The sequence below is a fragment of the Tetrao urogallus genome (assembly GCF_951394365.1).
Source record: "Tetrao urogallus genome assembly, chromosome: 21".
NCBI classification, from domain to species: Eukaryota; Metazoa; Chordata; class Aves; order Galliformes; family Phasianidae; genus Tetrao; species Tetrao urogallus.
The window spans coordinates 6,126,048-6,677,308 of record NC_136834.1 but is presented as its reverse complement, the minus strand read 5'-3'; the positions used below and the strand labels follow the sequence as shown (position 1 = coordinate 6,677,308).

At 50.5% G+C, this 551,261-nt stretch overlaps 24 protein-coding genes across 29 annotated transcripts; 14 read left to right on the top strand and 10 right to left on the bottom strand.

Annotated features, from left to right (window-relative positions):
- Positions 1 to 20,043: 20,043 nt before the first annotated feature.
- Positions 20,044 to 25,307, top strand: ERRFI1 (ERBB receptor feedback inhibitor 1; the record flags this gene model as incomplete). Its single annotated transcript, XM_079545454.1, has 4 exons — positions 20,044 to 20,119; positions 23,175 to 23,370; positions 23,488 to 23,564; positions 24,109 to 25,307. 4 exons carry the CDS (start codon positions 20,044 to 20,046, stop codon positions 25,305 to 25,307), a joined length of 1,548 nt encoding a protein of 515 aa, XP_079401580.1.
- Positions 25,308 to 32,132: 6,825 nt separating this feature from the next.
- Positions 32,133 to 36,976, bottom strand: PARK7 (Parkinsonism associated deglycase; the record flags this gene model as incomplete). Its single annotated transcript, XM_079545489.1, has 6 exons — positions 32,133 to 32,552; positions 33,352 to 33,438; positions 34,965 to 35,034; positions 35,517 to 35,576; positions 36,136 to 36,237; positions 36,887 to 36,976. The coding sequence occupies 6 exons, from the start codon at positions 36,974 to 36,976 to the stop codon at positions 32,392 to 32,394; spliced, it is 570 nt and encodes a 189-aa protein (XP_079401615.1). The 3' UTR covers positions 32,133 to 32,391.
- Positions 36,977 to 39,492: 2,516 nt separating this feature from the next.
- TNFRSF9 (TNF receptor superfamily member 9) lies at positions 39,493 to 43,807 on the top strand (the record flags this gene model as incomplete). The annotated part of the gene is made up of 7 exons (XM_079545619.1): positions 39,493 to 39,589; positions 39,661 to 39,777; positions 40,524 to 40,661; positions 41,305 to 41,371; positions 41,453 to 41,589; positions 41,808 to 41,942; positions 43,683 to 43,807. 7 exons carry the CDS (start codon positions 39,493 to 39,495, stop codon positions 43,805 to 43,807), a joined length of 816 nt encoding a protein of 271 aa, XP_079401745.1.
- Positions 43,808 to 53,462: 9,655 nt separating this feature from the next.
- Positions 53,463 to 56,591, top strand: UTS2 (urotensin 2; the record flags this gene model as incomplete). The annotated part of the gene is made up of 4 exons (XM_079545475.1): positions 53,463 to 53,565; positions 55,666 to 55,776; positions 55,899 to 55,942; positions 56,475 to 56,591. 4 exons carry the CDS (start codon positions 53,463 to 53,465, stop codon positions 56,589 to 56,591), a joined length of 375 nt encoding a protein of 124 aa, XP_079401601.1.
- A 5,141-nt stretch (positions 56,592 to 61,732) lies between these two features.
- PER3 (period circadian regulator 3) lies at positions 61,733 to 78,086 on the bottom strand (the record flags this gene model as incomplete). The annotated part of the gene is made up of 21 exons (XM_079545448.1): positions 61,733 to 61,834; positions 62,163 to 62,313; positions 62,840 to 63,020; positions 63,600 to 63,780; positions 64,833 to 65,569; positions 66,129 to 66,380; positions 66,911 to 67,114; positions 67,549 to 67,697; positions 68,183 to 68,327; positions 68,585 to 68,711; positions 69,494 to 69,619; positions 70,028 to 70,133; positions 71,087 to 71,243; positions 71,449 to 71,555; positions 72,277 to 72,355; positions 72,728 to 72,870; positions 74,264 to 74,312; positions 75,403 to 75,604; positions 76,459 to 76,574; positions 77,127 to 77,278; positions 77,986 to 78,086. 21 exons carry the CDS (start codon positions 78,084 to 78,086, stop codon positions 61,733 to 61,735), a joined length of 3,567 nt encoding a protein of 1,188 aa, XP_079401574.1.
- A 535-nt stretch (positions 78,087 to 78,621) lies between these two features.
- Positions 78,622 to 80,738, bottom strand: VAMP3 (vesicle associated membrane protein 3; the record flags this gene model as incomplete). The annotated part of the gene is made up of 4 exons (XM_079545570.1): positions 78,622 to 78,747; positions 79,121 to 79,172; positions 79,825 to 79,983; positions 80,598 to 80,738. The coding sequence occupies 4 exons, from the start codon at positions 80,736 to 80,738 to the stop codon at positions 78,728 to 78,730; spliced, it is 372 nt and encodes a 123-aa protein (XP_079401696.1). The 3' UTR covers positions 78,622 to 78,727.
- Positions 80,739 to 86,795: 6,057 nt separating this feature from the next.
- On the bottom strand, positions 86,796 to 295,787 carry CAMTA1 (calmodulin binding transcription activator 1; the record flags this gene model as incomplete). 2 transcript variants are annotated; one of them, XM_079545499.1, is made up of 23 exons in its annotated part: positions 86,796 to 86,828; positions 94,035 to 94,065; positions 96,447 to 96,521; positions 96,716 to 96,909; positions 99,148 to 99,168; positions 100,057 to 100,128; positions 100,602 to 100,848; positions 101,245 to 101,438; positions 101,780 to 102,303; positions 102,678 to 102,993; positions 103,964 to 104,042; positions 104,412 to 104,608; positions 104,858 to 104,997; positions 114,782 to 114,916; positions 115,260 to 115,386; positions 116,520 to 118,375; positions 120,166 to 120,306; positions 126,081 to 126,234; positions 169,193 to 169,264; positions 222,195 to 222,330; positions 246,670 to 246,737; positions 288,109 to 288,227; positions 295,763 to 295,787. In XM_079545499.1, the coding sequence occupies 23 exons, from the start codon at positions 295,785 to 295,787 to the stop codon at positions 86,796 to 86,798; spliced, it is 4,956 nt and encodes a 1,651-aa protein (XP_079401625.1). The 2 variants fall into 2 exon arrangements, with proteins under 2 accessions (XP_079401625.1, XP_079401626.1); XM_079545500.1 differs by lacking the exon at positions 99,148 to 99,168.
- A 14,293-nt stretch (positions 295,788 to 310,080) lies between these two features.
- DNAJC11 (DnaJ heat shock protein family (Hsp40) member C11) lies at positions 310,081 to 325,111 on the top strand (the record flags this gene model as incomplete). The annotated part of the gene is made up of 16 exons (XM_079545436.1): positions 310,081 to 310,152; positions 313,154 to 313,283; positions 313,652 to 313,725; positions 314,579 to 314,680; positions 319,015 to 319,143; positions 319,847 to 319,969; positions 320,593 to 320,666; positions 320,911 to 321,100; positions 321,183 to 321,268; positions 321,688 to 321,804; positions 322,489 to 322,644; positions 322,924 to 322,993; positions 323,107 to 323,164; positions 323,821 to 323,963; positions 324,374 to 324,503; positions 325,086 to 325,111. The coding sequence occupies 16 exons, from the start codon at positions 310,081 to 310,083 to the stop codon at positions 325,109 to 325,111; spliced, it is 1,680 nt and encodes a 559-aa protein (XP_079401562.1).
- Positions 325,112 to 330,679: 5,568 nt separating this feature from the next.
- On the bottom strand, positions 330,680 to 333,277 carry PHF13 (PHD finger protein 13; the record flags this gene model as incomplete). The annotated part of the gene is made up of 4 exons (XM_079545372.1): positions 330,680 to 330,906; positions 331,628 to 332,180; positions 332,437 to 332,538; positions 333,239 to 333,277. The coding sequence occupies 4 exons, from the start codon at positions 333,275 to 333,277 to the stop codon at positions 330,680 to 330,682; spliced, it is 921 nt and encodes a 306-aa protein (XP_079401498.1).
- Positions 333,278 to 334,690: 1,413 nt separating this feature from the next.
- On the top strand, positions 334,691 to 340,315 carry KLHL21 (kelch like family member 21; the record flags this gene model as incomplete). The annotated part of the gene is made up of 4 exons (XM_079545406.1): positions 334,691 to 335,720; positions 337,488 to 337,893; positions 339,631 to 339,703; positions 340,022 to 340,315. The coding sequence occupies exons 1-4, from the start codon at positions 334,694 to 334,696 to the stop codon at positions 340,313 to 340,315; spliced, it is 1,800 nt and encodes a 599-aa protein (XP_079401532.1). The 5' UTR covers positions 334,691 to 334,693.
- Positions 340,316 to 343,579: 3,264 nt separating this feature from the next.
- ZBTB48 (zinc finger and BTB domain containing 48) lies at positions 343,580 to 349,283 on the bottom strand (the record flags this gene model as incomplete). Its single annotated transcript, XM_079545569.1, has 9 exons — positions 343,580 to 343,876; positions 344,195 to 344,283; positions 344,439 to 344,603; positions 345,052 to 345,188; positions 345,725 to 345,879; positions 346,333 to 346,419; positions 346,894 to 346,986; positions 347,415 to 347,526; positions 348,577 to 349,283. 9 exons carry the CDS (start codon positions 349,281 to 349,283, stop codon positions 343,580 to 343,582), a joined length of 1,842 nt encoding a protein of 613 aa, XP_079401695.1.
- Positions 349,284 to 349,797: 514 nt separating this feature from the next.
- TAS1R1 (taste 1 receptor member 1) lies at positions 349,798 to 354,639 on the bottom strand (the record flags this gene model as incomplete). Its single annotated transcript, XM_079545568.1, has 6 exons — positions 349,798 to 350,729; positions 351,799 to 351,919; positions 352,358 to 352,570; positions 353,059 to 353,847; positions 354,029 to 354,335; positions 354,407 to 354,639. 6 exons carry the CDS (start codon positions 354,637 to 354,639, stop codon positions 349,798 to 349,800), a joined length of 2,595 nt encoding a protein of 864 aa, XP_079401694.1.
- On the top strand, positions 354,638 to 359,036 carry NOL9 (nucleolar protein 9; the record flags this gene model as incomplete). The annotated part of the gene is made up of 11 exons (XM_079545634.1): positions 354,638 to 354,829; positions 354,914 to 355,139; positions 355,232 to 355,546; positions 355,629 to 355,725; positions 356,230 to 356,327; positions 356,606 to 356,767; positions 356,959 to 357,247; positions 357,615 to 357,726; positions 358,080 to 358,257; positions 358,447 to 358,580; positions 358,898 to 359,036. 11 exons carry the CDS (start codon positions 354,638 to 354,640, stop codon positions 359,024 to 359,026), a joined length of 1,932 nt encoding a protein of 643 aa, XP_079401760.1. The 3' UTR covers positions 359,027 to 359,036.
- Positions 359,037 to 361,670: 2,634 nt separating this feature from the next.
- PLEKHG5 (pleckstrin homology and RhoGEF domain containing G5) lies at positions 361,671 to 371,793 on the top strand (the record flags this gene model as incomplete). Its single annotated transcript, XM_079545567.1, has 21 exons — positions 361,671 to 361,803; positions 363,276 to 363,352; positions 365,643 to 365,772; positions 365,863 to 365,965; positions 366,073 to 366,133; positions 366,233 to 366,324; positions 366,400 to 366,536; positions 366,613 to 366,761; positions 368,231 to 368,416; positions 368,575 to 368,745; positions 368,817 to 368,912; positions 369,000 to 369,050; positions 369,183 to 369,332; positions 369,409 to 369,519; positions 369,584 to 369,733; positions 369,804 to 369,941; positions 370,015 to 370,134; positions 370,210 to 370,342; positions 370,420 to 370,765; positions 370,838 to 371,630; positions 371,707 to 371,793. 21 exons carry the CDS (start codon positions 361,671 to 361,673, stop codon positions 371,791 to 371,793), a joined length of 3,414 nt encoding a protein of 1,137 aa, XP_079401693.1.
- A 1,150-nt stretch (positions 371,794 to 372,943) lies between these two features.
- On the top strand, positions 372,944 to 376,407 carry TNFRSF25 (TNF receptor superfamily member 25; the record flags this gene model as incomplete). Its single annotated transcript, XM_079545423.1, has 8 exons — positions 372,944 to 372,973; positions 374,623 to 374,818; positions 374,942 to 375,073; positions 375,169 to 375,327; positions 375,402 to 375,483; positions 375,549 to 375,607; positions 375,684 to 375,892; positions 375,973 to 376,407. 8 exons carry the CDS (start codon positions 372,944 to 372,946, stop codon positions 376,405 to 376,407), a joined length of 1,302 nt encoding a protein of 433 aa, XP_079401549.1.
- A 979-nt stretch (positions 376,408 to 377,386) lies between these two features.
- On the bottom strand, positions 377,387 to 388,768 carry ESPN (espin; the record flags this gene model as incomplete). Its single annotated transcript, XM_079545566.1, has 13 exons — positions 377,387 to 377,534; positions 377,629 to 377,640; positions 377,726 to 377,805; positions 380,177 to 380,458; positions 380,558 to 380,703; positions 381,933 to 382,338; positions 383,643 to 383,890; positions 383,986 to 384,205; positions 384,302 to 384,433; positions 384,508 to 384,690; positions 384,768 to 384,954; positions 387,163 to 387,356; positions 388,475 to 388,768. The coding sequence occupies 13 exons, from the start codon at positions 388,766 to 388,768 to the stop codon at positions 377,387 to 377,389; spliced, it is 2,532 nt and encodes an 843-aa protein (XP_079401692.1).
- Positions 388,769 to 392,422: 3,654 nt separating this feature from the next.
- ACOT7 (acyl-CoA thioesterase 7) lies at positions 392,423 to 398,370 on the top strand (the record flags this gene model as incomplete). Its single annotated transcript, XM_079545405.1, is given in 10 exon segments — positions 392,423 to 392,482; positions 392,486 to 392,571; positions 392,573 to 392,753; positions 393,198 to 393,354; positions 393,968 to 394,059; positions 394,163 to 394,277; positions 394,840 to 394,926; positions 396,327 to 396,443; positions 396,655 to 396,839; positions 398,243 to 398,370. Coding segments are annotated over 10 exon segments (1,185 nt in total). The 3' UTR covers positions 398,348 to 398,370.
- Positions 398,371 to 400,550: 2,180 nt separating this feature from the next.
- On the top strand, positions 400,551 to 402,716 carry GPR153 (G protein-coupled receptor 153; the record flags this gene model as incomplete). The annotated part of the gene is made up of 5 exons (XM_079545657.1): positions 400,551 to 400,927; positions 401,068 to 401,497; positions 401,560 to 401,749; positions 401,824 to 402,014; positions 402,084 to 402,716. 5 exons carry the CDS (start codon positions 400,551 to 400,553, stop codon positions 402,714 to 402,716), a joined length of 1,821 nt encoding a protein of 606 aa, XP_079401783.1.
- A 311-nt stretch (positions 402,717 to 403,027) lies between these two features.
- Positions 403,028 to 404,903, top strand: ICMT (isoprenylcysteine carboxyl methyltransferase; the record flags this gene model as incomplete). Its single annotated transcript, XM_079545648.1, has 5 exons — positions 403,028 to 403,261; positions 403,342 to 403,430; positions 403,603 to 403,772; positions 404,336 to 404,553; positions 404,721 to 404,903. 5 exons carry the CDS (start codon positions 403,028 to 403,030, stop codon positions 404,901 to 404,903), a joined length of 894 nt encoding a protein of 297 aa, XP_079401774.1.
- A 1,716-nt stretch (positions 404,904 to 406,619) lies between these two features.
- Positions 406,620 to 411,305, bottom strand: RNF207 (ring finger protein 207; the record flags this gene model as incomplete). Its single annotated transcript, XM_079545486.1, has 17 exons — positions 406,620 to 407,115; positions 407,376 to 407,456; positions 407,542 to 407,659; positions 407,733 to 407,784; positions 407,859 to 408,044; positions 408,123 to 408,312; positions 409,324 to 409,445; positions 409,534 to 409,602; positions 409,689 to 409,757; positions 409,865 to 409,937; positions 410,024 to 410,070; positions 410,182 to 410,307; positions 410,372 to 410,447; positions 410,525 to 410,606; positions 410,675 to 410,819; positions 410,896 to 411,028; positions 411,115 to 411,305. The coding sequence occupies 17 exons, from the start codon at positions 411,303 to 411,305 to the stop codon at positions 406,941 to 406,943; spliced, it is 1,935 nt and encodes a 644-aa protein (XP_079401612.1). The 3' UTR covers positions 406,620 to 406,940.
- A 114-nt stretch (positions 411,306 to 411,419) lies between these two features.
- On the top strand, positions 411,420 to 414,597 carry RPL22 (ribosomal protein L22; the record flags this gene model as incomplete). Its single annotated transcript, XM_079545565.1, has 5 exons — positions 411,420 to 411,456; positions 412,093 to 412,109; positions 412,435 to 412,539; positions 413,202 to 413,326; positions 414,453 to 414,597. The coding sequence occupies 5 exons, from the start codon at positions 411,420 to 411,422 to the stop codon at positions 414,595 to 414,597; spliced, it is 429 nt and encodes a 142-aa protein (XP_079401691.1).
- A 174-nt stretch (positions 414,598 to 414,771) lies between these two features.
- CHD5 (chromodomain helicase DNA binding protein 5) lies at positions 414,772 to 441,545 on the top strand (the record flags this gene model as incomplete). Its single annotated transcript, XM_079545564.1, has 41 exons — positions 414,772 to 414,835; positions 415,322 to 415,452; positions 418,719 to 418,895; positions 419,631 to 419,749; positions 420,277 to 420,515; positions 420,741 to 420,865; positions 422,636 to 422,759; positions 424,079 to 424,245; positions 424,545 to 424,763; positions 425,624 to 425,830; positions 425,906 to 426,117; positions 427,023 to 427,154; positions 427,745 to 427,853; positions 428,355 to 428,546; positions 428,625 to 428,825; positions 429,216 to 429,353; positions 429,838 to 429,959; positions 430,353 to 430,526; positions 430,961 to 431,102; positions 431,290 to 431,421; positions 431,882 to 431,999; positions 432,477 to 432,601; positions 433,408 to 433,639; positions 433,729 to 433,854; positions 433,961 to 434,133; positions 435,058 to 435,232; positions 435,550 to 435,642; positions 436,063 to 436,151; positions 436,303 to 436,436; positions 436,589 to 436,733; positions 437,929 to 438,088; positions 438,242 to 438,321; positions 438,474 to 438,603; positions 439,137 to 439,226; positions 439,606 to 439,740; positions 439,910 to 440,018; positions 440,184 to 440,316; positions 440,693 to 440,888; positions 441,054 to 441,217; positions 441,320 to 441,434; positions 441,538 to 441,545. The coding sequence occupies 41 exons, from the start codon at positions 414,772 to 414,774 to the stop codon at positions 441,543 to 441,545; spliced, it is 5,856 nt and encodes a 1,951-aa protein (XP_079401690.1).
- Positions 441,546 to 443,623: 2,078 nt separating this feature from the next.
- On the bottom strand, positions 443,624 to 456,387 carry KCNAB2 (potassium voltage-gated channel subfamily A regulatory beta subunit 2; the record flags this gene model as incomplete). Of its 5 annotated transcripts, none has more annotated exons than XM_079545390.1 (15): positions 443,624 to 443,713; positions 443,852 to 443,940; positions 444,010 to 444,130; positions 444,210 to 444,304; positions 444,540 to 444,660; positions 444,753 to 444,838; positions 446,642 to 446,728; positions 446,796 to 446,839; positions 446,913 to 446,957; positions 447,353 to 447,397; positions 448,397 to 448,476; positions 448,584 to 448,621; positions 448,773 to 448,816; positions 456,058 to 456,099; positions 456,311 to 456,387. In XM_079545390.1, 15 exons carry the CDS (start codon positions 456,385 to 456,387, stop codon positions 443,624 to 443,626), a joined length of 1,104 nt encoding a protein of 367 aa, XP_079401516.1. The 5 variants fall into 5 exon arrangements, with proteins under 5 accessions (XP_079401516.1, XP_079401514.1, XP_079401517.1 ...); XM_079545388.1 differs by lacking the exons at positions 456,058 to 456,099; positions 456,311 to 456,387 and adding exons at positions 446,253 to 446,297; positions 453,292 to 453,509; XM_079545391.1 differs by lacking the exon at positions 456,058 to 456,099.
- A 6,444-nt stretch (positions 456,388 to 462,831) lies between these two features.
- Positions 462,832 to 482,623, top strand: NPHP4 (nephrocystin 4; the record flags this gene model as incomplete). The annotated part of the gene is given in 30 exon segments (XM_079545645.1): positions 462,832 to 462,966; positions 463,489 to 463,543; positions 463,546 to 463,610; positions 463,612 to 463,626; positions 464,994 to 465,166; positions 465,239 to 465,303; positions 465,943 to 466,098; positions 466,973 to 467,109; positions 467,483 to 467,631; positions 467,704 to 467,818; positions 469,264 to 469,446; positions 469,546 to 469,672; positions 471,675 to 471,721; positions 472,494 to 472,750; positions 472,842 to 473,027; positions 473,604 to 473,791; positions 474,629 to 474,789; positions 475,354 to 475,522; positions 476,731 to 476,841; positions 476,944 to 477,143; positions 477,213 to 477,430; positions 477,592 to 477,781; positions 477,896 to 477,976; positions 478,116 to 478,272; positions 478,563 to 478,648; positions 479,450 to 479,535; positions 479,862 to 480,033; positions 480,983 to 481,162; positions 482,256 to 482,399; positions 482,483 to 482,623. Coding segments are annotated over 30 exon segments (4,149 nt in total).
- Positions 482,624 to 551,261: the final 68,638 nt, after the last annotated feature.

Below are 551,261 nucleotides of genomic sequence, written 5' to 3'. Positions count from 1 at the left end.
TTTTGCACAGCATGCACCTATGGAGCAACACACCGATTACATAATAGTAAGTCATAAACTACAATGAGTCAGACTGCTAAGTCCATGCGCTGTGTAGATGAGATTTTGACTCCCATCACCTGATAACATAATTGCTTAATTAGCTCCTCCTGAATGCTATGGCTATGGTAGAGGAACGTTCCCATGTAGGACACGGTAAATCTGAATACAAGAAGCAAGTGAGCAGTGCAAAGGTAAATGATTCCTCCACAGCAAAACAGGCATATCTTCCAGCTGTATTTCCTATGCTGATCTGCTCCTTGCTCTCATGTTTTAGGGACAGAATAGAAACAAGACCATAAGAGTCTGGTCACAAAAACACTATCCGAGGAAGTCTCTCCAATAATGTTTATTCCCGGGCATTTGTTTTTCTGAAATTCTACTACATGCTTATGGAGGTAAAGGGGTAATTCCTATGCTGGCAGGGTTTTTGAAATACCTGCTGCATCACTGAGCATTATGCTACTGCTTTCCTTCAGGCAAGTGGAAAAGACTCCATTAAAGTGGTGCTTATCACACCGAGCACAGGAAGACTCCACACCCCTCTGGGCAGCCTCTGCCACTACTCCATCACCTGCACAGTAAAGAAGTGGTTCTTGATGTTTAGACTGAACCTTCTGTGTTCCAGTTTATGCCCAATGCCTCTTGTTCTGGCAGTGGGCACCACAGAAAATAGTAAGGCTCTTCTGCACTCTTCCTCTGATATTGATAACATCTCCCTTCTCCCGAGCCTCACCCAGGCTGAACAGTCCCAGCTCTCAGCCCCATCTCAGAGGAGAGGTGCTCCAGTTCCTTGATTGTCCTGGTAGTCTTTTTGGATGTTCCAGTATGTCTAGGTCTCCCTTGCACTCGGGGGTCCAGATCTGGACACAGAACTCCAGGTGTGGCTGCACCACTGCTGAGCAGAGCAGGTTGGTAGAAAGCCTTGCAGATCTGGCTGTTTGAGATCTACTAGTACTCTTTCACACTGCAAACTCATTAGATTTTAAGAACATTTCCAAGCTTATAAAGAAGCTGAGCTGACCTAACACAGATGAATGCACAGGAAGCCACAGGAAACTGAAGCACAACCAATTACCTGCAAATGAATACCATTTTTCACAAAGGCAATACAAAATGCTGACGAAATGCAGATATTCACTTTTGGGACTATTTGCTGGCTGGTGAGTTATAAGCTTTCACTTCAGGCTGCAACCATCTGCCAGCTGACCGGCTGCTAGCTAAGAGTGATTCAAGCAATAACCGTGCTGACACCGCTGCTTTCCCAGTTCTACCACCTGTGATTCATGCTTGCACTCCCCCTCTCCTAGGTGAGCACCCAGGGGCCTCTCGTTGGAGCTCTGGTACATGCTGCTCCACAGCAGGTCTCCTTTCATCTCAAGCATCACCACGCTCAGAGGCCCTTGGGATGTCTCCATTTCAGCAATAACAAAGAAGAGTTAATAAAGAGTGAGGAAGTGTCAGAAAAAAAAAAAAAAAAAAAAAAAATACATTTTGCTTTGACTCCAGGGAAGAGGGAGCTGGCATCTTTTTGAGAGGCAATTTCCTGAGTGATGCTGTGGGCAATACAGGAAAAGCTGTCATGTTAAGTCAGGGATCCAACACCCACTGCTTCCACAGCACCAAATGCTCCTTTCCCTCCTGGCTAAAATGCACATTAAATATGATGAGCCTGCAACACTGAGGGGAGTTGAAGCACAATCAGATCACTTTGCTTGGCTAACAGTGTTAAATACAGACACAAAAAACCTGAAAGCATTTGTGAAGCCCTGGAAAGGAAAACCCAGGTTGCATGTGTCTATTTGTAATAAAGTAACCTTCTATGAAAAAAAGAAATCCACACAGGTCATGCTTCCTTCCCCAGATCCCCACACACTGCCCAGACAGCACAGAAGTTTCTGTAAAACACCAGAATTCACCCACATTTGCTGTCACTTCAGCCTCTTACTAACAGGGAAGAGCAGAAGCCCCCACACATGGGCACGCAAACTGACAGGATGGGACGCAGTGGTTCTGAGACTTTTCTGCTGAATTTCCTTAAGAAACATTTATACACTAATAATTTGTGGATATCTTGAGACTTCCTGGGGTCAGAGGCATGCAAATTCCCAGGAGCAGAATATCCCAGTGCCACAAGCAGCCACAAAAAAGGTCCAGGTTTTACAGTTCCCAGCAAATTTGCTTGCCAACTGCTAGACAAGTGCTTCACGAGTCTCCGAGCATCACCTACCCTTCACCCCATACCTTAAACTACATGCATCCTCACCTCATGTCTCATAGTTTGCCCATAAAGATCGTGGCCTAGATTTGCTGCTGATCAGAATCTGGAGGGATCAAAAAAAATGGAAGGAGCCACAAGATAGGACAGACAGAAGGTCACTGAAAGGAATGAAAGACATCGACAGCACAAGGAGCCTGGAAAGAACAGTGATCTTGATTGCTGAACACATGCTGAACTATGAGTCGAGGAAAAACCTCTGTTAGGAATTACCAAAAAGTTCTCAGCACACCGAGCAGAGTCCCACGGCAGTACATCTGCACCACTGTCAGCACCTGTGTGAACAGTTTTCTTAGACTGCCATACAAGACAGCTTCAAGGAATCTTTTCTGAATATTCGTTATGCAGGAACAGACCAGACCTTGGTGTCTCTGTTAACTTCCTGAGTCATCTCCATGGGTTACCAGCCAGAAAACCCAACGTGAAATGTGGTCTGGTGATCTGTTAATAATATACTCTGTGTTTGTTCATGATCTTTAATCACATGGCTTTGTGCTCTGTGGAACATCCTGTCTCTCTTGCCTAAACCAGTTCAGAGGTAAAGATGCTTTGGACTCAATCCAGACTACATATGTATGTTTCTGTCTTGCTCTGGAAGCTGTTTGTCAGTTTCAAACATGTTGGCACAGTTTATATTATCGTGTTTTCCTGGAGGAAAAAAACAAATCTGCCTATGAGACGAACAAACAGATAACCCTGCACACACACCCTGCTCGCCCCTAAGAACCCCCTTATCTCTACAAGGACAGAGGAAAACTGGAGGGTAAAGGTTAGCACACAATACATTTGTTAGGAAATTGCTTTATAAGAAACCATTTGTCTATTTCTACTTCTATGTGCATGGGATTCCCTTCCAAGCTGGAAAACAACCTGTAGACTCTTCTGAAGTTGTGAATGTTTATCCAACTCCCAGCCTCATAAAAGCAGCTAATAATAAAAAATGAAAAACAAAAACAGAACCCAACTACCACTGACCCAAGACCACATCAGGGTTTGGCATCTGGCTGAAGAAACATGGACTTCTTGAGGTTTTAATTTCAGCGAATTACTCCACTGTACAAAATGGGAAAGTGAGATGCAAAAAGGCTGTTATTGTACTGCATTTGTAATTTCACATTATGTAAAAAGATACTGACCCTATATCCAGGAATAATGCATGGACTTAGAATTAACATCGTGTGCAAAGCATCACTTAAGATCATATAACAACATTAAGATCTCTCTTTCTAACTGACTCAAAAGAGACCAGGCACAAATACACACACAGTCTGCTTCCCAGATTTCTTGGCATACTGGACAACCGCTCTTAGACGTGACTGACACAATGTTCAGCCAGCGCAGTTGGTTTCTTTTAGAACTTACCACACTGTTCTGTTCTAAAAATCAGAAGGCCAGGCCCACTGCTATAGATACTTGTGTGCTTGTGTTTTATTTGGCAGACTGTACACACAGCTTTTCAGAGCTGAATCGTTACAACCCGATCACACCAAACACATGGTAATGACTTGCATTCACAGACAAGTGTGCAAATATGATTGAGGTTCAGGACATAAGTGGGCTGTATTCCAGTAGGACACTGCTCCCCATGTTTGGAACCTTCCCAAAAGGGAAATTTGAGAATATTCAGCAGCAGGAGCAGAACAGAAGCAGGATCAAATGTATTTTTCAGACAACTGATGAAGCCCCCCTTCTGCACAGTACAGTTTCGTGGTGCAGAGTGCTTTAGATCAAAGAGCACAGGGAGGACACTTCTACCCCTCTGTAACATTCCACGTAGCTGTGATCCAAAGGCCAATTATTAGTCCTACCCAGGATTGCATGCAGATTGCAATAAATAACAGCTTTGTACTCTTAAATCACATCTATATGCTCCTCAAAAAACCTTACATCTCGTAAAAGGTAATGCGAATATCTAACACACAACTAGCCTCTCGTTTTATCAAGATAAATTTTATCAGGGCTTTAACAGTTTTTAATCCATTTCAACTTCATCCAAGCAGAACTTGTTAAGTTTAAGACAAAAGGAGATGACAATACATGTAATCTACCAGCAGAGGCCATACCTCCATGGAACAATTAAGAGTCAATTCTGACAAATCCCACAGAACCTTTGGAGTTTGACATACGGGATACAGAACTACAACTTCTCAGCCAATTTCCTTCAGTTTGCTCTGATTTCCCTATTTCCTCACTTACTGCTGAGCTTCAGAGTTCATCCACAACTATCACAGCTCTCTTAGTTTAATTCCTCTTCAGGCTGCTATAGATTTTACTGATAACAGGGCCTCGTATTCAAACCATGACCTACTGAAATCTTCCCTTCATGCTTTATGCTATTTCTACTCTATGCTCTTACTCACGTTCCAGCCCTCCTACAGATGTTCATGCAAGTGCCCTTTTCCTTTGATTACAATGCACTAATATCCTAACACAGGGAAAGGTGTTCACATCTGGTTACACTTCTTGGCACAAAGAACCACGAATGCCTGTTTTCAAAACTCCACAATTACAACTATGTACCTATTAAAGATTAGCAATGCCTCTGAGATGCAACTTCACCCCTTCATTGGCATGGTCTGTAGCTGACGGCAAACAACTGAAAACAAGCAGCATGACTTAGAGTACAAGTTGTGACATACAAAACACAACCATCTCATCAGTCAATTCCCCGGCCATAAAACAGACGCTAGGAAAGCAGTCTCGATTTGCAGCGTGTGTGCAGCCTGTAGCCCAGAGCACTGGGTACAAATACACGAGCAGGAAAGACTGCTTCAGACAGTTCTGACACTCTGACACCACTGCACGGTGCTAGAGACCAAGGCTGGCAATGCACTCACTGCACTGGAAAGTTCGAAGTAACTTCTTGCTAGCGTCGCCTTGGGTTTTTAAGCGTTATTCACCACTGCATTTTAAGTTGAATATAAGAAATGAAAAGGGGAAATTCCAGACTGAAGTTTGTCTACCCCTCAGGCACTTCCTGCACCAGAGACAAAAGAGAACACAAATTGTCAAAAAAAAGCTTCAACTTCTGCTAGTGACCTTTTCTTGATTTTAAGCAAGAAATATTTGCCTTCCAAAACTGACCTGGAAGCAACGGCTGCCCACCTTTGTGTTCCTAGACTCAGAGTTGCTGCTGGCATACCTCCAGTGGACCACGCTCAGAAATAGGCTCTGCTTTGCTTCATCCTCAGTTTCTCTCTCAACTTTTCCTGCTGCTCTTCAAGCAGAGCGGGCACTTAATTGCCACTTGGTCTTCTGGGCCATCCTTTGCCAAAAGGAAATTACAAGCCTTCTCTCTGCTTGCCTGGTAATCACTCAGCTAATGGAAGAACAGAGTCCAGCAATCCCCTTACAGAGAAGGCAGATAATTCAAGCATTATCAAGCTAAAAGTGCATACTGCAGATAATTGAATAAGCCACAAAGTGTTTCCTGCACAACTATACCATACCCTCTGATCATATGAGGGTTAACAGTGAATTCTCTTCTCCCATACAGACACGTAGGCATAACTAAAGCAGGGACAGAGAAAACAAAACTTTCAGATTATTTTTTCTACAACTATTAATCCCTCTTTTCTTTAATTAATTTCCTTCCTGTCCTGACTACATTAGCCTGAAGGGCCTTGCTTTAAACAGGTGGATGCAGCATCTGATGTCCTTTGAGCATCGCACCTATGTATCTACGTAGATCAAATACAAGGTGCTGAACATGGAGGACGTTACTGTTTGTTTGGTAGAGACTTTAGTGAAGACTTCAAGATGATGGTTTTTTTCCTGCAATGCAAGGAAACGCTGCTACATTCAAGCCCTTCAGCAATAAGCTATTAATTCCTTTGGGTCACAACAGAAAGCAGACTTATTTTTTAAGAACATTTTCTAGAAGGTCTCAGTAGGTTGAGACAGAGCACAGCAGGGGAATTTCCTTTGTGCCGTATGATTCCAGGTGCAAAAGATGGATAATGCAAATGAATTAGCAGTGCCTCTGGCTCTAGTTCTGAAATAATTTCTCTCCGCATCAGGAGAAACACCGTGAGCCTAAGAACAGGCAGAGAACATCACTTTCTAAATCACCTTCCAAAGGTGAACAAGTTGCAAGTTAACTTGTTCACTGCACAAACACCACGGGTCTCTGGGGGAAAAAAAGGATGGGCCTTCTAACGTGTCCCAGGTATTGCATTTCCTTCACAGCACCTCGGTAGCATCAATTAAAACCAACTTCTAATTTGCACTAAAATAATCTGATTTTAAATTCCTTCTGAATGCAGTTGATCTTGCCTGATCTTCCTCTAGTACAGGTGACGCACAGACGTACCCCAGATGATGGGTCCTGTCTCCACTATCTATTTTCAAAAAGGCCTCGTTTCACCACACTGCTGGACCAGACGATGGATTCACTGTTACTATGCTGTTTCCTTACAAATGCAAGGAAAATCACTGGGTCATCTCAGCAGCACCACGTTGTCACCATCAGCAAAGTCCATCGCTTTTGACCAAAAAGACCAAGGCAGTTCATTTTGTTCCAGCAGATAAACCCTTTTAGAAAGAACATTATGTTCTCCCATTACAGAAGGTTCTGAAACACACACTTCTTGTGGGAAAAGATGACTTAATTCTAACCTAGAGAAACACACCAAGTAATTTAAGTAAGAATGCAGTGAAAATGCCTATCTGGAGTAGTTCCATATGCTCAGAACAAACTAAATTGTGTCCTGGTAGGACTAAATGTAAGGCAGTTTGCTTTTGCTACAGAATAGGGAACTTCCCTCCTGTTTCCTGGTTATTTGAAGGTCTTACTGAAAATACGTAAACATTCAGTGTAATCACACTGTGAGCTCCTAACTGGAATAAGCAGAAAGTGTTTTGTTTTTCAATATATAAAGGCAGAGATCAGTAGGAGGAACACCGAAACAGTATTCTCTTTTTGTCAGGCATGCCTTCCCATATGAGAACCCTAGTGCTTAGCAGATGTATAACCAGGTAATCATTCTCCCTGTAATGCAAATATTCCTTACAACTACAGGCAATGTTCTGTTCTTGATGCTTGTAACTGACAGGCTCGTGAAAGATTTAAATAGCTAGGAGAAAATAAGCCATTAGGACTGCCTTTAATTATTCAGTTTTGTCAGATGCCTGTAGTGCATTCAGAACCTGAGACCTTCAGGGATAAACGTGCCTCAGCTTTTAGCATTACACCTAAAGACCGATTCTTCCACGTTGGCCTTTTCACTCTCCATTCAGCCAACAGCACATTGCTTTACAAATAAAAGAAACTGCTTCCTGTACACAAAATCACATACAATGAGATTTTGGAGAAAAAACTGCTTGTTTGTTTTTTTCCAAACCTGCAATATAAATCCCTCCCCCCGCAGCCTTTATTTCTGTTTAAGACTCACAGCCCGCCTGCAGGAACTGCTGCCCTCTCTCTGCCACTAGGAAAGAATGAAGAGGTAATTAAAACACGGAGCAAACTGTACTGTTAGTTGAACAGTGCAGGTATACCCCGATACCTCACGTACCATTGGCTAACTTGCTGAGCAAACTGACCCGGTGAGTCAGCTATGACAAGAAAATGATGTCACATATAAAAATTCTGAACTAGTAACCTCCAATATTCTTTGAACACTTGGGAATAATTCCTGCATTAGTCAGGGAGCAGTCAGTGTAGGCTGCCATTGCCTCAATGAGTCATGAACAAAAGACTTGGCACCTCTTAGAGCTTAGTGCAACTGCTTGTATTCTTCCACTACAGGCCAACGTTTCCCAAACTGAGCACACAGTGCGAGCACGGCTATGACCCTACTACGTCTCCACTAGGCAATGACTCATCCAAGTACGCTCCAGTCAGTTTGAGTTCCACGATCTGTGCTTTTCCATGTTTAGACATACATATTCATTAAATCAGAAGCATTTCTACATTAGATCTTTATGCAGAAAGCTTCCACCTCAAGATAAACAGTGTCTTACAGGAAGCATAAGACCAGGCTTAAGTGTTCTGCATCAAAACAATTCATTTCCAATCCCTCATTAAATCTACTAAATTACAAACACTCATACCAGTTATGCTGCCTTTATTGGCTTTGTCACTCATTCTGTCAAAAATGAAACTTCAAGGACTATAAGCTTGCTATCTTGATAGGTGTTCCTGAAAGCCTCTCCATCAAGCAGGAGATGCAGCACTGTAGATTAACACCAAGCCTGCTCAAAGCACCTGGGTGTTTGTCAAGGGAACAAGTCTCTCTCAAATCTGAGGCAGAAACAAAAAGCTTTAATGTGCAGTTAAGAGAAGCATCCACTGTTATCTACATGGTTTGGAATCTGCCTGTATTTGGACAGCAGATCTGAGCTGATGCTCTACGGTACAGCTCTTAAGATTAAATGAACGAATAATGAGTATTAATGGATATAAGTCTTAGATCTCCAGCAAGCAGTTTGCTATGCTACTGAATAAAGTAGTATTGCTTCATAGCCCTTTGCAGTGGCATCTGGCTGGTGTATAGGTGGTTCCCAACAACCTCTGAGTCACACAGATGAAGCTGTAGTTTCTGTACAGCACTTATGTCTGGTGTTTGGTAGAGGGCAATGGAAGAACAGCAAAGGAGAACAGCAAGTAGCTGAGCAATGAATTCTTCTCTGATCAGTGTACATCAAGTGCACCACCTCCCACAATTAAGAGATAGAGAACCTCGAGTTCTCAGAGGCTCCATCTCCTGAGCCTGATTATCTCCAATTACTACTTTGCTTTTGCGCACATGTATTTCTCTTCCTCACCAGAAGCTCTTATTTTACTTTTATCCTTAGGGATGCTGTTACTTGAGCTCACAGTGTTTCCCCTTGATGCAAATCCACTCGGATCCTCTGCGCTGCTTATTCTTGATGGCCACAAATGCTTCAGAATTACACCTTTCCTTTCCAAGGTCTGACAAAGCAGTAGATGATACCTTAGCTTCACCTACTCTTCCTTACAGAATTTCTCCCTTACTTAAGTCTCTCTGGTCACTCAGATACAGAAATGGTTTGTTCACAGAACCAGTGGTAGGAAAGTAGAAATTCCAGTTTCCTCTCTCAGCATTCCATGCAGAGGAATCAGTGGCAATGTGCTTTTCATTCTCCTCTGATTAACAAAGGAAGTTTACACATACTTTTTTGGTTCAGACTTTTAAGAAACAACCGGGTTAGTCAAGTGGAGGCTGGAGCTGTGGAAAGTGCTTTATTACTTCACAGAATCACAAAACACCCCAAGCTGAATGGACCCATAAGGATCATCGTGTCCAACTCGGGGTCCATGCGGGACCACCCAAAATTCAAAGCATGTTTCAGAAAGTATTGTCCAAAAGCTCCCTGAGGTCTAGCAGCTCGGGGCTGTGCCCACTGCCCTGGGCAGCCTGCTTTGGTGCAGAACCTTTTCTTAACCCCTCACCTGACCCTCCTCCATGTTCAAAATGTCAGACATCAAATAAGCACTGAAGGAGGTAACCTTTCCATCACTGGTGGCAATAAGTGGATACTCTGGACCAGAAGAAAAGGATCCACCTAATTCCGTCTTCTCTAAGTGAGTTGTCAGTACCAGCTTCCCTAAAGCAATAATGTAAGTTAAATATTAATCCTACATGCAAATAGGAACTTTTCTTACAGAGCAAGAGCTGATCTGGTTATCAAGTTTCCCATGTGCAATTCCCTGTTACTTTGAGGCCAATGACACCCACTGCACTTTAAGCAATCACCCATAGAGCCCACCTCTGCCAAGGCCACAGCAGCCTAGAAGAACGAATGCCTTCATTTCCTCACTCAGTTATACACAGATGAAGCACAATTGCATCTTCCCCATTTCTAAAGAAAAGCATCACTAAAGGTGACACAGCCTCAGCTCTTCTCTCATTGGTTTTCCAGTTCAGTTTCTTCTGAGCAGCCAGATCTCACACATGGAAGAGGAAGGCTAGCCTCTCCTAAATCCTATCCAACCTGAAATACTGGCTTTGCTGGCCAGAGGCCCAAGGAAGGCTGTAACTGTGACACTGTGTGCAGCACCTACGCTTAACCTTTTCCCTTCCAGGTTACCGGAACCAGCATCTTAGCAACAAAGAACGCTTCACATACAGCTTTTCATGTCTCTTGCCAGTTGAGCACTCCTAATGCAATGCTAAGCAGCAGCTGCCATCAGTGCAACGCCTGCCAAACTGTGAGTCAGCCGCTGGGCCGCGTCAGGCAGGCACTCAGCCTCCCCACCACCCCCAGGGCCAGAGCCTTCTGTGCCAGGTGCCTCCAGCACTTCTCAGCTAGGGCTTCAGCAACACCCTCACCTTTGGCCAACTGGCTGTCCTGTCCCACCCCTCCTGCCTCAACTCAAGCAGCGGTCAAGTCAGCAGTGCCTTTTTTTTTTTCTTTCCTCCTCTGTTTTGCCTAAATAAAAATCCTTAGGATTCCCTGCTGCATATAATCCCAGTTCCTTGCACAGGCATACTTTCAGGCAATCCTGCAACTGCATCATAATTTGATATGTTTACAAATCCTTTCTGTAGCCATAGCTAGCTCTGTATACAAAAAGTGCACTATTTTTTCCAACAAATTAATAGGACGTTAACAACAGCTGGGACTGGCAGTTAGAAAATTCCTTGTCTTTAGCAGCAACCACCCCAGAGGTTCTTATTGAGAAATGACTTCTTCTGAAATTTTAAGATGGCTTTATGCACCATTTAAAACAAAAAATCCAGACACTAATACATTTAGTTCATCAGTTTATCATTCATTTATGGAAGGGAAGTTTTCAAAAGTGAACTGCTATGTTCATTTTAAGAATTGTTGAAGTAAGCAATGCACAGGGTCATGCAGATAAATTAAATTCAAGCAAGCTGGGCAAAGACACACTTAAAGCTTTCTGTTTTCCTGCTATTAATATGAATTGGATCATATGACAAATTAGAGTGGTGGGGGCCCTCAGGAGGTCCCTCGTCCGACCTCTTTCTCCAGGGCCTCGACCTAAGAATGCCTGTGCATTCCTGCAAAGATCCCATGCCACCTCTTCTGCTTGAATTTCTTCAAGGCCCAAGACTTTCACATTCTGCATCCAAAAGCACACTGGAATCTCATCCTCCCCCTCTTCTGCAGCATTCTACAGAATGTCGCAGAAAGATGTCCTGAACTGGCAAATAGTTTGCTTCAAGATCCTGCCCTGGAGACTACTTGACAGAGTAAGGCACAGCTTCCGCTATGAGGCAACACTATCACAACTCCTGTGGCACGTGCCAATTTCCAAAGAACTTCAGGCAAATGAGAGATGCAGTCCCGCTGTGCAAGTCTTCCCTGAAGGAATTCCAAGTGAATTTATAGTAACTGATGGCAAACGCTGACAGATCGCTTCCACACCCCCACCCAAGGGGAGAAAAGAATTCATCCTTATAAGCAAAGATATTACAGACTGGGATATCCCAGCTACCTTAAGCCCAACTCCAGCGCTTGGATCATACATCAAATGACTTTGAGTCACTCAGCTATCAGGACAAATCATCAAGCCAATCCTTTCACTTTGACACCAAAAAGTAATGACTCTCACGACACGTCTCCCCATCCACTTGTTTGTCAAGTAACACTGCTGACACCTTCTTTACAAAACAAACATCAGCTACTACAACCCGGTGTAAAAGCAAGCTGCTCTAGCTTCTCTCAAGTATGCATAGCGGTGGGACACTATAGATAATTTACCAGAAACCATAAATTAAAGTTTCAAGATTAAATATATTTAGCGTACCTTCTATGGCACTTAATAGTCTCAGGCACCTCAATTTCTGAAAAAGCAAGGTGTGTTCTGAAGATTCCATACAGCAGAAAGCCTCTGGAGAATCACAGGCACTTGGGAGTTGTCATGTAGGGTACAAAGGCCAGCTACCAGGCACTGATGAACTGCAGATCAATCGCTCAGATGGATACAGGTGGCAACTTTGGCGAGTCACACCTGCTGGAGGAAAACCTAAAGCTTAGAGCAATTTCTCTAGGCTGGGTTTAGTTTATCTTACTGCCCACAGCAATTTCAAAGCATGTGTTGAAGGGCACTAAGAACAGTTCCTCAATAAACAAACTGGTAGGGAAGAACTACACTGAGGCATCTGCCAATATCCTTGTACCTGACTGTCTTGTGGTGGGGCTGTTTACACAAGGAGCATCTTATCCTCACCTGGCAATGTGTTCTGATGTATTACTGTACATTCTGTTTTACATCAAACACAATTTGTTTTACATAGTATGTTTTACTCAACTTCTGCCTCTAATACCAACCACTAGCAAATACAAAGAAAGCACTCAGCAGAAACGGAGCAAGCAAACCTTTGCCTCCTGTCCATTGCCTCCTATGGATTTAGCAGTCAGCTCTACTGACATGTCACAAATGATGACTTATGGCCACTACCTGCTTCAGGTCCTCCTCCTCCAACATTCGGTGCTGTGGCACAGGAGGTTCCAACCTTTCAGAGTAGTGAGCTCACCCTGCCCTGAAGCAGCACTTTTAATGGTTAATTTACTAGGACACGGACTATTTAAAGCCACCCCTCCTTAAGCCTTATCTGTTTGTTTTAAGATACATGAATTTGTACTTTCACTACGCGTACTTCTGGATTAGGTTTTCCATTGAAATACAGGCTGTCACTTGGGAGAGAGCCAGCTGGCATCAGGAGACAGCACAGCTCAACTGCTGTCAATTGCTGAACTGGAATACAGTACCATTGTGATGGACAAGGAAAAATGTGTTTACCAGAGGTTATCACTGGTGTTTGGTGACAAGCATATGAGCAGACAAACAATCTCATAGGCAGTGAGCAGCATGGGGGAACGCGCAACAGCGTGCTGGCAGGGTACTGAGCACACAGATCTGTGTGTGTGTTTTTGTGTATGTAAAGCTTATTTTCAAAAGCTATAAGAGGACGGTTTAAGAGAAATCATTAACCTAACACTAGTAAAATTTGTCCTCTGCAAAATCCCACCATTCCCCATCAATATACAGACAGCATCTTTCCCTGCTAGAGTGAGAGGATAAGGAAAGCAGGAGGCAAAAATCTGCAATACTAGAAATCATACCACAGACCCTTCACAAAAGCCTGATTTTTACACTTTCAGGAAGCTTATTTTTAATCTTCCAGAAAACTGACAAATCACACCAGCATTGGAGAGAGCCTGTGTGTCAAATCTGAGTCACATGCCTTTGCTTCATCAGAAAAGTATTTTGATGGCAGATTTTGTTCAGCTTATTTACAGGTTGGCAGGTCATTTTTTAACTTGTCAAAACATGTGCCAGGCATGTGTGCAGCAGCCAGATAAGCTATCGTGTAGGTAGTTTCTGAAAACAGCATACAGAAACACACATTTAATACAGATGATTATCATTTATACTTTGATTCTGGCTTCATTCTACTATCTTTACATCACTGTAATTACACTCCACATTTCCTTCATGATTCATCATTGCATAACAAACTAGATAGGTGCTTCATGGGTGTGTTGCAGGTTTGCACAATTAACTCAGTCTATTGGACTGGAAATGACGATTTGTATTAACTGAAAAGATCATGTGGCTGTGTAGTTTGTGGGTGTTGGTTGATTAGAATGGAAAGTGCCAATTAGAGAAGGAGAAAACGACAAACTCATTATGTTTAAGGAGAAGTACTTATGTCTTCCTGGAAATTTTGAAGTTTACCTGGAGTGGGATTCACAGTCGCTAAGCTTCAAAGAAAATGATTCTTCCTGTGTCTGTGAGCACACTGGGATAGCAAACAAGGAGATGGAGGGATAACACACACACACACGATCCAGGAACAGGTTGAGAGAACAGACCAAGAGCCTCCTAGAGTCGCTTTCTCACTCCTGAATGCAGATGGCTATTCTTACAATGCCAGCACCAATAAACTCTGATCTTTTTTTATTTTTTTGGGCCAGACTTCATAGGAGGTTCAATACACTGAAAATATAGGTTATGTATCATGCATAAGTGATCTCCTAAAAACATAATAAAACAGTAGGAATTCTGGCAACGAGACACTTTAGTTTATTTCAATGGAATTAAGCACATTCTGCCAGTCAGCGTATCCCCAGCCTTGCTTTTTCTGCTAACTTGTATTGATGACAGCTGCAACTTCCAGCAATTACTACAAGGTTCAAAAGTACGAACTGTGCATCAGAGTTTACTCTGCAATATTTCTCAACAGCCCAAAATACGGTCTGTGTGGGCATTGGATGCAAGAGGAAGCTCAGCTTCTGTCCAAATGAATCCAACCAATGAAGTTTGAAAAGAAAAAAGCAAACAAACAGAAACCCACACAACCTTCACCACCACAAGCTGGGAGATGGAAGAGCTGGCAAAGTGTCGCACAAAAAGATTTTTCTGAGATTTACTGTGATTACAGCAGCTTTTCTGCCCTTCTCACCTGCTTGCAGCCAGCGCTGCTGTGCACAGTTAGAGCTGAGACCTGTCCTATACAGGCACATGTGTGCACATGCCTATGACAAGTATCTATGAGTGACATCTATGCTTCAGATGTTCATTTTGAAATGTTTCAAGGTACCCTGATCTTCACGTGCTCAGCTCTTCAGAAAATCACACAAACTCATACCTCATCCAAGTAAACTTTAGGCCCTGAAATTGTAACTGTCATTCATGAAGAGACATTAAAATCATGTCCAATTTCTGACATGACAACAAAACACAGCCAAATGCAGCAGCAGCACAGTCTTATGGGGATGTCCGTAACAAAGAACCAGTAGTGCAAATACAAACACCAGCCTCAGAGTAAAAGCAGTCTGTTGTGTCCCCTTCCTCGTGAGCTGCTGAGGCAGAAGATGAAACACAAATAAAAGGAGCTTTATAGTGTCTAGAAGCCAAATTACTGAACGATACATTTCTACAACAATACACTCAGTACTGCTTCTAACCATCGCTTCTTGCTCTGCAGCTTTTCATCTGAAATCACTGCTGCAGTGCGCAGAGCACCCACAGCTGGCACCTCCCACTGCTGCCAGCCTGAAACACCACACGTCCCTTACATCCTTGGATACCCAAAAGACATGTAGGTGAGCTCACCATGATAAAAAAAAAAAGCATGTTGGAAAAGAAACAGAGTAGTAAACTAAGGTAACAGACTAGGGTAAATTCTTGGGAAGGATGAAAACAAACTTCAGCTGTGCTGCAGACCCCCTAACATTGCAAGTGAGTACATTCCAGGAACTCCCCAAAGTAAAACACAGCACTCCCATAGAAACACTGCACCTAAGGGCCATACAAACACGCTGAGCCCATCAGCTGGCACAGAGCCCTGTGGCTCCGGGAAGAGAAATATTGACCGGGATTTGAGTCAACCCCTCCGTTTGAAATGGTCCTCCCATGAACTGCAGTTGGAAGTTTCTCAACACTGCCCTGAAAGAATCCAATTAATACCAAAGCAGCACAAGCTGTGGGTATTCCAGCACAGCAGAGCGAGGCTTTCTGGAGATCCGTTTGTGCGCCTGAAAGCAACAAGGAACTCGATTTGGAAGAGCTGTATAACAACACGGCTGCGTCAGCAGTATTTATGTAACATTTCTTTGAGGCATTCCAATGTTACTGGATGGAGAGTGAAAAACAGATGGGACTGTGGCCATTTCTGGGAAACACAAGTGCGAACAACCACCTATTTTTAATTTATCAAGTTCCATTCCAGTCTAAGCTGCTACAGAATCTGCGTCAATCTTTGTGTCCTTTTTTGATCTCTTCCCTCACTTAGCTTATGCTTATGTACCGAAAAAGCCTGAGCACATGATTACCCCATCCAGGCAACATGCCTTTGAAATGGCTTTTTAATCTACACTCTCCACTCCCTGACAGACTGACTTTTGCAGTATGTCTGTATTTGCTGTCTAGACACTTGCATATGCTAACCTCTAATTTAGCCCTCCCTTACTGACCCATGAGTTTCCTCCCTTCTGTGGGTCTTCTGGCTAAACTGGAAATGCAGCTCACTCATTCTACCCTATACCTGCCTGCTGTAATTGCACTCGTACAAATCTGACCAGTGAAAAAAGCATACGTTCATCATTTACAACAATGAATCCTGACACTGAAACAAGTTTCGCAGTGCTCTCCTAATCCTGTGCCCTTCTTTACTGGCTCCAAACTTAAACAATGAGTGGTCCTTTCCAACAGGATTCAGAGTATCTGTGTAGACAGGAATCTGAGCTGAACCTTGTATTGCGTGCCCAGTTACACAGGCAGAAAATGATGGGAGTATCTGGTCTAAACAAGGAAAGGAAAATACATACATGCCCTAAAAATAGCCCAATCTGATGCCAATCTAAGGCAATATTGCCCCTAGCATGGAGAAAAAAAAAGAAAACGTCCTCTCCCAGCAATCTGACACAAGGCACTTCCTCTGCAACCTTAATGAGTGTTTTCCTTCAGTCTCTGTGTGCCCAGTTTTTCAGCCCATGTTAATGCTTCCGGTGTTTGCAGTGCTCAGAGATGTAATGAGGGTGTGCAGATGAGAGCTCACCAAAGCCATTCTGTACTTCCACTTTAAATACTATCTTTGCACCACAAACCACTTCCATGTGCCTGAAGCATAAAAGATTTGCTATCTATGTCAGCTTGTACAGATGACTTAAGAGGCAATTTAGCATTATCCAATTGCTTTAAAGTTGAGTTCATCCAGGGCCCATTATTTAGGCTATGTACAAGGCTGGATTTCAGCATCAGGACTATACAGTCCCATATTGGTGCCACTGTAATCTGAGAGCCTGCACTACTAATCTAGAACCACCTTACTCAAACTCACTGTCCCTGGCCCTTCCTTGCACACCCACACATCTTTCTCTACCCCAAACTGCGTACCACACAACGCTGCATAACATCCCTTTGCACAGTGAGAAGTAACATCAAATTTATCCACTTCCAATTTGGGTGAGATAATTTATTGACTCGTGTAGCAGCATGAATTTACTACTGCTGTGCGACAGACTTTGATTTGCTATCAGTTCAGTGAAACTACAACAGTGCATTACTTGCACTTCACCCAAATGCTAAACCACCTGATAAAATAACACTGATAGGAGCACAGAAGCTATGAGGTATCATCATTTCCAGGCAAAGCTTGAATGTCCTCTCCACGAGCCAAAGTTTCCCAGTACAAACAAGTTAAAAACCTGAGCACCTGTAACTCCTCAGTTTGCACCAGAAGAGGACACTGCAGCAGTTCATCCTACTGAAGCCACCTCAATGCTTTACAGCCCATCTTACAAAAGGCTCGTGTCCTGCATTCAGTCACAACAGCAGCAAGGGTTATTTGCACCACCAGTAAATAATGCATCAGCACACTAGAACCAGAACCAAAACCAGGCCACCTTACTGCTCAGCACATTTATGCTAACAGGACAACTTAAACGTAACAGAACAACTTAAACAACGTAACAGAACTTTAAGTTACACGTGCAGGAGACACAAACCTCAGCTGTGACCTGACGTCACACAATCTGCAACAACAGGGTACACATTTCCTTAGCAGTTGGGGATTTCAGAGCCCTTTGCTCACCAAAGCAATGAGGGCACAAAGCAGATTTAACGAAAAGCTTTCAAACTAGTAAACAGCGGTACATGAGAATTAACACAAAGCCCCGGAAAGAGGAGGCTCGCAGGAGCAATTCCTACAACAGCGCCAGTCTTTTGATTTCCTTTAGGGCAGAGCGTCTTTTTGTTATTGCTGCCTTTTAGCGCTAACGAAGCATTCGAGCCTCAAACGCCTCAAGGCGAGCACTCGCCGTCCCTCACACACAGCCATCATTTTCACACAGAACGCCTCAGACACCGACTGGGAGCCGAGCGCAGACACGAAAGCCGCAGCGCTTCTCACCGGCCGGCGCGGAGGCGGGAGCTCGCAGCCGCTCGTTCCGGGGCGGGACAAAGCGCTTCCCGCGCTGCCACCGCCTACGGGGGGCGTGGAGCTTTCCCTCTCCAACTGCAGCAGACCGGAAACACATACCGGAAGTGCCGGCGAAAGTCCAAGGTGGCCCAGCCCACTTCCACCTCCCCCCAACTGAAGCCCGCCTACTGAGCGCCACTTCCGCTCCGCCGGAGCCGGCGGGCCCTTTGGCGTAAAGGTGGGGGCCGGCACACCAGGGCCAGTTCTCGCGCTGCTGGCACTTCCCGGCCGTACCGCACAGCGCCACTCAGGAGCCGCAACCGCTTCAGGCACGCATGCGGCCGTCGCCGCTTTAAAGGCTTTTTCTGACGCACGCGCAGCGCGGGGAGAGAGGGGGCGCGGCGCGCGGGGCGGTGCTCCGTACGGCCCCTCCTCCCGCTATAAGGGCAGCGGGCGGCGCGCGGCGCGGCACTGCCGGGTGCTGCTGCGGTTCAGCGCATGCGCGTCGCGTTGGCGGCCGCGCAAGGACATGCGGAGCTGCGCGGCATTAGGGTAAGCAGCGGCACCACCGGGACTCGGCCTGGAGCCGCTCCGCCGATAGGGAGAGCGGAATAGGAGCTGGGGCGGGCGGGTGCTCCTCGGGAGACGGCGAGGATCGGTTGGGCTGTAGCGGCAGAGCGCCGGTTCGGAGCCGCCGTCCCGCCGGTGCGGCCCACCCTGGGGGTGCGGGGCGAGGTGGCGGCGCAGGAGGGGCGGGCGGGCGGGCGGAGCGGCGCGTTCTGCTTCCTCCGTTCCGGCAGCGCTCGTCTGGGATGTTCGGGAGCTGTCGCTGCGCCCTTTTACAGCCATCCTCTAAGTATGCTCCGGCTCGGACTGCTGCGCTCTTCCACGTTGCTTTGTGCCCAGGTTTGTTTTCTCCCCGCGGATATTGAGCCGCACGGGAGGTTCATTCAGTCACTGCACGAAGGCCTGCTTTTCCAGGGGGCTTCTTGACAGCCCCGTCGCTCAGCTGTGCACGGAGAGCAGCTCCCCTTCTCAGCACGTTAAAACGTATCGCATTGCGGCTGATGCTGTGCTGATGGTCGGGAATTGTTTCCTGAACGTAAGCCGGCCGTTTTCACGTTAGCATTTTCAGGAGGGCGAAGAACTGTACCTTAAACACGCATCTCAAACTTGACAAGCAGAGGCAAGGCTATTGTCTTGCTGTTTAATTATTAGCTTTCTACTGGTGCCTTGCAAGATCCTCCCAGTTTGCTGTATAGGACCGTGAAATGGCAGCCAAGGCTTTACTTGAACCCAACTCCATGATGAGCTGCTTCAGTGTAACCCTGCAGAGATGACTGTTAGAATCCTGATCCATTCTGGTCGGGTGGTTTCCTTCCTGTCCATCACCTTCTGTGTCAGAGTTGTGGAATACGTTGTGTTTGCGGCTTGGCGTGATGTGAGTGGCGGTTTTCTGTCTGAACTAAGTGGGCATCATCTGTGATGTTGTACAGCAGAATGGTCCATTTCTGGTTGGCGATAAATTTAAAGCAACCTTCTCTTGAGACTGTTGTTGCTCAGTGGCAGTTATCTGGTTGCAGGAAAGACAAAAGCACTTAAGAGATTATGTGACCATGATAGAACAAAGATTACTGAGGGGATTTTGGGTTTTTGTTTTGTGTTGGTTTTTGTTTTGGGTCTGTTTAAGTATTGCAGTAAATGTAATAACGTAATTTAGGTTAAGTCCTAGTGGAAGTCCAAAACACTTGAATATCAGAAGGAGTGGTTCTATCTCAGGTGTTTGTGCTAAATAGAAAGTCAGAGGATGGGGGAAAGGAAATTACATCACATTGTCAAATAAGGAACAGCTAGCTAGAGTGGATGACTTGCAGTGCAAAAATGTGCCCCTCCTCCTGTGAATTGCTTTTGAGATTCATTACAGATACGTGGTGGCAAGGTGAGCAAAAATAAGTTGTCAATTTAAGGTAGCCACATATTTTTTCCACTCCCAGAAGTGTTATGGAGATCTCACTCCCAGGCTTTCTTGTGTCTTACAAGCCATGTGTGAGCTATTTGCCAATGTTGCATTTATAAAGTTTGTCCAAGATTGGTGTAGGAATTTGGGAAAATCTTCAAATATCCACCATTCACAGCCATATCCACCATGTGAAATGTTTGTAGATGTTGTACAAACCAGAATCCAGTTTCCCTTATTATGAAACTAGTTTGCCTCAAATAGGTTGTAGCAATGGGACTGGGGTGTCAACGGGGAATGGAGTAACAAGATTTTGTTAGCAGTGATTGTCCTGAGCTAAGGTATGTGAAAATCTTCCTTCCTAAGCGGAAGAATGCTCATAGTGTGGCTACAGTAATTAGTGATCCATACAGCGTGAAAACTATATATTGGGTGGTGATGGTTTTTTCCCAGTGCAAACTCTGGAATTGCCATGGCTTGTATCTGCACTGTAGCATTAGTAGCCATAGTTTTATTTTGGACTAACCACGTTCCTTTTGAATAGCACTGAAACTGTAGCAGTTTCAGAAGCGCTCAGAGCTGCGATCGAAGTGCCAGAATCCATGTGGAAGTAGGGCAGATGAGCAGAGCAACCGGAAACCCATTCTGAGTAACACACGTTGTGCAAATGAGGAGCAAACAGGCACGAGGGTACAGAATGCTGCGTAACTGCGTGGCGTCCGCTTTCTTTAGCTAATGCCTGATATTATTTATGGTAAATATAGATCCTTCAATCTTTGAAGACGTGGTATCAGGCCAGCAGTTAGAATGGAAACTCCTCCATTAGATATCCTTCTGGCCTTTCAGATAGGTTGCTCAAATAAATCTACATGTGTTTAAAATTGTACTTCAACTCTCTGAGCTCAGGACTGAGGAAAGCAGTGTGCAGTTACGTGGTCCCTTACCTCTCGTGATACTCCTGGCTGGAGGCATGGAGGGCAGTTTCACAACTCCATCCATTCTCAGCTCCTCATTGAAGTGTTGTGAGGAGTCACCTGTGCAATCACAGAGAGGGGTTGTTAGTAAAATGTCTGTTTTATTTTAAAAAATAATAGCATCTATTGAAAAAAAGAAAAAAAGAAAACTACCTTTTCCTAGAGTATGTAAATATTTAAATTCATCTCTGAAATTGCACTTGACATTCCAGAGGGATTTCAGAGAAGCAATTGTGCAACTATCGGTCTTGAGAGCTGAGATTTAGACAGCGTTCACAAAGCTGACACAGTAATTATTAGCAGTAGTTTTGGCGTGGGATCTGATGGAGGTTGGGCCTCTTAACAGGCCCTGCAAGGGCTGTGTGTTATCATAGCAAACACATTACATGTGCTCTCAAATGACAGCAGTGCCGCCCCCCCTTCCTGTGTCTTTTTTTTTTTTTAATATCCTAATCAATGTCTCATGCTCTTGTCAGATCTTGTGTGCTCACTGAGGTAGAACACTATAATTTGCTGACTATTCAGTGTTCTTTATCAGTGATTTCCATGTGTGACTTATATTGGACTTAAAAAAAGTACTGGAATAGAAGGGCAAAATCCTTCATAGTCATTCACCTACATTATTATCAGTCTGGGATCTGCAAGATGTGAAAAAATCTGAGTAGTGTAAGCTGCTGGGATTGGTGTTTTGTTTGCGAGTCGTGTTAATGATAGACAAATGTAATTTTAGAATTGGTACAGTTTGTACTGTGCTTCAAGAGTCTACAACATGGACAGATTTCTCCAGTTTCCCCCTTCCCTGAAAATGGTTTTGCTTGCACTTGCAGAACAATAAGGAAGAAGCTGCTGTTACAGAACTACTGGGGATTCTTGAACTAATTTTGCTAAGCATAGCTACATCATTACTTTCTGAAACAGCGTGTTTATTTTTACTTAGAAAATGTGCAAATCCATTACTGGGAAGGGTCTGACTTCACTGCATTGCACAAAGGTTACCTGGCTTAAGTTAGGTTTTAAGGAGGTTGCTTGGAAGGGAAAAACAGGCTCTTCGCTAAAATCAGTGCAACCAAGACCTTACCACGATGCTGGCTGAGGCCTTGTTCACTTCCATTAAAGCCAATCTCCTATCATGGATTCTGATGTCGCTGGTTAAAACTCTCCGCTGTCAGCTAGGACATAAAAACCGCTGCTGTTGACAGAAGCGCGATCACTGGCAGTCATGATTAAGAAAGCCTTCATGCTCTTAAGGAGAATGTCATTAAGTATTCCAAATCATAAGCATATATGCAGTGAGAAACTATACTTTGGATATTATTTGCTTGGAAGATCAATACTGGGCTCAATTCAATGTTTGGAAAAGGATGACAAACTTCTTTGTCAAACAGTTGTTTCTGAAAGGCCAATGTTGGCATTGGATTACAAATTAATCCTGCTTAAAGGTTGGCCAGCCATCACAGGTAGGTGTAATGAATCTTTCCCCTTAAAGGAAAAAGATGACACGTCTGCATAGAAGAGCTGGTTTATTTTTGAACAGATGTACCATCATTATAAGCTTCTACCTATTTCTGCACTGTTTTCTTGCACTGCCATACTATGAAGGGGTTTTCATGGTGTGTGTAGTGCATTGATGTAGTTGGCCCTCACTTGTTTGAAATAAACTGCCCCTTGTCTGAAATAAACTGCCCTGTTGTATTTCAGTTTAAATGGAGATCATTTCAAGACACTGAGTTTCTGGTTGTAAATAAATAGCTCGAGAATTGTGTCTGTCTTAAAGCACAGTGATGCTTAAGTTTGTTTATTATCATCACTGCTTTCTATAAAAGAAGTTCTGGAATTCTGACTGACATAGTAAATTGAGTTTACTGATGAGTGGTTTGCGTATATCAATAGGTTGGTAGCTGAAAATCTTGACAAAGTAACGCATTTTGTAAAGTTTTCCTACTGGCAGGCGCAGAGACAGCCTTTTTACGGAGAGATTTAGTTCCTTGAGGCCCTAAAAGTTCAGATCAGAGTCAACTCATACTTGCATTTCTGATATTTATATCCCTTTCTTTATTTGGCAGGGAATGCAAACTGCAAGAAGCCTGTCACCCCCTGTGAGTTTCTAGAATTGGGAGACATCACAGAGCTGTACACAATGTCAACTGCAGGAGTTGCTGCTCAGGAAATGAGAGTCCCACTGAAAACTGGATTTCTTCATGCTAGTCAAGGCATGGGGGGTCTGAAAACCTGCTGGGGTAGCCACAATGGATTTGAGAAGTGAGTGTAATACTTGATCTATTGAACTGTCATGTATACGAAAGAAGTATTAAGAATATTTCTACTGATACCAGCCTATGGCTTATTTACATTGAAGACTTGTGATTCCTTTTTCAGTACTTTCTTTAACGTGGATCCCATAGCAGTGGCATATAACTTGAATCCACCAGCAGAGCATCGTTTACCACCCATTGGTAAGTATAAGGACTGACACATATCTTTAGGTGGTGTCATGGATGTGCCTTGGGTAAGATGCTGAATGCTTTCTTAATTTGGATGTGAGGCTGCCCTCTGGTGACAGAATGCAGACATTTCAAGAAAATACTACTATTAAAAGACATTCCTAAGAGTGTGATTAAGAACACCACACTTTCCCTTATTTTTACAAGCCTCTGAGATTCCATTACAATCCTGATTTAATAGTTAAAAAAAAAAATTAGTAAAATCCCATTTGTTCTGTTTTGGGGATCTTTTCAGCTGCAGCTCAATTTTAATGTTTGTGCACGAGGTCTCTTAATTACCTCATTTAACTGGAGAGTGGCCTCAGACATGGTAATCAGCTGATCTCCTAAGCACGTAACTATCAGACCAAAAGAGACCTGTACTGTAACTAATGCTTGTTTCTGGCACTGTTAACCAGGAATTACTTACTTGTTGCATGAGAAGGATTTAAACAGTTAAATATGCAGTGGCAAAATGTCGCTTAGAAAAGTTTCTAAGACTTTCTCACCTTTCTAGGGCACTCCTCCAACTGCGTTTCCACAAATGACCACGGCACTGCTGAAAGCTGCATCCAAGTCCCATCTCAGAAATCTAGTCCAGCTCCTGTAAGTCCCAAAAATGAACAGCCAATTTCAAGATATGAAGACCAGCTCATTCCTGGCTTTAGTAAACTGTCATTAACCACGGGCTGTGTTTCTGAAGAAACACCTCCTCATATGCCAATTAAGAATGGGCCAATTCAGTTTCTGTCTGCATCCTCCCATGATCGTAGCTCCAGGCCACTGCCCCCTCTGCCTGTCCCTGAGGATATTACTCCAGACGAGGTTGACAGAGAAGTGGAATTCCTGACTAGCTCAGATACAGACTTCTTGTTAGAAGATTATGGACTTCCTCCTTTTAAATCCAGTGGTTCGAGTCGGCGGAGCTTTAGAGGTTGTGGACAAATCAACTATGCATATTTTGATGCTCCAACAGGACCAAAACCAGAAGATGCCAACCCTGCACAGAGCCTAAATGAATGCATATCCAGTATCTGCCCTCCTCCGCAGCAGCTGCATCGACGTTTGCGAAGGTCCCATTCAGGACCAGCTGGCTCTCTTAACAAACCGGTAGCGAGACTATCTGGACACTTAAACAGGTCTTCTCCAAACTCTGATGAAGATAAACCAGAGATCCCCCCAAGGGTTCCCATCCCTCCAAGGGCTCTCAAACCAGATTACAGAAGGTGGTCAGCAGAAGTTGCTTCCAGCGCATACAGTGATGAAGACAGGCCTCCCAAAGTTCCCCCTAGAGAACCTTTGTCTCGTAGCAATTCCCGTACTCCAAGTCCTAAAAGCCTGCCATCGTACCTCAATGGGGTTATGCCCCCCACCCAAAGTTTTGCACCTGATCCTAAATATGTCAGCAACAAAGCTCTACAAAGACAAAATAGTGAAGGGTCTTCCAACAGGGTCCCTTGCATTCTTCCAATTATTGAAAATGGAAAGAAGGCCAGTTCGACACACTACTATCTGCTGCCTGAAAGGCCTCCCTATCTGGACAAGTATGAGAAATTCTTCAGAGAGGCAGAAGAAACTAGTTCTAATACAGAGGCTCAGTCCTGGTCTGGTGACTGCATGGCCACTTCAGTCCCAACAAGACTGGACTCAAAACCTAGAATGGACATAGCTGGTCATCTGAAACGAAAGCATCTGTCTTACGTGGTTTCTCCGTAGTCTCTTGGAGCACAGCTCACCTGGGTTGTTGAGGATGGATGGAGCCAAATTTTACCATGTTAAAAACATCTTAAGGTTCTCAAATAAAGTAGGACTGGTTTGTCCTTTGAGAACTAGGTAGTGGATGGTAAAGTACTCTTAGACTGCATCTCTCTGGTATGTTTCTTAGACTGTTTTGTCTTGGTACATATACCTGAAAACTGACAAAGATTGCACAGAAACATACAGAGATGGTAGTTGCAGTTGGCCAGTTATATGCTACCTTAGATAAGTGTATCATGTTATCAAAATAAGCCTAAAAAAAAAAATCTAACTTTGCTTATGAGTTCCTTACAAACCTGACAACAGAGCAGATAATGCAGTACAGTTTTTGTATCAGGCATTTCTAAAGTTTCTTTTGCACAGTAACTCTGCCAAGAAGAGATTCTATTCTCTTTCACTATGATATGCCAACCTGGTAAGAGGGTGACTGCAACATCACATAGATAACTGATAACTTTCAGGCCTGTTGAGCATACTGAAAATATCTTTAGAATATTGAATCCATCTTACAACTTAATTGGTAACCAGTAGACTTACTTTCAAAGTGAAGCAGCATGGAACTGAGATAGGCTTTGTGGATTCTTTTAGTTCCTGGACATTTGGCTCAATTTTGCAGTTCTTCCTATGAGAGACAGATATGGACCAGATACTGCTAAGCTTCTGCTGCTGCTGCTGTTTTTCTGCTGGATCCGGGAAAGGTATAAAAGTGTCATAAAAGTGGCAGAGGATATGAGCAAGTATATGATTGCTATAAGTAGGCCACAACAACTACGTGCTCATCTTGCATCTGAAATCGGGTGTATTAAACATAACACAAGCTGGTCTTGTGTTCTGGTTTCTACTCAGTATTTTAGGAGAGGAGGAGAATATGGGGAAAAAAATATGATTCCACTTACAAACAGTGTCACTCCTGTCTGTCTCTGCTTCTGACACTGTTTCTTGCTGTTTAATTTTTCCTTGTTCTGCTTCTGTGTTCTGGTAAAGTTCACTGAGTTGCCACGTTTGTGCATTCGCAGTTTCTCATGATTACATTCATCCTCTTGCAGATAAGCACAGAAGAAAGGGTGCTCTTTAACGGAGGTACAAAAGATGAATGTGTTCCTCCTAACAGAAACAGATGAGCTGTTTACAATTTGAACTGCTGAATGAAATGTTTGAGCTATTTTAAAGCTTACTTTTTGTTTTAGTACAAACTAAATGAAGGTGAAATACATGCTATAGAAATGCACTGATATTTCTGCGTCATGTACAGTATTGAATAAAGAAGAATTCACTTTGTATTTTGAATATTGTCATGTCTTGAGTTTAATAAAGTTATAATATACTTATTTATGATACATTTTGTTTTTTGCTTCATTGAATACTCTATGCAATTTTGCATTTCAACTTTGCAGTTACTGGGAAAATCAAAAAGGAAAATGCTTAACATGCAACAAATGCTGAGTTCAGCTTCCACTTAGCACTACTGTCAAAGCATTCAGTAACTCACATTACACAAATTAATTCTGACTCCTCCTCACTAATAGCTTAGTGTGTATGATCTTTGCCTGGCAGTAAAGCATTATATAGCTTATCACAGTTAAAAACCTTCGCCATTTCCAAAGTCATCCATACCACACTAGGTACTGTCTTACAGAAAAAAAGGGAAGTAGATTTCCTGACTTAAATTTCTCACCTGTTAAAAAAGAACTAAGTTGTACATTTAAGGGTGACTAAATAGGAGTTAATCATTTTAAGGATGAAAAGAACTTCATTAATCATAATTTTTTCATTTATTGCTTAAAAGGAAAAAGCAGTTGCTAACATTCATCACAAAATACACGTTTAACCATAGTAACCTTATGCACAGCTCAGATACTGAAGCATCACACGTTTCTGGTCTCTCAGATGTGCATGGGGTAAATACTTGCCTTGAACGGGCACACCAGAGTCTGAACTTTCTGTGAATGAGGCTATTTCAGAAAACAAGCAGGTTATTACCATCCTTGGAATTATACTTGGTGAAAAGTAGGCTAGGAAATGATTGTTCACCAGAGGGTGGTGGGCATGAAATGGGCTCCCCAGGCAGTGGTCATAGCACCACATTCAAATATGGGGTTTGAATTTTGGGTGGTTGTGTGCAGAGCCAAGAGCTGGACATGATGAGCTGTGAGCTTATTCCTCCTTACCTTGAGACACTTGAAAGGCCTCGATCACAGTTTTGCCCTGCATAGCATTTACTCTCAAGTTAGCAGCTAAGCCACCCCTGCACAGGAAAAAGCATCCTCATCCAGATACCACACAGTAAAAAGGAGGAAAAAAAAAGACTTGTGTACTCCTTTCCTGCAAGTGTTGGTATTTCCTACTAAGCTGTACTAAAAAAACTCCTCTGTAGTGGTGCCATCTTTCCAGATGAGTATCAGCAGCGTGTCTTAAGTTTTATTTAAGTAGTTAAATTTTGAAGTTACGTTTACTAGAACTGGGGTAAACCAGAATGAACTTGAGCTGAAAACAGTGAGTAGAACTGCTCTGCAGTAAACAAGTCCTTCAGATCATAGAGCTCCAGTGTCCCTTCAGTGTCAGAACATAGATTTACAGACAACAGTCTCACACCATTTAAGTACCTTGGCTGTATTATCCTTAAAAGTCCGAAGTAATGAGGTTTGTTCCACTGTTCAGTGGTTTCCTCTGAGTGTCACCTTGCTTGTGTATTCCCAGACAATGCAGATTCCTGTGCTTTGGGGAACAACATTTGCACCATCCAAGAAGTATATTCTGTTTTCCGAGTGAGTCATTGGGCCCCAGAGCTGTGGGGGCAACTTTGCAAGTTCTGGCCAGAAGGCATTTCTCTGCTCATCCCCTGACACAAGATAAGGCCTGTCAGGACACAACGTGGTTTTGCAACGTTCTGATCGCATTTGAATATTTAGAGCTTGGGCTCACCTGGGCAGGACCTGTCAGATGCCTCTGATGAGGAAGCTCCTTGCCAGAGAGATTTGACTGAAACGATCACATTTCAAAGCAGCGATGACTTGATACATGAGTCTGAAGAGCAAAGGTGTTTGTGTAAAAACAAGAAAGAAAGATGCGCATTTACGAAAACGCAATGCTTCCTCAACTTCCTGAGCTGAAAGTGGGCTGCACGCCACCTGGAGGTCTCTTTCTTGCCTCAGCAGCACTGCTGTGACCACAGAGGCACATCATCAAGGCCCCATGGTAAATCCATGATCATCAAACAGACTTTAATGAGAAGAGACTGGCAGCAAGGTCAGTGAGAAGGGACATACAGGGACACACCTCTCTCCTCAGGCTCAGAGCTGTCAATAGGAGAAAGAGGTCCCTCAGTAACCAGTGGAAGCAAGTATCCACCCTATCTATACTGCAAAAGGGTTAACTGGGCTAGAAAATCAGCCAGGAGTTACATCCAGCTGGTAACTAAAGGGCAAGTTGTTTCCCTCAGTACACCTTTTCCTGAATGGAAGAGGTTGTGCTAGTACCCAGTGACTTCAAAGAATGCCATTAACTGAGTTTTCCACCAGGGTAACTCACTCTTAAGCAGCTAATGTCAGGGAGGTTAGCACGGCTTTTATGGGAGGTCATTTAAAAAGGTGTCCAGACTGAGTCCTATCTGAAATTCAGGATTAAGACGATGACTGGGCATGGTGCAATTCCCACCCAACAAAATCATGACTACAAACCGAGAGCCCTACAAACATTTCTAAAAGACACACTCTCAAGTTTCTTTCCTGAAAGTGATCAGTAACAAAATGCAGCAGTCTGTCCACAGGCTCCTTGCAGTCAGGCATTCCACTGATTTTCTGTATGTTGGGCATTCTTGCAAAAACAAAACAAAACAAAAAAAAAAGCCCCCACTTACACCCCCTCACCTTCAGTCTAGCTCAATACTTCATTTGCTCCATAGCTTGTTTTCCCAAATAGCTTATATTCATTTAAAACGTACGGTAAATTTTCTGTTTCTCATAGTTCTTTGGCACTAAATCTAGCACACAAATTTTAATTATACTTATTAATATTTACTAAATACCATTGCAGAGATTTCTGGCTGCTGAGCTTGTGATTAGCATTTGTATAAACTGAGCGAGGTGTTACCACCACCCATCCTGCATTGTAATTCAGGCTTTGCATAATAACTGCCTAAATGCCTATTTTCATCCACACAGCTCATTACTTCTTCTGAATCATATACGGAAGCCACACCTGTGATTGCTCATAGACTGTTGCTCTATTATTTATATATTGGCATGCACCTTGATCCTAGTTGTGGTTAATTTTGAGAAAGGTGTTAGGTATTCCATATTTTAAGTGGTGTGCCACTGAAACATGGTAATCGTTACTGCTATTCATTTTCTTACAAAGTGATTCAGAAGAAGAGATGCTTCCCTGTTTAAAACCTGCAGCTTCTTTCTGAAGATCACTCAGCATTATGGCCGTCACCCAGAGTGTCAGCATCTTAAAGCCACAAAGGAAAAAGAGTGCAAATATACTGCTGTGAAACATGAGAGAAAAGAGAAAGATGCCAAATGATCCCACTGTTGTCACCCTGAATCTATTCACAGGTATACAAAGAGCCACCAGAATAAAACACTGAAGCCATCAATGCACAAAACCTCCACATGAAGCTTACAATCATCAGGTCTGACCCTTCCCCCTTCCACCCTCCCCCCCCCCCCAAAAAAAAGAAAAATTACCATGTTAATGAGTTTCTTATTCTCACAGCAACCTGAAGGGAAGGACCAGAACTACTGAGTATCCTTCAGAAAAGGAAAAGAACATACACCCAAACCTACACGCTGAACAGTCCTTATGCTTCAAGACCAGGGAAATCCCCAGTTCCAGAGAAGGGCACCCCAGTTTGTGCCACATTGAATCCAACTGCTGCTTAGTAATGTGTGAGTGAGACACTAGCGATAAGCAGGTTACTTGTTGCAGCCCCTGCATGTCATTTACTGGATGTTGAGCAAGGGCCAGAAGAAACCAAGTACTCCAACCATATTAGTTTGCACATGGTGACTTCATTTGTTATCTGTCACATTGACAAGCTATTCAAGAAAAGTTTCCCTGCATCCTGCTTGAGCACTTGTCTTTAGAGCTTAAGCAATTTGAATGGGCATTGTGCTGTTATGATGCAGAATCTGTATCACTTCAGTGCACCAACAGGCACCTGGCACCAAAGCCTCTAGCAACTCTGAGTGGAGGTCAGTGTACACCCTGACAGATACTGTTGCTCACTAGGTTAAAATTGCTGGGATTGGGGTAGGGTCTCATCATGTTTAAAAAGAAAACAAGTAAACAAAACAAATAACACCCACTGACTGGCAGTGCTCATTTCATTAAAAGCCACAGGGACAGACACGCTTGTCCAAGAGCTACTCTTAAAAATGGATGGCAATGAAGCGAGTAAGCGAATCCTGGCTTTACATAGAAGCTGATGGGGACCAGCACGAGGCTGCAAAGCTGAAGGGAAAGCCTGAAAGAAGAATGAGCTGTCTAGCTCTTAGCTTCAATTTAAATGACTTAATGCTACAGTTTTGTTAAAGAACAGCTTAAACACACGTTTTCAGGGGTGAGGAGGAGACGATTTTCTGCTACAGGTTTCATTCATCACCTGACACTCTATGCTGGAGTGCAATCCACAGAAGTATTGTCCAAGCATGGTAACATCCTTAGGAACAACCGTGAACTCCAGTCAACCTTTTGACTGGAAGACCATACTGACGTCTGCAGCCAAGTCCTAGCATTAGATAAGGACACAGAGAAGTCAGCTCAAGATTGCTCAGCCTCAGGCCTCTGATGGACCAGCCTGCTCCAGACACAGTGTATCTCTCAGGCCATACCAGCCGTCTACACTTAATCAGACCAACTCAACCAAAAGCAATCCCTGCGCAAGGCAGGCTGCTGCTGCACGCTCCAGAGCAGCACGGTGAGGAAAGAAAGCTGCTATTTCTTAAAAAGCCCACTGCCAGGGACACAGCAGAGGAAGCCAGGGATGTGCAGGTCCCACATGAGGGTGAGCTCATGCTGCCCTGGGCTTCCTCCATCACAGCGCTGACACCAAGCTGCTTGGCAGTACCCTCTGCTGCACCCACCTTTCTGTAGATGACTTCCTACCCCCTCCTCTCCACAATCAAAACAAAAGCACAGCAGAAGAGCAAGTGAGTAACATGCTAGAAGAGACAAGAGAAGCTAGCACAAGTAACATCCTCTGTTGCCAATTTTCTTACAGGCAGCAGTTCCCCACCTAACAAATTTCCTGTTAAAAATGCAAACGATGGTGCTGTGCTTACCAGAGTCCAGATTCATTACTGTTTGAGGCAATTTGCTTCCTGCCTGCTGCTCGCTATCTCACCTAGCTGACGACTTCACTGCAAGAGGACTTTCTCCAACTAACACTTTAAAAACAAAAACAAACAAAAAAACCACACAGGAGAAAGTGGGAGTTCGAACTGCATGTATGTGGAAGTGAGCAGTGACTTCTTAGCAGAGCTCACAACAACTCAGTTATAATGGTTTTGGAACAATCCTCCCCAAAATAACTCACTGAAATACAATACAGGGAAACCAACTAGCCTAAGAACCTCAAAAAAATACGCCTCTTCTGGGCACAGTCATTCAGAGACTCCCAAATTCTAGAACCTGTGAGCAGTCTCTTCAAAAATTAAGGCACTTCCAACCAGGCTACATAGCAGCAAACATCCTTATGACCAAACACGGAGCCAGCAAATATTTCATAGGTCTGGGATGGGAGAAAATGCACAAAGAAACAACACACAATCAAGGTTGGTTTGTTTTTATTTAATCAGCAACATTTATCCATGCGATTTTGAAATGCCAAGAGCTAAGATTATTTATCTAATCATGCTAATGATGATAAAGTCTTTTGCTAACAGAATTTTCTTCCAGGAATAAAAACTGGTAAGATATTCTAAGTCGGGTGAGTACAGCTGCTAATTTCATCCACAACTACATTGTGCATCTTTCAGTTATCCTAAAGGACAAGACTCTCCACCTGAAATTGTTCTACTCCACGTCCCACAACAGCATTTCAGTCTTTCAATATTAGGGGTGCCTTCACTTGTTCAGCCACTTCCTTCCCCATCAGTGCTTCAACAATGGCCAACCCAAACTCAAAGCTGGTACCAGGGCCACGGCTGGTGAGGATGTTCCCATCTTTCTCCACACGGCTCTCGGAGTAGCAGTAGTGAGCTTAGGGGCGACACAACAACAAGAGGGTCAGTCTCCAGTACAGCGCCACAGAGCACAGACCTGCCTGCTCACAGGCTACGGCAACTGAGGAGCAGCAGGCTCTGACACCAGATCACATTCGAGAGCACACACCTCCATAGCTCACATCATGGGCTCTGATCCCTGTCCCTGCAGAACCAAGCAACTTATCGCTGCCTACAGCCCTCAGAGAGGAAGAAGCCCTACAGGAGCTCTGCCAGCCTGTTCACAGGGCATACAAGTGCACCTATCTACAAGCTTATCAAGAAGCCATGTGTTCACATCTTTCTCTTCTCTAAATGTGTGCAGAGGAAACCAGAGGAATGCTGCCATCTCCTTCCCCCCTCCAGACTTGTTAACGTTCATAGATCTGAACAGTGTTTCACCAGCACCTTACTTTGGTATGAGAAAGACAGCTGGGCCTGCTGGCTGCTCACAGCACCAAAGCACTGGGAAAGCAGAAAAGGTGCTGTTGGGATTTGCTGTTTGGGCCAATGAAACAAAGAACCAAAATGACAGAAGGTAACATGGCAAAAAAGTGCTTGCAACAGCAGCATTGTTTTCCTGAAGATGAGAATGTAAACATAGCCTTGTATTTCCAAGTTAAACTGACTTAAAGATAGTACATTCAGTTGAATTTTGATTATTTATATGAAAGCACTAAGGAAACTCAGAGATACAGAATGAGATGCAAATGCTATTTGCTTTTCTTTAAATTAAGAGTTGGGATAAAAAACTTTGAGAAGAGTTTAGAAATAAATTTATAAAATTAATTACATACCTCCATTCATCATTTTATCTTTGGCCAAAGGATGTGTTGTGACTTTGCTTCCAAATCCTATCCCATGTGCCAGAAGGGCAGTAGGACCTGTAAGGACGCACAGTCACATCTGTGATAAACTTTTCTGCCATTTAAGCATTAACAGATAAAATTTCATTTGAAAAGGTCTTCATGTGTTGGAATCACACCCCAAGCAGCATTTTGTACAGATGATGGGTTAACAGCTAACTTCTCAGTTTTAACATTCTTTCTCTTTCTCTTTTCATCACTTCCTCCTTTGCCTGAATTGAGGAAGAAGCTTGTGTAAATTTGCCTTAGGTCACCCAAGAAAAAATCCTCACGGGAATTCCAGAAGAAACTGAACGCAGGATTTGCCCGATTCAAGTTCATTTTTGCATATCTGATTCATTTCAGAAAATGAAGTAACAAGGGACAAACTTTGTGCTCAGCTGGAGAAGCTAAAATAAACAAAGCGTCCTGAATACAAGCAAAGGACTTCACTGGGCAACTGAGAACAATTACAGTCATTCTGCAACAGCTATGGGTAGAGAAGGAAAAGACTACCAGCACCACATTCAGAACTGCTCACAAATTTGTATGCATAGTGCTCAACTGAAGAATGAAAACAAAATAAAAAGCAGCTATGAACCATGCAAGACATGAACACGTGCTACAAATACACACCGTTAGAGCATCTCTCACACAGTCATCATCACACTCCTCAGTCTCCCTCACATGCACCCAGACCGCTCTCTCTGATCAGCTGGGAGCATTGACAATTTTTCATCTTGTCTTTCTTCCTTATATACAAGTCACATGAAGAAGTGAACTAGATATCTAGCCGTGCAGAATACATGAGCAAACAAGCCTCTCTGCAGAGTAACTCCATATTTTAGTACCGCTCCATCGAAGGTGAGGCTGTAACACTATATTTACAGCCACCCTACTAAAGCCAAAGGGCAGAGGAGTCACGAGATAAATTTGTAGCAACGATATTCTGCCAGCACTGCGTCCTCACACAGAAAATAAGCAGATATTTAAAGAAAAGAAAACAACAACAAAAAAAAAAAAACCCAAACTAAAAAACCTGTAACACAATGGAAAAGTCAGCAATGACAGCAGAGCAACAAAGTCCCAGGCTACAGCAAATGAGGACTTGCTCAAAGGTGGCAGCTGCATGCACAGAAACAACAAAAAGAAGCTACTTACCCTCAGAAGGCCTCAGCTACACAGGGAACTCGAGAGAAATACTCTCACTTTCACAGCCAACCCTTAAATGAGGGCTGGAAGGGGAGGATCCTGGCTCCAGCCCTTCTATCACTCAGGTTCACTGCATGCACCTGAGCTCCCCTGGGCTGGCCCTGCCTTCACACCAGGTGCTCCATCTCTGCTTCAGCTTGTGACAGCATTTCCATTACACCCAGCAAAAAGTTTTCATTTGTTAAGACACTAACCCAACTGGTTGAAAAATTCAAATGCTGATGGGTTTGTTCAGTAGCACAAATTCCTATAACTAAGTTACAGGAATATAAATTTCTAAGCCAGGATGACTGCTTGCCTGTCCTTTCAAAATACCCAAGTATTTATCAAAGGAAGATGTGTTACTAACCCACCTGCACATATAGCAGCAATCATGCCTTTTCTGCTTTCCTGATCTTTCAAGATGTCTTTAACAGCAGCAGACTGAACAAAGATAAAGAAAAGTCATTGCTCTGAGTTGATTATTTGGGTTGATCATACAAAGCACCATTTGAACCATTTTCTACTGCATATTTATGAACAAGATTTACAAAGAAAAACAGCCTGACAACATTCCATCCCATCTCAGGACAGGGAGAGTGATGTGGATTTAACCTGCTCCAATGTACATGAAATTAAATCTTCATTTGCAACCATTTCATCTTCATATGATGATGAAGACTGACCTTCTATTGAGCAGCCTTCCATTTTTACACAGCTTAACCAGGTAGTCAGGTACCTGAATTTACATCCCTCCTCTACATTTCTAAGAAAGCTTAATACTATTAACAATTACTTACCTCTTAATGATTCACTCAGAATAGAATTTTCAGTTGTTTAACTGAACTTGCATTATTACTATGCGAGTGCAGACCATCTACTGCACACAAGAATGCTTCCGAATCTTTACGATACCAGGACTTTACCTCTGACAAGTTCTGAGCTCCAAGGTTACCTCCAGGCAGGACAATGACATCGTAAGGTCCCTAAACAAACAGATAAGCTTTGTTGAACAGAGGATAGTTATCTGTCACGTTGTTCTAGGGAAAGTACAGCTAAGTGAATTGAGAAGCAAAGGGATCCTTCACTGAGAAGCCTTTTCTTCCACTGAATGACACTTGAAAAGCAAATAATTGGAAATAATTATGTAAAAAATATTTCCAGGAACAGCCTATGAAGCCTATGAACACACTTCTAAGTCCAGTGACTTTAAGAGCTTCCACAAGCAAATGGTAGCTCTTCCATTGTGAAGACAAATGTTTCTGCTGTACAGCTTTCCATCAGAAGCTTTTTTTGCTGTGTCCGATCAGAGTACTTTGGTGGGCTGACCAACATGTGAAATAAAGCTGCATGTCTGACATTGTGCAAAACCAAATCTGATCTTGGCCTGCTGTGAAGTAGAAGACAGAAGGGACTGATGTGCCATAGCAACTTGCAGAACTGCACATAACAGAGTGAACATAACATGCAACACATTTCTAAAGGCTTTAAGAATTCACAGGAAGGCCATACTGATCATTGTATCAATTCAAGATCATGACAAACCTCTTTTCTGGCATCTTCTAGACTGGCATCAGGACAAATGAGGACATCTCGACTACACTGCACCGGTTCTTTCCCAGTCAGGCCTGCAACAGTCACCTTGATCTAACAGAAGAATACATCTGTCATTACAGTTCAAGAGTTAAAGACATTTGACAAGCTTGTACTTCCTATAGAACCCAAAAAAGGAGAACATTAACAAAATCATAAGAGCATTGGGGAAAGGTAGTTTTTATTTTAGTCCTTTCTGTCAGTGTTCAGTTATTGTATTTATTTAAAATTTTATTTTCATACTTAATCAGAATACAATACTGTGTACAACTCCTAACGCAGAAGTAACAAAGAACACGAGGAATCCCACCAGGCACAGGTCAAGTTACTAACAGAATTTTAAAAGCTCAAGTAGAGCTGTGTAACATCGTAAGCTTGAAGAGAACAAAGCAGTTCAGAACCCTACACAACAAATGAAAGCCCCTACTGCTCAGCAGGGCAGCAGACACGTTTGGTAGGGTAAGACTTACTTGAAACATCTGCTGTAGTTTACTTTAGGCTCACATTTTAAATACTTCCTAAGGACAAATGTCATTCCTCCCTATTTGCTGTGTAACACAAGTACCAGCTAACTAGTAAGGCGGCTCAGGCGAACACTGACATCATGTATCAGAGTACACTCTGAACTTGAATTTGAGGCCCAGATTTTGATGATACCAAGCAATCATGAAAAAAACAGATTCTTCATTGTCTACATACTCACCCCAGCTCTTCTCATAACATCGGTGGGGATGACAGTTTCCATTTCCTCTGCCCCTTTTGCCAGAATCACCAATGCTCTTTTCGAAGCCATGTCTGAAGGGACTGCAACTGCAAGAGAAGTTTGTGAGCAGGGTGACATTAGAAGGCAGATCCCCTTGTGTAAAGTCTTCCTAACCGTAAAGTTTAAAAGTAATTTGCACTTCTGCATTATCTTTCAATCACGCCATCTCAAAAACAGTTCACCAGCTTAAGTGACATTCACAGCAATCCTAAGAGCTTTTTTACAAAGCACACGCTGTGACACAACCAACACATCCGTGCAGTGGGAAGCACAGCACGTCAGCAGCAGAACATGAAACACTTCGGCCCCATCATGACCTGACGTAACTTCAGTCTGCCACAGAAGGGCTCAGGGTGGGTGGCTGGGCTGTCTGCAGTTTGCCCTCACTCATACCCAGACTACCAACTCCTATCCAGGTCAGCACTTATAAAAAGAGCTTCTGTGAGCTTTGACCTCACAGCTGGTATTTAGTTTCCACACTTCGTTAAGTTTCCTGTGACTTAATAATGACTCGACCGGTGCCCCTGCAAACCCTCAGCCATAGATTTTCTGAGTATTTCATAACTGAGTGGCGGAGAAACATGTGCACACATGTGACGGGGGAGCAGACCACAGAATTTAGAAAATGGAACAAACGGAGCAAACTCAGCTTAAGAATTATTCTTTTAGCTACAAAGTTCACGCTGAGGTGAACGACCAAATTTCCATTTGAAGGTTAAGTAACAACATCACGTAAAAATCCACATTAACTTATGCTGGTCCGACAGAAGTCTTTGAATGCCTCCACAATGTGAGAGGAGGCATTTCGCAGGTCTGTCACTCTGAGGTAGATCTCTTCCTCCCATGCACAGATGCAGAGCACCCAGGAGCTCCTCATAAAATGAGATCCATGCCCAGTCGTCTCCACCAAATAAAACCATCCCTCCCTCTGCCTCAGCTGCCGTATTTCTAGTTGCCATCTGTTAGAAAGCCGTTATTTCCAGGCTGCGTCCAGCAGGACGCCCTGCGGCATGCAGACCTGACCGACTCGGGGCGCAGCGGGCGCTCCCGTCACGATGTGAGCCGCGCGTGCGGCACGGCCTGCCGGCGTCCCAGAACAGCTTCTCCGGAAGGCGCACGTTTATTCTGCCCGCATTTTCTTATGGATCAGAACAGTCACAGCGCAGCTTCCCCACTCGTTCCGCGGCACGCAGCGCTCTCACAGGGCTGGCACGGCGCAGGGCCGGCGGCTCAGCCCGCCTTCGATGAAAGGTCACGTCTTTACGCGCTCATTTTAGGACGCGGCACTATTTCGGTTGGAAGCGGGCGACCTTTAAGGCCCCTTCCGACCGCGGCCGTTCTACGGACGGACGCAGCGAATCAGCGGACAAACCAACGGGCCACAGCGCGGACGGAGCGCAGCAGCACGGCGGCAAACCGAGAGCGGGCAGCGACGGGCCGGGCCTTCCCGCCGGGCCAGCGGCCGAACGGGGCCGGGCCAGCGGCCGAAGGGGGCCGGGCCAGCGGCCGAACGGGGCCGGGCCAGCGGCCGAACGGGGCCGGGCCAGCGGCCTCAGTGCCCCCCCACCACTACCGGGCCCGAGACTCCCTCAGCGGCGTCTCGCGGCCCGGCACGGCCCCGCACGCACCGCACAGCCCCACGCGCGACTCCCACCTCACCTCACACCGCCGCGGCTCCGCCCGGCCCCGCCCCGCCTCCGGCTGGGCGGGGCCGCCGGGAGGCCGCTGACGGCCGTGCCGCAGGGCGGGCTGCGTGCTGCTGGCGTTTACCCGCCGGGCCGATACCCGACCATTCGTTACTTAAATCTTTCCCGCGTGTTCTGGGGAAATGCTCCCATTCGCCTCTGTGGCACCGCGGCCAAACGGCGCTGCGCTTCGTGACGGGTGGCCTCGGCGCCATCGCTGCCGCCCCGTCCCCGCTGCTGAGGCGCAAGCCACCCGCCCCGCGCCCGCGCCCACCCCTCAGCCCGCGGCCGCACGCACCGTTCGCGCCCTCGCTGACGGACGGCACGTGACGCTGACGCAACCGGGGATTGGCTGTGGGAAGCCGCAGGGGGCGGGGCTTCGCATCCGTGTAGCGTCCGACGGCTCCGACAAGTCACGTGTCTGTAGCGACGCCTCGCGCCCATTGCAGCGCTGCGCTTCGTCCCGCGCTGCCGCCCACAGCGCGGTTTGTTTCCACGCTCCGCGGGGGGGCGGCTCGCGATGTCTCCCCTCCACCCTCGGCGGCCGCTCGCAGCCGGTCACCCCGCACCACGCGGGACGGCACCGGGCCGGACTCCCGCACCCACCGCGGGGATTCCTCGACGCTCAGCGGGAAGCCCCGGCGGGGAGCGCTGGTCTCTGCCCGGCAGCGCCGAGGTGGCGGTCCGCGCGGGCGCTGCCCGGCAGGACGAGGGTCTCGCCGCAGCCCGGAAAGCCCCGCCGGGCCGGGGTTTCCCCGCCGCCCCCGGGTGACGCAGCCGTCCCGCTGGGGGCGGCTCTAAGGGCCGCTGCCCGCCGCCACACGCGCACTCGGGAGCGCCGCTCCGCCACACACCGACCCCATGGGAGCGGTCGCCCCGCTGCTGCGCGCCGCGCTGCTGTTGGCGCTGAGCCCGGCGCACGCGGCCGCCGCTCCGTGCGCCGCCATCTGCCCCGCGGGTGAGCGCCGGGCCGGGCCGCGCTGCGAGCCCCGGCGGCGCTTCTCTACAGCCTCCGTGTCTCTCCTGCAGGTACCTTCGTGGCCGGCGCGGGCTGCGGGCCGGGAGCGAACTGCCAGCAGTGCCCGTCCGACACCTTCTCCAGCGCGGTGGGAGCCAGCAGCTGCAAACTGTGCCGCAAGTGCGAAGGTATCGGGGGTTAAGAGCTGCCGTTCGGCTCGTTGTTACCGCTCGTGGGGCGCTGCTGGACGGCGGGTGGGCTCAGCCGGAGGTGCCGTGCATTGCACCCACGGCAACGCGGCCAGCAGCGCGGAGGAGGGATCCGCACCTCTGCTCTACGCTACGGAGCCCCGCCTGCAGCGCTGTGCCAGATGAGCGGCTCGCAGTACGGGGCGGACGCAGACCTGCAGGAGAGCATCCGCGGCGGGGCCAGAAAAGCTCCGAGGGATGGAGCAGCGCCTTGCGCGGACAGACTGAGAACTGGGCTGTGCAGCCAGAGAAGAGAAGGCTGCGGGGAGAGCTGAGAGCGGCCCATCTGCGTCTAAAGGGGCTGTAGGAAAGAAGGGGACAGTGCTTTTACCAGGGTCTGCTGTGACAGGATGAAGGGAACTAAAAGAGATTGGATGTAAAGAAGAAGTTTTTTAAAGTAAGGGTGGTGAAGCACAGGTTGGGCACAGGTGGTGATGCTCCATCCCTGGAAACAGCCAAGGCCAGGCTGGAGGAGCTCTCAGTCCCTGGTGGAGCTGTGGGTGTCTCTTGCATTGCAGTGTGTTGGACCAAGTGACCTTTAAGGGTCCCTTCTAATTCAAACTTCTTGGACCTCTCTCTGAGCTGGGCAGCTTAATTTCTGTAAGAGCAAACGACCTGGACCTTTGCTGCACCAGGTTGTGTGTGCTTGAGGCACGTGTAATATCATGCTCGTTTCCTCCTTCCAGGAAGATTCAAGTACTTAAAGGTGTGTTCACCAATAAGTGACGCTGAGTGCACGTGCAAGGAGGGATATCGCTGCAGTGACGATGGCTGCTCCCGCTGTGACAGAAGCTGTGGGCTGGGCAAGGAGAGAACTGGGAGCGGTACGATCTCCCTTCACCACCTCTTGTGTAGCGCAGAAAAAATTGCATGAAGGACCTCCTGAAACTGTGCCTCAATTGGTTCCCTTTGCATGACAGCTCTTTTATCAATACCGTGTAGGAAACTGTACCCAAGTATCGTGATGGTACAAAGCTCACATAGCTCACAGGGATGGGCACAGGGAAACGCATGCCTTGTACTCCAGTATTTGATGGAACTTAAGAGCAGGAGGGAGACCTACTTTTTGTGTGGTCCAATAACGAGAGGACTGGGGGGAACAATTCTAAACTAAAAGAGAGGAGATTTAGATTAGATATTAGGAGGAAATTCTGTACTCAGAGGTTGGTGAGACCCTGGCACTGCTACCCAGAGAAGTGTGGGTGCCCCATCCCTGGAGGTGCCCAGTGAGAGGTGGATGGGGCCCTGGGCAGCCTGAGCTGGTGAGGGGCAGCCAGCCTACAGCTGGGATGGAGGGGCTGTAAGGAACCTTTCAACTCAACCATACTGTGATTCCATGATTGTGTACTCACAGCAACTTATAACAATTCTATGAATGTAGATAACACCGTACAGTCATGAGTAACATTTCATGTGTTCTTTTAAATACTCACCTTGTACTAACATACCTCTCCTTGTCCGTTGCAGGTTGCCAGACTTGCCCCTATGGAACTTTTAATGATCAGCCTGATGGCTCCTGTAAAAACTGGACAATGTAAGCAACAAAACTAAATGCTTTAACTTGACTGGATTTTTTTCCATTGCTTTTCTTCTTCTTTCTTTAAATGTTTTTCAGATGTTCTGAAAACCAGGTTCTGCAGCCTGGAACTGCAACAAAAGATGTGGTTTGCAAACACAGTCCAGATAATCCCACTTTAGCCACCACTTTACCCACCACTTCTCCTGCAGTTCCATTTCCTATCGCTGTGCCAGGTGAGTCATTGTACAACGTTGCTTTTAGAGCTGAAGAATCAGGACTAACTGTGAAACGTGCTATTGCTCATTCACTTACCACTGGAAGTAGGATCTCTTTCTCATACCCATTTCCAGTACTGCAGACTAATCTAGAAGCAGACCTATTGAGATGGGGACAAGAAAGCTGGCTAATTTACATGCAGTAGAATTTTGTTCTGTTGTTTGCTTCTTCCTAGGGAGGGACCTCCAGATGGACTTTATCAGAATTTCTCTGGCTGTAGCAGGGCTGTTGTGCATAGCATTCCTCCTGCCTTTGTGTGTATGCCTCAGCGTCTGGCAGAAAAAGAAGCTACGCGCTGTCTTCAAGAAAAGTAAGTTAGATACACTCCGATTCCATTTTTGTTTTTCAATCTAGGCAGAAATCAGAAATTCATTTTTAAGTATCTTTTTAAAGCATGTTTAAAAAAACAGTTACAGATGATGATGTTTTTTTTTTTTTAATTTCCTCTGGAAGTCAGAAATAGTCATCTGGTTCAACCAACCCTGCTCACACAGGGGAACACCCAGAGCAAGCAGGGAGATTCTGCAACCTCTCTGGGCAACCTGTGGCAGTGCTCCATCATCCTCACAGTGAAGAAATACTTCCTGATGTACAGACAGAGCCTTCTGTATTCCAGTTAATGCTCATTGCCTCTTCTTCTGGCACTGGGCACCACTGAAAAGAACACGCCTCTGTCTTCTTTGCACCCAAAGCTAGAGTCATGACTGCACTGTAGCAACAATCAGGACTTGCTGCTGCAGAGTTGCAGAGCCAGCTTGAAACCAGTACTGCCCTCCCAGGAGACACAAAAATTCTGCACAAAGCTGTGGTGAATTGCATCTAACTTATTTTATCAGCTCTGGTATGGCTCTACCTGCAGATACTTTTGTGTTTACAGTGAACTGCAGTACCCACATTACCTAAATTTTCCTATTATTTGAAGAACACTAATCTGTATTACCCCGGACATTGACTGTAATCATAGGTTAAGCTACAAGAAGAAAACATACTGCGTTTCCTTAGTTCCAAAGTAAGACTTTCTTCTCAGTCCTTTGCAGCCAGTGTTGGTTGGTAAAGACAAAAGATTTAATAAACACATCTTAAATGAATAGAGGAAATTATAAAGGCGGCTCTGCTGCCTCCAGGAAATAGGACTCTGAAAGCTGCTGTTGAAGCTGACCACGTGTATAAATTTCTGACTGTTGTAATGTTACAGTTGAATGTTTTTTGTGTGCTCTGTATAGCTCCAATGTGTGAATGCTGAGCCTTCATTGCCTCCTCTCAGCTCACTCACAGTATTTCTGTCACCACTTCTGACAAGTAACACGATTTCTGTACTTGGCACTCAAACGTACTTGGGTGTAGGTTCCTTATAAAATCTCGATCAGATAAGTATGTTTTTCATCTTGAACTCAAAGAAACGCACCAGAAGTTTAGACATAATGTGCTTTGCTATCTAAGCCAAGGGTTTAAGTAAGTATTAATTGGCTCTGGGTAATTTTTCATTTACTTTTAATAAGTATTCCTCGTCTTGGATAATGTTTTAATACAAACACAGGATTCTAAAAGGACGTAAAGGAGCTCTAAAAGGTTGCAAGAGCTCCTTAGATCTTTTCCCAAAGGGAGAGCATACAATGCTCACAATTGCCAAAAGTCTACCTTTGAAGTTTGGCGCAGTTCAGTGCTTTTTAGCCTCATAAGACAACATTCTGTTTAGATGGCATTTAGACCTTCCCTGCAGACTAGAACTGAGCAATTAGAGCAATGAAAATATGAAAGCTCAGCAAACAGCACCTCTTCTCCATTTCACTGCTTCCTAGCTTTCTGCTGTATCCCTCGTTACATTGGTTGGAATATACTGTGGCAAACACAGCACTGCAGATTAGGGGAAACAAACTGTGAGAAATTTTCTCTTGGCAAACCACGATGCAGAGGAATAATTCCAAAGTAGATTATTGGATCAACTGGAAGATTTTTTCTTGCTCCCTTCCTCCAGTTGTGACTGAGGAAGGGTGAAACAGGGTGGCTGAATAAAAGCAATAGGAAGTGAACATCTGCTCTCTTTCTTCAGTGCAGACTACGCCTGAGCAGTCAGTCCAGGAAGAGACCTGCAGCTGCCGCTTCCCTGAGGAGGAACAAGGAGAAGATCAAGATTGTGGCAAATCCACAGAATTCAGAGACCTCTTGGAGAACTAAGAATTGGACTGTCCAGGTCACCCCTATTTGTTTCCTCTTAGAACACAACCTTTCAATTTGTGAATTTCAGAGTGCTAAGTAGTCCATTTAAGGAGAAAGCACATATTTTCTAGCTTGTTGATTGTTATCTGGGACTGGGAATCATATTTCTAAGCAGTAGTAGTACTGCTGTGCTTAAAATCAAGGCCAGTATGGCATTCTGGCTCCTCTTATAAATGCTGCCTGAGCCATAACTTACACGAAGCCTGAAAGCATTTATCCCTAAAATGGAGATCTGTAGCGTGTAGGAGAGCTGTGTGTGCCACTCATGGTCTCTGCATTACTGTTGCCAGCTCTCCTCCTGAGTCTGGAGCTGCAGCTCCTCTCAAAGCATAGCTCAAACCCAGCAGTGTTGGGTTTCTTCTGCAAACACAGATCTCATCTCAGACTTTCAGTTGCCAGCAGCCATGGAAACAGATCTGGCCTGACCACCACACAGCCTCTTATGTCAGAGACAGGAAAATGTAAAAAAAATAAATAAATCTAGAGCTGCAAAGTTTTTTTATAACAGCTTGTACCTGCTGTCGTAGTGCAGAGATTGCCTTAATAGAGGCAGTGGAAACACTGAGAAAAGCTGTGGTTGACTTGCTCTTAGGAAGGGATGTTTCTGCGCACTTAGACTGCAACACCTCAGTCCTACATCATTCAGCTTTCATCTTCTGGGTGATGTAAATGTGTTGCAGATGAGGTATATGTAGAACGTGATACATTTCTGGTACTATTTCTGTTCCTCTAAGGGTGGAAAGATTTTAACCTCAGACAGTATATCTGTCTTTCTGATCAAGTGCTGTTACTTTGGTCTAAAAGAGAAAAGAAAATGCTGGCAGTGACAGCATTTTTAACCTTTTTCAGAGCCAAATATTTTATTTCTTCAGTAAACGTTATTCAAAAATAGAATTTAAACCTATCAACGTGTAGGTAAAGGGTGATTTTCTTCTTTATGTAATTTCAGTTTTGAAAAAAAGAATACAGTTGTCTGAAGAATGACTGCTTATGTGTCTATTAGCACAAAATTAAGATTTTTTTACATAGTAATTTTAATAAACCTACTGCTTTGTAACTTTTTTGTAACTTCTTCTGTATATTAGACAGTAAGTACAGAAACCTGAATTCCAAAGTTAAGTATATGTAAATAAATAATTTGTTTCGAAGCCCTGGAGTCCAAGTCTCCTTTCCTTGAGTGTTTTTTTCTTATAAATAAAGTCAAATTCACAAACTGAAGGAGAGGGGAAGGAATAGGAAACCTCACCAATAGTTATAGACATCTTAGAATAGGATAAAATAGTTCTGCCCGTGATTAGTTTACAATTCACACATTAAGGATGAGAATTAATGTACACACGTTGTAACAAATCAACGTACCTTATGTTTCCTCCTAGGAAAGAAAGGCAGCAGTTAGACTTTCGTATTTTGCCACTGCATTTTGCACATCAATTTGGAAATTTCATTGCATCCTCTAAAAGCAGTTTTCTTCACTTAAAGGTCTCAGCAAAGATAATAATTTATTCAGCAATTAAGAATGACTAGTGTGAAGTGCCTTGGGCTGAACATGACAGTTGATTCTGATTAGAGCAGTCCACCTTTCTGGACCCTTCAGGTCCATATCTGAAGTAGTATCGCGAGACGTTTCTGCCTCTGGAACCATTGCAGGAATAAGTTCAAAAAACTCACATTTTCTTCTCCTATACAGAAGAATTCCAGAGCCAAACAGCAACATAAACAAGACAGTTATTGCTTACCCAACAGCCTTAATCTGAAACTTAATTCCCATTTAGTCACATCCTATAACTTATAAGTCTCCTGACTGGCAAAAACATTACCACTCAAAACTTGGCTCTTTAGAATCATCTCTGCAGTCACAGTACTTCTTACTGCTCTAAACAACTCCAGTTTGTTCCTCTCTTTTTGATGCTCACGTGCACCTTGGCTGCACATGTAGCTTTTTCTTCAAAATATCTGAATAAACTTATCAGCTGAAAGAAGTGCAGACAGTCCTAACACTGAGCTGTAACTCAGAGAGTTTCTGTTTCGTTGTCTGTGACTGTTTCTTTTCTCAAGTCTTTTTAATTTATTGTGTAGTGAACAAAAAGGAATTGGGAATTCCATGATGATTCTTGAGCAGCCCCATTTGGCTGAAAATGAGGTAAGGTGCCATGCCAGATGTAAGCATTTCACATTTCCATTTGTTTTTCTTGGAAGTCAGGAAGGGCTCTTCTAGCCAGACTGTGTGTGGAGGCCCTGGTGATGTCAGACCAGAAGTTTAAAGGCATGGAAAAAGGAGACAGGTGCTCTTGAAAGATAAGTTTAAGCAGGGAATCGTGCTGCTTTTTTATTGCTTGCAGAACCAGTACCATTTCCTGGCACAGTTCCTGGCATCACTACTGAACACTCTGGTTGTCAGATATCTTGACCTCATAGTCCCCTGCAAGAGTTGTGTGGCTAAGGGAAGCAAAAGGATTGCTGTCCCTCACGCCCTCCATTCCACAGACAGGTCAACAACACCAGGACACACCAGTGTGTTTCCATGCCTGAGACATCTGGGGAGAGACTCTGAATTGTAACAGGTGCTCTTAACCACACAAACATATATCACTTCAAAATGCATGTTATGAGTTCCTAATTTCAGCCCTTTATCAGGTCTTTTATGCCTCGCCCTAGCAACAGGCATCTCTTGCTCACCATAAGGACCACCTCCTTCCACTTCAATTTACCATCCTTCAATTGCACGTCTACTTCCAATGGGAAAAACAAGACCTACTGTTCAGTGAGTACAGACACTGTATAAAATCTCCCAGAAAATCCCTTCATGTCTGACATGGTGTCACGCTCAGGATTCCAAACGGAATCAATGCTATTTGAATCATACAAGACACAGGATGCTCTCCTGTATAGTGCATTCCCCAAATAAAGTTCTTCACTACTCTGCTAAAAATGAAGTCATCTTTGACTAATTGCATAGCATTCTCCATAAGAAATGATCCACTCTGAGATCTAACTCAGAGAAATTATTATTAAACAATTAACTTGTAGCCCACCCCTTGCAGTTAAAGCAAGTCACAAGAAGCGGAGATAATTTTCACTTCAATACACGAAGTCTTATTCTGTCAATAAGCATTACCTCCTATTTTCTCTCTCAGAAGCATCCCCGATACAGATGCCTTCTGCAGAACCTGTCACAGAAGCGCTCTGTCCCTCAGGATATTTGTGCAGATGCTTTTGTTTTGTTAGCTGTGTATCACAGACAGATGCTGAAGCATCCTTCTGCCCCTGGAACTGGCATGGACAAGGCTGCTGGATGCCCTCACTGTAAATAAGAGCTTCTAACAGTTGACAGATGAAATGGAAATTCCTTCTAACCTCAACGTGGCAAGAGTTAGTTATGATATCACCTACTATGTTTCCATTCACCTTCTATCTCCGGGATGCCTGCCAGTTAAAGCAACAGATCTACCTGCAATACTACAGAAAACCATTTTATTGTAGTGGAAAGGAAAACCGGCTCAAAATCCATTGAAACCAATGCAAGTATCTCCTGTTTGCATTAAGAAAATAAATCAGTTATTATTCGATGAACCAAGTGCAAAACCCCACACAAACACACCTACATCAATTTAAGGATTATTTAGTGTGACTTCAGCCTGTTAAAGCTTCTCTTGGTTTACATAATCTGAACTGAAACAATCCCTTTCAAAACTGTAACGAAATCTCAAGCCACCCATTTAAGTCAGTCTGAAACCAAACCTTAGGTTATGCTGCCAGCTCTGCTCCTGCACGCGCTTCAGCAGGCTTAGAACAAAGCTACTGCAGAAGGTGAACAGAGGTGAAAGAGACTGCATTTATCTACAGCATGTATCTTAAATTCCTTCTCATATTTACAACACCGAAGTTTTGGTTGATCTATTTAGAACTGTAAACCATTCAATCTGAAAGAGAATGCTACACTGGCCTGTAAACAGACAAAAGAAGCACTGCACTACTGTTACTCAGTATGGAGAATTTGTAGACATCTTAAAACAACTTTGAAAGAGTAGAACAGAATCCTATAAGGATTATACATCAGTGTCTAAACCAGAGCTTAATTAAACATCTGAAGTACAATATTTCTCCTCAAACTAGAATGGAAAATAGAGTGAAAAGGTACATGAAAGTAATGATGGGGAAAAACTATTTTACTCCAAAAGAGCTGCAGCATTGCAGTTCAGCACCACAGATGTCTCATCAAGCTGGAATTGCATCAGAAAGTCAAAGATTGATTTATTTATTATGATTCACACTGGTACTGTTATAGCCAGTCATAACAATGGATCTTTGCCACCATACACTTCAATAAATACATTACCTTGTACCAGCACAGGTGTAAGCGACCACAGAAAGTGCTTGAAGGTTCACTCAAAACACAGATTTCAGTTTTAGCAAGTAGAAAAGAAGCCAATCTCTTCCTCAGGCAGGGAATTTAAGGATTTAGAAATCCAAGCAGGCACTGCACCCAAGAAGCCCTCAGACACAGAAATAACCTCCTGTCATTACAGCTCAGGAACTTCCTGCACTCACCAGCAGCACAGCCTACGACCACTGCTCGTGTGGATGAGGCTGGAACATACAGCACATTAATTATGCCTCAGAATCCAGGGGCAGGTAAGGGATCGCTGTGCTGCGGCAGCACAAATCATACTACCCTACATCATTCCTGCTACAAGTGTTATCTGTTATTTGAAAAACTGGAATCCATCTCTCAGACAGCAAAGAGAAGCTCCTGCGTGGCTGACTGCCAAGGAATGGGCATTCATTTGCACAGTAACCTTGAAAGAACCGCTTTAAACCTCAAGTTGCTCGGTAAGACCTATGCCAACTTTCCCCTTGTTAAATACACACATTTGTCCTGAGATGTGAATCACTGAGTCTGCAAAGATTCCATTTAATTAACAAAAAAAAATTAAGGATTAAAGGGATTATGCAATTGGAAAGAAAACAACAACAAAAAAAAATGGTATGAGACATTCATTTACTGCCTACGCTAAGTAGGACAGAAAAATGCCAATAATTAGGAGACCTCCTTCATCAGTCAGTAGCTCTTGGCCAAGCACTGATCTGCTGCCTGAAATTTGTCCTCTAATCTCAGTTGCAGGAGAAATAAAAGCTATAGTATTCTGCAAAAAAAGTTTGACCAGAGAGTTTGATTCTGCGCCTCTAAAAACAACATTGCTGTGTACAGCAAATAACCTGAAAAGAAAAATAAAGCAGGACGGCTCTGATGGAATTGCTGTTGCTCTGTCCCCTCAGGAGGTTCCAGCCCCCACCTGCCTGCTGCTTAGATAACGGATCAACGCCATCTCCAAAGACTCCCAAACGTTAGTTCCACACCCCGCTGCTGTCCGACAGACTCAACCTCGGGGGCTCCACGCCTCTTCAGAAGGTTTCTCAGCGCCATCTCCTGGGGCAGCAATTTCATTATCACTGCTTTTTTATCCAGTAAGGGACAAAGCCCAAAGTTTATTTAGCTCAGTTTAGAAAACCAAACAGATGAATGTGCTCGCCTATCCCAGTTCAGTCCCAACAGTTCTCTCCCCTCTCAGTTCTCACACCAGGAAATTACTGGTGCACTGTTTCTAGGATCAGAACCAACCCGAATTGCACTGCGATACTGGAAAGACTCCAAAAAGTCAGTTATTACAACACGTCCCAGAACACTTCAAGGAAGCCCAACCTGGACACACTAATGGGTTGCAGCAACACTGCAGAAGTAAACACACATCTCAAAAGAGCACAAGCCCAAAGCCCAGCCCTCCACCTGGTCTGAAAAAGGAGGACAGTTGCAGGCAGTCATTGACTTGCAGCCTTTCAGTAGACTGCCTTGTCCTACATTCTGTGCAGTGCTGACCAGGTAGGGGGAAAGGCTGGGAGAGTTCCATTGTGCAGAAAGGTTCCTTACAGCGCCTGTTCTCATCGCTTCAGGTTTAAAAATGATCTGTAATTGCATCGTCAGTTCCATTACATCTTTTGTGGAACAAACCCTATTTCAGGCTCTGGTCACTGTTCCTCTGTTTGGGACTGCGTTATCCAGAGTTCAATTCCCACGAGATACTGATGTGCTGCATTTCCAAGCCCCGGTCACGCCAGACTTATTTTCCTTCATGCCAAACTTTAGTGTGCTAATTCTGCAGTACTGAGAGGATAAGGGAGTTAAGGACCAGTTTGTCAAGCCTGACTTGGAGAATATACCCAGACTACAGTGTGCCAGCCCAGCAGGGGAGGAAAAAAAAAAAAAAAAAGAAAAAAGTTTTTTTTCTTCCCAAAGTGGTGGAAACTATACTAACCAAGAAGCGATGTTTTAGCAGCTGTGATCTTGTAGCAGACTCAGTTTCTGGACCACTTGCCAATTCCACAGAGAAACAGACTATCTTCAGAAAGGCCTGCAGGCCTCCCACCTTCATTTACCGCAAAGGCACACAGTTACGCACACATACTCACTTCTGCAAACACTTTGGCCCATCACAGAACAAGAAAACACCCAGGTCAGAAACTCTGAGATCTTAAGAAACAAACAAACAAAAAACTTGGAGGGAATTTCAGAAGATAGAAGCACTGCTGTGCACACCAAGCACTCCACGTTGCAGTTCCTACTGCATGTGCCACATCACAGTTTGCACAGTGGGCAAAAGGAGCATCTTCAAAAAAGGATGCTGGCCACATATGGCTAAGGTACGGTTATTTTGTTGCCATGCAATAATCACGTAACAAAGCTGAGTAATAACCACAACAGGAAATATGAATTTTAAGTGGTTATGAGGACAAAAATTCACTAAAACCCTGGTCAGGCTGATCTGATGGGGGACAACCAGCCCACGGCAGTGTTTGGAACCAGCTGTGCTTTAAGATCCCTTCCAACTCAACCATTCTATGATTTTATGATAAGCTCATCTGCTATTACAATTCCAATATAAAAATGTTGTACTGCACGCCTATCTTCCTACACACTAAATGCAAGCCAGAAAAATCACAGAGTTCCACATCCCAGCAGCAGCTCCTCACACAAGCACTGCAGCTCAGTCACAAGTTGCCTCATCTGAAGTTCCTCCTCTCACCACCTGCCACACTACTTGACATATCTTGTGCTGACTTAGCACAAAGCAGCTTAAAACAGGTGAAAGATCTTTTGCATTACTGATCAGATTTCAATCTCAGTGCTTAACTCAGAAGGTGGACAGCTGGCAGTTTTTCCCATTTTCTCCTCCCTTGACTGGCAGTTTATTTTTCATGAGTCATCACTTTAAATCAAGAATAGTTGTTTCTTCTGATAATTCAGGACAACTTGTTTAATGCTAGGTTAATCTGCATTTACTATTCTTTGTTTGTTCAGTAATGTATTCCCATTCCTGCTGCTCCGTTACATTAAACCAAAGCAAGTGAAAGTCAATTAACAGAAACAAGAACTAACAAAAAGGTTGTTTTGTTGTGTTTTGTTTTGTTGTTTTTTTTTTTAAAAAAAAAAAAATGGCACCTTTGATAAAATTTAAAAAAGTTCTCTACAGATCAGTCCTTAATTTTTTTTTTTTATTAAATACAATTCCCGTTTCCTTCCTTCACCCATGGATTCAGGGTTTTGTACCTTTATTTGGGATGAGCTGTTTCTTCACTTTGCATCATGACGTGTGCTCCGTCCCCTCAGGAAAATGCCTTTGACATTTTGGTAGGGGAAAGAATGTTTAAGTGACAGCTTCAAAGCTGAGTAAAGGCAATAAGCCGTGGGCAAGCTGCCCAACTTCTACATGACGCACTTCATGATCGCCCTAAGAGGCTGAGTCTTCCTTGTGAGAAGACAAAGGACAGAAGCTGCTTGTGAAGAATGCTTCATTAGCTTTCCTTGGAGGATGCTCAGAGTGAATATTGATAATGCCATTGTCATTGATAGTTCACTGAAGGAGAAGCATTTGTACAGAGCATCCAGCACCAACTGTGAGATCACGCATCAGATCAAACCTAATTACTGTCTGCAGTTTTGGAACAAAGAGTTACATGACTCAGATGAGGAGAGAGAATTCCTCTCTACTTCTCTCGTAGGAGAGCAAAGGGAGAGAAGCACATAAAACACATTAGGATAATTCTGTAGGGGAATTCTTTTGCCACATTCACTGACTTCAGCAAAGTCCACCACAGCAGGTTTTATAGCTACAGAACGCACGCTACAGGTGTGCGAAGTCAACATCGAACCTGTCTACACAAAGGACAGTAGTGAAGTTTAACGAGAAAGGACCACTGAAGTCCTCCTCCACCCCACTGCCTTTGTACTCAAAGCATTGGAACTTATGGGGTGACGCTGATTTTAAAAGTTATGTGGCTCCTAGAATTTACAATAAAAAAATGAATCTTCCAAAGGAAATGTTAAGAAAAAAGGAAGTAGATAAATTCATTTCTTGTGTAACTTAGAAAGAACAACAGTAGCAGTAGTTAGATTTCACAGTATTTGGAAGAGTATTTGAAAGCACAAGTGCTTTATATGAAAGGCAAGGAGGGAAATTAATGAACTGCTATTATAAGTCTGAACAGATTTTTTTTTCCCCCCATTTTAGGAAAATCATCATAAAGTTCCTTTTTAGTTTGAAGTTTCTAGACAGATAGGATGCTTCATGAGGAATAAGGATGAGGGACCAGTCCAGTGAGTTCTTCCTCTGATATTAAAAAAAAAAGAAATTCTAAGTAGAGAAGGCAGAATATGCTAGATGGAAGGAAAGAGACTAGCCTTATGAGGTTATGTATTACATGTGGCAGCTACTGCATTTACTTTACAGGCAAAATGCAAACTGGAAAAGCAGCTATCTGGTATGCACAGAATAAATAAGTTACTTCCAAGTGAAGGAAGCAGAAGATGAAGCAGAATGGAGAAAGGACTCCCAGTCTAGGGAGGGACCCGAGTTTAATATCAACCAAGGTAGTTTATACATATCAAGTAAGTTTCCACATAGAAGCTCTACTTTCTCTGCCAAGACGATTCTCCAGGGCTACACTGGATAAAGTCATCTCAAACAAAACGAAAAGCTACAAGAAAGAAACCAGCCCCTTCCACTTTCATTCTCTTTGTGAATGAACTAGATGCTTTAACTCCGCTTCTTTCGCATCATCTGGCGCAAGAACCCCAAAAACGATACATCCATCTATTTCACAAGAGAGGAAAAAAAAGAGTATTTCATATCAGATGCTTTGCGTCAAGCCTGCTATGGCTCATAAATCTTACTGCCCTGGTCATTTCAGCCAACGTCTGACCCTTTTGTTAACTCATGATTTATAACTGGAAGTTATTTTCTTTATGCCAGATTTATAAACTTTACTGTGCTTGGTTTGATATAATATCCATTTCGTACATCAAGCTATAAGACAGTAAATTTATTGTCCATGAGGTGTTACCTTGAAAAATTACATCAATGCAAAGTGGTTTCCATTTACAATCAATAGACAATAAATTCATTGGATTTCTTTTTTGGGGGGGAGGGAGAGAAGGGGTATGACCATATTTATGAGGTCATGAGTGGCTATATAATGAGTGAAACAGGGAGCAGAGGCAGCAGTCTGGAGCTCCGAATTACAGGCGTTGACAAGACGAAATATATTCAACGGAGCAACAATGCATAAGCTGGTATTCTGCTGTCTCATTATCATCAGCTTCTCCTGTCCTCTCTTCTCTCTCCCTGTCATCAACGCCAGCGAGATGTCTTATCAACTCCCAGGTAAGCCCTTCGGATTTAGCGCTCATAAGAGAGCAAACGGAACACGAGAACCAGAGCAGCAGCAGGTATGCTTTCAGAGGGGGTCTTTATCTGTGCCGGTCAGCTGGATAAAAAGCAGGAATGACTTCAGAACACTGGCCACAAGTAATATCACTGGAGGGCAGCAGTTCTGTAAAACGGGCATTTTGTTGGGTGCTTTTACATATTTCTTCCTGCTGCTTTTAAATCTAAGGGGCAATATAATTAAGACTTGCAGTGAATGAGCGTGAGCTGGCAGATGCTGCATCTCTGAAGCAACATTAGTAGACATTAGGTAATTTACAGAAACTTGGCTGAATGGCACTTGCTGCACTTTAAAGTGAACTATGCTTAACTGAAGTTGCATTTTTAAGGGGGTAAACCCACTACAAGGATTAATGCATTCCTACTCACATCAAGTGCAGGCAAACCTGACTTAAAGTACAAACACAGCACTGTATTGAGCATGATTTTGTACTAAGCATCATGCCTTCTGCCTGCACTAATGCAGACTCCACTCCACGCTGTGAAAGAATAAATCTTTGCTTGAAAAAGCTGTTCTCAAAGTTTGAAGTCATACTGTAAGCCAGAGTAAGATGTATCATTAAGCCGCATGCAGTGCCTACAGGGTTATCCTTATCAGACCTGACCTGTGCTGGACGCATTGCTGAAATGAGCTCTGAAAGAACAGGCAGTTCTAAAACGGAACTCTTTCACAAGGCTAGATACAAAAAGGCTCCTGTAATATAATGGCTCTGCAGGTGAAAGGTGCAGGTGTTGTTGGTTTATAGGTATCCATCCATCACCCCTAGTTTGCTGTGTATAATTTGGACTCACTAAGCCAGCATCTTCTCAAACATTCCACAAAATAATTTGCCATTTACCAGCAGCCATGACTTAGTATGGACAGCATCTATCTTATCATAAAATGAACCAGCTAACTAACCATTTATTTTCAAACAAATGTGCTGGATATACCCGTTAGGCTAATTAAATCTTCCTTGTAAATACAAGGAGTAATACAAGAGGGTAAGATAGGAGTGGAGGTCTCTAAAGACTGTTTGTTTTGTTTGTTTTAAATCTCAAAGCAACACCACCTGTTGACACTGTTCTGAATTGAAAAACAGTATGGGGATATGCATACAAACTTCTCTCTGCACGGAAAAGGGAACTTACATTATTCAGTCAGTCCTACACTGCAACCCCCACCATGCTCTGTAAGTGCCCTGACCAACTAAGCCTGCACATCAAAGGTTTGCAAATATCTTCATAACAGACCAACATTGAAATGTTGGGGAATTATTTGCAGTGTTTTTTCTTGTATATAGATCACACAAAGGAGCTACAGTTTCAAATCTGCACAGGTAAAAGCAACAGAATAATCCAGAAATGCAACTAAAAAAACAACACAATTAAGAGTTTTGCAATAGCTCTCTCTCAGCATCCATTATTTTGAATAGCTGCTGTTAATTAGCAGAGAAGTTTACTGTTAACTGAAGTGTAGAATCATTAAGGGCTCCTGTTTGCAACCTACCTTGGGGTAACAGGTTAGTTTACAGAACTACAAATTCTCTATTCACATCCAAACAATTCCATCAGGTATCACCAACCCTACTTTCAGAAAGAGTAATATCAGTACTGGTACACACTTTGACTGAGAGACAAGAGAAACAAACCAGGAAGTACACCTGCCAAAATCTCCTTTAAGATTCCCAACATTTATTCCTGTCCTTTTCCCCATTTTATTGCACTTAAAAGGTGGCAAATAGAGTAAGTTAATAAGCCTCCAACAGTAAAATTAGTCTTCAGTCACAGAAATGCTTCAGTGGAGGAACTCATTTGTAAAGGAATTCAGATATAAACCAACAACAAAAAAAAAAAAAAAAAAAAAACAAAAACCCACACAAATCTAGCTACTCCCTCTAACATCCATTAAATGACGATGGGTGATTTATGATTTTAAGATCCTTTTCAATAGATGGAGCTAACTTACCTGCTTGGAAATCATCTGAAACGGAATGAAACTGGAATTAAAGGTATAAGGCCTCCATCAAACAACCACCTCCCATCTTCCTCTTGCAGATGATGAAGATTCGAGGCTAAATTTGGAGCAGCTGGGCAGCTCAGAAAGTACCTCCCTGCCTCAGTTTCTGCAGGAGCTCTTGGGCACACTGGTTGAAGACAATAAGGCAGGTGAGGCTTTGCCAAAGCACCTTGCATCAGAGTGCCAACAGTTTACACATCCACCAGTCACAGCAGACACACGTAGGTCCACTATTTATAAACAACAAAACATTTTGCCTCCTCTCTCCCAGGTCTTACCTCCAGCAGCTACAATCCAAGGAAAGATATCAAAGAGGTAAGTAAATAACCGTTTGCTAAATTAAGACCTCATGTTTTAAACTACGTGGGCTTGTTACAAAGACACTGCTTAAGATCCACAGATTTAACACAGTAGGCTAACATGTGCCACGATATTCTTGAAGCTGGAATCACTGGGCAGTTAGGCTTGCAGGGGAAAAAGAGAACAATAAAAACAAATTTAGGAAAAAAAAAAATAATCTGAGCATTTCATGCAAATAAATCCAGTGTGTCTCCCCCAGTAAATCAACTTTGTAAATAAAGGTCAGTACCCAACTTCAGCAGGCCTGCCCTGCACGTCAACCAGCATAAGCCATGCATCCTTTTCCCCCCCAATGCAGCACAAGCCATGCAATATTATCAGAGCTGCTATCAGCCAGTAGGTAAATTGAGAACATTCTTTCTGCTTGACTGAAGATGTAGACTGTTTTAAGTACATCATCTAAACCTGAGGGGTAGTGAAGAGTATGCTTTCTCAATGGGAACATTAAGCAGCCACCAGTAACCTGTCTGTCTCTGTTTGACTTCAGACTTTCTATGGAAATCACCCACGAATTGCTCTGCTGGGCCGCTTGCTGATGAAGGACAGGAAGCAGTACAAGAAACGTGGCAACCTTTCTGAATGCTTCTGGAAATACTGTGTGTAAACAGAACAAACCTCCCCTGACTTCAGCTGCGTAATTTATATATATGTCTAAAACCATGTACATAAACTTGCTTGATTTGAAATCAGAAGGAAGAAATTTGAAGATAGCTCCTAACTTCAGACACTACTTGGAAATTAATAAATGGTTGATGTTTTGCAAATATTCTGTGAGCAGAGTAATATTTTCTTAGAGTTCAGCACAACAGGATGAAAGTAACAGTACAAAATGAAGGGTATGTAACATGATGAGAACTCAGGCAGAAGCATGATTCTCATGGGGTCCCATGAAACATCCCTTTTTTTTTTTTTTTTTTCCTCAAAAGCGGCCTTAACTGCGTGTAAGAGGAGCTTCTCCTTCATTATTTGATCCCTTGATGCAATTGGAAGTGCTGGGAAGGGCGGGCTCTGATAATGCTAGTGAAGGACGGCAGCACAGGTGGTGCCCAGTCCCCTCCTGTCATTCCTGAGGCACCCTTACAAAATAAGCACATGTCAGGATTAAGCGTCTATTCCTACAGCCTCTGGAAATATCACTCACAAATACAGTTTGACCAAGTCTGTTTCTCTGCAGCGCCTTGACCAGCCCCAGATGCTTAAGACAACAGAATTGCCAGTGCATAACAAAAGCTTTGCTAATTGTAGCTGAAAATGATCAAATACAGCAGAATGTAAACAGTAATGCTGTCAATGACAGGACTTTGAACTCAGTGCAAACTGTCAGTGGAGAATGAGAATGAGATGACTTGACAGCAGAATTCCAATACCCAAAGATAGTGAAGAAAAACTACTGAAAAGCTTAAACAAGCCCATTACAGACGTTCATAGAGAATGATAAACTAGGTCTCTTCTGATCAGAGTGGTGGGCACGAAAAGGGCACCCCAGGGTAGGTGCCACAGCACCAAGACTCCTGGATTCAAGAAGCATTACGGACAGTGCTCTCAGACACAGGGTATGAGTTCCGAGTGGCCCTGCGAGGAGCCAGAGGTTGTATCTGATCCCCGAGGGTCCCTTCCAACACGAGACATTCTAAGATTCCTTTGTTTCCTGAGCCCTAGCACACTTTATCTCAGTCCCAGGTACACCCTGATAGTGTCTGCAATGAATAAAGCTAGAGACTCAAGAACTGTCTCTAGGCAATATCAGTCTTCATGATACACACCAATAGTTTGAGCTGCAAAGTCCTACTTCGTTCACTTTGTACTTCGCATAAACCTCACACTAATCAAGGTTCAGAAAGCTTGAATTAAACTTTGCCTAAGATACATATAACTGAGATCAATGTAGCACATACCTCATAAATCTCCACCTGTTCTGCCTAAACAAGGCCTACAGGCTCGATATAACTCGTTCACAACAGATAAGTCATAAGATAGATGAAGCCAGCTGTAACAAAGAAAAATGTCCTCACGAATGCAGAGTAGCTGGATGCACTGCATAGTACATAGGTACATCAAGCCTTCTGAACATTTGTCTTCCTCTTACACAGTGCAGCAAGTCAGTGTCTGACTGGAAATTACTCCTTCCCTGCCACCTCATCAGTCAATAAAAACCTGTAGGAAAAGGCTTCAAATTTATCTAAATGAATAACTATTGAAGATTTATCTCAGAGGCAGGAAAAGGTGTCCAGCTTATGAAGACTTGAAGAAAAACAACTGTTAAAGCCTCTTCCAAAATGGCAAACAAACTAAATAAAATAATGAAGTGAAAAAACAAGCACTGCAAGTTATCTCTAGTGTCTGAGACCAGGGAGCCTGCCCAGCTCTTAACAGAGAAGCAGCAAACTCAGCTTCTCCCCAGTGCTGCTGTAACTACAGCTCTCGACAGCTTCCACCTCAGGCTTTCCTCCCTACAGGAGTGCAGGAAGAGCACTCAAACCAAACTGATCGCTTTTGATCAGCAAATTGTTTCTCTGCAATTAAGAGCTTTCTTGCTCGAGGAGACACATCTGTGATAACCCACGAATTGCTTCTGTTTTCTCTACAACACAATTTTTAGCATGGTGAGGCTCAAGTGCTCTCACAGTGTTTATTTACTCTTCTCTAACAAAATCAGGGAGAGACAGAAGCTTTCAACTGTGCACACCAAAGCTGAGCACTTCATACATCCAGCAATAATCCTTCACATTCAGTGTTTGTGCCGTTCTATATTGGACACATACAGAAACAAAACAGCATATCCTGGAAAACACCACAAAAAGTACAACAAAAAACCAACAGCATAAATAGCAATGGGGATCATTTTCACTGCACCTACAAAATACTGAATGTTCCAGAAATTACCCAATAACAAAAGCAAACACGCTTCAAAAAGTTATTGGATGTTTTTTTGTTTTGTTTATAAAAACAGATGTCCTTCCAGGTTGTACAGTGAAAAATCACAACTGCAAATTAAACCACAGCTGAATAATACTTCAGTGAAATATTCTTATCGACTAATGCAAGTATTCATTCAATTGTGATTTAAAATTGATTCAGCTAGAGGATAAACTCACCAACACATTCATCACATGCTGCAAAAAGCACTGGGGTCCCCCTTCTGTTCATACCAATGCCATGACACATCTGCACAGCAATTAGCTTATTTTAAACATAAAACTAATTTTGAACAGGAAAAAAGCAGCCTGCTTAATCCAAACTGCTGAAACCCCCACAGGGGGCAGAACTGTGACATTGCTGTACTTGAGTTTATCCCCTTTGGTGACTGAAAACTAGAACTTTGAGAAGCTTTAAACTGTCTCTAGTATTTTAACTGTATCAGCCAAAACAAAGTCACACAAAACAGCGCACATCTGGCTGCAGTATTTACTCCCTCGCTCTTCCAGATCACAACTGTGTTTCACTGTGACTACTTCAGCAGGCTACGAAGAGTAAAAAACTGACATCAGCTGAAGTAAAAACCATCAGTTCCTAAAAGCTTACAGAAACAAGGTCCTTCCCAAGAGGCCTGATAAGGCATTTTGTTGCTAGATGTTGCTGTTTTAATGGGGTAAAGAACAGCTTGGAAAACTGTTTTTTTTGCCTTAAATTCAGTTTTGCAGATAAGACTGTGTTCCTGAGCAAACAATTCAGTGTCATTATCACACAAGGCACCCATTCACCACTTGGTTTCTCTTAAAGAATCTTGCACCTAAGCTTGAGCCAGGATTATGTGCTTCGTATTTAAACTCCAAGGCTCGTGCTCCTGCACTGCACGTGATGACAGTGGGCTACAGTGGTCACACCACTGTAAAAACTGTCCATGATTTCAGCTTCTATATGGATCTACTGAGCACAGGTTCGTGCAATAGTCAGCACAGGGAGGGTTAACATTCTCCAAGAAGAAACACTATAATAACAGTTTGTGTGTCCAGGTGAGAATCTTGACCATTTACAGCAAAGACAGCACTGGACAGAGTGAACCACGATCCCTGACCACACTCCTGGGTTTGTATGAAGTGGGGCTGTGCACCTGTGCACGTCCTTCGTGCCTCTGCCTCTCTTCATACAAGAGGGATAAGGACACATCCCCAGACCTATGAATTAAAGGGATTATTCAAGTTATTAGGACTAAGTTATCATTATCCAAGTCTTGTTCTTTCATAAAACAGATGTCTTAGCATTATAACTAATCTCACTTTTCTTCTGGCTTACACATTTAAACTCTCCTGAAGGACATAAATGGCCTTATTTGGAATATTCATTTCACTGTGTGAAACAGATTATTTCACTAAGCCTCAAACCATATTAAAGCAGTGAATTTAAGTACAGCTAACCAGAACTGATTCAATTAAGTTAATAAGTTAGTTAAGAACTTTCCCTGCTAGGGAAATAACCCATACAAAAAGCATCTTACTACAGGTTTTAGAGCACATGTTTCAGGCAGTGAGGTTATAAAACCCACATTCCATGTTTGGAAAGTGCTGAAAGTAAAAATATGGGTAAGGTACCACACTCACTATGCAAGTTGGGGACTTTCCTACAAGTGTATAACTTTCTATATGTGAGCATCTATTAAGGATTCTTATTTTAAAAAGCATTTAAACTTCAAGCACATGAGATACTGAGAATGCATGAATCTTTGCTGATTTACAACAGTTAAGAAAGAAAAGCTCAAGATGAAAACCAAAGAAGTGCAGCTTAAGAATAAAGAGAAAGCAGTATATATAAACAAAATGAGCAGAAATACTGTAAAAAACAACACTGCCCAAGTCGAAATAGTCTTGAACACTTAAAATACAATAAAAATAACACTCCATGAAATAAGCTTCAGTGACAAAGATTTCCACTGAACTGATTAGAAAAATAGGAAAAGCCTACAGATAAATTTAAATTTCTTCCACTTATCTGAAGTCAAAGTATTATTTAACTTACTCAACAAGTAGCTCATTAGTAAATAAAACTGAAAACCTTTCATGTAACAGATGAGTTACATCACACAAAAAGCTGAAAAACAACATTCAAAAAATACTTGTGAGAAGCATAAGAAATAGCTTTGCTCTTTCTCACTTCAGTTTATTGGACTTCTTTGATGGTCACAAGCTGAAGAAAGGTATTTTGATGCCCAGTAACTTACCCAGTTTTCAGTCACTCATCAAAAGGCTATGGTATTCTGCAGAACTTAAAGCCTCAAAGCATCTTCTGAACCCCTAGTTTAGATCTTTGCAGACTGAATAAACAAAATTGAAGGATGTTCTGATGTATTTGTACCAGTGAATCTGAGCTACATCTACCCCGATGGACAACAAACAGGGCTGTGCCAATGTAAGCTCACAACCACTGCATCTTTTCAAACTCTTACCTGTTCAGTTAAAAAAAAAAACAAAAAAACAACAAAAAACAAACAGTACAGCACCACCACAACACAAAAAAATCTTTATATTTTGCTCAGCACTGAGCAATCAGAAGTTAGAAACAATCCATCCACAATCATTCGTTCTTGTCAAGTTGTCCTTCCTGACATCACAAACAACCTCCCAGTGAAAGATTGCCTTCAAAATCCTGCCAGGAGCAAAGGGAGTAATGGAGAAAGGTTTAGTTTCGTGTATGATTGGTCATGGTGGGAGAAGACAGCTGGAGAGATTTGCTGCTAGCATCTTGCAAAGCCAAAGGAAAAGGGAATGGGAATTATTCCAACCAGTTTTACTGTCACAGGCAGGGATGTCTTCAGTGTTCCAAGACTGGAAGCGATTTTCCCTTGTTTTCCATATTGTCATCAGCCATTGCAGCCTCACAAGTTGCTTCCCTGATGTCACACGTAACACATCCCTTTAGAAAGGAACAAGGACATATCATTTAAATTCCCTGGATATTGCAAAGAATCCATCCTGGTAGCACGATATGCTGCAATCTCTTGAAATTTCTCATGAATTGAATGAAATCTCTTTAAAAAAGCAGAGACCATACAGAGAACTTCAATTTTCAGAGGCATGTACTTGCACTTCCAACACTTAGCTAGTATTCTCAAGCCTTCCAGCATTCACAAGTAACAGCTATCAGTGACCCTCATGCTGTAAAAATCACATTAGCTGGAAGCAGCACTACCTCTAGCTAGCCAAGACGTGAATAAGCAGCTGATTCCTTCCACAATCCTTACTTGAGTGTTGATTTGTAGTGGGACAGTCTGTGTCCGGAGCCACGTATGCACTTCTGCAAGCTCCCTCTTTTGCCTATCTGAAAACCAAGGCTGTTGCTGTCGCATGACTACCAGCTTCTCCATATCCTCTTTTAAAACTTCCTCTTTAATTCTGTAAAACAAAACGAACCACAGACACCTGTTAACGCAGCTGCACTGAATACAACAAGGCAAGCATTGCTGATATTGACTGTGGGATACAGCTGTGTGTAAGGCTGAAGTCAGCCAATGAAAAGTAACTGTTTTGTTATACCTTCTTTTAGTTGGGAAGCTTTTTCAACACCAGTCTAACTTTCAGGTTGGCTTATTTAGTTTTTTAAAATGAGGAATCTCATCACAAATTACATAGAAGCATTGCAAACACCACAAATATTCCTACCCTTCAATGCAAAGTGCAGGGCAAAACCCAATCTGCTTAGCACTTCAACAAAGAGGTTTCATGTTATCATATCTTAAGTGTTAAAGAAATACAGGCAAAAAGTAGATTAAAAGAAATGCCCAGAGCCTACAACAGTAAATGAACACAACTCCTGAGTTTTATTGGTCCATATACTATTTCCAGGGTCTTGTTTTTAACTCTACATTTCTCCCTTGCACAATTCCAAACTATATGTCAGAAAACGTTGATGTTTTCTAACCTGTGAGGCATTTGGTACGTCATTAGAACTTGCTCAGGTGTGCGATCCATCGTCACCCAGGCTGACTCATGTTTAGATATATGAGATGTCTGTTTTTCTTTTGCTTCTTGATTAGTCTCTGTTTTGGAAGTTTCAGAAGAATCATTACTGGCAAAATACTTGCTGCTTTTCCTACTGCCTGCTGAGAATCACCATGAAAAAAAATGAACTCTGACAAGGCCTTCATGATCCAGCACAAATAGTAAAATTCACCAGAGCATTTGTGCAAGCTATTTCTAATAGGGTGAACACAGGCCCTCTCAGATGACTCCTCTGGTAAGAGATTACCACTTACTGAAAATTCAAAGATAAAATCCATTCTATTAAACTGCTTGAGACCTCTAAAGTTTTACTTACTCTTCTCAAGATTTGTCTCAACTTCCCTGCTTTTGTTCCAAGAAGCCCTGTTCTATGCAGACTTATCCCTACTCAAGTAAGATGCAAACCACCCTCTAATACAAAGAAAAAAAACTTAATGAGCATAAGTTAGAAGCCTAACTTAGTTTTAAGGAACAACTTCTGGACTCTCATTTCTGACTGTTGTGACTGAACAAAATTTGGCCTCAAACACTGAAAGCTAGTGAAAAATAATGACAACACAGCCTCTTATTGGGACTTCCCACTCCCATCACAGTAATTTTTTTTTTTTTAATGACTTACCAACACGTTAGCAACCCACCTAACACTGGAGTAGCAAATGTCCAGATCTTAACTTCCTTACCTGTGCCACCACCAGAAGTTTCACAGGAGCGAGAGCCTAAAGAACTAGATAAAGCCCATCCACTGCCTGATGCTGCTGAACCCGCGCCTGACTGGGCGTCCTCACGCAGCAAGCGGTCAGTAAATTCACATGAAGCACAATGGCTACTAGCACTGTTACCACTATCTTCCCGACTATCGTCCTGGAAACAAAAATCAAAACAAACATCCATGGAAGTCACCCTCGAACTTGAAAAAGGAAGTTCACGCATTTACTGAATTTGTGACATGTTGACAAATTCTTGCATCAGTTCAATAGCTTTGGAATTTCTAGCTCTGAAAATGAATGGCTAGCTAGAACTCATGATAAAACTCTTCACACGTGAAACCAACAAGCGTCCAGACTTTCTGATTCATGCTGCAGATCTTTCCCCACAGGGTTTCCTTCAAGATATTGTACTTTTACATTAAGTCGAGTTTTTTGCTCAAAAGAGAGTCAGTTTTCTCCATGCTCTGTTAGGTGGCACAGAGCAGCCACATACATTAAGCGATGCTGGCCTACAGGGAAAATGAAAGCATTCCCCTGAATCACTGCATTAAGCTCATAGCTTCAGCAACTACAGATACATCAACTTCCCCTCAGGACCCTACCCTGCAGTTTCAGCTGATCCAGCCTTTTCAGCACAAACTGGATTCCCGAGACTTTTTTTTTCCTTGCCTGCAGAGCTCAGATTCCTGCCTCTGAGTTTACCGCGGAAGCTGGAGAGGCCTTTTCTATGCCCATGTATGGAAACCGACCCACACGGATCCCTGTTCTTCGGTCATTAGCTGCATCCCTGGGAGACAGAGGGAGTAATTAGAAAAGTATCTTCCCTTTGTTTTAACTCTCCACAGAGACTGTGGGACTCAGTGAAAAAGACGAGAACCATGTAGTCCTAACCAAGTTCCACATGCATAAAAGCCCACCCAAAACCGCTGACAATTTAATGGGAAAAAAATAAAGTGTTGCCAAAGCACTGAGCAAGAACAGCTTGCAGCAGCCTAGACCAGATCTCACATCTGTGGCATTTACTGAGCACCAACTCCGCACTGCTACAAGTCCCCATGGGCTCAAGCGTAGTTTCTCTGCCTCCTTTGCTATTTGTGCCCTGCAGTCTACAGAGCATAGATATCGGTAAGAGAAGCTAACAGAATCTGGTGACTGAACATTGTGGAAGTCAGTTTCTCCTTGACACTAAAGATCTTTGTTACTTACACATTTAGCTTCTGTACTTGCTTTAAAATCAGTGTTAACTGAAGGCTCCACAGATTCTGGCAGCTCTTCTTGAAGTAAATTCAGCTGAAGCGGGGAGCTGCTCCGTGAGCTACTCAGCTGTAGGGCCCAGCCATGTTGTCCCTCCGACTGCTCCTCAGTGAATGTGGCAGAAGAGGCCGGATAGGACTGATCCGCAGAGATTGGGGCTATTGGTGATGGAACTGAAGGAGGAGGGGCAGGAGGTAGAGTAGAGCACGGATATGAAGAAGGGAGATAAACGTTCTGAGGGCTAGGAAGAAAGGCATATTGAGGCACCTGAGTATATACAGGGAAATTGTGAAAAAACACAGCCATAAACATCCCTATGTTTGGGGGAGAAAGTGCTGGAAATGATGGAGCTCCACAGCACAGCTCTGACAGTGACGTGGGCTCAGGTTTTGTTGAGTAAATAGCAAGTTCCTCTCCTATAGAAGAGGCCGGAAAACTAGACAGTGCATCTGAATAGACAGGAAATCCCACAGGAGGAAAGCAATTCATACTCGAGGACCTTAAACAGGACATTTCTGAGGGAGAAAGTGACTGCTTCTGAATTCTTCTCTTCTCACATTGAAGACCATTTCTGTTTTTACTACAAGATCGTCTATCTGAGGACTGTCTCTGAGGCTTCCGTTGTCTGAATTTTCCTTTTTTGCCATTTTTACAGTTAGTTGGAGTCATCTCCTTAGAAGGAGAATTTCCTGAGGAAAAAAAAAAGAGACGTTCATTGAAATGACAGACAGAAAAAAATATAAAACAAACAAACAAACAAAAAAAAAAGGAGATAAAGAAGAAAAAAATAAAAAATAAAAAGAAACATCCAGATCATTGAGTGTAGCTCGTTCACAGAGCTGTCTTTGTTCTGGATAGTTCTGCATAATTCTTCCACACACTACAGTGATAGAGTTGCAGACATACCCACAATGTTTTCCCTTCCTACCATCAATTTTTTTTGGGGGGGGGGAGATTATCCCAGTCAGATCTTTCATATTCTTTCAAAAGGAGGCAATAAGCTATTTCAGACAGATCAGGTTTGCTGCAGTATTTGGGAGCTTTACAAAAAGTCTGAAACAGCAACAACCAAAATGCAGCAGATCTTCAGCATGGGCAATGACATTGTCAGGTCTTGACAATTCAGAACTACTCTGTTCTCAGCCACAGTAAGATTTTTCAACAAATCACACAAAGAAGAACAGGTTTTCATTGCTAAGCTTTTAAAATAAGCCCAGTAAATCTGTATTTCTCAAAAGCACTGCCTACCTTGGTCATAGGAATGCCCATTGTTACTTCTGCTATCCCACTGAAGGCAAGTCCTAAACGGAGAGAGCAAGATCCTCCTGCGGAACCTGTCCACGTAGTTTTGCTCTTCCTTTTGCGTGTGGACTGACAAAGCCTCTTTTGTTAATCCAACTGGCTTTAACTCCTCAGCCACTGTAACAGGATTCTGAGCATTCAGAGGAGGCAGCTCGATGTGTTCATTTCCAACATGAGTATTCTCCATTGTAGTCACTTCTTTGGAGAGGAAAGAAAATAAATCAGACTTTGATTTGGCCTTCTGGTGTCAACACCCACAGTATGCAGAGGGCTGGACAAAGTAAACACCTGAGCTACTGAGCAGACAGACACTGCAGGGTACCACTTACACTCAATTACATTAACACAAATTCAGCAAATTAGTTCTTTCCTCATTCCTCTTACAATTGCAGCAAAATACTCGTTTTTGTGTTTCTGCATTAAGTAATATCAGCCCACTAATCATGTTTATTTTCAACAGCTCACTGTTGCATTTGAGAAGTATGTAACGAAGTGACAGCACAAAGGAAAACAGGCACTTGAAGCTTCATAAAAACACTGTAAACATTTTCAGGCTCAAGTTTTCTTCACAGCGTCTGCAGAAGTGCCTCAATTGTGTTCAATTGAGATACGTTCTGATGAATATGAGCTCTGAAATACAAGTTTCCTACTGCATATTTCAGTCAGAAAATATTGTTCAATCTAAAAATCAGTGAGTCTAGTCAATATTTTCCAAGAATGAATAGTACCTGATTCAGGGTGTGGGACGTGCACAATAGTGCTGCTGTAACTGCACTGGCTGGTGGCAGATACCACACTCAGAGACTTGTTGGACAGGCTCAGGCCTGGCAGAGGAGCTCCCACAATGCCTTCATTGGTCTGCTTCTTCACCATTTCTTCCTGATCAGCAAATACTGGAGTTTGGGAATTAACTGATAAAAGAACAGCAGTATCTATTGGTAAATTAAAAGATTTTTACTTTGAATTTCTTTCCAAGCACTTCAATTGCTCCTAAGCCATCAAATCTAATTGGTTCAGAAGCAACCACTCAACCATGCAATCTGTTAAATAAAATAGATATACACACAAATAAATGTAACATTCATATACCACTACAATGTCGAAGTACACTAAATGTGGCATAAAACCAGTGAGCTACAGAAGGCTTATTTAGCAACAGCAAGTACTTGCTGATGGATTCTAAATTCGAAGACTTACTACTGTAACTTCTGCTTAACCGCATGATCTGGGCAAGGGAAGTAGATATTTACTGTCTGTAACCAAAACATCTGCGCCGTTTGCATGGTAGTGATTTAAAAAATGAAAAGAAACCTTGAAACATACAACAGTAGCATATCAGAAAAAAATACATCAGTGTTTCCATTACAATAGTCAGCATCCTTTACATTACCTCCCAATGCCCTGACCTCCTGCAGTCTTTGCTGGTTTTTCTTGTCACCATCTGAAGATGATGATGTATTTGTAGAAGATTTAGATTTCCTTTTCAATACTGGAACACTGCAGCTCTCTAGATATCTGAAACATAAGTATATCACAGGAAGCTCTTCCCATTTTAAAAAAAAAAAAAAAAAAAAAAAAAAAGAGACCTTATCCACTAAAGTAGAAGCTTTTCAAGGTGTTACAGCCATTGATACAATACTCAAGAGCAAATTATAGCTTTGCTGTAGTGCCTTCCTACAAAAGGAAAGCGCAAAACTGAGATATCATACAAATGTTCTAATTGTTGCTAATATGGTGGTATATTGGTTGGCAATACAGTTTGTGTATAAGTATATACAGGAGCTGAATAAGGAAAGAATTTTTAATTACCACAATAGTTTTTCACGTTCTGGCTTTCTTGAGAAACGTGATAAAGATATGATTCACATATTTAATGCAGATATTCCAAATCAGAATTTTATCCCAACCCAAAATCCAGTCAATGCAAATTGCATACATAATTACCTTACGCTAACTGGATCTTCAGTATTATTCACTGTAACTGCTTTGCTGTTTCCTACCTGATGATACTGTCAACACAATTAATCTGCTGATAGGAAGGAACATGTGGAGTCTTCTTTGAATCATCATAAAGTGCATTGCCCAGTTCTTCTGTGCTATCACTTCTCAAGGTCGGGAGAAAACAGGAAGCGCTGTGCCTCTTCCCTAGAAAAGGAGAAATTCTCAAAGACATGGAAGCAACCCCCACTGAGATACCTTCAGAGGAACATATGGCCTATCACAGCACAGCTCTCGTTACCAAGTTGTTCTGCATTTTCATCTCAAAAAAGTCCCACCAAAATACTTCCCGCATTCAAGCCACGTTAACATGCCAACTTCAGTACTTCAGCTGTCAGCCAAGTTCACGGCTCCAGACCTACAAGAGTTTCCGTCAACTTAAGGATCACAATTACATACATTACCTTCTAGCACTTCTGAACCCATAGGCTGTTCGTTTCCATCCTGTGGCTTGCTCCTTGATGCAATATACAGCTGCTGTCCCAGATTCTTTATCCGGTTGACATCTGCACACACCTGCTGCAAAGTCACCTTGAGATACATGAAAGCGTGAGGTCAGATTAAAAGGAATAGAAGTGGACACAGGAGACTATTGAGATGGGGTTGGGTTCTTGTATACTCCTAACTGAAAGACTGTCAACCTAAGTCTAGTATCTACTGGCATTTGTAAACATACTTATCATGGCGAATTTAACCGTGATAAAGCCCAAACAGCTTCATCATTTAAGTTTCATCATTTTTATATTGATGCAAATTCAGAGCATTTGCTGATTATTTACCCAGCAGTCTCAAAAATTGAAGTCTCAAAGCAGTCTCAAAAATTAAGTAACAATGCTTCTCTTTTAGGACAGGATCGTCTCCACTCCTACAGAAGTTAATAACACCACTCTAATGTTCTCTTGAGGAAAAAAAAAACCATGGGAAAATCGAAACCGAATAGAGCCCCCCACTTATCTTGTGCACCAACACTGTTCCTAGTTGTGTGGCTTTCTCGCTTCTTCTTCCCCTTGAGTCCCCCAGTTCTTTGAGAAGGCTAAACTTTAAGCAAGTCTTCAATTTCAGTCTTCAAGCAAGTCTTCAATCTCTACAACTTCAGTGTACTGCAGCTATCTGCTCTTTTCTGAGCAAAATTAAGATCTAACCCCAAAACCAGCATTCTATAATTGACCCGCTTAAGGACGCTTAGCTTGAACACAACCACATGCCTTTACACTGAAGTAAAATTCTTATGTATGTACATATACATCATAACTCTTCATTTCTTAAAATGTGATTTTATTACTGCACAGGCATTGATATATCTAAAAACTCACTGGTTCTGGTGTTTCCTCTGCACAATTTCCATTGGAGTCGCTTGAAGATGCTACACTGATGTAGTGCTCATAAGAACCACTGCTACCAAGGCTACCGTAACCACTAGAAACGTTGCTATGAACTGGCTGTATTGGGGAAAGAGGTGGAAGGAAAAAAATAAGCAAAGAGAAAGGAAAAACAGTTTGCAACACAGAACTCCTAGTGAGCAACAACAACGAAAAAAATTAAATGAAGAGTCAGCACTGTTTTGAGTTCTACCATTTTCTTGTAGAAAAAAAGTTCTACCATCCTCACAGCCGTCCCAGGATGAAGATTTACCTTTCAACACAAATATCTGCAGAACATGTCTAAACAGCTTTCTAATCAGATGGGCTACATAGAGCCTTAGTTTTAAAACTGGCACACAAGCCTGTCTCGAATTAAAATGTTCTTCCAAAGGAGCACAGGCAAAGAAGTTTGCTAAACAGACCCCAGTTCCTTCAGTCTCTCATTCAAAAGGCAAAACGGTGTTTTGAGATTTTAATCTTCTTTACCTGCAAAAGCAACTTGTAGATCTGGCCTTGCAATTCTTTTATCTCTTTCTCAACACTGCTAGTTTCTTGACTTCTTGTAGCAAAAACATCTTCATTCAGAGGGCTTCTAGAGAGTCAACAGAATTCCATAATTAATTCTAAACTGATAAAGAAAATATAACTGTAAGCAGAGTTAGGAGAGTTTACTATTATTAACCTGTATTTTACGTTGACTTTCCCTGAATCAACAGAAAGGGATATCATCTGTTCCACCATCAGCTAAAGCTAGAGTAGTGAGGCTGTGATAAGAAAGCAGTGCTTAATGCAAGGCTTCAGGATTTCAGAAAGCCAATACATCAGGCACAATGACACGAGCAAAGGCTGACGAGCATCCACCCTTTTGCCTCCTTCACACTCCAAAAAGTCTTAAAAAACAAAACAAAACAAAAAAAAAAACAAACAAACAAACAAAAAAAAAACACAACTAAATTTGAGAACTCAGAGGTCATTGCCAGAAAAGCCATTTCCTATGAAAGGAACCAGGTAAGAGGAAGCATCAGACAGTCATATCTCCAAATACCTCAGAAATCAGGGGGAGGCATCTGAAAAACATTAACTGAAACATTCAATGCTAATTCAATTCTTACATGACATCAGTCAGGTGCAGAATCTAAAGATTTACCAAGGAAACAATTCCAAAGAAAAACAAGCCAGATTTTGGTCATACATCTATCAATTACAGAATTGTAGGAATCACAGAATTGTAGGGGTTTGAAGGAACCTCCAGAGATCATCAAGTCCAACCCCCATTTAATTAGTGATTTCTTTCTCTGTTAAGCAAATCAAAACCAAACATCAATTCCTTGCTAAAGTGGTCTACCTTTTAGATAAAAGTAAAAGCTAAAAAGGAACTTCAAATTGGTGTTCTGATTAAGGCATTCTCATTGTCACAGTGTTTGGACATCCAGTACATACACACACGGCTTAGAAAAGTAGGTTTTTCCTTATATTTCAAAGTATTGAGAATGAAAAGAATTAAGAAAACCTAGCTTCAACAACTCACTTCTACAACTGACTTACGTTCGGACTTTGTGTCGGCCAATGATGAATGCTACTTTCCTGCTCCATGGATTCACAAAACTGGACCAGCTGGTATCCAGGATGACGTAATCCCCATTTTGAGTGCAAAACCTAATGGGTAGGTATTCAAAAGGAGGCTGCCCAGCAAATTTCAGGACTGAACAAAAACAACCAAGAAACAAGGGTTAGTTTACATTATGGCACAGCAGCAATAGCACAAACACAAGTGACTGGGGTACGGTCTTGACACCTAACTGCTCAGTGTATTTGTGTCCAGACTGGAAAATAGTCACATAGCAAGCAAGAGAGTAATGAACAATGTTAGGAGGAGTTTAAATTCTTTTTATGACCATCGTACTCACTTTTACGGTGAATAGTGATCATTAAAGGACGATCTTCTGGATGCAAATACATCAGTATGGATGTTCCAATCAAATCCTGAGGTAAGTAACCCAACAAAGGCACTGCTCTGAAACACAAACACACTATCATTGCATGTTATTCAGTCTTGAGTATTTACATTCTTTAACCTTCGCTGGCCAGCAAAGTCCCCACAGATGATCTACAATGACCTGAAGTACAGCCACAGAACATTCTCCAACCCAGTTATTAATCCCCAAATATGACATAAATATGCAAATATTTCTGTTCCCAGAGAGGTAAACTGGAAGTTCTGTTGTGCTTCCACACATGGTGGGGTCAAGGGGGAAAGAAAAACAGAAAACAAAAACCACAGAGGTTCCAGACAAAACTATCAGTAAGAAATCCGACAGAGATGCTGCGAAGTGTGTTGTAAAAACATCCCTGGGGCTCCGCAGGAGACAACTTCAGCCTGCTCAAGTTTATAATAGGCAGCTGATTAAAGCTGCAACCTGCACTGTGATTCCTCAAACACTGAAAAACCACACTGCACATCTGTATCACCAAAGGTCCCCACTGCCCCAAGGGCAACTGACTACAGTTATGCTTAGTTTCACTTTTTTAGTCAAAGCTGATTACGTTCTTGAAAAACCTCTGGAACTTCAATGACTAACAAATAATTACTGAAAATTAACACAAAACAATTTTGCTTCATTAACTATTGCCAACTGCACAGTTAAATAGTTTACTACTGTTTACAGCTGCATTACCAGTGGATTTTTTGCCACCTCTCCACACACACCTCACAATCCTTAAGATCCAAATCTCACCTGTCATCTATCTCAAGAAAAACACATCCCGGAGTGTGAGTAGTGGTGAAGATTCTTTTATCCATAGGAATTCGAGGAGCTAATTGAAAAAGAAGTATTTACTGAAACACAAAACATGCATTGAAACAGAAAATCTAACTTAGCTCTCCCACGTTCGTGTGTTACAGACTTCTGAACTTTTTAACCGTTCACTTACTTCTGATCAGTAACTCAAAGAGCCATTACAAAATTAGAGGTGATACAAATCTCTCCCAACTGTAAATGTAGTGAGGTCAAAGGTCTCAGGACCTAGCAAAGAAGAAACGTGCTTTCTGGATAGGCATATGTGCACTCACACTCACTGGAAGTTACACCTGTGAGAGTTTCCAAGTGCAAACGCCAATCAAAGTAAGCTGACATTCATACATTGTTTCCCTATTGTCTTGTTTTTCACTGGATCATCCTGACTTGCCTTCATATCCAGAGTGAATTTTCTCAGCCAAAGCCAAGCAGCAGGACTCTGCATCCACATGGACAGCGGTGCAGACATGGACCAAGTATGGGGTGATTCGGAATGGGTACCAGTGCATTTCTTGTTCTTGATCTTTACCACCTCTGAGGAAAAGTAAAAGGAATTAACGTGTTGGTGTCAAGACCCAAATACTTCACACCAGTACTGAGAGCCTTACACAAGTAAATCGTGCAGAGCACACAGAACCACGTGAGGACGAATCCCTCAAGGCTCTATGCACAACGCCCTGCAATCACAGGCCAACACGTTCAGCAATACTGATCTTGCTTCCCCTAAAACCCGTACATACTTGGCCTCTAGCACATGCACTGAAAGGCAGTTCCCAAAAGCCCTTACTCTGATAGTTAGCAACCACCTTCTAATTCTCATCCAAACATATTCATGAGAACCAACAACTTGTTCTTGTGCTAAGTTAAATACATGTATTTCTTCTTTTATTTGTTCTTTACTCTGTACTACTTTCAGGCAAAAACCTCTGTGTCTCAGACTTCATTCCATCAACCTAATTAAGCAGGGTTTCTCCAGTGTCAGCTGAGAAATTGTTGCTCTCTGATTAAAGCAAACAGAATCTGGATATAACAAAAAGAGTTTACCTAACACAAATAATTTTCATATTTAGCCCTTGTGTATGCTAGTGAACAGATACTTTTACTTATGAAGCTCACAAAATTGAATGTTTGTGTTGAAGGACGGAAAGATGTACGAAAACATGAAAAAAAGAGTTAAGCATTTCACAGTATTTATGTACCTCACATAATTCTCCAAATTGAAACTGAAATTTGCCCCGCTAAACTTATTCCAAGCGTTAAACTGAAGAGACTTGGAGGTTTATTTTAGACCCAAGTTTTTGAAAAGCGTGACTATGTTGGTGATCTGCTGACAGATGGAATTAGTATTTTATCTGCTCAGAAACAAACAGCTCTTAATTAAATCAAGAGACACCTCATTTTGGAGAAGAACTGCATCAGATATTACAGGCCAGCCTCTATTATACTTTGGTTTCTTCAGTACTAAGATTAGTCTGGCACAAAGCAACAGATCCCACCCCACAGTGACAGAAAGTAGCATCTCCTGACTCGCGTCTCGTGTTGGAACTCAGATGACCGAGTTTCCATTACTACCTCTGTCACAAACTCCCAAGCAATCTTAAACAAAACATCCCGGCCTCCACTCTCAAACTGCAGAAGTGGGACTCTTTCCCACGAAATCATTCTTCTACTGCACAGCAGTAGAAAAGGAAGCTGATAGGCCTAGAAGAAACACGCACAAGCAGTTTCTTCCTCTACCCCATGCAAGCTTAATGATCACTATGGAGAAGATACTCAAAACACCCTGCTGAATGCTGATATTGAACACAGTAAGCCATTCCCCTAACAGAGTTCACACTGGTCATTGTGACAACAAACCACCACCTGTGCCCCATAGCATTCCCTGTGCCCAGCCTTCATGAACACAGAACTATAATAATATACTTGCCTGATCCTGCAGAAAAAGGATTTCACCTGGGCATAGTCATACAGAGAGGCTAATAAGAAGAACACACATCGAAGGTATCAGTTTATATCCTAAAACAGGTCACACCTATCAGAACTTTCAAACGCTTTATTCCCCAGGCTTTCTGAGCAAGAGCAAACTCCCACAGCCTTCCTTATAACAGCTATTAATCAGTTGGCCAACAGCTTGCTCCTATCTCAAATATTTCTTCCACTGCCCAGTCTGAGGAATGGCTGACCTGGAGTTAAATTCAGAGAAAACTTCAGATTTCCAAGAACTGATGCCAGAACAGTTCACCAGCTAAGCAGACAAAAGACAGAGCCTTGGCTACTCAAATCATTCACTGCTAAAGTGAGGCTCAAAAACTATCATTCAGTCACATTTAGTACCAAACAAACAAAACCCAGTAAAACCTGGGTTCAATAAGCTACTCTTACAGCAGGTTGCAAGTGAATCTGTAACACTATAACATGATGGAAAATAAAGCAATAATAACAGAGTAGCAAAGTCTCTGGCTGCAGCAAATGGGGACAAGCCCAAATGCAACAGCCATAGACACAGAAATGAAGGGAAAAAGCTACTTACCTTCCAAAAGCCTTGAGTACACAGAGATCTCCAGAGAGATCCCCTCACCTCCACAGCCAACCCTTACATGAGGGCTGGGAAGGGGGGGAACCTGGCTCCAGCCCTTCCATCACTCAGAACATTGCATGCACCTGAGCTCCCCTGGGCTGGCCCTGCCTTCCCACCAGGTGCTCCATCACTGCTTCAGGCTGTGACTTAGCATTTCTGCTACAGGACCATGATAACAGAGCACCTAATCAATTCTAAGCTGTAGATTAAGCCATTCTAAATGGACAATTAGACCTTCTGTTTCTTTTCTGGAAAGCATTTGGAAAGAGTAAAATAGCAGCTGCCTTTTACTTGTAGGCCATTTATCTGCTTATGAGTAAAAGGCATCTGCATTTTACTTACTCCAGGTAGGCTAGGAGTAGCTGCAAAGCTACTCAGCCCTTCCAAGTGGAAGAAGGGTAGCCTGAGTATATTGCTAGTGTAAGTATTTAGAGCAAACAAGCATTCTATCCTCATTCTGTGAAGACAGAATCATTATTATGTCCTACCTGTTTGACTTTCCGTGCACCAAAGTGGCAAGTGAGACTGATCAGTGTGTGCATAGAACACACTTGCATCCTGAGGGGCAAGAAGCTCTACAAACCGGGAGGATTCCAAGACTTTCTTCTTATGGTTTAGAATGGATGCTGCCTGCTCAGAAATATGCAATATGCGCCCAGAAAGCAGGGAAAACACAGCCACAAAGGTGTCCTGGAAAACAAACCTTATTAAAAGCAGTTCTCCCTCAACACATGGTAGCAATATTGAATGGATGAAAAAAAAAACAAAAAACAAGTCAAACTTCCCCCAATCTCCTCCCACAAGAACTACAGGACAAACAACCACACACCATAACGACAGAGGTACAGAAGAGACTTCTAAAGCCAGCATCCAAACAAAATCGCATGTGAGCTACTACAGCCTGCCATAGCGTCACAGCTTACTCATTACTTACTCATGCTAATGAGACTGCAATATCAATACTGAAACAGATTCCACAGATGCTTGCCATTTTCCAGAATGACTGCTTATCTGGCCACAGATTTCCCCCCAGATTTCACAGGTCATGGTTCCATGTACAGAAATCTGAGAACTTTCTGATAGAGTATGTGATAGTACTGAAACTCGGCACTCTTTGCAATAGAGCCAGAAACCACAGCATGTACTGCAAATTGATTAATCAATCGAGAAATAATCCAAGAACACAAACAGAAACCAGAGACCTTCACAACTACGGATTTGATCAGGTATGAAAACATTCTGCTATGCCATCCGAGGAGATTATTATGCTGCAAGTGAATTCAAAAATTCTCACAGATCATGGTTGTGTCTGGGAAAAAAAACGAAAACAGGAAACAGAAGTATTTCTTCACTTACAGCTGTTGGGTCTGCCAATTCAGCACAGATAAGCAGTAACACTGATCTACCATTACTAACAAAAACCTGTTTGCCTTTTAAAGGCTTTTTGATTTTACACTTCTGTTTCCCTAAAAGATATTAAGGTGATAAAATAGAGACTGAAACAGAAAGTGATGAACTCCTCTCAGCGTGTCTGAATTCCTTACACTGTTTTTTGGAGTGTGTTCTGATGCAACTGTCACCAACTCTTCTATGCTGTATGTCATCACACCCGTCTGGAACACTCTTCGATCACCAAGAGCCTGGAAAAACTCATTGTTTGCTAATTGAAGAAACAAGAAATGCAAAACAAACAGAAGGAAGTCAGTAAGAAGACAATTTTAAAAGTATTTCTTACAGCCCTCCTAACTGTCATTGTTTTGATGAAGCCCAAGTTGAGATGAAGAATGTTTATGGAGTAACAAAGGAAAAAAAAAAGAGTACTGATTATACCACTGGAGTGACCTATGCTGCAGAAGAGAAGCACAAGGAAATAGAGAGGACAGCAAGTGACAGCAAAAGAGTGAAACGAGCTACTTAGCTCTGCTGCAGAACACAGGAGAACTATCCAGTTTTTTTCCAAGCTACAGAAATGCTGTTTTCTCAACATGCATGACAAGTTATTAGCAGTCACTTATCTGTGCCTGGATGCGGAATGGGATCGAAGCAGTAAGCGGGCATTCTGACTTTGAAGCCAAAAAAACTAGAGCTGCTCAATTGTTGACAGGATAGATGAAGTGTTTTCATTTGTTTGAATGCTATCTGTTGTCAGACGCATCCATTCAAATCAAGCTGCTGCACAGCTCATGTGCTTCCAGGCGTTTTCCATGCTTACCTCGGACCTGCTGTACACACCGTAAAGCGTAATTGAGAGCACTGACAGTGCTGGGCTTGCTGGAACTCCTTTTCTCTTCAGGCAAACAGTTTTTGATTTCTTGGATCATCACCATCAGATCTTTGTGAGACTGACACCAATCCAGCTGATCACTGATCAAAACAGAGGTTGAACTCCGATGGCGACTTCTGCTATAGGAGATTCCACCCCCAAAAAACTATTTCCACCGTACGGCTCGACCCACAGGACAGGAGGAAAAGCCCTAAAGCTCATCTGCTCTATTTCATGCCGCATCTTTTGATTTCTCTGCATTTTAACCTTTCTGTCCCCTCCTTCCGTGCTGAACCCAGCTCGTTTTGGCTGGCAGAGGCACCGTAATCCAGCCGAGAGCAGATCCTAACCAACGAAAAGCTCCAGATGTACTAAATATCACCGGCATCGATACCAGCAATGGACGCTCGCTCCCCCACGTGCTCAGAGCCCAGCAGCTCCCCGGATCCCGACACACCCAACGCCCGCACAGCTCGGCGCTCTGCGCCTCACCCCCGGCTGCCCGGGACGGGGCCGCACCGCAGCCGGCGCGAAACCGACGCCGCCGCTCACAGCCGCCTCTCGTTTCCCCGCTCGCTGCTCATCGCGGCACGCCGCAGCCCCGTCGACTCACCCGAGGCGTCACGGCTGCGCGTTGCACCGCACCGCAAACGCAGCGCCGCGTGAACTCAGCCCGGAACGGCCGACCGCTGCGGGTCCCCGCGTCTCGCCCCGTTCCGCGCACCGCCGCCCCGCCCGGCCGCCCCCGCCGACCGTGATTCGGGCGATGCCCCCAGAGCCCCGCGCGCCCTCCGCATCAGCGCGTTACCCGAAGCCTCCGCCCGGCGCGCGGCCGCCGCACTCCGTCCCGTCGCGCCGATCCCCGCCGGCGCCGCTTCCCGCGCTCAGCCCCGCGCCGCAGCCGTCCATCTCGGCTCGGGGACGCGGACGGCGCCCCCCGCCCGTTACGTAACGGCCCTGCACGCGGCCGCGCCGCTCCCACACACGGCGGCAACGTGCGGCACCGCCCCCCCCGCCCCGCCTCCCCACACACAGCCGAGAGGCGGGAACGGGTGCGGAGCCACTTTATTGGAGAGCGCGCGCGCGGCGGAGGCGGCGCCCCGCCCCTCACGCGCCGCCGCACGCGGCCCCCGTGCGCGCGCCAACCACAGCGCCACGTGCGGCGCCGCGCGGCCCGCCCCGAGACGGGCAGAGCCGGGAACGAAGCCGGGAACGGCCGCTGAGGGCGGCGAGGGCCGGGGCGGCTCGGCTGAGGCACTTCAACGGGGCGGGGGTGCGGCCGACCCCCGCGATGGCACCGCGGCGCGAAGGGCGGGTGAGGAGGACTGAGGACGAACGCGGCGCCCAGGATCCGATCCTCCTCACCGAGGCGCCGTACGGGCGGCTGTTAGTAACTGACAGGAGTGTCTTAAGGCAACCAGGTAAAGTTAACGTTTCAATCATCAGAAGAGTTTCGCTTTAAACAGCAGTAGGTGGGCTGAGAGTACAGCGGGCTTGGAGCGGGAAGGCTGAGGAAAGGCACCTTCGGTGTGAGGGTTTCCTCCCGTAACTCATTTGGGCACACTCAGGACTATAAAAAAAAAAAAAAAAAAACAACAGTCTCAGTCCTTTCCTTTCAGCCCTCTGCCGTAGCAACCCCCCACCTTATGGGTTCTGAATGCTGCAGTTGCTCTGTGCTCTCTCAGAGTGCACAGCTGTATGAGAAACGCAGTCTGCAGCCCAGCGTGCTCACCTTCACAGCTGATTGAGACCCAGTTAATCAGCTTTGCAGCGGGGGTTTATCACTCACTGCAGTCAACAGCAGTGAAAGCAGACACTACTGCCTGAACACAGTGTTGTCTGTAACTCCTATAGAGTGTCCCAGCTGCCTCTGAACTTCACCGGCTGGTGAATTAACCACATCTACTCTAACTCTTAGCAATCCCCATCCTGCTGAAACTTACCAATTATGATGATGATGATAATGACAACAACAGCTATCAATATTGCCCACATCTGTGAAGAAAAAGCCACTTGTCACTTGATATAAACTGCACAGGAGTACAGGACAGCAGCCCTTGCAAAGCACTTTCACTTGGTGTGGCAGACCTACCATGGCAATTAAAACCTTTTCCGTATGCAGTCTTGTCTCACTATTGCACCTAGAGATGTTAGGCTTTGTAACACAGCAAATCAGAGTAGACCAAGTTCTTTTCTACAGTGACTCCATGCAGGCAACCACACAGCAGGAATAAAGAACTTAAAGATTACACCTCCTCTTACTCTACACCACATTTTCTGTTGTCTCTGTTGCTCACCAATGAGGATTCCAACCTCCGCCAGCAGCTACAACTATAAGGAGACAGTGAGCTAATTCTGCTTGCTTGCACATTAGTATGCATTTTTGGCCTTTTCCTCCTGTATCCCAAAGCCTCAGATTATTGCAGCATTTCTCTGGTTATTACCCACTCACACAAGGCCTTGTATCAAGCAGCATGGCTGGTATCCCACCTTTCAGTTACTTCACCTGACCACTGCCGTGCTTTAAAACTAGATGCTATAAAAGCAAACACTGCCTGAAGTCCCTTTTACCTGTGCCTTTTGAGATGCTGACTGTAATACTGTTAGTTGTGATACTGAATACTGTAAGTGTACATGCCATGATTACCTTACAGTTCTTCCACCAATACTTTCTTTTCAGCTTGGCTGCACTGGTCTCAAACTGGGAAGCTCCCGCTTGCAGCGCATCAGCACGGTCATCCAACTCTGACAGCTTCTGATCTCTTTCCAGCACCTTGTCCACATTCACTCTCATGATGTCAACAACCTATATCAGTAAGTTATCAGTTTTATTAATCATTATAAAATTCATTTGCAGGGAACAGATGTTCTCATCTAAGAAAAAAGGAACTCGCCATTTAGGGTATCTAAACATAAGCCTGAAATTTGCCTGCAGCTGGAATCCCTACTTCTCAGTGTCAGTATTGCCAGTTGTGATGATATTCCCTCTAACCTGGGATGTAAATCCTGACTAGCACCAGAATGACTTGAGGCATTCAAGCACAATAGTCAACCATATGTCACAAAACAACGTTAGCAGCCAGACTGGCTCTTGGCCTCCCCAGGAATCAGGACTTGTTGTATTTAGAGGTAAACCTTCTTTCCTAATGAAGAGAAGCAAGCTTTTTATCTGTAAATCAAAGCTTGTTGTGTTCCCAGCTAGCATTTGGGCACTGGAAGCTTTTCTCCATTTAGTGCAGCTGGAATGGGTTATTATTTTTCCAAACCTTTCCAAGACTTAAGGTGACATACAACAAAGAAAGATGAATTATAAAAGGTTTCACCTTCATATCACAGAATACCTACTTTGGCCTGTATATCTATTCAACATACCAGATTTTATTAAGGAAAAGGATTACACTTATCTAGCTAGATTTTTACCTCATCTACTTGATGCTGAGTTTGCTGAAGTCGACGGTTACTGCCAGCAGGCACATTTGTGTTTCCAGGGACACTGGCTGACCTGCAGTAAAGAAAGCCATTGATATTCTGCTTAGTTGCTCTTAGAGATTTTGCTTTCATGTTGACATGCTTACAACGCATAAGTGATCTGACCTTCCTGAAAGCAGGAAACTTTGATTCCTGAAATAATCTTAGAGAAGTTTCATTTCCTTTTGGAAAAGTGATGTTTTAGCAGCTGTCTATAGGTCTAAGTCAAACTGCATCCTAAATCTTTTGCCAATGGATTGACTAAAAGAGAGTAGTGATTAGCTAGCACAACAGTCTATATTAAAGCATATGGCAACTCCTGTAGTGCTCAGAAGGGGCTCAGGTTCTCAAGCACAGGCTCAGCAGCATTCAGTTTTTCAGTAACAAACTATAAGCTTCAAAACCAATTACCAAAGTACAGGAACTTCCACGGTTGTTCTGTGTTCTTGCACAGAGCGGTCTCTCTATTCTTTTGAAACAGTCGATATTGAGCAAGAGAAAGCACAAGGAAAAGGCACTTGGCATACAGAACAGTTAACCTCTACACAGCCACATTCTCGTTACCCAGTACAACACTGTGATGGATGCAGGAGTTCCTGTATGCATTTCCCAAACCCTGTTCACAGCTTTAATGACTTTCTGTTGTGTAGCTCCAAAAGTCCATTTGCTTTTCTGTGTTTTTCTCTGTCTCTGCATCAAAAGCGTGTATTGTTCAGTGCAAACTGATATCCAGAGAGTCGAATCTGAGTGGTTTATTTTTACATCTTTGGGCACTAAATTCAAATCTACATTTAAAGGAAGTGGACACACACAAGGACCCACGCCCAAGTACTCTACAATAACAGGACAAGGCTCAAGAGCAGTCCACGTTTGACATAGTTGCCACTCCGGTGTTTTGATGCTCAGGTCACGCTTCCGTGCTGTTTCACTGCTATAAAGATTTAGAGGCTGCTTTCTGAGGCTCAAACGGAACAAACACAAGAAAAAGCCGCCTCTCATTGCTCTGCCTACACCGGCAGCGCCTTCAGGAAAGGCTCCATAAGTTGCCAAGGCCGCCTGCATTGTCACGGGAAGCCGGACGTGCCGGGATGCCCCCCGCCTCCAGCAGCAGCCAAAGGCTCTGATAGCGGCGGTTCGAGGCGCGCAGCCCCAGCGGAGGCCGCGCTCGGCCTCTCACGTCTTGGAGCGCAGCCGCCCCGGGGAGCCTCCACCCACGGGCGGCGCCCGGCCGTCATCAGCAGCTCGAGCCGGGCCGAGCCGCCCGCCGCTCCTGCTTCACCCGCCCGGCTGCGGCCGGTCTCCCCGCCGCCCCTCCGGGCCGTTCCCCACCCGCCGGGGCTCCTGAGGCGCAGCTCCGTACTCACATCCTGCCGCGGGAACGGAGCCGCTGCGCACCCAAAGCGTTCGGAAGGGACCTGACAGGAAGTGCGAGCTGCCCCGGATGTGACGTCAGAGGGCGAGGCCGGGTGAGCCACGCCCACAGGGGCGGGGCGGGGCGGGAGGATTGGCTGCGCTGCCACGGAGCAGCGGATCGTTTATCGCTGCTTTACGCGCCAGGAGAGCCTCGCCGTCGCGTACCGCGGTTGCATTACTGCAGATCGGTTCGTGCAACTTACGTATCTGCCCAGTGCAATAAGTAGCCATTAATGCTCAGTTACTAAAATTATTGTGATACTAAATCCTGCTAGTTTTCTGCATTAGCAAACCTCGAGGTTCACCAGGATTTGCCCCCATTCTCTGTGCGGTGCTGGAGGCAGCGCCCTGCTGCCAGCTGTGCCAACTCCAGCACTGCGTCCCAAAAAGGGCATCGTTCTGCTCTGTAGGAACGAAACCGACGCAGAAGAGCTCCTCACCCCGCTCAGTGCTCACCTGTTGGGCAGCACTGCTTTAAGCTGTGACAGAAGACCTAAGCAGAACTACTGCCAAGGGCTGGTCGGGTATTTACAGACATGCAGTGTCATCACCCGATGGAACTTTCAGACAACTTAAAAAAAACACTGCATGTCACCTTGGCTTGGAAATTAATTTCCACTGAGCAAAGCTGCAGCTAGGCTGAACCTGTTTTTGGGGACTACTGGGTTTTTAACACTTCTGTGTTGTCATTTTGGCAAAACCTGCACTGGAAGCTTTGAGAGGATTGTTACCCAGCACCAGAGATCTAAAACAGTTCTTTTTTTGATGTAAGAGCAGCCAACACACAACAACAAAAGCTTCTGTTGGCGGTGAGGCCGCAGGGCAGCAGGGCAGCTGGCATCGCACACTTTCTCTTCAGCTGCAGGTGTTGAATGGGGCTGCTGCAGCACAGCGCTGTGCAGAGCTGGAGGAGCTGCTCCCTGCTGTGTGTTCTGTGCCCAGGCTGAAGGCTGCACACCAGAATGCAGGAGCAGAAGGGGCCGAAGATCCAGAGGCTGCGTTGCTGCCTGCAGTGAATCCCAAAGGCCGCAGACCCAGAGGCAGGCAGACTTTGGACCGTTCCAGTTAGAAGCAGGAAGAGACTAGGTGGTGTTAACAAGCAGCTTCTGTAGCAGAACACATTATTTTGTGGTTTCATATGGCCACTAAAGGGAAATGTCACCTTTTTAAACTAGAACAGATCGTTTAAAAAAAGGCAGACACTTTGTATGGGGAAATTTTCTTTGTTTTTAATTTACAGCAGAAAGAATATAAAGCATTCAGAAAACATTTTCCATATTTTAAGGGCAATTCAAAACATTTTGCATGGTTCCAGCAGCTGAGTTCTTCAACAGATCCATTGATTCAGTGATGCTTTACATGCACGGTTACAAAAATAAAACTTACAAAAGAGAAGACATCTATACTAGTTTTACATGCAAGTCTTGGGGACCCCCCATTGGGCACCAGCTATTGTGTGGAACTGCCATAAGCGTGCAACCAGAGAGGGGGTTCATGTTATATTTTGTATTTCTTTCACACAGTATTACTGCTGTCAAATGCGTTTCACAAAGGAGCAATTCCATGATCAGAAGACAGAAGGTTTGGCTCCTGGCACTTGGGAATCTGAACTTTCCCGGGAAGCTGCACTGAGTTTATCTTCTGTGAAAACAGGAGTTCCACAATGGAGAGAAGGGTGAGCGAATCACTTCACTTCAGTGGGAGTCTCTGCAACTCCCATGCGATGCACTGAAGGGTTATGACCCACACAACAAAGCACTTAGAAGCTGTACTTGGCTTCAAGCAGGCAAGTATTTCTGCTGACCCTACGGAACTTCTTGCATGTTTAACACCAAGTACACGCTTAAACGTTTTGCTGAAGCAGGATCTAGGTTAGTAGATACACCACCAGGCCCATGGATCTGGAAGAGTAATTTGAAATAGCTCTGTATATTACTGAATCATTTTTCTAAATACAGGGAATTAAAATATTTCCACTGAGGTCACTACTCTTGTTAGGAAAAGATCAATTCGCATCGTCACGCACTGGTGAATGTGTGGAGCAACGTTTCAATTTCAAAATGTCAGAGTTCCTCCAGTATTAATACAGAGCATTTCCTATTCATTCCAAGGGAGATTCTTCTGCATTTCTGTTTTTGTGTGTAAGGAAAATTTAACACATAAAGTCCCGATTCCATAACAATAAATTGAGGCTATGAGCTGCCCAAAGCCACAGCATGAGAACCATTCTTCTTTCCTTTTTTTTTTTTTTTTTTTTTTTAATTGAATCAGGTCATAAAGCAGCAATTCAGAAATGTACAAGATAATTCTGATAATGAGCGATAGCACACATCTACTGTAATTCAATGCTGGCAGTGAAAAGAAGTAATTAAAAACAGGTACAATTATAGAAAAGGCACCAAGAGCACTGACCCCAGGTTTGTTTTTATGTTTTTTTTTGTTTGTTTGTTTGTTTTTGCCACAATCTTTGTTTTTACTCTTCTTTTAAAGACACCAGTTTAAAAGCTTCTTATGTGTGAGTATCTGTAGGCTTCACAGAAAGCCTTCCGTTTAAACATTGCAGTTGGTGGCCGGGATCGAGCCAGAACGATTCCTCCCATAGGAACAATCCCAAAGTGACATCAGTCCGCTCAGAGACCTGCCGCTGCTGCTAGCAAAACAGACAAGAGGAGCAGCTTCTGACCTCACAGACGAACGGAACCCACTTAGCGGCGGCTTCGGAGCTGCTTCCCTTACATTCCTGGGTAGCCGAGATCAGAACCTGCTTCCCATCGTTGAGAATTTGTGACAGTTTTAAATTAGTACTTCAATTTAAAAAAAAAACAACAACACTAATTTCTTTGGCTCCTCACTATGTGGAAATAGCAATATACCATGACACCCCTACGAGATCAGTTTGCATCTTTTTTTTTTTCATTTTACTTAGTTTTTTTTTTTTAATTTTTTGTGCAATTTTTATTACATTTTCTGACTTCCAGCAGGAGATATGAAAATGTGAAAGATATTTTCTACTTTCATACTATTTCTTTTTTTTTTTTTCTTCATTTTATATTCATTCTAAGTGTTCTTTATTGGAGTGAGTGTATGGTGTTAAGCTAGATACATTTCTGTACTTTTATGATTATCTGCTTTGCAAAAGTAACGTAAGTTTCTGAAGCAATATTAGCATTCACATTACTTGGCACCATTGGCAAAAAAAAAATAAAAAATAAAAAGGAAAAAAAAGACGGGGGGGCAAAAAGAAGGAAGGAATAAATAACGGAAATTCAACCAAACCGAACTCCTGGTAGCCAAAATCAAATGTAAACATATCCTTTTTTTTTTTTCTTTCTTTTTTTTTTTTTTTTTAAAGTAATGTTGCTCTGCCTTTTTTTCCTAAGTCTAAATACAGTAGCTCTTTTTTGCCATTTAGTCATGCTTTAGCAAAAATGTTCTTCTAAAGAACATTTAAAATAAAGTTTCTTATAGTGAAATAAAGTTTTTGTTTCATTTTACAGACCATAGCCACTAATGCTTTGCTTTTGTTCATTTCTTTTTCTTGAGTTCATGCACATATCTCTTTGTTTTAATATATACAGTATGTACAAACAATACATCCACACTCTTCTCGTTCATTCAGACAAAACTATACAAATAATAATTTTATCTTGCCAAGTTATTGACCCTTTATGAATAAAATATTTAGTAATTAATCAATATATTCCCTTTCAAATATTTTTTTTCTCATTTTCCATTTCTACCTTCTATATATACAGAAACTGCCCAGATTTGATGAAAGAGCCAAAAAAAGAAATTTACTGGCCAGAATGCAGCACCACTCTGCTCTTTAGGTGGTATAAAATGTCCAGGCAACAAATGTACGTGACTCTGCAAAACGACAAGAGGTTTGACAGTTACGACAAAAAGCTACATGTCTTGCAAATTATTGTAAGAACTTAATTAAAATAACAGTACGTGAAAGTAAGGCTAGAAAATAAAGTGCTGAATATGAGAGAAAATACATGGCAACTGATACGTTTTTGCAGGTTCTAGAGTAAAAATACCAAAAAGAAACTTTTTAAAACTTGCTTAAGTTGCTCTCTCTGCTTCTTGCACGTTACCCGTTTATCTCACATGCCAACCCCTTCTCAAAGTTCCCACGGGATGTATTAAAAACCTGCAGATTTAAAAAGTTGCATTAAGTGTGCTGTAGAGATTTAAATAAAACACAAAGGACAGATGTGCAAAGGAAATGAGGATGCATGGACCCAATAAAGACGTACTGATCTAAGCCCCTCCACTGAGACTCTCAAAGCTTCAGTTTCTTGGAGATGACCGACAAGTGCAGGAACACCATTCTTGTGTTGCTTGTGCATTCCCACCTTTTCTGAACAATATTTTTGGTATAATATTTGTACAGTTCCACATGTTGTTCAATACAGCCCTATATGAAAAGGATAATTAATCGCTTCTTCCTTCTTGGAGAATGAAGCAACTCACAAATTCTTCCTGGTGTCTTTTTTTTATTCCTATGATCCAACAGAAGATTGAGTTCCAAGATGTCTTGCTGAACAAATTAAATGTTGTCCATGAAAGTGCAAATGCAATGACCAAAACATTACTGTTAAAATCCTGCAGATGGTATTTCCAGAACTGCAGTGGGTATTTTTGTTGTTGTTGCATGTCTCTGCTAAAAACAGAAAATGAAAACAGTCTGAGAAGCAATGTCACATTGCTACGGGATGCTGCTGCTTATCTTCAAGTTCCTTGGCCTTTTTCAATTCTTTCACTCTGAAAAAACAAAGAGGAGCTATATAACACTTCTAATCCAAAACGCCTTCAATACAGAAAAATCAAAGCCATTCCTCCCTCTATCTTCCAGTACAAAAGAGACAACTCTAAGAGCAATGGCAGCAGGGCCGTATGCTGCTGACACCATAAACAGTTGGAAGCGCAAGAGTGGGACAGCAGAAATCTGAGACAAAGCACATTTGGACACATAACCTAATTTCCAGCTACTGAGCTAACGTGCTCTCATTCCGGCATTGCTGTGGTATGCATGTCAGCAAAGGAGCCCAACCAAACTGGCAGCCCCTGTACCTGAAGGCGGTGTGGCACAGCTGGGCAGGCTGCTCAGCTTCTGCAGCTCACAGCTCCCTTCCATGGAGCCACCCTGTGCCCTGCCTGCTTCCTCTGCCTTTCCTCCTGCCCTGCAAGGGGACGCCCACCCCTAAGGGAGCAGAAGACAGCTTAAATTAAGGTGATTTAGCTGGGCGTGTATGTGCCCAATTACTCCAGTTACAACTTGAAAGCACAGGTAACAAAGGTACAGTATACAGAATCACATTGGGGCTGCAAATCCACGTAACAGAATCCAATTAAAAGCAAACAAATTTAGTGAAGGCTAAGTAAATATAAATTAGACACTAAGAGGTATCAGGAGAGCTAAGCTGCAGAAATGTCCGTTTGTAGCCTCTTTAAGCAGACTTCCACTCATATGTTATCTTTTGGCTCTTCTACCAGCTTGCTCAGGGTGTGAACTGACCTTCGTGTCACTGTTTTATTTATCTTTCTGTATATACAACGACAGCAGTCAGGAGGAGCTGGCTGCTTTAACTCTGAGCTCACTGACAGCTCCAGCACTCACAGACACTCAGCTTGTGAAACCTGAGGAAACAGGAGCCCGTGAACAAATCACACTGATATAAGCAAGGTCAGACCTTTGCTGGTTATCTTACGCTGCTTGAGAATATCATGCCTGGAAAGACAGAGGGTTCTGTCAGTCCAGATGTGTGTGCCATTCTCAGAGCCTGCAGATCTACCTTCAAGAGGCCCTGCCACTCCTGAAACCCAAGTCTGGCAGAGAGGAAGCCTCAGTACAGCTCTCTGAGATGCCAAGAACTGCTCTGATTTCCCGGCAGAAGAAAGGGCAAGGCAGCAAGCAGCACCATGTGCTCTGACTGCCTACTTGGGCAGTGCTGTGCTGAGCCTCAGTTCCTCCTAGTTTCACAGTGATGTTTTCTACAGGGAAATTGTGGCTCTGCACAAGCTGGCATCTAAAAGATCCTGCAGACATCAGAGCTCTGAGCGAGGGCTTCAGCACTGCACAGAAGACAGCAAGGCCCTGCTTGCTTCCAGGGGGCTGTGATGTGTTATGGTGTTACCTGCTGGTAAGTCCACATCATCCTTTCCTCTACAGTAAACCTATGAGAGTTGGTGCAGTGAACTGTAAACGTTCACAATGACAATTTGACCATCTTCAGTATATTTAGTTTTCTTGTAATAGAAAAGCAGCCTCTCCATTGAAATCTGTAATGTTTCTTTTGCTGCACCACTTAGAAACAGAAATTGCATCAAGGTAATTGCTGTACTAGAAAAACACCTGCCTCTGGGCAGTAGTCCATTGTTAAGGTTTAGATTAACTATACATCTGTTCAAGATACCATCTATTAATGCATGGTTAGCAGTGCAACTTCCAAGTGTTTTCTGTTGCACTTCAGTACTGCAATGTAAAATTAAGCAGTTATTGTAGATCTCTTACTGAGAACATGCACATTATTTAAGCTAGTGGCTCTTTCACTGAAACATGCTACACCTCACTTTAGCACTTCAACATGCAAAGTCTACGCTAACAAAGCATTTTTGCAGGAAGAATGCAAGACATGCTTTGCTGCAAACTTTAACCTACAGCATGCAATATCTGTACTGGTGCAGACCTACTGGATCTATTTAACTGGAACATACATGCCAAGGCGAGTTATTATAGCTATACTATATTACTAGTTACTGTATTACAAGTTACCATTACACTCAACATTTGCAATAGCACAGATCTGTTGAGAAACATACAACGCTTTCCTTGGTTAAATGTGTTTTACGTTGATTTACATATTTTCAGGCTGATAAAAATTCTGCAAGTGCAATAATTATTGCTTAAAAACCCAGTCACATACTAGTATTGAATTTCCCTACCGTGCAGTTACAGCCTTTGAAAATTTGTCACATGTACCACCACTGACAGATGCTGCTCAGTATAAAATGGCTTGAAAGAAACTATGAATTCCACCGCATTTATAAACTTCAGGATGATGACCATCCCAACTTATTAAGCTACTACATCTGTTTTTAATTAAACTAACCTCTGTGTGCAGTAAACAGAATTGGGCTCTAATGGGAGTGCAGATAGGTACCAGGAGTTCTTTATTTGCCCACTGCACCAGCAGCGTGCAGGAAGACCTGCAGCCTGTGGCTGGTGTTCCCTCCTCCTCACTCTGCGGAGTAAGATCCAGGGATGCCCTGAGTTGCTCTCCCCTCTTCTGGCTGCAGGTTTGAGGCAGTGCTGCTCTGCTGAGGAACTGCAGCATAGCACAGCCAGAGTGGAACTTAAAGTAGTTCTTTACTCAGATCTTCGCTTTGATTTTGTTACTGCAGTATGAAGTGTCAACATGAGCCTGGGGTTAGCATCTCCTCTTTGTTAATCCTCTGCATAATAAACCTCCTGCATTTTCAAGTGCAGTTAAAACTTGACAGGGGAAATAACTCTGGACAAGGCAGGACCCTTAAAAATAAAAATACACTGATGAAGTGCTGTTAGGACAGCTTTTAAGTGAGCAGCATAGCACTGCCTGCATGTTGGAAGGCAATCTACCTTGCCTCCTGTATCTGTACTCTCAGAATTCAGATAAAGGAACAAGGCCAAAGTGTAGGACTTGGAGTTACAAGCATTAATAAAGTACTCTAAGGGAAAGCACACTAATGGATTTTACAGAACAGTGCAGACTACTGCAGAAAAGAAGAATGTTCTCAGAGAAGACATTTCAGCCTTGTTGGCAGACTAATTGTGAAACTTTGTGTTTGTTTGTTTTAATAACAGGAAAGTGAGAGAGCTGAGAGCACATCATACCAGCAGGCCACGTGCTGACAGATGGCATACAGATCTCAGCAGACGTTCATAGGCACCAGTTTGGATCTCTTCTAAAGCACCTCCTGTTGCACGAGGACTGGTGGTGAGTTCAAGTGCAAGCCAGAGCACACCAGAAAGGGCACCGGGCTGCGGCTGTCCCCAACAAGAAGTACCACCTCACTTCAATAGCCACTAGAACCATGCACAGAATTACAAGGACTGCACTTTCGTTTTTGCAGTGAGGAAGCAGTCAGCAAAAACCTCCTCAAACAAACTTTCTCTAGATGTAAGCATCTCTGAAGTACAAAGTCATTCCCTCAGCAATCGCTGAAGAGCAGATGGACAGAAAAAAGCACGTGCAATAGAGACGGTGACTGCTAAGGGGTCCGAATCACAGCCATGGCGCTGACACACGAGAGGGGACAAGAAGATGATTTCACCTCTGAGCTCAACACTGGAGAGCTACGTCCCGCTCCACACAGCTCTGTCAGACCAAGCCTCTGCCCTCTGAGCAGTGGGACTTCCTCGGGCACCACAAGGACGTTGCATCATTACGTGCTGAAGCAATGTGGAAAGCAGCCCCAGAAGCGAGCAGCAGCTTCTCTCCCCATGTGCCCTCCCGAGTCTCGTATGGGAGTGCATCAGCAGATGAATTAGGCCTACTTACAAAGAATTACAGCAAACAATGGCTTCATGGGTAAAGCGTAACACAAAGCTGCTTCATCAAACTGACTCCATAATGCCCAGCCAGGGAAATGTTTAATGAATCTGTGAGTTTTACAGCAGTAAGTTCTGGCAATGCTGAAGGTCGGTGTAACGCACAGGGTGCAGGAGCCAGGGAAGTCTTTTCCGGCAAGTTACCTGTTGCTCTGAGAGCTGAAATAGCCTGTGGGACATTTAAGAAAAGGGAGCTCTTGCCTTTTTCCAGATATCTCATTTGGGTTGCAAGACAAAAAAGACAGAAAGGCCCAATAAGAATGACACCCCAGAGTACGCGGTCTGCAATTTAACACACACATTTGAGCTCCAAACACATTCAGCCCCTGCAAGAGGGAAATGAAAGAAGAAATTACTTTGGAAACATCTCTCACAGTGCTGCATATCCCAATATATTTCCTCCTAAACTTGAACAAGTGGGACTTTTCAATCCCTTGTAACGTTCCACCATTCTCAATATGATTAAGAAGAAATCAGGTACTTAAATGCAATTGCATATATTAAAAGAATAAAATAAAATAAACTAGAAATCCTGGTTGTAGTGGAGTAGGAAAAGGTTTGTCACTGAAATGCCAAGAAAGGGAAGGTTATGCAGAGAACAACAAAACACAGCGATCGTTGTTTTCTCAGGTACAAAATAAAGTTATACTTACCAGAGGAACTGAATTCAGGCACTATGTGCACGCTCCCCAAACTGGAGAGCAGCACTTAACTTAAATAATAAGAGACGAGGTAGAAGGAAGGAGAATCTACTTCTAAACAAAAGAGGCCACCAATGAATATTTTCTGCTCATCACAGGTGGCAGCAGCTGTGCTGTTCTGTCCCAGAGGGGACAGAAGTTTTACCGCAGGCACAAAGAGAGCAGCCAGCATGAAGAGACCTCAGGATCTGCTGCTGATCCCAGCCCAGAGGAGAAGGCACAGCTCAGGCAGACACCCATGATCATGTCCTACACCTACCAACAAAGGTCTCCTTCACAGGGAGCTGCAGAGGATGACTTCCCCAGGCCAGCTGACACTGCGTTCCCTGAGATGAAAGCTATGACTTCAAGGCAATAATCACCGGACCCCTTTCGTCTATAAAGCTCCTTAACTTCTACACTAGATTTAGCCTCACTTCAGTTGGACAAAAACAAATCTCTCCCTGTCTCATTTCTCTGATCCTCGTGTAATGTAACCCAAATAAATCCAGGAAAATTAATGAAAAATATTTATCTCAAACTGAAACACAGATGCAAATACTGCAACTGTTTATCTGCATATGCAGACTGCACGAGCAGCCTCAGTGTACAGAATACCTGCACTCTGTATGCAACATTCCTTCAGGAGGGGGGACATGTCAGCCTGTGCACGTCAGAGAGCCCAAAAAGCTTTCCATGTGTGCGTGTGGAGACAGCAGATGGACATACACTGCTATACAAACTCAAGGCAGCAAAGAATTATTTGCCCTAACGGAGTTTTTTTGGCAGAACAGCAGCTGATATACTTCACGAGAGATATTTGATAGGTATTTTATGGTTAACCTTTTCCAGGCAGTGAAAGAAAGCTCACTTAAGCCAAATAAAAAGATCATACGAAGGCAAAGCCAAATGCTCTTTAGTAAGGAAAGCATCACCTATGCACCCAGAACAGTTTTTGCTGAGACATGCTAAGGTTGTCAGAGCCTCCCCCCTCACATAGTGCCCATTCCTCACCATGGAACACACTAATTTTGCATGACTGACATTCTTTTCCTGATCTGTGATTCTTTGGTGATGGGCTTTAGATGCAAATCCAAATGGCTGCACCATTGGCTGTAACAATGTATAGAATGACAAATCAGTGCCTCAAAAATAAAACACTGAGCTACCAGGAGAGGGAGGACGTTACCAACACCATAAATGTACATAAATGTCTCCTTCTGCAATGCGTTCTTGTATGATTTTTAACACCAGCAAAACAATATTCCCGTGAGCCCCTCACCTCACCGTCAGACGGGAATGAGGAGATGGGCCACACTCCAGCATGGGGTATCAATGCTTATTCCTACAGCACTTTATATGAAGAATGCGATTACGGTCCTTCCCTTGGAAAAGCTACCAGCACTAAATCTGTCCCTGCAGGCAGCAGTAATAAAGCTAAGGGCAGACAGCTACACCACACCTAGCAGTTGGGTTTTGCTTAGTATTTTTCTCATCACTAGTTCAAAGCCTTTTTAATTCCATAATTCGTTCAAAGATTTTTACTGCTTTTACTGAAACTTCCAACGCTGCCGTGGCACTCAGTCTCCCTGTGGAGCACCCAGTGCTACACAGCAGCTGTGCTGCTGCTCTCCTTCCCATGCACACACGCTACAAAAGGCTGAAACGCACGAAGTAGCCTTGATTTGTATTGACAGAAAATTCATTATTGTCCAACAACCACTCACGGAACAAGCAAGCTTCCAACATTCGTCCTCCAAGGTTTCACACATACACTCCTCCTCGCTGTCTCCTGTACCACTGCCCCACTGCAACACAGATCAGCTTCAGCACATCTTGCAATTGCAGCAGCATCTGCTCTCTGACTGGGAACCACCTGCTAGCCAAAGCACATCAGGCAGCTGCGGGGCTGGAAAGCTTCAGTGTGTGCTCACCCTTCTGCTGGGCAGCAAAGCAGCCTGCCATGCGTGGTCCAGCACACAGGAGAGCAGACTGTCCACACAGAGAACGACACATCCAACAGAAGCTTACGCAGCACTGATCATAAGAGTTACAGCAATTTTTATTCATCGTTTAACTTTCCCACAGCATGGACTGACAGTAACAGCTTAGAGAAGCAGATGTCAAAGATCTGGCCCTGTCAAAGTAATCAACCAGGCATGTAACTTACCACAAGCAACTTCTGGGAGACAAGTATTGGTGCTTAGCCATCTTAGGATGTAAAGAGCTCTTCTACTTCACTTTGGCTCAGGCAGAATCAAATACCCATCTAGTGTAAGCTGCACCTGCACAGCAGCTTATAACCTGAACACCATCGCATTGCTCATGACAAAGGGCATCGTTACACAGTGAGGGTGTGTAAGTGCAGACCCAGTCAAGTTCCAAGATCTACTAATAGTTACTTTGGATACTGTAAAATATCCCATCAACACCAGCACCTAAGCATGCCCATGATGAATACACATGTCCTTTTTCACACACTCATGCATTGGTAACATCTACTGCGGAGCTCTGTCCTGTTATAAAAGCAGCAGTGTTAGTCATTGCAGTAGGGTTAGTTTATACAGGATTCTGTTTATATAATTAATGGAGGTGAAACTTACTGGCGTATCTTGGCTGCAGCCCCATGCAAGCAAGCAGAAAGCAAAAATATTTAAAATGGAAGAGAGGAACTGGCTAGCAGGCAGCTACACTCACCCTTTTGTACAGCCTATGGTCCACCAGTGGGCTTCAGATTGCAAAACAATACCAAAGAGCTATTAGCACACACATGGCAATAACCATACCTTACCAAGAGTTTCACTTCAGAGAGAAGGAGATAACACTTCTGCTTGCCTGGAGAGAAAGAACCCTTCCCACCTCCTACCTAACGGACTTCTTCTCTTCACCAGGGAAGAGCAGTCCTGTGTTTAGGTGTTCTGGGATAGGATCTAAATAAAATAAACCCAATACTGTCATCCCCATGGTATTTCCAGCTGCATCCTGCCTTCCCTTCTTCCAATCCAAACACTACTCCACAGAAGATACTGCAGATCATAATCACAGTAGTAATGGTGTAGATACTTCCAAGAAGAGGTAAATTTTCATACAATTCAGAGAATGAATATGAAATAGTACATTATCTTCCTGGTGAAAGCTGATTGTATGGACCATACACGGATTCTGTTCAGCTAACCCAAACCTACTCCAGAACTCTCCGTTTTCCTTACAGATCTAAGTTAGTCAGAGGTCACTGAATAGGTGGAGTCTTTCCCAAACAATTAAATACGAAACCTTTGGCTGTCTGACACAGGACAGGAGACAGGTCAACCCACAGCAGCTGTCACAGCAAAGTTTGGAAGTTAAGTCAGCTGAGCAAGGAACGTGGCCTGGGCAAGGAACGCGGATGGGCAAAGATCTGCTGTGAGGTCAGGAAAGTTCTATTTTTCATTCTCTACAAACAACGGTTCAGTGATGAGTCATGCTGGTACCACCTTACGGCTGATGCGTATCCTTCACCAGACTTTTGTCAATATAACAGGAGATGGACAACTATTTTTTTTAATGTTAAATGGAAAAGATGTGTCTGATCATTAGAATGACTGGTGATGATGAATGATCACTTTTGTCCCTATGCCGTGTGCTAACACTCAGCCATTAGAGCTCCAATATCCTCTCTAAAGCCAAAACCCAAAACTTACATCCTTCTTATTTTCAGCAACATCTACTCATCCATTATGAAAAGAGCTCCAGGCACAGAGCACCCATTGTTTGTTTGCAATCATCAGGAATACTGTCTGACTGGGGAACAAGGGTGGGTTCAGACCAAAACGCTTGTGATTGCTTGGAGAAAGTACCTGATCACGAAGGTGACTGTTTTCATTTCAGAAGGAAAAGCAAGGCTTTTGCTGCTCAAAGGAAAGATCAGAGCATAGGCAAAAGGGAAGGATTTGCCTGCAAACTTCAGTGATGCAAATGAGTAAGTCTTGCACTGCAAAGGGAATAAGAAATGCTGAGAACGTGGAACAAGATGAACTGAAGGCAAGAAAAACTGCTGGAACTATGGGCACTCCTGAAGAGTCAAGGTTAGCTGACAGCTAGAGATCTAACAATGTGAGTGCACTGCAGTCTCCACAGATGACAACACAGGTGGCTTCTCCACAGACTGCCTGGACCTCAAGCGGAAGGAAGTTCCAAGTCTTTGTCCACCTCAGTGGGACCAACCTGCCTAATGAACACAACCAAACCTTCCAGTCCCTTCCACACACCCCACTGACAACGAGAAGCCATTTGTGCTTCTTTGCCAACTGTCTGACCTGCTGTTAGAGGATGAAATGCACATGTGGTGAGAATGGAGAGTAGAGTCAGAAAAATCTGAATTCACTTCTGTCCAGGCAATTTACAGTTTGCAGCCTAGGCTATTTGGTGCCTTTTCATCAGGAAATGAGAACAGACACCTGCACACGGCAGGTGCAGTAGTGTGAGGCACAAGGAAGTGTGTGGGCAAGCGCACTGAGGTTCCCACAGTGGCACAGAGGAGTCACTGTCGTATCTACCTGTACTCCAAGCTGCTGAGGGCTGTGTGGAGTGGCTGAACTAACTTGTCTACTGCTGTGTCGGCACATTCCACTTGCCTACTATAAAGAAGCTGTATTTGATGAGAGTGACCTCACTGATGGTTTCTGGTGTATTCCAGACATTGCATTTTGCTCTTTAGCACATACCACAAATGCTCTGTGTAGTGCACAGGTCAGTGCAGCACTCATGCATTGCTGCTATCCTTCAAAGGATATCCTTCTTTTTTTCCCCCCCCTCAAGCTTCCTCAAGTCCAACTTTAAGAATCTTGTGCCTTCCTTTGCTCAAACTTCCACCCAAGTCTGTCCAGCACAACCTTGGGTGCTCTACCATACCAGCAGTGCAGCTCGGTGTGATGACTGCCTTTCTGCAGCATTCCTAAGTTAGAGATTTCCTTTCTGCCAGTTCATCTTGAAAGCAGCTGTGCTGTGTTATTCCATAAAAGATCTGAATAGAATCGATTCTGCTCCCCTTTACACTGCACTCACTGCTGACACACATGAATACATCACATTGCTCTGCTGAAGGGCATTGACCAGAGGGTGATGTCATACCTGTGGCGGCAGCGTCGTAAAAACCGCATAATCTTGCGAGCAGCTTGGTCCTGCTTCTTGGTAAGCAGACTGCTTCTAAACATACACACACACAAAAAAAACCCAACTTTGAAGCACAAACGAAAAAGGGGGGACTAGCACTAAATGCAAGAGTAATTATCCTACAAAACATGGTACTTATCCCACCACCTACGTCCATTACAGCGCAGCTCTGATCTAAGCAATGACACACACGTATCCTGGTGGTTTCTGACAGCCTGGCAGCTCACCTGAGTTTCTGCTGCACAATGGTGGCCGTCCGACGGTTCTGCCTCCTCTTCCCACATTCTTTGTAGCTGCGGTAGTACTGCTGGATCAGCATCGCGGCCCGTCGGCTCTGCTGGAATTTCTTCTGCTCATAATAGCTTCGGAATTTGCTCTGGATAAGAATGGCAGCTTGCGTCATCTTTTTATAAAGTGCATACTAGGAGAGAAACAAAGAGAGGCTGAGGCACTCCAAAAGCCCCAGTGAGAAGCAAATTCCTACAGCAAAAGGCTCTCGTGCCACTGAGACACAGTGGAAAGCAAATGAGCACCTACTGACTGGTTGGGACTCTGAGAAAAAAGGCAACAGCCGATGAGAGCTGTGAAATAGGTGCAGAACCTTCTTAAAGCTCTCACTAAATCATATCTTTCAAGGGAGTTACTTTCAGAACCTTATTTGCTGTTCACAGGTGTATTTCACTGTCCCAGGACAACATTTTGAAGAACCAAATTAAATCAGCTTTGTCCATGCCATCACAGAGTGCTGCAAACGTCTGGGCTGCTCACGTATCCGTTTCAGTCCAAACATCTCAAATAGAGTAACATTCCACTCTCACTTAAACCAAAAACCACAGTAATTTAGCAAGTCTAAGACCGAGCCTATGGCACAGACAAAACTAATTGTGTTTGAAGTCTGTTACCAGCACTGACTGAACCTGGAAACCTCTACAAGCAGTCACCTGCATTGGAAACCCTCTGCAGCACCGCAGTGTTGCTTCTCTCCACACACTTCCCAGTGAAGCAGGAACCCTTTAAAAGCCAATCTGTATGGTACGCCCTTTCCCCTTTAAAACAAGCAAGTAGGAGGCTGCTCAGCAGAGATCAAACACCACCACACCTATTGTTTAACAGCCATCTTTTATAAGAGTAATAGAGATGCAAAATAGTACAAAGAAGTTGCTCTCACACCTCTGAGCTGACACTATGACAGAGGTTACTTGGAAAGCTTTATCACATTCACAACTTGGTGACTTCCTGCTGTTCCGGGAAGTTCATTTTAGCAGCTCTGACATCTGCTCACTTTATTGGGCAGATGGGACACAGACGCAGCCCTGTACGGGGCAACGCCTGAAGATATTGTAGAGGACTTTATGTGTCCGGTGGGAAAGCAAAAATAAAAAAGCAAACGAATAAAAAAATCCCAACATGATCCCACAAGAACCAAGAAATCCCTCCAGTACTGTCACAGACCACCATTTACCAAATTTCACTTTTTGGAATTGAAGCAGTCATTAGGTGCACTTATATTTTGTCATTATTTCTTTTCTTTTTTTCCTTCTCCCGCTTTTATACATTTGTAATTAAATAGAGCAGACTGCAGTTTTAAATTAGCTATTTTAAATAAGTCTGCTTGCAGGTTGGCCGTGTTTTTTCTTCCAATTTTTAGCCCAGAGGGCACTTCTGTGGCTGAGTTACAAACCCCCGAATAGAAGGGTTTAAGTCTGAAATGGTGATGTGAGCTACGACTGTTCCAATGTCCTCATAGGCCTGCGCTGATCTCAGTAATGCAGTGACAAAGCAGCAGAGTATGGCATGTGAAAGAGAAAATCACAGCCTCTGCATGCAGAGCCCAGCAGCGTTCACACTTGGATGGCGTTACCGCTCTGCTCCTGAGTCTCTGGCCTGCCCACAACTGCCTCTCCTCCTCTTTTCCCTCCCTGAGAAGAGGAAAGATGGAGAAATGACCCAATCTCTGCCTCACCCCAACAGAGGCCAGAGGAAGCTGAGAATGGAAAATCAACTGGGGATGCATTCCCCCCGGGAAAAGCACGCCTTGCATCCTGGTGAGCTTTAGAAAAAGCTCAGCTGATTTCAGAATGCTTACAGCAAGACGCTGTGTAGCTGGAAAATCTGTCTTTACAGCAGAAAATTACTGGCAGCGACCAAAGTAAGAGTGGCTGTGCCTCCAGCATGTGCAGCACCACACAGGAGATGGTGGTCCAAGGAATCCATGGCACAGTAATCCTAAATGCCAACAGTCAAAGCCTTCTGGGCAGCAGGCAGAGCACAGAGAGCAGTGGCTGCATGGTTGGGACAGGCGCTCCCCTACACTCCCTGAATGCCAAGGCAAGGATCACAGTGACAGCTAATGAGCAGCAGCAAAGGAAAGCTCCTCTTCTGGAAACAAACTCCAAAACACTGCCTGCACCTCAGCCCATCACTGCGTATATGAGCTTCTGTAGAAGCAGGAGATTTGCTTTTTCCAGTGTCCTTCTACGCTGACATGCTGTGGCACAGCAGCCCCTGCATCCCCTTCTGGAGAGGTTTGGTTTGTCAGTGATTTATCTGCCACAGATACTGTGAAAACATTTCACTGAATGCCAGTTCTCCTGCTTTATACTGAATGTGAAAGCTTTTCACCCAACGGGAACGGTTCCCAAAACAGTGTTTGTATTACCTTCAAGGCTATCCAAGTAAGCTTAGGGAGAAACAGAAAATACACAGTTAATGTTAGTTCTACAAATAAAGAATTGGAAAAAAAATATATATATTAAAAAAAAATTAACCCATCTTCTTTCAAAAAGATGCGATTCCAGGAAATTCCAGGATCCCAGACAGAACAGTTTGCCAAGCAGCTTTTGAAAGGAATTCGGTTTCCTGTTTACAGGAAGCATCACTCCAGGACCGACACAGGACAGTTTGAATGTACAGCACAACGCGGTCATTGGGCACCAGAAATGCTTCTCAAATAAATGTATTTGAAGGTTGGAAAAGAGTTCAGCATCTTGCCTTTCATCTTACACCACATGCCTGTGTGGAGCAGACAGCTCGAGTCGAAGGCACAGCAACTGCACAAGGTGGGCTGCAGCATCCACCAAAAACCCAAGCCAAACCAAAACAAACTTCTTGTTCTGGGGTTGAGAACTCAGCCTAAAAACTTGTCTCCAACCAGAGACTGGAGAACAGTCTCAGTCCTGGAACAAGCAGCAATGAGCTTTAGCACAGGACTTGCTATAGCTTACAAGTTTAGGATGTGCAAAATAAAACAACCTCATTTTTCATCTTCACCCTCATCCAAGGCAAAACCAACTTCAATTTCACAATGAAATTTGGCAAGCAACTAGTTAGAGAACAGTTTCACCAGGCATGCATGTTGGCCAATACAGGATATGTTCCTGCCCTCTGTCTCACAGCAAAGCCAAATCCTTTCAAGGAAGAATCCTCTGAATTAAGATTCAGGATACACATTTCCTTCCCTTTTTAATTCTGCCTGAGCAGGGTAAAATGCATACAGGAGAAATTCCCACTACAGAAGGCTGTGTTTGTGGCACTTGTTTGGTTCAGAAAATCTGACTTCCTTGATTACCTGTTTGTATTTTCGGTAGCAACGCTGAATGACAGCAGCAGCCACCTCTTGCTGTTCCCGGAGTGGACGACCCTGCGTGGAAAAGCAAAGCAGCAATCATCAGACTGCACAAAACAGGACAGTGGTTTTTAACAGCAGCTCACAGCAGTTTGCAGGGCACCAACTTCCAAATCCCTCCTGCTACTGTTACATGGTCTGATCCACATCCACACATTTTCCAGAGACACCTCTACATCCAATTCATGTAAGAGAGAAAACCCTCAAAATTGATCCCTGGGCTGAGCATGCAGCTCACCAGAGCTTGTACTTGGAGGACATTTTCGAGTGTTGTGCCAGCACAGAACACATGCTACAACATGGGATACTCTCCCTGGAACAGCAGATGCTATGCAAACACCAACGAGTGGATGCTAGCAGCACTGAAAACATTACGACAGAAACAAATTTTTGTTTGACCCTGGGGTGGATATTACCCACATTTTATTCTGCAACAAACTGTACTCTCAGATCTGATGAGGAAGACATTTTATGTTCTGGCCACATACCTTATATTTCCTGAAGACTGTCTGGACGAGTTTGGCAGCTTCATAGAGCTCTCTCTGCTCATGATCAGACAGAGTTAACTGTGCAAACTCATTTTCTACCTTCTCGCTGGTGGATGCACTCAGAAATTCAGACCAGTCTGCTGCCGAAGGAAGGCTGGGTTTCTCAAAAGCTATTTCACTGATGGGTGAGCCTGCAGGGCTCAAGCTGGTGTTTGAAGAAGGGGTCAAGGGTTCACTATACAGATTTCTGAAATACCAAATCACAGGAGGAGTTATTGCTTGCAAAGGAGCTGGACTGGCATCACAGACAAGGAATTCAATATTTGTGAGTTTAAGGGAGAAACTCAAGCACCCCTCTGCCTCTGCAACCAACATCCTGCATTTCTAAGCCTGCCTGTATTGCACTGCATGGCTTTGGGAAAAGAAGTCAGGAGTCAGCCCTTGTAGCATTATTGAGATTGTGCTACACTTCTCTCCTGCACGCACTTCCATTCTTCCATGAATGTGCAGCTGTGCTGGCAATGATACATCTGTGCATGAGTGCACGCCTGGCTGGAAGCACCCACATTAAGTGCCACTGAGAAACAGCATCTGCAGCTGCCCAGCACGGAGCCCACCTAAAAAGCCCAGCGCCCCAACTCACACTGACCTTATCTGTGCAGCACTCGGCAGATGATCGACATCAGCAAGGTAACTGGCCAGCCAGCTCATCGTGGTGCTCATGGCAGCACTCTCTGCTCTCTCCACCTGCGGTGACTCCATTGGCACAAAATTCTCCCGCTTGATCCTGTCAGGCGTAGCTTCAATAATGTGCTCTGCAAGTGTCATCATGTTCACCTGGGGGAGAGGAGAGCAAACTTTTGCTGCCTGGTAACAAAAGCCTTGTGTTTGTACGTGACAACCCAGCTTTGTGCCTCAGAGAAAAGACGCGCCGCTCGGCACTGGAGAGAAATCCTTAACCAAAGCTCACTCACTTTCATCCCTTCTGACGAGGCACTGCAGGGTTTCACACTCCCCAGACCATTTTCTCACTGTGTGGGGAACCTGAGAGGTCTGGTGAGAGGTATGCGCCAAGCCGCTACCCATCAACCTTTGTGTGTGGGGTGGAAGGACACCCTCTGACAACAGGAGAAACTACACACTGACCTCACCACCACCGCAGTGCTATGGCTGTTTACCTGCAAGTCATCCATGTGGCGTAAGCAGTCCTCATCCCCTACACTGTCCCTATAGGACAAGAGCTCTGCATCCACCAACTCCCTGTCAGCCAACATCAGCACATTCATCTGCTCTCGCTGGCGTAGCCGATGGCCCACAGCGTCCTTCCCCAGCGCAGCGCTCTTCTGGCTCCCCACCAACTGCACTGCAGACACACCAATATAAATGTCTTTTGGGTTCCATTTGATGCCCGCTTGGCTGCCAGAGCCCCGGTATCCAGCTGCTTCTGGGATGTGCTGGGAGAGCTCCCGGCCATAGTCCCTTATCCCTTCACTGGGGCTGATTGTCTCAGTGGTGGACTGCTTGGAGCTGGAGTTCTGCTTCCTGACACTTGGCTGTTCCAGGCTCAGTGCAGTGGAAAGCAGCTTCTCTTGCCGGGCTTGAAAATATTCAGGACTCAGCTTATGTTTTTTGGGTGCAGGGTAATCTTTCTGAGTCTCACTACTGTAGTAACTGGAAGGTTCTGATCTTGGTCGTCTCAGCTCTGAAAACAAACAGATCAATGGTCAAGTGAAGTATGCAACAGGTGACTGCTACAGAAACAACTTCTGCTGCAGAGCAGCAGACAGAAGTTCATGCTGTGCTCTGCAACACCCAACAGTGTATGCAAAGGAATCAACACCCAAGGAGGATATTATCCCAAATATTCTTCAGATAACACACATCTTCCTAAGGCAGACATTCACTCCTTTTTTCAGTATTTACAAAAGAGCACGGAGCGCATAATAGAGAGCCCACAAAAAATAATTAAGCATGGACAGCAGGGCTACTGGTGGCATCAGCCACCCAGGTGAGCTCCTTGCTCTAGGATTTCACATATCACATAATCAGCAAACAGTGCCGTTGGGTTTTTCTTACCCGTGTTGGTACTGGAAATCACAGTGACTCCCTTCTGAGGCTCTTGAGAGGCAATAAGCTCACTGTGCCACTGGGACACCCAGCTTTCTGTGCTGGAGTCAGTGCTCGAGGGGCACTGAATTCTGGGGTTCTGTCCAAGCTGAGTTTGCTCATCACGCTGCAGCTGCTCCAAGCATTCTGCCAGCTTCACGTGGCCCCGAGAGCGGGCAATTGCCAGCGGCAGCCTCCCAAGGGAGTCAGGAATAGAGATGGCTCGGCGGTCCCACTTATACAGCACAACAGCTGCATCCATGTGGCCCAGGGCACATGCCCACATCTGAAAAAAACAATTGACCCATTGTGAGATTTGTTATTTCCTTCTCTTCTGAATAATGCAGTGGAGTCTTATCCTCAGGTCACAGAAATTTGATTAGCAAATCACAGCATGCATCAACACCAAGGGGTTTTTACAGATGTCTTCTACAAACAAAAAGTCACTATAGAGGATAAGATGCACGCTGTTCTCTCCATTAAGTGAGAAACCTCCATCCACCAAATGAAGCTGACAGTTTCTCACCATCGAGGCCTTGATTTTTAGCTGTGTCAGGCACACTAACATCACTGCAGAGAAAGAACGGCCTCAAACGGAGATCTCTGAAGGTTGGGAACAATACAATCAAACACTCTGCTGTTGTAAACTGGCACTTCTGGTTCTACCTGCTTTGGTGTTTTACTTAAGCTCTTAGTCATGGTTCCACAAACAAGATATCATGATGACTTTACAACCTCTACAGCAGAAGAGAAAAATTTGAAAGAAGGCATGTAAAGGCCTTAACGCCAGCATGACACTGGCGAGTAGAGGTTGGGTAAAAGACAAAAGTAGAACCACCTGTCTGTCCCTTGCCCTCATGTTACTCAATTTCAAGGATTTTAGATTAGATATTAGGAAGAAGTTCTTTACCATGGCACAGGCTGCTCAGACAAGTGTGGGTGCCCCATCCCTGGAGGTGCCTGAGGCCATGGATGGGCCCTGGGCAGCCTGACGAAGGGGTGCAAGCAGCCCATGGCATGAGGTTGGAACTGAGGGGGCTTTAAGGTCCCTTTCAACCCAACCATTCAGGATCTTTCCGTCAGGACTGCCACCAAAGCTCTAGGAAGATGGCAGCACCACGTCTTAACATTCACACAGCAAGGACATGCAGGAAACATCCACTCTTCAGAGTGTAACATACATCAAAAAAATAACATCAGAAAGGACTCCAGAAGGTCCTCAGACACCTTCAGAAGTTTCTGTCTCTGCTGCTTACCAGGGGGGTGCAGGAGAAATGATCCACATTCAAAGGGTCAACTTCCAGCTCCAGATCAATGCTGTCTGCGTGTTTGGTGCTGCAGAAGAAACAATGGAACAAATGATGCTCTGTAGACAAGTTAGGATAATTTCCTATATGTACAGCTTTATCCAGTACATCACACCACAATGAAGTGGCCACTTATGTGCCCACGACACACATTTACTACACATGGTACCCCCAATAGAGACTTCAAGTATGACACGACCAGTAACTGAACTGTCACAAGATACAGGTCCTCCCAGACAAGGGGAGAGGAAGAAGTTTGGGGATTTAGCTGATTTGTTTGTAAGGGACACACGGAGCAGTTTGTAAGGGACAAGCAGAAATCTGGAGCAAGCAGAGCTTACATATGTTTCCATCATGTCTATATTGATACCCAAGAGCCCAGCAGGCCGCGTCTTACCGCCATTTGATGAGGGTCTGGATCAGCGTAGCGTAGCCCTGGGCAGCAGCTAGGTGGAGCAGCGTCATTCCTCGGAAAGTCTTTGAATGGATCAAGTGTTTGGACTTTGCCCAGCAAGCACGACTCATCATCTTCTCACACACCACCACCACGCGGCTCTCAAAGCAGCTGCCCAAGGTTCCAGTCCCAGAAACGCACTGAAACACCACACACAGCCCATGTTAACCATGGAGCAGAGCTGTGCTTGCCCTGAGCAGGCAACTTTCCCTTTCAGAAGTAATGAGACAGTGGCAAGTGCGAGTGCAAGCCAACTGCTCTTAAAGACATCCACAAAGAAGCCTTGTGGCTTAAAAAGAAACAACTACACTTCGTTCCAACCCCCATCACATACAAATGCTGGTAAGAAACCATAAAGCTACTGTGACTGGGCACAGCAGGGTCCATACCTGCACCTGTGTTCCTCCATTCCCACTCCCATTGCTCCCGCCTCCTACTCCTTGCTTGTGCTGCTGGGAGCCCGTCATTTCCGCCATTCTCCTCTCCATCTGCTCAAGGCGCTCCAGTATCGACATCCTGAACTGGTTATCTGGGTTGACGAAAGGCAGAATAAGGGCATTTCCATAGTAAGGAAGTTCAGTTTTTGGCAGCCTACTGTGGAGAGCCACAACCAACCGCCCTGAAAATCACAAAGGAGATCTGCTCCACTTGGAGCACAGGCATGAGTGCCCTGCAGCATTCTGCCTCTTCAGGTTTGAATATGCAAGTAAATCCTGAGCAAATGGAATTGTTCATGCAGCATCTCAACAGAACCACATAGAAATACTCTCAGTTTTAGAGACAACCCCTCTGTTCTCACAGGAGTACTGAATTAAGCTTGGCTTGCCTCCTAAAACCATGCAATCGTAGAATCATAGAATCACAAGGTTGGAAACGACCTACAGGATCATCTAGTCCAACCGTCTCCTCATCACCATGCAATAATGGCACCTGGGAGAAAAAGACAGCTTTGCTTCTTTCTGCACTCAGAATAAGAAGCTGTTAAAAAGGTCCACATTCCTGACCTGACAGATGGACTTCCTTGGACAACTTCAGCCAAGCCACCTGGTACAGGATTACCAGAAATCTCAAGGGATGGGCACTGATAAACCAGGAACACCTCCTGCAAAGCAGAGTCGTGCAGTCTCTGCACAGATCTAAAGGATGTGTTAGTTATTTTCACCTCCCACTGTAAGCCAGCACTGTGATGCGGCTCGTATTGCTTGAACAGTGGAGTGGGGAGAATGAGGTTGCAGCACTGCACGAGGGCACTGCTAAACTGAGGCTGTAGAGATCTCTGTGATCTCAGCAGATATCTCTGTGTCTGTGTCCAGTCAGTGCAGCTCGAATGCTCCACAGCAAAGCCCATTAGCAGCAACAGGAATCTGTGCATGACAATTAAAATGTTTTTACTGGGTTCTAAAAGAGAAAGTCCTGTCTGAGAGACCTGCTTACATACAGAGCCCCTAGCAGCATGCTCTAAGAGTCCCTGCCCCTCAGAAAGTTTCTTCACGGTTCCAGTAGTGTAGTTTAAAGTGTGACAGACTGTCAGCAATACTCTTAGAAAAAATTGCCATGAAGGTTCCCCAAAGTGCTCATCAGCACAACTCCCACTTGCCAGATCCACCCGGATGGCCTCTGTTTAGCCCAAGAGTCAGGCATCAGTTAACTGAGGAACGAAACAAAGCAAAGTCTCCCTTCGTCACCTAACCATTTGTCAGTGAGATGTCAGCTCTGACTTCCCAGCCATTAGAGAACAACAACAACAAAGCGTCCATCCCGGCTATGCCTTGGCAGCAGACACCAGCTCAGCTCCAACACAAATATGTGGTAATTCAGCACTTTTGTGGCTGGGTTTGAGCTGTGGGTTGGACCCGATGACCTCCAGAGGTCTCTGCCAACCTCGATCACTGCCGCTTCCCACTGCAGTCATCTGCCTTGTTAGGTGCCTTGTTATCAGTGCCCGATTAACAGCTCAGTTGCCCTGTGAATTGCAAACCCTTCGGAAACGCCGTCATGCAGATGCACTCTGACAGCCTCACCTCTCAGCTGCAGGCAGCGCGCAGCAGTGAGCGGAGCCGTGTTGCTCAGCCAGCCTTTGTTCAGGCAGTGCTGCAGTGTGCTGCAGTGCAGTCTGCTCCTCTGCCTCCTCCTTCCCATCGCCATGCACAGCACGTACGCTGCAGAGCCCGGCAGCGACCCGGCGCCGCTGAGCCATCACTCAGCTGAGGGCTGTGACACACAGCTCGCGTTGTTGGGACACAGCTGCATCTGCAGGGCAGCAGCTCCGTGCTGCATCCCACACCAGCGGCCCGGGCTGCCAGCACTCGTGCTTTATTACAGCCAGGAGGAGCGACGCAGCCCAGCCATCGCATCCGAGCCACAAACGTCACACAGACAGAAGTTCTGTATGCCCCCAAACAGCAGCAGAAAACGATTCCCATGAGATACAACAGTAGGCAGTGCAGACTGAGATACATATTGATATATATGTAATTTCTCTTTACTAGCTCCAAACATAGTAGAACAGAAATGGGACCCCAGGCCTGCGCGCATCTTCCAGGCTTCCCCCAAAGGACTGCAGTCTCAGTGATGAAGCTCCCCCCTTCCTGCTCACATTAAGTGCTTCCTCACACCTTCTGCCAAGTCACCGAAGGGACGACTGTCACTGTCCCACTGTCCCCAGACAGAAATGAAGAACAAGGGAACATTCTTCAGGAAACTGTTTGAAAACAGCATCTAATGTTCCTATTCAGACACGTGGGCAGCACTCCCAGGAATCATTTAGGACAGCACTGCCAGGTTTTGGGTAGCAGAGAGTCTCTGTCGGACCCAGCAGGAGTCTGAAGAACAGATATCAGGAATTTGAACCTGTAACCCTCGGACTCTTGCTGGGACAATGGTGTTTTCCATGGCTAATTGTCAATCACCGCTCAGTCTAAAGGCAGATCAGAACCATGCTGCTATTAATAAAGAGGGAAGGGAATGAAATCTTCTGAAGCTTCAGCACAGAGCTAAGGGAGCCCTCCTAAAGGCTGGCAGAGGCTGCTGCTATTTCTCCAGCCTGAACTAGAAAGCTCCAGGCAGCAAAGATGGAAACGGGGTGAGAATGCACAGCAAGTCTCTAACGCTGCCCATTTTGCAGGTGACGTAATGTACCACCTCAGCACAGAACAAAGACGCAGCTGATAGCAGTGGCAGAATTCTGTGCATACAGTCAGCTCAGCTCCCGCAGTGCCGAGAAACTGACAGAGCTGCAGAGAGAACCTCTGTTCCCATGGCAGACTCAAAGCAGCCCACCTGCTCACAGCGCTGCTGATCTGCAGCTGGCTCCAGGACCTGCATGCGTGCAGCTACAGCTCCGTGCAACCATCGGACCCCGCACGTTTCCTTCTGCTCAGGATCCTTTTAACCCCTTAGGGAGCACCATTCTCTAAGCCCCAACTCTGTCAGCTTCAATCTAAACGTTATTACCTCTACAGTCTCCATATCGGGATTTGCCGGGCCGTATCTGCACAGACATCAGCAAGTTGAAAACGCAGTGTGCACTGATACCAGGAAACTGCCGTGAAACATCACTGCCCATTTGTGTACCCTGGGTTCAACATGCTGATTGCCAGAAAGGCATTATCAGCCAAGTCTCAGCAATGAACACAGGATGAAAATGCAAATGAAAAGGGGGAGGAGGAAGGAGCAGTAATTTGTTTTTACCTTTACCAACAACTGCTTCGCGTTGCAATAACTAACAGAAGGGCTGTAAGCACCACAGAGGACGTCCAAGACCATTTATCCTTTATTATTTTTTATTTTGCTACGCAAATCCTTGTGTTTGGGCTCACTTCAGGGGCCGTGGGCAGCCAGCACTTAGTACTCAAGGAAAATACATCACCAGTGTTTCTACATTCTTATCTTTCATCTCCAACAGGGGGTCTCATGGCAAGTACCTGCACACTGAAGACAAACGCTCAGCTGCACATAAATCAAGTTACCAAAACAAGCTTTTCTCTGCTTACATTACACAGGAAATCTGAGCTGTGTAAGGTTCCCTGCACTGGAAGCACCAAACTTCTAAACGCAGCAAAAATGGGTGCATGCCTGTGCTGCCCAAGGTCAACCTCATCCCATGTACTCTCACCTCTTTAAAACCTGGGGCAACACAGAACCGAATACCTTTCGCCAATGTAACATAATTTGCAGACTGAGGGGAATTTGTGGGTTCTTCATGGCTGCTTCCAACAAAGTCGATGAAAACGACTGCATTTCTGTATCTGAAACACCTCATAATTTACAGAAAACAACCTGAAATTGCAGTCTTCTCTGGAGATTATTATTCTTCAATTTTAACCATAAAAGCCCAACTCTGAAGGCCCACACGTAACTCCTGGACAACATATTAACTCAGGAAACCTGCTCCATTGTGCCAAAGGCCGTTTGCACTCCTAGTGCTCTCAGTGCTCACGCAGGAGCGAGGCACTGCCCCATGGGTCACAAACTTGGAAGTGCAGCAAAACTCTCCACAGGGGGCAGGAGGAGCTGCTCAGCCAGAACCCGACCCACGCAGAGATCAGTCTGAATCTGCACATACGCACCCTGTGTTAGAAGGCAGCCAACACAGCACTTTCCAACACCTCCCAAGTTTTCTCCCACGTGTGAAGGTTACGGGGTCACTGCTGCGAATGCACGTGATTGCTGATACCAGGTGGGACAATCTCCCCACAGAACCACCAAAACCACACAGCCACAGTGCTGCCCAGCCACGCCATCCCACCAGCAGGCAATAAGATGCTTAAAGGGTGGAGCTCCCACCCTAAATGGCACAGGTAAAACAAGAACCAAACCTTGTGCTGCAGAAGGCATTCACAACTGAAGCGCTCCCAGTGACAGCACACGTGTCCATCCCCATCTTCCAACCCAAGCCCTGTCCTAGAGACAATTATTACCCGAAGTATTTCATGCTGGGATTCTCACTTTTCAGGCTACACAGAGTGGCAACAGTGTCCCCATTTGGTGGGCAATGGCTCACACTGTGTCTCTGAGGGATCTGCACTGAGCTGCTTTTCTCACCTCTACATGCTGCTTTACTGGACGAGTAAAGAACCCAAAAAGCACTTCATTACTGCTCTCTTCCTATTTTACAAATGATTGGTTGTTTGCATGTAACATTTTGCTTGGTTCCTCTGTACAGTAAAAACACCAAGCAAGTCGAAGCATTGGCTTGACCTGCTTTGTTTTTGAGGAGTCATCACTGTCAGTAACATCCTGGCTGGGTCTGTTTAATGGTGGAGCTCACAGGCAGCGATCTCAACCACCAAACAAAAGCACTTAAAATTTCTCCTTAATATTGTACAACATATGGACAACCTGCTTGTCAGGGAGATCGCCGTCAGGCAGAGAGAAACGCCACAAGTACAGGAAAACACAGTTCACACTGAGCCCAAGAGACAGGTGAAGGTCTGTGGATCTCTGGAACGGAACGGAATCTCTGCGTTGTGCCATTCCAACTCAGCAGGAGATGGGGAGGTCAGGCTGACTTTCCCCCCTCAAGTGCCCATTTCTGTCCATAACCTCCGTAAAGCACTTCCCAGCTGCTCAGAAATTCGCTGTGCTTTCCCACAGGTGCCAACACCGTACGGGATGTGCACGGAAGCACACAAGGAGCATCAGCTCCCGGCACGCTGCTCATCGGCACGGCGGCACGCGGTGCTTGCAGCGTCTGCCTCCTCCAAGACGGGCTGCAGCAGCTGTGCGCAGAACTGAAACAAACCGACCCGCTGGAACCGGGCAGAGAAAAGAGGCCGAGATCTCTGACACCGGGAGCTTTTGGAAGCAGACATCTATCCCGTTTGTCCCATTTCTCAACTGAGAGTAGCCCAGATGGTCTGAATTCCCGCTCTTCCTTAAGAGCCGCTTTGCAAAACGATTTTGGGAACAGATGTGCCTACAGCATCCACAGCTCCTCCGGGAAAGTCTGGGCCATCCCGTTCGTCATGCCCACCCAAATGGGAAACCGCGAGCCGGAGGCATTACAGCGCGCTTCTGCACGTGCGATGCTCCTGCGAGCGCCGGGCCGGGAGCCGCGTCTGTCCGTGACGGCGCCCGAGGAGCGGCGAAGAGGGAGGAGGGCACGGCGACGGACCCGACCCCGAGCAAACGCCGCCGCGTCCCGCAGCCTTCCGCGAACGGAGCGGCGATCCCCGCCCTCGTACACTGACCTGGGCGCCTACAAAGGCATCGGCGGCGGCTGCAGCCCGCGCCCGGCGGCGGGGCAGGACGGGCCCGGCTCTGTCTGCCGCGGCTCCCGCCGGGCTCATGGCACGCCGGCAGCCAGCCGGAGCTCCCCGGCGCGCCGCAGCCTCAGCAGAGCGCTCCCCGCGGCGGAGCGCGGACCGGCGGCGCGCAGGGCCATGTTCCGGCGGCGGGAGGAGGAGGAGGCGGCGGCGGGAGCCGGAGCGGAGCGGCGGGCAGAGCTGCGGCGCGGGGCGAGCACCGCCTCCGGGCTGCGCGGGGATGCGGCACTGCGCGCTGGAGCCGCCGCTCCGCGCCCCGACGGCGGCTGTCCGCCGCCCCGCGGCTCTCCGCCCTCAGCCCACGCCGGGGCCCCTCGGCGCCGCCATGGCGGGGTGCGGGATTCGGGCCCCGTCCCGCGGCGGCGCTCAGCGGCGGCCCGGGGCTGCGGCGGGCGGGAGGCTGCGGCCGCCGCCTTCCATTGTGTGCGGCGGCGCGGGCGGCGGCCCGGCCCTGCCCTGCCCCGCTCCGCGCCGCTCCCGGCGCCGCCGGGCCCCGCCCCGCCCGGGTGACATCACCGCCAGCACCGGGCTGGGCGCTGCCGGCGCCGAGCGGTCGAGCTCCGGCACTGCGGCTCTCGTCCCTCCGTAGGCGCCCCGAGGCCGACGTGCGGAGCTAAGAAACGTTAACGGTTTCTTTGCGTCGTTAAAAGCCAGCGTGAAATCCCCGAGGAGCGCCGTGCGGCCCGCGGTCCCGAGCCGTCCGGGCACCGCGGCGCGTCCGCCGGCAAGCGGTCGGAGCCTCGGGACGGGCAGCAGCCGCAGCGCTCCCGTCTCCACGCCTCCACCGCAGCGAAGCAGAAAACAGCGTCTGCGAAACGCAGTCGGAGCAACAGAACGCAGCCTTCAGAAACAGGTGCATGGAAGCTGCCTGGCTGTACGTGAAGGGACCAAAAATGCAAGTCTCAATGAAAATACGGAACAGATAAAGCCTCCGTGCATCTTCAGACCTCACCAGTATGAGCACACGGTGCCTGCAAGGTCGTCTTGTCTCCATCTCACACACTCCCATGCTAGAAACAGGCATCAGGTCCAGGTGAACAAGACGCCACCAGCTCCGCACACACAGCCTGGGGGCTGCCTGGGTGCCATGCATACATCCGTTGTCACACCAACAGCACCATGCCACCACACTTCTGCATCTTCCACCCGGGAAAGGCAGCCAGAGCTCACTGAGCACCAGCGGGCTGGGAGAGCTGCCTGTCATGCTCCCTCCTATCAGTGCCATTTAGTTCCCACCACAGCTCTGCCCATCCTATGCACACCCAAACCCTCAGCTCCCTCAGTTCCCCACCCAGACTTTTACATTCTCCTTGACAATTTAACTTATTCCTTCACAACTTCCTTCCTGCAGGTGCATAATAAGCACAGCCCCAAGGAGCAACTCATAGTGGCCCCCTCTAAATGCCCCATCACACCCCATGCCAAGCAAACACCGTCTCTACAAGTGCCTTTTGAAAGCAGCAAATTCTGCAGTGGGAAGCAAACACACTGAAAGCCTGTACTAAAAAGCCTTTCTCATTTCTGCCCTTCAGGTCAGAAGGGTTTTGTTTGCTTTTCATTTGTCTTGAGAGCGCTTCTCTACCAACAGCAAACAAGAGGAAGCAGCAGCAGCAGATCATACTAAGGTGCTGTGTGGGCACAGGGGGATCTGCTGGCACTGCTTGGGGCAGGAGGAGCACCAATGCACGCCAGTGAGCAGACAGATCCCTTCATGCTCCTTTTTTTCCTGCTGCTGGAAACTTGGAAACTTCTCCAGAGCTGTGATTCCTCCTGAAGAAAAGAAGCTGAAGATAAAGCATTCCGGGTATCTGCAGAGCTGAGAAAAGACAGCTGATTTACTGTCACCTCAGCGCACACCTCCCCTACATAGCATGCCTTTGTCTTCATTTTAAAGGGATTTGGGGATGACACCATTTCTGCAGTACGGTGGAGTTTGTTAACCCTGCAGTGCTCACATAGCTGAAATATTTAAACACAAAGGAACTCAGAGCATTCCTTCGGATTAAGTAGAAAGGATAATAAAATCCTGGTCTGTATTTTGGGACTGCAGAGAGTCCTTAGCATCCTTCCATCGAGACGACAGAACCGGCAGTAGTACAAGGATTTAATGCAGTGCAATTAGGAGCAAACAGAGAAGATGAGGATTTGTGTGTTTATTCTACTGGTAGAATCAATTCACATTAGCTTATAGCTGAACTAACATCTGTACTCTCAGAATAAAAGCAAAGATGTTGCTTGTCCATTAAAAAGAATATCATTTGCTGCTTTCAGAGCACTGTGCACCACGACAGAGCCTTCTGATAGCTCATGGTTCATAGAATTATTCAGTCTTTTTCCCTGAAGGGCCTCTGCATTGCAGCGGTCCTTTTCCTTTTTTTTCCCCCCCGTTAGCAATGCCCTACTTTGTTCACTGCTGCAGTCCCCCTCCCTTCCACCACATCACAGCACTCATGGAAAGCCTGCCCGCTCCCCAGCACACAGACAACACAAGCAGGCAGCACTCAGCCACCTTCTGCAGCTCCTCCAAACCACCAGCACTGAGGAAAGGACCAAAGAAGAGCTTTAAGACGCAGCCCCTTTGCACGCCGCACTGGAGAGACCGCACGATGATCCACACACACCGATGAGCAGGGACTGTGATGGCCCCAGACTCACAGCTGCTGCCGGCACACAGGAAGCATCTAACTGATGTCTTAATGAGAGCAGCTTCTTCTGCCTAGGCTTCCCAGACAGAAGGAAGGAGCCCACCAAAATCCCTTCAAACACCGCCTGACGACATTTGCACACTGCTGGCCTGCATTAAGCTTAAAACTATTCAGTATTTCTCCCCTTGGCGTCAATCAGTTCTACATATCTGCCGAGTCTGTCAAAGTATGTGCAGCAATAATAACACAGTAACACACATTTCAAATCTTTGTGATTACAGCAACGTTTTGAAGTCAAGCTCCTATCAAAGTAATACATCCACAGCAGATTTCCCAGAGCATGCAATTCTGTGACGATTCTGTGACTGAACTGCAGTTACTACATTGGCAGCTCACAGACAAAATTAGATGAGGTTAATTGACTGAGCAACAAACAGAATCAGTGTATTAGCTCATTACTGCTCATCTTCAGTACGGCCCACTGCAAACAACCGCTCCTGTGATTTCTTTCGTATAACACTTTGCAGCACTAATATTAGTTTCTCAGCAATGAAATCTCTGAAGACTTCAGATCTGACCCTACCATATTTGTCTCCTGTACAGAGCAGAGAAAGCAGGCACTTAACAAATGGGTCACCTAACACGAACATGTAAGGACTTTGCTAAGAGTGCATAAAATGCAGCACTGCAGCAGTTGACTCTCTGGTGAAAAAAGACAAAAGCAGTCTTGCTTGTTCTTTTCCATCCTATCGTGTCTGTTAAAACAAACCAGCTCTTTTCCTTAGATCTCCTTGCTCTGAGCTGGAAGCTGCTCCAGCAATCACACTCAGGAAGGGAAATGAAGGCCCTGCCCATCTTGTTCAAATTGTCACCTTGGCGACTTCTCAAAGAAAATCGATGAATTTCATGCAGTAGTACAGAAATAACAGACCAGCCAGCAGATCTGTTGCCTCCTTGCAGGCCGTAGTGACTTCTCATTTTCTCCAATAGCTTTTAGAAGGAGCACCAGTGGACACAGGTAAGTGGGGATATTCAGTTCCTCCAGCCCGCTGTTCCAGGCTCCCATGCTCTTCTACTATCTTTCTTCCCATCTCTCCTCTACAAAACGCATTTCAGGGGTGTGCCCAAATGTAACACTTGCAAGCACAGCTATCACATAAATCTCAAGCCCACATTCCCATCCCTCAGTGCTGACATCAAGCTAACAGAGTTCTGTTCTGATCACTCATGTTTTTTTCTGTCAACAGGAAGAGGGCTTTGATTAATGGAGTGCTCAGTGACAGACCTTCCCCACGACGCAGCCTCAGCCCCCTGCGTTCCTCTCCCATACCAGGAGCTGCTCCTTTCATTCACAGTTCTACCATTTGGTGAGCTTAGTTAAAGAATATCATGCACTTCTTACCATCCAAAGACAGCCAGTCATGCTGGGAGGAAGGCAGGGTTGGCAGAGCTCTGGCTTTGTATTCAAACACCACAGAATTGGAGATGATCTGATTGTTGAAGGCAACTTGCAAAGTCACGAGCCCAGTGTCATGAGCTAAAAGAGAAAAACGAGTGGTGAGACAGTGACCTCCCTGCAGAAATGCCAAAATACAACGCTGTCGGTGAACTCCCCACGGGCAGCCTGGCAGCAGATGAAACGAGAGCAGAGGGTGCACTCAGCAATATTTTTGTGACTACACAACTGAAGAGTCCAAAATGTCAATCTGCATTTTAAAACAGGCAGGCTTTAAAACACATTTAGGAGCCATACAATAGGTTCTTTTAAATTAACCAACTTCACAGCATTTCAAGTAGCAAGCAAGGATCAGTTATTCTGCATGTATTGAAAGTCAAGAACTTCCTCTGAAGCCACCAGCTGTAGGAGAGCCATTCCTTACCTGGGCAGTAGCAGCGCAGTACTCCTGGCTGAATTAAAGATGCAGGCACTGAGATCTGATCAAACAGACAGCTGTAATTATTGCTGGCTTCTTGCCATGGACCAGTGATTAGAACTTTCACTCCTCCCTACAGTGAGCAGAGGGGAAAAAAAGGGAGCATCATGAAAAAAGCCCTATCCAGAGAGGACCATGCACCAAAATGGTTAAACCGCAAACAAAATCATGAGGGCAGGTACAGATCTTTGGCACCAGTAGCCAGCAACATCCCAGCGCTCTGCAGAGCCTGAATACCTCCATCCACCTGCCTTGCCAGGACTGTTCTGCTCACAGCTGCTGCTGCTCCAGCCTTTGGGACACCTCGTGGTGCCGTTCTCTGGCCACCAAACCTTACACTATAGGGGAAATGCAAACGGCATTCCATAACAGAGCATCTCTGTTTCTCTTCACTCCTCCTGTTCCCTCCTCCTGCTGGCAGTGATACACCTTGCACTTTACTGGGTACTGAGAAATTGGTTAAAAAAGGAAGCATGGTCACAAGGGGTGTCCCTGAAGGGGCTGTGCAAAGCAGGGGTACGAGGGGGTCCTTCAACCCCAACTTTCGCAACTGGAGCCTGTCCTAGATCTCTCTCCCTGCCCTGACATGGGTCTCAGTAGTGCTGTGTCAGCCACACAGTGCAAGGCTTTGGCATCCGCCTCTCCTGCTGGTGGGAAAGGCACCAGCTGCATCCAGCACAGATCTGCAGAAGTACGGTTGAGTTCCTCCCACAGTCCTTGTGCCTCCTCCCTGAGGCTCAGCGTGGAGCTGGGCACCACCAGGACATTCACCATGCCATGATGGGAGTGCTCCTCTTCTCACACACGTGAGCAGGAAGGAACAGACTGCAGAGCTGTGCCAGGACATACACCTGACATAGGATAAATACTACTTTGTACCATTAGCAAGATCCATCACACGCAGTTCAGTGCAGTAAGGCTGTACACAGTAGTGCACGAGGCCATCATGTGGGAATACTTGGCCTTTCAATGAAACAAAACATTTCTGTTCAGACGTTTCTAGGTGAAGAAAAGGCCCTGTCAGGGTGACAGAGTGCTTAATTAAAAGTACACTGAGACATGCAAATGGCCTTGGATGCTCTTTCTTCTAAGATAAATGTGTTTAAAACCTTGTCAAAGCTTTAACAAAACAGTTATTGGAGCTGTTATTAACAAAGCAAGTAAGGATAAGGCAGTAAACGTTAAGGACTAAAAGCCCTGACTTACCTCAGGGTAAGACCATTCTGGTGAATAATCTGTCACCATGAACAAGCGCCCACTCTGCTGTAGCAACCCCAAAGTGCCTTGTGCTGCAGCTGCCGAGACCACCTCAGCCACATGCATGTATGCCATCGTGCTGGCTCCATTCTCTGTGCTGCTGAGCTGCATGTTGGCTTGCTGAGGACTGCAGCAAGGAATGCACATTTCAGCCTGGTTGTAGGTTGTTCTGTTACTGTCTTCAGGCTGAGAGAGTCCGGCACTGTCACCTGACACCAACTGGTGTCCATAGAGGGCATTGCTCCCACCTTCCACAGATATGAAATCATTAATTAGATCAGAAAACTGGTTGCTGAAGGAGATGTCAAAGTGGTCCAAGTTAAGCTCCATGTTGGAGGAGTTATTTAAGCTGGGATGGGCCACAGGATAGAGTCCTTGTACCATGTTTCCTTGGAGAATAGGGAGATTGTTCCCATTCCTGATACCTCCATTGGTCTCAGGTTGCAAGTAGTGTTCTGTGCTGCAGGCTTGAAGATCCCCTGATTTAAGTAGATTTTCATTCCCTTCTGCCTGCTGGGAGGTCTCCATGGGAACTTCAGCTTCTGCAGTCATAGCCTGGAAATTTGCTTGGAACTGCATGAGCTGGAGAGAAGAGGTGGACTCTATTCTGGTTTCCACCGTGCCATTGCAGTTGGAAGTGGTTTGGGACGGGGACTCTGTTTTCACACTGGGGATTCCTATTGTATTCACAAATGAGCCACTTGTGTCATTCAGGTTGTTGTGGGTGTTTTGCTCAAGGGGAAGAGGTTTGCTGGCATCCTGCAGAAAGAAGCTGGGGGAAGGGGTCTGATGAACGTGAGGGCTCTGGACTGTCTGATTGAAGCTGGAAGAATAGTCCTTGTTGGAGTCAATGGCACTGAAGTCCATCTGCTCCAAGGTGGTACTTGGGCTCAGACCCCCTCCAGATGGAAGCAAACCTGAACCAGTAGTGAGGGTGAGAGTGTTAGATGCAGAAGTGGAGGAAAATGCTTCTTTGGACATCTGTTGTTCAAAAGACGTGTCCTCTGTTTTAATTTCCTTCGTGAGGGTTGTATTGAAGTTGAAGCTACGTTCTGTGGTGGGTGACTGCCTTATGTTGGTACTGATGCTGTCACCTTTCATACCCCCTCCACCATAAGTCTGCCCTTGCTTGGGGTTATTAAGAAAACAGTCTGGGTCAAAATTCATGGTGGTTTCTGGAATTTTTCTATTTCCATCTAAAGTTGTGGAGAGCACAAGTTCCTCGGAGACGGTGCTGGGTAGCATGGACAAGCTCTCTGAACTGGCTGTTGTTGGAAAAGCAAATTTGTGTCCATCAGAACTCACAGCAAGTACCAGCCCTTGTGCAGCCGCATCTGAGGACAGAAGGTGTTGATTCGGGCCGGAGGTGGGTGACATGGTGTACACAGCCTCACTGGTGACTTCTGACATAAACACTGTGGCACTTTGTGACAGGCTTCCCATAACTGATGCTACAGCCATGCTGGACACACCAGTGACTGCTGGGCTATCCGCCATATCTGGATCGCTATTTAATCCACTGCTGATGGACACAGGAGAATTCTGGGTTGTGTCAGGGACTTCAACCTGGTTGGTGGAAGAAACCTCGGTACTGTTTTGATGGAGCAACACTGGTTTTGCCACTTTGCCATTCCTCTTCTCCCGGCTGGAGGCCTTGCCATGACTGTGCTCGTTCTTGCCTTCAGAGACATCGTTATTTTGTACCTCTGAATGAGTGCTGTACCCACCTGTCCTTGGTTCGACCTTTGGTGATATGATGCGGTGTTTGGCACTGTTACACTTGTGATGCACACTGCTTCCTGCCCCTGTGCCAGAAAACAACATTGGTGGTTCAGTAAGCACAAAATTAAACCCATGCTGGTTGCCTGTCTTACAGCTGTAGTAAAGGAAAGCCATGATTAGGTGCTTGTGTGAGGGATGCAGAGAGCAAGCGCACATACTAGAGAGCAAGCAGCACCGTGGAAGTGATTTCTTGCTCATGCCACGTGTACAGCTCCCCCTCCATCTGACACATAGATCCATTGTGCACAACGACAAACCTCGGAACAGGAACACGTGCACACTTAGCTTCACCACACATAGCGCCTACCCTCACCTTACTTCTTTCTGCCCTGATAACAAATAAAGAGGAAAGGAATCAGCATCTGTGCCAACTTTCAGAGTTATTTAACGTGGGCAAAGTCTGCAAAGCAAGTCTGTCAGCTATGGCAGACTGTTTCTGCCTTGCAGGCCCTGTTCTGCAAATGCGGAAATCGGGCAGTCTGAGATAAACTGTTCTTTCTGGAAAGTGTCCTATCCACAAACTCCAGTGCAAGAATGGCATTTGTTGCTTAAAGAACAGCCCAGCCATTGAGGTGTGCTTCTTTAACGGATTCATTTTCCCTAGAATGAGGTAAGAACAACAACTATTGTACTGTACAATGACTAATGGGGAAAAGAAGCTCCCTGTAGCTAATGGCCACAATTATGAATGCCATCTTCTGGGCAACACAAAGTGTCTGCATAGGCGCTCTAATTTGCCAACCCTTTTGTTCCTTGCCCTTGAAGGGGAACTTCTCTTTTATGCACTCAAGATTTGAATCAGGTCACTCAAAGTAGTTCAGGACAGACTAAATGCAGTATTAAATCTCTCTATTCTCCTAGGTATAGAGACCAACAGGAACATGAGAAGCTTTCACTCTGCAGTCTTTGCCTATGACTGCAAAGAACTGGGGATGTGTGTGTCAATGTGCCAGCCTTTACAAAACAAAGTGATACTGTTATGTTAAAAACCAGGCGGCAGACTTAACACAAGACAAAACATCAAAGGGAAGCATAAAAGGATTCGTGTTCAGATCTGCAAACCTGGATCAAATGCTGAGCCTTCAGGCTTGAATTTTAATCCAAACCCAGGTATTTCAGAGGTCATCATTCTTACTTAAAAACCTCAATTGTATAACACAACTGCCCAGAAAAGCAGAAAAAAATAAACCCTTTGAAGCACAGACAACTTTCCTTTATAAATTTCTCTGAAGACTAATTAGTATATGATATATTTTACTTGACCAAAGTAGTAGGAAGGACTGGCTATAAAGCAGATGAGATGGAAAAAAGAATCATTCTGCTTCCTACTTGCTGTGCAAAGCTCTAACACTTAGGATGCTGTTTCCTGCCATTCTAGTCTCCAAACAAAACCATCTTTTTTAACAGGAGAGAAATCTCTCATGTCTTCATGGTAATTAAATAAAACCTGTCTTATTCGAGTGCAGCCTTGTAAGTAACCACCTGAGCCCTTCTCCAGCAAAGCAGGCTGCAGGGCAACAGTTTCTGAGGGTAATGTTGGCAGAACAATAAATTCTGAAGCATGCAGAAGAGAACGCACCTTTCTAAGCAAATCACATACAGAGGGCACAGCACAAAGTGTTTGCTGTTGGTTTTGTGGTTTCTTTTTTTTTTTTTAAACAGAAATTCCAGGTGCATTTTTTTTTCTTAAATCTTCTATTGCCTCTACACTCATTGGGTCTCAACATTTCACAATACAGCATTTTTGTGCTGCAAAACCCATTCCAAGCCTGGGTTAAGCTGCAAGCACGTCGTGCCCTCCTGTGGCACTCACCCAAGGTACCAGTGCAGAGACAGTTGTGTGTCCGAGGCTGCGGTTTGGTCTGGTGACTATCGAGGATCTGCTGCACCAGCTGCTCCACTGAGAACCCTGAACTGCTGTTTCCATTGCTGCACGTCCACTTAATACCATGAACTGGAAAGGGAACAGAAAAACTCATCAGGAACTTCAAAAACACACCAGGAAACATCAGAAGTCATCCCAAAAGAACAGCAGAAAGCCTCTCCTGCTGATTTTACTCAGAGCTGATGAGACCTATGTAAAGTAACAGCAATGGTTATTGGTTTACCACTTTCTTGGTTTCCTATCCAAGACTTACCACACGCATTAAAAAATCCAGAAGCAACAATAGAGTACTTGTGCTTCACTGAAGTAAAACAATGCATTGTAAGGAACACTTTACACCCTTTTTTTGTCTTTCTCTAAGCAATGTTAGGGGCACACTGCGTGCACACACTGCATGTGCAGCAGGGCTCAGCGAACACCTTGCCACGTGCTGGCTGTTGGCAGCACAGTTCCCATGGCGTTCCTTTCCTGACAGGTTAGGCTTGAAAAGCTTTTTTTTTCCAATGCCTTTGTCATACTCTGGAAAAGCAGATTTCTTCTAAAATACTAAGCCAGAAAGCCCTGCCAAAGTTGAGTCCCACTGACTTCACCTCTCAACTCACAGATCCCTGCACAGTGACATCCACAAATCGATAGCATGGAATGCTGACAGCATGCAGGGCTGAGCCTCACCTCACAGCCAGGAAGACCCGCAGGCTCTCCATCAGCAAATTGCTTCATGCAAGAAAGTCAGAAGCAAACAAGGGCCTGTTCACAACACTTATTGACAACACTGCCAGAGAGTAAAGATGGCATGTGAAATGTCCTATTCTCCTCCTGGGCCCTTCCGTATGTCATGAACAGCCAGTGGGACGGGGTTCCTGGGTCTGCCTTTTTAATCACCTGTTGTTACACTTCCTCATCACCCACTGATGTTACACTGCCTCGCAGCATCTCACCTCACTCCAGTTCTGTATCAGAGTTTGCATTTTTATTGGCTGAGATGAGAAACTTGCAGAAATGCTGTAAATAAGGTTTACAAGTATTTTTCCTCCTATCACTATTTAAAGTGTTGCACTTGGTTTAGTAATGAGTCCCTCTATGCTTGCTTGACAACCACTTTTATCGTTATTGTACCCACCAGATTTTGCTTTATAGCACACTCACATTTTGCCTTTCCTCCTAAGTCTCAGTGTCTGTTATGACGTGGAAGGTTCAGTTCACACATGCTTCCTGCTCCAGTTCCTGCACTCACATCCATTTTATTATTCTCAATACATTATTCTGTCACATGCAATGTTAGGCTTAACAAGAAATGTTCAAACAGCAGCTTTGTAAAAAAAATAATAAAAACACTGAAAATGAGATTAAACTGCACTAAAGTTTTTGGTTATATAAAGTTACTGAACTGTAATTGCTACTGAGAAACTTAGCAGTGTTATCTCTGGTTACTTCAGAGATTATTTGCTGCAGAAGCTCAGACTGCTGCATACAGAAGTTCCGTTTCACAGCAGTGTATCAGAGCCTGCTTCCCACTATGACTAAATCCAGTGATGAGCACTGCGTTAAAGAGAGCAAATCTGACCAGTGATCGTATCTCATGGTTTGTGTATTCATGATGGTTCCTGCTGGACCTGAATCAAGCTGTGAGCTGGAAGCTGAAAAGCAACAGACAGTTTTATGGCTGGATATCTACAGTGCCATGCCTGTTATTTTCAGTTCCTTCCACTGTAACAAAGTTCCATCGTTTGCCTACTGCAAGAATCAAGCAGAAGCCAAAGCTTTTGATCTTCCTAAACCTATCAGTAATATTCACAATGAAGTTCTCCAAACAACGAGTCTTCTTGGGAATATCCTATCCTTTACTCAGTGTTTCTCATGGTCTCCATGCTGTCCACGCTGCTCTCCATTCCCTACAGCTCAGCTGCTGATCCTTCGCCTCTTTTCGATAACAAGGGTCTGCCACTTGTTTTTTGAATAACGATACTGCTGTCTGCGTGGAGCAGGTCAACATTTCATCAGATTTATTTCATTAGATTTACCTCTTCTGGACGCCCACATACAATTCAGTTTTGATTTTCCAGCCCTCCTCTTCCCCCTTCATTGCTTGCACAGCAAGATTTCCTGAGTCTCGCTGCTGGGGATGCAGGTGAGCTCACGTTTCCCATTTCTTAACATTGCTCGCTGAATTTGCCCGTCTCTGCACAGGTTCACTCTTAGCTGTGCCATAGAGTCCTTATAGAATGAAACCCCTCCTCGAACGCCTGCTCACATGCGGATATTTAACAGCTAATGGGAGGCGGCACAGAACCACAGAACCTCAGAGGTCACCAAGTTCCAACCCCTCCGCCGTGGGCCGGGCTGCCACCCGCCAGGTTTCGCCCACGCGGTTCTGTTACCCCCCGAGAGAACCGCCGGGCCGCCGCTCTGCCCGCCCTCACACCGACATTCGCACACGCAAATTTTCACACGCAGCCGCCTCAAGTTCCGGGCTGCTCCCCGCGCGCAGAGCTGCAGCGCTCCCGCCGGCCGCCAGGTGGCAGCACGCGACAAGGAACGGGGCGGCCCGGCCCACGGGAGGCGCCGAGGCGCACATGGGGCTCCTCCGTCCGCGTCACATTTGAGGATTCTTTGGCTTCTCCGGGCGGATCTCCAGCTCTGTTGGTAAAACCCGCTCTGGGAGAAGCAGTGTTTGGTAAAGAGGTCACGGAAGCTCCAGCTTCCATCGGGGGTCACTTCATAGCTCCGACAAATGGATGGGAAATGATGGAAATCATCCTTGATAGAACAATTCATCTTTTAAGCGTAAATGATCCTAAGCTGCTAATGAAATTGAATATAAATTTAAGTCAGCCTAGAAAAAAAACAACCACGCAACAAGAACCCAACAACTCAATTCTTCACATCACCTCTGTGCCCATCATCACTTCTCAAACCCCACACTGGGCTCAGTGCCCTCCCTCCCATTTGCAGCAGGGATGCAGTTTCAGGTCACCTCCATGAGTCTCTGCTGCTTCACTGACGCATGCAGGACAGCCTCTGGGGATGTGAGATGTGAAATGCCCAAAGGCATTAAAGTTCAACCAGTACCACAAGGAACCTCCACTGCCTCAGCTGTGGTTGGGTGCAGGCCAGGAGCAATCCGTTTGCAAGCAGCAGAGAAATGAAAAGAGTATATATATATTTTGGGGGGGGCAGGAGGGGGGGGGGGAGAAGGAAAGACAGGTCTTACAATAGCGGATGTGAAATGAGGATGGCAAGGTAGCATTGGCGGCAAGTCTGTAACACACTTTGCCAGCTGAGGGACGTGAAAGGCAGAAGGGGATGATTTGGAGAAGCCTCAGTATGAGCTGGCCAACAACCTGCTGATCACATGGAGTTTATATACTGAATTCAGCTGTGCTGAACTCTGCATTTGGCTTTTACCACCAGCTGCCTGAAAGGACATCTGCTGATCTGTTCAGAGAAATCTCAAAGCAAGACTACAGCAGGGCACAAGAGAAGAGGAAAACAGGAAAGCAGTCCCACATTGAGGCCCACTCCTCCTATCAGGCACACTGAACGACTCAAAGCTCCCACAGAATGTCAACTATTCATTTTGCACAAACGTCCTGAAGGGTGCCTCCCAAATTAAGAACTGAATGCTGTCCCTGACCTTGGACGAGGAAGAAGCACTGTGCCTCAAGGCAGACCTAGTATCAGCATCTCCTAATTCTGGGACGTTCATTGTCTGAATCAGGATACAAAAATCTCCCTGCAGATACAGCGCTGAGCCTCAGCGCTTTGAGCACAGCCTGGCTCCTCCATCACTACCGTGTACTGAATGTGAAACTCTTAAGAAAACAAATCAACAGGAAATCTCACACAACTTCAAAGTCTGGGGGAATGAAACTGAGACACAACATGGGACGTGTAGGAAAGCTGGTCACAAGGTCACTGACAGATGAGCTTTAAGGCAGAGAAATTTGGAAACATCAGGCAATCAAACTGAACTCTTTGAAAGAATGTGATTGATGTGGAAATGCAATGAAACCAATATGCTTGGCTCCTTAATTTCATGGCACACCCAATAGTGGAAAGAAATCCAATGGCTTCTTGGCAAACGTGTCCCTCCGTGTTCCCTGAACATGGTTATGTGTGTCCTCTCTAAGTCTGATCAGAATATAATGCTTTTATAGTAGCTGCATTTCCAAGGATGTGCTTCCCTGGATACGTATCCATAAGCAGAGACGTGTACTTGCATACATACTCTGAATAATTGTGCAGAATTTCACTCTTCCTTCCTGAGACATAAAAAAAACCAAGTGTTATTAAATTTACAGCTAGTTCACTGTAGTTGTCACATAATTTTCTTGATGCAATACAAGCTTTTTTTTTTTTTTTTTTTTTTTTTTTTTTTTCTTCCTCTCCCCCAAACAGGCTGCTGCCTCCCCTCCTGTTTAATGTTGAGGCTCTTGTTCAGTCTCAGCTATCCTTTCAACATCTTGGATTTCTGTCTAAGCTCTATCGGTCCCAGGGCAATATTCTGTTTAGCAGATGTGTTGGTTTTTTGCTTTTTGCTTTTTTTTTTTTTTTCCTTCCTCCTTTCCTGCTTGCTTTCTCTACTTCAACTTTTCATGGAAAAGAAATACAGGGGAGCAAAAAAAGAAATGGGGTTTTGTTTGCACGAGGAAATTACCTTGCTTCTGTACCTTGGGCATCTATGAGAAAGTGAAATTGGTTGGTGGGGCGAGTGGCATTTACAGCAGTGGACACGAAACCAATATCTGCTGGGGAAGGGGTGCGGGACAGAAGCAGACTTGGTACTGTTGCTTCAGATTAAGCACCTAGATTTGGTACTGCAGCTCCGGCAATTAATGCTCTCTTGATTAGAGACCTCCCTTTATGCCTAGTCTATCTTTCATTGCACAACTCCACATGCATTTTCAGACATATTTTCCAAGGGAAAATATATCCATACAATATCATTGATGTTTTCGAAAATACTGTGCTTCAAGGTGGATGCATGAGGTGCACAGAGTTGCAGTGTGCAGGACACATTTCCTTACACACCTTAGCAGCCTTAATTTACACTGCAGAGTTTAGAACAATGGTGAATGATATCCATCCTGAAATACATCCTATCCACTACTTTTTCAGATTGGATTAGGAGAAATTCCTGAAATCTCTAAGTGGGCTTTCAAGAACAAGCTTGAGCTTCAAACCACATTGAACAGGGGAGCTGGACAGTATAACAAAAACTCATCCTGTGGGTGACTGCAAGGAAGTTCTGCATCACCAAACCATCTGACTCCAGTTTTGTTGTGTAGTGGATAGGAAGTAGATTTACTTCAACAGGAATTTCCCTTTGACAGTTGGCACTTGAAAGGCATCTCACAGCAGGTACACCTTGCTGATAAAGATACTCAGCTCCACAGAGCCCTCCTATAAATGGCAGCAACCAATTCTGATCTGACATAGAAAACACAAACACAGAGGGCCCGTCAGGGACCCCTACTTGCTGATACTGTAGTAAAGGCCCTTTGAGAGTGAGCAGATACCTAGAAATGGCACGTGAAAAACATAAGACTGCAGGTATACTTCTTCCATAGCATGGAGTGTGCTGAGGGGAGCTTAACCATAATCCCTTTTGGGACAGTCTAGGCAGCTCTCATAGTACGTAAATGGGTGCTCAGTAAAAACTTTGATGCGGAAAGAATTGACAGCTGATACATGGATAAAATACATGAGGAAGAAAGTGCATGCAGATGCAAGTCGGATTTGATGGTGACAAATAACTCCTTCAGAGAGGTCAGTGGCAGGGAGAGGCACTGTACTCTAAATTAATCATCCAAGGAGAAGAAAAATATAACCCAGATACTCACACATGGGTTTGAGCTGTCCAATGAGTTCCTCTTTTGTCCATTTTGCCCATTCTTTCTTGTCTGTATTTATTGAGCACAAGATAGGGCCGCAGGGTTTTCCACAGTCCTCAATGGCAGGAACATTCAGGTAGTGCACCAACACGATGTCTGGGTTCTACAGGGAGAGCAGAGAACACAGGTTACGTAGTTGGACCTCTACCTGACTCGGTGCTCTCTGGACTTGCTTTCCTAATGAAAATGAGGACAGAGAGCATCATGGTTAGACTGCATGATGTAGCAGGTTCCCTTGAGATCACAGCTGTTCTTGCAAAAGATACGGAAAAAGTTCCAGTCCACATCAGATTATTTCAGATACGTGGAAGTTCACCTGAAAGCATCAGTAAGAGCCACATTTCTCAGAACAGCTGCAGAAAGAGGGAGGGAAGAGGTTGGCTAAAGGGGCTACAGTATGGCAGAGTGCCCCCAAGGTCCTTCTCAGACCAGCCTGTGATTCCTTGTCTTTTGAAGAATTTGCAGGTTTGCGATGAAAACAGCAATTTGCAGAAGGTTGGGACTGGAGGGGACGGTGTCTTTAGCAGCACTGCTGCAAACCAATTCTGGGGCCAGTGCAGGGTGGTTCCTCCCACAAGTTCTTTAATGCTCCACTCTCCTTCCCAATGCACTTCTTACAGGAGCTGAGGGAAAGAAAGGAAACGCAGTGCTGCTACGATGCTCTGCAGCGCCGTCCCACTGAGAGGGGAGATTCCAGCAGGAGCTCAGCACCGCGTGACCACAGTGCCTGTAAATAAACCATCATCACATCTACAGACACAGCTCAGCCAGCTTCCCAACAGCATCCCTGGGATGCTGTGCAATAGATAATAATGAGATTGAGAAGCTGATTTCTTTCCCTTAAGTCATTTACTCCTAAGTTCACAAACTTAAATGACTGCTTTGGAATTATTTATAAAAATAAATAGGATAATGGTGTAATTAAAACTCTAATGTTTCATTAATTATGTTAGAGCCCCATTCTGAGCAGCACTGGGAACTCGATCCATCATTTGCTTGCAGAGGTGAGCTGATGGGAGCACTCTGTTCTGAAACCCACAGAGATGGAGCTCAACGTGGAGGCACCCGGCCAAGGGGAGCCTGAGCAGCACTGGAGCACAGTAAGAAGCCTCAGCACACAACTGTCCTCATGTGCAATTCAGAAAAGATCCAGATAATAAAAACCATTACCTATACACCCAAATAGTCTCCATCAGCTAATTTAACTTAATTAGTGACTTAGATGATGAAGTAATAAAAGGTAATATGCTTCAGAGATTTCATGGAAAGACATCTCTTTGCACTCAGGGAAGTTGTGAAGAAGAGCAGAAGGACGTGTTGCAGCCAGCCTTATTTCAGGTGAGAGGGAGTTTTCATCACCAGTTCAGGGGCAGAGCTTCCCAACCTGCTGCAGCAGTGGGTTGGCACTAGACTTTATATAACAGGACATTAAAAGCACATAAAATAAACACAGAGCCAACAGGTTTGTTCACAGTGTCTATATCCCAAAACTTGACTGCAAGGTTGGCACAGCAAGGCCGTCTCAAATGCCGTTCTACGCAGTAAACTAAAGTGTTCTGACAGAAATTAAGAGAATACACATTTTTGAAAACTCTCATCAGAAAACTCAACACGTTCCTGTTACCATCCCTGGAGGTGCTCATGGCCAGACTGGATGGGGTCTGGTCTGGTGCCCATGGCAGGGAGTTGGAACTGGATGATCTTTAAAGTTCCTTCCAACATAAACCATCCTATGATGCTATGGATTATGGTTTTCACGATACGCAGTCCCCATATTTGCCTGTGTGCACACGCCTGTAAATCAGAAACTGATGAGACATCTTATTGTCATAACTTTGCTCTGAGTCGAGCCTCTCACTTGTCCCTATTGAACTGGCTTGCTCTGGGTGCACCAAACCTGTTCTGTCCATAGTGAAGGCAACTGCCATACAGGAAACATGCCAGCACGGTGGATGTGCATCTCAGAAACCCTGCAGCTGGGTGGAAGGGCAGCCTTGCAGGGAGCCCTCAGACAGACACTGCAGGCTGGGAATGTGCCCGTCAGAAAGCTGTCAGTGATTTCATTCACACAGCCTCAACAGAGCTACTTGGCTTCCCTCAAGTCAGAAGCAAAGTTGTGGCCATCTGTCCCCAAACTGGGCAAGTCTGCTTGGCACGCTGAGCCCCAAGGCATCCTGTCCTGAGGATGTTCTCCTTAGGGTCATGGAAGGACTTGTCCCAGTACTCCTGGCATTGTAGGACAGGCAGAAGTCAGTGCAAGAAATGGTTAAAAACACAAAAAGCTGCTAGTTTTGAAAAAGAAAAATGCCACTGTAACATCTGTCTGACTCTAGTTTGCAGCTTCATCAGCACTAAGTGGTCAATAAATCAGACTGGCGTGGCGTTACCTTTCTTCTATGGCTTAACCATTAATCTAGTGCCAGTTCTTATGAAAAATGAAGGAGAAAAAATTATGTTATAGAGAAAATGTATACATTATCCAGAAAGTAATAATAGAATGAAATGGTGCTGCAGACCTCCCAGCATGATTGCTGGAGCACAGAGGCAGCCTCCCTGTGCTACCCACTCTGTGCCATTTAAATTAACCAAGTAAATCAGCTATTGTTTGTTCCACCAGCCTTTTTCATGACTGCTTTTGGAATTAGCACAAACACAGAGCTGAAACAAGAAAGGTTTTTCTAGCTCCAATATTGTGGCAGACGAGCAGCACAGAAATGCAAAGAAAAGCATTTCCAGCTCCTAAGGGGGTGGAAAACACCAGGACGAAGAGAGGACAGGAACCAACAGCTCAAGGCTAAATCTCAATGGCAGTGCCTTCCAAACCACCAATGACCACAGCTGAAAATACGTCATTTGGAGAAATACCTCTGAGCTGAGGGGAAGTTTTGCAACTGTACTCCCTGCTAGAAAAATAAAAGGGAAAAAAACTCCCTTCAGGAGTGCTGGTTTCTATGTAATACAACCACCACTTCTTAGAGCAGAAACTAAAAGAGAACAACCTTTGTGGAATTTGTTGCATAATTGCCTGCTTTGAGTGAATTCAAGTATTATAACTTCCCATTGGTTTCATCTCTGACATTATAAAGAGGGTTTTTCTCTTCTGAGTGCTGTTCGTGAAGTTTGCTCTGTGTTCCTCAAAATACACAAAGTATTTTCCCAACTTGCAGGGAAGACAACTCTCATCCATCACTGTGGGACATGTGGATAACAGATTATCACCCAGGAGATTCAATGCAGAAGGTTTCTGCAGTTTGAGAGGCAGCCGTTACATGATGCTTCGCTGACCCCAGAGATACTGAGAAAACCTGCTTATCTTCTCTATAGAATCTAAAAACAAACAAATGAAACAATTTCCAGAAGTACTGAGATACAGATGATAGATTCTTCTACTAAGGGAGTTTCCTCTCAAAGCTTTGCAGGCAGAGCTGGGGACAGCTGGAGCTTAAGGCACACAGGGCACTGAGCACAACAGGCATAGAAGGAATGTGAAGAGGCTGGCGTGCTGGCTTTAGGCTACTGGTTTTAATACACCATTTTCTTCCTCCTGGAACTAATTTCCAGTTGAAGCCTTGCTACAAAAGGCAACCTGGCAGTTGATGCATTAGAATACATTGATCTTTCATTGCAGCAGCAAAACCGAAAGGATTCCAACAGAACTGCCCAGAACTCCCACCCCAGCACTTCTCCAAGTCCCTCACATCAAAACCTTTGGAGATATTTTGTTTAAATCAACTCATGTCTGAGATGAGAAACCGGCAATGGGCTGACACAGCTCCAGGCACCACAGACAAGGAAAAAGACTGTGAAGGGCTTGGGAGATCTGACAAATGATTTTGGACACTCAGGTAATTGTAAGATTGAGTTTCCCTGCAATTGTTTTAAGGGAATCAAGATTTCATAGGCCTGTATGTTTTATAATATGCTCCCTGATTCCTCTTTAATACCTCGGTAAGGGAAGATAAAGTATAATCAGGAAAGTAATTGCACTGTTCTGCAATTTATGTCTCAAAAGAATGAGTAGGGGGCACAGAGCCACTGCAGAGCAGAACTGAATTAGAAAAACACAGCTTTTCCCAAACGCTTACTAACACATCATCAACTGTGATATATTTTAAAGTATTTTATACACAAAGAGCTGCCTTTGAGTTCTCCTGGGGATCACATTTCTTTAATATGCACTTTGAATGTAGGAAAATGGAGTGCTGTAATTCCACGGCCTCCAAAGTTCCCAGCAGAAGTAATTCCTCAGTTGTCTAGACCCTTTCAGAAGAACATCTCCTGTGCTATTATGAAGCACAAAGAAGTGCAAAGTAACAGAAAACAAAAGGCACTTCATTTTATCATGCAGGTATTAGCCATCCAGAGCTGTAACTGCCATGGGCAGCCAATGGGGACAGCAGAACCCTGCCGAGATCTTCAAGGCCCCCTCCAACCTAAGACATTCTATGATCCTATGAGAAATACCTCAATCCCAGGCTGTGGCTGCAGTCAGGGCACTGCAGATCCTCAGAAGCAAAGCCAACTTGCAGGGATTCCCCACACTCGGGGCAGGGCTCCCCTGCTCACCTTCTGCTGCCAGGAACTGGGAGACGCAGCTCAGTTCTGCTCCGCAGCAGCAGCTTCCCAACATCGGCACCAACCAAGGCCTGTCAGCCCAGTGTATAAAAACAGTATTCAGACAGCAAATATTATTTAGCAGTGCCAACTTCTTTTTTAGACTTTTACCCTGCTGAAGATTCACTTCTGTGTTCAGACCGCATTTCTCCTATTAGATGAGGAACGAGACAGAGATCCCTGCGCTGGCATTTCTAAGGTCTTTATTTTCATCATCCAGAAGCACAGAATCTCCTCCTCCTCCCTCTGCTCCTGGAGCAATCTTCGCATGTGAATTCAGTCACCACATTTCAAACAGGTTTAAACAGAACTAAACTCAAAATGTTTCCATCCTCACCTTCCAGAAATTCCAGCACTGTGACGCCTGCCTCCAGTGGCTTCTACCCTTTCCCAGCTAACCCAATCCAAAGATGCAATCATAGCTGTTCTGAAACAAAAAAATCTTCATTTCAAAGCTCTACTGACATTCACCGAGCACTTTTTAAAACAAGTTTTTAACAACAGAATGCACTGCTTCCAATTCTGTTTTGCAGATGGTGCAGTTTTTTCTCTGATGGTCTCATTTGCCTCAATAACTCTATTAACTTTTAAATATTAATGCATTTCTATGAATTAAGAGCAGTTCAATGTGTACCTGAAGATATATATACACATTTTAAATGGTACAGTTGTAGGCAGACCAAGAAATAGGAAGCTGACATTTCAAAATACGAAAAGAGAAAACCTCAGGAGGAGCACCCAGCTCACAATAAAGCTTTCCCTCCAGAGAAATGCTGTCCCCCAGCGCCGTTCCTAAAGCATCACTGAACTAAAAGCTATTTTTGTATGCATGCAAACGTTTCAAAAGCATTTGGAAGCCAATTGCCTCTCCAAAGCTGTATATGTTCTGCAGCAGCAGCACAAGTCTCAGTGCATAGGAGCAGAGGTAGGATGAAGGACTTGCCCAAGGGTTCGTGTGAGGGTTGGATGGCAGAAAGCAAGCAGCTCCACATTTCACAGGGTGCCACGGACTCCCTGTCCACACAACTCTGCTCATGCACCTCTATCAGAGGAGGATGCATTATCTCAATGCCTGCCTGGAGCAATGGCAGATAATGCATTTAATGCTCCATACTGCCTGCATGGTACATAGTAGCCAACGAGTCCTTTTTACTTTTATACTTGGTCAGGCTCTGAGGGCTCTGTCATTCATAGCTTCTTTAAATTTGTTACCTTTGATATCAGTGACTGGTAATACAATTCCCAGGGGAAGAGCATCAGTAATGTTGAGAGTGCTTTCATAATGTTTGCTTTGATTGTCCTGCGATATTTTTGTTCCTGTGGTGCAACCCTTATGGCACTGCTATATAACAGAGTTCATTCACTGAAAGTTCTGTTGTGCCTTTGTAATCTTCCTAGACAGAAGTAACGCCCAGCGTCAAGGAGTCCGAAGTTCTTTTGTGGTACACGTTTTTCATTTTAGAGTCTAACTTTACTTTGCATCGAAGGTTCAGGTAAATAAATAAAGAGTTGAATCAAAGATGCACAGGAAGCCCAGCGATGTGCTACCCAGATTGGAGATGTCACCAGAGAGCAAGACCAGGACGGGTGGCAGCGATGTGCCAAACTGCAATGCCAAAGAGGTGCTGTCACCTTCCTCAAGGTGTAAGTCGTTCCAATTGCTGGCTTTTACTTGCAAGGCATGATGTCCTAAAAGGACTCAGAGCAACCAGCAGGGAACTGATGGAGCATTTAGATTGGAAACATTGAATCCTAGGGCAAAGAAGCATCAGACTTGAATTTCTTCTGAATTGCAAGAGAAAAACTATTAGATACCCTTCCTTCTTCTTCAGTATCACTCAGAAGTCATGCATTTCCCCAGACTGAAGAGATTAACAAACAGAGATTAGCATCTAAGAGCTCCTGCTGTAGGCTGTTAGACTGAATCTAGCACTCTGGGCTTCCTGTACATATTTCTAAGACTCCCAAGTGGATGCCTTGAAATCTTAAAAGGAAACGCGAACCTCATCAAAGCTTTGTTATGCTGCTCTGACCTGTTAAAGTGAGCAGTTATCTCCTCATCGTACCTTTTCAAGGACTTTGAGTCCTTTATAATCGCATTGGCTCTTGGCCTTCGGAGCTTCCTTTAAGAAGATCTCTAGTACTTTCTGATCAGATTTTGTTTCTCTACTCCGTGTAAGAGTGCAAACGAAGAATTATCTAAGTGTAGCATCCTAGGCTACAGGAATGCACTGTGGAATTCCCAGCACAGGCTTCCAGTTCCCACGTGTGCTCCACTGACAGCTGTGCTTGCCAAGCAGGGGACACTCACGATCATGTAATGCTAAAGCACTCAGCAGCAAGATCAGCCATGGGTTCTGTCTGCGGGCCTGAAACATCTGCCAGTTTCATCAAAGGTGGGGAGTAAGCCCCAGAGCACTGGAAAGCATATACTACTGTCATTAAACAAGGAGAGTCCTGCTCCAAGCGATACAAAAAGTCACTGAAGTTAAACTTTCAAGGAAGTCAAGGTTTCAAGGAAGTCACTTTCAAAGGAAAAAGATAAATAATCCAGCAGACAATTTGTTCTAGATTCTTCCCTTACACTTGGTGAGTAGTTGGGAAAACCAAGTTACCCAGCACCACTCTGAAAGCTGCTCCATGCACCAAGTGCTGGAGCTTCTCAGTGTGAGGGGCTCCCTGATGCTCCAGGGAAGCTTTTGGGCTTCAGCTGCTGAACTCACCACCAACAGGCACCTAGCAATGGTTTGGGCCCTCTGCTGATCGCAGCACAGGTGCTGAACTCCCAGGGGTGTGAGCAGGACAAGCTGTGCCTGCAGGAACGCAGCCCTCAGCAAAGGCTTCCGCAGAGAGCTGCGCCTCCTGGGCCACAGGGAGGTTCGAGAACTGCGAGGATAAGGAAGTTTTGGTCCTCAGTGCATTTCTTTCATTAGAAGATCTAGAACACTGCTTTATCACAGAAGCCTTATCACAGAATACAGGTGACACGGAATATTAATACAAAGTGTATCCTAAGGAACATTAACATTTTCATAAAGCTACCGTGTCCCTGTGCTCCCTTCCAGGAGTACAATTCTATGGCTCTGCGACCCACAAGCAGCTCCAGCCCACACCAAACAGCACTGCACTCAGAGATTCACTTCCCCAACTCCTTTTTGCCTGCAATCTGATCTTTCCCAGATGGAGAGGGCTGTCAGACACCGTGAGAAGTGAATGGTACGCTGGATATCCAGCCCTGCCCTGCCTCAAACTCCCAAGGTAGAGCAAGAAACTTGGCTGCCAAAGATACTGTTGTTATTATTTGCAATGAGCAGAAGGGGTGCTACAACCCGACTACAGCAGAGTAAGTCACCTTCGGTGTAATACATCAGTCTCAAATCCACTGCATGGGAGCAACCTGGTGACTTTCTAGCAGATGACAGGACACCGATAACCTCAAAAGCCGCGTTATTTAAACAGAAGAAGGCAAGCTTTGTTTAGCCCTTGGGCTCAGGTTGAATGGATGACAGATGTCGAAGCTGCGACCAATTAGATTTTTAAGCAGTGAGAGCACATTCATCAGATATGGAGCATTGGAGGCTGTGGCACACCAGTGCCACCAGCTTCGTGCTGGCCAGGTGCTGGGGATGGGGAGCAGTGTGCAGGGCTGGGATGTGGGTCTCCGCTTCTCAGCCCCCCATGGCTTTCCTCTAAGCTTTACTAACAGACACAGACCATTCACATGGCAAGGCATGAATATCTCACCTAGCTGCTGCTGGTCTCAGCTACACACACACACAGAGCAGTATCTTCCGAGACATCCCAAAAAAGAAGCAGTAGTCAGAACATCCAGTGCCAGACATGGCAATAATTAAAGTTTAACTAAAGTGCTTTTAAGTTTGTAAATGCTGGGGAAAGTGAGCACGGATCAAAGGGATTTTTTCAACTTAGGCATTCATGCATCCAAAGCAGTACCTAAGAAAGTGGTAACTCTGAGGAATGAAAAGCTTATGGAGAAGATTCTTTGAAATCCCAGGACCAGAAATGCCCTCTGCTACCCGGACTGTGAGCTCCGTGCATTTCCACATTTACTGCTTTTTCTTCCCCCCGACTTGCACACACCATCTGCTGCCAGCCCCTGCAATCCTTACCAGCAGCCCTTCGGCTAGACAAGTGGGGAGGACTTATCTCATCAAGGTGATATCAGCAATGCTCTCTGAAAAGCAAAGCACAGCTTCTCACATGGCAGGGATTCATCGCACCGACCAGGATTATAAGGATTACAGGCGAGCACATCATTGTAATTTTGTGATATTTGGGTGGCAACAAAAGCAGACCCAAGAATTTGAAGGTAAGTTCTCAATCTTTTTTTTTTTTTTTAAAGATAGAGACACAAGGAAAAATGAAATCTAGAAAGCACTGTCAGCTTGAATGATTTTCCAGGTTCTTGACACTGAACAACCATCATCCCTCAGAGCACAAGGCAGGCAATAAAACCAATAAAACTAATAAAGGAAAACGGTGTGGAGCTTGACAGATTTAGCTGTCCCTGGCATGTGACAGCCTCTTTTACCATGCAGGCAAACCAAAGTTGCATCAGACTTGTCCATAGGGTGAGACCTTAACAAAACTGTTAAATTCCACAGGTGACTTTTCTCATTATCTGCATTTCTCTGAATGCTGAAAACCTGATAAGAAGCTTTAATTACCCACTGAAAGTTGGAATCCTTCAGTCTGTGCGGTGAGCCCACTCTAAATGTTTTGCAGTCTGTTACCAAACTCCAGACTCAATCTATCCAAGAGCTTGTTAACATTTCCTCTGTACACTCACTGAATGAATGAGCTTTTGAAGTCACTTATTTACCTATAAATTACAACAGTCTGAAATCATTAACAACAAAGTAAATTGTTTTAATTGATCTGAACTTTTTTTTTTTTTTTTTAAAAACACAAGGCAGGAACTTTGTTTCTCTATGACCACACTTTCTAAAGAGCTCAAATTGTGTATTAATTGCTTGGAGCTAAACGTCCTTAAAACGCTCTGAAAAGCTGCATGGCCGAAATGATTTGCTAAAGCCAAGTAAAGGTTCAGAGACCTCATTCCTAAATACCCACTTCTAGCTCAGTGCCCTCCTGCCATCTTAATAATGGCAGCCTCTGCCAACAACAGCAAAGAGGCAATCTATAACAAACAAGGTGCACTGCCAATTAGTTCCTATTCAATTTTCAGTTCAATTTGGCTGGAGGTGGTGGTTCGGAGGAAATATTCAATTTATGAATAGTTTTAATGGTGTATTTCAAAGTTCTAGGCACAGGTAGGGTCTCCATCCTTGCTGATCCTGGTAGGGCTAATCACAGCCCTAAATGGGTGCTTCAGCTGAACCTGACACTGGAAATCACACATAATTACACTGATTAAATTTGCTGAAAACATGCAGCATTTTGCTACAGAAGTATAAACATAAGCAGGTGAAAGGATGAAAAAGCTGACTGCTGCTCAGAATAAAATGCTCAGGTGCTAAAAACACGTGAGCAACTGCGTGTATTGAAAGAGCAACACTGACTGTCACACCTGCTTACTGATAGCTGTAATGAAGGCAGAGAAAAAATGGCGGAAGGAGGACTCAGGAGTACAGCTGCAACCTGCTGAATGCATCAAATTATTTGTGTATATGTAAGAACAAAACAAGATGGAACACTGTAGAAGGACAGCTGGAAAAAAGCACCAGTGGTGCAGACCATCTGCATGTTAAGAGCTGGGATTGGACAAAGAAACAGGGAGATTCAAGTGGGGCAGTGCATTAAGACCAATGGAGATAAAAGCAGCAACAATGGATATTCTCACTACTTCCCTGGGAGCCAATTACTTAAAGGAAATGTAACCAAAGAGATGGCGAGAGAGAGAAAAGCAAACCAAGATTTTTTTGTCTTCCCTGCATAACATCAACATTTCAGAAGAACTACAGCAGTTCTAGAAAGAGACTCAATCACCAGCACCTACAGACACAGTGCTGCTCATCTGAGGGGAGAAACGAGAACAGAATTACAACAAAACCTGGTAATTTCACCAAAAAGTGCCTCCACGTTACACGCAGCATGTGAAACAGATGCACTTCTTTATAGCTGTCTCTTGCTGCACAACATGCTGAAAAGCCACTGAAATAGAATTGCTTGGTTTTCAATTTTAAAGCTGCACTTAACCAAATACTATCCGTCTTCCGCCCTATTGGCAAGGAAGAGCAGCAAATTACCTGTTTTTCCTGGAGCACCTCAAATCACAGCAGCCATCCGACTGGTCCCTCGTTACCTACAAGTCAACGCTGATAAATCGCTTTGAACATCCTGCCTGCGTGCTGCCTTTCGGGGAGGCATCTGAGGTTCTTTGGATGGTTTGGCTGATTTACTAGCACACAGAATCAGCAAAGCACCCAAAATCCACAGAAAAGAAAGGCGGTTTTGATGGAAAACACCATTTTCTAGGTATCCTTCACCTGGAAAACTCTTTCACAGACATCCAAGCATGGTGTGCCTTGGTCTTACAAAGCAGCGTTGCCTTCATCAGAGGCAGCACTCCACTCTCGGACCCAAAGTTATACCGTTTCCTCTATGGCAAATGAGCTTGTGGTGAAGACGAGACAGAGCTGAACACGTGTTGGAGCACAGAGTGCTTCAGCAGCCTGGGGGGAACCCAGGGCTGCTTCCCTCAGCCCAGGGGTAAATGAGGAGGAGGGACAGCATTTGCCTCCTCCCCATAAACATGAAGCTGCAGCTGAATACGTAACATTAAGCCTGACATGGAGAAGCTGTGATGCATTACTCGCCCTGCTAAGTTTAATGTACAATTTAGAAAGATATCACCAAAATGGAACAGAGAACATCTTAAATAGCTCTGAAGGGTATTCAGCTCAGGCATCGCACAGAGTTAATGTTTAAGAGGAGCTCCTAGCCCAGTGGCAGAGAACCACCCCACCACGCCGAACAATCTGATTTAGATGCATCTCAGCACTGAGGCACTTTAGAAAGAACTCATTTATTTTCATAGGCCAGATTTAGGCTTTGCACTGTTAGCTATTACCTTGCTGTCTGATAACCAAAAGCCATCAGATCTGAAAGCCTTTATCCTCCAACTGCTGCTCAGCAGAACAGGCAGCCTGAACCTGCACCTGAGAGCTGCAAATGGTCCCAATCTGCATTCACACAGCCCTACAAGAGGCATCACCACAAGAACTCCGAGACCACAAACCACCCCAACCATAGCACAGGAGGCAGCAACACTTTGGCTTAAAAGGTAAGAGTACCAGTGTCAGCCAGCTTGCCAAAATATTTCAAAGAAATACTTATCTTGAGAAAAATATGATTTTTGCAGTGCTGGGGGAGTCATCTGCCCTGTCTGCTATGGAGGGATGGTGTGAGGGAGGAGCACTGCAGCTGCTTTTTGGTTCTGTTTCAGGAGAACTGTACACAGGTGTCAGACCTGGCAGAAGGAGATCAGAATCCAACCCCTCTATGGCACAGCAGAAGCCCTGAGGAGCACAGAGCCCAGCCCAGCACTCAAGCACCAGCGCAGGGCGACCATTTCCCACCCAGCTCTGAGGCAGTGGGAACAGCACAACGGCTGCCCCAGAAGCAGCTGACCTCAGCCGCTCTGACTTCAGACAGCATCACTCAGAATTATCTCCTCAAGAAGAGAACCCTTGTCTCAAAACCAGCCTACCTGCAGCACCCCAGACATCAGCCACGTGGAGTGCAAAAGCAGCATTAGCAGGGCTGATGTGTTAATTTTTGCTCAGTATCCATCCACAGGCCTCTCACAATGACTTTCTGCAGGCCAAGTGTGCGCTGCCTCCGTGCTCTGCAGGCACTCAGCTGTGGGCTGGAGGAGCTGTGCTGCCTCACACTGAGGCTACCAAAAGAAATAGGGGTCCATAATTGATGCAGCCCTATCCCACCTGTCACACCTGGCTACATGGAGTCTCCTGACCTGATAGGGGTTTTAAATTAGGAAGAATCCTCAGCTCCCTGGACATCCTGAGGACGCCTGCTATGCTCTGCTGAGAGGACAGCTTGGTTTGGATGCTAGAACCTGCAGAATTCAAACTCCTTTGTAGCCAAAACTGTCCGTTGCTTCTGCCACAAATGTTTCTGGTGTCCCAATGGTCACCTGGCTCAAAGGGCAGCAGTGCTTTGTAGCAGTACTCAGGCCATCCTCTTGGCAGAGGAAAACAGCCTTTTTGTTGCAGTATGTCCTCTGAAGCATGCTGGCCCTGGGAGAAGAGCAGGATGATGTCTGTGCTGGGTGGCTGCTCATTCTGCATGAGCAGAGCTGGGGCTGCAGCACTGCTGGGCTCACACACTAACAAAACAGCCTGGTGTTCTTCATCATGGTTAGCTCTCAGCATCGCACACCCTGAAAGCATTTCAGCAGTACTCAGTGTGCTGAGAAAGGAACTAGGGAGATGGGATTCCTGTGGACAAAAATAGTTTAAAAGTTACAGCAAAAGAAGACTGTTGGAACATGGAGTCCTCTTTAGCAGCATCCAGCCAAGCAGCAAGAACCAAAAGGAAATAACCTATAAATAATACACAGCAAATCTGCTCTGATCCACTAACCCACTGTAGGGCAGGTTTACAGTGAAGAATAAAAAGAATTTAAGCTTGATTGTGATTTAGAAAGAGTACAGCATCAATGTATGTTCCTTGCCCTGGTTTCGCAGCTGGAATCAACGGATAACAGACTCAATGTGATGGAAGACCAGTCCAACTTTCTGCTCATGGTGTGTGGTTGGTTTTTTTTTTTTTTTCCTGAGAAGGGAAGGAGCACACAGCTGCCAGCTGCACACACTGCACAGGAAGGTGTGTGTTCCACTGGGTGGCTCTGAGAAGCACCTCTGGGGCAGACGTGATCCTGGATGCTGTGACCAAAGCACAAAGAGCATCTCCAGCAGCACTGAGACCTCCTCATGGGAAAGGAAAGCAAACAGAAGCATGTCACCATTTATCAACTCATAAGAGCTGCCCTGGGATAGGCAGCACATGTAATACTCATGTACTAACAGGACATAACATCAAACAGAATATGGGTTATTAATTCCCATTATGGAATAACTGATGTTTCTTTAAAGTAATGTGACAGGCAAGAAGCAAGCTCACCTTTCCCACAAGATACAAAGCCATACTCAGACACTACTGAAGCTTTGTTTTGACTATAAGGAGGTTCTTCAGGATTGCCAACAAAACGTGGCAGAAGGGGGGTCCTCCTAAGATTGTAATGTTTTTGCTAAAATGTCCTTTGTGACAACATACTGTCGGTAAAGCTACAAGAGCAGCTCTGTTTTTACTTAAATAAACCCAAGTGATAATTACATATAAGGTTTGATTGAATACAGAAAAACGATGACCAGTTTTTCTGTGCCTTGCAAGTGTTGCCGGATGCCTCAGTTGAGAACTCCACACATGGGATGCCCCAGTCCCACACTGCAACATCACGTCCTCCCACACTCTGGCACGTCCAAATGACGTACCAGACACCAATCAGTCACTGGATAAAATGTTCTCCAGATCACATCACACCTGCTTTGCAGAAGAACTATGTGTTGCTCTTAGATGAGCCAAGAAACGTGGCCCCTTTGCCTTCCTATATCATTTTTACATTGAGGTACAGCGAACAGGAGACAGTTAACTGAGCCTTAAATAATCTCATATTTTACTTCCTCTATTTTAGCAGCTAGCTGCCTTTGATACGAGCAGAGGCAGCCAGCTCTGAGGAGCCATTTGCTGGGTTTTGCTTAAGTGCATGTTAATAATGCATTTTGCGTGTGAGGGATGGCTATTTGAAGCACAGCCTAGAAGCTCGATTGCACAGTTAGTCCAAAAGGAAACCGCAGGATGAGCAGCACTTACATGAATTTTAAAGAAAAAATAATCATGTACACAGTTTTGGCTTAATGAACAAATATTTCTTTTTGTTTATTGACACGATGGAAGTTCTAGACAATCAAATCAATTGCCTCTATTACCTAATTTATTATGCCAGAAACCTCAAACCTGATACATCTTCTTTGCTCCTTCTATTCAGATTTCCTATTTGCATTTCCTTTAAGCCTAAAGGAGAAATTTTGAAGAGCAAAGCTACCTGGAGGGCACAGAAAAGTGCAGTCCAAGATCAGCTAGCTGTAGGACTGCAGCTTGTGCATGGCACAGGACCTCAGAAACACAGCAGTTTTGTTTTGCATCGTGAGCTGGGGGAGCAGAGAGCAGCACTGTGAGGGATTGGCAGAACAGATGCAGAAAAGTTCATTATGTTTCTGAGGGAAAAGGCAAAAAGAAGTCCTGAAGCTATTTTGCTGTAGGTATTTCTGGAGCTAAGATCCAAGTCCAGACGACAACTAAAAATAAGATGGCATTTGAAGCAGCTGTGAGAGAGCCCCAGCCTCATTCCCTGAGAGGAGGATCCCACAGCTGCCACAACCCACAGCCTCAGTTCAAACAAAATCTGTTTGCCTGTAGGTTTGCTACAATCTGATTCCCATCTGCCTATGGAAAACATCAGCCACCAATGGAGAAGTGCCCAGACTCCGGGCAGAAAATGACCCAACAAGTTCATATCACCAGCAGTGGGCTAACAGATCACCTCATTGAGATCATTTGGACATAGGAGGGGGGTGTAGGAGAAGAGGAGCATCCTGGAATTAGGAGATCTCCTGCATTTTGGTATTGGGTATTTCTTAAGCTAAAAAAACCCCAAAATCTCATGTTCAAACCTTACCTACACTCCGTATGAGAACATGTCCAAGCTTGTAACAAAATATTCACTCAAATTAAGCACTATATTGCATTACTATAATTTTTTCTTTTCAACACAGGGAACAGATCAGCTAATTTTAGATGCATTATATTTCCAGTTTAAGAAAGTTTAAATAGACAATATTGTCTGGGTTAGGGGATGCCTATGAACGCTAACAATAGTGACCATGCATCTCAACTCACCAGAGTTTAAACACTCTTCGCACCCAGGGATGCTTGGAAGTTCCCAAGCAAATCACAGTTCAAGTCACAGGGCTTCACTCCTCCAGCAAGCTGCAGGATAACCACAGACTCACTGAAGAAGCAAAAGAGTTGTGCCATGACCACGCTTAAAAGTAACACCTAAAAGTAACCCTGTTTCACTAATCTGGGTTTAGATGTGTCTGGTGAGCACAGCGCTGGGAAGCAACAGCTTCATTCACCAGGGCTGCTGTGACCAAGTATTTATGCAGTTTTGCAAGAGTAAGACCGCTGTGTTCTACCTCTATGAGGCAGAAATTTGAACATGGGTGGCAACTGTGCACAAGATCTGGCTCTTCTTAAGCAGATTTCTGCTGTCCTTTAATACTTGCATTCCCCTGCTCACCCACTGTTTGCTCGCTTTGGGGGATACCACTTCATTTTCTCACTTGCATTTGAGAAACATTTAAGATTTGTCTGTACTGCTGCTGAATTCACCTTTCTGCCTGCTACTATCGGCGAATCTCCCAGTAACTGGCTTTGGTACAGCTACAAGCAGCATACATCACAGACCTATAGATGGCACATGAAGCTCAAATGACATCCTGGATCAGACCTGCAATACCGTCACTTAGCAGCCCAAGGTAGGCAGACTCCATGTTTTCTTCCTGAAACGGCCTACAGCCACGTACAAACACAGCTAGCAAGCATGACATTAAGCCTCTGGATTCCTTCAAAATGAAGAAGAAAGCCATACATGTTTTTTGGTAAGAAGAGTTAATTTCCAGTCTGAGCGTGTGGGAGTATGCCCCAAGGGAAGGGAGTAATGAAGCCCCAGCATTAGTTGCAAAACAAATAGATAAATCAAAGTTTCAATTTGTTCCATGTGAGCAAATGGGCCACAGTTGCTTAGCAATTCAGGGAACATTATTGCAGGCTCCTCACACACAGCTACAAACACTACCCAACTGGCTGCCTTTTTTACCACTTTAGAATTAAAATAAAACTTACCTTCTGGTGACAGCAGCAACTCCACAGCCAAAGGAAGATGTTATTTTCATGCTAAGTTTGAAATCCTTTTCTGCCACATCACCAGCTCACAGCTGAACAAACTGGCAAATACCTTCTTAGAGTATTTTCAAATGCAGTTAGCATGAGAACTAACACTACCGTTAAAGAAACACCACGTTTCTTTAAGAAAAAGCCCTTCATCTCAGCCTCACACAGAGACACAAAGCCCACACTCCAAAGCAATGGACATTCCATCTGCCAAGCCTTCCCCTCAGAGCTGGGTGCTAATCAAGGTCAGGGCTTATAAAAGGAGTCCCACAGCTGGGCTCTGTATTGGAGCAATTAGAGCTCTAAACCCCTTCAGGTGCGGAGATCCCTGCAAAGCTGGAGGTATCTGCCCCCTCCAAGCAGAAAAAAACTGCACTGTTTCATGGAATCGTAGCACCACTGGAGCTGGAAGGGACCCTTAAAGGTCATCTAGACCAACTCCAATGCAACCAACTGCAATGAACCAGGGAGCTCCGTGGCTGAGGAGGGCACTGTGGTCACTGGACTGCTCTGTGCACGTCTCTGCTGCCTCTCCCAGCTCAGTGTTCCCTTCTTGCAGTGGCTTTACAGAGCCCCACAAAACAACACCAAAAATAATCAAAGCAAAAAAGGTTCTAACTCATCCTAAAGCCAAATGTTCATCCAAACTGAGACAGCCAGATTTTTGTTACACACTCCTGTGTTTTTCTGATTACAGGAGCCTGTGCTAAACATTTCTGAAAGCTCTTTTGGCCCCAGGTAATTGATTGCTAATATCCTTTCTGGTAAATCGGTTTTGGGGGTGGGGGACTCCGTGCAGACAATCTCTGCATTTGGCTGGCAGGTCTATAATGAAGAAAGGCTCCATTATTGGAGGGTACTGTAATCTCTCAATCAAATCCGAAATCACAGAAAAGCATTTCCCCTTAATTCAGTTTAAACACTGAACTGTTCCCCAGGTAATTAATAATGTTTGCAAATATGCCTTCTTTGAAGGAATATTATCGTAGTTTCAGTGACAAGCTCAGACTCTTTATTCCTCTTTATAATTCTTAACATCTACTCAGGCAGCATTAATTGGATTCAAAGCAATTACACAGCAGTTGTGTTGGCCACTTTACATCGCGTCGCATTCTGTTCCGTGCTGCTCCACGTCCCAGCGCCGCTTCCCAGCCTCTGCCCCATGGCAGCACCGGACCTCCATCAGCTCTGCACAGTGCTTCTCTGGACACTCCAGGAGCACAGAAGCCCAGATCTGGCAAAGAAGTCTAAAAAAGCGGATGGCTGCCTCTATATGCTGCTGACCCATTTCTCAGGGCTCAAACAAGGACACTGCCCAGTTATTTTGCTGATGTACGGACCTGTGCACAGAGCCAAGCAAAATAAAGCCAACACGAGGGCCCGATGGAAGCGTGCCTGGAAACGTCTGGAGCAGGGACTGCTGAGAAGGATGGAACATTGGAAGAACATCAGCGTGATGCTCCATGCACTTATTTAATAATCATGAAGAACATCCAATATATAATCCAATAGAATCCAGGGATCCTGGCTGCTGCTGGGAACAGGCAGCCAAGCTTTGCCTTACAAACTATGCTCTATCTTTGGCTGGTTGAACATGTGTTTTTTTTCAGCGAAAAATTAGCTTTAAATTGAATCTACGCCTTTGTAATCAAGACCTGCTGCTTTGTTCAGGTGTATCTGCTCTTTTCTCATTAAAGACTCTTGAACAAAAGCAATTTTAATAGCAAATCTTACATCTAGCATCTACCTACTCACAGAGCTGCTGGGCAAGGAGTGCTGCCCGAGCTGGTGAGGCCACCGGAGTCCTGAATGCTTCCCGGGATTGGAATGGACAACCCAACAGGGGCCTCTGGTGGCTGGGATGGGGACACGGGGTGGGAGGAAGTGGGAATGGAAGCCAATGGGAAAGCAGCGGTGATGGGCAAAGGCCACATCAGCCACACAGTGACCGACAGGCGGGGGCCCCAGGGCCGCGTGGGGCTGTTCAGTGCGCCTGGCACTCAGTTTGGAAATCACACCATCATTTCAGGGTGCTTCCAACGGTGACACTGCGCATACAACAAATGTCAGCTGAGCAATAAACAGCAGAAATTTTAAGTAAAAATGAACACAACGAAGTATTCTTTAACTGTGTGTAGTTTTCTGCGCAATACATTTTGTACCTTTAGCACAGGTTGCAACTGCTGTGCTTTGCTGTTCAGCTCAGCAGAAATGAGGTGACTGCAATGAAGGAGTTGAGGCCAGGAGTAGAGATACAAAAAGAACTGGGAAAACATGAAAGACAAGGTAGTGCTGAAAGGAAGGGATTGCGAGTGATTCGGTTACAATTTTACACCGCACCTTTCATGAAGCCCAGCTCTGTGCCACACTGACTGCTTGCAGAAACCACAAGGCACCATACCTGCTATCAGCTCTCCGACTGCCCCCAAGAACACGCAGATCTCCTTTGGCTGCAGTTTCCAGTGTCAGTTGTGCACCCGGTTCAGAGCCAGGATCTGCAGAAGCCGCTCCGTTAGAGTTAATGGGCTGCTCTGCCAGAGCCTACTTAAAATTCCAGGCAGCGCTAATTTAGTTTTAATGGGCACAAATTCAATTCCAATGGCTAAAGTATGCAAATAACAAATAAAAGGGAACCCCTGCTCCAGCAGATGCCGGAGGGAACACGAACAGCTCTGAGCTCCCCACCTTGGCCTGAGCCCCTCCCCACGTTTGGGATCCCGCAGAGCTGGGCTCGGTGTTGTGGGGAAGGGGCTCAGCCCCGCACCGCCAGCTGAGTTATTTATTTGCTGATGAATGCAGGGCTGACACCAAAGGGCCCTCGTAATATCGAGCCTCATTAAATTTTAATCAGGGCATCTCAACGCTCACTCTTCAAGACTGTGTGAGCAGGGAGATCCTGCGGGGGAAGCTCGGGCAGGGCAGGGGAAGGGCCTTACAAAAATCCTTCCCAAAGGCAGCAGCTTTGCCTGCCAGGGTCACCGCATCCCTCTGCAGTGCCTGGTGCATTTTGTCTCCCAGCTTTCTGTGGGAGGGGGCAGCAATGGTCCTGGGCAAGGGGCGATGCCTCCAAAGTACGCAGAAAAAGTGCTGAATTAAATATCTTCGTACCTTGATGCATTCAATCCAGGGCAAAATACCATAGGATATGCTGAGTAACAGCTGCCTAATGCAGATCTCTCTTTCAAAAACTTGCCAAGGCAGCACAAACTAAGAGCATGAGCACCAAGACTTTGCTTCCTCCACACCTCTGGGAAGCTGCTAACAAAGCCAGTAATGAAGTTGGGGGCGCAGCAGTGCTCAGGACAGCAGGCAGACAGCAGAGGCACTCCAGCCACTCCAGCAAAGGCTGCTCTGTGGTACCAATGGGCTCCATGCTCCCTACCGGACAGCAGCGGTCCCTGCTAATCCCTTCCAAAGCATTGGGTCACGTAATCCTTTCTTTCTTTGAACTCATTTACTCCTTGGCAAAGGCTCCTTGTGCCACCAGAGGTGCATTACAAAAACAGTGATGGACAAAGGACTCCACAGGGATGCTCAATGCTGCCAGGCCGGGAAGGAAACTGCCGGCGATGTGCTGCAGGGCAGGAGGGATGTGAGGGCCTGTGGGACAGGACGAGCTGCACTGTGCACCCACAGCTTCACTAAGGGAATTAAGAGCTCCTGTAGGGATGCATCGTTCAGTACTTCCGTGACCGCTGCTGCCATGAACAGCGTTCACAGACATTTTCAGCATCCTGACAAAAATGAAAATTTACATGGAATCACTGAGCTGAAGTATGGGAAGCAGGGGACCACTTACCCTGACCTGGTTTCTGCTCCTCTCCTTGACACTGACGGATTTCCCAGTGCAGACATTTCTCACTCCATTAAAAGTGAAATCCGAGCGGCGCTGGGCATTATGCTCATGTAACCCCTCCATGACCTCAGCAAAGTCCTTCAGTGCAGTTCAGATTGAAATGCTGACACATTTTCTTTGCCTCTCACCTCTAAGGAAACCCATTCACTGCACCACGATGTTCCAACTGTCCCAGGAGCAGCTAAAGCTGTGCATGCCCATGTAAAGCACACAACGCACCACGTCAGCATCATGCCAACAACAAGGGCGTACCTCTGTCCACAGTTATCACAGGGCAGAATGGAAGCATCTCCTTGCTAACAAGAAATAACAATCTGCAAGGTGCAGAGAGCCTCAGGCACCGGGAAATGGAATGCTATTCACGTTCAACATAGAAAGCATGAACAGAAGAAATGCGCAACCTCCGTGCAAGACTGGGATGGAGAACGGAGCAGGGGGTCCTTAAAAAGAGCTGCAATGCATTAACAAAAAAGAGTCTGGGCCTTCTTACACCTCTGTGTGCACAGTGTCATTCTTCCAGCTGTGGGATGAGCATTATCATTTTCAAAGATTGCCTTTCCCATCCTTCACATCAGCGACTTCAGCTGAAATCTGAACTCACAGTGCTGTTTCTACTTATAGGCTCACGTTCTGTTTGAGAAATAAAGGAGTTAACTTCCAAAGCAATACCCCAGATACTGGAAGGTGGAATTTCCAGAAGAATTCATCTCGAACACAATGGATGCAGTTTGCCTGAAATTTAATTTTACAACTGCTGCAAGATTGCTTTCCAAAGGAGATCCCTTAAAAGGCCTCTTCAAGTCGCAGCAGCAGCTCCGGACTTTTCACTCCCGTACATCTGAGTTCAGAAAGCCGGCAGCAGCCCACGATGACTGACTTATCAGACTGACTTTGGCTACTACCTTTACTCTGTAAACAGCACTGCGTTTTTGGTGGCTTTCCTTGAGAGAACACCTATCCCACTACAGGACAGCAAGTGGCAAGTCCTGATTTGAACAACCTGCGTTAGAGGAGAAAAGAGAACACACAGCTTTCTCCAAAAGGGCTTTGCCTCCTGGGGGAGAGAGCACTGTGGACAAAGGCAGTCCCTGTGCTGTGCTCAACATCAGCAAGGACAGAGTTAACACTGTGTGTGCAGGTGGGTGAGAAGCGACTGTCCCTAAATACATTCTAATGAGGCTCAGTGCAGGGGGGGAAAGCAGCCCAGCATCAAGATTCGGTGAGGGCTGAACTCATCTCTGTGGCTCAGTAGGGAGTTACTGCAATTCATTACTTCTCAGTGCCTGTATTTCCTTGGAAGGAAAAACAACACAAAGCCCAGGGCATGGGACTGGTGGAGGGGGAGTCCCCTGGGACACAGCAGGCTCCTTCCACCGCTGCCTTAAGTTTCTGCGCCAGCCCAGCCGAGAGCACCCAAGATAATCTGCTCCATAACTTTCTCGATGCAGAGAGGGGAGCAGCAGTCACCTTGAGGAGGCTGTGGCAGCGACAGACAGCAAGCAGTGCAGAAGCAGGCAGTGTAAGGGTGTCCCTGGCTCGGGTTTCCCATATGTGCAGGTAAGCAGAGCCTGCAGCGAGTCACCGGAGACTGCGAAAGGCACTCGGAGGTGCCATGCTGTCACTCCAGCAACAAAGAATAAGTAAAAGAAAAATCATCGGTTCCTAATTACATCCTGACGTTCCTACCTTTAAGCTTTTAAATCACAAGTGGCATTTCTGGATCAATCCTGTTCTTTATTGGAGAGTTTAAGAAGAAACATTCGGTCTCCAGGAGTGCTTGGATTTATTCTGATCCGTAATTTGACAAGAATCCATTAAAATATCCTGGAGGTTGCTTTACCCCCCAAGGAGATATTTTAGTCCAAGGGCTTTTTTCACAGCTGCCTTTTGGCAAAAATGTAAATGGAAACTCATTTTAGAAGTGCAACTGCTTGTAATTAGCAAGCTCCAAAATGCTAATAGCAGCAGCCCCTTTTTCCTCAGCTCCTGATTAGAAACCACACCTGAGCGTCTTCAGGGAACCGGCAGTGTTTCCCTGTGCTTCGGGCACATCCCTGAAACCAAACGGGAGGCAGAGCGGTGCTGCTGGGTCACCTCCAGCTCTCCCACAGAACAGCTCCGTTCTGAGCACCCTCCCAGAGCCAGCAGCCTCACCCAGGCACGTTTTCCCATGGCTTTCTTCCATCTTTTTGAGTGACACTGAAGCTCCGATCTGAAGCAGCCATCCTGCACTGAATCTCAGCTGCGCTTTTTATCCCCCAAAATTCCCACCACAGGCAGGAGCCCAAACGCACACCGTTGCACTTCAGCATCCCTACAGAGAACCGTTATCTTCAGCACGAATGACCCAAAGCTGTGAGCGCTCCACGGCAGCGTGCCAAACAAAAAGCAGACCTGCAGCATCGTTTGCACCAAAGCTTCCAAACCCAGACACGCACTATGGGGCAGCTCTGCGTGAAGGTCTGACTGCCACGAGTGTGCGCTGACAAGGTACAACAGACTGCAGTTACTTTATCTATTTTCTATTCTATTTTCAGTTTAGGGAATTTTGCTTTATTAACTAAATTGGGTTTGAGGGCCATTACACCAACCTTCCTCTAACCTCAGCTTTGAAATTCCTGCCCAGCAGCACTTACCAAGAAGATGACAGAGTGGGCCTCCACTTTTTGGAGGGCAGCAAGTTCTCCAAACACATCAGCACAGCAAATGAAGAGGTTCTTTTCTTTTTTAGGAAGGAAGAAGGCTGGAAATAGGAATGCGTGAGTCCTGAGTGAGTAAGCAAGTCTCGCCACCATTGGGTGCTAGAAAAGAAGTGGCAAGGATGGCAGGATGTGCAGGATTTTAATGCATTCTTTCTTCACCTGCTTTGCACAGGATTTGGAAATCTCATTCACCACATGAGTGAGAAAAACAGTTTGCCCAAAAGCATGGTTTGGCACTTTTCAGTGCAGGTCATTTTCTGGAGACTGCTGACCTTCTCAGCTTTTCTGCATGAAACAACTTTCCATCACTAATCAACTAATTCATTAAGCTTCTAAGAGGCAGGTCAAAGCCTCTCTAATTTGGTCAATTAATCAAGTTGCTATAGCTCCATTCAGTGTTTGGGCCCTGACAATACTTTCTGCGACCTCTCTGACCACATCTCCATCCCTCTGCAGCCCTGGACCCGCTGCATTATTCATTACCAACTGGCTGGTTGGTCACCACCTGCGCCAAGGAGAGCACCAGCAATCACATCTTTGAATTCAAGTTGCTGCCAGTGAGGCTTAAAGCTGAGAAACAGGAAAACTCCAGCTGCCGCTTCTCAAATAAGGTGTTCGAGGCAAACTTCAGAAGCTTTTCTCCCTTGTCCCCGGGGAACATAAGGCCAGCTCAGTGCCACTTAACTTGTCTTCCTGGAGACATTTCTGCAGGTCATGCCAGCAGCCCCCTGAACTCTCACACTGCATTTATTTCCGCAGGGACACCTTCCGGCTGACAGGTCCTCACACACAGGAACACAAGGACAACACCGTGCAAGGGAAAAGTCAGGGAACGGAGCCTCATGTGGGCTCCTGTTAACCCAGCACCACCCCTCCCTCACCTCAACACTGCCGCCTTTCTACAATTAATGACGTTCCACGCAGCACATCCTGCATGTAGGCCGTACCACCACTGTGGCCCATTAAGGGATGGTATTTGGGATGTCATCTCTCTGAAACATGAGTTGTGGTGCTGAAATGCAGTCACTAAGAATGTAGAGTCGTTAAGGTACAAATGTTCCCCCAGCACTTCAGACAGGGTGCTAGACTGCTTTGATGGACATGAGGCTGGAGCCCCAGCCCACAGCACCGACGTGACAGCGCTGATGGATGTGCGCTGTGCTCTGCGTTCTGCAGGATGCTTGCAGATACTGCATGCATACATATGCAGTCTGGAGAACTGAGCCAAGATCAGAGATGCCTGGAGAGAAAACAGGATCCTATTAACTTGGGCTGAATTCATTTTACAATATCACAAACATTCATTTTCAATGTAGGTGTTGTTGGTTCTTCTATGCCGTGGATGCAGTTTTAAAGCATATGCAGCAGATTTGCCCTACCCTCTAGCATAAAGCATCCAATCTGTTTTCTGGATAAAGTCCTGAAGTTGGAAATGCCTTCCTTAGAGGTATAAAAGGAGAGTGACCTCCTGCTCTCAGGTGATTCTGTTGTCAGGGAAAGGAAATGCTCAGTTCTTCAACAGGTTAAAGGTACTTCTCCCTGCGTACTGCTGCAGCCTTTGAGCTGGCATTCTGGCATTTAATTCAATGCTGATCTTACTTATAAGTCAGATGCATAAAAGAAGGCTTTTAAACTAAGTTTGTTAGCACCCATTGGAATCCACAGCTGAAAAAGGCAATAAAATTCAGAAAAAGTAACAGCACAGCCCTATTCCAAAGGATCTGATCAGCAATATTCCCTAGGAAAAATAATTGAGAGTCAACACCCCGAGTCTACATGGAGATCCAAGTGCAGATACAGTCACAAACTATTAGTTGAAAATGAGCTTCTTTACAATAACTGCCGGTAGAGCCCCAGTAATTAATTGTTTATTGTGGTGCCCTTCGTTTTGTGTCTAGGCAAGGAACATATAAACAGAATGCAAGGCACAGGATAATTACAGGATGAAACGGGCATCAATCTTTGTGTGCTGGAACCTGGCACCCTTCAGTGGGAACAGCCTGTGTCGAGTCAGCTTCATTAGGTGCTGTCTAGAGCCAAGCCCTCATTTGTTTGCATCAATAATACCTTCAAAAGATTTTTCTAATTTGCAAATGAGAATTCATTTATTGGTCCCACAAGAAGAAAGAACTGTGACCAGAGAAGCATTTTGTGTTACAGGTTGGATGCTAAACTGGGGCTACTTGCTGAAATTTGAACAACTGTACTCCATTATAACTGTAAATATTAGCAAGATTTCTCTGCTTGCAAATACGTGAGTGTTAACAGATTTGATTCTAAGGAATAACCTTAAATACAAAGTTAAATAACAGAGTGAACAGGTATGATTTGTATGGGGTTGCCAGACTGCCTGCGGGCAGCGCCGCCCCAGGGGCTGCTGCTGGTCCTGCCTGGCAGGGCACCCCCCTTTCACAGCCCAGCACTTTAATGCCGAGAGCTGCAGAGCTGCCCTCTCTCCTCGTGCCATTTCGGAGCCCTCTGATTCCCCCCGAGACTCCTGGGGCATCAAACATTAACAGACAAACGTTATTTTGAGCATGCAACACCACTAAAGTTCAAGATATTTTGCAGATGGATTTTAAGATCTTTTTAATCTACTGTAAAGCCCAAATCCTGCCGTAAACATTCTGCGGTGTGCTCCAGTTAACTGCTCATGCAGATATAAAGCAGCCTTTTCAGCTCCCTGCTTGCACACGACCTTGCAGTCCCCCTGCCCCATGTCACACAGACCTCGGGGGGCCGACTGGGAATCAGATAAAAGGATTTCATTTATTTTTGTTGGCATTGTTTTTACGAAGCTTTCTTTTTATCGACAGCTCAACTTCAAAACGCTTTCAGATGCAAAGCAAAGCGATGGAGATCAGCAGATACTCAGAGCACCGCGCTGAAGGTGTTTCTGTTCTGCCCAACTGTTCCTGCAAAGAAACCACCTCTAACCTCAGTGCCTCTGCAGAGGCCCTCAGTGCTGCCCTGCTCAGAGCCCAGCGTATGTGAATGGTCACCAGGAAGGGATGACACAGCCAGGGGAGAGACTGCTGGAAGCCCCGCAGCTCCTCTTTCCTCCTCATTTTTTTTCCTCCTTCTTTTTTTAACAAACACTGTGTCTGAGTAGAGCTGCAGGCGGCGTGCTCTGCTTAGAGCAATCCACAGAGCTTCCATGGACGGCTTATACCCTTCTGCCACCATTACTGCTGCCCTCCTCTTATCAATTTTATAGCAGTATCAGTTGAGTGGGACAGCTTTAATACATGCAAATACAGAAGGCTGTACTTTGTTCTAAAAAAATATCTGAGCCTCCCTAAAAAGGGCATTTATGTCCAGAAGTCTCCAAATGAAAATGACAGACAGCGAGATGCATCGCTCCCTATCTGTTCCTATCTGGTGCTTATCCATTCAAACTGTAAACACAACTCCAAGCTGTAATTCTGCTGACTTCAGCTTACAGGTGCCACTACCTACTTCAGCTTTTGTCTGTGACAACTGCCCAAATGCAGGTGCAATTAACAGGCTGCAACCAAATCTCTGCTCAATCCCCTCTCTGAGACTCTTCAGCTTCTCGCTATAAACTCTTCACTAAAGCCAGGACACTTTTCCACCTTTAACAGTGAAAGGACTGTGATGGATACGTTCTACCAACTCGAACCTCGCAGATTGGGACTGCAATGGACTGGCAGCCATTTTCAGAGACGCTGTGAGCTGCTACTGGACTATCCAATCTGAACTTCTGCAGTATTGCACAAGATTTGCTTGGTAAGTGGCAGGGCAATGGATCAGAGCAGCAACAGTTGCCTTGGAGCCAATAACTTCAAAGGGATGCTGGAGCAGGGCACGGACACGGATCGCTCCATGATCCAAATGTCGCTCCACGTTCCTCAAGCATAATCCCTATCTGGACCGGCACGGGAGTGGTGCATTGGCTGCTTTTTTTTTCTTCCCTAAAAGTACTGCAGCTGGACACAGGCAGAATATTGAAAAATATTTCTACACGCTTCACTAAAATGACACCCAGAACTTCCCCATTTTGCATCACAATTTCCAGCCATCACGGCGCAATGAACTCCCAAGCACACGGGGGTTAGATTAAAAAATGATCATATTGGCTTTCTACGCTTTCCCCATTTTCTGTCTAATGCTATTCCAGTGTACGACAGGAGGGAAAAGCTTTGCAGCTGATGAATGCAGACAGGCTGATATTAAGAACTGTGGAAGTTTTGTCAGCAAGAAACCATCAGGCCATCAATGCAATATGAAAGAGAGAACACCTGGAGCTCTCCCGAGCTTTCTGAGAACACAACCGTGGCAAGTAAATCCCCCTGTCAATATCATGCTGCCAAAGAGAAATATTCATCATTACCACTATTCAACTTGGTAAGATCAAGCACTGTTGAGAGCACAAATCTTGTCTGCCTTGTAAATTTGATATCCGTTTTAGATAAGACCGCTTGAACATTTTCTCATTTTCTCTATTTATGTAAGCTGCTTTCTTCACAATGAAATTATACATATTTTGAGGCATCCTAAAGTGAGGACAAACTGCTTGGGGAAAAGGCTGGCTGTGCCGTATGCACACATCTGTGCACAAACAGGGAGAACGCTGCCTGCACCCCTGCACTGCAGGGGAAGTCCTGCAGGAACAGCCAGCTTTGTTCTGCTCCCTGCTCTTCCCACCCTTCCTTTCAAAGGGTTTTGAGGATTTCCATGAACTGAGGTCCATGACCGCTCTGGCCAACCCGTCCCGCTGTGGGATCGCCCGCCCAGCCAGTTCCTTTCTTACGTTTCAGAGGAATTCTCTCTTTTTCAGCTTGGGCCCATCGCCTCCTTCCACCAACAGTCCATCTCCACCCTCCTGAACTCCTCCCGTAGTCGGGGAGCAGCAGATTGTGATGTGATGAGAAAACAGGAGCAGGTTTCTTTACTCATCCCCATTTCACAGTCACATGAGCTTCGGTACCATTACTGCTCCATAAAAACACGGAGCTTGGGAAGTGTGTACATGGTAATAGGTTCCAAAGGGACCAGACGGTGGGATGACAGCAAAATAATTACTTTTTCTTCTGGTTGCCTTCTGCCTTCCAAGGAGATGACGAAGTGCTTCTACATCAAGAGGCAGCTCTGGATGTTACTGCACTTAGAAAATCCGACGCCGTTCCTGGCATTCTTGCTTATAGAAATCACCCTATGTAAAAGGAAGAGATTTGCCGGTAGCAAACTCGCCTTTTGAGTCCTGATCTAAAAGCCACATGACATATTACGTTCTGCCTCGTTTAGTACTCCTACAAATTCCTCCAGGCCCACCACTGTTACTCTGCATTATTTTTACACTTCTCTTCTGTAGCACAAGTTTAATTAGAAGTGCGACTTCGGCTGATGTATTCCCCAGCGAGAAGGGGCTGATGCATGTATGTGAGGACCTGATTATGCAGGAAGGGAAGGAACTGCTCGGAGAACTTCTGACTGCACAGAAAAATTAATTCTTCCTTTCTGCAGAAGTTTATAATGAGAAAGCTCAGCCACCAAAACAGTGTCACAGAGTGAAATCTCACTTACATAATTTCTTTTCTAATGAATGACCACAGATGTTGGCCATATTCGTGTTACAACTTGAGGAAATGTTTCACAGTTCAGACTTCACCTACGTGGTTCATTTCTGCTGACCTCAGCATCAGAGGTAATCCGCACATATTTGTGACTGCAGTTATTCACAGTGGTGAGACTCAGTGCCAAAACCAGAACAGGCGTTGCTGACCTCGACAGGGAGCATCCAGCAGCGCTGCTTACTGCTGGTGAAGCCACACAAAGTGTTGCTCTTGGCACTGGCAGCCTGCAGTGCAGGTGTGCAGCTGCAGCCTGGCCAGGGCGCAGCAGTGCTGCTGTTACCACATTGCCCACGTCCCCAGTGCCCCCAGAACAGCAGCACAGAGAGGAACCACTTGGCTTTCAGCTGCAGACATGAACTTTATAGTTAAATTACTTGTTTGGCTTGCCCTTAAATGCAACCAAAGAATCCCATTATCCCAGTTAAAATAACTCTTCCTTTCCTATTTATACGCTGAACTGATAAAGCTTAAAACCATTTTACTGAAAACCATAAACTCAGCTTCTCTTCCAGTCAGCTTGTGCAAGCCTGAGGCAACACTGATAATATTATTACTGAGGCTATTTGCATAGGAAGACATTCTCCTTTTGATAAGAAAAAAAAAAGAAGCCTTTCTACAATTCTTGGCTCGCTGTGGTGGAGAGAAAGATGGCAGCTTCATCACTATGCAAATGATCCAGAGATCTGAAACACTGCACCGCAGCAGTTTGCAAGAAGTCCAGTGACTGTATTTGCAAACTGCAGTCTGGTGTCTGTCCCGGTGATGGCATCCCTTCATTCAGCAGCCCAGGCAAAAAGGGCTGCACGCCTCAGGTGCCACGTCCTGCAGGACAGAGGGTATCTGTGTAAGCTGCAAGGAAACCTTCTGCTTCTGGTGGCCTCTGGGGTACTTCTGCTGCTTTGGCTTTAGATTCCATCGCACCTTTGGAAGTGCTCAATCAAACCATTTTGCTGAGCCTCCCTATAATAATCACATCTCCCTCCTGCTACTTAGATGATTAATGGTGGAATTTGATTGAAAACCTGGTGCCATGCCCTGTTTTCCCAAACCTCTCTGTCAAGAAACCTTATTCTACTATTCTGAGAGGAGACCTCACCTTGCTGCCCATGCCATTAATTGAATAACTATCAGTTCCAATTTATTCCACTTGGCTACAAATTAGATTTCAGCTGGCTATTTCCAAGCCCTGCTTCAACACAACCTTATAAAGCTGTGTCCCCTGGCTGATGCCACTTGTCAACCTGCATCTGTTCTTGGTGTATTAAAAGACAGCAAAGCCAGAAACCCGCCAGTCTCTTAATGAACAGAATCCAATACATTTGGATTTGTTCTTTTTAAGTTTATCGTTGCTTTAATGAAGACAACTAGGCCTGGTATGCAGAGCCTCAGCTTACTTGCACCCTGCAACTTGCTATTGAAAGCAGAAGTTAAAACGGATCTCCAGAAAATGAGGAGCTACGTTCTCTTAGAATAAAACGCCTTGCAGAAGCAATTACTTGTTTCACATTATACAGCAGCTGATTCTTTTCCTTCTTTGCTTCTTTTTTCCTTTCCTTTCCACTCACTGAACTATGTCTGTAGCGCCACTTCCTGCTTACCTCCCCGGGTCTCTCCCCACACCAATTAAATATCCACACAAGGAAATTCTGTTGCTTGAGGAATCCTCATAGGAAGGGACGTGTCTACAACCAGTGCTCTTTGGCAGCAGCACTTGCCATGTTTACAAAGAAAGCCACATGCTTTGAAAAGCATATACTCTCACTTGAGAGGACTTATATTCTCAAGTTCTTCTACTCCTAAATTTTTACATAATTCTGCAGCAATTTTATTTTTCTGTTCAGGGCATCTTCAGGAACGTTTCAGCCTCTGTCCCTTCACCGCTCAGTTTTATCATCACAGTGACGTGTAACTCAGTTTGCTGTCTTTACCACCCAATGCTGATGATTCATCAGGACTTGCAATGATTCATCAGGACTTTCAGAACGGTTTTCATACGGCATCTGTGAGAGACAGGGAGGACACGTGGTGCTGAGTAAGAAACAGAGTCCATGTGTGAGGCAGGGAAGATTTTCCTGCCAGCACTCCTTGCTTAACAGCAGCTCTTGGGGTGTGAACATCATGCACTGCTGCTGGCTTTGCACTGACAGGAATACTGTGACAACTCCTTTCAAAAATTCACTCTGTGCTTAGATGCTGTAACAGCACTGCTCTGCATCTTCTGCTTCAGCTCAACACGTTGCCAGCCAGCCAGAGAGGAAACTCCTGCAACAGGAGGAAGTGGGCTAATTATCCATCGCTGACCTCCACGCATTCTTTCCTAAGATTGCTCTGCTGACCAGATGAAAGACGTGTCCAGGTTCCTGATTTGATATGTCCTATGTTATTCTAATGGAAAATGATGGAGATGCAGTATGTACAACCAGCAGCGTGCCTGCCTGGAGCGTCCCAGCACTGATCAGCAGTGCAGTATGGCACAAAGAAATACTTCTTAAGAAATGCTGCATTCCCAGGCTTATTTGTTTTCATATTTGCTAGAGAAATCTGAACTCTTATTGGTGTAGGAGGTCTAAATGCCAAAATATACGGTCCTTCGAGGAATGAATATATTTACAAGGGAGAAGAAGCTGTGAAACTCAATACTGCATTCTCCATATAAATTAATCACAATACAGAATTTACAAGGCATGTTTCCCAGCAAGGACTGAAAAGAAGATGCAATTAAGGAAGCCACAGTCAAGTGAAAGTCTCATCTCATCAGAAGATGCAGACGGTGTTTGTTTAGAATACAGTGCCTAGGGATAAGCTGTGCTATAATACCAAATATTTCCATCCATCGTTTGCAGGAAACTGAAGAATACTCCTCCTTCCATGCCCTAGAAGTAAAGATTGATGGGATGACTCTGAGATTTCACAAAAGCCTGTTCTTTCCACCCCCTTCGGAATGAACACAATTAAAATCCCAGCAGTTTCACTGCAGTTTTGTCTTCTTTTTGTAAGCTTTCACAAATATGTAACAAGCAGACACTGTACTTCAGAACGTGGCATGAAACCTACAGTATTGTTTTAAACATGAAATAGGTTGGAAAAGACCTTCAAGATCATCAAACCCACAATGTCCTAAACAGAATTTTGTAAGCTTATCATTATACAGAAGTTCAAGACAAAGTGGAACACAAAAGGTTCCCAACCCAACTCAACAGAAGCATCTCCAGTGCAGAGTACAAACCAGTGCTGCAATCACAGGCTTATTCCTATTAGAGTGTAAAAATTAATAACATTAAAACACTGTGATAATCTCACGCTAATTGTGCAACTAATAAATAATTAGCTGTGAACACATTTGTCACATTGGGTTGTAAATTTCGGCAAGGCTTTAAGCCTTAAACACTGTTCCACGTGCCCATGGCCACCACTGGACATGCAGTACTGCTGTTATACAATAAACTCGTTACAGAAAAGGGAAGAGGGTCAAACTCTGCATGAGCACACACTCATCTTCCCCCCTTGGCTCAGATGTTACTGCCCTTAGCGTCCTCTGTTCCCTTCAAATCCATCTCCAAGAAAGTCCAGAATGAAGGGAAAGAAGACAGGAGCAAATCTCTCCTGGATGGTAGAAGTGAACTCAGAAGGAATTCAGTACAAAGTTTCAACGCGCTTTCAAAGTTGATGGACAAAACATGTTTAAGGATGAGGGGATATATAAAAAGGTCACAAAAGACCAAAACTACCAGCAGACCAGACACATAACAGAGACAAAGCAACAGATGTTTCTCTCCTAATTTACTCCTTTAGGATCTTCTCCAGATAACATGCAATGCTGCTTGCTAACAAAGCACTTCAATCTTATTGCTGCATGGCCCATAAATAAGCATTCCTAAGGTCAGAGACAGGAGCACGCAGAGGCAGAATGGCTCCTCTTGGGCAGGCTTTGTCTGATTTCATAAACACCACTTTTTGTCAAAGAAAATGAAATCTGTTTCCAAGTTCCGACGTGACAATTAGCTCCTCTTTGCTGGGCCTCTTCCTTGCACAGCACTGCTTCCATCTTGCCTCACACCCCAGTTCCCCGAGTTCATCAAAACTAACCTCCCTGTTACCAACAGCTTTGTATACCCAAAGTATGTTTCTTTTTAAACTACAGAACACCACACAAAACACACCTAAAACAAAACCATATTTCAGCTCTTCTTCCCACACGTGCTATTTTACACTAAACCAAACAAACCTATCCCAAACTCCTCAGTGCTTCAGAGTTGAGCTCCAAATGCCAAATCCCTAAATGCAGTTCTCACCTTCAGAGAGTTTGTCACTGCTGGTTTTCCTGCAGCTCCATCTGCCAGGACTCTGACTCCATCAGCACGGCCCCTGTGCCAGCTGGGAGCAGTTCCCAGAGACAACCATGGCTCAAAGGCCTCTGAACAACCTGTGGATCCAAATGAAAGAAACCCGCCATGCTGTAGCGACCCTGCTTGGCCACGAGCACATCTGAGAGCTGTTATTGGTCCACTGAGACAGAACGTTTGGGAGATGATGCTTTAGAGATGGTTTTCCAGCTCTCCATCCCCTGAAACACAGACGCACTGGCACAGCTGCCCATGGAGAAAGTGGAATCCCCAGACCTGGAGGAGTGCAATGCGGAGATGGGCACGCGGGGATGTGGTCAGTGGGCACGGTGGGTTGGGCTGGGGATCTTGGAGGTCTGTCCCAACCTCAATGATTCTACACAAAGGTGCACAACGTGAGGCCAACACACCGCCTCAGACAGAAAGCTGCCAGAAACACACACCAAATGCACGCTATCAGAAAGTGTTTACACGCAGATTTCCACTTTAATGACACAGTTTAGAGAGAGACACTTTCAAAGTAAGATGCTTTCCTGTTGTGCTATGTCTTAATTATAATATTCTTGCAAAGAATTTCAATTTTTCCTGCTGCGGGAACAAGCTCCGTAATGAAAAGAATTTATTAGAAAGAAATATAAAACATGCTATTAGTTAACGAGGCAGTGCAGGTGTGCTCAGGAAAGAGCTTGAGCTCTGTGGACACTGAAAGGAGCAAGATGAAGGGTTGGTTAGCTGCAGCAGAACAGCCCTGTGTTGCTGCACAGCCAGAAATGTGCTGTCATTGCACACCACACGTGGAACAGCGCGGTGCACTGGGATTTGAATTCAGAGAAGTACTGAGGAGCACCTGGGAAAGAGGTGGCACAAATCAGCTCCTGCGGTAACTCAACGTGACTCCTAAAACCAAAGCAGCTCTCAGTGTATTTCTGCTCCCTGAAAGGAAATCTGATGGTCAGAATTAACGCAGGATGACAGCATTAGGGTTAAAATGTGTTACAGGCAGCAAAACCAAAGTTTAGAAACAGACCTGCTTGATGCTGAAAATCAAACCCACATGGCAGGGGAGAGCCTGGGAGAAGCCCTGTCCTTCTGGCACACCACTGTGCTGCTGGGAGCCAGCACCTCATGCATACTGAAACTCCATAAAAGACACACTGAGCTGCAGCCCAACTTGCAGAATCAGCATTCCTCCTTCACCATTTGACTGTAGGTTCAGCACTGTTGCTGGATTGATGAAAACGTCTGAATTACGGGCATGAAGACATATTCACAGTCTTGTGACAGCTGCATATAGCACAGTGACACAAACAGCCACTTTCTGGGTTTCTTTTAACACAAGCGTTTGCAGCACTGTGCAAAGGTATTCTCAATTCATCTGTTTGCTTATTTGCTGACATGCAGCAAATTCTCTGACAGTGAGCGTGAGGTGCTGAAAGGAAGTTGGTGACATCTCAGGGATATAAGAAATCCTGTGCTGTGTGTTTTCAGTCTGTTTTGCATAGAGTGGAAATCTTTATGGACAATGGTTATGGTGTAGGCCAGGCATCCCCTGCAAGCAAGAATGGCACTCAGAACTCGTACTGCTTCTGCTGTACTGGTGGCTCTGAGTTAGCTGAAGCCATGAGGAGATCCGTCAGATTCTACCCTTACCAAGGTTGCACCCCTCAGCATACAGAAGGGGAAGAATTGAAGTAGCGGAGATGGCCAAGAATGAGGCGTTCTCTGCCTTTCAAGTGATTCACTTTGAAATCAAGAGACAGTGCAGCCAAAGATTGATTCTTAATATCACTGCATGGACCTCCGTGTAGAACGAATGCATGCAAACCGACCCTCTGTGTAGCTGAGATGCAGCTCCTACATTCTGAGTCCCACATACAGCAAATTTTTATGGCTAAGCCATAAACCTCTGAAAAATGAGGTTTATAATAGAAACTCTGACACCCTCTAATATATAGCAGCACTATTGGGTGCTGCTGTAATATGGCCCTAATTTATAAAGCACTGAGGGACCCTGTTCCATTTTGAAACTTACAGACAGTAATCTGCAAAAAGAGTAAACTACAAGGAAAAATGGTCACGGTGCCCATGAGCTATGGCACCTCGTCCATCTAACAATCCAAAAATCAAATAGGATGCCACAATATTTAGGCCGTGCACTGAATCCTGGACTGTCACAAAATAAAAACATGGCACATCACCGGACGCGGACGTATTTCATAAAGCCGTGTGCCATTTCATCTGCCTTGGGGCAGTATTTCTAGAGTGAGAATTTGATATAAGAGCACTAGAAGGAGAGAAAAAAAAGAACAGTGAAACACAACCCCAAACCTCCGGTTTTGCTTTGACATAATAGATGTTTTTGCAAGAGGGCTTCAATGTACTCCCGTTCAAATTGAAAAAAAGTGGCTAAGAAAGCAGATTGTTTACTCACAGGAGACAAAAGTTTATCACTAAACATTACGAAAAAGCTTTCAGTGTTCTGAGCCTCCAGCTCTGTGTAAAAACGCATTGAAAAAACAATAATTCACAGAGGCAGCGCTCCATCTCACTGCTCAGAATCCACTTTCCTGCAGTCTGCTGGGCCAGAAACTTGTTAGGAACCTTTGCTGTGACCCCGAAATGCTGAACGCAGACTGCAGCCCTCAGAGTTACGCTTGGAGGCTGCTCACTTGGTGCTTTTCGGTCACCGCTCCCCCCAGACGCCTTTCCCTGCACTCCCACCTCTCCCAGCACTGCAGCAGTTCTGCCCCAAATCCGGTTACAGAAGGACAGCCGTCCCGCTCCTTCCTTCGGGGCCTGAAGGCCAAATTCCCACTGCGCTACCACAGCCATCTCTTGTTGGTTAATGATGTAGTGCTTGCCTCCTAGTGTGGAAACAAATGGGAACCTTTTGGCTGAGCTGGAAATATCATTTCTTCCCACCACTCCGAGTTGGCTCATCCCAAATGCTGAGGCTCTTCCTCACACTGAAGACATGTTATTCCACAGCAAGAAATAACACTTCAGCAGCTCACAGCTGTCAGGTTCAGACAAACTTCCATTGCGGCCATCCCAGATCCCTTTTGTAGTTCCCATAAGCAGTCTCCTTTTGCATGCTTGGCATCAAAGGAAAATAAATCCCAATTTATTGCACTCTCCTCGCTAAAACTGCATCACTGTATACTTGCATTAAATCAAGCTCCCCATGTTCCTGTCAGCTCCATCACCGCCCACCAGCATGGCAACGTACCGCAGGCCTACCCGCTCCACACCAGTAAGCCCTGTGCTCTCTTCATTAACAACAAGCAGTGATTCGTTTGCTTAAAAAAGCCAACAAGCAAAGCCTCCAGCAGCACTGCACAGCTGTGCTTCCCCCAAACCTCCCTGGCAGGCGCTGAAGAACCGCAGTGCAAACATCAGGGCGAGAGGCGCTGATGACTTTGCTCTTCATAAGCTGTTAGCAGGCTAACGAGGGCATCTGCAGAAGGAATAGGCACTAAAACTGAAACCAGATACAAAATAAATATTCCAGAGTTGAATTCCTTAAAAAAAGATTCTGCTGAGCTATAGTTCCACATCAAATTTTTATTGAATACATTTTCTACTGAGAATTTGTGCACTAAAACCAGTCAAAATCATACGAGAGGGGTATAAATTTCACGTACAGTTTTCACTGCAAATATCCTTCTTGAGAAAGAGCAAAAGCACTTTTTAATCAAACCCATTCCATCGCCTCTCCTCCCTTTCCCTGCAACACGAGCTGGAAACGGAGCCTCGTGCAGCTCTGGTCACGGAAGCAGCAGAGGCAGCACTGAGACAAAGGCACTGCTGAAGGTCACAGCAAGGGACGGGTTGGTTTATTCATCACCGTGCCTAAAGCGCACCTCACACGCAGTGCGGCTGCATGCCGGGAGGAACGGCACCGCTGCCCTCATCCCAACCTCACCGTAATCCACACAGTTCCAGGACGGCGCTGTGAAGCTCACTGCTGCTTCTTTCCTCAAGCTCAGAGCCGCCCTCCCAACACCACGCAGGCCGCACACTGGACTGCAGAGTTCACGCTTTGTCACAGGTTGCAGATGTCCTGAAATCAGGACTCAAATGGGCCTCAGCTGCTGTGCTGCCCCACACGCCCTGGGCTCCCTGGGATGCGCAGCATGTGGGCTCCCAAGAAAATTATGCTGAAGAAAAGGTCAACGAATGGCAGTACTAATGATAACTACAGTTAATCAGAGTGCCTCGCCACACAGGTAGCAGGTTACACGGCATCTCTGCTGTATTCTTCTACAAAGAGGGGAGCACTGCTGTACAATCTGGAGCTCACGCTATGAGATGTATGGCTTCTTACACTGACGCTGCTCTATTACAGAAAGCCCAATGCAGCTACATTACCTCCAAAGAAACAATCCACATAAGTGACCTTGAAAGGCGTTGCATTCATTCTTCTTTCTGCATATTTTTGTGATGGATTTAATGTTCAATAAAATTGAAAGAATAACAGCATTTCAGGCTCAAGCTATTTGTGCAAGTGCCAAGCCCTGCAGAAAGAGTTCAGAGCTGATTTCTGTACCTTACTCAACCCATTCACATCAAAGCTGATGTAGTGGCTCCATTCTCTTTCGTATAGGCTGAGAAAGGGATTTATTTTCCACCTGAATTCCTTTTCCTTCCAGTTTTCATATGACATATGTAAGGCAAATTCCTAGCAGGACAGATGCAACTTTTCAGTTTGCCATCCTCGGGTGGTGGTGGTGGGTTTTTAGTTTTGTGTTTTTCTTTCTCTCTCTACAAAAAGAAAGCCTGAGCTGAGCAAAACCTGACTGATGCATTTCAGGAAGGTAGCAATTCTCCAATGTATTACATATCAAATGTGGATACCATAACGTCTTCACAGTTCATCAGAGACCTCACATGCACCTCTGTACTGGAACATGGAGATTTACACATGTGGTGACATTCAGCACTACAGCCACTGGTGTTGTGTCTTAAATCCCTAAAGATGACACAGATGGAGGCTACAAGGAGAAACAAATGTGAACAGTGTGATTACTGAGCACCTGATGTGTGACAAAGGGCAGGAAGAGATTAGCAATAATGATGGACACAGAGTGCTGCGTGCCCCTAGTGAGTCCCAGGCACTGCACCAGAGCCAGCCCAGCGCCATGCTGGAGCCCGGTGTGAGCAGAAGCCTTCTGAGGGTCAGTGCCCAGAGCAGGTGACTGAAGGAGGTCGCTGATCAGAAGAGGTAGACAGGTACTCCTTCAGAAACAAAAGATGATTTTGAGAATGAAAGCAGCCTGGGTAATGACGGGGGAGTTCACGCAGGCAGAAGAACAGCATCAAGACTGCAGGTTTACCTGGAACGCTTGGAAAAGAGTGCCTGAGCAGACAGAATGCAAAAGGAGGGGACTCGCAGCAGGGCCCAACACCTGTGTAGGAGTGAGAGACCTTCCCTGTACCCACCCAAAAACGTGCTTCAAATCTCTAAACTCAAATCAAAATTTGCTTCACTTTGGAACTTCTAAGCTCACCCTCACACAGCGGGGTGGAGCGGGGAGAGGGTGAAACTTCAGTTGACAGTTTAACACATTCCTGGCACCTGAAGATCTCATAATTGAGCAGGGAATACGAGATGAGATCAGCACATGGCTGCGTCCCTTCTGTGAGGCCGAGCGTCCCACACCAGCAAACAGCTCCGCTAATGCAAGGTGTGTAATTTAATAAGCCATTAACTCAAACCTGAGGTGAAGTAAATTCAGCCCATTATACATTCCAAAATAGTATTAGAATTCAATTTAAGTGTCCAAAAAGTGACCAAAAGCCTAATCCCCAGAATACAGAGAATGTTAATTAGTGACTTGGAGTTGGTGGTTTGATTTAATTTCCTGCTGAGCTGCGCTGTCGCACGGTTGTGATCCCTGCAGTGAGGATCTCTTGGTGGCAACCCATGGGTCTGAGCACACACAGCCCCAGGGGACTCTCCTGGTGAGCAGTGGGACTGCAGACAGAGCTGTGGGTGCCTTCTGCCTGGAGGTGCCTCAGGCCATGGACGGGTGGCCCCGGGCAGCTTGAGCTGCTGGAGGGCACCCAGCCGGCAGCCTTGCATTGGAACTGGGTGGGCTTTGAGGTCCCCTCCAACCTAAGCCATCCTGCGTCTCTGTAACACCGCAGCAGGGATCCCAAGCATCCCTGAAAAGCCAGTTTGTTGTTTTTGTAACCACAGGAGTAAAATACAGCCCTGGTAATGCAGACGCTGCCAGAAGGAGCTGCTGGGAGCAGGCAGAGAGCAGGCGGTTTGCACACAGGCAGTGCCACGCTGGTGCCGTGCTGCCCGAAAGATGCACAAAGCGCTGCCTGGTAACACAGCTGGCACGGCACGCTGCTCTCCCCCTGCATTCCTGCACCGATAGCACATGGCAGGATTACAGCGGCCATAAAGTGACGGATCCACTGCTTTCAATCCCCCCAAGTCAGATGTAAAGTGCAAATGGTGCATCATTTTCACAAAGAGCCAAAAGCGTAAAACCTGCTTTCCATTTCTGCAGCAGTCGGCCATGTTTTGGACTTTGTTATGTCGCCCCTATAATAACTCCTCCTGATTAGCAACCAAAGCACGTCACAGAGCAGTTTGGGAAATGCATCTCTTCTATAAATGACAACAGATTATTTAAGCAACAGCTAAAAAGCACTCCGACTGCTTTTCCCTTTGCCTGCATTACTGTCAGTCTTCTCATATATCTCAAGAACGAGCCCAGGATTTTCTTTAAAATGGTGGAGAGCAATACAAAAATAGCGGAGTACTCATCTAAAATAAAGTTATACGTTTGAAATAGTTGGAAATTGTTTTTTAATCACTGCCATTCTTCTTCTGGAATATAATCTGCTGGCCATACGTTTTGCTTTTCTATCCAATTTCTAAGGAAAATGCAGCAAGTGTGTTAATAAATAATTTATAAAAACATTACAAGAGATAAAGCACTCCTGCTAACCCGTTTCCAGCCTCCTCGATACCAGTTCATTTGTAATCCTCCCCTTCCCCCTTTCCTGGAAGATTAGAAGAAGGTTATTGCTGCATTTCTGCACAGCCCCACTCTACTCAACCCGTAGGTGTCAAAGCACATCTTGGTTCTGAAGGCATCCAGACTGATAAAAGGGCGCAGCCCGATCTGAGTTGCAAGTTCAATTTTATATACTACAGATTTTTGCCACGAAAAACATTTTTCACCCCAAAGGGAGGGCTCACAGGTGCTGCTCCTTCAGTGCTCTGTCCTTCCTCTAATGATGGACAGCTTTGTTCTTAAAGAGGGGAAGGAGCTCACTGAAGACAGCTTGTGATGAGCTCTGCCAGATGGAACTCAATTTTAGCGAAGGCAAGGACCCTAAAAGAAGTAAAACCCGAAGGAAGAAAAGAAAAAATAGCCTTTGACTTCAACAGATCCTGAGAGTACATGCAAGTGGAAGCATCTCTGTTTACATCTGCGCTATTTAAAAGGCTGAAGGTGGGCTTCAGTGGATACAGATGCCCTAAAGTATGCCTGCATCCACCTCTTCAGGAAGATGATGTTGGCACAGAGGTGGCCCTTGGGGTGTCCCCAGCCCCACACCCCCTGTCAAACAGGCACTGAGTGCCCAATGCCCACCGCTCTCCTTCAGCAGCGCAGCACCTCCATGTGCCACACACCGCACGAGCATCAATGCTTCATCACCGTCATTTCCATCTACCCAAATACAAAAGAACCATCACTGAGCAACAAGTCTGAAGATTTTTAAGAGACTGCAATATTTCCAATACACGTTTTGAAAGGCCCGACTCTTAAAGCTGTCCCAGAGCAGTGGGAGCTGAGCAGAGGATGTCCTGATCTGCTGGCAGTGCTCTGCCAGGGACAGGACAGGACGGGTCATAACAAACCATGCCAACTGCTGGCATCACTCCTGCCCCACTGCCCCACAGCCGTACTGCGCAAGAGCAGAGTTGTGAGCGGGCACAGAGCTGCTGCCAGCAGCCATCCACACAGCGGCCCTCCAGGAGCCTGGCATTGGATCCATCTGAGATTCCTGGGGTGCCAATTACCACACACAGAAGGAAACTCTGCATTTGGTATTCAGCTGTGCCAGTGTTTGAAAATAGACTCTCTCTGAGAATCCACATTTTTTCTGTGTTAGTCATTATGGGTACAAACGTTTTTCTTTCCCAGCAACGGAAAATCTGGTGCTGTTTGGAAGGACTGCTCCTAGCTGTGCCCTGCAGCACTGCCCGTGCGCTGAGCCCTTCCAGGAGGTGGAGGGCTGCCACAGACCTGAGCAGAAGCACTGTGCAGACCTTAGAAAAACATCATCTGTTGTTCACTCTTCTCTCTCTGGCTGCATAACCTTGAGAGCATGACTGAAGGATGCCCACTTAGCCTGGAAGACGCACTCATGAATCACAGGCTCACGTTCCTCGCACAGCGGAGACACAACGTGTCCTTGTTGCTAAATAAAAACACACTGCATTCACAACCAAACGTCCTGCACAAACAGGCTCACAAGGAACACACTTCCAAGTCCGCCCATCTCAATCGCGATCAATTACCAGAGCACAGAACATGGCCTCAGTGTTGAATGTGGATGAGCCAGACCTCAGGATACAGGCAAGATCCTCTGATACTGCAGTGCAAGTAATTAGATACAGGGGTGCTAATTGTTTGCTGTTCCACCCACAGCCGTCAGCAGGGACAGCTGGGAGAAGCAGTGTGCCGCACCACGCCGTGCAGCTGGGGATGAATTTAGAATATCCTCTGAATTTTCGTGTCACATCATCCATCACCAGCAGACAGACACTAAATAATAAAACAAACAGCTGTCTGCTGCCCAAGGCAAACTGGACTCTAAGTTTAGAGATTTTGTTCAGTTCAGTGTGCTGAACTGTGAACTATTACTTTTAATGGCTTCTTTAGTCGTGCCTTTGCACAGCTCCCCATCTCAGTGCCTGCTCCATCCAACCACAGGTCAGGTCAGGAACCTGCAGGTCGTGAGGAAAAGCTGCTGCTGCTGCAAGAAAGGGCCTTGAGGTGGGTTCACTGGCTGCGCTCTGCTTTCAGCAATCACACAGCACTGCTTCCTTCCATGGAAGGAAGTGGTAAAACACCACTCTGACTGCAGCAGGGGAAAGGATGCACATAAGAGAGGACAGTGATGCTGTGTGCACAACCCCTTTGGGGACTCCGCTGCACAGCCACCATCACAGAGCTGTGGGAGGTCCTTTTATGCAGGCAGCAACAGTTCTGTTTTAACATAGAAGTATGATTGCAGATCAAGGGGAAAACACAGGGATATTTTCCATTTTGCCTCCGCACCCTCAGCACTTGTAACTGACAGTAAGGATCAGTACAGGGAGCTGAGCACTCCTTCAGCTTCAGCCCACCCCAGGCAGAGCGCAGCCAAGGGATCCCTGAACACACCAGCATACCCCAGGGTCTGCACTGCACACTGCAGAGCTCAGAAGGCTGGAAGAGCTTTGCTGTGCCCACAGCAGCGAGGACAAAAGTCAGTGAGTAACTCAACAGGACTCCTCCACACCAACCATTCTGCCAGCCGCTCCTGATGGAGCCGTGTGCCGTCAGGTTCGCACAGAATTCACACCAGTCCCCAGTGCTGCTTCCTCTCCCCACAGCTCTGCACGCATACACAGCAGCTGGCTTCCCGAGTCCCGCTGCACAGCTGGCTCCAAAATGGAAAAACACAACTAAAAACCTGGAAAAGGTCTCACTTCAGCTGACCCTGTTTAGGATACACATAAGCTGGCAGCAGCTCGGTACTTGCTAGACATTTATCTAGAAAAAGGAGAGACGTACCGCCTTAAGGAAATCCATATCACCTGCAGACAAGAAAATCCCCAAACCATCCAATGCCCAGCCATGCAGCTTCACTTGGAACAATACCAGGAGGAAGGAATCCAGCATCATCCTACCTGAAGAAGCCAGTAGCACCTTCTGTGAAACGTGGGGATGATGGAGGAATGGACGTAACAGCCGTACAAGCACTAAGGACAGAAACAGAGAAAGCAGAGACAGGATTAGGGAAGGAAATCGTTATTTGGGCTCATGATGAGCAGGTTTACGAGGCAGCACCCAGAACAGGAAGGAGAGACGGCATCTGTTGTCACGCCAGTATTTGCTGCAGTCATCCCAGGGCTTCAGCTCTGCTGATATAACAGAATGGCAGCTCGCATCAAGCCAAAATTTTAGAATACATTTTGAACACTGCTACAGGTTAAAGACCCAACAGACAGCCTTTACACGTTTCTCTAGTTTGTATACAGGTATAAACCCCAGCTGCTGACCCCCAAATCATTCTCAGCCTTTGTGCCAGTCCTGAGAGCAGTGGTGGAGCTCGCCCAGCTCTCTGCAGTCCCACATTGGACCACGTCCCCCTCCGGGCAGAGGAACCACCCAGCACCGATCTGGGGCAGGGCAGAATGAACAGGGTCTGCCTGCACTGCATCCAAACAACTCAACACCCTTCTTTTCTTTTAATGCGACAACCCAACGCCTCTTGGCTTATCACCCAGCTATGTGAACTGGAAACAGAGGGCATGTAAACCCTGCCCACTGCTTCATGCAGGAAAATAAGAAAATGCATTTTTTTCTTATTCTTTACGTTAAATGAACTTTGCTTGCCCAAAAGGACCCAAAAGGAGTAAGGGTAAAGAATTCTTTCTGTAGCAAAATCAAATTTCCAGTGTGTTAAAATCCTAAAACAGCACTGTCAGGTGGAAGCTGTGCCCATTACAAACCAACCACACTGAATCATTATTAATTTAAAGGATCCCAGTACAATTCCTGTTCACAAAATAAGTTTATTGCTAAGAAAGCAATATTATTTTCTGACTCCACTGGCTTTTAATATGTGGGGATGGGGACAGGTGTGCGCATGATCACATATTCCCCTTTGCCAAAGGTGATTAGTTTTGCTTGAACGTAGTGCTTTATGCATACCAGGATTCTGCAATTACAGAAGGAAAAAAAGAATCTGAGGGGATTTTGCCCACAGTCCCACACCCTTCAGTAACTGCCCTTCCTTGAGCACCTCCAGGGACGGTGACCCCACCGTGCACCACCACTCTGTCAGACAAGAAATGGCCCCCAGTGCCCAGCCTGAACCTCCCGGCACCAGCAGGTGCCCCAGCAGGACGGCATAATGGGGGGAGTGCTGCCCTCGGGTGCATGGGTAAAGGCATGAACAAGTTCACCACCTGCAGGGTCAGCTTGAATATTAAGGGTGCTAAGGTCCGCCAGCTTCTATCACAGAGCTACTTCCAAAATACGGATGGCAAAGATTAACAGTGTTTTAAAACAAGTCAAAGGTATATTTCACATGCAAGAAAAAAGAAAAACCGAGGAGGAAAAAAGAGGGGAAAAAAGAATTCAAAGAAAAGCTTAACATCTTAATCCTGCCATTCAGCATGGGAAAAAAGCAGACTGTTTGCTTAAGATAATCCCTGACAGCAATCCTTGGCTCCACTGAAGGCCTGCACCGTGCGGCTGTGCTGACTCAGGGCTGTCTCCCATGTTGGAAAGCAGTTTGGGAGCTGTGGGGTCACTGAGTCCCCAACAGCTTCCCAGCGAGAACCTGGCAAGCAGCACAGCTCTGGGCCTTCCCAACACGTGCATGCAGTGCAGTGCTGCTGACTGCCTGCCGTGGAGCCCGAGGCAGACGTTAAAGGACATCAACCTTAGGAAAAGCTAAAGTGAAACAAGTGACAGATCCCAGAAGGGACAACTGCGTGCAGTGCGGTGGACGAGGAGATCTCCTCCTCACAAGGGTAGTGCCCTGCTCTGCGCATTGCCCAGCCCCTTGGACACCTCCTCCGCTCCAGGCTGCTGCGGCATGCTTAATGCTTTGAGTTAAAGGGGTCTTTAAAACGATCTCTTGCTCAAAACAGACAAAAGAGGTTTCATTAGCTGGGTCTTCCTTTTCTCTTTTTTTTTTTTTTTTTTTAAATGGGGGAGGTAAAAAATGCCAAAGCCTGTGTGTCTGTGGCTACGTTAATGCCGGCTGGGCTCTCAGCCAACACATTAAGTGAAATCGAATTCCTGAAACCAGCTTTAATCAGCAGATTTTTAAGGTTAGAATTACTCTCTCCTCTACAAGGCTTGCCAAGGTTAATTCTGTCCCGAGCATGCTGAATTAATGGCCTGGACAGAGGAGAGCCCCCAATTCTCTTTCAAAATTTACAAAATGTCTGGAAGTAAAGAAAGAGCATTTCTGAGCAACTGGAAGGGAGTGGGTGATGGGTTATGGGCTCCGTGTTGAAAACAGAGCCCACAGGTTTGTGTCACTCCACGTGTGAGCGCTGGGCACCACAGGGCAGCTCTGGGGAGCCACAGCCACCTTCCAGGGAAGGGATGTGCTTGGCCTCACAGATTATACGTCAATCAGAGGTTTAAATCACAGCTTCGCATCCCCCCAACCCTCGGGCAGACTATAAGCAGGATGAAGGCTTTAGCCAAAAACACCAGGAGGATGTTTGCTGGGAGGCAACAGCCACGTGAAGGAGCCTACAGAGTAGGGATGAGCTCGACTTCATCTCATACCTTTCTAAAATTGACTGATAATTGAACAAGAAAGGGCTTTTTCTGGACAGAGAGGGATAGCTGGGCAATTAGAACTGCCTGCTCTTCCATTTATATGCAGTTCACGTCTTGCATTATCAAACTCCTGAAAACTGGAGAAAAAAAATCGAAGTATTAGTGGATTTTTCATCCTGAGCTCCTTAAAGTGATTGCAGCTTATTTAAAAATAATACAATAATGCTGAGGTGTTCTTCCTTAACAAGAACACCTTGGGAATGGAAGCAGGAGAGCAAGGAATCAAAAATTCAAGATGGGGTTGGTCAGGCTTTGAAATTCCTCTCCCCAGTGAGTTACACTAGTGGATATTTATATAAAAAAAAAGTAGATTTTGTTCAGATTTTCACACTGAATTCCCAATTCCCTTAATAAGAAGCTAAATCAATCTTTAGAGAACAAACCAAGCAAGACCCGTGGCTCTAAATTATTAAAATATACTCTAGTCATCTTATGGCATAAGGCATCATTCACGTTCCAGCAGCTCACACACACTGCATGTGCCCCATCCACGTTAGAGGGAACAGATCAGGTCCTCTGCCTGCAGAAGGGAGGCAAGGGGCAGCCCTGGCTTCTTGCACAATGCTGCTGCCCTGGTGCCTCTCCTTTTCCACAGGGAATAACACAGAGCTTGCAGTAGAATCTACTGCTGCCATGGATCAGACCTCCCAGGAAAGACAAATGAGGCTTTAGCTTCATTCTTTGCATTGCAAAGATAAGACAGGGGTCTCCTAAATTAACTGTGGTACCTGAGCCCCATCAAGTTCTGCTCTCAACCTCAGCCTCCACGTTATTTCCTCACACACACCACAAAAAAAGCAGAACAGTAATTTAAGCCACGCATGCTGTACGTCTGAGAAATGCAGATGTAGAAGAAACAAGCTTTCTGTTGCCTTCCATTGCTTTAAATACGGGCGTACTCCAAGGGAGCGCGGCCCTGCACAGCAGCAGCACTGAATCTCACGGCCATGCAGAAGTGCTCCGGATCTCAGGCATTTGAGGACAATGCAGTGGAAAGTGTAAAGGACAGCCCAGCACTCCTCCCTGAGAGGTTCATTCTTCCAGCACTGCAACCTGTGTGTCAGAGACAGCACTCAGAACGCAATGGCAAGAACCCTGCCCTGTGATTGACGCTCCCGTTCTCTCTCCATATGGACACTGTTGCTATCCCACTCTTTTCCCTGACTCCTCCACATCCCAGCAGATGCTCTGCCCAATCTTCCTGAAAACAGTATCTGAATTCCACACAAAACGTAAACGCCACGTGCAGAAGTTTGCTGGCTGCTCATGTTAACATATTTGTTTCACACACAGGAGCCATTTTCCATTTGCATCAGTAACACCCACAACATTCTCCACCACTTTTCTCTGAAGGGGCAGAGCGTGGTTAGAAGAGCAGGGCTTTGGGCTTTATTCTGTAAGGTGAGCTGCCTATTTGCCACCGAATGAGTAAACGGCAGGGAAAACCCTCAGCCTCAGTGTGTCATCTCTTCTCTCAAACAAATCCGAAGGAAGTGCCCTCTGAGATCAGGTTATCGTGTAGCAGATGGTCTTTCCTTCAGGACACGGATGCTAAAGCCACAGACACGTTCCAAATCCATTTAAACATCAGATTACACTCGCCCCTGTCAGCTGAAGGAGCTGGGAGACAGCAGCAGCTCCAGCCCGCTCCATTAATCAAAATTCAGCGAGAAAAGCCAACATGCCGCTCTAAAATCTCCTGACTCGATGCCAGCACCCCGCACAGGGATCCTAATGCCATCAATCTTCCTTTTTCTCCCCGAGCAGTAAGATGCAGCTGGGGAGGGGGAGAGCAATTACAGAGGCTTGGCCAAAGGAGCAGAGCCAGGAGAAGATTTTTTTTTTTGACAACTCTCAAAATGATCCTGAGTTGATGGGTGTCAAAGAGGAAACCGACCTAAGCAGCCCTTGGTGCACATCAGCCCCAGCTCAGCCTTCGCAAACACGGACGTGTAACAGCGGCTGAACCCAGCAGCTTTGCACAGCCATGCAGGAGGGCAGATGGGTGACACCCCGAGGGGTTAATTTTGATCTAAAAGGAAAAAACGTGTCATAACATAGGGAGGCATCCAACGTTTCCTGCTGTGCCATCTCCACCGCAGCAAGTCTTCCACTAAACCACTGCTAAACAGGTTTTCTCACTACTGATCTTAGAGAAACAGACAGCAGTTGAGGTTTTTCCCCCACAACATTTCTACTTTGTGCCACTGCGCAGAGTAACAGACACTGCCAGAGCTCACTGTGCCCTCAGGACCTGGAGCCAAGCTGTATCCCACAGCAGCCGTCCCCACTCAGGGAGCTTTTGTTACCAAGGATTTTTCTAGTTACCTCATGAGTTGGTAGGAAGCAATTTTGAAACACTCAATATTGAATGGAGAATTTCAACGCTTCATGGGTGATTTTCCAAACCTTTCTCCCTCTGTGGAATTCTGTGATCACCACAAGGACAGCAGGTTTTCATTTTCTGTTGTCGCTACTCCTGTGATGATGTCCCACCACCATCCCTGCCTGTGCAGCCCAGCAGCCCCCAGCAAGTGATGCTTTCAGCACTTTCTCGGGTTTTCCCAGTGATTACTACTTCCTTTTGATCTGATCTTCTGACAAAGGCTGTGTCTATGTACCACATCACTGCACAGGAAAAATGAGATATGCCAAACTGCACTATGTAACACTGAAGGACATGATAAATTATTGTAATAATAATAATAAAGACTCAGTAGCTGCATATTTTCCAGTATGCCCCAAGCACTCTTTTCTATGCATTTTCTTTATGCTGGTGGCCTGCATGTTTTCTGGTACTATCCATTCACTATTGAATCCTCTGGCACTCACCCATTGATCTCTTACCTGCAGCTCAATAGTAAATTAAAGTCCAAGGTCAGGCCTTTTTGAGCAGGCTGTCTACATTCAGTGCAAGTCCTTGCCTCTCTCTGAGGAAGCCTGGAAGTGGACATCGGCTGCTGATCCATTCACCATTACCAGTTTTGATTGTATCAGCCAGAGGGAAAGGGCTTTGATCCACAGGAACGGGCAGCCAAAGAAATAAGTTTCTATTTGTGCCACCTGCAGAAAGATGAGCAGGGAGGGGGGTTTCTGCAACAAAAGGTGAAAGCCCCTCCTGCAAGGTGAGGGCAAGGCGAGCAATCACTGCAGTGCCGAGACCCAAAGGCACCGGGTCCTGAGCTGCAGACATGGGTAAGGGCTGAGGAGCTGCAGTCCTTCCTTCCAGGAGGAGAGGGGAACCCAGAGGCAGCCTAAAAGCCTGAAGAGGCGACATGCTGAGATCTTAGCAGCGCCAGCCCAACGCACAGATATGGGCAGCAGCGATGGGAGACATCACTGCACCTTCCTCAGACAGCAAGAAGCACGTCAGCTCCCTGACCTTCTACGGCAAGCTGAAACAACACAGCAGCATGCTGTGTGCTACCAAACTCATTTTTTTTATGCCGGTAACTCTTTTAATAAGAATTCTTTAAATATTTATGAGAAGAAAAGCATGAGGCCGGTTCAACAAGAAACGATCGCTTTAATCTCAGCACGCTCTGCAGCATTCTTGCCTGACTCCAGAGACAGCAGAAACAACTTGCAGAGTCACCTAATCCCCTGAAGATGAAATTCCAGTCTTGCTGCAGTTGATGGGAATTTCGCCAACGACTTCAACGTGGTGAGAGTTTCAAAATCCTTCTTTGCAAGTCACCTAAACATCCCGTGCTCTGTCACAATATTCAAAGCACAAGGCTCTGCTGCTCCAAAAAGGGAACATTAGACAGCATTTCTTCAAGAGCAGAATTTGATATGCATTTTATTTGCAGAGCTGTCAATTCCAAGACAGTTTCATAGGAACCGCCTCCGCTAGCCTGCTCATTTACTGTTCAAATTGATATTAGCCACACACTGCAATTGGGTTAGCCCTGAATTTTGACTGAAGCTAATCTCGTAACATCTTTCTTAAATTAAATAGGAAACAAAATGCACAGCCTGTTCCTGATGCAGGATAATTGGTATGCAATCCCACACATCTACCTGTACTAGCTGTCTGTTAATAAACACACATTCCTTTACAAGTATGGGGATGCCTTAATCTCAGCCTAATTTTACCTTTAGGGAAGCCATATCCTGGAGCTGCCAGGAGTTAAACCCTCCAGATGCAATAGTGCCATTTGTATTCCAACCAGCAGGTCTAGCTGTCAACATGTTTGTCTCCTGTATCTGCCAACTCTTACTTACAATCCCATTCAGATTAATGAATGACTGTAGTTCTCATCACAAGAAATTTGATTAATCAATTTAAGTGCTTAATCACCCCAGCCCTGGTGAGAACTGTACAGAAGGGATGTTGCCTCAACATGGACAAAACTGCAAGATGTCGGAGAAAAATGTCACAGCTCCACCTCTGAAACGACTCAGACAGGGCTGTACAGGGACTCCTGGCAGGATTACATGGCTTCCAGGAGCTCGCAGTCTCCTTAGGGCGAGCAGTCATGGTCAATTATACACAAAACAACCTTCTGAAACCACCTCTTAGCCTGACAAAAAGGACTTTGCCTTGCAAAACTAATTTCTTGTCACTCATATGCCACCAAACAGTGAAATCCAAATCCATTGGTCATCAAACCAACGGAGATCCGCAGTGTGCAGCACTGTGCTGCTCCAGCTGCAGCTCAGGTCATTGCCTCCTGTTGTCACATGAACAAAAACATGAAGCAGCACATGAGCAGCGTGAGCACAACACAGCTTCCCCTAAAGCACCTCTGGAAACATGAGAGAAATGCTGGCTGTTCAGTGCTCAACTGCACGCATTCTCCAGCCCAGCCCTAGATGAGCAAGCACCTGGCAGCAGATCCTTCCTAAACCTAATATCTGCAGCATCACCTCTGCCCCCAGGAGTCAGATGGTGGATGGGGACATGGAACAAATAGCATGGTGGTCTGATGGTCCACTTAATGACTCCCTGTTAAATATGAACTGATTTGAGCCATTTGTAAGAACAGGGCTGGATGGAGTAAGCCTGACATGAAACCTTGACATGACACTCTGGCGCCACTGGCATGAGTGAGGGGTTAATAAAAGGGAAAGCAATACGAAAGGCTGCTGTGCCCCCACAAGACAGTGCTCTCACTGCACCCATCCTGACATGGGATACACAAAACCCACAGCCAGAGCTCTGCAGCACAAACAGTGCAGGTCCTGCACACCACACGGGCTCCAGCAGCCTGTGCCCTTTTTCCAGGTATGAGGATTTCTTGACTGCCACCACAAGGCTGGAAGAATTGTGAGCTGGGAAGCAGTGCAGCATATTAAAGTCAGTCTGAAATATGACTACAATACACAAAAGCATTTTGTATTTATTCTCTTTTAGGAATGTTATAAAGGGAATATAATGAGAATGTTGCAAACAAGTCAAGTGTTTTCTTCCTAATCCCGCAATAAAAATATGTCAAAGAAATGCTTAAAATCCTAATAGGAGAACAAAAAAATAATGGCCGAGGCTATGACAGGATTTAGCTGTGATTTTACTTGAAGGCTTTAATCATGTCTACTACAACATAAATGGAAAGTCAGATACAAACCTGTACTATGAACGCCTGCGTCGGCTGCTTCAGCTGCTGGAAGAGCTGAGACCGAATGGATTCAGTGGAGGTTGATGAGAGTGGGGAGAACATTGAACACTTACATCTAAGGAAACGTTGTAATAAAGAACAAAGGGTCCCTTGATTAAATTAACGTCTGAGAAAGTTAGAATGAATAAAAAGGAAATACTTTTTTTTTTCCAATGGACAGAAAAGCTTTAGAAGTCAGCACTGGGGAAAAGGGAGAGTCCAACACTGGAGATGGATTTCAAAGGGACGGCTGAATAATTGAACAACTCAGAGCATAGCAGTGCTATGACGAAGGCTTGGGCAAGAATAGTCAAGGGGGACAGCATCAATAGATCCACCTGACCTTGAACCCTGTGGAAATGCAGACTGAGAAGCTGCACTCTTTTTTGGGTGCTCTCAGGTGCACCGTTCAATAGAAACACCTGCAGAGATGAGGGGGAAACAAATCCCACAGGGAATCCGACAGCGAGCCAGGAGGGTGGGAAAGCTCACACTGGCTTAGAGTGAAAATGTCAAATACCCAATAAATGACATCAAACACCACTTCCTGAAGCCCACCGGTCTTTGGTGCAGCCGTAACACAGTCAGGCTGTACTGAAGTTAGAAGTTGCTATTACCCAGTGGAACGTCTTCCAGGAGGGGAAAATCATTACAGCACAGGGCCAGAAGGGAAACTGCACAAGATCTGGTGAAAGGCTGCCTGAGCCAGGATCTCTTGCACACATGACAGAAAAGCTGCATGGGCTAAAAGGGCAGTGGTGGGAGAGCACAGGGCAGGGCTGCAGCAGGGACGCAGACCAAACCCAATTGATAAATATATAAATATCTGAAATAACTTTTGGGAGCTATGAATTACGCACAGTTTTGTCATAGATTAATTTTGTGCTAGAATGGAACAGAAGTCTTAGCCAAAATCTTTTTTTGGCAGCCACTCCTGTGCAAAATTAGCCCCAGTGTTATTGCTGACTGTACCTCCAAAGCGAGGCATCCAGCTGCTTTGTGAGCTGACTTCTTGGTCCTGTTCTCTACTTAGAGTATTTCTTTAAGGCCAGAAAACACTGGAGTTGGTGAGTCAACACTCAACACACCACAGCTTCCCTTCATCACCTCTCAGTTCTTCATAGACGTGCCACAGTGCGCAATGCAGCTCCCACTGCACACTGTGCAAAGCCCTGCAGTTGTGGCACAGCTGCCTGTATGCCAGCAAGGGAGTGCTGAGGGCCAGCATCCACTCCTCCATCACTGGAAATATTCCTTACGTCAGTTCATTTAATGCATTCAGCAGCTCCTGAATTCCAAACACTCCATACTCTTTTCAAAGAATCCCTTAATTGAAAAGCATTTACACAACCTAAAACAAATTATTGTGTACGTCAATAGTAAATCTTTCCATTCCAATTTAAAATCCTCAGACCTTTGCTATCACTCACACACACTGGCAGGAACCACAGGAAGCAAGCATTTAAGAACGTCTTTCTGGATGAGCTGTCGTGGAAACACCAAGTTTCTATTGCTTGCAATCAACACAAATACTCTTCTCCTGCCCCACAGACACCAACGCAAGATGAGTGCACCTGAAATCTACAACCAGCAAACAGGGCAGAGTGCTTTTGACATTCCTCAAGCAGAAAAATGGCAACGTTTTACTCGTGTTCGTTTGGAATGGCAGAACAGAAAGCCCGTTTGGGTGACAGGAGAGAAATGTTGGTGAAGACCTGATACTGCAAGGTGCCCCAGGTGGGTGCAGGTCCTGAGGCCTCTCCAGTCATCCCAGCCCATTTTATCTGCAGGTTTTGGTGCTGTTGCCGCCTCATGAAGACTTTTTTCAGGACTGCAATGGCAGAATCCCTTGGCCATCCCTTGAGCGTGCTCCTTTCTTACAGAGACACTGCCTGCACAGAGGAACTTCAAAAGCTTCCTGCGATTTTCACTGGCTAAAGATACAGATTAAAAGAAGATCAATACTTCCACATGTAGCTCACAGCTTTTAGACATACACAACATTCAACAGATCGGGTTTAAGTGCTGCTTCATTTTGGTAAACAGAAATTTATCAGTCATTGGGAGAGAAGGCAAGAATACACATTGAAATACCTGCCCGCTGTCAGCATAAAGTATCTCATTTGCTCTGACCACATCCTGAGCTTTCCTTCAGCTGCCCTACAGCCCCAAACTGAAAAGCAGCATTACCTCCGTCAATGAAACCATCTCACATTTAAAATAAAATACCCCAAAAATCAGGAGAAAGTTCTAGGTTGCCGGCTTCCCCAGACCGTATGCTAAAGCTACAGAAAGCATCATTAAAAACCGGTCCCAGGAGCAGGCAGAAATCTGTTTCCTCAGCCGTCCCATTCATCTCTTTTACCCAACACGTTGCCTGTGGGTTTACAAGTCACAAGGAATTTACCAAGCGGGCTTCCATAAGTAAAAATGGACAATAAATCACCACCGTGCCAACAGCAGCCACATAACGCACAGAGTTCCACTTTTGTGCCAAATTTCATTATTGGTAACTGTAAAAAAAAAAAAAAAAAAAGTAATAAAAAGAATTAAAAATAAATCCCAAAAGAACTTCCCAGAACTGCACTCTGCTGAGCCCCCCTTGAACTGCAGGGAGCAGAGGGGGGCCGGGCAGCCACACTCCTGTATGGAGGAGATGAAATACAGCAAAAAGCCATTTCCTTCCCATGACTCCAAGCAATACATACGACCTACTGAAAGCCTTACAGTAACATCTGAGCATATGTGAACTGTCACTAGTTTTCTACTTTTACAGAGTCTGTTTTTATCACACTAATAGCATGAGAAAACCATCTTTACCAAGCAGAACGAAGCGTGTTCCTTTCTGATCAGCTGTTACAAGAAACTCCGACTTCTCCCCTCTCTACCAGGGCCAAGAGTTGCATGGCAGCGTGATTCTCGCCCCGGGCATTTTGTCAGCACCAAACACTGCTCTGCATGGGCTAAAATGGCCTTAAGCACAAAATCCCTGAGGACAAATGCATTTCCAGGGCACATTCCCCCTAGAGACACATGTGTAGCAGCTTCTCGTTGGCACACAGTCACCGTTCCCTTCTGAACTGCTACATCACAACAGAAAGACCAAATACCCTATGGGAGCAATAAGCACTTCCACACTGCACACAGGAAGCCCCGCAGATAAGGGCCATCACTTTCCACTCCCTTTCCTACGAATTGCCCATTTCCCTCTGCCGTACCACCGCACAGCACCGTGACAGCCAGCAGCAAAGCAGCTCTGCAGGAAGGCACCAGGGCAGCAATAGGACATGATGGTGCAGGGGCAGCTCCCCACGTTTGGGATGCAGCCTCCAACTTCATTGGAGCTTTGCTTAACTGCTACAGGTATAACGATGATCCCCGCAGTGTCCTTTTCCCACCTCTGGTTCTGTGGAGCACAGAGCCCAGGCGGCACAGCGCTGAGGACAGAGAGGCATTAAATAATTCATCTGTTCTTTTTGCTCTCGTCCCACACTTAACCCACAGAGGCAGGAACGTGGCCCACACTGGGTCAGGATTGCATTTTGCTTCAGAGAGCTTTTAAGGAGCGATGTTTTCGTTTCCATTAAGCACCAAGCTCTGACAGACACCGGCGTTCCCCTGGGACTCGCGCTGCTGCTCTGCAGTCGTTGCTGCACCTCCTCAAACTTTTGATAGATTCTCATCTAAAATTGCCATTAACACCTTCTGCAGGTCGCCCCACAAGATTAATCTTCTGAACATAAGATTAATGAAAACGCATGCAGAAATATTTAGAAAATATTTTCCCTATTAATCTCAATCAGCAGCAGATTACCAGTAGGGCAGCTAATGAAGATGTGATATCATTGAGGTGAAAGCAGACAGAAGCACACTGCAGCTTTCCTGGGCACCGTGGAACGATGCCTCTGACAGGAGCAGCTTTGGGTTGCTGCCATTTATTGGGGACAGACCACGTCAACAGACAACAGACCTGAGGCAGTTTAAAGGCAGCTCACAAATCTCTCATTCCGCATTTTCCCCATGTCAAGAAAGTGATGTTTAGTATTTATGAAGCTGGAATCAGTAGCTAGAGCTCGATTTTCTTTCTATTTGTATTGCACTCCTGAATCCATCTTTACCCCGTATCAGCCTCTGGTTTTCCAGAATCTAAAACACCACAGGCCATGGTCCATAACAACGCGCTCCATTATGACCAAAGCCATCAGTTCCCCAACAGGGAGTCAACTGAAAACTGAAAGTTTTCAGTTTGCAGACAAATTCAACCACAGTCACTGCTTTGGTCTTGTTTAGAAGTTTAGCTGTAGATGCTCCTTGTCTAGAGAACTTTTAAACAGATGTAAAATGCTAAGAGTTGTTCAAGCCAATTACATAAAGAATTGTTTCTTCATTACCTTCTTCTGCACAGTGTTAAACTTTCAAATTGGAAATTATTTTGCTGTCACCCTTCTGTGTTCACTGGTTGCAATGCTGCATTTTGGTGCGGTGTAACAACATCTATTTTGGCTTTAGCAGATGCAAATGTGTGGCCACGTACCTCTTCTGCCTTCAGGAAGGAACTCTGCTCTTACCTGACTCACTACAAAATCAATCATGATGTGTACTTAATACTCTCCTTGAAGGAAAGCAGCAGGATGAAAAGCTAAAACCACATCCTTTGTCCTTTGCAAGGGACACAAAGCTTCACGGTGACTGCATCCTTCAAAGCTCCTTGTTCTTCCCAGGCTGAGAGCAAACAATTACAGAGAACCTGTGCTGACTTCTCCTTCACAGTTCATCCCTCTTTTCATAGCTACCCTCAATCAATGCATTTTCAGATCAACACCAAAGACTTGTTTTAGGTCAGCACTGAACTGAGCAGAAGGACAGCTGAATGTAATGTTAATAACAGTTATCTTCAAATCTTGGGTTTTTTTAATTTTTTTTTTAACGCACTCAATAAATTAGGCCTTACCTTTGCAGTAGCTCACTATTAAGGATGCCACCGCTTGAAGGACAGCATTTGGTTTATAAAGTGTGAGTATCGCTTATTTCAAGGTTCACTTGCGACTTCAATTTGGGATAAAATAGTAAAACAGTCAAGCAACAGAGAGAGACTGCCTCGTGCTGAGGCTGAAGCTGGCTGTGACTGTCAGCTGAGCATCCCGCAGGGCTCAGGGAGAGCACAGCTTGTGACATTCCCTCCTTGAGCTGCAGGCAGACCCAGCCTTGCCCATCCTTTGGTTTGCAGATGCCCCCTTTGTGACCCACACAACCAGCTGCTCTCACACCGAGGACGGGGGGTCCAATAAGTACCAGGTTTAATGCTACCCTATTTAAATGATATTTTCACTTCAACTGAACTGTAAAATTAACTGAGAACTTACACTAAAAAAAGAGACTTATTTTATGCTGATCATTAACTAAGAAGGTTTCACACTTGAGGTCTGTTATATTCAAGGGAACTGAAATTGCTTATATCAATTACCTTATTCTATGAGATCAGACCTCAAACTGTTTTGCTACTATGCAAAATGAGAGAATGGTGGGAAAGGTTCCCCTCCCAGCCTTGTTGTGCCAGCCCTCAGTCCAGGCATGAGACACAGCCCAACTGCTGGGCAGCACGGCAGGCATGGCAGGAAAGGGCCGTGAGCCAGGACATGTGTGCCTGGGGGCTGCTCTGTTTGTCCATTTGTATGGGCATCGGACACCCCAGATGTCAGTTTGCACAGGACTAGGATCGAGGACATTGGCAGTGCCCCAGCTGACTGATTAACCCACAGAGTAACAGCATCCATTCCCTTTTGATGGGAAATAATTAGATCTTTGCAGAATGGAGCTGACTGGCACAGGCTGCCCAGAGGGATGGTGGTGCCCAACCCCAAGACTGCCAAGGTCAGCCTGGAGGGGCTCTGAGCACTGATGGAGCTGTGGGCATTCAACTGGGAAATTTCAGTATTCCAACTATCAGCACAGAGAAGATACTCAAACAAAAAACAAGTTGAAACAAACTCCAAACAACAGCTAAAAGCCTAAAGCAAATATCTGCGCAGGGTTATTTATTCAAAGAAATATCAGTGGCTGTTGCACAGCTAAGATTAAATGCTCTATTAGTAGAAAACAAACCAAAGGAATACAGACACACTGTGAGAACAGTAACAGCAACCCTGGGAAATTCCTATCAGTTCCAATGCCAAACCCACCACCATCCCCTGGAGAGGATGCTTTACCCTTTGGTGTACTCAGTACTGCCAAGAAAGCTGAACGTGCACCAGAGCAGAGCCAGATGCAGTCTGCAGCACATTTGTTTGAACAAAAAAACAGAACTCAACAGTTGGGATGAGCAAATGCAGCTCAGTGAACTGCTCTGCAGGATTTACAGACACCCAGGGAGGTTTCATGAAGTCAAGCCTTACATTTAGAAGTCGCCATCTCAAATCTGTAAATGAAGCGATTCATTGGGATGGTAACAGCAGCACGAGAAACAGTCATGCGGTGAAGAATAATAGAGGCAGGTATTTGTGAAGCACGGGGCTAATTGCAGCTTTTGGGGCCTCCTAAGTATTGATTACACCATCCCATAAGGGTGCGACTTCCCCAGTGCTTGGTGATGAACCCATCACCACGGGTCATTAACGAGCACACCTCTCACACAGCACAAACTGTGCTGGAGGGGAAAAGCAGAGGGCAAAGAAAAGGACTCTCCTATCTAGAAATGTAGCTTTCACCAGCATCGCCAGTTTCTCAGCAGGAACATCAAGTGTCACCTCCATCTGCCCAGTTCTCTTGAACTTACGCAGCCCTGTTTTCATCTTGACATGGGACGTAACTGAAGGGCTTTTCCAGGGCCTCACCCACAGCTCAGCACACCCCTTCCTAACAAAGCTGCCCACACAACAAGGTGCGGACAGGACCTCAAGGCTTTGATAAGTGGAAATCATCTCCTCATCTTCAGTTTGCATTTACGGGCTGCAGTTCTTGCTCCAGGCAATCCTGGTGCCAATGCTGCCCTTCAGTTTAGTACAGCTTTTAGCTTTTCACCTCCTCACTTTATTTCTTTGACATTTGTGGATGCAATGGCCATACCACCTCTCTGCCTTCGCTTTGCCAGATTAACCAAGCTAAACAAGTCTTTTATTTCTTCCCATAAAACAACCCATTTTCTTGATTAGTTTGAGTTGTCCTTTCCTGTTCTGCTTTCAACTGGGGTTCCCTGAACACCTCGCATATGGCACTGCAAACAATGCTGCCTTGTTCAGTGCCTGCAGCTACTGATTGCCCCATCTTCCAGCATCTCAGGGTTGCATCTGCCTTTCTAACACCAAAGAGTACAAGTCATTAATCACAAAAATATTTCTGAGGGTTCCAACAGAAAAAGATGCAAGTCCATTTTCTCATTTGCTTAATAAAAGTGCTAAATAAAACCAATTCAACTTTCAGCGTTGTACTACTGCTGTAAGAAAGTTGGTATAACAGCAAATTAACATATTATGTCCTCTTCCCTAACTTCCTTGTAAAATATTTTATCTCCAAGAAGTTCTGCAGAAAAGACTGCATTTGCATATAAATAATAGACATGTCAAAACATAAGCTGCTCCAATTTGGTATTCTTACCACAAGTATTAAACATAATATGTATTAATTTCCTTAGATTTCAGTGTAACTCCGCAGAACTCCACTGCTGCCACTGGCACTGTACAACTAATTGCATTACCAGGTATTTACTGAAGTCTCGACTGCAGGTTGTTCCTTTCAGCAACACATACTTTGGGGCCATTCAAGCTGTAATTTAAACACAGCTTAATACTGCACTTTGTGGAGGGAAAGCAGGACCACAGTAGAGCTTTTGGGAGTAAAACTGGGGAAAAAAAAAAAAGAAGGGAAACTTCTCTTTCCAGAGGATGAAGAGGGAGCACCAAATGCACTGGACAGCTGATGGAGCCAACAACTCAACTGCAGGCAGCTAGCAGCACCGCTTGGATCTGCCAGATCCAGCCCAAAGCACTGCGCATTAAACACTCACCAGAGCTCGCAATCCAAGCAAAGAGTGCAGTTATCTGTATGTGATTAACAACACAGCATCCAGACACGCTGTCAGAGCGTTTGCTGCCAGCAGCCAGGAGATGTGGTTTGTGTGCATTTCTGTCTGCCTCACTGCATTTCAGTTACTAGACAGAAGCAAAGTCCCAGAGGAAAGCTAATCTCTGAAGATGATGATCCACCACAATGGGCTGGAAATTGAAGTAAAAACAATCCTGAATGTTAAAGGTGAACTTGAATTAAAGATCCATTGCACACTTTGCTCTGGTCCATGACAAACACGTGAGCTTTAGGGCACAAAGGCAACACTGTATGAGCAGATGCCTGCAGGACTCTACAGAGCTGGCTCACAGCCTCCCACAGCAAACACAGCTGCTTCCACCCAGTGAGAAGTGCTTAAATGCTGAGAAAGGGCAAACATGCACTGACCATGGTCCCTGCTTTAGAAAGTATTTCAAGTAGTTGGGCATCACTCAGATGGCAAGTTTGCTGCATCCCTGCTGGTAAATGCTACACAGCCAACATCCCCATACAGCTGAGCAGAGAAGCCACAGATAAGGATGTCGGCACAAGCAAAATGTTAATGAATTAGGCCCAACGTAGATAAAAATCTGTGACCTGAGACCTTAAAAAAAAATATCAATGTTTATATGAATTAATAGTATTAATTACAGAGCGGGTAGATACTGTAAATCAGAAGCTGTTGGCAATAGGCCACTCCCAGAGCCCCTTCTGCACTCCCCATCCATCTCACTTGTCTCTCTCTCACCTGGAAATAGGGTCTAACAGTATTTAGATCTCCCTGAAATAAAAAAAGGGATGAAAAATCATTGAATCGCCGTGGTTGGAAATGCCCTCCAAGGTCATCCAGTCCAGCTGCCCACTTCCCACCACCGTTTCCCCAGCCAAGCTCCTCAGTACCACATCTAAACGTTTCTCAGACACCCCCAGCGATGGTCACTCCCCCACGCCCTGCAGCCCATTCCAGCTCCCCACCACTTTTCTGAGAAGAAACTTCTCCTACCCTCCAACCTGGATCTCCCCAGCCCAACCTGAAGCTATTCCCTCTTGTCAAATCCAAGGTGATAAATAAGATTCTGGAAAATTTCTTCCTGTGAATTTATCTTCCTTAACAAAGTCCGCACAACTGAACCTGAAAACAGTAAAAGAAGTGTAAAAGAAGGTTGTATCATTTCAGACCCTGACTAAAGTCAGCACCAAGAACTGATGATTTCAAAGCCACACATGCCATGAATAAATACCACCAGAAAGTACTAACTAGAAAAACGGGAAGGAATCACACAGCAAGTCAGCTTATAAGAGTTTATATAACAGTGATTTGTGCGAAGTCTCACTGTTAAGATGTTGAAAAAACACTGATGGAACCCACGAAGGAGCAGAGCAAGGGGATACTAGAATTTCTTTCCCAACACAGGGGCAGAGGCTCACAAGGCTCTTGGGTATCATCCAGCCAGTGATATCATTACTTGAAACATTTTTATAGACTTTGTAGACGCACAAAACCAGCTGGCTGCCTGACTGCGACAGCCCAAGAGAAAACCATTCAGGAGGTCAGCAGACACCCCTGAATTATAGGGAAGCTTTTGTGGTCAGTGTGCCTGGATGAGATTTGCAGCCAGGAAGATCTCTATCAACAGCTTTAGACAAAAGAAAAACAACAGACCTTCACTGAAGGCAGGGACACTGGATGGAAAGTGCAATTCATCAACTGCAGTGCGGTGCCTTTTCTGGTTTTCATCGTGTGACAGCTTGTCTGTGCCGTCACCTGGCAGAGTAACTTTGGTGGTGTGAGACACAGTTGGCTCCAGCCAACAAAAAAAAAGCATTTCACACTCAGGTGAGGTGACTCACACAGAGCTGTTGCAGAAGCACCAGGGCTGCATCAATTATGCAGGCACTGAGCATTAAGCTCACCAGAACTGAGTCAGAGCCGTAGGCTCAAGGAGCAAGGCTTTCCCTGCATGGATGGAACATTTCAGATGACAGAGACAGACTGAGAGAACCCTTACAGCCTGAAGCCACCACAGCCAGACTTCGACATCCTCTGTTACAGGAGAAGATCAGCCAGAAAGCTCCTGCGAGTCCCCAGACACTCACATTCTGCACACTAATTTCTAGTTCATTTCTTGGTGAGCCTGATGCTTGCTGCTGCTTGGACAAGAGGGAACAGCCTCAAGTTGAGCCATGGGATCCACCGCATCAGGTTGGATATTAAGAATTCCTTTGCAGAAAGAGCAGTGCTGCACTGGCACAGCTGCCCAGGGGGGCGGTGGGGTCACCATCCCTGCAAGCATCCAACACAGCTGCAGTGTGGGATGTGGTCAGGGGGCACAGTGGGGATGGGTTGGGGTTCAGCCTGGGGATCCCAGAGGTCTTTTCCTGCCTTAACGATTCTGCAATTCTTAACACTTCATTTCAGGTCAACCCCCACGAAGCCATTTTTGTTTGCCTCCAAGATGATGCTGAGCTGAGAAAGCTGTGGAGGGAGCAGACAACACCAATCTTTGTTATTTGGATCGATCAATTAAAATGCCATTACAACAGGAAATGCCAGGATGATAGGCAGCCAAACAGCCTGCATTTATGCCCGTCTGCCTGGAATTCCCTGCTTAAACTATTTACCATCACACGGAGTCACCTTCCCCTTATCCTGCTCTCAGAGCAAGGCTGGGCTGTTTGTGAAACTCGTGGTGTTGGGAGGAAGGGCAGCTCTGCTGCCTCGGACACGCAGCATCCCGGCCAGACGCACCATCACGTCAAAAGATGCAACGAAAGGCACGAACCGTGTCCACATTTTCAACTTCAGAGAGGTTTCTGAAGGCTGGTCGCGCTGCTACCTCCTCTGTATGAATTATTACAGAACTGCCCTCTCCAGCTCATGGAGAGCTGCGGGTACAGCAGCAGCAGTTTCCATGGCAACAGCGGCAATCTGAAGCAGGATTTCTTTCTCTCGGCTGAGGTGGCTCAAGTATCCATCGCACATTACTGTGGTGTATTGAATAACAAACACAAATGCTGACAAATCAATGAGACACACAGAATTTTAAGCCCTGAAGAACGCTTGCTGGCTTCTGCATTCCCACGAGTCTGAGGCTCCTCAGCCAAGTTAGATTCTCAAATTTGGCAGGAATCTGGGTGACAGATCCTCATGAAGTGCAAATTGCCACAGTTCCACTGAAGTCAGCAGAGATGCGACAATTTACACCCACTTAGGTTCTGCCACAGGGTAATTAGCGCGTTGCAAATAACTGGAAACATACTCCCAAATAAGAACACTCTTCAGCTTGAAGCAAGAATATTTTCCCTAGGATTAAGCAAATTTACAGGCTTCTCTGCTGCTTTACTCTAACGTATTACTGGAGGAAGCCAAAAAATTCATCTGCCTTTTGGCCCTTCTGTATCCCTACCAAAACCAGGATGAAACCATGACGTGTCATCTGCACTGATGCACCTGATACACTTCATCCAACACGTCTCCCACCTCGAACAGCCAACTGCTCCTTCCCTGCTGATCTCTTCAGTTCCCACCACCTCTCTGCTGGCCCTGTGCACTCAGCCATGTCCTGTTTGCACCGCCTCCTCCATTTTACAGCCTTTTATCTCAGACAGTGGCAATGCTGCACCTCATTTTCATGCTGAACACTCACAGGAGTGCTAAGAGCTTATTTTTACATCATGGCTCCTTGCTTTTTATAAGGGAACCAGAAACACTATTTTTGGCTGGTTTTAGTTCTTAGCTATATTCAATAAATGCATGTAATAAACAGAACTGTATATTTGTTTCACTGTTATATAGTTGCATTTGGTCCTCCTAGCACAAGAACTTTCAGTTACACCTAACGCCTACATCCTGCAAAATACATCCAAAAAGGTCAAGCAGAATGAATGGACCTCTCATTCATCTGTACTGGGCCGACTGGACAAACAGTCCCATGCAAAGTAGTGGAAAAGTGAAGGTGGAAGTCAATTAAAATGGAACTAGAGGATGTGACCATAACTAATGCCAACCTGCTTTTGTGGGAAATAGCTCTGAGGATATTCAAAGTTGGGCTGACGAAGGTAATGTATTTATAAGGTACTTAAAATTTTGTACAGCATTTTACTTAGTAGCAAACAGCATTCTAATATAAAAAGAATAGTGCTATCCATTATCTGCAGCACACATTTAATGGATTAAAAGCTGGCTAGCTGACACATCTTAAAAGCAGCAGTCACAGAATCACACAGAATCACAGAATCACCCGGGTTGGAAGGGACCTCAAGGATCATGTAGTTCCAACCCCCCTGCCTAGCAGGGCCACCAAACATACACATTTAGATCAGGTTGCCCAGGACCCCGTCCAACCTGGCCTTGAACACGTCCAAGGACGGGGCATCCACAACCTCCCTGGGCAGCCTGTTCCAGGGCCTAACCACTCTCCTTGATAAAGCAACGGTCAACTGGAAATAACAACTGAATAGAGTTTTGGAAAAGGAGGCGCATCTCCAGCACCCACAAACTTTACACTACAGCAGAACCCAGCAAGACTCAAGGCACCTTCTGCATTACTTACAGGCAAAGCTGACCTTCCTACATACGCACGTGCATTTTGATACCATTCCACAGGGAAAAGGAGCTTTTCTAATACATTTTTTCTACTCTCAATCACTGGTTCTGCTCTTTTTCTGCTTTTGAGAAACACAGAGCCATTCTTCCCCATTGGCTCCCGCAGAGCAAGTGTTCTTTATTAGCTAGAGAAACAGAGGATGTCCAATAGCAAGGGGGGAATAAATCATTGTTCTCAGTTAAATGGAGTACTGCAGATCTGCTAAAAATGCTGCCTTTTATCAACAGCGCAAATAATGAAGATTCCATGCACTAAGGACAATGCAATGAGCCACTGCACTATTGATGAGGTATTTGTACAACTCCATGAGTTATGTTTCAAAGCAAGCTCTGTTAAAGGCAGCATCTTTGTTTAGAAGCTGAGGATTAATACTGCTCCTCAGGTAACGTACAGGCTTCCAAAGCTTAGAACTACAGGGAGCATAAGAGAAAGAAGTGCTTTCCTGCACATCTCTTCTCAGTCCTGGATGCATTTTTGACAGGTCCCCCTGTTACATGAGTGCATTCAAACAGCCACGTGCATAAGGGAGATCATTAAAGTATGTCTGTAAACAAATATGCATGGAAACGTTTAAAATCTGACCTGTATGGGACTATCCATTCGCATACATGAAATAGGAACCACCACACCAGCTCTGTGCCTGCCCAGTCTTGCAGCTCTTGTTGGAAGTGGGAGACCAGCTTTCCTTCCCTTGTTCTCCCTTCTCTCTTCTCACCATTCCTTCCACCAGTGGGATGCTTTACAGCAGAGTGGATGCCATTGTTCGTAGCGTAACGCAGGTTCCACAGAAACTGACATCAGATTAACTTCTCAGATATTCTTGATCTGATAAGACTCCCGCTCGAAAGGCACAAGCCATTTTCAGATTTATATAGAAGGGCTTTAATGCGCTCAGATCTCACCTCCTTTAAGCTGCTGAGAGCCAGAGGTGAGTTGCTACAGCAAAGGAAAAGCTTTTTTGAAAAAAATTAACTAGTCTGCATATGTGTGCTGTAACTTCTCATTACACAGAAGCAGTAGGAGCCTTCAGCGCAGAAAAAACCCATCCAGGCTCTAAAACCTGCCACAGCACCAGTCCTTCTGATCTGCAAGACTAAAGAAAGAAATCACTACTGTGCTGCATATGGATGCTGTGAGGGATGGTCAATGCATCCTTCTGCCACGCTTCCAGATAGCTGGCCCAGTAATTATTCCTCATAATCTCTGACACCATCAGTGCAATATTAATTAAAGAATGTATTTATAGCAGTGCTTTTAAAGGTATGTTCTTGATTTGGTGCCCCGGCTGCCACAAAGGCTGTGGAATTTCTATCTCAGCACTGTGCTCTGAGGTGACTCTCACGAGCCAGAATTCAGAACATCCAGAGAGCAGCAGTGCTCCTTCCACTCAAAGGCTGCACAGACAGATTTTTACCTTCCATGACCAGCGTGCTCAATTTTTAAAACTTACTCAGAGGAGAAAATACATAAATAGCAGCAGCTGATCTGCCAGAGTGCATCCACTCAGAGCTACGCAGCCGCCCCCGAGGCGAGCAGCCACAGGCTGCCTGCCCAGCTGCCCCTGCTAACACCATCCCAGTGCAGTTGATTTCTGTCTCTTCAGCATCAGCTGTTCACACCTCTGATGGGGGGTGACGGCTGCAATACGGACAGCATTTCGGACAGCTGGAGCACAGAGCAGGCCCTGACTGCACAGCAGACCCACGCTGAGATGCCTACAAATTCAGTTTTTAAAAACTCAAGTAACAGAGCTAGTTCACGGCGGCTGCTGTGCAACTGAACATTTTAGCTAACTCACCTGGGAAGGCTGCTCACCAGCTCCTACCTCACTACAAGAAAGAGCAGAATGCACTCAGTCTTTTAGTTCAGCTTTTGGTGTGGTTACTAAAAGCAAGGCACACAGTGACAAGGCAGAGCACCTCAGCTATACTGGCTTTGGGCTCACCAGCTTAATGCTCTGCAGCTGTTTGCAGCAAGTGCAGAAGGTCTTGCTCGTTTGTGGATAACGATGAAAGGATTTAAATCTGTGCAAAAAAAGCACTGTGTCTTTAAAGAAGAAATACAGTGAAAAGTAAACAGTACAAATGAACACCAGACATCAGCTGCAACAGTGCTTGCTCAAGAAAGGAGGAGCAGCAGTTCAAACTCTTCAGGTTCACTTTTTTTACATCAAAAGTTTCCAAAATGTTATTCTTCAAGTAGAGTTACGTGTCAGTAAATATCTGCGAAGCACAAGAAAGCAAGAAGGGTTTTCCACTGAGAGCTTTGCTGCTTAAATCCTTCCTGCTCTGCAGTGGAATTACTCTTTCTACTCCCTTATATGCATGCTTTTAACATATATCTTACAACCCTTGGGTTCAACCATGTGTTATTACGTTTTAAAGCCTTTGGATGGTAGTAGAAAAATGTTCTGCACTATAAAACAGAACACAGCTGAGGTTTGATAGGCTTGCTTCTCTTTTCTACCCCACAAAACACTTTCTAAATGCTATTAAAATTTAGCATGTGCCATAATAACCAAGCTGCATTTTTTTTTTTCCACATTTGAGTCAATTGACTTTCAAGTTTTATCTTTCCATGTACTTTGACTCAAATAAAGTTGTTTCCTCAGCTTAAGAGGACTGTAGAATCCCTCATTCTTATGAGCAGCAGACCCATCAGTAAAACTCTGCAGGCTCAATTAGAAGCATAAGTTAAGAGGCTGCTAAGAGCCACACCGGTGCTTGTTGCTGGGCACAGCATCACTGGGTGCTGTCTGACCCGGCAATGGGCTCCTCCAGAGCTCAGACTCCTACAGGGTTTCACAAGCACACTTCCCCAGAGTGCTTTACCTCACCTGCAGCATTTAACCCCCAGAATAAGGTCAGCAGAATCCCAGCTTCACAAACCTAGAGCTCCCTTCTTGTATCTAATTTCAAGTCAGAGTAGGAGACCCCAGAGCTCCTGGCTGCCTCCCTGCGCTTGCGCTGCAGCACGAAAGAAAGTTGAAGAGCGTCCATGATCTTCAGCTGAGCAGCAGTTTAAAGCAATAAACCCTATGATCTGTATGAAAGGTGCAGACACGGCACCAAAGCTCCGTGCATGGAGCAGGCGGCTGCAGCGCCGGCAGTTGTGTCACCTGCAATTCAGCAGCCCCTGCCTGCCGAGCTGCAGACAGAGCAAGCTGAAGTGTCAACAGCCCAACCCCATCTGACAGGGGGAAAGTAAAAATAAACCTAATAAATCAAGCAGAGCGGCTGCTGCGGTGTGAGGTTCGGTTTAGTACCGCTTTCATGTCAAGGGAGCTTAGGGCAGGCTCCTTTTGCTGTTACCTGGGGCTCTGTTCTTTACAGCAAATTGGACCTTTCTCTCCGAAAGAAATAATTACTCTCTGCGGAGAAGGGAGCTGGTCGTGAATGCTGATATGACACACAATGTCACCTTGCCAGTCAAAGGAGGGCTCTGGCACTCGAGCTTGGGCTCCGTCCAAATGCCGATCTCTCTCTCATAATGGAGGTCACCTCTCCGCAGAATTTGTTGACGATCTCCAAAATGACAAGAAGAAAGCTCCCGTCAGCACTCTTTAGGAGAGAAAAAGACTGTAAAGGGAGGACAGAAACAGGAAAAAGAAACTGCAGACAAAGGTCACTTTTTGCATAAATTGGAGGGCTACTGACGCACAGCCGGTCCCGAATTAACTCCTGGAAATACCGATCCCGACACAGCACTGCTAACCTGCACAGCCTGCACCCAGCTGTCAGGACCATGTGTGTGTTGTGCCATAGCTGTGGGCTGCACTCCAAGCACCCTGCCGTCTAAATTAGCAAACGCCCGCGTTGCATTCCCTAAAGGCAGGTCATATCACAGCAACACCACTGGAGGAGGATTCCCGAACACAAAGATCTGCTTTCCCACTGAAGACTGCAAATGGCATCTCCTTAAGAATCACCAAACACAAACTTCTCACCCATACCCTCCTTGCCTTCAGCATCCTGAGTCATATCTATGCGATCTGCATGCAGTTAGGTCCATCTCTGCAGCATCTCTCATATGGCAAACACAATTAACACAATCATTGTGCGAACACGTAAGAAGGGGAATAATTCACATCTGAACTGCAGCCAAGACAGAGCAGAAAACTGTTCTGAAATAGGACCTCAACTACAAATTAGTTTCCCTCAGTCATAGCAAGCAAGGAGTCATAATGCCAACTGGAGACAGAGACCAAAACGAGCTAATTCTAAACTACCTTCAATTGAGCATTAAGAGAAAAAGGAAGAGAAAGCAGCTAACAATACACAACAAGCTTCACAACAAGTGGCCTCCCTGCCACGCCAAAGCAAGCACAATGCAGTTGGAGCAGTGCTCAAAAATGAGTGTATCAGACACTGAGGTGTGAAACACAACATTTCTGTAGACAGTCGAAAATTTATAGTGGGTAGAAATAAGGAAATTCTTCCTTGGCTCAGGTGGAGCACTGAGGAGATCTTCATGGCACTGTGATTGATGGCATTTTAGAATCACCTCCCGGCCGAGTGTCAGAAGTTTCATCTGCTGAAACATTTTAGATTCCATGCAATATTAGAAAACACACTGCAGGGCACAATCCAATTTTGGCTGAAAAGACAGGATAAATCAAATAATAAATTTTCCCTATATCCAAATTCCACGATTCAAGACGTTCAAATCACAAAGAATTAAGAATAGGAATTCTGTATTATAACACATTTGATTACCATTTTCCTCAACTGATGGCACCACCACCAGGGCGGGGGGAGCAGCTGGAACCATGCTGCCATTCATACAAAACAGCAGTGAACAAACACGCACGCTTTTAAAGAGGACTCATTCGGGGACAACCTGAACAAACACCCACGCTTTTAAAGAGGACTCATTCGGGGACAACCTGAATTAAAGGTGCCTCTCTCTCTCTGCAGCACCCTCCCGAACTGCCCTGCAAGGCTCAGCAGGGCCTGCCCAGCAGTGGGCTGGGAGGTTCACCCCCTGCAGCCCATTTGCTCGTGCACAGGTAACCTCTAACTGCATGCAGGATCAATCTGAGGTCCCAGGAGTGAGCCCCATCTGAAAAATACGTGCTAAGCAAACTCCTTCCCTATATTTTTCCCTCCCTACTTTACCATTACCAGAAAATATAGAAGGTGGAACACACAGCAGCTGTAAATTCAGGTTATAATCTACTGTCCCAAGGAAGCTCTCAGACATTCCCTCTAACTCACAGGAGCCAGGGACTTTTTAAAGGAACTTTCCTCTGCTACATCTGTTTGGTCTGAGGAGGGTAATTTACAGTCACTGGCAGTTCCACAAATATCTGTGATTTAGTTCCCCAAATATTTGTCTCTGTGAAAGCTGAGAACCTCTCAATTTTACAAGAGTTTTTACAAGTCAGACAAAAGCTATTCATAAGACTGAAAACTGCAATATCCCCAAAGGGGGACAGAAAAGAAATCAACACTAGAAGTAAAGATCAAGTGAAGCTCCTGTGACAGATGGTGTTCTACAAAAGGTCAGCCCTTGGCTCATTCAGCTGTTCATTATTTATTAACAATCTTTCTGACACTGGCATTACAGCAAGAGTCCGGCATCACGCCGATAATAAAATGCTGGTTTATAGTTCAAGGTCTCCTGCAGGTACAGCAAAAAGTTTACAAAGCGATTCCAACATGTTGCATGGCACTTCTTGAGGATACACATCCCAGCAGCCTGACATGCCCTGACTCCTTGCACAATAAAATTAAGTCCATTCTTAATGTCCGCTCCTGTGACTTGCACATAACAGACACCTTCAAGGTCACAGCTGGTTTAGCAAGCTGAGAGTTTTAAGTATATGTAGGAAAAGCACCAAAGGCTTCCCACTGACCTGAATGGAACTGAGGGCATTATTGTGTCTTATTTCCCCTTTAATGACAGATTACTAAGATGTATAAATTCTTGTTCATGTTATAGACAGGGTAAGTTCTACACGCAGCCCTGCAGGATCTATAGAAGTCTGAGAAATATTAGGTTACCTTGTTTTCTATCCAAGTGAATTTTCCTCTGTGTGACAGCTCAGAAGATAAAAGAGTCCTCTCCCAGGGTTTCCAAAAGTATCTCTGTTGTTTGCAATGCAGTACCTCACAAAAAGCCTCAACAGCATAAGACTTTAATGCACTAAATGCTTCCCCCAGTCATGTGTTGATCCACCATGTCCTAAGCATATGCCACTTATTTATCAGGATAGACTTCTGTATTAAACGCCCCAGACCTGACACTTTCATGATGGTTTCAATTTTCTGCTCTTTGCTTTTCTGTTTTATAGCCCGTACTGTTCAAAGCCAGAGCACATCACTTTGCTCCCTGCTACAAAGCTCCTTTCACGTGGGCGCTTTTCCCTGTAGTCTACACCTCATCATTTGGCCATAACACCACAGCATTTACACTTCCATAAATGTCGAATCAAAGTAATACAGAACAGTTTACTTTACAATGCAGGGGGTTCCTCATGGCTGTGTGTGGAGTGAAACACCTCCAAGAAGCACAAAATGCTCTCTGTGCTTCCTTCTGAAGGCGCGGGGCCAGCTGGCATACAACATGAAACCAAGATCCTGCTGCCAGGACCTGGGACTCAGCACGGACAGAAATCTTTGTGTCCAGATTTCATCCAGAATTACAAAATGGCAAGGGTAAGGAAAAAAAATAGCAAATAGTTATCCCACTTCCACACATTAACAACTTTAAAATGCTGATTCAACTTTTGCACTGAGCTTTACAATTACTCTTCTTCCCCCAGTCTGAACTCATACCATCATTACTACATGCATCCTCCCCAGATCTCAGGGCACATCAGGACCTTCGCAGTGGTTACAGGTTACTATTCACAGACTGCTGAAGTGAAAGAGGCAGTCTTTGCAGTATCACAAGAGTGAACCAAGGAACAAAAAGAAATGGGAAGTCTCTTGGTTAACTCAGAAAGTGGGCTCTGGTACAATAAGTTGAAGTAGAATTACAGAAGGGCTGGGAAAGACCAAAGATCATCCAGTCCAATCATCAGCCCACAGCCACTGACAGCATCCCTCAGTGCCACATCCACGTGGCTCTTGAAGACCTCCAGGGACGAGCCTGCACCTCACTGGGCAGCCTGACTTCAGTCAGAAGGAATCTTAAACACCATCGAGCCCTGACCCCCCGCCACGGGCAGGGTTGACTTACAGTACTTACAACCTACTGAATAATCGTCGTGGGATATCCTAGTTATCAGATGTTTCTTAGAGTTTCAGTTCTGTTGGCTATGAATGAAAGCATATATAAATGAACACAGAGTACAAGGCAATGATGTTCATATGATTGTCACTGTTCTGTGATGCCATTAACAGGCAAAAGTGCAGAATTCTAATGGCCATGTTCATATCATAGATCAGATTTGTTGTCTAACTCCACCTGGCTGTAAAACATTTTAAGGTACCCGGCTGTTAGTGGCAACATAACCCGCTTTGTGCACGAGCAACAGCATACCCCTCACACACAAGGAAATAACACTTTCTCTATTCATCAACTAACTGTCAGAGCACAGACCATATTTACACAACTCCTCCTACTGCTCAGAAGCCATATTTTCTCCCCCAGCACCATGCATATTCATGCAGCCAGTGCAGACCAGGATCCTCACAGCCAATCTGCTGGGCCAGCACAGCACTTTTGCCCTTGCATTAACCCTAGCAACAAACCCAGGCCATTCTCCAGATTAATGGGAGTGACTGGAAAGCACCTGCACCTCAAGACAGATTGCTTCAGACCAAATAATTGTCTGAACTCTTCTATGGGGAGCATCAGCTTACATCCAAACCCATTACAAAAGGACCAGCAGCAGGACTGGACAGAGTAAGTTGGTACTGAAATGCTTTCTAGGGCAAAAGGAACCATTTTTACATCATGTAAACCCCCATGAAACCGAGTCACCACCATAGCATAAAACCTTACACAGCTTCAAGGCACTGATCCTCATTATTTCATTTCACAACTACATACCTCCGCTTAACTCTGAAAAACGTTACTTACAAAAGATGATTCCTAAAAACAAAGTTTGGAATTTTATTATACCTTTGGGCTAGATTGGCCGATCTCCTAAAAAATAAGGTTGTATTCTTTTCATTTGATGTCCACAGGACAATATTTGAGTGGTGAGCGAGGTTAGAAGAAAAAGTTCCTCAGGGCTCTTGCCATGTGATGCAGGTCTTAAGAAGTAAGGCTGGTATCACCAGGCTCACAGGGCCGCTGCAAACAGCCTTCATAAAACAGCAGAGTGGAATTTCATTGATCATCCCCTACCAAGGGGGGAAAATACCATTCAAAAGGCTGAGAAGCTGGAGCACATGAGAGGCAATCGGAAGTGAAGATAAATGAAAAAGTCAATCATTTTCATGAGTAAAAAGAAATCACGCACATTCCAGCCCACTTGGTTAGAAAAACTCGCTGCTTTGCTCAAGCAGAATTCTCTTCACTCACCCAAGCAGCAGAACGCAGGGGGGTCACTGAGAGAACAACTGTAATAAACTCCATCCCCACAAGAGAATTATTCCAGCCGTAGCCACTGCTGAATCATAATGGGCCACGGGCATCGAGGCTCACTAATGTCTAACAACACTCAGTCTTTCTTAAGGCAATGCAGCTTCAGGTTAGTTCATGGGAAACAAGCAGTGCAGATCCTTTTAACATCGCTGTAAGTCTCAGTCTAACCTCTTACTCAGGGTGCCTGCTTTTCTTTCTTCATACCTGCATGCCCCGCAGAAACCACAGAATGCTCAGCACACCATTCAAAAGTCCAGTGCAGGAGAAATTTGAGTAGAAAACAGAAGTTCTTATGGTACGTTAAGTAAAAACAGAATTAAATTACACATTATTTTCAAAAACTTTTGAATTAAGAGGCAATTAATCACTGGCAATGCTGAGGATCACTGGTTTTAAAATAAAGCTGGGTGACAGCCTCACTGCCACGCTGGGAAACTGCCCCAGCTGACAGCAGGCTCCCTCCCTGCTCATCTTCCCCAGCAGTACGTGAACACAATCAAGACTGACCACGCAGCTCAGAAGTACAACTGACAAGCCATAGATTCACAGCGTGAATTTCGGAGCCTCGCACAGTGCTTTACCACACAGCAGTTAAACACAAAGCACAGCACGTTGGATCTCCTGGCTGTGAGGGGAATTGGGGTCTGAGCACATGGGGGCCGGCCAGGGAGCTGAGCGCCAGCACAGCTCAGCACCAGCCAGGGAACACATAAGTAAGGAGCAAGGCACTGGGCTGCAGACCTGCACACACAACATGTCGTCAGTGTTTAAGTACTGGTGGGTAAGACCAGCATAAGCAGAAGAGCTCACACAGACCGTGAGAGCAGAACCCGAGGAAGGAATCTCATGTTTGCTGTCCATGACACCGAGCGGGTTTGCACCTTATGCCTCTGGGTTACTCTTTGACATCTGGATCTGAGTCAAGAGGAAAAAAAAGCCCTGTGTATTCAGAACCATTTCTGAATTCAGCTGTAAGCAGGTGAATTAGGGCCAGCACTGCTGAAATTCAAGAATTTAGAGCAGTGTTAAGAAGTGAGAACCAATCCCCGTGATGCTGTGTTTGTCAGCAGCTAACATAAAAAGAGACCTCTTAACCTCAAAAAAAAAAAAATCAAACACTTTCTCATTTTATAGAGCTCTCAGTTTATAATAAGCATTTATATTACTATTAACGCATTTAAACTTCATTTTTCCGTGCGAGCCACAACACTTGTCCCTTTCAGAGTCTTATTTACTCCTCAGAGAGGGCAAAAAGCCCAGAACAGGACAGACATGATTTAGCATTCTGCAGGAAAACCACTGGACTCTGACCAAACTGCTGAGCCAAGGCTGTCTGCAGCTAATGCATGCAGATGATGTTTATGAGGAGGGAGAACTACCAAACATTCATTCTGAGCACCTCTCATGCTATGTGCTATGTGAGGCCAGCGAGACTTGGTGAGAATTCTTCCGCACGGAACAGCTGCATTTCTGCTGCACCCTTCCAGAGCGACTCTGAAACAAGTGACCTTGCAGCTCAGGCAAAAAATGCATTCCTTCCACTTACCAGCATCAGCTGTTCCTCAGTGTTAATTATGGTCAGCATTAGTTTTTAGCTTTCATGCAATTTACTGCCAACGGTTGTGAACCTGCGTGCTCCAAAAGGACACCTGATAGGAGAGCACACGGCCTCCTCCAAGCAGCTGGGACAGCAGCAATGCCAGAAGCCACCCCGAGGTTTTGTGGCCATGCACACAGCTCCGTACACTTTCTAAGAATGAACTCACAGGAAGGATTGTTGCAGAGATGACAAAACGAGAAGGCTGCATGAGACAGAAAACAGTGCAGACCTGCGAGTACAGCATTCAGCTACTCAGGACCCAATTTATTCTGTGCTGTATTTACTGTACTCTTGCACAATTTTCATCTGAACTGGACTGCTATTAATTTTTCTACATTCTCCTAACCAGGGCTGCTTTGGATGTAGCAATTCCATACAAGATGTATCTGGGAAGAAGGAAGAACTTTGCAGCCAATCTCTAACCACTTTCATTTTCAAAATACAGAAACACACCTTTTCCCAAAATAGGGTACAAACAGCTGCAGCCTCATTCACCTGAACCCACACTCTCACCTCGTGCTCATGCAGGGCTGAAGGAATGCAGAGCACAGGGAGCTCCCGTGCCCACCTGGCACCTTCCTGCAGCTGATAGAGAGTGGTTCCAAGGGAGGAGGCACTGCAGTGAGGAAGCCTTTCTCCGGGCAGAAAGCCAGCTGCAACAAGAAGCCGTGGGCAGCAGCAGCCGTTCGCAAACACTGCCGTGCGTGGGGAGCGGCCAATGCCAGCTTCTACACAGAATCCAGCTTCAAGTCATCCCCTGCCAGCAGCCAGCCAAGAGGGAGCCAGGACTCAGCACTGTCTGCTGCTCTGGGTCAGCTCCTCCACTGCCAGGCTGAGCTGGGGGACCCACACTGCTCTGCTCCCCTGCACAGACACCAACACATCGCTCCCACCATCGGGATTGGGGACGTAGTGGAGGCAGTCAACAAACACCTACATATTATACTAAGGGACAGGGGTTTCTGTGGTTGACATTGGTGGTAGGCGGGCGGTTGACCTGTATGATCTTAGAGATCTCCTCCAACCTCGGGGATTCTATGATTCCACAAGGGAGGAAGAGCACAGGGATAGGGAAGCAAAACCAAGCGAGAGAGAGAGCAGGGTGAACACCAGAAGAGCTTGGAAGCAGGTCAGTCCTGTGAAGGACCTGTTCTGTCAGTGAAGGGTGGGGGAGAAAAGTGAAAGCAAAAAGAAAAAAAGGAAACCTTCCCCCTCTTCAATGGTCTACAGCCTCAAAAATCTCTCAGCACCTGCAGGAAAGGCTCATTTCAAGAACTACAGATCACTTACGAGAGTTCACTTTGAAGGTCAGAATGTACTGCTATCTTAAAATCCCATTAAGTAACATTTTTATTTCCTTATCAGTCTGTAACCCCACAGCTCTCCAATCTAAACATGTTTAAAGAAGAACCAGTGCAAGAGGACATGTGGCTGTGGGTCTGGAAAAAGCCAGAAGGCAGCACCAGGATGCTGACACTGCAGTGGGGATCCAGCTGCATAATACAGCATTATTAACTGAGGATTTGGGACCATATCTCCATCTGACAAAGTGCTCCCACACATGACTATTGAAACCACAGAAAGTAAATGTACCATCAACTTTTCCTGAGGGACACACACAGCTTCCTGCACCCCAGCACAACCACAGCCACAATGCAAAAAGATGTGCTAACATAAGAGGGTCCACAGGTGATCAGAGAGAAGACATCAAACTGATACTTCACAGGGTCAGCATCTAAAAGTTGTCCATCTTTAGCTACAGAAGCAGCTTGAAATAGTTACATATCGAAAAATATTTTCACTCTAATTTAATCCATGCTTTTTCTTTGATAAATGCGCCAATAGATGCTTGTTGCATATAAATTGTTACACTAAGGAAAACACAAAGTCAATTCACTTTAAAGAAAATTGATTAGAGAACAATTATCAACATTCTTCTTCTTCCCCCCAACAGAAAACCAAGCATGAATCACAATTCAATATCCAACCCCAAAATTGTGGTTCAAGCATCCGATTCAGTGAGCACCGTGCGACTCCGCACATCGAACCACGTCACACTTCAGCCAAATGGGTACCAAAATGTTTCATAGCTGGGGTTCTGCAGAACAAAGCTGTATGTCCTGAGCAGACCCGCATTCACTTTAGCAAGCAGATCCATCAGCCCAAATTGCCTGCAGATTGCAAAATCAGAGCTTCCTCCTAAATCATGATATGCCATGTTCTAGTTAGAGAGTCAGCTTTCACAGGCGCTCCAGATGCCAGGTGATAAGAATTACTGATGCATTGCTTTCAGAGCAGTTTGCTTTATGGCCTGGCAGGTCTGGCTTCAAAATTCAGCTGTGTTCCATTAGCATACAGAATGGCAGCCTACAGAAAGGTTATGCTACAGCATCAAACACATCCGGCCTTCTCTATTTTTGCTGTCAGTTATAGGTCATTTTAAACATCTGGCAAGTGTATTTTTAAACTGCATCTGTAGTTTTAATTGGCCATCTTCTGGGAATGCTAGGAGAGGAGGGAGAGACTTCCCTAGGGGAAAAGCTGGCAACTTGGGCTGCGCAGCATGGCAATAGCTGACTCGGCTGATTGTGGATCACACAACCAACAGAGATGTGCAGGACCTCCTGCACCACGGAAAGCTGGTGCTGAACAAACACGAAGGATCTGAAAGCAGAGCCTTCCTGCTTACAGCAACACTACAGGAGCATCACACGGGAAGCAATTACTCCCCATCAAAGGAGGGCCGCCAGTGTTCAACCAGGTTGCGTCTGCTTTCCTGCTCAACTCTTTTCAGTACTCAAATGCTCCTGTAAGACAAACTGCCTTTCAATTGCAGCGCTTTGAATAAGTGGCTTCAAAAGTTTACATATTTGTGCCTGTTCTGTTAGGTCTGGGCAGCTGAAATGCTATAAGGCAATGGAAAGCACAGCAATGATAGCAGAACAGTGAAATCCCAGGCTGCAGCAGCCATGGACACAGAACCAAAGGAAACAATTTGCTTACCCTTGGAAGGCCTCAGGCACACAGAGATCTCCAGAGAGATCCCCTCACCTCCACAGCCAACCCTTAAATGAGGGCTGGGAAGGGGAGGATCCTGGTTCCACCCTTCCATCACTCAGCAGCACTGCATGCACCTGAGCTCCCCTGGGCTGGCCCTGCCTTCCCACCAGGTGCTCCATCACTGCTTCAGGCTGTGATTTAGCATTGCCACTACAGCATCATACAGGTCTCCCTTTTGGCATGGAGCAAAGGGATGTAGCTTTCAGCTTCCCATTCATTTCACGCCATGCGCTCATTGCCAAAAAATTCATTTTTAAATAGTTTTTCCTCTAATGTATATTAAACAATCAAATGCTGACACAACAAGGTTAACTGACAAGTTAAATTTTGGTGGGATTTTCCACTAAATAGTTTCACATACTGAGAACTTAGAAGCTGCAACCTGGCATTTGGTTTTTGCTTATTAATAAATGCAAGCAATAAAAATATGTTCTATTTCACAGCACTACCTCTTAAAATGTAAACACAGCTCAGAGATTTTGAGCAGGCTACAAAAATGCTTTATTCAGCAGTCAAAGAGAAAGGCTGTCTGAGGCTGTTTAAACTCGGCTCTGCATGTAAATACATCAGCCTGCATGTTCCACTAGAGGTCAATATCACGGTTACACACTTATTAAAGGCACTAGAATGAAGGTGACTGCCAGGAGCGCTTGCCCCATGGTTCTGCAGAGTTGGGATCCTGAAACCAACACTACAGGGAATTCAGGATGTGCGACCTGTTACATCCAGGCTGCCACGCAGGGGTTTTAGCTCACAGTTTGTCAGAAGCTTCTCATCACAAGAACACAGGCCTGCACTGCTGGGCGAGGGGCAGGTTTGACAGACACCAGAGAAGCTCCACTGCACCCAACCCCAGATCTGCCTTGCTGCCAGCAGTGTCCACAGTCATGGTTAACTCCTGCCTCTGAGGTCAGAAATACCCTCACAGTCCATGTTAAGCAAGAAGTAGATAAACTAAAATTCAGACCTCCCTCATGAATAACTCACTGATGTGCACAAATAAATCACAGCCATATCAATATATATATACATATGTAGATATGCAAGTTGATACATTAAGGGCTCAAGCTATCCACAAGAAAAAGAACAGCAATATAAGAACATTTGCTTAATATCTGATCAGGGTGTAAAACTAACTAAAGGAACATCCTGTAAAGAGATGAAAATGTGATGCAAAAAGTCCTGCTCCCACATGCACCTGCACTGAATCAGGTGTTACAAGCCTGCCTTGAATTTTCCACTCCCCTTAAGAACACTGAAATGCACCTTGATTTCATCTCCAGTGATGACCTGCTCAGAAGCACGCACTGCTGTGTGGAGTCACCCATCACCTGCATCACCACACAGAGCTGCTCAGCAATCTGCTCCATCGCACGCTGCCGATCCGCACCGTGCAGCTCCATGGCATGAATAACAACTACAGTGTAAGCAAGGGTATTAAAAACCTTGAATTCTTATAAATGTCAAAACAATATAAATGATAGATACAGGTGTAAAGTCCATCGATCTCCCTCTTTGCAAGATAGGTGAGATTGCATTAAAAATAGAATAGACACCTGCAAATAGACTGATATTTATACAGAATATTGTGACAACTGTCATTTTGCATCAGTCAGACGGATCCCACAGGATCTGTGCAAGTCTTAAATGTACCCATTTTTGTTTACTGACAAAATATAACAAAATCCATTCTCCCTGATGGTTTCCTGGTGGGAATTTTTCCTCTCCCTCAAGTCATTCATAAAATAAGTGCATTTCTCTGAGTTTCCTGGTAGAAAGCACTTTATCAGGGCACTAGAGTATGGAGGGGTTTTAATACTCCTCTCACTTGGATTTTTCCATGTTTTTCAGGATGATTTGATTACACTGGGCTTGATTCTCAAGGAAATTTTACTAGCAAAAAACGACAATAAAATACCCAACAAGAACTCACTGCGCGACACCATTCTCCACGCAACGTTAGAGGTGGGCTGACAGACAGGCCTACGCCATTTGTTCATTACAACACCGGATCCAGTCACTGCTTAAAACAAATTATGGCTGTTTCTGTTGGTATAGTAAGCAATTAATAAATTTATACCTATACCACCAAGAATAGAGTCAAACTCTGCTGCAGCATGAGCTACAAAGCAACATTAACATTGATAAGGAACCGTAAAATTATGAGTGCTTGAAAAGCTTCAGACGATCATAAGCACCTGGCCCTCATTCGTGAGAAGGAGAGCTGGAGCACGTTACATGCAGCAGCACAGCCAGAATGCAAGAGAAATAACTGACATACGTAGCATTTTTTTAACCTGAAATTTGCACAACTCTCTCATCCTAACTGTGTATCTCCTAGTGTGCACTAGTGAACAAACCTAAACACAAGACATCACAACTGTTAGAGAGAACTGAAAATACGCAAGGACCAGAATGTATTCTTAGGTTCAACAGCACTGGACAAATGCATTTTTAGTCTCAAAGCGATCAGCTGCATTGCACAGGCCTAACACAGCTCCTCAGCCAACCCAGCTTTATCACAAGGAGAACAGCTCATACCCCAGTAATATCCCTCATTATCTCCCATGAAAATCTAGTTGGGAATTAAAATAATTAGCAATAACCACTCTGGTGGCTTCAGCCTTCCCAATGCAGCTGGTGCTCTGCCCACCTCTGTTACCACCTGGAGGTGCAGCAGCCAGCCTGGTCAGACAGCAGGCAAAGCACTGGGCTCCAGCACTGTTCAAAACCACCAAAATGAAACAAGATGATATGAGACTGCTGCAATTGAACGTATTTCCTGTGGCCCTTGTAACCCTAACAACTAATTATCATGATTAAATAACTAAAAACGTGACTGATTGCTTGATATTTTCCAGCAGCTATTCACTTATTTTAGGTGCGTTTAAGCACATCTTCAAATAGAACTCAAATCTCTCGGGGGTTACGATGCTGAAATCAGCCCAAATATAAAGATAAGCTTCCAGAGCACAATAAATCTAAGACACGAGATGCTGTCCATGGCATACATACACTACATGCCCACAAACGTACAGCATTCACAGAAGAAACAAACCACTCAGCATGTGCAAATGGCAGCAAGACCAGCAGAATGAGAAGGTGATACAAAAAGGGCACTCACCCACCTCTGAAGATTTAGGCTCACAGAAAGAGTCCACAAAGGAGGGACCTCCAGCAAGAGAGCCCTGCTAAGGGGCAGTCAGCCCTTAAATGGGGCCTAGGAAAGGTGCAGCCAGGCTCCACCTCTTCTGATCACACAGCTGAATCGCCTTCACCTGTGCTCCCAGGGCTGACTGCTCCTTTCCCCAGGTGCTCCATCAGTGGTTCAGGCCATGACTCAACAGTTCTGAATGACGAGCAGACATCATCAATGCAGCACAATTCACACAGGCAAAATCTGGATTCTGCCAATAATTTGTGTTGCACCCTGTTCTAGGAGATATGCATATTTTCCCCGCATTCCAATAAAGACCAAGAGCAGCACTTTGTGAGCATTGCTAGGAGGACTTCTCAACTTTTATCTAGACTTTGTTGAGCTTTGCTTTTCCACACCTTTGGACTCTTTGTAGCTTTCATACATTTCCAGTGTTTCCTGGGAATCTCACACAGCTCCAGAAGACAGGGGTTCACACCTTCCTGCCTGAAGCAAGCATTAGTTCTGTCAGTTTTGCCCAATTCCTTAATTTGCTAACCAGGGGAGAGAAACAATAAAAAGGAAACAAACCCTGATTACATTTGCCAGCTTGACCTGTGGGAAAACATCTCAACCAGAGTTGCTGAAGTGACAGAAACGTGTTGTTCCCCATTTAGCCTAACTGACAGACTGTAACAGCTGATTAATTACGGAGGGAAGGCATAGGAAATCAACTCTGCACCTTACCTTTATTTCCCAGATCTTGCAGATATGACTTTCAGCCCAGCTCTGCAGAAATGAGGCGTCCAACACCTTGCCTTGCAGGGAGGAACGGCCCCATGCCAGGCCCCACATCCACCTGGTGCAGCACAGCAGCCCTGTGCCCCCAGCAGCTGCAAGCAGTGAGACTGGCACCACTCCGTCCCCTGCCCCACAGCAGGCATGCCTTCCTGTAGCACAGCCTTCTCTTCCCCATCAAAGGTGAGGACGTTGTGCATTTTGTGCTGTTGTTACGAAAGAGCAAATTGCTATTGAAACTTTCACTGTACCAAAAAAATGGCCCCCTCCTGTCAGAATAGGGCTGGGTACACACAGCCAGCTCTTGTCTCACAGGCTGCAGTGGCACTTGCTGCATCCATCTGCTAGCACAGGTGACCCTGAGTGGGAGCTACCAGACTTTGCTGAATACCTGATCGATTCTGGAATCCAGTTCTCAGATTCAGAGTTTCCAGAGCAGTCTATTACATGGAGAGCCTTCCAACCCCAACCTCTTCCAGCACTTTACAACTAGCAGCTTGGATATGTATTTGCTTCTAGTTCAGCTCCAGAGGAGCTCCCAGTGCTTGTAAATAAATCAGTGTTCTCCTTCCTCTGAAAGTAGGGGAAGAAGCACTACCGCCCTGCACAGCAGATCCGTGGGGAGGAAAACCTGAAATCCAGAGCTGGAGCTGGTTCTGTTTACACAAAATAAAGCCCTGTGCCTGCAAAGACGAAGCCCTTCAAGGTCTTGTTTGTTACCATGAGTCTCTTGCTATGAAAAATAGGACTTTGTGAAGGTCCGAGGCGTTTCTTTTACTTGGTGAAAGACATTTGCATCACTTGAAGTGCAGTGTATTCTCAATGGCAATGTAGTTCCTATCCAAAAACACACCATGCCCTACATTTTGTTGTCAGCGTGGTTAATCATTTATACAGTCTGTAAACGTACACAATATTCACTGAAAAAGAAGGCCCCGACATGCAGTGTAGTACAGAGAAGGCATACAAGGACAAAGGAAGAAAGGATGCTCAGTATAGACAGATAGGGCTGGAAATGGTGGGAAATGAAGGACCAGGAGGAGAAACTGGAAGGGGGTGAAGGGGATTACAGAAATAAGCAAGAAATCAGGACAAGAGCGTGAATGGGGCAAAACACTAAAACATGAAAGGTGAAGAACGGGGCCTTGAAACAAATACAGGGAAAGCCAAGATGCCACTAAAGAGATTCCAAAAAAGGGACAGAATCAGAATGGCAGGCAAGGACAATTCTGAACAGTTTAAATGGTCAAAGGAAAGCTGCTGAAAGAACAAGAGGGCTATCACAGTGTATGGGAAGGCTTTTAGCAGCAACGACTGTAATGAATAGGAAAATGCGAGTATCTTTCTAGAAAGAATGACAAAAATAGTTTAAAAAAGAGGAAAGCCAGGGGTGTGTGGGGAGAGAGCAGCCTCAGCATTTTGTGTGCTGTTGGACTATTCCCTCTGCTGCATTGCCTCCACGAAACATGCTAACCAATAACAGCTTAGAGCTCATGCATTAATATTTCTTCTATATTTAGAGCTTCCACTTCTCCAACCTTTGCATGCCCCTTATCTAAAATTATGATCTCCATAGGAAGAGATAATATTAACCTGAGCATGTGTGCAGGGCTTGTTACTTACGTTCTATCAGATCAGAAATAATACATAAAAGAACTAATGTGCTGCAGCAGAAAGTACAAGAATTGACCCATCTGTTATGCAACACCGCCAGAAACATTTTATAGATACACATTAAAATTCAGGCTCTTGTTTGTGACTGGATCTCTGCTAGGTTTCATGTTGCTTGCCAAAGGGACTGAACGGGGCATGGCCTTGACTCACGCTCCTGTGCTGAAGTCCCAGACTTGCCAGCCTCAGATACACACTCCCAACAAAGACAATCTGTCAGCGGCCTTTTGACATTCAAATTTTCCCTCTTGTATTGTTCCAATTTCCTAGGCATCTGGGCATATTTGTACTAAACCACACTCGTATCAAAGGAAAGCATGTCAAGCAACTTCATATCATTTGGGCTGGGAATTGGCTTGCTGGTTTGACCTTCCTTCCCTTCTGCCTTGTTAGCAGCATTATGAAGGACACCCTACTTGAGCAACTCCTTCTCCCCACTCAGAAGTGGGGTGAGTCATCCCTCACAAACTCTACTGCAGCTCTTGGAGCAATCAGCCTGCACTTGCACTGCTCACACACATCGATTTCCTGAACTTCTTGCCTCTTTCTGTGCTCACAGCCTGACTGTTAGCAGGCGGTTTCTTCAGCTCCGCTGATCCTGGTAAAAGTGCACTCTGTTCTACCCTGCAGTTTTCCATCGTGATATTTTTATAACCTACTGTAATTAAACTCTACTTGATAGACTCTCTCCATACAGTTTTGTATAAGAAAACACAGTTGCGTCATTTCTTCTCACAACACAGACCAACTTGGTGGAATCTTTCTCCCGTGCACATCACTGCCTCACCAGGACCCTGGCTGCGCTGCTGTATCAGCTAAGAAGTGCAAACCTTGACTTTGCCATGTTTAGAATCCGTAGTTGTTCTGTCCTACTGACAGCTATCTCTGGCAACCTGAACAAAAGCAAGTTTTGTTTTTCGAACAAGAACAAAACTTTCCTTTTTTTGAGAAAAAGTTTCCTTTTCAACAATACGCCTCCCGAAGACCAATACAAGGAAGACAGACCTTACGAATAAGTTGGAAAAACTTTTCCTGGAAGCCAGGAACCTGACAGCCACCAGGGCAGTGGCAGGGAAGCAGCGTGGTTTGAGCAGTAGGGGCAGCGTATAGGGCAAGAAGCTCTGAAAAATCATAGGACGTATAAACTCAGAAATGGCAAATAGATGGAAACTGGAGAAAGTGGGAAGGTTTAGCACGAGGTTCACAGAAGTATACGTGCAATCTGCCAAACTTATCTTGCTGTTGGGAATTCAATTTCTTTATGTCCAACCTCTCCAAGTGAAGAGTAAGAGAAATAGGAAGGCTGTGGGCATTTTAGAAGGTTATCTTTAGTCCAGCTGGGTTTAGGATAGCTTACTTGCATGGGTTGCTCTACAATCAAAAGGCAGTTGTTCTTCCCATGGATGATTCCTCTGGTTGCCTGCCTGCACACAGCCCTCACTACAGGGAGCCCATGTGATTAATGTTTCACCTGCCCTGCAGATTCTCCCAGCCATGACAATGGCAGTGCTGACAAGTGGAAAAGATCCAGCTGTAGGCTCTTTAAACTCCTGGAAAACAGGGGACAAAACGTAGTGGCATTTGAACAGTACAAGCCATCAGCCACTTGAATCATTATTCCTAAGAATGCAGCAGATTCTCCATATTTTTAAATGGTGACCAGCATTTTTTTGTAAGATAAAGAGTAGCTCAACAAGAAAGTAAAGGCTTAAATCAGAAATCAATAGGTGGAATTTTCCGATTCATGTTATGCAGGTCAGATGATCACAGTAGTCCTTATTGACCTCGTAATCTATATTTTAATTAACGTACCCTTCTGATTATAAGATATCAAGAAGCATTACAGCTAACAATCCTCTGCTTGGGTTTCTCCTCCCAAAATGGACTTTCAACAATCGTTACACATTTTTCTTTGATTTTCATAATTTGACATTAAAAATATGAGCTATTTCCAAAGCACTTGAGGTTTTGTTTGTTTAATGAAGAGTTGAGCAATTTCAAAGGTGTTCTTACAATTCAAATATTAGTTGGTTGCATGCTGACAAGTTCCTTTGCTACCTGATCGTCCCTCAGCAATGGTCTCTAGGTTTGAATCTTTCTGGTATTGAAAACAACCCAGCTGATTTTATAGACAAGTCTCTTCCCAGCTTTTATGCAAATATGTGAAATGTTTATAACTACTTTTGCCTTCAGCTTTGCGTGTTAATTTCCATAGCAAAATCAGAGCATGGCTGTGTGGAGGTAGAGAGATGAGGTTCTCTGCCCACAGCACTGCAGGGTGAGACGTACCTCTGCTTCTGCACTATTGCTCATGCCTGAGAAATGCTGCTCTGGCCACTTTCACCAGCAGTCTGCACTCCTGGACAGGACATCTATCTTCATTTATGACAAAAATTAGTAAAAATCAATCTTTTCAAATAATTGCTTTGTACAAGTCTAAATGTACTGTCTGAAAAAGAAAGAGAGAAAGAGAGAAAGAGAGAGAAAGAGAGAAAGAGAGAAAGAGAGAGAAAGAGAGAGAAAGAGAGAAAAAAGAGAGAGAGAAAGAAAGAAAGAGAGAAAGAAAGAGAGAAAGAGAGAAAGAGAGGAAAGAGAGAGAAAGAAAGAGAGAAAGAAAGAAAGAAAGAAAGAAGAGAGAGAAAGAGAAAGAAAGAGAGAAGAAAGAGAGAAAGAGAGAAAGAGAGAGAGAAAGAGAGAGAGAAAGAGAGAAAGAGAGAGAGAGAGAAAGAGAGAAGAGAGAAGAAAGGGAGAAAGAGAGAGAAGAAGAGAGAGAGAAGAGAGAAAGAGAGAAAGAGAGAAGAGTAAGAGAGAAAGAGAGAAAGAGAGAAAGAGAGAAAGAGAGAAAGAGAGCAGAGGAGAAGAGAGAAGAGAAGAAAGAAAGAAAGAAAGAAAGAAAGAAAGAAAGAAAGAAAGAAAGAAAGAAAGAAAGAAGAAAGGAAAGAAAGAAAGAAGAAGAAAGAAAAGAAGAAAAGAAAGAAAGAAAGAGAAAGAAAGAAAGAAAGAAAGAAGAAAGAAAGAAGAAAGAAAGAAAGAAAGAAGGAAAGAAAGAAAGAAAGAAAGAAGGAAGAAAGAGAGCATAATTAAAACAGACTTCTTTGCAATACCTCAGAGTCAGGCAATTATAAGGCACTTTTAATGAGTAACTTAGGTAACTACATAAGTCAAAATGCAAGGAATGCTATTGATGAGTTACTGCTTCATGGCTCTGTGCACTTCAGTCTCTGACTCTGGGCTGCTCTGGCTGCAACCTGAGGGCCATCTCCCCCCAACAGGTCCAGCTTTGGCTGGAGAATGGTTAAGGAGGATTTTCTGCATAAGCTCGGGCTGCAACTCATATTCAAGTGTGTTTAATACTGACTTGTCTAAAGTATGTTGGGTAATTGCTGCTGAAATTCAATGTGTGCTGTATCTCATCTAGGATGTGCAATTTACTGGCTATATTCTAGTAAAATAACTTTATGGCTTTCTGTCACAATAAATAACAGTTTATAGCATAAGGGAATTAATATTTACTTTGAAAGCTACATAGGACTATTCAAATAAAGTTGCTATATATAGAACAATCTCAACCACTGCTGGATTTTTAAATGCTTTGAATTGACATGAGAACTCACGTAAGTATTAATTCCAGTGCCCTACAGCTATTAATAAAACTTTAGTTTTCAGATTTGCAATCAAAACTTTTCCATATATCGTATGCCACTACAGTAGATCAAAAAATTCAAAAGCGTGGAAAAGGAGATATTGAAAGGCCTCTGTGTGCCCCAGGGGATGGAAATGGGAAGGGATCACGGGGGACACAAACTTCAGTCAACATCATCAAGAAAGTTCATGATTTAACACAAAAATGGTTGTAATTAGGAATGTGTTCTTTGTTACTCTAACGAGGAGAGATTGGAAAGACACTGAAATCTAAAAGCAGAACAGCAGGCCTGCAGTGCTCCTGTGGCTGTGGGCAGGATGGAGCCCCACACATCCTGAGAAAGTTCAGTTACGGCTGATACCATTCATTTGTTTTCCAAAGGGGTCTGCGACTCCTTGCCTTATAGCCTACAAAAGCTGAACAAAGCAGAACCGTTGTTAAAATTAAGCCTAATGAGCACTGGGCAAAGCCTCCTGTCTGAGAGGACGTGTAGGAAGGGACGTGATGCAGGGCAGGAGAGGAGGACGTATTTCATCTTTTTAAGCTCAGGAGCTTGTTTCTACTTCGAGGAAATAAACTAAAATAAATGGCTGTGGCCGTGACGGGTAGCATTACATACTGCTGGGAAAACTGTCCCCTAGGATCACAATGAGCCTGGCTGTCAAAAGGGCACGGAAAGGGCAAAGCACTTGCTTACATCATGCACACAAAAGAGTCAGAGCAGGAGAATGGCAGCCAAGCGCAGCCAAATCACAAGCATTGTGTAACAACCTTCCCGTGCTTACGTATACATCTGTTCTTTCTTTCTTTCTCATTTCTTCAGAATTTGTTTATGGCAATAGGCACATAAAAAAACAGCAGGCAAAGTGTAACCATAAACAGAAACACCCACGCGGCATTATAAAATATACTTAGGTCAGACAGAAGACATAATCTTCAGAACATTTATAGTACCCTAAAATGTTGCAGTCCTTAGCAGCACGGGCCTTTTATGGAAAACGCACCGTATTTGCTGCAGTGAGGGGCAAGAACAGCTACATGGAGGGGCACCGCTGTCCTCAGCCAGTGAAAGGTTCTGTTCTCACACATCAGCACTGCCCCCCACCCCCAAGTGCTTAACAGAAGCGTTTAGGTAAACAATTGGGTTTTTTGTTCATGAAAGGTCCCACACAACACAGCCAGGAGTTGAAGCCTCTGAACTGGGACAGGAACAGGTCTACCTCGCACGCAAACAATCTCATCTTGATGCAGAAAGGAGAGTAAAAACCTGAAGTATCACCAGAGTGCCCATGTCTGGTACGATATGGTGGGCATGCTGTTCCTTACTGTGCCATAGTGAGCATTAGGTTGGTAGGAACACCAGAAGCCCCAGAGGGGACGCGAAGCCCCATCAACCACCAAAGGCAGCCGGCACCGTGCTGAGACCCAGCCGCTCTCCCGGCAGGCAGCAGTGCCTCCCAGTGCCTGAAGATGCAGCAGAATCCCAACCCCTTCCACGGCTCTGCAGCCCCCGGCGGCCCCGGGGCTCCGCTGTGGCAGGGATGCTGGCCCACAGGCTGCTGTTCATCCTCAGCAGCCACGCGATGGCAGCAGAAATATGAAAACACGGAGATGAATGAATACATTATCATACAATTATAAGGGAAGGATATTCTGCACAAATGAGGCAGTTGCTAAACGCAACCTAATGTCCGTGGCATTTTTAAGACAAGCAGAGAGTAGAATTTTTTTTTTTCCTCAAATGCAGTAATTTGCATTTCCTACATTACCTTAATTGCTGACAGGATCACTTGTGCTTTTTTGTTGTAGAACAGATATTTGGTTCACGGGCAGCTGCCTGTACCATGCTCTCAGATGCTGCATATTTGTGACTGGAAAACATCACCGACCTCAGCCCTGTCTGCCCCTCACACCACCGACCCTTATCTCAGCCATGTTGCAGCAGGGGCTAATATTTCATTAGGGCTGTTTTAGTTTAAGATGCCTGCTTGCTTTTTCTTTTTTTCTTTTTTTAATGCTTTTGCAACCAGGCTATTTTCTGAGAGCTGGTCCAGGCTCTTCCTATTTTGCAAACAGTTGGCCACTGAAGTGAGACCACATACAAAAATCTGACAAAGCATCCAGCTGAACAGATCAGCATCACTCTGACCGTCTGCTGCTCACAGACGCGCTGCATCCAGCAGCACTGAAAGCTTCCCACCTCCACCACAGGGGATTTCAGCTCTGCAGCCTTCATGCACACAGCTTTGCCATTAAGAACAGGTATACACAATTGCAGAGGACTGTGAGCACACATCAGAACACACGGAAGAAGTAACAGCGTGTCCCAAGGAACAACCAGGACCTGGCTTTAAAAATGGGAATGGGCCAATATAACTCCATTTCTCTTCATTCAGTTCCATTTCTTACAAGAGGGTGTTAGTTTGCAGGCAATGCTCTGTGTTTCAAAGAGTTGTGCAAACATTGGCTAATTCACATCTCTTGTCGGCAAAAAATAAATAGTGTCCTACCAAGTGGTGGCCAGTAAGAAGTGCACACGGAGAGACAAAGCCAAATTGAAATGCTGTTCTGTCCACTTCTCCACTGTTAACTGTGTTCAGTGTCCCCTGTTACATGACAGGAATTGTCTTTTGGATAAGGGCTCCTCCCTGCACACACACTGACCAGCACAGAAACCCGATGTGTGGCAGGGAGATGGTAGGGATGAGGCAACACCAGGTGGCATCTGGAACTTCCATCACAGAATCATTGAACTTTACTGTGCTCTGGACTATTTTTGCTTTCTTTCCTTTTTTTTAAGCGAATACTGAGTCATAACCAATCCCACACCAGTTGTACCAACACTACTTACAAACAAGTAACTTGATTTCGACCATATTGGTTTTACACTTTCATTCCCTCTGTTTATGGCTCCTGTATCCTTGGGTTCTTTTCTGCTGTACGAAGACAATACCGGATTTTATTTAGGACCTCCAGAGCCTCCCGACCTCTGAACGTGACTCACATCTTCCTGCTTCCCCTCCCAGTGTACACTTTTGTCTTCTGAACACGAACTCAGGAAATGAAAATGTTTAATGCATCTCTGATGCATACAAAATTAGCAGCAACACAGCAAATGTGATTTGATTTCCTTTCTAACACACCACAAAATAAATAAATAAAAATAAACACATTAAAAGGCCAGAAGTGTAGCAGAACAACACAGGAGTTCCTCCTTTCCAGGGGAAGTTCTTATCTCCGTCACAGCCAACAGTGCAATTACAAGATTACAAGACACACACTGCTTCATCATCTGGATCCTCTGTGCAATCAAACGGATCCCTACAGAAAAAAGTGAACCTCTTCATCTCACGTGGAAGCGCAGCGTTGCCCTTCGCAGCAGCTTTGCTTCAGTGCTACAGAAACTGGTGCTTACTGCAATCTACTGCAAGGTCACTGCAGGCGCAAAAACACCAAACCAGCCCACGCCGAGTCCTTCTGAGTGCCTGTAGGGACACCCATGGAAATTAAGGGTGGTCCAAAAAAGTAAATGCAGAACATTGTCTCTGACCCCCAAATACTCATTTTCATTTTGCTTTAAAGTTCCTCATCTAAACTGCAGCCATCGGGATAAAGTTCAGAGCAATAAACCTCAGCGTTCCTCTCCAGCCCTCAGCATGTTAAATAGAGCATAGATCCAACAATCCAATCTCCATATATTTTATTCTCAAAATATTTCATTTCTGCCCACCAATCTTTAGATCTCCTATTGGATTTTGCTTTCATAAATGGATTTTTCCACAGAGCTGGCAGAAAATATATTTAATTTCAAATTTCTCTAAATGGAAAAAGTCAATATAAATGTCAACGTGCATTTGTGCTGCAGGCTTCGGGTGACACCAACCTCACGTCTCAGGGCAGGGCAGGAGGGGCTGTTTGCTCGTTCCCTATCTGTGCACTTGCTCTAATGTTTTATTTAAGAAGGACCGCTGAAAGAGGGGAGAACTCTTTGATCTACCATCTTTCTTACCATTTACAGCATCGTGATGTAGCTGTAGTATCAATTACTCAAACCATTTCAATCTGTCCCGACGCTAATGTCATTAGTCCACAGAGATTCTTTTGGAACAATTTACATAGAAACTGCCTTTACATGCGAAATGAAAAATGCTCAGACCTCAGTGAATGAATTTGAATTGCAATCCTACGGCACGTGGCTCAGCTTTATTCCCGTTAGTTACTAAACAGGAAAAAAGGGGTGATGCAGTCCATTGCAAAACCACTGCCTGCATTGCTACTGCAGAGCTGCCCTGTGCAGCAGTCACCATTCCTCATGCCCCACGGCCCTCCATTGCTCCTGGCAGCTCAAACTGCAGAATAAGCTACAGCAGCAGAAGGTTGGGTGGTTACGGGGTCGAAGCTGCCCAAAACACAGCGAGTGCTGCAAAATGATGCCAGAACCCACCAACGTTTGCTGTGAATTGATGCTACTGTAAGTGCACGCATTGGGATCCCAGTACAGAACGTGAGTGATTGATACGTGTGACCTCTTTGGAAGAGGTTCCTGGGTGACTCACTGCAGATCCAATGATGACCCAGACGCCCTTCAGACATGAGGAGCCGACCCCTCACTCCAGCACTGCCCGGCTGCTCTGCAGGAGCTCCGCATGGGTCGGAGCCGGGCCTTACGGTCATGAGGGACATCAGAGCTGTGGGACACAAACCGTAAGTGGGGAGACACTCCTATGCTCTGTGCCTCCAATGAATTGCAGGAGATGAAGGGGGATTCTGGTTAGAAATCATATGGCAGAAGTTAAATATTTCCAGCGACCTAAGGAAAAAAAATCCTTAATAGCGATGATAAAGAATAGATTTGTATAGGAACTGTCACTACTCCCGAGCAATTTTTCTCCTTTCAATTCAGGGCTGTGCTTTTTTGTGTTAATGTATGCACATATGTGTGTAATATTTTCAGAAAGCCTTTCACATTAAACTCTAATTTCTTCTCCAAAGCCATTCCGCAGTATTTTTCTGGAATGCATTAAGCAGCCTGACTGAACAATGTAATCCTAATTAGTTTGCAAACTACGCAGCTCACCTCTGAGGGGGAGTAAAGCCCATGTAAATTAAAGCGAATTGGATCAGGCTGTCCTAGGAATAGTTTACAAGATTAGTGCTGCTGAGCGTGTGATCTCAGAAGTTGCTTGTTGCTTTCGCCCTCCAGTAATAACTTACACGTACATTTCACTGATGGGGAATTGAAAGGTAAAAACATCTTTGGTTTAATATTCCGCGATGGGTTCTTTGCATAATGCAGGAAAGCCCACTTGGTCACCTCCTAAAAGGAGAAGTCGCCACTGTGCATTTGCAGCTCAGCGCTGCGCGAATCGCGGCGTTATCGCACCGCGCGCCAGGCCGGGCTCACGGCGAGCTGAAGGAGCCTCTGTCAAGTCCTGACAGTGATATTCCAGAGTTTCTGTAGTAATTGAATAATCTAAAACTTCCATTTGTGTCCTTGTGGACTAATCTGTAACAGTGTTAAGGGACTGTTATGATAATAATTAAATACAAGTCCTGCATACAAAATTGGTATTCTGCATCTCCATCCCCACAAGGGAGTTTCTCTCTTAATAAGACTTAGATCAAGTTTTACCTTTTTTTTTTTTTTTTTAAGAAATTCATAAAGATTGTCATATTGTACTGAGATAACACACATCTATACATTAGAGAACAAGACATTTCAAACCTACAAGCTTAACGCGCTCATCTTGTTCTCTGATCGCTCCAATCTTAAATCAGTGGTGCCAGACTAAATCAAAACTGATGAACCCGCCTCGCTAACGAACTGGGGCTGCAGAGGGGGGTCCTCACTGTCCAGCAGACAGCACTGCTCCTCTTCCACACAAGTATGGAGATGAGAGGCAGCGCACAAAGCGGTGCTGCTGCTGCTACCACCACTGGATTTCGGTAGGGCAGCAGGTTCATGGCAGCAATTTGGCACAACCGCATCCCAGGCAGCGCTGCTTATGCTCAGAGCGGCTCAGAAGGTCGGAGCTCTGCCTGAAATTCAGCAGAGCCATTTGCTCTAACTTCTCTTCAGGCAATGGGATTTGGAAAGAACAAACCTGTTTTCAATATAGGATAAAGAGCAAGAGCATCTGTGCCAGCCTTTCAAAACACGGGGATATTTCCCACAAAAATACAACCACGCGTTAATTGCAGGAGCAACCAATTTGTATGGATGTGAAATTGATGGACACCTGGAAAGATGCATGGAAAAAGGAGCAGCAAATGCACCAAGCGCCCTGCAGCCCAACCACAACCAATAGCAGCACCAGGCTGCAACTATTTGACAGCTATTTCAACTTACTCCTTATTTATTAGTTAAAATTTTTAATTATGTGAATTGATTAGGAACATATCACCAGGGATCCTAATTAATTAGAATTTTAAAAAGGATCACGGACTGGAGATTTTTAATAGATTCCACAAAGAATTGCACAAAGATGTATATTAAGGGAAAGGCCAAATTAACTTCTTTCTGGTTTATCAAGCATTTTCTAAGAGGATTGTGCACCAGATTAACCAAGTAATATCCAAACCCCTTACTCATAGTGATGCTAAGTGAGGCAGCAGCTTAAGCATTTCAGGCAGTTATCACTTAGCATCTGCTTGATTAATTAGTTTATTCCCCTTCCTAGATTTTCTAGTTTTTCTTTATTGTCCACGCTCACCAAATCCCTCTGCATGGTACGGATGAACACGAAGATCCCAAAGTGCAACTGCTTCCATTTTTTTTCCTTACCCAAATCTGGGACAGATGCAGAAGCCATTCCCTGTATCGAACTCAGAAAGCCATTAGTGGTAAAATCCACTCACACAAAGAACGTTTCAGAATTGGCTGGCCAGTGCTCGTATGGGCCAACGTGTTTTTCCTTTTTACCTAGCAACTGCCGTTCCCAAAACTTGATTTGGACACGATCTGTGTTCTTGGCTGTCTTTGTATTTTTCCATCAGTACGGCCATGATACCTATTTATCTTCTGGCTGCAAGAACAGCGAACGCGATCTGGCAGTGCCACAAGGCAGACAGTTATTTCATGCCCTGTTAAACTCTAATGTGGTTAACAACAATATCATTCCAACTTTTAAAAGGGTCTTTTTTTATTATTTTAAATCTGTTGCCTGCATCCAAGTAAAGAACATCACTTCCAGTTAGGATGGGATCAGAAACATAACAACGTACTCTATCCATGAAGCAGCAGTGCAGGGTGCCCTGAGCTAGGTTAAAATACATCATTCTTTCCAAGTAACATTTTGGGGTCAAGAAAATTAACTTTTTCTACATGGTTCAGAACTCAGATCTGTAGCAATTATTAGATGCAACACTGTCAGCAAAATGAGCAAGCAGGTAGCAACAAGACCTAAGAGTGGGCTGGAGAGAAAAGCACTGCGGTGCAGCAGAGTGGAGCGAACCTGAGCTCATCCTGCAGGGAAACCTGTCCTACAGCCTTCAGAAAACACTGGAATGGTGCACCAGACCCAGACTGTTACTTATTAGCACTCATTTTTGCCTGTTTCAGCTGGAATTAAGTCAGCAAAGCTGAAAGACAAGCGACTGGGACGTACTCAAAGAACAGGAGAGATTTCCACAATGGATCCAGCTCTCCTAGCTCCAAATGTATGCTGGAGTTAACTTTCTGATTGGAACCTGAATCTCTCTTTGGTTGTTCAGGTGGGTTTATTTTCTCCTGACATCAATCACTGCTACCTGAATCAATCACCTGAATGATCAATCTGGATTCTGATACTCCCCTTTTGCTACCTAATGCATAGAATTATGTAGAAATTGTGTTCCACCAGTTTGGGGGCCCGATGAAAATCCCATTAATTGTCCACAGCATTGATGCAGGAACCAGATCCGTGCTTGTGCACTGCGTTACCTGCTGGGAGACCCCTGGCACTGCAGCACAGAGTGAGTCCCACATTTATCACAACAAGGAGGCCCAGGTTCTGCCTATTAGGCTTCACGTTAAGAAGCCTGAAAGACAGGTTGGATTAGAGGGCACAGGTATCTCCTTGGAGGCTAAATATAAAGTACTAAGGGGCTCTTAAAGTGGAGAAAGACATAAGAATGAGTGGCTGAACTCAGACACATTCAAATCAGAAGGAAATCACTATGACCCTTATTTTCTTAAGTGGTGAAAGTGATTGACCACTGAAAGAAACTCCAAATTGGTGCATTCTCTGACCCTTTGTACATTCCATTAAAGGTGTGTTACCTTCTAGAAGCAGCAAAATAGGAATTACTGCACTCAGAGTAGAAGTATTTGACTTCAATGCGGTAGGTGCAGACATACAAGAAGTCAGGTACTAATGGCTGATCACCCTATTTAGAAAAAAAAAGCCATCAGGAAGTGTTCACTGAAGAATGCATATGTGTGGTTGTCAAAGGTTGCTGTCCTACAGCTGAAGTTTGCGGCGCAGGTTTTGGTATTCTGCATTGTTAAAGTTCATGGAACTTAATTAAATCCCGTTCTGCAAACACTAAACAAAAACAAACTACAATTTCTATTATGCTGACTTTTTTTTTGGCTTGTCATAATAAAACATTGTTATTGGATGTAAAAATTATGGAACAAAGTTATGTCTCCCTGGTGTAATATAATGCAATCCATTTAATACTATTTTAAAACCAAAAACCTCATTAAAACAGACAGAATGTAAGAATGACAAATTGCCTAGAAGGGAGCGTGAGCACGGAACGCATTCCATGCACCCAACTGCTGGGAGCAGCGCATGCTGAACGCAGCTCCGCGGATGTGACGCGAGCACAAGGCCGCCGTGCAGCTGCTGCTCCCACCCAGGGTGGGCAGAACCTCGCTGGCCCTTCGGCAGCACCAATTCCTCGCAACGCCACAAACTGTTCTGTGCTGTGCCTGCACAAACGGGTGCAGCCTCAGATCCATAGTGGTGCTCACAGTCTATTAACTACAGAAATCAATACAGCTTATACAAATATATACCCTTACAGCTTCACTATTCATTTGCTGAAATCAGAGCATTTCTGGGTAACACAGCTACACCGTGCTGCCGAACATTTCCTCATCCTTTTTTTGGCCCAAAGGTCGGCATTAACGCAGGGAACAGTCTTGTTGTCTTAAGAACCAACTTTGCATCAGGACTCCAACCACCAGAACACGCAATTCCCATTTAATACAGTAAAAAAATTAAAAACCCTCATTTTTTTAATCCACATCTGCGCATCAGAAGTGATTGATGCGATCCAATAGCTCATTTCTCACACACAGATTGTAAGAGAATGGTTATGTCAAACGATGACATATTTTAGAACAAACAGGCTCGTTCCAGAAACACCGCGTCAGGTGAAATGATCCGTCTGATTTTTTTTGAGTTGCTAAGGAACATCAGTAGAGCAACAGTCTCTTTCAAAACATTCTCTCAAGCAGAGTCTGATTCTGGTCTAAATTCAATAGAAAATCCATTTCTGCACATTCTAAGAGCAACTCTTAATGAGCATATGCAAAACGATGACAATTACTGTGAAAATTACCTGTTTGGTGAGAATCAATCACAAACACACAGCTTCCACGTGAAAAAAATGGGAGAATACTTGCAAAGTTCTCCTACCTCCACTCCTTGGACTTTCAGCTTCATGTGATCCTCTCGGGTGGTTTTCCCATCTTTCCTTTTTTTCCAGCAATACCCATCTTTCCTGTACTTCACCTTCTTCCTATTATACAGGATCATAGAACCATTCTGCGGTCTGCAAACCAGAAACAAAGAATGAGATAAGGCAAAAAACACTCCAAGAGAACTTATGAAACAGCGCGCTGCAGAGCGAGGAAAGTCTCTGTAGAAAAGCAATATTCCATATTTGGCACCTCTTTCTTTTTCACCTTTCGCCGCTTTGAATCAGGTTAACTATGTTTTACAGCCTGCCAAGTTTTACTTTAGAGTCCGGCGTGTAACAAAGTGCCAACGGCTGGTGTAAAAAAGAAGGAAGAAATAAGAATGACGATGACTTTGCAAGGGCTGCTATTCTCGGGCTCAAATACAAACTGAAAATTAGAAGGAAAGAAAAGCGCAGAGATAAAAAGGCATTATTTCTGGGGGGGGAGAAATCTCTGTTCTCAGTGCCTGTGCAGGGTCAGGTCACACCGGTGCCTCTCACACAGCACCAGGAGCTGAAAAGCGTCAGTTCATACATCACTTTCACTGTTTGCACTCAGATCTATGTCAGATGTGGGATAACTCTCTTTTTTGAGCAACGTGACTTTAGAGATGTATGAAAACATTTTCCTCTTAAGAAGCACACTGACACTTTAGGGTATCAGTAAAGAAACACGGACATCTGTCCAGCAGACAGGACTTAACGCCTTCTTGCTGCACTGCATTTCACAGAAGTGCTTTGCCATTTGCTAAGCCAACACACAAAAGGGGCATCTCTGCTGAAATACTAAAAAAATACACTAAAAAGACACCATGCATCACACGCAGACAGCAGCACTGTAGATGCTGCAGAAATTTACAGTGGTACATTAGTCACAGTAATTTTGTTTTAGAACACCAAGAACAGAAAGAAAAACAACATTAGCAGCAGCTGCAATAAACAACTTCCATAGGCAGTCCTTGGCTGGAGACACGCGATAAAGCACAGCTCCTGAACCCACAGACACACAGTGAGCAAACAGGGTCCTTCCTGGGAGAGGGAACCCTCTGTTACACTGCTTTCCCTCAGAGAAACAGCACAACAGTGTGTGACAGTGCGTCACAACAGGCCTTCTGTGTCCACGTACTGCACATTCTTATACATTTATGCATTTATTTCCTCTTCTGGAATTGGGAGGAGAGGCACTTCTATTAAAAAGGTACACTGCCCATACCAGCAAGAGGCTTTGGTGAGGGATGGTGGGACGCCCTTCCCGAGGAACACTTCTGCCTCGTGACCACAGCAGAACAGCAGGAAGTTTAGAAGGCAGTAATGATGGATGCTTTGTTTTGCTGCATCCTTGCCGCTGTGTCACAGAGCGGCTACAGGACGTGTTTGGTTTCTCACTTGCATTCCTATCAGTTCACATGTGGAAGAAGCACCGAGTTTGGATGGGATGCATTCAGAGGCCAACAAACACTACGGGAACTCAGCTCACAAGAAAAGGTGTTTGTGATCACAGGGAAATCTTCATTCGTGGAACCCAAACAAAAACACAGTATTCCCCTCCCCAGACAATCTGCGTAGGATCACAGAATCATTTGAATTGGAAGGGACCCTAAAAGGTCACGTTGTCCCACTCCTGCTACACACAGGACATCCACAGCTCCACCAGTGCTCAGAGCCCTGCAGCCTGACCTTGGCTACGCCCAGGGATGGGGCAGCACCACCTCTCTGGGCCCCCTGTGCTGGTGCCTCAGCACCTCATTGTAAAGAACTTCTTCCTTAAATCCAACCTAAATCTCCCCTCTTTTAGTTGGAAACCATTCCCACTTGCACTATCACAGCAGGGCCTGCTGAAGAGTCTGTCCCCTTCCTTCTTACTGTGTAACAACAGTTTGTGTATCCACAGCCACGTTTAGCAGTGGGAAGCAGAGGGTTTTGTGCCAGCTGATCCTCACAATGAAACGGTCAACCCAACGAATCCAGCCCAGTTATCCGTCTCAGGGAAGCAGCCCGTGAAAGGGGTGGAAATAAATAAATACACGAAATTTAAAAAAGTCCTTTAGATCACAGCCTGTATGGCATGGGTACCTCCATAAGGCTGAAATACAAGCCATCATCAGTACAGAAATAACAGATTTTTTCTTGCATATGCAAACATTTATAACCCTAACCCTACTATAACCTGCAACAGAACCTCAGGCGCTCCCCAGCAACTCATCCTCTCCTCCTCCCTGTAAAGAAGACAGCAAGTCCACCGACTGACTGAGACAAGTCCTACAGCCTGCTTGGAGGTCTTGAACATGTTGACATGGAAGTAAAATACTCCTCATTTTGGATGAGGAGTGGAGAGACCACAAGGTTGAGCTGCGCAACCTTGCTCCTTGCTGGGATTTTGCAAGGCTGAAATCAGTTTTTTGTTCTTTTATTTCTGTGATAAAAAAGAACACAGTCAGAGGTCACTGGAAAACAGTTAACAAAATTTACACAAAATAAAATAAAACACGATAGAACAAAATCTCTTGGAAATCTCTGGAGCTGTCGATTCTGATAGCAGTGTATCAAGGCAGTTTAATGCTCGTGGAAAACAGCTGGTTTCTAAAGATATCTTCATAAAACGAGAGGCAATTCTAACCTGATATACATTGCTGCTATATTTCTCTTCCTGTAGGAAAAAATAGAGAGGGAAGATCTCCTGTGCTTATCTCTCTTGCTCAAGTACAGCCAAGAGCAATAAATTGATGGCTGCTGCGGGACGCGGCAGATCGAGGGCTGATAGCAGCGCTGGGCACACAGCGGGTGCGGAGCTCAGGTCTCCTCTGGAGGTGTTACTGCTAAAGCCAAATACAAAGGCTTCACCTGCACCTCTGCAGAAGGGAGGAAGGAGCTGTAAGCTTGAGCACCAACTGCTCTGCGGCTGTAATTTCCCACCAGTCCGCTCCAGAGGAGTTTGTGAGAAGTCTGCATCTGAAGTAAGGCGGGATCCTGTGCGTGGCATCAGTCACAAAAAGCAACTGCTCTCCTGCGTGCTAAAACTCCACCTGGAACCACAGCAGCAAGAAGCAGAACTGGAATGATAACAGCAATTTGATTAGGAGCTAATCTGCAGCTCCACAGTGCTCTGTTCATGAACGCAGGACAAAACTGAAAATAATCAAAGAGCATTTTAATGGGGCTGTGCAGCTGCCCATCCCCAGCACCCGCGGCCCTCAGGCTGCCCCAGAGCTGAGTGGCAGAGCAGCAGGGAAGGGCTGGAGCTCACAGCAGGGCACTGCGCTGCCACAGCCGGTGCAATTATTGCTGGTCCCACTGTGTGGAGCTTGCAGGATAGCCTACTTGCTGATGGCCCAAAATAGCACCAAGCACGCAACGAGAGAAGGCTCTGTTACAACTTTGAATTTCCTTCTTTTATGAGTCTGTGGCATTTAAAAGCTGCCTGATCTCTATTTAGGTTGCTTGTTTGTGGCCTGGGGGAAGGAGGGAAAAGGACAGGAAGAATAATTGCAGAGCAGAGAGCCTTTTGTCTTAAGTATTGATGAGATTTGAGATGCTTCCCTCTCTCCTCCTGTTATTTACCACCACGGCTCTCAGATAAATGGGCACAGCAGTAGAAGAGCTATTTTTGCCCAAGTTGTTCCTGCTACAGCCCGGAAAGAGACACCAGATTCCACGCCAGGCTTATTTTCAAGTGTGTCCCCCTGGGCTCTGCAGGGATCCCCAGCACGGGGCCGAACGAAGCTGCGTGCGCCTTCTTCCGCCCCCCAGCCCCATTTGGAGGGGTTTTTGTTTGGTTCTTTTAATCAAGTTATTTGCTGGGATAATGAAAATCTAAAGCGGCTCATCTTGTTGTGAGCGTGGAACAGACACAAGGAGAGAGCAAAGAGAAAACAAATTAAGGTTAAGATATTTCGGTCAGCTGATGCTTCATATCCGCCTCTCCGCTGTGCTCGTAAATTAAAGCCCCCGCGGCCCAAATGACCGCGATGTTCCCCTAATCATGTTACTGCAATATTAATAAGGCTGCTCAATGCAACTAGTTCCCTCTAAATTGTCCATAAAGATTTGGTAAATGTCAGACATATCATTTAATGAAAACTATGTTTTACTGCCGAGGGAGCTCCGGTTGCCAAAAGGGAATTGCAGATATTGCAGCAACAAAAGAGAGCTTTTTTTCCTCCGGATGACAGGAAAAAACCCTTCCCCTAGAAGGCCCACTGCTCTAAAACTGATTTTTATTGTGTCATCCCATCTTTATTTCAACTGCCTGGAGGTGTTCAAGGCCAGGTCAGATGAGGCCCTGGGCAGCCTGGGATAGCGTTAAATGTGGAGGTTGGCAGCCCCACCTGCAGGAGAGGGGGGTTGAAGCTCGATGGTCCTTGAGGTCCCTTCCAACTCAAGCCATTCTATGATCCTCTGATATGATTCTATGATATCTAAAGCCGCTCTGTTCTTTACAACAAAACCCACAAAAGAAAGTCTGAAGCCCATCAGGGCCAAAAGCAGTGGGCGCCCACAGCTGCGCAGCTCTGCAGAGCAGAAATGGCCTCAGATGAGCAGTGCTGCATGAGGTCCAGGCGGGTCCCACCAGCACTGAGAGGCAAAGAGGTCATAAGGAACACTCTGTTACACTGAAAAAAAATCCTCTCAAAATATTCTCCTCAAGTTAATTAAACCAAAGAGGGAGGGCTGAGCTACGATACTCCTGGGAAATCACACACCTGTCTGAATACACTAAGAAAAATAGCGTGCGGCCAGTGCGGGGCGTTTTAAAATAACATAGAATGTATGTAATAACATCTGAAAAGAATGATGCAGTCCGCTAATTCCCTCATCCGGTACTCTGTCAATTTGCTTAAAAGCATCATCTATTTCAGTTCATGTCGCCGGGTCGCTTTGCTTTGCTGGGAATCACATCCAGTCTGTTCCAAACCCTTGGGTTCCAAACCCCATGGCCTCCTGAAGCTCGTCCACCAGCAGCATCAACACTCACTGCCTGTTGGGAGGTGGGCAGGGGAAGGAACAGCCAGTGTGAGCACAGAGAACCTACATGGAAGGATGGCTGAGATCGTGGGTGGAGAGAAGTGCCAACAGCGAGCGCTCCCAGCGCCTCCCATTCCAGTTACAGCCACGGCACACAGAAACCCGGGCAGGCACATTTTTATCTTGGAGAGCTCTGCTCCATCTGGGTGCCATCAAACCTTCCAGATGATGGGTTTCAAATAAACTTTCTATTAATTTCTTTTCTCTGCTATGTGCAGCATTTAAAGCCCTTATATCACAGCTCCTACTTGCAGGGTAGGAGAGACACATGGTGACTGTCAGCTGCGATTCCTTCTGACTGACATCAAGTTTTAGAAAGGCCTCATCTCCCGTTTCTTGTTTTAACAGGGAAAAAATCTGATGACAGAAGTTATTTCTCCCCTGAGAAATGCTGCTCTGCAAGTCTTCATTTGCCTTGACATTTCTCCTCCACCGTACCAATGGCTCACCGGGAGTCTGAAGTCCAAACTGAAAGCTGAAAGAGGAATCTCCATCTGAGCACATCCCCAAGCTGAGATGGTTAGCGTGGCTTTGGGGGAATTCCAAATCATGTCTGAAATTTGCCTGACCTTTGAACTCTTCACTTACGAAATAAAAACTTTGGAAGAGATGTTCTTACCCACATGGGAACAGATGCAAATCCAACAAAAATGCAAACACACCGGATTTTTTCTCCTGAGCATTAAATATAATCTGTACTTAAGATAAAAGTGAATTTATCTGATATCTGCAAAATGTAAGAGGTTAAAGTCTAAAATAACAGGTTTAGCAATTTTATCCAGAGTTGCAGTTAATGCAATGACTAATCCCATCAAGGGGACATTAATTGGTGTCTAGATGCTCCTTTTCATAGCAGCAGTAGGCCATAAAACTTAATCCTTACCTCCTCTTTCCAGCATGTAGCCTCAGCGTTCATCAATAAAACTAATGCTGTTCATTAAGTATGAGAGTAATTACCTACGGCTCTAACCAAACGCGAGTGAACGGGCACACACCAGTATGAAGGCATCACCAGACTGTTTATGGGCGGCCAAGTAAAGCACCTCCATCAGAACAGGATACATGCTGGGAACTGAAACAAACTGCAGCCACAGAAGCCCTGGCCCAACAAACTGCAGAAGCACTGGGCCGCACAGCCCAGCCGTGTGCCAGCTCCAGGCAGGCTCAAGGTCCTGCCATGCTCTCACTCAATCATAGGATGGCTCGGGTTGGAGGGGACCTTAAAGACCATCCCGTTTGAAACCCCTGCCGTGGGCTGGGGTCCCACCAGGCGAGGCTGCCCAGGGCCCCAGCCAACCTGGCTTTGAGCACCTCCAGGGATGGGGCACCCATCCTCCCCCCACACCTCCATCTGGATGCCATCCTTCCTCAGTCCACACCGTAGGGCACTTTGCATTAGGAAACAGTGCTCTGGGAAAATGCTGACAGCCAAACTCTTACTCAGAGCAATTTTTTTTTTTTTTTCAGGAAACAATTTCTATGTGCCATTATGATCTTAAATGGCCCAAAATATCGAACATTAAGAACCTCTCAAAGGCTAGAAATGCAGAAACAGGCAGCTGCACTGCCAGAACCTGCACTGGCAATACTGCAAAATATCCCACATCACCACAACTTGTTCTTCTGCCTCCATTTATCAGACATGCTTCGTGACTCAAATATCTGCATCTCAGGACCATAAACATATCAACAAAAAGAAAATAAACATCTACTGAAGAAATGCTTCATTAAAGAGCTTGAAAGAATTTCCAGGGAGGCTATAGGTTAAGCGTTATTTTAAATCACCTCGGTACACAGGGTGGTTTGATGTACTTTGCTCGTATAAATATATGCCATATTGATTGGGAGCACTGGTCTATGCTTTCCAAATTAGCTCTGCAGAAGAGCAGCCTCATTCAAAACCCTTTATGCCAGAGGAAGAACTTCCATTAGCTTCATGGATTTTGGAGTCCAAACAGAGCCTTTGGCTCACAGCACTCCCCATGTAAATACAGACTCTATTAGACCTTGCCTAGGGTGCAGCTTCAGAATATCTAAGTGGCACAGTTGCACCAGTTCCACTTGGCTTGTTAGACAGAGTTAAATATGATTCTCCAAACTTTTCCTGTTGGGATAGCAGAGCAGAGCAGAGTTATCTGACACACACAGACAAAGCTACAACCAACCCACTGAAGTTTCTCACTCTCCTCTATCTCCAAATAAAAGACAGAACTGAGGCTCTGAGGTTCATTAGCTGGAAATTCACGCTTAGAAATTAATGTACTGCAAACGAATCTATACAAAAAAGAATTAATAAGGAAGAGTTCCATTACTGGGCGGCTTTTTATTGTCTGCTGGTCAGGAGTTTCAACTTTTCAGAATCATGGAACCACAGAATATCCCAAGCTGGAAGGGACCCACAAGGATCACTGCATCCAACTCCTGGCAACTGGGCTACGTGTTCTCAGAAGGGGCCATGATCCCCCAAAACGGGGCCAGAAGCCCTCACAGTGCCTCGATGTTCCACACCATGCTGCAGTACACCCCGCCATGCCCTCCTTACTGCTGAAATCACGTCTGGTATTTCTTCTGGTCAATAATGGCAATACCCCTCATGCACACGGTTTGTATAATATGACATGACAGAGGAGCTCTTTTCTTTTTACCACAGCAGCAAGCCAGAATTTGTTTTTAGTACCTTTTCATTCGGCTCACTAAACAGGAATATGCTTCTGGAAACTGCTGTCCCAGAGCTCTATCTGTAGTTCAAGCTGCAGGCTAACAACCGTATTTGGAATCTTTTTTTCTTTCAATAAAGTGATAATTCATATGCTGATGGTTTGAAACTCTATCCCAGATTTGGAAAAAAAAATCAGAAACAATTTTTATGAACTTCTCAGTATGCCAAGCAATTGAAACCTCCTTGTAACAGTATAGGAAAAAAGCTAGAATATTAAAATTGTCATTAAGTGAAATGCATATGAAATGCTAAAAAGTCTTTTGGAAAATTATTTCTTGATATAATGATGTGCTATAGACCTAAATCTTAGTACAAGGCATGAAGAAGGATGGCTGAATCAACTTTGTCCATTTAAATATAATTTTAAAAGAATTGGTGTTTATCTCTTTCTTGCTCAAGAACCTTTATCAATCTTGTTAGCCCTCATTTAGTTCTTATTCCTTGCTCCTATGGGGATGCTGCTTGATTTACTGAGAATTACTTCTTACAACTCATGAATGCTTTAAGCTGTTTCCATATTAATCATCCCAATTCTGTTGTTGTGCTGAGGGGAGCCCATCTCATCTATATTTCCAAATGCACCTATGGGGTTTCCAGAACTCCTTGGTGTTAACAGTTATTCTGTGTTATTGATTGCTCTCTTGTTGGACACAAATCACAACGCCAAAGACCTACAGCTCTGATTTGGTCAGAAATATTGTATGACAGTCAAACTCGCAGCGATGCTGCCAACGACCACCTCCTAACATTGTGAAAAGCACGACTGCTCTGCAGGAAGGTCAGCAGGAGTTGAGCCTTGCAATATTTGCTAAGTTATTTCTGTCTACGTGAGCATCCATGTGTTTGCACATTTTAAAGACAACATGCATTTGCATGCCCTTAAAATTAGCACCCAGGAAGATGTGCTCAGGCACATCTGTCTGCCTTCGCTCCCTTCACTCTTTAGCATGAAAAAGGATCTCTTCTCCCCCACAACCGCAGCTCCCGTACTGGCACCGAATCGCTGCTCCTCTACAGACAGGACCGTCACCCCACCACAGGTTCCTCATGCTCACACCTCTCACGACTGCAGCTGCTCTTGAACACCTCGCTGGGGTGGCCCACCTTCCGAGCTCCATTCCTGCAGCTCTGACTGCGCGTGGCTGAACGCCCCTGGGAGCCCCTCCTGTCTTTCAGATTAACCTCGAGAAGGTAATCTATTTATTCATATCAATTTAGTTCCATCAATTAATGATGACAAAGCAATTAACTAGAATGCCAGACAGTAAAAAATAACCACATAATGCCTTCTTCGGAGGAAACCTATTATGTAATCCCAGTCGGTCTTCATTAACACGGAGTATTCCAGTAAAAGGTAGTAATCTGGTTATGGCCTGTGAAATATGGAGATCCATACAGTAATTTTTCAGAATTAAGAGTAAGGTATTTTTAGCAAATGGAAAGGAAACATTTCTGCGCTGCTCCCGCAAACCTTTTCCAGATGAAGGAGCGGCGCAGCACTGCTCAGGGAAGCAGCGGGGTCACCGTCCCTGGAGGTGTTTAAGGCAGATGCAGTAGTAAGGGACATGGGTCAGTGGGCAGTATTGGTGGTAAGTGGACGATTGAACTGGATGACCTTAGAGGTCTCTTCCAGCCTTAACGAGTTGATGGATCCATAATGTAACACAGTGGTGCCGCGCAGGCTGTGTGCCATCACCAGCGATGCGTTAAGTTGGTCACAGGGCTCAGAGGATCCCCTGACAGCTCACCTCCCCACTGCCTGCTCCCTCGGCCACGCGGAGAGCCGGGCTGTGCCCAGGTCCTCCCTCCGTCCAGCACTCAGCACCTGCCAACACGAAGGAACCCTCAGATCTCACCACCACGGCCCTCAGAGACACCAGCGCTCCTTTTTATGCTGATACACAAATACGAATGCAGTCAACCATTTCCCAAACACACCAAGCTGTTAAGCATCCTTGACTTAAAGTTTATAATAAACTAACTTTCTAAAAAAAACCTTGAATTCCTCCGGGACTTTGTTTACAATGCAACTCAATTATTGTTTTATTCGGATGGTTATCGTTTCTTATACCTTCTCAGCTCATCCCATTTCTGAATTTAATTACTTTGCGGTATTTTTAGTTGAGATAAAATTACATGTTTTCAGATTAATTTAGCTGGAGCTGACTTTTAATAATAGCAAATCCTTTTTCCATCGCACCCTAATTTGAGATCATCTAAATGAGTGCGAATCTCTTTTTAAAACCCCACGTCACACCCACATGGCAAGCTGCAATCACAATTTCAAAGCCTCGTGCAGCATGCCAGACATCTAAGGGTAAATGTTGGCTGACTCTTTAATTAAAGACCCACTGTTTGGCTCTTTCCTCTGTTATTTTCTCAGCTCACGCTGACAGCGAGCAGTCAGGTGATTGCTGTTCCCTACACGCTGGCACCAGAAGCGCTGCTAAAAAAGGCACAAGGCAGGTTTGAAAACACCGACCAAAACAGTTTGTGCTCCCCTGCCAAAAGCAGCATCTCTCTGGTGTCCGGTCACTGCACCGTCCTCCCAGGAGCGCCCTTGCTGGGATCGTGCAGCACGCGTGTGAGCCAGCACTGCCATCTCGTCCTTTTTGTTTCAGTAAGAAAGGTCTGATTAAAAAGCAACGAGAGAAAAAAAGAAAAAGAAAATGCAGCCCCGTGTACGCATACGTTGTGAAATTTATGGAAATAATTAAGAAATAATTAAGAAATTTAATTATGATTTTCATTCAGGGGAAAAAGTCTCTCGTGAATACTTTCTTTAACCATAGTTACGTATTCCAGAGCATTTTCATTTAAAGCTCTGCAGAATTAAACTACCCTGAGGACAGCATGGACCCTACACCGCATGGGACCTTGAGGAGTTTCTGCGATAACAGAGCAAAACTGCTCCGTAAGGCTCTGGCATTCGGGGATCCACAACAGAAAATCGCGGTGACGCTCTGACAGAATCGTATCACGGAACCAGAGGATGGCTGAGGTTGAAGGGGACCTTAAGGCCCCCCCAGATCATACCCTATGCCATGCCCGAGTGCTCCCAGCAGCTCAGGCTGCTCAGAACACATCCGTGGCCTAGGGCACCTCCAGGGATGAGGCATCTCTGCTGTCTCAGCGGCAGAACTCAGTCAAACTGCAGCTCTCCTGAGGTTCTGTGCAATGTTGAGCAAACTGAAACCTCCCTGAAATACTGTAAACACCATCTTTAATTTCAGCACAGGATTTTGGGGAGGAAGATGGTGGGAATGTTTTACTGCCAGGGATGGAAGGGCACACACAATTTATTCACTCACATTGCAACTGAGCGTTCTGAATAGCAGGGAGTTTGCTTTTTTCATGAATATAAAACACTCCCATTACAACCCATGTTTCCACGCTGCAAACACTGTCAGACTGAGGAGTTCAGGTATTCATTTGCATCTGTCCCATCCAGCACAGAGAGCCGCGCTGCAGTAATGACCGCGATGGAACATCTCTGCACCCACCCAAACCCGTTTCAAGTGCAGATGAGATGACCTTCGTGCTCACCCAATTTCTTTTCAATTGCCTTGAATGCAATATGCAGATCTGAGAACCAAGATATGAGCTCTGCCACTTTTCAAACCGCTCAGAATCACAAATCCACAATGCAGAGCACCAGGAAGCAGCTCTAACCGAACCCAAAAGCCAAAATCCACCTGCCCATTAAGTTTTGCTGCTTTACATGCTCAGGGCCCCGTCTCCATCCCCACCACCTCTTGCACAGCCTCCCTTATCCCGAGGTCACATCTAAGTACCGCTTCTAATTTTTCCCACTTCTGATGGCATCACAACGCCATTGGGATGTAATGCATTTATTATGAGGACTCTTCACCAGTGAGTATTAAAACTTGGGAAAGTGACTTTGCAAATTACCAAACAGTCACCGAGCTAATGAAGCAGGACTTTTAAAGTGACGGAGAAATAAGTCCTACATTATAAGATGGCAATCTATTGTGTGAAGAGAGATTTGGCTCAGAGCGAAAACGCTCCGCAGCGTGAGAAATGCTAATCCATACCGAATCAGGCAACAGAGATGAAATAGGAAACAGATTTACTTCTGATGAAGGATGGCTTAGGGAAGAAATAACTTGATAGATAATAATAATAAAAAAAGTAGCAATGCTTCGTGTGTCATACTTTTACTTTCTTTCGAAACCAAATTGCTTCAAGGAAACTCAGTGATGGTTCACAAAATCCTGGCAGAACTTTGCTCCGATTCAGACGGAACTTTTGAAGTTGCCAAACGAAAACATTGCAACGAGTGGCTCCTCAGCAGCAGCAACAACCAGAGTTAATCACTAAAAACAGATTTAAAAAAATCCAAAATGCACGGCTTGCTTATTGGTTTGGATGTCACAAGGCCGCTCAGCAGAAACATAGCAGGGAAGCGGCACTAAAAGCAACAAAACAAAGGCAATAACTCCTCCTCTAACACAACATCGCTCCCATGGAGCAGAAAAAAAGAGGCAGCCAAACCTTCATCTCTCAGAGCGCTTCTCTGCAACAGAGAAGGTGAGGATTACAGAAACAGAAAAGCATCAGCGGAGGGAAGGGAAGCACCAAACCGCTGCTTCTGCTGCAGAGCACCAGCAATGTGCCGAGCCAACACAGGGCACGAGCCAGCCGGAGCGGCTGCGCGGTGCAGGCAGTGCCCTGCTGGGCCAGCACGGCGTCCCCTCCCTGCGATGCCACACGGATGGTTTTTAGGAGCTTCCCTCTGAATATTGCATAATAGAACTAAGAAAGCGGGACAATGAAAAAACAACCTGCCTCTCGGCCATGTTTCATCTGAGCGTTTCATGACCAGGACAATGTGTTGTTCAGTGAAGCAAATCCTCCCTTACACACAAACTGTTTTCCTGGTAACCGGTCCAACAGTTTCAACCTTTCTCAGCTGCTCACAAATCCTGTTACACAGCAAAGATTTGTACCATAGCTTTAATTTACTTACTGTAAATAAATTCAGCGACTTGGCCAGATCATTTAATGAGTCACCCGGGATACCAGAGGGGCCAGAAAATTGTAATCCTTATTCCAACAGCATGAGGTAAAGCTGTGTGTTATAACCTAAGGTAATGCACCACTAATAACGTCGTACAATTTCAAATAAAACCTTTAAAATCTACTCGGCGTTAATGTCACCTTGGAGTTTAAATCACGGAGAGCAATTAATAGCAGAATGATGTTAGTTTATAAAATTAAGAACTCAAAACATTCCTAAATCAGAGCTCCAGCAGCCACCTGCCAGGAGCCATGCCAGGAGCACGGCTGGCTCTGCGTGGTTCTCCCAGCTCAGTGCGCCCTCGTTCAATGCGAACGCCGCCAAGCAGCGAGCAATGAGGGCTGCCAGCTTTCTGCCAACGTCCCGCACAAAAGAAATCATTTCTGGAAACTGCTCGATGAATTCCTGTGTGCCCTGCGTGCTTCTCTACAAAACGCCCGGCCAACGCCGCAAAGAGAGGCAACCCTCACAGCACCGCAGCTCCATTCATTTCCATGGCAGGCACCTTTAATCATTCTGTAACTGCTCTTTAATGAAGTTGCTTTTTCAACGTTCCAGCTCAGCCAAGCCGCCTCCAAAGGACGACGTGACACGCAGGCTCAGCAGCGGCCATGCGAAGCTGTGCCCAACCTGAGCATCCCATGGATGTGCTCAGGATGGAGGCTGTGCTCAGCACCTCAGTGCCAGGAGCTGCCCAGCCCTGGCTGGGGAACTCTGGTCTCCACACACGCGGGATCCTTGAACTGAACTCAAGTCCTTCCAACACCACTGCCTGAGCCCTTTGTAGGAGAGCACAGACCACCATCCCACCCCGCCTCCTAGCACTGTTTAACACAGCCTGCTTTGTCCAGGCTGCAGCCAGAATTCTGATGACACCTCAGATAAGGGGATGCAATAGATGCTCCCAGACGTGCTTAGAAAGAAGTTTTGTTCCTCTTAATTGAGAGAACCTTTACACATTTTCTTATCACTTAACCTCCTTTATTTGTATCTGTGTAAATCAAGTCGTAATATCCTGTTTGCTCAGCATGGCAGCAAAGAGCAAAAGGAAACACAGGAGGCTTTTCAGCTAGTGAGAAAGTTAAGTAAAATATAGGGAACATGCCGCAAACACAAAACAAAGTCAATTAATTCATTTGTCACAGAGTGAGAGCCCTGCATAATCTGCCCTTTGAGCAGTTTATTTTAGCTAATTGCTTATCCAGCAAGAAGATCTCCACTGCACAACCCCATTTGCTGCACTGGAGGCTCAGCAGATGAGAAGCAAATGGTCACTGTCCAGAGGGCACAGAGACGACAGCAGGTGGATTCTCCTATGCACCACTTTGATCCTCAAACCAACAAATGACACCAGCTAAATGGGAGCACCACAGGAGGTAGCATTCCCCCCCCTCCAGGACAAGCAGAGCAAGGGGTGCTTCCTGCAGGATGCATGTGGAAGACTTCACCTCCGCCCATCTCTGCTGCTGCGTTCGCCCATCAAACAATTTCTCTTATAAATACTGTGTTCTTCTGTCATCTGTCCTACTTCCCCACCAGCGTTAGATGAAGTGCGGGCAAAAGCAAACGACTTCATACAACATTTGCCAACTCCTCCTTTTTCTCAGGGCTGCTGAAGAGCAAGATGAACGTAGAACTGTCAGCCCTGCTAAGAGTCTTCCAGCCAGCAGAAAGATGGAACAAGTACAGATGTTATTAGTCTCATTAAAATTTTGTAAATTAAACAGCGAGCGTAACAGCCTTATTTGTCTTAATTTAGCTCATCATTGACATTATAACATAAATACAGAAACATCACTATGGCCAATTCATTCTTACTGGCAGCAGCAGTCGGGGGCACCCTGACGAAGTGCGATGCAGCACTGCCAGGAGCAGAGCTGGAGGGGGCAGAACGGCCCCATGGCTCCCCGCCAGCACCAGCAACCTTGTACTGCACACAGCAACGTTAAATGAGGCCAGAAAAAAACAACAGAACACACCAACAGTGCACACTGGCACAGTTTGGCTCCCCAGCAGAAAGGCATGACAGCTTTGACAGACTCGATAGATTTTACTATTCATTTTGTAAAAATGCCAAGCGTGTAAGAAGTAAACAAGACACCCTAGGCTGACACGCCAGGGAAGACTGAGAAGTCAGTGCTTTCCAGGTAAGCAGAGTCAACTTCAGGCACGCTGGCCAGGTCTGGGCAGTGAGCAGTCCCCCAGGAGCTGCCTGCAGACCCGCTGCTCGCAGGCTGTTGGGGCTGCTGGTTCAGAAGTCACCCAAAGAGACAACAGTATTTCTTGTAGGAAAGATTCAACTTATCGGTTCCTTGGGGAGGCTTACGATGGGCTTTTACTGCTGTTTTATTTCCCTCAGAATCAATAGAAAACAATAATCCTACAGCTAAACATAAATCACATTGCAAAACTTGGTGAACGGTCACGTGCGGTGCCTTGGGAGCAGGCATTTCATTTAATTCCAGAACCAGCACAGTTCACGATCTGCAGACTCGTGTTCTGCAGCCGACCGGAGCTGTGGGGCTCTGCTGCCCCGCTCGTAGCCCCGAGGTGTTGGGGAAGTTTGTCCTCCGTGAAGCCCATCCACCCCAGCCTGCTCTGGGACACAGCCAACGGCCTCAGCCCGCAGCGCCGTGCTGCACAGCGGCACCCCAGCACGGGGCAGCTGCTCGGCAGGCACCGCCCCACAGGGCAGCAGGAAACGCTTAACTTCACCAACAAACTTCTGCCAGAAGCAGTGCCAAAAGCTCGCAGAAGAGCCACGTAATTTAACATTCTGACAGTAAATTACAGGAAACAAAAAGGCGCGGGGAAAGTTATCTGAGGATGTTAGATTTAAGGTACATTTTTAATTAAAATAAAAAGACCAAAGCTGTGATGCAGTATCATAAAGCAGATAATTTTACAGCTGGATGATCTCCCTCCGATGTAGTGGAAAACCATTTTTAAGTGACATAAAGTTTAACATAGCGGTACATCTGCCTACCCACCAGATTCTACATGGAATTTAAAATTTAATTATTTTCAAGTATTGTTGCAGCGCAAGAACGTCAGCCAAGTGTAACTCCGTGAGAACCTCTGCCAGATTTCTGTAAATCTACGTTTCTCAGGACTGAAAAATAATCATCTTAAGATGATTTGGTAATGAATTATCAGTACCATTAAGCAAATCCTGGGGGTTACAGGACTATTAGTGGCATCCCTTCCTATCAGCCTCCTTGCAAGTAGCCAGACCCTGCGAGCAGCAGCTGTGCTGCATCTTGGTTTGTTACAGACATGGAGTTCCCACAGCAGTTTCCTGTAAATACAAGCAGGGGAATGTACAGACACTGCAGAACCAATCTATACCTGCAGGAAAATATATAAAGCCACAGGGAAACAGAGTATCACACACATCATAGTCAATGGATGCAGCACAGAAAAGCAACAGCAGAGGAAATGGAAAAATGTGCCCTCAAGTACCTGATGGTGATATCACGAAGAGGGCAGTAATGAGTTTTGTTAGAAGGGAGGATTTCTTCTCAGGAAGAGCGGTGGGGCAGCGGCACAGGCTGCCCAGGCGGTGGTGGGCACCCATCCCTGCGGGTGTTCAAGGGCAGGTGTGGTGCTGGGGGACGTGGGTTAGTGGGCAGCAATGGTGGTGGATGGATGGTTGGACTGCATGAACTTAGAGCATTTTTCCAACCCAAACAGTTGATGATTCTATGAATACGATGTTGAACAACCCATGAGAGGACTGTGGGACTTTAGAACAGATTTCTTAAAAAACAACAACAACCTGAGCTAAAATCATCAGCCTCAAGAGAAATTCTAACGGCGTACAGAGTAGCAAGCAAGCGGACGCCAAGATGGATGAGGCAGCACTGAAGACTCTGAGTGCAACATGGGTGCAGCGCAGCGAGCGCGGCTGCACGAGTTCCTCCTGCAGCACAGAGGGCTGCACAGCTGGGGCACCCGCTCATCAGTCATTGTCCATTAGCCGAATAATTAAAGCCTACAGCGCTGCTTACTTTGCTGATTGTATCCACAATTGTCTGGAACAAATAGGCAGTTGGCAATTTGGAAGCAACACGTCTAAAATAAAGAATGCCGTCTTAAAAACAAATTCACACAGAGAATTCCTCCCGGGAGCCGGGGTGAGCGCAGGACGCGGCTCCTGGGGACAAGGCCTTCGTCAGGAATCAACACCACGTTCCAGGCCCAGTGGTTACCTCATGATGTTCAACTTCAGGGTTTTGCCCACCAGTGGCAAATCAAAACCAATGAGAGCCACCGCAGCACAGCCAGCCCAAACACACAGACGCCTCCAGCACGGGACAGACGCCCTACGCACCCCTTCTCACAACTGTCTTTTTCTACAGCCCCACTCACGCCATTATAACACTGGAAAATCTTTCCATTTAAATGCAAAACAGATGCAACACCGTTAACATGCTCAAAGGAAGCGATGCAGAAGCATTGTCTCCACAGGTAAACACAGCAGGTGACAGTCACTTGTTTTAGCTCCCCACATTCCCATTAAATATTTGTAAACCACTGTTATGAGCCTACAGCCCATAGTGGTGGTTCTTTCCTCAGAGCAGCAGCCAACCTCCGAGCTCCAGCAGAGCCCGCGCTGCCAGCAGGGCTGCAGGATCCCTGTTCCTCTGCAAGGAACAAAGCAGGAACCCACCAAGGAAACACAAAGAGCGCTTCCATCTGCACAGGCAGCAGCACGGACCTCACCACCGAATACACAGCTCCTATAAAACATTGATTCCCCCAGCAGGCGGGGTAGAACATGAATCCAAAGTCCTGCAGAGATCCCACACGCAGTGGAGAACGCACAGCAAACAGAAAGGGAAAAGGAGACATCTGCAAGGTGGTCTCAGCTGTGGTTATGTCCACAGGTCTCAGCTCCACCATGGATCACCTCAGTTATGGCATCCTCCTTGGCTTCAACATCAGGAAGAGCAAGGCAAATGCACGCTGGGCTGCAAACGTCACCCTTCCTGCTGCTTCTCTGGCAACACCAGTGAAAAAGCCTATGATTGCACCTGATCATCTCAGCTGTAAAAGCACGTTTTTCCACAAGCTCAAAGAGAAAAGGAAGAAAACAACCAGAAGCTGAAGCTAGTGCCTCACAACTGGGAGAAAAGAAGCCGTCTGCTACTCAGGCACACAAGAATTGAAAATAGAAACTCCTGGCTTGAGGGATGAACCTTCTGGGAGGAAAAAAAGGAACAATTACACCTTTCTGTAAATATCCACTGAGACCACAACCCATTGAGAGGAAGCAGCACAGGAGATCACAAGCACAGCAGCGTGCATGGGAACAGCACATCTGTCAAACACACCAGCTACCTGCTTAGCAAATGATTCCTCGTTCCACACGAAGATAAAGCCGACTCATTACCTACGCGCGCTCTTATTCAGCACAAAAATGAGTCTCTGCAGTGAGCTGCTCATCTTCTGACAAACACGGTTTGTTATACAAATCAATTTGTATTCTTCAAGTCTGAGTAGCAGGTCCTTCATTATGCACAGCTCCCCTCCATCAAGTTCCCTGGCTGTTCCTCAAACACTTCTAGAATTTTAGCATGCACTTACTAATACACCCGAGTGCAGTTGAAATCATGCTACCCTGATGATAAATATCACACTGTAACGCTGCTCCTGTCTGAAAAGGGAAGGATCCACATTCCCGACACACAACATGTCTTTCCCCTTGGAATTTAAATCCCAGTGCCAGGCTTCCTGGAGGAAAAGAGTCTTTGTCAATAAATAATCCCATAAATATTTTGTTTTTAATCAGCCGGTATTCGCGGGCCATTGGGATGCAACAAGCAGCCTCAGATGCTCTCCCTGTGTGTTGTTTTTGATGCAGAGAATGTATTGGAGAAGTGAGAGGATATCATTAAAGGTTAATTATGAGCAACTTAAAGGTTATTTTTGCATGTCTCACCTCCTGGACAAAAGATGCTTCTTTACTACGGTACCAGAATATCAATTAAGTCATCGAGCATTTAAAAGAGGACAAAGGTTTTAACTTTGTTACTTTCCAACACAGTATGAACCAATACTGCTTCCCTGGTCCTTCTGCAGCCCTCACATATTGCACAGGCAAAGCACCTCCAAAACCATCCCTACTTCTCGATGCCCTTCAACCTAGAAGCAAGGTACATAAACGTGTCAGGCAGTCTGGTTCTGGCCACCAGGAGACCAAAACAAAATCTCTTTTTATACATTTTTAATCTTCCTCCTGCTTTGAGCAGGACAATAAGCAGCCGCTGTCTTACTCAGCTCACAGTCCATTAAGCCCAGACCACAGAGTCCAGCATGGGGACTCAGCCTTTGAAACCACAACCAACCTCGTGCTCCCCACTGTATTTTATCAAGAAAGAATCAGAGCCTGGCCAAATTCTGAATGCCAGTTTTGTCTGAAAAGAAGAGCTACGTGTTTTCATGGACCGTATCTATCGATGGGACAGGCTTACCAAAGGCTGGGCTGAAGGCAGACAGCAGTTTGCAAATAACTCAATCACTGTAAGATAATTGCTTTTCCTGATGAGCCCGCGTTTTCCAGTGTTCAGCATCCATGGCAGGAGGAGCAATGCTGCAGGTCTGCAGCGCTGTCCTTCGCAGCGATGCCACTCTCCTGAGTTCCCAGTTAAATATTAAGTGAGACAAGTTCTCCAGTAGCACCAGCATTCACCTGCTATCCTACCTGAATAATTCATGGCAAGCATTTAAATGAAATACTTAGAGGGTGAACAGATCTGGGCCATGCATTCTGAAGGCTACCAGCAATTTTGCTATTAGGTCATTTTAAAACAAAAGGAATGAGCTGTTGAAAGAATTAATTATTGGCTTCTCAACTCTCCTGGACCACAGGGGCTAAAAATCTATACAAATCAATGCCTATTAAAACCATCCCCATACAGTTTATCCTCTTCAGGGAGGGAAAAAAAGAAGTAGGAAATACTGAGCAGTAAGAAGAAAGTGTTTAGAGTCATGAAATCTTTAAAGTGTAAAAAGAGATGTGCCATATTTAGCAGGGATTATGTCAAGCAGCATCCCAAGCTAGAAAAAGCTGACAGCTCACACATTTCCTTTCATGGAGGAAAAATAGGTCATACAGGACCCCAAACATGTAAACAGAACTGTCAGCAACATGAGCAGAAAGCACAGAACTTCAGCGTCAGGCATTGGGAAGGTTGAGAACCGCACATACTATGGAACGTATGAGCTGTGTAAGCGAGGGAGGACCTTCGAAGTGTGTGTGGGATCTCAAAAATGAGTTTGAGTACTGTTATTTCTGTGAATGAGAACAGGAGATCAGACATCCTGGAACCACTCACAAATACTGTGCTGTTGGCTTCATGGGACCTCCAGCCACTGTGTAACGCACGCTGCTGCACCACCTGCAGCCTCAGGAGGCATCTCCATTCCATTCCATTCCATTCCATTCCATTCTGCTTATCCCCTCCAGGACACCACAGCAGCAAAAATAAACACATAAATCAGTAAATAAATGCCATGATGACACTTCTAAAGGACTTCTCAAGACCTGAAGAGCTTTTCACCAATTGCATCGAGCCTCAGAGCCAGGGAATTCCAGGTCTTTGCTCCAACAGTTCACTCATGAGCTGTCAAAAAATAGATGCAAACTACAACAGAGACTGCTGCCTCTTATTGCACAGCTGAAAGATCAGGGCGAACTTCAGCAGCACTTTTGATGTGAACCAGCAGCCAAGTAGGTTGAGTTTAAAAAGGTTCCTGCAAGGAGTTGTGGGTACCTCGTATTTTGATGACATCAAGTTTTGAGAAGCTTATAATAATAAAAAAAACACTCATAAAGGGATGTGGGGGAGAAACACATTTTGAAACTGAATAATTGCACTGAGAAAAGCACAACAAATGCAGTGTGCCACAGCAGCTTCAGCACAGAGCACACTGGAGAGCTGGCTTGCAAAGCATCGACCTAACAGCAAATTAGCAATACAGCACAATTGTTTTCAGTCCTCACTGAAAGCCAACCTGAGTTAATCTCACTTTAATGACACAGGAAATGGAAATTCCCTTAATAAAATAAGTTATGAATATTTATGACTCTATTTTTTTTTACCTGAAAATTGAATAATTCAATTAATTCTACTATTAATTATTGAATACAAAATTAATATACTGCAAAATCTCAACTTATCTTCAGGAGCCCCCGGCAATGTCGGATAAAAATGGCTGTCGGAGATGGGACGTAATTGTGCTGTATGTGTTTGTGCGTGGAGCTGCAGAGCACAGAGCCCAATGGAGGACTTGGTGGCCTCACTTGCAAGAAGGAAAGCACTCATAGGTGAGAGGAGCTCTGCTGCTCCCCGCCAGATGCTGCCAACGGAGCGAAACCTTCCTGTGCTGCTGTGATGAAGCAGGTCCTGACAGCTTCGTGATTTATTAGGTCAGAATTTATCAGCAGGAAACGCTGTGCGGCCCCACTGTCCTTGTCTATTAAATGAAAAGCAAGGCTTGTTTTCCTTAAGCCGGGAGAGGGAAATAAAAATGCTAAAAATAACCCAGTAGGTAGCATAAGTAAGACTAAATTACTGCAAATAGATACTGACAGCGTATGCAAATCGCTATTGATTTGTATGGGTGTGCTGCAACTGAACTTTCTTTTCGTTCCCGAAATATTAATCATTGACAAGTCTCACTGCCTAAAAACAGCACTCAGTTCCTTTCAGGGCTGAAAATCCGCATCTGGGAATTTCCCCAACCTCTTCACATCTCAGTACAAATGAGGGCTCATCGCAGTGTCAGCTTCTGGAAGCTGGCTTCCCAAGCAGCACCCATCTCCCAGGCTTTGCAGCAGCTCGGAGCAACTTCTGTGCTCCTGACATTTGTTTTTTGGAGCTCTGGAGCCCACCCTGTCCGTGTGCATGGCTGAAACATCCCAGCTCCGTCCCCAGCTGAAAACTGACCTCACGGCTTCGGCTCAGCGCCTCACCTGCAAATACAGGCAGAACCACACTGGATATTGCCAACACTTCTGACATACACTCCACGCAAAACAAAGACAGGTAATTAGAGAAGGTGCTGGGAAGCAAATTAGCAAAGTAAATCCATAGAACAGAACTTTCTGGACGAAGAGCGTCAGCTTTGTCATTGAAATTCCAATGTAAATAATGATTAAATTCTACTTGATATATAAATGTCAAGTAATTTTTGTTAAATGATTTGCATTTAAACTTGGAAATGTCAGAGATTGCAGTATTGCTGCATTAGCAAAAAAAGCTTCGCCAATTTGCGCTGATGACTGGAATACCCGCTGTGGATTATCTGGCAAATTATCAACTAACCAAACACCATCACAAGGAAACATCAAGGTCTGTGCATAGGGAGAGACTTGGTAATTTATGTTGATAAACTGGAAAGCTTGAAAGACAGTTTTAATAATATTCCAGCATATTTATTAGCATGTTTCATCAACTCGAGTCGTCTAACGAGAAGTTTCATAAAAAAGCCATTTTGGACACCGTTAAAAGTTTTCTTACAGCTCCCTTAATGTCATCACAGCGGCCACAGCACAGCCGTATCTGACTGCACCGTGCTGTCAGCACTGAAGCTTCTCAGTGAGACAGACCAGGATGTCCAGGCATTGCAGGCGCACACCTACGGCTGCAATAAACTCTCCCCTCTTCTCCCACCGTATGCATTAAGTTCAGCAATCAGACATTGCAGAACTCGCTGCCTGCCAGGCCACGCCGCACTGAGCCACCAGTGACAGATCCTCTGCTAGAGGTTCAACCCGGCTGCAATTAAACCCAATATCCAACATTCACGGATCTTGCTCTTCAATATCCAAATTCCAGGATACACAACCAAGCGTGAGATTGCAATTATCCACATTTACAAGGAGCCCTAAGTACCAGGTTACACTTTTAAAACCAAGGCCGGATGGTGGTTTTGCAGAGGCAGATACCCAATGTTTTTGTGCACGGAAGGGTAAGTAGGCAAACAGTTCCCAGCCCTCCTCCCACCAATCCTGGCCAAGGGGAGCCCACAGCACGTCCCCAAAACGCATCGGCCCGCTGCTCCCTGTGCACGCAGAGCACAGACGCCAACCTGATCCTGAAGCAGCTCCTTGGGTCAGCTGGAGCAAGTCTTCTAGTAGTGGTCCCTCAAATCACACCATGTATCATTTTATTAAGAAGCTCTATAAGTGTCAGTGGTACAATTCATTTTTATTAAATTTCTGAAAGGAAATTAGAAGCACCCACAGCAGCAAACAGAGAATGGGGAACGTTCCAGTTCAGTGCAGGATCGATGTCATTAATTCTTTAATACCAAGAGCTCTGATTGCATGATCTCAGCATTTAACTGCTCCAATTAATTATAATAATAAAAGAAATTAAAAAAAAAAAAATCAAAACTAACTCAACAATTTGAGAAGGTCCATGAACAGCCATCACAACTCTGTGTCTCCTGGGACGTTATTTCTTTCAAGTGTAAACACACAGGTATTGTAATATTAATAGGAAAGTATTTCCATGCATTGCCTTTAGCAAATCTAATTCTTAAAGTCATGAACACTACTACAAACACAATGATAATCTCCTCTCTTGAATGGTGCCATGTGCACCCCAACTTCTTAATGTGTTTTCCAGCCAATTAATGGGCTCATGTGGAAAAAGGTCAGCAAGAAATTATTCGGCCTCATTTCTGAAACTCGGATTACCAGCCAGGTCAGAAAATAACCTTTTCTAATACCATCATATTAGCTGATGTATTGCAGCCAAGAAGTGGAGTGAAACAAAGCATTTATGCACACCAAAGACACAGACACAAAAAACAACAAAGACAAAAAGAAAGAGATGAACCTCATTGCTGTCATCAGCAGAAAAGGTCAATTTACTGCATTTCCTGGCCCTTCAACCAGAACAGAGAACCATTAAGGAAACAATAGGGGTTTCCAATTTGGAAGGTGGATTTGGAATGGGGGGTAGAAAAAAAAAAAAAAAGTGTAATTTTAATGTGTTACTGATAAGTAACAAAACTTCGTGAGTCTTAATGCAGCAAGAAATAGCAGAAAAACATCTGCAGTCTAAACTTAACATACCAGACCCCATGGGATGGGAGAAGTTAAACATTTATGGCAGTGAGAAGAATACATGACATTTACTGAATAATAAACTGCAAACATGTCTGTTAATTTGGCTTTTTGGGATCTCCTCACCATCAAACACTTAACCCCAACAAGAAAAACACCAAAATGCAAACAATCCCAGAGAATGCATTTTAAACAGGCAAAGCACAAGGGAAGGCTTTGTGCTTTTTTATTTATTTAAAGTTTGAGGCTGCAGGGAGAACTGCCGAGATAAATAGCCTGCAACCTCACTGCGAGCCTGCAAAACCCGCTCATCTGAGGGATACAATTAAATGTTCAACAATCAAGTTAAAACTTTAACCTGTCAAGATTGCAGCTGTTCTATTTTTAATCAATCTGATTTCATTCAATAAAACGCTCATTAAGTCAATTAATGAGACTTTGGTGTCACAAGCCATCAAGCATGACTGGGAGTTTTCACTTTGTGGCCAACGGATTGATTAGCAAGTCAAGTAGTCAGTGGAAATCAGTCAATGTACATTTCACAGGCGGAATTATTAGCAATGTTACCTTGTTTTAGGGGAAGTTGTTAGCCATTCTTCATGCTTTTCAAACGTTATTAAATAAGCTGCAATTTCCTGAAAAGAAACGCAGAAAAAGAAAGTTATTGGCGTGGCTGTCCTGGAAAAGTGAGAGCTTTGTAACACAGAACCCTTCTGAACGTCTTCAACAAGCGCAGTCCCAGCTCTGCCTGCGACTCAAAGCAAGCCTTCACACTTGCGGGTGCCTTTTACCATGAAAGTTCCCACAGCTTACAATACAAACAATGCATTTCTGTCTGTGAACTGGGATGTTGGACAACTGCTGCAGAACACACATTACTGCAGTTAAAAGCGCGTCTATTTCCTTTTTCCCCACTCTGCTTCGGCCGCACCGCCCCACGAGCACAGAGCCGGAGCCTCGCGCACATCTGTGCACCACGGCCAGTCTGCAAGAGCAGCAAGGAAGGGCACGGCCGAGAGCTGCAGCAGGCAGGGCGGGCAGCGCCAGAGCTGGGGCCCGGCCTGGAGAAGGGAAGGCAAACACGGACACTTGAAGCTAAATTAAATATTTATAAATAGAACAACATCACTGCAGAGAGAATTGCTGAATTATTAATTGTTGCCATAAAAAGCCGGTGGGTGACATCCGCATCAGTGGCTGCTCCCGCCCGCACGGCCCACGGCTCCAACAGAGCCCAGCTGATGGGGGGCAGCCCTACAGGCCCCAAGCAGCGAGCTGTGGGTGCAGCGGGAGCAGCGTGGTGCAGCTCGGCTGTGCAACGCCAATGCGAGGACTGCACTGCCGGCCACGGAAGGATTTTCTTGTTTAAATGAGAGTTCTGTGTCAGGGTTTTATCTGTGTAGCACCAAATCTAAAAAAACCCGCAGTGCTCTCCAACCAGCTGGCCCAAGCATCTGCTGGAGCCACACAACGCAATTATATTACTCCCAAACGAGACGTAAAAATATCTTGTTTCCAATACTCTTGGTTTTAAGACTCATCCATAATGTCCTCCGGGTGTTTCAGCGGTGCCAGATCTCCGCGCTCTGTGCTTTATTAGAGCTGTGTGAATGTCATATTAATGACTCCTAACCAACATGTTTACACTGCAAATAAATCCTCCCAGAACCCCCCGCACCACAAACCAGCACGCGTCTGCCTTCCCAAACACACCAACCTGCCGCCAACAGCCTCAGAAAGGCGCGGTGAGGTTGGGCTGTTTTGCACCAGCTTTGCATTGCGGGATCCCACGCTGCGGCCTCAAAGACCCCGCGGCAGCACAGCACCCGAAGGCAGAGGCTGCAGAGATGCGGCGGAGTTCGCAGCACCTGATGAGTGAGACGGAGCACCTCGCTGGCGCAGCCCCACGGCCGCCCTTGGCAGATGGTCTGTATAAGCAGGCATTTGAAGAAACAAATTCCCTTGAATGCGGAGATGAGGATGAGGCTGATTCACCCTCAACATCCTGCAAAAATAGGCAGGTTCCGAGCACTTCAAATTAGCAAAGGATTGTGCCTATTCTTACATTCGTTTACCGTGAGGAGAATGAAAGAACTAGCAGCTCCCATGGCAAACCAAACCTGCACCGTGGCACTGTCAGCACCGAAAAGCAAAGCATTTTGGGCTCACAAATCAAGGTCTCAACCAAGGGCTGATCTCCTTCCTCTTCCCAGCTGGCCTGAGCGCCGCATGCTTGAGATCTTCATCCCCAAACTGTCAGGGAAGAAAAGAACTGCAGCAACAAAACGTTGCTATTTAGAGACAGAAAAATTGTTTTCCCTCACCTCCACTCTGCTGACCTGGACTCGCTCAGCACATTTCAGCAGACAAAAGAATAAGTAGATTTAAAGTCTCCGTTATCATCCCACTCGGACAAACGGAAGCGTCAGAAATAAAGAATGGTCACATAACTGTGTGTGCGGGAGGCGCTCAGGCAGCTCCTGCTTTTGTAAGTGGGCTTTTCTTTCTCCAGGTAGCCACAAAGAGCACAAGAAAAGCGTGGTGGTGCATCTGAAGGCAAAAAGCACTTCCTTAAAACACCGGAGGTCACCCAGCTCAGCAGGCAGGGCACCGCAGGCAGCACTGCAGGGCCGTTTCATTAAACGCACCATCGGTGCATTTTCCTTCTCTGAAACTGCAACCTGTGTCTGCCCAACAGCAGCAGAAACAGCAGCCCTGCAGCAGCTCAGCCTCACTGCCCAGAGCTGGCCTGCAACTTCCTACCAGCTGCAATCTGTGTGTGTGCAGTGAATGCAGAGCAATCGGTGCCGCAGGCACACGAGTGACCAACAGAAACACACGTGCATGTACGTGCTGGGTGCTGCTCAGGGAGGCGTCCCGGGAGCTCCTGTCCCTAACTCTGGTAATATGGAAAACAAGGGCTCCAACCAGGCCCAGAGCTAGATGTTCAGACGATTCAAAATGCATAATTCAATTCTTCTAACAGGATAAAAGCGGGATTCACATCAGCCAGGATAGGAGTTCCCAGAGGCTTTCTGCTTAATGATACATTACAGCCTGATTTCCCCTCCTCCAGAGGAAATACCTTGGATAACAAGGAAAACCGAGCTCACAGAGGCAGTATGAATTAACACGTACAGCAAGAAGGCAGAACGCCCTCCATGTGCTCCTCATAGGCAGAACAAGGAGTCACGCAATGGGGCAGCAGGATGGGATGCGCACAGAGCACAGCACAGCCCAGCAGTATGGCCAGCAGCCCTGCACACACCTTGGGGCTCAGCACAGCACCTCCCCCTGCCCCATCTGCTGCAGAATGCGCCTCCAACCCCACTCCCCACTGCCACAGCTGCAAAGGGATCCAGGATACACAAAGTCAAAGCACTTCATTTCAGGAGTGCTCCTGCTAAAATGGCTGCAAGTTATCCCAGTCAAACAACTCCACAAGACGCGGAGCAGAAACAAGCAGAAATTCCTATTTACAGTTTGACACCTATGTGCCAACTTCTGTCACTACATAAGCAACAAGAATCTGGGAAAATAATCTCTTGTCTACCACCTCACATTGTAGCAGAACCGCAAGAAACAGATGACTCAGTGATGCTCAGTGATACTTGGAGCGAACACTTGGGAAAAAATAGGCAGACAAAAAAGAAAAGCTTTCAGCAGAAGGCATGAAGTGAGCAGGGCTGGTTTCCCCCAGCAATGTTGGCAGAAGGCTCAGGGACTGCTGGGTGCCCCACAGCACGGGGAGTGCTGGGATGGAGCAGGGCAGGGGAGCGAGCCTGGAAGAACAGACGGGTGCAGGGAACTGCTGCGCACGTGGAGGGAGACGTGCAGCTGTGCAGGCCATGGGACAGATGCTGAAGGAGTGCCTGGTTCAGAAGAAGCACTGTTCAGAAGAAGCACTGTTCAGCCTCACATCGTGACCCCTCCAATAGTAAAGACTGAAATTTATTTTGCCAAGCCAACAGCAGCACTGGCAGCTTGGGAGCTGCAGAGCAACCCTTGATGCAGTCGCGTTACCAGTGAAATAAATTAATGCTAGAAGAGATAAGCAGACAAAGGGAATATCTGTACCTGCAGCGATGAGGCGCACCAGCTAACCCAGCGCAGCAGAACGAGCGATGCAGAGCCGACCTTTCAGAAAGGAACACGTGCAGCAATGGAAGCCCAACAGAGCAAGCAGGGGATCTGCTTGCAGGACCTCATCCCACAGCAGCAGCAGATGGAGCCAGCCAACCTGCTCCCCCTCTCCCAGTGCCAGACTGTGGCTGCACCTCACCCCAGACCAAACCTAAACCTGCTCTGGGTTTGCTCCTCTAGCATTCATACAGGCACCACAGCCATTCCCATTTCAATGTCCCTCTTACTCGCACATGGACTGAGGGTGCCCTTAATCTCACAGCTGATCAGAACCTGTTTTTGGCAATCACTGCAGCTTTTCATATGAGAAATTTGAAAAAGAAACCAGTTTTCCAATTCCGGATAGAGGGAAGGGTACACCTGCTCAGACTTTCCTCATACACAGATTAGGAAAAACATCTGAAAAGCCAAGCAGGAAGTGGTCAGACGTGGAATTTCACCAGCAGCATGAAGATGGTTGCTGGAAATTGTGGTTGTCAGTGCTTGGCTTTGCAGGGCCAGTAATGAAGATTCAGTATTCATCAGCTCTGTTCACGCACCACTTTATGACACCAACAGCATTTTTCCTTTAGAAAAGGGGGAAGAAATAGATTTATCACTACGAGACACAAAGTCATTAAATAATTAAAAACAAAACTATATGCACAATAAAAGCTCTCTGAGTAAAAAAAAAATCCCTGCATTTTAATGTGTGTTAATTCCCCTAATGATTCACTCTATATGTCTTACAGGGTCAAATCAATGTCTTCACAAAAAATTCAATTAAATCCCATTCATCCTATCTTCCAGGCGAGCCATTGTTTGCACTTGTATCCTATCAAACCACCTCTCAGTCGCTTCTCACCCAAGATTACAAACAAAAGGCAGCGTGTCAGCAGCAAGGTCAGAAGACAAAGACCCAGGCTTTGAAAACCCAACTCTGTCCTCATCTGTGTTGTTTAATTATCAGGAGAGAGAAGCCAAAAGGACGCCATGGACACGGCCATTCCCTTTTCCCCACACCCATCTCTCCCCCAGTCCTGCAATTTACTGTCAGTGCTGTGTGAACGCATCGGGGAGCTGCAAGCTGCCCTCTCTAGCCTCGCCACAGCAGACCTGTGCAGGAGTCCCACTCTTAAGCCCGGTGGAACCTGAGCAATGCAGTTAACTGATCCCGCTGCGGCAGCACCAGAACAGTGCTCTCCAACCACAGTACGTGACTGCAGCTTCTCAGCCGCTTCAATATTTTAACAGCGCAGACAACAGCACAGAGCTGCAGCAGAGCCGACCCTCCTCCTGCACAGCGCTCCTCACCTCACGCTGGGCGCCGTGTGGACAAACGCCGTTCCTTCCCGCAAAGCTCCGCCTGTCTGGCAGTGCCACTGGTTTTATCCTCAGCACCCGCAGCCGCGCTGACAGACCAACAGCTGGACGTCCAGTGTGCTGCAGAGCAGCCACCGCTCCGCTTAACAAGGCTGAGAAAGTTAGAGGAGTGAAAGCATTTTCCGTGCTCCCTGAAGCTGTGCTCCAGTTCTCAGCTTCCTCAGGGCTGGTCATGGCACCAAACAAAGAATAATGACTAGCTCCACAGGAGCTGTTGTCAGCATTTAGCCTCATGCCACAGATTAATTAGAAACCAAGCACGCGTGCCTGCGATCCTGGGTTGCAAAGCACCATCTTACCCTCCAGAACACCTTGCTGGAGAAGGACAGGAGCTGGACGCCCGGCAGGCAGCCCTCACCACAGAGCATCACATGGCAGCCATGCTCCCAGCATGCAGCCCTGCACAGGACATCAGCACTGAGCGAGGAAGGCGCCGGCGGGCAGGGATCCAACACTGACTGCCTCCAGAGGAGCCCAGTACTCATCATGCTTGCAGGAAAACTGCAGACTTTATTCTGCTCTAAGCTGAAAAACTTGCAGCAAAACAAAGACATTGTTTGGAAAAAAAAATAAATTAAAAAAGAGCTAATAAAAGCTCTGAGATCTGCAATGAACATCCCGCCTGGCAGAAGGCAATCTCAGCCTGAAGGAGATGCATGCAGGCAATAATCCCTTACAGCCAAACCCAAAGTACTGCGTGCAGGCACTCCTTGGCTTGAGCTAATTGTACTTGATGCACTCAGTCCAGCCTCCACTTGTCCAAGGCACAGCTCGACATCTCCCCCCACCCCCGTTTTTTTCTTTGCGTCTTCAAATGCATCAGAGATTCCCACCTGACCTCTGCAAAGTGAAAAAAGAAACCTGGAACCAATCTGCAATTCCCAGTGATTGTGCCAGTCACCTTAGGCTACCTATATTGTCTCTAAGTAATAAATGAGTAGTTTAAAAACAATGCCTAAATTTCAAGTTATTAACTGGCATGAATTACGCACATCTGAATTAATAAACTTGAAAAATATGCATGTTTTAAGAGAAAGCATGAGAGCTCGTATGCATCCCTGAATTTATACCACAGAGCTAATAAAATTGAGATCTCTTAAGCAAGCACATTTATCCTCTTAGGAAATCTCCACGTCCTCACTGATACAGAGGCAAATTCCAGCTCACAGATCCTTTATTGTCCTTCCACTCTGAAATAAAAATACAAATTTGTGATGATTATGGAGCATCTTCTCAGCTGGGATCAAGCAGTTCTCATTTCCTAGCAGCCTCCATCCTCCAATCCATTAATATTCTGAATATTACAAATAGAAGCAGATCTGAAAGCCACACGCAGCGAGCTCTCAGTATCTTGTTGAGATCAGTGGGACAGCAAATGCAATGTGACTGCATTCGTCCAGTTGTTCCACCTAAAGGAAGCATTAAGCATAGGGAGGAATGTCACTCAGTAAGCAGGAGAGGAACCAAAGCACAAGAAAAGCAAACCAAACTTTTCACTACAGTCCTGGGAAGCACAAGTGGGGTCGGTGCAGTTTGGCAGGTACCTACCAGCAACACCTTTCTGAACAAAATGCGTGGTTTCTTTCGCAGTTTGCGGGGTGTAAATATGTGGGTATCACTCAGTGACGTGGCACGGGCCGCCCCTACAGGCAAAGGAGAAAGAAACGTGCCGCGGCGCCACCGCCCTGCTGGGCTTCTATCGCTAGCACCTGAAAGCAAGCTCACACATCACCACATCACCTTTTCCACTGTGAATGAATTAAAGACAGAAATAAATTAAATCTTCATTTAAAATGTATTTTACTAGTTGAGTAAGGGCGCACCAACTGATGTTCTACCTGATGAGGTAGAGCTGAGTTTTATCACCACTGAAGCCATGGATCAGCCACAGTCACCGCTGCGAGGTGCGGAGCGAGGTGAGCGCTGCTGCCCTCCCTCTGCTGCAGCCCTGTGCGTCCACTCAGCTGCCTGTGCAGCAGGAAGGCATCCATCAGTGCAGGGCTGACGTCCTGCAGCAGCGCTGGGACAGCGGGGAAGGATGAAGCCATGCAGTGGAAACCGCGCTTGGGTTGGGAGATGCATGGATGCATGCCGTATTTCTTCCAGTTACAGAAGACAACGAGTGGCTGGATTTCAAACAGTAGGATGTTTTCATTAATAACAATGTCTTACTAACCATCTGTTAAAGGTCCATACTATTAATTTAACAAAAAAAAATTGAATAGATTACTCTTACAGTTTTCAATTAAAGTACATGATGTCTTCAAACTGCAACCTTAATTAGACATTATAAGATGACATTTAGAAATCCTGAGCTCTGATTAGCTGATAAAGTCATCTGACTGTGAAGAAGTTCCACAATAATGTCATGGCAGCAAGTACTCAATCTGCTGCCGGGATGAGAGCGCGTCAAGTCAGCAAGAGAGCGGCTGACTTTAACTCTTCAACACGCAGAAGAGTGAAACAGCTGGCAGCCCTGGAACAAAACCAGCCTCAAACACACACACATTTGAGATGGAAGGGCCATCTCCAATCTCCCCCGCAATGAAATGATAGGTTATCCTCAAGGAAAACTTACAGGGAGAAACAGGAACACGCAAAGAATGGTCCTTGTCCAACCCCATCCGAGCTGCAGTGGGTTCACACCAACACTTAAACCCTTCCAAAGGGCTTTCCTGGAAACGAAGAGCTTCACACACTCAGATGTATGTGCCCCATGTGCCCCAATTCCAGCACTTCCTGACCTGAGAAATTGCTGGAGATGTTTATTACCTGAGGAGAGCACTGATGGAGCCGTGCAGACGGCAGGGCTCAGCGCAGAGCTTAGCCAAGAGGACACGTATTTTCTTTGAGGTCAGCACAGTTGTACCTCTCCATGCTTAGCCCTGCCACTCCATCTTAAAGTGGCAAGCGGACAACTTAATGCTTTATTTTCAAGGCCAGACCTGGCACGAAGCAACTGGAATAAGATAAGAAGTAATTTCCACTCCAAACCATTAAGAGGAGGAGGAAGAAAAAATTAATCAGCCAAGTGAGTGATGGTTAAAGAGCCTCTGAGTTGAATGAGATCTGCCCAGCAACTTTACCTGCCAGGTGCACGTGCACACAAATAACAGCAAATGCACACAAACAGATCTTCATGACAGCACAAACAGCTCTGCACGAAGGCTGTGCTGGACTGCCTGCATCGGGCCTCAAGACAGTCAGCGCCCAACGGCGTGAAGATGGATTTTAGCCGCAGGTCCTAAGCTGAGGGACAGTCAGATCACAGAGTGGCATTCAATAGCAGTCTCCAGCAACTGGCAAACACCCCAGCCGTTACACAACGGAATCACCACTCCTGAAGTGACCTTGGCCTACCCTGCGGCGTGACAAGGCACGCGGTTCTCCTACTCCCATCCACAGCCCCCGAGCTCTGCCTGCTTTCCTGCCCCCTCCTCCCAGATTCTTTCCCCACTGAGGGTTTTTAGGCTGCTCTTAAGCACCTCCCAGTCAGTTCCTCGTGTTTTTATTGTCTTCTTCAATCAAGAGAGATAAATAGAGAATATTTAGCTCTTCTGGCTTTTTTTTCAGTACAACAGCAAAGTTAATTTAAGTTGGATGAGTAGTAACTGCAGTAATACTTCAGGCAGGATCCGTGTTATTAATTTAATCTTTTCCCTCCTTTATTCAGGTTTAAGTACCACATCATCAGTAAATGCACTAAGTTTAACGTTTTATATTCTGTCTAAATTGGAAGAATTCAAACTCACTTGATTTCCATTTTTTAATGGCAAGCACGAGCTCATTGCAGGTAAGGAAGTGCTTAAAGCTAAACCCCTATCAATGGAACAATCCAATAGCAGATATTAGAGGAGATCTATAGCGAGGGAAAACTGCAAAGCTATTTACATTAACTTCTGTCAATACAAACGGGCACATTCTCTGCTGAAAGGCAATTTCATCTGCAGAATCAAGGCACTGCTCTCATAATCCTCGAGCTTGCTATAGACTTTTCATTAACAGCAATAAATGTATAAGGCTATGCAGGCTCATGAAACGAAGGTTTATTTATGGGAAGCTGATACGGACCCACTTGTAAGAGCACTGAGGTGCAATTCCTCGATGCCTTCCCAGCTCTGAACCTACATGAGGTGGAATGGCAGCACCCCCAGCTCTGGCAAGGAGCCGTCAGCAAACCCTTCCGCCCCACGATTGGGCAAGGTTCATTAGAAGGGAACTATCAGTGGTAATTGTCCCTTTCTACATATCCTTCACTCCAATATCCTCTACCGTAATAACGTTCCACATTTCTGCAGAACTGTCTTTTCAGCATGTTTTTGCATTACGCCTAATTTTGTAAGAGTTTTTCAGCCCCACATAACGACACAGTTCAATGCAAAACCAGATATAAATCTGGCTTAAGAGACTCTCAACAGGAATTCATTTAAAACTGTAAATGTTAAAAGATTCTATGCGTGATTTATGGAGTTTTCTTATTTCAAACAGGGAATTAAAATCCTCCTTAAAAGATACATATTAAATCATGATAACAACAGTTGGAACGACAGCGTGGGTCAGGCGGCCAGGAGAGCTGGGAGCAGCAGTGCTGGTGCCTTTCCCTTCTGCACTGCGCCCCGATAGAGCAGAGCTGCCCTACACTGAGCTCAGCAGTGCTCCCCACCCTGAACCCAAATCTTAATTACTGCAAAATGTTATCTTGGATGCCGGCACCTATCTAAATAATGCAGTGAGTTTACCTTAAATGATTATTTAATGGTTTTATTCCTCTTGTATTGTTTACATAGAACACGCTTCCAGCTGTCTAAGGGGCTGTGAAAATACAGCATAAATGGCCCCATATCCTTGTGCAAACAGCACTCAAAAATAAATAAAATTTATCAAAGCTAGTCACTATTATTCTTGTAGTAATTTTTAATGTTTTGTGCCTGTGAACAGATAAAATCGTTGTGCTAAAGCCTCGAGTGCTGTGGTATTTACAGCACCAAAACCAAGCAAAGGGAGACCAACGGAGGAAAGCCATGGGGAGCTGTGCCAGAGCCTGGTGCTGCTCTATTTCAAGCAACAAAACCATCTAAATGGAAGGCAGACCTGCATTAAACACAGCAGTAAACAAGAGGAGAAACTTCACCAGATGAATGCTCTTCAAATATTTATGTAAATTAATTACTCATTACTTGCAGGCCACAGACCTCTCTCTTAGCAGAGATCAAGAGCTCCTTGCAATGCAGTGCTCGCAGACGTGAGAAGCCAAAGCAGAGCAGGGAGCAGATGCTCCGCGTCTGACCGCAGCCAACACCGCTGCGCCGGTACTGAAGGCCCTCCAGGTCACCTCCAAACACAGACCCGGAAATCCTTCAGCCACCTGCGGCAATAAGGCTCCCAAGTTCTATTTTCAGCACCCAAGCATCCCTCACAGGCAGCCCAGCAGAGTTTAAGGCCTTCTGCCGTCATTTTTCTTCATCACGCAGCTGCGTGCGTAAAATCAAACAGCAGCACGTATTTGTTCTCCTTCCCAAACATCCACCTAATTAATCCAAATAAATCTCTAAACGAAAACCAGAATGTCAATGGGATAAAAAAGACCTTTTGAAAGTGTTGATATTATCACCTAAAACATTATGAATGACCCTATTACAGAGCTAATTGAGAAGCACGCCTACCTCCCACAGGCAGCACGGAGCTGGGACTGTTTTTCTTTCTTTTATCCCCATCCAAGCGCAGCCCAGCGCCGCAGCCTCACAGCGATGGTCAGAAAAGCATTTCCCTGAAGGCCAGCAGGTGAGAAGTGCTCAGGTGTGGAGCAGGACTAAGGGCCCCAACCAGCAGCACATGTAAATGTGGCTCTCAGGGTAGGTTAGAAAAGTATGTGAAAATAAGACTAAAGCGTAGAGAAAAATTAAATGGAAGTGAAAGTATGAGCAGGCAACTATTGATTTCCAAGCCACTGAAGAGTACTGCTAATATCTCACCTTCTTTTTGCTTTTCCTTTAGAGACTCAATAGTCTGAGAATGTTTTCAGGCTGCTACATTGATTGCTTATACTTAAATAACACGCGTGTATGAACATTGATCCTCACAGCAACATCTGAATTAATACTGGTGATATTACCAGGAATCCCAGGTCGGGTATTTGGCACAACTCCTGCTCAGAGCGGTGCTGTGCTGGCACAGCTGCCCAGGGAGGTGGATCACCACCCTGAGGTGCCCATCACAGAGATGTGGCATTTGGACACGTGGTCGGTGGGCACAGTGAGATGGGTTGGGGATCTTAGGGGGCTTTTCCAACCTCAATGAGTCCGTGATGCTAAGCTGCAGCCTTGGGGAAAGGCTCTGCTGCCTTCCCCTTTCTGCCACCTGCTTGAGCTCATGGCAGTTTTCATGTGCCTGTTCCTCCAAGTGCTCACTTGTGCTCCTGAGCTCCTCTCTGCTGCCTTCTGTATTTCTGATAAACTGGTAAACTGTACTGCAAATCCAAATGTTAGGCTCTCTTTCCTCCTTTTTAGCGCTCTCGGCTCATTAAGATTTTCCTCCTTCTTTTAACTGTTACTTACTTGAGGTTTAAAAATGAAGAGGAAAAAAAAAAAAAAAAAAAAAGAAAGAAAAATGAGTATTAGAACCTGGCTGCAATTTCCAATTCCTAACTAGTGCTGCTGGGCTGTGCCTTTCAAGTCCTGCATGTACATGCCAGATCTAATCTAGTAAATCAGTGGGTTCTTAGCAGTAATGGGAATGATAGGTCAAGTTTCTAGAAACAGCTAACAAACGCTGATTAATGTACAGGATCAGCTCCTGTGCAACTCATTACGCTCACAGCTGCAATGAAACTGTCCTCCCTTCACAGCTTTGTGCAGCGCATAAAAGTGAAAATATTTCTGGACTACATAAGTAGCAGGCCATGAATATTAAACAAGCAGTATTATTAATCCTGTGCCATTAGTCTCGGGCAGTCACAGCAGAGCTGACCCCCAAGGCAGAGCCACTGCTGCCATCTATTTCTCATCAGGAACTCACCCACCACCCGAAGTATCTGCTATTTTAGAATGGACAGTAAACAGTAAAACCCAGAGCAGCACCAGGGAACTGCGGATCCTCTGCACTCCCAGAGTTGTGAGGTTCATTCCTCACTGAGGAGAGAGCAGCCAGGCCGGAGGAACGGGCAGATCAGCAGCGTGGGCAGCGCTGTGCTCTGCTCACACCTCCGTCCTTGCAGCTCCCTGCTCAGCTCCCCCACCTTTAACCTTCAAGCTCGCAGTTTTTGAAAAAGCTTTTTAAAAGCAACCCTGAGACCTGTCTGACTCCAACGTGAAGCCTCAATCCTGGCTCCAGAAATCAAATGATGTGTTTTCAGCAAACCCAGAATTGCCCATTACAGAAACAGAACGTTTTTATGGTACTATTGACTTCAGCACGCTGTCAGGGCAAATCTGCAGCGCGGACGAAAACAACCCTCCCTCTTCTGAGGCGCTCCAAATCCAGCCACACAGAGGATACTCATCCAACCGCATGCTTTGTGCTGACAGTAATGTGTTAATTTCATAAATTATTGAAGTCAGGTACCATTTCTTAAATTCTGTTCAACAAAGAGGAGGAGACGTATCTGGGCTGCTGCACAAGGACAGGGTGGTGGCCAGGGTCCCCAGGCTCCCCCCGTCTGCTCCAGCTGTCAGCGTGTGGCTGTCTGGGTCAGGTGTGACATCCAGCAGACCCGGGAGCTTCCCAGCTCCACCTGTAATTTAGTCCTCCACCGACATCCTGCATTGCTCGGTATCTACCAACAACCTTTAAAGGAAAGCAGCCGTGAGAAGCTGAAATTTAAATGTGACAGAAAGCATTTGCAAGTCAGGATCAGACAGGCTGGAAAACAGCTGAGAGACCTAAACAAACTAGGTGAGTGATCAGCATGATAGCAACAAAGTAGTTGCTGGGAAAAGAAAGCCAAGAAATGTGCATTGGCAGATGCATTATGCATGGAGCCTGCCAGGCTCAGAGCTGGGGGCATCACCTCCAGGTGATGGAGCTCCTCGGTACACACAGCACAACGAGAGTGAGGGAGGATGAGTCAGGGTGGGACAAAGCAGCAGAAGCCTGCAGAGCCAGCGGGCTCCATCCCTGCAGCAGCACCCAGCTGCCCAGCGAGCAGTGATAACTTTCAGAAGGTGATGTGTGCCCAGAGCCAGCTGTCAGCACAGAACGCTTTCATCACCACATAATCATTTTGAAGGCAGATATTTCTTTTACTCCTTGGGACAACTGATTTCACTATATGGTTTCCAGAATGGGACTCACTTACAGAGAAGAGAGAATTTAATGAATAATCATGCACTTAAGGAAAACCAACTGAAAATCCTGCATTAATTGGACATAACCGAGAGTCCAGCCCCACCACTGTTTTGATTATTAACTGCAATTTATGGGCCCACACAAATTAGCAGCTATCTCCTCCTGCAGTGACCTGCTGAGCACTAATTGCTCGGTCACCTACTGCCCGCTAATGTTTTCCCCTGCTTTTATGGGAAAACGTCAAGGTTTACCTCATTTTCCTTTCCTGTGGTGTTAGCTGCCTTACCTGGCCCCAATTTACCTCGTAATCACTCTGAAGAAATGCTGGCTCAGGGCTCCCAGCCCTCCAGGACGCAGTGCGTGCTCAGCATGCACCAGCACAGCGCCGACACGAGCCTGGAGCAGCTGCCGAGGGCTGCACTGCACCGCACTGCACCGCGCTCGGAGGCACTCTGAGAACAGCGCCAGGGTGAGAGGCAAACAAGACGGATTTCCACCGGGTGATGAAAAAAGACGGGCATTCCCTGTGGAACACTGGAGTTATGGGAGAATGAGAACACGGCTTTGTCCTTCACGGCTAAAGGTCAGATGCTCGGTTAATGGAAATCAGCACGAGGCCTGCAATGCAGCAGAGCTGTGTGGGTCAGCAGAAGATGAGGATCTGGGCCCCGTAGGGCCTTAAAGGAAATGGGACTGCAGGTGCAGAGGTGCTGCCCACAGCCTTCGGGGCTGCACAGGCCCCGTGCTCTGTCACTGTCACACGGCGGGCAGAGGCAGGCACTGCTCTGCACTCCTCTCTTCCATCACAATCTAAAACCACAGCACTCCAACAACAAAACTCCCCTCTGCTCTCCTGCACAGGCTTTACCCGAGTCCTGTGTGCGGAAGGACAAGCGTGTTCTCAGCTCAAGACTCCCCAGGCTGGGCTCTGGGCTCCTGGCTCTTCCCGATCTGCGCGTAATCGCAGCCAGAAGCCCTGCAGGTCCCTTTGAAACAGAGCAGCTCTCAAACCGTTCCGTGCTGTCGCGCTGCGCTGCCAGGAGAAGCCTCTGGCACGCAGAGATCTGCTCATGTGCACCTTAACAGCCTTTGGTTAAAAACAGCCCATGCTCAGGGGTGTGGGGAGCTCCACAGAGCAGGGAGGGCGGCTCCCAGAGCCCCGATCCCAACCCTGCACTGGGACGTGGTCTGAGGGCGCCGCCGCCATGCTGTGCCCACACCCAGCGGCAGCCGCCGCGCTCGGGGCCCTCAGCTCTGCCCTCCCACTCCAGAGCTGCATTCCATCACTTACCGTATGCAAATTATGTTAAATATTTCATTCATTAAATGGCTCATTTTATTACTGAATTGTACCTTAAGCCACTCAGAAATTTAATTCTTCTTGCACTTACTCAGTAATGTGAAATAACCAACTTAAATGAATATTTTACAGTTTGTGCTAGACAGAACATTTATTAAAAATTCTTTCCCTTTCAGAGTTATTCTTTTAAGTGGGCTTCAATGCATTATGCAATTTAAGTCATCAGGAGGGAATTTTTTTTTTTTTTTTAAAACTTCTTTTCACCTCCATTCTGGAGGAGCCCAACGACCCACAGAGCACAGAAAGCAGAATTCTGAAGCTGTTTTAGTGTTCCTGTGACTGCAGACAGCTTTGCTGTTCAAAGTGACACAGCTCCTGCTGCAGCCCATAACGTGCCACCAGTCCTCTGGGAATTTAATAAAAGTAACGTGAAGTGACAGAGCGCTCGTGTCTGAGCATTGCCCCCTCCTGCGCACGCTATTATCACCCGTACGTAAGCAAGACATGTTCCTAAAGGGGAAAAAAGGTGTAATTACAGGGGAGGCTCTGGTTATTTCCAGCTTTACCGAAAGATAACACAGCAGCGTCCTCACTGGTTATGACAAGGTCATTACTGCCTCTAACCGAGAGAACGCGCTCCGGCTGACTCATGGGGACAAACCAGCAGCTCCCAGCCCTGAGGGCCGTAATGCAGATCTCTGCCTGGATGGCAGCTCTGGCAGACACCGAAGGCCCTGGCTGGTGACCCTGGGGCAGAGCAGCCCCAGCACAGAGAGCCTGACAGCCTCACGATGAGCAACGGCACAGCCAACACCCCTCATGCATGAGCTCCCATAACTCTTGTCTGGGAAAAACCTTTCAGTTTCCAATGGAAATATGCAAAACAGACTCCACACTGTAAATCTTCCTTTTCGGCTCTAAGGAGATAAGTAGGACCTATTAACCTTCCATGTTATTTTCAACTTCATTATTTGAGCTGACATGACAAGAGAGAGCGGTGATGGCTCTTTTTGGCAGAGTGCATGTAAATCGCTTTCTCAAAGGAAATTACTTCTCCAGGCTGAACGTTATTAATCTAAATTCTCCCTTAGTCAAACCGTTGCCCATAATAAATATGGAGCAGACTGCGATACCCATCTCTGAGGGCATCCCGTCCCAATGGCACAGCTCAGTACCTCCCCTGCACACCACAAAGGGCACCACGTGCCATGGAGCTCCTGGGGGTCCCAGCACCGAGTTCTGCCTTGGGGAGCCGTGCCCCCACAGCCTCCTGGAGCCACCTGATACCAACCGCACACCCAGAGCTTTGCTGAGAACCAGCATATTGCCAATGGATTCCCATTGAAGACACTGAACATCTACGCCTGATCCCTTCTGCCAGAGTATGGCCAAGCTGCAGGTGCTGTGCTGCAGCCTGCACGTGACCTACACACGGCTTCACTGTGCTTCCATGTTACCTGCAGACATTTTGCTATAGGCAGGCCTGCACCATCCTGCTGAAAGCATTCCCATCCAAGTGACACTCATGGCATGCTGTTTTTCCTCCATCCTAACATCAGGCTCCATCAAGCAGAGGCTGAGGAACGCTGCTGTTTCTCTTGGGCTATTCTGGGCTAACTGCACAGCCTCCAGAACCCCCTCTGAGAGCCACAGATCACTACACGAGCTCCCATCCACATCCTTTCTCCAAAGAACCACCACTGCGCCCTGCCAGGCGTGCAACACAGCACAGCAATGGCAGGAGCCAGGAGGAGAGCTCAGGGCCACGTGGTCCCTCTCCAGCCAACGGAGGGCAGCCAACGAAGGAGGCTGTGGGCACCTCTTCCCCTCCTTCACATGGGGCATCACCAGCACAGCCCTTCCCCCCAGCAGAGGGGAACTCGAAGCAGGAGGATTTAATCCTCCGCAGCCGAGGTGAGGGCAGATTAAGCTTTGGCACATGCAGAGGTAGAGAGAGTGTTGGGAGCATTATAAATCCACCGGTACAGAAAGCCCTTTTTCCTCATTTGTTAGTCAGCGAAGTGTGAAAATGTTAATGAAGGAAGCTATAATCTATGAGAATTTCACTATTAAAATTTAGTTCACGTCTGACGGCTCCTGCTTACGCACAGCCCATTGTACATCAATCCTCGCACCGCGCTGCTAATAATAGCCGTAATTGCCTTACTCTGTCTAGCCACCTTCACCCGGCAAGGCTTGGATTTGCTGGAACCCTCATCGTAGAAATTATTTTCATTCTATCAGCTTGAAGCTTTATTGCACATATTCCTAAAAGAAAATAAACACGGGGAGATCTTAAGCGCAGAGCTTCTCCCCTTCTGTGGGTGCTCAATGAGCGGAGCGACGATGGCGAGGGACACGGATGGGCTCACAGTGTGGGGTCATGGTGTGCCCATGGGTGCCCACAGAGGTCCCATGGGGAGCTGCAGCTGAGCACTGAGCTCAGAGGGATGCGCTCATGGAAATACCTTTAGCTCTCACATGATTTCTGCTCACAGATCCCGTATTTCTTTCAGGTCACACACCAGGCTCTGACTGTACGCGCCCCGATATGGGGGTGCATGGACACACAGACCCATAGGAACAGCTTTCCTCTATCACTCAGTGCCACAGACCTTCACAGCTGTGGGCATTCCACAAAGGAGGAGAGCAGCAGTGGACTCATCCAACGTGCCGTGGAAATTAAGCCATACAGGTAATTGAAAGACAAGTAATTTTCCTAAGACTTGAGCATTTCACAAAAGATTCCTTCAGCGCTCTTTCAGCCACCAAACATCCCAAACCAGCTATCAGCTGCCTGGAAGGGACCGGCGTATTTATTAGAGCTAATCACAGTGAAGTTGCAGCTCATCAGGATGCACACGCAGGCACATTCCCCTCTTGGCTCTTTGCAGCACAGAAATTTGTTCTTAGGGACTGATTTTCAGAGCAGAACGCGGATCAACCCCCCTTCTCTGAGCTCCTGGCCTCCCCCTGCAGGTCCGGGAGCCGCTCGGTGCGATGGAGCGCCTGGCGCAGGAGCTGCTGCTCCCGGAGCCGGGACACGGCCCTGCACCCACCTGATACCCGCTGGCTCTGCCTCCAGCTCAGCACTCACCTGCAGATTCACAAAAGCTCCCCAGAGCTTCCCTGGAGCGCTTTGCCATCCTTTTTTTTCCTGTCTGTGCTGCTTTGCATTACACTTTTTCCAAGGAAGACCGATAACTTTGGAGGTGTCACCGATAACAAATGCGTTCTGCTCGGGCCATAAGCGCCGGGCACAAAGAGCGCGCAGGCAGGAGCTGCTGAGCAATGCCTGCTGCGGGACGAGGATGCAATCCTCATGCAATCTGCAGTCAAAGCAGAAATGTATCATTGTAGTAAATGGGAGAGAAACAGCACAGCAATCTGTCAGCAGCAGCCCCAGACGAAGATGCGCATCTCTCTTCTGGCAAAGGAGTGAGAGAAGAGAACGTGCGATAAAACAAAGGCACGCTCTCCAAAGATTACTTCCACTGCCACAGCCCTGTGATTTTTAATTCTCCTCTAATTTCGGGACTGCAGCACTGATATAAAAATCCCTATAAGTGTTTTAGGGAGATGGTAATGGTCCTATACTAAAATAATTCAACCAACACTATAATTTTAGTACCACTATCAAAATGAAATAATGGCTGTTTACTATGTTACACCTTTCAAATGACCTTCATTTGAATACAAATTGTGGCTCGAAATTCTGAAAGCTGCTCCATTTCGGGAGGCAGCAAACCGAGGGGGTTCACCAGCGGTCGCCTCTCCCAGCGGATTCCTCACTGCAGCCACGCAGACCAAACGGTTTTTTCCTCTGAAGATACCCAGAGCCGCTCACAGAACCGGCACAGAGCTCCGAGGCGCCGGGGATCCCGGCTGAAGGGCACTGCGTGGGGCTGCCAGCAGCAAGCCGTGCTTTTCAATTACCCACAGAGCGAAATTACTGAGTCACCGCGCTCACGGGCGCTCCCGATAGCACAGCTCCTCCAGAAACCCCTTGAAAAAGGAAAATTCTTCTGCAGGTTTTGTAACATTCTGTTGTCATTCCTAATTAAAGTCGCATTCAGAGCCGGCAGAGGAGGGCACACACCGCACCGTCATTACCTTTCCTAGCTGGAGTGCTACAGAGGGAAAATTTCCACGCACCAAAAAGACGGAGAGCATCTGTAAATACTCCCACCACGACACCCACAGTAATTACTCACAGGGAGAAACATCACAGCTGTGCCCCCGGGGCACGCCAGCACCTGTGGAAAGGAGGACGCTTCCTCCGGGGAGGAGAGAAGCCAGAAGGCGGTTTTCAGACCTGCTTTTGCCCCTTTTTGTTTCTTTTTTCTTTTTTTTCCCAAATTCCCTCCTTCGTGCATAAAGACCGCCGCAGGGAGAGCCGCCGCGGGACGCCCGCAGGAGGGCAGCAGGCAGGGGATGCCCACCCGGCACCTCCGCTCGGCGACGGCCGCGGGGACCCGGCGGGCTTTGGGGCGGATGCGGGGAATCCCAAGCTCCCCCCGCGCTGCTGCCAAGCTGTGATGCAGCAGAACGCAGCAGCGCGCGGCTGCCTGCAGCGATGGGTCGAGCGCGGCGTCCGCCGGCGCTGCTCGGCTCAGCCTGCCTGGTTCTGCGCCCGCTCAGAACACGGGGCTCCTCAGTAACAGTGCCGTGCTCCCAGACACCGGGAGAACACCACAGCTGTAACACCGACACGTCCAGAGCACATCGCCTTCTGTCCGTCTCAATGACAAAAATCGCTAACCGACCGCATGCTGCACCCGCAACTACAGCGCAGCGCCTTGCTGGGCGTCCCCAGCACAAAGGCAGCGCGACTCCTGCGCACCTCTGCTCGCAGCCAGCGGTGCCAACAAACCCAGCAGCTGCAAACCAGGCTCTGCGGGGGCAGCCGCTCACTCACCCAAACCCAAACACCGGGGGGAGCAGCGCAGCTGGGAGGCGTTAGCAGGAGATCCTGGAATAACGCAGTTCTCCTTCACGCTGACATTGCTGGGAAAGAAATGTGCTTTAAACAATAGGTGTTGTATAAAGCATCTGAAAACAAGACAAATTAGTCATTAAAAATTAATTTTAGAAAATTACACTCTTGTTAATAGACGCTGTTACAGCTTTGCATATTCCTTCTCAGGCAGGAGGGAGGAAGGGGATTTAAAACACACTTTATTGTATTTCATCAAAAATTGAAGAGAGAGAGATAAATGCCTTCGGAAACTTGCATTTCTGCATTGCACAAATTCACAGCCCAAGTATATCTGCATTTGCAATTCACACTTGCAAAGAGGAAGAGCCATTACACAGTGATTTCCCCCTTCTCTCCCCAACGTTCTGCACCACTCCACTGCTGCACGGCAGCGCAGCCAGACCTCATGGTGCACATCAAGCACAGCAGAGCCTCGGCCTGGCCAGCCGCTCTCCATGGCACGCCTGCTTTCCCCATGAGCACTTGCTTTCTGCTGAGGCCAGCACACGTTCATCAGCACTGCCAGCCCCGGCTGATGGGCTGAGCCACACATGGGTACGGAGCACAGGGCAGTGGTATGGACACGGGCACAGAGCTCCCCTCCACTGACAACAGGAGGGGTCAGTGCACAGCACTGCGGGCACCTCCACCCCACAGGAGCCGATTTCTTCACCTCACGCTAAAAGCTCGACGACAAAAGCACTCGTAGAACCCACTGAGTGATCGCTGCCATTATTCTCACATCCTCACCAGCAAGGACTACAGCAAAACACTCAAGGTCAAGAGACCAGCATGGTTCTAGGCAATCTGTACCTCTTAAAACAGTGACAAATATGTTATTTAATTTTAATGAGCTTTTTTGCATCTCAAATCTAATTACAGCATTATCAAGTACTGCTCTGAACTGCAGGTGGCTTCTCATTACTTGTGGTGGGGCTGTCACAAGCATTTTTCATGAATACTAAAAACTGCTTAATTTTACAACGCACTTTGGAACTTGGGCGCTGAGCCCCACTCCCACGTAAGGTTCACACCAGCACGGCACGGCTGAGCACTGAGCACAGCTCCCACCGCCGCCACGGCATCGGCCCCGCTCTGCGTCTTGGTGGCCAGCATTCGAAGCAGGATGCTTCAAGGAAGCGCTCCAATGTCAGAAGCGTTTTGGCAAGATCAAAGTATTTCAGTTCTTCCTCTCCTTCACCAAAGTCTGATTTTTTTTTTTTATGATAGTTTCTGGCCAATCCCTCTGGCCCACGGGGATCCCCACCACCTCCAGACATGGGAATTCCAAGAATGCCAATGAGAGCAGCACAGCTGAGCACCCCGAGATGGTAGCCGGCCCCATCAGCACCGCGCCTCCTGCTTCGCTCCCCACTGCCACCAGCATCAACTCCATCTCCCTGTGATAAATTATACAAAGGCAATAATATAAAGAGTAAATAATTAATATGAATACAAGAAAATTTGTTTCCAAGAACAAATCTTGCCACGATCACCAATGAGTCTGCAAGGGAGCGGGCTGCCTGGGCTGACACCGCAGTGCAGGGCGGCACACAGGGTGAGGCCATGGGCTGGGAAGGGCCGCTCCACACAGGACTTACTGAACAACAGTTCAGCATCCCCAGCCTGCCCACTGCATCCTGCTCACTCCTCCTGACAAAAGCATGAAGCTACCCAGGTTTAATTGCCTTTTCTGGCCGGCAGTGTCCTTGTGGATACAAAGAGGAATTTGTAATTTCCTCTGACAGTACATTCACCTCTCCTTGTCTGTCTTTGTGCAGAAGTTAATTCTGCTTTTCTGGTCACTGTTTGTACGTACGCCTAATTGTTGCACCACACAGCTGCAGCAAAGCCCTCGGCAGGGCGCTCCTGCATTAGCAGCCCATCAAGTATATGACAGCAATATCCCACAGTTAATTACTGCGTGCGGCACCAGAAAAACCTCCTGGTACAGGGACAGCGATCCCCAGACACCTCCTCGCTCCTTGGAGCTGCCACCTGCCTCTGTGCAGCTCTGAAGGCACTCCAAGCCACACACACAGACATGGGAGAGCTCCAGGGACCACGTGCAGCAAACAGACAAGCGCTGACCCATCAGAGCCACCCAGCCGAGCCAGGGGGGCGGGCAGTGACCCCAGCAGCACCCCATGAGCACACACTGCTGTAACAGCGGGATCTGTTTCAGAGGGCTCTGTGGAAGCACTGTGTGTTGCAGACAACAGCAGTGAATTATGCAACAGCCCGCATACATCAGGTGTCCCTACATTCCTGGTAATGAAAAACAACATTTCCTACCTTGGCAATTTCCACAGACATTATGCTGCTGTTATCGGGCAGTTACAGAGCACATTATTAATCCCCATGCGTTACTGCTCCAAGACAACAGCACCAGTGTCCTATGGCAAAGCCCCAAGGCCAACAAAAGGCACCTGGGCACCCCGGCCCTACTTGCTTGCACCAAAGCAGCCCAAGCAGCAGCTTCAACTGGGAGCATTCATCTGCATCCAGAGGCCGGCGGAGGAGAAAATGGCTGCAAGGTGCCGTGTGCCCCCACAGCCCCATGAGCTGCCCATTGCACACAGCTGACAAACCCCAGCCCTGGGACAGCTGCTCCCAGCACAGACCCACAGAGCAGCCCAGAGCCTGGCAGAGGAAAGGGCTTGGGAAGACCTGGGGCAGAGCCCAAGCTTTGGAGCGAAGGCTGCATTAGGAGCAAGCTGAAGGCCCTGACAGCACACAGCAGCGTAAGAGAAAGGCAGCTGGAAGCACGCAGCCCCGCATCCCAACCCCAAAGCTCCTGGTGCCACGCTCCTTGTGCACAAGCAGAGAAGTTGGACTCCCATTGGCACACCCGACACAGGCCATAGAGTAACTGCAAAATATATCGTGCATATAAAACACACTAAAGCTCCCCATACAGCATGCAGCTTTGTATTAAAACATAAAACGCTTAATAAAAATTAATGCAGGAGGAATGTGCAGTTATCCTCATTTGGAAATGAGACCTGTTAGCACCTTCTGCCGCGGTGCTGCTGATGAGCTCCTAATGACACGTTTCATCTCTCCTGACCTTGACGCGAGCCGTAACTCTGATTGAGAAGCATCTCTCCCTTTTAACAACTGTCCCAATTATTGGCACACAATGGTTTAAATAGATTTGCCCACACGCTGCCACTGCCCCAGCACAGGGCAGAGCCCCGCAGCACTCCAGGAATGGGTATGGGGGCAAAGGAAGGTCCTGGGCCTATGGGGCACCGGGTGGGCAGGAAGCGGCAGCGAGGCCAAATGGATCACAGTCAGTGCAGGGGAACACAGCACCAATCTGCATTTGCTCAGCTGCTCCTCAGCAGAGTTCCCCATTCTCCCTCTCCCACCAGTCAATTTGCTCAGGGAGATCGGGCTCTTCTCCAGATAAGCACATTGACTTTAAAATAAAGTGTGTGCCAACAGCTGCAGCACCGAGACTGAAGCAGACAGAGATGTGGCACTGAATGATAATTAAATACATTTTCATCATCTGTCATTTTTTACTGCAGGTGCCGGCGTAATAAATCTGCGCTTGACTCTTTTGTCAGCTGGCAGCAAACACATTTCAACGTGAAATCCCGGGGGATGAATTAAGAGTCACTTGGCCTTGTGCGGGAGGAGGATCCCACCTCCGACACAGCGAGAGGGGAACGCACACCTGACTGCTTCCATAACACCTCCGTTATTTTGGTGACACACATCTGACATCTGACGCAGCGCCTCGGCCCCGCTGGATGGCGGCCACTCAGCCCCGTCCCTGGGGGCACAGGGAGCCCGGGGACCCCCAGAGCAGCATGGCTGACCCCGAGCTGCTCCCTGGGGCTGAAACAGCTGCTGCCAACTCCGCCAGAAGGAGAGCACTAAGAAGGGCTCAGAGCATGGGAAGCTCAGCAGCTACAGCACAGCCAGCTCTGAGCAGAGCCAGAGCGACAGAGCCGAAACATCGCCAAACGTTTCTCTGAGCAGCAGTTCTGCTCGTGTCCTTACCTACCCTGAACACAGAATGCTTCTCATTTGGTTAAGTAACACCTGTCAGAGCAGCACCAGGCCCAGCTCCCAGCCCTCCCATTGCTCTCCTGACTCCCCCTCCCCCCAAACCCGCTGCTGTCACCCTGCCAGACCCCACTCTGAAATTGCTTTTCTTTGAAGTGCAGCTCTAACCCCAATAAAACCTACTCAGCTGCTCTGCGGGGAAAAAAAGCACAGAACTTAACAACTTCCTTGCCCTTTCTCTGCTCCCATAAATCAAAGTCATGTCCATTTCCTGACATGGTATTTTAAGAACAGAGGCTTGCCAAAAATAATGCACGCAGCCCTTTCACAGCACACCCCAACCAGGCACGGTGCAGGAGGTCCATCCAGTCCTTCCCCATCCGCCCCACAGAGCAGAGCAGGAAAATGCCAGCGTGAATCACAGAGTCTAACCGGACAAACTGATGTGGGATTCCCACAGATGTGGGCAGACTGCAGGCAGCAAACCTGCCGGCCACATCCCTCCGATTTTGAGAAATGAAATTTTTGGGCTGTCACAAACCAAAAAAATGAGAGAAATGCAGATGAAAGTCTGCCCCACTTGGCTATTTTAAATAATCATCTTCTTGTACCTGCCTTCATTCAAACACATCAACTAAAAAGCACACAACTTTTTAATCCATATGACAAAGCCTACTGGCCACACTACCACCCTGCAGGCAGTGCTGCAGCCCAATCTCATTTTCTGTATCAGTGGGGTAGAACAATTCTCAAATGGAACCATTCCATTTTGCTCCATGCGCTGCCCCCTACAGCAGCGCGGTGTTTTATTTCAGGTCAGAAGAGGATTTCAGCCTGCGACATCGGCAGTCCCAGCAGGAGGCGGCCTCGGCTGCTGCGCTCCCGGCACGCGAGGACGGAGGAGGACGATGCCGTGGGACGAGGCTGTGAAGCCGGAGCTCCCGCACAGCACGGGCAGCTCGAACAGAGCACAGCACAGAGCAAACGGGAGAGATGGGAAGCGCCGACACGCGATCGCCCTGCAGACTTTTACTACGGAGCGCACGCTAACCCAGCGTGCGGTGACTGAGGCTTGCCAGATGTACCGAGCTATTTATAACAAAGCACTTACATAATTAGAGCCTGACAACTTACCAGCCTGGTATCAGATTCTTTATTTATCCAGACAAACCTATACGAATGCACTATCTTTAAATGGTAGGAATTTGGCAAATCTGCAGCAAGCACTGCATCTACCGGTCACACACCGCCAAGTTGGGATGTCGGGGCCAGTTCTGCGCTGATGACAAAGCCCCCACGTCCACATGCACTTCACGAGGTCAGACTGGAGTGCACTACGGAGGCACAGAGCTCCCATCTGGGGAAGCTGAGGTCAGCTCTCATGCGACCGTGACAGCACAACACTGTGCTCCCTTCCATGTGCCTTACCGAGCACCTGCAAACACCTGAGCTCAGCCCGGCGCAGCACAGCACCCCCCGGCCATCAGCCTGAACGATCCCGGTTTTCATTGATCTGGGTGAGCTGTACGACAGGGCCGCGGAGCTGCTGCTCCTGCCTTTGCCGCCAGAGCTGACACGAGCGCCTGCTTGGCACCTGAGCCTTCTGCCTACCGGGTCTGGTTCCCCTGCAGCTGAAGTGCTGCCCATTACACGAAGAGGGACGAGCTGCCCGCACCGCCCCTCACAACGCACAGCCCCACTGCAGCTCCGCCTGCAGGCAGTGCCTGACTGCACAGCGACGCTCCAGGTGTAAGCCTGGACCAGTGGCTCCTCACAGACACATCTCACATCGACTGCAGCACAGTGCGGCTGAACTTCTGACCTGGCAAACTACGAAGCACATCTCTGTCTCGGAGCAGCAGAGATGGCTGGGCCTTGTTGCCTCTTAGAGCAGAGCCACTGGAGTTCCCTTCTCCCAACACGAGTTGCAGCCGCAGAACACAAAGTGGGTTTTATATCCTGATTGGTAAGCAGCGCTGCATGTGGTTACTCCAGCTTTCCTCAGAGGGAGCCGCCTGTGAGCACAGCGCTGGGAGCACTGCGGGGCTGAGCATCGCGCAGCCAGAGAACGGCGCGCGGCACCGACGGGAAGCTGGGCTCACTGCGCTGCCTGCAGCGACTGCAAAGGATCCTTCTGCAGCGGCGCCCGAAGCAGCGGGCAGGGGAAGCGCCCGCCATCCAGGAAACGCCGCTGCTTAAAACAAAATGCTCCAAACGTCTCTCAGATGGCCGATAACGCTTTGTTTAAACAAAAGAACGCTTTCGCTTTATTATAAATGCTCCCATGGATTAAAGATTTGGATGCCACAGCAAAGCAAGTTAAACATTTACTTTCTATTAAAACATCTAAATGAGAAGATTAAAAACTGTTTTACATTTAGCAGAAAGGCAATGTCAAACCAGCACAGCAGCAGCTTAACTGCATTTAAGGCTGAGCAGTTCTGATGTTAGGAGGTATTCAATTTAAGGAAGGAGGGATTTCTTAAAATTACCCAGAAATAGAGGGGAAAAAAATACACAGATGTTTGAAAGAATCTTTCAATTACGTCTCCCAAAGACCTCCTTCCAAAGCCTTTCTGCTGCCAAGCCTAATAGGCTTTCTTCAGAAGACAGCTCCTGCCCCAGATTTCCTGGTACAATGTTTTCATAGCGTGCTCTGTTCTGCATGCTGCATGCTTGAGCTTTGTTTATTTCCCATTTGTGGCAGCAGGAGGAACAGATCCTGTAGGACACACAAAGGTCTTCCTATGATCACAGCCTTGCCAAAATTCCTCCGTGAAGCAGAAGTCTTATTCTACAAAACCAAAACTCAAGTCTATCTGTAATAACGCGCGGCCAATCCAACATGGGTAAACCAAGGTACCCCATGCCTGTGACACAGCACGGCCCAGACACTGCCAGGCAGCATCGCCCTGCAGTGCTCATTGGGTGATGTTTAATGGGTGCGCCAAAAACCCGCAATGACATAAAGCATCTGAGCTGAGGAATACAATCTTCCATCCCAAAATGCGACATCTCCGCATCTCACACAGAAGCATGCGCAGTAATACAAATAAGGCCGCTAGCAAATCCTCCTCAGTACCACACAGACCACGCATGGATTTCTGGTGTCAAGTGCGTGAGTTATGGATTCTCATTTAATGACCAGCAGACAAAACACCAGAACCGCAAAGGCCGCCTCCAGCCCTCCGTGCAGGGTCTGCTGCCCCCATCCCACAGAGCCCCTGCATGTCAGCCAGGCACATCAGAACGCCTTTCCTGTAAGCCACTGTGATTTAAGGCACCGCTTAACAATCAGACCCCCACTCACATGTAGGAGGAAGGCTTCAGAGAGCTTCTAACATTACTCAAGTTTTAGAAAAATGGCCCTAAGTTCATGCTGTTGTTTAACAGTATTCATGCTGTTATTAAGATACAGCTTCCCACCTCCTGCAAGAGCCTTACAGAACTGAAGTTCCACAAGGCTCGCAGGCCATCCAGCAGGCAGGAATGGCTGAGCCTCACCCCAACACCTGCAGAACACACACAGCCCGCTCACCTGCACTACCTGTGTTTATACCTTTGAAGCATTTGACACCAAATTCATTACTCTCGAAAGATGATGCTTCTACAAAGCAAGCACTCAGCTTCCCAAATAAGCAGAGCATTTAAAAAGCAGCAGACATGAGACAACTGCAGACGAGCACACTGCCACACACAGAGCAGAGCAAGAGCTCCTGGTATTCAGATGCTACAGGCACAGGAAGTGGCAGTGGGAGGGATGGCATCTCCTCACCTCATCTGCTCCACTTTCACCTAACAAATAAGTCCTCCCCATGAACTCATTCCTTCATGATGGCTTCTCACCAACAGGAGCCACATTCCCACACCTTGCTCCTGTTCTCTCCCGACCCGCCTGGCCTTCAGCAGAGGCTGCTGCCCATGATCTAGTTTTACCCCATCAGTCCTCCTTATATCTGAATTGCGACAAAAAGAACTGAGGTAGCAATGAAATAGCATTTGCACAGAGCTGAGAAGAGCTGCTGGGGATGAACACACTCCCCACAGGCTGAAGCAGAGGTAAAGCTCCCCCAGCTCACAGCCCGTGCTGAACGGCAGCTGCAGCTCGCTGCAAACCAAGGGCCAGAGAACAGGGGTGGCCGTGGGCTCGGGGGCACAGAGCACACGGGTCAGCATGGCACTGGTACTGAGAGCACATTGCCTCGTGCCAGTGCACCCATGGAGAGGCAACGACACAGAAACAGAAGGATTTCTTAGGTCTTCCACTTATGATTTAGAAAGTTCTCTAAGCTCAGAACTTGAAAATACTCAAGCCTGAAACCATTCATTTCCTTTAGTCATCCCCAAAGTAACATTACAATAAACTGCGTAAGATGCATTCTGCACTGCCAACAACTGAAATATTCCAGGGATGTGATATGCATAACTTCAACTTACCACATCAATTGGAAATCAGCTGTCAGAGATGAGAGTTTGCTTTGGAAAATCCTAACATGAAACTCTAAAAATCACCTTTCCCCTGCTGGAAAGTCTTTGTAACTTGTCACAACTAAATTCACCCCTTGGAAGATCAAAGCTGTTCTGCAACCACGGAACCATGAGAATTGCCTATTAGACCACCAGCAGCTTGCTACCAAATCTGTGTGCCTGCAGACATCACTGCTTGTATGGCAGAGCAGAAGCCCAATGAGCACAGAAGCAACGTGGTGCACCTGGAGGCTTGGAAGCCACGCTGGGGAGCCCAGCAGTGCAGCAGCACACAGGGACTGCAGTGAAACAAAAGAAACCAAGAACACATTTTCTGTTACTGTGCCACAAAATGTGTTCTGAGGAGAACGCTTGCATTGGGTTGGAGCCTCCAATTAACTGATGGAAGATAGCGCTCATTGCTACTGTTAAAGTGCAGCACAATCCCTGGCAAAAGCAGGGCTGTTCTCTGGATGAAAACACTCCATGTTTACCTTAAAGAACATCACTTTCACTACTCTTCAACCTGGCTTAGCAGACAGCAAAGCCATTCCCATCTACAAAGAAAATCTGCCCTAAATACATGGAGAAAAGGAAGGCAAACAAAATATCACACAATAAAATCTTGCAAGCTGAGGTCTTTTACTGGCAAAAAAAAAAGAAAAAAAAGCAAAAAACAAAAAAACCCAACTTGATAGACACCTTTAAGTGCATCAAGGTCAGAAATCCCAAAGGAACAGAGGCCATACAGTGGCACGCAGACTGGCCCAAACCCAACCACACGATGCCCTGAAGAACACTGCTCCCACTCTGCTTTCATCTACATTTCCAAGAGACAAAGCAAATGCCAAAAGCACAAACCCTCATTACCAAATTACAGGTGGATCCTACTACTGAGTTCATAATTTCTTTACATCTCATCAGCCTACACCCCTGCCAATACACCATGAAAAAGGAGGATAAGACATCAGCAGATGGGCTTGGGTGAAAAACAAGCACCAGCTCTCATGGGGTGCTTACAGCTGAGCACCACAGCACCTTCCCCTTCCAGGCCCCTTGCACAGAGCTAAACCAAGTTGTAGGACTTGTTTCACGTGTTTATATGCAGCAGGACCAGAACAGCAAGGTGTTACAAAAAGTAGGATGCTCACCTGTCTCCGAAGGTCTAAGCTCACAGAAAGACTCCACAAAGGAGGGATCTCCAGCAAGAGAACCCTCCTGTAGGGCAGCCAGCCCTTAAGTGGGGTCTGAGAGGTGCAGCCAGGCTCCACCCCTTCTGGTCACAACTGAACTGCCTTCACCTGTGCTCCCAGGGCTGACCGTCCTTTCCCCAGGTGCTCCATCAGTGCTTCAGGTCAATCAGTGACTCAGCAGTTCCCACACATCATCTCAACAGGAACATCTTCCAGATCTAGACTAGGTCCAAGTAATAATCACTGTAATTAGCACTTCATTCATATAATTACCTGTAGACCCCCGTAATATTTTACAAAGGAGGTAATTACCCATATTTTACAGCTGAGGAAACAGATACAGCACAGGTGAACGAGTTAAAAGAAATCATCAGTGAATCTGTGGCACAGCCAGAGATTGCAATTAGCCTTATTCCCAGCCAAGGCTCTCCTCCCTGTAATCCACGCTGAATTCGCTTCTGTCTCGTGGGAGGGAATCCAGAGAAAACAAAAACAAGATGGAACTTTCAATGTCTGGAAGAGCTGAAAAGCAGATAAGCCAAACATAAAGGAGAAATAAAGCCACATTTTTATCAGTCCACGTTTCTTCACCCAAGGCGAGCAGCTAAGAGCAAAGGAAAGGCGAGGAATCCTGGTGCTAGCACACAAAGGAAGCCAAACACTGCACTTTGATTGGTACAGACGTGCTATTTCTGTCAGCAGGGTAAAAGCAGAAGCACAGAACCGAGTCGTGGAAGGCTGCCCAATAGGCATTGGCTTCCCAATTCTGCGATCAAAGACCTTAATGCATTTTGAGGATTTGAAGATGAAAGCAATAGCAGTAATTAAATTATTTCAGTGCTTTCAAAACAATACATAGGCAGAGCAGCAAGCAGGGCGAGCCGCGCAGCTCAGTGCCACCCGAGCAGCTCACAGCTGTGTCCTCCTCCACAGGTTGTCCCCAAGCTCCCCATGGCCGATGTTCAGTGTGAGAGATCCCGACGTGTTCCCTCAGACACTTTTTTACCCATCCTGTATGCTCCTTCACACTGCATGCTTGGATGGGTTTTATTATTTATAGGAAGAACCAGCAGTGCTTGCTTGTGTTGACTGATACATCTGTTTTTCAAAGTAGCCCAGACTGAAGTGAGCAATTTGTCTGTGGCCTATGTATATTTTATTAAATGAACAGCACGACCCCATGACTGATACACAGACATGTCTATCGGATGGAATAAAGGAGATTAGCTTAATTCTACTCTGGCTGCATTACCTGCAATGCAAGACATGCGGTGTTCTAAATCTAGTAAATGTGCAAGGTATTTCATTCCAGCCATTTAGCCTTATGCTAAAGCCAGCATATAAAAGCATCCAGCAAGAGAAAATATTGCATGAATTTCAATATTAAGAGTTGTTTCAGGAGTGGATATTGTCGATATTTTAGTTTTGAATAGAGGAAAAACCTCGTAAACAGAATCATTTGTTTCAGTGGAGTATTCTCCCAACATTTAAGTACATCTCTCTTGACAATGTTCTCTGGCTTTACCAATGCTCTGTTGCATTTATGCAGTTCTTTGATCAAGTATTTGATTAAAACGTGCTTTATTTCCTACCTGGAGAAAAACCACATTCAGTAACATGAATAAAGTTCTGTAATCTCAGGTTATAAAAGGGTAAATGCTGATAAGATTTACTGTCATCCAATAACAATATAGTGGAAAACTGAGGAAAGAATTCAAGTTAGGGTAAATGGCAATGCTTGTTGTGCTAACCAAGGAGCTTTGCTCACTGGTGTTTACTGCTGTTTACACACAAAACTGAAAACAATTCTTACAGCTGAATTTTAAATACGGTGTCAGCACTGAACCGAATGCTGAAACTTGCTGCAACACATCAACACCACCTCTGCTTCATCACTGCTCTGCTCTGGCTGTCACCACGGCTCAGGAACGCTCATTTAAAAGAGCTACTTTTGGAGAGGAAACACGTGAAGTCTTTGAAACATTGCAACACAAGCTTCCCAGGTTGTATTTGTTGCACTGCACAAACAGGAGCTGACCGAAATTCACCATTAGCACAGCAAGCAGCAGCAACAGAATAACTCCACACCTACCAACGTTTGTAAACATGATGGAAACGCCATCCTGCTGCACGAGGACTGAGATGAACTCAGCCATTTCTCAGGAGTGCTTACCTGATGGAAGTCACGGGGCTGGCAGTGCTGGCTCCTCAATGCACCAAGCCCATTCCCTCCAAGCCACCTTCCAACATCTTTATATCATTGATCCCAATGCCCAGCACTGCATCTTTTTATTTCCTTGTTTGTTTCCCCTTGCTGTTCCCGTTACCGGAGGGCAGCCAAAGCTGCACAGCAAGCAAGACACCTTTCCATTGCCCCATGCTAACTAAAGGTTCTTAAAAATGGCTTCCCAGAAAGTCACAGCATTCAGGTCTAACTGCTGCTGGTGTAAAATACACGTTATGAGAAACAGCCCTTGGAGTTTTCTTGGACAAAATAACTATTTTTTCCACTGAATTTTAAAAACACCACCCTGTGTTCTGAAGACATAAGAAATAGCTCAAGATGACTCTGGAGGATAAACCTGTGAGGCTGGCAGCAGTGTTATGCTCACAGGCCAACGCTCAGCACACAGGGAAGCATTGTGGGAACACGGCCTGTGTGCCCGGATGGCTTCGGGTCTGCAGAACAGTTACAGCCGTGTTTGGAACAGGACAGGAAAGCAGAAACGACTTCAACGCTTCCAGTAGCGACCAGGGTGCCACTTCCTCCTTGACTCTAAGCATTGGGCTAAAAAGAATCACGTACATCAGCACGGGGGAAATACTTAAAAACAGTGTTGAAAAAGTGCTCATAAGTGCCACAGCACTGTAACAGGTGACTGTGCAAAAACAAGATGAAGTTTCATACGACTTTAAAAGCAATGATCCCTGCTGTCAGAACAAAGATCGGGACTGGCAGCATTCCCTCCTCCGGCTCTGCCTGGCCCTGAAGCAGCCCTGCCCGCAGGCTCAGCTCCCAGCTCACACTCATGCAGCGCAGTCCCAGCGATCCCAACTCAGCAGTGCGTCCAGGAAGGGACAGCCAGAGCGGTAACGCCAGGCTGAGGTGACGAGCAGCAAACCTTTGCTGAAAGGAGCGCACTTCATTCGTTCTCACTTCTCGGAGTCAAGAAGCTGCAGTCGCCGTGCTGCTCCTCACAACACCGACGCGATGCTTCCTACAGCCTCTACCATGGGGCAAACGGCAGCAAAAGGGCTCTCCGATGTGCTTCGGGTCTGCCAACAAGGAGCAGATGACAGCAGCAGCCACGTGAGGTCCGCTCAGATCTCCTGCTAACGGTTCCCTACAGGTCAAACTTTAATTTGTGGTTCTAATGAAAGATATAAACTTTTATAAGCAGCAACAAGGCTCAGAGAAGACCTAAATCCATTTCAGCACTCATTTAGCAACTTCAGCTGTGTGCAATTAAAACTTCAGCATTAAATGTTAGAGAATGAAATAACGAGACACTTAAAAAATAATCTGTGCTTCATTGGGGCCACTCAGTGGATTCCTCGCTGTCCTTCATGAGAGACACAGGGGCCGTGTCCCATGTCTCACGTGCAGAACCTTCCACCAGAGCTATGGAAGAAATGGCTGCTACGCTTTGGGGTCCCCACACAGCACCGCCTCCACGAGCACGTGTGACTGATGACCTCACAGCACTGACAACTTTCCTTTTGCCTTCAGCAGTGCAAAAAGAAAAGCAAGTTGGGCTTCGATGGAGATTTTCATTTCCCGCTGATGGTCTCAAATTAGAACAGCTTTTGGTTTTAAGCTGAGCATCATGAACAGTTGTCTTCAGGACATGGAACAAACTGTGACAACGACAAATATTTTTATTCAAAAGAGAATCTTAAATGCTCCTGTGATCACTGTGAGCTACCAGAAGTTGACCAATGAAGGAAAAAACCGCAGCAAACATCATAACGTATTTCTGAACAAAAGAAACGTAGAGAAATGCAAATTCAAACCAAAGATGTACAGAAATGACAAAATAAATTAGTCTTGGGAGAACACAAGTCAAAAGCAACGTACCATACAGGGAAATGCATAGCGTTAAACTTAAAAAGCAAAAAACAATGAGAAGTACGACCTTTATTTCTTTTTACAACAGCTGAAGTCATTTTTATTTAAGAAAAGCCAACAACACACACCTTCACAGAAAAAAGATATACCGGGGAAGTCAAAGAACACTACAGTTTAAAACGATGAAATGTTACAGCTTGCACAGCAAAATTAAAAATGAAACGAAATAAAAAAATGAAATGGTTACCAAAGTAATGCAGGTCAGGGGATCAAAGGTGAAGGGTCACACAATATTAAAAAGAAATCCAAAAGGACGTCTGCATCAAGATCTCTGCAAAACAAAGGAGCTCCAGTAAGTAACACTGACACCTTCCATGGGATCAAATCACATGTTGAAATTCACACAACAGAGCTGCCCCAGCACGGGCGGACATCAGCCCGCCCACAGCTGCGTCCCGCACGCTCCTGGCGCATCGCTTCCACGCAGAAGTGCTCGCAGAGCACAGGACGCAGCCCAGCAGCGCCCACAGCCCAGGGCCGGGCACGCAGCCGTGCTGGAGGTGAGCAGCTGCCGCGGGGCGCAGGGCAGCGCAGGCCGTGCTGCTGGGCATCGCCTGCTCCGCAGAGCGCCTACAGCAAGCGAGGAACTGGAGGTATTGTAATTATTGACACATCCCTACACCGAGTCACTAACATCATAACATGGCAGTTTAACACTACAATAAAGAAGTAATTCAGACGTGGTTGCCGAGACAAAGGCCTCTCCTGCTAGAATTTCAATTACATAGAAGCTATAAAAAAAAATCTTTGGTACCCATTTTCCAGCAAGACACAGTCAATTATCTTCCTAAATTTATGCAGAGAGTGTAATATTTACATCAGATAGCTTTAAAGACAGACACCCACCAAGGGCACAGCAGCCCTTCCCAGCTCAGCTCCCCTGTGGCCGCCCTCCTCCCCCAGCTGCGGGCATTTGGCCTCAGCAATCCCATCTGTACCAACACAGCTGTGTCTGAAGCAGACACAAACCTCTCCATCAGGTAAAGAAGCCACCAACGGTGGAGAAATCGGCGTGCTCAGAGCTGCAGCACACGCAGTGCTCTCCTTTGCCTCAGCACTGCTCCAGAGCACACACTGCATCCTCCTGCACCGCTGCTGCCCCGCACACATCCCCGCACCGCCATGGAGGAAGCGCTGGTTCCGCTCCCACATCCCTTCCCAGCCATCTCCAAACTCTCCACTGAACTTATTGCTACATCAGACTTAAAATGAACCTCCATTATTTCCAGCATTTACCAGCTCCCCGTAAGAGTTAAAATAGCCCACCAGTGCCTGTTTTCTTTCCAGTCAACACTGGATTTTGCTCATGCCACGGTGTCATCCTGCAGTATTTGAGCATGGAAGCAGACAAACGCCAGGGCGGTTGTGAGCAGGACACAAAGGAGTCCCTGCCAGCTGGGGGGGCCGCACGCCCCGTCCCGGCCCAGGCTCAGCCCCACGGCACACACTGGTTTGGAGTGCTTCCCAACAGCCTGTGGCCACATATCACATCAGAAGCAAAAATGTGCATGATAAAATGTTGACAAGGAGTGCTGCTAAAAGCACAAGGAGGAAACAAACAAACAAAACCCAGGAGTTTTTGGGAACCAACCAGCCGGGCTTCCCCTTCCTTGTGTTACACGAAGGCTCTGTGCTTTGCGGCAGCATAAGCCACACAGCTTGAAGACAGCCTCATCTTGGAGGACAAATCAGGAACAAATCAACTCAGAAACAATTTAACAACAAAGACATGGGTTTTCAATGACTCAGCAGGCAGTTAAAGCCAGAAGGCGTTAGCACAAACCTTACCAACAGAAATTCCTCAAAGATAAATAAATTAAAGATAGCCGCCACACCACGGCCACGGGCACAGCAGGCAGAGGGTGAGCGCCTGGGAGTCCCCGAGTGGCTCTGACAGCCACCACATCCTTCATGAAAGGCCGAAAAAAGCCTTCTGAGATCAGAGGCACCAGCCGTCTTCCTGGAGCTTTGTGCTAAGTAGGCTTTTCTCCCCATACTCGCATTATCTTTCTCCAATAACCAATACCAGACACGCGCTCCCTGCTCCTGCCCTCATGACACAGCCGTGTTTGCCCACCAGCAGTGCCAGCATCTCAGCTCAAAGCTTTCCTTTTTTCAGCCTCCCCCTCACTGAAAGAGATTCCTCCCCCCTCCTCCAGAGCTGCTGTGCTGCCCGCAGTGCCCCCACGGTCACTCCTGGTGCCCAAATCAAGTCTCAGTTCCACTCAGGCCTTTCCAAGCACCGTCCCTGTCTGAAATCCACACTTTTCCCTGTGCTGATTTTCCCCTGATGTCTGGTTCTCCTTTTTCTCCTAGATTTTTCTCTTCTAAGCAAAACAGTCACCCTTGGAAGTACCGAACGCGAGATGGAAAAGGCAGGATTTCAATCACTTACAAAATGTAATATCCTCCGTTTCCATTCAGTTGACAAGCGAACCAATTCATTTGTGTTTATACACGCAGTCCTGGCAAAGAGACATTTAAATTGACTTTGTAAATTGACTTTGTTGTAACATTTTCCTCGCAAAGCGCAGCTCTGAGTGCCATGCAGGGATATCACTCAGTGCTGGGCAGGCTGGGGAGCCAACGCACCACGCGGCAGCACCCCACACAAACACCTCCAGAGCTCCCAAAGCAACGCACTTCACATTCCAGGAATGGCTTTATGTAATACACAACTCTGACTTCTCACTCCCCCCGTGCAGGATTCTATGGTTTTTGACAGCACCTTTCAGAGCAATGCTTGCCCCATTAAGGAGTAAGAACCAGAAGATGCAAGTCAGGAGAAGCAGACGACAGAGAATCCGGAACTGATGGGCAAATTTAAACCCACCCATGACGACTAATCAGCTTTGCATTTGTATGAACTTCTAGGTGGGGGCTGAAACAAGTATTTGCTTTCTGAGCTTTCTGTATGGATTCATCCTTTATAGGTTAGTTCCCATCTTCAAAAGAATGATTTTTTTTTCCGTTTTATCTGGCAACAACTACAATGAGCCCAAGCTTTTAAGAATGCCAGGCTGAGTGACAGACCCAAATCCTATAATAAGGAATCTCTTTAGTGCAGAAAATAAACAGCCACGCTTCGCCGGTCAGTTCCCACCTGGACAAAAGGTGCTTTTCTCAGTTGTACATTCTCCTTTTTGCCTTATTTCCCCCCACAAACAAAGCCTATGCCGCTGTTTGGTCGTGCTCCCATCGCTGCCTCCCAGCATCACACCTCCAGACCCAGCTGGCAGCACCGGGCTGCACTCTGTGGCAGGGCACATCTCTGGTAACCCAGCATAGCATCAGCAGGGCACAGAGGGAGCCAAGCCAACGCAAGTGGGGTGAGCTGAGCCCGGAGCAGGAGCGTACCCACACAGCAGGCATCGGTGAGCCACTCCAAAGAGGCAGGGGAGCTGCTTTAAATGCAAAGAAAGCTTCCTGTAATTCCTGCAGCCTTCCTGGGCAAACAGTTGGATCCTCAGAAACATCCTCCTTCCTCCCTGCAGCTTCTAGAAGCTTTATAGCCCTGATATTAAAAGGTTTGCACCTACCCTACCAATAGATATGTATTTTTGAAAGAAGCTTTAACGCGCAGACACGAGCGTCCCCATAGATCTAAAACAGAGTCATCTTAAATGGTTTCAGGCACCTCTGCCAACGTGGGAAACCCTTAAAATAGTCTTTAAAGGGAGAACCCTCATGCCTGGAAGGCAGCTTTCCCTTTTTTCTCTGCAGCAACAGACATCGCAGCAGGACCACGGCTGAGCTGGGGCTGCCGAGCTGCCCTCCACACGTGGCACCTTCTCCTGCAGGGGTGCAGAGTTATGCACTTTCCTTGCAGTGCAAAAAACAGAAATAAATGCTAGAATGGTATTGGCTTGAGCTAGAATAAGCTCAAACTTATTAAGATTTTGTTTTTCATTTAGCTATCAACTAATGCAAAAAAGACAGGCTCACCTGGAATAAAAACAGGAGGGCAACGCATTGCCCAAAACAATACTTCTCCATCCATTTGCTTTGCTTTGCAGGACTCAGTTTGGTAGCAGGACTCCAAGATGTTAATGGCACAGAACTGCAAAATCAGCCATTCCTGAAGACTTAACACACAGTTACAAAGTTGGCTCTAGCATTTAACAAAAGGGAAGGGAAAGTGAGGCAGCTCTTCCTCAGAGGAAGCCAAAGGATCTTTCTCCACCAGCCCACAAGTGTTACAGCAGGTATTAATGGGCTTTTGCTGCAGTTGCCAGGAATGATAACCTTTCAGTTCTGCTCAATCACGGAGCCTGCACACAACATTCACTAATTATGTAAACATGACTGAGAAACTGCAAAAGCAAAGCCAATAGCACATTTTCTGCTTTGTACATTAGGCAAAGCACAGAATTTCATTAATTTCACAAAATAAACCCGTAATGAAGTGCTTCTGTTAAACACATTTCCATCTCTTTCACTGTTCAGCCTCAAACCACCACGATGCGTGCAGCGCAAGCATGCAAACGTAGCAAAGTACTACAGCACATCAGGCTACCCAGCAAAGCCTGAAAGCTACAGGTGTTCTATAGGAAAATGAGAGAAAATGAAGGAGCGTCAATTCTAAAATGCACCTCAAAGCATGAGAAAAGCACCCACAGAAGCGGCGCCCTGCTGCTTGGGCAGCACGCAGCCAGCAGTGCTCAGTGCCCGGTGCCGCCTCCTGGGGCTCCCAGCCCCACCAGCTGGGTCCCTTATGGCCCTCAGACAACTCCCAAAGCCTTCTACATCTCTGAGGAGATGGGAAATACCTCAATGTCAACTGGAAAGAAAGAATATCACCAACCTGCAAGCAAAGCAAAAATGCAAGACACAACCAGAGACATAAATGGGTGTGCAACTGAAGTCCACGAACGCGGCGCTGCGCCTCGACTTCCCACAGCAACAGCAGGCAGACTCAGCGGGGGAAACCCGGAATGCTGCTCTTAAAGGCTGAAACAAATGCATGCAAACATGGGGCTGCAGCAGGCACTGCCACTGCAGGAACACGGATGTCCCACAGCACAAGAGCTATGCTAAGGCACAGCTCTGCTCTTCTTTACATGTTAAAGAATCACTGCTCTAAAGAATGCTCAAATCGAGTTTTGCAACTGCACTTGTTTGCACGTTACCATGCAAAAACTAAGTACAAAACTTATAGAAAACTCAATGAAGAAACTGATCTTAGATATTCTATAGGAAAAATTGCCATTTCTTGCTTGACTCCTCAAGCCAAGCCTACAAACACCTGGCAGCTATAGCAGCACGCTGTGTATAGCGGCAGCTCCAGCTTGTCCCTTCAGAGAACATAAACACAGGATGCGGCCAGAAACAAAAGCGCTAAGTCATATTTTATATTTTGGGTGCTTAACTTTTTCGTCTTTCTTTGACTGTGCCATTAAGTGTTTACGAGGATGATTAATGGCTGCGGCTGCCAACCCCGTTAATGAATGGCATCTCTGCTCACAACTGCAATCCGCGCTTGGCAGGCGCGGCACGAAGGCAAGGTTACACCAACAGCCCCGGCCCCGCACCTATCTGCGCTCCGAGACAGCGCAGCGGCGGGGAAGCTCCCGGTGCCTCGATAATCTGATCATTGTACACGAAGAAGCAAGATGAATTTCCTGCAGACAACATTTCTCGCTGCCTAAAGCGATTACCGGCTAATGAGCCCGCGACCTCTGCCGTCTCCATTAGGGGACAAAGCGCAGACAAGAGCCAGCAGCAGGCGGCCCTGCAGCCGCGTGGGGAAGGCCTGCTCCTCCGCTGGGACCAGAGCTGTGCAGCAGCTCCCGGCCGGCCGTGAGCAGAGCCCAGCGCTGCGCTCACAAGCGCTCGGATCCGCAGAATGTTCTGGCGATTAACTACTGCGTGAGGAACCGCACGAAGATCCCTCTCTATTCTCCTGAGCAAAATAAATAGAAGCTCGCAACTTCCACAGGCATCTCAAAAAATCTCAATCTATAATTAAACGACTTGGCTAGACTGATGATTGTGCATCGCGGGGAAAAAAATTAAATTGGAAGGAACACTTCCTTCTCTGCAAAATATAAAAACACCATGAACTTGATTTAAGAAGAGATGACATTTCGATATGGAAACATATTTCCATCAAACATTTTAGTTAAAACTGCATAATCGGACTCAAAGCAAACATCTCCATAACATGTTCTAAGCGTTAAGTGGTTGTAAATGCTCCATTTCTCTTGCTGCTCACCGCATTATTTGGCTAAGCGTGAAGTCAACCACAACAGTTCCCACTTCTCAGAGGATATTGTTCCTCCGCCCTAATTACCCAACCCAGAGCAACACACGACCATTATCCTCAATCTACAGATGAAAGTGCTCAGAAAAAGTTATTTGCCTGCGTTCCCATGGTGATGCCCTGGAGGAGGAAAGAACAAACCCCAGCTGCTCCCTGACCTCTGCGCAGAGCGTTTGCAGCATCTCATTTGCAGATGTAACAAAAGCCATCAGCAGAGCCCAGGCCGGCGGGTTAACGTGCAACACGTGCCCTCTGAGCAGCATGTTAAGGAACACAGCCCATATACAGGCTGTGCTTGGAGCTCCTTGAAACACTGCCACGGAACGCAGCACAGCAAGCACAGGGAAGGAGCCCTGGCAGCCCCACGGCCTCCAGAGCTCAGAGTGTTCAGACAACGCTCCCAGACAGCTGGTCCTCACGTAGTCCTGTGCACAGCCAGCAGTTGGACTTGATGGTCCCCAGAGGTCCCTTCCAACATGGGACATCCTATGATTCCATGACCCTTGCTATCTGAAAGAGACCTTGCAAGGGGCACTGGTGGTGTTGAAATTAACACAAGGAATCTCTAAGTACCATTTCTACAAAACACGCTTTTTCCTTCAATGTTTCAAAACTTGTGCCCTCCCCAGCACACTGAGAACAACTGAGAACACCTGTGCAGTCAGATGAGAAATGTGTTCCCTCAGGAATCAAGCACGAAACGCAGTCCAGCATTATTATTTGGTTATACCCTACGAAAATTCAACTTCTATAACACTGAGCATTTCAAACTCCCAGCTGGGGGACAACAAAATCTCTAAGCTACGTTACCTTTCCCATATACCTAACACAAACTGTCCAAGGCTTTCTGCAGGCATACAATTTTGCTGTTTTGCTCTGCCCTAATAAGGCCAAAAATCTCTCACCACGATGAAAGCTCTCTGTTTTCAGTAATGCAGTGGGAAAAACACCATCAACGTGCAGCACGTGCTGGAAGGGCCACCAGCAGCACTGACCCAAGCACAGGGCCAGCTCCCAGATTTTAGAAGTAAGAGATATAAATGAGTGACAAACCTGATGCTTAAAAGCACTTTTTTTTTTAATGTGCTAGTTGATTATTTACGATTACTAGCAAACAATCCATCTAGAATTAAGGCATGAGACAAGCCTACACCAACAATATGCTGACAAGCATTTTACACTTTACCTCCTCCTGTGCAGGATGCTGAACTCTCCTGTGACCCATCTGACCCTTCCACCTTCCAACCCAGGGGAATAAAAGCAAGGGATCACAGACGCATTTGGCCTGCCTACCCTTACCTTCGACCACCAGGCACCTGGATCTTAAGCAGTGACTTCATTTCAGTGAGCACAAACGTGCTGGCTAGCAGGAGATATGCAAACTAACGCATTCAAAGTAACTGGATTCCAGTATAAAATGTCTGATTTCTCAAACTGCAGGCAAAGTATTCCTCAGAATCCTGCTTTGCAAGAAAGAATGTGCACTGCCTTGGGTTTTGTTATTCTGTGTGTGTTTTTCTTTTTAAAACAGCCTGCACACATTCCCAATAGCAAGGCAGCACTGTTTAACACCGCACCTAAGCATCAAATTTTAAACAATTTTGAAACACGTCCCTAAGATGATACAAAATTTGACTCAGACAGGTGACACACACACGAGTAACGACTCCTGCCGTACCACTGATCAGCTCCCGTGTTTGCCTTCAAGCCTAGTTTAAAGCCCGTTTTCAACATTTAATATGATTTGATTATTTAAACAACATGGTTCAGAGCAACTGAATTCAGATTCTGTAACTTATGCAGCACGTTGTCAAAAAACAACCCGTGAGGATAAAGAGGGGACTGTTTGAGAACAGCAGAGTTAATTACCTCATTAGTGTTCCAGCGGTGCCTCTCCTTGGGTAAACTTGAGCATTTTGGTAGACATTCGAGCAACTTCTTCGGTAAAAAGATCTTTACATGACTGCCATTGCTGTTCCCATGATCATCTGGAAAGAAGAGAACACACGTGATATGCATGGAAGAGAACCTGTGGTTCCTGTTAGCAGACCCTAATCACAACCCGCCTCGGAAGTCCCCCGCTGCAGTCCTCAAAGAGCAGCAATGTGCAGCTGTAAGCACACAGCTTCCTGTTGGAATTCACCTTTATCTCAGAAATAAAAATACCATTTAATCCTGTATGGCTGCAAAGTTGAGGGCAGCTTTATGGACTTGTGCACGAGCAGACGTGTGCCTACCTGTACCCATCTCAGCTCACCATTTCCCCCTGAGAGAATTCTTTACAAGCAGTAGTAACGAACCATTACAGAAGCTGTGAGCACGGCGATATGACCTGCCAGGAAAGGCATCAATGAAGTCCACACTAGATGAGATTTGCAAGTAAATAACCACAGAGCTCCCCTACCTGCTATAATTTTGACGAGCTGCAGCAGAAATGCAACTCAAGGTCTATTAGTTTCTGTAAAACTCTAAGATGTGCTGCACCCGCTTGAAAACAGGTTACTTTTCTTTCCATGACAGCTCAGAAAGCAAACAGAGTTCCTCAAAACGAGAGGTAGAGGGATGAAAACCTTCCTGCCTCACGATGCCCAGGTGTCTCAATAGCATAAATACTGAAGAATGCAAAATGATCCTTTTTTTGCTGCTGAAGATGCAGACTGAAGGTGCACCGATGTCCCTTAAAAGCAAAGGCACCCAAAACACCAAAGCCCTGACATCAGCCTGGCAGAGGTGAGCACCGACACTGGGACGCCTCTGCCATGCCTCCCACAGCACCTGGGAACGGGAGTCCAGCAGTGAGGTGTGCGCACAGCCGCAGCAGGGCAGCGCAGCCGTGCTGCAACACAAGGGCCAGCAGCTCCTTTAAGCCTCCCCTCCTTCCCTTCCTTTGCCATTCTCACCCTCCTGGCTCACCACTGCCCAGAATCCCTCGGGAGGGATCTTCTGATTTGCATTTCACCCTACAAAATTAACGTAATCTCTCATTTGGAAATATATAGGAAAAAGACAATCAACTTCTTCCTTTTACACATCTCATCATTTTATGTCACTGAACAGATGCCAGCATCATGATAAAACTCCTTCCTAATGATGTACAGCACAGCAACTTGCCGTGACCTGTAGCCAACAAAAGGGAATCCAGGCAGCAATCATTTCAGAACGCAGAGCAAGAGCACAACCCGGAGCTGAGCACACCCGGTATTTTCAGAGCTTGATTATACTCTTAGATGTGTCAAGTTCAACAATATACATGCTGTTAAATCAACTACTCGTGCAAGCACAGCAGATGAGTTTACAAGATAAGCAGTGATGTGTATGATAAACGTGAGCTGTTCTCTAATTTACGAGCGCCGTGTGCCAGGAGCGATGGGAGCGCAGCGCACGGCAGCGGGGCTGAAGGCAGTGCCCACGGATGGGCCCTCCAATGAAGGTCCCACAGCGCTGCTCACCTCCCCGCGGCTCCCAGCTCAGCCAGCAGCTGCTGAACATTCCTGATTTTGCATCCTTCTCATTTCTCATTCAAAATAGCGCTTTGCATGCCGTTCAATTCATTAAGAAGGCAAAGTATTTTACATCACACATTATTGCTTTTATCAGCCAAACCACATCCCCAGTTACATCTCATCAGCTTATTTTCCATAGGCACATTTTAATTGACATTAATTGTATTATTTCCCCTTACCTCCATATCAGTCAAGTCCTATATCATTCATTCCATTATTTTGCAAGGCTGGCAGACCTACAATTATTCAGCTCGCTTTATTAACTTTTTTCCACTGTCATCAGTTATCAGTATTAATAATCCAGAAATTGCCTATGGAGAGATCCCTTAAAATGTTTTGGTAGAAGTTTTCAGAACTTGCTGACTTTAAACCTTCAGCTCCTACTGTCAGTACCTCGCTCCTTCGCATGACAGCAGTGGAAGGTTCATCCTCTAATGCGACTGCCCTCCACGCACCCCCTTCTTTGCGTTTCATAATGGCATTTCTTCACAACATTCCCAGCACTACCTCTGCCACCTCCCTTACCTCTGAGCCTGTCTGATAAAGAATCTTCAAGCTGCATGGTCAGAAAGACACACAGTAATCACATTATGTGAAAGAATGCTAAATCTCATCATCCCTAAAACAGGTCTGACCTTGAAAAATGGCCCCCCAGCTACAAGGACCAAGCAAGAGAGTGGATCACCCCAAGTGATGCATGCATATTTGCTTTGAAAGCTCCCTTTCTATCCGGTGGAATTAATCAGGATAACCCCACACTGAAAATGGTTGTTCTGTGTCTTCCTAGTGTAATTTTGTGATCTGGACTTTGAATATAGAAATGTGTCACTTGGAAGTGCTGCTGATACAGCACAGGAGATGTAACACAACCGCTGCCGGATGTGTTCTGTCAGGAATGCCTCGAACCCTGTTTTGTCACCTCCAAATGGAGGACTGCAGACAAAATGGCAAGGCTTGGCACAGAGGACAAAGGCTGCTCCTCTGCTGTGCCCACCAGTGTTGGCAGACCTTACCCTTACCAGGTCTCCACCCCAATATTCGGCTCCCTTCCTTGCAGAGGGTTTTCATCAGAGGTCACAGAGGCAATCTGTGTCATTGCCACAGATAGCAAGAGTTAAATTCCTCCAGGCATCACTTTGCTACTCGGTTTCCTCACAACCACCACAACGCTTCCCTCCAAAACACAGTAGGGAATATCCCACATTTACTTAGGACTGTATTTCCCTCTGTAGCTAAAAAAAAAACAACAAAGCAGCTGTAATTTCACAACACTTGTTTGACTTCATGGTGGAAATCGGGCCAGATTTGTACCTTGAACTTTCATCCTACTATGATTTTTGCTACAGATGTGACTTACGACATTGTGATCTGCTAAACCATCCAGCACCGATGAAAAGTGCTTCTGCAAGCAAAGCTGCACTCGCACATGGAGGATTTGCCAGTAAAGCTCCATCGATGCAGTATTTATTTATTTTTTAGTGTAAAGTTGGCCACAGCTCAAGAACGCTTCCCAGGGCACGCACAGCCGCCTCGGAAAATTACAATAAGGCAGGCATGTAGGCTGCTTCACTTCAGTGTAATGGATCTCGTTATAATTCCACACGAAACTCCAAACCTTCAGTTCCATTAGCAGCGTTCAAGATTACTCATTAGCGAGCCAAAAACTCATGTGAAATTAAGAAAGTAAAACTATTATAAAGTTCATAGAAAGTTCCATATTAATTATAGCACATAAACCCTTCGTAACTTTATGGGTTTGTTCATGCTCCTTGCGCTTTATCCTCCCAGGGGATGCAACATGGGCCATAAAACTTTAACGCACGCAACAGCAAATCACAGCGAGCCTCTGTTCCACCCCCACTCCCCAAACAACCCCCTCTGCTTCTCTTAACTGGATCTTAAATTTCCTGTGACCCAGGAAGGTGAATTTAGATCTCTGGGCCACTTAACTATCATAGTCTATCCACATAACACATCATTGGAGAATTCAGAAGCGGCTGAACGGGCGTGGATCCAATGCCGATTTGCAGACACTTCGTACCGGATGTAAATATAAAGAATAAGCCCATAAAACCGCAAACAGAAGTTTTATGAAGTCGCTTTTATGAAGTAATAACTCAGGTTGGCCATTGGGTAACCCACCCAGCAGCAGAGGTGTCCCAGCACTGCCAACAGGTGGTTCTCCACAAACAGCTGCAGGGCTGCTATTCGCCACCTAAACGAACGGAGCTCAGGATGAGCAAAGCCGCCCCTCAGCCACCGCCGTCAGGAAGCAGAACCGCGGCTGCGCTGTGCAGTGGGAGCAGCCAGACCCACACGGCAGCACTGAGCACACAGCGACCTGAGCTGCACTGACCCCAGCTGAGCAGCGACTGCACGCAGCCAAGGATGTGCCTCGCTGCCAGCGCCGTGCCTCTCATCCGGTCGGCATTTCCTCTTCCCAACAGCAAAACCAAACCAAATCTTCCTCTTCCAACAACTTCCGAGCCTTCATTTTCCAACAGATTGCATGTGAATAAGATGAAACTAAAAGTGACCTGTATTCAGTCAGAAGAGATTGATGCAATTATTTTACGTTCTGCACGTATGGATGTTGATATTTTCTGGGTCCATCTATCCTGCACAAGTTGTGCTATATTGTTTCCACAAAAACCCACCTGTGACTTCCCCGGGTGGCAGCGAACAGAGCTCTGCTGGGTCTCCACATCAGACACAATGTATTCAGCGATTTTTCACAAGGGACAGATTGAGCTCTCAAGATTTGGAAACATACTTGGCAGGAAAAAAACCCAAAAGCCAAACACCCTCAATGCTACAATGCGACAAGAGCAGAAGGACGCCGGGCTCTCCAGAGCTCTCCATGCCGGCTGTAGCAGCAGCACCACAGCGCCCGCAATCAGCCCCGCTCAGCACAGCCCCACTGCTGGCTGAGGACAGCCGCCCTGCCCCACAGCTGCAGCTTGCAGGGCTGAGCCAGCACTGCCGTCAGCCTGCAGGATTCAGAACAGGGCAGATGCAGCCCAAGGGCACAGGAAGCCACGAGACCCCCGAAGTGAGGGGGAAAGGCCAACAAAACTCAGCGAGGTGAGGAGCAGGAAAGCCGGCAAACACTGACAATGCACGAAGCTGGTGGAAGCATTTTAATTCAGAGGGCGCCGCATTCCACAATGCTCTCTCCCAACCTCGTTCCACTCCATGCAAAGTTTTTTCCCCTGCAGATATGTTTGGTTGATTGAAGCAGAGGGGACACCGACAAGGAAGGTCACATTCCTGCAGGCTGCCTGGGAAGCAGCAGCTCCTTCCCCCTCCCTGTCTCCTCCAGACAAGCCTTGGGATGGCCGCGAGTTTAGAAGGAAACTTCTAAGAATGGCAGCGATGTAAACTTCCCACCTACGCCTGAGACACAACCCAAAAACATTTGATGTAACCTCACTTTCATGTAAGACTTCCATTGTTTCCTGATACAGAAAATGAATTCCAAGTTACAACATCTGTAGGAAACCTTCCACAGTAGTTAGAGAACAGCAAAGCAACCAAAGAACCAAGTAAAAGTCTTTGGGAAGACCATTAAAAACGAGAGGTGCAGAACCGGGCTACAAACCCTGAGCTCTGCACAGACCCACGTCTTACATCAGTCATGTCCTGCACAGAACAGTTGCCCCCATAACAGCACAACTAAAAACCTGCCCACAAACACACGTGTTGTTCCACTGCTGTGGAATTGAGTTTGGCCAACCTCCCAAAGCTGCACTGCGGGCTCACAGAGTCCGTGTGGATCCCAAACTCCGGCAGGCGGCGGTTTGGCTCTGCCTCCAACAACAGAAATGTGGGCAACGCTTCAGCTGCTGAAATTCAGCAAAAAATTTGGGGCAAAGAATGCACAAAGCTGAATGTCCAACTCTGCTCCTTCACTGTGGCTGCCGGGTGGGGCAGCAGTGGGGCAGCGCAGCCCAACCCACGGCAAGCAAGGATTTGTTTAAGTCCAAAAACGTTACACAACACTTCCACCTAGGGAGGTAAATATCTGTAAATATCTGCTGTTTAACAACAAAATCGAGAACGTTTGCGTTTCAAAAGGCATTGCTTGCCAAACTGCTACAGCATGCAAGAACAAAACCTGAGCAGTTGCCCACATCTCCAACAACTCCCCCAGAACCATCATCGGTAACACCTAACTGAGCCCTGCTGAAACCCTTTCCTTGAACCGCAGCTCACCGCTGCCTATTGAGGCTCCTGGCAGGGACTCTGAGGGGTGAATGGTTCCCATCCCAGCCCCTGAGAACAGCGCAGGCCGGGCTGAGCTGTGCTGTGCTCTGTATGGAGCAGGGCCGGCCGCTCAGCCCTGCCACAGCAGGCCCAGAGCCCAGCAGCACCACGGATCCAAACCCTCAGCTACAACCCGACCAGCGTGAGCAGTTATTATGAGGAACACAATGAAAATGGCACCAAATAACAGGAAAGAAAGACCATCCCAGGTGTGCTTTGGTGGCAACCAAAGAACTGAAACTTCACCTTTCAAACTACAAAGCCAAGATAAAAACCGACTCACTTCTGACATACACCAGCATCAACCAGCTGGCATTTTACTACTTCGGGGGAGTTATCATTCACATCGACTCAAATGAAGAAAGAACAAGGCCCAGCATTTTCCAGACCACAGGAAAGATGGAACTAATGAATTTGGGAGCATCAAAGAGATGAATAAAAGATGAAGCCAATGACATGCTCGTAATCACCGCCACTATTTAAAATTCAGATTTCTGTACAGCATTGAGGTTTCACCACGAGGGACGAGGAGGGGGCAAAAAGAAACCAAAGGCAGCACGGCTACGAACGGCCGCAGCTCCATCCAAGGAAGGGAAATAATTCCCCAAAACAGTTCGAACAAAAAATCCTACAGAGGCGGAGTCGCAGCTCATCCCGAAAAGGGCTTTTCTGGCGGGAGCCGCCGATGCGTTTCGAGGCCGAGGATCCGGAGCGCACCCCAGCGGCGGGGCCGCACGGAGCGCCGTGCCCGGCAGCTCGCGGCGTCGGCGGGCATGGCCGGCGGTAGATCGGCTCGGGAGGAACGAAGCACGCGGAGCCGGTTACGCAACGCAGAGAAGCGGGAGGCGAAGCACCCCTCCTCGTAAGATGGAGGCCCCGAGGCCCTGCCGCTCGGCCGTCCGCCGCCCCCGGGATCGCCGCGGTCCCGCCGCCGCGGGGCGCCCCCTCCCGCCCGGCCCGAGCCCCGCCGGGGCGACCGCTGGGAGCGGACCGGGACAAACTCCGCCACCCTGCGCTCCGCCGGAGCCCGGCGCGAACTCGGCCCGGGACAGCCGCCGCCCGCCCGGAGCGCCACGCCGGGCACCGGCGGAGCGTCGCTACCCCCTCGCGGGCGCCCCGCTCGGCCCCGCCGCCAACTTTCGGCCGAGTTGGGCGCTGCGGCGCCGCGGGGTCGGCGCGGACGGCGCCGCGGCTCCGGTACCGCCCGCACTCACCTCCGCGGGCCGGCCGGGGCCTGCGGGCCGTGCGCTCCGGGGGGCCGCGCCGCTCCGCCCCTGCCCGCCCGCCGCCGCGGAGGCCGAACCACCCGGCTCGTCACCGGCGCGCGCCCGCGGGGCACGTGCGGCGGCGGGCACGGCGCGCGGCGGCGTTGCGGGCAGGCCCGGCCCGGCGGGGGGCGCGGGGCCGCGCGTGGCGCCGTGACCCCGGGCGGCGGCGGCGGCGGCGGCGCGGGGCGGGCGGGCGCGGCCTCCATGTTGTCGGCGGGGGCACGTGCCGGCGGGCGGCGGGAGGCGTGCCCAGCCCGGCCCGACCGCGGGGCCCGCCGCACGCGGCCTGCCTGCCCGCCCGCCCGCTCGCCCGCTCGCCGCACATGGCCGCCGCTGCCGCCACCCCGGCCCCGCGGGGGCGCCCTCCGCCGCCACCGAACTTCGCGCTTCGGCCCCGGGTGCCGCCGCCCCGCGGCGGGGGCAGCGCGGGGGGCGGCGCGGAGGCCCGGCGGCGGCGCGGCGCGCGGCGCTTCGGGCGGCGCTCACCTTCCGGCTTGTTTTCGGCAGCCATTTCCCCTCCGCGCGCCACATCCTCCTCCGCCTCCTCGCGACCGGGACCCAGGCGCGCGCCGCCTCCTCCCGCTGCCGCCGCCGCCGCCGCCGCCGCCGGGCCGGGCACCCCGCGCGCACGGCGCACACCCCGCGCCGCCCATTGGGGGAGCCGCCGCACTGACACCCGCGGCGGCCAATCGCGGCGGGCCGGGGGCGGGCGGCCGGAGGGGATGGGCGCGACGGACGGCACCGCCCGCCAATGGGCGCCCGGCGGCGCCACAGCGACACGCGCCGCAGCCACTCGGCGGCCGCGCCGGGAGGACGTGCGGGCGGGACGCGGCGCCGCACTGATGGCCGCGGCGGCCACTCGGGAAGCGGCTCCGCGCGAGCGACGGCCGCCGGAGCCAATCGCGGCGCGCGCGGAGAGGGACTCTGCCGCTGACGCACGGCGCCGCCGCCGGCGGCAGCCAACGAGGAACGGCCGCCGACGGAGCGACGGCGCACGGGCCCAATGGGGCGGCGGGAGGGGCGGATCCCCGCCGCCGCTCCCGCCCCGCCCATTGGCTGCCGGCGGCCCGGCAGGCGCCCGCCCCGCGCCCCTAACCCCAAACAAAGGCGGCGATTGGCGCGCCGTGCCGCCCCGCCGCCAATCCCCGCCCGGCCGGTGGTCGCGGGCCTCCCGCACGGGCACGGCGGGCCGGGCGCCAAGACCCCGACCCGCGGGACCCCGGCCCACGCCGCGCCCCGCCGCTCGCCGTCCGCGTGAGCGGGGATGTCTCGCAGCTCCGCCCACCCGCATTGCCGGCCCGGGCGGTACCGGAGGGCGGCACGCACGGAGCCGCGCTGAGCACCGGAACGTGGCACGGCCCCGCTTCCACCGGCCCCGTTCCGCTCCTTGCCCTTCGCGGGTGGGCCGCTGTGCGTTCAGCAGTTAGCGAACATTAAAAGACCGTCCTGACATTATAGTGAAAGCTGAAAAGTTTACCAAGGAAGCAAATGAAACCCGACACGTGCGAGGCCTTCAGGAGCCAGGGGGCTCCTCACGTGTAAGAGGCTTCGGGAGATGTAAGAAGAGCGGAGCGGGCAGCAATGAGCCGCGCCGGCTGCGGCAAATCCTGCGGGATGCAGCGGAGGGAAGGTGAGGCACACAGCTGCCACCCCCTGCCGTGTGCTCCTCAACTCAGGACAGCGCTGCTCCACCTCCAGATTGCTGCCATCGAATGAAAAGCTAACGGCTCGTTCTGTGGCTGCCCCCGAGCTCTGAACGGCTCCCTGAGGAGTTCTGCTGCCTCCGAGCACTCGGAACAAAGCCGCGGGCCAGCAGCGGTCCCGAGCTCGCTGCAAGTTAAGCCTCACTTCAGGAAATAATGGCCAGGAGATCAATGCTGTCTGCCTTCCTAGAACTGGATGTCAAGGAGCTTTTGCTGTAAAGAGTCTCCCAAGAAACAAAGTAAATTGTTCTGTCCTTTTAAAAATGGAAAAGGCCTTGCAAGAGTGATGTATTATTTGCCTGGCTGAGTTCTGTCTCCATCTCATCAAAGCCTGACGAGCACTGCCACTTCTGCCTGCTGGAGCAGCTCAGTGCAACTGGACCACATCTAATGCCTGCACAATGCAAATGAAGATTGAAACGGTTGTTTCCTTTGATGTGACTGAGCGCTCAAAAAGGATATTTTCCTTTCGACTCTCACGAGAATGGAACTTCTTTAAAAAGACCTGTTGACTTTCTGCTTTTGTTAAGGTCTGAAGCCATCCCCGAGCCAAGGCAAAAGATGAGTGTGGTAGGACGGGGCTCTTGTAAGAGAGAAGAAAAGAAAATTCCTTTTTCCTATTTCCAGCAACTGTTAATCTTGTGGAGCGTGAAAGGCACATTGCTACAGAGGCTTCAGGACAGCAGGGACTGCTGACAGTCACACAGCTGATCTAGAATAGTTTGTTTGTGTACATTTCTCATACATTAATACATCAGTGGGATCCACTATAATTGCTTTCCTTCAGATGTTCAAGATGCCCTGTAGGCTGGTGTTCACAAGGGGCAAGAGCTTCTTCCACTTGAATATTCAGGCAAGATTACCTAACAAGGAAGAGATGAGCTAAAAGTAGAGCTCTCAGCTGAAAAGATCCCCCTTTGCTGCCCACAGCAGTGCTCTTCAGACTCTGCTGAAACCAGTGCTTGTGGCTGAAACACAGGCCAGCATCTGGGGCACCACAGAGCCTGGATGACAACTGTTGCCATGAACAGATTTCCAGTTCCTTTCTGGGAGGCCAGCACGAACAGCTCCTTCAGCCACAGCCCTCACTGCACCGTTCACCTGCAGACTCTTGAGAACAAATAACCATAAGGTACTCCACATGGGGTTAGACCTCGAGATCACCACACACATATTAAATGCAAGATCAGCTACACATGGGCTCAAGAATGTCCAGGTCTTCCTTCTCTTCAAAGCTAAAGCAGTTCCTTATGTGCTTCAGTGGCTCATTACAGTAATGAGGTCCATGTGGCCTGATTGACAAGGTTGTGCAGGACACCAGCTGCCTCCCCTCAGCATTGCAAGCTGGGGAAGAAGGAACTTCCACTTGATTCAGAAACAGCTCAACTTCCAGAAAATACCATGAACTTCCCTGGGGCTCTGTGCAGCATCCCTGGGAAGGCTGTCTGGCTTTCTAGACCCTTCCTGGTCTGCAATGACAATGGGAACTTACATGGATAAAGATGAGTATTTTCAAGTGGCTCCAGAAAAAATGCACTACTGTCATACACGGGCTAAAAAACTTGTTTCTCTTTCTTAATGTAAGCTTTTACACCAGGAGGAATAAAAACTAATAAACTGAAATCTTTTGTATCTGAAACTATGTGATTTTAACAGTAGCACAGAAGGGATTCCAACAAGGTGATCTACGTGACATTAGAGGCACCTTGAACGTGGCTTCTTCACCAAACACACCAGCAGTCCCAAATAATTTCATGCAATTCCTTGCACAACAAAGAAAGCAGCACCTCCATTTAAGTACTGCTGGCACCTTTAAAGATTCCCAGCTCCTTCTTATTTGAAACTATGGTTTAAACACTATTGAAGCACTGAGGTACTGACCCACAGACTCTTGTATGTACGGTACAGGATAATCTGAGGGTCATCTAGGGCACAAATGTGCAGCTACCTCCAGCTGATGAGCAACAGGAACACAGATGTGCCAGCAGTTTTTTGCAGTTTGAATGAAGAATAATTTTTAATGGTATACTCATAAACGCTTCTACTGTTCTGTTTGTTTTTGTTTAAGAGGGAGGTAAAACACCAAGAAGGTCCTGAAAAAAATTATTGTCATTTCATAACAGGTGTGGGTCTGCCTCGGTTAATTGATAATTTGGCAAGCATAGTTATCTGCAGAAGTCAAACTGTAAGGAATACATTCAAATGCCCTGTTATGGATATTCAGCAAATTCTACATTCACAGTTGCTATGGCAAGCATCGAAAATGAAAACAATTCAGACAGTTTTAATAACTATAATGACAGCGTTGGAACCCCATTTCTTTTGAATCGTTTGCACAGTTACTCCATGATTTAGAAGCAAGGAATGCAAAGTGTTCTTGCAAAAAAAAAAAAAAAAAAAAAAAAAAAAAAAAGTCCTGTAAAAATCTGTGTAAATTGAGATGTTTTAAAACCTCCACAATGACAAAATCAATGTTTTTGCCCTTTCCTCTCTCTACCTAAAGAATCAAACGCTGTTTTTTTCTAGGGGGAAAAAAACCCACAAAACTCAACACGTATGCATAAATCCAATGCTACTTCACTGTATTTGTGAGGCATAATTCTCAAGTTCAAGCCAGTTCATCAGATCATCAAAACGAGGTAAATATCCCCAAAACAGCATCTCTCCAGAAAGGCCTTCCACAGACATGTACTCTATTTAAGATTCTGCCTTCCAAATAAGGGGCCTAAAAGCACCGGATCACTCGTGCTGGATGGAACTCATAGCACAGCAGGGAGTCGGGCAATCCCCAAGTTCTGGGGTTTGCACACATTCTCCTCCCATTCCTACTGCAATTCTGAGCCCATTTATTACTCTCAACCACAAACTACACTCAAATAATCCCTGGTGGAGCTCTGCAGACTAGAAGAAATTTATAGAAAACTGAACTGTAGCGCAGCTCAGGAGCCCAAACCTTTGCAACAGACCTTGGACAAAAGACACTTTTGCTGGGCAAAGCCCAGTGAAGGTTTTGTAGATACCTCAGCCAGCAGCCTCAGCTCAAAACACGGCATTCACCCGCCTAACCAAAACCAGCAGCACAAACGCTTTGCTCCTGGCACTCAGTGTGGGGAAAAGCACACGGCCAATGAGGCAGTTTGCTGGCGCCCCATTTATCCTGGTGCCACTTCAAACACCTGCAGAAGTTACAACCGCGGAGTCAACCTGCCAGCTTTGCTGCAGCCACAGCAGCAGGGCGATGCCAGCCGTGCACGCAGTGCTGCCGGCCCAGGGCTCCTCCTAGGGCAGTCCTTCGGGCTTCATTTCTTTGGATTGGGGCAGACTCCTTCACTTTGGTGCACTGTGGATGCTCCAAGCATCCCGTAGCACTAAGAAAATTACTATTTGGTATAACATACACTCATAAGCCAGATAGAGGAGAAAAAACCTAAAATATGAGGTAAATTAAAGCTTCCAACTAAGGGGATTTACCAGAAAGTCACCATAAACTTCAGATAATTTATTTTTTCAATTCTGCTGCAACTTTCTCCAGTTCTTCTGGACAAGCCATTAGACATGACAATTCAAAAAACTGAAGAAAATGCCTATTGACCATTATATCAAATTCTAATTTTAGCCAGAAAAAAATAATTAAGCAGTGATTTACTCTGGTAGTCATCTTATATTAACATTTTTTCCCCCTATTTATGTAATTCTGGCAAAATCTAATAATATATACAAGGCTCATAAATGCTGGCTAGATTTAGTAAAGACAATTTCCTACGCTATATTCAGGACATTTCTCTTTGCATTCTGTTATAAGAAGACAATCAAATTATTTTGTTTAAGGAGGTAATATGACTGCCATCCACAGTGGTTTCATTTATAATTTTAGGGTGGCCTTCAATAAGGTACATCCAGGAATACATTTTATTTATTTTAAAGCTGTCACCATGAAACAAGCTGCATATGCTGGCTGTTACTGCCTGGGAACGTTTTCACTCCTGCATCCAGCACCTGTCATCTGCAGAAACATTTCTGCTGCCTAAGAAGCAAGAACCAAGAGTAAATCCTTCAGCCAGCACAGCAGCACTGGAGGAAAAGGGCACGTTCTGCAATTGTTACTTTCTCCTCACCATCTTCAAGATGCTGTAACCTTCAGGTTAGTTTGGTATCTCCAGCAACAGTCGAAGCAAACAACAGGAAGTATGTTCAAAGCCCAAATCCCTAAAGGTATACGACTAAATTTCTGTTCCTACCTTTATTTAAATGCCTTTTCCAAGACACTTAACTCCTCTGAAATTGGTCTGCTGTCTGTATTAACTGAATAAAAATGGATTTAGGAGCCAAACTTTAGTCACCAAGGTATGACAGTGTCAGCCTCAGGCACTGCAAACAGAAGAATGAGTAATGGAAGGAGACAAAAAGAACTGAAGGAAGAGAAAACTGATGACAGTAGTGGAGAGGCAGAAGATGCTGAAAGCCACGTGGATTCAGGAACTGAAAGCCAGAGAAAGTCAAATTGAACTGAGTCAGCCTGCTCCCGAGGAGCTTCCATGACAGCACTACCCGGCCTCTGCCCTGCAGTTATCAAACCAAGGCTTCAATCACACACTGCTGGTATTTACTCTGCACACACAACAATAATGCCCTATAATATGCTTTGTCTTCCTGTTGGGCCCACGGTGGTAAGCCAGATGGATTTGATGACCACTGTAGAGTTCCTCCAACCGAACTCTTCTAACACAGAAGTGCCATTAATGAACAAGAAAATCCTCAAGGTTTTCAGATAAGAAGCATTATCATTGAAACCATCATCTCATTTCTTTAAGGGACTCAGCCAAGACTGGGATTCTGCCATGCTATAAATTCACAATGAGAAGGAACTTCCCTTACAATAAATGTTTATTTATGAATAGATAAACCAAATGGAAGCACAATTCCAGTATCACAAACCAGAACCGACTGGGGCCTGCTGACAGCGGCGCTATGGCAGCACAGCTACTTGAATCGCCTGGTGCCCGTCTGGAGCCTCAGGGCACAAAACCTCCCAATTATTGATTGAGTCCCATGTTATGTAAAGTATCTCAGCTCAAGACAGCATGGGGATAAATCCAGGAATGCTGTCAGAACTGCTGGGCAAGGACAGGATACCCCTGCATATCCCTCCACAGACAGTGCTTTTTATTGAACTATGAAGTGAAAAAACCTTATGAAGTTTGTGAACCTTATCAGTGCTAAGTGATATGCACTATCTTTTTTTTTTTTGGACAGTGTCAGTCTGTATTTAACATTTACCTAAAGGACTATTTGTAAGGGAAACAGCACACATGCTCCAAACACACACGTCAGCATAACCTCCACCACACGATGGCCACTGCCTTCTCTTTACCCTGCTTACCTCTGTGGAAAAGCCTGCCATGCACATTTCACAGCTTGCTCCAACTGACCACAACTTTCTTATTCCCACTGCAATGGCAACACCAACACCAAGCAATGCTACAGCACCAGCCGTGGATCAGATGCTACCAACCACCTGTAGGTATCACAGAATCAGCTTTAAGGCAACTTCCACCAGCTCCTCAGAAAGGGGACACACCTAAAATTAACAAGTGCTCCTCAAGAACAGGATTATGCATAAAATTTATTCTTTTTTCATCTGGTAATAGAACCATTAGTATTAGAATTAGCTTTTCTTCTTGGGATGACATCTTTCCACTTCCATCTCTGATTAAGCAGCACAACCCATGCCCCAGTATTTCACCATTTGATTTTGACACCTCTCTTGCTTTAAAGAAAAAGCAGGAAAATAAGATACTAAAACTAGAAATTAATCTGTGACATAATAGACTGTGCGAAAATCAACTGAAAAATGCAAAAAGTGAGCAGATTTAATCACATTAATTAGTGCAGTAATGAAAACAGGTGGACACCTGGACCATGAGCCTGAAGGGCACAGCTCAGGTCTGGACCTGCTATGTCTGCTGTGAATTTAAGCATAGCCCAAAGGCTGCATTTACTCATGGTGTATTCAGCACTAAAACCTTGCAGCTCGGGTCAAAATCTGGGCGATGAAATTATACCCTTAACCTCAAGAATCCACCACAATCCAAACAACTGCCTTTTACACAAACAGTACAAAGGCAGAACTGCCAGCACGCAGTGGCTAACTGGAAACAATCTAAGCAAAGCACGTGAGGCAGCAGGAAGCTCCTGGCACAGCACTGTAACCCACTGCAGCCCTCAGGACTGGTGGACACGTGTGAGCATCCTCCTTCCTTCACAGCTGCAGCCAGACAGCACTTGCTGTGCTTGAGCTCTGCCAGTCTTGTGGGCCATGCTTTGCAATGACAAACATCACATCTCTCTGGTCTCATGAACGTACATAATTTTACCCCAAACCTTTGCCTTCAGGCAGCATATTTGACTTTTTACACGGTGTGAGCCCTAAAAGGAGTAAAAGAAAGGTTACACTGCAGTAGAGAACAAAAAGCATTTAATTAATCCCAAAGTGCTCACTTCTGTGAGAAAACAGAGCACACTGGAACTCTGTCCTTACTGAACTAGATTTGTGGAGTTATTTCTTTTAGGGCTAAATCATAGTTTTTTTCCACAGACTTCTATTCAGATTCTCATTCTGTTTCATTCAGGCCATATAGGTAGGTATTCCCACAAGAGGTATGTTTTTTACAGACAATGGTGATTAAGAAATGCTGAGAACACTCTTCATCCTTCACCAGGTGCAATGGCATTTGAAGAAATATGTTCTAGATCATCATTTGTACTTTTTTTTTTTCCCGCTTGTGTATTAACTCTGCAAAAGCTCTTATTTTCTGATTACACACAAGTCATTAGCCACACCAACCCCATAAAGCAGTGCACGAGGGGCACATACACATCATCTATTACAGGAAATCCTGCGTTATCTGTCTTAGAACAAGCAAAGAGAAAAATAATCCACTCCTTTTGTAACTCTATAATGTGATGGAAAACAGCAATGACAGAGGGGTAGCAGAGTCCCAGGCTGCAACAAGTAAGGACAAGCCTAAGTGCAGCAGCCATGGATGCAGAAAGAAAGGGGATAAAGCTGCTTACCTTTGGAAGGCCTCAGGTACACCGGGATCTCCAGGAAGAGATGCTCTCACCTCCACTGCCAACCCTTAAATGAGGGCTGGGAAGGGGAGGATCCTGGCTCCCCGCTTCCAGTTACTCAAATATATTGCATGCACCTCAGCAACCCTGGGCTGGTCCTGCCTTCCCACCAGGTGCTCCATACTGCTTCAGGCCATAACTTAGCATTTCTGCTACACCTTTGCTTTCTGACAGTCAGTTACCTGCTTTTACTCTAAAAAAAAAAAGTATCCTTAGTAAGGATGAAATCAGTTGGAAGTAGACAAGTTGTGTGGCAGATTATTAATACTCAGTAATTTACAGTTTCAAAATTGACAAGCCCATGAAACTGAACTCTCCAAAAATGGAAGGATTCTACCTGCTCCTCCTCCAACCTCCTGTCTTTGACAGTGAGGGTGAGGTCTTCAAATGCAATGACAAAGATTTTGTCTGACAAACCACTTATGGAAGAGTGATGACAGTGAACTTTACGATCCAAGTATGTAAGCGACTCACATTCTTGTCTTGCATGCTCACAAGTGGTGAGGGGAGGCATGCAGCCCTCAACTCCTGCACACAGTTCTTTCTCAGATAAGCACCTTCCTTCATCACCTCTATCAAACCGCGCCACCTGCGTGATCTCCCACTGCTGTCACCAGCCCCAGCAAGCAGGAGAGTAAGCAAAATAGAAGGCATATTTCCCAGTTCTTCCCAACTGCAAACCTGAATACTAACAAGATGGAGGGGAGAAAACAAACTAAAATCTATAGGCTACCCGGCAGGCTGTCTGTCCTCAGGGTCATATAATGCACCACGTGCTGGGAAACAGCAGAAGTGAGGAGCTGGCAACATCCAAAGCACAACGCCTGTAGAAGTGATTATTCTGATGCCAAATCTGGTCCTATCTGAGCTTCCAGCCACTGCTGAGTTGACAGCACATGCAGCAATGCCAGAGCTGGCAGAGACGATGCTGAACACAGCTAGTGGCTACTGGCCACCTTAAAGCAGCAGCACCAAGCATTTCCTTGACCCAATGTCTAATGGCATCAATAGTAAAGTTCCTGTATACGGTGCTCTTTGTCAGAAGCACACAGCAGATACTGAGAGGCAACTCCCCACCCCCTGCTTCACCTTTGCCTCAGACTGCTGTAATGCCGGCTTCACAGGGGCTGGAGCAGAGCAGACAGAAGTCACAGCCCTGGGAAAGCAGCACGGACACAGCACACATCAGCACTGACCACGCTCCAATTAAGGGTTACAGATCAATGGTGAAGAACGTCATACCTCAAAGCACGTAACAGATTCACATCAGAGTTCATACAAACAGCTGAATAACATTCCAACAGCCTTAACATTCACACATGCACAAAAAGAAGGAAAAAACAATCAGATCTACCAAAATATGGAATGACAACAGCGATTTACTTGTTCATATTTTAAGAACGCCCGAATTCTCAACTGTGGTGTTGTTAGATTAAAAACTAGATGTTGTGTATATCAACCATACAATAGCTTATACCACTTATAACCATAAAAAAAGTATTCCCAACAAAATTGTTTATATATATTTCAAGCATAGGTTACATTTCCCAAACAGCACAGGGCAAACTACTACATTGGCACTAAAGGAATTGAAGTAGCTGTTGTTCCTCCATAGCAAGGACTTCAGCACATCCTATAGCATCCAGAGCTACTTACTGACAAAAACGGGAAAGCATTTCCACTAAATTGAGGCAAAAATAAACCATAATATTGAGCCCAATTAATATTTTCATTGGCACAGCAGAAATTAACTTCTCATACAGCTATTCTGCTAGAGATAAGTTGGAGACTCATTTTGGAGATGGAAGAGCTGGTAGGGAATACAAACTCCTACTTCCAGCTACGACCACAGCTCAAAACACAAAGAGCTATTAGTGGAAAATGGTTTCTTTAAGTCATTCCTATACATTTCCTACTACTGAAGATTTTCTTGTTCCCTGCCAGTTCCTTCCACCACTTTTGCTGCCATTGGTGAAATATAACCAAGGCCTTTCTACTCCATGGCTCTGTGCAGGTGTGATTAAATCCACTTCCCAAAGCCTAAGTGGACTATCATGCCTCGGTTATAATTTCTCAGAACCAAAGTGCCAATAAGGGATTCCTTGGGAGCACCTCACCAATATGAACACAAAACACAGCAAAAACAATCAGAGTAGCAGCAAGCAATTCACTCTTTGTGGAGGCAACTTGCTTGCAAGACATTTCAATCATTTTAACCACGTGTATCTGCCCAGGCTTAGGTCAGAAGTCAGAACAGCCAATTACTGCATGGTCACCTGAGGAGAACAGCGCCGGATGCAAATTAACTGGTCAAGTTAATCTCATTTCTTTTTTGTTCTCATCACAAAATACTGCAGCAAACAACCCAGGATGAGCAATTTGACAGTGTCACCTGCAGGGTAGGATGAAACAGTTGCTGGATCTGCAAGAACGTACATGCAAGGGCACACGTGTGAGTGGTGGGAACTTGTAGGTATGGAACAGCAGTAGCTTTGGGGAAAACCTGGCTCAGAAAAATAGGTCAAGAGTGAGGTGTCACTAAAACTTCATGCAAAATTGAGGAGGTGGGAACTCAAAACTCAGCTATGGTTGGAGGGAATGTGTCATGTGCCTCATGAGGGAATGTAACATAAGTCCTACAGGCTCCAAAATGCACTCAATTAGCTGTTTCTTTTACCTTTTTGTTCTACCCAGCATTTCTTCAAGAGCACTGTCATCTCTGGCTTTGGCATCCTACTCATCATCTATGAATTCATGTTGCCGTTTCCTTCCTGAAAGGAAAAAGTCCCATAGTCAGTCACCTGCTACACAGAGGAAAGGACAACTTTGTCAGTATCTTTGCCACTGTTAGAGTCTGAAGACCATTGCTCCTCGAGCAGACAGGACTGCAAGTTGTGTTCTCTTCTAACATCGTTTACCCTAGATTCTCTGAGCAGCCTGTGCTGACTCTAGAAACTTACCCCAGTTTTACCTGTAAGCAGCTGAAAAGCAGCCAGACGCCTGGAAAGAAGGAGCAGGACAATGACTCACCCAGACTAAAGAACTCCCAGCAACAAAAGAGGTTTGTGTCAAGCAAATGGCTTTGTTTTATTTTATAGCATTCTGAAAGTGTTAGTCTATAAGAAGCAGAATTAATACAACACAAAACACACAATGTTAGGAAAGTCTCCTTTCCAAATCACATGAGCCAAATTAAAAATAAAACTAGACAATTGTACAAAGAGGAGACAAAAAAATCAATTTTCTCAAAGAGATAACATGAGGGACTCCCATAGGGGTTGGCAAATTCTGGAAGAGAGAAAGAGATTATATTTTATGGGAAGAGATTCAATAACCATTCTTTTCCCATAAAGCTAGTGATGGAGGATTGTCACTGCTCCATAGACACACTGTGCACATTTCAGGACAACGGTAACAGAAAATCAATAGCATCTTTTATATGTGAGAAGACATTATCTCTATGGACTCCTAATACTAACAAATTGGGCCATGGAAGACCTGTACTAAAATGCAGCAGTCGCCGTTGATCTGGCGGCAGGAGAGGGGCAGCACTCTGTCCTACATCGGCGGACGTTTTGTTTTGTGTTGTTTGCTTTCAAAGCAATAACTCAGTTCAAAGCTTCACCTTTCACTGAAGCCAAAGAGCCCCCAGATGACACTGCATTAAAGTCTAACTAAGTTGGACCCCGGCTCTGTTGCTCAAAAGCCCCATCAGCATACATCTCCTCTCCTCATTGGCTGTAATCATTAGGAGGGAGGAACTTAATCAGGTGGTAACTTGACAGCATTGACAAGCTCAGCTAAATTGATGGCATCTTCTGCTTTTCCCCTCCACTGATCCAAGATAGACCCCAAATTAATATCAGCAAAAACGCTGTGTGGGGGCAGACTTCCAGGGATGACTGCGTGATTCCAGCAAGCTGCCAAACAAGGCCCAGCACTCACTGGCCACTCTCACCAGACTGAGGAAGATGGGCAGCACTGAGCCCACCAACACCTGACCCTACTTTGGGAACTCTCACTTCAAGCTAAGCACAGTGATGCTCAGTGTAACGCTATAATAGGAGGGAAAGCACTGCAATAATAGCAGGGTAGCAAAGTCTCTGGCTACAGCAAATGAGAACAAGCCCAAATGCAGTAATGAAGGAAAAGAGCTGCTTACCTTTGGAAGGCCTCAGCTACGCAAGCATCTCCAGAGAGATCCCCTCACCTCCACAGCCAACCCTTACATGAGGGCTGGGAAGGGGAGGATCCTGGCTCCAGCCCTTCCATCGCTCAGAACATTGCATGCACCTGAGCTCTCCTGAGCTGGCCCTGCCTTCCCTCCAGGTGCTCCATCACTGCTTCAGGCTGTGACTTAGCATTGCCACTACACTTAGTGGCATCCCTTTCTCAGTGCAGGCTCTGAACAGAGCACATGCTTTATAAGCAGAAAAGAAACAAAGACATTACAGCTTAGGGAAAAAATAATAATGAGAGTTTCTTTGATTTGAATGGTCCAGACTAAAAAGAGCAGTTCTGTGTGAGGGGGAAACGTGCCCTTAGGTTGTGACCTAAGAAGAAACCAGTGAGGCTGCTCACAGCTTCCAACAGCAGCGCACCAGGCAGAAGCTGCAGCCACCTGAGAACACAGGAGCTGCTAAACCCCACATCTTACTCTTCGCATCTGCAGCTCTCATCACAAAGGCTGCACCCCACAGAGCACCACGATGCCTTCCTGGGCACCGCCAGCGTCCTGCAGAGCAGTGTGGACAAGAGACTCCACACCCAGAGCCAGAATTCGGCAACTCGGAAAAGCTCAATAAATACCTTTTTTCCCCTTCCAAAGTAACCTTTGTATCCTTTTCCTACAGCAGTTACTTTCCCTCCATTTACCTTAATGTTCTAAAGAGAAGTCTCCAGATGCTTAGAAAGCACAGTTCATATTAAGCTCACTAAAGTCTTATTGCTCTCTTCCCATGCTTCCCTGCCAAGATGTGACATCTGTGGACCGTTCCCAGAAATTGCCCCTGAATCATCCGTGATGCACACAAAGCAACGGCAGAGCTGGCAGCGGGCAGCAGCGTCGTTCAGGAACACGTCAGGTCGGCCCAGCAAGGGCAAGGATTCCCAGTCACGCTGCCGCCGATATCCCTACGAGCCACGCCGTTCCCACGCGGCATTCGAAACAGCGTAGCACGGACCGGACCCGAACCGCCCGGCTACAGACCGGGGCAATTCGCATCCCGGGAACCGGAGCGGTCCCTGCATCTTCAGTCTTTGAAACCACGTGGGAAAAACGCTTCCAACAGGCGGGCAGCCGACCCGCCTCCGTGCCGAGCCTACACGGGAACGGAACGCGATTCGACCCGGGCCAGCCGCAGTTCAGGAAGGAAAAGCAGACCCAGTTTCCCGTCAGAGCACGGCGGGGCTACGAGGGGCGCCCCGGAGCTCCGTCCGAGCACAGAAGCGCTGCGGGACCACGCAGCTCCCGCACGGAGCGGCACCGCCCCCCTCCCCGCGCGGAACGCAGCGCCCGGCCGCGGGTCGCGCCGCCGCCGAACTGCTCCGCCGCTCCCCGTCGGTGCTCGAGCCCGGGCCCGGCCCCGCCGAGAGCGGACGCCGCGCCCCGCCAACCCGCGGCCGCCAACGGACGGCACCTCGCCGGATCCCGGAGCGCCGCTCCCGCCTCGCGGCGCACCCCGGAGCGGAGACCGAACCGCGACGCACGAGGGAACCGCGAGGAGAGAGGCGCCCGGCGGGCACCGGGCCGCGCACCGGGCCGAGCACTCACCGCGGGATCCGCGCCCGCCGCCGCGCGCCGCGCTTCACGGCTCCCGGGGCGGGGCCCGCCCGCGCCTGCGCACTCGGCCCGGCCGGCACGCGGCCCCGCGCGCACGCGCAGTAGTCGGGCTCCTCCGGGCCGCAGGGGGCGCTGTCCGGACGGCGCGGCGCATCGCTCCGCCCGGCGCGGGGTGAGAGGTCGGGAAGATGGCGGCGGCCTTGGGCGAAGAGGCGCCGGACAACGAGGACTACTACGCGCTGCTCAACGTGCGGCGAGAGGTGAGCGCGGAGGCCGGGCCGCGCGGCGTCGCGAGGGAGCCGCGACCCCCCGTGCCCGACCTCGCCTCTGGGGCGGGCCGCGATGCGGCCCGGGCGGCTGAGAGCGACCCCAGCGGGCGGCGGTGATCGGATGGCGGGGCGGGGCGGGGAGCGCGGCCTCGTGCGGGGCTTAGATGGGGGTGGCACCGAGGGGCGTCCGGGGTTCGATGGAGGGGGGATCCTTCGTTTTGGTACAAAAGCAGCCCTCGGAGCCGCTCGCTGTGCTGGCAGCGCCCGGGGCTGAGCGTGAGATGGAGCGGCGAGGTAACGCTGTGCTAAAAGCAGCGCGTTTGAATGGATGGGAGAACCCTGGGGTTCGTGACAGCGTGATTGTAGACCCTCCTCTGTGTGCATGGACCTTCTGTGCCTTTCTTGTTCTTCATTCTGGTTCGAATCAGGGCTGTGTGAACCGTATGTGCTCACATTAAAAAAATAAAAGGCTGTCAGTGCTCTCCGGTTTCCTTTCCGAGGTGCAGCCCCTTGTTAGCCGGCGCGCAGTGCCAGCAATAACTGGTCGAGTTGCAGGAGGTCAGAACGTGTGTGCTGTGCTGAGCTGCAGGCAGGTTCACCACGGCAGTGTGCGCACAATCAGACCACGCTGCTCGGACCCTTCAGCCCTAACAGTTAACATTCAGAGATGAAGAAAGCTTTTATTGAGCTACTGCTGCCTTGAATGGTAGGAGTTTGAGACATAGAAGCAATTTCATTCCTGTGGTTCTGAAAATATTAGTTTGGGAATTGACGTCAGTGCTTCTGGCCATGGGGGTGGCCTTCTGTGTCTTCTTTATGGAAGCCTTTCTTGTTTCTGAAGGAAACAATCTCTGACTGTAACTTTACACAGAGCTTTCCAATATTGTGCAGAAGAGAAAAACGTTCTTTTTTGAAGAGTGTTGTGCAGCTCAGACACGAGCACGGTTAAGAGTCTGTGGGTCATACTGTTACATCAGCCAATAGCCTTGTAAATCACACTCCCAAATGCCATCGAGGTGCAGATGCAAAGGTTAAAAGAGTGAGGTAGGAAGCGTGCAGGCGCTGTGACTGCCTGGGGATGAACAGGGAAGGCTTAAAGGTTAACTTGGCCAGACTTTCAGCACTGCAACGGATAACAAAAATTCAAGTTGAGTACAGCAGGGAACTGAAGCCGAGCTAAAAGGATCTTTGAGAGAGTAATTCCAGATGAGGGTAGTTACGTTGTTAATTATCTCCTTGCTAATTAAGTTCTGTAGTGCTGTCCTGCATGGCAGTGGTATGCAACGAGGCAACACTGCTGAATGCTGAGCCAGTTTTGTGTGCTGGGGCGGCTGGGCTCAGCGTAATGGTTAACAACTGAGCTTTGCAGCCATGGTAAGGAGAACAAGCTACTGAGCAACACATCTCCAGTGTGTCTGTATGCTTAATCTTCTATGGATTTCAATCCAGTAAAAACGTGGCAAGTGTGAAACACTAAATTAAGGCATTTAAGCCCAAACAAGGAAGTGACACACATCTTAATTTTGTCTAGAATTTTGGTAATAAAAATGCAACTTACATATGGTTATTACTGACTTATGTATCTCATTGCAATTTGAAATGATGTCAGTATTTCTTCAGTGGTTCCTAAGAGGTTATCTCTCATGAAATATTGAACCGGTGACCCAATCTATTCAGAGATGATGAAAGGCCCAATCTAACCTTGTATTGAACGTGGCATTTACAAAAAATGAAATTGCTCATTTCTATTATGTAATCAATAGCACATTAAACCATTTATCATTAATTTGATTAAGGAATGTCATTTTAGAGCTCTCTCTTCTCAATTTAGTTTAAATTCAATGTCTGAGGAAGCACACAGTAAAAAGAAGGCAGCTGTTCTGTATCTGCCTTGCTGTCCTGGTGGTAGCAAATTCATCAGGTCTACTTCTGCCGTATCACTTCAGAAATGTAACATTAAGTACAAATGCAGAGACATCATCTACTCTAGACTGTCGAGATGGAACAAACCTCTAGCTTTGAGATGCAAAAGAAACTGCACATTCTGCTCACCCTTTGAGGGATAAATAGTGCTGAAATACAAGGAATGAAGTGAGAAAGGGGAGGCTGCCGAGTCTCCCCTGCTCTGAAGGCGATTCTGCCCTGTGATTGTCTCCTGGGAGCGATAAAGGAAGGCGTCCGCTCTGTTATTCCATTGATTCCGAAAGAGCCATCCAAAATCTCTGTCTTTGGAATGAGGCCAGGTGCCACCTAAAATTCTTCATGCTGAAGGACGCGTTTGTTTTGTTGATGCGTTCAGTGACTTACTGTTCTGTTCATCCATCTGTGGCAGCTGAGTGAATTTTTGAGGGAGGTGAAGTGCCTCCTATTCTCACAGCACAGTGGAGCATCCTTGTTGTACAGGAACAGAAGTGCTAGGGAGCGGTGAAGCGATTGCTGTAACATGAAATGCTGGCTCATGGCCTGAAGCAGAGATGAAGCACCTGGTGGGAAGGCAGGGCCAGCCAGGGGAGCCCAGGTGCATGCAGTGTGCCTGAGCAACAGGAAGGGGTGGAGCCAGGATCCTCCCCTTCCCAGCGCTCATTTAAGGGTTGGCTGTGGAGGTGAGAGCATCTCTTGCTGCAGTTTCTTGTGTATGTGAGGCCTTCTGAAGGTAAGCAGCTCTTTTCTTTTGCTTCTGTATTTGTGCTTATTCTTGTTTGCTGTAGCTGAAGACTTTGCCTCCCCATTATTATCATGGTACTTTTCATCCCATTTTAGCGTTGCCTACCTTATAAATAACTTAGAAAGCACAGATTGCATAGCTGAATGCTTTGTTGACTTATATGGCAGCTGTGTCCTACTGTGAAGCGTAGGTCTGTTCTTAAACTTATGTAAGTAATGGGATGTAGTGGCTGTTAGATTTCTCTTTTAAGGCTGATCTTGAAAATGGTCCTTTTTTCTTTTTGTTATCCTTAGTTGTATTTTAATTCATTTGCATTGCTTTTCATAGGCCTCTCAGGAAGAGTTAAAAGCTGCCTACCGCCGGCTGTGCATGCTGTACCACCCAGACAAGCACAGAGACCCAGAGCTGAAGCTGCAGGCTGAGCGGCTGTTTAACCTGGTTCACCAAGCTTATGAAGGTCAGCAGAAGTCTTTAAGTTTGCCAGAACTTCCTAGGGGCTTTTTAGGCAGGGTTTGTCTTTGTGCTCTTTAAAGTACAAATAAATATTGTCACATTGTATTGCTATAATATTGCTGATACTTAGTAGTGCTTTGTTTCCTTTTTCTGTCCTGTAAATCAGAGGAGTGTTGTATTGTAAGTTTGCAATGAAGAAAATATGGAGTCCTGGTTCTTACCTCCTATGTATTATAAGCGGTCTTGTCAATGTCTCCCTTATTTCTCTGTAGAACGAGTTTCCAGAATCTGCCTGAATTCTAAGTAACGCAGTTTTGTTGGCCTGTGATTTAAGAAGACCAAGTTATCATTCTTCTTTGATTGTAATTGCAGTGCTTAGTGATCCACAGACCAGGGCCATCTATGACATATATGGGAGGAGAGGACTGGAGATGGAAGGATGGGAGGTGAGAGAAATTCCGTACTTTATGGCTGGTGGGATTGGTTGAATCCAAGTTTGTCTGAATTTCTTGCTGTATTGAGCTGCACTGACACCTTGAAGGTATAAAATAAAATAAAAAAACAACTTGTCTGCTTGTAGCAGAAATGCAGGACGCAGTCTGCAGCAGTGATGGAGCATGTGGTAGGAAGGTAGGGCCAATCCTACAGAGCTCAGGTACATGCAGTGCACCTGAGTGAGGGGTGGAGCCAGGATCCATTTCAGGGTTGGCTGTGGAGGTGAGGGGTTCTCTTGCTGGAGATCCCTGTGTACCTGAGGCCTTCCAAAGGTAAGCAGCTCTTTCCCCTCATTTCTGTATCTGTGGCTGCATTTGGGCTTCTTCTCATTTGCTGTAGCCAAAGACTTTGCCACCCCACTATTGTTGCAGTAGTCTCCATCCCATTGTAACATTACACTGATAGGAAGTATTCTTGTTTTGTTTCTTTTATTTTCCTCTCCCTACCTCCAGCTCTGGAGCAACATGGTGGGTTTTCAGAGTACTTGCTTTTTGTTGGTGATGTTTTTTACCAGAGAACAAAAAACATGTCATTTAGAGTTCCCTGCTAGGATATTATCATAGCAGGCAACATGTTTGGCTGGGACAAATGCATCAATATCCCCATTTCATCTCATCTTTTTCATCTGAACTAAATCTAAATCCAGTACTTTTTCTGTCCTTAATTAGAGCCATGCCTCTTTAAAGCTCTAACTCCCTGAAATGTGTAGGGAAACAGAGCAGTGGGCGCAGCCTGTTTGAGTGTCAGCAGACCTCTGTTCCATCAGCAGTGAAACAACCAGTATTTCAATTTCTTTTTGAGCAGGTTGTGGAAAGGAAGAGAACTCCAGCTGAAATCAGGGAGGAGTTTGAGCGTTTGCAGAGAGAGAGGGAAGAGAGAAGACTGCAGCAGAGAACTAATCCAAAGGTGAGCAAAGACTTCATGCCAGTCTCAACACTGAATTCTTAAGTGTTTAGGAATGCAAGGGTGATGAGCCTCAATGAAGGGTTATAGTAAATAACTCCTTAGGTATTCATAGTTAATGAGCTGCTCTTTGTGCAGTTTATCTGGAAAATGTAGGGAAAACAACTAAATCTTTGAGATTATTTTTTCCATTTTTTTTTTTTTCTGTTTAAACATCAGAGAGCAAAAGTATCTTTCAATGCTTTTAGGAGAGCATTCCTAACTCTGAAGTTGTTTTGAATTCTATCCAAATATTCCAAATAAAATGTAACTCCTTGCAGTAACCTGACAATTTTTCCCTTTAATATTGCTCTAGTGTCACAGCAATGTGGAGAGAGATTCAGATGCAGCCTTGAAAAGAAAAAATATGAGGCAGTTACTAAACCAGCTGGATAGATAACTGTTCCCTCTCACTACAGAGTGCTTGCAGTGCAGTGAGCAAAATCAGCATGAACAAGATTGGGGTCTTGCCTGCTTCACAGTTAGTCCTGCTTAAAGAAAGCTACATCATGTTCTTAAAAGGATAATCATTGAGCATTCCATCCTCATCTCTATCTGCTTGAGCAGCAATAAATCGACCCTAAATGACCCACCTCGCTGCTTAATCTTGGCTGTTTAGGAATGATCTGTGTTAAGGATGATGTTCTCATTGTAACATGGGGATGGCAGGGAGATGTGGAAATGATGACTGACATCTGTCACCTGCTGTGACTGGAATACTCCAGTAGGTTGCAATGCTAATGGCCTAGCAGGCTCTTGGCTTGATAAATGTGCAGGCAACCTGAGCCTTTGTCAGGATTGCCCCGACTGAGGTTTTGAAGCTTGTTGAGAACCAAGATTTTTCTGATTCATGCAGTGAGCAATACTATCAAAGAGTTGCATTGGCACTCACCTCGTATACTTGCACTTTAGTCTTCCTCTTGTCTGTATCCTTCTCCTTTCTTCTTAAACTGTCAGAAACCATTTTGTGCCTATTTTTTTTGAAACCTCTGTTGGAAGCCTTTTCCTTCCATGCAGGGTAGAAATGCTCCATGGTGGGGAGCCTTAATCTTCCTCTCTCAGCCCCGAGGTAGCTGTGCAGACATCTACATAGGTAAATAAACTTCCTTTGTCTTCAAACAAAACTGTAGTGAGACGCTGAATTTTGTTTGGCTTGCAAATGCTTGGTGGAAGTACAAAGATCCTGCATCCGAAGCACGGGTGGTGGTACTGTTCTGATGTCCTTGAAGAGGTTCTCTGTCGCTGGCTTCATGCCTGGGCCTTTACAGTATTGCAGCATAGCTCGTGTAACCCAACAAAGAGATTGCTGGTTGAGTAATTGCTACTAGAGCTGGTTTGGAAGGTTGCTCTGGTCTTTATAGTCATTATAGTCACTGTGTTTTCATAGGGGACAGAAGTGTGAGTTTAGAACTGAATCAGAAAAATATCCATCTGAGAAGACCTGTAATGTTTTGAGGTATTCCTTGGTACAGACTTTGAATCTGTGCTGGTATTAGAGCAAATTGAGTAATGCAGATCACCAAGCTGTTGTGAGTCGTACAGATATTAGGAACTTATTTGTTCTGAAAGGGTGACTAAGCATAAGGTGATATGTAAATATCTGCTGTTCACGTACTGTATCCAGGAAAGGATTTCTGGGTGCCACAAAACAGGGTAAGTCCAAATGTCTCTACTGGAGATGAGAGTGGTTGTGGTCAGGAGGACACTGGCACAGAGGGTCATGGTTATCTCTATAGTGCTTCACTGTGACTTCTGTTCAGCGCTTTATCTGGGTATTTCACTGTGTCTGTGAGCAGTAAAAAAAGTATCTGTATTGCAAGCATTGGTCTCTGTGTCCTGTGATAAAATTAGCCATCTGGGTGCTTACAGCAACTGCTGATTGGCAGCCTATAGAAATGTCTCTCCAGGCAATGTTCCTGTGGAATTAGGTAGCACAGCTGTGATCACTTCATACATGAACACAAGTTATCTTAAAATCTCAAACATTTTGTCAGTTCTATAAAATGGTTTCAGCGAAGTAAAGCATTTTAACCAGAAATGTTGAGCAATAACCAGATGTAGGCAATTTGGCAGGTTTCAAATTGAGCCTATTATTTGCTTTTAGAGTTTTGTTTTTGTTTTCGAAGCTGTGCGGAAGGGTTGAAAAGTTCATTACTTGATTTGAGAACTGCTTCCCATTTGGAGCAGTGAGTCCCATTATCTTCCTGCTGCCTAAGAAATGCAGATTCCTCAGGGCCCAGCCAGGTTCCGCGTGTCGCTTCCAGAAGGAAGGTGCTCTTCCAGGAAAAAAGAGGAGGAAGGATATATTCTTCTCTGGCACATCTATTAATTTCATCATGAACAACTGTTTCATGTTTGCAGGGATGTTAAATGTAGGTGACTTCAAAAGGTGCTGTTGGATCAGAGTTCTGATGGTCCTGAAGCGCATCACGACCTCCTGCTGCGTGCTGCACGGCTCGGCGCGTTGCTTGCCGTGTGTGCAGCCGACCTCTGAGCACAGCTTTGCAGCCTCTCCCTGCTGCTCTCACTTGGGGAAGGCTTTTCCTTTTTTTCAATGGCCTGAGCAGGTGGCTGACGGGAGGCTGTGCGGAGCAGTGCTCCTCTCTATGATCCGGTGCCGCAGGGGGTGCTGTCGTTCTCTGGGAATATTTTTAACATTGCCATCTGCTGCTTTTCCGGTGCTCGTGCACGAGCCAATTTCCTTGCCAGGACCTATAGGTCTCTGAAGGTGACTTCACCTGTTTGGCAGGAGGGAAAATACCTCGTGGAGTCTGCTGCTCCCTTCACCAAAAGGCGACTGAACAGAAATCCTGCTGCAGAGGGCAGGGGTAGGGGCAGCTGAGGTGCTGCTTTCATCTGAATTGGTTTTGTAGATTTTCATGCATAGATTCAGGTGTTTTCCTTTTGACTTCTCCATTTTCACTGAGAGGAGTGTTTTGCAGTTCATAGTTGTGAAAAAGGAAGTTGCAAGATTTCATTCAAATTCAACGTGGCTACTATTTAGTTTGAGAACCTTTGTTTAAATTACTCTAAATTAGTAATTCAGAGTTGCAGTCTTGCAGAGGTTCTGTGCTGAATGCAGCACCGAGCAAAAAACCTTGTTGTGCAGCTGCTGTGAAAGATCCTGGGCTTGTATATTTCTGAAGTGAACAGCATCAAGAAAAGAGAGGAGTGGTTCTGTTGTGGTGTGCGTTCGCCTGTGTTTAAATGTTTGGTCAGTCAGTCTGCAGTGCAGTGATTGGACTCTCATGGAGTCAGGCTGGCCCTTCTTGCTTTCTTTGGCTCTTCTCAGTGTGCTTTGTAGGCATCTGGAGCAGCAGTGCAGGGTTTGCAGCTTCTGAGGCACTTGGCAGCCTTGCTTTGCTCCACTGTTAGGTTGGCCTTGTCAAGGAACTGCGCAGCAAGGAGAGGCTGCAGCTGAAGGAGTTTTACCTTTGGAGAGCAGGCTCCTTGGACTCCTTGAAGTGGTGTTGGAGGTCATTCCTGAGAAGTAATCTTCTGCATGAATGGTAGTAATTTGCCATTCCTGTTTCTTTAAACAGGAAATAAGTGTAATTGATTTAAAATTCAGCAGCCTTCCAAAAATGTAAAAAAAAAAATAAAGAAAATAAAAATTAGGATTCAGCCCTTATTCCAGAGTTCTGGAAATAATCCCACCTTTCTGTGTTAAAGTATGCTGGTTTTTTGTTGTGCAAGCAATCAGAAAATAAACAGCAGGAATCTTCACAGCAGATACGTGGTTGGCAGTTCGAATCCTATCAAACTCTGCAATCTAAGGTTCAGAATTCTATTAGAATGGAGTGAGCATGGAAAAATTCCTACTTACAACAAATTCTTATTTCAGTCTGTCTGTATTCCGCTGTCAGGATGTTTTTACACCTACCCTGAGTTGCGTTTGTTCAAACTGCCTGTTGTTAATCCTGTGTGCACAGAGGTTCTGTTACTGCAGATGGTTATTGCCCATTTTGAGGTGGTGCTGTGCAGGAGGTCTGTGGGGAATCAGAGCCCCTCGTAGCTGTGTGACCCAGACAGAAAACTGATGGTGCTCTTTTCAAACATCCCCACTCTTGCTAATGTTCCAAGTTGGTTCCTCCTGGGGAAAAAAGTGTTGTAGTGTTTGTTTAAAAAAAAAAAAAAAACAAGCTGTTTAGAATGGAGAATGTAATTGCAGAAGAAGAAAATTCTGAAAAGCAGTCTTTAAACCAGCAATGTATGCGTGAGGGTGCTTTAGCCATGTAGCCTCGGTAAGCTGGGTGTTTGTTAATACCTTGCAATAGCTTGTTTCACTTCATCCTTAGGGAACCATCAGTGTTGGAATAGATGCTACGGACCTCTTTGATCGTTATGATGAAGAATATGAAGATGTGCAAGGGAGCAGCTTTCCCCAGATTGAAATAAACAAAATGCACATATCCCAGTCCATTGAGGTAAGGAGGGCAGGCGCCGTGGCCGGCTTGGTCAGGGTCTGAGAACATGAGGCACTACAGGGCAAGCAGCAGAACCTGGAAACTGCTCAGGTCTCCTCCTTCTTTACAGGAAGATCCATTAACCAGGGCGAGTGGGAGGAGACTGGGTTCCAGCAGGGCTGTGTTGAATGTGTGGCACGCGTTTGTGTGAGCACAGGGCAGAATCTGATGGCTTGTCTGTATGCTGCAATGCTCCCTGCTAGCAGGGAGGCTGAATTGTGATTCAAAGTGGGTATCTAGTGCTCTGTGATTGCAGGACGCTTTGTATATGAAAACATATCATCCAATTTTGAGGACATAGGCAGGAAACAAAGGGCAGATGTTCCCTTTGTTCCAAACAGTTGGAGAAATTGAGTCTACTAGTGAGAATAGAAGGAACTACAGCTCAATATTGGGACTTAGCAGTTCATTAAAGCTGTCACAAGCAGCTGCTGCTGTAAAACTTATTTCACATTTTGCTGTGTTCTCACTACAAAACTTAATATGGGTGTGCCTGCCTCAAACACCTGGGTTAAGTGGATGATAGGAATGCAGCTGTGCTGATACTTGTCTCACGGTGCTCACAGTCTCTGCTGTCATCTGCAGTTTTGGCTGTGTCCTTTTAGAATAGGCGTTATGTATGTGAATCAGGATCGTTTTAGTAGCAGTGTATTCTTTTTCTCAGGCACCACTGACTTCCACAGACACAGCAATACTGTCTGGTAACCTTTCTACCCAGAATGGGAACGGAGGTGGATCAATTAATCTTGCTTTTAGACGAGTGACATCTGCCAAGGGATGGGGAGAGGTAAGAATGCTGGATGTGATGTATTGTACCCAATTTGTTTCAGGCTGCTTGCGTTAGCTATCTAGACTATTTTCTCTTCAGCTTTTTTTCACCCCTGTGTGCTTCCATTTTAGAAGATAGGGATAGCAGTGCTGACATAATTTCTTGAATGCCCTATGAAGAGAGCTCCTGGAGATTTAGGTGGTAGCAGTATTTGTAGAGTGATACTAAAGCAAACACGCTGTGTTGGATAGTAGAATAATACTTGGTACATCCTGTTTCCCAAGTCCAAAGTTTTCCTTCATTTCTTTTCTTCCCATTTTTGGCCATGCATGATGTGCTTGGCTTGTGCTGATAGAATGTTACCTGTTGTTTCTTGGGTCCTTCCCAAAGGCTGTGTTTTCCTATATGTGCCTATTGCCTGTAGGGCTACAGAAACTGCTTTCCTCTGCTCGTGACAGCCTTGCTCAGAGAAACACTTGTTATTCTCAGTGAGAAATTAGCAGAAAGGAGTGGATATTAAAATAAGTGGCGAACTTGATTCAGATATTTTAAGCACTTCTGAATTAAAACAATGCTTGTAAAGTACTCTGTCTCTTGACAAAGCCTATATTCTAACTGCTTATCTCTGTGCATTTCAACAGTTGGAGTTTGGAGCAGGAGACCTTCAGGGGCCTCTCTTTGGTCTGAAGATATTCCGTAATCTTACGCCAAGATGGTAAATAGTCTAAAATTGATGTTTGGTTCCTCAGTGTGGAATATTAACCTTCTTAAATTCATTTTCCTGTTAATTTTAGATTTGTTTTCTGCTCTGCAAAAGGTTTCTCTTCTCTAGCCTTTACGTAATGCTTCAGTGCTAATTGAAATGCATCTATTCCGTTCGTTAGTGTCTTTTATTTTAATACCCCTAGCTTAAGGGAGTCTGCTCTACATCCTGAGGAGGCTTTGCTTGTTTCTTCTAGCTTCATCACTACCAACTGTGCTCTGCAGTTCTCGTCCCGTGGGGTCCGCCCAGGTCTCACCACAGTTCTGGCCCGCAACCTTGACAGGAACACGATGGGGTACCTGCAGTGGCGGTGGGGCCTCCAGTCAGCCATGAACACCAGCGTTGTCCGGGACACGAAAACCAGCCACTTCACTGTGGCGCTGCAGGTGAGATTCCTGTTGCTGTGTGCAGGGGATGTTGGTGCCGTTCTGGGAGGGAGAAGCCTCAGCTTCTGCTGTTGTATTTCAGCTGGGAATCCCCCATTCCTTCATGATGGTCAGTTATCAGCATAAGTTTCAGGATGAGGATCAGACGCGGATAAAAGGCTCTCTAAAGTAAGTGTCAGGTGGGAATTCACACTGCTCAATCTGTTACCTCCTGCTGTTGTAGATTTCTGGGTTCCACATAAATTGAGCGCTTCTGTATTCTTTAGGAACCTGCTTCTCTTTAATTATATCTGTTAATGACTGAAGTGAGCCTCTTGGAGGCTTAGCTTTGTGTGTCTCTCCAGTTAAGTAGAATGTAAAATACATGCTTGTTGCCTCTGTAATCTGTTAACTGGTTTACTAACTGAAAGGGCTGCTCTCATCTTGGAGATGCACCATGAATCTTCTGACAGCCAGCATCTGCCCCACACAAACGTATTTGTTGTGTGTTTTACTTGTTGGGGAATTACATGAAGAGAATTCAGCGATGGGGGGAAAAAAAAATTGAAGTCTTCTGAGTCTTAGCAGTATCTGTTCTCTCATTCTAGGGCAGGGTTCTTTGGGACCATTGTGGAGTATGGAGCAGAGAGGAAGATTTCCAGACACAGCATCCTAGGAGCCACCGTCAGCGTTGGTGTTCCCCAAGGAGTGTCTTTGAAAATCAAGTCAGTTAAAGATCATAACTGTAGAGTGTAGAGGCCAATCATAACTTACATTATTGTATTTCAAAAATTCAGGTGAGGGGGTTCCTATCTTAGAGCAAAGCAGGTATGTTGATATTCCAGTGTAAGGGTTTGCAGCTGCCCTCATCTGTAAGGCAGGTTGTGCCTATTGAAGCAAAACGTGCCTTCTGCTTGTGTTATTCTGAGCCTGAACCACCTCTTACAGGGCTACTGTGTGTATGCATCAAAATACTCTGAAAGTACAGCTTTAAGTTTGGGCTATTATGAGTAAGAGGGTGAAAGAATTCAAAAAATATTAAAGAAATGTATTTAATTGCATTCCATTTGTGAAACGCTGTGCGTGCTCACGTGCTTCAGTTGGTGAATTGCCATCGTTGAGTCAGTGAGGATGCTTTGTTAATATGGCAGTTCCCAGAGATGCCCAACTTCTGAGGCTTCGTGTTCTGTGCTGCACTTCTGAGTTGGTGCCGGCAGAGGGCGGCTGGGATGCAGAAACTGCCGAGATGTTGCTGTCGAGACTTCTCAAAAATTAACGTTCTTCCAAAGTTCACAGTTCTGCTCCTCGTGTTTTTGGGATGACTTAATCATCTCTACCTTGTGTACTTAATCAAGAACGCTGGACTCTGCATTTCTTCTGACCTGTCCTCATGTTCTCACTCCTTCCAGGTTGAACAGGGCTAGTCAGACCTACTTCTTCCCTGTCCACCTAACAGATCAGCTGCTTCCCAGTGCTGTATTCTATGCCACCGTGGGACCCCTGGTTGTCTACTTTGCCATGCACAGGCTAGTCATCAAACCCTACCTCAGGGCACAGAAGGAGAGGTGAGCTGGCAAGGCTGTGTTTGTAGTACAGAGCTGGGAAGTCCTGATGGAGTGCTTCTGGGAGTCTGGTTCAAAGGCTGGGATATCCATGGCATGGTGTTAATGCTGCTGGAAGGCTACGGAAATCCCCTGGAGGGTGGGGAAGAACCTTGAAGCCCAGCTCATTAGAGTGATAACGTGGGACAGTGATAATTGGGGTGAATTAGTGAACGTTTGCCACTTTGGCTGAATCCCATTCGTTGTGTAGACCTGATGTGATTTTTGACTTCTTTATGCCAGAGAGCTGGAGAAGCAAAGGGAAAGTACTGCCAGTGACATCCTTCAGAAAAAGCAAGAGGCAGAAGCTGCAGTAAGTCTTTCTCATAAGTAATCCCTCTTGAAGCTGGTTTTACTTGGCTTATCTCTTTTGGACTCAGTGTCTGACAGTGCTGAATTTTTACTCTATCCCCTGTGTTATTACAGGTTAGGTTGATGCAAGAGTCTGTCCGGAGGATAATTGAAGCAGAGGAAGCCAGAATGGGTAAAGATGATAATGCCATTTATTTGCTCCATAAATGTGGATGGAGGAAGGAGCAATAAAAAGGCTGGGTAGCTGAGGGGGAGAAATGCAAAATGCAGTTGCTTCATTTCTACTCTTAATGAAGCATGGCATAATTGCTGTTGTGCATATATTGGGAAAATTCCATTGTGATTCATCTGGTGTCTGCACTTAGGGACACCAAATATTGTCTTAGGAAAGGCTGCAAGATGATCAGCAGGACGTAGGCAAGTCTGGCTGCTTCTCTGTACAAAAGAGAAATGTGTGTATAGGCATGTGGAGAAAGACTGTGCTCTGCTGATCTCTGATCTGCACAGTTTGCTCTTAGATTATAATGGAAATCTGAGTGTTAATGCTTATGAGCAACAACCATGAGAATCTTCCAAAGTGAGGTGGCATTTGCTTGGCCTGTCACATCAGCGTGATGTCGAAGGCAAGTCATCCTGTCTTAGTGCTGAAATACTGCTAGCAAACACCCAGGTATAAATATTCCTCTGTCTTGAAAAGAGTGGGTTGAGTCAAGGTGGATTCAAGTATCACTGAAAGCAAAAGAAGGTACTGGGGTGGTCTTTTAATCCATGTCTGCCCAGCTGTCAGTGGGAAACAGCTCACTGCATTTGTCATTTCCTGAAATGCAGGTCTGATTGTAGTGAATGCCTGGTATGGGAAGTTTGTGAATGACAACAGCAGGAAGAATGAGAAGGTGAAAGTAATAGATGTGACTGTGCCCTTGCAGTGCTTAGTGAAGGACTCCAAGCTCATCCTTACAGAGGCATCCAAGGTATGTAGCTGGTGTCAGAGCACTACTGAGACACTCGAGTGTGCGATTCAGCGTTCTGAGTCTGCATGCTCTCCTCGCAGGGTGCCAGGTTAATTCACAGATACCACTTTCCATACAAGTATCACAAACCTCTAGGAACTTCTGTTTCTCTGGGCATTTCCAATGTCAAACAGTGCCTCAGTGTTTATGGCGTAGGACGGTGTTACAGATTTTTGGGGCTGTACATCAGAAACTTCCTGGGTTCGGTGTTTTCTGCGTTCTTGGCACTGGGGAAATAACTTCTTAGCTTCTCATCTCATTGGCAACAAAACTTTTTTTGACACCTTATTCTGGTGCTAATGATATTTTAAGAGTCATTGAAGAGTGAAATTCTGTGCGCTGTTTCCCAGCCTGTCCTTCTCTGTTTGAAGGCTGGGTTGCCGGGTTTCTATGACCCCTGTGTGGGTGAGGAGAAGAGTTTGAAAGTGCTTTATCAGTTCCGGGGAGTTCTGCACCAAGTGATGTCAGCTGACAATGAGGCCCTCAGGATACCAAAGCAATGTAAGTAACAAGGACTACTGTGCTTCCTCCTTCAGGAAGAGCTGGGGTTTCTGAAATGGACTGGGGTGGCTACGGTGTGTCTCCAGTCATTGAGGAGCTCAGTTGCAGCAATTGATGCCACCTGACCTTAAATATCCAACCTGAGTTTAAAAGAAAGCAGCTTCCAGCAGTTGCTGTTATCACTACTGGGCAATTCCCAGCACCAGGTAGCCCACTGTGGGCTGATCTGAAGGCAGCTAGAGGCCTGTACCAGGTTTCTTTCCCATCTGCATTTTATCTGTGTCAAGATGTTCACCCTATCGAGGTGATTTTGTGAATTGTCTCCTGATGGGTTTTGCTGCTACCACGTAGCCCTGGGCAGTTGGCCACAGGGTGCAGTCCTGTTAACTCCAGGCCACTTCCACGGCCCAATTGGAGGAGCGTATCCAGTTCACAGATCTGTCATAAGTACAGTGCAGTTGTAAATGAATCCTGTTTAATTACTGGCCAGAATTGTTTCTGTCTGTTCCTGGTGCAGTAGTTTTAAGTTCAAGCAAGGGTGATGAGAGTGGCGTGTATCCATTTACTCTTCTCATTCAACAGCTCACAGAATCGATGCAGATGGCTAAATCTGATGAGAGCTGCACGTCTGTTACAGTACCTGGGTCAGTGGAGACAGCAGAACCTTCCCCCAGATGCTACAAGCTTGAACAAGAGACATTTTTATTTTTATCTGTATAGCAGGTGGTGGCCTACCAGTCACGTTAGGATCAAAAATGAGAGAACCTGCTTCCTGAGGTGGCTTCAAAGCAATACTTCTCAATTGTGGCTCAGTAATCAATAAAGCAATGTGACTCTGAACGTGCAGTACTTTCTGCTGAGGTTGTGTGAGCAGGCTCTGAGCACCACCCATCATGCAGCCAAATCTTTCCTGCAGCAATTTGGCCCAGTCTGTGCATTCTCACATAGCCTTCTGTACTTAGCAAGAAAGAAGACTTGTTCTTACTACTTCATGTACTTACTGAGGTAGGTAACATGCCTTTTTCCACGCCTGAGTGAAAATTCTTTGTGAAGGCCACCTCCTGGGAGTTTTCTGTGTAAATCCTTTCGTTGGAAAGAGGGCAGAAATTGTTTTCCACCCTAATTCTGTATTTGAAATGCACTTGTTAAGAACAAGTATGTTTGGAACGGAGTTCTTTGCTTTTTGTAATGACACGGACCTCTTCCCTATGAATCCATTCAGCTGCTCACTTCAAACACTGCTCTACCAGACAAGGACACTGGGTGTAATTGTCTTATTAATTCATTTTCCTGTCAAGGTGTTCAGGAGACCAGGAAAGCAGAGCGGGGGGGGGAAGGACAGCAATTCATCTTATTTCTAGGAAAAAAAGAGCGTGGTTCATAGGAGTAAAACCAGACCAAAGTGAGGAGAGGCACAAAATGGGGAAAAGAGCTGAAAACCCTGAATTCAGCTGCCACTTCTGCTGCAGCATCAGATGTGAGGTAAACTTGTTGGATTTGTCCTGCATGGAAACCATGCTGGTAATCTACCAGCAGAAAGGGCGGTGCTGTTCCTGTGACACAGCAGGTGGAAGTGGCAGCCGTGTGCTATTGCTGTGTGTGTCAGTGCTGCCAGTTTTGGTGGGAGTTTTGTGGTGCTTTCCTTACAGAGAAAAGGAATAATCATGCTGTTTCTGAGCCACAGCTCTGCTATCGGTGAATCCTAGGGCAGCTTCCATTGCTTCCATGGGAGAGACAGGAAACAAAGGGTCTTGGCTGTGTGTTGTTGCATTACCATAAATCACTTCCTGATGTGCACCTGACCCCTTTTTCTGGAGTGCCATCCTCTGCTCAAGTCATGGTCTTAAGATGACACGCAGGAGGGCATTTAACAGGACAATTAAGTTTCTAAAACCAGACTCATTTGAGGTAAGCTGCAAGGAACTTCTCCCTCCAACACGAGTTCATACAACTAAGTGTTCACTTTTAAAAGTAAAACAAGGCTCTTCAGTTGCGACCAGTTCCTGGTGTAGGACTCTATTTCACGTATGACCAATGTTCTGTTTTTTTTTCTGATACTAAATGTAAAATGTGCAATAAATTATGTTCAGCTGAGCACTGGCCCATGTCCCATTCTCATCTTCTGGGCAGCATTGAAAATAAACTCCTTCCCTAACGTAAGGGTTGCAAGTTCTATGAATTTAACTGCACCCTTTGTTACATTCTGCTTCCTGCTCTTTTGTGGTCATTTATACCCACTGCTAGTTGAAAGGGACGAGGAATGCCACCACAATTGCCTCTTTCGTGTCTTGTGTCGGCCTGAAGTGGGCAGCAGTGAGAGTTGTTCTGTGTCACTGGGATGTAACAAACTGCTCCATGTGGCGGTGCTGGGAAGTAGGAGTTCTGCAGTGGCAACTGCAACCAAGTGCCAGCACACTTACTGCTAATTAAAAAGAAAAAGCATGCTCCTGTAACTAGCAGGGCAAATACACTGAAAAGTTTGCACAATAAAACAATGCTTCTTTCTGACAAGTTCCTGAGCTCCAGTTCCTGTTGTCATTCAAGTGACTTTTTGTCTATGTTAAAAGCGTAGAGAAACAGCAGTGTGAATGTAAAACCTGTTCAGGCTGTGAAGATGAGCTATGGCATTACAGCACCTGGAAAAGAGGCCATTTCTGAGCTGTGAAGTACATCCTTACTGTAATGGAGTCATGGATGTACTGCAGTAATGTAATTACTGTGTAATTACTTAAATACTTGCAGTAACAGGGTAGTGAGCATCTCTGGGTGCAAACCAGAATGCCCGATACCTGAGTGAGTGCATCCTTTGCTAACTGAGCTAGCGGAGCGAAAGGTTTGAAATAGGGTTTGAAATACCTTCATGAGGATCCGTGACCGCGTGCTGGCCTTCTGATCTTGAGCCTTTAAACTGGGAATTCCTGAGCTGGAGATGCAGGTCAAGGTTTTACTTTTTGTCATCTTCCCTGTCTTCCTTTCCATGCTCCTCTGTGCCAGCCCTCAGCTCCTGCTGTCGCAGTGTGATTCAGCCAATGGCCGCTCCAAGGAGCCGCAGCTCTGGGTGCCACTTGTGCTGTGAAAGCCTTATCAGCCTCCCCTGCTGCGAGTCACCCCGAGCATTCATACCTGAGGACAGCTCAGCCGCCCTGGCAGGGCTTAGATTCAAGCAGATGCTTTCTTTTTCATTACAGCTTAGCAAAGAAAACTCAGTTCCTCTGCCTTCCCACTCTATTCTTTCTTCCCCCACCGTATCAGAACCATCGTTGTCTAATTGTAAAGCAGTTCATGCAAAGGACAGGTGAATCTTAATTTTCATCTCTTGATGTCATAATTCTTGAAGTAAAATTACTGGCACAGATCTCACCCCATTCATTTGCTAAGCGTTTACTAAGGCTTGTTTTCCCTGCCATATCAGCCCACCGAAGATTCAGACTTCTCTTTTTCCCTTCCGTGAAAGCACTACCAGTGGCTTTTCCCATCCGTGAGGCACAGCTCCCGCAGCAGGCTCTTCTCCACAGCAGTCAACGTGCAAACTCCATTTTTGCTCCCCTGCGGTTTGCAAGTCAGGCACTGCTGAGCTGCGTCCACACGGTGGAGCCCCTTGCCCGCCTCTCTCCCTTACACCCCAGCTTCAGGCTTTCTTTCCTGCTGAATACCAAATTCCAGCCTTCCTCCTCTCTTCTTCATTTTCTGCCAATCATTGCAAAGTCTTAAATAGACTGTGAGCATAGCCCTACTTGAGAAACTGCTCCTTTCAACAACTTTGTTCTGTGAGAAACTGCCATCTTACAGCTGCAGCCTCCTCTGGGACTTCTGTTCGTTGCTCTATACCAACAATTAAAACAGAAGCTGTAAGCAACAGAGACTCAGTTTTTAAGGTGATCCAAGTCTTGCTGCCACCCAGCACAACTGTTTTGCACACCAGTAAATCATACTAGCAGACTCTTGAATCCAGAGTAAAGCAAAGTCATTATTCATTTGTTTCACTTAAAAAAAAAACATGGTTCATTAAAACAGTTTTAATGAAAAAATAAAGTTCTGAATTAAACTATAATCATATATGGCTGAAAGTGATGAACTAAATGGAGATGTTACTTTTTTTCTCTCTGCTGATACTGTAATGTGCTGGACTTGTCAGACACCATCTATTGGGATAAATCTGAAAAGGTAACAGAACAAGAGTCAGTCACATTGATTAGTATTTAACCTCTGGGAAAAAGAGGCAGTTCGCTTGGCCGTTTAACACTTAAAACTTCAGAACACATTCCAGGAGGTCCAGTTGAATTGCAGACACGCTGTAAACACAAAGATGCCAGTGCTCAGAGCAGGTCCAGCCCTCACAGCTTGCAACCAGGATCTTCCAAAGCCTTTCTGTTTGCAGAGTGAAATGGCAGCATTAGAGAACTTTGGTTGTATTTCTGGCTGCAAACAGCAGTCAGGCAGCCATAAGGGCAAGTCTTTGGCAAACTCCTCGGCGGCTGCACTTAGCCTCTGGAAGGCAGCATACCACAGTCACGGTCTGAGTTTTAGCAGAAGCTGGAGCTGGTTTTCAGAACCTACAGTCAGTTGTTACGGTGTGGCGGGGTGGGATTTGTATGCAGAACCAAGGCTGAAGAGCAGTTGCACGGCGTGCAGCTCCATCATCCCAACACGGCCGTGCCCGTGTCCCACACCGGAGCCCCGGGGCGCCGCAGTGCTGAGCTGCCTGCACCGAGCTTTGGCAGCCTGGCGTTCGGCGTCAGGGCGGGCAGCCCACTGCTGTGGGAAGACCTGCTGCTCACCAGGGCGCCGCGCTCAGGTAAGGCAGTGGTCTGACGGCCCTGTCTGCAGCGACGCCACGCGTCCGTAGCAGCACAGCTGGTCTCACATAAGCTCCAGTGCCAGCCAATGACTCCTCATCTCACGGGACAGAGAACACATTCATCAGGTGTAACTTCGGAGAAGTGTCTCAAAATCATAAACCTAAGTTGCACAATGCATACAGCTTGCTCTGTTTGGTCACTGAGGGACAACGCCTCCATCTTGGTGGCCTCGCAAACAAGCCTGGACTCCCTGCACTCTCTTGTCCTTCCCAGCACCAGATGCATCTTTGTTACACTTCACCTTGCTAGCTGCATAGCCTGCACTTGTGGGGCTTTTTTTATGTGTAATTAGCAGCCAACAGGTTAAAGAATTTGGTTTTCTGATTACAAGTCTGGTCTCAAAAAATAAACAGCAGATACAAAGTCAACTCAGCTGTAGTACTGATGGAAATGATCAAATCTCGAACCAGACTGGCCAGGTTCTACATTTACTACAGCCTCTTTTACAGTCCACGCTTGAATTCTGGGCTGAGAAAAGAGAGAATCGTCATCTTAAAACAGCACCTTAGAGTTTAACAAAGGGCCAGGACACAGAGCAAATGGTTTTCCCCCCAAACACATTTGAGCCAATCATGCAGAACAAAGTCACAAAAAATCACCGTTAAGAGACTTCTAAGAAATCTGATGTCAACTAATTGCCAGCGCTGCCTGTCCAAAGAAAGGAGCCTTCTTTCCCTAAACGCACCGCTCCCCCAGAGCAGGGTGAAGTCCTGTCATTACACAGCGCCAAATCACTGCACTCACCTCCTGCCCGGCCCGTGGAAGAGGAGGCAGATCACGCAGAGGTTGGTATGCATTCACACTCACTCCTACAGAGCCTTAGAATATCTAAGATCGATATATACGGACAAATGGGCAGGTATAATAATACATTAAAATTAAAACACGGGGCCATTTACTTTTCAGACTCTTCACACAGATTCCCTCCTCCTCCTCCCTCCTCAGAGGATGAGTTTTCTAGCACAGAGAAGGTTTGCAGTTTCCCAAGGGGATGAGAAAAAACACGTGGCAAAGATATTATACATTCCCAAAACATCGTCCAACTCATAGTTGTAACTGGACAAAACCCCACCGAACCCAGAGAGCTTAATTTGTCTCTTGAGCTAATTGGTATCTAGCGGCAGTTTTGACCAGTCTGCTTCTTCCACCCCGGCCATCCACGACTCGGCGGTACCTCATCCCTGTACCGCAGGCAGGCTGGGCAGCCCTTGGCCTGAGAGCAGCAGTTCGGGGGACTCTGCCCGGCCCCCAGCCGGTGTCTGTGCTTCGCACGGCTCACCTGGCGCCCGAGCAGCGCAGCAGCACGCGCCTCCTCGCTTAGTCCAGAAAGCGCCTGCGCGAGCCCGTCCGGGAGCGGTTCGAGCGGCGAATGTCAAACTTGGAGTCCCGGCACTTCTGGCATATGTAGACCTCTGGGACGTTGGACTTGCGGATCTTGGCGCAGGAGAGGTGGATCCAGGTGTGGCACTCGTTGCACTCGATCATCGGCCGCCCGGCAAAAGGCTTCATGCAGAAGCAAGTGACCAGGTCCCAGGAGTCGTCATCTGGAAGGAAAAGCGGCAAGTTGCGTTTTTATCTCCTGACGGCTCTCCAGCGTCTTTTGGCTGCACTGGGAACTCTCTTCCTTCTGATCTAAATTAACTCCCTGCCTCCCAAAGACAGGTGCTTTGCTGATTTTTCCAGGTCCTACAAGGAACCAATATGCAAGCTCTTGTCGGGAAAATACTCTTGTATGGGAACTACTGAGTCACGGCCTGAACCTCTGATTGATCACCTGAGGCGAGCCATGAGCCAGCCAGAGGAGCACAGGTGAAGGCAATTCAGCTGTGCTGCCGGAAGGGGTGGAGCCAGGCTGCACCCCTCCTAGACCTATTGGAGAGCTGGCTGCCAGTGGGGAAGGATCTCTGCTGGAGATCGCCTCTATTGGTGTTTTGTGGTGAGCCCAGCCTAAGGGTAAGCGCCTTCCATTTATTCTCTTTTGTTATCATTGTCCACTTCGCCTAACTCTCTTGATTATATTGTGATTGTAACAGCTTGATATCCATTGATTACACAACTCTCAACGGCACAAAAGAGGCTGTATTCTGGGAGAGAACACCAAGCTGCCTCTTAAGGTCCCAGTAGTTCAGAACCTCAGCCCTCCCCCAAAGAACACCTACTAATTGGTTCTGAATTCTCCCCGCACTACAAGTCCTAGAAATCAATGGCAGCACCGTTGCTTCCACACGGCATCTCTCAAGCCACCCCGGCAGCCAAACCACCTACCTGAATCCACCATGATGTCCTCATCATCGCCGGTGCCGTCCTCGTCCCGGAAGACGACCTGCTTGCCCTGCCGAATGACCGTTCGTTTGCCCACACTCTGGATCTCCACCGCCTGCTCGCCCGTCCCTGTGGGGTAGGTGACGCTGGAGGCCGTGTCAGAGTCCCAGACTGAGCAGTGCTCAGCCACAGACTGAGGGTCACCCTCAGACGAGGGGCTCATCGGTGTCTCTGTGTAAGAGTCCTCCGCCTCCAGCTCCAGCAGCTTCTCCTCATAGTCTTCCTCTGCAGACACCTCCGTTTCCCTTCTCTTCAGCTTTTTCTTCTTTCTGATTTTATCGATCTGCTTTCGCTCCGGCAGGAAGTTGCCGGGCTTTGCCCGCTGGAACAGGGAACTGTAAGGCTTTGCTCGCTTCAGCTGGCTGAAGTTTTTTCTATTCTTGGCAGGAAGGGAAACCGAGGAGGGGATGTCATTGAAGCGGGGGTCCCAGCTATCGCTGTCAATGGTGCCGCCGGTGCTGTTGGGAGGGCTGGGGCTGTTCCTCAGCGGCGTTTCCTAGAAAAACACACAGCAATCAGACAGCGGTTATTTCCAAGCTGACTTACAGGAGGTGCTGCAGTGCTGGTATCGCACCCCTCCCCCTCCGGGGTTGTGCTTCACACCCGGGTTCAGCCCCGATCCCTTCCCGCATCCCGAGCCGCAACTCCAGCCCAGCACAGCCCCAGCGAGCGGCCGGGATCGGGCCCAGAGGAGGGCACGAGGCGGTGCTGGGAGCACAGGGACCGAGGCGCCCACCCGCTGCCGCCCTCACCTCCTGCGGGTAGGGGATGTATCCGGCGTAGGCCAGGACAAAGGTGCAGAACTTGTTGAAGTCTTCCACGGTGCGGTGCCTCCGGGAGGTGGGGGAGAAGTCCTGCGGGGGAGGGAGAAAGGGATGAAGCGGGAGGGAGAGAGGGAGGGGTCAGCGCGGCCGCCTCCGCCGCGGGGCCGGGCCGGGCGCAGAGCCGGGAGGCCCCGCTCCCCGCTGCCGGGAGCCGCCCCGCCCCCCCCCGTCCCTTCTCCCCGGTACCGCTCCCGGTACCCGCCGCCCCCCCCCCTCGCAACCGCTTCTCCCCGGAGCCGCTCCCCGGAACCCGCCGACCTCGCGCTGCCGGGAGCCGCCCCCCCCGCGCCCCTTTTCCTCCCGGTACCGATGCCGCCCCACATGTCCCCCCAACCCCCCCCCATCGCTCCAGCGCGGTTGCCGGAGCCGCTCCCGCCCGGAGCCCCGCCCGCCGCCGCCGCTCCCCGCGCGAAGCCCCACCCCCACCGCCCGCGGCGGCACCGGGCACTGCCGCGCCGCCCCCCCGCGACCCCCGGCCCCGGTCCCGCAGCCTGACCGCCACTCCCAGCCCCACGGCCGCCCTCGCAGCGGGAGGCGGAGAGAAGAAGGGGGGGGGGGAAAGCACCGCCGGCCGCCGCCGCCATTCCCGTCCCCCCTACCGCCCCCACTCCGGCTCCCGGTCCGAGGACGCTCCGCGCTCGAGCGGCACAAGATGGCCCCAGGCCGGCAAAGGGAAGCGGGCAGCGGCGGGCACCGGCGGCGGGAGACGCCCCCCGGGAACGCGGCTCACCTCCGGGGCGAACGGGGAGGCGCAGGAGTCGGAGTCCATAGCCCGGCGCGGCGCGGCGGGAGGGCGAGCGGCGGGCGCGGGCGCGGAGCGGCAGGAGCGGCCGGGCGGCACCGACACCCGCGAACCGCTCGGTACCGGCGGGAGGCGGCGAAGGGGCGGGCGCTCGCGCGAGGACCGCCGGGAACAGTAGTCCGACCGCGCGGGGAGCGCCGGGAGGCGCGGGGAGAGCGTGCGCAGTGCGGGCCGCGGGGAGCGCCGGGAGCGGAGCTGCGGGAATGTGCGAGAGGGGCGGCGCCGCGGGGCGGAGCGGCGCCGAGAAGCGCGGGGGCGCGAGGTGAGCGCGGGTGCTGCGGGGCTCCGGGAGGCGCGGGGGTTTCGGCGGCGCTGGGGCGGCGCTGCCGGCGCTCGGAACGGGCCGCCCGCGCCCTTCGATTCTTTGCGGGGCGGCCGGGCCGGGGCCGCGCGGTTCGGGATCCGCCTCTCTCGGCTCAGCTCCGGGGCCGGGCTCGGCGGGCGGCGCCGCCGTGTGCGGCTCTCCGAGCCCCGAGAAGCGCCGTGCGGAGCTCCGGCCCGGCGGTGCCGATCCGCGCGGTTCCCCGCGCCGCCCGCTCCTCCCGCCTGGTGCCGTTACGCTGCTGCGGGGCGGTTCGGGGCCGCGCGGCTCCCGTTTCGGTGAGGCCGTCCCGAGGGGCTCGGAGCTCCGCCGCCTCCCATCGCTCCGGGTGCCGTCGCCGTGCCCCGGCCGTGCTTTCTCGTGTAGCGCGGTTCTGTTTGGTGGCCGGCAGCGCTTTGCCGAGCGCCGTGCGGGTCGGGGCTTCGGCTCTGCGATGACCGCCCGCAGCAGAAGCTTTGCGGGAACTCGCTCTGCGCGCGGCCCGCGCGTGTGACGGACGGCCGTTATCCGACGGGAGCGCAGCGCCGTTCCCGGTGCTCCGGCGGTCCCCGCGTTGCCCGGTTGTCGTGTCAGCGCTCGGCGCTGCCGGCGGGGCCCCGGAGCGCCCACGTGGGCGATTTGCTGCTGTGGACCCGGCAGCCCCGAGGAGCGGGCGAAGCTCCCCGCTGGGCGCAGACCTGCAGGCGACGGCCGGGCGGCGGAGGTGCGGCGCTCCCGGAGCGATCCGGTGTGCGAAGTTACCAGCTCAGCCTGCATGCAGAGCTCGTGGGATCCCTTAATCCCGTGAAACTTAAACACGGGCTTCTTAAAATATAATTAGCCTAAGCTGGGAAGGCTGCTGGCAGCGCCAACGCGTTATGCAACTGCAGCTCCTCTGTGTCAGGGCAGGAGGATGTTTCCGAGCCCTGTTTAGTTCATCCGTTTCCTGGCCGTAAGACGTTTCTCCTCGTGCTGACCTACCTGCTCGTTTCTTTTCTCCCCCTCCCGCCAGCTGCTCACAGTGCTGAACCCCGGTGTCCCTTCGGGCTGCGACTCGGCGTGCGCCCTCGTGCAGACACGGCATGGCAACCAGCGCGGGCGGCGGCGGGACGGCGGCGGCGGCGGCAGGAGAACCGGCACACGCGGTGTCGCTGCTGCGGGGGCTGAGCGCGCTGCGGGCGGAGCGGAGCCTGCTGGACGTGACGGTGGTGGCGGGCGGGCGGGAATTCGGGGCTCACCGCGCCGTCCTGGCCGCGGCCTCCGGCTATTTCCGCGCCATGTTCGGCGGGGCGCTGCGGGAGGCGCGGGCCGAGCGGGTGCGGCTGCACGGCGTGGAGCCCGAGTGCCTGTCGCGCCTCCTCGACTTCGCCTACACCGGCCGCGTGGGCGGGCTGGGCCCCGACATCGCCGAGCGCCTGCTGCGTGCCGCCGACCTGCTGCAGTTCCCCGCCGTCAAGGAGGCGTGCGGCGCCTGGCTGGCGCGCCAGCTGGAGCCCGCCAACGCGCTGGACATGCAGGACTTCGCTGAGGCCTTCGCCTGCCCCGCGCTGGCGGCCGCCGCGCACCGCTTCATCCTGCGGCACGTGAGCGAGTTGGGCGCCCAGCTGGAGCGCCTGCCGCTGCCGCGCCTCCTCTCCTACCTGCGTGACGACGGGCTCTGCGTCCCCAAAGAAGAGGCCGCTTTCCAGCTGGCGCTGCGCTGGGTGCACGCCGACCCCGCCGCCCGCGCCCCGCTGCTGCCCCAGCTCCTGGCGCACGTCCGCCTGCCCTTCGTGCGTCGCTTCTACCTGTTGGCCCACGTGGAGGGCGAGCCGCTGGTGGCCCGCTGCCCGCCTTGCCTGCGCCTCCTCCAGGAGGCCCGCGACTTCCAGGCTGCCCGCCTCGACCGCCACGACCGCGGGCCCTGCGCCCGCATGCGGCCCCGGCCTTCCACCGGCCTCGCCGAGATCCTCGTCCTCGTCGGTGGCTGCGACCGCGACTGCGATGAGCTCGTCACCGTGGACTGCTACAACCCGCGCACCGGGCACTGGCGCTACCTGGCTGAGTTCCCCGAGCACCTGGGTGGGGGCTACAGCGTCGCTGCCCTGGGCAATGACATCTACGTCACCGGTAAGGCGCACGGCACGCTGGGGGCGGGCGGGGAGCAGCTCTGCTCCTGCAGCAGGCCGGGTGCTGGCAGGCGTTCTGAGTCCCCCATGGGGCATCGTGCGAGCCTTTTCCAGGAAATAAGTAACTCGGCCATGGGAGCCCACTTCCCACACAGCACCCACCTCCTGTGCTGCTTTCATTTCTCTCTTGAGAACGTTTCTTCTCCTGTAGGTGGAGAAGCAGCCGGGCTGCTGGCTGATGCTGCACGCAGGGCAGGAGCAGCACGTGATTGAGAGCAGCCTGTGCATCTCTGTCTTAACGTTTGTTCTGGGTCATAAACAGATGTTCAGGTAGGAGGCTGGTAGGAAAGGCAGCTGCATCTTTGAGTAGGGCTTAACAAGGGCAGGCAAAAGTGTGAATTGGGAGAGCTTGCATGAAAACCTCAGTGTTGAGACTCCCGTTGAAAATACTGGGGTGATTGCTGTGAGAATTGGCTTTCAGTAGAGGAGTGAAGAATCTGAAACTCTGCTCCAGCACAGCACGGCTGGAGCCTGCAGAGGAGCAGAGACTCCTGGAGGTGGTGCTGGGTGAGGATTTAGCAGCTGATCTCAATCTGGGAGGTATTTGGTTGTGACTAATACTTCTGAGTATGCAGACAAGTCACAGAACTCGCGCTGGGGAAACTTTCTAACTGTTTGCTCTGGACGATATGAGTGACTTGAGAGGGGTTTTGGATTTCTGGCTGCAAAACAAGTGTTTGGGTTCAGAGCCTGCGAATTACAAGCCTGGCAGAGACAGAGGCATGTTGGAAGGCTCTGGGAGCAGTGGGCCTCTGTGCAGATGAGGCACTGAGGAGTGGCAGCAGTGTGTGAGTCAGTGTCTCCCTCGGCACACACCCTGCCTCCTGATGGTCTGCTGGGGCCGTCATTACCTCTTCAAAGGTGACACAGATGTGTAACTTGGTGCCTAATCCACATATAGGTACCTTTTTCAGCTAAATCCCTGTGCTCAGAGTGGCAGTCCTGTGTTTGTCGCAGGAGTGTGGGACGTGCTGTTAAAGATTTAAAGTGCAGGTGGAGTGGAGTTGAACAGAGAACGGCTCATTCTCTGCTTTTAGCAGGAAACAAAGCTTAGATTTTCAAGGCAGCAGTGTGAAAAGGAAGATTAGTTTGTATTAATGCCTTTACATCCCTTCCGGAGCAATTGCAGGCAGATCTGGGGGTGCTCTCTGCTGAGAATCCTGCGCTTCAGCCAGGCTGCTGCCGCTGGAGGTGGTTCTGTGTAACATCAGTGTCACTGCTCGGGCGGCAGGGAGGGCTGGGAGGGCTCCATGCTGCTAACAGCAGCAGCGCCTTGGCGCCTGGGTGCTGGTGAATGTTAATCTCTGCTGTGTCACAGCAGCTTCTGGAGAGCAGCAGAGGAACTGCGAAATGGAAAAGACAGTGGTTGTTTGGAACAAAGGAGGATATTGTTTTGAATCATTGCTGAATACGCGCTGGGAATGCCATGGGAGAATTCCTCCTTGGCTTACTGGGAATCTGGGTCAGAAATAGCGCAGAAAGTTTGGTAGCATCTTCTCACTTCTGGTCTCCTAGGATCTATCTGTGTGCACAGTGCGTGGCTCTGCGGGGCAGAAATGTGCATGTGGATATTGAGGAGGCGTAGCTGGAAGACACGATAGAGTCCAGTTCAGAGCCGTGCCCTCTCCTCTGTCACCACAGAGTGCTTTCCTTCCAGGGAATGTTTTTTGTGAATCAGCACTCTTAAATGCTTTGTGTTGTGCTGCAGGGGGATCGGATGGATCGAGGCTGTACGACTGTGTCTGGAGATACAACTCCAGCGTGAACGAGTGGACAGAGGTGTCCCCAATGCTGAGAGCCAGAGAATATCACAGCTCTACGGTGCTGGATGGCCTGCTGTACGTTATCGCCTCCGACAGCACAGAGCGCTACGACCACTCGGTGGACAGCTGGGAGGCCCTGCAGCCCATGCTGTACCCCATGGACAACTGCTCCACCACCTCGTGCCGTGGCAAGCTGTTCGCCATCGGCTCTCTGTCTGGCAAGGAGACCATGGTGATGCAGTGCTACGACCCTGACAGCGACCTCTGGTCCCTGGTGAACTGCGGCCACCTGCCTCCCTGGTCCTTCGCCCCAAAGACCGTGACTCTGAACGGGCTCATGTACTTCATAAGGTGAGCAGTGGCAGCAGTTTCTCCCCGTCTCCCTGCTTCTGCGCGAGCTGAGCCGAGGGTTTTCCCTGGGAAAGCCTTTGGGTCTTAGGAGTGGCCACGTGGGAGCACTGTGTCACGAAGGCAAGGCAGTGCTTCCTCTGCTCTGCAAACTACCACGCTTCTTCCTTTTAGCTCTGTCACAACTAAACCTCAAGGACATATGTTTGAAGTCCTGTAAAAATATCTGAATTTTAAAGCTAGGGCTGGGAAATAGCCAGGGTTACAAATCAGGCTGACGCTGGCAGTTGTGCTTGGAATAGACGTCTCAGTTTTCTTGGCTTCTGGTTCAGTCCCCCTTGTTGCTATAAATAAGTGAGTAAGCTCCAAGAAAACGTTGAACTGTGGCATAGCAGAGGACACCCTCTGTCTCAGCAGAGGTAGGAGGAATGAAGACGAGCTGATTGGTCACTATTTTTAAGCACCTTCCCAATTTGGGATGTAATTACCTTTCTGAAGCCATCCCGGCAGAGGCAGCAGCTCTTTGTTCTGAACCATTTTGAGGAGGAAAGGTTTTTAGAAAAGCATCCTCAGGATTTAAAATACGCCCATGTAAAGGATGTTTGGGTCTTGTTTTCTGCTGTACGTCAGATCTTGGATACTTCCTATAAAGAATTTGCAACTATAGGCCAGTAGGCTCAAGAAGGGAGGCATGAAACTCCTGAAGTCAGTTCTGTTAAATAAAGAATTGGGTGCATGAAATTGAAAGAGCACAATTTCAGAGGCTGAATGCATGTAAAAGGAAATTCAGATTGATCAGCCATTGAAGAATAAAAGGAGATTTTCTTCTTTGCCATAGCCTGTGAAGTCTGTTGTAACTGAACTGTCTTGGGCTGACTGGCAGTGCTTTTCTGTCTGCCCTGACCTTGTCCTTCTTGCATTCTTGTGTCAGCAATGAGCATTTCTGCCTTACAAACATCTCTCACCTGTTGCTGTCGCGTCTCACAGTGGTGAGTGGCTGTAAGAAGCCTTGGGGGATTGTGCTGCCTGTCAGCTCTTCTGTTACAGTTCTCTGGCCTATCTAAATTTGGCGTGGCAAAAAACTCCAGCAGTAGGGATCTCATTGCTTCTAAATGCATAGAGGTTTAAGTCTCTTCAGAACAGTGCTGATTTTTCTTTGAGACTCTTAAGTGTTTGGCACCGAAGCCAATAAAATACAGGCTGACAAATGTTAGTCTGTGAACACGCCTACCATATATGCAAACTGAAAACAGTCTGGGTTTGAGAAAGCCCTCAGGATTGCCTCCATGTTGTCTTTTTGTACCTCCTAGGTGGTATCCTAAAGCTCAGTGTACATCAGGAAGTGCATAAAGCGTTGCTTTGCCCAGGGAGAAGCTGAGAAGGGCCATTCGGGCTCTTTCAATGTAGGTTGCTAGCACTGAGAATTAGGGCAGTGCTACTTGAGTGTTGTCTCTGCTGGCATGTTTTGTGTGTAGAGGTGCAGCACGGAGTTCTAGGGGTTTCCTGGGGTTGAACTTTACTGCTGCTATCTGAGAAGTCCATGCTGGCGACTGGGCTTTGCTTTGAGACCGGAGCCTTCCTACAGCAGCCCTCTGGTCTTCAATTTATGTGGCAGGGCTGGAGGAAAGGTGCTCCAGGAAAGGTGCGTTGCAGGCCATGGCTCAGGCTGTTCAGATGTGGGCTTCACAAGGCAGAAGGTTTTGACAACACAGAAAAGTAATTTTGCGTTATCTCCTGCAGGGATGACTCAGCTGAAGTGGATGTTTACAATCCAGTGAAGAACGAATGGGATAAAATCCCTGCCATGCTTCAGGTAGGATGCTCACCACCCTGCTGGATGCTTATCTGTGCTCATAATGGGGTTAAATTACCTTTGGAAAGCAGCGTTCTGGTTAGATGATAGCCCTTGAGCACAGAGTGCATTCAGATGTATCACGGTTACCTGGACGGAAAAGTTTCTGAGGAGAGGCGCTGGCAGTGCAGCAGGGCACGCGTGGCCGCGGGGGCAGCAGCAGCTTCAGTGCCACGCAGGGGGCAGCAGCTGCCGACGTGTCCAAGTGGGCAGGAGACCTCCCTGGCTGGGCAATACCTGCCCTTCTAACTGTGCTGCTTATTTAATCTTACTTTGTAGGTCCACGTTGGGGGCAGTGTGGCTGTGCTGGGAGGGAAGCTCTACGTCTCCGGCGGCTACGACAACACCTTTGAGCTCTCGGATGTCCTGGAAGCTTACGACCCCGAGACACGAACGTGGAGCGTAGCAGGGCGGCTCCCCGAGCCCATCTTCTGGCACGGCAGCGTCAGCATATTCCGACAGTTCATGCCAGAAACCACACAGGAGGATGACAGCATCACGCTGGACAACACCATCAACCTGAACAGGCAGCGCCCGAACCTTCACCACCAGAACCTGAATGAGCTGCGTTAGCAGGGCAGCGTGCCGTCCCTGCCTCAATGCGAGTTCGTTGCCCACAACCGGTGTTGCTCTGAGAGAAGGCAGAGGCAAACTGGAGCCTGGAAGCAAAAACGTACTGATTAGTACAGGGAGTAAAAATGGAGTGTTTGAAATGCTGTTGTAGAAACCTAGCTGGCAGAACACGAGGCCTTTGGGTGCAGCGTTCCTCAGCCCTTTTCTTTGGAGGCCGAAGGTGCAGTGCTACTCACAGAGAAGGTCTGAGAAGTGAACTCTGCAGAAAATGGCTGTGTGAAGCACCACTTAAGCACCACAGCTTACAGCTTTCGGGCAGACGCCCTTCACCTGGAGCTCCTTCACTTTGCAACGCTTTGTTTGTCACGTAATTCCTTTCTTCAGTCTCTTCCTATGGAGAAAAAGAAAAGGAGCAGAAGGAAAACAGGCAGGACCAAAGCCCTCAGGAGGAGGGTTCTGCTCGGTAGGACTGGGGTCTGGACTCCCCTCCTCTGCTGTATGCTTTAGAGGAAGGCAGGCCTCTTGAATCTCTTCCTCTGTGCAGTTAGAGGGAAGAGATGTCTCTACAAGAAGCTGAATGAGAGGCTGCTGTGAGGCTGCAGCCCTTCGTCCGTCGTGTCACCGCAGTCCCTGGCTTTGTTCAATGCCTTCTGGAAGAACACGTGTCTGCCAGCAGGGATCTCCGAGGGGCTGGGTTGTGAAGCTTGACCTTTCCTGTTGTCTGAACTTCAGTTCTTTGTGTGTTTTGCTGTTTTTTAAGTTGTGGCATTTAAACTTTTGCAGGTATTTGTTTTCCTACCCTTCTTAGAATGGCACTTTTGTTTTTCCTAATAAGAAACACCTTTATTTATTTTTTAATCACATTCTCACAACTAGGTTGCCTTCGTTTCTGATCACCTGCACCGTTCCTTAAAGGGAAAGAGAAAAGTGCCTGCCTTGGCTGGCTTGTGGAGCGCCGGGGCCCTCAGGGAGGAGCCTTTCTGCTTTCCCATTTTGACAGAGCTTGCTGGTATCAGGCTGCTCGGCTTGTAGAACACGCCTGGGCAGCTCGTTCTTCTGACCAGGGCTCTTTGCTGACAATCCTTTTACATCAAGCTCTTGGCACGTGTGCAGGGTCAGGCAGATAGGCCCTGTGCAGCAAGGGCACGCTCTTGTCCGCCGCTGTAAAGGAACTGGGTGGAAGTTGTACTGTTTTAGAAGGCTTATCTGGAAAGGTAAGCACAGCTTCCTTAGATTTGCTGCAGACTTGTGGAAAAAATAAGCTAGTGGTGTTTAGACACCATGATGCAGAAATGCATTAACTGGTGTGAAGGAACCTGCTGAACCTCTGGAGAGTCCTTGTGCCTGTCTCGTCTTCAGTTTGCAGAGGCTCTTGGACTTGGAGTAATTGGAAAATGCTGCTGGCATCATTTGGCTGAGTTGTAGGAGGTAGTGAGAGTGCTGCAGAGTGCGAAGTAGTTATTTAGGGTTTTCTTTTGTTGTTGTTTTGGTCTGTGTAAGATATGCCTTTATACTTGCTCAAGTGACCTAGCTAGCTTGAATTGTATTTCCTCTGTATACCTTCAGCTGAAGAAAAGGTTGACTTGTGGAATGTTTCTTAAACAAGCAAACAGTTACAATGGCTCATCTGAAAATGAGCACTACGCCTTCAGGAAAAGTGAACTGTAACAGTGGCTGAAATGGTGGCTGGATTGGTTTTCTTTTTCATTCTGGTTTTTAACCAAGGGGTAAAAAGTGAATTTGAGCTTGATTCAGAAATGGAAAGCTCCTCTGTGCCCCCTGGCTTGCCACCGCGTTGAGTACATCAGAACTATCTCCATAAAATCGACGCGTTCACAGCTTTAAAATACCCGTTTTGCCTTGGATGCTGTTTTATGCTGGGCTGCTTAGCCGTGAGACTCGAGGAAGCTGTTCATCAGGCTGGGCTGCGCTCGAGGTTGGAAGCTTGGACCGTGCCTTGAAGCCGCCGTGCACAGAGGAAGCGCGGCTGGGACGCAGCGGGGCCTCGTGGTGCAGCGCTCAGCGCCCTGCTGCCGTCGGTGCACGCAGTGCAAGCTGCTGCTGCTGCCGGGAGCAGCCCTGCGCCCCGCTGTGCTGAGCTGAGCACGCCCAGGCCGCCTGTGCCCAGAGCTGCGCGTGCTGCACACGGATGTGGCAGTGCTGAGCTCCAAGCATCCCGCATACACCACACCTCATTCTGTAGTGCTCACTGCTGCATCTGCCACCCGCAAATTCCCCAACCGGTCCGACTGTTAGGGAGCTGTATTTATTTTTTGTAAAATCCATTGTGTCCAAATCTTTGCGTCCTGTTTGAATACCATCCTTTGAAACAAAGGCATTTTACATTTACAGATGATGTATTTTTATTCTCATAGTTTGTTTTTAAGTTTACTTGCAACGGTCAAGTTAAATAAAAGATGTTACATTACGTCTGCGTTCCTTTTGATGCGAAAATCACCACAGTTAAGCTTTCACTGACGTTTCTCATTCCAGGCCTGAGCTGCATTTAACCCAGAGGGCTGCCTTCCAGGTGAGTGCTAGAAGGAAAAGGGTTGTGGGTGTGATGTGTGCACCCAGTCTGATGTGTGATGCTTCCCTGGATCCTGTTATTTCAAATATTTCAACTTCAACTCCCCACATCTGACAACAGGAGCTTAGGGGATGGCTGTGCTCCTGTCTTTCAAGCTGAGTAACAGCTAAATGAGTTCAGGGGGGGAGAAGGTAAGAGGACACACCGTGCCTTTAATGTAGTAAAGAAACAGTAATGGGCAGCAGAAGCTTAACAAAACCACAAGGCATAGATTTAATTGAGGAAAGGGTCGTTTCAGCACGTGTTTAAGGAAAGGGACAGCGTCGCACGCTTCTGGAAGAGCTTGAATCATCAGCATAAAACTAATGGAGCAAGGTAGGAGCTAGCACTGGAGCTACAGGTGAGCTAGCCTTCCCTTCCAGCCACAGCTGAGAGCTTGTTAAAAACAATCCACAGTATTACACGTATGGAGTCATCAATCACATCTCGTCTCATACACTGTATGTACATTTACTTAAGTAGTTGTTCTGAGTGGCTTCATATTTCTTAATTTGATTCCTGATTATCACTTCATTAGAAACGTTCTTTGCAATCCAGGGTTGGGATCATTACCTTGAAGGAGGAGGGAGGAGGGCTGGATATACAACTTAGAGCTCCCGGAGGCTGAAGAGAACAAATGCAGCAGTGACTCAGGCCCGATGCTTTGTTGGGTAGGAAGGTATGACTGTGTGCAGTCACGTGGCCTCACAGTCATCGGGAATTGTTGTGATGATCAGCGACTGCTCCATCACGTCTGCCGTGGGGAAGCTGTCGTTTGAACAGAGTCTCTGCACAGGGATCTCCTCAGGCAGGGGGCCGTGGGACAGGGACTCCACGATGACCTCAGCTGAGCCCACCTCCAGCTCGTGGGGTGGCTGCAGGGCCACCACCACCGCCTTCTCATCCTCAATGATCAGATTTCGAAGCTTCCGCTGCCGGGGGTTGTAGTTCTCCACCCGGTCGTGAATCTCCATGTGGCGCCTCAGGTGTGCCTGCGAGAGGGAGAAAGGAGCAGGAAGGGTTTGCCTGGTGTGCCGTGCTTCTCCGAAAGGGAGGGCCGACAAAAGCACAGCAAGGCTCCCCTGACCCACAGAGCACCAGGTTGTAAGGGCAGGCTGCCCAGCGGTGAGCACAGCCCCCCCGCTGCCTGTACTGCCTACAGCCCTCAGAACCCCCAGTGCAAAGAAACCCGTTCACAGCCTGGGAGTCTGCTGGCGTCACTCACTGCAGCAGAGCAACCCCGGGTTCTCCTGCCCCCAGCAGGCAGGGGGTGCGAGTCACTCACGGCCCAGCACCGAGCTGCGTCCTACCTGCCGTGTGAACTTGTACCCACACTCGGTGCACTCAAACTTCCTCACTCCCTTGTGCCTGCGGACGTGGACACGCAGCTGCTCGACAGCTGAGAAGGAAAGGAAGGAGTTCAGAGCAGCCCTGCAGGCAGAACAGCTGCAGGCCCACGCTGTGTGAAGCACTACAGCAGAAGGGCCATTGAGGCACGGAAAGGAGTGCAGCTTGGAACGGTGGCCCAAAGCCACAGCGGTAGGCAGAAGGTACCTTTGAATGTTTTCCCACAGATCTGGCAGAAGTGGGGCCTCCCCTCCTGGTGCCGACTGGCGATGTGCCTCAGGAGGGGCCCCTTCTCTGTGAATCTCTGGTCGCAGAACTCACAGCTGAAGGGGCGCTCCCCGGTGTGGGTCCGGTTGTGTTTGTCCAGACTCGCTGCCGGGAGCAAAGGGAGAGAGAGCTGCAGGTCAGCAGCCCACTGGGTGCCCCAGTTTGGGCACAGGCACATTGTGCTACGATGGTGAGACCACGTGCTCTGTGCCAGGCAGGTCATGAATGCTTAGAGCGGGGCAAAAGCAGGAGCTTGTTGCGCTGAGCTAACCATAGATGTGAAAAATTCACCACTGTTTTCCTCTTTTTGAGCTATGGAAGTAAAAAAAAAAAAAAAAAAAAAAAAAGGCAATGTTCCCTCCTGAGGTGTTATCCTACATACACCAGAGCATGCCTTGCTCTAGAAGGAAAACAGGTTTCTCAGCACGGCTGTTTCAGAGGTGGCAGATACCCATGGGGGGAGCAGGGCGCTCAGCACTACCAGCTCCCAGGTGGCCACTTGGGATAGGAGAAGGGGGCTGCAGGTACACAGAGCTGTGTGCCCTGGGGGTACCTTGTGTCCTGAAGGTCTTGCCGCAGAGGTGGCACTGGAAGGGCTTCTCACCGGTGTGGGTACGCAGGTGCATGTTGAGGTTTGCTTTCTGTGTGAAGGCGTGATGGCAGAACTCACAGACGTAGGGACGCTCGTTCCTGAGAGCAGGGGAAAGGCAGCTGAGCCTCAGGCAGCCCCAGTTGGAGAACTGCCACCTGCCTCTCTGTCTGTCTGACACTAGCTGTCGCAACTCTCAAAGCACTGCAATTAAATCCTACTTCAACTTATCTCCAACTAAAGTATTTTGCAGGGACACAAATGCTCCTCTGCACCCGTATGCTTCCTGAAGTGCAGAGCTGGTGCTTCCTGCCCCTCAGACCGTACAACCAGCCCAGGAACCAGAGCTCTGAGGGAAGTGTGGAAAGCTAACACAAACTCACCACTTCAAGGACAGGAATTAGCCAGGCAGGACAGCTGATGAGCTTCAGCCATCACCTGCATTATTATCTTTAGAGGAAGTGCAAACAGTACAAATTTCCTTTGGTAGAGAGGCAAGCAGAACTAAGGTTTGGCCACCCACCAACAGCTGTCAATACCAGCAACCTGCAGTTGTCACCACTCAGTCACCCCACACGCTTCAGGAGGCTCCCCAGCACCCACCCCCCAGGAGCCTGGGGAGGAGCTCACGTCACACCTGTGCTTGGCCTTGATGTGCATCTGCAAGCCGTTGCGACTTGAGGCTCTGTGTCCACACTCCTCGCAGACAAACAGTTTCTCTCCCCGGTGCTTGAATGCCTCATGCAGGCGCAGCTCTGTCCGAGACAGAAAGCACTTGGAGCAAGTTGAGCACTGCAAGGCCATAGGAGAGCTCAGGGTTAGGCAGCTCACCCACACACAGCTCGCAGTGTGCACCCAGAACAGACCTGCTCCCTTTGCAGCACAGCTGTGCCATGCAAGATACACCCTGCTGCACCCTGCTGAAGCCTACAGCAATAGCAAGCTTCAAAATGCTGAATGGGATGAGACAGCCAGCCGGAACTGAGAAGCTGGTCAGTAGATATGGATCTATCAGTCAAGAAGAGCCATGAGGGCTGCTCATTTATCCAAAATAAAATCCGTTTCCGGGAGCTTTTCAGCATTCCACAACTCCCTGCCTTGCTTAGCAGAACCAGAAAGGATAATGGGAACTACTTTAGGTCAGAGCAGGATCATTCTCTCTCAGGATCTCTACAGTACCACAGGGAAAGCATTACAAAATGCCACCTCCACTCACCCCACCTTGTGCCATCGTGCTCCTCTTACCGCATGGGGCTTCGGTGCGCCGTGCAACTTTATCATGTGGCTCTGCAGGTCCTTCTTCTGCATGAACTGCTGTGCGCAGGAGGAGCACTGAAATACAGGACAGTCAGCTCCCAGCCACCTCACAGACAGTGACTGCAACACGAGGAGAGGATCGGTGACATGCCTGCACGACTGGCACGGGAGTCGCTCCGACACAAAGACCTCCAGCAAGGCAGTAGGTGCCCATGCTGCAGAGCCACAAAGAACTGTCTGGCTCAGGTGTGTCTCAAGAGCCTGTTCCAGCTCAGAGGTGGGGAACGCCTCTGCTGCCGCTCGAGACACTTGACAGCTCCCAGGGAAGGGAACCAGTGAAGGCAATATTAAGGACAAGGAGAAAGGCAGGTACTGGGGAGAAAAGCCACGCTTGCAGTCAGACATGATGCACTGCAAGCACCAGAGCGTCCCTGCCACCAGGTGGTGACACAGCCCCCCGTGCAGCACCGGCCAGGCTCCCCAGAAGAGAAAGACTCGCCCGCCCTGCTGGGCCCAGCACCAGGCTGCACAGCTACGTGCACTGCTGACCTTATAGGGCATCTCCCCCGTGTGCGACACCACGTGGAGTCGCAGTTCCATCCGCCTCTTGAACACCTCCTGGCAGACAGAGCACGTGAAAACCTGCAAGAGAAGGAAGGCATCAGCTTCTGTGTGAGACAGGAAAGGAAGATGCCAGGAGTTGGAATGAAGCCAGCAGCCATCCCAGCAACTGAGAGCAGCACTTGCCATTTGGGCACCGTGCCTAGATAATGTGTTTCACCTGCACTGCAAAAACTCCTATCTCTTCCAGGACAAAGAGTGCTCTCATGTGCTTGGGGAAAAAAGACAAAGACACCTGTGAGAAACCATGTGCCAGCATGTCATGAACGGAAGAGCTGCTAACCTCTTGGACTTCCGTCACGCTCTGGGGGAGCCAGAAAGCGTGCTCCAATAAGGAGGGTTTTGTCAGCAGCTGGAAAGAGGCTGAATTCTGCTTCTGCAAAACAGCACCTGCATCTGCAGCGTTCTCCCACCCCCTGAGGAGACTGGTGGTGACTTCACACGTGTACCTGCTCAGTTCGGCTCATGCAATTTCTGGCTTCGTGCTCCAGGAGATTCTCCTTTCTAAAATAACATTTACCACACTTAGAGCATTCAAATGGCTTCTCTCCAGTGTGTTTCCTGGGGAGACACAAATTCAGAGCATCCATTACTGACAGAGTAACAGCAGCACTGAGCTCCTGAGCCCACATGAAAGAACAGCCGCTGGTCTGCGTCCTCCAGCACTCGCGCTTTGAAGAGAGGATGCAAGAACCCCACTCGCTGCCTCTGCTGCCCACAGCCTGAGGCCTCACCAGCTGCCTCTGCTCTGGTGTGTGGAACAGCTGCTGATGAAGCTGGAAAGCACCATTTACAGCCTCGTTTTGACACACTTCCGCTGATCCCAGGGTGTCCACAAGCACCTCCATGTTCCCAGAGCACGCTCCATCACCTTGCTCATTGCAAGTATGGGAACTGTGAGCCACAGCCTGAATCTCTGATTGAGCACCTGGGGAAAGGACCAGTCAGACCTGGGAGCACAGGTGAAGGCAATTCAGCTATGTGATCAGAAGAGGTGGAGCCTGGCTGCACCTCTCCTAGACCTCACTAAGGGTTGACTGCTTCTGGGGAAGAATCTCTGGGTGGAGATCCCTCACCTGAGGAGTCCTTTCTGCAAGCTGAGATCCTCAGAGATGGGCGACTACCTTTACTTTTCCTGTGAAATATCATCCTATCTGTGCTGGTCCCTTTGTTGTTACATTCTTGTATCGCCCTTCTACCATGTTAATCTTTCTGACTGTAACAGCTATGCAGCCCCTGCCTGTTCTGGAAACCTAGGAGCTAGCAGCTCCATGCATTGCTCTCACCAAAGCCAAAGGAGTTGGCAGCTCCTTCTGCCTTCCCTGCCATCCACCTGCAGACTTATGTCCCCCCAAAGGGCTCCTGAGCACCTTCACCCTTCTTTGTGAGCTGCGCCGGCTGATGCTCACAGAGCTACAGCTCCCAGCAGCACCTCGGGCAACACCTCCCACGCTGCTTGGGGAGCTGAGGACCCGAGGTGCCGTGGGGACGCCCAGCCACCCCTCAGCAGCACCAAGCAGAGCCCCCTGCACTTGGGGTGAGCCTCTACTCAGCCCCCACCCCGCCGGGATCCCCTGCTCACAAGGAACAGGATGAAGCTCGGAGCGTTACCTGTTGTGCACTTTGAGGTAATATTTGCTGAGGAAGCTTTTATGGCACGTAGGGCACTCCACCGGCACCGCTGCGCCTTTCCTGCTCCCTGCCGCCCCCGCGCCGGGCTTCCCTTTACTGCGCAGCGCCTTCTTCTCGGGGAGGAGCTCCGCATCGCTGTCCCCGGTCCCGCCGCCGCCCGCCGCCGCCACCGGGGGAGAGCTGACGGGCGGAGGAACGGGCAGGGTCACCGCGCTTTCCGGGCCGGGCAGCCCTGCTGGGCGCTCCCCCTCCGGCACCGCCGGGCTGAGCACGTCGGGCGGTTCTGCGGGGCGCAACGCAGGGCCGGGGGCGCGGCGCGGCCGCTGCCGGGCGGCGGCGGGGCGGAAGGCGCGGCAAAGCGCTACGGCGTCCGGCACGCCCAGCAGCTCGGCGGCGGCGAGCAGGCGAGCGCGGTTGTGCGCCGTCAGCGCCAGGCGCCCGGTGTAAAAGAAGTCGAGCAGCAACTGGAAGGTGTCGGCCAGGCCCTCGGGCAGCGCCACCGGCCCGGCGCCGCCGCCGCCGCGAGCGCGGAAGAAGCGGGAGCAGCTGGCGAGCACCGGCCAATGCGCGCGGAACTCGCGCCCGCCCACGCCCAGCGTCGCGTCGCAGAACTGCCCGGCCGCGCGCTGCCGGTTCAGCTCCCGCAGCACGCGCACACTGTGCGCTGCCGCCGCCGCGCCCGCCATGGCCGCAACGCTACCGGGACCAGCGCCGCCACACCGCCATTGCGGCCGCGCGCCGGATGTGACGCAGGCGGAACTGGGGCGCCGGATGTAAAGAACAGGGAAGTACTACGCCGGATGTGACGAAAAAGGAAGTGACGTTACGGATATGACGAACCAGGAACTAAAATGCCGGATGTGACAACAGCGGATGTGACGAACAGGATGTGACGAACGCGGAAATACAATAGCGATGTAAATAAGGAAGTAAAACGCCGGATGTGACGACAGCGGAAGTTACGAACAGGATGTGACTAACACGGAAGTACAATAGCGATGTAAATAAGGAAGTGGAACGCCGGATGTGACGAAAGCGGAAATGGCGCACACAGTGTGACGAACAAGGAAGTAGAAGCCGAATGTAATGAATATGGAGCGGCGCGCCGGATATGACGCTACAAAGAAAAATGCCGCTACCGCTCCCGGAAGAGACGTGCCGTGCTATGGCGCCTTGCCCGCGGCGGCCGTGCTCCGGCCGTCAGTCGTCGCGGCGCCGCGTGTAGCTGCGGATCGCCCGCTGGAAATGCTCGGCCGTATTGAGGTGCGGCCGCAGCAGCACCACGAAGCCCTTCGGCAGGAAGTAACCGCCCAGCAGCGCTGCCAGCGTGCTCAGCGCGCCCAGCGCCGCCGTCACCGCCGCGCTCCGCCCGCGGAAGGCGCTCCGCGTGCAAAGGACGGCGGCGGAGCAGACGAGGTGCAGCAGCAGGCTGCAGGTCAGGCACTTGGCCTCGTTGTAGTCCGCGGGGAGGTCCTTCCCCGCGTAGCTGAGCGCGAAGCAGCCCAGGCTGAGCAGCACGTTGTACAGCATGGCGGCCGTCTCGCTGGGCGCGCTGCCCGCGCCGCACTCCAGCACCACGCGCTCGGCCGCCACGCTGTAACGCCTCCGCGGCACCGCGGGGCCCGAAGCCGCCGCCGCCGCCGCGCACAGCGCCGCCTGCGCCGTTGTGCTGGCCGCGATGAACAGCGCCGGGCCGCCGCGCCGCTGCCAGGCCTCGTGCAGTGCCCGCCACCGCGCGCTCAGTTTGAAGATGCAGACGATCTGGAAGCAGCGCGTTGCCACACACGAGAGGAAGACGGTGAAGCTGATGGTGAAGAGCGGGAAGTGCACCAGGCACGAGAGCCAGGTGGGCTCCCCGAAGTTGAAGAAGATGCTGCTGCAGGCGCAGGCCAGAGCGCCCAGCATGAGGAAGCACATCTTGCCGCCCGCTGACCTGACCACCGGTGTGGAGACGTTCCGGGCAAAGAGGGCAGCCAGCCCTGCCGTGAGCAGCAGCAGGAGCACAGTGGGGATCAGCAGCACCCAGCAGAGAGGATCAGCCCAGGACAGGAACTCCACGGTCCTGTTGAAGCAGGTCTCGCTCCCTGCGGGTGCCCACTCTTCTCTCCCGCAGGCCTGGCAGGCGTATGGGGCTGGAGAGAACAGCACCCAGGTGGGAGCCACAGCCCAGGTAAGTGATTTGTCCTGGTGGGGCACCCTGACCTCACCCTTCTGCATCCTCAAGCACCTCCCTAGAGCTGCCTCTGATTGTTTGCCTTTCCCTCAGTGCTTCTAAGCCTTCAGCAGCAAGGAGTGTTCTTTTTCCAAAACTCCATTGCTTGGGAGAGGCACAGTGACTTGGGAATTATAGGGCGTAGCATCCTGTGGCTGGAGCAGCACATAAAGGAGAGCCGTGGGCTGCATCGTGCCTGCTGGCCCAGAGGGACTCAGGTGAGTGGGGCAGGGCTGCAGGGAATATGGGCTGGGAGACAGAAAGGGGTTTGTGTACACAGCAGTAGTTTGCACTGGCAGTTCTCTTGCAGGTCAGAGGAATGGTGTCTTTTGGGGCTCCTCACTCCCACCATTACCCAGAGCTGGCATTTCTGCCACCTTCAGTGCAGACACACCAAGGCTGTCAGAGACCACGAGCACATGTTGGCAAGGCATTTGTCATGGTGGCTAGTGAGTCTGTGCCAGGGAAACCCTGCCATCAGCCCCAGGAAAGGGACATTTCCATATGCCCCGAGCACTGTGGAGCTGCCGGTGACCACATAGTGCGGAAGCACTGAGTACCATCTACAACACAAAGGCAACACTAGGCTGAATTTCCCTCCCTGAGGATGTGGCTCAGGAAGCAGCTGTCAAACCAGACATCCCGTGTCCCCTGGCCACAAGAGAAGGGGGCTCTGCTGGCACCATCTCTGCTGGTAATTTGACTGCACGGAAACATCTGCTGACAGCATCCCTCAGGGCTGAGTGCAGGGCATGAGCTTTGCATACCCACAAGTAAGCAAACAGGGAAGCCAGACTGACCGCATTTAGGTGAGCTCTGAGATTTTTTACTGCGCACAGGAAGTTAAAAGAAAAAGAAGTGGTAACTGTAAAGGCTAGGTGCAGGGAGAGGGTAAGGCAAAAGCAAGGAACTGGTGTGATGGAAAGGAAGGGTGCAGATAGAGAAACTGAGCAATAAGGGGAGGGAGAGGCTGCCAAGGGTTTACTGACCTGTTCTGTTCAGGAAGGTCCCTGCCGGACAGGCCACGCAGCTGAAGCAGCACCTGTGGCGATTCTGCTGCAGCCTCATCTCCCCAGCTGCACAGGGCCAGGAGCAGAGTGAGACAGGAGCCTGCTGGGAGCACGGCAGCCATCAGGCAGAGGCAGGGCCTGTGGGGCAGCACAGACTGAGAGGACAGACTGCAGCCCAAGGTTAGTGAGCACTGGACAGCTGGCAGCTGGCCATCAGGATGGATCCTGGGCAGCTGGGAGCTCATCATGTTGTCCATTTTCTAGATATATTGGGAAAATCAGGTTGTTTGAAGGTAAAAATAGTTGGTGGGAGCCCTTAGGTTCACGTTTCCTGCTTGTTCTGTTGTTTTTTTTTTTTTTTTTTTTTTTTTTTTTTTTTTGACAAATGAATATTATTACTCAGAATGTAGATAACCATCTGTACCCCCCCCCCTCCCATCTGCCTTCACATTTCTTCTGCTCTGGGGAAATACCCAAGAAGTAATGCTGGGGAGGTAGTTGGCTTGACAATAAATAAGATTTGAATGCAGAACTGTACCTGGTGATCTTTTGTGTGCCACAAGATTTTGCTCTGGTCAATGTGCAGCTGGTCAGGGTTCACAGTGAAAGCTCCAACCACATCGAAAGCCCAACTCTGGCCTCTCCAATTCCAGGCAATGATGTTATAACCTTTACGAATGTTCCCGTTGGCATCAAATGAGATCTGGCTCTTGTGCAGGCTGAAGTTCACCTGCTTGATTTTTTGTAGGAGCTGTAAGAAAGAAAAGTAAGAGTGGAGCCCTTCCTGATGACAGGGGAAGTCTTGTTTTCAGAGAGGAAGGTGCTAGCAGCCCCCTCTCTGCCTTCCTCTGGGATTCTGTTGTAAGTAGTACATGTCCAGCAGCAGCAGATCTCTTCCAGGTTTCTGCAAGGGACTACAGACAGAAGAATGAGAATGAGCTCAGAGTGCGGGTTTGGATCCAGGCTGCTCTACCTGTGACAGCTGGAGCCTACAGGGAAGCTGCTGTGCAGTGACCAGAGGGAAGGCTGAAGGCAGTCTCACAAGGCTGTTGGCACCAGTTAAGGGAGAGCCTTTTTTGTGCCGATCCCACAGCCAGAGGCCGAGAGACTTCGAACTCTGAGCAGTGCAGCCCTGTTCTCTTTGGTGCAGAAAGGACTTTCAGAGATGGAAAACCCCTGAGCACAAGGGAAAAATGTGTTCTGGAGAGGGAAGAGGGGCCTTCCTCACCTTGCTCTTACCTGCCAGGGATAGACTCTGCCTTTGCTGCACACCCCTGAGGTACAACCCAGCAGGTCATGGAGGCCATGGGCCACCGCATACACAGCAGAGTACACGTTGTAAGAGGCCTGAATGTCGTATACGTCTGGGGTATCAGCAAGCAAGTGGCCTCCAGGGCAGTGCTGGGTGCAGTTCAGCTGGACTCCCTCACTGCTGCTCTGTCCATTTTCCCCCACCAGCCCTGTGCTGCCAGCTCTTCCAGACACCCCACGTTCCTTTGCATTCTCCCAAGATTCAAGGCGTTTCAGCATTGTGGGCTCTGCCTGCTCAACCGAAATGCCAATCACAGAGCCGATATTTCGGATGCTGGGCACCTGCCAGATGGTTTGGGCTAAAGACCAGTCTTCAGAGCCCACCCACACCATTCCCGTGATGTTCTTCTGCACCACCGCCTCAAAGAAGGGCTGGGCATTCCTCCTGTTGGAGAAGACAACAGTGACGTTGACCCTGATGTCCACAAGGATTTGGATCAGCTTGTGGAACTCTGGGCTGCTGGCATCCTTGGTCGAAGGGATGATACCTCGGTAGGCAACGCACACATCACTTGCGGCCAGCAGCTCGTAGAGGGCATTTAGCCCATCCCTACCATAGCTGTTGTCGCTGCCCACCAGAGCAACCCAAGTCCAGCCGAAGTGCTGCAGCAGCAGTGCAATGGCCTTCACTTGCTGCCCATCGCTGGGAATGGTGCGCAGGAAGGACGGGTAGAAACGCTTCAGGCTCAGAGTCTCCAGAGAGGCTTCGTAGCTGATCTGCAAAGGAGGCCAGGAGAGGGGGTGGCACATGAAGGGGGGGGGAATCTGCTGCCCGGGCAGGAGGGAGCAGCGGCACAGGGAGCAGAGCTCGAAAGCGGGGCCGGGGAGGCAGGGACGTTTTGGAGCGAGAACCCAAGCAACGCTAGAGCGCGTATTGCCGCCGGGGAGGGGGACCGACCTCCGGCACGAGGAAGACGCCCAGGATAGCGGCCGCGGTGAGCGCCAGCTGGGTGCTGTCGGGCCCGATGACGGCCACGGCCCGCGGCTCGTAGCGCTGCAGGGCGCTCGGCAGCTCGATGCGGTGCCGCCCCTCCCGGCCGAGGGCGCGCAGCGTGGCGTGCAGGTTGGCGGCCTCCGTGCAGGTGTCGTGGATCTCGCAGCGCAGCGTGACGTTGGGGAGCAGCGCGCTGGAGTTGTTGATCTCCTCCACGGCGAAGCGCATGGTCTGCGCGAGGTGGTAGCCGTGGCTCTTGAAGGCGGCGGCCCTGCGAGCACAAACGGCGCGAGCTGCGGCAGGGAACGGCGGCCGCGCTCCCACGGCCCCCCGCTCACTCACACGCAGCAGCCGCGCGCCAGCGGCCGGCCGGGCCGCAGCCCGTGGATCTGGAAGAGCCCGGCCAGGCGGAACTCGCCGCGGCCGCTGAGGGCGGCGGCGCAGAGCCGGGCGCACAGCAGCACCAGCAGCGGCATGGCGCGGACGGGCGTGGCGGCGCGGGCGGCGCCTCTTGAGGGCGCGGGGCGGGGCGGGGCGCGCGGATCTCGCGAGAGCGGCGCGGGCGAGGCCGCCATGCCGGCGCGGCGCGGCCGTCCCCGCCGGGCTGCGAACCGCGGCGCTGCCGGGGAGGGCCGCGCCGAGGCCGCGTGGCGGGAGTTCGCCGCCTCCTTCGCGCAGGCCGGCATGGTGCCGCCGGGCGGGGCGGGGCTCGCGGCCGCGGAGGCGGCGGAGGGCGCGGCCGTGCTGCTCCTGGGCCCGCAGCAGGTGCGCCGACCCGACCCGACCCGACCCCGCGGCCGCCGCCGCGCCGCCTCCGCCTGACCCCGCCGCGTCCCCGCCGTTCCGCAGGCGCTGACGTTCAGCGGGAAGTGCCGCCTCACGTGTCTGTATGGCGCCGTGCGGGTGCTGGGCTTCGCCGTGGCTCCGCACCAGCCGCCGCTGCCGCTGCTGTCGCCGCCCACGCACTGCGCGCTGTCCCTGGAGGCGCTGCCCGCCGCCAGCGCCGCTCACGCCGACCCCCGGCAGCTCCGCACCGCCGCCCGCAGCGCCCTGCGCGCCCACCGCGTCCGCCGCCGTGAGTTGGGGGCGCCGGGGGGGCGCGGGGCCGCCGCCGCCATTTCGCGGGCCGCCGCCGCCATTTCGCGCTCTCCTCCCCCCTTCCCGCAGAGGCGCGGCTGAAGCTGATGGCGCGGTTCTCTCCCGACTGCGCCGTGGTGCTGCTGGAGCACCTGGACACGGCCGTGACGCGCTTCCTGCTCAGCCTGCCGCCGCTCTGCCGCCTCTTCGAGCCCCAGGTGAGCCGCGGCCCGACCCCGCGCCGCCCCGACGGCCGCGCTGCGCAGCGCGAGGACGAGCCCGACGTGACGGCCGAGGCGGCGGTGCTGGCGGCGGTGGGCATCGTGCCCTGCAGCCCCGAGCGGGGGCTGCTGCTGTCCGACAGCACGCTGTGCGCCCTGCAGGAGCTGGTGCGGGTCTGCTGCGGTGAGTGCCGGCCGGCTGCGTGCTGCTGCGAGCCGAGCGCGCCGTGGCGGCCCTGCAGAGCGTTTGTTGTGTTCTGTGCTAGTGGAAGATGAAGGCGTTCCGGTCATCATGGTGTGCGGCCCTAAGAGCATCGGCAAGTCCACGTTTAACAGATACCTGATCAACCTGCTGCTGAACCAGTGAGTGCTCCCGCGCTCTGCAGCTCCTTAAATGCTGCGTGCGAGCTGTGGGAGAGGGAAAGCTTGCTGCCAAAAACGGTTTTGTCGCTGCAGATTCATGGCAGAGCAAGGTGTGCCTTTCGTCTTGGCCGCTGCCTGCTTAGCGTAGAGGTTAGGGTTTATAAACGTGCAGTCAGTGCTCTTAGAGTGCCCAGTTAACATGGAGAGAGGACGAACTGATTGGTACCGCCTCTGATTTATCATTCTGACTGCTTTCCTGAGGACTGGATGGGTGCAGAGCTATTACAGTATAAGCACAAGATCTGCAGTGTGGTGTAGGAGTGCCCTTTGAGTCCTTGTCTCTGCCCTTCCCTTACTTGAGGGAGCGTTGCACAAGCGTGGTTTGACTGAGTCCAGTTCAATTCTGATGACCCGGGACAAAATCATATTTTACTTCTGCTGTGTTCAAAGCAGTGTTCTTTTTCTTCTCAGTGGGTGCTAATGTTTGGGCTTCTTTCGCTGCAGCCTCCCCTCTGTTGAGTACATGGAATGTGACATAGGGCAGACTGAATTCACGCCACCCGGATGCGTGTCTTTAAGTAACGTAACGGAGCCGTTTCTCGGTACGTGCCTCGTGCTTCCTGTAGTTGGCAGAAACATCTGACGTTCCCAGAAGGTGCTTTTTGGGTATGGGCTGTGTGTACTTCGGGGAAGTCGCTACATGTGGCAAAAGTGCATATAGAGAGTAAAAGGCCATAAAAGTTCTCTTGCTGAGGGCATCTGAGCTCCACGTGCAAATCTTGATACGTAATGTGGAGCTGTTCTCCTCCCTTGGTCTTTCCTCTGTGTGTTAGCAGAGAGAAGATAAGTGGGAGTGCCAGAGATGTGCTTTCATTTCCAGGCCCACCATTCACGCACCAACGGACGCCGCGTAAGATGGTGTACTACGGGCAGACCAGCTGTGAGCAGGACACAGAGAGATACATCGATGTGGTGAAGTACGTGTTCAGCTCCTACAGGAAGGAAGTACCTTTAGTCATCAACACTATGGGCTGGGTGAAAGGTAAACAATGAACCCATTCTGGAGGGGTGGTGCAGAGGGAGCCTAACAACCTGGCGGTGTATCGCCTCGCTCTGCGGAGTCGGGAGCGTGGAAATGGAGCTCACTCCACGCAAGCTGTTGTCGGCCTCCTGTAACAGCGTTCAGACTTGTTAGCCTGGTGACAGTAGCTGTGTATTCTCTGCTCCCTGAAGGTGAGGGGTTGCTGCTTCTGACTGATATGATCCGGCTGCTGTCGCCCACTCACGTGGTGCAGATGGATGTGTACGACTGGAAGGCCATGGCTCCGCTCACCCCCGAGAGCGTCCATCTGGCACCCGGGCTGTACACCAAGGGCAAGCAGCGAGCCAAGGGCGAGCGGATGGACCTGAGCGCAGCAGAGAGCTGGAAGTGCTCTGAGGGGGAGGAAGATGCGTCAGCTCCTGAGTATAAGCTGCTCTACGTCCACCCTGAATTCCCTCGAGCTGGGGCTGCAGGTGAAGCGTAAGTGGAAAATGAGCGTTGTGTGGTTCTTCATTGGCTCGGCAAAAGTACGCTTCGTCTTGACAGTAAATGCATACGAGAGAACTGTCATGTTGGCCTTCAGAGCCCATTAATTTGGTCAGAGCCCGTGAGGCTGTTCATTCTCTTGACAGATTTGCTTGGGCTTTGATTGAAGTTTTTGGAGGAGATTGTTGAGAGCTTTTTCACTTTATTTTTGAGTAGGGGAAGGTGTGAGGACCAGGAAGGGGATTATTTGTTCCTTCCTCCCCTACTCCCAGTAATTACTGCTAACTATGCAGACTTTTCACCAAGTGCAGCTTCCAATTAGAACTTGCACTTCTTGATTTGCTGTGTTTATTTTTTCTAGGCGAGTGCACAGCAGCATCTTACGTGACATGTCCATACTGGGTTACTTGGGGCAGCTGCAGCCCCCAGATGTGGCGTCCGTCCTGCCGCTGCACAGCCTCGTGCCATATCAGGTATGAGGGCCTTCTGGAGGGGCGGCAGGTGCTGCAGGGGGTCTGGCTGTTGGGAATTGAAAGTTGTACTGGAACGTGTTTTGGAAGGTGGGGGAAAAAGTGCTTTGTAATCCAAGGTAATCAGCTGATTGGTGTTTTTAATTAAAAGACGGGGTTTTTGTTACAGTGTCGCTGTGGCACATCTGTGCGTTCTGTTGTTAGTGCTGAAACTGTTGTGCTTGCTGTAAGGTCTGTCTGTAGATGCGGTTGGTGGCTTTCTAGTTGGGTTCAAGTTCAGGGTAAGTTAAGCACACAAAGCTGATGCTGAGCTGTTGACACAGCGTGTTTCTTTTCGTTCCTTTCCTCCCCCTCAGGTACCTTTTAATGCTGTTGCACTCAGGGTTATTCACACCGATGTTGCTCCTACCAACATCATGTATGCAGTGAACGCCAGCTGGGTTGGGCTCTGCAGGATACCAGATGAAATCAGATGCCAAACTGCCGGGCCAGTGCTGCTGACACAGACACCCATCTGTGATTGCCTTGGCTTCGGTGAGTGGCGCTGGGAAACCTTAAGCCGCGTTCTCGCGTGTTGCATTTTGAGCCGTGTTGCAGAATGGTGGAATTATCTTTCCAAAAACAACTGGAAAAGTAGGATTAGGTTCAGGTTTCCCAAAGCGGATTCTAAGTGTGTTGCACAAAATGTGTGGGCCAGGTTTGGCTGAACGCTGTGTTTTTCAGGAATTGTCCGAGGGGTTGACATGGAGAAGCATCTCTATCACATCCTGACCCCGGTGCCTCCTGAGAACCTGAGAGTAGTGAACTGCCTTCTGCTGGGAAACATTGCTATTCCCAACTGCATTTTTGTGAGCCAGGTAGGAGCTGCCTGGGAGGAGGGTGGAAGAACTGTTGTAGGGTTAATCTTGCTGGCTAATTCTTGCTTTCTTTGAGGCTTGCACGTGTCCAGAGCTGTCTGGACACTAGCATGGTCGTTACCCCTGGGAAATTGCCCTTAATGCACAGAAGCAACCAAGAGAACATTCATAGTTCTCAGATATCAACATAGGGTTGGTTCAGTGGCAGCTTTCTTGTATTCATCACTAAACACTGCTCTGTTTTTAAAGGGAGGTGCCTTCAATTGAAGGCACAGATCTGTGAAGCTGTTCTACTTTTTGGTTTTGTTTTTTTTCAGGAAGGAATTGAGGGAGAGATCCCTTATGTCACCTCCGAGTATAACTACAGCATTTTGGGGTCTGGGAAGCTGAGAAAGAAGAAGCATTTCAAGAAGAGGGAATGCACGTTCCAGTGTGATTACACTTGAAGCCTTTGGACTGCAGGATTTGTTTTGTACGGTGGGAGGCCTGGGGTCCACAGCTGCAGGAGACCCCAAGCAGCTGATCTGTAGATACAAAAACATCATTTTTAACAGTATTTTATATTTTCAGTATGTATTTTGGTGTTTTGTAATAAATGAGTTGAAAAATGGTTTGAATTCCTTCCAAAGCCTGCAGTGATGTGGATGTGGCTCATACAACACATGGGTGATTGGCAGAAGCTCTTAATTAAAGCAGTTGTGCTCCTCCTGGCTGAAGCTGGAGCTCAGAGGAGTGTGAGCCCCTGCGGCAGCTGGGTGTGAGCCTAACTTCACAGCACCTGAAGTCTGCTTTACTCGTGGTTTTAAGAGCGTGTGCTGATCTTCCTCTTGCCCGTTTTCTCCTGAGTTTTTGGTGAGCTCGATGCCTCTTCGCTCAGACTGCAGGTGGGGTGGTGGTGCAGCAGAAGCAGCGATGCTTTGGAGAGGATGGGGGGGAATGGATTGCTTGGGCTTGAAAGCCTCGAGTGTAAGTGCACGTATCGTTATGTAGAAAGCTCTGTGGGGCGGGTAGAGGCACGGATGTGAAGAGGGATGCGTTACCTGCGTACTGCGTGGGGCAGCAGTCTGAACATCAACGAAAAAATGGAAACCAACGCAACGACGGCACCGGGAGGCCCGAACGGAGCTTCGAGCGGCGAAGAGTTAAAGCTTTAACTTAATCCGGCTCTAATTCCGCCCATATGGCTGGCTCCGGCGGCGCGGGGAAGGCTCGGCCGGCACGGCGGCGAAAATAAATACGGGGCCATCTGTGCGGCGGGGGGGGGGGGAGCACCGGGAAAGGTGAGACGGGGCCGGGCCGGGGCGGAGCCTCCCGCTGCGGGGCTGCTGCGGGCGGGGGGCGGCGGTGCGGAGCGCGGCATCGGCACCGCGCGGAGCGATGAGCGCTGCGCCCGGGCGCGGGTCCGTCCCCGCAGCCGCCTCGTCCTTCGCCTGGGGACGCGTGAGTGCGCGGGGGGTGCGGGGCGACGTCCGGCCGCCGCCGTTCCGGGGGTGCGGAGGGAGGGGCGGCTGCGGGGCGCCCGCCGGAAGGGCCCGACCCCCCCCCCCCCCCCCCGGGTCCCGCCCTGCGGTTCGCCGATCGTCTGCCGGGTTCGGGCACGCGCTGCCTCTCCTCCGCCTCCCAGCACGTGAGCGGGGGTTGGGGCCGGAGGAGCTGCGCCCGCCTGCGGCGCCGTGGCCGCCGTCTGCTTTGCCGGCCGCGAAAGCTCGGGAGCGGCTTTTGCCTTCGTCCGCTGCTGGCGAAGGGTCCCGGAGGCGGCGGAGCTGCGCGCAGCGTGCGGTGCTGGCTGCGGGCGGTGTCGGTGCTGATGAAGCTGGGCAGGAATTGCCTTCGCCTGATTTTTCCGCGCAGGTTGTCCCGTTTTAGGGAGTTTTGCCCTGCGCGGATCTCAGCTGCCTGGTGTTGGAAAGGAGAAAAATGAAACTCTCGGTCTCCACGCACGTGTGCTGCGTCACCGCCAGCGGCGCTAGGGAGAGCTTGCCAGCGAGGAGACGATGAGGCTGGAGCTCATTCCTCGGGACGGGCGGGCAGAGCCGTTTCGGTGCTGATGAGGTCCCCTCCTGTTGGGCTCAGCACCGCAAACACCCGATCCTGGCTGAGCGCATCCCGGGGTGCTGCTGACCCGTCAGCAGTGGCCGCTGCCAGCAAGTGTGGATGGTTTCACTGATGGGGGTTCGGCTCTCTTTGGTGGCCGAGTTGGCGTATGGAAAACGTGGCTTCACGTAGACAAAGCTGTGGTAGTGAGGCCGAGCGGGAGGGAGCGCTGGGAGGGCTGTGCCGCTGATGCAGGGCCGTCCCAAAGGCAGTCAGGTGGGGGGGCTCAGCCTCGGCCCGGCTCCTGCCTGTCACCTTCTGTGCCTCGCCGGGGAGCCGGGGCACGCGGCTGCTGGCTGTCCCAGCTCAGCACTGCCGCCACCGGAGCTCCTGTGCGGGGCGTGGGGCAGAATGGTGTGCAGGTTCCAAACCCGGGACCCTGCTAGGAGCTCGGATGTAGGGAGAAAATTCCATTGTGTGAGCCAGAGAGAACTGCTGTAAAGTTGTGCCACGATCTCAATGCATGAATTGCAGCCGAGTGCTGAGCGCAGGGCGGGGGTCCAGAGCCGGAGCTGTGCTGGTGCCGTGGGGCGATGTGCCCACCCCCAGAGCTGTCCTCACTGCTGTGCCCGTCCTCCCCGCAGCGCTCAGCCCCCAATGCCCGCAGCGTTCCCCCCCCGGCCCTGTGCTGCCGGAGCTGCCGAACAGCCGCGCTCTTCATGCCGATTATTTCAATCACAAGCGTGTCTTGTCTCCCCGGCCGAAATTTCTTTCATAGACGGCGGAAAGTGAAATTTGTGCAATGTCTGTAGGAGGCTGAAGAAAGGCCCTTTGTGCGCCCTGTGCGCGGGGCATTGGGCAGCCTCCAGCAGCACCCTCCGCCACCCCAGCGCTCCCGGCTCACGGGATGAATGCTGCGCTTGTCCGGAGAGCGGGACCTGCTCTTAAAGCCGGAGCCGGGCCCCCTGGCCAGTCCCACCGGTGTGGGCACGGCTCGGCCGAGGCAGCCCCCTGGGTGCCCCATGGTGAGGGCAGGTGCCGCGTTGCGGCCGCACGATGTTCCTGTACTGGAAGAAGCGGGGTGCGTACGAGCTGGGGGCTCTGCCCCCCGCGCTGGCGGGCATGGAGTACGGGGCAGTGGAGCGCTTCTCCTGGAGCTCCAGCCTGGACATCAGCGAGCAGCTGGCGGGTACGTCATGGGGCTGGAGGGCAGTGGCGTGGCGAAAACCCTGCACAGAGACAGAGGGACTGCTGTGCGCAGGGAGGCTGCGGCAGGGCTGAGAGCAGGGATGCCGCGGTGCAGCTGGGGAGCACCCAGAGAGCTGCCTGCCCGTTGCACCGCAGCTGGCACGCAGGTTGTGAGGTCCCGGTGTGTGTGTGTGAGCCCCTGCTGCCGGTGGTGGTGTTTGGGAAGGGCCATGGCAGTTTGCAGCGTGACCTGGTGTGGGGCGGCGGGGCAGGGGGCTGCTGTCACCGTCCTCGTGGTTTTGGTGAGTTGGGAAAACTTCCCTTCGCCAGCCTGAAAGAATTTCTGATTTGTTTCTGTTATTATTCATACTAGGTCAAGTGAAATGATGGTGGTGGAGGGGCCAAGCAGCCTGGCGGGCGCTGTGGGGTGGCGGTGGGGACAGAGTGCCCATTGTGCTGCTGCGGCGTGGGGCCGGCGTGTGGGCAGCGGGGCCCCCCGGCAGCCGCAGTCCTGGCTCTCTCCCAGGGGCACTGCACCCAGGGGTGCCCAAGGGGGTCCTCATGGAGGTGCCCTGGGTCGGTGTGAGCACAGCCCCCACACTGCCCCACAGGAGAGCTCTCACTTCAGCCCTGGTGCCCTCCGGTGTGCCGCGAGCTGCCTGGAGTCTGTTATTTTTAAACTATTAGGCACGACACATAACAAAAGCTTTCAAAATAGGATTTGTCCTCAAGGCCGATTTAACTGTTAGAGCTTAAAGCAGACCGTAAGCCCCTTTGGGGACTGGCGAGGAGCAGATTTAGCACTCCTGGCACTGCCCTCGGCCCGTGCCTCTCCTGGCAGCGGGTGCAGGATGATGCCCCCAGGCCCTGCTCTCTGCTGTGGCCATCCCAGCTCTGCTACCCATCGGGAAATACATTTCCATATTACGACAGGTTTGGGGCTTTGGACCTGTTCCTGTGTTTGCAGCAGTGGGAGTTTGGGGAGCGCGCTGTGCATCATCACTAGCAGCTCTCAGGGCTGCCGTTCCCATCCAGGGGCAGCTCCCAGCCCCTCTCCCAGCCATGGGCAGTCCTGGCCTTGCTCAGCCCTGTGTCTGGGGCAGCTGTGGGAACCCTTCTGTGGGCAGCATGTGCCCAGAGTGGCCCCGGCACTTTGTGGCAGGGAACAGGAGGCAGCTGGTCCCAGTGCTGCGGGTGCATGCTGCTCTTTTCTGCTGGAGAAGCTGGAGCCACAGCGCTGGGTTCTGGGCATGGGGACATGAGGTTTGGTGCATCACCGGGTGCTGCCGCCGCTCACTGGGGCAGGAGGTTGGCAGCTTCTGCTCTCTGCTTTCTGTCCAAAAGCTGGGCGCTCACTGTCAGGGACCTGTCTTCCTGCAGGGGCCATGGGGCAAGAGCAGTGGGGCAGGGTTTTGCGTGGGGTTGCAGGGCCCCATGTGTGCAGCCAGCGCTAACCCCAGCTCTCTCCTGCAGATGAGCAGTGCCCAGCAGAGGAGCAGGGGCTGCGTTGCCAGAATCCCGACTGTACCGACAAGAGGAGGGCAGCTAAGGTAGGTCATGGGGTGCCGGCAGTGCTGGCAGCTTGGGCTGTGCCATCAGGAAGGCAGCAGGCATGCTGTCTTGGTGCAGATCTGGGCAGGTGGAGGCTCCCATGGGCTCGCCCTGGCTCCCAATGCCTCTGGTGCTGGCGGAACCGGTTGGTGCAGCTGGCTGGCAGGCAGCCATGGGGCAGAAAGCCCTGTGCCGGTAGGATGTGGCTAGGTAGCAGGGAAGGGCTGCAGCCACTTCCCACATGGTGGGAGCTGCGTGTGGCACGCATCCCTCGGCAGCATCGTGGTCCCGCTGCCCGCGTGTGCCTGCAGGCTCGTGCGTGGCTGGGATTTAACTGCGTGGCAGCAGCTTCCCTGTTTCCCCACCTGCCGTAATTCAGGCTAATCTCATTGAGCCCGTCTGTCCTGTTCCCGGTGGGAGCATCGCTCGGCAAGCCAGCACAGGCAGCGCGGCTGTGCCCAGGAGGGAGGGAACCTCTGCTGCAGCTCTGCTGCACACCGGGGCTTGGCAGCAGAGCTACACAGGGCCCCTCCAGGAGCAGCTGCGTTCATACCCGCGTCCATTGAGGCATGTGGAGGGACGGGAGCGCCGTGATCAGGCTGGAAAGCGCAGGGCTCTGGAATTAAGCAGAGCCCGCGGCTGGAAGCACCCCATGCCACCTCTCCTAATCTTGTTGATCGCTAATGTAAAGCCGGAGTGGATTTAGGGCCCCTTATCTCTGGCTCCTCGACCTGCTGGCTCGCTCCTGGCTGTCCTCGCTGCCGGTGCCGTGCTGCTGCTCTGCTCCTGGTGAGTGCCGGGTTCCTGCTCAGTGCGCCGAGGCCGTGCTGGTGGGGAGGGCGTGCAGTGCTCAGCCGTGCGGTGCGATGCTCCCGGCCTCGGTGGGAAGGGAAGCGCAGGGCGATTGCTCCAGCAACAAGAGCGATGGTAGTTGGGCCCTGGAGGCCTGACAGCACCACCGCAGGCTTTTATGGTGAGCAGATGAGCTCTGTTTTTTGGAATGAGGCACCCGCTGCCTTTTGAGAGCATCAGGGAGGAAATAACGAAGCGGTGGCCTTTCAAACAGTGCAGGTTTCGGGAACGCTCTGCTCTCCTGCTCCTTCCAGAGCCGGGCTGTTTCCTCAGCCCCCCAGCACCTCAGACCCTGCAGTGCAGGCAGCGATGCGGGCACCTGCCTGGGGAGGGAGCGCGGTGTGGGCAGAGCGGGGATCAGGGGAGGCGAGGCGGGCAGGCAGGTGTGCAGCGCGGGCGCAGGCGTGGCGTGCCGTGTTTGCACGGGTGGAGCTGCTGGGTAAACACAGCGCGGGACACACGTGGCACCAGGCTGCGGCCTCGTGCCAGCACCACCGGGAGCAAGCGGCCGGGAGCTATCGCCAGTGTTGGACAGTTGGATGGGGCCGAGCGGGGACGTGCAGGCGGGCAGGTTGGTGAGCAGTACGGCTGCGGTGCTTCGACCCTGCAGCCCTGGGCTATGCCTATGGGTTTGGGTTTCCCTTGGCATCCCTGCGGTGGGGGCAGCCGAGGCGCGGTGAAAGCAGTGTGGTGCTGGGGGCAAGCGGCCCCATCGGGGAGCGCGGGCGGCGGGCCGCGTCAGCATTGACCTCAGCAGCGCTGGGAGGAAGGAGGGCAGGAAGCGGGGGCGGCTCGGGGTGCACCGGCGCTTCCTCTGCCGCACAGTGGGGCCGCGCTCCCGGGATGCCGCACCGCAGCCTTTCTGCTCGTGGGGTGGCCGTGGGGCACTGCCAGATGGGAACGTACCTCGGGTGTGGGCTGACAGCCCCCAGCAGCACCCCAACCCCTGGCGCAGCCCCCAGCAGGGGGTCACGGGCTGTGCACCGCGCTGGGGCTGGCCAGGGGTTTAAAAATAAATGCCTGTGAATGCCCGGCCGAGGCTGAGGCTGGGCTCACAATCGGAGGAAATGCATCGGTTTGCGAGCATTGTTTTGCTGCAGACACTTGCTTCCTCCGTCCTGCTGTGGGGACACTGATCTTGCAAACACAAAAGGGCTCTGGAGTGGCCCTGCAGACCCCTGAGAGCACAGCAGGTCCTGGTGCACCCTCAGCCCAGCATGGGACATCGTGAATGGGCGCGTGGGGGCCAGGTGCCCCCAGTGCCTCCAGTGCCCTCTCTCCCTCCATGCCCAGCTGTGTGCAGCCCTTCTGCTGCAGTTCCAAGGCTCTGAGGGTCTCTGTGCAGTGCAGTGGTGATGGGGAGGGGGCTCAGCACAGCCCACGGGGGCGAGGGGGTCTCGCTGCTGCTCTGTCCCAGCCCACAGCTGCACCCCACAGGTATGCCATCATGCCGAGTGCCAGCAGCTGAACCGCAGCAGCCCGCTCAGCCTGTGTGAGGCCTGCGACGGGCACCTGCACGACACCATGCACTTCGATGGGCACATCCGCTTCGACCTGTCCCCACCAGGTAAGCCAGGCTGGCTGCACCCTGGGCCCTTGGTGGGACACAGCAGGGCCAGTGGGTTCAGCACAGCCTGGCCCCAATGCTCATTGACAGGCTCCATCCTGGCTCGCAACGTGTCTACACGCTCGTGCCCGCCGCGCACCAGCCCTGCCTCCGACATGGAGGATGACGATGAGGGACCAGCGGACGGGAGGGGGTGAGTGCACGTCCCAGCCCTTTCTGCAGTTGGTGGGACAGAGTGGGTGTCTCCGTGTTGCCAGCAGACCCTGCAGGACACCTGGCTCACTCTGCCCATGCCTGCAGGGACAGGAGAAGCTCGGCACTGAAGCTGCCCAAGAAGAAGGCTCGGCGCAGGCACACGGATGTAAGACACCATCCCCTCTATGGGGCTCTGCTGTGGGGTTATGCTGTGGCCACATCCAAGATGGGTGGGAGCCCTTTGTGAGCTGTGTGTCTCCTGCAGGACCCCAGCAAGGAGTGCTTCACCCTCAAATTCGACCTGAATGTTGATATCGAGGCAGAGATCGTGCCGGCCATGAAGAAGAAGTCCCTGGGGTGAGCTGCCTGTGCCAGGCACAGCCCTGATGGGCACACAGACCCCACAGGACCCATAGGGATGGTATCCCACAGGGACGTGCTGCTGCCGGTCTTTGAGAGGAGGGCGATTGAGCACAGCAAGGTGGACATCTACCTGGACCAGTCCAACACACCACTGTCCCTCCAGTTTGAGGCGTACCGCTTCGGGGGACACTACCTGCGGGTGAAAGGTGTGGAGGGGGGCAAATATAAGGCCAAAACAGGCACCACGGGGCTGGGGGCTCTGACAGCTCTGTGCTCCCGTAGCCAAGCCTGGGGACGAGCTGAAGGTGGAGCAGGCGGCACGGGATGCACGCTCAGCCAGCCTGCCCATCCTGCGCCCCGCCAGCACCGCTGCACTCCTTGGGACAGGGCTGGAGCCAGGACCGGGCCGTAGGGAGGGCGCTGACATCCTGGTGAGTACCCGCAGCACTCTGCGTCTTGTGTATCTGGAAAGGTGGGGGCACACCAGAGCAGTAGGGCATCTCCTGGTTGGCCTCATGCAATGGAGGTGCAAAGCCCCTGGAAGCCTTGAGAACAGGCTCAGCCCCCAGCAGTGCTGTGCTGTGCCAGCAGTGCCACACTGCAGCGTGGGCAGTGCCCTGCACCAGGCGTGGCAGCTCAGCTGGCAGCCCTGCAGCTGTGCCACGTATGGGCTGGTACCTGAGCAAAGCAAAGCTCCACGCCCCAGGGCCCCATGGCGGTGAGGCTGGCACTCCTGGCCAGGATGTGGCCACTGTCCCTCCTCACCTTGGCACCTGTCAGCTGCTGTGTGCAGCCTCAGTCCTGCCCTGTGGACCCAGATAAGCTGTGGGGCCAGATCTGCTGCCACTCCCCGTGGGAGCAGATGCCACGCTCGTGTGGCCACACAGCTCCCGCTCCCCAGAATTTGGCTCTGAGGATCCCAGCGTGGGGACAGCAGCTCTTAGCTCTCTGAGCCAGAAGCCCCCGAGTGCACCAAGCTGGCTGTGTGGTCGGGGCTGGTGGCTGCCCGCATCCGGCAGTACGATGCCTGGCAGTGGGACCGGCACTGCGCTAGTGGGGCAGAAGGGATGGCGGTCACAGGGCCACCTCCACAGCCGGGTCCCCGAGGGCAGGTGGGAGCAGAGCCAAACCAGGGCAGCAGGGCCAGCGTGGGCCAGGGCGCCTGGAGACACCGTGGCATGGTGAGCTGTGGGGCTGTGCTGGGGCAAAGTAGAGATTCTGCAGGGCTCACCGGGCTGTCATGGCTCGGGGACAGTAGGTCTCTGTGCCACGCAACGGCCATGCTGCTCTTTGTACCAGGTGAGGAGAGGGCAGCAGCCATGTCGTGGTGTGGCCTTGGCACGGGGCTGTGGGGATGCATGAGTATGGCGTGAGCCGAGTGCCTGGGCAGGCGGGTGCTGTGTGGCCAGGACCCAGCTCCGCTGCGGGATGGTGGGCTTTGATCTTTGCCAGCGAATTGTTCGGGTCTGTTTAGCTTATCTGGCGAGGAGGGAAATTAGGTTTTCTGCGCTGGCCCCACCTCCTTTTGTTCGGAGGAGCACAGCCAGAGCTGCCTGGCTCTGCGGTTCAAGTTCAGAGCACGGCTGGGCGGTGAGGGGCTCGGGGTGCTGCACCCTGTGGGATGCGCTGAGCCACAGAGCCCCTCTGCCGCGGGGTGTGGGCACAGGACCGGGGCACTTGGCCCCCTGTATGCAGGATGCAGGTACGCAGGTCAGTGCGGGTGCGGGCGCAGCGAGCTCATGTCCCGTGGGGGCCTGGCTCTGCACACCCTAGAAAGGGATCGGCTATGGGGTGTGGGGGACACATCAGCAGGGGCAGAGCGTGGCTTTCGGGGGCTGTCCCTGCGCTGTGAAGTGAGCAGGGCTGGTGCTGACCTGCGGCACTCATTGTACCCATGCAGGCTCCGGGCAGGCGGCGGAAGAACATGACGGAGTTCCTGGGGGACGCCAGCATCCCCAGCCCTGAGCCATCCCTGCATGGCAGTGGCTCTCTGCCCACCAATGGCACCGACACCTGGAAGAACCGTGCTGCCAGCCGCTTCAGTGGCTTCTTCAGCTCCAGCACCAGCACTGGCCCCTTTGGGCGGGTAGGTGGGCAGGGGAGGGGTGTGGGAGTCATGGTGCTATGCTGGGGTGGTGGTGGGATGAGGTCCTGCATGGCTGTGCCCCAGATCCGTGCGCAGGGCCAGCAGAACTGTGGTATTCTGCCACTGTCCCCAGCCCATCTGCTCATGCCTTCCAGCAGGAGGTGGACAAGATGGAGCAGCTGGAAAGCAAGCTGCACACCTACAGCAGCTTTGGGCTGCCCAAACTACCACCGCAGCTCCGCTTCGACCAGGACTCCTGGGAGGAGGATGGGGACGACAGCAGCCTGGTGCTAGAGGACAGCTGGCAGCAAATCATTGAGGGCACGGAGGTAGGGCTGGGGTTGATGGCGGTGCTGGCCGCACTCCTTGGATGGTGAAACACTGACGCTTGGCCCTGCAGGCCCTGACGCGCCGGCAGTGCCACCAGCAGGAAGCCATCTGGGAGCTGCTGCACACTGAGGCCACCTACATCCGAAAGCTAAAGGTCATCACTGATGTGAGTGCCCATGGCCCATGTTCCTCAGCCACAGGTGTCCCCCATACCATGGCTCCTGCCCCATGAGCTCCTGCTCTGTCTCCACAGCTCTTCCTCTGTTGCCTGCTGAACCTTCAGGAGTCAGGGCTGCTGTGTGAGGTGAGTGCGCTGCGTATTTGGGGCTGTGCTGTGGGGTCTGGGGGAACAGCAGTGTGGTGCATAGCAGGGGTCCCCCAGCATGGTGGGTGCATGGGGATGTGACCCACGGCGACTCCCCGCCTCCCCCCGTAGGTGGATGCTGAGCGTCTGTTTGGCAATATTGGGGAGATCATCCAGCTGCACCGCAGCCTGTGGAGCAGCGTCATGGCCCCGGTGCTGGACAAGGCCCGCCGGACCAAGGTGCTGCTTGACCCCATGGACTTCCTCAAGGGCTTCAAGACGGTGAGTGCCAACCCTGTGCTGCACCATGGACTGTGCCAGGCTGTGCCCTGCAGTGACACCTCTGCATTGCCCGCAGTTTGGAACGCTCTTCAAGCCCTATATCCAGTACTGCATGGAGGAGGAGGGCTGCATGGAGTACATGCGCAATCTGCTGCGCGACAGCGAGCTCTTCCGTGCCTATGTGACGGTGAGGGGGGCGCAGCGGGGCTGGGGCCGGGGCTGAGGCTGGAGCTGACATCTGCATGTTGCAGTGGGCCGAGAAGCACAAGCAGTGCAGCCGCCTGAAGCTCAGCGACATGCTGGTGAAGCCGCACCAGCGCCTCACCAAGTACCCACTGCTCCTCAAGTCCGTGCTGAAGAAGACGGACGATGCGCGCACCCGTGATGCCATCCTCACCATGGTAAGGGGCACGGCGTGGGGACGCGGGCAGGTGGGCAGCCCAGCCTCTCACCCCTGTGCCTGTGCTGCAGATCGGCTCTGTGGAGCACTTCATCAACCACGTCAACTCGCGGATGCGGCAGCGGCAGGAGCAGCAGCGCCTGGCCGCCATCCTCAGCCGCATCGATGCCTATGAGGTGGTGGAGGGCAGCACGGACGAGGTGGACAAGGTAGGCTGGGCACAGCACGGCTGCAGTGCTGTGCTGTGTCCTGACCTGTGCTGACCTCCCTGGCTCCCTGCAGCTGCTGAAGGAGTTCCTGCGGCTGGACCTGACGGCCCCCATGCCCGGCACCTCCCCAGATGACACCCGGCAGCTTCTGCTCGAAGGCAGCCTGAAGATGCGGGAAGGTAAAGACAGCAAGGTGAGGATGGGGGGCATGGGGAGCTCATCCCTCGTGTGTGGGCTGGCACCCATGGCCCTGCTCTCACCTCCACAGATGGACGTCTACTGCTTCCTCTTCACCGACCTCTTCCTCATCACCAAGCCCGTCAAGAAGGCTGAGCGCACCAAGGTGATCCGACAGCCCTTGCTGGTGGACAAAGTCATCTGCCGGGAGCTGAAGGACCCGGGTGAGTGGCACCAGGGGGGAGGGGTTGCACCCTAGGAAAACATTGGAAGTCCAAGCCTCACAGCTCCTCATCCACAGGCTCCTTCCTCCTCATCTACCTGAATGAGTTTGGCAGCGCCGTGGCTGCCTACACCTTCCAGGCCAGTGGGCAGTCGCTGTGCCGCAGCTGGGTCGAGGCGCTGCACAATGCACAGGTGAAGACACCGCGTGGGGGGGCCGTGGGGGTCTCGTGCCCACAGATCCCTGACACCTGCCATTCCCAGAACCTGCTGCAGCGGCTGCGGCTGCAGGAGCAGCAGCGTGGGCAGTGCCGGCGCCTGCAGGAGGAGGAGGAAGATGAGGAGGATGGTGAGAGCAGCACCTCGACCGCCAGCTCGCCCACAGTGCTGCGCCGCAGCAGCACCAGCCTGGACTCCCAGCAGTGGTATGAGTGGGACAGGGGCACTGTGACCACGTCTGCGGCGCAGCCTCCTCCTCACCTTCCCCTCTTCCGCAGCCCCTCGGACGGCTCCACCGAGACCATCTCAGTGGTGGTGGTGGACGGCGGCGATGAGCTCTCCTCCCCAGACTCAGACGTGGGGCCGTTTGGTTCACCGTCAGACAGCACCTCTGTCAGCACCAGTACCTCCGTCAGCACCGCCACCGGCACCTCTGGCAGCACCCCAACCCACGAGCTGCCCTCTGGCAGCCTGCCCCTGCCCCCCAGCGCCACCGCGCAGCCTGGCAGCTTCTGCTCGGCGTCCATCGACAGCGCCTACGGCACACTCTCACCTGCCTCACCACGGGACTTTCCCCGGCAGCAGGACGTAGGGGCTGAGGAGGGGCCAGAAGCCCTGGCCCCACAGCCCCCCTCGCCCCGGCTGCGCCGTCGGACGCCCGTGCAGCTCCTGCCCTGCAAGGCCCGAGTGCTCAAGTCCAAGTCAGAGGCCAGCCTGCTTCAACTGCTGGCCGGACCCCCTACCCCGCTCAACCAGAGCCGGAGCCTCTCTGACCTATGCATGGCCCCTCCTGCTCCCCCACTGCTCCAGCGGACTAGCCATTCCCCGGAGCTCCTGGCCCCCGGTGCCAGCAGCAGCAGTAGTGGTGACTCCACTTCAGAGCTCTCAGAGCCGGAGGAGCCCATGGAGCCCCATGTACCCACTGTGGGCCAGCCCAGCCACAGCCCTCAGCCCCCTGCCCACCGCACGCTCTCAGACTCCTCCTCGGCGCAGCACCGCAAGCTGACGCTGGCACAGCTCTACCGAATACGGACCACGCTGCTCCTCAACTCCACGCTGACGGCCTCGTATGTGCAGCCCATCCCCTCTACATGTCATGTGCCAGGCCCCACGCTGACCAAGCCTCTTTCTTTGTTGTGCCCTGCAGGGAGGTCTGAGAGCTGCCGGGGCAGTGAGGATGAGGATGGACGTGCGGCTGCTCCAAGAGCTCTTCCTGCTTCTAACCGTAGCGTAACGTCGGGGCTGGGCAGAGCGGGCACCCACCAGCTTGTGCCAGGATGTCACACGTGGGGGACACAGAGCAGTCCCATCTGGGAGGATGCATTCCTGCAGGGCAGCACCGGGCTGCCCATTGCTACCCAGGGGTGTCTGTGTGGGGCTGGACATGGCGCACTGTGTGGTCATGGGGCTGCGCCTGGGGAGGCCATGGGCTCAGCAGCTCCATGCGAGGAGGAGGGATGGCGACGTCGGCAGCGGGGAGTGGGGAAGGTGTGAGATGGCTGCGGGGTGGGCAGCACAGGGCTGCTGGCATGTGGGGCGGGAGGCGGGGGGTGGCGAGACGAGGGGACAGGGCTGAGCTGGGGCTAGCAGTGGCCACAGGGTCTGGCCAGGGCATGGTTTGGTGGCCAGGGAGTAGGAGCGTGGGAGCTGCGGTGGCCGAGAGCTGGGTGCCGTCCTGTGCTGGGCTGGTGGGGAGCTACTGCCTGTTGACACAGCCCACACCGGAGTGGGATGCCACTGCAGAGTGTGTATTTATTGAGCTTCAGGCTGTCCCTGTAGCAGTGCTGCCTGCTGGCACTGGGAGGGGGCGGTGGCTGCACTGTGGGCATGTACTGGCCGTGGCACCTGTGCTGGCTGCGGTGCGGTCCAGCCAAGCAATAAACCTTGCTGTGTGCATGCTGCGCCTGCCTCGCCTCTCCTTCGGGCAACAGCCAGGCACCGTGGGGTGAAGAGGAGTGGATGTGGAGCAGATGCCATGCAACGCTCATGGAGCCAGCCCCAGCTCTGTACCCCAGCTTGGGGGTTTGGGTCAGGGTGCAGCTCTGCCTAGCAAAGCAGAGGATGCTGTGTCCCCCCTCTGGGCTGTGTCTGTGCTGCTGGGGGGAATGGGAGGGACATGTTGGGCTGGCACAGGTCTCTACTGCGCAGTGTTCCTGTCATGTGCTTTCGAACCCTCTGGTCTCATTTCCAAAAAAGCATTTCCTCCTGCTGTGGTCACATATAAAAGCCTGCTTGGGGAGGGCTGGTGCTCATTCATCACAGGTCGTGCAGCAGCAATGGGGCGTGGGGGAACCCTATACTGAATCTCCCCAGCACCGGGAACCTCATGCTCAGTTGTGCCCACCATTGCCACACGGCATGACCCAGCTGTGCCGGCTGCAAGGATGAAGCACCGCTGCCCAGGGGTGGCCTCGGTGAGTGTGGGAGGGCTGGGGGCCTGCTGGCTAGGCTGGTGTGGCCCTGGGTGCCCAGAGCAGGTGGTGGCTGTGGGTGGTTTCAGTGGAAGGGGTGAGAGATGCACTCGGCAACTTGCTGAGGGGCCCACGTCCCACGAAAGCGCTCACTGTCTGAGCTGTGCTGAACACCTGGAGGCTGCAATCTGCCCTCCCGCAGCCTGAGCCAGGGCACAGCAGTGGGGCTGTGGGTGGGATATGGTCGCAGGGGTGATAGGTATGGTACGGCCGTGGGGACCACAGGCACAGCGCGCTTATGGGAAGCACGGGTATGGCACAGCCCCAGGGCTAGGCATGGCCACGGGTGCTGAGGGCACAGCGCAGTCACCGGCAGCGTGAGCGCAGCCACAGCACCGTGGCCAGGCTGCGCTGAGAGCCTGCGAGCGCGGGTCAGGGATGCCGTTGCAGCCCCAAGCACGGTGGCAGACGGTGGCAGCGGGCTGGCTGAGTAGGTGGTGCTCCAGCCTTGCGGGGCCAGGAGCAGAGGCTGCAGACAGAACCGCGTTACGGGTAGGGGCGGCGCTTGAGCGGCACAGGAAGCGGAGGCCCCGCTGCGTAACCGGTGCCGCGCAGCAGCTGCCCACCGGGCGCGGGGACGGGGCGGCACACGCGTGCAGGTCGGGCCCCGCCGCGGGGTGCTCGTGCCCGGCAGGGCTGTGCGCTGACTCAGACGTGCCGCTGGCTGCTGGGCTCCTTGTTGTGGTGCGGCCGCCCTGATGCGATCGCAGCGTTATGCAAATGGCGCAGCCTGGGCATGGTTTCCAGTCCGGCGGCGGCGGGTTTAATAGAAAATGATTCAGTCCTTGTAATCGGGGTGATCTCGGCTGGGAAATCCAGCCCCCGGCAAGGAATCCCCTGGCTTCCTGCCTGCCGTGGCCGAGCAAACGCTGCTCGCATCACAGCGCCGTGTGCGGCTCCGGGACCCCAGCCGGGCTGCGGGTGGTGGAGTGAGGCAGGCACCCCCTGTGCTCCCCCCAGAGCTCCCCTGCACTCAGCAGCCAGCGCCCTGCGGGGTGGCGGGGGAGCAGTGACCTACTTTGGGACGCACGCATGAAGTGTGATAGCATCGGGGACAGCGTGAGCTGGGCATGGTTTCCTCTCAAGGAGGAAATCGCCTCATCTGCGAGGCAGATAAAAACGGAGGAAAGTGGAGGGAGGCGTTAACCCTCCCGTGCCCTGAACTGCACTGTGTGGGGCTGAGCACTGGGCTGGCTGATGGCATCTGGAGGTCTGAGCTCCTGTGGGCAACGCTGGTCTGCCTGAGCCCAGCAGGACGACCCGTGTGCCCACACAGTGTGTGCCCTATGCTGAGGTCAGGAAAGCAATTACTCAGGGACCAAGGGGAAAGCCCGGCACAGGGGCTGCCATGGGGCATTCCCAGCCGTGGGGCTGTGGGCTCGGGGCTGCCCCTGGCTGTTCTGCCCTGCTGCCAGCCCTGCAGGGCACCGGCATCTGCTTGGCCTAACACCCTGCAGATTGGGCTTGGCTGGGGCTCAGGTGCCTGTTGTCCATGGCTGGAAGCCCAGTGAGTGCGATGGCCCAGCCCTGCTGCCCTGGGATGCCCGCTCTGCACCCAGGCTCTCTGCAGCCTGCCCTCTCCCTGCCCACAGGTGCTCCTGGCAGTGCTGTGGCTGCTGGCCAGCGGGTCACAGCCCCCGGGCTGCCAGGACTGTTCCATGCTACGCAGCCAGCAGGGCCTGGTGCTCCCATCCAACCGCACTCGGAGGTCCACCATAAAGTCCTCCTGCCCCTCCGGGATGAGCTGGATCCGTTCAGTTGGTCGGTGCTGTACCCAGTGTCCCCCAGGTGAGAAGTGCCCGGCTGGCAAGGCACCATGCACCAGGTGTGTCGCTTGCCATGGGCATGGTGGCATGGCACTGCCTGGGCATGCAGCAGTGGCCGTGCTCATTGTCCCTCTGCTGCCCACAGGGACATTCCTGCAAACCCCCTGCACGAGCCACGGAAACGACAACGTCTGTGTAGCCTGTCCCACTGGCACCTTTCTCTCCCACCCCAACACCCGCCCCAAGTGCGATGCTTGCTATACGTGTGACCATCAAAGTGAGTCGGCAGTGTGCTGTGCCACACTGTACTATATTGTGCCACGCTGTGCCACGCTGTGCTTGTGCTGCCCTGCTCACCGCCTGCCTCTGCAGCTTTCCAGACTGTGGTGAGCAACTGCTCAGCCACCAGCAACATCGCCTGTGGCTGTGAGTCTGGCCACTTCCGTGAGTGCCAAAACAAGGATGATTCCTGCAGTGACTTCTCCTGCAAGAAGTGCAAGACCTGCCCTGGGAAGTTGCTTCTGCAGCCCTGTGAGTGTTTCCACCCAGCCCATGGGATGCCACCTGCAGGGCCTCCACTGGCCTGACATGCACCCTCTCCCCAGGCTCAGACAGGCAAGACGCACAGTGTGGGAGCTGCAAGCCCGACTTCTATGCCGAGGGCAGCGAGTGCCGCCCGTGCCGCATGTAAGCAGCTCCCGGGGGGGGTGTGCTGGCAACAGGCACAGTTCCCACCATCCCTCTTCTTGCAGGAGCACCCCAGAGACATGCGGCGAGGAGTGCCAGCGGGTGTGCGGCCACCGTGCCCCAGGTGTGTGAGGTGGTGAGGCTTGGGGTGAGGGCAGTGGGGTGGGGAGCAACCAGGGGACAGCACTACTTCCTTGCAGGCTCGGGGCTGGAGTACATCCTGCTGGGTCTGACCGGGCCCCTCTTCCTGGGTGCCCTTGCCATCTACCACAAGCGGAAGCGGCTCCAGATGGAGACCCCAGCAGCCAGCTCTCTACCTACAGTCTCACCCTGGGACTGCTCTGGCCCCACAGCCTGTATGCACCCCGTCACCCAGAGGGCTGCAGCAACAGAAGTGATGCAGTGCCAGGTGAGTGCCTGCGGTGGGGTGGGTGGCTACCAGCCACGGTCGGGCGGTCTGCACTGGACCTGGCCAAACTCTCCGGACAGGTGTGGGAGCCTGGCTCCAGCATGGTGAGGAGGAGCTCCGAGTCCTCGGCCTTGCTGCACCAACAACCCAGCAGAGCAGCATTGCCCAACGGCACCACAGAGCCCTCGGTGCCCAGCACAGCGCACAGCCCGGCCCCACCACTCAGCAGCCCCCAGCGCTGTGCCCTGCTGCAGGGCAGCCAGCTCTACGCTGTCATCAACGCGGTGCCGGTGCGGCGCTGGAAGGAGTTCATGCGGGTGCTGGAGCTGCGGGACACCGAGATTGAGCTGGTGGAGATGGAGGTGGCCCCGTTCCGCGACCGGCAGTACGAGATGCTGAAGCGCTGGTGCCAGCAGACCAGTGCCACACTTGACCGCATCTTCGCCGCCCTGGAGCACATGGACCTGTCGGGCTGCGCTGAGACACTGCGCCAGAGCCTGGCATTGGGACCCTGATTTCATGTCTGCAGTGTGGTGACACAGCCCCAGCGGCTGCCCCACAGCCCTCCTGGCTGCACTGTGCCCCCTCAGCAAAGCGAGCGGATCCGGCACACAGAGTGCCCTACCCCTAAGTATTGTTACTTATGCTGTGTAGACATTTTATGTCAGTTATCTGGACTGCTGGCTCAGGCTGCAGGAGCAGAGCAGAACTCCCCTTCTGGGCCACTCACCCCCCCTATTTATGTCCTCCTGCTCTCGGGATCCCGTGCTGCTCGCAGGACGAGCAGGCACCGAGCCCGCTGCAAACCCATGGGATAGTTCTCGAGGCCGCCCAGCTGGTGCACATGGGTGGGCCTGCCCCTGCCCCAATAAAGCACTGTGTTCTCCACCCCTTCGCACCTGGCCCTTCTTCTGGGGCTGCTGCTGGCCCCACAGCACAGAAGTGGGGCCAACTGGGCTCCTGGATGGGAGCACCACGGATGGAAGCACCATCGGGGATGGCACTCGGGTGGCAGAGCACAGCACAGCACAGGCACCACAGGAGGGCAGGAGGGGCATTGCGGGCAGCCCCAGGAAGGCGAGGGGCACCGCAGGAGGGGATTTATTGTTTTAATTGCCGAAAAACGCGGAGGGTCTGGGTCAGACGCGGGCCGGAAGCCTCCCTCTAGCGGCTCCGGAGGCGGAGGGAAGGAGCGCGGGGAGCACGCAGCGCGCGCCGATTGCACGGCAGCCCCCGTGCAGCGCGGCTCCAGGGCCCCGTTCTGTGAACGGCAGCGTCGGGGGCAGCAGGCGGGGGCAGCGGGATGGGGCTACGAGAACCTGGGCGGTGGCAGCGGGCGCTCCTGCGGGGCGGGTGAGGTGGGAGCGCCGGGGGCCGTTGGCGGCGGGAGGAGGGCGCGTGCGTCCCGGCGGGCACCGGGCGCGGAGCGGAGCCTCGTCCCACCGCTAAGAGCCGGGGGCAGCGCGGGGCGTGACGCTGCTGCAGGGAGCGGGGCTAGTGCTTCGCTATGTCCCCTTTCTTGAGGATGATCTGCCGCTGCCAGGGCGCCAGCTTTGTCTCATCGTACCCAAGAGTCCTTAGCTTTTCTGACTGCTCCTTTTCCTTCTCCTCCTCCTCTCGCTTCTGCTTCTCTTGCTCTTTCCTGCTCAGCAGCAGAGGGGTCAGGGCGCCGCGGGTCTCTAAGCCCCCCAAGCACACCCACCCACCCGCCAGGAGAGGGGACGCATGGCACTCACCGCTTCTGCTCTCTGCAAAGGCAAAGGGATGAGACACCATTAGTGTGGGGCCAGGGGCAGCTACCCGGCACAAACAGCCCCCACCTGCCCCGCTCACCTCTCCTCCTCCAGCTTCTTGCGCAGGATGTCCCTCCTCCAGGCCGGCATGCTGGCCAGGCGTGCCTCCTCCTCCTTCTCCTGCAACAAAGAGGCGCGTTACAGCCAGCCCCAGGAGCACAGCCGGGCTCCACAAGAGAAGCAGGGACGTGCCGGCTTCTGGGCAGCAGCCCTCCCACGGACATCACCCCCGGGCACGCAGCTACAGGGAGCACAGGCACGAGGCAGCACGGCACTGGTGGGATGCAGCTCTATGGCGCTATGGGCACGGCACCAGGTGGGTCCTGCTGTCCTGGTCCCCTCTGCTGTCTATGTTACCCCGGCACGGGGAGCACGCGTGACCAAGGACCGTGCGGAGCGCTGAGCCCTTCACAGCACACACAGCTTTATTGCACGGACACGTAGGGGCCCACGCTGCCCCAGCACTGCAAACCACACCATAGGGGAGCAGCGCTCCAAGCACAACACACAGCCACAGCAAGTGGCACACAGCAACCTCAACACACAGCCGGCCACGGGACCCTCGAGAGGTCTGGGCACTTGGGACTTCACGGCACAAGGCCAAACCCGGCAGTCCTCAGAGCCGACCCGCAGCCCTGCCGCCACGAGAGCAGCAGGGCAGCCGAGCCGTGCAGTGCACTGGTTCCTGCTGCTGCCTGCACCCAGCTGCATGCCCAGCTCTGTGCTCAGCAGCCCCGCGCCTTCACCACAGCCCTGCCGCCGCAGCACCCTGTTCGGCTCAGATATCAAACATCTCTGCTTCCTTCTCCTTCCAAAAGGAGAAGCTGCGGTCGATGTAGCGGCAGATGTCCTCATCGCTGAACTCTCCCAGCTCTGAGACCAGCTGGGCTGGCTCCTGCGTGCCCCGGGCTGTGGCTGCTGGACAGGGAGGCACAGGGCTCGATCCCACTGCTGCCACTGTGTTGGTGGGGCTGTCCCCAAAGAACTCCTGCTTGAGGTCCTCAAAGCCATCGAGCCAGCAGCGGTGGCCAGCCTCAACCCGCTCCAGTGCGGCACGGTGGAAGCGCCGGATGCACTCCCAGCTGTGGGTGCTCAGGCGGTCAAACATCTCATAGCACAGCAGGTGCCGGAAGCGCCGCTCCTCGGGACTGAGGTTCATCTCCAGCAGCTGGAAGTAGCCCAGCATGAAGAGGTCCAGTGAGAGGCTGTCGTAGGGCATGGGCGAGCCTCGCACGTGGGGCAAGAAGTGCTCGGGCCAGTAGAGCACTTCAGCACGGCTCAGCCGCCTGATCTGCCGCCCCGGCACACGGTGGGCCACACTCCTCCAGCGCGCCAGCAGCCTTGCCACTGCCTGCCGCTGCTTCCAGAGCCGCCGCAGCCGCTCGTCCCCATGGGTTTGTGAGCCCGGTGCCTCTGCCAGCGCCCATTTTTTCCAGTGCTCCAGGAAGAGGGACACAGCACGCTCCTTGTGCGCATCGATGCGCTCCTGCAGGCAGCTCAGCTCTGTCTGCACCGGGCGGCTCCGTCGCAGCGTGCCATCCACATCCTCATCCCCATAGTCCTCCTCCAGGACGGGCTCACGGGTGCAGCCATCCATCAGCACACCGGTGGGCAGCGATCGCTTTCTCTTGGTGACCCTGGCGTGGGGCACAGGGGCTCCCACCAGCCCCTCGTAGTTGGCCTTCAGGCTGCGCACTGAGACACCGCAGCGCAGGATCTCGTGCCGGGCATCCTGCTGGGTGCTGGCAGCAGCAGGGGGGGGCCTCTGCGGCACGGTGCTGCTCGCTGCTCCCCCTGCCCCAGAGCTCTCGCGGCCTCCTAGGGCAGCCAGCAGCATGGCCATGCTCCTCAGCAGCGCGGAAGTCTTGCTGCACCAGGCGGGCAGGTCCTCAGCACGGCCCTGCAGGCGCCGGGGATCTAGGGAAAAGCGCTCGGGGGCCAGAGCGGCCGAGAGCGGCAAGAGCTGCTGCAGCTCTTCCTCCAGCTGCTCCAGCTCTGTCTCCACTGTCTGCACCTTATGCATCACCTGTAGGTTTTCAATTTGCCTCTCAATGCGGAGAATGTCCTCCTCCGTCATGAGCTGCCCAAAGGGTCCCAGCATGCCCCCGTGGGCAGCGGAGTAGCGCCAGCACGGGGGGGGCGAGACGTTCCCAGGCTCCAGCTAGGGCAGGAAAAAGGGCAAAACAGCTCCTGAGGATGCACCCCACAGCCCTGCACATGCCAACCCCCCAGTGCCAGGGTCCAGCAGGGAGCCAGGACCATGCACCAGCAATAACCACACGGGATGAGTGCTCCGGAATGGGTTTGTAGCCAGGCAGGGTGCATGGCACCCACGGCACACATGGTGAGGCCATCTCCTGCATGCAGCAGGGCTGAGGCCATCCCAGCACAGGAGCCAGAGCGATGTGGTTCCACACCATGTCCACGAGCCAGGTCCTGGGCTGTTCTCACTGCACACAGCTCGCGGGACCCCACAGCAAGGCCCCCCTACCTTACGCCGCTGCTCCTCTTCCTCCTGCATGCGGAGCTGCAGCTTGCGCACCATCACCTGCCGCTTCCACTCAGGGATGGGCCGGCCCTGCTCATCGTGGCTTGGCACCAGAGCTTCCACATCTGGTGGGGCCACGGCCCCCGGCCCTGGCACTGGTGAGCTCCCATTAAGCACTGGCTCTGGCGAGCCCCCCGCCATGCAGCGCGGTGGCCCCCCGGCCTCAGGGGTGGCTGGTGGGGTGGGAGTCCTGGTGGGCGATGGGGAGGATGCTGGTGAGTCAGCCTGTGAAGGGAAGGAGGAAATGAGTGCTTGCTGTGCCCCCACCCGACCCCACAGGTTTTGGGGCACCCGCAACACGTCCCTCTGCCCCCTGCCACCTACGTTGGCCCCTGCCTGCCCGCTGCCAGAGAATACGGTGGTGAAGCCTTTGCTCTGTGGAGTTGGCTTCAGGCTCTTCCCGGCCTTGATTTCAGCCAGGAGCTCCGAGTTGTCGCCGGTGGGGGACATCATGTTGAACGACTTGGTGCCTGGTGAAGGAAGGCAGTGGGCAGCGCAGGCCCTGCTGCTGCCAGCCCCTGCCCGTGGCTGTGTCAGCCAGAAGCCTGTAGGACCCCATCAGACCAGCACCCAGCATCCAACTCCCCGGAGCATTCCCAGCCCTGAGCACTGCCTGCAAGCACAGCCCCGTGGCACCGTGCTGCAGCGCTGTGACCGCACGAACAGTACGGCTGCCGGCAGCAGCACGGTAGGACAGCCCTGTGCTACCCTGCAACCCCCTGCAGTGCCCCAGCAGCCGGAGGCCAGCACCGTGCCCTGCGAGCACCCACCGTCCGTGCCAGCCATGCGTGCGTCCCTAACGGCCCATGATGCCGCACCAAGGCAGAGCCCCTTCCCCGCCGCCCCCTGCTCGCCCGCTCGGCCGCGTAGCGCCGGGGCCCGGATGCCTGTTGGTGCTGCGGGCACAGCCGGGCGCTCGCAATGCCATCCAGTGCCGCTGAGCCCCCCAACCCCCGGGAGCCAGCGCTAATAAAGCAGGCGCTGAGCTGCTGCCAACCAGCGCGCTGCAATCAGCGGCGGGGGAGCGGCCGGTGTGCTCACGTGGCGAGGTAATGCCGGCCGGCTGAGCGCAAACAAAGGCTTTCTGTGCACAGGGCCGTGGGGGCCGCAGGGGGCACGGGGCCCTGCCAACCCTGTCGGCCCCACGCTCCGTTCCTGCCCCAGCCAGAGCCGTGTCAGCGCAGGGCCCCGGCTTGGCATTGCACAGCACGTCGCCCTCGTGGCCTGGGACACGTTGGCTGGGTTGCTCCATGTTGGGCTGCAGGGAGCTCGCCCTTGTGGCCATCGGTGCTGGGAGAGGTCGCGTGCCCACAGCACCACGTGTGAGCGCTGCCGCGATGCCAGGCTGCCCCACTGAGGTGCCCTGCTCCCAGCAAAGAGCAACAAGCTGCAGTACTTACTCTTCATCTGTCTCAAAGCTTTTCCTTCTAGGGGGAGAAGAAGAGAGGCGGCACAGCGCGTGTAGCAGAGGAAGGATTTGGCCACCACAAGACAAGAGAGAAGAGAAGCAGCCAGCAGTGAGAGCAAGTGGGGGCGGGCAGGCGTGGGAGCCCCCGCGCCGAGACCGGAGGAGAGAAGGACAGAGAGACCATCAGGAGCCGCGCCGCGCGGAGCGCAACGTGGTGTGAGGAGAAGCGCGAGGGCGGCCGGGAGGCAGAGCCACGATCCCAGCAGCGCGGTGCCCAGAGCCCCGACTTACTTCCAGTGGAAGAGGACGAGCGGCGAGGGCCAGCGGGCGGCGGAGGCGGAGGGGGCGGCGGGCAGGCGGCGTCGGGCAGCGGCGGAGGCGGTGGTGGAGGCGGCAGCTCGGTGCCAGGCTTGCTCTCCACCGGGCCCCCATTGTGCATGGCGTCCGCAGGCAACAGAGAGCTCTGGAAGAGCGCGGGCAGGGATGACGTAGGGTTGGGGCGCCGCGACGCACGCAGCTCCGGGGCCGCGCTCACCTCCTCGCTGTGCGCCATCCTGCGCGGGCCGGGCAGCTCTGCCGCGCTGGGCCCCAGGTGCTTGTAGTAGTCACCTGTGCTCGGCTGCTTGCTGAAGTTCCGTGACCGCCGCGTGGAGTCGGCCCGGCGCAGGCCCTCGGGGCTGCCCTCACGCGACACCAGCTGCAAAGGGAGCGCAGCTGAGCGGTGCGCAAGGCGAGACCCCGGAATGGCCGTGGGGCAGAGGCCGGGTGTGCGCCATGGGCCGGCGGTGGGCCCCGTGGGTGCCTGGCACCGTGACCCTGTGCCCAACGGCCCAGCTGAGCTTCCCCTGGGATAACCCCCTGGGAACAGAGTGCCGTGTCCTGGCCCCGCGGATTAGCCAGGAGCTGGAGCTTATCCCTGTGGCCTGGAGCCCCGCTGCAAACCTGGCAGTCAATGTCACTATTAAGGCAGCATGGCCTCAGCTCACCCCTCTGCATACCTCCGGGACTTTGCAGGCCGTGCCGTGTGGCACAGTTCTGTGTCTGCTGCTGGGCGAAGGGTCCCACTGTGTCCTGCATCCCACGCCCCACACTCTGCTCTCAGGGCCCCACTATTTGCATTTCCCTGCGTGCCACCTCCACCCAAGGCGTTTGCATGGCAAGCCCGGCTGCTCCGTGCAGCCTGCAGCCTCAACTACCTCAACAAGTGCCAGCTCGGCGCTTCCTGCTCCACCGGGCGCTGAGCCAAGCCTGGCTCTGGCCCCAGCAGCCACGGCCCCAGCCCCATGGGAAGGTACAAGGGTTGGTGCTGCAGGACCGAGCGGCACTCACGCACTCGGCACCGGCTGTACCCGGGCTCACCTACACCCCATGGGCAGCCCCAATTATTAGCCCCAGGTAGGGCTGCTCATTAGCCCCGGTTCTTCTAATGAATCCTGTGGGGAGCACGATAGGGAGCCGAGCCCAGAGCAGAGCTGGTACACACTGTGATACCGAGCCCCCAATCTGCCCGCCGCTGTGCACCAGGACCCGTGGCCGTGCTCTGGGCCCCCACCCCCAGCCTGGTGCTGCTGTCCAAGGCCAGAGGACCCTGAGCCCCCCGCACCCTGCACCCCCCCGCCCTGGGCGGCTGCACCCCTCTTACCTGTGCGTCCCGCTGAGCCCTCTCAGCTCCTGGCAGCACCAGCAATGCCACCCGACACCTGCGGCGCAGGTGACACCGGAGCCGGGCACTCAGGTTACAGCTGCTGCTGCACCCCACGCTTCCGCACAGCCACCCACGCCCAGCTCGCCCAGGGACGCTGCGTCGGTGGCACCACGTGGGCTCGGCACATGCTGCCCACACGGTGCGGCATGCTGAGCTGGCACAGCCAGGGCATCAGAGCCACCCGCTGCCACAGCGATGTTGGGGCACCGTTGGCCCCAGCTTGCCACACTCCCCTGCAGTTAGCGGTTCTCACAGCCCATCGGTGGCTCGTCCCCCCTGAGCTATGGGGGCCGTACCTCTCTGCGCAGCGCCTGGCTCTCCACGTGCCGCAGGTTGTTCTTGGCCCGCACGTAGATGTCGGCGGTGTCGGGGGCAACGGGCGGTGCGGGCGCAGGGTAGCCGGGGGGTGGGGGAGGGGGCCGGGTTGCAGGGGGGGGTGGCGGTGGAGGGAAACTGGGGGGTGGCGGTGGGGGACCCTCGCTCGCCAGTCCTCTGCCCCGTGGCCGCGTCTCGGGGTTCAGCATGTCCATGTAAGCCTGCATGTCTGTGAGTGCCGGCTCCGGGACCCCTGCGGGGGGGAGGGGGTGTCACAGCACAGCTCAGCCCATGTCCCCCCTGAACCCTGCCCCAGGCACTCACGGGCTGCAGGGGCCGTGTGGGGGCCGCCCCTTTTCTCCCCGGTGCTGGACTGGCTGGAGTTGCAGGAGTCGTAGTTGGAGAGGGTGCTGGCGGGGGAGCCAACCTCGAAGCGCGCCTGGGGCACCGATGCCGTGGTGTTGGGTGATGACATGCCCGAGTCAGGCTGACGGCACTCCCCATCTGCCGAGGGGTCTCGTGACAGCACACGGTGCTCCATGCTCTGCGGCACAGAGAGTGGTCAGACAGCCGCACCCAGGTCCCGCACGGCCCCCACACCCCCTGTGCTCTTGTCCCACATCCTAGCACGCCATGGTACCATGTTCTCCACGGTGCGCAGGTACTTGGCGCAGTGGATGTGGCCATTGTAATCGGCGAGGTCGGCCGCCGTGTAGCCATCCTGGTCGCGGATGCTGAGGTCAGCGCCGTTCACCACCAGGATCTGGCAGCACTGGAAGAGGGGGCACAAGACAGGGCTGGCGCAGTGCCTCCTACCCCTGTGCCCCCCCACTTGCCAGCACCCACCTCCAGCTCGCCATTCTCAGCAGCGTCGTGCAGCGGCGTGCCGCCCCATCCGTCTGCCGTGATCTCACCACCGTGCAGCAGCAGCCAGCTCAGCACCTTGGCGTGGCCGCGGCTGGCAGCAAAGTGCATGGCCGTGGCTCCGTCGTCATCCCGCTCCGACAGGCTCACTGTCGTGAAGCTCATCTGTGGAGCGCAGGGGTGCCGTGCCATGCCGTGCCATACCGCTCTGCGCCACCGTGCCGTGTCCAGGCAGCACTTACCAGCCAGACGATGACGGTGTTGTGGCCCATCTGGGCTGCAGCATGCAGTGGGGTCATGCCGTCGTTGGCCCGTACGTGGGGGTCGGCCCCGCAGTCCTTCACCAAGTATTGGATGATCTCGAGGTGGCCCTCCTGGCAGGCGAGGTACAGAGGGGTGGCACCGGTCTTGGTCTGGGCACTGAGCGTGCTGCAAGCAGAGCACAGTGCCGGGTGCCTGCAGCCCCTCCGATGGGAGCACAGCCGGCACCGGGACACTTGGGGCACTGGGGTCGTGTGGCCACAGAGCACAGGAGTGTGGGATTCACAGTTATGGGGGCACAGGGGTTCTGTACGAGGACGCGTGGTCACAGAGGATGTGTAGGACACGAGGGACACGTGGATGTGCGGGGACATGAAGTCACGCGTCTGGGGACACGCACAGCACAGAGCAGGCAGGGCAGTGCTGGGACCCTCCACCCTGCAGCCCCACACAGACACGGCTGCTGCTGCGGGAGGTCACTAAGTCAATAAGCTCGGGCTAATCGCATTCCTTTGGCTGTTTTTGGACACTGCAATCTAGCAGTATTTTTAAGTAAGCAGCTTAGGCACCTGCAGCCAGTGGGGAAGGGTGGAACTGTGCGATGGCACTGCCCAGCCCCACTGCTGGGCATCGCATCCCCTTCCCGTTGGGTGGCCCTTGACACTCCATGGCCTGAATCCCCCATCCCACATTCCCCACCCCGCATCCCAAATCCTGCAGCCCTGCTGTGCAGGAAGCTGGATTTTTTGAGTGCTCCACAAAACCTGTTGAATATTTAAAAAAGGAAGAGCAACAAATACTCCACTCTGTTATCACACAGATCGCGGGCCTTTAATAATTGATCCCTGTAACCGTGAGACGGTCCCAGCCGGCACCGGCCCCATGCTGTGCCATGCCGTGCCATGCTGTCCTGCTGAGCACTGCACTGGGGACAGGCCTGGGGGTTCAGCAGAACCTCTGAGAGGTGGTGTAGCCATGTGGTGTGGGTGCACTTGTTACGTTCCCAATCTCTAATCGCCATTTCCCAGTTACGAGGGGAGGTTAATCCATTCTGGTGAGTGCCGGCTGGCAGCAGGGAGTGCTGTGCCAGATGGCCACCACCCTGCATTGCTGCCTGCTTTGGGACCAGCTGCTGGGAACCCACAGGTGGCCAAGCTGCAGTGGGCTGGGAACCACAAGCTGCCCACGGCAGTGCTGGGAACGCCACACAGCCTCCACACTGGTGCTGCAGAGCCCAGCACGCGCCCACCCGAACTGCATCCACATCCCACGGCACCCCAGGATTGAATTTCACAGCTGTAACAGAGCCTGCTCCGAGGCACAGGGCGAGCAGTAAATAATTCAGGGGCCACCTCGGCAGGGGAAGGCAGCTGGCAGCAGATTAACCCCAGCAGGAACGTGAAACTCAGTGCAAAAGGGCTGCTGCTAAGAGCGCTCTGCAAGAGAACGGCACGGAGCTGTGAGGGAACAGGGCCTGGGGTGGGGAGGGTTGACTCATCTGGGCACGGGACGGCACAGGTGCCTCCACTGCGCCAGCACACCTGGGGCAAGGAGACAAAGGGCAGGGCAGCCTTGCTGGAGGAGCTGCCTACAGGTCAGGAGAGCGCTGCTGGGGGCGGTGCTCTGTGGGCTGGGGTCCTGCGCGAGAGGAAGGCGGGAGCGGGGCTGGGGGCAGCACGGGTCCCTCGTGCCCCTGAGCCCAGCGCGGTGTGGCAGGGCTGCACGTCCCCACGCCCCCCCCCTCAGCCGGGGCCTCGGTTATTTATAGAGCCTCTGCCCACCGTGGGAAATGAGATTAGGGCCGCGTAATCGCATCGTGAGCCCGGGGTGGCTCAGCACGGGGCGCTGCGCTGCATCCCCGGGCACGGCCTCGGGGAGGGCTGCGCAGGGGGTGAGGGCAGCGTGCGGGGCCGCGGCGGTGCCGGGCATCGTGCAGCCGCGGCGTCCAGCGGTGCCCGGCCCTGCGCTCCTGGAGGCAGCGGGAAAGGTCGCCTCTCCTCCGCGGGCAGCTTAATCTATTTACATAACGGAGGTGGACAAAGGCGGCTGTGTTATCGCCCCGCGCCACGAGCGCAGGGAACAAACCGCGCTCCGTGCCGCGGGCAATATTTCTGTCAGCGCTCGCTGCGCTCCTCCTCGCCCTTTTTCTGCGGGTGATAAAGGAAGCGCAGCTGTGTGCCCAGGTGATAATGCTGCCGCGTTGCCCTTGGAGCTGTGCAGCAGGGGGTGGATGTGGCCGGCTCCCAACGCTGGCGCCCTGCCCAGCAGCCGAGGTGGGGGGGTGGCAGCGGGGCCGCCCCAAAGCCTGAATCCTCCCTGCGCTGCCGAGCTCTCAGCTCTGCCCCCCAGCCTCCCAAGGGCAGCAGGGGCCGTTACCTTGGGCAGTGTCCTAAGAGAAGTCGCAGGGAAGGGAAATCCCCTTTGGCCGCAGCATAATGGACCGGCAGCGCTCCTGTGTCTGTGGCTGCCGTAGGATCGCTGCCTCCGAAGCGGAGGAGCCACTCGATCACCTCGTGGTGACCGAATCGGGCTGCGAGATGTAGGATAGTGGCACCGGAGTTGTCTGTGTCCTGCGGGAGGAAGGGGAGAGGCCGTTGGCATTCGGGACAGCTCTGCACCTCCAGCGAGGGAGAGCGTGTGGGGCTGGGGGGCTGAGAGGCTTCATATGCAGCCCTGCAGATCACGAGAGGATGGCCCTGGAAAGGACGGCAGAGGATCCCGGGGCCGTAAGCGTGCCGCTTCCCCGGGGGCCTCAGCAGCGGTTTAGCAGCCCGGCGCTGCACAAAGCCCCGCTTGTTTTGCCGCGGGGCTCGCTGCTGCCCCGGCCCCGCTGCCCTCCTCGCTCCGCGGGGCACAGAGCTGAGCTGGCCTCGGGCCAGAACGGCGCCGAACCGTGCTGAACCCGTCCTTCCTTCCTGCTTAATCACCTCTCTCACCCCTCCTCCTCCTCCTCGTCACATGTTGTTACCTCTCAGCCAGCCCGGGGCAAGCTGCTTATCTGCCCCGGGGCTCGCTCCGGTTGTATAAGCCCGAGAAGGGACCGGTGCCCCCGGGTCACAGCGCCCGGACACCCACCCCAGCCACCGTCCCCTCCTCGGGGCTGCGTGGCTTTGTCCTGCGTGTGGCGGATCTGCCGCCCCGAGTGCCGCGCAGGCAGCTCCCACCCGCACGCAGGACGAGGCCCTCCGCCGTCGAGCAGCGCAGAGGCTGCGCGTGGCTGTCCGCTCTCGGCAGTCTGTGCGTGACCTTGACGCCGTGGGCAGAGCCCTTCACGCAGACCCACGCGGCCGGAAACGTTGCTTCCCCTGCCGGACCGCGGCTGTGGAGCTCCGGCTCCGCGGACGCCCTTCGGGGCGCCGATCTCTGCTCTGCCCCGCAGCGCAGCGGCTCTGGGGCCTCTACTGCCTCTCGGCGCGGGCTTCACCCACTCTGGGGGCTGCGGTAGCTGAGCGGGAGGCTCCGCTCCGCCTGAGCTTAGCAGCGCACCGTGGCGGTCTTCGGGGTGCGTCGAGACGACTCTGGGCTCTCCGGTGCCCCGCCGGGATCCTCCCCGGGGCCGGAGGTGCCGCAGGGGCGGGGGCAGCCGTCCCGCCCCCCGGGGCCCCGCCGCCCGTCCCGCGCTCCCGCCGAGCCCGCCCCGTCGAGTCCCGCGCCCCCTCCCCGGCCCGCGGCCGCTCGCAGCTCGCACCTGCACGCCGCAGCCTCCCTGCGTGAGCAGCCACTGGAGACAGGCGAGGTTGCCGGTGGCGGCGGCGTCGTGAGCCGGCGTGGCTCCGTTGCGCGCCCGCGCGTCGCCGCGGAGAGCGGCCTCGGCCGCCAGGTACCGAAGACAGGCGAGGCGGCCGGCGCGGGCGGCGTGGTGAGCGGGAGAGGCTCCGAGCGCGTCCCGCAGCCCCGGCCGGAGCAGCCCCGCCGCCCGCAGCCCCCGCAGAGCCTCCACGTCGCCCTGCCGCGCCGCCTGCAGCGCCCGCTCTAGCGCCATGGTCCCGGCCCCGGACCGGCCGCGCCGGGCCGTCCGGCCGCCGCTTGGCACTGCGCGCCGCTCCCACGGCGCGGCGGCCCGGCCCCGCCGGCTCCTCCTCCTCCCCCGGGTCCGGCCCGCCCCGTGGCCCCCCCACCCCCTCCCACGCCGCCCCGCGCCGCGCGGCCCCTGCCGGAGCCCGGCCGTCGGGCACGGCAACCCACCCGCCGCAGGCCCTGCCCGCTGCCCGCTGCCCCCTGCCCGTTCCCCGGGCCGCAGAGCCGCCTTGCGGGGTGCTCGGGGTCCGCCGGTACCCCTGACACCTCGCAACCTCCTGGGATGAGAACCGTCCCGGCGGATGGCACGGGCTGAGCTGCTCCGAGTTCCCGGAGCGTGGCTGCGGGGTGCAGCGCTTCTGCGCGGGGTGCTGCGGATTTTGGGCGGCCTGCTGGAGCCGCCGTGCCCCTCAGCAGCCTGTGGTGCCGCAGCTGCAGCAGATGCGTTTCAGCCCCGATTTGAAGCCCTCGAGACCAGAAAGTTACTTTCAGATCTGTGGCTGTAACGGGAGTCGCGCCCGGGTCCGCGCTCCTGCTGAACGAAAGAGGCGGCGAGGGAACAGGGAGCTGCCGGTCGAGGCCCGGGGTGCCTCCTCGGGTGTCCGCAGGGTGCGGACCCCGGTCTGCCACCGCTCCCAGCGGTCCCCACGTGGTCTACAGCGCTCCTCCCTCCCGGCACCGCGGGGCGGGCGCCGCTGGCACCGACGGCGCTCACCGGGGTCGGGCCGAGACCCCCGCCCCGCCCGGCCCCGCTCCGTCAGCACCGCGGACAGCGGCGCCGGCTCCAGCACGGCGGACAGAGGCGAGGCCGGGCCGCCCTCCGCCCTCCGCCCTCCGCCCGCCCCCCGCCTGCCTGCCTGCCTGCCCCCTTACCTGCACGCCCTGCCCTCCCTACCTGCCCACCGCCCCTCCTGCCTCCCTGCCCCACTGTCTCCGCTCTGCCATCCGCACGGGGCCGGGAGGCGGGGCGGCCCGGTGGCTCATAAAGGCGTTGGCGGTGCCGGAGCGCCGGAGCGCGATGTCCCCGCCGGGCGCCGTCCCGCAGCCCCCGCGCAGCCCCGCCGAGCTGCGCAAGGTGAGCTCCGGTCTGCAGGAGAACCGCCTCCGGCGATGCCGGGCCGCCCTCACGGCCTCTTCTCCCCGCAGACACTCAAGCCCCTCCTGGAGAAACGCCGCCGTGCCCGCATCAACGAGAGCCTCAATCAGCTCAAAACGCTCATCCTGCCGCTCGTCTGTAAGGACGTGAGTGCCGCGGCCCGGCCCTGCGCCCCCGGCTCTTCGCCCCGTCCCCCTCACGTCGCTCTGTCCCCGTCTGACACTTCCCCCCCTCCCCATCCCCACCCTTCCTTCCCGGTGCCCGGTGCCCACCGTCGTCCCCCACAGAGCTCCCTGTACTCCAAGCTGGAGAAGGCGGACATCCTGGAGATGACCGTGCAGTTCCTGAGGGAGGTGCCGGCCGCGTCCTCGGCCCCAGGTGAGCCCCCCAGCCCGCCCCTCGCCCGCCGGGGCCCGGCCCGGTGCTCACGGCTGTCTCTCCGCAGAGCCCTCTGAGAGTTTCCGCGCCGGGTACCGCGCCTGCCTGGCCCGCCTGGGCGCTCTGCTGGCCCCCGCTCCGCCGCTCCCCCCTCGCCACTGCTTCCCGGAGCCTCCACCGCCCGCCCGCCCCAAGGCGGCCCCGCCGCATTCCGCCGTCCCGCTCCGCGCCCCCACCACCCCACTCTGGCGGCCCTGGTAGCCCCCCGCACACAGTTGTACATAACCCTATTTATTTGTACAGACCCCGCCGCCGGCCGGGGGATCCCCAACCCTTCGTACAAATAAACCTTTGGCCAAAGCTGAGCAGCGGTTGCCCCAGCAGCGCCGGCACTGCCTCCCACTCCCACCCCTGGTGGCACCGCCTGGGAGCTGTGAGGTGTCAGCAGCGGCCCTAGCAGCCAGTGTTGTCAATCTGCTGCCACAGCCATGGCTAATTACCAGGCAAGCTGTGGCATGGGCCCCTTGATGCAATGGCCTGCAGCGCTTGCACCCCGCTTCTGTGCCAGGCCTGGGCTTGTCCCTGCCCCTATGTGGGCACACGGAGGCCCAGGCAGGTCCTGGCTGTGGAGGTGACGCCCGTGGTGGGTGCACTCTGGCAGCCCAGGGCTCCGAGGAGCTGAGTGGGGCACACATTGCATCCCTGCTACCCATATTTCTCACTGGCTGACCTGCCCATCTCTGCCACCTGTTGCCTAAAACCCCAGCATTCCATAAAGCTCTCAGTTGGACCTACGGGTGCTGGGAAAAAGGGAACAAGAACTGAGCTGCTTGGGCAGGTGCTGCACTGACACGAAGGCTGCAGGCTCCCTGAGCCCCCTTCTGCCACGCGCAGTGGCACAGCAGCAGCTCAGTGCTCGGTTGGGATGTGGAGCTTGGGGAGCTGGCAATGTGGGGAGCCCCATGCAGGGCTGCTGCCTGGGCACGCCGCAGCCCTGCCACCCACAGGGGCTGTTGGTGTGTAAGCAGTTTTGCTCAGCATTTCCAGTAGCTGAGTGCTGCCGGCGGCATCCAAGGGCTGAAGCAGAGCCCTGCGTGAGCGTGGGAACAGAGCAGGGCAGTGTGCCCAGGCCATGCACGTGTGTCTGCAATGCTGCAGGGCTCACTCGTGGGCCTCGGGTGTGCCACACCGCACCGCGAGTGGGCGCGGGAGCCGACGGCCGTGCTCTGTCCCGTGTGGAGCAGGGGGGGCCGGTGAAGACGCCGCACTTCTGGGCACGCGGGGATCACGGAGCCAACTTTGTGGCTGGGCTGTGCACCGAGGGACGGGCGGAGGCAATGAGACCCCCGGCCACAGGACAGGGTGGGAGATCCGCGCGCCTCTGGGATCGGGAGCACCGCAGGAGCGTCTCGACCTTAACGTGGCGGTGAGAGCCCGCCCGGGGCACGGGAGGAGCGCCGAGGGAGCGGCCCGGGGACAGGGAAGCGCGGGGCGGGGCGGGGGAACGACCTCGGTGCCGGCTGCGCCCGGGGAGGGGCTTTTCGGTCCGCGGGAGCTGTCGCAACCGGGGCAGCGCCGGAGCCCGGCGTGGGGCCTCGCGGGCAGCGGGGCGAGGTCCGCCGCGGCCGAGGTGTGCGAAAACCCAGAGCAGCGGCTCCGGCGCCGCCGGGACGCGCTGCTGCTCCGGGACGGGCGGCCCAGGGCCACCGGCCGGGCCCGCGCCCTCTCGCTCCGAGGAGCGCAGCCCGAGCGCTGCGCCGCGACGGACGCGCGCAGCTCCTCGCCCTCCGGGCCGCCGCACAGCGCCGCTCCCCGCAGCGCCCCCGCGCGGCACCAGCGGGCACAGCGGCCGCTCCGCCCCCTGCGCACGGGCGGGGAGGGCGCGGGGCGGGGCGGGCGCTCTCGGTTCGGTGCCGCCGCCGCCGCCGCAGCGCCGTTGCTGGCGGGCGCCGGTGCCGCCATGTCGGAGCGGGGCGCGGCGGGCCCGGGCCCGGCCACCATCCAGGTGTCCAGGTAACGACGCACCGCCCCGCTGGGGGCCCGGTGCCGCCGCCCGCCCGGTGTCGGTGCCCTTGAGCCGCCCTCGGGGTGCGCCGCAGGCGCCGGGCGGGGCGGGGCGGAGCGGTGTGGCCGGACGGGGCCGGGATGAAGCTGCTCCCGGGGCGAACCGCGCTGCCACCGGGATGGGGCCGGGGCGCGGAGCCGTGAGGGGGGCGGCCCGAGCGCGGCGGGTACCGGGCGGTTACCACGGAGACGGGCAGGAAGCGCTCGCCACGTGCTGACGTCTCCGGCATCCGGAGCGGCACGGCGCGGCATGGCGGGGCGGGACCCCCCCGCCGCTGAGCGCTTCCTCCGCAGGATCATGCGTCCCGACGACGCCAACATCGCGGGCAACGTGCACGGCGGCACCGTGCTGAAGATGATCGAGGAGGCGGGAGCCATCATCAGCACCCGGCACTGCAACTCCGGGCAGGGGGTGAGCGGGGCCGGGGGGGTCCGCCGCGTTCGCCCCTTTCTCCGTTCTGTGCTACGTGGGCGGCTCTGCCTTGCCGTGCCGCTTCGGTTCGAGACGCGCAGGGAAGCCTGGAGGTGCCGGCAGGGCAGGAAAGCGGTGGCTCCACGAGGTGCTCTGCGCCTGCCCGCCCTGTCCTGCTCTGCTGCCGGTTGGGGGCACGCAGCTGTGCAGCCACCCTGCTGCTGTGAGCTCAATTCCCGCTGCTGGAAAGCTTTTTGCTTCCTGTGCCTCCCCATAAGGGAGGACCCCGCAGCGCTGGGGGCACAGCGGGTGCTGAGGCACGGTTCTCAGGGCTCCCTGGGCTGTGGTGGCTCCGTGCCCTCCTCTTCTTCCTTCTCATCAAGTGCCCGGTGCCGGGTGCTCCCCCCCTCACTGCCTCCTGACCTTGTGGTGCTGTGCCCCCAGGAGCCCTGCGTGGCTGCGTTGGCACGCGTGGAGCGGACGGACTTCCTCTCACCCATGTGCATCGGAGAGGTGGCCAACGTCAGCGCCGAGATCACCTACACCTCCAAGCATTCCGTGGAAGTCCAGGTCAATGTGATGTCTGAAAACATCTTAACAGGTAAATGGTTCACAGGCGGGCAGGGCGCTGCTGCTGCTGCATGCCAGGATGGCAGTCTGGACACTAGAGGGCTGCATTCACTGCCAGCATCCCTGCTGCTGGGTCCCAGCATGCCGTGCCGTGGCACGCAGGACACCGTGGGCACCCTGCAGCAGCTGCCTGGTGACACGCAGAGCTTTCTGTGCCACCTCCCGGGTTAAGCTCTGCTCCAAAATTTTTGGTGCAGCATGAACTCCAGGCAGGGTCTGAGAATGCCTCCCAGTCCTCAGAGCATTGGGGAAATGACTGCTGTGAGCCGGGAGCACGTGCTGAAACCTGGGCTTTGCTCCTTGCAGCACCAGGCTGGGCTGGGCTGGAGGGATAGTGGCAAGCGGGGCACAGCTCTGTGGCCCCTGATTGTGTGGCTGCTGCTTTTGGTGAAAGGATCGGATCATTTAGCACACATCTCCAGTTTTGTCCTGACAAAAGCCCTTCCCTGCGGTTGCCATGGTAACCAGCTGGGCTTGTTGGGATGCCTGTGGTGTGACGATGCACTGCTTTCCAAACACTGTTGCAGCCACGTGGCTGCGTGGCACTGCTCCCTGCCTCGCTCACACTGCCCTCCTTCTTCCAGGGGCCAAGAAGGTGACGAACAAAGCGACGCTGTGGTATGTGCCACTGTCCCTAAAGAATGTGAACAAGGTGGTGGAGGTGCCCCCCATCCAGGTAGGGTTGCTGGTGGCCCCGGGCTCAGTGGGAGCTCGGGTGGCAGACGGGGGTCTCTGTCCCTGCCATCAGGGAGTGCAACGCCATGCTCCTTTCACTGCAGTACGTGCACAAGGAGCAGGAGGATGAGGGCAGGAAGCGCTACGAGGAGCAGAAGCTGGAGCGGCTGGAAACCAAGCAGAGGAATGGTGATGTGATCCTCCCAGTGATCAACCCAGGTAACGAGGCCGGTGTCAGTGATTGCCATTCGGAGCAAATGGTGACTGTAGGCTCTGGGGTCCAGCAGACAGGTGGGGGGCCGAGCTGTGGGCACAGAGCCAGGCTTCTGCAGCTCACTGCGTGCGAGCATGCAGGTGCATGCAGGTGCTCACAGCTCCAGCATGGCCAGAGGAACCGATCCCAGAGTGCAACCCAGGCTGCAAATGGATTTGCAAGGATGGAACTGGGTCACCTTGGCAGTAATTAATAATGCAGGTTGCTTAAATGCCTTTTCTCCCTTGCTCCTCATGCTCACAGATAGGCAGACGAAAGGTAAGGCTGTGGCACGGCGCGCAGTGGGCAATGCCTTTGAGGTCGGTTGTGAGGCGCTGGGACCAGTGGCACGGTTTCTGTCACTTAGGTTTAATGGCACTCGCGTGTCAGTGGACAGCAGTGTCTGCATGGCTGGGGGGTCCTGAAATGGAAGCACGGCAGTTTGCAAAACCCAGCGCCCCATCGCCCGTAGGGTTCAGGGGTGCACGGCTGGGCTGTGCTGACCCTGCTGTGTTTCCCCCTGAGCAGAGCCGCACACAGTGGGCTACAGCCAGTCCAGCCTGATCCACCTGGTGGGCCCGTCGGACTGCACGCTGCTGGGCTTCGTGCATGGAGGTGAGTTAGCAGCATGGCTCCGTCCGGGGCTTGGCACCGGGTTAGTCCCTGGGCACACTGTGGGATTCAGCATTGCTTTGGTGGAGGGGAAGAAAAGCTATTCTGGCACGTGGGCACTTTGCAGCTGGTGTCTGCAGCCCTTGTTTGGTGACAATTATAATGCACCATTTACTTCATTTCTCCTGCGTCGCGCTCGCCGTCCCTGAGCGCTGCCTAATGGCACCGCGTGCGGTAATCGGCTCGCAGAGAGCCGGAATGAGCCCCCGGGAGCCCGGAGCCAGCAAATGGGCTGACAGGGTGAGGATAATTGAGGCGTGCAATTTTCTCATCTACCTACAAAGTGCTGTCTGCACAGCCAGCCGAGCTGTGAGCGCAGCGGTGCCGGATTCCTGCTGCGTCTGGGCAGGGCAGCGGGGCGGTGATCTGCAGCGCACGGTGAGAGCTCTGAGGCTCACTTCTGAAGAGCAGAGCTGAGATGCCACCAAACTTCAAGGTCTAATTAGGAACCGTGAGGTCTAATTAGCACCAGTGGCAGATTGGGTAAGAATAGCAGCCGGGCGAGTCGCAGGGTCTGGGCAACATCCCGCCACTGAAGTTGCAGTGCTGGGGCTGCACAGAGCTCCGTCCTGCTCCTCAGCAAGGAAACGAAGTGTGCAGACGGCGATGACTTAACCAGCAGTGACACGGCCTGGGGAGGGCTGGGCAGCACCGCTCCTCCCCGGGGGTCGGCGCCATCCTGGCAGTAATAAAAATGGGCAGTTGCCATGGCAACTCTGCATTCCCTGCGCTAATGCTGCCATCCAGGTCGGTGCGGTGAGGCTCAGCACCCGGCGCGGCACACGGCTGCTGCGTGCCAGGCAGCACCCTGCCCTGAGAAGGGCTTGTTATATATATGTGAAAAGAAAGGCTGTTAAGAATAGATCCTTCAAAGACTGTCGATGTGCTGTCGCTGCTTTTGAGATCCATGGGCAGTTAAATATTGCATTTGGAAAGATCTGCAGCACCAGATGTTTGGAGATGTTGGGAGCCAGATAGGGATTTTTTTTTTTTTCCCCTGTTTAATAAAATAGCCCAGGAAACTGACATAGTCAAACTGTAAATCCTACAGTTTTGGAGCCATCTTTTAAATTGCAAATCCTGGATTATAAATACTGCGTGTGAAATGACTGTAATTTGCCAGAGTGAATTCTTCCGGGCTGGCAGCTCTGCAGGGATGGGCAGGGGGGATCCCCCACTGCAGCAGCAGCAGGGGCATGCAGTGTGCACAGAGCTGGGGCACGCGGCTGTGCTGCTCTGTGGGTCTGGGGGCTGTTTTCAGGGGGAAACCTTTGCGCTCCATAGTCTGTAGGCTTCGGAAGCTCGGTTTGAGCCGGGTCCCAGCTGCTCTCCTCCCCCCGCAGGGGTCACCATGAAGCTGATGGATGAGGTCGCCGGGATCGTGGCCGCCCGTCACTGCAAAACCAACATCGTCACCGCCTCCGTGGACGCCATCAATTTCCACGAGAAGATCAAGAAAGGTGAGGGCTGGGCACGGCTTGGGCACCTCTGCAGCCGTGAGCCTCGCTGGGCCCCGGGGCGCGCGGTGGGTCGGCAAAGCAGAAAGCAGCCCTGGGGCGGGTGGCATCCGATGCCTGGGAGATGGCGCTGGGCGTCGCATCGATCGGCGGCTCCCAGTGCTCTGCTCACGAAGGCCGTGCTGTGGAACCGCTGCCGCTCTGCGCCCCACAGGCAGCGTCATCACCATCTCCGGGCGCATGACCTTCACGAGCAATAAGTCCATGGAAATCGAAGTCTTTGTGGATGCCGACCCGTTTGTGGACGAGCCGCAGGAGCGGTACCGAGCCGTCAGCGCCTTCTTCACCTACGTGTCGCTGAGCAAGGAGGGGAAGCCGCTGCCGGTGCCGCAGCTGCTGGTAAGCTCACAGGGATGGAGCTGGGAGCTCGCTGCTTTCTCATGGCTCAGCGCTATCGCTCTGCTCTGCTGCGAGCATGGGAGCTTTCAGGCTGCTTGTTTATTAAACGCCAAATATTTTCCATACTTGGGCTTTTCATGTGATGCCCTCAGGGCTTCGCTGTCCAATAAAACCTCTTCCTTGAATTATTCAGTAGAAAAACAGAGGCTTGAGCAAGCCTCTCCAAGCCAGGCTGCAGGGTGGGTTTTCGTAATTCCTTCTGGTTGAAAACCACCAGCGCAGAGATGGGTTTTCCTTTCTGGTGATGGAGGAAAACCTGGCGCTGGGCTCCGCAGCTCTCTCGTCCCCGCAGCCATCCATGCTCCTCTGCTCCCCGGGTGCTGCCGGCTGGGAGCAGCTCCTTGATGAATGCTTTGTGCTGTGTGGTCTCCTTCTGTGCTCTGGTGTTTCAGAGTATTTTGTTGGCTAATTAAAAATCAGCCATCCCAGCTGCATTCCGTGGAGCTTTGTCCCACCTCAGCTCCCGCAGCAGGAGGTGCAGCGCTGTCCCAGCGGGATCCATCCCCTGCCCTGCGCTTTCCTGGCTCCAGCTGAAGAGCTTGGGGAATGCATGCTGCTGGGCTGAAATGTGCTGCTCGCTGTTAACCTGCTGCTGCAGATACATCCTGCTGGGGCCCGGTGGTGCCGTAGTGCTGCGGGGCTCCTGGTCCGCTGCCTTGCAGCCTAAGCATGAGCTGAGGGTGTTGCTCATCCCTCCTGGACCGCGCGGCTCCGGCCGGGTCTCTGTGTGACATCCCAAATTATGGAGGTCGCCAGAGTGGGGCAGCCCATGGCCACGCGGTGCTGCCGTGCCGGGGTCACTCCTGCATGGCTTTGACGTTGAGGTGAGCGCAGCTCTCAGCTGTGATTGCGCTGCCTGCCCAGGCAGTCCAGGCAGGCCACAGTTGCATCTTCATGCTGGCAGTAATTTAATTATTAATCTCCATTGTCCCGGCGGAGCTCAGACTAATGCATCTTTAACGAGCTCTCAGAGGGAGCCGCGCTGTGTGCACTGATGGCATTTCTTTTTTCTCTCCACTGCCTGCGGACCCTCAGGGCATCGGTGCTGTGGGGTGGGGGCTGTGTGGGGCTCCCAGCACGGAGCAGAGGTTTGCAGGGGAGCACATCGGGGCGGTGGGGCTGCAGTACGGGGCTGTGGTGGGTGCGTGCCCACCGGAGTTCAGAGCACGAGGATGCAGCCAAGCCTCCAGACGCTGCTGTGGGCGACGCTGAGCCCGACAGCTGGGAGGGAGCTGCATGTATCGATCCAGCAGGCTGTGTCAATTTGCCCACGCGTCAGATCTGCCCGTTCGGCTGCTAATTAAGCTAATGCTCGTGGCACTGCTTTCTTCTCATTCTGCCAGACGGAGAGCGAGGAGGAGAAGAGGCGCTTTGAGGAAGGGAAGGGCCGATACCTGCAGACGAAAGCCAAGCGGCAGGCGCAGATGCAGCAGGCTGCCCAGCACTGATGGCCCCGCGCCGCCCCGCCAAACCTCCCCGTCCCCATTCGTGTTGTTGTTGCGTGTGCGGGGCCTCGTGCCGTGGCCGTGCCGCCGGAGCAGGGCTCGTGTGCGGATCTGGCGCTGCAGGAGGGCCGTGCCGCCGGCTGTGCCGCTTCCACCCTCACCCCGTGGTTTAGACGGCTCAGGAGCTCCCGTGCGCTCTGCTGGAGCATCTGCATCCCTCTGTCCTTCCGAGCCCTGCGTTGTGGTTTCAGCTGCCTGTGTGGAGCGGTGCGGGCGCACGTGGCGGCAGGAGGGACGCACGAGGCCTCGAGTCTTTGTGATGCTGTGTTACACTTACAGTATGTCCTAAAAACGTACACCAAAGCTTATTTATGATACTCGCAGCTATAAACGCGACCAAGTATTGTATTGAATGTCTCAGCCCATTCCATTGAAATCTCTAGGTAGTTTCTCTATGCGCATCCGAGTTATTTAAGGAATACTGTGACATAAATAAAGTCTGTCATCTTTGACTGAAATAAAACGGGTGTCACTTTTTTTTTTGTTCTCGAGCAACGGCAGCGGTGCTGCTTTGGAGCTTGTTCCATAGGCCGTGCTCCGAGCCGCGGACGCCCCCCTGGGGGCGGTCGGAACCCCCCCCCCCGGTCCTACGGGCGGGGCCCGGCGGACAGCAGCCGGGTGGGGGTCGCGGTGCGCAGCGGGGGGCGGGACGGGTCAGGGGAGGGGGCTCGGCGGTCCCTGTCCCGCCCGCGGGAGCGGGGAGCCGAGCAGCGGAGCTGCGGCCCCTCGGGTCTCGGGCGGCCGCTGCCGGGGCCGCTCGGGGGGCGGGGGCCGGGCCGGGGTCCGTGCCCGTGCGGCGCGGCGGGCGGTGCCGAGGCATGCGCCGTGCTTCTCCCGCCCGCCCGCCGCGGCCCCGGCTGGGTGCTCGGCTCGGTGCGGGCGGCAGCCCCGCGGCGGGGCAAGGCACCGGGTTGCGCTACGCCCGCGGCGGCAGGTACGGGCGGGGCGGCACCGGCACCGAACCCGGCACCCGCGGCGTCCCGCCGCCCGCAGGGTGCACCCGCCGTCGGGCAGCCGAGGAGCGCGGGGCTCCGGTGCCGGGCGGGGGGCGGTGGCGCCGAGGGTGGGCGGGGGGCGGCGGCGGCCGTGGGGGAGAGCGACCGGGAGAGCGGCGCTGCGGCCGGGAGGCCCCTCCGTGTGGCCCGCGGGGAGGCAGCGGAGCTCTGCCCGACGACGCCTCCCCGCTCCGGGCCGCCCGGGTCCTTTTGGGGGGCCCGAGCCGTGCGGGGGTGCCGAGATTCGGCGGGGAGCGGGAGGCGCGGCCGGACTGCGGGGGGAGCGAGGGGGGCTGCCGGCTCCGGAGCATCCGCGGAGGACGGAGCGTCCGCTGACCGTCCGCGCAGCGGTCCGCCGAGGCGGGTGGCACCGGGGCGCTTCCAGGCGGTGTCACCCGCGCCCCGAAATCCCTCGAGACGCGCGCGGGGGGATGCGGAGGGGCCGCGGTTACATAAGAGCGGACGCTTTTCCCCTCTTCTTTTTATTTTTTTGTTCCTTCTTTTTGTTCAGCGCGTTGCACAGCCCCTCGGGGACGGCCGAGTGGTGCCCCCGTGCGGGGATTGTCACGCGTGGAGGAGCAGCCCCTGCACGACCCACGAGGCCGGCACCGCGGATGTGGGGTGTTCGGGAACTTCCCGGGGCGCCGGCGGCGTGGGCTGCGGGCTTCCCTTGTCGGCACAGCAGGCTCTGGAGGCTGGTTTTCCTACAGTTATTTTTAAGAGAGAAAATCTTCTAATGGAAAGCCCAGAATAGCTCCTGACGTTTGGCAGCCGTGCGGGTAGCTCTGGGTGCTGAGCTGTGCCCCGTGCGGGGTCCCCGAGCACTGCGCTGCACATCACAGTGCGGGGACACGGGCAGCCCCCCGTGCCCAGGGTGAGGCGGTTGTGCCAGCAGTGCCTCTCGCCGCTTCATCCCTAGGAGTCTAATTATAGCCGAGAGGCCGCAGTGCCGGCGGGCACCGTGAGCTCAGGCGCCTCCTTGGTGGGGAAAAGCCGGCCGGGCTGTGGTGGCACTGCGGGGTGCCTTGTGGTGCTGCTGACAGCCTCACTCACTTGCAGGTGTTGGCCTTGGCAGCAGCCAGCGCTGCCCGCCCAATGGAGCGCAGCGTGCCCTAGGATGCCTCCGGCCGCAGCCCCGCAGCGCCCTGCCGATGGTGCCCCATCCCTCCACCATGCACAATGAGCAGCGGCTGCCTGGCAATGCGGTAGCCTGGCTGGCGTGTGCCGGCGTCTCGCTGCTCGCCAACACCTGGGGCATCCTCAGCATCAGTGCCAAGCAGAAGAAGTGGAAGCCGCTTGAGTTCCTGCTGTGCTCCCTGGCGGGCACCCACATCCTCAACACTGCCATCCCCATCACCACATACGCTGTGGTGCAGCTCCGGCGGTGGCACTCAGGCTACGAGTGGAACGAGGGGCTCTGCAAGGTCTTTGTTTCCACCTTCTACACCCTGACACTGGTCACCTGCTTCTCTGTCACCTCCCTTTCCTACCATCGCATGTGGATGGTCCGTTGGCCTGTCAACTACAGGTACCTCGGCCCGATCTGCCCCATATCACATCCCCAGGCGTGATTCAGTGCTTGTGCCGGAGCCCAGGGAGAGGGCAGCAAGCACTGGCATGCAGACCCCACTGTGCTTAGCACTCCGTGGGCTCTGCCCCTCTCCCCAGGCTGAGCAACACACGGAAGCAAGCCGTTCACACAGTGATGGGCATCTGGATGGTCTCCTTCATCCTCTCCACTCTGCCAGCAGTGGGGTGGCACGACACCACCGAACGCTTCTACGCCAGGGACTGCCGCTTCGTCGTGACAGAGATTGGCCTGGGCTTTGGCGTCTGCTTCCTGCTCCTCATTGGGGGCAGTATGGCTGTTGGTGCCGTCTGCATTGGCATTGCTCTCTTCCACACTGTCTTGGGTCGACGCGGCCCCGATGCCAGCAACAGCCGCTTCCATGTGCCCAGCATCGTGGTGGAGGACGCCCAGGGCAAGCGGCGCTCCTCCATTGACGGATCCGAGTCTGTCAAGACCTCCCTGCAGATCACCTATCTGATCACCATCGTTGTCCTCGTCTATGACATCCTGATGGGCTTCCCAGTACTGGTGAGTGCTACAGGGAAGGGGTGCGGGCGTGTGGGGCTGCTGGTGACGGGTTGGTGCTACAGGTGGTGAGCGCTGCCAGCCTGCGCTCGGACACCTCCTCCGAGTGGATGGTGCTGTGTCTCCTCTGGTGCTCGCTGGCACAGTCCCTGCTCCTGCCCCTCTTCCTTTGGGCCTGCGACCGCTACCGTGCCAACCCGCGTGCTGTCTGCGAGAAGTGCCGCACCGTGCTGGCCAACGAAGATGAGGACGAAGGTGGGGTGCGTGGCAGGGGGGGACGCGCTGAGGGCAGGGTGTGCCCAAAATGACAGCGCACCCATTCCTGTCAGAGAGCAGCCTGGAGGGTGCAGTGGCCGTGGCAGGAGAGCTGGTGTACGACCGCCCCTACGAGTATGGCTGCGCGGCTGAGGTCCTGGTGCTGGACCCTGTTGCCACACGTGACTTCTCAGTGCTGGAGCAGAGCCTGCCCCCGGTGAGCCCTGCCAGGACGGAGCCGGGGGACCGCATGCAGTACCTGCAGGTGAGGTTGGGTGGCGGGTGCCAGGGCAGCAGAGCCGCAGCCCCCAGTGCTAACAGTGCTTTCTCACAGGTGCCCCCACTGCGTCGCTTCTCTCACGACGAGACAGACCTGTGGACCAGCAGCCAGGTCGCGGCATACCTGCAGCACTGGGGGCCGGGCGGAGAGGCGGCGGGGCTGGCCCGGCTCCTGGCCCCCCATCGTGACCGGCCCCACCACGGCTTCAGCCCCCACCCCGACGAGCGGCTCGCCTTCCGCCGCCGCTCCGCCGACAGCCTGGCCGTGCCGCCGCACCTCTCCCGCGAGGACCTTCGCCTGGCCGAGCCGCACGCGTTCGGCGGCGAGCGGGGGGCGGCGGGCGGCACGGGGCGCTCGGCCTCGGTGGCACTGCTGCCCGCGGCGGCGCAGCCCCGGGCGCTGCTCTCCGCCTTCCCCCTAGCCGCTCTCCAGCGGGAGCCCCGGCGGCCGCCCGGCCTCGCGGTACCGGGGCAGCCGTCAGAGGACCCGGCGCGGCTCCCCGTGCCGATGCCGGCCGGGGGCTGCGCGGGGCGGGCGCGGCGAGCGGGGCCGGGCGCGGAGCCGTGGGCGGCACGGCCGGGCCTGGGGGACGGCGGGCGGGGCAGCACCAGCAGCTTCTTCAGTTCGCCGTCCGCCTCCTCGGGGTACATCACCTTCCTGTCGGACTCCATCGGCTCGGCCTCGTAGGGCGCGGCGCGGGGCCACGGCCCGAGGGAGCGCGCCGTTCGCCGGCAGCTCGGGCCGCAGCTCGGCCGCGCTGCTTTTCGCCGTTGGTGTTTTCCAGTTTTCAATAAAAAACGCTGCACACAGCTGCAGGCGGGGCGCCTCCGCGCGCTCCGAGCCGCGTCCCCCAGCGACCGCGCAGGCGCGGGCTTTCGCTCTCTCGCGAGAACGCCGCCGCGGGGCGGGTCGTCTCGCGAGAACTCGGGCGAGGGCGTGGAGCTGCGCGCGCGGCCGTTTCCAGGGCGACGCGGGGCGGGGCGGGGCGTGCCGCCAAGATGGCGGCGACGGAGGCGGCCGGGCGGTGGCGGCGCGGGCGGCTGAGCCGGGAGGCGCGGGCCAGTCTGGCCGCCTTCCTGCTGGGCGCCTCGGTGGCCGCGCTGCCGCTGGCTCTGGGCTCTCCGCCCGCCCTGCTCGCCGCGCCGGGCCTGCGGGGCCGCCTGGCGCTCGCCCTGCACGTGGCCGTCGTGAACGCGGCGCTGCTGCTGCTCTACCCGCGGCCGCTGTACAAGGTGTGGGGCGGGGCGGGGCGGGGGGCGCCGGGTTGGGCCTCGGGGCCGACGGCAGCGCGCTGCCTGTTCTCTGCTTGCAGATCGCCATCCGGGCCGGCTTCCTGGGCTTCGCCTTCGGCTGCGGGCTGCTGCTGAGCGCCGGCCGTTCCGCGTGGCGGCACTTCGGCTGGTGAGGGCCGGGAGAGGCTATAGGGGGGGGTTGGGTGGTGCTCCGAGGGGGGCGCCGGGAACGGAGGAGGGGTGTCGCAGAGCTGGGGGGGCCGCACCGGGAAAGGAGGGATCACCGGGCCCCAGGGCCGAGATGCGAGCGACCCCCGGGCCCCGCGGTGCCCCCCCTGCAGGTACATGTGCTCGCTGTCGCTGTTCCACTACTCCGAGTACCTGGTGACGGCCATCAACAACCCGCGCAGCCTCTCGCTGGATTCCTTCCTGCTCAACCACAGCTTCGAGTACAACCTGGCCGCACTCTCCTCCTGGGTGGAGTTCACGCTGGAGAAGCTCCTGCTGCCAGGTCAGCCTCAGCCCCGTGCTGTGGTCCCCAACACACCCGCTCATGTGCTTGGATGGTGCTTCTGGCCACGCTTGTCATGCTGTACTGCTAATAGAAATAGCCTTACTTAAATTACGTGTGTCTGCAAATCCGTTTGCTTTTTGGTGGAGGGCGGTGCTGTCCTTCCCCTGCAGTGGAGGTGGCTGTAATGCCAGGCTGCTGAGCCTCCTGCTGAACCCCAGGGTTGCTGGGTGAGCTCTGCTCTGCCTGAGCTTTGCTTCACAACACAAAGCCAGGCCCTGCTTCATGCTGTGTCTCTCAGAGTGGCAGCGCTGTGTGCTGCAGACGGTGCTGTTCACTCAGTTAAGGGGCAGGGGTGCAGCAGCTGATGCTTTTCTTGTTGCAGAGCGGCAGCGTGTTGAGCACAGCCTGTGCGATGTTCATTGCTTTGCTCTGAGGTGGGGCAGAAGCCCTGCCACCTTTGTGACCCTGCCTGACCTCCCTGGGGTCCTGCCTGCACCCCCTGCCCTCAGCGCGGAGCCCCCTGCTCGAACCTGTAGTGACCCGTGCTTCTTCACTTGCAGAGATGAAGCAGATCACCTGGCTGAGTACTGTAGGGTTATTGATGGTGATCTTTGGGGATTGTCTGAGGAAAGCTGCCATGCTCACAGCTGGCTCCAACTTCAACCATATTGTTCAGAATGAGAAATCGGACACTCATACTTTGGTGACAAGTGGGGTGTATGGGTGGTTCCGGCACCCGTCTTACGTGGGATGGTTTTACTGGAGTATTGGAACACAGGTACTGTATGCAAAACCCTCGGATCCTTTCCTCCTATGATCTGATTGCTTGTTAATGCTGCCCCAAACCTGTATGTGACAGAACCGCGGGCTGTCAGCATCGGTGCCCTGTGGGGATGGGGCCGTGGTGGAGCCGAAGGGGCGTTAACTGCTGTTGTCTGCTGGCAGGTGTTGCTCTGCAATCCCATCTGCGTGGTCGGCTACACGTTAGCGTCATGGCGCTTCTTCAGGGAGAGGATAGAAGAGGAGGAGATCACGCTCATTCACTTTTTTGGAGAGGAATATCTGGAGTACAAAAGGAAGGTGCCATCGGGTCTCCCTTTTATTAAAGGAGTGAAAGTGGAACTGTAGCACGGGCTGGAACTGGACCGGTTGAGAAAACCTCCAGCTCCGGGTGAGGAACTATGCATAGTGCTGGCGCCGAGCAGCCTGCTCCCATTTCCCAGCTGTCCGCTCGCTGAGGGCTGCAGGGCTGGGCGGCCTTCCAGGTCACTAGGAGATCAGCAGCTCGTTCATCCTCCTCGAGATAAGAGTCCTCCGTTGCACATTCAGGGATCTTCTGGATAACTTAGCCTATAGCAATCTTAAAGAGAAATGATCCTCCTGCCTAAAACAGCTGAATTGTACTGAAGCTCATGTGGACTGATTCCTCTGGAGAATGAGTTTTGCCCTTCCACCCCTGCACTGGAAAGATGCCAGCTGGATCGTCGTTCTGATGGCATAAATTTTTAAAGCTTTTTGACCTCACAAGCCAGACAGCACAGCTTTAATCTCTGGAGGCCTGGTCCTGCAAGCCCCTGGCTGCTTCTCGGGCAGCTTGCAGGAGCACGCCTCTCGTCTTGTCGGACGCGCCGGTCTGTGGAACGTCTGCATGTCAGCTGGCGGCACGGCACGCAGCGGGGCTCCCCTGACGCTGCTGATGGAGCTCCTCCGTGCTCCTGGCACTCCTGCATTGCCAGCACCTCCATGCCGTGCCCGGGGGATGAGCGGCTCTCGTTTCTCTCAGTGAGCTCAGGAGCCATCCGGCCGCTTCTGTCCCAAGCCTCCTTGCTGTGTCTGCTCTGCGCGTGCAGACGGTGCTCGTCCAAGACCTGCTTCCAAATCACGCTGCTTCCTGCCCTGCCAGGCGTCTCCGCTGGCCAGCTCTGTCCCCAGAGATCCCAGGGCTTTGGTTTGGAGTCGGGAGGGGGCTTCCAGAGAGCTGTAGTGCTTGGTTTGGGGGAAGACCTGGGATGCTGGTATGGATGGGAGAAGCTTCCAGGGAAATTCTCTATAAACAAAAAAAGTTTGGCTAGCTAATGCTATTTTAAACATTGCCATTTTGGAAATGGTTCCTATTCAAGCTTTGTGGTATAATTTATTCAGTTGTGATATACCAAAGAGGTTCACTGTTTTCTTGGGTTTTACGTAGTTCTTCCTTGCTGGAACGGAAATGAGTCGCTTGTCAGCACACGCTTCGGGCTTGCAGTATTCCTGGCAAGATACTGTGATTCAGCTCAGGAAAGAGGGCACTGATGGGAATCGCTTTTGTGACTTTTTTTTATAAAAGAGGAAAAAAAATAATTGCCAACTTCTGTCTGGTTGTTATTTGGGGACCTCGAGGTGACGGTCGGAGCATCAAACCTTGAGTTCCTCATTTTATAACTCCCAATGGGTTTTCAGTGCTCTGCAGTGTTACACTGAAGTATGACTATGACTCCCAGTACCTGAATCTCGTAGCTGGTGAGATAGGTGCAAATCCTTGGGCTCCACTTGCTTAACCTGTGTGGAATCCTTTCTTCTCGGGGCTGTGCTTCGTATTACAGAGCACTTTCTGCACTGGGTATCAGCTTAAAACGTTCACTGACAGATTCTTTTACTGTGTTTTTAGCTTGGAGGAGAAGAACAAACACGAAAATATAACAACCAGGTAGTGGTGATTATTTCTGTGTAGTTATTTGTGAGCTCAAATTTATTTATTTTTTTCAATTGTTTCAAGCTTTTTTGAGAAGGGCTGCACCAACGAGACCTGGCAAACCCCTTTGCCCTGGGCCAGAACAAAGAGCAGAGTCCATTTATGCACTTTTATTTTCACTTTTCACACACAGGATGGGGAATACAAAGGAATTTTCTTTCAGTCATCCTAAGCCCGATGTTTGCTATGCGATACACTCCAAACTCAGCCACATTCAGTCTGTTTTTCCATCCTTGCTGATGGCACGAGCCACGTGTTTGAACATTCTACGAGGAAAACCACAACCCCCCGCTAACAGAAAGACAAAAGCAGGCAGCATCCAGGCGTGCTGGACACAGACCTGTGCCTCCGCAGGGCAGCTCTCACACAGCTGACCATTCCCACGCAAACCGCGGTCGCTCACAGCCGATGCTGAGCAGCGCAGCTCCCGGAGCTCAGCTCGAGCCGGGGGGCTCCTGCCGCTCTGCGCTCGGGGTCCCGCTGCTCTGTGCGCTGCCACGGTGCTCCTTCTTCTTTGGGGGTGAGTCCCCGGGGATGAGAGCGGGTGTGCAGCCCCCTCGGCTGCCCAGCGCCCGCTCCCTGCTGTCCGTGCCGCCGGGTGAGCTGTCCCTAGGGCAGGGGCAGGCAGCTGAGCCCGCCGGGTTAAGCAGCTCTTTTCCAGAGCTCTAATCCCCTCCGATCCCTTGTGCTCAGAGGGCACGCAAGGGCATCTGACCCCCTGAAAGCGCTTTGCTTTTCCTCCTCGCCGTCCAGAGAGGTGTGGGGCGATGCAGATGGCACCAAGGTTTTCCTGCTGCCAGCACGAGGGGCTGGAATGAGGCGTCCCCATGCCCTGAGCTGTCTGCACTGAGACCCTGGCTGTCACCTACCTTTGTGCTGCCTCACTGCTGTCATCAATCCTGAGCAGCATCTGCGTGTGCTCATCCTTGGGCTCCCGGGGCTCCTGCAACCTGCAGCAGGATGAGCCAGACGTGGCTGGGTATAGAAAGGGGAGCAGGGATGGGCCCCAGCACCAAAAGCACCCACACTGCTCACCTGGGCTCCAGCCGCTCCTTCACCTTGGCGATGGAGCGGACGTAGGGCGCGATCTGCTTGGTGATGGTGGTCAGGCAGCTGTTCTCCTGCCGCAGCTGCAGCAGGTCGTGGAGCTGGGCTGGGGACGAGAGTGCCGTGTCTGTGCCCTGCAGCACTGAGCTGCTGCTGGGCTGGCTGCCCGTCAGCCGTACCTTCATAGATCTCCTGCTCGTTGGCCACCCTCTGGTACGTCTCTTCCCAGACCTGCAACGGGAACCGGTGCTGCTGGCACAGGCACGCAGCTCTGGGGGAGGGAGGAAGGGATCCTGCCCCCGCACCTCCTCAAACACGCTGCGCATCATTTCCACCGAGGAGTAGTGGGCCGCAATCTGCACATCCATCTGCAGCGACTTCTGCAGGATCTCGCTCATGATCTCCGTGCGGATGAGGGAGTGGTGCTTGGTGAGGTCACGGTGCAGCTCCTGCACCTGGTCCTTCAGGCCCTGGATCTCTGCCTGGAGCATCTGCGCGCACGGGAGAGGCACAGCAATGGGCAGTGAGGGTCAGGAGCTTCCTCCTCTCCCCCCCCACCTGCCCCATACCCTGTAGGTGTTCTCATAGTTGCGGCAGTGCTCAGCGAACGGCGTCTCGCGGCCCTCGGCCAGCAGCACTTTGGTGCTGATGTATCGGTGCAGCGTCGGCTTCCGCACCATGGAGCTGCTGGACATCTTATCACCAGCGGGGGGACAGCCGGGCACCATCAGTGTCTTGGAGCATTGGCCGCCAGGGATCCTGCATGGAGGTGACGGCGGTGGGATGCAGAGGGCGGCCCCTGGGACCTGCTGCTCCCTGCAGCTGGAACCGCATCCAGGGCTGAGGACATCCAACCCCTGAGATACAAACTTCCAGCGCCCCCCTGGTGTCTTCCTGCACTCGGGTACCCAGGTTGGTTGGAAGCACGTTGTGCTGCCCCAAAATCAGGCTTCTATAACAAGCCCCACACTGGTGCTTACTGCCCAGCTCAGCTCTGGCACAAAGGAAGCAGGAGCCAGCTTGGTGCAGCCACGTTTCTGCAGGAGCTCCCTGCCCACCTCTGCCCCATCCTGCACCCCTACTGCTGCCACCACCTCCCCCGGCTCCCTGCTGGCCCCGTGCAGCGCTGCAGTCCCACTAAGCAGCACCACTTCCCCATCGAGCAATGCCACGATCCCACCGTGCAGGGTTGCAGTCCCACTGTGCAGCTCCGTTGTCCTGGTGCTCAGCTGCCCCATGCCGCAGAGCCCGGCTGGGTGCGAGGAGTGGTGCCCATGGGTGGCAGCGCCTGTTTGTCCTTTCCGCGGGACGAGCAGCCGGCAGCGCCTGGCAGGGCCCGCGCCACTGTGACATCAATGGGCCTAAATATATCCCAGCAAGGAACGGCCGGGCACTTCTCTGAAATTCTGATAAAAATAGTGGCGGGCCAAGAGGCTGCGGGGCCACGGTGAAGCGGGGTGTGCGGTGAGCAGGAGCTGGCACGGCGCTGGCTGGAGCTCGGCATGGCCCTTGGTGCGGCTGCAGACTGCGCAGTGTTGCTCGGTGGCCGCTGCCAGCACTGCCTGCCCCGTTCCTAGAACTGTCACTTGAAGCCCCCGTGCCTGTCGTTCATCAGCACAGCTGCATTCTATGCTGTCCCCGTGCCACCTTCATGGGGACAGTCTCAAGGGCAGGGAAGGGGGGTGAGCCGGGCACGGCAACGCAGCGATTCGGGAGGGAACACGTGGCACAGCATACAGCCCCTCTGCCCACCCCACCCCAGCACCTCACATGTTTGCTCCGCTGATGCCAGACCCGATGCCACCAGCACTGCCCACCACAGAGCGGCGAGGGGTGAGCACCAGCAGGGGCTCCAGGCAGCGTGCAAACTCTGCACGGTACTCAGTGTTGATCTGCAGGGTGAGATGGGCGGTGGGGCTGGGGCAGGGCTGGGGCTGGGGCTGCCCATGGGGGGGTTGGCAGGGGTCAGCCCCGTGGTACCTTGCTGGTCTGGGCTGGCCGCAGGCGGTGCGGCAGCTTGACGATCCTCTGCAGCCGCTCCATCAGTTGCTGGAAGGCAGCGTTGAGGTGGGTCGGGGCTGTGTGAGGTCTTGGCACCGTGGCACCGCGCACTGCACAGCGCCAGCACTACTCACGTAGCCCAGGTCGAGGAACTCAGCTTTGTTGGCGGAGCTCAGGAAGGCTGAGCAGATCACCAGGTGGACCTGTGCACAGCGGTGTCACTGCTGCCACTTCCCCGGGGTCTGTCCGACCCTCAGCCCAGAGCCAGGGCTTGGCACACCAAGGGGTGAGCGACCCGGCCCGGCCCTACCTGCAGGGTGGGCAGCAGGGAGGCAAGGTGGGCCAGCTGCTCCTTGAACGCCTTCTCTTTCTCCTCGTGCTGGCTGTGCAGAGCAGGAGCCGGCCGTGAGGAGCTGCCCAGGCACTCGGCGCACGCCAGGAGGGAACCCGAGGCCCCGCAGCCTCTCACCTCTGCACAGCTTTCAAGAGTGCTTTCTTCCTGTCAGAGAGCTGCTCCTGCCAACAGCACGGGCACACTTTGTCCTGCAGCTCAGCTCAACGCCAGCACCACGCTACAGGGCACGGGGCTGCTGGGACACCCACGGGCACAGCCCCACAGCCCCGCACCTGCATGCCGCTGAACAGGGCGTTGATGGCTGACTCCTCCTCGCTGGCACTGTTGCGCACCTCCTCGATCATGGCCTTGAGGAGGACGATGGCCTCCCGTGTGGATGTCTGCAGCTCCTTCACTGCCTGCGGGGCAGCAAGGAGGTTGTGGCACTGCTGTGGCCCTGCGCCTGACCCCACGCTCACCTACCAGCACTGCTTGGTCCAGCTTCTCGCAGCCCTGCACGTACGCCGTCTCGATGTCAATGCAATGCGCGCGGCTCTCCCTGTGGCGAGGCGGGCAGGAGGGCACGGCTGGGACACGTGGCCATGGGGAAGCGTATGGGGACACGGGGACACTTACCCCTGCATGTCCCTGAAGCAGTTGATGCAGAGCATGGACTTCTTCTCGGTGGAGAACATGATGTAGGGCTCCTCGTGCAGTGCTGCAAGGGACAGGGACGTCTTGCCCGGTGCGGCACGGCACAGCGCGGCGCCCGCGGGCGGTACTCACGGCACTTCTTGTGGATGGCTTTGGTGCGCTTGCTGAGCGACACGATCTCATGGCGGGCGAAGACTTTGGCGCGGTGCGTCTCCTCGCGGCACGGGGCGCACAGCGGCTGGCTGCAGGTGTTGCAGAAGCACATGGTGTCCAAGTCCTGCGGGCACAGAGGCGGTGGTGGCGGCGTCGGTGGCGAAGTCGCAGCGGGGTCCCGAGCTTTGCCGGTTCCTCACCGCCTCGGCGCATCGCCGGTCGCAGTTGGCGCACTGCGCGTCCTCCGAGCCCTCCGCCGAGCTGTCCACCAGGAACTGAAGCAGGCGGTCCACGGGTGGCAGCCCCGTGCCGCCCCGCACCACCGAGGGATGCCTGAGGGAAGGGGCGGGCTGAGCACCGGCGCGGGGCGGGACTCGCGGGGCAGCCCCCACGCACCGCGGCGTCCCGCCTGGCCGTACCCGCAGAGGGGGCAGCGCAGGCGGCCGGAGGCGGCGCGGCCCCGCAGGCAGCTGGCGCAGAAGGCGTGGTAGCAGTCGAGCAGGCAGGGCTGCTGGAAGGGGCCGTGGCACAGCAGGCACACCAGCGGGTGCCAGGCGCCCTGCTCCAGCTCCGCGCAGCTCCCCAGCGGGGAGAAGATGCCGCCCGCCATCGGCAGCCCCTGCCCCGCCGCCGGCCCCAGCGCCGCGGGGCGGATCCTCCCGGCCCGGCTATTTTTAACCGCGGGCCTCGCGGGGCGGCTCCGCGGGCTGCGGGGGGGGGGGCAATGCCGCCGGGAACACGGCCTTGGGATGGGGCCTCGTGTGGGGTGACCCCGCGACGGGTGTCCCCGTCATTGGGGCGTCGCTGTCTTTAGGGCATCCCCGTTATTGGGGCGTCCCTTCCAGTGGGACGTCCCTCGTGACACGGCGATCCCCACGTCGGGGTGCTCCGCGGTGACGGGGTGACCCCAGTGACGGAGCGTTCCCCTTCACGGGGTGGCCCTCGTGACGGGTTGCTCCTCGGCTGCTCCGTGTCGCCAACACCGCGGGGACGCGCCCGCACCGTAACCGCACATCGGCCCGGTGCGGGGCGCGGCGCCCCGCCGCACGCACGTGGCCGCTGCCGGCGGGATCCGGGCCCCGCCCCCTCGCCCCGGCCCCGCCCCCACCCGGCGGCCCCGCCCCCTCCGCGGCCCCCGGCCTCGGCCAGGCCGCGCCGCCCGCCGGCAGAGACACGAGCGGGCGGGGCCCAGCGGCGCGCAGCGGCCGGAATCCATCGATCGTTCGGCGATCGTTCGGCGCTGCCTACGCACGGCGCGCGCCGCCGCTCTCCCTGCGCGCGGCCCGGCGGCGGCGTGGGCGCAAGCGGTGCGGGGGGCGGCGCGTGCGCGGTGGCCGCCCGAGAGAGCTTCCGCGCATGCGCGCGGGGAGGCGCTCCCTTTTTGCCCCTCGCTGGAGCCGCCATGGCGCCCGTGGTGAGTGCTCGCCGCGCTGCTCGCCTTCCCGTCCGCTCCGGGCCGCCCCCCGCTCTGCCCGGCCGGCTTCTCCGGTCCGCCCGGCTCCGCTCTTGGGGGGCCCGGCCCGGCCCGGCCCGGCGCAGCTCGGACCTACGCGTGGTGTTGGGCCCGGGCCTCCGCCTCCCCCTTCCGCCGGGCTCGGGCGGTGCGGGGCTCCTGTCCTGTCCCTGTTTCCCTCCTCGAACCGCCGGCCGCTCCCGGCTGCCCTCACCCCGTCCCTTTTGTCTGCCCCCGGTTCCTCCCTCGTCGACCCTCACGGCTTTTCTCTCTCCCCGTCCCGCAGAAGAAACCCGCGGCGAAGGGTGGCAAAAAAAAGAAGCAGGTGCTGAAGTTCACGCTGGACTGCACGCACCCGGTGGAGGATGGCATCATGGACGCCGCCAACTTTGTGAGTGCTGGGGCCGCCCGGGGCCTGCAGTGTGTGAGCCCTGTGCTCCTCTCGCTGCTCTGCACTCCTCGGGCAGCCCGGTGCCTCAGTGCTGGGCGCTGGTGGAGGTTTATTGCTGCTTCACAGCTTGCAGCTAAAGCGTGTGCCTATCTGCGAGCGCTATTTAGTATCTGTCTCTGTGAGGCTTTATTTCACACTGGGCTTTGAGGAGCAGCGCTGGAGGAGAGCACCGGGTTCCATCGCTGTTTGATGGCTGCTTTCATTCAGGCTTTGCTTGTTGCTGCATTCAGACACATCTCTGAGGTGTGGGTTTGTGATGAAGTGTCTTTTGGGAGTATTTCATTTGGAAAGGACCTGAAAGGGTCGTTGAGTCCAAGAGAAATCAGAACATGCCTTGCTCTGCTCACAGCATAGGAGATGTCTTATTGCAGTGCTGTGGTCACTTGGCCTTTAGTGTGTCCCTTCTGTGCAGGTGTGACTGGCTCGGTGTGAGCTGTAATGTTTGCCCATGTGAGAGGATCCAGGCCCACAGGGGAAGGCTTTCCTTTGCTCTTCAGTGGCACGTGGTCCTTTTGCCTCCTCTTAGTTCTGGCCAAAACACTGAAGTGCTGAGCGTGAACAGCTGCCAGCAGCCCTGACTGAGCGTCTGTTCCCTCCTACAGGAGCAGTTCTTACAGGAGCGGATCAAAGTGAACGGGAAGGCTGGAAACCTGGGCGGTGGCGTGGTGACCATCGAGAGGAGCAAAAGCAAGATCACTGTTACTTCAGAGGTGCCCTTCTCTAAGAGGTGAGAACGTGGTGGGTGCTGCAGGACAGGGCTGTGGGCTGTGCTGAGCCCTGGGCTGTGTGAGGCAGCACTGCACAGCCCTGGGACCGCAGCACTGGGCAGTGTGTGCCGGTTGCTGGGTGTTTGGGCAGTGAGGGCTGGAGGTCCTTTGCTTATAATGGAATTGAGCTGTGCTCTGTGGGTTTTCCCTGTGCGCTGCTGTGGACGTGTGTCATGAGGAGGCACTTTGTTTTTCTGGGGTTGCAGTGCTTGGTGAAGATGGCGTCATTAGTGCCAGAGGTGCAAGATCTGAACCTCTAAAATGGGAATGTGTGAGGAAGCACTAAGGTGTGCTGACCTGGTGAAGCACCATGTGCGGATAGGTACAATGACTGAGTGATTAAGACAGATGTGGTTGAGAAACCTCAGCAGGACGGCTGTGTGATGCACAACTGACAGGAGCGGAATTTGGAGCAGGGTGCTGCTTTGTGAGCCTCACCTTTAGCATCCTGCTGGTGTTTTGAGGTGGCAGGCAGGCAGTCCTGGCCTTTACCTGTGTGGCCGTGCCTGGTATGTATCCAGGCTGTTCCATTACAGCCTCCTTACTCTCATACTGCTGGCTGTCTGCCTGGCTCTTGCCTGACATTTGTCTCTTATCTGGCCTTGATAATGTTGGTTTGTTTTTTTTTTTGTTTTTTTTTTTTTTGTTTTTTTTAATTTTTTTTTTTTTTTTAAATTATTTTTTCTGTGGGTGGAGATAGCAAGTGGGGGAACTGGAGGCTTGGAGCAGTGGGAAGAGGTTGGTGTGTGATGGTGCTGCTGGTGTCGCTGTGATGCTCAGCTCAGCGCATCCTGGGGGCTGCTGAAACACACAGGGACCGGGGCCTTGTTTTCCCCCTCCTGGAGGGCAGGGGGAGGTGGTGGCTGCCAGCCTAAGGGGGGGGTTGGCCAGGTGGGGATGTTGGGGATCACTTGTGGTGCCTGCACACAGAATCCACGCATTCCCCGGGGGGGCTGAGGGCAGCACTGGGTGGGAGGCCTGGAGGTGGGCGCTCCTTTGCTGGCTGTGGCTGGGGGAGGTGAGCGGGGCCGGGCAGCCCACCCTTGGGGCGCTGCCGTGCGCTGGCCCAGCCGCTCTGTCCCGCAGGTACCTGAAGTACCTGACCAAGAAATACCTGAAGAAGAACAACCTCCGCGACTGGCTGCGTGTGGTGGCCAACAGCAAGGAGAGCTACGAGCTGCGCTACTTCCAGATCAACCAGGACGAGGAGGAGGAGGAGGAGGAGGACTAAAGCGAAGCCGGAAACGTTTTGTACATTTTCCTGAATAAATTGTGGGAAAGAATTGTTACCGCTGCGTTCCGGCCGATGGCGACTTTGGGGGGGGGGGGGGCGGGGCGGGGCGTGACGTCACGGGGCGGGGCTGCCGGCCGCCATCTTGGCGCGGAGGGGCCGCGCCCGGCCGGCATGCGGGGCCCGGCGGCCGGCGAGGAGCTGCTGGAGGAGGCGGACAACGACGAGGACGTGTCGGGTGGGCGGCGGGGCGGAGGAGGGGAGGGGGGGAAGGGAGGGCCGGGGGTGTGCGCGCCGTTCGCGGGGTCGGGGTCTGACGGGCGCTGCCGCGATGCCCTCCCGGCCCTCGACGCTGCGCTGCGGCGCGGTTGACGCCGAGGGCGGCTTGAAGAAGGACGGGGTGTGAATGAGGGGCGGGCGGTGAGGAAGGCGCGCGGTGCGGCCGACGCCTGTTGGACGCCTCGCTGCGGGCCGTTCTAACGGGCCGTGCCGGGAGCCGTGCGAGGTAAAGGTGGAAGCGGCGCGGCGCTCGGCTCGCCCCGTGGGGCCGGCGGTGCTGCCGCGTCCCGGTGTCCGTGGGTTCGGCCTGGCGCTGAGCTCCGGCGCGGGGTGTCGGCGCTCCTCCGAGGGCGCGGCGCTGAGCGGCTGCGGGTTTGCGCAGGGAGGGCGAAGCTGAGCTGTGCGCGGGGAGGCCGCCCACGTGAGTTGTCCTTCTCGTCCTCAGAAGATGATGATGGGGTCCTGGAAGGGCTGGAGGAGTTTTTTGCGGAGGAGCGAGTTGCTGCGCAGAAAAAAAAGAAATGCAAGAAGCTGAAAGACTGCAAGGCGGCCAAAATCAAGAGGAGGAAGAAAGAGGTAATGCTGCGTGCTCTGAGACAGGGCTGGTGGGTTCCTGCTAGCTGTGCTGTGGAGGTGGGCTGCCCGGGGCACCCAGCGCCTGCGGGGACACCTGGGGACGGGCAGCTCCCTCGTGTGTGAGGATGCTCGTGGCCCTGGGAGGTGACTGAGGATCGGGTTTGGGTGGTTCTTGTCCAGCTCCGATGATCTGCTGAGGTGGGTGCTGTTTCTCCTTGACTGTTTTTGTTCCTGGTGGAGACTTTTAGCTGTGTTGTGCAAATAAATGAATGGTACGGAAGCTTACAGCGTGCAAGGCGTAGTAACAAAGCACCAGGATGGTTCCCAGCCCATGAGGTTTGGGTGCCTGCAGTGCCTTCTGGGGGCTGCTCTCTCCCGCTGCAATTCTCTGGTACGTCTGTACCCCGCTGCGCTGCACCAGGAAGGCAGGCTGTGCCTGTGTGGCACTGATGTGACAGCGAGGTAATGGGAGATGAGGAGCAGACTTCCATCTGTGCTCTGAGCCTTCCTTGTTCTGGTTGCTGGCATTTGGAGAATCTGCTCCTTTCGGTGTATTTCCTTTCATGCTGGAAATGCGTGCAGTAAATGTTAGTTATGGTCCTCAGTTGTGAGAGTTATCTGCACATCATCTTGTTCTCTCTGTACTGACTCCCCTGCTCTGTGTGTCCCATGCTGCACGGTGAGCTGGTGGGGAGTGTGAGGATGAGGATGCTGGATGCAGGATGAGGAAAACACCTGTAGGCGTTTTTGTTGTGGGCTGCCCTTGACAACAACATTCAGCAAGGAGGACAGGGTAGGGAGGTCTCAGGATTCAGCGTGTGGAAGAGTTTTTGAGTCTTATGAGAAAACAAAGACGGGGCATCATGGCCTTGAGTCTAATGGCACCTGAGTGGTTCTTCCCACCACCCCCCCAACCCTGGGCTCCACCGTGTGTCCCACGAGGTGGCTGGGCTGTCCCTGCATGCTCTGGAGGACTGGCTGTGTCTTGGCTGAGGGCTGTGAGCACCAGGCGGACGCTGTGGGGAAGGAGCAGTGAGCAACTCTGTTCCTCAGACCTTTCCCCAGGAAATTTGTGCCTGAAGATGAGCATCAGATGTTCTTACGCAGCGGAGCCAGAAGCATCCCCACCCCTTCCCTTGCAAGCAGGGGATCAGTGATGCTGTTCTCTTCCAGTCATTGCTGCCACTCCCTCTGGGACTTGTATGAGCAGATTGGCTGGATGAGGTGGCACAGCCAAGTGCTTTTGCTGCCGACAGGAGCATTATGTGCTGTGTATGTAAAAGGACCTGACTGACTCCAGCATGCTTTAACCTGGCAGCTGCGAGCAGAAGCCCGGAGGAGGCTTTTCCCCTCCTTCGTGGCCATGGTGATGTTCTGTTTCTGCAGATACCACACAAAGCTGGCTCAGGCCGCCTCACTTCCTGTGTATTTTGCAACGTGGGATGTGGTTTTTTTCCTGTGCTGCTTTTTAATGGGGGAAAGATAAAATACAAACGTGTGGTATGTTCGTTCCTGGCAGTTCTCCATTCACGTCAGCCTGCCTGAGGCTATGGGAGCAACATGTGCAGCCTGAGCCGTGTCTGACTGCTTCCTTACAGGGAGCGGGGGGAAAATAACGGGATGGATGTCAAGGGCGTTTTCTTCTTTAATTAATGCCTTGTGTGGGCAGTGTTAATCAGGCTTGGTTCTGCCCGTCAGAGGTTGTTCTGTCTTCCACCAAAGCTTATGAGGAGCTTCAGTGCTGTGGGTAGGCAGTGAGCTGTGTTTCTGACCAGCACCCAGGCAGCGTTCCCAGTCAGGATGTAAAAGAAAAGGGAACCCTCAGTTTGGGCTTTCTTTTCCTGAATGTCTTCCTGGAGGTTCTGGGGTGTAGGATGCTCTCTCCTCCTATTAGAGGAAGGGAGAGGTGGGGATGCCTTGTGAACCTGTGCTGTGATGCAGGTGCTTACACCATGGCTGACCTCACCCCGCAATGCCCCATGTTTTTGCCACAGGGACGTGTGGCAGAAGTGATGCTGCGTTGCTCTGAAATGGGAATTTGCCTGTTTAGCCTCACTGCAGCTCATTCTGGCTTTTGTGGCAATGCTCACTGAAGCTCTGGTGCTTGAGTGCTTGATGCTGCAAACCCCAGAAAGATCTGCATAAAATAACGGGCTGCGGTTTGAACCTCAGCGTATGTAGATGAAGGCCCTCATCAGGCGAGAAAGCAGGGAGAGTGGGAATTTCAACCTGTACTGCAGTCGTTGCCACGGCAACCAATTATTCAGCGCTAAATTATAACTGCTAAAGGAAAAGCTCTTCTTTTTTTTTTTTTTCCAAACCAAAAAAGACCCGACATCAGCAATGGCCGCTGGGCAGAGCCGGGCTCTGCAGGCAGCCGGCGGTTCTGCGCGGCGCGGAGCTCCGGGCGTCCGCGTGCCCCGGCGCTGTCCGAGGTGCTGAACCGCGCGGCTCCTGCAGGGCGCTGCCAGGGGCGGGCAGGCTGTAGGGAGGCGGACGGATGCCCGGTGCGCGCGTTGCTGCTGTCTTTCTTGCGACGTGGGTGAGCCGCCCCACGAGCAGTGGCTTTTGTTAGGGTGCTGTTGACTTTGTTGCAGCGAGTCGCTGTCTGTCCCAGAAAGAAACCTAAATTCTGGCTCTCCAATGCTTGGTGTGTACTTAAGCCTGGTCCCTACTGACTGCGTCTGTCAGCCATCCAGCAGGGCCCAGGCCTTTCTGGAGAGGTTCTGCTTGCTGCTGAAGCTGTGACCAAATGCCTAGTGGGAGTTCCACGTGGCTGCCTGTCTCTCAACATCTGTCTAGTGAGCTGTAAGACATGCAAGTGACTCCAGTGATGACCTCTTCCTTTAGTTCTTAACTGTTCACCCTGTGGTAGAAAAATGTTACTGTACTGTAAAATCAGAAGCAAATTTGAGATGGGACGCCACACACTACAGTGTGTTATGTCAATCAGAAAAGTTACTCAGGTTTCACCTGTCTGAAAATTGAAGATCTCTAGCTGAACGTTTAAGCACCTCTCAGAGGAGTTGCTCATCGCTTTACCGTATGGCTGCTTTTAATACGCGTGTTCATTTCTTTGCTGTGTCCTGGCTTTCTGTTTACGCCACTGCACATCAGGATGGTGCGTGAACATTGTGGTATTGCAGCTTTCTGATGCTTTCAGAGGAGTGTGTTACAACATGGAGGCAGAAGGGGCATCTGCTTGTGTGCCTGTGGCTGAGGGAGGGCAGGCGCTTCTCTTTCTCCACTGTCGTCTTCTGTCGTAGGGGAGCAATGATGAGATATCAGACAATGATGAGGAGATTGAGGAGAAATCTGAGAGTGAAGGAAGTGACTATTCCCCCAACAAGAAGAAAAAGAAAAAACTGAAGGAAAAGAAGGAGAAAAAAAACAAGCGGAAAAAGAAGGATGAAGAGGAGGATGACGATGATGGAGGGCTAAAGGTACCAAAGATTTGTTCTTCCTGAGCTGGTGCTCAAACGTCGGATCTCATGGTGTGGCCAGGTCCCTGCTGGCATCCGAGTACACAGTTCAGCGAGTCAGTGAATGAGAGCAGAGCTGTAATTGTGGTCAGTCACCTTGCACTGATGGATAAGTTCCTTTGCTTAAGGCACGGAGGTGGATCAGGGACACCGAGTTAGCGGCCTGGCGATGTGTGCTCAGTTCCTCATGGTGCCTTTTGTGGTACTGCAAGCACTACTGAAAGCAGTGGTTTGTTTTATTTGAAACAAACGGAAAAGCAGCCATAACAATGCTAATTTTGTGGGTTTTGTTTTTAAAACCATGAAGCATTTGCAATTCCAGCAGCAACCCAGCCTGTGGTGGGCTAATCAAGCGCTCTCAAGCATAGCCTGGCATTTTTACTGACAGATGAAAGGCCAGCATGATCCCATGTTATTTTTGTTAGATACAGAGATTGTGTTTCCTGGAGACGTGAAACCTGGGAAGGCTTTGCATGATATTGTGTGGTATGAGGAGCATTTGGATGACGCTGTATTAATTTGCTTCTTGGAAGCATTAGTTTATTAAGCACTTGTGCATGCTTTGTTTCTTCATATTGCAGAAACAAATCTCTGTGTGTCGCTGACTTGGGAGAGAGTTTGACGTGGGGTGTGTGACAGGCACTGTTTGTCTGCAGAGCTGTCACTCACATTAACAGTGTCTCTCTAATTCTACAGGAGCCTAAGAGCTCAGCCCAGCTGATGGAAGAATGGGGCCTTGATGATGTAGATTACATTTTCTCAGAAGAAGATTACCACACTCTTACTAATTACAAGGCTTTCAGCCAATTTCTCAGGTACAGAACTGTAGGCATCAATGGGGTCTTGGGTAGTGATTGAGATTTGGATGTGACTCAAATAAGAAGTTGAAGCTGTGATGCAGAATTTACTCCACAAGCTCCTTACTGTTTCTCTCTCCATGACAAGAAAGATCTTCTGGGCTCCATTGTAATTGCAGGATAATTGACTGGAAAACAACTGGATTGTTTCTCCCCCCACGCCCGCTCTCCACAATTCCATTTTTTGTGTTTGTTTATTTGTAAAGTTGCGGTAGGGAATAAAAATAAGGAACAGTAGCAATTGTGGCTTGTATTATGAGGTGTTCAGCACACAACAGCAGTCTGAGAAATCTAAGCACGGGCTTCTCTTTATTTCCTTGATAACAAAGTTCTGGTTTCTGCTGCCAGTAGCAGTGCCCCACAGCGACCTGCTGCCATCAGTCTGCACTGCTGGCACTCAGAGAGCCTTCCTGCAGCACGTGACAAGCAGGAGCAGGCGTGCATTTCCTTTAACCTGGGTTTTTTTCCTTTCCCCCACCCTTCAGGCCTCTGATTGCCAAGAAGAACCCCAAGATCCCCATGTCCAAGATGATGACTGTGCTTGGTGCCAAGTGGCGAGAGTTCAGTGCCAACAACCCGTTCAAGGGCAGCTCGGCGGCGGCAGCAGCAGCAGCTGTGGCTGCAGCAGTGGAGACTGTCACGGTTGCCCCAGCGCTGGCTGCCAGTCCCCAGCAGCCTGCACTGCCCCCTGTCATCAGGAAAGCAAAAACCAAGGAAGGCAAGGGTAGGTACCGAGCACAGTGAGCTTACTGTGAAAGTTCTCCTGTTTCTGACAGCATTTGGCGTTTCCAGCCCTGGTGCATTTTGCTGCAGTCCCCTCCTGTGTTCCAGGGTAGCTGTGTTCCTCCTCTGCCAGTTTTTTTCTCCCATTTCCTTGCAAGCACCGGATCTGGGCTGGCAGTCCAAGGACTCTTGGAACAGTGGAACAACGAGTCTTTTGTTCCTCCAGGCCCAGGTGTGAAGAAGAAAATCAAGAGCTCGAAAGATGGGAAGAAAAAGGGGAAGGGAAAAAAGATGGCAGGCCTAAAATTCCGGTTTGGAGGAATCCCCAGCAAAAGGAAAAAGGGCTCCTCTGTAAGTGTGCATTTCTGAGCGGGGCCTTGGGTGTGGAAGGGTGCAGCAGGGAAAAGCCAGGACAAGTTCCCTTTGCCTGGAAATCTCCTTTGTGCAGGGCAGCGTGTGCTGCTGCAGCAGGACTGCCCTGTTCTTACCAACTTGCCTATGCCTCTTGCAGTGCCTGTCGCCTTCTAGAGATAACGTGGGTCACAAATCTCTGCATGGTCCCTGCCCTGCAGCCTTGTGCAGCACGTCCTTCCCTCAATGGCCCTCAGAGTGTCAGGACGTCCCATCTGAGGAAAGGGCCAAGCTGTCTTTGGTTGGGGTGGCAGGAAGCCTGGATGAAGGCTGCTGAAAAGAAATGCCACAGCCTCATTGGTGCCCCTCTTTGAGATGCCAGTCTCTGTTCAGTGTGATTTTTCATCCCTTGTTAGAGACCTGCATCCAGGCTTGTGTTGGTAAAGATGTCATCTCTGGGCATGTTTGCTGCTAAAGCCATATAATCACGTTTATTTTCAGCAGTGAGGTTGATAATGCCATCATTTCACATTTCGTTTGCAAAGGAATTCTGCAGGGCTTGCACTCCAGCTGAACTTTATGTCAAAGAGAATTATCAAATGCTTTAATTAAGTTGCCATTGCTTGCCTCCTGGCATCTGTGGCTCTGCAGCATGACCCGGGGACAGCTGAGCACCCCAGGAAGTGCATGGGAGCAGGGTTCTGCTGCAGTTTACAAGCAGCACTCTTGTCAGTGTATAAATATCAGGCATAAGCACAGCATTTTAAAGAGCAAACCTCCTGAATGTCTACTCAATAGGAATGGTGCTCCTGCAGATCTTGATAGTATTGCTTGAAGACCCATTATTTCACCTTTGCTGGAGTTCCCTGCCTCTCTTGCTCTTGTTCACATAACATCCAGTTTGTCAGTAACTCTGTGTATCAGAAGTAGAAGAGGAAGGAGCAGGCTGGGGCAGTCACTCAGCCCCGCATCACAGCAAATCCATCCCTTGTCTGGGTACCTGGATGAGGAGCTACGGGACATGGTTTAGTGCTTGTGGTACTGATAGGAATGGGAGGGTGGTTGGACTAGATGGTCTTGCAGGTCGTTTCCAACCTTATGATTCTATGATTCTACGTTCCAGATCTGTGCACTTGCATTTCTAAGACTGAGGAGGAGCTTGGGCTTCCTCCTGCAGTCACAGTGCTAAGCACACAAGGGCATACAACCTGGGGCTTTGCGTGCAAGTCTGGCCTCCAGGATAAGAATTCAGACCCTGTTGTGTTTTGAGGGAAACCCAGAACCCATCTCTTGACAGGCAAACGCAGTGTGAACTCGAGTCACTGATTGATGTATTTTAAATGTCTCTGAGATTTGCTCAGTGGCTGCACCTCGGTGGTGCTGCTGAACCCGGCTGACTGCCTCTGTGCTGTGCTGAGCAGTGTGAGATAATTGCTGTAGTCTGTGCTGATCGATTGCCTGGCTGGAACATCGATCTGATGGAGGAGATTTACCTGCTTCCTAATGCCTGGTGACACAGTCTTATGAACCCTGGCTGCCAGTGCCAGGAATGGTGCCCTGCCACCGTTCCCGATGCCCTGAACGGCCCGTTCCTGTGGGAGCCCTACGGTGCTCCTCTTGAGGGGGCCCCGAGGAGCTCAGCTGCTGGTCGGTGATCCTGTGTGGCTTCATGCAACTGCTGGTGCTCAGCTCTGCTCTGTAGCAGAACATCCTGGAAGCGACTGCGTGCCGACACCTGGACAGTGCGTGGTTCTGTTTTCTCCTCTGCAGAGTGAAGAGGAAGAGCGGGACGAATCCGACTTTGACAGCGCCAGCATCAACAGCTCCTCCGTGCGCTCCGAGTGCTCGGCTGGCCTGGGGAAGAGAGGGAAGAGGAGGAGAAAGAAAAAGAGGAGTAGGCCATCTCTTTGTACTCTGCTCCTGTTCTGTTTGGATTTCCCTCTCGAGATGGTGCTGTCCCGGTCCTTGCAGTTCCAAGCAGTGTCCAGCACTGATTCTGTGGGCAAGGAAGGGCTGTGCTTGTCTGTGTGTGGGATGAGAGATGCTTTCTTGGTGTCCAGACTCTGCTGTTGGTTGGCTTGCAGAAAGCACACTCTACTGTAGTGCTTTTTCACAGCACTGCTGGCAGTGAAGGAGCAGCCCGATGCCAGGGCCTCTCCATCCTCCCCTTTCCCTCCATGGCCCGGGGCTCCTCTTGCCCCATCAGCTCTGTGTTGTGGATTGCACTGTGTCAGGAGGGCAGCTGCAGTGTTGTGTGGTGCTTTGGGCACTGGGGTGCAGTGTGGGCAGGCGGGCAGCTGCCACCCTCCTGCATGTCTGCTGCTCCCAGGTCTGTCCTGAGGCGGCACGGTTCTGCATTCGTGGGGCTCTGAGGCGCAGCTTGTGGCTGGCTCCTGGGGAGCAGGGCTGGCTGCAGGCGAGGCAGTGCTGGGTGGTGTTTGTCTGTGAGATGTGTGGTTGGTGGCCGGCCGGGGCTGCGATGGATGGCGTAGGGAGATGGAGGGCAGCAGTGAGAGGTGTCTGGCAGGCTCTGAGTGGCTGTGGGCCGCTTTGATGTGCGTGTTCCTTAAGTGGTGGAGGCTCTGTGTTGGTCTGGTTAATGACACCTCCGTGCCTGTTGAGGGAGGTCCCTCTGCACCAAGACACTGTGCTTCTGCTGCTTCTGCTGATGAGATTTGCTTTTGAGAAGCCGAAGGGCGCCTTCTGTGCTCGGGGACAGCTGGAGGCGAGCGTTCTGCCTGCTGTGAGGTGTGGGCCTCGTGGCCCCCGCTCCTTCCTTCCCTCCTCTTTTGGCATGGAGCTGGAAGAGCTCCTGTTCTGCACCCAGCGAGTGCCCAAGGAGAGTGCAGCAGTCCCAGGAGGAGGGTCCTCAGCTGCATTACTGTTGCATGGAACATTTGCTGGCGCTGGGGTCTGTGGAGGTTTCTCTGACTGCCTCCCTTGCAACCTCTCCAGGTTCTGGCATTCTCCATTGAGAGCCTGAAGGAACCAAAGGATGATACAGTGTGGAGAGAGAAAGAGAGACAGAGGTGAGATGATGCTGTGTGCGAAGATAAACTGTGATGCTGAGGGACAGAGAGGCAGGGGGACATAGCAGGAGGGGCCGAGGTGAAACATGTTGCGTTTTCCTTTACTGTACCATAGAGGAGCAGCTGTCTTGGGAGAGCCGGCGGCTCTGCTGTGCCACTGACTGCGTCTGTCCCTTGCTTGTAGTTGAAGAAGGGGATGGCTACGAGACGGACCACCAGGACTACTGCGAGGTGTGCCAGCAGGGAGGGGAGATCATCCTGTGTGACACCTGTCCGCGTGCCTACCACCTCGTCTGCCTGGACCCCGAGCTGGAGAAAGCCCCCGAGGGCAAGTGGAGCTGCCCACACTGCGTGAGTTGGGTGCCGGGGGGAGTGCTGCCCGGCGGGGGGCACCGGCAGGGGGTCTGGGTGATGGGGAGACTCTGGCCCGAGCCTGGAGATGCACAGTCAGACTGGGGCTGCTACTTGGGAGCGCTTAACTGTCTGCGCTGGGCCTGGGCTGTCGAGCTGGGGTATTGCCTACGTGAGTGGGACGGGTGGGGTGTGGAAGTGTGCCTCCCTCTTGTGATCCCGCTCTGGGCTTGGGGCCTCCTCAGTGCTGTGGTGATGCTGCTGTCCCCCTCAGCTTTACTCTGGCTGTACTGCCCCAGGAGAAAGAGGGCATCCAGTGGGAGCCAAAGGAGGAGGAGGATGAGGAGGAGGAAGGTGGCGAAGAAGAGGAGGATGACCACATGGAGTTCTGCCGTGTCTGTAAGGATGGAGGGGAGCTGCTGTGCTGCGACACGTGCCCGTCCTCTTACCACCTGCACTGCCTGAACCCACCCCTGCCAGAAATCCCAAATGGTGAATGGCTCTGCCCTCGTTGTACAGTGAGTGTTTCCTGCATTTGTCACCTTGTCCATGCTCCTGCACCCTTTGGTCCTGCCTGTGCCCTGCAGCTCAGCTGCCTGTGCAGGCTGCTGAGTTCCCTGCCTGCTTCTAGTTTGCCTGGCAGGTCCCATTTGATGTATGCCCGGTGTAGTGAGGGCTCTACCCCTGAGGCAGGCTTGCTGCAGAGGTGGGTGTGATTTGTGGAGCCTTGAATTGTGCTGGACAATTAAACGTGGAAATAAGGAAACATTTATTGAGCTCAGCCTGCTCTAGTGGTAAAGCCTGTCCCCTCAGGGGGTGTCATGGAAGTTCTCCTCAGACACACGTGCACCACTCAGCCCTCGTCCACTCCGTGCACCTCACCTCCTGATTTCTGTCTGCCTAATTAGCAATAGCAAATGAGTAACTTCTCCTGGGAGCAGAGCAGAGCAATGCTTTGGCTGTGCCCAGGGCAGCTGACCCTGTTTGCAGGGTGAGTGAAGTGCAGTCAGAGCCTGTGCTCATTCCAGCCCACGTGGTTCCCTGGGGTGCTCTCCTCTACTCTCAGCAGCAGGCTCAGCACGGGCTCAGCCTGGGGCCTGGCTGCTTTCCCCCTCACTGCACTGCTGATTGGCTGCGGCCTGTGTGGGTCCCCTGCCCTCCAGACCCCCATGCCCTGCACTCTGTCCTCCCTGTGGCAGGCTGGGGCACATCCTGCCTGCCAGAGCCTGCGGGCTCTGCGCCTCTGGGCCGAGGGATGCAGCGATGCAGTGTGGTCACTGTGTTCTGCATTCCGCACAGGGAGGGATGGGTGGGACACAAAGCTGACGGGGCTTGTGTTAAACTCCCTGCTCTTGTGTTTTTATTTTTTCATCCTCAGTGCCCTCCTTTGAAGGGAAAAGTACAGCGCATCCTGCACTGGGCGTGGAAGGAGCCTCCGGCCCCGCCGCCCTCTGCGCCGCCTGCCCCAGATGCGGAGCTGGCTCTGCCCCTGCCGAAGGTGCTGGAGGGCATCCCAGAGCGTGAGTTCTTCGTCAAGTGGGCAGGGCTCTCCTACTGGCACTGCTCCTGGGTCAAGGAGCTGCAGGTGAGCACAGGGCTGGAGCAGCGCGCCCGGCGGCTCCCGGCAGCCCAGGGGTGACGCGGCTCCGTCCTGCCGCAGCTGGAGCTCTACCACACCGTGATGTACCGCAACTACCAAAGGAAGAACGACATGGATGAGCCACCGGCCTTTGATTATGGCTCTGGAGACGAGGACAGCCAGAGGGAGAAAAGGAAGAACAAGGACCCTCACTACGCAAAGATGGAGGAGCGGTTCTACCGCTATGGCATCAAGCCCGAGTGGATGATGATCCACCGCATCCTGAACCACAGGTGGGGACTGGGAGGTGTGTGGGTAGGCAGCAGGAGGGCGTGAGCCAGGGTGCCCAGGTGGTGTGAGCACCGAGTGACCTTGGTAAGGGAGAAAAGGGGCTGAGACCTGCGGCGTGAGCCCAAGAGCTGCCTTAATTTAACTCTCCCTGATGCCGACAGAACTCTGCCCGAGGAGAGCAGTTGGAACAAGTGCATTGCTCTGGTCTGAAGTCTTGACATTTGCACTTCTTTTGTGCAGAAGAAATGCCCTGCACAGGAGATCTGCAGTGCTGGTATTTTTTATTCTTTCACATCAAGACACCTTTTTGTTGAATCCCTGCATTTCAGGTGGCAACTTGAAATTTCAACGTGGCGACGTTACTTGGAGTCTACTTGACAGAAAATAAATCAAGCTAGCTAGCTAATTTTCCTGCAAGCTTTGCATTTTCTGCTAGCAAGGCAAGGTTGGCAAGGTTTAGCTCATCATAGGTACATAATTGGCCTCTGCAGTGTGTTTGTTCATTTTTCGGTGTGGTTAAAACTTCACAGAGTAATAAATGCTACAGAAAAAAGAAAGGAAGTGGAGTCTGGTCTTCATCCAATGCTGGTAAAATAGGACTTGTTGCCCTTAGACTTGCAGTCTCCACCCCTGGCTGACAGCAGTCCTTACGTATATGTGAACAGTTACAGAGAGGCAGAGCTCTGTCATACAAACAGCTTCTCAGGGGCTGATATCCAGCCCTCCCCTGTGTGATTCCCCTGGGTTTTTGCAGAGTTGGCATGCCAAGTTGTATGTAGGGTTCATTTTCTCAAGGGATTTTCATTTCAAAATGAACTTTGTGCCAGCGTGGTGTAGTCCAGGCTCAGGCTGTTGTCATCAGGTTGTTCTGATTTCATTGATGTGTTTTATGCTGCATGTGTTCTAGCTTTGATAAAAAGGGGGACATCCATTATCTGATCAAATGGAAAGATCTGCCGTATGACCAGTGCACCTGGGAGATTGATGAGATAGACATCCCATACTATGAAAACCTCAAGCTCCTCTACTGGAATCACAGGTAAGGGGCGGCCAGGCAGCGGGACCAGGGCTGGTGCGTGCTGCAGCCTGGGGCAGAGTCCTGCAGAGCTGCTGCAGCCTGCTTGGGCTTTGCCAAGTGGTTTGTAGGCATTGCCCTTCTGAGCACACACTGGAACCACTTGCAGGGACCTCATTACAGAGAGCAGATATGAGCTCTTCCTGAAAGCCAGGTCTTGATGAAGTCTTTCCTGAAATGCTCCACCACCCTAGGGCTGCTTTGAAATGCTGTCTGCTGGCTGTTTTACAGCTATGCTCCCCTTCCCCTCCATGAATTCTGCTAGAACTATTCACGGCCTCGCTATGCTTCGGGGAGGCTCTGTGGTGTTATGCTGGTGTGTGTTGTGGGGAAAAATCTAATTCTGTGAGATTGCTGTCCTTTATTTTGGATGATGTTGCATGAACTGTTGGAAGGGGATAATTAATGCTCCATGAGTGCCCATGGGAACTGGGCCAGAAAAGCTCCTGTGGGGAAAGAGGCAGTAGAGTTTGGGAGGCATTTCTAACCCCTGGCTTGGAAACACGGAGAGGAGCGTCTGTCTGCTTTCTCCTTATGCATGTTCACTGTTTCAGGGAGCTGATGCTGGGGGAGGACACACGTCCTCTGAAGAAGCTGAACAAGAAGGGGAAAAAGCTGAAAGAGGAGAAGCTAGAAAAGCCTCCAGAAACTCCTCTTGTTGATGTAAGTAAGAATGGCAGGGGCAGAATGAAGGTATGAGCTCACACAGAGGTTGGTCAGTCTGGTAAGGTTCTCTTCTCTAGTTCCTTCAGGGACAGGTTTTTACTTCTTGTGAAGTTATGGGATGGCTTTACCCTGTGCATGGGGGATAACAGTCTGTTTTCTGGAGCCATGGTTGAGATCCAAGAGGACAGTTCTGAAGGAGGGCCCTGGGGTCTTCTTTCCCCAAACCTTCGTGTATGCGACGTGCAAGGGGAGAGCTGGGCCTGTGCTGTGAGAGGCCTTGCAGACTTTTCCAGCACAGGGAAGGAGGCTGCCAGGTGCCATCCTGCTCAGGGCTGCTGTGGTGGCACACAGCAAAGCCTGTGCTGCGGGCAGGGCTGTGGTGTGGATAGTATCTGCACCTCTTATGGGGCTGTTCTGTGTCACTGATCTAAAGAGGAGCGTGATTGACTGCAGAGAAGCAGGAGGGAGTTGGTTACTGCCTTGTGTCTTTTCCTTCAGCCTACGGTAAAGTTTGACAAGCAGCCTTGGTACATTGATGCCACAGGAGGCACGCTGCATCCTTACCAGCTGGAAGGGCTCAACTGGTTGAGATTTTCCTGGGCCCAAGGCACTGATACGATCCTGGCTGATGAGATGGGACTGGGGAAGACTGTGCAGACCATTGTGTTCTTGTATTCCCTGTACAAGGAGGTGAGCACCCTGTGATGGCTGTGCGCCGCACAGACTGCGGTACGGAGCAAGCAATGTGGGTTTTGTCTCCCTGGGCAGGGCCACTCCAAAGGGCCGTACCTGGTCAGCGCCCCACTCTCCACCATCATCAACTGGGAGCGAGAGTTTGAGATGTGGGCGCCCGACTTCTACGTCGTGACCTACACTGGGGACAAGGAGAGCCGCTCGGTCATCCGGGAGAATGAGTTCTCTTTTGAAGACAATGCCATCCGCAGCGGCAAGAAGGTGTTCCGGATGAAGGTGGGAGCTAAGTCTGCGTGCTGCCTTGCTGTTGGCCACGAGTAGGAAGGAGAGAGAGCAGAATTCGACCCAGAGAGGGAAGTTCCTTAGCTCTCTGATCAGCTCTTTTCCAGAGAAGCTGACATCGTTTAGATGTAGAAGGTTTATGAAATCTGAAGATTTCTGCCAGGCCCTTTTCTGTTTCTGTAGTTCCCTGCTTAATTATGATGTTCAGATCTTCTGCTGGTGTGATTCGTGCTTGAGCCCTGCTGCCGGTGCCATGCAGTAAAAGCAGCCCCCAGTCTTCTCCTTGGGTTAGAACCAGGGTCACAAACAGCATCACCAGACGTGGAGGCTTTCTGCTTCTCTGCTGTCTTCTATCCTGACTTTTCTCTTCTTCTGCCCCTCCAGAAGGAAGCCCAGATCAAGTTCCACGTCCTGCTCACCTCTTATGAGCTGATCACCATAGACCAGGCGGTGCTGGGCTCCATCGAGTGGGCTTGTCTGGTGGTGGACGAAGCACACAGACTGAAGAACAACCAGTCCAAAGTAGGTGGCAGGTGTCTGTGAGCCATTCTTCCAGCCCGCTGCTGTAGCTGTTGTCACACAGCTGGTTTGGTGCTCTGTTTTTTCCTGCCTGGGAGTCGGAAGATGTCTTCAGCTTGCTCAGGCTGTGCTTGAGGCTGCATTTTGTTGGGGTTGTTCTCCCTAATGCCCTCTGGGCACCAGCAGTGATCCGTGTGCCATCCTGGCAGTGGTGCCCACAGGCTGGTGCCTGGTGCTGGATGAAGCTTGGGCTGAAGAGCTCTGCTTGCCCCTATGGCAATGTGGAGCCAGCAGAGAGGGAAGCGCTCAGTGCAGTCAGGAGCTTCGTGTGCTTTGTGTTCACTGCTCCAGCTCTGCATGCAGGAGATGCAAGGTTGTTTGTTCTAAATGAAGGGGAAACCACCAATGCTTTTTAAGTAGAATGCACACTGCATTGCTTTGTTTTGCTTTTGTAAGTGCATAATTACAACTTGATATCACTTCCAAGTTCTTTAGGGTATTAAACAGTTACAAGATCGATTACAAGTTACTGCTTACTGGGACTCCACTCCAGAACAACCTGGAAGAGCTCTTCCACCTGCTCAATTTCCTGACTCCCGAGAGGTTTAAGTAAGTTGCACAGATTCCCAGCAGTTTGCTGTAACAGTTGTGTGGATGTGTAAGGTCAGCTCAGGTTTTGTTCACATTGAGCACTGCGCTGCAGGCCCTGCAGGTAGAGCTTGCCTTCCTCTCACTGTGGAGATTTGTGGATGAGGGCTGAGATCTGCCCTGCTCCTTCCTCTCTCTGAGGAGGCAGTGGTGTTTTGGGCAACTTGTTCAGACCTCTTATTGGCATATTTAATTTGCCTTGGCTATCAGCCTGGCTCCTGCTCTGCTCAGGCCCAGGAGTGTTACTTCACTGCGTGCCCTGAGGGCTTTGTGTTCAAGTCCTGCAGAAACAAACGTCTTTACCCCGGTGCGTCCGTTCCACTCAGCGCTGTGTGTTTGTGGCTGCTTTTACAGTAACCTGGAGGGCTTCCTGGAGGAGTTTGCAGACATCTCCAAGGAGGACCAGATCAAAAAGCTCCATGACCTGCTGGGCCCCCACATGCTGCGCCGGCTCAAGGCAGACGTGTTCAAGAACATGCCGGCCAAGACGGAGCTGATTGTCAGAGTGGAGCTGAGCCAGATGCAGAAGTGAGTGCTGGCAAAAGTGGTGGTGGGCTGCACCTGGCTGCTGCTTCCCCCCATCTGTGGTGCAGCAGGGCTTCGCTGGGGTCGGTGGGTCAGAGAAAACCTTTGTGAGGAGAGCTGAAGTCCTTTGTGTGCTCCTGGGGAGTGCTCAGCCCCTTCAGGTGGGCTCTACGCAGTGCTGGCTGCTCTGCAGGGAGCAACTGATGTGTGCTGCACTCCTGCCTGCTGGGCGCTGAGCAATCCTGCTTCCTGGGGCTGTGGTTCCCTCAGGACAGCCGAACAGACCTGACCCCAGCCTGGGGAAGCTGAACCAGTACCTGAAGAGAAGTCCCCATACCAGACATCCCTTCTGAAGCTCTGTTGATGTATCTAGAGTTTATGCGCTGATTTCTGGCAGTCCTGCAGTGCCAGTGTCTGTCCCATTCCCCTTCATACAGGAAGTACTACAAGTTCATACTAACACGGAATTTTGAAGCCCTGAACTCGAAAGGTGGAGGGAATCAGGTCTCACTGCTCAACATCATGATGGACCTGAAGAAGTGCTGTAACCACCCATACCTCTTCCCTGTGGCCGCTGTGGTACGTGAACTGCGTGCACCACAGAGACTTTTTGCAGAGTAGTGTGTGTGCAGTCTGTCAGTGGGGATTGTTTCCAGGTTAAAAGCACAGGTTTTGGTGTGAGTGATTTGATGTCAATCCTTGCCTTTGCAATGCATGTGACTTTCTCCATGACCTTCCTGAAGAAGTTAACCAGAATCCTTCACAGGAGGCCCCGGTTCTGCCCAATGGATCCTATGATGGGAATTCTTTGGTCAAGTCTTCTGGAAAACTGATGCTGCTCCAAAAGATGCTGAAGAAGTTACGGGACGGGGGTCACAGAGTTCTGATCTTCTCCCAGGTGTGCAGTGGGGAAGGGCTGATGATAAACTGCTGAAGGACTTGGTTCTGTATGAGAGTTCTGTGTTAGGTACAGACACGGATAGATGGAAGAGCTGCTGCCAGCTCGTGTCACAGCTGGGTGCCTCAGCAGTCGGGGATGAACCATTCCTCTCCTGAGGGTATCCCTGAAATGTTTGAAACCACTTCTTATCTGCAGATAAGAGAGAGAACAGCAGTAGTGCTCCCCTTCTGGGCAGGCTGTTCAGACCCAGTTCCTTACTGTTGGTAAAGCTGCCTCTGGAGGACGAGATAGGAGTGATGCCCTGGTTTGCAGGGCTGCTGTGGGCATGAGCACAGCCACGGCAGCGCCATCCCCAAGGAACGTGGGGGGCTGCAGTGCGTGCCGTGGGGCCGTGACCCCCAGCCCTGGGCAGGCTTTGGTGAGTTCTGTGCAGGGCTGCTCACACCTCACCCCTCAGATGACGAAGATGTTGGACTTGCTGGAGGACTTCCTGGAGTACGAGGGCTACAAGTACGAGCGCATTGATGGGGGCATCACTGGAGGCCTGCGCCAGGAAGCCATTGACAGGTTTAATGGTACGTGCCTTTCCTCCTTTCCACGCGTGGCGGTGGGCTGTGTGTGCTGGGCCAACTTGCATCAGCCTGCAGAGGGGTCAGGCGTTGTGGGGGCTCTGTGCACACCTGGAGTGCAGTGTGCTGAAGCCCAGAGCCCTGGCATGATGCAGGGCTGCTCCTGGCATGTTAAGCCCCTCCAGGTGTTTCACACAATAAACCCTGAGTCTGGTGTAGTGGCAGGCTGTTTGGCTTGAAAGACTCCTGCATTTCCCTTTGAGGCCTCAGAGCTTCCCTTTCAGACCTGGAGCTGTATTTTCTCCAGTGACTGCTTTCCAGGCAGTGATGCGTTTTTACCCTTTGCCTTCCCTGCCTGTTGCTTCTTGGCGTAGACTGGTGGTCCCTGATGTTTTATACCTAAAACATCGTGCTACACCCTTCCAAATAAGCCCAGCTCCTCTTTGTCTCACCTTCTGCCACCTGTGGGTTTGTCTTTCTCAGCTCCTGGTGCTCAGCAGTTCTGCTTTCTCCTCTCTACCCGTGCTGGTGGTCTGGGCATAAACCTTGCTACGGCTGACACAGTCATTATTTATGATTCTGACTGGAATCCCCACAATGACATCCAGGTTTATTACTTTTTCTTTCTTTTCCTTCTAGTATAGTAAGTATGGATGAGCCCTCTGTGCATTCTGCCAGTGAAATGAGCTCTCTCCTCTTGAGAGCTGCTGAGCGTTCCTGCGGTTTGCGGGACACAGTTCTGTTCAGGAGCCAGTTTCACACCTCTACTGGCCTTATCCTGGCCTGTCTGCAATGCAGGGGTGGACTGGCACTTAAAATTGGCTTTCTCCTGCTGCTTGTCTGCAACCTAGTGTCCCTTCCTGTTCTGGGGACTTTCTACTTCCATTTCCAAGAGCTGTGGCAGACCCTATCTAAGGACTGATTGCCAGTGGCAAATGGCAGCTGGGGAGCTTGAGCAGCAAATGCCCCTAAAAATAATGGAAAAGAGAGGACATGCTTTTCCTTTTCATACTTTCTGATTGAGGGAAGGTCCTCTCTAAAGTTACTCACAGTGTTACGGTCCGGTTGTGTGAGCGTTTCCTTTCCCTGAGTCCTAGGCAAGAGGATGTGCTGGTACAGGGCGTGATGGAGAAGTCAGGGCCTGGGCATTCTGCAGCCAGAGGATTCCTGGGAGGAGCTTTTCTGCACTGCATTCAGGCCTTTCAGTTAGAGGCCTGCACGAGGAAGCTGGCTTGCCTGTAGTCAGAGGAGGGGGAAGGAGAAGTGTAAAGTTGGCTCTAAGGAGCCTTTCTGGCTCCGCTGCCCCAGAGCAGCCTGAAGGCTGAGTTCAGCCTCTGGTTGAGGGGGTCCAGGACTGCAAGCATTCCTGTTTGTGTTGCGTTGGCTGTTCTGCAGTGATGTCCTCTGCCTGCAGGCGTTCAGCAGAGCGCACCGCATTGGGCAGAACAAGAAGGTGATGATCTACCGCTTTGTGACCAGAGCCTCTGTGGAGGAGCGCATCACCCAGGTGGCCAAAAGGAAGATGATGCTCACCCACCTGGTGGTCCGTCCTGGGCTTGGCTCCAAGTCAGGCTCCATGACCAAGCAGGAGCTGGATGACATCCTGAAGTTTGGGACGGAAGAGCTCTTCAAGGATGATGTGGAAGGTTGGGCCGGGAAGGAGCTGGAGATGCTTTGGGCGAAGGCAGTCCCTGTTGGAGCCGCAGGGGCTCATTCCTGTGCCTTCCACTTGCAGGCATGGTGTCTCAGGGACAGCGGCTCACCATGCCGGATGCCGTCACCCCTTTCTCTGACACGCTGTCCACCAAAGGGGGTGCAGTGACTCCTGGCATGAAAAAAAAGCACGGTGGCACCCCACCAGGTCTGTGGCCCCCGCTACTGGGGGGCCCTGTGTCCAGCCTGATCTTGCCTGGCTCTGGGAGCACGCCGTATGATTTGCTTTCTGTTCCCCTTGCTTTGCTCTCCAGGTGACAGTAAGGACGTGGATGACAGCAGTGTGATCCACTATGATGATGCTGCTATCTCTAAGCTTCTGGACCGAAACCAGGACGCGACTGATGACACGGAGCTGCAGAACATGAACGAGTATCTCAGCTCCTTTAAAGTGGCCCAGTATGTTGTGAGAGAAGAGGATGGTGTGGTAATGTGATCAGTATCATGTCTTATTATCGCATCTCTCTGTATGTCCCTGTTTGCGCTCCTTCCTCTGCCTTTCTTGTTCCTGTGGGTGTTTCTCTGCAGGGCAGTGCTCCTCCCTGCTCTTTGCTGATGGTAGCAGTGATGGTGCAGCCAGCAGGACTGCAGTGTGGTGCTGACCTATGGCGAATGCTCGGTGGCACTTGGGTTTCTCTGAACCCGTTTTTCCTATTGAAAAAAGGAGACTGTAGAGAACTGTTGTTTGGGATGGAAGCAATAATGATACCCAGGTACTGATGGTCTGGATCTCAAGTGACCTGAGGAGCTGTGAAATGGCCCCATTGATTGATACTGTTTCTGAGGCTGGGTCCCTTCCCTGCAACATTGCTCTTCTGGTACTTTGTTCTGCCCTTCTGAAGGCTGCTCCCCTGGATACTGGGAGCAGGGCATACACTGCTCATGTGCTGTGCTGCTGTCATTTATTCTCCCTGTAGCTAACAGACTTCCTTTGTCTGCCTCTCGAGCCGACAGTGGGCTGCTATTCTGGGAAATCTCTGCAGATCTGTAGTTGTTCCTCGTTGTGAGCACAGGCTCTGCAGGGCAGGATGGGTGGTAGTGCTCTCAGCAGCTATTTCTAGGTGTAGGTGGCTTGCTGGGATGTTGTCTTGGCCCTTTGGTGACCGTGCACTGAGGTCAGTACATTTGGGTCAAAGTGAGACTTGGTGTGTACATACATGTAGAGCAGGCTGGAGGAGGCACACCGCAGGGTGGTCAAAGCATGTCTGAAGATCTTGCTTGCCAGCAAGTGTCTCAGTGCTCTCCTTCCCTCCCTCTTCCCTGGAGTGCAGTTAGAAGACATGCAGCAGTGTGATGCAGGGAGGCCTGCAGCTCTCTTATCTCAAGCCTTTTTTGTTTTCTTTATTTGCAGGAAGAGGTGGAACGTGAGATCATCAAACAAGAGGAGAATGTGGACCCTGACTACTGGGAGAAGCTGCTGCGGCACCACTATGAGCAGCAGCAGGAAGATCTGGCCAGGAATTTGGGGAAGGGGAAGAGAATCCGCAAGCAGGTCAATTACAATGATACCTCACAGGAGGACCAAGGTATGGCTTTGACTGCTTGGCTCCTGCAAGAATCAAGTCTGGGAGCAGGCTCTGTGATTTTTATTCTTTTATTCTATATCTCTCCTTGGGAGAATTCAGGAAAAACCTGTCTGTGGGCAAAATATTCTAATTTTTTTTTTCTGTGTAGGAAACTAATAATAATAATGGAAAAGTTGAGTCTGGTTTCCTGTTCATTGCTGTGCCTTTCTCTCTGGCTGCCTGGTACCGGATGCTGGAGGCAGTCTCAGGGCTCCTGCTGTCCCCCTCAGGCAAACCTGCAGGGTTCTCTCCTGACCTTGTCTCCTTGTGGTCTGCAGAGTGGCAGGACGAGCTCTCTGACAACCAGTCTGAGTACTCCATTGGCTCTGAGGACGAAGATGAAGACTTTGAAGAAAGACCAGAAGGTCAGAGTGAGTTAATGAACTTAGTGCTCTGCAGTGTACCCTGCGGGAACTTCAGTGGTGGCCTGTGATTGGGGCTGGCACTTGAATGCAGCAGGAAGGTCTGGGCTGGGGGGACCCCCTTGCTTCTGAGGGAGGCATTCTTTGCCCTGCTGGGTGAGGCAGTTCTCAGCACAGGGAGCATGACCTGCTGGCTACTTGCAGGGCTTTGGTCTGGTCCTTGTGGTAGCAGGATCTGGTCTGCAGTGTGACCCCTGGCACGGGGAGGCCAGCTGAGTGAAGGAGCACTGAACAACCATGACTGCTGCTCTGTGCAGGTGCTGCTTCCATCGGGAGGGGCTACAGGAAGCTTAGGGCACAGGGTTGGTCAGCATGAGCTCTTTGGCCATCCCTCTGTTGGCTGTTGTTACATAGGTTGTGTGACTCTAGGTGGCAGAAGACAATCACGGAGACAGCTGAAGAGTGACCGGGACAAACCTCTCCCTCCTTTGCTGGCAAGAGTTGGGGGGAATATTGAGGTGAGCATCAGCAGTGGCCAGAGCATGTCCCCTGCCCGTCTGGTCCGCTGCGTGCTGCTCTCCAGCATCAGTCCCGGCTCAGGACTCGTAGCAGCCGTGAGGCTCTGAGGTGCCATCGTTTTTGAGGCCTCCCAACCTCTGCTCCCTGCAGGTTCTCGGGTTCAATGCCCGCCAGCGCAAGGCCTTCCTGAACGCCATCATGCGGTGGGGCATGCCGCCCCAGGACGCCTTCAACTCCCACTGGCTGGTGAGGGATCTGCGAGGGAAGAGCGAGAAAGAGTTCAGGTACTGCGGTCAGGCACCAGGGTTCATGATGACACACAGCTTCGTGGTGCCGTGTGCCCGAGGGCGAAGCTCTGCCCCCGGCCTCTGGCGGAAGCAGGCGCTGCGGCGCTCAGCAGTCCAAGCTGCAGCCAGCTCCTGCTTTCCTTCCGCAGGGCTTACGTCTCCCTGTTCATGCGGCATTTGTGTGAACCTGGAGCAGACGGTGCTGAGACCTTTGCTGACGGGGTTCCCCGGGAGGGGCTGTCGCGGCAGCACGTGCTGACCCGGATCGGAGTGATGTCACTAGTAAGGAAGAAGGTGGGTGAGTAAAATCTCACGTGCGCCCTTCAGGGATGTTCTGCACGCTCGGGGGTTTCATGAGCTGCTGAACGCCTCCTTGCCAGGGGTTCCCTTATTGAATCTCCAAGACTTGGTGCACGGCTACGTCTGTGGTATTGCAGTGACGTGGGCCAGCTGGAGGTAGAAGTGCACGGTTGGCAAAAAAAAAAATCATGGCAAAATCACATTTTTTAACTTCTAAAAATTCTTGGATTTATCATTCTTTTCATTTCTGGTGGGACCATTACAGGAAGCTGCTCAGACCTGCTGTGCTGTACAGGCCAGAGACTTCCACTCGCCGAGTCTTGCATTGTGCCCAGCATCTTGTTGAACCAAAGCATGTCTTTCAGAGAGACGTTTGGGCTTGATTTGGGTCTGAGTAATTATTGATTGTGTTGCTAATCCCAGGCATGTGCTGGGCACCAAGGATACTGGCAGTTAGGTGTATGGAAGAATCCTCAGCTGTCTTGCAAGGAGATCCTCTCCTCATAATCCATGTATTGACAAGTGTGGCACTCAGAGTTGCCCCAGGAAGACCATTAGTGGTTCCAGTGTGGCAGTGGGAAAGGGCAGATGCTGAGAGTGATGGCACCTGATTTTGCTGTGTCTTGAGCACTGACTGTTACTCTGCTGGGTAGGGAGAGTGAGAAATTGCAGCCAAGGGAATGGGGTGTGCAGGAGAGGCTCTGTGAAAGAGAGCAGAGAGGCCCCAGCGCTGGGGTTTAAGTGGAGAGGAAGCAAAGAGCATTCTGATGGAGGCATGAAGCCCTCGGGGCCAGGGAACTCACTGCATGAGCACCCCCAGGGTACAGCTCACCCTGCATGCCTGCCAAGGCTTCACGTGGCGCCAGCACGGTCACTCACACGCTGCCCTTCTGCCACCCACACTCAGTGCCTCTCCCTTACGTCCAGCACGGCAGCAGTGGACCTGCGGGGGACGGGAGGCTTTCTGTGGGACTGTGATGTCTGCTGCCATGGGCAGGCAGCACTGCTGCTGGAGGTGCTGCTGAGGCTGGGAGCATGCAGAGCAGCAGGGCATGGGCAGTGGCACCTGCTGCCCAGCAAAGCGTGCCAGCTGGGGTGGTGGGCGTAGGAACAGCCCTGGATGGGGCTGGCCTGCTGCTGCTCTGCTGCTGGCCGCCGTGTTTGACTTGCTGTCGTGTGTCTGCCCCAGGTGCAGGAGTTTGAGCATGTCAATGGGAAGTACAGCACCCCAGATATGATTCTGGAGGGCCCGGAGAGCAAGAAGTGCAGTGAGATGGTTTCTTCAGATCCCAACACTCCTGTCCCCGCCAGCCCAGCGCACGGACATGCAGGACCTCTTGCTCTTGCAGGTAAATGCACAGTGGCCTGGTTGTGGCTGTGGTCTGCCTTAGGAAGGGAGGTGGGACAGGACAGCAGAAGGTTTTGCAGGTATCTGCCTGGCACTGTGCCCTTGGCACCATGGGATTCCTGTCTATAGCTTCCTTGCTTTGCTGGTGTTACAGAAAAAACAGATCCACCGCTTGGATTCCAGGAGGAAAAGGACCAAGTGGAGCAGAAATCCAGGAGAGCATCTGACAGCCAGGTAGGGGGTCATGAGCCTGTGCCCACAGTGCTGCCCTGCAGGCTGCAGAGCTGTGGTAGTGGTGTTTCTTGGGAGGTACTGCAGCATTCCTCTGCAAGCAAGCCACATCCCTCTGGCTGCTGGGCTAATTAGTGTGGGTGCTTGACATTAAGGTGCCTGGAAGCACTGAGAAGGTGGAAGGTGAAGAGTACCAAGAAAACTCTGAAAGCAAGGAGAAACTGAAGGAAGAGAAACAGGACGAGAGTGAAAAAACTGAGCCTTCTCCTGAGCCCCTGGGGAAAGGTGAGTCTCTGTGGCTCAGAAGAGTGTGGGCTCCATTCTGAGCAGCATTTGGGACATCTGTGAGGGCTCTGACAGTTACACTGACATTGATGTGTGCTGGGGAATTTCTTCAGCTCGAGGTGCACAGACACAGAGCGCGCACTGCAGCAGCCTCAGGTGCTTGGTGCTCCTGACAGGCAGATACTCTCTGTTGGCAAATTCTGGCACTTGCTGCTGGCTTCTCTTCTCCAAATCACAGAGGGAAACCTGAATGTCACAACATCCAGTGGAAATTCCTAAGAAAAGACTTCCTATTGGATTTCCAGATTGCTGATTAGATGATGATACCATGTTGTCACAGATGTAATCTACATTGTAGTGTTAAAGCATCAGTTTAGTATAATCTACAGGTTAAAACAAATCAAAACTAAGCTGTGATCAGTGCAAGCGATACAGTCACTTTACCCTGGAAGTTACAATCCATACAGATATATTATTTCCTGAAGAGCATTTTACACGTTATGCTTCTCTCAGAGTCCTGTTCCCTTCTGCAGATGAGGGAGTCCAAGAAAAAGAGAAGGCTTTGGAAAAGCCAGAGTCAAACAGCAGTCCTGGTAAAGGGGAGGACAAAGAAGTCAAGCCAGGTAAGGTGCCAGGAGGCTCTGGAAAGAGAAGTGGTGTGAAGTGCCCTGCTGGGCAGGGTCTTAGGTCTTCAGTCAGAACTGAAGGCAGGTGTCTGTGTTGTGGCACGGGGCTGCAGCCAGCACCTGCAGTGGGCAGTGTGCTCTGTGGTGCTCAGGAGCCTCCGCAGGACCTCATTACAGTGGGCACTGCTGTGAAAACATCAGGAGCTGCTGGAGGTGGCAGATGGCCAGCAGCTGTTGGCAGGAGGTGGCGGGTGGCTTCTCTAGCAGTGATTTTAGTGGGGACTTCCCCTCACAGTTGGGAGGGCAGTGGTAGCAGCAGTCGGTCTGATGGCTGCATAAGTTTGGGCAGGTGTAATTTCCCGTGTTTGCCCAGCAGAGGATACCAAGGTGGAAGAGAAGGAGCAAAGTGAGGCTCAGCAAAATGGTGACAAAGAAGAGGAGGATGGAAAGAAGGATGACAGAAACGTGAACTTTAGATTCATGTTCAACATTGCTGACGGAGGCTTTACGGGTAAACACGAGAGATGAGCCGTTGGTTGTTTTACTGCTGCAGAGCTTTTACATAAAGCTCTGTACTGAGCTCTGCTCCGTGGCTCCCTGGGCCATCTCCTCTCTCGCCCTGCACGCTGTGCCCAGCAGCCCTGCTGGCTGACCAGGCTGTCTCTCTTCTGTTTCTGCAGAGCTGCACACGCTGTGGCAGAATGAGGAAAGAGCTGCCATCTCCTCCAGCAAGATCTACGACATCTGGCACCGCAGGCACGACTACTGGCTGCTGGCAGGGATCGTCACGTAGCCTTTGGCTTTTGGGTGATGGCTTCCCCGTGCTGGGCGGAGGAGGCTGCGCTGTGAGGGCAGTGGGGAGGGAGGTGATGGAGCGGGGAAGGGGACTGGGGAGGTGTTGCTGAGAAGTGCTGTCTGCTGGCCGGTTCTTGCCTTGACGCTCCCTCCTGGCAGCCACGGCTACGCCCGCTGGCAGGACATCCAGAACGACCCGCGCTACGTGATCCTGAACGAGCCCTTCAAGTCAGAGATACACAAAGGGAACTACCTGGAGATGAAGAACAAGTTCCTCGCCCGGCGCTTCAAGGCGAGTTGCAGGTCCAGGGCTGGTGAGTCCTTAGTGGTGGCACAGAGCAGAGCCCCACGGCGAGGTGAGCGGAGCAGAAGGCGGCAGATGTTTGCGAGGCGTCAGTGGCAGCGAGGCAGCACCCTGAGGGGCAGGGCTGGAGGAGCAGGAGCACTTGCTAGCTCCAGAATGTGGCACATGGATGGGGCAGTGCTGTGGAATTGCTGCCCAAATCTCTTTCTGGGGTACTTTAGTGAGTGATTGGGCTGCGTTGGGATGACACAAACCCAGGAGTTGTGGGGCTGGGGCGGATGGACGGATGGCAGGCACGTGGGTGGCACTGGCTCGCACGGGCACAGGGTCTGGTCCTGATCCGTTGCTCTCCTGTGCCTCCCAGCTGCTGGAGCAGGCCCTGGTGATAGAGGAGCAGCTGCGGCGGGCGGCGTACCTCAACATGACTCAAGACCCCAATCACCCGGCCATGGCATTGAACGCCCGTCTGGCTGAAGTGGAGTGCCTTGCCGAGAGCCACCAGCATCTCTCCAAAGAGTCCCTCGCGGGGAACAAGCCTGCCAATGCCGTCCTGCACAAGGGTACGTGGGGGCAGAGGGCGGGGGGTGCAGGGAAGGGTGGGCTGTGCCGAGTGAGACCACTGGGCAGAGCAGCCTTGGGGAACTGCTGGAGGAGGAGCTGATGTTCAGTTGGGTCACGAGGTGCCGTGGGGCTTCGGGGTCAGCAGTTCTGGCTGTGCGTTGCAGTGCTGAACCAGCTCGAGGAGCTGCTGAGTGACATGAAGGCTGATGTGACGCGCTTGCCCTCCATGCTGTCCCGCATCCCTCCTGTGGCTGCACGGCTGCAGATGTCGGAGCGCAGCATCCTCAGCCGCCTGACCACGCGTGGCGGGGAGCCCGCGGTGCAGCAGGTGCGTGGGCTGGAGGAGTGCAGAGCTGCCCTGGGGTGCCCTGTGTCCCTGCCCCAGCTCTGCACTGCACACCCTGTGTTCCAGCTTCCCTTCTTTCCTCAGGGCTCCTTTGGTTCCTCCCAGATGTACAACAACAGCTTTGGACCGAATTTCCGAGGTCCTGGGCCGGGTGGGATTGTCAACTACAGCCAGATGCCTCTGGGACCCTATGTGACAGGTAGGCTGAAGCTTCTGACGGACACAAGCAGGGAAATTGAAGTGACAGATCTAAGTGCAAAGCAAGGATGGTGGTGAGCAGCTGTTTTCTCTCTTACCAACAGATATTTAGCCCTTTCCAAGACTTTCTTCTGCTGTTCCCATTCCCACCCGAGGTAAGGCTGCACCTGTGACCATCCTCTGAGCTGCCGTGTGCTGGCAGACCACGAGTCCCTGTCTGTCCCCTCAGCAGCCCCTGGGCCACTCTGCAGCCCCGAGAAGAAGCCACAGGGTCACCAAGGGATGGGGATGCAGTGGGCAGAGGGGATGCAGCCCCGCGCCCCTCGTCCCCACATGTGCTTCAACCCCTGTGACCCCGACCATCGCCAGAACTTCTCTGAAGGGGATTTCATTTCCTTGTACATTTTTTGCACTTTCTTATTGAAGACTTGAAGAGTTTGTCTGGAAGTGTGGGATGAGTTAAGAAGGGATACAGAATAACAGTATTTATGTCTGTTTTTATTGACATGTATCAGAGTTAAAGGGAGACCTGTTGGAAGCTCTGTTTCTAGTCCAGTTCCACGCTGACCGTTAGGCGCCAAGCTTACTCCTGTTCAGTAGCTTCCCTGTAAGTTCTATTTTTATGTCCTTTTTGTGTTTGAGCAAGCGCATGCCCACCGCTGCCCTGCTGCAGCACAGGGAGCAGAGAGGAGGAGGAGGAGGAGGAGGAGGAGGAGGAGGAGAGGAGTTGGCTGCCACCGCTCCCAGCCCATCCCTGGGCTGCAGTGAGCCCTGCCTTGGGTCCCTCTGCCTGCAACCTGCCCTCCATGCTGCACGGAGGAGAGCACGGTTGGGCAGGGCTTCCTTCCATCCTCTATGTGGCCACAAGCTGCCTGGAGCTGGGGGGGGGGGGGGGGTCGTGGGGGCTGCTGCAGCAGAGCAGAGGGTGGCCGGACTGCTGCCTTTGTGCCTGGTGGGCTGCTATTTTGTGATACTGACTGCACCGTGGTGACCTTTCGTAGGAGGTTTATGGCACCTGTAACCAACACACTCACATTTACTTTGTACTCTGTGTGTTTTGGTTCATGTTCTCTGTGTTTTAATAAATCCTGTAAAAAGGAGGTGGGAGCAGCGTCGTTATTGTGCTGGCGACGAGGGGAGCTCTGCTCTTCCTCCCCAGGGATCAGGGTGGGAGGAGGGCACAATGCTCGAGGAGGAGCCAGCCCCTGCCTGGACCCCCCTTGGAGCCCACAGCCCCGGGCAGTGGCACCATGTGCCGTGGTGCTCGGTGCCATCCCAGCGTGTACGTGTATGTAGGTTTGCTTGCGGTGTGTGATGTCAGCACAGTGACACATCTGTACATTGCCTACAGATGCACGCAGATATGCAATTCTATACACCTGCTTATGTGTATTTCTGCGTGGTTTGTGCAGATATATAAAAACGGCAGCTCTCCCTTATCTATCCCACCTGCACGCACCTTCACTGCTCCACCTCCCCGCCTCCACGCAGCAGCGTTTGCTGTTTCCCCTGCACGGGGAGAGGGACAACAGGCGCTGCCTGGGGAGGGGCTGTGTGGAGTCCCCCCGCCCAGGGGTTCCCGTTGCCCACCCATCTTCTCCTCCCTCACGCCCATCCCAGGCAAGGGCACAGACGCAGCGTGCCGGGGCTGCAGAGCAGAGCGCTGGAAGGAGGGGTGGTGGTGGTTTGTTGGTGGCGTCGCACAGCAGCCTCTTACAGCCCCGGCGCTGATCCGGGCCAGCACCCAGCCCTGCGCACGTAACGCTCCCGCGGTGCTCTGAGCACAGCTGCACCCAACGGCCTCCTTGTCCGGAAACACAAAGTAAAGAAGAGAAGCAGCAGGGAGACGCATGCAACGGCTGCGACCGCCGCCCAGGACGGCCCCCGCCGGCTGAGTCCTCCGCACGGTGCCAGGACGCCCCCAGCAGCGCAGCGCAGCGCAGAGCCCGGCCGTGCGCCCCGCGGCTCCGAGTCCAGGCGCGGGCGCGCGCTGCCCAGCACTCTCCCCGGCGGCGGCTTTCTTGCATTCAAAGTAAATGTTATGTAGTAAGCGTTATGTTCTCTTGCAGCGACGTTTGGAACGGTTTCTCTACACTCTTGGCGTGCTGTTCTTGATGCGGGCCGCGCTCTCCACTTTGCTTCATCCAAGCGTAAGCAAGCGATCGGGCGGCGGGGCGGCGTGCCGGGCGCCTAGGAGCGGTAGTCCTTCTTGCTGTAGGGTTTGTTGCCCAGGATGCTGTCGATCTCATGGACGATGGAAGACGACAGCTTGGGAAGGACCTGCACGGAGCGCAGCCGCAGCTGTGCGGGGTGCCCCGCCTCCCGCGCTGTGCCCGCCGCTCAGCATCGCCGCGCAGCGCTTTCGACTCATCCGCAACGCGTGGCAGCACCGCGCGGCCGTGCCGCTGCGCGTCTCACCTGTATGGCTCCGATGTTCTCCATCAGCTGGTCGGCGTTGGAGGCTCCCAGCAGCACGGAGCTGACGCCCTCGTTGCGCAGGCACCATGCTGGGGATGCGGAGTGCCGAGCTGAGCGGCGCCCGGCCGCTGCCCCCCACCGCCCCCCCACCCCCTTACCGATAGCGAGCTGTGGCAGCGTGCAGCCCAGGCGCTCGGCGATGGCTTGCAGCTCCTTCAGCTTAGCCTGCTGCCGCCGGCCCTCCTCGCTCAGGATCTTGTCCTTCAGCCACTGGTACCCCTAGGGTGGGAGAGAGGTGAGTGGGGGGCTCCGAGGAGCCCCGAGACCCCCGCACCGCGTATCTCTCCATGGCGCTCACCTTCAGTGATGCTCTTGAGTACGGAGGAATGCCGCCGTCATACTTCCCTGAGACGATGCCGCACGCCAGCGGTGACCAGGTCATGGCACCGACACCTGGGGTGAGCAAAGCAGAGCAGGGAGTGACCTGGGCACCTCGCAGGCTGCCTTCGGCCTGGGGCTGGGCAGCACTTGGGTGCTGGGGCCGACCTGGAGGGCAGGAGGGGCAGCAAGGAAACCAGCCTGGGGAGCTGGGATGAGGTAAGCAGGAGTGGAGGTGGCTGGGGCACACGGGGAGATGGAGGAGCAGTGGGTGAAGCCCTCGGGAGAAGGACCCGCGTGAAATGGATACCTATCTTGTGAAAGAGCTCAGGCAGCTGCACCTCCACCTTCTCCCGCTGGAACATGTGGTACTCAGCCTGCTCGCAGATCGGTGGGATCAGGTTGAACTGCCGTGCCACTGAGTACGCCTCCTGCAACCCGGATTGGCAACGTCAGCGCACGCCGCCCCGTCACCACGGGGCAGGGATTTGGGCTGTGGGACCCGTAGGGACGCGGCTCCTACCATGATCTCCATGGAGCTCCAGCGCGACGTGCCCCAGTACATGGCCATCCCCTGGTTGATGACGTGGGTCATGGCGCGCACCGTCTCTGCCGGAGGAAGGGAGAGCAGCAGGCGGGCGTTAGGGCACAGGGATGGGGCTGGGCCGTGCACATCTTGCAAGCAGTGTACATCCAAACGCCAAACGGGCAGGAGTTGGGTGTGGAAATTAAAACAAAAGGGAATGGAAATCGACCCGAGAGAGAGAGAGAGAGAGACTGCGTGGAAATGGCTTCTCCGCAATGAACGCATTTCCAGATCTATTGAAAACAGACCCAGGTCAAACCACACGGAGAGCATCACATGGAGGCGGGCAGAGGTCGGAGTGCTGAGATGAGGAGGGAGGGACAAAAAGGCGATGTATGGTCCTCTGGGAGCAGTGACAGTCAGGAGAGGGCACAGGAGGGCACTGAGGAAGGGATGCAATTGGGGACGTAGCGCTGCTCCCAGGTAACGGGGCTGGAGCTGCCTCCAGCTCATCCCAAAGTGCTCCACCACAGAAACGAGTCAAAACAGGGGTTTAAAGATATACAAAAGAGAGCACCCTCCCCAAACCTGGCATTCTGTAGCTGTAGCCCATTCTGGGCTGTGCCATGGCCTGGGGGAATGGGGGTCCCCAGGGCTGCGCTGGCACACAGCGCTTGCAAATGCTGCAGGAGAGAAGCAGGTGGATTTTCCCACACCCTCTGGTACCAACCGGCTGGAAGCACAGCTGCTGTGCCCACTGTGGCTCAGGGCGGTAGGAAATGTGGAGCTGAGGGATTCGTTGCTCCATCCCAGAGCGATGCTGGGAGGAAGGGGTCGGGGGCTGCCACAACTTGAGGCGGCAGCAGGCTGCTTCAAACCACACGGGCTGGGTTGCAAGCCAAGATGCCATGCCAAGTGAAGGAAGCAAGAAGGAGAGCATGGCCGAAGTTCGGTGTAACAACACCAGCGCGTGCAGCGACAGCTCAGCCGAGCACGAGCTTTGTGTCAACCAAAGGCTTCAGCAGCTGGATCTGGCAGGTCGGCGTGGGGCAGGAGGGGCCTGCATGGAGGGCACCCCATCCTGCGTGCCAGCAGGGGACACTGCGAGCGGCACAGGGGTACAGCTGGGTGCTGGGCTACACCGTGCCCTCGGGGCGCACTGCGTGGGGACAGACTGACAGCAAGAAGAGCTGCGTGCAGCAAGGACTGACGGCTTCACCTGAGCACTGCCCAGTGCCAGAGCAGCACCAGAAGCGCAATGCTGGAGCCATGCGGGGAAGGGGAGCGGATGGGATGGGAGCGCAGCTGTCGGCTTTGTTCCTTCACTTGCAAGATGTTCTGGGGACGGGGGGGTATTTTGGTTTGGCTGTTGCTGCTGTTTTCCTTTGCGCATTTTATGGAGAGGGTTATTGAGGGGGGAAGGAATCAAAATTAATGAAAAATGCAGGTTCTGTCTCATAAAATGCCACTGGGGTTCGGACTGCGGGTACGATGTACCTTCTATGATGAATGTTCTCGACTTGGAAGAACTAAATGGGTGCCCTGGTGATAAAAGAAAGATGTAGAGAGACCAGAGGTTACAGCTGCCGGTGTCACAGCGAAGGGCACAGCGGGGGACGGGGCCGCGCTCCCCCAGCACCACGGCAGCCCCCGGCCGCGCTCCTGGCACGGGGCGAGGGATGGATGCTCAGAGAGCTTTAGCTGAAGGGGTTACGCTCTGTCATGGGAAACACACTTTCAGAGGAAAGCCTGCCACAAGAAGCATGGTTACAACCCACGGATGGCAATGGAATACGGCACACGGCATGCAGAAAACGGGGAAAGAAGGGACGTGGCCCCGGAGCCGTGGGTCGGACACCTCGGCACGGCCGCAGCGCAGCACCCACCTTCCATGGGTGTGTTGGGGTCGGGCCGGTTGGCAAACACCACGTCCACGTAGTCCAGCTGCAGCCGCTCCAGCGACGCCTTCAGACCTGCAGCCGTGCAGCACAGTCAGGGCAGCCCGCGCTCCGCGCCGCACCCCGCACCCCGCAGCCATACCTTCAATGATGTGCTTCCGGGACAGACCCCGCTCCGTCTCTGCTCTGAAAGAAGAGAAGAGGCAGTGGGAGCCCGCTGCCGGCCGCAGCACTGCGGGGCAGGGCGGCTGCTACCTACTTTCCTCCCCAGAAGATCTTGGTGGTGATGACCAGGCTGGATCGTCTGCAGGGAGAAGGGCAGAGTCATACAGCAGTAGGGTAAATAAGATGGAAAAGACCTCTAAAGCTCACCTAGGCCAACCATCAGCCTATCACCACCAAACCCACTCGCAGGAACATTAAGGTTGGAAAAGGCCTCTATGATCACCAAGTCCAACCCCAACCCATCCCACTGTGCCCACTGACCACATCCCCAAGTGCCACCTCTCCGCACTGCACACCTCTGGGGTTGGGGATTCCAGCCCCAGCTGTGCCGGTGCTCGGTCAATGCGTGAGCCCTGCACCCCGTGGGCTCTTTCTCCCCGCTCTTCCCAGCCCACGAGCATCACAATCACCAGGGAAACCTGCTGCCTAAAAGTAAAGCAGTGTGGGATGCTGGACCTTGGCGGTGAGACCTACCTCCAGCCCTTCTTTTTGATGATGTTTCCCAGCACAACCTCGGCCCTGCAAGGAAAGGGAGACATAAGCCTTGAGCTCTTTAGGCTGGAGCAGGAATTAGGTCAGAGACGCGTCAGTAATGAGAAGTGACTGCGAGCGGCGTTGGGACGCAGCGGGGAGCGAAGGACTCCAAAACAGCAGGAGCTGCTATTCTGAAGCAGCTGTGTGGTCCCACTCGTCACACCGCTTGGCACCGGGGCCGCCCCCAGCCCAGCATCAGTGAGGCCGAGCAGAACCGGGTCAGCACACGCAGAGGCCACGGGCCGGGATGGAGCCCTCACCCCAGCAGGAGACGCTGTGGTGGGATGGAACGTTTGAGCAAATGTGAAATGACTTCCCAAAACGAGCGCGGAGAGGCGGAATGATTTAATTATTTCCACTCTCCAAACTTTCAAACCAACCTGCATGACAGCGGCTGTCCTCGGCGAGCAAACGGAGGGCAGCGTGCGGCGCGGGGATGGGAAGTGCCTATCAGTGCTCCTGGGGGGAATGTTCCTGCGTGCTGCAGGACAGCAGCCCTCCTTCCAAACCCTCTTTCAAATATTTAGGAACTGGAGAGCCTGCGAGCACGCTTGGGCAGAAGGGCTTTGAAGACTGAATGAGCACCTGGGAACCTCGGGAGTGTGGAGATGCAGAGCCGAGGGGGGCTGTGTGGGGTCAGGGGGCTGTGTGGGGTCAGGGGGTGCCCAGCCCGGAGCAATCCCTGGGTGCTGGGGCTCCTCCTGCTCAGCACGTGGGACCAAGTGTGCAGAACGCGCCGTTCCTCCCCCAGCACAGGTTTCTGCGTAATGCAGGAGTGGGTTTAAAGGGAAAAAAAGAGGCTCTGCCATTGTGTCGATACCCACAGTGCTGCTCTGCCTGCTAAATATATCCCAGCCCACAGATGCGAGGGGGCTCAGGATGTGTCCCAGAGCACCTCCAGCTGAGAACCGGAGGGATTTGGCCGTGCTGAGGAGGAGCAGGGCTGGCGAGGAAGGCTCCCCGCATGGTGCCAATGGTACTCACTTGCCGGCAGCGTAGACTTCTGCCGTGTCGAACAGATTAATGCCGTTGTCATATGCTAAAGTCATCAGCTGCTCAGCCATCTGCGGGGGGGAGAGGGGATGCCTGGGCATGGGGACACCGAGGGCCGCAGCCCCAGTGCACCCAGAGCTGCTGCTGAGGCTGCGTGCTGCGGGCGTGGGGTCCTTACCTCGTCTGTGATCTGCCCTCCGAATGTCACCCATGTCCCTGCAGGGAGAGATGGCACGCAGTGAGCGCAGCGTGGCCGTGCTGCATCCCCAGCACCCCTACAGAGCGGGGACAGAGCCGACTTCTGTGGCTCTGAGCGGCGGCTGGGAGCGTGGCGCTGCTTGGGGCAGGATGGGGAGCGTGCACTCACCCAGGCCGAGGCAGGATACACGCAGCCCAGACTTGCCCAGATTTCTGAAAGATAGAGAGCCGTTAGAGCAGCAGCTGGACATCGCACCGTGCTCATTAACTCATTAATTGCACAGAGAACCCCTCTGGTGCTGTGCGGGAGGAAGGGTGGAACCCAGTCAGGAGGGCACCAGTGCAGAGAAGGGCAGAGCACAGCAGCACTGAGCTCTGAGCCCTGAACTGTGGCTGGAGAAGTCGGGGTTGGATTTTATGGAACATGGAGAGGAGAGAAAGGGGAAAGAGTGGCTGGGAGCACCGAGCCCCAGCCCCGGTTGCTGCTCTACTTCTGCAACAGAAATAAACACGGAGCTGTCGTGAGCCAGAAGGCACCGGAGAGAATGAACCACAAAAAAAGGAGCGTGGATGCAGCTCCTTCCAGAGACAAGAACTGCTGCTGGAGCAGCAGAACACCGAGCAACAGGGGCTGCGTGAGGGCATGGGGCAGGAGGGGCAAGAGGGGCACCCAGTGTGAGCACAGGGCAGCAGCCACCCACGAGGACACGAGGACACAGGGAGCTGCAGCACTGCCCACAGGAACACAGCAGCCCTGCGTGATGCCCCAAACTCAGCAGCGAAAAGTGGAGAACGTTCTTTTGGGAAGGAATCCAGGCTGGCAGGCGTCCTTTCCGCCTTTGCCACAGTGATTGATGGCGCATTTTTACAAATCACAAAGGTTCGAACAACAAGCTTTAAAATAAATAAAGTGTAGGTGAGCTGCTGCTGCCCGCCCGCGCGCGGCCGCGTCGCGTAGCAACGTGCCACGTCCCGTGCCCACAGCAGAGGGACCCATCCCTGGGGCGAGGGGACGGACCGCAGCAACGGTTATTAATTTCAGGCTGAGATTAATCAGGATGTTTTCCTTCTGCGCTGCTGCGTTATTGTCCAACATCTGGAAGACGTGGGTGCTACAGAGCAGATGCTCCGTGTCTCGGCCCCATTTATTTTTAGCTTGCGTAGCAGAGGGGCAGAGGTGATGGCTGTGGGCTCTCAGAGGGCAGAAACAGCGACATGGAGAGGAACCAACCCGAGCCAGGAGTGCGGCACTGGGGCAATGGGAGCTTCCCTGCTCACGGCTTCCTGCGTGCAAGCCTATGGGTTTCTCGCTCGCAGCAACGCAGGGATGGAATGAGCATCCCCTGTGTGGTGCACAGCCCTCCAAGTATCACTCTGAGCAGAGTTTGTATGGAGCAGAGTGGGGACGTTTGGAGAGCTCGGTGGCCCTGCTGCAATGCCATCGCCGCCGCCTCCAGGGGCTGCCCTGGGGGACCCCAGAGGGGTGGCCCAAGAAAAGAGGAGCAGGGCAGAGCAGAGAGCAGCACGCCGAGTGCTGAGGACGCACGGCTTGTAGGATGGTTGACCCGGCTAATGGGGATGCTAACAGGGGCTGATGGCTGATCTCGCCCCAGCAACACGCCTCCCTGCTGCACTTTGCAGCCCAGCACCGTTCTGCTGGCCTGGAGCCTCTGCCATCCACTGCTGCAGCGTTCCCTCATCTGCCCAGTGCCAGGCGCCCCGTGTGCACGCCGTGCTTCATCCCAAACCCACGCACTGAGGGCTGAGCCCTCTCCCTGAGCTCTGGGGGTTCTGGCAGCGCTGCACAGCCCCAGTGCCATCACAGCCCATGGATGGCTGCACCGCAGAGCCCCTACATCCCCTACAGCTGCTGCTCCCACAGCACCCACACCGCCGTCCTCCTGCGCCCCACAGCGCGATGTGGGAGCGCTTCGTCTCCTCCTGTCCCACTGCTTCATGCTAAAACCACACCGAGAGGGGAGAGAGAGCAAACTGCAAAGAAGGGAAGGAAGGTGAGCAAAGCGCACAGAGAGCAGAGCAGCACTTGTAGCACTGAGAAACCCACAGCCAGGAGGGGAGAGGGGGTCTGGGGAGAGCGCGGCACAGCCCGGAACCCCCTCCTCACAAATCTGGGGGGCATCCAACGCACCCAAACAGGCAGCAGAACCCCAAACACAGCACGTCCTCCCCTACCTGTACTTCATGCCCGGCTGTTTGATGCTGGACTCGCTGGACGACGGCGCGTTCTGCACCGAGAGCTGCCCCAGGCTCCGGGCCACCATGGCCACCGCCCGGAATTTGCTGCGCGTGCCGAGGCTGGGGCTGCTGGCATTCTGCCTGTTCAGCCGGTCCTCCGCGCTCCGGCTCTTGATGCTGTGCTCGGAGCACACAAAGGAGACCTGCATGGTGCCCCGCTGTCGGGCTGCGGGTTCGCTCCTCCCCGGGGCTCAGCCCCACGCTCCTCCCGGTGCGGCGCGGCGCGGCGGGGGCCGGGGCTGGCGGGGCTGGCGGGGCTGGCGGGGCTGGCGGGGCTGGCGGGGCTGGCGGGGCTGGCGGGGCTGGCGGGGCTGGCGGGGCTGGCGGGGCTGGCGGGGCTGGCGGGGCTGGCGGGGAGGGCTTCCCCCAGACGCGCGGCTCCGGAGGTGCGGGGGAGCGCCGGCGCCCTCCTGCCCGAGGCTGAAGGCAAACTTCGAGTCCTGCGTGCCTCTGACGCCTCCGGCGGCGCCGCGTCCCTACGCCCAGGCTGTTCCCGGACGGCGGACGCGTGGTCCCCGTAGGGTCGGTGCCCGGGGCGGGGGCACCGAGGGCACCGCGCGCCCACGGCCTCCCGGCATCGCCCGTGACCCTCCCGCGGCCGCGGAGGCGGCAGCAGCCTAAATTTAGACGGCCAACTCCGCGCGGCAGAGCCCTCCTCCTAACGTCGGCGGAGCATCACTCAGCCAACATGACGGCTGCGGGGCTGGGGGAGCGGCACGGCTTAGCGCGGCTCCGGGCCATCAATATTTGATGAGTTTTAGGAAGCAAACAAACAACGGCGGGGCAGGTGGGGAGGCAGAGCGCGACCGCTCCCCCCGCTCCGTGCTGGGGAGCCGCGCACCCCCGCTATGTCCGCAGCGCGGGCACCGCCGGCGCCCCCGGGGTCGGAAGCCCGGTGGGTTTGAAGCTGGAGCCGCTTTGAGCCGCGCCCCGAGCGCCTCTTCCCCGAAACTTCCCCAGACGAGAGCTACGGCAATTAAGTGAAACCCAAACCCGGTGTCTCCTCTGAAGGACGGAGCCGCGGCGGTGCCGATGGCCGCTCGGCTCCGGGCTGTGCACAGCAGCTGCCCGTCGCCCCCGGTGATGCAGGCGGCTCCAGTGGTCGGGAAATAATGGGCCGAGCGGGAGGGATCGCCCAGGCGGCCACAGACTGCGCTGATTCCTACAGCGGAGAGAAGCGGCGCGGGGCCGTGGGTCGGTTTGGGGGGTGCGCGGGGGATTACATAAACTCGGCCTCCGGCGCAATGAGAAAATTGGTAATCTGCTCGGGTTTCCCCCTGCCTCCAAGCTGCTCTGCTCGGGCAGCGGGGATGGGTGATGTGGACCCAGGGAAGCCCACACCCGTTGCGGCAGCGCGGCTGCATCCCCACCAAAGAGCATCGCCGCTGCCTCCCACGGGCACGAAATCACGGGCGTTTTTGCAGCCCCCCCTCCCCCAGCCCCGTGTTAATCTGCCCGCAGCCTGAGCCCAGATTAAGACTCCCACCAGCAGCTTTTGCTCAAAGGAACAGCTGGAGATCTGTGGGGGCAGCCCCACCGGGCCCCACCGGACCCCCCAGCCCCTGCACCAGGCCTAAGGCGAGGGGCTGCCCGAGGGCTGTGCCCGCACGTGCCTCACTCCATCAATAAATAACCACTGCATGAATACTGAATGAGCCATTCCACGGTGTAAATGTTACCTCTGCTTATTCTGAAGCGGAAGCTCCCGCTGCCCTCTCTTCCACGGGAGCTGCTTTCCTCCTTTCCCCCCAGCAGCATCATGAAAGCTGAGACACCGACGCAGCGCTCACCGCCCTCACCTCCATGCAACATTAATGGCACCCTGCTGGCCCTGTGCTTGCAGGCGCTGTGCGCTCCGTGGGACACTGGCTCAGCTCTGTCCCCTGCCCTGTGCTCTGGTGCTGCATTTCACAGCTGGGGGGGTTGCAGCATGTGCACCATGCATTGGCACTCACCAATTCTGTGCCAGCGCTGGAGTTAAAGTGAAGAAAAGACAAGAGCATTGAACTGCGCCTACAAGAAAGCACTGCTTTGCTCCAGCCTCTCCTGCACACATGTGCTGGGCAGCACAGCACAGCGCTGGGCACACGTGGAGCACGCTGCCACATCCCCTGCCCCAGTGCCACCCTGTACTGTACAATCAACAGATATACCATCAGCAGAGTGGCGTGGTTAGGATGGCATTTTGCAGGTTGTATAACTAGAAAGGGGAAAGAGATGATCAAAAACGAATGAAATGCCCACCCGTGTCCCCACAGAGAAAACTCCACAGGAAGCGATCTCCAGAGAGAGATCCTCCCCTGCTGGCAGTCAAATGGGAGAGGTGGAACCACTGCCTTCACTCAGTGCTCGCCTCAGCTGATCAGTCAGTGGCTCAGGCCGCGATTCACCAGTTCGCAGAGTGCCGGGGGACGCCTGGCCGCGGCCCTTACCTGTACTTCATGCCCGTGGCGCGCGCCGTGCAGCCGTCCAGCGAGAGCCCGTGTGTCCGCAGGAACTCCTCCAACGTCTTGGCCTGTGCCGCCGCACGCACGTCCCGCAGCCGCCGCAGCTCCAGAGCGTCCGCGCGGCGCGGCGGCTGCAGCCCCCAGTCGGCGTGGTGCCGGCTGGCCACGCTGCGCAGGCTCTCGCTGTACGTCATGGACAGCATTCTGCTGCCTGAGCGCGGGGGCTGCGGGGCGGGCGGCGGAGCTCAGCGGGCGGTGGGGACACCCGGTTGTCCCCGAACCCCGCAGCGCCGCGCGTGGCATGGGGATGGCGAGAGGACCCGGCCATGGGCAGCACAACGACCGGCTGAAGCGGGAAAGCCAGGGTGCCAAAGGAACGGGACATGCGGCGCAGCAGCGGGGAAGGGAAGGTGGCACACGGCACGGGCACAGGTGTGAGGCTCCGGTGCCTCCTGCCTTGGTGGTTGCTGTGTGCCACGTGCCAGTTACACGGGGACCCACGGGGACGCGTCCTGGCAGTGGCGGGCTCATGGCTGCCCGTGTCAGGGTGCTGCAGTCCGTGCCACCAGCCAACACCGCAGCACTGACAGCGCGCTGCGACCTCACCGCAGCGGCACCAAAGAGGTGGCACTGATTTTCCCCTGTTGCTCTCCCTGGGACTCCCACTGCACTCAGTGCCTGCAGAGAGCAGCCGGCGCCTGGGAGCTCCGTGCGGCCCCGTAGTGGCGATGGGCGCGGAGCAGAGCCTGCCTGCACCCCACTGCCTTGGGGCATTCTTTCCTTTTCCCGTGAAGTTCAGTTTTACAGCAGTTCTATGGTGCAAAGTGTGCTTTTGTACTCAAGTATGACCTCAAGAAAAAAGCAAGAATGGGAAAGAAAGAGCTTTAGCTTCAAGGAATTACCAAAAACCCCAGGGAGCTCCTGCGATAAACAGTGCTTTTTGAAAACGCTCTGGAGCTCCTCATGCACAGGAAAGCAACCCAGCGTGTTCCTAAAGTGCAGGGAAATGCAAAAAGAGGATCCCCTACCTGAGGTCAAAGCCACAAGGCGCTGAGCACAGCACTCCCTGGGTGCCCCCACATCTCTGCAGCGGGGCCATAGGGCTGAAAGCAAAACGCCCCGATCTCTGGCACCCCCCAGATCTGCAGTGCCGGCACTGAGCCCTCCTCTGTGACTGACGGATCTCACACACAACCCCACTGGCTGCCCCTCGCTGTGCAACCGGAGGAGTGCAAAGCGCTGCTTCTCTGCCTTCATCTCACTGCAATTAAATTAAAGCGGCGGTCGGAGTCGGAGGGGGACGATCGGAGCAGCGAGGCGGTAATTAATGGCGTGCCCTGCACTGACACCTCTGTGATTTCTGGCTGAGCAACAACGCCATGCGGCGGGGAGAGCACCGGGCGCACCCACAGGCACTTATCAGCACAAACTTTCTGCAAACCGAAGAGCGAGAAGCAACGGCTCAGCCCAGGGCTGGGGAAGCTGCCGAAGGCGGGCAGTGATGTGCGGCGGTGCGAAGCATCCATGCCGGGCTCCCTGTGCTGCCATCACCCCGTGCTCCCATCCCAGCCCACGGGGCCCCAGTGCCGCGCAGAGGAGTGAGGTGCGATGCGCTGCCTCTGTCCCAGCCCACAGCCCGGGGTGTCACAGCCTGCAACAACAACTGCAACAACGAGAAGCCCAAAGGAAGCCCTCCCCAGCCAAGCAGCTCAGCGTTACATTGCAGCCCCAGGCAGGGAATACAGCCCCACTCGCAGCCCCATGTGCTGCCCTGGCGCCTCGGACTCACCCGGCTTCTGGGGTTCCTGCTCATTAAAAAGGAAAGCTCTGGCTGTTAGGGTTCCCTCAGACAGCTTTAAGGGAGGCACAGCTGTGGTTTTTTTCATGGAGGGGAGTGTCGGCGCACAGCATCGAAAGCAATTGGTGAACACAAGTCCCCCCAGAGTCAAGTTTTTGAGCGGCGCTCCATTAGCCCTATTAGGGTATTTTCTTCCTAGCGAACAGGAGCTCAATTATTCATGACTTCTTCGCTAAAAGCCTGTGGATGTGCAGCTGCTTTATGAACGCTGGCATCGTTTCCTCCGCCCGGAGCCGACCCTCACCGGCGGCTGCGGCGCGGCGCCTTGCGGTGCCATGGGCTGAGCCGTCCATCCACGGAACACAGCCCTCCCTGCAGTGCCAGGACTGAAATGCAAGCACCTCTGGGTGGACACGCATCTCCTGAGCACAGGTTTGTCCCCCTCTCGCCACCCTCACGCCATCCACGCGCTGTGTTTGGGGACACAGACTCAGTGCATCGCTCCTCGTGCCGCTGTGGGCCATCCTCATACCCCACAGCGCCCTGCTGGCACGCGGCAGGGGAAAAGTGCCTTTTTAATTTTAGGCAGTAAAAGGTTGGGTAAAAAAAAAGCTATCTGCGGTCTTAGGTATCAGTTAATGACATTTCTCTTAATGCAAGGAGCAGATGAGAGGGCTGGATGGGTGCCCGGAGCACCCCCTGGGAACGGCTAACAGCCCGGGCTGCTCTCCACACAGCACCAGCCCCACATCCCGGCCCTCCCAGTGCTCCCCATGCCCCAGCCAGGTCCTTCGGCGTGCATCTGCCCACGGCAGAGCCGGCATACACAGATGTGGGCGTCCCGGCCCAGCGGAGCCCTCAGATGGGACCTCAGCACAAGCAGGGGTTGCCCCACCAGGGGCCATTTGTGCTTCCCAGAGGCGTTTTTAGGGAGAAGGAAAGGACGCGGTTACCTGTAGAACTGGAGCTGGCGCTTGGGGCTCCCATACCTCGCGCTTCCGACAGCAAGGAAGGAAGAGAGAGAAGAAAGATTGCCACAAAGCGCGTTAGCAGAGTGGGGAGCGTGGCAGCACCGCGCAGCCGAGCCGGGACGGGTCGCTGCCAAACCCACGAGCGCTGCGCGGCGTACCGGCAGGGATCAGCTCTTCTAACACGGGGTGCTGGCACCCAGGGGCTGCCCGGGGCTCCGCTCACATGGCTGCTCACCTGTAGATCATGCCGGGGGAGCCCGTCTGCCTCAGCGAGAGTCGTGCCGGGGAGTCCGTGGTGGATTCCGGATACATGGAGCCAGCCTCGCCAAGCTCGCCCCGCGCGCTGCCTCACCCCTGCAAAAAGAGGAAGCCGGGTTGAATCAGCAGAGAGTTGGAGTGTGAGAGTGACGGCGCTTCCTGCTGTGGGCCGGATGGGTGTGCGGTGCGGTGCGGGCATGGCACAGCTCTGCCATCCCGTGTGGGATCTGGCACGGCCACCGGACCATCACGGCTCTGCTTGCCCCATGGCTCCCCACAGCCCATCCCACGCCACCAGCCCTCATCATGGGCTCACAAACTCCTGCCACTTGATGGATGGCAGAGCTGCCACATCGCAGCTGGTGCAGACAGCAGGACCAGCTGAGTGTGTGCTTGGGTGCCGTGCGGATGCTGTGCCCAGCCTGGCCCGTTGCTGCACTGCTGGGTGCAGAGCGGGGCTCCCCGCTGCCTGTGCCTGCATTGCTTCCTGCCCTGCGCCCGCCCTGCTGCCCTAAGTGTGCTCTTGCGACACAGCAGGAAGCAGTGAAGAAATTCAGGGCCTACAAAATTCAACATTCTGCTGATGGGAGGAAAAAAAATCTCCAACACGACGCTACAGCATCCCCCGGAGGCTCCCCCTGCAGGCTGTGCGTTATTCCCACCCGCACCAATCCCCGCGGCTGTTCTGCAGCCTTCACGCTACTGTACTGGGGGGGGGGAAGGGGAGGAGGAATGCGGGAGGGGAAGGGCGGGATTTTAATCTTTCAAATTCAAATGATCCTTCCATAAGCGCACGGCACCGAATCTTCCGCGCTGCAGACGGCGAGCTGCTTTCTGCCCTGGATTTGAGGCGAGATATTTCCGTGCCTCTTCTCCAGCGGATGCACAACCCGGCGTGGCACGCACGCATCCCGCTGCATCCCCTGCAGCCCGCACGGCCCAATGGCAGCGGCTGCGGCAGCGCGGCCGTCCCCGCGCTGCAACCTTGCAGCAAACCCTGCGCAGAGCGGCAGCGGCCCCGCGGCCCCTTCATCTGCTCCCGGCTGCAGCCGCAGCGCCTCGCACGAGAAGGAACGGGGTCACTGCAGCTCACGGCAAGGACGGGTTCGGCTGCTGAATGCCGGGAGGCAGCTGCTCTCTGCCGCACCGCTCCCCGCAGCGACGCGACCCGCGCTGCTGCAGTGTCACCCGGATGCGCGATGCTGCCAAGCGCCGCAACCCCATCCCGGCCCCTGGGGGGTGCCTGGGAGTCCGCATCACTCCTGCAGCACGAGCACCTTCCCCCCCGGGGCTCAGCAGCCCCACAGGCAGGGCTGGATGGAACGTCCCCAAACGCTGCAGGGCGTCCCTATGAGGGGGCAGCGCGGGCAGCAGCAGCGTTGCTCCTGCAACAGAACCTTGCACGCACAGCACCTCCCACCGCACGCTAATGCTCCTGCACCGCGCTTCACACCCTCCCCAGGGGAGTGAACAGGAAGCAAAACGCTGAGGCTGAGGGGAGCTGCATGCAATGCGGGGCACCTGCAGGGGACGGACCTGCACTGAGCCACAGCCGGGCATGGGCTGAGCTGTGCCTGCATGAGCAGGGGCGTGGGAGAGGCCAGAAAATGAAGGCACAGCACAGCAGTGGCTCATTTGTTCTGCATAACTGTGGCAGTGCCAGCCCTGCATTCCACAGTGGGTTGGCTGTGGGCAGCCCGGGATACAGCCAGCCCTGTTTGTGGCAGTGCAGAGCAGTGACCACTCTCAGGGGGACCTGCTGGTGCCACCGAGATGCAGAAGGGGGTGGGAAGCCCACAGAGTGCCTTCTTCTAGCATGAAGCAATGGCTCCTGTCCCGGCTGCAAAGGAAAGCAGTGTGCCATGGGGCAGCTGGCACAGTGCAGGGCAGCACCGGAGAGCCAGAACCAGTGGCGACCATCCAGAAGCTCAGAGCCAACATCCCTGGCCCCGCACTGCTGGCATGTTCCTATTTTCCCTGCTGGAAGCTGAGATGATGCCTTCAGCTTCAGTTTCATCTGGGCAAAACTCACAGAGAGGCCCCAGCTGCACTGATTTCTGCAGGGTGGTGCACGGAAACAGAAGCGTTTTCTTCTGTGGGGTACTGGGAATAAAGGTGTGGGATGTGCTCAGGACCTGGGGGCAAGGGCTGCCCTAAATGCTCCCATCCCCATCCTCATCACAATGATGGTTTAGGAGAGCCACTGGGATGCTGGAAGGATTGATGGCTAATAAGGCCCGGAGCAGAGGCTCTGCCTGATGCATTGCTTGAAGGAGGCTTTAAGACTCATTCATTAATGTTAATTGCTGAGATCCAATGGCATGGTTTTATCCTGGTCTCCACAAGATGTAGTACGGATATGGGAACATGCTGGCAGAGATCAGGCAGGCAGCACCTACCCCATGGATGAAGTGATGCCAAAAAACCAAAGTGAGAGCCCATGCCTGTTTCTTGGCCAGGAGGAATCCTTTGGGTAGAGCCACCACGTGAGGCTCACGTGCCCCAGCCAGCCCCAGGCACAGGGGCTGCTTCCAGTGGCAGACCTGGCACCATGCTGTTGGATGTCCCCACAGGACAGCACCGGCTTTGGGTGGCTGCTACATGGGAAACATCATGGGCACAAATGTCCTATCGAGTCCCAGCAGGACTGGATTTACGCTCGCTCCTTCCCATGCCCTGTGCGGCTGTCATTGCCGTGGCTGGGGCACAGCAGAGCCTGGGCTGAGTGGAGAGGAAAGGATGGAGGGGCAGTGGGACCCCCCCGGGCACCCAGCCCCTGCCCAGCTCCCAGCCCTTCACATGATGATGTGGGTGAGACCACACAGAGCCTCTCCTCACTCAAGGTGCCCGTTCTGAGACTGCTAATTTTTTTCCCCTGGATCTGGTAAACAGCATCCTCAGCGAATTCTCCCCCAAACATGCTATGGAAAGATGAGTTAAGGACGATTACTCATTGCCCTGCTATGACTTGCAAATGCTTCGCATATCCTCTGCATCCCTGGGTCCCTGTATGCCGGGTCCCCGTGTCCCTGCCCGCAGCAGTACCTGCAGGGCTGCAGGCAGCACTCGTGTCCCCGCAGGTCCCCGCAGAGCCGGGCCAGCCGCAGACACACCGCAGCTCCCTGCAGCAGCTCGGGGCGTGCAGGTATGGCATAAGCCATTCATTGTAACGCCAGGAGACCCGCCCGGCAGGGACTGAGCTGCAACACGTGAGGCCGCCTGCTCTTCCCGTGCACTCCGAAACAGCACCGCTCAGCTCCCGGCGTGACAAACCCCATAATCGCATGTGGGCCCACGGCGGGCCATCGTTCCCTTTCACAACCGCGTTATGTGAGCAGCCAAGTAACGCTGCACCCCAACACCCGCGGCGGGCAGCCCTGCGGGGACTCACTGCATCCATCTGGGCTGGATGCGGCACTGCACCTGCGGGCGAGGCACAAACAGCCGCACCGCACCGACCCGGCCCCACCGCACCGCACCGCACCGCACCTCACCGACCCGGCTCCACCGCACCGCACCGCACCGCACGACCCCGAGGCGCGCACCCACCTCTCCTCCGCGGCGTGCGGGCACTCAGAGCCAGCCCTCCCCGAAAGTTTTTCCTCCTCGGCGATGAAGATGCACGGTCGGGAGGGAAAAAAAAAAAACCAACAAGGAAGACCCACAGAACCGAGACGTAAATCAGCTGACGGCGGCGAGATGGAGGCTCTGCAGATCTGGGAGCGCGGTGCCAGGTGCCGGTCCGCAGCGAGCGCCGAGCAGGGCGCGTTTACCCCATTCCTCCGCGCCCCAACGCGGTGCTGGTGCGGGGGGAGGGGGGGGGGGCGGCCCCGCCGCTCGGATCGGCGCTCCCGCACCGCCGCCGCCGGAACCGCGCAGTGCGGGCGTGCGCAGCGCAGCACCGTGCGGGACAAAGGGCTGCGGGGGGGTGGGGGGAGCGTCTTCCGACCGCGCCGGTGCCGCTCTGAAGGAATAGAGAATAGGGCAGCGCGGGGATGGGGCAGGGCTGCGCGGAGCGGGGCGGAGGTGCCGGCACCGGAGCTGTGAGATCCGAGAAGAGAACAGGACGGGCACCGGCTTGGTGTCCTCAGCGCTGCTCCAGAGGAGCGGACAGAGCCAGGACGATGTGCCGGCACCCAGCGCCGCCGCCAGAATCCCACCGGGTTCAGCTGAGCTCGAGGCGCAGCACCGCATCTCGGGACCCCACGACGCCGGGTCACCTCCGTGCCACCCCGCGTGGCACCGGGACCGAGGGCTGCTTCAGCCCCGAGCCTTCCTCCTGGCACCAGCACACAACGCGTGCCTCTGTGTTTGCACCAAGAGCTCCCGGTGAGCGCTAAGAGGTGCCCCGCTGGCAGTGGTTGCTGCTTTTTAATTAACTGGCTTTTGCTTTTTTTGCCGTCTTGCAGAGCTCCTCCCCAAAATGTGTGCTTTGGAGGTGAAGGGGAAACATCTGCATAAGCCCGGCTCTATTACAGTAGAGCTGACCCTGCCCAGGTTTAGCAGCAGAACCAGAGGCCAGGAGAGCAACAACGACTGCTGCTTCAGAAGCGTGCAGCTCGCGGTTGGCATTGGGATGGGAAAGCAGGAACCCACTCTCTGTGCCGCACGCAGGACATGGGGTGGCAGCTTGGAAAAACAAGGAAAGGCATCTGCCTCAGGAGTCCCAAAATAGCCCCAAATTCAGCCTTGTTGTGCCTGTAATCACACTCGGATGGGGAAAAGCCAACGGGGCTCTGTGCGCAGCCGCGGCCCCAGCAGTGCCACGCCGCCGGGACTGATGGCACCGCTGTCAGCACAGCCAGAAAATCGTCCTCTGTTCTGCAAACCCAGCTTATGGGCGTGCTGCCCGGCACAGGGAAACACGAGGAGAAGCCAATGCCGAGATTTACCGGGAGCACCAAAAGCTGAGAGCCCCTCACCGCGCCGCAGCACTTCCAGACGCCGTGCTGCACTTTGCTCTGCGCCACGGGCTGCACACGGGGCAGGGGCGCAGCGCGGGGCTCGGGCACGGCTCAGCGCTCCCCTCCTTGGGCAGGATGAAACGCCAAAGGAAACCCACGGCTCTCGTGCATCTCCACGTGCGGCGGCGAGCAGCGGCGTTCTTGTGAGCCGGCGGGGGAATCGCCGCATATATGCATGTGTAATTCCTCGGCAATATGCGCACTTGCTACACACGCGGATTTCAGCTGTTTTGGCGCTCGCCCACGGCGCGGCGGCGCGGTTCACAGCAGCGCCGTTCACAGCAGCGCGTTTCCAGGAGCCAGCGGCAATCTGGCTCCGCTTGCTCGAGGTGTGCGGCGCGGGGCCGTGCGGGGCGGCTCGAGGTACGGCAACGGAAGGGCAGAAAGGAGGAATTTGTCGGCGCTGCCGCCGCACGAGCGGTAACGTCCGGCGTGACGCCATCCGACGGCCGCGTGGCACCGCGGTGCGGGGGAACGGCTCCGCACTGCGCGGACATCGCACCCCGCGCGGCGCCCTCGTGGGGGGCGTGCCCCGCCCCGCCGCCTCCCATTGGCTGCGCGGCCCGCCGCTCCGGCGACATGCAAATCGCGCCGCGCTCATTGGCTATAAAGGAGCGCGGCCCCGCCCCATCCCCCCGCCGAGCGGCCGCCGGGAGCCCGTAACGCCGGGGTCTGCCGCTGCCCGCGACCCCCCACCGACCCTCGTCCTTCGGCCCCGCATCCCCGCCGCCCGCATCTCCTCCCCCGCCGACCCCCGCCCCGCTCACCGCGCGGCGCTGCGGGCGGTGGGACGGAGCGGAGCGGCGCGGAGCGGAGCCGGGCGGTGCCTCCCCCGCGGGGCGGCGCACATCGCCCCAGTAACCCGACGCCGCGCGAGGCGCGACCACCGGCGCAGGGGGAACCGCCGCCTCTCCCGGTCCCGGCCGTGCCTTGAGCCCCGCACCGCCACCGCGACCTCCGGCCGTTCCCAGCGCCGCGTGGGACCGTTTAGGGGTTGCGGGATGCGGGCGGTGCGGAGCGGCGCGGAGTGGCGCGGGGAATCCCCCCTCCCGCACGGCGGTGGTGCGGTCCGGGAAGATGGCGGCGAGACGCGGCGGGAGCGGTGAGTGCGCGGCGGGGCGGCCCGCATCGTACCGCAACGCTCCAGCTGGGCACGCGCCTCGTGCGGGGGTCGGAGATGTCAACGCATAGAAGGGCCCCTATAGGTGCCGTGCGCTCCTGCCGGTCTCTGCCCCGCGCACGCGGAGTGCGGAGCTCTCCGGTAACACCGGCACCGCCCCGGGTCAGCTCCTGTCCCCACTTCAACCTTCGGCAGCTCTCACTGCTGGTTTGCAGGGCGCTGCTGCGGGTCCCCAGGGTGTCACCGTGCTGCGGTTGAGGAGGGGTGCAGGAATTCTGTGCAGTTTGCAGAATTGGGGTCGTGCACTTGTGCTGCTTCACCGCTCGGCCGTGTTTCCCCTCACTGTGTGCTTTCTCTCGCAGCTGAGCATCCCCCAGCAGAGTCCTGCAGGAGGAGGTGACCCCAGAGGGTGAGATGGCTGAGTGGGAGCGGCTGTTTGCGTGGAGCCGTGCTGTCCCACCTCACACCCAGCGCAGACACGGCGTGCCGGAGCCCTCGGTGCCTTTCCAGTGTGTCCTGAAGTGCCTCGAGGGCTCTGTTGTCACGCAGGTACAGAGCTGTAAAGCCAAAAGCAGGAAGCACATCGCACTGCAGAGGCTCTGCAGGACAGTGCTGGGCTGGTTGGAAATCCCCTCCTGCTTGTGGGCCTGGGAGGGTGCAGGCATCACAGGCATGAATGCTGTGTGCCCATGCAGCCTGCTTTGTGCAGTGCCCAGCAGCCATCTCCTGTCTGGCTGCTGTCAGGAGAGCTGAGCAGAGCTCAGATTTCTGCTACATTTACTTCCTCTTGGGCTCCTAAATCTCCCAGTATCAAAGCAGAACTGTATGTAAATCCCATGTGCTCCCATCTACACATCTGAGTTAGTTTTACATGCTAACCTTCAGGGTCACCAGGCATTTTCTGCAATAGAAGGGTTGATGTGTTACAAGTATTCATCAGCATCAGTGTAGAAGCCCCAGTCAGCTGTGCTCTGTCCCCCAGGTGGTGACAGCCTGCCCTATCAGAGGCATTTCCCATGCCCCCAGGTGCAGGTGAGGAGTTACATTCCCACACCCCTCCCTCTCTTGCAGCAGTCCCCAGCTAAGCTGCAGCTCCGCCTGTCTCTCTTCGATGCCACCCACCGCCACTCTTTGGCCACACGTGGCACAGCAGCACCCGGACCCCCCGCAACTCCCCAGGACAGCCCCCCCTGTGTGCTCTTCAATGAGGTATGGCCGGTGAGGTTGGTTGGCTTCATGCTGGGCTGTTGGTTCCCTGCCTCTCCACAATCTTGCAGCTGGGTGCATCTCCCATTATTAATTATGATGTATTCTAAAGACAAACCCTGCAAGCTACAGGCTGGGTGACACGGTGCTGTGCCTCCGTGCCAGCAGCAGAGTGCACTGTTCCTTCAGACACAGATGGGCTGAGCAGCAGCTCCGCAGCAGCTCTTGTGGAGGTGCTGCTGCTGCACAAAGCCAGGCTTTTATCCACCAGGGTCCCTGCAGAACTTCCAGCCCTAAGGCAGGACTTGCAGGGATCCCTGGGTGTGCAGCCAGCTGCACTGCTGCTGTGCACAGCTGTGGTGAGGCTGCAGTCCCTGCAGCATCGGTTGCAGCTGAGGCTTCATCTCCTTGGTCATGATAGTGTCTAATTATAGCCTTTATTTCCACTTGAGTCAATGCGTTGTGCCAAGGATGAAGTTTAGCACAGATCAGAGCCGCGCTCTGTGATTTATTTAAATCTCTGATGGCATCTGAGGAACATTGGCATATGCATTTCATCCTGAGGTGTTTGAATCATCGCTCAGTCCATGCTTTGTGAATAGGGATGGGGGAAACTGTGGCACAGAGAGCTGCCAAGAGAGAGGAACACAGTGCTGCTCCACGTGCTGCGTGAGCCCACATGTGGGGCACTGTCCCTGCGATGCAGGCGGCACTTCCCAGGCACCAGGACGTGGAAATGGAGCTCTGCATTGTGGTTCAGAGCTTCCCCAGTCTGGCACTCGCCAGTTCAGCTCTGCTGGAACGCTCCTGCTGCACTGATGGAGGGCTTAGAGGAGATGGGAGTGTTATTGGAACTGCTGTTGGCTCTTAGGAGACAGCTGTAATCTTTTCCTTAACAACAGATGTGCTTTAGCAGCTCCTGTTCCTGTGGCATCAGTCTCTTGCAGCCTGGCCACCTGTCAGCAGCCAGTGGTCATTATTTCAGCACTTTGCAATAAAAGATAATAGAGTAGCGATTTATTTCTCTGGGATGATGTGCTAATGCCTCTCTCTGTTATCCCTCCCTGACAGTCCGTGACTGCAGCCAACGTTTTCTCTGGGACGCTGCGTTGCGATAATGAGGCTTTACTGGAAGGGTTGATCACACTGTAAATCCCATCCCGGGGAGGTGACCACGTCCTGCCCTCCCTGTGCTGTGGGTTAGGGGCTCCTGCAGCCCCTGGGAACCCAGCAGGATGTGTTGGTTGGACCTGGCACTGCACATCAGCATCCCCTCCCTTTTGCAGTGCTCACGTGCAGATGTGCCCTGTCCTCAGTGAGAGCTGTGCTGTCGTTGCTCTCGGCTGCCGCACTCTTCCATCTCTCCCCAGGCCGTGTATTTCCACACCTCGCTCAGCCACCCCAGCATCACAGCCGTGGTGGAGGTGGTGGCTGTGGCCCCTACCCCAGAAGGGCTCTCACGGAACGTGTCGTGTGGCTTCGGGCTCATCCCACTGTTTGACAGCAGGCGGGAGCCCTCAGACCTGGCTGCCAAGGGCAGAGTGTAGGTACTGCTCCCAGGGCTGCTGCGTGGGCCTTACTGGGAATCCACTGACTGCTTCCCCTTCGGTTTCAGGCTCAAGCTGTACCACGGGACGCCACGTGCTTTGCTGCACCCGCTTCTCCAGGACCCTCTAGAAAGTAAGCAGCAGCACGGAGAGCACGTCGCTCCTTTCTTTGCACCCAGATGTGCGCTGGGTTTGTGTGATGGAGGCGGCAGATGTGGGCTCTGCACCCTTGCAGCCCAGGACAGACCGTGCCTTGTCCTTGGGCTGTGTGTGGCTGCAGCAGAGGAGATGAGAATGTGAGCCTGGGATCTGATGCAGAAAATAGCTGTTTGTTTGAATATATGGTTATTACCTTGGCTCCTTTTGAGAAGCGATATCCCCATTGCGCTGCGGATGAAAAGAGGAAACTCTGTGCTGTTTTGGTACATTTCAGGGGAAATGTGTTAGAAACGCTTTTCTAAGCAATGTAGTGGAAAGAAAATGTCAGGGTTATGGGTTTCCATTCCAACAAGATGCGTTGGGTTTGGAAGCCGATAGCTGTGCTGTCCCAGCTGAGGAGGCTCCCAGTGAAAGTCACCTTGTGTGAGATGCTGCTGGCACAGCACGGAGCTCCCCGTGCTGGAGTGTGTGCATTGCTGGGGCTGAGATGTGCTGGGGACAGATTCTGTGCCTGCCCTGCACTGATGGGTCTTAAGGATGTGGGAAAAATGGCAGCTCTGTAGCACTGTCTCCCCACAGCTTTTGTCATTTCATCACGTTTTCTTTTGATCAGAGAATAAATACATGACTATAATGGAGAACAGCCACCTGCAGTACAGCCTGAAGCTCCACCTGCCTCTGGAGAAGGTATTTCATCTCCTTCCTGAAAACCTCCTGGTGTCTGGCCTGCAGAAGATCCCTGGCCTGCTGCCTGCACATGGGGACACAGGTGAGGGTCCCTCTTGTCCCTTTGCCACCACTGGAACTGTGGGGTGATGCTGTGCTGCTCGTGGCCACTTCTGCTTGTGCACCCATGCTCCGTGGCCATGAGCACAACCCCATGCTGCAGGCTTGCCTCTGTCTGGATCAGACTGCAGGTCCTGCTGCTCTCTTTCAGCTTTAGAATCTGTTCTGTGCTCAGAGCATTAGAAGCAGCTCCCAGAGCAGCAGCAGGACCTGCAGGGCTCATTCCCTCTGCTTTCCATTTGGGCAGAAATGTCATGGACTTCTCTGCAGCTCCCCCACGGCGGAGGAGCAACTGTAGCATTTGCATCCAGTGCTGCAGTGTGTCTGCATGGCTTCATTTTGCTCTCTTCTCCGTTAATTGCTTTGCTCCTGGGAAACCGGGAGGGATAAATAATGGTTGGTTTAATTGGAGTCATTCAGAGGAGTCTTAAGAGAAGGCTGCACAGCTTGGCTCAGCTTGTCCTTGGTGGTGGTGGTGGTGCTCTGGGCAGCCAAGAGCTGGCAGGGCTGAGGGATGAGCTGCTCCTGCACGCAGCCCTCCGAAGCATTGCCTTGCAGATGCCAGCCTCGTTCCTGTTGATCTGACAAAGAAATGATGTGATCTGGAAATTCACAGAACAGAACGACTCTGTCATCTCTTTGGCAGTGGTGAATTCTTCTGCTGAGGGCAGGCAGCCGCGCAGTGCAGTGGTCCCATCTTGTGGCTGTCAGGAGAAATCCTCTGAAATCCTGCCTGGCTTGTGCTTCTCCATCGCGTGGCGCTGTGCTGGAGATGCTCTCTGTTCCATTTCTTGCCCACAAGCTGGAGCTGCTGGCTGCTCATCGCAGTGTGACCCTGTTGCTGTGTGTCACTGCAGGTGACATCTTCCTGAAGCCGCGGCTCATGCGGACGGTCCCCTGCTACCTGGACCAGCTCTGCGTGCTCCTGCACCCTTCTCTGCAGGAGTTTGAGGAAGAGCTGCTGGAGCAGCTGAACAGGGACCGCTTGCTGAAGGTGATGGCGTGTAATTAAATGGGGCGAGATGAGCTGCGTGCCAATGCCCGTCCTCAGGTGGAGTGGCAGCATTCAGATGAACGGCACTGCAGCACCGGTTCTGCTTAGCGCCTGGTTTTCCTGCTGCGGAAGCCTTTTGCTTTGTTTCGTAGACAGGCGGGGATGAGCACAGAGGGGCTTTATGTGGGGTGTGCTGGGTGTGCAGACCATAGCTAGCAGAATTTGGGTGGGCCGCTCTGAAAAAGGCAGAGATGTAGGGCTTGTGCAGACGGCCCTTTCAAATCCTGTGCTGCTGGCTGTGGGCTGGGTGGGATGAGGGCAGACGTGTGCCCTGCTGCTCTCAGTGCCCGTCCCCCATCTCCTCTGGCCGTAGCAGGAGGTTGGCAGCGCGCTGTGCGTGCAGGAGCGGCGGCTGCGTGTCGCTGTGCACAACGGGCTGAGCTTCGTCCAGGCCCCGCAGGTGGCCGTGCTGCAGCCAGCAGCTGAGGCGGCCCGGAGGCAAACCACCAGCCCCACGGACAGGTAAGGGATGCCCAAACCGTGCCCTGCCGCCTGCAGGGTGCAGCCTTCCTCCTCCTCCTCTTCTCCCTGCAGCACTGCAGAGCAGGCGCTGCTGCTGCGGAGCCGCCTGCAGCTGAGTGAGATGGTTGCCCATCCGGCCTTTGGGGTCTGCTTCCAGCTGGAGTATGTTGTCTGTGCTGCAGCCAAGGTAGGGCCAGGCCTGGGGGGCTTGTGGGGTGGTGGGAGGACCTGGTGTTTTTTCAGCATTTTCAGCCCCTCCCGTGCCTTCCATACCCAGAAGAAGGCACTGCTGCTGGTTTCTGCAGTGGCTTACAGAGCTGCTGTGCCCCCGGGACCTCAGAAAGCAGAGGAGCTGCTTCCCCACCTCTGCTTGCTTCTTGAGTGCTGGGTTGGGCTCTCAACAGTTCCTGTGGGCAAGGAACATCGTGCAGAAGGCAAAGTACTCCCCATAAGGGAGCCTCCCACCTGCTAAAAACCTGAGTCCTAAGCACTGCTGTGGGGGGAGGGGGGTTGAACTTGGGGGTAGGAGGTGGGCTGCTCCATGGGGACACAGCATCTCCGGGGCTCCAGCAGTGCTCCCTTTGCTGCTGATGGAGGGATCCATCCTGGGCCGCCTCCTCGTGCTGGAGGAGCTGAGGCCAATATCTCACATCAGAATGTCAGAGTGCTTTCTGCAGCGCTGGGTGGAATGTGCCACAAATGGGCTTATTAACTCATTTTAATTATATGGTGTTTTTTCTGCTGCCTGTACGTGGATGGAGAAACGCAGGCTGCAGCAGTCCTGGGGTGTTCTGGAGAACCCAGTTGGAGAACTTCAGTTTGTTTTGTTTCTTTTTTTAATTCAAAAAAAGTCTTGTCTTTAGAATTCAGCCTTTATGCTGAAGGGGGATTAACCCCTTACGTTCTCTTTGGTTTTGCTGATTGCTGAGGTCTTTCTGGCAGCTGAAATCCGATGGTCTCTGGGTCTCGAAACCATGAAACCTGACTTTTTGCAGTGATGGGGACACGTGCAGGGCGCTGGTCCCCAGCTGTCACCTCTGGGTGCTGCTCCTGTGCCTGGATTGATTGGGATCAACTGGTGTACGAGTCCCCAGTTGTTCTGCTGAGGTGGCAGTGTGAGGGTCATTGCTAACACAGTGCCTCCCATGTGCACAGCCTAATCCCAGAGCTGATTGCTGAGCCGGTCGGTGCTGTAATTAGCAGCCGGCAGGAGCTGAGCACTGATTGCCAAGGCTGGCAGCGAGCTGTGTTTGCCTCAGGTCTGCACCCCTTGGCTTAAGGAGAGGCTGCTGTGGCACTGGGGTAAGCAGAACCCTCTGGACTCTGCTCTGTGTGGGTTTCCCATCACTGGGGAGAGAAATAATGCAAAAATACACAGCTGAGTGCAGAGGGAGGGCTGCAGCTCCTCAGCTGCAGGTAGATTGCTGCTGAGTGCAGCTGAGCTTCCATTGCCTGGTCGTTCTGGTGGTGGGGGGGTGACTCCTGGTGACGTCTACTGGTGCTGCTGTTGGGCTCAAACACCTGGAGGCAGAGATGGCTGAGGAAGGGCCGTGCTGCAGAACGGTGTTGTTGCAGTTCCCCTGAGCGTGGTTGCAGGGGAGGGAGGCACTTTGGCTGTATGCTCTCCTGCAGGCTGCAGCTGGCAGTGTGTTGGGCCCAGCAGCTGCCATGCACACGGTGCGCTGGGCGCTTTGGAGCCCCTTCCTGGAGGCCACCTCCTCCCCAGTGCTGCTGCCCCTGCGTGGTGGCGCCCATCCCAGCCCCGGGCAGACCCTGGTGTACAGAAACCCTGCAGACAGCGAGAGCTCCCAGCAGGTAAGGGCTGCTCTGCTGGTGCTGGGAGCAGCGCTGTTCCCAGCTGCCTGAAGGTGTGTGTGGCTTTTCTCTAACAGTCCTCCAACTTGAACCTCGCAGGTGAAGCGCATTGCGTCGGGTTCTGTCCAGTTCCACGTTTCCACTGATGCAGAACATCGTGTAACTTCGACAGACATCTCGAGTAAAGCTGGGAAGGAGCCGGAGGAGCCTCCTACGCCATCGCTGAGTGAGTGCTTTCTGTGTTGGTGGCATTTAAAATGCAGAACGTGGCAGTGCCGTCCAATGGCTTATGAATTACTGTGCGGAGGGGACTTCAGGTTGGTTTGATTTCAACCCTTCTACCTGTTCCCTTGTCACATCCCCCCGTGCTGTGGAGCAGAGCCACACCCAGGAATTGCACTCGTTTCCCTCTGTGTTTACTCTGGGTCACTCTGACAGCGTTTGGGTCTCAGTGCTGAACAAAACAGCTCTTGAAGGGGCCTCGTGGCCCCTCCAGCAATGCGCTGCTCCGGTGCTTATGTCTGCAATCGTAATCCTTCCAGATGGCTGAGGATGGGAGAGGTGTCACTTATAGGCTGTGAGTAATAAATAATCTCGTTGAGCTGCAGTTCCTGGAGCGTGACAGCAACGCGCGTTTAATCAGCGTGCGCCTCTAACGAGGGGGGAGAACCAGGCTGCTTGTGTGTGTGTGTGTGTGTCTGCGTGCATATCTGTAGCACAGGGGGCAGATGGTGGGGCTCTCAGCGCTGATCTGTGCGTTTTGGAGATGGAGAGGATTTCTTTGCCTTGGCTTTGAGCGGTGGCAATCTGCTCCCTTTTGTGCAGCTTCGTTGGTCGGTTCCCCCCTGCCCTGATCAGTGGGAACAAACCTGTAGGCGTGCTTTGCTCTGTGCTTCCCACCCTACAGCGTAGCACTGGGATCAAAACCAGGCTGTGCACCACACGTCCTTGTTTGTCCAGTTCGGAGCGACTTGGTGGCTCTGCTATGGGAGATGCTCCTCTCCCACCACTCCCTTGTTGTTAACGCTTCCCAATTTGGGGCTGTGCACACGGGGTTGCTCACAGCTGAGCTGCCTGTTTAAACATCGACGTGCGAGTGGATTACCTGATTAATGGGGTGTTGTCACCACGAGATGGCAGTGGCACCGCGGCGTTGCTGCGGGATGGGAGCCCGTGGCGCATCCAGCTCCGGGCTCACTGCTCTCCAGGGCTGTTTGTTGGTTTAACGGGCTTCACAGCGGAAGTCTTTGAGGGTGAGACGGCGCTGGAGTTGGTGGGCTGTGCTGGGTGAGGCTGCCAGCAGCAGTGCTGAGAGGCGTTTTGTTCCTGGTGTTGCTCGAAGGATCTCCTGAGCGAATTCCAGCTGGTGTCAGTGCACAGAGAAATGGATGTGAATGCAGGCTGATGGTGACCCTCTGCTCCCAGGCACAGGGTGTGGGGGACCCTGACCTCGCTCCCTGCCCTCGAGGGTGGATGTGGGGGCTCAGCTGTGCATGGAGCTGATCCTGGGGTCTGACAGATGGACTGGGAATCCTCCTGCAGCACCAACAGCTCCGCGCACCTCTGCGCACCGTTGCTTTAATGACAGGCAAAGCCACTGTAATGGAAAGAAAACAATATTTTAGACATAAGGGAAGTGGGGTGATTTCTGCTGAACAACGGTGAGAACAAAATAGCTGTGATTAGACGTGGTTGAGAAAGCAACCTGAAGTTGCCAGAAAACATCTGTGTTCCTCCTCTGCTGTAAAGGATTTGCTGCTTACTGGAACAGTGAGTTCATCCGTGCCAGTGAGCAGACCAGCCAAATATAAACACAGCAAAACTCATAGCGTTTGGGGGCATGAATGTACGAACAGATGAAAGTAGTGACAAGAAATAATGGAGGAGCTATGAAAACCTTAAGTATCCTAAAAACTTTCACGTCTCATTAAGCAATCCACTTAGCCAGTGCCACATGGCTTTAAGGGAAACTGCAGTACTGTCTAAAGATGGAGGAGCTGTGTTTTTACAGCAAACTCTTGCTGGCAGATTCAGATTCCCAGCAAAATAACCTCCGAGTGTGGAGATGTGCTACGTGTTCCCCTGCAGGTAGCAGTTTTGCTGGGGGGGAAGGAGCCAAGCAGGCTGCTGGGAGGTTGTGGAGTGCCTTGCAGGGCTGTGCCCATCCCTGGGCAGTGGGGCTGTGCTGGGTGCCGGCTTTGCTGAGCTTCTCCTGTGCTTCTCTGCAGGTCTGTGCTCCCCGCCGCGCCCGGCAGCCTCCACGCAGGGACCAGGGGTGAGTGCTGCACGTGCAGTGCTGTCTGTGCTGTCCCTTTACCTTGGGCCTTCTGTTTTCTTCCCTTGGCTGTGTGCCTTCCCCATGTGGTCGTGTTGCTGAGCCCCATGGGCAGCAGGCAGCGATGTTCCCGCATGGTGCAGTGCAGGTTGGTTGCTGACAGTGTGCCTGAAGTCCATTGGAAGCTGGTTTTCAAGGCTGCTGCGGTCATGCAATGCTTGGCACGTGCAGCTAAAATCTGAGTTAGCAGAGGGAGGAAAGTGAGTTCTATGTATAATTTGCTGGACAAAATCCTCCGAGCTGTTTTCACACCCCAAATGTATTTTTAAGGACTGTTCTGGGTTTTGACAACCCAGATTTGCTGGGCACTGCTGTCCCATGGTAAGTGCCAACAGCGATGTGCTGCAAGGAGAGCTATCAGGTTTTGAGACGAGCTGCAAATACTCATATCTTGTTACGGGGATCAACGTGCACAAATATTTTTGGTGAAATGAGGCGCTTCATAGGACTGCACGAAACTGTTTGATCTTTCTACTGCCTTTTCCTATTCCTCCCTTTGCAAGAGAAAGTACAGCATGGCTGCTAAAGCAAGAAGCAGAGGTGTGAACCCACAGGCAGCCAAGCTGTGCCGCTCCTCAGCGGAGCAGGGATGCTGCTGTGCCAAATCTCAGAGCAAACAGCATCTGAGCTGCACGAACTGCTGGCGGAACCTGGGTTGTGGCGCGGCGTTTGTGCATCATTACTGCGTTCATCACAGCCTCTTCCCTTCCAGCTGTCTCTCTCACAGCTGCTGGCCTCGCCGCGGAGCAGGGACGGGCGCACGGTGCCACAGAGCCGCAGCGCCCCAGCGCCCCGGCCCTGCAGCACGCAGGATGGCCGCGCCGAGCGCACTGCTGGCATCACACACCTGGAGGCTGACCTGTGGCTGGGCTCCCCACGTGCGGATGCCTCCAGCAGTGAGCACCTGTGGGCGCTGCCCTTTGTGCCGACGCAGCTGCCCGTCACGGCCATGGCGCTGCCTGCTGGGAGGTGAGGGCTGTGGGGCTGAGATTTCGGGGGGTTGGCGCGGGTTGGTGCTGCTGTTACCGCTCGCTCTGCCCCGTTTCTCTGCCGCTTCCAGCGCTGCGCTCAGCCGTGCCTCGCTGGCGCTCCTGCACACCTCTGGCTTCCCAGAGATCCTCGATGACAACAAGGAGCCCCTGGAGGTCACGGAGCCGCTGAACCCCGCGCATTTTAGCCCTCAGCTGGAGGAAGTGGATGCTCTGCAAAGCAATGAAATAATCCTGCAGTTCCTTGCGTTCAGTAGGTGAGGTGTGCGGGGCTTCAAGGAGCCTTTTGGGGGAGAAGCCTATTCCAAAATGAGCTGCTTTTGTGCTTGAGCAGCAGAAGCCCTTGGGCAGTGTGCTGCTTCCCAACTGCAGCCACAAAAGTAAAGCCGTGAAGAGCTTCCATATGACACCATTGCTCTCTCAAGGCACTCTTACAACACATTCCAGTTTCTTTGTGGTGCACCTTGGCCACACATTGGTATAAAACTAGTTAGTGCAGGGTTCCTGCTTAAATGCGTGTTACGTAGAGGAGCTGAGTTTTTGGAAAGCTATCTATGAGGGCGGCTTTCTCTCTCCAAAGCATTGCTCACAGCTCTTCCATAGATGGCAAAGGTAAAATGCTACTTCTGCTTGGCTCTTCCATCAAGCATATGGCAGAAGACAGCTGGAACTGGGAGGCTTTTGGAAAGCAAAGACAAACCATATGCCCTCTGTCTTCAGAGAAGTCCAAATACTTTTGATATTACCAATCTTCTCTTGTTCTTCTGCTTCTTTTTGGTGAGGAGCTTATGATCCAAACAAGGCTGACCAAAAGCACTTTTCTCTTGCTCCAGGGCCCCTCAGGATGCACTGGAAGGGACGTGGCCCAGGACAGTGTTCCTCACCTTCCAGTTCTACCGCTTCCCCCCGGTCAGCACGCCGCGGCTGCAGCTGGTCGATGCGGATGGCGAGAGGGCGGTTGGGTCTGCTGTGCCAGCACAAGTGCTGCTCCAGCTGAACGAGGATGGGACCCCAAACACTGGTGGGCTCTAGTCCTGGGGTGGGTAGTGTCCTCACGTGGCCCCTCCTCTTCAGGAGGGCTGTGAGAGGAGGAAGGCTGCCATGGGAGGGTTGGTTGTGCAGCTGAGGTTGGAGGTCTCGATGCTGTTTTGCGTGGTCCTGCGCGTAGTTCATCAGGTTGACTTGTTCTTTTTTGTGTGTATGGGGCATAGTATTGTGTTACTGTACAAGGAAAAGCCATCTGGGAGTTTTAAACAACATTTACTGGTTCAATTGGCATTTTTGTCAATCAGATTTAGGCATGCCTCCAGGCCAAGGGAACGGACTGCTATCTGCTTTCGTAGCAAACCTCCATTAGTTTATGTGGCACATAATTAAAGATGTTCAAAACGTCAAAGCATGAAGTAAAGCATCAATAAGCATCAGTGACGTGATCCAGACATCAGGATTGCTGACTGCAGCTGGGGCTGAGCGTACTGAAAAAGAGGCAGAGCATTAAAGCAAAGTGCCTGGAGTAATCTCATCTGATCCTCTGAGCAAAATGCTTTGTCTTTCTCTTTGTGTCTTATTAAATTCCTGTCCCGGGAGATGCTTTCAGTGCAGCTCCTTCCCCACCTGGAGTTCTTGGTGGCAATGAGGGATCCTGTGCTGGGGTCCTTCCCAGTGTGATTGATGGGGTTAAGCTGCGCTGCGCAAGAGAGGAAGGTGCTGGGGTGGATCCAGGTGCTGTCACACCATTCTGGTTCAGCAGCAGCTCCACACCTGACATCCTGGCTTTTTCTGGTCCCTGTGACAGCATGCTTGCGGGCAGGCAGGGCCCAAGGGATTCAACCCTCTATTGCTGCTCTGTTTCTTGCAGAAGCCCCAGGGCTGCAGCTGAGGTACGTGGTGGACCCCACCTTCCTGAGGCCTGGGGAGCAGCGTGTCTTCGTGCGCTACCTGGCTGAGCAGAGCCTGCAGATGGACATCTGGGACGGAGACTCGCTGCTGCTGGTCGGCTCTGCTGCGGTGAAACTGAAGGTAGGGAGCCCTTCTCCCTGAGCCTTAATGACTGCTAACGATGAGGGAGAACTGCTTAGCATGCAAGAGTTTAAAGACGAGTCTGACTCTTCCCTCTGTCCTGTGCTGAGATGCTGTTAGATTACCCTTGAGTCTTCAGTAATCAAGTTTTTATCAGCCACTCTGTTTAGCGGAGGCTGATGTCAATCTGACAAGCCTGTAATCACAGGATTTGTCATCTTATCCTTGAAAGCGACGGCAGAGCATTAACTTTTCTTCCCTGGAACTTCTGTGCCGTGCTAGGGCTTACTGGATAGAAAAATTAAAGCAGGCCTAGGAAATGCAGAGACGTCTTTATCCAGATCTCTAAATCTCTTGGATCTGAGTCGCCCCAGTAACTAGTTACCCTAACTCCTGGCTGTTATCCTCTCGGGGAGAAGTTGCAATGAAAAAGCTCCATCTGGGCGGCCCGCAGAGGAAATGCATCTGCTGAGAGTGGGAGATGGGTGTGAGTGTGATGGGGCTCCGCGCTGAGGCCGAAGGCACAGCAGCATCCATCCTGCCCCATCCCTGCTTCCTCCCCAGCCCCTGCTGCGCCAGGGCCGGCCGGCTGTCAGGACGCTGCACGAGCTGGAGGTGGTCACCACTGAGTACGAGCAGGATGCGCCACCGGCAGCAGGCAGGGATGTGCTGTGTCCTCTGGGCGCCCGCGTGGCCGTGCGAGGCCGCCTGCACCTCTGCCTGGCCAACGTTGGTGAGTACTCCTTGGAAGCCTTCATAGCGCTGCAGAGTGTCGTAGGAAACAAAAAGCTTTCCTGAGAGATCCAGCAGGGTTTTGCCCTGCGACTGGGGAAGGCGGATGCTGGCAGAGCTCTGAGCCTGGAGGCACGGAGCGCCCTGATGCTCTGCCCAGCATCCCTGCCACCTGCAGGGTGGCCTTGAGGCCGGCGGGATGCAGGCAGTGATGCTCAGGTGGGTAGCAGGGATGGGACGAAGGCAGAGCCGCCTGCGTCAGGAAACAGAGCTCTCGTGAGGGTGTGATTCTTCCTGGAGTGTAGCAGGTACTTTGTTATATTTAATTCACCGTCCTGTAAATGTGCAGTGACTCCAGGTTTTAAACTCTTATCTTCAGAAGAAAGATTAGCTCCATTATAAGATATCTTAAATTGTCATTTTCCTACTTTGCCTGCAAAGGGACGATAAGCTCCTGGGAAGGAGAATCTGAGATTCACAACCCAGAGAGAGGTTTAACTCCAACCTGGCAAAAGAAGGGAGAAAGGAAAAACACTGATCCGGGACAGCAGCTACCTTTTGATTTCTCTGTCCTTTCTAAAAAATTCTTTGTTTTTCTTTTCTCTAAATAAATTCCAAATACCTGCAGTAGGTTTCTGAGGGCTCTTCATGCCTTGGGCTCAGGCGTGAGGTGGTGGTAGAGCAGATTTGTGAAACGCAGCTCGGGTGGTTCTGCTGAAACTTCACAAAGTGTGGATGGAAACCCGAGCTGGTTCCAAAGGTCAGCATTAAATCTCTTGGATGTCCCCATTGCTTTTCAGTAGGAAACTGCTCTGTCACTTAGAGAAAAGATAGATGGAGTGCAATAGCAGTAGGATTCCAGAGGGATCGTCGTAAAACGCAGAGAGCGTTGTAAGCAATGAGATATTTGCTTCCACTTCTTTAAACTGTCTGTGAAGATCTGCAGTGGGAATAGCATTTTCCAGTAGATTTTGTGACACTAAGAGATCTACAATTTTGGGGAAAAAAAATGTTGGGAAGCTACTCCTGATAATTCACAGGAGGTGGCTCTGTGCTGGCTGTTGTCTTTCTGTTGGCCTGAGCCATCACCAGTGCTGTTTGCTCCGTGTCCCGGCTGGCTGTGACCTGCTGTTGCCACATGCTGCTGGTGTGCACAGCCCAGCATCCCAGCACCTGATACGGGGCTGACCCCGGTCTCTGCCCCCACAGGTCACCGCTGTGAGGAGACCCCTATGAGCCCCAGGCACCCATTGCTGTCCCACACCCACGTCGTGTCCTCTCCAGCCTGTGGCCGTTCGCTGTCCCTGCACACCAGCGGGGGTGAGTCCTTCTGGGGGGGGCTCAGCCCTTCTCTGCCCTCCCCAGGTGGGGGGGTGCCATCCTGCCCTGCGCAGAGCGGTGACCCGAGTGCTGTCCCTGCAGATGTCGTGGTATCTCGGCCACGCAGGCTGGCTGAGGTGGATAGCGAGCTGGCAGCCATTCTGTGCAGCCTACGGCTGGAGCAGAGCCCACAACCCCTGCATGCCCCGCATGAGGCCGCGGCCATCCAGCAGCACAAGATGCAGTGCTTGGCAGCGTTGCAGCAGCAGGAGGATGGTGACAGGAGGATCCCACGGCACGAGGTGAGGGCGGGCCGGGTGCCTGGCACAACCTGTGCTGCCTCCGGGCTCACGGTCCCCTCTGTCCTGCAGGGCTGCTCTAAGCAGTGCACGCAGTACCTGCAGATCATCGATGCCTACCGAGAGCGCACCAAGCAGCGGTATATCTCCCAAATGCTCAGCCAGGCCATCACCGTCACCCACACTGTGTACGCCATGCTGGGGACGGCCGAGTTCTTTGAGTTCGCCCTGAAGAACCCCTACAGCACCCAGCACACGGTGACGGTCGAGGTTGACCACCCCGAGCTCAGGTAGCGCCGACAACCATCCCTGTGTTGTGTGCTCACAGTGCTTGTGCCGGGCTCTGTCCCCGTTGCTGGGGTCTGTTCAGGGTCTCCTGCCTGCTTGGGTGCCTCTCCCAATGCACCTGGAGCAATGGGACACCAACCAGCTCCACCTCTCGCTCCTCCAGTGTCATACTGGACCCAAGGGAATGGAGGCACTTCAAGGAGCTGACCCAGACGGCCACCCCGCTGGAGGAGGACATGTTCCACCTGCGGGATGACCTCAGGCCTCAGATCTACCTGCGCCCCAAGGAGACTGTGCACATTCCCTTCCGATACCAGATGTTCTCCACGGAGCCGGCTGTCACAGCGGTGCCGGTATGCTGGGAGCTGCATCGTGCTTGGGTGCAGAGCACACGGTGGCATTGCCGAGGAAACACTGCTTATGTGTCCTGGGGCTTCTTCCAAAACCAAGTGTTTTGTTTCCTGCAGGAACCGATGGGGCTGAGCAAAGAAGAGGATGCAGGGAAGGCGCAGGAGGAGCCAGTGGCTGCGCAGATGAGGCTCATCCAGGTGGGGATGCAGAGACACGTGGGGCTGTTGGCTGCTGCATCGTGGAGCTGCCTCCCAGCCCCAGGAACGGAGTGCTGACCCCACCACGCTGTTCCCATGCGTGGCACTCAGCCTCTCTGCTTTGCCCCCCCTGTTGCAGGTGGCTTTTTGTGTGAGCGGGGGCAAACCCATCGCCCTGCTGCAGGTGAAGGTTGAGCCCCGGCCCCACGTGGTGGATCAGACCTTCCGCTTCTTCCACCCTGAGCTCACCTTCCTGAAGAAGGCCTTCCGCCTGCCTCCATGGCACACGCTCCCAGGTGACCCGCAGGGCGCTGCCAGGAGGTGGGGTGGCATCCAGAGAGCGAGTTCCCACCATCAGGGATGGTTTCTCTGCATCTTCAAGACATGTTCATGCTATGGCCTTGGGCTTCCTTGCTTGCTTTCTATCCATCTGCTTGCACTGATTTTATATTCTCTTGAACCAGTATGACCCAGTTGCTCTCTGATAGCTCAACGTAAGGGATTGCAGCTCACGGCTGTGCGATGGCGTAGAACAAAGCATAAATAAAATGCTCTGTGGTGTCACACGTGGTGTTGCCTCCTGCAGGTGCTCCGGTGAGGATGCCGAGCGGTGATCCTGAGGTCTATGTCCGCTGCAGTGACCCTAATGTCATCTGTGAGACCAAAAATATGGTACCAGTTACACTCCTGTGTTGCTTTGTCTTGTATCCTCCTGTGTTTTGCTGTTTTGATCAGCCCTGCACCCATGGCAGCATCCTGATCTATTGGCCTGTAGGAATGTGAAATACTGGTGGTGATTAAGGCAGAATTGCCCTTGATTCCAGTTAAAATGGGCTGCCTTGTTTTGGTATCTGATGCCTGATGTTGTGCCTGTTTTCCTGGAGAGCAAATAGTTGGAGGTTGGTTCCAGCCCTGTTTCCCTCCTGACCTGGTGCAAATCAATACCGGTGTCTTCTTTACTTTGTGTCTCTTTGGATCAAGCCCTCAAAGTTCACCTGGAAGATGCTTTGTGTGTCTCCCCAAACACCACTTCAGTTTTGTACTTCCCAGCAAAGATGTGAGGTCTGCAAGGCTCTCTTTCTGCTGCTTGAGATAGAAGTGGAAAAAAATAAGTGTGTGTATGAACACAGACGGTTATGAAGGGTAGTTACTAATTGCCAGTGCATAATCCAATGGTAATTGGATTATGGCTTGTTAGAAAACGTAGGGAAAATTTGCCAAAATTTGATTATGGATGCAAACCTGGAATGCAAGAGTCGTTTGTGTCCTCTTTTGTAATTAAAAATACTGGAAGAGCTGAACCACGCTGTATAATAACTTAATAACGTGGTTTTTAACTAGATGCTGAAAGCATCTGCTGTTGTAAGTGGGTTGGTGTTTTTTTCATTAATAGAAAGGAAACCCTGGAGTCCTCATTAGCTGGTTTGATCTCTGGGTTAACCATCCTAACGATGCTCTGATTTCTGTGCGCAGGGTCCTGGGGAACCACAGGACGTCTTCTTAAAAGTAGCTGGAGGACCAAGCCCGCAGATCAAAACGTTCTTTGTTGTTATTTATACGTAAGTAACAGGAGCCAGAGAGAGGAGAAGGAACCACCCAGAGCACAGGCAGAGCAGGAGGGAACGTTCCCATCCACGTTCTCTTGCTTGCTGGTTCCCGAGCCCTGCTCGCTGAGCCAGGCAGGAGGCTTCCCAAAACACCTGTTTGCTTTTCCAATCTCTGTAAATAATGCTCTGAGTGCAGGAGACAGCTTCTCTGTACTCATTCACTCTCTCTGCACGAGTAAGGCTGAAATTTCCCGTGGAGAGGTTTGCCCAGAGGTTGGGGTGGTCATGGGGCTGAACGCAGCAGGCAGGGGCTGTGCCACTGCTTCGTCTCGCTGCAGGGACCCCTGGCTGGCCACGCCGCTGCACATCTGGCAGTTCTACCTGCACTCCCTGCAGCGTTTGGATGTCAGCTGTACTGCAGGGCAGCTCTCCCGCCTGGCCGTCCCGCTGCGCGGCACCTGCACCCTGCGCAGGGTGAAGGCGTTCTGCTCCCATCCCCACGAGCTGAAGGTAATGCCTCAGGGCTCCTGCTGGGTTCCTTGGGGGTGCTGGGCTGGGCTGGCAGCTCTGTAACCCTTAGAAATGCAACGCGTCCCGTTTGGAGTTAGGAAAAATGCCTTGGTGATAATTACCTCTTGATTAAAGCTGTCGTGTGTAGGATCGTTGGTACGAAGCCCCAGAGGGCAAATTATCTGCGTTAATGAGACTATCTGAAGACTAATAATTTCTTTAGAATTCATTTAGTCATAATTGTAAATGGGAGTAATGAAAGGAACAAAAACCCCATTACTGTCCCATAAACAAAGGAAAAAAAATCTCAGCTCTCTGAGACTGCAGAAGGGAATGAATCGCATTGAGGATGGCACCACAGTGGTGTGTGCCATCAATCCAAGTTTGGGGACTGCCTGCCTCCCGTGCCATGCCAGCTTTGTGCCTTGGCCGTGCTGATGGCAGTGCGTTGGGTTCTGCTGCGGTGCTCAGAGCGAGCAGTGCGGGTGGGAGAAGATCCCTGCAGCTGATGGTAAAGCACTGTTAGGGTCCTCTTGCTGGGCAAAGTGCAGGCTGCTGTTGGCACAGGCGCCGTCATGCAGCCAGACCTGCTTCATTAGTGCAGATGGGATTAAATGTTCCAATCATAGGTGTGCATTCCTTAGTGTAATCAGAGCTCATTTGTATTCTGAGCTGGACCTCACGGAGGTGCAGATTCTCTCCCAGCTGTTCCTGCCAAGGGGTGCCAGCCTGCCATCCAAAAACGATCTGCACACAGTTTGTCTTCATTTATGCCCCTGCTCCCTCTCGGGGGGGTTCCCCAGGATGCTGGCAGCAGCTGTGAGCAGTGCTGATGCTGTTGTCTCAGTGAGGACACCCTGTTCTGGCTTTTTGTGACTTCAGAGCATCAGGAGCTGAGGGAGGAGGTTCTGATGGGACCCGTGCTCCTTCCTCTGCGGTGTGTTTGCAGGTGGACCCAGCAGGTGTGTTCACGCTGCCCCCCAATGGGGTCCTGGATCTGTTTGTGGGTGTGAGGCCGCGCCGGGCTGGCAGCAGATTCTTCTACCTCAACCTGGTGGATGTGGAGTGCCACCAGCTGGTGTCCTCCTGGCTGCTCTGCGTCACCTGCCGACAGCCGCTCATTTCCAAGGTAATCATGGGGAGGTGGGGGGGGGGGTCAGCGTGGTGACCCCACTGGGCTGGGGGCTGTGCGTGCTGACAGCCTGGGCTGGCTGCTGCTTACTGCTTTATCTACAGCCGCTCTTGGCATCCATTCTCCTCCTCTGTGCGTGAGGAGGGACGCGTGCTGGGAGCCGTGCCGCTGCACATCGATCGCCGGGCGAGCGCTTGGTCTTCGTGCAGACACTGCCATTATTCCCGACTGTCATGAGCAAGGATCCTAAAGCCAATTTCTAAGAATTACTGACAGATTAGAGATTAACTGTCCTCTTTGAGTTAATCTCCTAAAGCAGTATTGCAGAGTAACTCTGGATCACTTGTCTTTACCTGCCAGGACTGCAGGATGTGTGTGGACTCTACCCATGCTGCCTGTTACTATTTCCATTTCCCCATCTCACTTAAGCTCTGGAGCACACGTTTAGCCTTCCAGTGCCTGAATAATCTCACTGAAGACCATCATAAAATATCTTTCAGCCTGTTTTGAAGGCAATTCCATGCTGAGGAGTGTCAACTCTGAAGTATACCCAGTTGTGAAATTAAAGTTACAGCATGCTGCTTTCTATTAGCACTGTGCTAGGTTAGGACTTTGCTCAAAGATAGAAAATTAGATCTCCCAGTTAATGTGTTCGTTTTAGAAATGTTTTCCTGGAACACTTGGTGCTGGGTGAGGTGGAGAGCAGCATTTAAACTGATGTCACTCCACTCCTGATGAGTGCGAGCCCCAGTCCCTGCGCTCTGCCGTGTTATCTGAATTAGCACCACGGTTATCCCCGTGGAAATAAATTAATTAGTCGGAGCGTTCGTTGGCCGGTCCCCAGCTGCTCCTCTGGCCCTTTGTCACTCAGTCTCATAATTACTGCTGTGGATGTAGCGATGCAAACCGCAGCCCGAGGAGATGCTTTTACTTAGAGGTCGTTGCGCGTGTCGCTGATGGCAGGAACTGAGTGTGCATGGAGCAGCAGGGGAGTGGGACACAGGGCAGCAAGGTGTGCTGGGCTGCCCTCAGGTGCACAGCAGGGCAGCCCAGGCTCTGTCTGACCTCAGTGCTGTTCTGTGCCCCGCAGGCCTTTGAGATCACCATCCCTGCAGGCAGCGGGAAGGGCTCCAACAAGCGCATCACCTACACCAACCCCTACCCCACACGCAGGCTGTACTTTCTGGTCACCAGCCGGCCCGACTTGCTGCAGTTCAAGGAGGACTCCTTCCAGGTACAGCCCTACCCCCCATAGGAGCTGCAGCAGGCGCCCTGATGCCCCCCAGCCTCCCCACGTGCCCGCTGTGCTGTGTGCAGGTTGCTGGGGGGGAGGTGTACACCATCGGGCTGCGCTTCGCCCCGAGTCAGAGCGTGGGTGAGGAGGAGATCCTGATCCACATCAACGACCACCAGGACAAGAACGAGGAGACCTTCTGCGTGAAGGTCATCTACTACTGAGGCTGTGGCACGGCTCTTGGTCCTCGTTTGGGCAATGCAGCCCCGCACAGGTGAGGGCAACGTGTCTGCTTGTCATCTCACCCCGCTGAGCTGTGGGGTCCCTCTGGCCCTATGGGAGCCCCACTGCTGGACCAGGCTGCCCTGTGCTCAGAACAGGAAGGGGGGATGTTCACCGCTGTGTGCCACAACTGCAGAAGGTCTTAATTTTTGTTAGATGTTTTTAATGTTTATATTGCAAGGGCTTTAAATCTTTGTGTGTTTTTTTTTAACTTAAAGTTTACAAAGTGTTTCTGAAGGATTCTGTACCCGCCATCGAATGTTGCAGACACGAATCGTTTGGAGTTGGTGATGCTTTTCTACTCGTTTGAGACCAATAAAATTTGTGCCCTGCTCTGACAGCATCGTGGTGTCCCTTGTTGGGCAGAGCCCTCCCTGCAGCCCCAAACCCACGTGGGGGGAGCACTTGTGGTCCCCAATACGGTGTCAGCCCATTCCCACAAGTGGGTCCCAGCACTGCTGGGCTGACCTGCCCTGTGTCACAGCTGGGACTGAAGAGCAATGGCCCTAAGCAATCTGTTTTAATCTTGTTTGCTAAAATGCTCCCGTTCTCCCTCACTACTTTACACCGCATTTATTTCTGTTAAGTCACGATCATTAGTACCCAGAAAACATCAAGCAGCACCTAATTTTCTGATGGCTTCATTTTCACTAATGGATTAGAAGGAAGCGGCTGCGCTGCTGGTGAGCCTGGCAGGATTTTAATTTATCTGCCCCTACTTACAGTGCTGACTTGCTTGGCCTTGACGTAACTATCGGAAATCCACTGTGAGTTCTACGGAGGGGAAGATTCATTATGCAGAGAGAGGAAAAAGGAGATGAGAACAAAAGCATGGAGCAAAGGAGGGCCGGATCCCTGCTGGCTGAAGGCTGTCCCCACTGCTCCCATCTCCCAGCCATTGGGGTGGCTGTGTGCGTGGCAGCTGTGGCACTGCTTGCTGTGGGGCGTTAGGGGGATGAATTGCAGCCCCAGTGAATGGTGTGCTGAGTTACTCTGAGTTACTCTGCCTCCTCAGGACTGATGGGAAACGACAGCTCATATTTTAGAAAATTATTGTGCTGTCTGCAATGCAGAGAGGTCCCTCCGTTGGGTTATTAAAGTCGATTAGATGAAAAATTTTCATTACGTTTTCATATCATAACGTTTCTTAAGGATTATCAATGACTTGGTGCTTTATCCTCGGCTGCTGCAGATGGGGAAGGTCCACAGGTCTCCCATTCCAGGGGTGGGAATGCGGGTCACAGCCGTGCCCCCTTGGAACACATCCCTCACAGTCTGCAAAGTACCATAAATCGTGGCAGGGCTTTAACGTACCCTTCTGCTGCCTATTAGTTTGTTCTCACTACATTAGCTTTAATTAAACTCTACTTTCTTTGAAGCTCAGTCCAGTTAGGAGCAGTTTAAGGGCCCTGCAGGGGCAGCGCTGCTCCTGTGGGCTCTGACAGCGCTGGGATGGCGATGGCAGCAGCGGTTACGCTGCTTTTGTTCACACTTGCTAATTTGTTCACACTTGCTAATGAAGTTGTCCCCCTTAAAGACAACACCGAGTCGTTAACGTGCAACTGATTCTTCTCCCGACGTTTCTCGAGGAGGGCAAGCGGAGCACGGAGCTCTGATGGAGGTAATTTCATAGGGGTCACGCAAAGGTTGCAGGATTGACTGGAGGTGAGAGGAGGAGCTCTGTGAAGCTCTGCCGGGTGTTTAATTCCGCCTTTGGAGCTGCCCGCCTCTCTTACAGATTCTGCTCTGCCCTCCCTCTGCGGTTTCGTCCCGGCTGTGTTTGCAGGAGTCGCTCTGCAGCACCCAATGCGGAGAGAAGGCGCTGAGCAAACCCTGCCTGCAGCTGTTTCATCAGCAGCGACCCTCCCAAGTGGGGGTTAATCAGTTAATTATTTGCTTCCATATTTATGCCCGCATCTATTTTTATGCGGCCACCAATACCTGGAAAGAAAGTGCATCAATGTGAATGGAAATAACCAAAGCCCAATAAAAAGTGGAGTAAAGGGGGAATCCTACACCACATCTCAATTCCCCCATCCTGTGCTTTTGAGAGAAAAACACATCAAAATTCATTTCCTTACCCAGGCAGGACTTAGCTGCAGAGCATCCCTTGAACTTTGCCTATCAACCAGAACAAACAGTGTGTTGGTGACTGTCTTTGGAAGCCCAAAACATTCCTCTGGTGCATGACCAGGCACAACCCCTGCCTGCTCCCTGCCGTTCAGCACTCATGGACCTGGGTTTGCAGCGTCGGTTTTTCCCCTACCCTGCACCACCTACGTGGTGTTAGAAATAAAAACGTCGCCTGGTGCTGCTGTGCTGTAATTAATCACCGTGTGTGGACGTGCAGTGAGGGAGCGACCTTGCGTTGCCTGGCTCAAGGATAAGGGCATTTCCCTCCTGAGCTGGGTGCAGGGCTGTGCTCCGTGTGGCTCCGAGCCTCCCCAGCTCCAGAGGTCAGCAGTTATCTGCTTTGCGAGAGCAGCTGTGCTGGGTGCACCAGCACTGAGTGCATCTGAAATGGGCTTCTGAAAGAGGAGAGCTGGAGCTCCTCAGCCCCAGGTGTGAGCAGGGAACGTTCCAGGTGCCGGCAGGAGGGCACAGAAGAGCTCTGGCTTTTAAGATAAGGAGGCAGGAGTGGTGTAATTACCTCCCATCAGGTTAGAAGATAAAAACAGCCTATCTCTGCCGAGGCAGCTGAGTGCAGCTGGCTTCTCCAATCAAGCTCACCCAGAATGCTGCTCGCTGGGGAGGCTGCTCACCTCACCCTGTCCCAAACCTATGGAGTTTCATTAGGAAACTCCTGGCACCCCTTCTCCTCCAGCCTGGTGCGAGTTGTTTTCAAAGTTGCTCCCAGTTCCTCCTGCTTTGGAGCAAGAAGGAAAGCAGCTCCAGCGTTCTCTGTGCTTGCACTGCAAACACCCCTGCAAGTGTGGTTTGGGTGGAAGCTCAGCTCTAAGCAATAGGTGGGATTGAATTGAGCCTCTATGATGGATGCTACGAGAGAAGGAAGCGCTCAGAGACCTGGGGGCCCTGGGATCCATCTCCCAGCAGGCTGCCACAGGGCTCCAGCTCTGCTCATTGCTCTGTCTTTGGAAAGATCCCTCGGAACCGAGCAGCACGGGCTCAGGGCAGGCCGCGCCAGGCAGCCATCCCATAATATGAACTCCCTCGGTGCCAGACATCACGCCGAGTTCCAAGAAGGCTCTTTGCCCATCAAGGCACCTGATGGCCCTTATCCCGCCCCCCGCTGGGTCGCGCCGCAGGCTGAGAGCCGCTGAATGCTCACAGCGGAGGGGAGAAGGGCGACTTCTGGAGTGGAGCGGTGGAAGTCTGATGCTTTGTCTGAAAAGAAAGAACGGGGGGGGGGGGGGGGGGGGGAAAGGGGAGTAGGGAAGTGAGCGCAGCTTTGAAACACAAACCCAAGCAGAAAGTTTCCATGACAAAGCTTTCGGCTCCTTCCCGGGGAGCACAAACAGGCATTTGCATGAAAAAGGGACCGCAGGGGTGCGTGGAGCTCCTGGGCAGGAGTTCCTACAGGGAGACGGGGGAGGAGAGCGATGGGCGCTGCGGGAAGCGGGGTGGACGGGGGGAGACACGTGGGAGTGGAAGGCACGATGGGGACCGCATCTTTTTTTTCCCTTTATGAGGAAGAAATGGAGAAAACCCGATTTGAACAAAAGATCACCATAGCGTTGGCTGGGAGCCTGCCAGCGTTGTAATAAGATGTTACCGGGTGTCTTTATTAGTTAAAATGGGTATTCAGATTGCCTGCCAAATTGAAAGATGAGAGACTTGTTTGAAAATGGCACCGCAACAGCAAGCAAAGGTTCTCCAAGCTGCTAACGAGCTTTGGCTGTGCAGGGCATTGGGAGCAACGAGGGCGGCTGGGTTCGGGGGGGGGGGGGGGACAGACATGGAGGGGCCTTCCTCCACCTCATCATCATCCTCACCTCTCCTGCTAGCAGCCTTCAATGGCAGGAAACACATCCTAGAGCCCCTCAGCCAACGAGCTCCAGTGCCACCATGGAGCCCTCCCTCAGTGCTGGTACTGAGCAGCCCCAGGCCTGGTCAGTGACAGAGCTCTGCTGGCAATTACAGCCCGGTGCATCGTTTCATCAGCAATCAATCCATGACACGTGGGGGGTGGCTGAGATGGCAGCAATGTGGGGCCCAGGTGACCCTCCAGGGCTTTGCTCACCCCTCCTGCTGAAAGGTGCTGCTCTGAACAGATTTTCCACGTCAGGAATCAGAGAAATTAGGTGTTATAATGCGTTGCCCTGGCATTTCCAGCTGGAAGTGTTGTGATTTTCGAGTCTGAAATGAGTTTTTATTTTCAAATGCATTATTCATTTTCTTTAAAAGGTCAAAATCCGAGCGAAATGCTTCGGTTCACCTCAGACGAATCTGTTTGGGTTTGTCTTTGCAGGCACGCGGCGGATCGATGGCGCTGGGCAGTGCCAACCCTGCATCGCCCAGCACTGGGGGGCGCAGGGACCCACGGGCAACGGGGCTGTGCCAGGGCAGGGCTCATCTCCCCACCTCCTCTGAGCACAGGACGTGAGTGAGGTGCGTGGAAGCCTTTGGCCGCTGCTCACAAAGATTATCTCAAAGTTTTCCTGCGGGACTGTGACCTTTCCATCCTCCTGTTCCCACCCAGGACCGAGCAGTGCCCAGCCAAAGCTGCCCGTTAGCATTTGCAGGCTTTGATTTGGAAATTTCAAATGCATCGCCCCTGATTAGAGGAGCAGTTGCTGAAAAACTGGAAGATGACTCCAGGGAACCATCGGGCTTCACGGAGAAGAAATATTTGCTGGTGGTAATTATATATTAGCTTTAAGACAACCAAATTATTTCTGAAGTGACAGAGCATTATGGACACGGTCAGCATTGCTTTCAGCTCTAATTCACAGCGCGCAGGAAGGGAGCGGGCAAGCGGGGAAGCGACATTAATTGTGGCCCAATTCATTTCCCTGCATGGAAAGCCACAGCTAATCTCCTTAAAAGAAAAATGGTTTAATCTGGAAGGGCTGCGGGGGACGATTTGTGACACCGGAGGGAAGCGAGGCGGCGGGGGGCAGCCCTGGCTGAGCACGGCCCCGCGGCTCGGCGCTCTCAGGTGGTCCCAGCTCCCAAAGGGACACAGAGCCCCCGACGGCCCCCAGCCTGCAGTGCCCAGCACCCCTCGATCTGCAGTGCCCATGGTGGGGGATCCATGCCTCCCACCCTCCCGAAGCAATAAGTGTGCAGTATTGATTACATTGATGGCCACGCGCTCCCGTGTCCCCTGGAACTTCGTGCCCTGTGGTGCTCTAAAGCGAGAAGTATAATGCTCTGCTGTGGAGAAAAATCCCTTTCTGGTTATTAACATTTAGCTCGAGTATGGCAAAGCAGTCCCAACATTTGAATTGGGAAGGTTTATTCCCCGTTTCTCCCACACATCTTCCTGAAAGCATACCAGCGACTTGATAAAAAACTGATTTAATGGCTACAAAACCCGGAGATAAAACTACTCTTAATGGCTTTCTTTGAGATCAAGGCTGTCAAATACCGGGCTCAAAATCCTTTATACAACAAGAGCAACTATATTAAGTGCACTCAATCAAAACCGGGCTGAAGGTTCTATAAATGAAACAATGGCTGTAGGAAATGCATTTTATTAACATCTCCAGGAGAAAGCAGAGGAGATGAAGAGCCCCAGAACTGCCTGCTCCCATTCATCCAGGATGGATGGAACGAGGAGGGCGTCTTCCCTGCACGTCCTTGCTGTGTGCACTGTTCAGAAGGGCTGGGGCAGCTGCAGGATGGGCTCACAGGTTAATATTTGGTTTTCACCCTGCTTTTCTCCAGCTCAGAACCTCTCCTGCTCACTCATTATGAAATATACGAGTTTATCTTTGAAGTCTCATTCCGAGGATGCTCTTTCTCCTCCCCCCGTCAGACCCATTCGTTGGCTCTTGTAAATGTATTCAGCCAGCGCTGGATGCACGAGGAGAGTGGACTGTGCCAGAAGGTTTGGCTTATCAAATGTCACGCAGATCTCATCTCGGGGGAAAAATACTTCAATAATTAAATTAAATGAAAAGTCTCCGAATAAAAGCCTGGGAGGCTGCGGGCTTCTGTTTATCTCCGAAGTGCAAATAGAATTGCAAATGGGGAAGGAAGATGCCAGAAGACCACTTTAGGTCTCTGGTCCTTTTACTGCGCATTTCTGTATGTCACAGAGTGTTTTGCACTTTCATGCTGATTTTCTCTATAGAAATGGTTCTTTTCCATAGGAAGCTTGGACAGGGGAACCAGCTGGGTGTGCTACAGGGGACAGAGCTGCCCTGGAACAGCTGTGCCCAATGCACTGCTACCAGGCATTGCTCCAGGTGTCCCCTATGGCTGGGAACATCGCAGCACCTCGGCTGAGTCACCTTTCCCATCTGAAGCCGTGTCACCAGGGGTCCTGTAACAGCCGTGCCCTGCTGTTAAACCTGCTTTGCTGAAGAAAGGCTGTAAAAGGAAATTGATCATAAAAGCAGCCCTCTGCCTTTACTGCTGCTTTAAGCTCCCTTTGGGACAGAGGCTGAAATTTACACCTGCTGCTGTGGGATAAACAGCATTGGGGTTAGGTGAGGATGGTGTGCGGTGCTGGGTCCCAGCAGAGCCGTGTGGTGCTGTGGCACTGCTGAGACCCGCCGTGCTGCTGTTCCAGTGCTGCCAAAAGGGAAATGGCTCGGGGTGGTGGCCTCAGTGCCTGCTTATGTCACATTAACAAACAAATTCGGGACAGCTAAAGGCTCTTTGTGGATAAATAGCACACAGAAAAGAGAGGCTAAATTAATAACATAAATCATCGCTGCGAGTGGCTCGCCCTGCTCCGCGCAGCGCCTTCCAGTAGCAGGTTTCATAGCCTAATTGTATCAGCTACTCTTTTGGCACCCATTTGCTGCGAACCATCCCACCCCTGCTGCTTCTTAATGCAGCTAATCTCCTGTTGATTATTCCCAGGGTCTCAGCCAAATAAGCACTTCAAATTAAAGCTTTCCCCGCAGCTCCTATCGGGTTTCCATAGCGATCAGAGCGGGGTGCTGCATCCTCACTGCCAAGAGGCACCGCTGTGAGCATCCCCGGGCCCCCACCCCCCGCTGCTGCCATCCCCACACTGCCCACCCCCAGATCCCCATCCCTGCCCGCTGCCTGTAGGCATCAAATTGAGTTCCTGTCCCATATGGGACCGGATCCCCACCGGCTCCAATGGCGCAGTCTGGGCGGTGGTGCCGATCTGCAGGTGGGACGGCCCCAGTGCTTTCACTGGGTTCAGCAGTATGGATCATCGTTCTCTGAAGGGTGAATGGGCTTCGTAGTCTGGAATAGGTTTGCTGGGGTGTGTGATGGGACGGAGTGCCGTGGCTGAATGTCTCCGGAGCACGGCACGCGTCACGGTGTTGTGACAGCAGAGGTGCCCTTGTGCGCACAGCCGAGTTGGCGAATAGCTGTTAGATGGAGGGGATGATCGTAATTACAGGAACAAAATAGTTATTAATGCGCTAATTTACCTGGGAACCAGACTTTATGTAATTACACTCCAGGATCAAGATAAGGTTAATGCATTTACCTTCCTGGATATTTATAGATGTTTTACAATCGCTCTCCTTTGAGCACCGCGGCACCGAGCAGAGCCACTGGGAACTCATTCGTGGCTGTGGGACTGGGACAGGAGCCCATCAGCAGCATTAGGAGGGAACTTTGCAAACACCTCCCAGCTGCTGCCTGTGTCTGTGCAGCCCCCGTGCCCCAGGAGAGCCTCAGCTGCGGTGATGGCATCCTTTGGAAATCCTTGCTCCAGCAGCGATGGCAGCGAGCGTCCTAGAAATGACAGGATAGAACAAGATGGGGGGTGGGAAGCTCAGCCCCCCCCCGGTGTCCCCACGTCCCCAGCGCCTGGCACTGCTGGCAGCTGCCTTGCTGCATGTCACACCATGTGGCGCTGCTCCCCGTCGCCATCCGCTCGCTGTGCGCTCCGCATGGCCGCCCCGCAGCGTTGGCTCCCAGGCTGCTCGTGAGCATCTGAGTGGTGTCACCAAGGATCTGCGTTGTGGTGCCACGCAGGGGACAAGCAGCAAGCTGCAGAAGGTCAAAACTGCTCTAAAAATACATACGTGTGAGTGTGTGTGTGTGTGTGTGAGTCCCTCGCTTCACTATTCAACACACATGCTGCTGTTTAAAAGGCAGAAGAGGCTGAGATTGAGCACAGGTAACCTTTAAGACCAACAGAAGGGCTTAATAAGGTTACATTGGGCCTCGAGGACCCCTGACACGCTGTTGGTTTGGCCTTTTGATAATTTACAAGGAAATAAATCTGTGAGTTATTGTTGGAAGCCCAATAGTTCAACCTCCCCTCCAGATCTTTGCAGCCCAGTAATCAGATGGAAACAGAATCTGCCAAAGGGAAACCGACGGCACTCGGAAAATTTGAAATCATTTCCTTAAAAATCAATGTGGAGATTTATTTCTCTATCTAGATGGGAAGGAAAGGCAGCTCTGGGCTGTACGTCAGGGCCTATTTAACCACATCGTGTAAAACCATTTTTACAACAAACATAAGTTTGAGTTATGTATGTTATTTTTGCTAACTGTTTGCACATGGCTGGATTTCATTATGACAGAAGTGACTAACTGTGTAAGGTTATGCAAATGAAGTGCTTAATTAAGTAGGAGCCATATAAAATAAATCCCAGCTCTATGAAGTGCCCTCTCTTTTTCCTCTAAGTGTGGGTTGATGCTGATCTCCGTTCCTGACTGGGAGATGCTCTGCTGAGGGCTGGGGAGAAGGATGGATGCCCCGTGGGCACGATGCTCTGCAGGACTGCCCACCCTTCTCCTTTCTCCAGAACCCATTAATCACCCTTGAAGGCATCTCATACATTATCAGGCCCAGATGTTTCCCACTGTATGTTACAAATGTTAATTATCTTCTAATTACTTATTAGCAGAGGCTGGGCTGGCACAGATTGCGGGCAAAACGCAGCCAAGTGCATTCAGTCCATGGATGGCACTGCCTCAGCCGACAGCTTCTCCTGGCTGGGAGCTCACAGGAACTTCTCATTATTTCCCCCCGCTTCCAAATATTTACTGAGGAATTCCAGGCAAGATCCAAGCACTGTGATGGATCAGCAGGTGGGTGGCTGCAGCTCAGTGTGGCCATTTGCACCTGGGCAGAGCAGGGCAGGGCTTATAAAGCCTCAGTGAGCATCCCTCCTCCTGCAGGACTATGCTCTGTGGTTGTGGCACAGGGCAGGAAGGTGCAACAGGACCTTTCAGGGTTGGCTTGGGGTGGGGATGCCCCATAGGGGTTCCCTGTGGTGGTGTGCAGCCCCTGCTGCTGCTCAGCCCTCTGCTTGTGCCTCTGCTTTATGAATCCTGATGTGTTTTGGCTGCTGCTTGTGTCTGATAGGTACTTTATTGGGAGATTCATTGTCGTCTGCGAGGATTAAAGCCTGACAGGCTGAAATGATATTGGAAACTGAGGAGCTGAGGGTTTAGTGGGATGGAGCCCCGTGTGTGTGGCAAATGGTAACGTATTTCTTCTTGGCACTGCGGTCTTATTGATCGCTGTGTGATACGTGGGGCTTTGTGTGTTTAATTCTATCAGCTGGAGATGATGGATGGGCACGTGGGCACGTCTAGGCGGGCAGCACATCGTGTGTTATCCCAGCAGGCATCAGCCCACGTTGCTGCCGTGCCCAAGCATTTGATCGCTGCTCAGTGCAAGGGCCGCTGGAAGCCATGCAGGCAGAGCACAAACGCTTGGTGTGGGGCTTTCCTAAAGCAATCCCATATGAAGAGAGCAGTGTGAGAGAAGGTGCTCCAATAAAGGTCACTGAAAGGAGGTGAAAATAACTGCAGGGCCGCATCTCTGCTGGTACAGACTTGGTGTGAGGGAGCCTGGAGCGCGTGGATGCTGGCGGTGGGTCTGCGTCCCGCATCGCCCCGGAGCACGCAGCAGCACTGCAGGGCTGGGTAATCCCATCCGGAGGATTTCTGCTGGATGGTTTCACAAAGAACTGTTTTCCATGAAATATTGGTTCTCATTCTGCATAAAAGGGCTGTTTTATTTCAATCTGCGGAAGGGAATGATGAAATCCATTACATCCAATAGTCTGAGAACATCTATAGCGCAGCTCCTGCGAGCTCATATTTTTTCCCAGAGACCAATAACTCGGGGGCTTCGGGCTTTTGTACAACCTTTAATCTTCTGAAGTGCAGCATAATTTAGCTTAAAAAGTGGTTTGGTAAATTTCTGCTTTTTTGGTTTTTTATTTTTATTTTTAGCACTTTTAAGCTGTGCTGAGCAGCGCTGGACCTCGCGGTGCAGAGAGGCATTGCGCTCCGGCTCTGAGATGGGGAGAGCAGGTGGGCACAGCAATGCTGTGGCCTTTCCAGGTTTGGAATGTGGTGCTGGGATGCAGACAAACCCCACGTGGCAAATCTGGTGTTGCTTGGTCCACCATTTCTTTCCTTTCTCTCCTGTTCCAAAGTGCTGTGGGTGAGATGCACCCTGGTGCCCCCAGGTTGGCTAACGGGGCAGTTGGTAAATGCAGACTCATTTTGCTTCCAATGCTCTTTTTGTTTTTTTGTGCCCTCTTGTCAAGAGAAGATGCCACTTGTAATTCCCCACAATAATTACAATGATGCACATCCCAGTAGCACTGACCTAATTTGCATCCAGTCTGGATGCCAAGAAGGTGTTTTTTCTCCTGTGCTTATAAGGAGAAAATGCTCAGAAACAGTCACTGGGGAGGATTCCTTCCCCCTCCCCTGCGTAGGGAGGCTGCAGAGAGAAGCAGAGCCTCCCACAGGATGCGTGGAAACCGACCAAACCCAAGAGCAAAGAGGAAATGGAAGGCTTAGGAAGGGAGCTGGGAGAGTTAATTGGGGCGGGGGCTGCTCTTGCTTAGCTGCTAATTTGAATGTGGCACTGCACAGATGGGAGCGCAGCATCCAAGCTGCCGTGAAGCTCCCTTTGAAGCTCACTGAACACTTCAGCGTGCTAAGAAAAAAATAATCCTGCTGGCAGCTAATGGGATATTTTTTAAAAATGTTCCTCTTTCCTACGTGCAGAATTGAACATTTTTCCTTTTTTCTCCCTCTTTTATGATGTTGCCTCACTTTTTCCACTCTGGAGGTCCCTGTTTCAATTCCTGTGACCATGGGGCATCGTGCTGGGCTCTGCTCCCTCAGCATCCTGTATTCCATCTGCAAGTGTTCTCTGTGGAATGAGATCTTCCCGGGTCCCAAGCAAATCCTCCTTCCTGAGCTCCCACCTCACTGTAGGGCTGACCCTGCATGGGCTGCCGAGAACCCTTCTGCAAAGCCAGCACCGGGCAGGGAACAAAGCAGGCAGCTCATTTAATTTACTTTCCTCTCTATTCCACAGGATTCCCAAGAGTGGAATTGGAAGGGTTTAAACTGTGGAAGTAGCTTGTTTGGTGAAGTTACAGCCCCAAATTGAGGCCATCTGTGATGCTGCACAGTTCGTGCCATGCGCCGCGTTCCCAAGCAGTCTGCTGTGCTCCATCGCTTCCCCATGGCAGACGTGCTCGTGTCACCACTGCTCATCTGCAGTGGTGCTCAGTGGGGTTGGGACAGTGCAGCAGTGGGGCTGGTGGGGCTGGGTTGGGGCCGTCTTGCATCCTGGATGTCCATTGGATTGAACTGTGCATATTGGAAGGGAAGGAAAAAAAAACACATCTTAAGAGTTTTGTGGAGGTTTAGAGCTCTTTATCAGAAGGCAGCATTGATGGAGAGCTTGGGTGGTGGCTCTGTAAAGCAGAAATTTCCCATTGCTTCTCAGGCTGCGTTTGTGCTGAGCTCGCTGCTGGTGACCTTCCCAGCCACGGAGTGCATTGGTTGGGAACCCAGAGCCAGAAGAGCCTTCTGGGGAACCTTTGGAACTGATTAATCCAAGAGTAATTTCTGCTTATGGAGCAATTGCTGTGTTTTGCAAGCAGCCCTTTGTGGAGGTAATGGAAGTGCTTTTGTTCCACGTGGGTCCATCCTCCCCTCCGTGGGGCAGAGGCTGAGGAGGGCTTTGGTTTGTGGATGCTGCAGAAGCTCATAACGGATGAACCTCTAATCCCATGGAATGCTGTAAGTGTGGGCTGAGCGTTAGCAGCACTCCTAGTTCAGGGACTTCTACATCAAACAGCGCCTTTACAAATTGCTTTGCTACTCCTACAGACAAGTTTTCCTCTCTCTTTTATGTGCTCATAGAAAGGGAATTTACCAGCTGTTGGCAACCCACATCAGATCATTCTAAACGAGTTATTCAAAATATCATTAAGGAACCTCAGCTCAGAGAAGGAAATAAAACCCAAACCTGTAGCTTGAGGCAGAGCCACGGGGGGGGGGAGGGGAGGGGATGCTGGTGTGGATGTGGTGATCTCGGGTCGCTTTGGGAGCTGCCATTGCAGTGCTGGGGCTGGGCTGATTCTGAGCTGCCCCAAAGCCATGGGTGGGGAGGAGGGAGGTAAGGAGAAACACAGAAGTCGCTCCGACTCTTTGATAAGGGCTGGAAATGCCGACAGCCCACAGACTGCCCTGTTTCCATGGCAACAGGAGGATGCATCCAAAAGGACAAAGTTTGGAACACTCCCACAGATGAGCTGGGATTTTGTTGTTGTAAGTCAATTATACATTATTATACCTTATTTCTGTAGCCATGATCTCCTGCCTTAATAGATTTCAGAACTTCTTACGAGCCTCTCACAGGTCTATTTTTACCTCTCTCTGCAAAAAGAAAAACTAAAACCAAAACAACAACAACAAATGAGAGGAAGTCAAAAGGGGGGGGGAATAAGGCACAGAGTTGGAAACAAATGTCAGCACAGCTTTGATCCCCCCGGATGCAGCTCCAGTTGTATCAGTTTATAAGCATTAGATTTGCATATTCATGTCCTTTAATTTGCTCTTTGGGGGCTGAGATCTAATAATTAATGAACAAAATCTTCCTGTGTGTGCGGAGGAAACCCTGGTTATGCAATAGAGAGATAATCAGACATAAATAACCTGATGTGCTGGGGGAAAGGCAGCCTGAAATCCCAGCATACGATGGCAGATCCTGGCCAGGTTGGGGCTGTGGAGGGCAGCTCCCAGCAGCGTGAATCAAGCAATGAATCCCTCGTGTTCACCCTTAATTACGTTTCTTTTAGGAGCACAATAGTTCGCAGCCTTGTCCGCCGTTTATCAGCAATTAAAGCTACGTGCAGTCAGTGGCGATGCAGCGTGTGGGGCTCTGGTGCTACAGCCCAACCCACGGCCCCCATCCCCCCCTGGAGCCCCTCTGTGCTGTGGCACATCTCCCACCTTCAGGACTAGCTGTGAGGATGCTCTTGGCTCGGCAGCGCTTCGCTGTTTGTTTTTCCCCCCCCTCCCCTCCTCTCAGCATCTGGGTGCTCTTTGTGTGTGCTACGTCAAAGAGCTGTAATTACATATATTGTTGTCAGCAGCAAATAAAGATTAAGTTGTCAGGAAGATAAAGCACGCTGGCTGCTGCCTGCAGGTGGGAGCCGTGTGGCACCAGGGAAGCTGAACTGCGCAGCTCACAGAGCTGCTCCCCTGTAGCATTTCTGCCATCCTCCCCTGGCCCTCTGCTGAGACGAGCCATGTTGAGGCTGCAATGATCAGCTCCCACCTCCCTGGCCCCCACGAGCTTTATCTGCTCTCCAGGAGCACTGTTTGTCCTCTGCTGCGTTGGAGATGGAAGTTCCCCTGTCAGGACTTTGAGAAGGAGAAGGTGCTGTTGGCTCCGGGTACGGCTGCAGTGAGCGATGCCACTGGTGCTGCCGTGTGCTGGGGGCTTGTTTGAGGATGTTGGTATAAACATTTCTGCCTGGTGCTGTGCTGATGTGGGGATTTGTTGTGCTGCAGCCAGTGCAGGAGGAATTAAGGCTGCGTTCCCCACTATCAGCCAGCGGCAGGCTGGGAGCCGGCTCAGCTGCCAAGCTGATACGCTTGGCCTTTTTCCTCCTTCTCGTGTTGATTTTGGCCTTACAAACAAAGGCATCACTGATGTCTTTTAGTCCCACAGGCTGCCCATGGAGCTGCTCAGGGCTGGGGCAGGCCAACAGTGGCTGCTGCCCATGGGAACTCCCACCCAGCAAATGCCACAGAGCGCCTTCTGGGCTGCGCCCTTCTCCGTGCCCTGGGCTGATTCCAGGACTGCCAGCAGAGCAGGACCCTTGGCTGGGTGTTCCTTCTCTTCCTTGCCCTCGGACAAAGCACAGCTGGGGCCACTGCTTTAGGGTATGGCTTTGGAAGGCTGCAGCTACTGCTCCGAGCATCCTCCTGTGGGTATTTCCCATGAAAAGTGCTCCGTTCTGCCTCGAGTTTACCATTCCTTATAAATATTTTATGGCTCTTAAGTAAGAAAATGTTACACAGCCGTTAAGTGTGTCGGATGGCTCTTTAAGCCTCCCTTGTTTCAACACGAGGTGGTTTATCATTACTAATTCCTGTGGTAATTATGGTACGAGCAATTATCAGGGCGCTCACTCGGTTTTAACGGGGGTTGCATTGGATCCACGAGAACTGCCCTTGGTGGTTGGTAGGACACGGACCTTTGGGGCAGCAGTGCAAGACAGAGGGCAAAGGAACAGCAGAGTGATGGGGTCACCATCCCCAGTGTGGAGATGTGGCACTGAGCGCCGTGCTCCGTGGGCACAGCGGGATGGGGTTGGACTTGGGGACCTTTGGAGATCTTTTCCAATGTAATCCTATGGAGGATTGCGCTGCTCCTGGCCTGGCTGAGCGTCGCTCCCTCCTTCCATCCCCTCAGCACAGCCCGTGCCTTCCTTTACAAGCACCCCGAGTGCTTTATCAGAGAGCAGTTTTGTTTTTTAACAAGTGGAGCAGGAGAGCAGAGGCGCGCGGCGCCGGCGCTGTGTTTGGCTGTGTAATGTTCATTTCATGCTCCGCAAGCAGTTGCCGTATTTAAATTGCAAATATTAGTAATGCTGTCAGACTTCAAGGGTGAATGTGACTTATTCATCCCAGCATGATTTGAGTTAAAATGCATAACTGGAGCTCAAGCAGACAAGTCACATTTTATTGAAAAAAAAAAGAAAGGCGATATGTACGTATTAATGAAATTGCTCCAGATTGATTATTTCTCTTTTTGAGTGGTTTATCAGGAAAACAATTCTAATTCCTTAATAGACAGAGATGGGGAGCTGCTGTGTGCATTTGGGCTGAGAGGCAAACCTGGCACAGGTCATCGCAGCCCTACAGCAGATCTCACAGCGGGTCTTTGCCGTGGGTGGTGATGCTTTGAGGGCTGATTTAGGAGCTCGGTGCTGGGATTAAGGAGCAGCCCTGGAAGGAGCTGACTGCTCAGAGCTGCGCCTGCCCCAAACGTGGGTTCCAACGCCGTGCTGTGTGGGCAGTGCTGCCCACTGTTGCCCGTGGCAGGGGTGGAACTGCATGATCCTTAGGGGCCCTTCCAACCCGCACCATTCTGTGTTAGAACCCAACCTGTGCCATTCTCTGATGCTGAGGTGGAGGATTTGAAAGGCTTGCACCAGAGATTCCGAATTTCCCTGCAGGTTGCCAATTTTCAGCCCATGTTCTGGGGCTCGGTTTGAATCATTGACATCAGAGCTCAGCTTATTGAACTGCATTATCTGTTCCTAGCATCAGCTTCTGTAAAACAAAAAAAATATATATTTGTAAAACAAATTTTGCTTTCTTTTCCCTCCGCTAACACGTTTAAAATAAATTCTATGATTAAAAATGTTAAAAGTTTAATTGCCTCCCCTGTTGTGCCAAAGTTCAAAAGGAACATTTACCAGTCTCGAGTTTAGGCTGCAATTGATGTGTGCAGCTGAAAGCTTTTTAATTCACTCAACAGGAAACAATGAGCACGACTGATTAAATTTGAGCTGGTAATTTATTCACAAGCATCAGCATTTCACACCCTGTAAGAAAGTTTGCAACCACGGGGCCACGGGAGATGGAGCAGAGCTCTCAGCGCGCTTGGTGCCCATGGGAGCATCCCTGCAACTGTGGCCATATCAATTGGGATGGAGGGGAGTGCAAGGCTCAGGGTGGGGAACCACCGTGCTGCTGCTGGGTGCAGTGGATGGGGAAGGCCCCTCATAACCCAGCCCCATAACGTGGATTGCAGTATTTAGAGCAGAGCAGAGCAATTACATGACGTGTTGGAGCCGTTCGCCTTGTTGCTGCTGTGGCACTGAGTGTCCACTCAGACAAACGTTTGGGAACTTGCTGTGCACAGCCTTCATTACCAAATGGAGACACGTGCAGCCCTCCCTCCTGCTCCCCTGACAACTGAGCGGGGTTTTGCTCTGCAAGGAGGGCTCCAGCTGGGCAGCGGAGCAGCCTTGGGATGCTCGTTCTGCACTCACAGGCAGATAAATGATTCCCTCCTATGTGGGCTACAGCCAAACTGCTCAGCGTGGATTTGTTCCAGGCTGTACCTCCCCCGGAATAAGTTTAATTGGTGGTTAGTAAGGATCCGAACAGACTTGGTGCCGTGTTTTTAAATTAAAGGCAGTGTTCTGTCACAGCATTCCCACCCCTCACCCATAGGGCTGCTCCTCTTCCCAGCTCTGCCCTGGGCTCAGATACGCCGGCATCGCATCCAGCACAGCACTGCCTGGTGTTTGCTCTGTTCAAAACGTGCAGAGACTTTAAGGGCAGTCAGGAAATTTGAGCAGATTTCGCAGTAAAACTTTACAGTGTATTTCTGAATGATTCACCCTGGCTCTAACCTTAAAACCCCTTTATCCCTCATTACCAACACGCTCAGGTTGGCCGAACGCTTCCCTTTCCCTTCGCAGAACAATCCTTCCTTCACCTGCACATTCACTTTTATTGTCCAATAAGGAAAAGGTCAAAGCCGACATCACAAAGCTGCAGCTATTGCTGCATAAAACCACTCTTTCACCACCTGTAATTAGGGGTCGGCGCTGTGAACGCTGAACAAATACTCTTGCAAAGGTATTTCAGCAGCTCGCTTTGTATTTTAATGAGCAAAGCTGCCGAGGTGGCAGCAGTGCCTGCAATGAGCTGCTTGGCATGGGCCCTGGGAGTCAGTGGCACAGGGCAGCCCCAGAGCCATGCCAGCCCTTGGGAGGGATTCTCTGTTTTTGGTGCCGTTTCATTTTAATTTGCTGTTTCTTATTGGTGAAGCAGGGGCAGCTCTGCATGTTTGAGTTTCCTTCTCCTGAAGCTCTTCTGGCTCGGGCAGGCAGTGAGGGGTGCTGGCGGTGGGATGGAGCTCGCAGGGATCGGCATCGTTGCTCAGCCCCAGCTGTGGGTTGGCTCCCTTTGCCCACCCTGGGGGCTCTGCTCTCTGGGCCCCATGGCCCTGCGGGTTTTCAGTGAAGGATGCAGCACACGGAGCCAAGTTTGTTTTATGGCAGTATCTACAAAGTGAAACCCTTATCCATAAACACTGCTGTACTGCTAACAGCAACACAGGCAATTGCTGACATGAAGGCTATTCCAGACAGCAAGCTGCATCCGTCCTAACAACTGAAACCATGCCAGCATGCTGATCTGCTCTCTTCTTTGCCTCCTGCCCTCCCTCCTCCTCTGGCCCATCAGGTGGGGATGCCCGTGAGGAGCATCGCCAGCAGTCGGGTGGTGATGAGTTAAAGCCCTTTTATTCTGCCGTCACTCTTCCTGCTCCAGGGAAGACAAATGGTTCATTATATCCTCCATCATTTTCTCTGATGCCTGGCTGCCTCCCATAGAGATGTTGGGGCTGCACCATGGCACGTCATTACCATGATCTCTCGGAACAGACGTGGAGAGCAGTATTTCCTATTTGGATGTGTTGATTCATGCCGGGGGCAAACCAGAGCGATCAATTTTTATTTTTCTTTAAAAACCGCCTCTGTCGACAGACATAGCATGAGAAAATAAACAATAAAGTGCATCTTTCAGCAGCTCGAGAGGGAAAGAAGAGAGAAATCTGTGGCTGCAAAAGGTTTTGCAGCAGTCAAACAGATCTCGTGGTGGCATCTTTCAAACTCGCTGACATTGAGCTTGAACAAATCTGGGCACATCCCCAGGGTCTGGGGCACCTCACCCATACGTGTGGATGTCCTCACGTGAGTTGTTTTTGCTACCTTAAGGGAAAACTACTATTGATGCTGCTCTTTGTAGTTGTTAAAACGCATATTCACAAATGGCTTCGTGGACACTCCATTCACATCTGCATTTCTGATGGTAAATAATGGCTTTCTCCAGGTTTTTAGGCTTGTCTGCCCCTGGGAGTGAGAGCTGCAAATGGAAAATGGTTGCACTCATTGAATCTGTGTCTGCTGGGGGAGATGTCTGCAGATATTTCAGGAGAAAATATTTGGAATGTATATAGCAGTAGAATACATACACTGAGTATTCATTGCGGTGGCTATCAGGTTCTGGTCTTCTTAAGGTAAATATTGAACTCATCTCCTCCTGGGCAATATTGCCTCTCCAATGCATGAATTATGATATTCAATTTAGCAGAAGCTACAGGCAGGGCAGAGCTGAACGTGAAGGGCAGGATGAAGCTTTCCAATGGCAGCTTTACCTTCCACAGCAAGGGAAGGAGGGCTGAGGGGAAAAAGAAAACATCCGAAAGCTTAGGGTGGATTTCTTCTCCCCTGAAAAGGTTTCATTTTCACTTAAAAGAATGACTCACTCCTGGCTGTACCTATGACTACATGTTGTTAAAATAATAGGGCTGGTGTTCCTAATGAAGTGATGGCTGGCTGTGCAAGGAAAACACTTGAGTTTTGATAGCAAAATCCTGATTGCTGTAGCTGCTACGAGTGAGGGAGAGTTCACACAAGCTGCACAAGCAGAGCACAGCACAGGGAGCTCCAGCAGTGAAGAAATCAGCATGGGCTTGGTATTCTAAGCGGGATTTTGGTGTGTGCCCCATGTGGTGCAATGGGACGATGCCAACGCGCGGCCAATTGGAGGCCAACGTCGACCAAAGCCTATGGATGGATCCCAGCCCCGTGCAGCTCAGAGCACTTCTCCCACACCACGGCTGCTCTGTGTGCAGCCCCATGCACTCCCCAGAGATCCCCTTTGGTTTCTGTGCTGCACCAAATGCACGAAACACTTTGCCAGCTTGGAGAGAAACAACAATAAAAGTGATGAACAATGGGGCCCTGTTAAGACATAAAGAGCAAAGTGTGTTTTATTTTCTCACTGGAGGTTATGTTATTCCTGTTGTTATTTTTAACTGTCTTCTCCCTGGCTGCTCGAGGGGAACTGGAAGAGCACGCTTGAAATTAAGTGGAAATTGAGGTTCAGTGCAGGATGCTGCCCAGGCAGCTGAGGAAGGGGCTGGGATGGCTGCAGCTGCTGCCTGCTCCCAACCGTGTTTCCTTCCAGAATGTTTCTTCCGTAAATTGGAGCTTTATTTTGAGAGGCAGGAGCCATTCCTGTTCACACACTTTCAGTATAATGTGGGAATTAGTAATTTGTAATAGTGGCTGAAATCACTTTCTAATACATAAAACATAAATACAGCAAGCACGAACAAATGAGCCATAACTCTCTCTAATGGAAAACACTGCCTCCCTTCTTTTTATGGTGTGTGGAAAAAATGGCCCCACTATTTTCGATCATTAATTTTGTATTGGCCCAAACCGTGGTGCTGCTGGTTTCCAAAGTACTTCTTGCAAAATAATGAGGCTATTTATTAGTACCAACGAGGCTGCACAGAAAGAACAGTCAAGATAGTTTCTATAGTAACTCCTTGCTAAAACATTTGACATTCACCCCTGCTAAATCTGTTCTGCCGCCTTAATTGCGAGGCTCAGCCACGGAACCCGTGGTGGAGGCTTTGGGTTGAGGAGTCCCCACGCTAATTTTTCTCCATCCATTACACGATCCATTTTAAGCCATTATCACCATTCCTGGCAGCTGGGCTGCTAACAGGGCGATGTCTTCACTTTGGTCATTGCAGCCCTGGCGGCACCTCTCTGCAGTGCGCTCCGTCCAGTTGAGGACCTGTGGGAAGTTGCATCTCCTCCATTGCTTCCGCTGCCCTTTGGCACAAATGCAATTCCAGACCCCTCCCAGGCTGCCTGGGCTCTACACAGGCTCTCAAAACCCCAGCAAGGCTCAGCAAGGGAGGGAAGGGAGCTGGGCTTCCTGGTATCGCAGCACCGTTGAGAAATAATTGTGTTTGGCCATTCAGTTATTTCCACAAATAAAGGAAAACACAATTATTCACATTCACCAGTCGGATGCTCTGGGAAATAAGAACTAATTCTATTTTTTTATACGCTGCTCTAGGAAAGGTTTGTATTGAGTTAGAAAACAATAAAAATCCCTGGCAGCCCATTTATGCATTCATGCACAACAACCCGCCTGCAGGTTGCTGTAGTGCCACGCGTGCTCCTCGCAGAGCAGAGCCCCTTTTGCCCAGGTGCTGCCATGCAGCGCTGCTCCTGTGGGATGCCCTTGTCACCCCGTCCCTATGGGATCCCACCTGCCATCACCAAACAGCTGCTGACATCCCTGCCTTTGCAGTGGGGCTGGAGTTCGGTGATTTTTGTGGTTCATTGCAACCCAAGGTGTTCTATGATTCCCCACTGCATGCGTGATGTCCATAGGATTATAGAAGAGAATCATAGAATCAGGAAGGTTGGAAAAGACCTCTGAGATCGTCGAGTCCAACCATCAGCCCATCCCCACCACGTCCACCAAATGTCCCCAGGTGCCACATCCACGTGGTTCTTCAGCACCTCCAGGGGAGTGACTCCATCACTTCCCTGGTGGGGAATCCTGTGCCAGTGCTTGGCCAAAAGATGCCCACATACCCAAAAATAGCCTACAGTATTCAATTACCTCCTGACTGACTTTTATTCAAATCTGTCTGAGGTCATCCTGGAAGAATTATTCATCAAAAATAGAAAAAGTTACCGCCACTTACTGAGAGCACACGGACGAGCTTGCTGCAGGAAATGAGCAAGACAGCTTTATGAGTAAATTAACAAGATTTATAACACCAGCAAGACAGAGTCAGCACTAATAGCTGCTCCTCCTGGTGCCCCACGCTGCAGATGGGCAGATAACGAGGGCAGAGCATTGGGGGTGGTTTATAGGGACTGGGGTGTGGGGATGGCAGTGCCAACTCCATGGGAGCTGCGGATTTCACAGGCTACTCCTTTCAGCTATTTTTTTTCTCAGATTGCTCTCTCTTCCGAGGAGAAATCCCTGCCATGACGTATTGCTCACAAGCAGCACATGGCAGGATAAAACATTATAGCTAATTCTACATAATTAAAGTGTAATTGGAAGAAATAATTAGTGAGGCTACCTCTGATCCTCAGCAAGGTCCCGGAGTGCTTGCAGCCCTCTCCAGCTCTACAGGGCAGCTCAGGGCAGTGGGAACAGGGTCAGGGTAGGGGCACTGGTGCAAACCCCCCCACTGAGGGGGGCAGGCTGGGCAGGGAGCTAGGGGATTATTCTGACTAATTATACCTTATTACTTATTACGTCTAATCACTTTGTCACGGCAGTCTCTTGTTCGGTTTTCCTCACTCCCGAGGATGCCCTGGCACAGGAGCAATCAGAAGTTGATGCTCCCCAACATTTCCTTCTCCACCAGCACTCCCAAGCTGAACACTCCTATGGGAAGCCCGAATGGGAAGCACCAAGGCACCTTCCCAGCCACCCCACCCATGCATGGGATCACTGTGCTTTCAGGAGAAGAACTGGAGGTGTGCCCATCTCCACGCATCTCAATTTGGTAACACAAATTCCGGAACATCGTGCGTGCCCAAAGATGAAGGAGTGGCTAAATTTATCAAGGAAGTTTCCCACTGACAATTATCCACTTAGCTCTACATGACAGCTGGAGAAACAGGACTGGGGGGGAGGCATCCATCAGCCCCAACCCGTGGGTGCTTGCAGGGTGAGCGGAGCATCACCCGTCCCACATTGCCGCTCTGTCTCACCGGCTGCTCCCGTCCCCCATCAAACCATTATTAGAGCTGGCAAGCCATCACGAGGAATAAAGATTTATCATGGTGTGACTTCCCATGGGAGATTAATGCTGGGGAGAGAGGAACCAGTGTTAGTTCCCTGTGGGGTTTCACCCCTCTGGCACCTCACCCGAGGCAGCCCCATCCTCAGCACCTTCCTCTGCTGATCTGCTGGGCTGCGCTCACCCCAGCCCCAAAGCAATGCTCCGGGGAGCAAGGTGCTGAGCTGCAGCACCCAGTCACAGCCCTGCTGGGAGACCGGTGCAGAGCATCTGTTCCAACATCACATCTGCGAGCCCTCGCTGTGCTCCTCGTGTGATGGCACAGCAGCTCCATTGCACTGAGAGCTGTGCTCATTTCTGTTCCGCTGCGCTCTTCAAAGACATTTGTTCCCACAAAGGCCGCCCGCTGAACGCCGCTTTGTTCTCTCCCTGCTTTGCAGGACAACAAATGCCTGGCACTGGTTAATGAGAATGACGTGCATTCTCATCTGGCCATCACTCTGGGCACAATCACAGGTTGCAAGGGAATGTGCCATGAATACAACATTCTGGAACTGGGAGGTTTGGGGGTGATTTCTTTAAAGCCATTGCCCAGGGAAAGCTCCCCGATGCACAGATGGAACAGAGCTGCAGCTGCAGGACCTGCGTGGCTCCACTCCTGCACCTCAGTGCTCTGCATCACCTCCTGCTCCCCAGGCAGCACTCAGCTCCCTGCGTGTCACCCCGTTGGGTCCCTTACGCCGTGGGACTGCCATGCACCAGCGGGCTGGCAGCAGGCCACGCTGTACATCACGGCAGGCTGTTGTGCCCATGATGTACGGCACAGCCCCAGCCCCGAGCACGGCGATGGTGATGGATTGCAGAGCAGGAACAGGTCTGTGCTAAAATACATCGGCATGAATTAGTGCGAGGCCGGCACCTCGCCGAGCGGGAGCAGCCACATGTGCAGAGCAGTGCCCGGGGAAGGGGAGAGGAGGAAATCCACGGAGCAGCTGAGTATTACACTCACTTATTGCTTTTTTTATAGGGAAAAAGGTGATCCGCGGGCTCAGAAAACAAGCAGCCCTCATAGACTGTGATGGAGGGGCTCGCACTAAAGGCTGCTCCTTGTTATGGCTGTTGGTGGGCACCTTCGTAGGAGGAGGGAATGCTTATAATGCCTATTTCAGTTTTGGCTGGAAAACTTTCATCATTATCATTTCAATTAAAATTGCTCTTTGAAGCAGTTTGTCTTCAGGCTCTGCCGCATGAATCTTTGCTCTCGTGAACACAGGGAACTTGAAAACTAAAAATGACCCTATTTTATCCAGGCCTGTTTTATTTCCCCTTTGATGGGTCCCAGGGTTCTCATCCAGGTGTGTTCAAAGCAGGGCAGGCAGAGCAATGGGGCCCTTTGTGGGCAGTCTTTTTGGGTGCCTTCTCTATGTGCACCTCTATGGGGTTGCTTGGGGGTTTCAGAGACCCACGATGGATGATCCCCTTACTCTTTTTGTTCTCACCCAAGATTAAGCTGGATGGTTCTCAAGCCATTTTCCAAGGCTCACTCTCCTACCTTCTGGAATGAGCGATGAATATACATGAGCTGGAGATTATTCAACACTTCCATAAAACAAACCGATGTTCAGCGCTAATTTATGGATATACCGAATTATCTCACACAAATGTAAATAGGGTATAAAAAGAGATATCAAAAAGCGGAACCTACAGTCGAGTCAGCCTTCTTAGGACTGAAGTAAGCAGAAGGAAAGAGCAGAAAGGAGCGGTGTAATTTATGCATCTGTGTGTCCCATCCTGTCCTCAGGAAGGCGAACACCACCGACTGCCGACTGTCCTTGATAACCGCTCGCAATGTCATCTTTTTAATGAAAATTAAGTGCTTTGGTTGTACTGAGTAGAAGCTGTGCGGACATGTTTAATTGCAGCACTGGGAGATGGCAGCCTCATTTGAAGGGAAGTGGGTCCTCAGAGGATTCAGCGCGGTCTTTTCTTCAGAAACAACAGCGCCGTGAACTTGTAAGGACTAAAAATGCTTTCCTTGTATCTGTGCAAGGCGTTTCATCTCCTCTTCGTTTTCTCTAATTCTCTTTGTCTGCAGCTTTCTGTGAGCTGATGCAGTCTTAATTACAGCCGCATCTGCCCGCCCTATGGGTGATGCCCACCCAACGCAGCTCAGCGCGGCGCTTCCAGCCCTGCTGACAGAGCACGGCGCTGGCTGTGCTCCCATCCTTCATCCGTGCTGTGGTTCCTATCAGCATCAACCAAGGCTGTCCCTGTCCCCCCGGCCGTGCCTGGGCCGGCTTTGCCAGCAGAGCTCCCAGCAATGGTTGGGATGGCTGCTGGCCCTGGGAGCCCCGCGGCTGGGACTGGTGCAGCTTTTCCATCGCTTAAGAAAAGCTCGAATAAATCCAGTTTTCAGAAGTCATATATTCCACTTCTAATGTATTACGCTGTTTTTCATTCCCATCTTAAGGCAAAGCCGTGCTCGCACTCCAGCTAAAAGCAAATCCCTTGCTGGATTAGGTTAGCCTAGAAAAACTCTGTACATAAGCAATTACACATCATTTCTGAGGTGTTTTGTCTCCTCGCATAAGGAAATCAAAATCCCCAATCAACAATTCATGGGAAGAAGCAGCTCTAGCACAGAACAAAATGCGTGTTGTGTCCTTTCTTTAATCAAGTTAATGGTCATCATTTCACATGCTAATGTCTCCTCAGTGGTCCATCAGCTCGCTGCAGCTGCAGCAGTGTTTGATCTGGTGCAGTTTACCTAAGAGACCCAATTACGAGCTTTCCTCCAAGCAGGCAGGCTTGGAAACCTGGCGAATAAAACCCTGCTGTGTCCACGGCAAAGTTTTCCTCTGTCATCACAGATGGCAGGTGAATAATTTCAAGGCTTTGGGTAAAGCAACCAAACAGCAGCGTGGTTCCTGTCCCACTTTTTTCCATTCCTCGAGGGCTTGGGAACCCGCAGGAGGGCACGGGGCTGTTGGTTCCAACTGGAGATGCAGCTCTAGGGCTGCAGCGGGTGCACGCTTGGTGCTGGAGCTGCATGGCCAACAGTGCTTGCACACCAGCAGGCAGGCAATGAAGAGCTGCTCGCATCCCACCAGCGCCCAGAACCCCTTCATCTGACTGACGAGGCTGGAAGAACAATTAGCATTGCTTTCCCCCGGTTATTTTAATTGGATCCGTGGCGGCGTGCTGGCACACCAGCCGCCAGGCCAGGGGTTGTGTGCAGCAGCTCAGCGGTGTTCCACCTCCAGGCTGTGGTTGCGTTGGCCTTGGCATTGCCATCTAGTGGCATTTGCTCACAGCTGCCCTTTGCCTTCCATTTTCTTACACAAATAATCAATAATAACCAACTGTGTATTTGATTTGTATTCTTGTGATCTTTGCATCCATTTACTTGGCACACTGTGCCTGGAGAAAAGATGCTAACCGAAGGAAAATCCAGTACACAATCTGCTAACAAAAAGGTGCACCAGCTGTCTGGATTGGTTTCCAAGAGCTCCATTCCCCCTTTGCTCGAGTTGAAAGTCAACCACGAAACTCTGTAAATGGCAGAATCAATTTTCTCCTGTATTATCCAGGCAAGGAGTAAAACACGCAGCAGCATACAGCGTATTTGAAGATTACAGTGCAAAAAGCAGATGGAACCCTGGGCAGCCCACAGCCATGACAACACGAGGTGTTGGCACAGCCCTTGGCCGCCTGCAGCATCCTCAGTGCCCAGCAGGAGCATCACCTGAGCAGGCAGTGATGTTGGCAGCGCGGGTGCCGGACGCAGCACCCATGCGCGGTGTTGGAACGAGGCCCCTCTGACAGCCACTCACAATCTCCAACAGCTGCAAGATAAGGGGGCCGCTAGGGAAAAGCCAAACCAGAAAGATAAGAGAGCTTATTCCGTTCAATTATTGAGCAGATAAGGCAGCAGAGGCGAGCCTGGCTCTCCTAATCCATCCCCATGTGCCGCAGAGGGTCGGCCTCTTCTGAACGAACCATCCCCACGTGGCTGCTGCAGTGTTCGTCGGGGGCTCAGCAGTTCAGACCTCCCACCAGCTTATTTTTAAATATATAATTAGCCTGCAAGGCTAACCCTCAGCACAAGATTCACTGAATGTGTCTGCTTTTAAAATGAACTGAAAGGGAGCTCGCTCAGATGGTGCCAACCCCAACCTATGCAGGGCCAACCCTCCTGCAAGAGCCCTAGTGAGCCTGGGACCACTCTAGCCCATATTTCTTGTGAAATACGAGCTTGGCATTACTCACAACCTTTGCACAAAGGTTAGGAGAGAGCTTGCTGGGATTTTCCCATTGATTCAAAGTTGGGATGTGCTGTCAGCGGGGAAGAACGAGCATTCCTCCTGGCAGTGCCCACAGCTGGGATCGTGGGTGCAGAGCTGTGCAGAGCACAAGGTCACAGTCCTGCAGCAATGATGCTCAGCCACAGCTCGTCCCGGCCACAGGGACCACTGCCTGCAACCACAAATGCTGCGATCTGAGCAGGGCACAGGTTCAAGCTATGGGGAAACTTCCTCAGATTTTTAATTATCGCAGGCAATTAAGACTTTAATTCTGCCAGGCTCCAGCTGCTGCGCTGGCAGAGCTCCAGCATTCCAGCCACCAGATCCCAGGTCCGTGCAGGGATGCTGGGCAACGGAGCAGGAGCTCTGGGATGGGGTTAAGGTGGCAGACCAGCAGGAGCAGGGCCCGCTGCCTACCTGAGCACCAGGCTGAGCCCTGACTGCTTTCACCATCCCCACCGGGCAGGTTCAGAGCACACACATGCCAGGCAGAGGAAGCAGGAGAAGGAGCAACGTGGAAGAAAAAAGATGCATGGAGGAGGAACGCCGTGCTGTTCACTTGTTTGCCTTTGCTTGTCGGCTCTCCCCTGGGCAGCAGAGCAGGCAGCTGGGAGCAGGGCAGGGAGCACTGCTGGCACAGTGCAGCGTGCACCTGGGGACAGCAATGCCCCCAGGCTCTGCTGGGGTGCAGAGCACCATCCTCTGCAACATCCCTTTTCTTTTTATGATGAAAACCTCTTTTGCAGCTGATCCACTCCAAGTCAATGTAACGCACGCACATGAGAATGTGTCTCTCCACTGTTGCCTTTCCTGTTATCACAAGTAAATATCACCTCAAAAAACAGAGGGAGCTGCGCTCTGCCTCGCCTGGCGTCCTGCAGTGCAATTAGTTAGCACACATCAACTGAAGCCTGAAATGTGGAATACAGGAATCAGAGGAGCTCACCCAATGAAACAGAAAAGCCTCACCCAATGGAAGAGCTCTCTAAATATAACCATCACTGCAAAATTATGTCAGAGAATAATTCATACTCAGAAATAGCTCTAAAACTTAGTGGGAGCAAGAGCAGCTAAATAGAGCGAGCCACAAGGAACAACGCGTAAACGTGGTGGACGTGGCAGAGCAGAGCGTAGAAGTGACAATAAGGAGTGTTCCAAAATAGTCCTGAGCTGGTTTGTATGGGAATGGGAGAAGCCTTGGGAAGAGGTGGGAGGTTTCCTCCCCAGTGATCACCTTCTGTGAGGGCTGCTGCTGCTCCTCCCAGCACGGCTCGCACCATTCCTTCACTTTGGAGTTATTCCGGCTGCTGTCCTTAATTAAATTCAGCGTGATTGGATTTGATTAAAAGGTATTGATTGCGGGGAGGGGTGTAAAGAGCTGTAATTGTGGCCATTTGTCAATAGCTGGGAGCAGATGGGATCCCATCGTTAATAAATCAGCGCCGGTGCTGCTCAACGCGCGGCCACTGCGGCGCGGAAACACGGGTGGGCTCTTCCCCTTCTGGGCTCAGTGACAGATTAATAGCATTGCAAGCTGCAAGCAATTGCAGCAAGGAATGAGAGGAGCCCCAGAACAGAGGGAGGAAGATGGCCCAACGCAATGTGGGCTCCTGCTCCCCGTGTGAAGGATTTGTTTGGCCAGGATGTGCTTCTCCAGCAGCTGAGACGCGGAGAAGTTACAGAGCCATGCCTGTTAGCTCTGCAGCGCCACATTGACACAACTCCAGCAGAAAATGGGGGACTAAAATGAGCAGATTGAACACTTCTGATGCATTTCCATTATTTTCAGCGCTCTGTCATAACTCCCAGATTGGGCATGTCCAATGGCTCCTTCCAAGCATTTCGTACGTCTTTAGAAATGAAATGGGCCGTGCTGACGCCTTCAGATGTCTACTAAAAGTGCCAACTTATTGCTCCGAGACGCGGCTGCAGTAAATCAATCCTATTTGCACTGCTTGTGAACCACAAATATTTTGTCAGGGCGACTCCGGCTCTCCAAGATCAAGGGCAGAGGATGCGAGGGGCCCTCAAGGGTGCAGGGTGCAGCTCAGCCACCAACCCCCAGCTCTGCCATCACCTGATGGCAACGCAGCACGTGGAGCACGAGGACTCATCACCTGCCCACCTCCTGAGCTCCGCTGCTCGGACACTGATCTGCACTGACTTAAAGGCTTCGTGACTAATGCGGCCATAATCAAAATGGACCATAATCATTATAGCAGTAAAGTGATCCTTGCATTTCCCTATTACTAATCTTCAGCTTCTCCTTGTGACCTTTACTTTTAAATGTTTCAATATAAATAATGCACTTCTGTGAATATATCCCTCTGATTATTTCCCACAGCTCTGATTCTCCATGTGCGACAGTCCCTGAAGTGGTAATTTGTTCTCTTTCCTGGTAATTGCAATTTTAGAAACAGCTTTCTCAAACGCTCGCAGCCTGATCTCTGCTTCCAAGAGATTTTCTCCTTCCTCCCCTCCGCCGCGCTCTGTGTGCCCGCGGTGACATGGGGTGGTGACATGGGGTGGTGATATGGGGTGGTGATATGGGGTGGTGACACAGGGCAGAGGGGGGGCTCACGCTGCCCCAGGAGACCCCACTTCAGCTGGGAGCCTCCTAATGATTTCCAATTAACTCTTATTAATTCCAGCTGTAACAGGTTCATTTATTGGGCCGGGATGGGGAGCACGCTATTGCTGATAATAGCAGATATTTTCCCTACGTGTGGTGATGTGCAGAGGGAAAATGGCCCAGCAAAAGAGATGTAGGTGGGAAAGCAGCGAGACTTGCAGTTCTCAGTGATTAATCCTATCATACTCATTCCTGAGAAGTTAACACGATGGTCACTGGATGGGCCGTGCTTTGGGGCACAGCCTGGCAAGCAGTGGAACCCTATGGGCATGAAGCCCCCCCAGGCACACAGCCCCCAGCTCAGCTCTTCCCTGCCAACAGCTGAAGATCTGCCCATGTCTGAGGTGGGGACGCTGGAGGACACAAGGAGGTTCCTGACCCCCTCTTCCCCCCCAGAACCATTCCCCATCCCTGCAGTGCCGTGCCCCTGGGCCTGACCTTCCACCCCAGTTCAGAGAAATGGCCGGTGATTAATTTCAGTTGAAGGTTAAGAGCCAACATAAGCTACAAAGTCAATGACTAATCTATTAAGCTCCCCAGTAACTTAATTTACATGTTTTTAACGATTACTTCCTACCTGGGCACTCTGAAAACTAATTGGACTTGAATCGTTAAGTGTATTCAGAGGTGGACTCAAATTAATAAGTACCACTCAGGTCTGCTTTTAGCTGCAAAAAGAAAATCAACGTCGGTTCTGTGCTGCCAGAGCACTCATTGCTATGCAAATGCCGCAGCCTCCTCCATTCACGGGGTATCTGCTCTCTAATAACGTGGATGCATTAGCTGGGGAGCCAGGCTGTGCTGTACCCACTGCCATTTAGGAATTAAAATCCCAATTAAGGGCTCGATGCACTTCTTGAAAATTGAGTTTTTTCTTCTATTGTGGGGAAAGGAAAGAAGATGCCTGTTCAGGACTTGGGCCATGCACTGCCCCATGGCTCCCGGTGTGCACAGGACCAATCAGGTTCAGTGGCTTCTGTCCTCCTCCAGCAAATGCAGGTGGTCAGGATGGGTCCAGGCACAGCACATGGTGTCCTGTCTGCACGGCAAGCAGATGAGGTGGGTCCCTTCCTGCACACAAGGAGAGTTCTTGCTGTGAGGAAAAGATCTGGTGATGAAGAAGGAGATGTGGTTGGAATGAGAAGCACCTACTTAGGAGTTAACATGAAAGCCCTTTTAATATAATTTAATGGCAGAAGGCAAAATGAGGCTTAGAGATGCAGCATGGCTCTCTTCTTGAGAGGATGAACACTCGTATGGACCAATCTACAGAAGGATCACACACACACAAAAAAAGCAGCGTGGTGTTTATTTCCTTGAGAAGTCTGGCATCTTCGCTGGAGCTGTGGGAAGTGAAATGAATTCATTCTGCATCGGATGCATGCAGCTGTCCTCTTCACAGCATGCTCCCATGGCAGCAAAGCCAGGATGCTCGTTAGAGAGGAGCATTGGGATTGGGGTCCATGGGACCCTGGTGCGAGCTCTGCTCTGCAAACACACGCACACAAGGCAAGGGGAAGGTGCATCACTGCATCATCCTGCCCACGCAGCCACAAGAAGTGAACCAGAGGGTGCACAGCTTCTGCAACCCACTCTGCACCACAGGGCTTCACCCAGGTGGCCCCAGCCTGCAGGATCCACCACCATCATCATCATCACGAAATCGAGAGTTTTGCAGATTGCCATCAGTTAATTGCTGAGCAAACAGAACACAGCGGTTATACTGGGGGGGATGCTCCCCCCCTGAAGAACAGTTCTTTTAATGAGGCTTGTAATAATAGTAATTAATTTGCGTACGGCTGAATGTTCAGGTTTGCAAACAAGAAGAGGCAATGGCTTTGCTTTATGGTTGAGCCACATAAGCGATGCCCCCCCCCCCCAGTCCTTCTGAGCCTCAAGTGGGTCATGGAGAATTTATTTTCCTGATTAAAAAGTTTATCAGGACAAATCCGCAGCCCCAGGAGGGCGTTTGTTGGGTTGCATCCCTGAGACCCACGGTGCCTCCAACGAGGGGGGGCCATGGGTGCCCCTCACCTCAACCCCTGGGGTCAGGGCAGGGTGGTCGCTGGGCCCCACTGCTCTCCTCCAGCACAAATAACGGCGCTGATGGTGGAAGCTGAATTTCCCCTCAGTCCTCAGAGGACGGAGCCTTTCATTGTGGGTTTTTCATTAGCTCACAATACAGGAGCTGTACAGATGCTGTCTGTTCCCCCCCAATAGCGAGGAAATTATGCACCTGGGCTAGCAGCCAGCATACAGAGGATTTATGCTTTCCAAGGCCTTTTATTAACTTGACAACATATGGCTCTATCCAGAGCTCTGCTCCTGTTCCCCAGCACCAGGCTGGGCTCCCCCACTGCCCTGGGGAAGCACGGAGGGGGGAAGTATTCATGCCTTGGAGTGGGTGGGGGTTAATGAGGTGACACGGAACAATTTCCATATTTAATAACATTTTCATTCTCTTTTTTTCCCCCCTGTACAAACACAGAACGGTTTTTAAGTAGCATTGCCAAGCTCTTAGGAATGTCAAAGGATCTCTCTGGCATGTGCCTGAGCTCAGGGAGGCACAGCACAAGACGGGCTGACACAGGACAAGCCGTGACTCCAAGCAGCTCTCCATGGAAACCCACACTGAAGATGCTTTTTCCACTATAATTGGGACACATCCCTGCACCAACAAGAACCAACTTCTGAAGCAACAGAACCCCAAAGACAATCCTCTACTTTTTCACATTCGTATCTGATTTTTTATTCCTTGTGGATTCCTAACATGAAAGGCTCGATGGTCCCTTTGGAACCACAGCCCGCCCCAGCCTCCCCATCAGCTCCATGCACGTGAGGCTGCATTGGGAAGCAGAATGACAATTGATTTTTGTCTTTAAGATTCAGGTTGCAATTGATTTCTTACAGATGGAAGCTTTGAATCTAATGAGCGCAGCGATGCTCCTGGAAATGCACGCTCCTGGCAGCAGGGCTGCGGGCAAAGGATGCTGCTTTTGTTTTTAAGCATAAGTAACTCCCAGCAAAAGCCCAAACGGTGGAGCTTCAGCAGGTGAAGGGCTGGCAGGAGGTGGGAGCAGCTCAGAGCAGGCAGCACTGCCAGGAGAGACCTTGCCAAAACGTTTTCATATCTCAATATGTGTGGGAGGAATGTCTAACGATGTTGAACTTAAACTGGCTGGAAAAGTGTCACTTTTCTGCCTGCTGCCTGGCTTTAGGCATTTCTCTTTCCTCCTCAGCTAAATCAATGCTGAGTGGCACTGAGCTGAGCCCCAGCTCTTCCCCCCAGGCTCCCAAGCCATGTGGCTGCCCATGCACTCACCTGCTGCAGCACTGGGTCCTGCCCCACGCCACCCTTGCTGACCCATCAGAGCCCAGGGGCAGCAAGGAGAAGCCCTCCTGGAAGCAGCAAAGGGCTGAAGCGAGCTGAGTGCTCACACCAGGCACACGTCCCCCTCCATCCCAAAAGCCCTACTGAGCTTTGCAGCAGCTCATCATGGGCTGAGTGCCCCCAGCTGTGTGCCTTGCCCAGCTAACACCTGTGTGCCCCCCTGCAGTTTGTTTCTGACCTCCATCTCCATTTCTAGCCTTCCCCTGCAGCCTTGCCTGGTAGCTACCAAGTATTTCCAGCTCCTGCAGTTTTGCTTTAGGATCTCAGACTGAAAGCACAGTTTTGCTTTGCAATGTGTGAGCTGGGGTGGCTTTGGAGCAAAAGGAGAAGAGAAGAGAAGAGAAGAGAAGAGAAGAGAAGAGAAGAGAAGAGAAGAGAAGAGAAGAGAAGAGAAGAGAAGAGAAGAGAAGAGAAGAGAAGAGAAGAGAAGAGAAGAGAAGAGAAGACTTACCCACACTGAGGTATTCAGCTCTCAGCTGTCTCCTGCTAGACGTGCAGAGCTCAGGCTGTTTTCATAGATGTGTCAGCAATGTACTGGAAATGCCATCAGGAGCTTTGAGTTGAGATTAAGAGCTGCCATTTATACGTACATGAAAAGTCTCAATCTGATGGAGGCATGATCCCAACCAGCCTTGTTAAGCTTGGGCACAGCCTGGAGCTGCGCAGCCCCTGCACCCCAGCAGCTCTTAATCTCACACGCTGCTTTTCCCTTCATGCTCACACCCATCCCCAAGCATCCCGGCCTGCACGCCTTCTGTTTGTGCATCCTGAGTGCTGGATGAGTTTGTTTACCAAAGCTCCTTAAAGTGTGGAGCAGGAGGATACAATGGCGTTGGAGTATTGTTGAGTGCTTTCAAGAAGATTACACCCGCTGAAGTAGTAATTAATGTTTGTTTTATTATGTTCTGGGGGATGATCGGCCAACAAGATAATTCAAATAAAGCAGAACATGCTCTGATTGAGCACTGCTTAAAAGCTGATTCATTGCAAAGTGGCCCATGCAAAGGACTAATAATTAAGAGAAAAGGCACAAGAAGGAGCACACTCACCATTCGCCTGCCCTTCTGTGTCATTAAAATGATGGAAATTATAGCTTAATGAGTGCAAATCAGATGTGCTCTTGAGAATTTTGCATATTTGGTTTCCTTACCCACTGCAGTCTCCCCCACGTGCTCAGCACAGTGCGGCTCTGGTGGGGTTTTGGCAGCAGGATCGGGGCCGCTCCGCTTGCCGGGTTAATTCTTTGCTAAATTGTCATTAAGTTATACACAGGGAAATTACTGAGCCCCATTATATGGTAAATAAACCTCAGCAGGGCTCGAGTGCTGAGCGTTCGGCAGGCTGAAATCCACCCAGCTCTGCGTACTGGGATCTGGCAGCACCTCTGCTCCTCTCCATGGAACCAAAGCAGCGCGGAGCTGCAGAGCAATGGCTTGGGGCGCCACGTCCCCGTGGGGCAGAGATGTCAGCTGTGCTGCTCCCGGCACGCTGCGCTGCTCTGGTCCCACGAAACACCGCCTTCGTTCCCTTTTTCTGTTTGCTGATTCTAAATCCCCCTAAATGGGGAGGGATGAATTCTCTCTGCAACGGAGCAGGCAGGGCGAAGACGGCGGCTACACCTGCTGTCCATGTAAATTATCTGCTGCACGGAGACGTCGGCGAGGGGAGGTGCACGACGTGTCAGTTAAACGGCCGGGAGAAAATTGTCCTCCATCTGTTGATACAAATTCCACCGCTTTTATTTCTCGGAGCAACCGCGCAGGGACGCAGTGCGTTACCAAGCGGTTTGGAAGCCGGGATGCGCTCCGAGCCGCGGTCCTGAACCGAAGGCTGAGCTCCTCTCCCTCTACGGGTGAGGATTTTCCACCAGATGGAGCCTGCGGGCAGACGATGCGCAGCCGGGAGGAGAGCGGCTGTCGTCTGCCCTGCTGCACGGCCGTCCGTCTGTCCGTCTCCCAGGCGGTGCCATGCAGAGCTGGAAATAGGTTGTCCTGCCTTGCCTCGCTTTGCCACGTGAGCTCCCTGCGACCTGTTGCAGGCCGTTGCATGCGTTTGTCTGCATGTGTGCATGTGTGAGTGCAGCTGGCAGCTGCAACCCTGTCGCTCCTCCTTGGATCTGATGGACCGAGAGGTGCTGCCAGCCATCATCAGACACAGCTTTTAACCACTGAGAGCTCCCACCAGGACCCCCCAGCAGCCCTTCTTTCCCAGGCTCAGCGTGGACCCCCGAAATACCCAGCAGCAATGCGTCCTGTGAGCTCTGATACAAGTTGGCTTGGCTGTGGCACTGAACCACGAACTAAAACCACAAACTGTCACCCAGCAGGAGCTGCTTTGCTCTGAGCAGACTGCAGAAGAGGTGAGCAGCACATCGCCCCAATCTCTGCTCCTTGGCACGGGGCTGAGGAGCAGCTGGGTGAAGTGCTGCCTTTGCTGCTTCCTGGTCAGCAGCCACTCAGTCCTGAAAGCATCATGGCCAGGGAAGGAGAGAGACTTTCCGGAGAGGTCAGCCCCATTTTGCAGCCATCAGGAATTCCAGCTGGTCAGATAGACTGGAATAGAGCTGCCAGCCACAGCGTCTGCTGGGGAGATGGGAGAATCTTTCATCCAGAGGTACCCCCCCATTTGTACAGGTAAAATCCCCCAGGTGTGTTTGAGCAGAGCTCACCTCAGTGGGGCTCAGCACGCTGCCAGCATCCCCACGGGCTGGGCTGGCAGCAGGGCTCCCACACAGCGTGCGTTCCCCCTCCTCTATTGACACATCACTCCTCTCCTTGTTCATCTGGAGAGGTGGGTGGGAGCACAGCAGGGATGGAAACAAATGCCAGAGCCCAAAGAATCACGTCAGGAGCAGGGGGTGCTCTGCTGAGGCTGCGCCCACGTTTCCACCTCCAGGGAAAGCCTCTCCCTCGCTGTAAGCTGGTTTGTACCCAGAGATCAGCGGAAAAAAGGTTTGTGAGCACTTCCCCAGCACCTTCAGCCACGCTGTTTCTTGTGTGGAAATTACTTACTGGAAATTTCCCTCTTGCTAGAAACTCCTGAGGAGCGGAGGGGAGGGAAGCACCGCTTACTGTAAGCAGCTTGGGTAGAAAAAGAGCATTGTGCTTCACATCATTTCCACATTATGCTAATGCACATCTGTTGAATGTCTCCTTCCCATTATGAATTCCAGCAGGTCTTTTCTAGTAAGTGGGAATTACTTCCATTCTCTGTTTTTTGTTGTGTTTTTTCTTTTCTTTTTTTTTTCTGGTTGTTTCTTTAATTGCTAAGTGCTCAGTGGCTGTGGAGATGCTTGGGCTCGCAGCCCTGCCCAAGGTCCCACATCTGCATGGAGGGCTGCGCTGGGAAAGCCAGCAGGTGAAAGTCTCTGATCATGGAGCAAGGCAAGAGGCTGGGATGGGTTATCCTGAATTAAACAAACCCAGGATTGCCCAAACCCCTCTGAGACCCAATGATGTATGAGGCTGCAGTGTGAGTGTGGCCGTGTGCGTGTTAACACAAGGCTTAACCTGGAAGGATGGAAAGGGATTTGCTGGCGACACGGTGCGTGGGGAAGCCTGGAGCCTATAGGGAGCATGAAGCTAACGCAAGGGCTCAGAATTAAAAGTTTTTGTTAATTAAAATCGAGGAGCCCTAATCTTGTGCAGAGCGGTGCGGGATGGGCGCAGCTCCTGCATTGCAGCTGGCACCGCAGGACAGCAGGGCTTCATTAAAGCCAATATAAATGGAAAGAGGATTTGGACACACAGAGGCGACAGATAAGCAGTGACAGGGAATATAGAAACATGGCCTACTTTTGTCAGCCCGGGGAAATCGGTGCTGTGTTATTAGAGAGGCAACACGGCCGCTTTGATACGGGACACCGTGCCTCCCAGGAGGGGATCAGGCAGGGATGGCAGCGCTGGGCTGCAGCCAGCAGAGCCCACCCAGCACAGCAGCACCAGGGCTGCATCTCAGGGCTCGTCCTTTGCATCCCAAAGGCTCCAGAGACAACAAGGCTGCGGGTGTGCTCGCCTCTGTCCCGGCTCCCATTCCAACATCTCTGAGCCAGGAGGCCTCAGCTGCCCTTGCACAAAGCACGGGGAATCCTTGAAATCTGAGCCTCGGTTCTGAGCCCAAGAGGAGCAGGCAGCACAGCCTCTGTTGCTGTCATCGCTGCTGCATGCTCAGCATCCCAGCACTGAGCTTCCCAGGTGGGACCTGACAGCGTGCGCCACTAGGAGCCTGTTTTTCTCTTTGATCAGTGGGAGGTTTGCAGCAGCTCACCTTCCTTCTCCTGCTTCCTCGCAGTGATGTCTGTCAGTGCTGGCCAGGAGCCCAGCAGGTGCAATTTGTTCCCATCAGGGCGCTGTGCTCACAGCTGCCCTCCTCCTGCTGCCAGTGGGTTCCAAGGCATTGCCATGCTGTGTGTGCTGCAGTGCTGTCGTGCTGCAGGCGATGCAGTGCCACGGGTGCCACATTGCTGTGGGTGCTACGGGTGCTGCGAAGCTGCAGGAGCTGTGGGTGGTGCAGGGACAGACGCCTGCTGCCAGCCATCCTCTCCAACCCGGCTCACCCTGCCCTTCCCTGCCACGCTGTTGATGCACGCATGACTTTATTTAGCAAACGCTTTCGGTGTGAAACTCACCTATTCTGGGACACGCTGCTCGCGCTGTGGTGATTAATGAGCAAGACGAAGACCTTCTCCTTGCCCCATCACCCTTGAAATCTGCTCGATCACGCATACTGAGCAGGAAGAAATTGTAGTGATTATCCTTTTTTAGTGCTCTTCAGGTGGATCTTTGCTGTGATTGCAGTCTCTGGGTTGGGCTGGGCTGGAGGAGAGTTTTTATCTGAACAGGAGGTCAAATGTGAATTCACCTTGCTCCAGACACAAGATAATGCCTCCAATTTTGGAGCCTTTTGGCCTTTTTAAAGGAAAGGAAAAGAAAGAAAATCCTCGCTGTCTAATTACATTGGTTACAGGCAATCAGATTTAGTCATCGTCAGACGGCTTTCATTTGACATTGATTGATGACACTTCAGCAGCTGCCCGGAGCACTTTTTGGCATTGCAAAGAAGTTTTGCAGTTACATCAACACCTCCCCAGGGCCGCCTCCATCTCCATCCGTGCTGGCGATGCCCAATGCGGGGCAGGACCCCCAGGTTCCTCTGTGGCTGGGAATCTGGGAGCTGGTGATGGAAACTCCACTCGGACCTGAGGTTTGAAAGAGAAGAGCGAAGTACAGCTCTGAATAGTCCCTATCATCTTTTATAACACTGCATTCTGATAATGGAACAATACTCCAAAGGAGAAGGCTGATGCAGCTGATAAAAAAGCAGATTTGTGTTTCGAGATAGGAAAGTGAACACGAAGGCTGAGCATATCGCTGTGGGGAGGCATTCCCTGACAGCAGCACTGCACTGGTGCTTCTGCACAGCCAGCTCTGCATGCTGTGCTCTTGGTTTCGGACTAATCAATGCTGCTTGTTGGGAATTTGGCCCATTTGTAGCCTTTTTTATCCTATGGACCTAATCTAAAAGTTTCCATGCTGCACTTTTCAAGTTGGGAAGTCTCTTCTGATGCCTGAAGGAGTTTTCTCACTGTGCTGTGCTTGCAGCCCGTGACCTTGCTATGGAGCATCCTAGGGTTGGGTGCTCTGCCAAGGAGCACCGCTGCCATGAGGGGAGATAGACACCTTAATAGTCTGATAAAGAAGCCATCAGAACATCCTAATGTGAACATAATAAATAATAAATCCTTCCACGAAGCCAAGATGTCAAATTTTCAGACCTGTTTCTTAAAATAACCGACGGCGTCTTTGAAATATGCATGTTATCTTCTAATGGAGCAACGGGGTGGGAACAACAAGTCTGAGCTCCAGGTCCCCTGGTTTTCTGAAGGAAAACCTTCTGCTCACTGGGCAGAAAGCAGCACCCAGGGACAGACCCCACATCTTCCCCAGTGGGGTGCGGTGAGGACGCAGCCAACCCCTACGGCTCTGCAGATTTGTGGCAGAACACAGCCTGAATAATTGAGGGACTCGGGCAAGCCGCTTTTACAGAGTAATTGAAACACAGAATATTGCACCTAAAATTCCTAGCTATGTGTTTTAGTGAATAGCTTTAAGCAGATAATCACTTCCCTTTGCAGGAAAGGTGCAGACGGGGTCAGGTTTGATATGCTGTAAATCAGCGCGCTGGAAGGAGCAGCACCTTGTTGTTACTCAGCGTGCTGCTGCCAATTTGGAATTGATGTATTATTATTCTGCTGTTTGCTTTATAGATGCTGCTCTTTGGGGGATGAAGTATTCCCCTCGGCACTCCAACTTTAACATTAAAGGTAAACTAAAACAGCACTGCTGCTCTGGGAACCGAGAACGAGGTGGAATAGAAGTGTTTTCTTTCTTTGCTAAACACAAAACACGTGCAAACACATCGACTCCTCGGGCTGTTTTCATGGCTAATGTCACAATTCCTGGCGTTCCCTCGTTGTCCCAGCCCCACATGGTCCCAGCCCCACATGGTCCCGGCCCCACACTTCCTCAGTCAATGCCTCACAGCTCTCCTGCCCAAGCAGGAGGGATGGATGTGAGCTATGGGATGGGAGCGCCCAAGCACTGTCAGCACGGCAGGAAGGGAGATGCCAACAAATGAAGGATCTCCTTATTATTAGAAGGTCAGCAGTGTTTGAGTCTGAGGGGACCTGGGGTTGCAGAAAAATGTGTTGATGCAGGAAAATAACCAGGAGACTGAATAGGGAATGGCACTGTGGTGGTAGGAGCGTTTTGACCTCCAAAAGAGCCCCAAATCAGCTGTGCAAGAACGTGGCGGAGGCGAGGAACAAATCAATAAACAGCAGAGACCCATCTGATAAAATCAGCCAGGGAAGGATGTGAAATGAGCTGACAGCTGGGAGGTGGATGTAGGACAGGGAATGGCTTCAGAAGTGCCATGTGTCAAAGAGAGAGACCCCGAGCAGCACCCAGCAGCACAGGCTGTGGGGGAAGGAGGCTGATGGTCCTGGTGTCACAGCACGGTGCTCACGAACCCTTCCCTGCATGTTATGCCTCTTGTTATCGCTGTCTGCAGTCGGGAACACACCCAGCAACAGATATCCCAGCCGATGTAATTGAATTATTTAGGGGCTGACATGGCGTGATGGAAGAGGCTTTCTTCCTATTTTTAGGTTTCCATCTACAGGGCTGGAAATTACAGCCATTAAAATGCTCTATTAGTAATGATATATAAAGGGGAAAAAAAACTGATCAGACTTTTCTGGTGCACATGGAGCATTAGGATATCATTAATTTTAATGATAGAGCCCAAAATTACAAAGCCATTATAATCACACTTGAAGTTTCTGAAAAAAAAAAAAAAAGAGGACCATTCTAAATTATTACTAATGAGTAAAAAAATATTTAAATCATATCTAACGGACCTTACAATTACAGCGGGTATTGCCATGAGCTAATGGTTACATTGGCTGGTTCCTCTGGCCAGCAGACACTGCACGGCCAGACTCAGGACTTGGTGTGATGGCGATGGAGACGGAGCAGATGAAGGACAGATGATGTGGGAATGGGTTCCATAGTGGGAGCTGTGCTGGATCTTTGAGCTGTATCCACAAAGCTTTCTGGCAGTGCAGCAAACAGGAGGGCAGAGCTGTGTGCACGTTGTGTTGGCTCAGGCTTTGCTTTGTCTTCTCATCTTGCTGCTATTGGAGCTTTGCGTGGGGATGGTGAATGTCCTCCAGGAGTCAGCACGGCCCTCCCCTCCCTCTGAGGGATAGAAGTGGTCCATCAGCCACCGAGCGTAAAATATAATTACAGCCCAGTGCGCTCCCAAGTCACAGCAATTAGTGAGCCCTGGAGGACGGGAGATTTTATCTCGGTTTTCTTTTAAAACCATAAATGGCTGAGGAACAAAGTGCTTCCAGAAAGCAGATGGAGGAAAAGAAGAAACTTAAGAAATGAAATCCCAGGGAGCGGAGGCTGCGGCCCCCCAGCTGCCTGGGGAAAGGCTGTGAGCACCCCCAACCCTCTGCCCCACACCTCTCCCCAGAGCAGAACGGCACCGAGGGAGTCCTTCAGCCTTTGGCCCCATGGATGCATCCAATGTCCATCCAGACCTTTCCCTATGGAAGAGCCCTACCCACCAAGCATCCCTGCTGCATCTTGCTGGCTGCTCTCCCACAGCTGTTAAACATTGCAGAGCAGAATGCCTAGGATAAATACACCCGGCTGTAATTGTCTATGCAACATTAAAACCATTTTCCAGATGCGTGATGTTTGAGATATTGCAATAAAAGGGTCAGAAACTTTTCAAATTCATTAGGCTCTTTGTACAAAATACCTGCCTCATTAAGTGCCAAGGAGATGGCCAATAATGGGAGGTGAAGCAGAGGGCCCTGGAGATTGGATGCACACACAGTGCTGATAAATGGCTTCTCGGTGGATATTCCAGAGCTGGCAAGGAGAAAAATGCCATCCCACGGTTGAACAAATTTTGAGTTTAGTGCGAAAATTCAAGAACAACCTTGGTCAGAAAAAAGCATCTCTGTTCTGCCTTGTCTGATGGCAGCGTGACCTCTGGGAGAGAGCTGCAGACAGCGAGGAGAGGGGAGCACTGACCTGAGCCCTGCTGCACTGGGCCGACCCTGCAGCTCTGCATCCACAAAGAGCTCCCACTGGATCAGCATTCCCAGCCCTGCATGTGGGATGTGCAGTGCAGAGCAGCAGCGGACCGTCAGCCCCCTTATGATTCATAGGAGGGATGGAGACAGACAGATTCCTTTGACCAGGGCAATGGAGTCAGCAGTTTCACTCTGCTAAGCACATGGTTTTTATGATGTTCCCGCGCAGTGCCGAGCAAAAAACACCCCGGCAGTAGAAGATGTATAATGCTATCTGTGGAACAGCCTATTTTCTAAATGGAAACTTGCTATTTAAAAAGAAAGCACTTCAACACTTTGGAAAATATGAAGGTCCCCAAAGCTGAATTTTTGAGTGCTCATTTTGCAGCCTGCAAAAAACCCGAGTTCATTATGGAACGGCAGCGAGCGCCGGGTGGCACCGCTCCAAGACGCACTTACAGCACGCATAACTTCGAGCAGATCTACAGTCCCAGCGCAGTCGGAGGCATTATTCACACCCTAAAAGTTAAGCATTTGCTTAACTGAGTTTTTAAAACGAATTTACTTTTTTACCAGGGCTGGCACCAGCTTTGCTTCCAGCCTCGTTCCTGCCCTGAGAAGCTGAGACCTGCTGCAGGCAGGGCTTCAATGCCACCAGATGGCAAGGCTCCTGTCCAGGTTTCAGCCTGGCTTTGAGGCAGGGCTCCCTGTGCACGGTGTTGCCGGGTCCCCGTTGTCCCAGTGCTGCCACTTCTGCTGTGTTGTCCCTCCTGAGCCGTCTCCATGTCCCTGCACCTTGCCCACGGCACCGCTGGTGTCCTCAGTGTCCTTCACCAGCGCTGGGAGGAGAATTCACCTCCAGCTCTCCCCTCTGCTGAATTTCCAGCGTGAAGCTGTCGTGCAGTAGAGGAAGCCCCAGTCTGATTTCATCCATTGCATTGGGCTCGGCTCACCTGGCGCTGGGTTACCTTGGAAGGGGGAAAGCACAGAGGAACGCACGACTCGGACATTGGGTCCAAAGGCATTCTGGTTTTCTGTGCTGAATCTCCATAAATCTGGGCTGCGTTTCACCAAACCTATTGGTCTGATCAGATTTATGTAGCGATTCCTGGATGAGGTGAATAATGAAAATGGCTCATGAATATTTCATTTTTACAAATCACATAATTCATATATATTCACAAATATTTGCTTCGCCTTATAAACCGGATGAATAATTTATGGAAATATGCAGCAAATATTTTAAAGAAAACACAAAATTCATTGACTACATTAATCAACAAATATTATTCAACTTATATTGGGTTAGCTTGCTCACAGATAAATTCTCTGTTTATGAAAGGAGCTGGAGGAGCAGGTGATATTTCCTGTATTAAAACACAGACAGAGGAGATAAAGCCCATGTCTGCAGATGACAGTTATTTGCACATTTCCTTCTCTGTAATGGAGATGGATTTGTGGCACAGGAGTTGCTGCCCTGCGGTTGTATTCTGGGGAGAGCAAACTCCTCCTGAAACAGCCATGATTTCGGATGGACACCCCAGAAAAACCTTGTTTTTGTACTTTTCAGCCCGCGATAAAGTTGCCTTTGGGACGTTTTCCTTTGGAAGCGCCTCCAGGCTCCACGTCAAACCCCTCTCCAGCACCAACAAGACAAACCGCGCTGCTTTGTCGCGGCGGCGGCTGCTTTGTGCCGAGGACGCCGCGCTTTTATCTGCGTGACAACACAGAGCGTTTTCCTGTCATCGCTCAAAGTCATGTTTTGCAGCAAGCAGTGTTTATCCAGCGGTAATGGGAGACGGCAGAGGCTGCTCTGCATACAGAGCAATCTGTGAACACAGCGGAGGTTCGGGTCGAGCAGCGCCAGCGCGATGGAGGTGCACGGATGCAGCGCGGGGCAGCCCGAGGCCGAGTCCCTCTGTCACCTCTCTGCCTGCTGACACTGAGACAGAGACCTGTTGGGAAAGTCCTCCTGCCCGTGGCTGATAACGGGATGCCAAAGCCAGGGGCTGCAAGGGCAATGCTTTCCGAGCTGGCTTTGCTGCTCTGGGCACAATGGAGACAAATGAAGCGGAGTGTCGCCAGATTCACATTAACAGATGGGCTGCATGGAGAGAGATGGGCTGTGGTGGATGAAACGATAGCTTATTGATAGCACTTCTACTGGAGAAATATTGTCATCTGGAGAAAATACAAGTGCCTTTTTTTTTTTTTTTTTTTTCCCACCCCCTCATGTATTTCTTTAACTTTTCATTGCATTTAGATTACAGCACTCAGCCACACCAACAGGAGCAGTTGCTGCAACAATTCGCTAGCATGCAAAATTCAGTTTTGTTTGTCGGTTGAAATCAGCTGCTCAAACAGAGATAAGGGCTGTGCCAACCACCTGTGTCCAGGAGATGATGTGATTAACCTTGCCCAAGCTCAGCAGTGGCTGCAGAATGGCCCTGGTGCAAGTGTTGCTGCATGGTCCTTCCTAGTACAGCAACAGGTGAGGAATGCAGGGATGCACTGCCCACACTGAGGTTTTGGCTGCTCAGAGCTCATTCTCCGTCTTCCACATGGGGTGGGCAGAGGGTGGTGGGCACCACAAGAGCTGCTCTTGGTCCCGCATCCCAATCGCAGTGGTTGGGCACAGCCCCACTGCTCCCAGTTCCTAAGCCTTAGAGCTTTGGGATCGCCGCTTCCAGCCCCAGTTCCTTGCTTGGAACGGACGTTTCGTGCCTCTGCTGGATCCGTCTCACCAACCTGTTGTCATTCTGATGCACGGACACAGCTGGGAGCACTTCACGTCGGCACGTCGCGCTTGTGTGGAGACGCCGGCAGATGAGACAGCATCTGTCAGACAGAAGATGGGGAATTTAGCTTTAAAAGAGCGGTGTCAGTTCACATTTTTGCAATCCAAATATTTAAAGAACAGAGCTAACGCTTGCAACTAAACACAGCTCCTGCAGAGACATCCCCGGCCTGACTGAAGGAGGAACTGGGTGAAAATACCACTGTGGGGCGGGTGCCCATGGAGGGGTCCAAAGCTGGCTGTGGCTCCTTGAGCTTCTGCCTGTTGGATCCCACAGATGAAACTGAGCAACTCCAGGCCCCATTTCGGTATTCCTGTTGCTTGTAGCACGTCCATGAGCTATTCATCTGTAACATTTGTATGCCTATTAAGACGGAAATACAATTTCATAGCCACAGATAAGAGATTAGACAGATCAATTTCTCCTCACAAAACGAGCTGTGGAGGGAAAAAAAATCACTTTCTTGATTGTGTTGTAGGAGATTTTTGTTCTCTTGGTTTATTGAGCCATGGTCCTGCTGCCAACTTCTCTGGCCGTGTTTTTATTACGAGAGCAAGAAATTCGCTGCATAAATCACACGGAATTGGCTACTGTCATCAAAAGATCATCCTCCATGTAAGAAATCTAATTCGGGCCCTTCCTGATGGAATGCACACAGAGAGATGCCTGCTTCCTGGTACAGAAGCGGTAAGTCCAAGCCCTGCATGCTATGGAAAGACTCCGATAACTCACAGAGCCGCAGCATCGCTAGGGTTGGAAGAGACCCCTAAAGCCCACCGAGTCCAAACGCCAACCCCTCCCCACCGCCTCCTCTGAACCACGTCCCTCAATGCCACCCCGACACGTTGAACTCCTCCAAGGACAGAGACCCCACCAGTTCTCTGGGCATCCTGTGTCAGTGCCATAAATGGGGTGAGCACAGCCTTACCATGAAGTGTCCTACGTGGGCCGTGCACGTGGTGGCTCTGCCCACAGACCCCACATCCCTGCCCCGTCTCCCTGCTGCCCTGGCTTTGCTGGCATCTGCTGGAGCGTGGCGAGCTGCCAGCTCTGGGAACCTTCCATCACGCTCTGCATGGCGGAGGGGGGAGAGCCGGAGGGGCTGTTACCATACGCATGACACACTGTGTTAGGTTTGGAGAAGAGAGGCTGTCAAAATATTTAGAGCCGGAGTTAAACTGAAACCGCTACATCCACAGATGGGGGAATTCTACACAATGGCTCTCAGGAAAATCAAATCCATGCAAAAAAAAAAAAAAAAGAAAAAAAAAGAAAAAAAAAAAATTACTGCTGTGCTCCTATGAGCACGGGCAGAGCTGTCTCCCTGTGCATGCCGTGACTCACAGCTCACAGCATGAGGTGAGGGGCAGAACTGTGCTGGTTTCCTTGGCTCAGGAGACGTCACTGCAGCGTACGCCCGTGGGGAACATCCACGAACCATGGATGTGGGAAGGCACTGCCGAGGGATGCAGCAGGGCCCAGGGCTCGGGGTGCGGGGCCCTGACCAGAGCCCCATTCTGAGGGTAGGGATGGAGCAGGGGCATCTCAGGAGAGTGTCACCCTTGGTCCTCTTTAGAGGATGGGACTGAGACATCCCCCGGGTGCCTCTGTGCTCCTCAAACCCTCACGCGGCAGCTTTGAGCTGGAGAGATCCTGAATTATTTATAACCCGTTATCATCCCTCAGGTATTATTTGTGTAACCATTAGTTTCTGTAAAGTGTATGAAAGAAGCTGTAAAATATCAAGCATTTCCTCACTTCACTTTGGAGCTGCTCATTTCCCTGCATGACTTACCAGGCTCCGGCTCTGCTCCGTCCCGCTGCCAGCAGCGCTGCTGGCCCCAGCCCCAAGCAGAGCATTGCACACAGGAGGGAGCTGGGAGCATTTGTCCTAATGAGATGAGCTCCTGGCTGGGCAGCAGTGGCTCTTATCAAGATAAATACATTAAAAAAAAAATAATAAAATTATTCAGCAGTATCATGAATTCAGTGCCTTTTAAATGTGACAGCGGCTAAAATACGTAGCCCTTCTACGGGCTGAAATGTCATCTGTAAATATCAGGGTTTTCTTCCTGCGCCATCTCGCCATTTATTGCTCTCTCACTGCAGAGGGGTGCGTGGCAGGGCTGGCTGTGGGTACCTGGCACCCAACACCCCACGTTCCCATGTTCCTGCAGCCCCAGACCCACCAAAGGGGCAGGGATGCTTAGCAATGGAGGAATTGGGCTTGGAGAGAGACAAACAGAACCGTGCAGCTCAGCTGGCTGCCCAAGGAATGCGTGCCTTGTAGGGGTTTTCGGATGCTAGCATATTTCTTTTCATGTCCAAGTCAGCAAAACAAAACAGAATTACACATCAGTGTAAATTTAGGGCCAACCAAAAACAATAAAATAGAAACGAGAACGCAGACTGGAAAACAGCCCTCAAACCCACTTAGCGCAGACATGACAAGAGGCTCTGACAAGGCTTGAGAAATTACACCCAAAAACAAGCACTTTGGAAACCAAATCAACCATTCCAAGGACGAAAGCAAACCCCAAGCAAACTCACAGTGATTCCAGGCATGGAATCAAAGCACAGCATCACCATGGGCAGGTGTGATGGACACAGCTGTGGAGCTGCTCTGTGCTGCAGGCACAGAACCCTTTGTCCAGGGTGCTTCTCTTTGGATAAAAAGCCTTTCCCTTGCTGCGCACTGTCTTTTTTCCATACCTTTATTGTTGTTTGTATAAATCTCCCACGAGGCCTTTTCCTGCCTCAGGGCACCCAAAAGCTTCCAACCAAACACAGCTTCTGAGCCACCCTCCTTAATCTTTGTACAAAAACTTCACACATTCATCTTCCCAGGAGTTCAGACACCCAGCCCTGTGCCAGCCTGTCTATCTGCAGCTGCAGATTCCCAGCTATCTCTGGGAAAATGATCTCTGGGGATGTCAATGTTTTTCTCAGTGCTCTTTATAGAACACCAGGAGAGCTTGGGAAGCTGCAGGCACCGTGTGGCAGTGCCATCCCCCCCACTGTCAAGGGGGTTCTGACAACACGGACTCTGCCTTCTCCTGAATCATAGAACCATAGAATCAATCAGGTTGGAAAAGACCACTTAAGATCACTAGTCCAACCATGAACCCACACCCACCGTGCCCACCAACCATGTCCCCAAGCGTCACCTCTCCACAGTGCCTGAAAACCTCCAGGGATGGTGATGGAAAATCACATCGTGAGGGCAAAGTGGGTTTGACGGGTTAGAGAAAAAGAGGACATAGATGGGAATCTGCCCAGAGCATCAGTCCTCCTCCTGCAGCAGCTCAGAGCAGAGCCCGCTATGGGATGGGAGCCACTGCTGTGGGACAAGTGCTGCTGCTGCCAAAATGCCATTTAGAGTGAGGCTGAGGAGCCAGGAGGCCCCAGCGGCAGGAGATAAAGATGCTGTGGCAGGGAATATAGATGCGCCTGTCAGTTTTAGAAAGGAGCAGCCTGAAATCAAAGGAAGAGACAGATAATAGCAGAGAGAGAGAGAGGCAGCGAGGAAACAGGCAGAGAAAGTGAAGAGGAACACAGAATATAGAGAAAACTGTAGAAACAACCGTATGAACACGATCAGTCATTACCAACACCAGGGTGTGCAGAGCTAATAAAGCAGAGAAGAGTAATTAATTGCCTTTGACATGCCCCAAACATTGCCTTTTGGTGCAACATTTCCTGCACTGGTGCCATTTATACAGAGACAGCTTTAAAACACATCTTCCCTCTCCCTCCCTGCCTGACACCGGTGTTTCTGCGAAGATCGTTCCCCTCTGCTGCCCTCCAGCTCCGTGCCCTCACTGAGGGGTGGAAGGCAGCAAACCCCAGGAAAACCATCACAGAGCACCATAAAAAACAACGACCTTTGAAACTGTTTCAACGATTTGGTTGCTGCCCATAATACTCACAAGCCGTATCCAGGGCCCCAGCGCAGAGCCGCTGGGATGCAGCACGGGCACTGCAGCAGCAGAAGATGCTTGGCTCATGCTCACGGGCTGCTTGCTGCCATTTCCCTTTTGCTGCTGGCTCCGTTGGCTCCCATGGGCAGCAGGCAAGCGGTGGCTAATTACCAGGACAGGCTGCCAGTCACATCCTGGTGCTATTTTTGTTAGGTGTGAGCTGCGCTGCGTGGCGAGCTGCCCGGCTTGGTGAGCAAGTGCAGGGCTTCGTGGTCCCGAAAAGTTCTGATTTTGCTATGATTTGGAGCTTGTCAAGTCACAGAAATCTGGAAGCACGGAAGCAGCAATCGGCCATGCGTTAATTAGTCAGCCTTACCTCGAGAATATTTTCTCTCTGATTGCATTTGCAGTACGGGAGCAAACCCCGTGGTCTGGATGAGGCCGTGACCCCATGGGTTGATGTCTCAGCAACGTCTCCATAGAGCAGCACAGGAAAAATGCTGTAAATTGAACCCCATTCCAACAGCAAATACACCCCTCCAGTGACCGATACAGGTGAGAAAAGTGCAATTGGAAACTTAAGCAGCAAAAGCGTCGATGGAAAGTTGGCATCCGACGTTCAGCAGTGCTGGGTGTGCAGAGCTCCTGATTTGGTGCCCATTTTGGAAGGATAAATGGGCTGTGGGGTCCAGAGGGCTGGTTGTGAGGTCTGTATGGGTTTGGATAGAGCAGGGTCGGGATGCTGCAGGCCACATGCATTGTGCTCTGTGACAGGAGTCGTCCTTCCAGGAGTGGCAGCTGGTACACAGTAAAAAAAAGTTAAAAAAAAAAATGTTTTCCTTTCAGATTATTGAACCAACTGTAGTAAAAATGTGATGTTTAATATGCATGACCTGCTCCATACACTCCACTCTAATAAATTGGTGGAACATCTTGCACAGCTAAATCATCAGGGGGTGGATGGAACATTAGGGGCCAGTTGTAAATGCAAAGAAAAAAAAAAATCAAACCAGGCACATAAAATATGAACCAATTTTCTCATCTTGGCTAATAGATTTTAAATGGGAAATCTGATGGTGGCTGAGCACCAAGAACATTAAAAATTTGGGTTTTGCCAGGGTCCTACCTGGATCCATAAAGGAAGGTTGAAGTGTGATGGATGTTCCCAGGAATGCGATCGAGGGCACGGGCCCTTAATGGCTGTTACATTAAAGATCTGCTGCCAAACATCACGCCTTTTAGAGCTCTCATTTGGAGGTGTGTTGTAGCTTGCTGCTTTCCTAATTACCTCGTATGTTCTGCATAATTTTTGTTTTTAATTTCAGATGGGAAAACACCATAAACTAGCTAATTAATTACTTTTTAACCCCAGCATGTCATCAAAGCACGTGGTTTGCTGTGTCTCCCTTCCCTCTGCAGGATGTGATCCTCTTAGTTTTCCTGTGCTCTCGTATCTCATGGGAGATTTCCAGCTTGGAGTTCCTTGGCTCCATCGTGTTCTACATCCAACAGTCCTCACGTAAAAAGCAGGGCAAATGGATGGCAAATGGGGGGAGAAGGGCACAGGGGGGACTCAGGGTACACAGGCAGGTGAACAATGTGCTTCAGGGCATGCAGAGTGGGAGATTACTTTTTCCTTTGTTTTTATGAGTCGTTCATACTCGCATCAACTTAAAAAGCAAACAAGCAAATGTAAACACTGGGATTTTCGAATTGGAATACACTGATGCAAAAACAAATATTTATTTTCCTCTGCTGTAATTCCTGTGGAATGCATGTTAATCAGGAGGAGGTGCAGCAGGAGCATTGGCTGTACTGCCAGAAGGAGCCACAGCGAGATGCACGCCTGGCTGAGGATGAGGAGGGGAGCAGAGGCTGCTGGGGATGTGGTGCAGGAGACCTGGGAGGATGCTCAATGGGGAGCTGAACCAGAGCTGAACCCCATAGAGAGACTGTGAGAAATGTTCTTGGTGGGAACTGAAGGGCTTGGGGAAGGCTCAGCTGGGTGCCATGTGCATCCCAGGGTTGCATGGTGCTCCCTAACCCCCACCCCTCGCACCTCCGCATTCCTGCCCCTCCTGAGGAGCCCCAGTTTAGGATTTGGCCATTGGAGGTGCCTCAGCAGCTCAAGAGCCCCAGCACCTGCTCCCCTGTTCCAGTGCCTGTACCTCGCTGAGCTGTTGGCACCTCTCGCATCCCATCAATCATTTTTTCATACACTTGGAAGATTACAGCTTCTTACTGCTACCTCCAGTCCAGCTTGTCGTGGGAAAACTCCGGGGAGAGATTCACACAGATGTATTAAAGCTATCTAACACTTTCTCCATGGCAACTGGGACTGGTGCAAATCCCATAAGCCCTGCCTGGAGGCGGGATGAGAGCTCCTCCTGAATTCTTCCAGGCACCCAGATAATGGCAGATAGTAGGAAAACGTCTTCATCGCTGGAGATGCCTCCCATCTGCAGTGCTCAGGAACGTCTGATTAATACTGAAACATTTCTCACGGATGAAATGCTGGCGTCTGGAGCTCTGTGGTAACTTGCACTTCCCATCCTTTCTTTAGCTTGATCCAGTACCAGTGAGGAGAGAAGAAGGGATGCAGGGGGAGAGCACGCCAGATCTCATATGAGGACATAATTATTTTAAAGCTGTTCTTAATTTTACAACTTTTAAAGTTTCTGATGTCCTTTGCAGGGTTGGATGCCTCAAGGCAGGGAGAGGGAGGAGCCCTGCTGTGCACAGGGGGCTCGTCAAGGTTCACATGCCTGCAGCTTGGGGAGGCCCCCATGCCACCCCCCATGAACAGCCCTGGGTACAGAGATGAGATTGGCTGGGCAAACGTCCTGCTATCTGAGAGAAAAAAGTTGTTTAAACCACTGGAAATAATCTGCTGTTTTATTTTAACACCACATAGGTGATGGTCACCCTAACACCAGGCAGCCAAGCCCTTTGAAGTCTGCCATGTCCAATCCATCATCAATCATTGTAAATCTGGAATAATTTCTACCAGCACATTCCACTCCCTACAGCCTTCTCTAACACACCCTGGGTCAGGCAGCGACTGCACCTTCGCTTCATGCAGCATTTCCCAGCAGTAATATTTAAACAATAATGGGTCTCTATTTGGTGCAGTCACTTCTTGTTTCAGACGAGTACAGTCTAATATACAAGGGACTCAGAGTTTACAGAATGGCTTTTGTTTATGCCATATTTTCTTTCCAATGCTAGTTTTTGATAATCCCCTTGAGGTATTGCGTACCTCCATTTGGGTTCCGAACTTTGTGCCTCTGCAGCAAGCAAGAGAACTGCATTTTTCCACCTGCCAAAACCTGGGGCTCTGCTCTGAAAAGGAAAAGGAGCAAAACTTGAAAAGAAAATCTGGTACCTCCTCCCTGCAGACCAGCAGCACCTTGCTGAGCACTTTGGGAAGAGGGGGAAGGTGCGTGCGGGGAGCGCTCTGCACGCCCAAGGACTTTGCAGGCCAACATACGGCAGTTACTGAAAGTCAGTAAATTACCTCCTACCACCCTTGTGAAGCAGGGAACCTCGGGAAGGAAGATAAGCCTTCATGAATCTTTCCCTTGTAATGAGGTTTCCATGATTAACGCAGTTTAAAAGGAAGGAGCTGGCTGCCAGGCAGGGCGAAGGAACGCGGTGCTGACGCGCGTAACGGAGCGTGGGCATGGAGAGGGTTGTGATACTGCCACTCCACCAGGAAAGGCTGAAACCCAAGTGAGATAGGCCGTGGGATCCCTAGAAAAACTCCTCCAGGAAGAGCTCCAGCCCTTCCTTATCGCACTCAGACCCACAGTTGCTCATCATTTGGCTGGAGGTGAGCGCTGCCCTGCACACGGTGATGCTTGGCTTGCTGGGGGATCCCATGGGCAGAGGCAGCCAAGCAGCCAAAAGCCCACAACATGAACAGAGCTTAAATCTCAGAGCACACTCTGACAATAGAGCATCGAATACAAGGCTGACAAACTGACCCCCAGGTTTTACTGCTGTATATACAAGTGAAGAAGGAATTTAACTGCTGCTACTGCATGCCATGTATAAGCAACTTCCAGAGACTTAGCTTGCAATCTATGTCAGACAAGCTCCTAATTTGTGCAAACACCTGGCGGTGTTTATTTTGGGCAGCACTCTCAGATGGCGCCGGTACCTCTAGAGATCTGGGAAGCACCGTGCTTTGGTACAAAGCCAATTATTCACCAACGTGTGAAGCTTCTCCTGCAGGAGTTTGCAGCCCTGGATCTCCATGTGTGCCAGCACTGCGAGCTCTGCTTTGCACATTCACAGCCATCGACGGCACAGAGCTGTAGGCAGTGCCAGGGCTCCCCAGGGCTTCTCCTTGCTTGGGTGGTGCACAGCACAAGCAAACAGGAGACAGAGCCCTGAAGGCCATCCGTGCAAAGCACGGTATGCAAAGCATACCCATGGCTCAGGCACCAAATGAGCAAGTAGGGGGAGGCTGTGTTGAGCTCAGGAATTTTGTTTTCCCTTGACTTCTTCAGCTGGTGACTCAGTGCCAACTCAGACGCTCCAAGAGAAGCATCCGTGCTGCTGCTTCCAAGGACACTGGGCAGAAAAAGCTTTTTCTCCCCTGATGCTCTACATTAATCCTGCTTGTTTTCTTTACGCTTTCTCTGGTTCCCCCAGTTAGAGGGTGATTAAAAAGGAAATCAAGGAAAACTTGAGTGAAGAGCATTCAGCAGATCTCTGAACCAGCCAGCAGCTCTTGTGGCACAAGGAGCAGCTCTGGCACCTTGTAACCTGGGCACAGCAATAACATATTCTGCCCTTCTCCCAGGAGCACCACTCATTCCACGTGCACCGTGCACAGGTGTGGCATTCCCCATCCTTCCACCAATCTGCAACACCGGGGCCAAAACACGGCTCTAATGACTGAACACCGGAATATTAATGCTCACCATTTGGGGAGTATTTCGACATGCCACTTCCAATGAAGAATGGAATTAATTTCAGTTCTTGTAAGAGACAACCGAGGCAGCTTCCATTATTTTTCAGGAGCTGTCTGCCGACAGGTTGGAGCCCGCACTTACAGAAAGAAAAATGCTCCTCGCATACCTACCCCTGCTGAATTTATTTCTAGCTGGAGTTCATCATTTCCACTTACTTCCCTATATTTAGATTCCCTCTCAAAATATGTTTTGAGCAATGTCTTCAGTAAATAAACTGCCAGGGGCAATCCCATCAGTTCATTAAAGGCGTGTGCATGGCCCATGGGATCAGATTTTCTAATGGTTCAGATCAGGCTTCACTTTAGTGCCTGCACTGAAGTGATGGCTAATTGCATCTCCTGGGGCTCTCGCCACTTCCAATCCTCACTACCTGATTGCAGCAGCTCATTAGTTTGTTTTACAGACATGCACCTGTCACCTCCAGGCAGGGACGAGGAGCTGTGTCCCCCTGTGCCAGTGGGCCTGGCCACAGCTCCAGCGTTGTCCCCAACCCCTGTGCCCAGCTCCTTGTGAGCAATGCAGGTGTTGGCACAGAGCGTGGAAGCAGCCCCTCTCCGTGCAGCAAGATGTGCAGGAGGACACGCCGCGTAATTAAAGCTGACAAAAAAACCCAACGTGACACAGCTGATGGAAATTGAGACGCAGCAGTGACCCCTGACATCTGCTCCTTTTGTGTCGAGTGAGCGATAACCAGCAGCGCACGCTGCCCATTGCTCTCATGCAAAGTGCAGAAGTCACCTTCCGACAGAAGTCACGCCATTGCCTCCCTGCGTGCAGCTCCCTGCATCCTCCTCTGCTGTCACCACCGTGCCAATTTGCTGAGCTGCCCGAGCAGCACACCCTGAGGAGGTGCAGAGAGACGTTTTGCTGGGCTCAGCAGCCTCAGCCACAGCTCAGGGCTCGGCCTTCCCACTGAGCACCACCAAGCAGCTGTAGTGCTTTGCCTTGGAGTGCAGAGCAGCTCCCAGCCCCGCGCTGCAAAGTCCTCCATGGATGGACAGAGGGATGTGGAGCCCCTCTGCCCACATGCTGGTGGACACAGTGCTGCTTTTCAAGGGCACACAGTGGTTCTTTTGTGGCACTTCTTAAACCGATGCGCGACGCAGGCTTGGCCGCAGTAACTAGCTTTTCCCAAAATATCTTCCCTCTATCGGAGATGCTCTATTTTTAGAGCTGCAAAGCATCACACTGACAAGTGCCAGGGTCAAAGCTTACCTTTAAACTTTCTGAAATTCATTCGGCCTTGTGTAAGCATCTGTTGGTTTCAGCCGGCCGTTAGCCATAACGATGTGCAGTAACTCCACGCTGCCCCACGTCACCGGGCACACAGTGGCACATGGCTGTGGCCATGCTGCTCTCACACGGACAAAACCCGGCGTCCTCTCTCACCCTGAGCAGCCGACACATGTCTATGAAAGTGATCTATAATTTAAGCTCTCTCGCAATGAGATTTCCAGGCGGGGAAATCACTGTTCTGTGACTTTTGTGTTGGAGATGGATGTGCTCAGGCAGTGCAATAACTCCCTGGGTGTCCGAGTCCTTTTCCCCCACTACAACAGAAGCAGAAGAATGGGGCAGGTTAATGGAATTATCACAGATCTGAAGGCTGCTCAGTGGTGAAAATGCAGCCGGACTCCAGCCTGAGCTGCAGGGCTACGGCGTCCGCACTGCAGTGAGCTGAGCGTGGTGTGCAAATCTAAAAACCCAGCAGCTCCATTGCTGGGAATAAAGGACATCATTGGCATGTTAAAACATCCAGGCTTACTCTGGCAACGTTCTTCTTTTTCTTTTAACTTTCCAGTATGAATAATACGATGAAACTCTCGACTGGTGATAGGATTTTAAAGATGGCAGAGGGCTGCTTCCTCTCCCTGCCCCAAACCAATGTCTTCTGACCAAGAAGTCAGGTTTGCCCTGCTCTGCTCCGCTCATCATGTTTGTGCTAGTAACGATCAATAAAATAATGGTAATACATTTAGTGACTGATGTGGAATCCTGTTCCCCAGTAATGATCAGGGAGACATCAGAAGCCGTGCCTATCTGCTCCTATTTATGTTAATGGGATGAATGTGTCTATAATAATGCTCCTAATGATTCGTCCATTGCTCACATTACTGTGTGACAGCTTTCCTGTTTGCTGAAATTAAAACATCATCTCTGCAGGCTTACATTAACCAGATCCTGCATCTCTGCCTTCAGGAACGAGGAGTTGAGTTCATGGTAAGACATTGCAACCCAGCTGGTCCTGCAACCTGGGAGCAGGTGGTATTCCATTCAAATTATCTAGGATAAGTGTAATTTTAAACAAAAACTGAAGGTAGAACAGCCCCCAGCTGCCATCCGCCACTCTGCCCCTCGCAAAAAGGAGCCCTGCACCAGGGCACCACGTGCTTTGATTTCCACGTCCACTAACACTTATGGAAGTAATCTACTTGTAAGTAATGTACATGATCTACTTAGCATAAGTAATGCACTTCCCCTCATTTGCATGGGCAAGTGTTTATTAGTTTTTACTTTTATTATCTGTAATGCAAAAATATTCCGCTCAGCTCGAGACAAATTGCTTGCAGGATTTCATTAGCCGGGAAGGGCTGAGTGCTGGGCGCTCAGTTACAGCAGTGCTCTGAGTACATGTCATGATGATATGGAAGATGCTGCTGAGAGCTGTGCTACAGGCGTGGGATTCGGTGTCATCACCACCAAACGGCTGCGTAGAGCTGGTGGCACAACAGGACCTGGCCTGGCTGCAGCCTCCGACACCTGAAAAAGAGAGAAGTGAAGTGCTGAAAGCACAGCAGAGCTCGAGGTGTTGGGGAATGTATATTATATACGAGGCACGGGATGCTTCCATGTGTGCGTGGGAGCTGCGTCCCCTGGCTGAGCCCAAGCAGCTTGCCCAGCCCTCGCTCGTTAGCAAAGCTGTTCCATAATTAATAAGCTGCCACTGAACTGCTTCTGCCGACCTCACTTCGCATTTTCAAAAAACTGCCGTGGCTTTTTGGTTAGTTCCACTCGGTGAAACAAGGGCTAATGCTTTCCTTGGAGCAGATGAATATTTACGATGTGCTTCTGCTGCTGGTGGAGAAGGGATTATTGCTCAGAGTCCTGCAGCTCCTCGCCCTTCCCAGCTCCTCTCCTGGAGTCCCGGAGCCTGAAGGCACAGAGGTGTGGGTGGCTGGGGGCCTCTGTTCCCCTCTGCAGCTCAGGGGTTGAAGCTCTTTGCTCCCTTCCTTCCATACCAGCCACTCCTTCTCCAGGGACGGTTATCACAGTTTCAACTGAAAATGGCCACAGTTTGATAGGAGAAAATGTTTAAGGGCATTCAGACTAAACACCTGTATTTACTGTGTGTATAACACCCATAAAGATGCTATCAGGGCTCCTTAGGAGAACAGGAGAGCTCCCCCTTTAGAAAAAGCGTGCTGCGGAGATGCACGATTGCTCTGTAGTGGAACTGCTTCCCCATGTGCTGCTCAGTCAGCTCTCAGCACCTCACAGTGATGCTGGTGGGGATGTGGGTCCCAGCTGCAGACACCCAACCAAGCGCTTCCCATCCCTCAGTGCCACTGCAGCTCTGTGCTGGGAGCAGTGCCCGGCTCACTGTGCAGCTCTGATCCCACGGGGCAGGAGCCTGAAACAGATCTGCAGTGCCTTCATTCTGCAGTAACCCAGCTGGGCACTCCTCAAACCCCCTTGGCATGCAGCAGTCCCCCAAGGATGTCACCAAACAACAGGAACAAGGCACTGGCATCTTGTCATCATCTTGTCAGCGTCCTTGAAACACCTTAACGCCGCAGCGGTGATGCCAATGAAACCTGAGCTGAGAGATGCTCTCCTGCTCTCCAACAGTGCCTGCTGTCCCTTCGTTCTGCACTGCCCCTGTTCCAGGAATTGAGTCCTCCTGCAGCCTCAGCTGTGTGCTGAAAGCAGATATTTTGACTTTGTTGTTTATCCCCGAGTTTTGAAAGTGTCTTCTGAGTGAATAATGAATTCACTTTTCTGAGGCGGCAGGTGATTCTCTCTAAAGCACAAGGTAGGCTAGAAAGCAAACATATTTGCTTTTGCTCTATTATGAAATAGTAGTAGCTGCAGCATTCGCTGGGAAAAATGTAATTACTGCACAAGTTCTCACAGGCCCTAATTAGCACATCGTTTAAGCATATGCTTAAAAACTTGTCTGCTCTGTGGCAGTTCAGTGCATTTTGAGCAGGGCTCTGCACGGGCTGATGGCAGCCAGCTGAATTGGGGCCGTGCCCTCCCAAACTCACTCAGCTTTCCTCAAGGGCTGACATCTGCACACCTGGAAAGACAGAAGTTATTTCTGTGCCTGACGTGACCAAGCGGTGCATGATAACAACACCTCCCAGCCATCAAAAGCAGAGGCAGCTGCAAGAGGGATTCTCAGAGATGAGTGCTGCGGAGGAAATCTGCGGCCCCATTAGGGGCCCTTTGCTGTCTCAGAGCAGCACAGAATGAGTTCACCTTATTGCAGTGGAATAAGAGAAAAATCACTGAGTATGCAAAGCTGCATCGCCAAACATGCAGAGCTGTGGCCTCATCCACCTTCCATTGGGCACAGCCACCCAATGACTGGATCCCATAACCCCAAGCACTGCGGCAAGGATGGGAGCCAAGCAAAGGAGCAGCCATGGGATGGGGGCATGCAGACAGCCCCAGCTCCCCAGGGCATATTGGGGGCCCTGCAGCCCCACAGCACTCACTGAAGGGACTCAGCAGAGCGGAGCCGAGCCACGTGTAAGCTCCTCTATTTACATAAGCTTTAGTTGTCTTATTTCTCGCACTGAGATACTCAGATGATGTACTCTTGTGTCAATGCTTAAGTAGCTGAAATTTAATTCCTGACTTAATATTTCCCTGGGTGCATATTTATAATGAACCAAAGAAAAAAATATCGTCTTCCCCGGTGGAAGCGGAGCAGGCAGCTAATTGCAGGTACGCTTTGAAGTGCAGAATGAGAGTTCAGGAGGGCACGAAATCCCCTCCCAGGGAACACAGAGCTCTGTGCTCACTGCGGGACGGGGCAGCATCACCAGGGTGGCAATCCCAGTGCTCAGAAACCACATGCCTGTGGCTGTCAGTATATTCTGCCCATCTCCATCAGCACTCTGCAGATGTGACTTCTCCGAGAGTGAGAAGGCAGGGCAGGTTCTCCCAGGAGCACAGCAGTGCTGAAATCATCACTTCTGCACGTGGAGCTGGGGACCCAGAGCTGCTTTGGGGTGGAAAACATTTCTGCATCTCCCAGTCACGAGGCTCTCTTTGGGCAGAGTGGGGCTATGAGCCACGCTATGATTTGGGGATGGGGCAGCGCTGGTGCAGCTGCGCACACTCTGCTCCTGCCTGGCACAGAGCCCCTGGATGCATCAGTGTATGTGCAGCCCCCAGAGCCACAATGCACACTTCTGGGTGAAAACAGCTCTGAAATCAGCAGATAGAAAATTAAAAACTCCCTGGAGAGTTTGCCTGAATCTTTTGCTCTGTGTTCGGGAAGAACAGCAGCTGCTTGCACTCAGGATACCCAGCTCTGTTCTCCAGAATAAATTCAGCGTTGCCCTTTTCTACTCTGCATGTAGACTTGTCTTTCTCTTTCCCCTTTGGTTCCCCCACTCTGCCCCAATATAAGGAGCACGGAGACCCTGAGTGCCATTCCACACCCAGGGCAAGCTGAGGTTTGCACCATGCACTGCTGTGCTCCTGTGCTTGTGGGGCTGGGACTTCAATGCCCCAGAGAGACCCTGCCACCTCCTCCCAGCTGTGTGACTGCAGGCTTTCCTCTGTTCTCTCCCACTGCACTTGGCATCTTGGCTCAGAATGCTTGGCTCTCCAATGGGGCATGTGGGCATCTGTAGTGGCAATGCTAAGTCACAGCTTGAAGCAGTGATGGAGCACCTGTTGGGAAGGCAGGGCCAGCTCAGGGGAGCACAGGTGCATGCAATGTTCTGAGTGATGGAAGGGTGGAACCAGGATCCTCCCCTTCCCAGCCCTCATTTAAGGGTTGGCAGTGGAGGTGAAGGTATCTCTTGCTGGAGATCCCTGCATAGTTAAGGCCTTCGATGGGTAAGTAGCTCTTTTCTTTCATTACTGCATATGTGTCTGCTGCTTTTGGGTTTGTTCTCATTTTCTGTAGCTGAAGACTTTACCACCTTGCTGCTGCTGTGATGCTTTCCATCTCATTGTAGCATTGCAGGATATATAGAGGAATTATTTGGAAAATGCCTGATTATCCAAACTGATTGCAGTAGGTTTGAATTATAGAATGATAAGCAACAAGTTCACCCCAATCCCTCAGGCTAGGAAGTTATAATTAGTGCATGCACCATAAAACTAGCTTTTAATTAAATAAGCTTTAGAATGGAGGAGGTTTTATGAGGTCCCTCTCTTGCTTACACAATGAGGAGTTTGTGGAGGGCCTCTGTGAGGGATAGTGCAATTCTCAAGCAGTAGAAGCATTAAAGAGAGTTTGAAAAGGAAGAATGAGATGGCAAATGAAGCAGCACAGCTCATCACCCTGCTTGGGCAGCCACAGTGAGTGGATGGTTTTAAGCATGAGCAGCCAGGAGCGAGCTGGAAAGGTCACTTGTTGGTGTTCAACAGCATTTCTGGCCCTGTGCTCCATGAGGGCTAACCAAGAGGCTCTCAGCACAGCTCCAGAGCAGCCCAGCAATATGGCCCCTACCCGTTGCCTGCCTTGGAGCAGTCTGAGTTCATTCATGCAAAGCATATGTTGCTGTACCGAGTGTGGAAATGTCACCTCTCACAGGTGGCTCTCCCTTGGGGCTCTGAGGAGGTTGTGGGAGAGAGGACACGTGGCACTGAGCTCATGGTGCTCATATGGGCATTGGTGGGGATGGGAAAGGGGAGCAACCAACTGAGCCCCATGGCTCTGCCTGTGGCACCCAAACCCTAGCAGGGCTGGGAAAGCATCGGTGCTGAGTGTTAGAACAAGCAAAGAATACAATTCCTCCTGGAATAAGTAATAAGAATATCATGTTCTCCTTGAGAACATGGCAGGTCTCACACCACTGATGGCTTCTGCTCTGTCACTGGCACAGCTCTGGGAGGCATAAGCCTCCCTGTGGGCTGCCTCTGAGGCTACAGAATCAGGAGAGGTTTACAAGTGAGGGGTGGCACTGTGCCTTAGTTGGTCAGGAGGAGTCGGGGAAGGTGGGAATCCAGCAGCTTGCATAGCTAGGGAAGCAAATGCTACTATTTCTCCTTAATGTCCCAAATGATCTGCAAGTGCCATCACAGTGATATTCCATAAATACCTCTGTTCTCAGAGCCTCCCCCCCGACAGCTCTGCCCACCAGAAGCCCACTCCTCCAGAGAGGCGTGCCATCCACCAGTGCTGACTCCCAGCTGCAAGAAATGGCACAACTAAAAAGCTGTGGTGATGTGACAGCACCCAAGGGCTTACAGCCACCCAATAATCATCGCTTTACTCAAAGGAAAAAGGAAAAAAATGATACAAAAATCCTGCCAGCCTATTTCTGTGACATTCCCCTTCTCTGGAGGGCAGCAATCAATGCTGAGGATCTGCTCAACAATCAGTTCCTCTAAGATTGGGGGGATCTCTTTGCCTCTGCCCTGAATGCTGAGTGAGCCTATAAATCCAGTTAGTCACACTTGCTGGATTACATTGGACCTTGCACTTATGCTTTTATTAACAAGATTGTTTACTATATAAGGAGCTTTATATAACTGAATCAGGCGTGATTTGTGTAACAGCACAGATGACGTGCACTGCCAGCCATCAGTTTTCCCCGTGCCTGTGTTAACCTCCAGCTCCCAGCCCGTGCTTAAAAAATAAATAAAAACCTTATTAAGATAATTAAATAGCTGACTCTAATCCACTTTAGTGGTGCTGGGAGGTTTAAATCTAGCAGTTAGCTCTGATAACTCAGTGCTGCAGAGCGCCACGCTGCCCACCAGCAGAGCCACCAAAGCGTTGGGGTTGGGGTGGGTTGTCCCGTGTTGGTTGAGCACGTTGTGAAGGCTGAAGCATGCACTGCCCACAGAGCACACATCACTGGTGTCATTAGACAGCACCTGATCACAGCTGAGCAATCCCTGCAGTACCACAAACCCTCGCTCGGCTTCTGTTTGTTCCTTTTCCAGCCTGGTTGGTCTGATTTTTGTTGAAGTGACTCTGCTCCATGGCATTTATAGGGTATATGGTGTAAGCATCAGTTGGAGTTGTCATGTTGGAGATCAGGAAGCATTTCTTCTCCAGCAGAGTGGTTGGGTTCTGGCACAGCCAGTGCTCGAGTCACTGTCCCCAGAGGCGTTCAGGAAATGTTTAGGTGTTGTACCAAGGGATGTGGTTTAGTGGGGGGGTATTGGTGGTAGGTTCATGGTTGGGCTGCATGATGTTAGAGGTCTCCTCCAACCTCACTGACTCTACGACTACATGATTCTGTACCTACTGGGTAACCATGCTGGTGTCAGTGAGTTTGTAGACTGAGCTCAATAGCATGGATTCATAAGATCAATTTACAACAGTGGCACGGTGCAAGTGGATCTGTGCTGTGCTGAGCAAGGCATCGTCCTCCAGCCCACCGCAGCAGGGATGAAGTCATTTGAAAATGCCAGCAAGGGGCAGCACCCCATCTGCTCCCTAACAGCGCAAATCCTCACAGCTGATTCCTTTCCTACCATTTATTTTACCTCCTGGTCCCTATGAAGTTAACTTACAGCTTTGTTGCTGTGCCACAGCCCAGTGCAACTTACTGTGTCATTGCTTCCACTGAAGAGAACGGCGCTGCTATCAACGGAAAGGCAATTATCAAAGCAACAGCATCACTATTGATGCAATCAGCTGCAAGGATCCCAATTTGGGGTTGATGATGTCCATGAGAGTGGCAATGGCAGCAGCAGGAGCAGCCCCTGCCCAGCTGTGGGCTTTGTGCTGTGGTCGCACACCAGCACTGAGCACCCAAGACGAAGCGGTCCAACCCTTGTTGGGGGTTTGATGCTGTGAGTGAGGCTTGTTGGATAAATAAATATTCCGGAGGCACTCTGGGTTATGTATTTTTCATGAGCTCGTTATGCTATCAGAAGTGGCCTCCTTTAAGAGGATCAGATGCATCTATAGCAGATATAATTTTCCCAATGAATAATTTGTTGGAAAAGCCGGTTCTGCCTGTGTCAGTGAGAAGAAAGCAGTGGAGGGTGGGGGCACAGAGAGGTGGATGGGTGCAGGTGGAGCAAGCACTGCCCAGCAGGCGCTGCAGGGGGCTCTTGCTGAGGCACGTTGCCATTGGAAATACGTAAAACTTCTGGAGGAAATCCATGTGAAAGTGTGCTTTTAGTGCGAGTTTGGAGCCTTTGGGGAAATCTGAGAGCTCTTTGTTTCCCCACGGCCATCTCTGCTGCTGGCTGCAGTCACGCAGGAGATGACAACAGCAACAACTTTGGGATTCTTTGAAATCCTCCATCCGGCTGTTATGGTGCTGGATTTAGAGCATGGATTTAGATATTGATTGACTCCGAGGCGGCAAACAAAGACTGCTAATTAGTACATGAAACAAAAAGCTGGCTTTTAATTAAACGCAGCTTAGCGAGAAGGACCTGCTGCAGAAAACTCCCTTTGCAAAACAGAAATGTGTGCAGTAGAGCTTCCAAGCAGGGCTGGGGCTGCAGCAGAGCACGGCAGGAGCAAAGAGCTGCCTTGGGATGGCCCTCAGAGCTTCGTCCCCATGCAGGACTGGGGTTTCCTGGTGAGAAAACCTCTCCTTTCCCTGCGCAGAGCAGAGCACAGCCCTGCTCCATGCACCGAGCTGCTCTGCCAGCCTCGAGCTGACTGCTGCCACGAGGAGCCAAACACGTGGCAAACAGCAGAGAATAACATTAATATCAAAAAGGCATTCATGGTTTTAATCAAGGTTTGGGGGGAAAAGACAGCTTAACATGGCTCTTCACACAGTTGATAAAATGTTTGACATTTACTGCTGCCTGTAATGAATCTTGTCTCAATTTTCTCTTTTGAAATGCCACTCCAGATACTGTATCTGTAGGGTTTAAGCAGCACTTATCCAGCAAGGCATTGCCATGACTGAGAATGTGCAGTGGCAGTGCCTGGCTGGCCCTGCAGCGCTCTATGGCCCACATGCAGCCCTTCCCCAGTGCCAGTCAGTTACCCAGGATCTCAAAATGAGATGCCAGCCCCAGAAAATGGCATGTTTTCCTTCACTGTGCCCTTCCTTGTATGCTTTGTTCGTTAATGAAATTAGTAAGTGCAGCCTAGTGTTAGCCTTCAAAATGAGCTGTCTCGAGATGAATGGGAAAAATGCATTTCCTGTTAGAAATGTTGCTTTGTTCCCTTCCTCCAGATGCTGAAATTCACTGTAAGCCTTTTCCTTTGAAGCCTTTCCTCTTCAGTGAGTTCTGGAAAAGGGTTGACAGCTCGGTGGCATTGGCTCACTTGGCACCTGCAGCTCCTCGCACCGTAGACCCACTGAACCACAGGACAGCTTGAGATGGAAGGATCATCAAGTCCTGACTGCTGATCATCATCAAGTCCTGAGTGCTGGCTCCACTCAGGACCACCCAAAATTCAGATCAGAGATCCTGGAGGTGATCTCAGCAACCATTGCATTAGCAGGGGGTTTTGGGCATGTGAGGCTCTGGCCGTGAGCGAGGATGGAGAGAAACCAAAAGTCTCTGCTTTGTGCTGTGAGAAGAGCCTCACCACAGAAACCCACCCCATTCTGCAGCTGCTGTGGGTCCAAACGTGGAGCAGAGCCCAGCGTGGCATCTCCCAGTGCTTTATCAGCAAATGGCAGATGTCTTGTGCAAACACCTCCTGCTTCCCATGGCACTGGGCTGCGCTTGGCCTAAGGAGAGTCCTGCTCCTGTGCTGCAAGGGCAGAACGCGGGGATATCAGCGATGGCACACAGGGTGCTGCTGCTTGGCTGCGTCCCATGCTTCCTTTTGTACCCGTATTTTCATCTTCCACTCTTTTATTTTTGTCCACAGGAAGGGATGAATTATTCTGTGAAACGTTAGCGCCTGTCTCGGGAGCCCGTTATGGAAAATTAAGTTTTAATAGCTTTGAAATTGAGGTTCTTTGGGTCAATAGGACAAGATTCTGCCAGTGGAATGACAGATCCATAAAGGGGGGGAAAAAAGCAAATATTTTGTTACTCATCAGAGAGCCACAGCCCAAAGATAACAGGCAGAGGCTTAAAAATGCTGCTGTGATCTTCAGGCTGCAGTGCTGTTTAGTCATCAGCTCCTTCTTTTTGTTGCTTGAATTGATGTCAGCTTTGGGAACAGAGCACAAGGCTCGCTGTCCTGAGATGTGCTTGAGAATTCCTAAAGTTACTGCTGATGTTTGAAAGTCAGCTGTGAAATAGAGCTCTCAAGCTCTCACCTCCCCCCATGCTCTTGCAGTGCCCAGCATTGAGTGACCCTGATGAAGTCCCTATGCACCCATTGCTCAGCAGGGAGCTGTGGGCCCCGCATGGTAGCAGGGAGTGGGGACCTAGGCATGGCATTGCTGGCATTGCAGCACTGGAAGTGGGTGCAGGGTCATTTGGTGCTTGTTCTGTTAGCAGCCTGTTAAAATAAAGGGGCTGGAACATAAGCATCCCATTCGTATGAGAACAGGTAATTACCAGTGACTTATTTGAAGGGGAAAAATGAAATGCGATAAAAACCCAACGTACTTTAAATGGGAAATGTAAACAAGGGAGAGACAATGCCCTCATTACCAGAGAGTTGGAGTTTGATCCTGCTTTCGCTAATTAAAAGCGGAGTGGAATCAATTACAGGAAAACAAGGAGACTCTCAATACCTCCACACTGAGACAGCAGAGCTGAGAAAAGCTGCTAATTCAGCTGGCGTGGGAACTGCTCCATCTCGAGCAGGACAGAAAACCTGCAGAGAACTTCTGCCAGAGCACTGGAATTATTGGGCTCGCTATTAAAAGCAATGAATGGATGATAATTATTCCTAATTTCATATTCAGAGATCATTGCCATCCCTAGGAAGGGCAGACGGGGAGGTGCTTCAGAGCCTGCAGGCTGCCTGAAGTGTGCTTAGAGTGGAGAATTCTTCCCCATGCTTCGCATGGGCTGTGATGCAGAAGCTCTCAGGGAGGGCAGGCAGCCTCTCCCTGCACACAGAGCTCAGCAAGGAGCTCTGTGCACACACCTCTGTTGCAGGGACATATCCCAAAGGCACCGAAGGCTTTGTTCCTGTGAAATAACACACGTACGGCCGTGCAACTGACTGTGAATTTTCTCTTGCAAGTGCCAGAACAATGCAGGCTTCCACTTCTCCAGCTTGATGCATGTGGAACTAATGACATTAACACCGGCAGCCTGGTAAGGGTGATAGGAGTTGTCATCTTGGACAAGTTCCCAGGGAAATTTGTAGTTGGAGTGCTACAGGCCTTGTACTCAGGGTGACTCCTGCCTCCCCAGCACAGCAGCCCAGCTCCTGGTTTGTTGTTGCTGGCGTGGGCAGCGCAGCACTCCAATATGGGCTGTGCTCAGGTCTCTGGGAGCAGCCAGGGAGGAGATCAGGCCCACGCACTGCCACCACTGTGTCAGCAGCAATAGAAGCAATCTCGTAATTACCTAAGCCAGAAGTGCCTTTTTTCCTTCCTAATATATATTCCATATGGCACAGAAACCGAAGGCGCATAAACAATGGCTAAGGAGATTTTTTAAAGGAGATTATTATATTAAAAGATGGGGAAATCTGCTGTTGGTGCAAAAAATGTACATCTCGAAACAGAAGCGGCTCCTTGCATCTGCTGCACTGGGGGTGATGGCTCAGCTGTGTTCAGGTTCACCAGAGGTGCTCTGATCCATCACCTCCCCTAGGACTGATAAATCAGTGTGTTAACGATTGCAGCATCTCACCCATAACTTCCACAGCCTGGGTTTCACCAAGGCACTCAATCACTGATCCTCACTGCGACCTGCAGAGCTGGCTGTGCCAGGGGCATGGGAGCAGTCTGTGCTGGGAGCAATGCTGGCAGCAGTGCCATGCTGGGAAGCTCTCAGCACCGTTGGCTTCTTCTTCCCCAGGCTGTTCTCCTCCCGCTGGCAGCGTAGCAATGCACGGCCAGTGCCTCCCAGCAGAGATCACCCTGCTGAGTCCTGCCAGCTGCTTACACCTCGTTGCTCCTGTAAAGTCACCTCCTGCAGCAGGCATCCCATGGCCCTGGGCAATGCTCCTGCACCAGGACGAGTCGTTCCTGTGCTGCCAGTTGGTACGAGCCCCAGGCAGCACAATGCCCTGAGCCGGGGCTGGGAGGAGGCTCTTGGCAAAAGCCCTGCGACCAGAGCTCAGAGATTTACACACTGCGTTGGGCCGACTTCCCCCGCTTCCCTAATGTATGGAAATGTCACTTTGCTTTAACTCTTGCTCCGAACTTCTGTCCTCCAATCAATGTCCAATTTCCTGCCGAGGATAAAGCCGTACATTATTTTTGGCTGACCAATTCAGCTCAGGGCACTGTAATTTCTCCCCGTGCACTCAGAGGACAAATGCTTCACCGTGACTGCCTCGGAGCAATGACAGAACAAGCACATTCCTAATGACTGGCAGAGTCCACACGAAATATATTAAATATATTAACTCTGGCACTCACTGGGTCTCAGGAGATGCTCTGGAGAGCTGTTCACTGCTCTGACTCCACTCCCCAGCACAGCTCTGGGAGGGGATGCTTCATTGCTCTCTGTCTCTGCGTGGAAATTTCCCTGTCCCTACTGGAGGTCAGCACTGTGTGTCTGCTCCCAGCATCCTGGCTGGCAATGGGGTGACCCCACATCCACCTCCCAGCAAACTCCACAGGCAACTCCCAGAGCTTGAGCCCAAAGCGCACGCAGCCTAGGATTTGTCTCCAGCATAACAAACAACCCCAAAATACACTGAAAGATAGCAACCCTGAGCAGCATCTGCCACGCAGGCTGCTGCTGGGAAGATGGGAAAATTGCCCTTTGTTCTACCAAAATAAATCTGAGGGAAAGCCCTTTACAAGCAGGCAGTGTTCCCCGGGGTCTGCCAAGGACTTTGCAGGCATCGCAGTGAATAACAGTTTTATCTGCAGAGTTTCATTCAAAATGAAGCCTCAGACGTGGCCCCAAATTATGGGGACGCTGTGAAAATGGCATTATAAACTATTGCTTTTTCTCCACGAGCAGCAGTAAGGCGCAGGCCAGACAAAAGCTAGCCTGGACTCTAAATGTAATAAATAAGTCAGCGGAGCTGATAAAAATAAAGGATGAAATATAATTCAGCCACTCAGTGACAGATCCCATCTTAGCTTTGATGTAGGGTCTGTTGAAGCTGTCATTGCTTCAGGAAATTAAAGAATGAGCCCATTAGTGGGGATATTTAAAGATGTTCATATTAAGATTATGACTTCCCAGACTCAGCTCGGGTGGGGAACTCATGTGGCCCACAGCAGCTCTGCCCATCCCCACACCGGCCACAGACCAGAGGGGCAATGAGGAGCCCACAGCCACCCCAGCACCTCCAGCTCAGCCCAAACCCGAGCTCTCCGATCTGGGAAAGCTCCATTTCTGGATTGCCATGGCAACGGGAATAATTGGCCTCAACCTAGAAGGAAAGTGCCATGTGGGTCAATGGGCAACAGCGGGAGCTGGGGTCGGTGCCACGCAGCCAACGCACGGCGCTGGGCATCGCCTGCTGCTCTCAGCCATTAAAACCAACAGCACTGCTGGCAGCCAGGAAGCCGAGCGCATCGCAAAAGCAAAGCAAGAGAATGAGGAGAGGAATGGAAGAGGGCAAGGCAGCTGAAAGGCAGGTCGGGGGGGGGCAGCGTGGGGAGGGCGAGCTCAAGGACAAGGGGATGCCCATGGAAACCTGCAGGGTGAGGAGGCTGAGGTCTCTGGTCCTGGAATGTTGAGAAACCTGATGGATAATTGTAATTAGCTTCTAGAATTTTTAATTATAGAAGAGGTATAAATAATCACAAAGCACAACTTTGCTAATGAGAGTCCTTGTGCTAAGAAACACAGAGATGCATTTGTTAGGGAGACTTTGAAAGCTCTGCTGTTAATTAGGTGTCTCACCGCCAGCAGGGTTGCAGGAGAAGGAGAAACATGTATACATTTAAATCAGGCTCATCGTGAGAGGTATCCAACATCAATTATGGGATAGCAGGGTGCTAAAATGAATGCACTTTGTAATTAGCAAGCAGTGCTGAACAGACTTTGCTTCTTCTCCGGGTACATTTCAGAAGCATTGAGCTCTGGTCAAGGCCTGGGTGCTGAGCTGCTCTCCTCTGCTGTGGGCATCCCTGGGGCTGGGGCCACGCACAGCCTCCCCAGGGCACTGCACTGCTCACTGTTAATGGGAGAGCAGAGCCAGGGAAGCCTCAATTAATTTAATTAACCAGGAGGCCAAAGCCGGATCCCCAGCCCAGTGATGCTGCATCACAGCAGTGCTGGGGAGAGGCAGGATGCTGTGATAGGCAGCGGGTTCAGCCAAGCTTTGGTGGTGCCCCTCTTTGCATGCTGAGCTGCTGTCTGAGCCAGCACTTCCCTTCCTGGAACTGCAAAATGGCCAAACAAAACGGGAGCAGCTTGGGGCCTCTGCTGCTGGCGCTGCCTTTCTGCTGCCTTGCTGCTCATCAACAAACAGAAAAGGAGATGAGAAAGACTGGAGAAAGACTTTTTTGCTATATACACGTCCTTAAGATCTTCCTTTCTGACTACAAACTGCACGCCTTGCCACAGGAGTTTATGCAAGCAATTACGTTTAGCTTGTATTTGGCTAAATCTAATGAAGCAATGATAAACAGCTCAGCGTTTTCTTCCCTAATGAATAATGAATATTAATTTGGCTGTCAGAGAAGAGCCTCTGCTTGCTGCGCAAGAGCAGATTTCCCTTCTACAACCTGCAGAGAGGATGTGTTTCACCAGAAA